Source organism: Oncorhynchus masou, chromosome 17, assembly GCF_036934945.1.
Source record: "Oncorhynchus masou masou isolate Uvic2021 chromosome 17, UVic_Omas_1.1, whole genome shotgun sequence".
NCBI lineage: Eukaryota > Metazoa > Chordata > Actinopteri > Salmoniformes > Salmonidae > Oncorhynchus > Oncorhynchus masou.
In genome coordinates this window covers 20,881,417-21,458,132 of record NC_088228.1, presented here as the reverse complement: position 1 = coordinate 21,458,132, position 576,716 = coordinate 20,881,417, and the positions used below count along the sequence as shown (strand labels likewise).

General features: G+C 41.3%; 4 protein-coding genes across 14 annotated transcripts; 2 read left to right on the top strand and 2 right to left on the bottom strand.

Moving 5' to 3' along the window:
• Positions 1–104,416: 104,416 nt before the first annotated feature.
• On the bottom strand, positions 104,417–114,494 carry LOC135558689 (E3 ubiquitin-protein ligase COP1-like). 3 transcript variants are annotated; one of them, XM_064992729.1, is made up of 20 exons: positions 113,815–114,494; positions 113,460–113,519; positions 113,201–113,298; positions 112,869–112,933; positions 112,416–112,535; positions 111,942–112,010; positions 111,767–111,826; positions 111,464–111,555; positions 111,221–111,281; positions 110,837–110,951; positions 110,391–110,526; positions 109,216–109,359; positions 108,895–109,003; positions 108,425–108,506; positions 108,157–108,273; positions 107,846–107,963; positions 107,540–107,664; positions 107,109–107,269; positions 106,165–106,209; positions 104,417–105,325 (listed from the first exon to the last, which is right to left on the bottom strand). In XM_064992729.1, exons 1-20 carry the CDS (start codon positions 114,156–114,158, stop codon positions 105,308–105,310), a joined length of 2,139 nt encoding a protein of 712 aa, XP_064848801.1. In that variant the 5' UTR covers positions 114,159–114,494; the 3' UTR covers positions 104,417–105,307. The 3 variants fall into 3 exon arrangements, with proteins under 3 accessions (XP_064848801.1, XP_064848799.1, XP_064848800.1); XM_064992727.1 differs by having other exon boundaries at positions 104,417–106,209; XM_064992728.1 differs by having other exon boundaries at positions 104,417–106,209; positions 108,425–108,503.
• Positions 114,495–126,037: 11,543 nt separating this feature from the next.
• On the top strand, positions 126,038–181,162 carry LOC135558688 (pappalysin-2-like). Its single transcript, XM_064992726.1, has 23 exons — positions 126,038–127,013; positions 130,544–131,603; positions 137,517–137,665; positions 140,682–140,975; positions 141,359–141,551; positions 141,788–141,918; positions 144,607–144,789; positions 145,036–145,333; positions 148,871–148,999; positions 151,570–151,655; positions 158,817–159,013; positions 159,816–159,935; positions 160,262–160,397; positions 160,739–160,913; positions 161,726–161,927; positions 163,005–163,182; positions 165,720–165,933; positions 166,697–166,868; positions 166,959–167,091; positions 167,601–167,710; positions 169,053–169,124; positions 178,666–178,764; positions 180,596–181,162. Exons 1-23 carry the CDS (start codon positions 126,038–126,040, stop codon positions 180,701–180,703), a joined length of 5,415 nt encoding a protein of 1,804 aa, XP_064848798.1. The 3' UTR covers positions 180,704–181,162.
• A 1,710-nt stretch (positions 181,163–182,872) lies between these two features.
• Positions 182,873–429,977, bottom strand: LOC135558687 (astrotactin-1-like). 9 transcript variants are annotated; one of them, XM_064992716.1, is made up of 23 exons: positions 429,466–429,977; positions 390,062–390,249; positions 382,080–382,479; positions 377,441–377,599; positions 372,457–372,606; positions 368,142–368,291; positions 367,244–367,411; positions 358,356–358,440; positions 356,766–356,840; positions 348,370–348,507; positions 328,401–328,551; positions 317,497–317,663; positions 315,222–315,416; positions 305,514–305,641; positions 289,520–289,624; positions 284,571–284,759; positions 219,606–219,874; positions 218,782–218,915; positions 218,339–218,490; positions 196,834–196,969; positions 192,498–192,598; positions 192,088–192,271; positions 182,873–185,958 (listed from the first exon to the last, which is right to left on the bottom strand). In XM_064992716.1, exons 1-23 carry the CDS (start codon positions 429,758–429,760, stop codon positions 185,721–185,723), a joined length of 3,957 nt encoding a protein of 1,318 aa, XP_064848788.1. In that variant the 5' UTR covers positions 429,761–429,977; the 3' UTR covers positions 182,873–185,720. The 9 variants fall into 9 exon arrangements, with proteins under 9 accessions (XP_064848788.1, XP_064848793.1, XP_064848789.1 ...); XM_064992721.1 differs by having other exon boundaries at positions 219,606–219,859; XM_064992717.1 differs by having other exon boundaries at positions 368,142–368,288.
• Positions 429,978–455,688: 25,711 nt separating this feature from the next.
• Positions 455,689–575,675, top strand: LOC135558685 (BMP/retinoic acid-inducible neural-specific protein 3-like). Its single transcript, XM_064992715.1, has 8 exons — positions 455,689–456,360; positions 506,926–507,253; positions 519,111–519,301; positions 520,732–520,913; positions 523,591–523,696; positions 534,477–534,713; positions 564,444–564,666; positions 571,029–575,675. The coding sequence occupies exons 2-8, from the start codon at positions 506,976–506,978 to the stop codon at positions 572,146–572,148; spliced, it is 2,337 nt and encodes a 778-aa protein (XP_064848787.1). The 5' UTR covers positions 455,689–456,360; positions 506,926–506,975; the 3' UTR covers positions 572,149–575,675.
• Positions 575,676–576,716: the final 1,041 nt, after the last annotated feature.

The window sequence follows — 576,716 nt, the reverse complement described above, 5'->3', positions numbered from 1 at the left end:
GCCCAGCCTACATAATGCCCAGGTAACACTCCTCCACTGACCCTAGACCTGGTACTAGAGCAGGTGGCATGGTCTGGGCCCAGTAATGCCACTGCAGCCTGCCCAGGTGAAGCACCCCAGACCAGGTGGTATGGTCTGGACACAGCGTCTATAATGCCACTGGACTGTTCCACAGCCAACAAGAGGCTAAGGCTGGTCACTCAGTTAGTGCAGCTGTCCCAGGCCTTATGAACCAGCAAAGTGGACAGATCACTTGGCAGTGTATGATTTGGCTGAACTGTACCACAGACTCATTCAAATGCAGGTTGAAGTTGTATTACTGTATGGAGGATTCTTTCTGAGGTGCCACTAACCAAAGGTTCAGAGGTTTAGTGCCTTGCTCAAAGGTACGACAGCATGAGTCCCCGGGCATCCCCCACATTCAAATCCACGGCTTTGTGGCAATGACCCGAGTCCACCACACACCAGTGTTAACAGTGCTGACCACCCTTCATTTACAGAGCTGGAGTCACAGCCGATGAGTCCAGCAGACTCCAGAGGCCCTCCACCCCGCGTGCCCTTCATCTGAGCCTGACATCAGTTCCCATGGCAACTGCATCAGGGGGTGGGGTGGTCACAAAGTCTTAACATCTGAGGCAAGAATGGAAACTAGTTATACAGATCTCGACATCTATAACATCTACAGCTTTGTTTACTCTTGATGTCACGGGTAATGGAAAACGAGAGTTTATGCAAATTGGTCATTTTATTTTCTTCTGTGTTTGGATTGTCCAGTGACAACAATTGCTAATTAAATCCCATACAATATCCACAGGGTCTAAAAACGTTATTCAACACATCCATAATCATGCCTTTCTGTCCTTATATTATTAATTCATGCCAGAAATATTTAAATGCCAACTACAGTACAGCGCAAGAAAGGCACTTAGGGGCATTGTAAGGGATTTAGGACGTGGAACCGGACTTTATTTAAATGACATGGTGGAATAAATGACATGGACATCATTAAGAAATTATAACAATGGTTTATTGGATTTTTAAGAGACAATGCTCTTCAATTAATTCGCAATTTTAAATAATTTATCATATCATTATTTCTGATGGTTTTCTTTATTCTTAATTTTTATGCGAAACCTAGTGAATAAAGTTACCATTTATTATCACACAACAAAATAACACTTTCCATTAGAGCCTTTCTTCATTGCTCGGTCACTTGCTGTGTGCTAGTAACTGCATCGCTTTTAAACTACATTCAATGTTTGATGTAAAATGTACTTCATTACTATAAATGTCTTGGCCTCAGGGTTCTGTTTTTGTCGCCCTTCATAAAAACAATCGAAGCAACGCGTGACATTTGGGAGAAGATGTATAAGTCATCCTTTTTCCCATACAGGGGAGGCGAGCTACAGGCTACATGCTGACGAGCCTTATAATGTAGTCCACAGGAGTACAGGAACACATTTCTATTCCCAAAAGGACGAGCATATTGTGTTGCACTGAATACCAATCCTTTCTGCCACCTGCTTTCTGCCAGGGGAGGTGTTGAGTGCCCAAGACACTCAGATTGTGTTAGTACTTAATCATATCTCGCATCCCATCCAGTGACAGATGCACTGAAGGTTTTACAACCATAGGGATGCAATGTATACCATATGCATTAACTTCTCACCCTACCGCCAGCCATATGAAGTCAATATTGTTTCATTTTTCACTCTAGCTGTTAATGGCGCTAGTCAAATTCTTGAATGTGACTTTGCATTTTACTATTGTAAATGTGGTATGGAAAATGTTACAAAACAGAGAAGCTTTAATTGAATAGTAATTTGCGACGGAATGCAGCCACTCATTCACTACATCAGCATCCTCAATGGTGAGTCCTATGGTGTCACTATAAACAAGGACATCTGGGCCATCACTTACCTTCTCAGAGTCAGACCAGGGGGACACTGATGTAACCTTAATGCTGACCTTTTACAGTGCCTACAAGTTAAACCACTATTATTCTGAATTCGAAATGTCTCTGATGTGTTCTTGTCTATCGACTGTATTATTGACCTAAAATACATTTTCCAATCTTAATTATCCACTGGGGAATTGACTGATGACTATGGGAACTGTCAAATCATGCTTTGGAAACCCCTTTGAGCTAGAGGAGAAGTAGGACACTGGTATTAGCATGAGAATGCTACTGTATCACCCCCATCCCCCACACTGGCACATACAATACATACAGTGCAATCAAAAAGTATTCAGACCCCTTGACCTTTTCCACATTTTGTTATGTTACAGCCTTATTCTAAAATTGATTAATTGTTTTCAATCCCTCATCGACCTACACACAATACTCTATAACAACAAAGCAATTTTTGCAATTGTAGTAAAAACTAAAAAAATCACATGGCCAGGTTTCCTCCAGATGTGACGCTTGGCATTCAGGCCAAAGAGTTCAATCTCGATGTAATAAGACCAGAGAATCTTGTTTCTCATGGTCTGAGAGTCTTTAGGTGCCTTTAAGCAAACTCCGAGCGGGCTGTCATGTGCCTTTTACTGAAAAGTGGCTTCCGTCTGGCCTCTCTACCATAAAGGCCTGATTGGTGGAGTGCTGCAGAGATGGAAGAACCTTCCAGAAGGACAACTATCTCCACAGAGTAACTCTGGCGCTCTGTCAGTGTCCATCGGGTTCTTGGCCACCTCCATGACCAAGGCCCTTCTACCCCGATTGCTCAGTTTAGCCGGGCAGCCAGCTCTAGGAAGAGTCTTGGTTCCAAACGTTTAAGAAAGGAGGCCACTGTGTTATGGGGGACCTTCAATGTTGCATACATTTTTTGGTACCCTTCCCCAGTTCTGTGCTTCGACAAAATCCAGTCTCGGAACTCTATGGACAATTCCTTCGACCTCATGGCTTAGTTTTTGCTCAGACATCCACTTTCAACTATGGTACCAAATCATGTCCAATCAATTGAAGTTACCACAGGTGGGCTACAATCAAGTTTTTAGAAACATCTAAAGGATGGTCAATGGAAACAAGATGCACCTGAGCTCAATTTCAAGTCTCATAGCAAAGGGTCTGAATACTTATATTTTGAATGCTTAGCAGAATAGGATAATTGTCCAATTCACTCACTTATCAAGAGAACATCCCTGGTCACCCCTACTGCCTCTGATCTGGCGTACTTGTGAAACACACATGCTTTGTTTGTAAATTATGTCTGAGTGTTGGAGCTTGCCCCTAGCTATCCATAAATTTAAAATAAAATAAAATAATTGGTGCTGTTTGGTTTGCTTAATACATATTTTTTTACTTTGATACTTAAGTATATTTTCGCAATTACGTTTACTTTTGATACTGAAGTATATATTTAAAACCCAAATACTTTTAGGACTTTTACTCAATTAGTGTTTTACTGGGTGACTTTGACTTTTACTTGAGTCATTTTCTAGTAAGTTATCTTTACTTTTACTCAAGTATGACAATTGGGTACTTTTTCCACCACTGAGCATGGGCCAACTTTGGACTGGAGCAGTCAGTGGCCCGAAAATAAAGAAGGTAACTAGTAACTAGCGCAGTTGAATGTATACAAAAACCACCCTATTTAGTTGGACAAAAATGACAAGAGCTGCATGAGATACAAAAGTGATAGAGTATTAACCACACAAAGCGATACATGGAACCATCTGGCCATCGGGTAAGGTGGACAAAAACATGGATTGGCTTGTTTTCAGCCCAGGGTTGTTAAGGCGTGCCTCAGCGACTGACTCTTGGCACTTGTAGGTCTGGCAGGTCAGCGAGAGGAGCGGTGGCGTTAAACATGCTGTGACTAACAGCCGCGTCAAGTGAATTAGTATTTGAAAGTGGACACGTATTCCTGTTAAACTTGTGAAGTTAAACCTTTTGGATGAGTGAGAGCTGCTACAAACACAGTGATTTGAAGAGAGACTTTTATCTACGTCTCTCAAGAGTTTGCAAATGCAAATACGAATTTAATTAAGTCGTGGTAGTGATGAAGTGAAGAAATAATGTGCCATTATCATACTGTTACATCTCAGTGAGGGATAGCTCCGCTACCTTGTTCAGCTGTCTGAAATTTATTTCATCAAGCTAGACTTGTGGAGAGAGAGTTTTTACTTGATCTCTGTCAGACATTAATGTTATGTTTTTGGAACGTAACAATAAAACAGACAGTTTCAAATAAATATTACAACTATTTAATTTAAGGTAGTGTTTTTAATGTTTTAACATGACGTCGCTTAGTTACCTGTGCAATAACAATGTGATTGCTGTAGTAACAATGTTTTACTTGCATTCTGGGTAAAGCGTTACCATTTTATTTAGCTACTACTCCAGCATTACAAAGACCCAACCTGGCAAGTTCTATTGTTACAATCCCTCAGGCTATATTGTACCATGTGTATGCTGCGTTACTATAATTTGGCACTGTTCATTTGTCACATTGAATTATTTCACTACTAAGATTTCAAATGCAATCTTATGAGGACAGAATGATGGAGTTATATGGCCTGTAGACATTTTTGAATTCATCAAATCTGTATATATACAATATGAAGGTGTGACATCTCTTTAATGTGACATAGTTACAAGAGAAACTGAACAGTCAGATGAATGACATGAACACTCCCTCTACATCACAGCTATACAACACAGCCGTTCTGCTGTGAGGGGATGAAATAGATAGAAACACAGAAGCTTTTTCCCTCCCATCCCATTCAGTCCTTATACTATTGTCTCCACACTCCAATAGCTTTCTATATTCTATTATTGCTCTGAAACACAGGTGTATCGAAAATTACAGACAGTTGGGGAAAATCTAAATTGCTGACCTTTGAATAGCTTTAGAATGCAGCGGAGTGTCTCGTCCCAGATGTCCCCCTATTCCGAGCCCTATGGGCCCTGGTCAAAAGTAGTGCACTGCTGTACTGTATGGAATAGTGTGTCATTTGGGACGCAGCCCCAGACTCTTCCTCATACAGGTCTTACAAGAGAGGAATGAGGGCAAAGGTAAGTGTTCCAGAGTTAACAATAGGAGTGTATGGGATCTTACATGTACCTCTGAATATGTGATCTTACCCAATTTCAAGCAAGACTGCCTCAATAAGATTCATACATTCCTTTTTAAATATTCCCAGAAAACATTTATCTAATTTGCTTCATGGCTCCTCACTTCCACATCCTCTCTGGAACATTCACCGAGCAATGGGCATGCAGTTGGACATGGTTAGTATTGATGGCTGGAGTGACTATGGTAGGCAAACAGGGAGTATCACATGAAGCACCATACAATATGCAATATTAAGCAAGTAGTGTAGACCAGCTATTGTTGTGTTGTATTATTTGAACTGCTCATGCTGATAATTGTAAATTAAAAAGCCAATTAACCACCTTGTCTTATTGTCTAAGATAAAATGTTCTCCCCATACAATGTTTTTTTGTCTTAATACGCCTTTGCTTTTGCTTTCCCCATGACAATTCCAATTTGAATTATCAAACTTCTAAGGGATTCACATTTTAAGCCATCCCAAGCTAGTGAGAAGTAATGGCAGCCATCCTACTCTGAAATGTTACTGTCTTATCACCACAGACAGACTTCTCTCATTCAGCAAGCTGATTTCACTGTTTGGTTAGTAACATTCACTTATTCCATAAGCCTATTCCACAAATAATAAGTAGGCCAATATAAACAAACACCCATGAATTAAAATATTATAATTTGAGTAAGTCTAAATTTGAGCGAACTGCTCGGTAAATTATTCAACATTACTGCTTCATTACTTCATGTTTTTTGAGCAGTGCTACCTCAATGCATGAAGAGACACTAATTGAGAACAGCACAGAGCTTTCCTTTGGGAAGGATTTGAGAAGTTTTGGAATTGAACTGCCGAGTGTGTGTCATGATGTCTAAGTATATAATGTAAAGGTCAATGCTTTTTCATGTGCCCTAATTCCATCTCGCTTCCGTCTACAAAGTCAATACATATTGAGGTCAAGCAGATATCAAATGAGATCAGTGGAAATGCCATGTTATTTCACCAGCTCCCAAGAACTCTCTGGTTCTTTCGTGTACTTTTTAGCCAATGCTTGTTCTGTAAGTAGCTCTCACGAGCCAAAAGTGGTCCCTGAAAATTGCACACCACATCACATGTGCAGATATGTGCCTCACATTATTGTTCTCTCACTCTGCTGTATAGTATATGCATCTTGCTAGCTGTCACTCAAATGGCAAGGTGTTGAGCCTCATTGGCTGGAGCTCGAATTGCTATGGTGCTGCACAGCTTACAGTAAACTGACTTTTTCAAAGTAGGGATTTCATGGCTAATTGAGATAAGAAACTAATTCTGCTCATAGATTATGTATGTATGACTACACATTGACACATCCAGCCCAAAACAGGAGGTTTAAAAAAATACTTCATGGCACCGGAGAATGTCTTTGATCAATATATTCAATATCTATGTCTTTTACCAGTGGACTGCTATATCTTCTCTACACCGAAGCTGGTCTTACTGTATCTGTGAAAGACGTCCTCTCTCACTGAGGCTGGTCAGATTTTTGTTCAAATAGCTTAATTGGAACAAAGCTCCATGCCAGTCCTAATGTCCTCCTCTCCTCTATTAAAGCTCTTTGAGTGCACCATTGACTGAGTGCTGGGCTGAGGGGAAGAATAGCTCATTGTGTGATCTCTCTGGGTGGACTAGCTTAAGTAATGAGAAATATGAACACAGACTGACTAGAGGTGTGACTGGTTCTAAATGGTGATGATCAGAGTGGGAGGTGTAATTTATTAAAGCCATCCAGGTTCTGAATCTGCTTTATAAAGAACCACAACGGCATGTTTTTGGTTATGGAGCAGGGGGGGGGTCTTTGGTAACATTCACAGTAACAAACTAATGTGAGGTTTATTTGTTAGATTTCATAGATAATAACAACCACTTCAGTATGATTTTTTTAAGTTGGGGACGCAACGGCATACACAAAACACCTACATATTGTTCAGTGGACAATTCTTTTTGACAAACTAGTCTAAGGTCAGTTATCTAAAATGTTTCAGTGATTACCATTGCAGGTTTTATACAAATACCTGCTGTTTTCAGCAAGAGGTGTTGAATATCATGGAACATGAAATGTGTTCAAGCAATAAAGACAACTTTGCTCCTGTGTCACCAAGAGAATAAAAATACCTGCGGTAACATTTCTCAAGTTTTTAAGCAATTGTTGGCATCCCTCCACAAATAACATCTATTAAAATAGTATACCAACCAACATTTGTTTCATCTCAATGAGAACTTCAGCCACAGAAGCTCTCCTCTGTGATGAATGCACGTCAAATGGTTTCACAATTCCAGACATTTCATCCTAGTAAAAATTCCCTATCTTAGGTCAGCTAGGATCACCACTTTATTTTAAGCATGTGAAATGTCATAATAATTGTAGAGAGAATTATTTATTTCAGCTTTTATTTATTTTGTCACATTCCCACTGGGTCAGAAATGTACATACAATCAATTTTGGTATTTGGTAGCATTGCCTTTAAAGTAATTTAACTTGGGTCAAATGTTTCGGGTAGCCTTCCACAAGCTTCCCACAATAAATTGGGTGAATCTTGGCCCATTCCTCCTGACAGAGCTGGTGTAACTGAGTTAGGTTTGTAGGCCTCCTTGCTCGCCCATGCTTTTTCAGTTCTGCCCACACATTTTCAACAGGATTGAGGTCAGGGCTTTGTGATGGCCATTCCAATACCTTGACTTTGTTGTCCTTAAGCCATTTTGCCACAACTTTGGAAGTATGCTTGGGGTATTTGTTCATTTGGAAGACCTACTTGTGACCAAGCTTTAACATATGCTTCAATATATCCACCTAATATTCCTTCCTCATGATGCCATCTATTTTGTGAAGTGCACCAGTCCCTCTTGCAGCAAAGCACCCCCACAACATGATGCTGCCACCCCCGTGATTGCTCCCAAGGATGAACCAGTTTGTGGAGGTCTACAATTGTTTTCTGAGGTCTTGGCTGAAATCTTTTGATTTGCTCATGATGTCCAGCAAAGAGGCACTGAGTTTGAAGGTAGTCCTTGAAATACATCCACAGGTGCACCCCCAATTGACTGAAATTATGTCAATTAGAGGCTTCCAAAATCAAAATCATTTTCTGGCATTTTCCAAGCTGTTTAAAGGCACAGTCATCTTAGTGTATGTAAACTTCTGATCCACTGAAATTGTGATACAGTGAATTATAAGTGAAATAATCTGTCTATAAACAATTGTTGGAAAATAAAAATGTATTGTGTCATGCACAAAGTAGAAAAACTAGTTTCAATGACTCCAACCTAAGTGTATGTTAACGTCCGACATCAACTCTATATTAAAAGGCCACAAACTGATTGGCATGGCAACACTAAGCATTTATTGTCACAAGCTTCTTTGAGCATCAATGAGGCAACTTGGAGGCTCCAACAAAAAGAAAGAGAATCCAACCCGAGACTCTGACACCCTCTCCCTAGGTCTACAACTTATCTTAACATGATAACACTAAGATATTTTTACACTACCCTCAGCAGAACAATCACCACACCACAAAACACGGATACTGGTGAAGCCATGATGCTGAGCAGTAGCCGAGTCCTTTCCTTTTAACTACAGAGCAGGATAGAGAAGACTTGGCAGCAGACATAGCTATGTGGGAGCTGTCCTCCATCTGCCCGCACAGATGGGGAGAACTAGCAGCTGAAAGACCACCAACACAAGCAAACCTCATTTATCCTCCTAACTGCTAAAAGACCACCAACACAAGAAAACCTCATCTATGTCTGCAAAATTCATCAAATTCACATCGAAATTGCAATATTGACATGGCTGTAGTCATATCGCAAGAAATCCATATCACATGCAATATTTTGAAACGCATCTCAGCCACGTGTAACATCCGTTTTGATAATGTACTTTTTTTTCTCCTCTTACGGCTGCTTTCCTGCACAATCCAAGCCCGCCCCCTGTCACTCAAGCAACACAGTTCCACCTCCTCGTTAGATTCACAATAAGCTTGCATGCTGTTCTGTTAGGTGAAATACTGTCAACAAATTGTTTCAAACAAGAACAATGCTGCTTTCCTCTTCGCTTCTTAAAATAAATCATTCTATTTCTATGATTCCAACAGTTTCCCCAATTTTTATGTATATAGCACGAAGAATTGAAATTGCAATATTTGGGGGGGGGGGGGATCTTAATAAAATGTTTTTCCCATATCGTGAAGCCCTAACCCCATCTACTTATCCTCATGTTGAAAAATAGAACTGAGTAGTTCAAATATAGATTCAGATACATTTTTTGCCACATAGTAAGATTCTCTTGATAAAGCGCTCAACAGAGTTGTATTCTTTGTTCAAAACACTTGTATTCCTCTTTGACACAGACATTATGATAAACCAAACTTGGTTTCAAGCAAAAATGCCCCTGTTTCCACTGTCAATTAGCAAGAGGAAGGAAAGGTTTTCAACAGCGCATGGAATATCAATGTGTCTGACCACTGTCTAACTGGATTTGACTGTTGCTCATTTCACAAATTACAATTATCTGATTGGCCTACAGCTGCAGGGGGGCTGGGAAGCCAGTGAGCCAGGCAGGCATGAAGGCAGGGTAATGCGAGTGAGGGAGCCAAGAGAAAAGTGTAATTGGGAAATCAATGATGTTTGTTTAATTACTGGGTGAATTTAAAATCAGTGCCACAGCTGTCATTAATGCCACTGCCCAGGAGCCATCAGGAAGTCATTTTAAGCCATTCTGATAATGCTGAAACCCAAAATAATTTATACAACACCTTTTAATTGGACCAGTCACCTACTGTAGATACAAGAGAAACGGTAGAAACAACACAGACGACACAGTAGAAAGATAGCTGTGGACACAATAAAAACATGAACACTGGACAGGGGAGAATGAAAACTCTATTTCCCATTGGCTTTCATTGTCAGTTCTGATGCAGGCACAGTAAACAACACGGACATTGGTTCACTCGGTCCTTTGGCAATAAGGCTTTGACACTGACAATGAAAGCCCAATGACAAGAATCACTAATGTAAGCATTCCGCACTCAGAGGCTGTTTGAAAGGGTGGATAACAGCCACAAAATAAGTTTGAAACAGAATACTGCAGACAACAAAGACTGTACTCTGGTGTATTTAGCCAATTATTTATTCTTCTACATCTGATTTGTTAAGATACTTCTGTGATTAAGATGTTTACACCTGCTGTATGCTGTGCACATGGTGAATAAACTTTGACACTTGAAACCTTTAGCTTTACGGAACTAAAAATTGAAACAACTCAAATTATGCAAAGCATATTTTAGTGTCCTGCATGCTTTCATACCGTGGCTCGTGTGATAAATGGAACAGCAGTTACAGGTTAATGATACCATTCTCTCTAATTGCAGACATATGGAATCTTCACTGGAACAAACAATTGTTTTAGTCCTTAATCACATGTCAATTACCTTGAGAGTGGCAGTGCAATCCTGATTTGTTCCCACATTATTTAGGATTAAATCTCATATAGATTTAAATGGGGTCCACCCTATGTTCCCTCAGCCCCATGTTCCCCCATGTTCCCTCTGCCCTATGTTCCCTCAACTCTATGATCCTTCAGCCCTATGTTCCCTCAACTCTATGATCCTTCAGCCCTATGTTCCCTCAGCGCTATGTTCACTCTGCCCTATGTTCCCTCAACTCTATGATCCTTCAGCCCTATGTTCCTTCAGCCCTATGTTCCCTCTGCCCTATGTTCCCTCAACTCTATGATCCTTCAGCCCTATGTTCCATCAACTACTGTATATGATCCTTCAGCCTTCATCCTTATGTTTCCTCAAACATCTGTTCTCTCAGCCCTATATTCCCTCAGAACCTACTTAACTATAAGGGTATATGGGACTTACTGAACATGTTGAATCACTGTGACCTTGACATTTTCTTAAAGGCCCAGTACAATCAAAAATGTACTTTCCTATGTTTTATATACACTGAGTATACCAAATATTAGGAACACCAAACATACCAACCATATGTCATATTATGACATGGTTATGACAGTTTCATAACGTTTTATGACACTAGGTGTCAAGTAAAATGTTACCAAACTTTAATATTACAGCAGCCCGAATGGCATTATGAGATAAAAAAAATGCCTTTTAGCGTCTACTGTAAGGGTGCGTGCTGGTGGCAGGGAAGTCAGGGCCAGGAGATCGAACTTAGTATAAAACGGAGCAGTTTAATAAGTGCTCAAAACCTCAGAAAACCAAAATATACAAAATAATACAAGTGGGTACAAAACCTGTCGCCAGAACATATCTTGCACATAGCTTACAAACAAACAATCACCAACAAGGACAATAAGGGGGAACAGAGTTAAAAAATAAAAAATAATAATGAATGGGATTGGAATCAGGTGTGATACAAGACAAGACAAAACCAAAGGAAAATTAAAAGAGGATCAGCGATGGCTAGAAGGTCAGTGACTTAGACCCCCGAACTCCGCCCGCATATGGAGAGGGACCAACTCTGTCGTGACAGTACCCCCCTGACGCACGGCTCCAGCAGCGCGTCAACACCGGCCTCGGGGTCGACCCGGAGGGCGAGGCGCAAGGCGATCCGGACAACAACAGTGGAACTCCTGCAGCATAGATGGGTCCAATAGATGGACCCAGCTTCCGGCAGTGCAGGCTGGGGGGCAGATTTCGGGTCAAGAGCCTGGCCCGGTCCCCCGGTGTTTGCACCGGGGGACCGGGCCAGGCTCTCGACCCGAAATCTCACTACGGTGGCGATCTGCATTAACCTTCTGGCGCATCACGGCCTGCTGAGGTAGACACGGACAGCTTCCCATGTCTCTTCCACGCGCCTGAACCAGTAGTCCACCACAGGAACCTCGGTCTGACCCTGATGCCAAGGCACCAGAACCGGCTGGTACCCCAGTACGCACTGGAAGGGAGAGATGTTAGTGGAGGAGTGGAGGAGCGAGTTCTGTGCCATCTCGGCCTAGGGCATGAACTCCGCCCACTCCCCCGGCTGGTCCTGGCAATAGGACCGCAGAAACCTGCCCACATCCTGGTTCACTCTCTCCACCTGCCCATTACTCTCAAAGTGAAACCCTGAAGTAAGGCTGATCAAGACCCCCAGACCTTCCATGAACAGCTTCCAGACCCTAGACGTGAACTGGGAACCCCGTTCAGACACTATATCCTCAGGCACCTCGTAGTGCCAGAAGACGTGTGTAAACAAGGCCTCCGCAGTCTGTAGGGCCGTATGGAGACCGGGCAGAGGGAGGAGATGACAGGACTTAGAGAAATGATCCACAACAACCAGGATCGCGGTGTTACCCTGTGAGAGTGGAAGATCAGTAAGAAAAATCCACCGACAGGTGCGACCAAGGCCGCTGTGGAACAGGTAAGAGGTGTAGCTTACCTCTGGGCAGCTGCCTTAGAGCTTTACACTGGGCGCATACCGAGCAAGAGGAAACATAAACTCTCACGTCCTTAGCCAAGGTAGGCCACCAGTACATCCCGCTCAAACAGCGCACTGTCCGACCGATCCCAGGATGACCAGAGGAGGGTGACGTGTGTGTCCAATAGATCAACTGGTCACGGACAGCAGACGGGACGTACAGACGCCCAGCGGGACACTGGACGGGAGCGCACGTAATGCCTGCTCAATGTCCGTGTCCAGCTCCCACACTACCTGCGCCATCAGGCAGGAGGCAGGGAGTATGGGAGTGGGATCCATGGGATCCATGGGAGTGGGATCCATGGGCCACTCCTCTGTGTCATACAGCAGGGACAATGCGTCTGCCTTCGTGTTCTGGGAGCCTGGTCTGAAAGGGTAAATAAAACGCGTGAAAAACATGGCCCACCTTGCCTGGCGAGGGTTCAGTCTCCTCGCTGCCCGGATGTACTCCAGATTGCGGTGGTCAATCCAGATGAGAGAGGGGTGTCTAGCCCGCTTAAACCAATGTGTCCACACCATCAAAGCCTTGACGACATCCAACAACTCCCGGTCCCCTACATCATAGTTTCACTCTGCTGTGCTGAGCTTCTTTAAGAAGAAGGCACAGGGACGGAGCTTCGGTGGCGTACCTGAGTGCTGAGAGAACACAGCTCCTATCCCAGCCTCGGACGTATCCACCTCCACTATGAATGCCAAAGAGGGATCCGGATGGGCCAGCGCGGGAGCCGAGGTAAACAGAGCTCTCAGGTGACTAAAAGCCCTGTCCGCCTCAGCTGTCCACTGCAAGCGCACCAGGCCCCCCTTCAGCAGTGAGGTAATGGGAGCCGCTTACCTGACCAAAACCCCTAGTAGTAGTTGGCAAACCCTAAGAACCGCTGCACCTCCTTTACCTTGGTGGGAGTCGGCCAATTACGCACAGCTGCAATGCGGTCACTCTCCATCTCCACCCCTGAGGTGGAAATACGATACCCTAGGAAGGAGACGGACTGTTGGAAGGACAGGCATTTCTCAGCCTTGACCTACAAGTCATGCTCCAACAGGCGACCAAGCACTCTGCGCACCAGGGACACATGCTGGGCGCGTGTAGCGGAGTATATCAAAATGTCATCAATATACACCACTACACCCTGCCCATGCAGGTCCCTGAAAATCTTGTCTACAAAGGCTTGGAAGACTGATGACGCGTTAATCAACCCGTACGGCATGACGAGGTACTCATAGTGCCCAGAGGTGGTACTGAAAACCGTCTTCCACTCGTCTCCCTCTCGGATACGCACCAGGTTGTAAGCTCTCCTGAGATCTAATTTGGTGAAGAAGCGTGCCCCGTGCATTGACTCTGTCGCTGTGGCTATGAGCGGTAGCGGGTAACTATACCTCACAGTGATCTGATTCAGACCCCGATAGTCAATACACGGGCGCAGACCTCCCTCCTGCTTCTTCACAAAAACAAAACTTGGAGGCGGCTGAAGTGGAGGACCGAATGTACCCCTGACGCAGGGATTCAGAGACATATGTTTCTATAGCCTCCGCCTGTGAGAGGAGATACACGTGACTCCTGGGAAGTGCAGTGCCTACTAGGAGATCTATCGCACAATCACCCCGTCAATGAGGTGGTAATTGAGTTGCGTTCTTTTTGGAGAAGGTGAGAGCCAAATCGTATTCAGGGGGAATGCGCACGGTGGTCTGGACTCTCCATCGTAGTAGCACCAACGAAAACCCCTAAACACCTACCTGAGCACTCTCGCGACCACCCCGTGAGAGCCCTCTGTGGCCAAGAAACAGTAAGGTTATGAGAAGCTAACCAGGGTAGGCACAGCACCATGGGAAACGCAGGAGAGTCAATAAGGAAGAGACTAATTCTCTCCGTATGACCCCCCTGCGTCACCATGCCCAAAGGAGCGGTGACCTCCCTAATCAATCCTGACCCTAATGGTCGACTATCTAAGGCGTGAACGGGGAAAGGCACATCCATGGGAACAATGGGGATCCCTAAACTATGGGCTAAAGCTCTGTCAATAAAATTCCCAGCCACGCCTGAAACAACGAGCTCCTTATGCTGGGAATACGGGGAAAACACAGGGAAACCTGGGGTGACGCCAGAGCGCCCTGCCTGCTGCCTCGATCCCCAGAGGAACCAACCCGACACCGACCGTCAGTGTGACCTCTGCGGCCACAGATGGTGGGATTCCTGTGAATGCATTCTGATGAAGCTCAAAGGTAAGTGAATATTTATAATGCTATTTCTGACTAATGTTGACTACACAATATGGCGGATATCTTTTTGGCTGCTTTGTCTGAACGCTGTACACAGCGGTTGCATTAAGGAGAAATATACCTCTTATTCCATGTATAGCACTTGTATTTTCATCAACATTTATGATGAGTATTTCTGTAAATTGATGTGGCTTTACAAAATCACCACATGTTTTAGAACTACTGAACGTAACGCGCCAATGTAAAATGAGATTTTTTCATATAAATATGCACTTTAGCGATGAAGATCAAAGGTTAGTGATTAATTTCTCTATTTCTGCTTTTTGTGACTCCTCTCTTAGGCTGGGAAAATGGCTGTGTTTTTCAGTGACTTGGTGGTGACCTAACATAATTGTTTCGTTGTAAAGCCTTTTTGAAATCAGACACTGTGGCTGGATTAACGAGAATTTTATATTTTAAATGGTGTAAAATACTTCTATGCTTGAAGAATTTTAATTATGAGATTTTTGTCGTTTTGAATTTGGCGCCCTGCAATTTCACTGGCTGTTGGCGATGTGGGATGCTACCATCCCACATATCCCAGAGAGGCTAGAAGGATCCGATGGCTAGAAGGTCGTTGACTTCGACCGCCGAACGCCGCCCGAACAAGGAGAGGGACCATCTTCGGCGGAAGTCGTGACATCCACTCAAGTAATTTTTATAACGATTGGCTCAAATATGTAGAATTATATTGCCTAGGACCCACTGAAATATTGAATAATTGACTGGAAACTGGAAACACAAATCTGAGTATGCTAACAGTCCTGAACATTAGAACAGAGCATGGAAAAAAATATTTTCATTACTCAGCCCCCTGGTGTTGGAATTCCCTCCAAGTCAACCTAGAGCCACAGGACCTGGTGTCCCTCGAGGAGTTCAAACAACAAATAGAAGAACAGGTTGTTGAGGCATGTAGTTGTTTCTGGTTGTCACCCTGTCACTAGTCGGTGTTGCCTTATGTAAGAAAGCATGTTGAAGTATTTGATAATATTTGATACTATTTTATGCTGTGTTGATACTATTTCATATTTGATACTGTAATGGCCCTGTGATTGACATATTGCACTTCAATGCTTTTTTTCACTCTAACCTGTGCCGTGTACAACCGTGCTGCTTTTTATATTAATATTGTCTGAAACTAATGTGTTGATGCTGCCGTCTTGGTCCAGGTCTCTCAAGAGAATAACCTGGTTAATTAAAGGTAATACGTTTCAGGTAAGACCCAAATGCAGACAACGTTGAATAACAGTTTATCAAATCCAAAAGGGATAGGCGGGTCAAGGGCAGGCAGAGGTCAGTAATCCAGATAGGTGTGGCAATGTACAGGACAGCAGGTAGGCTCAGGGTCAGGGCAAGCAAGGGTCGGTAATCCAGAAAGGTGGGGCAAAGGTACAGGATGGCAGGCAGGCAGAATGGTCAACACCGGTAAAACTAGGAAACAGGAACAATCGAGAGACAGGAGTAGAGGGAAGCTGGTAGGTTTGACAAAACAAAACGAACTGGCAACAGACAAACAGAGAACACAGGTGTAAATACACAGGGGATAATGGGGAAGATGGGCGACACCTGGAGGGGGGGTGGAGATAATCACAAAAACATGTGAAACAGATCAGGGTGTGACAAAAGGTTAGCTTACAGGAACTATTTAGATCGTATTTGGCACAAATAAGCAGGGCCACTGGACTGACTCAAAATGTCTTTGAGGCCCAGTGTGGTCAAAATTATATTTTTCCAATTTTCTGTATTATATCGTAGAAAAGCTGATAAAACAAAAACTGTAAAACTGTGAAGAAATGTGGACCAAATGTAATTTCCTGAGAGTTGCTGGTTGAAAATACAATATACACAGGACCTTCTGGATGGGTGGAGTTGTGGCTTGATGGTGACATCACCAGGCGGTATAAGATAATATAGACCAATAACAAAGAGTTCCAGACCTTTTTGACAATAACAGTTATTTTTCAGATTAAATATCCCCCCTCAACACTCTACATGATTCCATGTGTGTTATTTCATAGTTCTGATGTCTTCACTATTATTCTACCATTGTAGAAATAAAGAAAAACCATTGAATGAGTCGGTGTGTCCAAACCTTTGACTGGTACTGTAAGTATTCACACCCTGAGTCAATACTTTGCAGAAGCACCTTTGGCAGTTTTACAGCTCTCGTTTGTGGAATGACTGGACCAAGGTTCAGCGTGTCAGGCGTACATCGTACTTTTTATTGATGACACCAAAAGCAAAATAACGACAAAAACGAAAGCGCACAGTTCTGTAAGGCAAAATAAACTACAGAAAACAAGATCCCACAACTGAAGGTGGGAAAAGGGGCTGCCTAAGTATGATCCCCAATCAGAGAACGATAAACAGCTGCCTCTGATTGGGAACCATACTAGGCCAACAAAGAAATAGACAAACTAGAATGCCCACCCAAATCACACCCTGACCTAACCAAATAGAGAAATAAACAGGCTCTCTAAGGTCAGGGAGTTTCAGGCAGTGATTAGAGCTGTGAGTCTTTCCGGGTAAGTCTCTAAGAGCTTTCCACACCTGGATTGTGCAACATTTGCCTATTATTCTTAAAATAATGTGTCAATCTTTGTCAAATTGGTTGTCATTTCTAGACAACCATTTTCAGGTCTTGCCATAGATTTTGAAGTAGATTAAAGTCAAAACGCTGCCACTCAGCCATTGTCTTCTGTTAGGGTTGCGTCAATCGAATCTGGTATCAGGATAAATATGACAATGTGTCACCGATTATATACTATGTACCTTTTATTAGCTAAGCAATAACCGTTAAATGCAATTTTCATATATACGGGCTCTCTGTCCCACCTCGCAGGGCAAACAGAGAACTGACTTGTTCCTGACAAAGATATTATAATATACTCTTGACAGAAGTAGTTCTTTGTTCCTAGACGGCCTGTCAGAGTAGAGACTGGGCGTGGTTTAGACTCACCCAGCCTATCGTTGATTGTTGGCGCAGAGCTGGTCCCAGCCACCTGGCGCTCCAGCGGTCAGTGTTGTAGTTCTGTAGAATATACAGTTATCAGGCACCTGGCTTCTGTTATCTAACAAAAGACCGTTTGTTCTCGCAACACTACGTTCTGAATGTGCCCCCCCAACTCATTGCACAGTTCCTGTCTTCATGTTATTCTGTATTTTTCCATCATGAGAAAGGCCCATGGCCCTGAAACTGTTAACAATGTCTCAAGTCAGCTATGTTGCGTAACACATACATCCACACAAGCCAACAGCAGATAATATTCAATCACATATATGGTAACGGGCTATAATGCATAACACAGAATTCTCATACTTCTTAGTAAGCAAGCAGCCAGTGTAGATTTGGCCTTGTGTTTCAGGTTATTGTCCTGCTGAAAGGTAAATTAATCTCCTGGTGTTTGGTGGAAATCCCTGAGTGGTTTTGTTCCTCTCCGGCAACTGAGTTAGGAAGGACGCCTGTATATTTGTGGTGACTGGGTGTATTGATACACCTTCCAAAGAGTAATTAATAAGTTCACTTGTATGTGTGGGGTACAGATATGAGGTCGTCATTTCATGAGGTAGTCAACACTTATTGCAACTTATTATTTGACTTGTTAAGCAAATGTTTACTCCTGAACGTATTTAGGCTTGCCATAACAAAGGGGTTAAATACTTATTGACTCAACATTTCAGCTTTCATTTTCTATTCACTTGTAAAAACATAATTCCACTGATATTATAGGGTATTGTGTGTAGAGCAGCGACACAAAAAAAATCTAAATTGAATCCATTTTACATTCAGGTTGTAGAGCAAAACAAAATGTAGAAAATGTTAAGGTGTGTGAATACTTAATGAAGGCGTTTTATTTACACACTATTAGGAAGCAGCATCTGAAACTGCAATACAGATATGAAGAGAAAGATACTAAACACCCAAAACATATTTACCCTTCGGCTCAGGTGTCTCTTGCATCTAAGAAAATTGCATCTAAGAAAATCGAAATTACAAACAGAGTGATGGCTAGATGTGGGACCTTTCTGTTGCATTTCAAAGATGGTGGTAGGGGAAAAAAGTTGTTGCTCTTTGTATTTTCTCCTACCAGATCTATTGTGTTATATTCTCCTACAATCAATTCACATTTCCACAAACTTTAAAGTGTTTCCTTTCAAATGGTACCAAGAAAAAGCATATCCTTGCTTCAGGGCCTGAGCTACAGGCAGTTAGATTTGAGTTTGTCATTTTAGGATAAAATTGAAAAAAAGAGGCTATCCCTAAGAACTTTTTAAAGATGGGTTTGATTCAGAAAGTGTAAGAGTTGGAAACTCTTGGCAGAAGCTATACACAGAATAGACCAGCATAATAGATGCATGGATGCTGTGGAAAGAAATTGTACCGGACACCCACAAACTCTTGGGGCCCCATGCGCCTGTCTGACATCGGTATATATTTTCTTCATTTAATAAATAATTTTGACAGTAACCCTCCAAAAAGTAATTCATAACCCTTTTTAATTTCCAAATCTACTAGCAAGCTAAGTACCTGTTTCTTGGGCTTCAAGAATTTGAAGGTCGAAGTGCTTCAGGCCTTGAAAATGAAATCATTGAAAGTAGGGGGATATCGGTGAACAAATGCTGTGGTAAAGACTAAGACACCACCAGTGCAATGAGTTTACCTTACTCAGGTGTTCAAAAGCGCATATCAGAACGAGAGCCTAATACTTCTTAGGTAGTTCTTTATGAGATTTATTTAGAAAATGAACTCTGCAAAAGTGACAGTTAAAAACAGCTTGATTGCTGTAGCAACATCAGGGAAACCAGGCAGAAGGGAGTGGTGCTTCAAATCCCAAAGTTCTGCAACATCTTTAACTAAGCCTCTCACATTCTCCTTAATTGCTGCCCTCAACACGTTAAGGAAAGAGATTAACTGTATAGGAAGCTCTGGGACAGGTCGTACTGATACTGGACAGCATATGCAAACAGATGATCATCTTAAGTGGATAACAGTTCTTGAGGGCTCAAACAAAAAAAAGCAGTTTGTGATTTGGTTCATACTGGTGAACTGGCGGTTTAGTTGTGTGGTTGCAATATAAACAGTCCCTTATCTCTGGTATATCTTGTAATGCATCATTCAAGACTAAGTTTAAATTATGTGCAGCGCAATGGACACATGATGCACAATGTCTCAGGGAAGACAGTCTGGGTTGTCAATATTATTGTTTTTTGTTATTATTTATTGAACCTTTATTTAACTAGGCAAGTCAGTTAAAAACAAATTCTTATTTACAATGAAGGTCTACCAAAAAGCCAAAAGGCCTCCTGCATGGACGGGGGCTGGGATTAAAATGAAACATACATTAAATAAAAATATAGGACAAAACACACATCACGACAAGAGACAACAACATAAAGGAGAGACCTAAAGACAACAACATAGCATGACAGCAACACAACATGACAACAACATGGTAGCAACACAACATGGTAGCAGCACAAAACATGGTACAAACATTATTGGGCACAGATAACAGTACAAAGGGCAAGAAGGTAGTGACAACAATACATCACGCAAAGCAGCCACAACTGTCAGTAAGAGTGTCCGTTAATGAGTCTATGAATAAAGAGATTGAGATAAATGACAATACTCAGTATAGAAAACAGTTGGCCTGCAATATAGACCAATAGGCCGTAGTGAAAACATTTGACACAAAAATGCAAGACGGCGCCTTACTGTACCTACTATAGGCCTCTCCATAGAAAACAAATTGAGATTGGCATTAATTGATTGGTTTTGCACACAACAACCTTCTATCCAAGCTGGGAGATGATAGCACAAGGAAAGCTCTTGTCATGCTGATTCAGGTAGGCTATACAGGACAGTTGTATATTATTATTTTTTTAAATGGCTGCTGTTTAGTATGCTGTTGAATAGAAAATATATTTTTTTATCCAAAATGTTTGAATTTCAAACTTCAATTACTGAACAAGTAATTATATTATTGAGGCCAGCCAGGAGTCTAAATGGACGCCCTGTAACACCATGTACTGTACAGCGCAATAGAAAATCATTCAGAATACTTCACTTTAACGTTACAGCCTTATTAAATAATTTAAATAGTTTTTTCTCTAATCAATCTACACACACAATACCCCACAACGACAAAACAAAAACAGTATTTTAGAAATGTATTACACATTTTTTTTAACTAATCACATTTACAGTTGAAATTTCTGGTTGACAAACTATAGTTTTGACAAATCGGTTAGGACATCCACGTCGTGCATGACACAATACATTTTTACAACAATTGTTTATAGACAGATTATTTCACTTAGAATTCACTGTATCACAATTCCAGTGGCCAGAAGTTTACGTACACTAAGCTGACTATGCCTTTAAACAGCTTGGACAATTCCAGAAAATGATGTCATGGCTTTAGAAGCTTCTGATAGGCTAAATGACATCATTTGAGTCAATTGGAGGTGTACCTGTGGATGTATTTCAAGGCCTACCTTCAAACTCAGTGACTTGTTCCAAAGCCACTCCTGCGTTGTCTTGGCTGTGTGCTTAGGGTCATTGTCCTGTTGGAAGGTGAACCGTTGCCCCAGTCTGAGGTCCTGAGTGTTCTGGAGAAGGTTTTCGTCAAGGATCTCTCTGTACTTTGCTCCGTTCATCTTTACCCTCGATCCTGACTAGTCTCCCAGTCCCTTCCGCTGAAAAACAGCCACGCAGCATGATGCTGCCACCACCATGCTTTATTGTCGGGATGGTATTGGCCAGGTGATGAGTGGTGCCTGGTTTCCTCCAGACGTGACGCTTGGCATTCAGGCCTAAGAGTTCAATCTTGGTTTCATCAGACCACAGAATCTTGTTTGTCATGGTCTGAGTCCTTTAGGTTCCTTTGGAAGCCACTCCTCAGTAAAAGGAGTTTTCCATCTGACCACTCTACTATAAAGGCCTGATTGGTGGAGTGCTGCAGAAATGGTTGTCCTTCTGGATGGTTCTCCCATCTCTCCCGAGGTACTCTGGAGCTATGTCAGATTGACCGGCAGGTTCTTGGTCACCTCCATGACCAAGGCCCTTCTACGCCAATTGCTCAGTTTGGCCATGTGGTCAGTTCTAGGAAGAGTCTTGGTGGTTCCAAACTTGTTCCATTTAAGAATGGAGGTCCTTCAATGCTGCAGAAATGTTTTGGTACCTTTCCCCAGATTTCTGCCCCGACACAATTCTGTCTCAGAACTCTATGGACGATCCTTTTGATCTCATAGCTTGGTTTCTGCTCTGACATGCACTGTGAAACCTGATATAAACAGGTGCGAGCCTTTCCAAATTATGTTCAATCAATTGAATTTACCACAGGTGGACTCCACTCAAGTTGTAGAAACATCTCAAGGATGATCAATGGAAACAGGCTGCACCTGAGCTCAATTTCAAGTCTCATGGCAAAGGGTCATGCTTATGTAAATAAGGTATTTCAGTTTTTTATTTGTAATAAATGTTTTCTAAAAACCTATTTTCGCTATGTATTTATGGGGTATTACGTGTAGATTGATGAGGGAGCATTTTTATATATTACATTTTAGAATAAAGCTATAAAGATTTTTATTTTATTTTTTAAGTTAAGAGATCTGAATACTTTTCGAATGCACTGTATAGCATTGTGAAATGTTAGGCTTAACATGAGAAAATCACAACCAAATATGCCTACCAATAAACATTGGTCTATTAGCTAAAGCAAAGCTATAGGCTACATGCCCTGGCACCACAGAGAGTCCATCATCAATTCGATAGGCAGATGCATAGTCACGTCGCAATTTGGACAGCAATCGTAAGTCTATATTTTGTGAGTGGCTGGCTGGCTGACGCATTCAATTCATTTTGATTTTAGGGTAAGGTGGTGGGGGGTGGGGGGGCGAACTCTGACCAGACACTGCATTACGCTACTGCTCTCATCCCACTAATAAGAAGTCATTAGCATGGCCCTCCTCGTTCCCTAACGTTGGGAGGAGAAAATGTGGATAAAAATAACCTCAGGGACCCGTAAGGCAAATGCTTGTTAAAGAGATACTGTACTGTTTCTTCCTTACAAAATGATTTATTTGAAGCACCCTATAGTATACTGCTACACCTGGATCAGAGAAGCAGAAATTATACCCAACTAGGGATGATGAACAAATCCCATGACTGTTGTGAAGATCGAATAAAACGAAACACCTTAACAAATATAAAGAGAACAAGTCCACATACTATACTTTTAGTGATCTGGTCTAAGAAGTGTCCTAACGAAATAGCGAAAATAATTAAAGAGGGCCAATGTTTCAAATGATTATTAGCTGAAAGATGGATGGTCTTCATTCATCCCCATCCTTCTTAACTTTTTATTGCGGTTCAGTTTAAGTGTTCTCTGGGTTTTCTGTCGACACAAGCAGTAATATACTGTTGTGAATCCGAGGAGAATTAAAGCTAATCCAAAGCTCCTGTCCAGCTACTGGAAATCATATTTGATTTATGCTTTTTTTCTCCCCATTTCCTTCAGGTTTATGGCACAATCAATCGCCTGGTTAGCTCAGGCATGATCAAACAGAGCTGATAAGACAAACGTTCTTTGTCACTGAGCAGTATATAACTGGGATTTTTTAGCCCTCCATCGATTGCTGATTTTCTCTGCCCAGCACTGCAATTTAAAGCAAACTGTAGGTAGTCGGAATCTATCTTGCCGGATAAGACTCCTGACCACCAAACTGCTGACTTGTTGCTCGCCCACTGTCACATTTATCTGAGTCTGGTACCATTTCGGTGCTCAAAGAGCATGCAGACTTTCGAATAGAGGACACACAGAGAACGCTACTACTGTATGCAGCCTGCCTCGGGCAGCCAAACAGAAACAGTGTAATAAGATCTTCATAGTTAATATATTCATCATAAACATTAATGAAGACAGGCATGGTCTAAGTTCAACACTAGTGCTTTGTTGTGCCAGAGGATTGTCTCCAGAGCTTTTCTCCACAGGCCAGAATAGAAGCCTGGCACCACTGCAAGCCAATGCACTTTAACTCCCCCACTGGTGATGAGAAAAAAGCCATGCTACCACGGGTGCATGATAATAAGTAACATTGTACATTTCAAATGGGCTCTTACTCTATCTCTCGCCAGGGAAACAGAGGGTTGCATAGGTAGGAAGATTTGCATGAACATGAGTTTGTGTGTTTCATTATTTTCTGTTTTCTATACTTTGATTTTGGGAAATGGAAATGCTTGTGTGGCTTTTTCTGTGTGTGGTGCAGACAAAATCAGTGCAGGGTCTACAGAGCATTCATCAAACAGATTGAGAATATGACAGAACGGACCATGGTGACCCCAAAGGGATGTGTGGAAGACTGGTAGAATAATCTAGAGCAACCACATAGCACCATCTCTATACTGTATCATCATTGTGCATTGCATGCATCCACTGTCATTAGCTAATTACCTTTGATTGTAAGTATAATAATATTGTCCTAAAATAAGCTTGAAATGGGATAGCATGATGGAGGAAACCAGAGACTGTTCAGAAGTCCTCAGTTGCATTTTTTTTTGCAAGAAGCTGTTCATCACACTGTCAGTTGCTTTATTACAGTGGCCCGAGAGAAACACAATGGTACAGATTTAGGTGGATCTGGCTATTGGTATTATGTACACCTGAACAGTGTTTTGGCAGCTCTGTTTGTCTGAATACATTATTTGATTGATGATGCAAATGAATGAAATACCTCCATTTCAATGCAGAATAATGAGGAGTAATGGGGAAACTTCTCTAACAAAATCACCACTGGGCGCAACAGGGAACTAAATCCCCAGGATTTAAATATTATGTAAATGATTAATGACCACATAGACTAACATCATCTTGTTGTTTGGCTACCCATTGGCACACTGGTAAATATTAATTATTCACATAGAGAACAAAAAGAAACTGTCCTGAGCTATAGAGTAATGAAACAAGCTGAGGCAAAAAAAGAGAAAGAGCACCACTTAATGATGTCAATATTTTTAACCTAACCTAATGAATGAGTCTATTTCTAAGCGTTATTAATGAACAAAAGTCCACAAGGAATAGGTTACAATGTTTTTCTATCAATTCTCTTAACATATAGTACAGACATATTATGCCTTGTGATTTTCAGCCATTTTACATACATTCATTGATCACTGTATGGTTAGCAAGCTAGCTTCTAAGTCACACTTTATGGATGGATGGATCTACTTAGTACATGAAAGAGAGAGAATGTTATCTACATTTTCAGACTTAGGGAACCTTTGAAAGCATGGCTCATGCTAATGACACAGGGTCACAGGGGAGAAGGGAATTGAGAGGCTGGGAGGTATGATGAATCCTAAGACGGATTCCTTTCTACCTCCAGACTCACAGCCAGCCTATATCCACATCGCACACAGCATGAAGGTGGTGCCTAAAATTAACCAAACGATATCTCAGAACAGAAGAATACTACTCTATACCGCCAGACTCTTTCAGCATACATCCACATCAGACACAACTCAAAAGGTGGTGCCTAAAATTAACCAAATTATATCTCACAGTCACAACACAGAATGGACCAACACCATCACACCCCTCCTCCTCACACCATTTTGCAATGGTGTGAGATTTCTGTACAGACTTTAAATCATCCAAAAGAGTATGCCCTAGGACACCCCCTCACCAGATGTTAACATCATGCTAATATCTAACAGCAAACCTCCGACTCTCTGGTCCATGGACAATATGTTCAGCTGACTTTGACCAATTAGACACATGAGATATATGACAGTAACCTTCACTGGGTGATGCTGTCTAGAAGAACACCAGATATATAGCTAAATGTTTCCCAAAAAAGAATACCATGAGATAAACATATTATTTCTGGAGATATAAACCACACTATATCATCCTTATCTGACACAACATTAAACAAATGATTGGATGTATACACAGTCATTTTCTTAGTCAACAGCAATAATACTTGGCTTAGATTTGATCTGGGGAAATAAAACTGAAATACAATGATAGTGGTGGTTTAGTTTCAGACAACAATGTGATCAAGACTCAGTGACCTGGTGGTTAAGGGGTCTGCAGTAAAAACAGATCTTAAAAGAACGGAGTTGTTTGATATGACACGCCACCACTTTTCACACGTACACAGCAGGTGAAACAGTAAGTTCCTTTGATATTTCTTGTTGTTGACATTAATGACAACCCCAGATTTTCTTGCTAAGTGACCCATTCACAAGCCTCAGAACCCAGTGTGACATTGGTTGAGACACTTGAATATGTGGGGGAAATTAGGGACACTGATAGTGTTCCTCCAAAACAAGTCAGTTATGGGTTTGTTTCATATTGTATACTCTGCACACGGAATACATCTATACATCTATACAATGCATGCTACATTATGTGATCAATTGAACATGTCATTTATTGTTAGAAAAGGTTAAGTAATGTTAAAGATTATTTTGATTAGTTTTTATTCCATTTTTCCAGTGAAATACAGAGTAACTAGATACGGAACCATATACTAGGTGTACATTTAAAAAAAAAGTTGTTACGAGTACTGGTTTTGTTGTGATATGGAATGTGCTTGTCATTAAAGTCTGCAGTACTTTTGCATTACTTTTGGAGTACTCATTGTCCTGTGAAATTGTATCAGTATCAATTAATGTAACATGAAATTGCTCTAGCGCTTGATGACACTGTTTCTAACAATATTAGAGGGGTTTAGTTTCCTGATGTTGTCTGCTGTTTAGTCCCTGCTGAGGAGTCATTAGCTGGATATTGTTGTGGCCCCTCTGCTCAGTAGGATAATGTTTTGATTGATATATTTGTTATCTTGCCCCCGTCAACCAAACCCCCGCCAGGAACAAAGCTATACCTGACATCAATTTCATTTTTTTTAAAACATGCAGTCTAACTTACCCAATTTCCCTTGCTTTATCTCTCTCTTCACTCTGGTGCCGGTCCCTTTCTCTCGCTGTACACTGATCTCCAAGAGGCTTCTCTCTCACTCTCCTAGCATCTTTTGCCGACTATATTGATCTTTCAGCCAAGTAAGTATGTAGCCCTGTATTGTTACTACTGCTGATCAGATGAGAGCTCTCCTCTCTCCCTGCCTCTCACAGCTGCAATGGGGAAGCAATGTGTGCTTCTCGCTTTTGCTCTCTCTCTCCCCCGCTCGCTCTCTGACTCGCTCTCTGCCTCTCGCTCTCTGACTCGCTCTCTGCCTCTCGCTCTCTCTCTTGTTGTGCTGTATTGATCTCTCTGTGCTGTTCCTCTACTAGTGCAGCCCCTAGTGGGCGTTCCAGACACTACTTGTAGCAATCTCACTGTGATTGTCCCAGCTCAGTACACATCGAGTTGGGGAGGGGAGGCAGGAGGGAGGAGGGTGCCTGGGCAAGTGCATGATGCCTCTGAAGAACAAGGTGCAACCTGGGCAGTCAGCAGGCAGCAGGACCCCTACCTTCAAGAAAATATACTGTATGTAACAGAGATGTGAATTAATGTTTCAGCAGGCAATCATAACCAAATAACTATACACACATGAAGGTGAACAAGCACTCATTGATGCTTCTACCTGACTGGTTTATACAATTCTGATAGTATCTGAATGTGACGATGTTTAAAGGAAAACTCCACTTATCATCTAGAATAATCCAGTTGGTAGCAGGGGATCATAGATAGTCACCCTTTTTGAAAAGTTTAGGATTTATCTCACAGTAAGTTAGTCTACTTTAAAAAAAACATATTGTACTATCATCAGGTGTATTATAATGGAAAGAAGTAATCAACATTTTCAAAATAATAGATTTGGTAGATAGTTATTATTTATTCTGACCTCCCTACATTATAACTGGAAGAGGAAATATAAAACTCATAGTCTATTAGCTAGAAATGTAATTCCAAAACAATTTTTGCTGAAAGAGGCTGTTTAGCTGGTTGTGTTGGCAAAAATGTACAGTATCAGTCAGAAGTTTGAACACACTTACTCATTCAAGGGTTTTTCTTTATTCTGTAAGTATCTTTCTATACCGTAGAATAATAGTGAAGAGTTGTGTTTTCTGTCATTTACCTGTTGAAAAACAAAAGTATAGTCCCACTAAGCACAAACCAGATGGGATGGCGTTTCCAGCAAAGCACCCCCACACCATCACACCCCTCCTCCTCCATGCTTCAAGGTAGGAACCACACATGCAGAGATCATCCGTTCACCTACTTTGCATCTCACAAAGACACGGCTGTTGGAAAAAAAATCTAATTTGGACTCATTAGACCAAAGGATAGATTTCCACCAGTCTAATGTCTATTGCTGGTGTTTCTTGGCCCAAGCAAGTATCTTCTTCTTATTGGTGTCCTTAGTGGTGTTCCTTGCAGCAATTCAACCATGAAGGCCTGATTCACACAGTCTGCTCTGAACAGTTTATGTTAAGATGTGTCTGTTACTTGAACTCTGTGAAGGATTTATTTGGGCTGCAATCTGACATGAGGTTAACTCTAATGAACTTGTCCTCTGCAGCAGAGGTAACTCTGGGTCTTCCTTTCCTGTGGCGTTCCTCATAACAGCCAGTTTCCTCACAGCGCTTGATGGTTTTTGCGACTGCATTTGAAGAAACGTTCAAAGTTCTTGAAATTTTCCAGATTGACTGACGTTCATGTCTTAAAGTAATTATGGACTTTCATTTCTCTTTACTTATTTTATCTGTTCTTGCCATAATATGGACTTTACAAAATAGGGCTATGTTCTATATACCACCCATACCTTGTCACCACATAACTGATTGCCTCAAACACATTAAGAAGGAAATAAATACACAAATGAACTTTTAACAAGTCACACTTTTTAATTGAAATGCATTCCAGGTGACTACCTCATGAAGCTGGTTGAGGGAATGCCAAGAGTGTTAAAAGCTGTTATCAAGGCAAAGAATGTTTGAAGAATGTCAAATATATTTGGATTTGTTTAACACCTTTTTACTACATAATCTCATATGTGGTATTTCGTGGTTTTGATGTCTTCACTATTATTCCACAATGTAGAAAATAGTAAATATAAAGAAAAATCTTTGAATGAGAAGGTGTGCCCAAACTTTTGACTGGTACTGTATGTCCCTTGCAGCTTTTGGCACTTGCTTTACTGTTAGCTTATTCTCAGGTGCTTTTTCAAAGCCATTGTCAGATACTCCAGTAAGTGTAATTGAGTCCAATATAATTCAAAATGTTTTCATTCTCTTGTTGCGAGTGATTCCCTGATCCACCTCTACGCAAACAACACCATTATGTATACATCTGGCCCTTCTTTGGACACTGTGTTAACTAGCTTCCAAACGAGCTTCAATGCCATACAACACTCCTTCCGTGGCCTCCAACTGCTCTTAAACACAAGCAAAACCAAATGCACTCTTTTCAACTGATCGCTGCCCGTACCCGCCCGACTAGCATCACTACTCAGGACAGTTCTGACCTAGAAAACGTGGACAACTACAAATACCTAGGTGTCTGGCTAGACTGTAAAATCTCCTTCCACTCATATCAAACACCTCCAATCCAAAATCAAATCTAGAATCGGCTTTCTATTTCGCAACAAAGCCTCCTTTACTCACGCCACCAAACTTACCCTATGTAACGCTCGTCTGAAGAAGAGGACCAAGGTGCAGCGTCGTACGTGTTCATGATTATTTATTAAAACTGAACACTGAAACAAAATAACAAAGTGAAGCAAAACGAAATAGTTCTGTCCTGATGCAGACACAAAACAGAAAACATAGAAGAAACATAGAAATAACAAATAACAATACAATCCGATTTGTATGTGTTCAGACAGTCATTTGCTGACAAGAATACACTAGTAACAACGGGTGTGTGTGCAGTGGTGTAGGCTGACTGGCGGTGGTGCTTGTGCTTCCTATCACTCAGAAATTATGTACCAAGCTATGGTGACAACAATGGCTGTCATGGACATTTTCCAGTTGCTTTGAATGTACAAGGTAAGATCACTTTTACAGCCTCAAAGGATAAGACGATCGATCCAACCTTCAAAACGAGTCCTTATTGGCTTGCCACAGCAGTTAACTAGCTAGCAGTTTAGCATTGTAGCACATTCACTAATGTTTGTAAACAATTAACAGAGTAGCTAGCAGGCAACAAGATATGCCAAATAACTATCTAAAAACCACTTGAGGGCAAATAAATAAGATTTGACTGTTCAAACTGCAGGATTTGAGTCACTTCAAACCGCCAGTTTGAACACAGCAGGTAGCCTAAAGGTTAAGAGCGTTGGACCAGTAACCAAAAGGTTTTTGGTTTGAATCCCTGAGCCTACTAGGTGAAAAGTATGTTGATGTGGCCTTGAGCAAGGCAATTCACCCTAATTGCTCTTGTAAGTCACTCTGGATAAGAGTGTCTTACTAAATTACTAAAATGTAAATGTTAAAATGTGCAGAGGGAGGAGCAAAGCCATGCATAGGCCTTTGGCATGGCAGGTACGCAAAGTACATGATTTACATTCACAATTATCTACTGTTCCTGTTTCAAGACATTATATATATATAAAAAGAAAGCACTAGACCACAACATGTAAAGACCAAAAACTATACTCTTATACTCTCAGGATTCCTTTAGCTATAGATTGAAGCATGTCACCAGGCAGGTCAAAACTACATCCCACCAAAACAGGCTGAAATTTCAGGCAATATTTTCAAACAGCTCTTAGACTAAGTGGGTATTATCATAATTTTCACAATTTCACAGTATTACTCCAACCTTATAGTGTGGAAATATATATAAAACATAGGGTAATCACATTTTTGACTGCACTGGGCCTTTAATGGACCTATCTCTCAGTAAGACAGATCTACAGTACTAAATACATTTAAAGTATTTGATGCTGGTGTTGTGATGCAACTGAGCAACCATAGTGTTGTATCTTGCTTTCAACAGGACAGTAATTTTAATAGCAGTGAATGAAATGTGATTCAAAACATAGAGGATCTTTTCCAGAGCAGAAACATACTATTAAAAGCAAAAAACAATTACTGAGTGCTGTACATTTCATAAGCATTTTAGTTGGAACACAATCAAAATACTATAGTGTTTCCTACAGAGAGGAACATTATATTCCTAAACAGCATGATATTTGTGCAGAAACTAAACAGCTCTCACAGATGCAGATAACGAGATGCATAGAGTATCAGTACAATAGCAATAATCCTTGAGATATAAAGAAAATATGATAGTAATGTTTGAAACAATGAGAAGACCTTTGGTTATTATTACTGTATTACTGCATCACATTCCACACCCAGGATCACCATGTCAGGCTAATTAACAATGCGTAGTGAAATCATAGTTTTCATTCTGATGAATATACATTTTTCACATTAATATCTCTTATGTTTCATCCACACCTGTATATACATAAACCTAACAAAGAAACTGTTTAAACAGAAAATGCATCAATATGAGGAGATCAAAGGCTTTCACACAGAAAAACAGTTCCCAGAACACACCACGGGCCTATATGTTGTACTTGGGAAAAAATCTAATACAACACACAAAAGAATCCAATATATTCTGTATAATATAAAACTACCATCTCATCCCTGGCACATGCTCTCATCTGGGAGTGAACACGAGGCATTATCAACGGCAATTCATGCAGTGGAGAATGGCGCCGACAGAGATGGTCGCCTCGCTTCAGGTCCTTAGGAAACTATGCAGTAATTTGTTTTTTTTAAATGTATTATTTCTTACATTGTTATGCCAGAAAATCTCAAGTGTTATTACATACAGTCTGGAAGAACTATTGGATATAAAAGTGATGTCAACTTACCATCATTACGACCAGGAATACAACTTTCCTGAAGCGGGTCCATTGTTCGAACCTCCACCCTGGACATGGGTGTTTATCCCAGAGGCCGACCCAAAACAATGCGGTTGCCACAGGAGATGCAGACGGAGAGGCCTTCTGGTCAGACTTAGAAGGCGAGCACACCATCCACCACTTCTAAGCATATTACTCGCCAATGTCTAATCTCTAGGCAGCAAGACGGACGAAATTAGGGCACGAGTTGCCTTCCGGAGAGACATCAGAGATTGTAACATTCTCTGTTTCATGGAAATATGGCTCACTCGGGATATGTTGTCAGAGTCGGTACAGCCATCCGGTTTCTTCACGCATCGTACCGACAGAAACAAACATCTCTCTGGTAAGAAGAAGGGTGGGGGTGTATGGCTTATGACTAACAACTCATGGTGTAATCATAACAACAAACGAGGAACTCCTTTTGTCCTTTTGTTCACCTGACCTAGAACTCCTTACAATCAAATGCCAACTGCATTATCTACCAAGAGAATTCTCTTTGATTATAGTCACAGCTGTGTATATCCCCCCCTAAGCAGATACCTCGACGGCCCTGAAAGAACTTCACTGGACTCTACGTAAACTGGAAACTATATATCCTGAGACTGCATTTATTGTAGCTGGGGATTTTAACAAAGCTAATCTGAGAACAAGGCTTCCTAAATTCTACCAGCATATCGAATGCGCGACAGGAGCTGGTAGCATTCTGGACCATTTTTTCCGCGATGCATACAAAGCCGTCCCCCGCCATCCCTTCGGCAAATCTGATCATGACTCCATTTAGTTTCTCCCAGCTTATAGACAGAAACTAAAACAGGAAAGACCCATGCTCAGGTCTATCCAAAACTGGTCTGACCAATCGGATTCCACGCTTCAAGATTGCTTTGATAACGTGGACTGGGATATGTTACGGATAGCCTCAGACAATAACATTGATGTATACGCTGACTCTGTGAGCGAGTTTATTAGCAAGTGCATCGGTGATGTTGTACCCACTGTGACTATTAAAACCTTCCCTAACCAGAAACCGTGGCTTGATGGCAGCATTCACGCAAAACTGAAAGCGCTAACCACTGCTTTTAATCATGGCAAGGCGACTGGAAACATGCCCGAATACAAACATCGTAGCTATTCCCTCCGTAAGGTAATCAAACAAGCAAAGGGTCGGTATAGAGACAAAGTAGAGTCGCAATTCAACAGCTCATACACGAGACGCATGTTACAGGGTCTACAGTCAATCACGGATTACAAAAAGAAAACCAGCCCCGTCGCGGACATTGACGTCTTGCTCCCAGACAAATTGAAGAGCTTCTTTGCTCGCTTTGAGGACAATACAGTGCCACTGACACGACCAGCTGCCAAAGCCTGCGGGCTCTCCTTCACCAAGGCCAACGTCAAATCAATCATCAAGTTTGCAGACGACACTACAGTGGTAGGCTTGATTACCAACAACGACGAGACAGTCTACAGGGAGGAGGTGAGGGCCCTCGGAGTGTGGTGTCAAGAAAATAACCTCTCACTCAACGTCAACAAAACAAAGGAGATGATCATGGACTTCAGGAAACAGCAGAGGTAGCATCCCACCATCCACATCGACAGGACAGTAGTGGAGAAGGTGGTACCTCGGAGTACACATCACGGACAAACTGAAATGGTTAAACCACACAGACAGCGCGGGGAAGAAGGCGCAACAGCACCTCTTCAACCTCAGGAGGCTGAAGAAATGTGGCTTGTCACCTAAAACACTCAAAATCTTTTACAGATACACAATTGACAGCCTCCTGTTGGGCTGTATCACCGCCTGGTACGGCAACTGCTCCGCCCACAACCGCAAGGCTATCCAGAGGGTAGTGCGGTCTGCACAATGCATCATCCGGGGGCAAACAGCCTGCCCTCCAGGACACCTACACCACCCAATGTCACAGGAAGGCCAAAAAGATCACCAAGGACAACAACCACCCGAGCCACTGCCTGTTCACCCCATTATCATCCAGAAGGCAAGGTCAGTACAGGAATATCAAAGCTGGGACCGAGAGACTGAAAAACAGCTTCTATCTCAAGGCCATCAGACTGTTAAACAGCCATCACTAACATTGAGTGGCTGCTGCCAACATAAAGACTAAAATCTCTGGCCACTTTAATAAATGTAATAAATGGATTTAATAACGGTATCACTAGACACTTTAAATAACAGCACTTTAATAATGTCTACATATCCTACATGACTCATCTCATATGTATATACTGTACTCTATACCATCTACTGAGTAAGGTAGACGTTTTACGTGTCCTCAACCAATTGTGTTTGTTTGTTTATCTGCGTTGTTTGTAACTTTTTTAAACTATTTTTGTCCATAATGTTGCCACTACCGCCTCTTATGACCGAAACTACCTTCTAGACATCAGGACTGCGATTACTCACCACGGACTAGCAGAATCCTTTTTCTTCTTTCACAACTCTGACAAGCCCGAGGCGGAGGATATACGGCTCCCTCGGGAACAGGACCCAACCCCAGGGATCTGGGAAGAGGATGCAGAGAAAGAGAGGCCGGAGGGCAGGCTGCCTTCTGAGGAGTCGGAGGTGATCGAATAAACCCCCACTCACATCAAATCTGCTAGCAAACATGAGATCTTTGGACAATAAAATAGACAAGTTATTGGGAAGATTAAACTACCAATGCGACATTAGGAAATGGTAACATCTTATGCTTTACGGAGTTGTGGCTGAACGACGACAATATCAACATACAGCTGGCTAGTTATACGATGTACCAGCAGGATAGAACAGCGGTGCCTGGTAAGACAAGGAGCACCATATCTAAGTAAGTCTCGAGCTATTGCTCAGCTGAGGTAGAGTTTCTCATGATAAGTTGCAGACTGCATTACCTACCTGATAAGGAAATGTGTTTTAATAAATTATTAGAATATTACACTCCTGAAACCATAAGTCTAAAAACCATGTTATTGTATGAAATTGATTTGAATCATTACATTATAATAATACATGTGTGTAATTTGAACCATTAGATTATCATACTACATGTGTGTAAGTGTTAGAATCATCCCATTATTATATTACTGTGTGTGGTTTTAGTCAGGGGAATAATAATATATCCTGGAGGGTGGTTCTTAGTCAGAATCAACGTTTTGGGAACAATGTGTCTAGTATTTTGATAACAGATTGTCCGTCTGAGCCTGATTCGGGGCCGACCTTTGCTGGGACACTGAGAACTTCCCAGTCCCAGGTCTCTCCCTATCTTAGGGGAGGGCAGGAAGACGCTATTCTCACGGACTCCCCTGATCTCTATTGGCGGGCGGATTTGATGGTTTGTGTGGAAGTATGTGTGTCACTAAAAATTCTTTGTACTGTGCACGTCAGAACGTTCCGTGAATAAACATTTAACTTTGGTAGACTGGACATCTGTCTGTTTTCATTTCTATGAGTATCTTACAAATCCTGATATATATATATCCCATTTAGCAGACGCTTTTGTCCAAAGCGACTTACTGATATAACAGACTGAGAGTAATAGAATTGAATTGGTTCATGAACAGGAGAACATAATTCTCTTAACACTACCGAGAGGGTTTTCATCTATATTCTTTGTAGCTGTTTACATACCACCACAGTCAGAGGCTGGCACTAAGACAGCATTGAATGAGTTGTATTCCACCATAAGCAAACAAGAAAACACTCACTCAGAGGCAGAGCTCCTAGTATCCGGGGACTTTAATGTAGGGAAACTTCAGTTTCAGTTTGACCAAATTTCTATCAGCATGTTAAATGTGCAACCAGAGGGAAAAGAACTCTGGACCATCTATACTTAACACACAGAGATGCGTACAAAGCTCTCCCTCGCCCTCCATTTGGCAAATCTGACCATAATTCCATCCTCCTGATTCCCGCTTACAAACAAAAATGTAAGCAGGTGTAACGATTCTCGTCCTCCTCTTCTGATGAGGAGTAATAAGAAGGATCGGAGGACCAGTGCGCAACGTGGTAAGTGTCCATATTGTATTTATTATATGAACACAAAACAAAAACAACGAGAACGAAACGAAACAGTCCTGAACAGTGAAATACAAAACAGAACAGAAAATAATCACCCACGAAACATTGGTGGGAAAAGGCTACATAAGTATGATTCTCAATCAGAGACAACTAACGACACCTGAGTCTGATTGAGAACCATACCATGCCAAACGCAAAATACCACATAAAAAAACAAACAGACTTCCCACCCCAACTCACGCCCTGACCATCCTAAAACAAAGACAAAACAAAGGAACTATGGTCAGAACGTGACAGTACCCCCCTGACGGCTCTGGTAGCTCAGGACAGACGGGAGACTCTGGCAGCTCAGGACAGACAGGAGACTCTGGCAGCTCAGGACAGACGGGAGACTCTGGCAGCTCAGGACAGACGGGAGACTCTGGCAGCTCAGGACAGACGGGAGACTCTGGCAGCTCAGGACAGACGGGAGACTCTGGCAGCTCAGGACAGACGGGAGACTCTGGCAGCTCAGGACAGACGGGAGACTCTGGCAGCTCAGGACAAAGGGGAGACTCTGGCAGCTCAGGACAAAGGAGAGACTCTGGCAGCTCAGGACAAAGGAGAGACTCTGGCAGCTCAGGACAAAGGAGAGACTCTGGCAGCTCAGGACAAAGGGGAGACTCTGACAGCTCAGGACAAAGGGGAGACTCTGGCAGCTCAGGACAAAGGGGAGACTGGCAGCTCAGGACAAAGGGGAGACTCTGGCAGCTCAGGACAAAGGGGAGACTCTGGCAGCTCAGGACAAAGGGGAGACTCTGGCAGCTCAGGACAAAGAGGAGACTCTGGCAGCTCAGGACAAATGGGAGCACCTGTAGGAAGGAGACGGAGAGACAGCCTGGTGCGGGGGGCTGCCCCCAGAAGGCTGGTGCGTGGAGGTGGCACCGGATACCGGACCGTGAAGGCGCACTGGAGGTCTCAAGCACCGAGCCTGCCCAACCCTACCTGGCTGAATGCTCCTCGTAGCCAGGCCAGTGCGGCGCAGTGGAATAGCCTGCACTGGTCTGTGCTGGCGAACTGGGGACACCATGCGTGCTATTTACCCCGGGCCAAGGAGACGCACTGGAGACCAGATGCACTGAGCCGGATTCATGGCACCTGGCTTGATGCCCACTCTAGTCCGGCCGATACGAGGCGCTGCAATGTACCGCACCGGACTACGCATGCGCACCGGGGACAACGTGAGCCTCACAGCATAACACGGTGCCTGCCTGGTCCCTCTCTCTACATGGTATGCACGGGGAGTTGGCACAGGTCTCCTACCTGACTTCGCCACACACCCAGTGTGCCCCCCAATAAATATTTGGGGCTGCCTTTCAGGCTTCCAGCCACGCTGCCGTGCTGCCTCATCATACCGCCGCCTCTCAGCTTTCGCTGCCTCCAGCTCTGCCTTGGGGCGGCGCTATTCCCCAGCCTGTGCCCAGAGTCCTTTGCCGGCCAGGATCTCCTCCCATGTCCTGAGATCGCTGCTGCTGCTGCCCTTTACCATGCTGCTTGGTCCTTTGGTGGTGGGTGATTCTGTAACGATTCTCGTCCTCCTCTTCTGAGGAGGAATAGTAAAAAGGATCGGAGGACCAATGTGCAGCGCGGTAAGTGTCCATATTGTATTTATTATATGAACACAAAACAAAAACAACGAGAACGAAACGAAACAGTCCTGAACGGTGAAATACAAAACACAGAACAGAAAATAATCAACCACGAAACACTGGTGGGAAAAGCCTACCTAAGTAAGTTGTCTCTGATTGAGAATCAAACGACACCTGCCTCTGATTGAGAACCATACCAGGCCAAATGTAAAATACCACATAGAAAAACAGACTGCCCACCCCAACTCACGCCCTGACCATACTAAAACAAAGACAAAACCAAGGTCAGAACATGACAGCAGGAAGCACCCGTGACTAGATCAATGAAAAAGTAGTCAGATGAAGCAGATGCTAAGCTACAGGACTGTTTTGCTAGCACAGACTGGAATATGTTCCCGGGATTCCTCCAATGGTATTGAGGAGTACACCACATCTGTCATTGGCATCATCAATAAGTGCATCGATGACATCATCCCCACAGTGACTGTACGTACATACCCCAACCAGAAGCCATGGATTACAGGCAGCATCTGCACTGAGCTAAAGGCCAGAGTTACCACTTTCAAGGAGCGGGACTCTAACCCGGAAGCTTATAAGAAATCCCGCTATGCCCTCCAACGAACAGGCAAAGCATCAATACAGGACTAAGATTGAATCGTACTACACCGGCTCTGACGCTCGTCGGATGTGGCATGGCCTACAAACCGTTACAGACTACAAATGGAAGCACAGCCAAGAGCTGCCCAGTGACAAGAGCCTACCAGACTAGCTAAACTACTTCTATGCTCATTTCGAGGCAAATAACACTGAAACATGCATGAGAGCCCCAGCTGTACCGGAAGACTGTGTGATCACGCTCTCTGCAGCCGATGTGAGTAAGACCTTTAGACAGGTCAACATTCACAAAGCCGCAGAGCCAGACGGATTACCAGGACATGTACTGCGTGTATGCGCTGACCAACTGGCAAGGGTCTTCACTGACATTTTCAACCTCTCCCTGTCCGAGTCTGTAATACCAACATGTTTCAAGCAGGCCACCATAGTGCCTGGGCCCAAGAACACTAAGGTAACCTGACTAAATGACTACCGACCCGTAGCACTCATGTCTGTTGCCATGAAGTGCTTTGAACGGCTGGTAATGGCTCAGATCAACAACATCATCCCAGAAACCCTAGAACCACTCAAATTTGCGTACCGCCCCCAACAGATCCACAGATGTTGCAGTCTCTATTGCACTCCACACGGCCCTTTCCCACCTGGACAAAAATAACACCTATGTGAGAATTCTATTCATTGACCATAGCTCAGCGTTACAGCCCAACACCGTAGTGCCCTCAAAGCTCATCATTAAGCTAAGGACCCTGGGACTAAACACCTCCCTCTGCAACTGGATCCTGGACTTCCTGATGGGCCGGCCACAGGTGGTAAAGGTAGGTAACAACACATCTGCCACGCTGATCCTAAACACAGGGGCCCCTCAAGGGACCGTGCTCAGCCCCTCCTGTACTCCCTGTTCACTCATGACTGCATGGCCAGGCACGACTCCAACACCATCCTTAAATTTGCCAATTACACGACAGTAATAGGCCTGATCACTGACAACAATGAGAGAGCCTATAGGGAGGAGGTCAGAGACCTGGTTGTGTGGTGCCAAGACAACAACCTCTCCCTCAATGTGATCAAGACAAAGAAGATGATAGTGGACTACAGGAAAAAGAGGACAGAGCAAGCCCCCATTCTCATTGGCGGGGCTGCAGTGGAGCAAGTTGAGAGCTTCAAGTTCCTTGGTGTCCACATCACCAACAAACTAACATGGTCCAAGCACACCATGACAGTTGTGAAGCGGGCACGACAAAACCTATTCCCCCTCAAGAGACTGAAAAGATTTGGCATGGGTCCTCAGATCCTCAAAAGGTTCTACAGCTGCACCATCGAGAGCATCCTGACTGGTTGCATCACTGCCTGGTATGGCAACTGCTCAGCCTCCGACCACAAGGCACTACAGAGGGTAGTGAGAATGGCCCAGAACGGCCAAGCTTCCTGCCATCCAGGACCTCTATACCGGGCGGTGTCAGAGGAATGCCCTAAAAACTGTCAAAAGACTCTAGCCACCCTAGTCATAGACTCTTCTCTCTGCTACCCACGGCAAGTGGCCCCGGAGCACCAAGTCTACGTCCAAAAGGCTTCTAAACAGCTTCTACTCCCCAAGCCATAAGACTCCTGACTCCTGGTCCTTATCCAAGATGGCGTAGCAGTCAGATGTCTTTGTCCTGTCGTGTCCTTTCAAATATTTTGCTAAACTGCAACATCTAAATACTCTCCTGCAACCCGCCCCTCACCCAATGTGGCGTGGATCTTCTTTTTTTTTCCTAAAGTATTTTTATTTACTTCGGATCCGGAATCCCTCAACTGAAGCTAGCCAGCTAACTACCAGCTATCAGTCAGCAAACCATTGCCAGCGGTCATCAGCTAACCTTCAGCTCGGAAAGCTCTCGTCAGTTCGAACAATGTGACTCTAGCCAGAGCATAACGGACCTGTTATTTTTATCCCCGGATTCCTACCGCAAACTGAACATTTTCATCTGGATCTTCACAACTAGCTAACCGCAATCCCGGATGACTACTCCTGGCTAGCATTTCCATCCCAGAGCAAGCACCAATTAGCTTGAAGCTAGCCCGGCCAGGGCTCCTGTGCTACCACCGAAGTATACTCCTGGGATACAATATCCGGACCCTTTCTACTGCCGGTAAGGGGCATGGAACACCGCAGATCCCCTACAACTGGAATACCGACATAATCTGCCCGAGGACTCCAACAGGCCCCTCAGGCGCGACGCCCGCTGAAGGCCCATTATGCTAACCAGCTAGGCCTGCTAGCTACCTAGAGCTACTTGGAACCCTACTAATTCCACGACTGGTCTATTGACGTCACTGCACGAAGAGGCAAAAACAGACTCACTCCCATCGCGACGTCCCCGAAAGGCTAACTTTCTAGCCCCTGCTATCTGCTTGCTTGCTAACCCGGTCTGCTAACACTTGCAAACTGCTTGCTTGCTAACCCGGTCTGCTAACTGCTTGCTAACCCGGCCTGCTAACTGCTAGCCTGCCCTGGTCTACAAACTGCTAGCTGCCGGCTCCAGCCTGCTAACTGCTAGCTTACCTGCCAGGTCTGTAACTGCTAGCCCATGCTAACTGCTTGCTTGCTAACCCAGCCTGCTAACTGCTAGCTTGCCCCGGTCTACTAGCTGCTAGCTTGTTTAGTCCCGGCCTACTAACTGTTAGCTTGTTAGCCTGCTAACGGTCTGAATCGCCGTGTCCCCAGCCAGCCCAACCACTCACTGAACCCATATGTTCACTTGGCTACGCATGCCTCTCTCTAATATCAATATGCCTTGTCCATTACTGTCCCGGTTAGTGATTACTGTCTTATTTCACTGTAGAGCCTCTAGCCCTGCTCAATATGCCTTAACAAACCATGTTGTTCCATCTCCTACATATGCGATGACATCACCTGTTTTAAACATCTCTCTCTTCATTACCCAATGCCTAGGTTTACCTCCAATGTACTCACATCCCACCTTACCCTAGTCTGTACACTATGCCTTGAATCTATGCTATCGTGCCCAGAAACCTGCTCCTTTTACTCTCTGTTCCGATCGTGCTAGATGGCCAGTTCGTATAGTCTTTAGCCGTACCCTTATCCTACTTCTCCTCTGTTCCTCTGGTGATGTGGAGGTTAATCCAGGTCCTGCAGTGCCTAGCTCCACTCCCACCCCCCAGGTGCTCTCATTTGTTGACTTCTGGAAAAGTAAAAGCCTTGGTTTCATGCATGTTAACATTAGAAGCCTACTCCCTAAGTTTTACTCACTGTTTTAGCACACTCTGCCAACCCAGATGTCTTAGCCGTGTCTGAATCCTGGCTTAGGAAAACCACCAAAAACCCTGAAATCTCCATTGCTAACTATAACGTTTTCTGCCAAGATAGAACTGCCAAAGGGGGAGTGTTGCAATCTACTGCAAAGATAGCCTGCAGAGTTCTGTCCTACTATCCAGGTCTGTACCCAAACAATTTGAGCTCTCACTGTTGCCGCTTGCGATAGACCTCCCTCTGCCCCCAGCTGTGCCCTCGATACCATATGTGAATCAGTTGCCTCCCATCTATCTTCTGAGCTTGTGCTACTAGGTGACCTAAACTGGGACATGCTTAACACCCCAGCCATCCTACAAACTAAGCTTGATGCCCTCAATCTCACCCAAATTATCATTGAACCTACCAGGTACAACCCCAAATCAGTAAACACGGGCACCCTCATAGATGTCATCCTAACTAATTCACCCTCCAAATACACCTCTGCTGTTTTCAATCAAGATCTCAGCGATCACTGCCTCATTGCTTGCATCCGTAATGGGTCTGCGACCAAACGACCACCCCTCATCACTGTCAAATGCTCCCTGAAACACTTCTGCGAGCAGGCCTTTCTAATCGACCTGGCCGGGGTATCCTGGAATGACATTGACCTCATCCCGTCAGTAGATGATGCCTGGCTATTCTTTAAAAGTGCCTTCCTCACCATCTAAAATAAGCATGCCTCTCTCAAAAAATGTAGAACTGGGAATAGATATAGTCCTTGGTTCACTCCAGACCTGTCTGCCCTTGACCAGCACAATAACATCCTGTGGCGTTCTGCATTAGCATCGAATTGCCCCCATGACATGCAACTTTTCAGGGAAGTTAGGACCAAATATACACAGGCAGTTAGAAAAGCTAAGGCAAGCTTTTTCAAACAGAAATGTGCATCCTGTAGTACTAACTCAAAAAAGTTTGGGGACACTGTGAAGTCCATGGAGAATAAGAGCACCTCCTCCCAGCTGCCCACTGCACTGAGGCTAGGAAACAATGTCACCACCGATAAATCCACTATAATTGAGAATTTCAATAAGCATTTTTCTACGGCTGGTAATGCTTTCCACATGGCTACCCCTACCCCGGTCAACTACCCAGCACCGTCCACAGCAACCCGCCAAAGCCCCCACCATTTCTCCTTTACCCAAATCCAAATAACTGATGTTCTGAAAGAGCTGCAAAATCTGGACCCCTACAAATCAGCCGGGCTAGACAATCTGGACCCTCTCTTTCTAAAATTAACTGCCGAAATTGTTGCAACCCCTATTACTAACCTGTTCAACCTCTCTTTCATATCGCCTGAGATTCCCAAAGTTTGGAAAGCTTCCGCGGTCATCCCCCTCTTCAAAGGGGGTGACACTCTAGACCCAAACTGCTACAGACCTATATCTATCCTACCCTGTCTTTCTAAGGTATTCGAAAGCCAAGTTAACAAACAGATTACTGACCACTTCGAATCCCACCATACCTTCTCCACTATGCAATCTGGTTTCAGAGCTGGTCATCGGTGCACCTCAGCCACACTCAAGGTTCTAAACGACATCATAACCGCCATCGATAAGAGACATTACTGTGCAGCCGTATTCATCAACCTGGCCAAGGCTTTCGACTCTGTCAATCACAACATTCTTATTGGCAGACTCAACAGCCTTGGTTTCTCAAATGATTGCCTCGCCTGGTTTACCAACTACTTCTCTGATACAGTTCTGTGTGTCAAATCGGAGGACCTGTTGTTCGGACCTCTGACAGTCTCTATGGGTGTGCCGCAGGGTTCAATTCTCGGGCCGACTCTCTTTTCTGTATACATCAATGATGTTGCTCTTGCTACTGGTGATTCTCTGATCCACCTCTACGCAGACAACACCATTCTGTATACTTCTGGCCCCTATTTGGATACTGTGTTAACTAACCTCCAGACGAGCTTCAATGCCATACAACTCTCCTTCCGTGGCCTCCAACTGCTCTTAAACGCAACTAAGTGCATGCTATTCAATTGATCACTGCCCGCACCTGCTCGCCAGTCCAGCATCACTACTCTGGACGGCTCTGACTTAGAACACGTGGACAACTACAAATACCTGGGTGTCTGGTTAGACTTTAAACTCTCCTTCTAGACTCACATCTCCAATCCAAAATTAAATCTAGAATCGGCTTCCTATATTGCAACAAAGCATCCTTCACTCATGCTGCCAAACATACCCTCGTAAAACTGACCATCCTACCGGTCCTCGACTTCGGGGATGTCATCTATAAAATAGCCTCCAACACTCTACTCAACAAACTGGATGCAGTCTATCACAGTGCCAGTGCCATCCGTTTTGTCACCAAAGCCCCATACACTTCCCACCATTGCGACCTGTACGCTCTCGTTGGTTGGCTCTCGCTTCATACTCGTCGCCATACCCACTGGCTACAGGTTATCTACAAGTCTCTGCTTGGTAAAGCCCCGCCTTATCTCAGCTCACTGATCACTATAACAGCACCCACTCGTAGCACGCGCTCCAGCAGGTATATCTCACTGGTCACCCCCAAAGCCAATTCCTCTTTGGTCACCTTTCCTTCCAGTTCTCTGTTGCCCATGACTGGAACGAATTCCAAAAATCTCTGAAGCTGGAGACTCACATCTCCCTCACTAGCTTTAAGCACCACCTGTCAGAGCAGCTTACAGATCACTGCACCTGTACATAGCCCATCTGTAAACAGCCCATCAATCTACCTACCTCATCCCCATACTGGTATCTATTTATTTATTTTGCTCCTTTGCACCCCAGTATCTCTACCTGCACATTCATCTTCTGCCCATCTACCATTCCAGTGTTTAATTGCTATATTGTAATAACTTCGCCACAATGGACAATTTATTTCCTTAACTTACCTCATTTGCACTCTCTGTATATAGACTTTGTTTTCTTTTGTTCTACTGTATTATTGACTGCATGTTTTGTTTATTCCATGAGTAACTCTGTGTTGTTGTATGTGTCAAATTGCTATGCTTTATCTTGGCCAGGTCGCAGTTGCAAATGAGAACTTGTTCTCAACTTGCCTACCTGGTTAAATAAAGGTGAAATAAATAAATAAAATAGTCAAATTGCTACCCAGACTATTTGCATTCCCCCTCAACCCCTCTCCACACCACTGCCACTCTCTGTTGTCTTCTATGCATAGTCACTTTAATTAACTCTACCTACATGTACATACTACCTCAACTAACCGGTGCCCCCGCACATGGACTCTGTACCAGCACCCCCCTGTACATATCGTTATTTTTTACTGCTGCTAATTAATTACTTGTTACTTTTATTCTTATCCGTATTTTTTTAAACTGCACTGTCGGCTACGGGCTCGTAAGTAAGCATTTCACTGTAAGGTCTACACCTGTTGTATTCGGTGTATGTGACTAATAAAATTAGACTTTTGATTTGATTTGATGTGCCACACGGCCATCACTCACCCATATATTTATATGTACATATTCTATTCATCCCTTTACATTTGTGTGTATAAGGTAGTCGTTGTGAATTTTTTTAGATTACTTGATAGATATTACTGCACTGTCAGAGCTCGAAGCACAAGTATTTCACTACACTCACATTAACATCTGCTAACCATGTGTATGTGACCAATAACATTTGATTTGATGGAAGTGAATATTTCCTGGACTGCTCAGAGCCTGAGGCTGGGCCTGTGAAGCAAACAGATTATCTGGCTTTGTTTGTTCACTCAACCTTAGCATCTCGTGTGGGCCTGTGGTTCTGAGTTAGAGGCAGAGACTGTGTCTGACAGGTTAAGGTTCAGTTCATGATAGACTCTCCAAGAGATTTTAGACCGTTATTTATGTATGGATTAAGTTAAACTATCAGCATTTTATAGGGACAAGCAAAGGGACAAATTCAGTCCTATGAGATTCCGACTGAGGAATATTGTATAAATGACAACATTTCACTACACCTGGCATCATGATTACACCAGTTCAAACATGAAATACAGACATTAATGACATGCCTATTGTATTTTATACTTAATTCCTTTCCAACCAAGCAATACTTAATTCCTTTCCAACCAAGCAATACGGGTTTCAAACATCTCTTTTCTTGCTGAAACCACAACAAAACCTCGATCCAGAGAGAACTCGGATGCATATCACTGCCAAACAGCCCACCTAATCTCATAATTGGCACAAGGGAACAAGGGCATCCAGCAGAGTAATTGAGCAAGGTAAAGTCCCCGGCAGCACACATTATTGAGGCTTACTTTCAGCTAGGGAAAGTTAAAATGTAGTTTGTGTCGTGCTGACTGCGTCGAGATAAAGGCACACGCTGCTAATCAATAGGGTTTTCTCATTGTTTCCCATTCAGACTTGAGAATGCCAATAATCCAATTATTCTCAGCTGCCACAAATACATTGTGGCCAGAGGAAACCATTTGCATTTGAGAGAGAAATTAGACAGGAGAGTAAGTAGTGATAAGGTCATAGACTTAGACTAGTGAGCATACAAGTGTGCCGTTAGTGATTGGCACACACAATCTCTCTATGGAGACAATGATGTTTAAAAGTGATGTAATGGCAATAGACTCTGTTATTCATGTTAGCGGATTTACAAGTGAAGAAACATCATTTCATCCTTAATTAAACATCCATACACCAAGTCCATTACAAAATAATGAAAGTGTATGCAAACACACTCCATTACAAAAGACTTAAGACAAAGAATGATCGATTGAAAGTCTTTAGATCTGATTGGAGATCTGATCATGCTATTGTTCTCATAAAAGGTCAAGGAGCGTTTGGCACAGGATTATAATGGATTGTCTAATGCAGGACACATTTAAGCAATGTTTGTAGTCAACCAGTCCCACTATTCACCTGTGACATTCTAACCACAAGTATTAACCATTAGTAAAGAATCTTATAATTCCATACTCTCTCAAACTGTACATTGAGACTCACTCATCTCTCTATGGTATACCCTGTATGTCCCACACTGAGTCCGGGGACAGTCATTCAAATGTTGCCTTTAACGCTGTACCGTTGATAAAACATGCACAGTCCATAGGCACAACCTGGCTGAATCAACATTGTTTCAATGTAATTTGTCAATGCAGGTGGAATCTACTGTACGTGGAAAATACATTGGACTTGAAAAAGTCATCAATGTAAACTGATGTTTTGAGGGTAACATTTCAACCACAGGATTATGTCATCATGGCAACCAAATTTCAACATCGACTATTCTTGTATAAAATATGTTGAATTTGTAACAACATAAGATCTACAATGTTATATCCCCTATCAGAAAAAAACCAATAGGCTGGGCCTGGGCAGCATGCCAGCTACCATTTGGTCTGATTTGATTTAGTCCTATTCTTTAATGTAGTTTTTTAGTTGATACGGAGATGTGAATTCAACATATCAATGATGAATTTGTGGACAAACATGAATTAAAGCCAGACAGTGGCACAGAAGGAACTATCCAAGCAGAAGTTAAATCTCCCACAAATGTTTGATTGCATTGACAACCAAACAAAATTCAACATCACTTTTCAAATACAATAAAAACTTGTCTACAAGTTAGCAGGCTAACAAATTATATGTTTTATTCATCTCTAACTCAACCAAAAATAAAAGTTAAAGAATGAGCATAAGCCAACTGCTCAGATGGAACTATCCAAGCAGTAGATATGTTTCCTTTAAACATTAATATTTGGATGTGGTGTGAACCGAACACAATTCAATGTTTACTTTTGTAATATAGTCAATAGCCTAAAATTAAGGCTGTTTACAGAAGTCGGAAGAGGACATAAAAAAAACATGTTGTATAGAGATCACAATAACATTTTCTCATGATCATACATAACAAAAGTTGTTTTGTCAAGATCTCGAGATAATCAAAAGTACCGCGGATCATCCATTCATTTGTTCAGATGCACCATAACCACCTCATCGAGGAGCCATGTGACTGCGTTGATCGCATTGTGCTCATGGGGCATTTAAGCCCTGAGCGATGCCTGACAGGCAACACTGTCTCCCAGGATGCGTGGAGTCCCCAAGTCCACAGCCAATTTCCTGCAAGGAACAACGCAGCTAACTTCATTAGTCTTGTGAGCTAGCTTGTTAGATAGGTAGTCTTGTTCGCTAGGTAGCTAGCTAGCTCTATATATGCTGGTTTGGTAGTTTTGGTATTTTATTAGGATCGCCATTAGCTGTTGCCAAAGCAGCAGCTACTCTTCCTGGGGTCCACACAAAACATGAAACATAATACAGAATGACATAATACAGAACATCATTCGACAAGAACATCTCAAAGACAGAACTACATTAAAAAAAAATGTAAAGGCACACGGAGCCTACATATCAATGCATACACACAACCAACTAGGTCAAATCGGAGAGAGGTGTTGGGCAGTGAGGTGTTGCTTTATCTGTTTTTTTAAACCAGGTTTGCTGTTCATTTGAGCAATATGAGATGTAAGGAAGTTCCATACAATAAGGGCTCTATATAATACTGTACGCTTTCTTTAATTTGTTCTGGATTTGGGGACTGTGAAAAGACCCTTGGTGGCATATCTGGTGGGATAAGTGTGTGTGTCAGAGCTGTGTGTAAGTTGACTATGCAAACTATTTGGGATTTTCAACACATTAATGTTTCTTACAAAAAGAATAAGTAATGCAGTCAGTCTCTCCTCAACTCTTAGCCATGAGAAGCTGGCAGGCATAGTATTTATATCAGCCCTCTGATTACAATGAAGAGCAAAACGTGCTGCTCTGTTCTAGGCACGTTGTTAGCTTGCATAACATACATGTGGATAATTGTAAGGGACACTTCATGTTTTATGGATAATATTTACATTTACAGAGTGGGTGAGCTCCATTCCTGACAGATTCAATTTTTGCCTCAGAGCTTGATCAGATTCAATAGCAGCCTCAGAGGCTGATAAATTAGGATTCTGCCTTGTAGACTGTTTCATTGGTAAAGCTCCTTGCAGGCAGATTAGCAGTCAGTGCATTATGTAAATGATCAAGAGTGGGTAGGCTCTATACCTGGCAGGCTGATCAGATTCAATAGGCAGACTCAGAGGTCGATAAATCAGGATGCTGCTTGTAGGCTGTTTCATATGTAAGGCTCCTTGCAGACAGCCTACAAGGCAGCATCCTGCATCAAAGGGCATTTAGGTTTGGGGAAAAATGTTGTCAACCTGCCAAAACTGCATAAACACTGAGATTGAATTGAGCCTTTCATAAAGCTTATTTATTGTCAAACTCTTCCACTTATTGAACAGCCTCAGTGAATATACAGTGCTCAAATACCAGCAAAAAAAGCAATCTAGGAAAAACTGTGGGAAAACCAACAACACACAGTCAATTGAGTCACCGGCAGCTTGAGAAATGTGGTGTGTATCCCCTTAACAGATGGAGGGTCTGATTAAGAAGGTTGATGCTGAGGGTGAGGCAATATCTGTGCACCTGAAATGGCAGCCCTGAGGTACGTATCTTTGGATTCAATTAGCATAATAGAGTTGTACTTTCCCTAAGAAGGAAATAGAATTGGTTTGGGTGTAAATGATGCCTGTAGTTGATATCTGATTCTGGACTGTAATTCAAACTTTGATCATCAACTCCCTGTTATTGCTTGTGTTTGTGATGTTCTGCTTGATTTCCTACAATCCCCTCAAGGTAACACTTTGCTATTATACTTGTGTAGTTACATTGTAACTACAGTAACATCATTGTATTAACATGTTATTTCCTTTGTATTTACATGGTAATAGTGTTGAGCCATTTAGAAAGTGTGAAGAACTTTCTGAAAATTTCACAGAGATTTCATCATACAGCAGTCCATACAGACAATGTTGTTTGTCACTCAAACACAAAAACAATGGCATTTCTCACTTTTGGGGATGCTTTTTATGTCTTGCTTTTCATGAGTTGGGCCTTGAAAAACCTACTTGTCATTAAGAGAAACCGGTTTCTAGCCTGCAGCATCTCCAACTGGGATGGGTGACAAGACGGATGCACTAGCTCCCATTAATACTAACCATCAGTTTGGTCGTAGTAAGCTCCAGCAAACACCAGCACCAACTACTGTAACATGCAAAACATATTCAGAATCTAGTAGGTACCTCTTCAACTTTCCTTCCTATACAGGCCTGTTCCATTCTTCTTCCATCTTTCTTTTTTCCTTTTTTTGGATGTTGTTGGATGTTGTTTTCTTACCCATGGCAACCTCTTAGCTGGAGAGCGCTCCCCCCGGGCATAGACTTCACTTCAACATAGAGTTTTGATTTAAGTTTGGTTGAGTTGTCAAAAAATGTGAAGAAAAAAAAACATGAAATCAATGAACAATGTCACCATGTCATTGGATTTAAGTTAAACATTTTGGCAGAAAAAATACGAAATTCGCTTACGTTGATTACTTTTTGCAGCAACAACAACACAAATTCACATTGGTTAAACTTCATCACGTTAAATTATTTGGTTGAAATGATGTGGGAACAATGATGATTCAACCAGTTTTTGCCCAGTGGGCTGTTTGTCCTTATCTGTTGCCGGGTGGGCAGGCTGGATGTATTACAGACGTGTTAACTGGGTTCCCCAAAAGGGAAGATCGATACAAGGCATTCTTGTCCAACTTAATGTCTCTGGATCAATATAAACTGTTTCATTACTGTTTGTTTCAGCACTGCTACAGATACATGGTTGAGGGCACTGAGGTAGCTTACAATAGGATGCAGTTGCATGTGATTAGTTCATTGCAAGTCAGTTGCACTATGTTAACATAGAAATAATATTTACACATAGAGTACCAGCACCATGTGGCTTTGTAGGAATCCATATCTGGTGTATGTATAGGAAATTAGTTTTACTCAATGGAATGAAAGTACAGAATTACAGTGCCTTGCGAAAGTATTCGGCCCCCTTGAACTTTGCGACCTTTTGCCACATTTCAGGCTTCAAACATAAAATAAAACTGTATTTTTTTGTGAAGAATCAACAACAAGTGGGACACAATCATGAAGTGGAACGACATTTATTGGATATTTCAAACTTTTTTAACAAATCAAAAACTGAAAAATTGGGCGTGCAAAATTATTCAGCCCCCTTAAGTTAATACTTTGTAGCGCCACCTTTTGCTGCGATTACAGCTGTAAGTTGCTTGGGGTATGTCTCTATCAGTTTTGCACATCGAGAGACTGAATTTTTTCCCCATTCCTCTTTGCAAAACAGCTCGAGCTCAGTGAGGTTGGATGGAGAGCATTTGTGAACAGCAGTTTTCAGTTCTTTCCACAGATTCTCGATTGGATTCAGGTCTGGACTTTGACTTGGCCATTCTAACACCTGGATATGTTTATTTTTGAACCATTCCATTGTAGATTTTGCTTTATGTTTTGGATCATTGTCTTGTTGGAAGACAAATCTCCATCCCAGTCTCAGGTCTTTTGCAGACTCCATCAGGTTTTCTTCCAGAATGGTCCTGTATTTGGCTCCATCCATATTCCCATCAATTTTAACCATCTTCCCTGTCCCTGCTGAAGAAAAGCAGGCCCAAACCATGATGCTGCCACCACCATGTTTGCCAGTGGGTATGGTAAGTTCAGGGTGATGGGCTGTGTTGCTTTTACGCCAAACATAACGTTTTGCATTGTTGCCAAAAAGTTCAATTTTGGTTTCATCTGACCAGAGCACCTTCTTCCACATGTTTGGTGTGTCTCCCAGGTGGCTTGTGGCAAACTTTAAACAACACTTTTTATGGATATCATTAAGAAATGGCTTTCTTCTTGCCACTCTTCCATAAAGGCCAGATTTGTGCAATATACAACTGATTGTTGTCCCATGGACAGAGTCTCCCACCTCAGCTGTAGATCTCTGCAGTTCATCCAGAGCGATCATGGGCCTCTTGGCTGCATCTCTGATCAGTCTTCTCCTTATATGAGCTGAAAGTTTAGAGGGACGGCCAGGTCTTGGTAGATTTGCAGTGGTCTGATACTCCTTCCATTTCAATATTATCGCTTGCACAGTGCTCCTTAGGATGTTTAAAGCTTGGGAAATCTTTTTGTATCCAAATCCGGCTTTAAACTTCTTCACAACAGTATCTCCGACCTGCCTGGTGTGTTCCTTGTTCTTCATGATGCTCTCTGCGCTTTTGACGGACCTCTGAGACTATCACAGTGCAGGTGCATTTATACGGAGACTTGATTACACACAGGTGGACTGTATTTATCATCATTAGTCATTTAGGTCAACATTGGATCATTCAGAGATCCTCACTGAACTTCTGGAGAGAGTTGCTGCACTGAAAGTAAAGGGGCTGAATAATTTTGCACGCCCAATATTTCAGTTTTTGATTTGTTAAAAAAGTTTGAAATATCCAATAAATGTCCTTCCAGTTCATGATTGTGTCCCACTTGTTGTTGATTCTTCACAAAAAACTACAGTTTTATATCTTTATGTGTGAAGCCTGAAATGTGGCAAAAGGTCGCAAAGTTCAAGGGGGCCGAATACTTTCGCAAGGCACTGTATGTACTGACCAGCTGTCAAATGGAAGCTCTTTGCAGTCATCCAAAGCCTTATAAATCAGTTCACTCTTCTCTGATTCTGTATAGCATTGCTTCAATACACAGCGATACTGTATTTTCTTAAATATCCGGCAATAAATTACATTTTAAAAAACACAGGTGTTACATTCATAACAGACCTGTGGGACACCAGGCGTCCCTGTTGGATACTTTGGACAATTTCCCAAAAAGGGACAGAAAAATGAAAATCGAAATAGAATTGAATTCTTGAGCGGCTTAAAAAGTGCTGGGGGAAAAAGCTTTGAGCAAGTAATTGGATTTTAGTTTGGTCAGAAGAATACGAGATGTATCATGTGTTCCCTGAGCCACACTGGAGGTATCAGCTACAGCAAGACTGCTAAGCCCCTGCAGGAATTTCTATTTAGCCTGCCAGTATAAAAGACATAGGAGGAACGTTCTGCTGTAGGCTTCCAACAACCTGAGTAGAATATCCCTCAACTCAACATCTGTAGATTCTAGATATCTTCCTGCATGGAAAGGAAAATACTTTAGTACTTTTTGATGAAGACCTACAGTACCATATATATTTCATGTGAGAGTTTATGGTATTTATGAACATTGATACGCAGTAAATACATCCCTATTAACTTTATCCCATTTTGAAAATTTAATTTTTAGCTTGTTACAGAGTTAATTTACAGAATCAGCAGGGACACAGATAACAAATTAATCTTTGAATAATTCATGTTTTCTAATAATTCCAAGAGCTCACAATATCTTGAAATAGTGGAAAGTAATAATGTTTTATGCTGATGTTACTCTTTTTGATAGTGTTTTATGTCACATCTCATGGCCTTTCATTTCAGTACCTTTGTCACTGTTGTCTCAAATTGGGGAGGAAGAATCTATCATTGCCAGGACTGTCATGACTGCACCATTTAGAGTATATGACCAGTTAGGATTTATTAACTGTTTAATGGGAAGCTTTTTACAGTCTGTTTTCATTACTTGATAACAATTCACAGTGCAGACCGTATAATCAGGGCAACCATCTCAGCATGTTCTTGTAAAAATGAGAGGCAACAGTGTGACAATGTTGTTTCAGAGAATGTTCTATGTTTTTTTAATCAGCAGTTGGGTTTCTCTCAGAGTTATCATCACTCACTGAGTCCAATGGGATTTACATATCATTTCACAGAATAAAGTTTGAGTTTAATGAACTAGACTGTAAAACAGAGAGAGGCAGCTTTCGGGAGATTATAACACTTTTAGTGCCACTTGAACAAGTTTCATTCCCTGCAAAGGAGATCATTCTTTTTCAGTACATTTAGTTATTGCTTGTCGAGCAACCTTGCCAGCAGTCATGCAACCTTAAATAGTTAGACAAGCTAGCTACTCTAACTTGATTGATAGCCTGAAATGGTAGCTGCTTTTAGCATCGCTAGTATTTTGTTTGCAAAAAAATGGAATAGTCCGTCGGAAGCCAGAAGATGAATAAAATTCAATTTCAACGTACTCTGTCAATTGTCTGTAGGCTTGGTCTTTACGCAGAGGGGAATTTGTGGAAAACATCTAATGGAAGATATGAATTATTAACTTGAAGATTAAATATGAAATCAAACAAAGCGTGAAACCCTAAGCCTATACGTATAGTCTATTGTTAGTTGAATCCAACCCTTAGTTGAACCCTGGGCTGAATTGAACAGACCACGTTTAGAAATTCTATTTAATTATATGTTGGATTCACATCTCCATCTCAAACCAAAAATCAAGTTAAAGAATCAAACTTTATTTAAAGTACATTTAACTTAGATTTGTGGTTGAAAAGGAGACCTGAAGCCAACATATAACTTATTAATTTCGCATAAAAAAATGGAATTAAAGCCAGACTAAGTAAGTGGCACAAAATATGCATCACCTTCGATTGTTGATATTTGGTAGCGTTGACAACCAAACACAACTCAATATAACTTTTGTATTACAGCAAATAGAATAAAGTTATCTTACAAACTAATGTAACAGTATTTTTTCAACCTTAAAATAAGCAACTCATCTATTTCCACATGTTGAGGTTAATGTAACTACAGTTGAAGTCGGAAGTTTACATACACTTTGGTTGGAGTCATTAAAACTAGTTTTTCAACCACTCCACAAATTTCTTGTTAACAAACTATAGTTTTGGCAAGTCGGTTAGGACATCTACTTTGTGCATGACACAAGTCATTTTTCCAACAATTGTTTACAGACAGATTATTTCACTTAGAATTCACTGTATGACAATTCCAGTGGGTAGAAGTTTACATACACAAAGTTAACTGTGCCTTTAAACAGGTTTGGAAAATTCCAGAAAATGATGTCATGGCTTTAGAAGCTTCTGATAGGCTAATTGACATAATTTGAGTAAATTGGAGGTGTATCAAATTAAACCAAATCAAATCAAATGTATTTATATAGCCCTTCTTACATCAGCTGATATCTCAAAGTGCTGTACAGAAACCCAGCCTAAAATCCCAAACAGCAAGCAATGCAGGTGTAGAAGCACAGATGTATTTCAAGGCCTACCTTCAAACTCAGTGCCTCTTTGCTTGATAATCATGGGGAAATCAAAAGAAGCCAAGACCTCAGAAAAAAAGTTGTAGACCTCCACAAGTCTGGGTCATCCTTGGGAGCAATTTCCAAACACCTAAAGGTACCATATTCATCTGTAAAAACAATAGTACGCAAGTATAAACACAATGGGACCATGTAGCCATGATACTGCTCAGGAAGGCGACACGTTCTGTCTCCTAGAGATGAACGTACTTTGGTGCGAAAGTGCAACTCAATCCCAGAACAACAGTAAAGGACCTTGTGAAGATGCTGGAGGAAACAGGTACAAAAGTATCTATATCCACAGCAAAACGAGTCCTATATCGACATAAACTGAAAGGCCACTCAGCAAGGAAGAAGCCACTGCTCCAAAACCACCATAATGTCACGCCCTGGTCGAAATATATTATGTTTATTCTTCATTTATTCGGTCAGGCCAGGGTGTGACATGGGTTATTGTGGTGGTTTTTGGGATGTCTAGCGTTAGTCTATGGCTGCCTGAGGCGGTTCTCAATCAGAGTCAGGTGATTATCGTTGTCTCTGATTGGGAACCATATTTAGGCAGCCATATTCTTTGTGTGTTTCGTGGGTGATTGTCCTTAGTGTCCTTGTTCCTGTGTTAGTTTACACTAGTATAGGCTCTTTCGGTTTTCGTTACGTTCTTTGTTTTGTAGTGTTTGTATTTAGATTCGTGTTACGTTTTGTTCATTAACCTCTTACATCTATGGGGGCGCTATTTCATTTTTGGATGAAAAACGTTCCCGTTTTAAACAAGATATTTTGTCACAAAAAGATGCTCGACTATGCATATAATTGATAGCTTTCGAAAGAAAACACTCTGACGTGTCCAGAACTACCAAGATATTCTCTGTGCGTGCCCTAGAACGTGAGCTTCAGGCAAAACCAAGATGAGATGGCATCCAGGAAATGAGCAGGATTTTTGAGGCTCTGTTTTCCATTGTCTCCTTATATGGCTGTGAATGCGAGAGGAATGAGCCTGCCCTTTCTGTCGTTTCCCCAAGGTGTCTGCAGCATTGTGACGTATTTGTAGGCAGATCATTGGAAGATTGACCATAAGAGACCACATTTACCAGGTGTCCGCCCGGTGTCCTGCGCCGAAATTGGTGCGCAAAAGTCACCTGCCAGTATTTTTCCATTGGATACAGAGAGGAAAACAAGCTTCCACGAACTGCATATCAATGAAGAGATATGTGAAAAAACACCTTGAGGATTGATTCCAAACAACGTTTGCCATGTTTCGGTCGATATTATGTAGTTAATCCGGAAAAAGTTTTACGTTGTAGGTGACTGAATTTTCGGTTCGTTTCGGTAGCCAGACGCAATGTAGAAAACGGAACGATTTCTCCTACACACAGACGCTTTCAGGAAAAACTGCGCATTTGGTATGTAACTGAGAGTCTCCTCATTGAAAACATCAGAAGCTCTTCAAAGGTAAATGATTTTATTTATTTGGTTATCTGGTTTTTGTGAAAATGTTGCGTGCTAAATGCTACTCAAAATGCTATGCTAGCTTTGCATACTCTTACACAAATTAGTCAATTTCTATGGTTCAAAAGCATATTTTGAAAATCTGAGATGACAGTGTTGTTAAGAAAAGGCTAAGCTTGAGAGCAGACGCATTATTTTCATTTTATTTGCGATTTTCAGAAATCGTTAACGTTGCGTTATGCTAATGAGCCTGAGGCTTTAGTCACAAACCCGGATCCGGTATGGGGAGTTTCAAGAAGTTAAACATGGATCGCAATCTACACGCTGCATTTTGGTCCGACTCTCTTTCACCGCATGAAAGCCGTTACACATAAAAAAGCCAGACTACGGTTTGCAACTGCACATGGGGACAAAAATGTTACTTTTTGGAGAAATGTCCTATAGTCTGATAAAACAAAAATAGAACTGTTTGGCCATAATGACCATTGTTATGTTTGGAGGAAAAAGGGGGAGGCTTGCAAGTCGAAGAACACCATCCCAACTGTGAATCACGGGGGTGGCAGCATCATGTTGTGGAGGTGCTTTGCTGCAGGTGGGACTGATGCACTTCACAAAATAGATGGCATCATGAGGAAGGAAAATTAGGTGGATATATTGAAACAACATCTCAAGACATCAGTCAGGAAGTTAAAGCTTGGTCGCAAATGGGTCTTCCAAAATGGACAAGCATACATCCAAAATCGTGGCAAAATGGCTTAAGGACAACAAAGTCAAGGTATTGGAGTGGCCCTGACCTCAACCCTATAGAACATTTGTGGGCAGAACTGAAAAAGTGTGTGAGAGCAACATGGCCTATAAACCTTATTCAGTTACACCAGCTCTGTCAGGAGGAATGGGCCAAAATTCAAAAAACTTATTGTGGGAAGCTTGTGGAAGGCTACCCGAAACGTTTGACCCAAGTTGAACAATTTAAAGGCAATGCTACCAAATAGTAATTGAGTGTATGTAAACTTCTGACCCACTGGGAATGTGATGAAAGAAATTAAAGCTGTAATAAATAATTCTCTCTACTATTATTCTGACATTTCAGATTCTTAAAATAAAGTCGTGATCCTAACTGACCTAAGACATGGAATTGTTACTAGGATTAAATGTTAAGAATTATGAAAAACTGAGGTAAAATGTAGTTGAACTTCAGGCTTCAACTGTATATATATATATATATATATATGTATGTATGTATGTATGTATGTATGTATGTATGTATGTATGTATGTATGTATGTATGTATGTATGTGTGTGTGTGTGTGTGTGTGTGTGTGTGTGTATACACACATATACACATATACATGTATATGTATATATGTCTATATATGTCACGCCCTGGTCATAATATATTGTGTTTGTCTTCATTTATTTGTCAGGCCAGGGTGTGACATGGGTTTATTGTGGTGTGTTTTGTCTTGGGGTTTTGTGGGGTGTTGGGTGTGTGGCTTAGTGGGGTTATCTAGCAAGGTCTATGGCTGTCTGGAGTGGTTCTCAATCAGAGGCAGGTGTTTATCGTTGTCTCTGATTGGGAACCATATTTAGGCAGCCATATTCTTTGAGTGTTTCATGGGTGATTGTTCCTGTCTCTGTGTTCACCAGATAGGCTGTATAGGTTTTCACGTTCGTTATTTCATTAAAGAACATGAATAACCACCACGCTGCATATTGGTCAGCTTCTCCTTCGACAGACGAGAACCGTTACACATATATACATATATATGTTTATTGTTTTGGGAGGGGCGGGCTTGCGTGTTTTGCATGTTAATAATTTGGCATTAATACATAACAGTCACATATCAGTTTGCAAACAATGTAAACAAATATACTGTATATATAATTGAGTTAATAAAGCCGGCATACAAACATGGTCTCTTTTTTGTTTTCCTTTGAGTAAGGCAGCTCCAAAATGCAGGTGTTTCAGTCTAACACCGTGCTTTCTGTGGTGGTGGGGGCAAGCCAGCAGAAAACAGAGCGTTGGCTCAGTGTTGATTTGCTCAGTGTTCTGTCACTCATGGTGACGCTACATCGTCGCCAAGTCTAAGGGTAGAGCTCTACAATTCTTGCCCCTTGGGTGCTGCCAAAGAGTTACATTAGAAGTGCCCATCCAAGAAGGCTCAAGGTCATTGGCCACAGATAAAATGTCAAATCATTTTATATCTACAGTAGCTTGATTTCAACATAATACGTTCCAAATCTTAGTTAGCAGTCATCATCATGAATCAAGTCGACAATCTACTGGCAAATCATATTTAATCCTTGTCATATGAAGAGAAATAATGAAGATAAATTATAGATAAAAACGGTGCACATCGGCCATTGGACAAACATTACACAACAAGTTGGAAATCACAAATTCAACAACATGTGGTTTGGAAGGAATCAGATGCTAATTGCAAGCATAGCAAATCAATAATTCGCCTGCAATTCAGTGGAGTGGCTGTGTGGTCCCAAGTCTAAGATTAAGGGTCTCTTTTCCGAGTTTCGAATTATAAACATTCAAGATTAGTGGCTTTGCTGGCATGCATCCCACAAAGATGTACATGCTAAAATCGTCACTGTACCAAAAGTAGCTAAATGGTCTCTTGAGAAGTGTGTCAAAATACAACGATTACATTTGGGTGTCAGGGAAAATGTATGGTTTTCTTTAGGAATGTAGTGAAGTATGTCACACCCTGACCATAGTTTACTTTGTATGTTTGTATGTTTTGGTTGGTCAGGGTGTGATCTGAGTGGGCATTCTATGTTGGATGTCTTGTTTGTCTATTTCTATGTCTGGCCTGATATGGTTCTCAATCAGAGGCAGGTGTTAGTCATTGTCTCTGATTGGGAACCATATTTAGGTAGCCTGGGTTTTACTGTGTGTTTGTGGGTGATTGTTCCTGTCTCTGTGTTTATTGTTACCAGATAGGCTGTATAGGTTTTCACACATTTATTGTTTTGTTTAGTTATTTCATGTCTAGTTCATTTTATTAAAGAACATGAATAACCACCACGCTGCATTTTGGTCCGCTTCCCTTCCACCAGACGAAAGCCGCTACAAAAGAAAAGTAAAAGTAGGCAAAAATATAAATATTAAAGTAAAGATACCACAAAAAAACTACTTAAAAGTACTTTAAAGCATTTTTACTTAAGTACTTTATACCACTTGTTGTGCTACGAGATGACGCACATTAATAACACATTAAGTTGTTGTTTAAATAAACAAAATATCCGTATTCCCATTTTAACTTTGTTGTGCTTTAAAACTTCTTACGGCTGAGATCCCGCTAACGGGATCGATATGAAAGTGAAAGTGCAGGGCGCCAAATTAGAACAACAGAAATCTTACAATTACAATTCCTCAAACATGCAAGTATTTTACACCATTTTAAAGAAACTTAGTAGCAGTAAACGGCCTGCTCCTCATTCCCAGTTGCTAATATATGCATATTAGTATTGGATAGAAAACACTCTGAAGTTTCTAAAACTCTTTGAATGATGTCTGTGAGTATAACAGAACTAATATGGCAGGCAAAACCTGAGAAGAAACAGGAAGTGGGAAATCTGAGGTTGGTCGATTTTCAACCCAGCCCCTATTGAATAGACAGTGGGATATTGGTTATGTTGCACTTCCTAAGGCTTCCACTAGATGTCAACCGTCTTTAGAAACTTGAATGAGGCTTCTACTGTGATGTGGGGCCGGAGGAGAGCTCTTTGAGTCAGTGGTCAGGCAGAGAGCCAGGTCCTGGTAATGCGCATTACACGTGAGAGCGACCTGTGTTCCATGGCTTTTCTACAGACAATGGAATTCTCCGGTTGGAACGTTATTGAAGATTTATGATAAAAACAACCTAAAGATTGATTCTATACTTAGTTTGAAATGTTTCTACGACCTGTAATATAACTTTTTTCTAAATTTTCGTCCGACGGTCGGCTGGACCTGCACAAGCGTTTGGATTTGTGTACCTAACGCCCTAACAAAAAGTAGCTACTTGGACATAAATAATGGACATTATCGTACAAATCAAACATTTATCAAACATCTATCTGTTATGTTCACTAGTTCCAAAAACATCCTGTGATTTTGCATAGATGCGCCAAGGTAAACTCAGATTTTTTTATATAAATATGAACTTTATCAAACAAAACATACATGTATTGTGTAACATGAAGTCCTATAAGTGTCATCTGATGAAGATCAAAGGTTAGTGATTAATTGAATCTCTATTGTAATTTTTGCGACTCCTCTCTTTGGCTGGAAAAATGGCTGTGTTTTTCTGTGAGTTGGTGGTGACCTAACATAATCGTTTGTGGTGCTTCCGCTGTAAAGCCTATTTGATATCGGACACGGTGGTGGGATTAACAACAAGATTACCTTTAAAACGGTATAAGATACATGTATGTTTGAGGAATTTTAATTATGAGATTTCTGTTGTTTTGAATTTGGCGCCCTCCACTTTCACTGGCTGTTGTCATATCGATCCCGTTAACGGGATTGCAGCCCTAAGAAGATTTATCCCATTTGGGAGCTGCAGCAATGAGACAAGGTCGATGAAAGGGGTAAAATATAAAAACATTTAAACAAACTACAAAAATCTGGTGTATCTATGTCAAACAGCTGTGATATATTTCAGTCTTCTGTGATGTACAGTGGGGCAAAAAAAGTATTTAGTCAGCCACCAATTGTGCAAGTTCTCCCACTTAAAAAGATGAGAGAGGCCTGTAATTTATCATCATAGGTACACTTCAACTATGACAGACAAAATGAGGAAAAAAAATCCAGAAAATCACATTGTAGGATTTTTAATGAATTTATTTGCAAATTATGGTGGAAAATAAGTATTTGGTCACCTACAAACAAGCAAAATTTCTGGCTCTCACAGACCTGTAACTTCTTCTTCTTTAAGAGGATCCTCTGTCCTCCACTTGTTACCTGTATTAATGGCACCTGTTTGAACTTGTTATCAGTATAAAAGACACCTGTCCACAACCTCAAACAGTCACACTCCAAACTCCACTATGGCCAAGACCAAAGGACACCAGAAACAAAATTGTAGACCTGCACCAGGCTGGGAAGACTGAATCTGCAATAGGTAAGCAGCTTGGTTTGAAGAAATCAACTGTGGGAGCAATTATTAGGAAATGGAAGACATACAAGACCACTGATAATCTCCCTCGATCTGGGGCTCCACGCAAGATCTCACCCCACAGGGTCAAAATTATCACAAGAACGGTGAGCAAAAATCCCAGAACCACACGGGGGACCTAGTGAATGACCTGCAGAGAGCTGGGACCAAAGTAACAAAGCCTACCATCAGTAACACACTACGCCGCCAGGGACTCGAATCCTGCAGTGCCAGACGTGTCCCCCTGCTTAAGCCAGTACATATCCAGGCCGTCTGAAGTTTGCTAGAGAGCATTTGGATGATCCAGAAGAAGATTGGGAGAATGTCATATGGTCAGATGAAACCAAAATATAACTTTTTGGTAAAAACTTAACTCGTCGTGTTTGGAGGACAAAGAATGCTGAGTTGCATCCAAACAACACCATACCTACTGTGAAGCATGGGTGTGGAAACATCATGCTTTGGGGCTGCTTTTCTGCAAAGGGACCAGGACGACTGATCCGTGTAAAGGAAAGAATGAATGGGACCATGTATCGTGAGATTTTGAGTGAAAACCTTCCATCAGCAAGGGCATTGAAGATCAAACGTGGCTGGGTCTTTCAGCATGACAATGATTCCAAACACACCGCCCAGGCAACGAAGGAGTGGCTTCGTAAGAAGCATTTCAAGGTCCTGGAGTGGCCTAGCCAGTTTCCAGATCTCAACCCCTTAGAAAATCTTTGGAGGGAGTTGAAAGTCCGTGTTGCCCAGCAACAGCCCCAAAACATCACTGCTCTAGAGGAGATATGCATGGAGGAATGGGCCAAAATACCAGCAACAGTGTGTGAAAACCTTGTGAAGACTTACAGAAAACGTTTGACCTCTGTCATTGCCAACAAAGGGTATATAACAAAGTATTGAGATAAACTTTTGTGATTGACCAAATACTTATTTTCCTCCATAATTTATAAATAAATTCATTAAAAATCCTACAATGTGATTTTCTGGATTTCTTTTTTCTCATTTTGTCTGTCATAGTTGAAGTGTACCTATAATGAAAATTACATGCCTCATCTTTTTAAGTGGGAGAACTTGCACAATTGGTGGCTGACTAAATACTTTTTTGCCCCACTGTATATAAAGTGTAATATTGGGATATAAACTCAAAATTGAATACATTTCAACTACACATCTGACATTGTACATGTGTCTTCTTTTTCTTAAGCCCATAATCATGTGTGTGATTTTTGTTTCAAAGTAGATTTGTTTAAAACCACCAAGTGTGACCCTGATTTAGCCCACTGCAGTAAAAGGTTAAATAACTCAGTAACATTCTAGAAAAAAAGGCATACGAGGTGACAGACAGAACCAGGGCCAAACAAGCTATGCCAGCTTTTCTAATCTCACATGGGTCCTTTGGTAATTATTCTGGACAGTGGGAAGCTGGGTGGCATCAGGTCTGACATGTTTTCATCCTCCTACTGCACAGTTCCCTTGAGGTATTTGCATTGTCGTCATGGTCAGGGCTCATAATCTGGAAGTGCACTGTCACTTTTTTGCCTTACAGACAGTGTGAACTGTGTGACTTTAGGTCAGGCAACTAACTGCCTGGTCATATTGTGTATATGAGACATCTATATTCATACATGTGTCAGTGATGGTTGAATGACATGAGGCATTGTACTTATTTCAGTTACTTCTAAAATGTCCCTAAAACATGAGATGGCAATGAGACGAGAATATGTGGTGGGGACTGGATACAGATGTGGGATATTTTAAGGATGTTTTCTCTCTCCTTGGTTGTGGATTACAATATCCTGTTTTACTAAAATGTAAGAACAACATGTCATTCTCCACAGGCATTTATATTTCCCCCTGATGCTGACTTTACTTCCGACCATGATCAATCCAAATTGATTGGGTTATGATTTTCAGAACAGTGGGAGCATGTGCCTATGTCTGTGTTTGAGCGACCAAGCAGAGTTGTCACACGCACACACACACACACACACACACACATGCAGTTGTCCTACTTTAGTGGGCAGATGGGGTGCATTCATGATCAGTCTTTTGACATCTGCACATTGTGCACGCGGCTAGCTACAGCAGGCCGGCCTGCCTGCGGCCATGCCTCTGTCATTGTCAATGCTCTATCCTTGATCAGGGGCTGAAGGTCAATTAATGAGGACTGCAGTGCTCTTTGAAACAGCCCTTTTAGAGACATATTGATCCTTTGTGAAGCTGATAGGACAGTAATTAACTTCCTGTAAAATGTAAAGCCTATAGAATTGAGTTGCACTACAGCACATCTGGTCTAACGCCTAGCAACAGTAGCTTTAAATGCACTACAGTAACCTGTATAAAAAGAGAAGCCACGCAGAATCCACATTTAAATTGAACATTTATTTAGTTTAATTGTTTTATTTAAGTCCAACGCAGCCGTTTTTATCTCAATATCTAGTACCGGGCTGTGACCGTATTCAATTGAAATTGTACTTTTTTTTATTGCTTCTTAGCAAAGAGCCATTTCCCCAGCAAGAATTTTGCTAGGACTGTCTGGTAGTGGTCTGAGTGGGGAGGAAAAAATTAAAAGTAGCTGTTATTGGCAGAGAGGTTTGGAACTCTGATGTCACCAGGAAGACTACACTGGGCCTTTAGAAAATGTAGTTTGGAAGCTTTGCATTATGCTAAGGGATTAAAAATATAATTGTGGTGAACTACAAAAACAAGTTAACTTAGGAAGTATCATGCCTGTTAGCAAGTCAGTAGGCATGGTGAGAGATTTGATTGCATTTCTAGGTATAGTATGTATGGTTTACTTTGCCGTCATCTGTGGACTTATACAGTAAATGTTCAGACTATTTCCTGCACCACTTGTCAAGCATTTCCAAAGAGGGCTTGAGCTCTTATCTGACACTATAACCAAAGATGGTTTAGAAACTCTGTGCTATTACAGTTTTTGGGGAGAGGTTCGCTAGGGGGATCTTTAGAAGCTGTGATAAGCGTCCCTGGCATCTCCACTCTCCTGTATGATGTACAATTCATGACTCCCCTTAGTGCTTGAGCCATTAAGATAATGGTCACGTCTGGCACATGGCAGATAGAGTCAAATCCACCCCAGAGAAATACAACACTGTGTCCTCGATGCTCCCCCTCATCCCATGGATTTAAAAAGGATTCCATCAATCATGTGCTGCGGGCTGCCCATCTCTTTGACAGACAGAGATAGGGAAGCATTGACACCTTGTGGCCAAGGAGAGGGCTGGGAATTGAGTAATGACGCCATAGATCCAAAGGGCGGACAGGCAGAAAGTTAGTCGTTTGCAGAGGGCAAGGTGTCTTGGGGGCCCTTTCCTGGAGGTGAGTAGTATGTTATAATGGGGGGGGGTGAGGAACTTTTAGTCCTTCAGCCCAGAGAGGTGCCATGTGGAGTTGAGTTTCTTTACTGACAGCCACTCAACTATACGACTAATCTTTAGCCCAGAGCAGCAATCCAACAGAGAAACAACATTGACAGAGGCCTTCAGGATACACTCAAGTCAAGAATAATGTTCTGTCATTTAAGCCTGTTTTGCTTATTGGTTGCATGTACAGTTTAGCAGATGTTAATGGCAGGGGCAGCAAAATGCTTGTGTTACTAGCTCCTAACAGTGCAGTAAAAATGTAAAACAAGTACAGAAATAATAAAAAACTAGAAACAAGAAATGACATAATGTCAGAATGAATCCCATTAACAACCCAAATAACACTGTGTCAGTAATTCAAATAAAATCTGTGCATATATACACCAAAATATATACTTAGAATGATATGAGTAGCAGTAGATATTTTACAGTGAGCCAAGAATCCAGTACATAAACTATGCGATGTGTATAAACAGTGTAATAAAAATGCAATGTACAGCAGTAGATACAGTAGAATGAGCAATGTGAAGAATACAGTATATCTGTGCAGGATGTCACAGAAAGGACAAAAAGATCATCAAGGACAACAACTACCCGAGCCACTGCCTGTTCACCCCGTTATCATCCAGAAGGCGAGGTTGGTACAGGTGCATCAAAACTGGGACTGAGAGACTGAAAAACAGCTTCTATCTCAAGGCCATCAGACTGTTAAACAGCCATCACTAACATTGAGTGGCTGCTGCCAACATACAGACTCAAGTCTCTAGCCACTTTAATCATAAAATATTGGATGTAATAAATGTATCACTAGTCACTTTAAACAATGCCACTTTATATAATGTTTACATACCCTACATTACTCACCTGCTATGTATATACTGTACTCAATACCAACTACTGCATCTTGCCTATGCTGTTCGGCCATCACTCATCCATATATTTATATGTACATATTCTTATTCATTCCTTTGTTGTTGTGAAATTTTTAGATTACTATTATTATATTACTGCATGGTCAGAACTGGAAGCACAAGCATTTCACTACACTCGCATTAACATCTGCTAACCATGTGTATGTGACCAATAAAATTTGATTTGATTGGATTTGATGACTACACAAAGTGAAAAACAGTATAAAAGAAATATCTCGTGGGACAGCAGCGTTGGCTGTGTGTGTGTGTGTGTGAGTGTGTGTGTATGTGTGTGAGTGTATATGTGAGTACAGGAGTCTGCGTGTGTATGAGGTGTGTGTGTGAGCTTGTGTGTGAGCTTGTGTGTGTGTTTTGAGTCTATCTTTCAACAGTCTGATGGCCTGGAGATAGAAGCTGTTTTTTAGTCTTTTGGTCCTGGTTTTGATTCACCTGTACCGTCTCTGTCTGCGAGACGGTAGCAGAGTGAACAGAACGTGAGTCAGGTGGCTGAGATCCTTGATGATCTTTTTGGCCTTGTTTTGACACCAAGCCTCTTATGATGCATTGGGCTGACACCACCACCCTCTGGAGAGCCATTTGATTGAGGGCGGTGCAGTTGCCTTACCAGGTGGTGATGCAGCCAGACAGAATGCTCTCAATGGTGCATCTGAAGAAGTTCGTGAGGGTCTTAGGGGCCATGCCAGATTTCTTCAACCGCCTGATGTTGTTAAGGCTCCGTTGTGCCTTCTTCACCACAGTGTTGTTTCTTACATTAGTACCCCAGGTCATCTTAGGTTTCATTACATACAGTCGAGAAGAACTACTGAATATAAGATCAGCGTCAACTCACCATCAGTACGACCAAGAATATGACTTTCGCGAAGCGGATCCTGTGTTCTACCTTTCAACCAGGACAACGGAATGGATCCCAGCCGGCGACCCAAAAAAACGACTCCGTAAAAGAGGGAAACGAGGTGGTCTTCTGGTCAGACTCCGGAGACGGGCACATCGTGCACCACTCCCTAGCATTCTTCTCGCCAATGTCCAGTCTCTTGGCAACAAGGTTGATGAAATCCGAGCAAGGGTAGCATTCCAGAGGGACATCAGAGACTGTAACGTTCTTTGCTTCACGGAAACATGGCTCACTGAGGAGACGCATCGCGCCGACAGAAACAAACATCTTTCTGGTAAGAAGAGGGGCGGGGGCGTATGCCTTATGGCTAACGAGACGTGGCGTGATCACAGAAACATACAGGAACTCAAATCCTTCTGTTCACCTGATTTAGAATTCCTCATAATCAAATGTCGACCGCATTATCTACCAAGAGAATTCTTTTTGATTATAATCACAGCCGTATATATTCCCCCCCAAGCAGACACATCGATGGCTCTGAACAAACTTTATTTGACTCTTTGCGAACTGGAATCCATACATCCTGAGGCTGCATTCATTGTAGCTGGGGATTTTAACAAGGCTAATCTGAAAACAAGACTCCCTAAATTTTATCAGCATATCGATTGCGCAACCAGGGGCGGAAAAACCTTGGATCACTGTTACTCTAACTTCCGCGACGCATATAAGGCCCTGCCCCGCCCCCCTTTCGGAAAAGCTGACCACGACTCCATTTTGCTGATACCTGCCTACAGACAAAAGCTAAAAAAAGAAGCTCCCACGCTGAGGTCTGTCCAACGCTGGTCCGACCAAGCTGACTCCACACTCCAAGACTGCTTCCATCACGTGGACTGGGACATGTTTCATATTGCGTCAGATAACAACATTGACGAATACGCTGATTTGGTGTGCGAGTTCATTAGAACGTGCGTTGAAGATGTCGTTCCCATAGCAACGATTAAAACATTCCCTAACCAGAAACCTTGGATTGATGGCAGCATTCGCGTGAAACTGAAAGCGCAAACCACTGCTTTTAATCAGGGCAAGGTGACTGGTAACATGACCGAATACAAACAGTGCAGCTATTCCCTCCGCAAGGCTATCAAACAAGCTAAGCGTCAGTATAGAGACAAAGTAGAATCTCAATTCAACGGCTCAGACTCAAGAGGTATGTGGCAGGGTCTACAGTCAATCACGGACTACAAGAAGAAAACCAGCCCAGTCACGGACCAGGATGTCTTGCTCCCAGGCAGACTAAATAACTTTTTTGCCCGCTTTGAGGACAATACAGTGCCACTGACACGGCCTGCAACGAAAACATGCGGACTCTCCTTCACTGCAGCCGAGGTGAGTAAAACATTTAAACGTGTTAACCCTCGCAAGGCTGCAGGCCCAGACGGCATCCCCAGCCGCGCCCTCAGAGCATGCGCAGACCAGCTGGCTGGTGTGTTTACGGACATATTCAATCAATCCCTATACCAGTCTGCTGTTCCCACATGCTTCAAGAGGGCCACCAATGTTCCTGTTCCCAAGAAAGCTAAGGTAACTGAGCTAAACGACTACCGCCCCGTAGCACTCACTTCCGTCATCATGAAGTGCTTTGAGAGACTAGTCAAGGACCATATCACCTCCACCCTACCTGACACCCTAGACCCACTCCAATTTGCTTACCGCCCAAATAGGTCCACAGACGATGCAATCTCAACCACACTGCACACTGCCCTAACCCATCTGGACAAGAGGAATACCTATGTGAGAATGCTGTTCATCGACTACAGCTCGGCATTTAACACCATAGTACCCTCCAAGCTCGTCATCAAGCTCGAGACCCTGGGTCTCGACCCCGCCCTGTGCAACTGGATACTGGACTTCCTGACGGGCCGCCCCCAGGTGGTGAGGGTAGGCAACAACATCTCCCCCCCGCTGATCCTCAACACTGGGGCCCCACAAGGGTGCGTTCTGAGCCCTCTCCTGTACTCCCTGTTCACACACGACAGCGTGGCCACGCACGCCTCCAACTCAATCATCAAGTTTGCGGACGACACAACAGTGGTAGGCTTGATTACCAACAACGACGAGATGGCCTACAGGGAGGAGGTGAGGGCCCTCGGATTGTGGTGTCAGGACAATAACCTCACACTCAACGTCAACAAAACTAAGGAGATGATTGTGGACTTCAGGAAACAGCAGAGGGAACACCCCCCTATCCACATCGATGGAACAGTAGTGGAGAGGGTAGTAAGTTTTAAGTTCCTCGGCATACACATCACAGACAAACTGAATTGGTCCACTCACACAGACAGCATCGTGAAGAAGGCGCAGCAGCGCCTCTTCAACCTCAGGAGGCTGAAGAAATTCGGCTTGTCACCAAAAGCACTCACAAACTTCTACAGATGCACAATCGAGAGCATCCTGGCGGGCTGTATCACCGCCTGGTATGGCAACTGCTCCACCCACAACCGTAAGGCTCTCCAGAGGGTTGTGAGGTCTGCACAACGCATCACCGAGGGCAAACTACCTGCCCTCCAGGACACATACACCACCCAATGTTACAGGAAGGCCATAAAGATCATCAAGGACAACAACCACCCGAGCCACTGCCTGTTCACCCCGCTATCATCCAGAAGTCGAGGTCAGTACAGGTGCATCAAAGCTGGGACCGAGAGACTGAAAAACAGCTTCTATCTCAAGGCCATCAGCCTGTTAAACAGCAACCACTAACATTGAGTGGCTGCTGCCAACACACTGACTCAACTCCAGCCACTTTAATAATGGGAATTGATGGGAAATGATGTAAAATATATCCCCAGCCACTTTAAACAAAGCTACCTAATATAATGTTTGCATACCCTACATTATTCATCTCATATGTATACGTATATACTGTACTGTACATCTACTGCATCCTTATGTAATACATGTATCACTAGCCACTTTAACTATGCCACTTTGTTTACATACTCATCTCATATGTATATACTGTACTCGATACAATCTACTGTATCTTGCCTATGCTGCTCTGTACCATCACTCATGCATATATCTTTATGTACATATTCTTTATCCCCTTACACTGTGTATAAGACAGTAGTTTTGGAATTGTTATTTAGATTACTTGTTGGTTATTACTGCATTGTCGGAACTAGAAGCACAAGCATTTCGCTACACTCGCATTAACATCTGCTAACCATGTGTATGTGACAAATAAAATTTGATTTGTCTGTGTGGTGGGATGATTTCAGGTCGTCAGTGATATGCACGCTGAGGAACTTGAAGCTTTTGACCCTCTCCACTGCGGCCCCGTCAATGTGGATGGTGGCATGCTCCCTCTTCTGTCTCCTGTAGTCCACGATCAGCTCCTTTTTTTACGTTGAGGGAGAGGTTATTTTCCTGGCAACACTCCGCGAGGGCTCTACCCTCCTCCCTGTAGGCTGTCTAGTTGTTGTTGGTAATCAGGCCTACCACTGTCATGCCGTCAGCAATGTTGATGATTGAGTTGGAGTCGTGCGTAGCCACGCAGTCATGGGTGAACAGGGAGTCACGGAGGGGGCTAAGCACACACCCCTGGGGGGCCCCCATGTTGAGGATCAGCATGACAGAGGTGTTGTTGCCTATGCTCACCACCTGGGTCCTGAGCTTGGTGACAGGCTTGGAGGGCACTATAGTACATTTACATTACATTACATTTAAGTCATTTAGCAGACGCTCTTATCCAGAGCGACTTAGAAATTGGTGAATTCACCTTCTGACATCAGTGGAACAGCCACTTTACAATAGTGCATCTAAATCATTTAAGGGGGGGGGGTGAGAAGGATTGGTTTATCCTATCCTAGGTATTCCTTGAAGAGGTGGGGTTTCAGGTGTCTCCGGAAGGTGGTGATTGACTCCGCTGTCCTGGCGTCGTGAGGGAGTTTGTTCCACCATTGGGGGGCCAGAGCAGCGAACAGTTTTGACTGGGCTGAGAGGGAACTGTACTTCCTCAGTGGTAGGGAGGCGAGCAGGCCAGAGGTGGATGAACGCAGTGCCCTTGTTTGGGTGTAGGGCCTGATCAGAGCCTGGAGGTACTGCGGTGCCGTTCCCCTCACAGCTCCGTAGGCAAGCACCATGGTCTTGTAGCGGATGCGAGCTTCAACTGGAAGCCAGTGGAGAGAGCGGAGGAGCGGGGTGACGTGAGAGAACTTGGGAAGGTTGAACACCAGACGGGCTGCGGCGTTCTGGATGAGTTGTAGGGGTTTAATGGCACAGGCAGGGAGCCCAGCCAACAGCGAGTTGCAGTAATCCAGACGGGAGATGACAAGTGCCTGGATTAGGACCTGCGCCGCTTCCTGTGTGAGGCAGGGTCGTACTCTGCGGATGTTGTAGAGCATGAACCTACAGGAATGGGCCACCGCCTTGATGTTAGTTGAGAACGACAGGGTGTTGTCCAGGATCACGCCAAGGTTCTTAGCGCTCTGGGAGGAGGACACAATAGAGTTGTCAACCGTGATGGCGAGATCATGGAACGGGCAGTCCTTCCCCGGGAGGAAGAGCAGCTCCGTCTTGCCGAGGTTCAGCTTGAGGTGGTGATCCGTCATCCACACTGATATGTCTGCCAGACATGCAGAGATGCGATTCGCCACCTGGTCATCAGAAGGGGGAAAGGAGAAGATTAATTGTGTGTCGTCTGCATAGCAATGATAGGAGAGACCATGTGAGGTTATGACAGAGCCAAGTGACTTGGTGTATAGCGAGAATAGGAGAGGGCCTAGAACAGAGCCCTGGGGGACACCAGTGGTGAGAGCGCGTGGCGAGGAGACAGATTCTCGCCACGCCACCTGGTAGGAGCGACCTGTCAGGTAGGACGCAATCCAAGCGTGGGCCGCACCGGAGATGCCCAACTCGGAGAGGGTGGAGAGGAGGATCTGATGGTTCACAGTGTCGAAGGCAGCCGATAGGTCTAGAAGGATGAGAGCAGAGGAGAGAGAGTTAGCTTTAGCAGTGCGGAGCGCCTCCGTGATACAGAGAAGAGCAGTCTCAGTTGAATGACTAGTCTTGAAACCTGACTGATTTGGATCAAGAAGGTCATTCTGAGAGAGATAGCGGGAGAGCTGGCCAAGGACGGCACGTTCAAGAGTTTTGGAGAGAAAAGAAAGAAGGGATACTGGTCTGTAGTTGTTGACATCGGAGGGATCGAGTGTAGGTTTTTTCAGAAGGGGTGCAACTCTCGCTCTCTTGAAGACGGAAGGGACGTAGCCAGCGGTCAGGGATGAGTTGATGAGCGAGGTGAGGTAAGGGAGAAGGTCTCCGGAAATGGTCTGGAGAAGAGAGGAGGGGATAGGGTCAAGCGGGCAGGTTGTTGGACGGCCGGCCGTCACAAGAAGCGAGATTTCATCTGGAGAGAGAGGGGAGAAAGAGGTCAGAGCACAGGGTAGGGCAGTGTGATCAGAACCAGCGGTGTCGTTTGACTTAGCAAACGAGGATCGGATGTCGTCGACCTTCTTTTCAAAATGGTTGACGAAGTCATCTGCAGAGAGGGAGGAGGGGGGAGGGGGAGGAGGATTCAGGAGGGAGGAGAAGGTGGCAAAGAGCTTCCTAGGGTTAGAGGCAGATGCTTGGAATTTAGAGTGGAAGAAAGTGGCTTTAGCAGCAGAGACAGAGGAGGAAAATGTAGAGAGGAGGGAGTGAAAGGATGCCAGGTCCGCAGGGAGGCGAGTTTTCCTCCATTTCCGCTCGGCTGCCCGGAGCACTGTTCTGTGAGCTCGCAATGAGTCGTCGAGCCACGGAGCGGGAGGGGAGGACCGAGCCGGCCTGGAGGATAGGGGACATAGAGAGTCAAAGGATGCAGAAAGGGAAGAGAGGAGGGTTGAGGAGGCAGAATCAGGAGATAGGTTGGAGAAGGTATGAGCAGAGGGAAGAGATGATAGGATGGAAGAGGAGAGAGTAGCGGGGGAGAGAGAGCGAAGGTTGGGACGGCGCGATACCATCCGAGTAGGGGCAGTGTGGGAAGTGTTGGATGAGAGTGAGAGGGAAAAGGATACAAGGTAGTGGTCGGAGACTTGGAGGGGAGTTGCAATGAGGTTAGTGGAAGAACAGCATCTAGTAAAGATGAGGTCGAGCGTATTGCCTGCCTTGTGAGTAGGGGGGGAAGGTGAGAGGGTGAGGTCAAAAGAGGAGAGGAGTGGAAAGAAGGAGGCAGAGAGGAATGAGTCAAAGGTAGAGGTGGGGAGGTTAAAGTCGCCTAGGACTGTGAGAGGTGAGCCGTCCTCAGGAAAGGAGCTTATCAGGGCATCAAGCTCATTGATGAACTCTCCGAGGGAACCTGGAGGGCGATAAATAATTAGGATGTTAAGCTTGAAAGGGCTGGTAACTGTGACAGCATGGAATTCAAAGGAGGCGATAGACAGATGGGTAAGGGGAGAAAGAGAGAATGACCACTTGGGAGAGATGAGGATCCCGGTGCCACCACCCCGCTGACCAGTAGCTCTCGGGGTGTGCGAGAACACGTGGGCGGACGAAGAGAGAGCAGTAGGAGTAGCAGTGTTGTCTGTGGTGATCCATGTTTCCGTCAGTGCCAAGAAGTCGAGGGACTGGAGGGAGGCATAGGCTGAGATGAACTCTGCCTTGTTGGCCGCAGATCGGCAGTTCCAGAGGCTACCGGAGACCTGGAACTCCACGTGGGTCGTGCGCGCTGGGACCACCAGATTAGGGTGGCCGCGGCCACGCGGTGTGGAGCGTTTGTATGGTCTGTGCAGAGAGGAGAGAACAGGGATAGATAGACACATAGTTGACAGGCTACAGAAGAGGCTACGCTAATGCAAAGGAGATTATCGAATGTTCAGAACGTTAAGCTTACGTAGCAAGAATCTTATTGACTAAAATGATTGAAATGATACAGTACTGCTGGAGTAGGCTAGCTGGCAGTGGCTACGTTGTTGACACTACACTAATCAAGTCGTTCCGTCGAGTGTAATAGTTTCTACAGTGCTGCTATTCGGGGGCTAGCTGGCTAGCTAGCAGTGTTGATTACGTAACGTTACGTTAAAAGAACGACAATAGCTGGCTAGCTAACCTAGAAAATCGCTCCAGACTACACAATTGTCTTAGATACAAAGACGGCTATGTAGCTAGCTAGCTACGATCAAACAAATCAAACCGTTGTACTGTAATGAAGTGAAATGAAAATGTGATACTACCTGTGGAGCGAGGCGGAATGTTGACCGGGTTGTTGAAGTTCAAATCGGAAGACGTTGGCTAGCTGTTGGCTAGCTAGCTAGCAGTAACTCCTACGTTAAGGACGACAAGTAGCTGGCTAGCTAACCTCGGTAAATTAAGATAATCACTCTAAGTCTACACACTCTAAACTACACAATTACCTTGGATACGAAGACAGCAAAGAGAACTATGTAGCTAGCTAACACTACACTAATCGAGTCGTTGAGTGTAATAGTTTCTACAGTGCTAGTGGACGTTAGCTAGCTGCTGGGCAGATACGTTAGGACGACGAAATACGATAATTACGCAATTATCTTTGATACAAAGACGGCTATGTAGCTAGTTAAGAAGAAGTTGCTAAGATTAGACAAATCAAACCGTTGTACTATAATGAAATGTAATGAAAAGTTATACTACCTGCGGACCGAAGTGTAGATGCGACCGCTCGCTCCAACCCGGAGTATTGAAAGCAGAGCTGTAGTCAATGAACAGCATTCTCACATAGGTAATCCTCTTGTCCATGTGGGATAGGGTGGTGTGCAGTACAACAGTGATTTCGTCGTCTGTGGATCTGTTGGTGCGGTATGCAAATTGTAGTGGGTCTAGGGTGTCGAGCAAGGTGGAGGTGATGCACTCTATATAACTCAATCTACTTTAAAATGACTAAAACCATTGTCACGCCTTGGTCTTAGTATTTTGTGTTTTCGTTAATTAGTTGGTCAGGCCAGGGTGTGACATGGGTTTATGTTGTTGTATTTCATAGTGGGTTTTTTGTAGTATTTGGGATTGCGGCTGAGTAGGGGTGTTGTATAGGCTTGGCTGCCTGAGGCAGTTCTCAGAGTCAGGTGATTCTCGTTGTCTCTGATTGGGAACCGTATTTAGGTAGCCAGGGTTTCACCTTGTATTTCGTGGGTGATTGTTCCTGTCTCTGTGTAGTGTTCACCAGATAGGCTGTAATAGGTTTCACGTTCCGTTTTTGTTGTTTTTTTGTATTTATAAGTTATTTCGTGTATCGTTATTTGTTCCATTAAAGAACATGAGTAACCAACACGCTGCATTTCGGTCCGACTTTCTTTCGACAAACGAAGAACGCAGTTACAACCATTCAGTTTCTTGACTGTCCAGCTGGCTATTAATCACTGTGTACAGATAATGGACCTACATTCATACAGATTCTTGACTGTCCAGCTCCTTAATAATCCCTGTACAGTCAGGGAGAATCGAATATTCCAAAAACGATGGATAGAGGACAATTCTTATCTAATTTGAAGGCAAGGAAATATAACACATTTTCAGTGAGGCCCTCCAGACCTCGTTAAAGCGAAATGAGTTTGACACCCCTGCTCTATGAACTTCCTGATGAACCCAGTGACAGAGGGCCTTCTACACTCTTAGGAAAAAAGGTGCTTAGTAGAATTATATAGGGTTCTAAGGATTGTCCTCGTAGGGAAACCATTTTTGGTGCTAGGTATAACCCTTTGCAAAGAGTTCTAACTAGAACCCTCTATGTAGGACTCCTTATAAAACCCTCTGTATATGGTTTTGCCTAGAACGCTCTATGAAAGGTTCTTCCTAAAACCTTATATGAACAGTTCCAGTTATTAGCCTTTAAAGTGTAATTCTTTATGACAATTCATTACATATATCATAAGGCCCTTCTTTGAGGGCCTTACCCTAAACAGTGGTGTTAGGAAAATCCTGGTTTACAGGCCACATCAAGCCTACAAGTCACATTATGGTGGCTTTTAAAGTGATGTGTGAATCCTGTTGTAATCCAGCTAGAGTTATGATATCCAATAACTGAACATTTTAAACACCTGCAAGTTGCAACATTCAGATTGAGTGGGATGATTATACTTGTACCTACATCATCTAAACTGGAACAACCATCTCAGTAATGGGTGCAATAACTCCAACTACTAACAGATTGGATTAGATTAGAAACATTCATCTTATATATTTGCATCTCAGTGCTAGAGGCGTCATGACAGACACCCTGGTTCGAATCCAGTTTGTATCACAACCGGCTGTGATTGGGTGTCCCATAGGGCGGCGCACAATTGGCCCAGCGTCGTTCCAGGTTTGGTCGCTGTAGGCAGTCATTGTAAATAAGAATTTGTTCTTATCTGACTTGCCTAGTTGAATAAATTATATACATTTAAAAATAAATGTAAAAAATAAATATATATATTTACTTGAGTTATTCAAGTATGACAATTGGGTACTTTTCCATCACTGCCCAGATCTGCGCCTCAACACAGTCCTGTCTCGGAGCTCTAGGGACAATTCCTTCGACCTCATGGCTTGGTTTTTGCTCTGACATGCACTGTCAACTGTGGGACCTTATATAGACAGGTGTGTCCTTTCCAAATCACTTCCAATCAATTGAATTTACCACAGGTGGACTCCAATCAAGTTGTAGAAACATCTCAAGGATGATCAATGGAAACAGGATGCACCTGAGCTCATGGCAAAGGGTCTGAAAATGTATGTTTGGTCGCAAATGGGTCTTCCAAATAGACAATGACCCGAAGCACACTTCCATAGTTGTGGCAAAATGGCTTAAGGACAACAAAGTCAAGGTATTGGAGTGGCCATCACAAAGCCCTGACCTCAATCTTATAGAGCATTTGTGGGCAGAACTGAAAAAGCGTGTGCAAGCAAGAAGGCCTATAAACCTGACTCAGTTACACCAGCTCTGTCAGGAGGAATGGGCCAAAAATCATACAACTTATTGTGGGAAGGTTGTGGAAGGCTACCCGAAACATTTGACCCAAGTTGAACAATTTAAAGGCAAGGCTACCAAATACAAATTGATTGTATGTAAACTTCTGACCCACTAGAAATGTGATGAAATAAATAAATGTTGAAATAAATCATACTCTCAACTATTAATCTGACATTTCAGATTCTTAAAATAAAGTGGTGATCCTAACTGACCTAAAACAGGGAATGTTTTAGTAGGATTAAATGTCAGGAATTGTGAAAAACTGAGATTAAATGTATTTGACTCAGGAAACTTCTCACTTCAACTGTAGATACGTTTGTACCGGATTCCTCCAGCATCTTCACAAGGTGCTTTGCTGTTGTTCTGGGATTAATTTGCACTTTCACGTCTCCTTCCTGAGCAGTATGACGGCTGCGTGATCCCATGGTGTTAGACTTGCGTACTATTGTTTGTACAGATGAACCTGGTACGTTCAGGCATTTGGAAATTGCTGCCAAGGATGAACCAGACTTGTGGAGGTCTACAATTTTTTTTCTGAGGTCTTGGCTGATTTCATTTAATTTTCCCATAATCTCAAACAAAGGCACTGAGTTTGAAGGTAGGCCTCGAAATACATCCACAGGTACACATCCATTTGACTCAAATTATGTCAATTAGCCTGTCAGAAGCTTCTAAAGCCATGACATCATTTTCTGGAATTTCCCAAGCTGTTTAAAGGCACAGTCAACTTAGTGAATGTAAACTTCTGATCCACTGGAATTGTGATACATTGAAATAATCTGTCTGTAAACAATTGTTGGAAAAATGACTTGTGTCATGCACAAAGTAGATGTCCTAAACGACTTGCCAAAACTATAGTTTGTTAACAAGATATTTGTGGAGTGGTTGACAAACGAGTTTTAATGACTCCAACCTAAGTGTATGTTAACTTCCGACTTCAACTGTACTGTATATGCAAAACATAGGAAATCACATTTTTGACTGCTCTGTCCCTTTATTAATATGCAGGCACCTTTCCTTGTTTCCCATGATAAGGTGCACTGTGGTTGTGTCCCAAATAGCACCCTATTGGCCCTGGTCAAAAGTTGTGCACTATATTGGTAATTTGGGACACAGACCCCGCCACTTCCTGCCAGGCTGGTGCAAATGTTAATATGCCATTTTTTTTTACCTGTGGTAAAGGACATCACTGAGGGAGAACGTCTGACATTGACTTGAACCCTGAGCCCTGGTCAAAAGTATTTCACTGTACAGGGAATGGCGTGCTATTTGGGACACAACCATAGACAATGCTATTCTTGAACGACTCCTGCTCGTTCGTCACCCTGAGATTGCAGTACATCACTCTATAAAAATGTAGTATCTGACAAAGTTGCAGATGTGAAATGGAGGCCATAGCTAAAAAGCTCTCGGGGTGTTTAGCATTTCTCATCAAATAAGGTCTCGATCTGCTAAGCACACTAGCACTGAGCAGTGGAGGGCAATTGAGCCTGCATGTCTCTATTTTTTTCAGTCAAATCCAATTACTTGTTTGGCTCGGAGAGCAGCAGAGACTGGGAGGAGGGCATGGATACATAAACATGGCCACCTTCAGCTGATGACAGTGCCCAGCAGTTTGTGACTAACTGGGCTTGTGTGCCAAATGGCACCCTATTCCCTTTATAGTGCACTACCTTTGACCAGGGCTCATAGGCCTCTGGTCAAAGTAGCGCATTATATAGGGAATAGGGTGCCAATAGGGTGCCCCTGGCTGTTGCTCCAGGCTCTGTCAGATGTGCATCAGGACTCCAACTCATCTGCTTAACACTGTTCTGCCACAGCCACTGCAAATTAAACAACCACAGGCCATGGGGACCTGAGATAAACAGACATGGCCAAACATTAAACTTTGACCCACATGTATTCTAGTTTACCCCCTTCCAATTTTGAAGCAGAGAAGTGCCATCAAAAGTCATCTTGATGTCAATATGAAAAAGTATCACACTTTGAAATGCTAGAAAATGATGATAAAAAATTGATTTTGAAAACATATGGCAACAATGCCTCAGGGATATTATTCTAACAAGTGTTATTATTACTCATTTAAAAATGCATGATTAACTCAAAAATAACTCTTCCCTACCCTTGAGTGCCAAAACCTCCAGCACGAAAGCAGGACCAATATTAAGCGTCACATTTCTGCTGCAGTCAATCACAGCCAACTATCAACGTGTCACTGCTACAGTATCTACTAAGTCAGAACACCCCAGTAGTGTAAACCTTGGAGAGGATGGTAAAGTGCATACTGTATCTTCTTATGGGCCATGATCAAAAGTAGTGCACTAAATAGGGAATAGGATGTCATTTGCAACACACAACTCACTGACTCTGTCATGGGAGAGAAAGAGGGAGAACAGCTCAGGAGCACCATACTCCACAAGGAAGTAGTGTACTGAATGTCTGTGGAGATGTTGGAAACACTTGCATGGAGTCTCAGTCTTTGTCTCAGCCTGCAGTAACACAACATAAAACGGAATGGCAAACTAATGATTCAAATTAATTTACTTTTAGATTGAGGGGTGATAACAATTACAATTTTGATCCAAATGACTTCCACCCAATAATTGGAATGGAAGTCAGAGAGCCATAAGCTGTTCTCGTCCTTGACAGTATGTGAGTGTCAGTGAGAGGATGATATCAGAGAACACATCAAAGAGCTTCAAGTATTTCACTTCAAGCTGCCCTCGGTCAATGTTTACTGTGGTATTGTAGGAGCGATTCATTTAATCTTCTGAACATCTTCCTCTACTATTCCACAATGCACTGCCATGACAAAGTACATGTGGTATGGTGTGAAATAGTAGTAGTTTCCAATTGAAGTGACCATCATGTTTCCTATTAACCTCAGTTATTGTGTGTCCTTCAGCAAATGTGCTACATTACGATGAATATGTTACAAAGTCTATTTCTGATAGCTTGGGGATTAGTCAACTCGGGCACTTTCTTCATCGCTTTTTCTTATTGTCTCAAGTAAATTAGTCCTAATGTAATGATAGCACTTGAAGGATTTTATTTAATGCATTATGTTGATTGGTAGGATGATCCTCTGTAAATGATCATATGATTAGTATTTCTGGCATTTGTTAGCTAAGGACCATAAAGGCCTGTCAATAACAATTATCCTAACGGGGCCTTGATGTGCTCTCCTATAGACGACCCTTCAAATTGTTTAGATTTGCAAGTATCCACTATAGGAAAAGCACTAGGGGACAATATTGGCCCCTATGTAGCATTCTGCAGTGGTACAATTAATGGTTGAATAATAATGTTCATGTCAAGCCTCCTTAATAACTACTCAATTAATCATCTCTGTGCTATTGTGCCTGGACTCATAATGGATTCATTGCCATAAGTTGTCAACGTTTCAAACAGCTTCATTAAATAAATTATAAATGACCAACAGAAATGTGCTTATCATGGCAATGCATTATTCACTTATTAACTTTACTTCACCAACTAGGTTATTGAGGGCATATTCAATTACACAATGGAAGCTTAGCACTTTGACAAAGACACCAGGCCTTACTTGAAGTTACCCAATTCATATCCATTATCCAATTTGCAGTACAGCCTACAATTTAAACAGCGATAGTCATTTAAAAAAATCCTGACTTTAAAACGACCTTCAGGTACACATAATTCAGAGAGTAGAATGTGTGTCCTTCCTTGACAGCAGCAACTGTTTTGATTTGAGTAGCTTGCAGTGACAAGGGGACCAAAGTAAGTAATGGGCAGGTATTTTGTCAAGGCAATTTTGAGGAGACTGCAGAGACAGGGGTGGTGGGAATTTTGCATCCACAAGCAGAATACAAAGGCTGTTCAGAAAGAACCATGGCAGATCTGGGCTGAGGAAAATTGCAGTAAACATATCTACTTCACAGAGGTGGAAAATAGATAGTGAGATTGGGGTGAAAATAACAGAGTATTGGTAGCAGGACTGACAGTTTGATTACGTGTATGAAGACAAGCAGCAATCTCAACGTCAAAATGAACAAGGTATCAACTAGACCCTATGCACCAGTTTCCAAAGGTTTATAAGTCAAATGACATACATGCTGACTACTTACCCTGCTGCTTAAATCATTTGTAAATTTTACTAGTGTAGGGTTGTGTGTCTGACAGATTTAAAAGTGTGTGTGTGTGTGTGTGTGTGTGTGTGTGTGTGTGTGTGTGTGTGTGTGTGTGTGTGTGTGTGTGTGTGTGTGTGTGTGTGTGTGTGTGTGTGTGTGTGTGTGTGTGTGTGTGTGTGTGAGAGAGAGAGAGAGAGAGCAGTATCAACTTGTGATCTTATTGAATATTGTTTTCACTGGCAGAGAAAGAGGGAAATATACCATGGCTTCTATCCTACGAATTTGCTATCGTTGGAAAAGCTGGTATTTTACTCTGTGCTGAAGTATCAATTTATCTCAGTCATTGAAGTATCAATCTGTCATTTTTTTCACAGAGCAGTTCTCATCTTTTAATTGGCATCTTAAAAGCCTGGATCCCTGTTATCTGATGAAGAGATGCCACCTCAATGGGTGTGCTGTGCTGATAGCAGTAAACAACTGTGAGGCAGTAAGTACATCAGAAACGTATCAAACACACAACACATAAACACACTTCAATGCCCAGGCTCTAACAACTCTGGAATACACTGTTTGTATGAGAGAGAGAGAGAGAGAGAGAGAGAGAGAGAGAGAGAGAGAGAGAGAGAGAGAGAGAGAGAGAGAGAGAGAGAGAGAGAGAGAGAGAGAGAGAGAGAGAGAGAGAGAGAGAGAGAGAGAGAGAGAGAGAGAGAGAGAGAGAGAGAGAGAGAGAGAGAGAGAGAGAGAGAGAGAGAGAGAGAGAGAGAGAGAGAGACAAAGAAGAGAGAGATAAATAGAGAGGTGGCCTTCACAGCTACAGATAAGCTCAGTGTGAGCTCCTGATTTATTTATCTCTTGTGTTTTTAAAATGAGATAAACAATCAAATCTAAAAATAATTAAAGTCAAGAAATAATGAACAACTACTCTACTCAATCAGATTTTTGTTGTTGTCAACTTTGTGCCTCAAATGAACCTGGCAAAGGGAGTTAATACAACTATATCAAATTACCAAACTGATTGATTGAACCAAAAAAGAGCATGGACGTATATCACATATATCATTAATTTTGGAATTGTTTTCACTATGTTTTGTGCTTTTTAAGCTAAGCTAGAACTAGCCGTGACAAAAAGTCCTACAAGAACCCTGCACAGAATTTTTGGGGCCACTTTCCTGTAGGACAATTCCTGCAGAATCCTGCAGTATTGTTTCCTGAAGGACTACCTGTGGGAATTGCCCTATACAAAAATGGCTCCAAAATCATGTGGGATGTCCTGTAGGTAAGAGTCATGCAGGTAATTCCACAAGACTTTCAGGGCCATTTTCCTGTAGGACAACCTGCTGGTTTCCTTCCTCATCCTTAAGAAAATGTCATCTAGGCAGATTGCAGAAGATATTAATCCATGCTTTTGTCACTTCTAGATTAGACTACTGCAATGCTCTACTTTCCGGCTACCCGGATAAAGCTCTAAATAAACTTCAGTTAGTGCTTAACATAGCTGCTAGAATCTTGACTATAACCAAAAAAGGTGATCATATTACTCCAGTGCTACCCTCCCTACACTGGCTTCCTGTTAAGGCTAGGGCTGAGTTCAAGGTTTTGCTGCTAACCTACAAAACATTACATGGGCTTGCTCTATTGTTCCGATTCGGTCCTGCCGTACATACCTACACGTATGCTACGGTCACAAGATGCAGGCCTCCTTATTGTCCCTAGAATTTCTATGAAAACAGCTGTAGGCAGGGCTTTCTCCTATAGAGCTCCATTTTTAAGTAATGGTCTGCCTATCCATGTGAGAGACGCAGACTCGGTCTCAACCTTTAAGTCTTTATTGAAGACTCATCTCTTCAGTAGGTCCTATGATAGAGTGTAGTCTGGCCCAGGGGTGTGAAGGTGAACGGAAAGCCACTGGAGCGACAAACCACCCTTGCTATCTCTGCCTGGCCGGTTCCCCTCTCTCCCCTGGGATTATATGCCTCTAACCCTGTTACGGGGGCTGAGTCACTGGCTTACTGGTGCTCTTCCATGCCGTCCCTAGGAGGGGTGCTTCACTTGAGTGGGTTGAGTCTCTGACATGATCTTACTGTCCGGGTTGGCGCCCCCCTCGGGTTCATGCCGTGGGGGAGATATTTGTGGGCTATACTCGGCTTTGTCTCAGGGTAGTGAGTTGGTGGTTGAAGATATCCCTGTAGTTGGCCCTGTCCGGGTGTATAGTTGGACAGGGACACAGTGTCTCTCGAGCCCTCCAGCCTCAGCCTCCGGTATTTATGCTGCAGTAGTTTATATGTCGGGGGCTAGGGTCAGTCTGTTATATCTGGAGTATTTCTCCTGTCTTATCTGGTGTCCTGTGTGAATTGAAGTATGCTCCCTCTAATTCTCTCTCCCTTTCTCTTTTTCTCTTTCTCTTTTTCTTCTCTCGGAGGACCTGAGCCCTAGGACAATGCCTCAGGACTACCTGGCCTGATGACTCCTTGCTGTCCCCAGTCCACCTGGTTGTGCTGCTGCTCCAGTTTCAACTGTTCTGCCTGTGGCTATGGAACCCTGACCTGTTCACCGGACGTGCTACCTTGTCACTGACCTGCTGTTTTCGACTCTCTCTCTCTACCGCACCTGCTGTCTCTAACTCTGAATGATCGGCTATGAAAAGCCAACTGACAATTACTCCTGAGGTGCTGACCTGTTGCACCCTCTACAACCACTGTGATTATTATTATTTGACTCTACTGGTCATCTATGAATGTTTGAAGATCTTGGCCATGTTATAATCTCCACCCGGCACAGTCAGAAGAGGACTGGCCACCCCTCAGAGACTGGTTCCTCTCTAGGTTTCTTCCTAGGTTCCTGCCTTTCTAGGGAGTGTTTCCTAGCCAGCGTACTTCTACACCTGCATTGCTTGCTGTTTGGTGTTCTAGGCTGGGTTTCTGTATAGCACTTTGTGACATCGGCTGATGTAAAAAGAGCTTTAGAAATGTATTTTATTGATGTAAGATTGCATGGAATTTGTATTATCCAATGAAGCAACAGCTGACATGTTAATTGTCCATTTCACCAGCACTGCATAAAATAAAAGAGAGTGAATAAATATGGTAAAAGCATATTTTATTACAAGAGTGAGAGTAATGGTGACAACACATGAACCGCTTATGTGTATTGGTGTGAAGGGAAACAGATGTCTGCAATTGTAAACTTGGTGATAGTTGGTTTTAATATGGCTGGTACATCAACAACATCTGTGAGTATGCATGTGTGTTAGGCTCTGTTTTAAAGGGAGAAATGAGAGGCTGAAACTGTGTGTGGTGTAACCTTCACCTGCATGGCTGTCCAGTACTGCTGCCTGTGTTAGTCAGTCTCACTGTTGTTCATAGGCTTGATCTTAACTGGGGAGGAGAGTTCACATGATGTAATAGCAGAAAGAAAGAAAGAAAGAAAGAAAGAAAGAAAGAAAGAAAGAAAGAAAGAAAGAAAGAAAGAAAGAAAGAAAGAAAGAAAGAAAGAAAGAAAGAAAGAAAGAAAGAAAGAAAGAAAGAAAGAAAGAAAGAAAGAAAGAAAGAAAGAAAGAAAGAAAGAAAGTCAGTCAGTCAGTCAGTCAGTCAGTCAGTCAGTCAGTCAGTCAGTCAGTCAGTCAGTCAGTCAGTCAGTCAGTCAGTCAGTCAGTCAGTCAGTCAGTCAGTCAGTCTGTCTGTCTGTCTGTCTGTCTGTCTGTCTGTCTGTCTGTCTGTCTGTCTGTCTGTCTGTCTGTCTGTCTGTCTGTCTGTCTGTCTGTCTGTCTGTCTGTCTGTCTGTCTGTCTGTCTGTCTGTCTGTCTGTCTGTCTGTCTGTCTGTCTGTCTGTCTGTCTGTCTGTCTGTCTGTCTGTCTGTCTGTCTGTCTGTCTGTCTGTCTGTCTGTCTGTCTGTCTGTCTGTCTGTCTGTCTGTCTGTCTGTCTGTCTGTCTGTCTGTCTGTCTGTCTGTCTGTCTGTCTGTCTGTTACATGAGGAACAGTGACGAAGGAAATAACAAGTAACAGATAGATCATACTTACCAGAATAGTACTTACTATCGTAAATGTAACTAAATTAAGGAGTTGTACTTGGAACAGATACACACTTGATTGTTGATAAACATCGATTTTAAGCCCATATATGCGGTATTACTAATAGACTGTCACATGGGTAATGATTAACCTATGAAATTATATACTATTAAGCATGTTACAAAAAAACACTGAAGACATACAGTGGGGAGAACCAGTATTGGATACACTGCCGATATTGCAGGTTTTCCTACTTACAAAGCATGTAGAGGTCTGTAATTTTTTATCATAGGTACACTTCAACTGTGAGAGACTGTGAGAGACAGAATCTAAAACAAAAATCCAGAAAATCACATTGTATGATTTTTAAGTAATTAATTTACACTTTATTGCATGACATAAGTATTTGATACATCAGAAAAGCAGAACTTAATATTTGGTACAGAAACCTTTGTTTGTAATTACAGAGATCATACGTTTCCTGTAGTTCTTGACCAGGTTTGCACACACTGCAGCAGGGATTTTGGCCCACTCCTCCATACAGACCTTCCCAGATCCTTCAGGTTTCGAGGCTGTCGCTGGGCAATACGGACTTTCAGCTCCCTCCAAAGATGTTCTATTGGGTTCAGGTCTGGAGACTGGCAAGGCCACTCGAGGACCTTGAGATGCTTCTTACGGAGCAACTCCTTGGTTTCCCTGGCTGTGTGTTTCGGGTCGTTGTCATGCTGGAAGACCATCTTCAATGCTCTTACTGAGGGAAGGAGGTTGTTGGCCAAGATCTCGCGATACATGGCCCCATCCATCCTCCCCTCAATACGGTGCAGTCGTCCTGTCCCCTTTGCAGAAAAGCATCCCCAAAGAATGATGCTTCCACCTCCATGCTTCATGGTTGGGATGGTGTTCTTGGGGTTGTACTCATCCTTCTTCTTCCTCCAAACACGGCAAGTGAAGTTTAGACCAAAAAGCTCTATTTTTGTCTCATGACCTTCTCCAATTCCTCCTCTTGATCATCCAGATGGTCATTGGCAAACTTCAAACTTGCTTGCTAACCCGGTCTGCTAACTGCTAGCCCCTGCTAACTGCTTGCTAACCCGGCCTGCTAACTGCTAGCTTGCCTCGGTCTACTAACTGCTAGCTTGCGGCCCCAGCCTGCTAACTGCTAGCTTGCCTGCCAGGTCTGTAACTGCTAGCCCCTGCTAACTGCTTGCTTGCTAACCCTGCCTGCTAACTGCTAGCTTGTTTAGCCCCGGCATACTAACTGTTAGCTTGTTAGCATCGGCCGGTGAACTGTCTGAATCTCCGTGTCCCCAGTCAGCTCAACCACTCACTGGACCCATATGTTCACTTGGCTACGCATGCCTCTCTCTAATATCAATATGCCTTGTCCATTACTGTCCTTGTTAGTGATTACTGTCTTATTTCACTGTAGAGTCTCTAGCCCTGCTTAATATGCCTTAACCAACCATGTTGTTCCACCTCCTACATATGCAATGACATCACCTGGTTTAAACATCTCTAGAGACTATATCTATCTCATCATTACTCAATGCCTAGGTTAACCTCCAATGTACTCACATCCTACCTTAGCTTTATCTGTACACTATGCCTTGAATCTATGCTATTGCTCCTATTACTCTCTGTTCCGAACGTGCTAGACGGACAGTTCTTATAGCCTTTAGCCATACCCTTATCCTACTTCTCCTCTGTTCCTCTGGTGATGTGGATGTTAATCCAGGTCCTGCAGTGCCTAGCTCCACTCCCACTCCCCATGTGCTCTCATTTGTTGACTTCTGTAACTGTAAAAGCCTTGGTTTCATGCATGTTAACATTAGAAGCCTACTCCCTAAGTTTGTTTTACTCACTGCTTTAGCACACTCTGCCAACCCAGATGTCTTAGCCGTGTCTGAATCCTGGCTTAGGAAAACCACCAAAAACCCTGAAATCTCCATCGCGAACTATAACGTTTTCCGCCAAGATAGAACTGCCAAAGGGGGAGTGTTGCAATCTGTACCCAAACAATTTGAGCTTCTACTTCTAAAGATTCACCTTTCCAGGAACAAGTCTCTCACTGTTGCAGCTTGCTATAGACCTCTGTCTGCCCCCAGCTGTGCCCTCGATACCATATGTGAATTGATTGCCCCCCCATCTATCTTCTGAGCTCATGCTACTAGGTGACCTAAACTGGAAAATGCTTAACACCCTGGCCATCCTACAATCTAAGCTTGATGCCCTCAATCTTACACAAATTATCAATGAACCTACCAGGTACAACCCCAAATCAGTAAACACGGGCACCCTCATAGATGTCATCCTAACTAGTTTGCCCTCCAAATACACCTCTGCTGTTTTCAATCAAGATCACAGTGATCACTGCCTCATGCCTGCATCCGTAATGGGTCTGTAACCAAACGACCACCCCTTATCACTGTCAAATGCTCCCTGAAACATTTCTGCTAGCAGGCCTTTCTAATCGACCTGGCCGGGGTATCCTGGAATGACATTGACCTCATCCCGTCAGTAGATGATGCCTGGCTATTCTTTAAAAGTGCCTTCCTCACCATCTTAAATAAGCATGCCCCTCAAAAAACTTAGATCTAGGAATTGATATAGTCCTTGGTTCACTCCAGACCTGACTGCCCTTGACCAGCACAAACATTTCCTGTGGCGTTCTGCATTAGCATTAGTACCCCCGTAATATGTAACTTTTCAGGGAAGTTAGGACAAAATATACACAGGCAGTTAGAAAAGCTAAGGCAAGCTTTTTCAAACAGAAATTTGCATCCTGTAGTACTAACTCAAAAAAGTTCTGGGACACTGTAAAGTCCATGGAGAACAAGAGCACCTCCTCCCAGCTGCCCACTGCTCTGACGCTAGGCAACACTGTCACAACCGATAAATCCACTATAATTGAGAATTTCAATAAGCATTTCTCTACGGCTGGCCATGTTTTCCACATGGCTACCCCTACCCCGGTCAACTGCCCTGCACCCTCCACAGCAACTCGCCAAAGCCCCCACCATTTCTCCTTTACCCAAATCCAGATAGCTGATGTTCTGAAAGAGCTGCAAAATCTGGACCCCTACAAATCAGCCGTGCTAAACAATCTGGACCCTCTCTTTCTAAAAATTAACTGCAGAAATTGCTGCAACCCCTATTACGAGCATGTTCAACCTCTCTTTCGTATCGTCTAAGATTCCCAAAGATTGGAAAGCTGCTGCGGTCATCCCCCTCTTCAAAGGGGGTGAAACTCTAGACCCAAACTGCTACAGACCTATATCTATCCTACCCTGTCTTTCTAAGGTCTTCGAACGCCAAGTTAACAGATTACTGACCATTTTGAATCCCACCATACCTTCTCCGCTATGCAATCTGGTTTCAGAGCTGGTCATGGGTGCACCTCAACCACACTTAAGGTTCTAAACGACATCATAACTGCCATCGATAAGAGACATTACTGTGCAGCCGTATTCATCGACCTGGCCAAGGCTTTCAACTCTGTCAATCACAACATTCTTATTGGCAGACTCAACAGCCTTGGTTTCTCAAATGATTGCCTCGCCTGGTTTACCAACTACTTCTCTGATAGAGTTCAGTGTGTCAAATCGGAGGGCCTGTTGTCTGGACCTCTGACAGTCTCTATGGGTGTGCCACAGGGTTCAATTCTCGGGCCGACTGCTGTGTTAACTAACCTCCAGACGAGCTTCAATGCCATAAAACTCTCCTTCCGTGGCCTCCAACTGCTCTTAAACGCAATCAAAACTAAATGAGTTGAAAGTCCGTGTTGCCCAGCAACAGCCCCAAAACATCACTGCTCTAGAGGATCTGCATGGAGGAATGGGCCAAAATACCAGCAACAGTGTATGAAGACCTTGTGAAGACTTACAGAAAACGTTTGACCTCTGTCATTGCCAACAAAGGGTATATAACAAAGTATTGAGATATACTTTTGTTATTGACCAAATACTTATTTTCCACCATCATTTGCAAATAAATTCATCAAAAATCCTACAATGTGATTTTCTGGATTTTTTTTCTCATTTTGTCTGTCATAGTTGAAATGTACCTATGATGAAAATTACAGGCCTCTCTCATCTTTTTAAGTGGGAGAACTTGCGCAATTGGTGGCTGACTAAATACTTTTTTGCCCGACTGTACATGTAGATATGGTTAAAGTGACTATGCATATTTGATGAACAGAGAGTAGCAGTAGAAGATCTGTGAAGTTATTTGGATTTTTACAAATTATCTTTGAAAGACAAGAGTCCTGAAAAAGGGATGTTTCTTTTTTTGCTGAGTTTACATAGTGTTAAGGGCCCACCTCCTTTAATGTTCCTGTACAGTTTTCAACATGATCGCAGGGTTTGCTTTTGATTACATGCACGGCATCTTACTTGGCAAACGAAACAAAAGATTGCTTGCCATAAAACCACCTGTAAATGTGACAAGACCACCGCACTCAATTCATTTACTCAAATATTGCAAAGCTACAGAGTGCCAACACTTCCTGCTGTTCTAAAGCCTTCTCTGTTTCAAAGTGATTTCACCCAGGCAGTACTTACACCATTTACTGCTACTGGCGCAGGACATCTATTGTCTACTGAATGACACAGTAACCTCTCATGACATTGATATGGCTGAGATGTTCTTTGGAGAATTTGTTATGAGGTTTGAACAATTGAATGGGAAATGTCATGTCAGCTACAATGTCCAAATAATTTTGCATGCACCTACATCTGTCCGAAACTGGGGACCTTTGTGGGCTCAAAGTGCATTCATTTTGAAAGTAGTAATGGGATACTTGGCAAGCTCTTCCATGGCACTCAAGGTATACCAGGACAAATAGTGGAAATGTCCACTATCTACCAACACATCCCAGCATTTCAAATGAGGCTCAATTAATCAAATGCAAATGCATCGGTACCACCTGTGTTTACTTGAAAGACCTCCGAGGTGTACAAGGGAACTATATCTGTTTACAGCCAAACAAATGGGAGGTAGACTGAGAAAGGTTTGAACCATTTAACCTAACTTTTATTTATATCAGTATGTATGAATGGAGGTGTTTCTTAAACAGGCATGATATATAAATGCACTATTACATTTACATTATTAGATTGACTTAACTGTGGGCATACTGAAAACATATTGATTGTGTTATTATCCATCAAATAAAAATAGCATACACTATATTTATTGCATGTGGACATTGTCCTTTTATACATTTATCATCTGCTGAGTTAAATGTCTGATATTGCACTATATTTCCAAATTATATTTTCTCTGTTGTCACGACATACTGTATCTCAAATCTTGTAGTTAACTTGAAATGGCCATATCCTGTCCAAATATCAAAATCCTGAAGGTTTCAGTCCTACATGATTCCTGCAGGAATGTACTTGGTCCTGAATTGTCATGTTTGTGAAGGATTTTCAACATTTCTGCAGTACAAGTCATACTCCTGCAGGAGCATTAGGGAATTTTTCTGAAGGATTTTGTCAATCCTACAGGATTCCTGCAGGACACCTGCACAATTCCTTCCCAAACGGTTGAATTGTTACAGGATTCTTGTAGGAGCTAGCAAAAGCAGCAGGCAAACAAAAATGGTTGCCATGGCAACAGTGCAATAACAGCAGGCGCAGCAGAGCCCACATTTTGAGACACCATGTTCCCCTCTCCCTCGGCACTGAGTCCATTTTCTTCCCCCCAGAGGCCAAAAATGACACAATGAGGAATACTTTTAAACATAAACTACTAAAGCAGACCTCTACAAAAATGGGGATATGAGTAATCTCATCCTTCTCACTGATCAGCCAAGTGCATGGCGCTCAGCAGTCTGCTCTCACTACCATCCATAAAGAAGAGGGAATCTGTAATGGGTGGAAGCTGAACGTAAAGAGGCAGACAACCCAGACAGCACCGTGATAAAAACCTCTTCAAGACTGGGACTGTCATGGTGCCAGGCAAGCTTAGGCTTTCTGGAGATTAAGGAGAGAGCAGCGAGAGTGGACACCACCAGTGACACCCCCTCGCTCGCACAAGAGAGACTCAACCAGCACAACCTTCACCCCCACCCAAAATGGTACATCCAGCACCTCTCTTCCCATCATCGTGGAGGACACTCCCCAAGAGGAGAGAGACCCCCTCGGTGCAGAGCAGGCTCAGGCCCTCCTCACCACCATGGCCGCCATGAGAGACGAGTTCACTAAACTGGAAGAGATCCTACTCACGAGAGCGTGAGCAAACAGAAACCAGACACCCACACCTTAGAGGAGCTACTAACCAAGGTGCGGATAGAGCAGGACAGCAGCCTTACAGTACAGCTGAAAGAGGTCCAGCAAGAGATAGATGGACTCAAGAGAGAGCTGGCTGATCGAACAAAGGAGGTGATCGATCTACAAAAAGAGAAAGAGCAGCAATAATGAGCTGACCACATTAAAAGAAGAGCTGCAGGAGATAAATAAAACCGAGGGCAGACTGCAGGAGAGAAAGAGAACAGAGGGCAGACTGCAGGAGAGAAAGAGAACAGAGGGCAGACTGCAGAAGAGAAAGAGAACAGAGGGCAGACTGCAGGAGAGAAAGAGAACAGAGGGCAGACTGAAGGAGAGAAAGTGAACAGAGGGCAGACAGTAGGAGAGAAAGAGAACAGAGGGCAGACTGCAGGAGAGAAGGAGAATAGAGGGCAGACTGCAGGAGAGAACAGAGGGCAGGCTGCAGGAGAGAAGGAGAACAGAGGGCAGACTGCAGGAGAGAAGGAGAACAGAGGGCAGACTGCAGGAGAGAACAGAGGGCAGGCTGCAGGAGAGAATGAGAACAGAGGGCAGACTGCAGGAGAGAACAGAGGGCAGACTGCAGGAGAAAAAGGGAACTGAGGGCAGACTGCAGGAGAGAAGGAGAACAGAGGGCAGACTGCAGGAAAGAACAGAGGACAGGCTGCATGAGAGAACAGAGGGCAGGCTGCAGGAGAGAAGGAGAACAGAGGGCAGACTGCAGGAGAGAAGGAGAACAGAGGGCAGGTTGCAGGAGAGAACAGAGGGCAGACTGCAGGAGAGAACAGAGGGCAGACTGCAGGAGAGAAGGAGAACAGAGGGCAGGTTGCAGGAGAGAACAGAGGGCAGACTGCAGGAGAGAACAGAGGGCAGACTGCAGGAGAGAACAGAGGGCAGACTGCAGGAGAGAACAGAGGGAAGACTGCAGGAGAGAACAGAAGGCAGACTATGAGAGAACAGAGGGCAGACTGCAGGAGAGAACAGAGGGCAGACTGCAGGAGAGAACAGAGGGCAGACTGCAGGAGAGAACAGAGGGCAGGCTGCAAGAGAGAACAGAGGGCAGGCTGCATGAGAGAACAGAGGGCAGGCTGCATGAGAGAACAGAGGGCAGGCTGCAGGAGAGAACAGAGGGCAGACTGCAGGAGAGAACAGAGGGCAGGCTGCAGGAGAGAACAGAGGGCAGGCTGCAGGAGAGAACAGAGGGCAGGCTGCAGGAGAGAACAGAAGGCAGGCTGCATGAGAGAAGGAGAACAGAGGGCAGGCTGCAGGAGAGAACAACGGCAGGCTGCAGGAGAGAAGGAGAACAGAGGGCAGACTGCATGAGAGAACAGAGGGCAGGCTGCAAGAGAGAACAGAGGGCAGGCTGCCTGAGAGAACAGAGGGCAGGCTGCAGGAGAGAACAGAGGGCAGGCTGCAGGAGAGAACAGAGGGCAGGCTGCAGGAGAGAACAGAGGGCAGGCTGCAGGAGAGAACAGAGGGCAGGCTGCAGGAGAGAACAGAGGGCAGGCTGCAGGAGAGAACAGAGGGCAGGCTGCAGGAGAGAACAGAGGGCAGGCTGCAGGAGAGAACAGAGGGCATGCCGCAGGAGAGAACAGAAGGCAGACTGCAGGAGAGAACAGAGGGCAGGCTGCAGGAGAGAACATAGGGCAGGATGCAGGAGAGAACAGAGGGCAGGATGCAGGAGAGACCAGAGGGCAGGCTGCATGAGAGAAGGAGAACAGAGGGCAGGCTGCAGGAGAGAAGGAGAACAGAGGGCAGACTGCTGGAGAGAACAGAGGGCAGGCTGCAAGAGAGAACAGAGGGCAGGCTGCATGAGAGAACAGAGGGCAGGCTGCAGGAGAGAACAGAGGGCAGACTGCAGGAGAGAACAGAGGGCAGGCTGCAGGAGAGAACAGAGGGCAGGCTGCAGGAGAGAACAGAGGGCAGGCTGCAGGAGAGAACAGAAGGCAGGCTGCATGAGAGAAGGAGAACAGAGGGCAGGCTGCAGGAGAGAACAACGGCAGGCTGCAGGAGAGAAGGAGAACAGAGGGCAGACTGCAGGAGAGAACAGAGGGCAGGCTGCAAGAGAGAACAGAGGGCAGGCTGCCTGAGAGAACAGAGGGCAGGCTGCAGGAGAGAACAGAGGGCAGGCTGCAGGAGAGAACAGAGGACAGACTGCAGGAGAGAACAGAGGGCAGGCTGCAGGAGAGAACAGAGGGCAGGCTGTAGGAGAGAACAGAGGGCAGGCTGCAGGAGAGAACAGAGGGCAGGCTGCAGGAGAGAACAGAGGGCATGCCGCAGGAGAGAACAGAAGGCAGACTGCAGGAGAGAACAGAGGGCAGGCTGCAGGAGAGAACATAGGGCAGGATGCAGGAGAGAACAGAGGGCAGGATGCAGGAGAGACCAGAGGGCAGGCTGCAGGAGAGAACAGAGGGCAGGCTGCAGGAGAGAACAGAGGGCAGGCTGCAGGAGAGAACAGAGGGCATGCCGCAGGAGAGAACAGAAGGCAGACTGCAGGAGAGAACAGAGGGCAGGCTGCAGGAGAGAACATAGGGCAGGATGCAGGAGAGAACAGAGGGCAGGATGCAGGAGAGACCAGAGGGCAGGCTGCATGAGAGAAGGAGAACAGAGGGCAGGCTGCAGGAGAGAAGGAGAACAGAGGGCAGACTGCTGGAGAGAACAGAGGGCAGGCTGCAAGAGAGAACAGAGGGCAGGCTGCATGAGAGAACAGAGGGCAGGCTGCAGGAGCGAACAGAGGGCAGACTGCAGGAGAGAACAGAGGGCAGGCTGCAGGAGAGAACAGAGGGCAGGCTGCAGGAGAGAACAGAGGGCAGGCTGCAGGAGAGAACAGAGGGCAGACTGCAGGAGAGAACAGAGGGCAGACTGCAGGAGAGAACAGAGGGCAGGCTGCAGGAGAGAACAGAAGGCAGGCTGCATGAGAGAAGGAGAACAGAGGGCAGGCTGCAGGAGAGAACAACGGCAGGCTGCAGGAGAGAAGGAGAACAGAGGGCAGACTGCAGGAGAGAACAGAGGGCAGGCTGCAAGAGAGAACAGAGGGCAGGCTGCCTGAGAGAACAGAGGGCAGGCTGCAGGAGAGAACAGAGGGCAGGCTGCAGGAGAGAACAGAGGGCAGACTGCAGGAGAGAACAGAGGGCAGGCTGCAGGAGAGAACAGAGGGCAGGCTGTAGGAGAGAACAGAGGGCAGGCTGCAGGAGAGAACAGAGGGCAGGCTGCAGGAGAGAACAGAGGGCATGCCGCAGGAGAGAACAGAAGGCAGACTGCAGGAGAGAACAGAGGGCAGGCTGCAGGAGAGAACATAGGGCAGGATGCAGGAGAGAACAGAGGGCAGGATGCAGGAGAGACCAGAGGGCAGGCTGCAGGAGAGAACAGAGGGCATGCTGCAGGAGAGAACAGAGGGCATGCTGCAGGAGAGAACAGAGGGCATGCTGCAGGAGAGAACAGAGGGCATGCTGCAGGAGAGAACAGAGGGCATGCTGCAGGAGAGAACAGAGGGCAGGCTGCAGGAGAGAACAGAGGGCAGGCTGCAGGAGAGAACAGAGGGCAGGCTGCAGGAGAGAACAGAGGGCATGCTGCAGGAGAGAACAGAGGGCATGCTGCAGGAGAGAACAGAAGGCAGACTGCAGGAGAGAACAGAGGGCAGGCTGCAGGAGAGAACAGAGGGCAGGATGCAGGAGAGAACAGAGGGCAGGATGCAGGAGAGAACAGAGGGCAGGCTGCAGGAGAGAACAGAGGGCATGCTGCAGGAGAGAACAGAGGGCAGGCTGCAGGAGAGAACAGAGGGCATGCTGCAGGAGAGAACAGAGGGCAGGCTGCAGGAGAGAACAGAGGGCAGGATGCAGGAGAGAACAGAGGGCAGGCTGCAGGAGAGAACAGAGGGCAGGCTGCAGGAGAGAACAGAGGGCAGGCTGCAGGAGAGAACAGAGGGCATGCTGCAGGAGAGAACAGAGGGCAGGCTGCAGGAGAGAACAGAGGGCAGGCTGCAGGAGAGAACAGAGGGCATGCTGCAGGAGAGAACAGAAGGCAGACTGCAGGAGAGAACAGAGGGCAGACTGCAGGAGAGAACAGAGGGCATGCTGCAGGAGAGAACAGAGGGCAGGCTGCAGGAGAGAACAGAGGGCAGGCTGCAGGAGAGAACAGAGGGCATGCTGCAGGAGAGAACAGAGGGCAGGATGCAGGAGAGAACAGAGGGCATGCTGCAGGAGAGAAGGAGAACAGGGGTTACAGCATCACTCTGTGACCTGCACTCACACAGCAGAGGAGCCCATCCCATCCAACCAGGCCTCCCCAGCCCTGCCTGCTGTCTGCTGCACGCCCCGAATAGAAACGACTTCCTCTGTTCCACATACGTTCCCCCCATAGAGTCACTTCAACGAGAGGGAGTTTCTCCATTCTAGAGGAGGAGATTAGTCACTTTCAAGCCCAAGGCAACATACTGGTCTGTGGAGACCTGAATGCTAGAAAAGCAGATGAACCAGACACTATTAACAGTCATGGGATAAACACCTGCCGGAAAGCAACAACCTTTCCCTCCCCATATACCACCCCAGAAACAACTATGACAAAGTGAAAAACAAAAATGGAGGACAGCTCCTGCATCTCTGTCGAACGCTGTGTCTGTACATAGAGTCTCTTAGAGCCTTCACAGTCAGCCCATCCAGACCTCTCTCAGACCAAAGTAAAATCACAGTGTTTCTGAGAAGAGCAGAACCCAACCATGAAGCATCACGGCCCAATAAATTACATGCTACTAAAAAGGTCTATAGATGGAGTGCAAACAGTACAGAAATCTACCAAAAAGCAATTAGTCGCCAAAAGCTACAATCACTACTGGACAACTTTTTATCCTTAACATTCTCCTACAGTAATAAAGGTGTAAATGGCCGTTTGGAAACATACACTTTTTTTATTATCCTCCTGGGCTAATCTAAAGAAACACAAGAGCAAACCTTAAATAATAGATCATGTAAAATTGTTTGATAAGATTGCACACATCCAACAACGTTATTGAGAAGTATATCTAATAAAAAGCGCAGAGATCCAGACAACAAATATAGACCCATTCATTGTGGAGGAACACTGAAGCAATACAAACGCACCCTAATAACAAACAAAAAAGAACAGCATATTAGAAATCAGCTGGATGGAATTGAGGAATCCATAGAATCAAGCCACTTCTGGGAGAATTGGACTAAATTAAACAATCCACATCATGAGGAATTGGCTATCCAAAATAGTAATAAAGCAATATAACAAGGAGTACAGAACTAAAAGATATACAAGACAAATTATAAATCCCTGAATCAGCGTTCAAAGACTACCACAACACTGTGTATACCCCAATTTCAGAACAAGGATTATTGGAAACTCTAGGCACTCTACAACACAAAAAGGCCTGTGGTGCTGATGGTATTTTAAATTACATTATCAAATATACAGACCACAAATTCAGCTGTACTCAAACTCTTCAACATTATCCTCACTGCAGGTATTTTCCCCGATATTTGGAACCAAGGATTGATCACACCAATATATAAAAAATGTGCATTAACCAGACTACTTCATTTCCTTAATGAACGCAATGTCCTGAGAAGAAGACAGATTGGATTTTTACCGAATTACCACAACAGACCACATTTATACCCTCCACACTCTAATGGACAAACAAGTCAACCAAAACAAAGGCAAAATCTACTCATGTTTTGTAGACTTCAAGAAAGCACTTCATTCAAAAGGTATTTTTTATAAACTAATATAAAGTGGTATTGGAGGGAAAACATATTATGTTTTTAAATCAATGTACACTAAAAACAAATGTGTGGTTAAAATTGGCAACAAGCTAACAGACTTCTACTCTCAGGGACGTGGAGTGAAACGGGGCTACTCAATTAGTCCAACACCATTTAACATCTACATTAATGAATTGGCAAAAACATTAGAAGAATCTGCAGCACCTGGTCAGCAGAAGCTCGATCATCTGCACAGCTTCTGTCAGATTTGGGCTCTGACAGTTAACCTAAAGAAACTAATATAATTATATTCCAAAAGAGGTTAGGAGATCTGGATCACAAATATAACTTCTATTTGGACATAGTTCTATCGGAACACACCAAAAACTACACATATCTAAATATCAGCAACACAGGTAGCTGTCCCATGGCTGTGAATGAGCTGAGAGACAAAGCAAGAAGGGCATTCTATGCCATTAAAAGGAACATTAAAATCGAAATTCCAATTAGAATCTGGCTCAAAATGTTACATTCAGTTTTTGAACCAATTGCTCTATATGGTAGTGAAGTATGGGGCCCACGCTCAAATAATGAATTTATCAAATAGGACAAGCATCCAATCGAAATACTGCATGCAGAGTTTTGCAAACGTGTTGCAAGTGCAAAGAAAAACTCCAAATAACACATGTAGAGCAGAATTGAATCAATACCCCCTCCTTATTCAAGCTGAAAACAACCATCTAAAAACAAGCAACCCCGAAACATTTAATCACAGCCCTACAATGTCGAGAGATAAAACAAGAAAAGAGTCCAATCCCATAGAGCTCAGGACAGCACTCAGAAAATCTGGCCCAACCAAATTCTATTTAAAAAAAAGTTAATATCACTTATTGCAAAGACACCACTAAACAGAGTACATGGTGGCAGACTATCTGACCACTGTGACGGATATAAAACTGAGGCAGGTACAGACTCAGTGATGGCATAGCAGTCAATCCAAGATGGCATAGCAGTCAATCCAAGATGGCATAGCAGTCAGGCATCTTTGTCTTCGTCTTATCATATCACATGTATACATATATATATATTTTTCATATTTTTCTTAATTTCAACATACTCTCCTGCAATCCGCCTCACCCAATGTGGTATGGATCTGCTATTTTCTTTACTTTAGAACCGGAACCCCCAACAGAAGCTAGCCAGTTAACTAGCTACTAGCTAGTAGTCGGCTAGCCACTTCCAGCGGTCATCAGCTAACCTTTAGTCCGGACAACTCCTGCCAGTCTGCACAGCGCGATTCAACCCAGAGCATATCGGACTTCTTCTTCTCCATATCTCCGGAATACTACCACAAGCTCTGAACCTTTTCACCTAGATCATCGCTGCTATCCGAGTGGCTACTCCTGGCTAACGTCTCTGTCCCGAAGCAAGCACCAATTACCCTGGAGCTAGCCTATGATAGGCCCATCTCCCGGCTAGCTGAATCAAATAAAATCAAATGTATTTATATAGCCCTTCTTACATCAGCTGATATATCATAGTGCTGTATGGAAACCTAGCCTAAAACCCCAAACAGCAAGCAATGCAGGTGTAGAAGAACAGTGGCTAGGAAAAACTCCCTAGAAAGGCCAGAACCTAGGAAGAAACCTAGAGAGGAGCCAGGCTATGAGGGTTGACCAGTCCTCTTCTGGCTGTGCCGGGTGGAGATTATAACAGAACATGGCCAAGATGTTCAAATGTTCATACATGATCAGCATGGTCAAATAATAATAATCAGAGTGGTTGTTGAGGATGCAACATGTCAGCACCTCTAGAGTAAATGTCAGTTGGCTTTTCATAGCCGATCATTGAGAGTATCTCTACCGCTCCTGCTGTCTCGAGAGAGTTGAAAACAGCAGGTCTTGGACAGGTAGCACGTCCGGTGAACAGGTCAGGGTTCCATAGCCACAGGCAGAACAGTTGAAACTGGAGCAGCAGCACGGCCAGGTGGACTGGGGACAGCAAGGAGTCATCATGCCAGTTAGTCCTGAGGCATGGGTCCTGAGGCATGGACCCCTTTTACTGCCGATACAGAGCCCCACCGATTCATCACGACTGAACTACCTAAGTATTCCGCCCAAGGTTTTTTTTCAACAGGCTCCTCCATCGTGACGTTCCCTGAATCTCCATCTGCTAGCCGTGTCCCGCTAGCTGTCTAGGGCATATCGAGCTGTTAGCTGAAGCCAATTTCTTGGGCTACTATACCTACTTTACCAATTGGACTTGACCCTTTTACTACACAGAGCCCTGCTGATCCATCACGACTGTTCTGCCAACGTAACCGCACGAGGGGGCTACAACAGACTTCTTTCATTGCGACGTCCCTCTGAGGCCCTTCTGCTAGCATGCTATCCCCGGCCCGCTAGCTGTCTGAATTGCCGTGTCTCCAGCCCGCCTAGCTACTCACTGGACCCTATGATCACTCAGCTACGCATGCATCTCCCTAATGTCAATATGCCTTGTCCATTGATGTTAGTGATTATTTTCTTATTTCACTGTAGAGCCCTGCTCAATATTCCTTAGCTAACCCTTTTGTTCCACCTCCCACACAAGCGGTGACCTCACCTGGTTTAAACGGTGTCTCTCGAGACAATACTTCTCTCATCATCACTAAATGCCTAGGTTTACCGCCACTATATTCACATCCTACCATACCTTTGTCTGTACATTATGCCTTGAATCTATTCTACCGCGCCCAGAAACCTGCTCCTTTTACTCTATGTTCTGAAAGTAATAGACAACCAGTTCTTGAAGCCTTTAGCCGTACCCTTACCCTACTCCTCCACCGTTCCTGCAGTGCCTAGCTCCACTCCCATTCCCCAGGCAATCTCAATTGTTGACTTATGTAACTTATGTTTCCTTGGTTTCATGCATGTTAACATTAGAAGCCTCCTCTCTAAGTTTGTTATATTCACTGCTTTAGCACACTCTGCCAACAAGGATGTCCTAGCCATGTCTGAATCCTGGTTTAGGAAGGCCACCAAAAACCCTGAAATGACCAACCGTAACTATAACATTTTCCGACAAGATAGAACTGCCAAAGGAGAGATAGCCTGCAGAGTTCTGTCTTACTATCCAGGTCTGTGCCCAAACAATTCTCTCACCGTTGAGACAAGTCTCACAAGTCTCTCACCGTTGCTGCTTGCTGTCGACCATCTTCTGCCCCCAGCTGTGCCCTGGACACCATATGTGAATTGATTGCCCCCCATCTATCTTCAGAGCTTGTGCAGTTAGGTGACCTAAACTGGGACATGCTTAACACCCTGGCAATCCTACAATCTAAGCTTGATGCCCTCAATCTCACACAAAGTATCAATGAACCTACCACGTACAACCCCAAATCCGTAAACACGGGCACCCTCATAGAAATTATCCTAACCAACCTGCCCTCCAAATGCACCTCTGCTTTCTTCAACCAGGATCTCAACAATCACTGCCTCATTGCCTGCGTCCGTAATGGGACTGCGGTCAAACGACCACCCCTCATCACTGTCAAACGTTCCCTAAAACACTTCAGTGAGCAGGCCTTTCTAATCGACCTGGCCCGGGTATACTGGAAGGACATTGACCTCATTCCATCAGTAGAGCATGCCTGGTTATTCTTTAAATGTGCTTTCCTCACCATCTGAAATAAGCATGCCCCATTCAAAAAATGTAGAACCAGGAAGAGATATAGCCCTTGGTTCACTCCACACCTGACTGCCCTTGACCAGCACAAAAGCATCCTGTGGCGTACTGCATTAGCATCAAATAGTCCCCAAGATATGCGACTTTTCAGAGAAGTTAGGAGCCAATATACACAGGCAGTTAGGAAAGCAAAGGATATTTTTTTCAAACAGAAATTTGCATCCTGTAGCACAAACTCCAAAACATTCTGGGACACTGTAAAGTCCATGGAGAATAAGTGCACCTCCTCCCAGCTGCCCACTGCACTGAGGCTAGGAAACACTGTTACCACCGATAAATCCACAAATAATTGAGAATTTCAATAAGCATTTTTCTTCGGCTGACATGCTTTCCCCCTAGCTACCCCTACCCCGGTCAACAGCCATGCACCCCCCACAGCAACTTGCCCAAGCCTCCCCATTTCTCCTTCACCCAAATCCATATAGCAGATGTTCTGAAAGAGCTGCAAAATCTGAACCCCTACAAATCTGCCGGGCTAGACAATCTGGACCCTTTCTTTCTAAAATTATCTGCCGAAATTGTTACAACCCCTATTACTCGCCTGTTCAAACCCTCTTTCGTTTCGTCTGAGATCCCCAAAGATTGTAAAGCTGCCGCGGTCATCACCCTCTTCAAAGGGGGAGACACTGTAGACCCAAACTGCTACAGACCTATATCTATCCTACCCTGCCTTTCTAAAGTCTTCGAAAGCCAAGTTAAAAAACAGATTACCGGCCATTTCGAATCCCACCGTACCTTCTCCGCTAAGCAATCTGGTATCCGAGCTGGTCATGGGTGCACCTCAACCACGGTCCAGGTCCTAAACAATATCATATCCGCTATCGACAATACTGTGCAGCTGTATTCAACAACCTGGCCAAGGCTTTTGACTCTGTCAATCATCACATTCTTATCAGCAGACTCAACAGCCTTGGTTTCTCAAATTACTGCCTCGCCTGGTTCATCAACTACTTCTCAGACAGAGTTCAGTGTGTCAAATCAGAGGGCCTGTTGTCCGGACCTCTGGCAGTCTCTATGGGGGTGCCACAGGGTTCAATTCTCAGGCCGACTCTTTTCTCTGTATACATCAATGATATCGTTCTTGCTGCTGGTGATTCTCTGATCTACCTCTATGCAGACGACAACATTCTGTTTACTTCTGGTCCTTCTTTGGACACTGTGTTAACTAGCCTCCGTACGAGCTTCAACGCCATACAACTCTCCTTCCGTGGACTCCAACTGCTCTTAAATGCAAGTAAAACTAAATGCATGCTCTTCAACCGATCGCTGCCCGCAACTGCCCAACTGTCCAGCATCACTACTCTGGACGGTTCTTACTAAGAATATGTGGACAACTACATATACCTAGGTGTCTGGTAAGACAGTAAATTCTCCTTCCAGACTCACATTAAGCATCTCCAATCCTAAATTAAATCTAGAATCGGCTTCCTATTTCGGAACAAAGCATCCTTCACTCATGCTGCTTAACATACCCTCTTAAACTGACTATCCTGCCGATCCTCGACTTCGGCGATGTGATTTACAAAATAGCCTCAAACACGCTACTCACCAAATTGGATGCTGTCTATCACAGTGACATCAGTTTTGTCACCAAAGCCCTGTATACTACCCACGTCTGCGACCTGTATGCTCTCGTTGTCTGGCCCTCGATTCATATTCATCGCCAAACCCACTGGCTCCAGGTCATCTATAATTCTTTGCTAGGTAAAGCCCTGCCTTATCTCAGCTCACTCGTCACCATAGCAGCACCCACCTATTACATTTACATTTAAGTCATTTGGCAGACGCTCTTATCCAGAGCGACTTACAAATTGGTGAATTCACCTTATGACATCCAGTGGAACAGCCACTTTACAATAGTGCATCTAAATCATTTAAGGGGGGGGGGAAGGATTACTTTATCCTATCCTTGGTATTCCTTAAAGAGGTGGGGTTTCAGGTGTCTCCGGAAGGTGGTGATTGACTCCGCTGTCCTGGCGTCGTGAGGGAGTTTGTTCCACCATTGGGGGGCCAGAGCAGCGAACAGTTTTGACTGGGCTGAGCGGGAACTGTACTTCCTCAGTGGTAGGGAGGCGAGCAGGCCAGAGGTGGATGAACGCAGTGCCCTTGTTTGGGTGTAGGGCCTGATCAGAGCCTGGAGGTACTGCGGTGCCGTTCCCCTCACAGCTCCGTAGGCAAGCACCATGGTCTTGTAGCGGATGCGAGCTTCAACCTATAGCACGCGCTACAGCAGGTATATTTCACTGGTCACCCCCAAAGCCAATTCCGGCAGGGTAGCCTAGTGGTTAGAGTGTTGGACTAGTAACTGGAAGATTGCAAGTTCAAAACACGAGCTGACAAGGAACAAATCTGTCGTTCTGCCCCTGAACAGGCAGTTAACCCACTGTTCCCAGGCTGTCATTGAAAATAAGAATTTGTTCTTAACTGACTTGCCTAGTTAAATAAAGGTGAAAGAAAATAAAAAATAAAGTGAGCACAGCCTATCCATAGAGACCGGTCTTTCTCAAAATTATTATTCAGTACAAACCATTTTCAACTGAAAGATTAAGAACATTTTTAATATTTATTGGATGAAAAGCCAAAATATGCCTCCTGACACAACCTGAGGGACAACTAGTGAAATGTACAATGTAATGTCAATAATATTTTCCATTTTGTTTTGGCTTTCATACCATGCCATGTGGCCTACTACTATTGCTTTAATGTATTATTATTATTGATATACTATTATTATTGATGCCTTATTGATGTTGGTCCCATCATTGTTGTTATACAATACATTACCAAAAGTATGTGGACACCTAATCGTCAAACATGTCATTCAATAATCATGGGCATTAATATGTCGTTGGTCCCCCCTTTGCTGCTATAACAGTCTCCAATCATCTGGGAAGGCTTTCCACTAGATGCTGGAGCATTGCTGCAGGGACAAAAGCATTAGTGAGGTCGGCACTGATGTTGGGAGATTAGGCCTTCAGCATTGTCATGCTGAAACAGGAAAGGGCATTCCCCAAACTTTTGCCACAATTTTTGAGCAACAGTATCGTCTAGAATGTCTTTGTATGCTGCAGCTTTAAAATGATCCTTCACTGGAACTAAGGGGTCTCCCCCGAACCATGAAAAACAGCCCCAGACCATTATTCCTCCTCCACCAAACTTTACAGTTGGCACTATGCATTCGGGTAGGTAGCGTTCCCCTGGCATCCTCCAAACCCAGATTCCTCTGTCAGACTGGCAGATCGCGAGGTGTGATTAAATACTCCAGATAACGCGTTTCCACTGCTCCAGAGTCCAATGTCGGCGAACTTTCCACCACTCCAGCCGACGCTTGGCATTGCGCATGGTGATCTTATGCTTGTGTGCGGCTGCTTGGCAATGGAAGCCCAATTCATGAAGCTCCAGACGAACAGTTCTTGTGCTGACATTGCTTTCAGAGGCAGTTTGGAACTCATGTAGTGAATTTTTACTCACTACACGATTCCGCACTCGGCAGTCCCGTTATGTGAGCTTGTGTGGTTTACCTCTTCACGGCTGAGCCATTGTTGCTCCTAGACGTTTCCACTTCACAATAACAGCACTGACCGGGGCAGCTCTAGCAGGGCAGAAATTTAAACAAATGACTTGTTGGAAAGGTGGCATCCTATGACGGTGCCACGTTGAAAGTCACAGCACTATTCAGTAAAGCCATTCTACTGCTAATGTTTGTCTAAGAAGATTGCATGACTGTGCGCTCAATTTTATACACCTGAGCAACAGGTGTGGCTGAAATAGCTGAATCCACTCATTTGAAGGGGTGTCCACATACTTTTGAATATATAGTGTATGTGTACTTTGACAATGTAAGTAGTTTATGTCAACAAAGTCTGCTCAATTGAGAAAGAGATGACAGATGCCTCATGCTGTGATTGACAGCTGGGTCCTATTTTCTCTCCCTAAGATGGAATATAATGATGTTCTCAGGCTGTGACTCCGAGGGATGCTGTAAGCTCACCCACAGAGAGGCAGTGCTACATGGACTCCTGAGGAGCATCTTCAGGCACACGGTCAACTTTAAAGGATTGCAGTAAGTCCACTCTATAGGGTTGCAGTAAGAGAGGAGGGTGGCTGTTACCATGGTGCTGCATGGGGAGAAAATTGAGCTGTGCTGGAGTGGAATGGTGGAAAAATCGAAAAATATCTGATAAAAGGGATAGTCATGTGTTACATAAGTTAATCACCTTCTGATAACTGACAATTGCTGACTCTTATACCAGCAAAAGAAGCTGCTCACTCAGTTAATAATTTAAGTTACAAGCTATGGGAATTGAGGGGTATAACTAAACACGTACAAATAATGAATTAGAGTCAAAGTAGGATGAAACAGAAAATGAAATGATTTTCTGTATATAATAATTATACAGGAACTCAAGAGGTGACAATGAAAACAGCCCTGCAAATAACTAATGTTAACTTGATTGTTCAAGGAAGCAGTCCCGCACAAACTGTGAAGATAAAGTAATCAAGATAAGACGCAACTGTGAAAGTCAGGGAACATTAGACTACTCACTTTCAGTCTTACGTTCCTCCTTTTTAAACCAAGAATAACTCAATGCAAAGACAAAGTTCTCTGCAAATAATTTATTTAGGTATACAAATACAGAACATCTCTTGGTTGTTTTTCAGAAAATAGGTACATCTTGGCATTCTAGCAAATCCACTTGTGTTGGACGTGTTCTGGTTGCAACATGTATCATGATTTTAATACAAAATGAAAGTATTTTGGAGACAGGATTTGTATTATCAAATACATGTTCACTGACAAAATAAAAAATATACTGTAACATGAGTGAAATGTCTCGGAGTCATTAGTCAATCTTCCGTTGCATTTTCAAACTCAAAATTCTTGACTCTAAGCCATGCCACTGAAAGCTTGATTGCCGAATGAAAACAAGTCCAGTTAAAAGATGTTGCCATTGCTTGAAACATCAAACAGTCTAAACCAAAGACTATTGAAAAGGATGACAGATGTATACATTGGTTTGAAAATGCATTCATACAATGAGTCATTTTGCATTTTATTTTTGTTTTGTCTTGTGCTTTGGCCTTCTTGTTGGATGTACCTCTTATGAAATACACTTAACAAGTTTATTAAAAATAACATTTCCATTCAATTTCAAATCATGTTAAGAGATGTTCTATTAGTCATTAACTTTATTCAAATAGAGGCTTTCAAAAGATTAATCCTCTACTTTTGTGAAAAACCCTCAATCTCATTCTGAATTACATACATCCACAATCCTAGTGTATGATGTACACAAAGTCTTTTCCAAAGTATTCTTGCTCATTAAAATCAAAGGACTTTGGTTTTATTCGTTCTCCCAATCTGGTCAGCTCCTCAGATCTAGAATTGCAAAGTTTCTATTCGACCAAGAACCTATACGCTCCAATCCCCGGACTGGCCATGAAAGAAATGGAGCCGTAATTTCCAGAGGCTTTGATGAGATCTGAAGGATCTTAAACAAGCTCAAGTACCTATAGAGAAAGAAAAATACAGGTGAGCAGAAAGAATAAACCATGTAGCCTACATTTTTCCTAGGCTGACAAACCTGATACACTTCACGCAGCCACTCCAAAAAAAATCCAATGACAAACTTAATGACGTCCTCCACTGATTTTGTACAATTTACCTGTGAAAAGTGATAACCCAAGTATACACACTAAAGGGTAAAGAGCAAAACAGTGCTTTTTAGACAAACTTCAAGTAGGGCATTCATGTGTTGGTTTGATGGGAAGTTGTGAGGTCAAAGAGGAGCAATAGAGTACAAAAAAGGAAATATATTTTGTTCTTCAGTATTAGGCAATGTCATCTCTAAACCACCCCTCTCCCCAGATAAGTTTATTGCGGATCGACACTGATCTCAAAAACGACCTCTCTAGAATCCATATGACAGAAATCCGTAGTAGTGACGGAGAACTTTAACCCCTGAGTTCCCAAACCAGAGAAAGACAATGCTAAATACATTGGCAGAGTTCAGTGCTCGGTTTCCCAAAAGCATCTTAAGGGTAAGAACCTTGGCAGGAGCATCGTTAAATATCCGAGATGGTCCATCTCTTTGTTATCCATCTCTCTATGACTGCCAATAACTTCATAACCAAGTTAACAAATGTTGCCAATGTCTTTGCAATTGATACAAACAAGCAATGTATTATAAAATGATAATTCAAATGAAAAATGTTCATGCAGTCACCGTCCTCTCTACATGGTGTTTTGGAAAACTCATGTTATATCTTCAGCTGTCTTCAACACTCGTAAGCTTAAGTTCATCACTATTGGGGAACTGGGCTGAGTAAAATACAATCACAAAACAAACCTTGATTGTTCCTTGACTGTTTGCAGCAATCAGCACATTGGACTCCTACAAGAGAGGACACAAACCATGAAACTGTTAAATTAGTACTCATGGTTGATTGACACCATTATTATTCAATTTCTTGATTATGCTTTTACTAAATGACAAATGTGGCCTTAAAGAGTCTGTATAAATGTATCCATAACATTCAAATGATATCATCTGGTAATTAACTTCTCATTTGGTGGATTTAAAAACATTTTTTTTTAGCTGAGCTATGCTGGTCAGGGAAAATCCGTGCAAAGAGAAAGGAACGATGTTGCTACCTCACTCGCCAAACAAGGTCCATGAATTAAGGAGCAAACTGAAGAGGAAATTCAGCTACTGTTGGAGAGGTCGTTATTAAAATGCTTCATTATTGTTGAAACCAACGCGTTTCAACCCATAGCCTTCATCAGGGTTTTTCCAAAAGGTGGTTAATTTGTTATTTCAACCCTGTGTTTTTCTATTTACCAACCATGGATATTGTAGGTGGGTTGATGCGTGTGGGATTACGAACATTATCTTAGACCAAACTGTTTGTGTTTTGAGCCATTCTTGTGTGGCAGTTACTTGTCCTTGTGTGAGAGAGTAATAACATGCTCCACTGGACAGTGGTGTCCTTCTGCCTGGAGGAACGCCCTAGTTTCTTATAGACCCTAGACTGGGACCATTATTAAGGTCACAAGAGAGGCATTTGTTGTCAGAAAATATTTTGTTTGCAGCCATTTTGAGAGGCGTAACCATAACGCAGACATATAAAGAGGATATCAGACATGAATCCCCACTGATCTGACTGACACAGTTCTCCCACTCACCCCGTCAGGCATAGCTCTCCCACTCACCCCGTCAGGCATAGCTCTCCCACTCACCCCGTCAGGCATAGCTCTCCCACTCACCCCGTCAAGCATAGCTCTCCCACTCACCCCGTCAGGCATAGCTCTCCAGCATACGGCGCTGACAAACTCATTGGTGTCATCCTCTTTCTTGTCTTTATCCAACACACTCTTCACAGTGTCAAACTTGAACGTCAGCAGTGTCTTGGACAGCCCCTTGTAGTAGAGATAAAGTGAGTTGTTCTCACTTCCTGCAGAGAGAAGAATGATTGAACTCCAAAATCTGGCAGTTTATCAGATCAGTTTATCAGATCATCATATCAAAGTACTCACTACATTTGAAAGCACCCAAAATGCATTCTTAAACTGAGCACATCCGCAACTGGTCAATCAATAGACTGTCCCCAAACACATTAACTCTAAAGCCATATACGAATGTCAATCTGAGTAAAAGCATTTTCACATCCACTGAAGGACTTTTCCAGGACCACACAGGATGCTGCCAACGAGGTCCCACTTACCACACGCAACATAGTCCCCATTGGAGGCGAGGCCAACAAAGTTCTTCTCATTGATGTGGCCCTTGAATGAGCGCAAGCAGTGGGGCTTGTTTACATTCCACAGCTTTAGCTGGCTGTCTGTTGAGCTGTGTGATACAGAAGAGTAACTATGTCAGCAGAACATGCACTAACGACTACCAAATATGGTAGTAATTATCATATCAGGGACCTAATAGGAAAATGCTGTGACATGTTGGGGAACATTTACAATATGGTCAAATGTAAAGTGTGACATCTCTGAACGTAATTTGTTTTGAGTTGACTTACGCAGATACAATTTCCTCTCCGTTGACAAACTTAGCATAGGACACAGCTTTCCTGTGGCCTTTGAACACCATGATGGGCTGTTTAGTGTTGCGGAGGTCGTAGTAGTGGACACAGTGGTCTGGGAGAAAAACACAAAACGACAGTAGTAAAATCTTTAAAGCATTTTTTTACAAAGTGTAATGCATGTTTCAACTCATCCTTCACCCCCCCAAAAAGGTATGAAGTGCAATGCATGTTTCATCTCATCCTTCACCCAAATCAAGACCTTGGAAGAAGTTTGGAAGAAGAAGTAGCATCACAGATCAACCTACCCGCACATCCAAAAGCAAGGTGATACCTCGATGTGGGACTGAACTTTACACAGCACACATTTGCTTTGGCCTCGATGCTGGCGACTGAATTGTCAAGGTTGGTAGACCATAACTTCACTGAAAGAAACAAAAACCAGATGCAATCCTAGATCAATAACAAAACAGAGGTGTTGAGACTAGCAATATGTTCCCTTTAAACCCAGCAGGCATCTTGTTTATTAGTACCTGGGAGAAGTGCAAACAAACAACTGCATCGCTTCAACATTACCTTTCGCATCATCAGAACCAGAGGCTAGAAGCTTGGGATCCATGAGGTTGAAATCGACACTCCAACATCTTTTCTCATGCTCCTGGAGGAACATCACAGGTGTGAAACAAACATAACTGACTTTTATAACGGAATAGATTTCCATCTATAGAGCAATGTAAATTCACCACAGCTAAAATCTCACTAGCCCAAGAATACTGGGGTACATACTTTAGCAAAGGCTTACTTTGAAGACTTAGTGGATGAAATATGCATTTCATACAGTACATCTGCAAAAGTGTCTGTTTCCATTTAGTAATGGATTGAGTGTAGTGTCCAAAGAAAATCAAACAAAGGTAAAAGCTTCTGGGTATAGTAGGAGGCCTTAGCAGCAACAATCTCCACAGCTGTGGTTTGTTTGTTCCATTGTATTAGAGGAGTTGAATTTGAAAGGGGGGGAACCTCGGGGAATGAGCGCGCCAGGTGCATACCTGATAGACCTTTGACCTTTGGCCAGTGAAACCATCCCACAGGATGACTGTTCCCTCGTAGTCGCTGCTAGCCAACAGATTCTTGTGGTAGCTGCTCCAGCTGATACAGCTGAAATACAAAACACATGGGGATGTAAGAGCCGAGACCTGTTATTCCATGTTTCTATGAGGATTAATGAACATCCCAGATAAAATCTAGAACATTTAAAACAATCCCCAGAATAGGGAACCCACTAAGGTAATGAACATTGTTTAAGTGTGTCATTTCTATTGTAATACAGAGATGGTAATTCTCAACATTAAGACAGGTTGAAAGGTCACCTGATTTTGGAGTTGCACGTCATTTCATTGACAGGGTAATGAATGTCCACAGCATCCTGGATCACTGTTCCATACTCAAACACCTTGATTTTCTTGGTGACGCCAGCGATGGCAAAGTAATCACAGTCACGATCAAATTCAATGCTGCAGAGACAAGAGAGCAAAACAACCTCAATAGCCAATAAGAAGTTGCATCAAACAAGTAACAATGGTAAATTTAGTTGCATGCAATGAAGCATTATTTCATAAGAAGCATGGTAGCATCATAAATGGCGCCCTATTCCCTATAGAGTGCACTACTTTTGACCAGCACTATAAAGGGAATGAGGTGCCAACTGTGAACCACACTAAGTCTCCCATCAGATTGCATTAGTACTTTTCCATAGAGATAGAGGTAGATAAGAGATAGAGCTAGCAACAGACACCGTGGGGCCTTCGGCTACACTCTGGTAGAAAATGGAAGATGTATTGTGATACAAGAGCGCTCTCTGTAGGTCAAATTGGATACTAACCATTAGGATGGTGCTAAATCTAAAAAAAAAAAGAAAACGCAACATGCAACAATTTCAAAGATTTTACTGAGTTACAGTTCATAGGAAGAAATCAGTCCATTTAAATAAATTCATTAGGTCCTAATCTATGGATCTCCCATTTGGGAGCCAGGCCCACCCAATCAGAATGAGTTTTTTCCCACAGAAGGGGTTTATTACAGATATAAATACTCCTTTGCACTCCCCCTCCTCAGACAATCCCGCAGGTGAAGAAGCCGGATGTGGAGGTCCTGGGCTGGCGTGGTTACACGTGGCCTGCGGTTGTACCGACAAATTCTCTAAAACGACGTTGGAGGCAGCTTATGGTAGATAAATGAACATTTAAATCTCTGGCATTAGCTCTGGTGGACATTCCTGCAGTCAGCATACCAATTGCACGCTCCCTCAAAACTTGATGGATTATCTTGGCAAAGAAGATATGATCACCAACAGGGATGTAAACATATGTGTGCATAACATTTGAGAAATAAGCTTTTATGTGCGTAAAAAAATCCCAGACATTTTCCTTTGTTTGTTCATGAAACATGGGACCAACACTTTACATGTTGCATTTATATTTTTGTTCAGATTAGATTCTTTAAGCCATCAAATGCTTTGTGTTTGACAGTTGAGGGTTGACATTACCTAGAGACAATACTGGAGCCGTTGTAGAGATCACTAGCATAAGAAAGGGTCGCCAACGGCCGCACAGAGTTGTACCGTGTGAACTTGGAGAGACACTCCATGAAATCATCCAGTTGATTTAGGTTCCTGCTGTCATCTAAAACAAGACATGACAAACAATAAATATCTAACCCTGAACACCATTAGAAAGTAAACCATATTTTAGTTGTTTATTATCAGATTCGTCATTATGTCTTGCGAACTCCATGCAAGTCAGCCAGAGGGCAGGAGCCTCAAGCCTAAAATAGATTCTGCAAGATAATGCAGCTCAGTCAGCTAAAAATTCAACCTAGGGTTGAAGGGGGTTGTTGTTATGGTAATTTGTGGAAGATGCCATCACCCTTCCTCTTTTGGAATACAAGGACATTACTTTACCCAGAGAAGCCTTTTAAGTAAGTCGAGGGTACCTGTTAATCTGGTCATCCGGTTAGAGAAGTAGCATTGCTCCAGATCTTCAAAGTGCGCTGTGAGCCTCTTTCTACGTGAAGCCAGAGTACTGTTGTACCACGTTTGCCTCTTACCCTTTGGTAAAATAGAAAAGACACAGACAGACACTAAACACATGCATCTGCAAAATGTGAACCTGAACCACCAACATCAATGATTCACAATGGCTGTGTCTCGATTCTCCAACCTTCTCCCAAAGTGTAAACTCATACACTTTCTTGCATGGATTAAACAACACACCACCCAATGATTACACCAATCCTATGCTTTTAAATCCATGACTAGAAAAGTGGAGAACAGGGATGCAACATATGGTTCAGAAAACTAAAGTGGGTCAGACTTACCTGGGAAGTTCCACCAAAACCTGGTGGTTGACTCGGATACTCTGTCGAATCCATAAGACTACTGTAAAGGCAATAATTTGTTTGTTACCGTAAATATATATCAGTGTCTCCTGTAAAAGCTCAACCTTTTCACAACGTTTAAACGAAATTCATACAAAGATCCCAAATGTATATTCTGAGTCAGATAATTACTTTGGTCCTTTCACAAGACCAACTAAAGAACAGGACAGAATTTTGTTTTACCTAGGTGCAGGTGATGGAGCCTCGAAATTGGGCACAGTGCTGTCCAAGTTACGATCCATGTCACTCATTGGTGAGTACAGTCCACTCATTTCCTAGAAAATGCACAATGTATTTAGTTTAAAAAAGAAAACTCCTCAACAGACTTTACCTGCATTTCTGAACATTCTGGGGTGGTTTTTCTGGGACACAGAGTTTTTGTCCAGGACTAGGCTTAATCTGTGTCAGAGAAACCAGACCTCTGACTTCTAATCCATTTCAGGCGGACAGAAATGTTAGGATAGCTAGCTATGTATATTATTTTACCTCAACACGCTTGATATCCTCCTCCAAAAAGTTTAGCTCCTTCTGCAACTGCTCCAGTTGCTGAATGTTAAAACACAATGTCACTCAATAACTAATGGTTATTTCTTAACATAGATTACTACTGTAAGTAAATATTGAAACATAAGATGAGATCCAAAAAATATATGGGGCACACCTCTCTTTTATTTCTTCTTGCTTCTTTGAGGAATTCCATTAAGATCTGACGTTGAGCAGCTTGTGATTCCTATGGGAATAAACATACAGAGTTAATGGTCAATCAAGGCATAACTACAAAGTCACTTAATAGGATTAATTACATTTAATGTTATGAATAAACAAAAGAAAGTGTATTTGATCTGCAGTTATTTTTTGGGGGGGTTCAAGTTTCAACTTTATTTGTCCCAGAGGGCAATTGGTTTTGCAGCAAGGAGCGCATGAGAAGAAATACCTTGCTGCTGGTCGCTGCACGAGCATGCACACCTGGGTTCGATAAGGGGTTATGTTATGGTTAATGTGGTATAGTTTCAGCGAGGTTATGGCAAAGGTTAGGGAAAGGCATAAAAGTTAACATTGGGTGAGTGTCCCGCTGTCCGCCCACCATTCATTTTCTGCTGGTTAAATATATAGTGCTTAAACAAAATATGCATACCGCTTCCAGCTGTTTCTTTTTCTGTACAAGGAGTTCCAGCATTAAGTTGACATTAGCAAGATCTAGGTTTTCTTGGTCTGTGCCCAGGACGTCTTGAAACACTTGCCATCTCGACCCATTCTAAAAACAGGAGAAATAGACAATTAGGCAGGTACTTTTGGAATATTGGTTTAACTGTTGGGTTACTTCACTATTAGACCTTATACACACCAACAACAATTGCTAGGGTAAAGTTAATGGCAGTTTCCTGGACAGACTAAGCAGAATCATGGACTATGAAGCTTTTTCAATGAAGAGTCTCCATTGAGGTTGCTTTTAAATTGAAGACCAGGCTAAATCTGTGTCTGAGAAACTGGCCCATAATGTTGTCTGCATTTTGTAGTAACTTTTGACCCAGGTCTGGTTTCTTGTGCAAGTGTGTGTGTAGGAGACCTGATCAGCTGAAGCACTTACCGGATGGTCCATCTTCAGCCGTTTTTCATCTGATCTCTGTTTTTGTTTGAGAATGAGTTCATTGACTGTAAAAAATCAAAACAAGAGTTAGAATTACTACTGAGGAGGAGTGATGTATTGGAAAAGTTCAAAGATTACTTTTGACCAGGGCCCATACAAAAATAGTGCACCAAATATGGAATAGTTTGTAATTTGGGACAAAGCCGGTGACAAGACTTGGGAAAGACAAGACTTGTACTTACATCTAGGATAGGGAAGCTAGCTACACCACAGCAAACAACATATGTATGACATTGTTTTCAAACCTAATCTAAATCAACAGACAAACCTACCAAGAAAGTTTGGATAGAGCTGATCCACGTTGTCAATGATGTAGTTACATTTTGGGCACCTATTGCTGTCCTCCAAACTCTGGCGAATGCACTTGTAACTGAACACAGAAATAAAATGGGAAAACCAGCATAGGGAAAAATTATTGATGCATTGGTGGAGGTTACCAAAGGAACTAGTTAATATTGATGAATGGTACTAAAAGCTATAGAAATTAAATGGGTGTACTGTAGCCTTGCCAATGTCATCAAGTTTGCTTACCAGAAACTGTGTCCACATTTTGTCATGTGTGCCTCCTCAATCATTTCAAAACAGATCGGGCTGAAAAGAAAATGCAATGCAACATAATTTGGTTAATTAGGAAAATGAACCTTACTTTGACAGTGTTCAACTGTTGAAGTGAGAATAAATAAGTGCGAATAACCAATGAGTCTGGTTTAATGATATGCATTTCTGAGCTTTTGTAGCTACCAGGCTAGCTAGCTGCCAAACGGACATTGTAAACAAGAATGCACTCAAATTGAGCTAGCGAGCGACATATAATTAGCAACCTAGTCCGCAAGCTAATTAGCTAAACAAGTTCGCAAAGTAGCTAGCATTTTGCAGGAAAACTCACCACACAAAATCGTTGCTTTTATCTTCGTAGGAATTCAAGAGACCATTGTAGAGAGGTGCTTGGTGGAGAGGACGTTTTCTGCTGGTGCCAGAAGAGGATGAACTGGGTCTGCTAAGTGTGGCTAAGCTTATTGGAGACTGGACAGCCGCGGCAGGTACGAGCAACCCATCGCCAGTTGTAGCCAGAGTCCGTGAGGGCACAACATTTGAAGAATTATTCACATTCGTACTGACGTTACCGCCTACGCTGGTAGCACCGTTAGCATTGGTAGTGCCACCGGTACTGCTGCTACTTGTCCCAGGCCCCGTTCCACCGCTAGTTTGCTGTTGACGGTTGCTTGACATAATTCAAGCCTGATGCCCAATTCTTCCAAGGCCAAAGACTTGTCTTGTTGTAGTTCACCGCATCCGGGCTCAGCTATTTAGTTAGTTAGCTAGTTAGCTTGCTAGCTAATGTTAGCTTACCAGCTAGTGAGCTACGATAAAATAACAATGTACGAATACACACAGGCTCGCTGTTAGCTAACTTCTTTAGATTAAATTGTAAGCTTTTGTCAACAAGTCAACCATAACAAAGTTACAATAATTATACAATCTTCACCGCTGTCTGTCTACGTTCAGGGAATTAGAAACCATCTCCTGGATCTCCTCGGTTACTCAGATGTCTGACACAAAACGAACCCACATTCCTGGCAAAGATTCATTACTGCCCCCTACTACGCAGGAGTAGTGCGTTATCGCTGCAGGGGTGAACCCTGCCTGCATTGAATGAATGCACCCACACCAATAAAATAGGAGATGCAACAAAATGTATAACATCATTTATATCAGGTTTTGTACTTACATCTAGGATAGTATTGTGTTTTTGTGAAGTATGTAATTGACTTTGTATTATTTGGTATACAGACAGTACCAGTCAAAAGTTTGGACATACCTACTCATTCAAGGGTTTTTCTTTATTTGTACTATTTTCTACATTGTAGAATAATTGTGAATGCATCAACACCATGAAATAACACATATGGAATAATGTAGTAACCAAAAAAGTGTTAAACAAATCAAAATATATTTTATATTTTATATTCTTTAAAGTAGCCCCCCTTTGCCTTGAACTTTGTGAAGCATTTATTTGGACTGCAATTTCTGAGGCTGGTAACTAATGAACTTATCCTCTGCAGCAGAGGTAACTGGGTCTTCCTTTCCTGTGGCGGTCCTCATGAGAGCCAGTTTCATTATAGTGCTTGATGTTTTTTTGCGACTGCACTTGAAGAAACTTTCAAAGTTCTTGAAATGAATCGCATTGACTGACCTTCATGTCTTAAAGTAGGGATGGACTGTCGTTTCTCTTTGCTTATTTGAGCTGTTTTTGCCATAATATGGACTTGGTCTTTTATCAAATAGAGCTATCTTCTGTATACCATCCCTACCTTGTTACAACACACCTGATTTGCTCAAACACATTCAGAAGGGAAAAAAATCCATAAATTAACTTTTAACAAGGCACACCTGTTAATTGAAATGCATTACAGGTCATGAAGCTGGTTGAGAGAATGCCAAGAGTGTGCAAAGCTTTCATCAAGGCAGAGGGTGGCTACTTTGAAGAATCTCAAACATAAAATATATTTAGATTTGTTTAACAATGTTCTGGTTACTACATGATTCCACATGTGTTATTTAATAGTGTTGATGACTTCACTATTATTCTACAACGTAGAAATTAGCAAAAATAAAGAAAAACCCTTGAATGAGTAGGTGTGTCCAAACTTTTGACTGGTCCTGTATATACTTTCCACAAAATTCAGTCTGTAAAAATCTGCAAAGGTTAGATATTGACAGTGCCTAGAGAAAGTATTCACACCCCTTTACTTTTTCATTTTTTGTGTGTTAAAGACTACATTTTAAATGGATTCAATTGAGATTTTGTGTCACTGGCCTATACAAAATACCCCATAATGTAAAAGTGGAATTATGTTTATAGACATGTTGACAAATTCATAAAAAAAGGAAAAGCTTAAATGTCTTGAGTCAATAAGTATTCAACCCATTTGTTATGGCAAGCCTAAATAAGTTCAGGAGTAAAAATGTGCTTAAAAAGTCACATAATAAATTGCATGGACTCACTCTGCGTGCAATAATAGTGTTTAACATGGTTACAGGTAGCCTATTGGTTAAGAGAGTTGGGTCAGTAACCGAAAGGTGGAAAATCAGTCGATGTGCTCTTGAGCAAGGCACTTAACCCTAATTGCTCATGTACGTTGTTCTGGATGAGAGTGTCTGCTAAATTACTAAAATGTCAAATGTAAAAGTATGTTTGAATGACTACCTCATCTCTGCACCCCAAACATACAATTACCTGTAAGGTCCCTCAGTCAAGTAATGAATTTCAAACACAGATTCAATCACAAAGGCCGGAGAAGTTTTCCAATGGCTCGCAAAGAAGGGCACCTATTGGTACATGGGTAAAAAAAAAGCAGACATTGTATATCCCTTTGACCATGGTGAAGTTATTAATTACACTTTGAATGGTGTATCAATACACCCAGTCAATAAAATATACAGGCATCTTACCTAACTCAGTTTATGGAGAGTAAGGAAACCGCGCAGGGATTTCACCATGAGGCCAAAGGTGACCTTAAAACTGTTACAGAGTTGAATGGCTTTGATAGGAGAACTGAGGATGAATCAACAACATTGTAGTTACTCCATTAAACTAACCTTAATGATAGAGTGAAAAGAAGGATAAATAAAATTGTGGCCAAGAAATTAACTGTCCTGAATGTCCTGAATACAAAGCGTTATACAGTATATTTTGGCAAATCCAACACAACACATCACGGAGTACCACTCTTCATATTTTCAAGAATAGTGGTGGCTGCATATATAGATATGTGTGTCATCGGCAAGGACTATGGGAGGAAAATCTAGTTCAGTATACTTTCCAACAAACAATGGGAGGCAAATGTACCTTTCAGCAGGACAATAACCTAAAACTCAAGGCCAAATATACACTGGAGTTGCTTACCAAGATGACATTGAATGTTCCTGAGTGGCCTAGTTACAGTTTTGACTTCGGCTTGAATATCTATGGCAAGACTTGAAAATGGCTGTCTAGCAATGATCAACAACAAACTAGACAGAATAATTTAAAAAATGTGCAAATATTGTATAACCCAGGTGTGCAAAGTTCTGAGAGACTTACCCAGAAAGACTCATAGCTGTATTCGCTGCCAAAGGTGATTCTAACATATATTGACTCAGGGGTGTGAATATTTATGTAAACGTATTTCTGTATTTAATTTTCAATACATTTGCAAAAATGCATGACATTTTTTTTCTCCACTTTATCATTATGGGGTATTGTGTGTAGATGTGTGAGAGAAAAAAATGAATGTAATAAATGTTGAATTCAGGTTGTAACACAATAAAATGTGGAATAAGTCAAGGGGTATGAATACTTTCTGAAGGTACGATATGTTTTTTGGATGTAAAGTTGTCTTGACAAGTTGTGGAGTTAGTGGTGGTGACCATACCTGCCTCATGAAGTTCTGACAGCACACAGCAGAGGGCATGATCACCTCTGTCACACTCCTCACCAAGGCTCATTCACGTGACAACCAAACCATCTCTGTCCATCCACGCTTTATACTAAAATCTCTTTATTCATTCATCTATTTTCTTACATTAGAAGCAATTGGTTTACCTATGTTTCCATATCTACTCTCATTCAGTCAAAGTGGAGTATTGTGCATGTAGGCCTGCACAGCATTCACAGCAAATAATGTTTCCAGTGTTTTCCCTTGTGGAACAGATTTATGAACAGTTCCCTGTGTAATTCAATTAAGATGGAAAAAGGCATACTCAGGCAGAGGAAAAATACTGGATATCTTGTAGAATACATTCGTTTCTCTCATGGACCACCATGGCAAATGTTTATCCTTCCCTGTTCCTTCCCTTTCAAAACAACCTATCTGATTTGTATGTGCATTCATTTATCTCTATTTATGATATTTTTGAATATCACTGTAGCAAATTCATGCCAAGCAACGTTGTATTGTTAAAAAGGTTGGGGAAAATCCCAAAACAGAGGCTAGAGGTGCAATTATTATTTTTGTTTTGCCATGATGCTTAAAAAGTGAAAGGTACAAAAGTGCATAAAGTGAGAAGGTGCTTAAAAACTAAAGTTTATGTTACTTAATCATCATCAAGATAACCTACTCTCCGTCATCTCATACAAAAACAATATTAGTACCGTATTGTTGTTCTTGTGTCCTTCTTTCTGCCATAATTAGCATTTGAAACACAACAGAGACAGTTTACCTCTCTGAAGTAACCAATTCTTATTTACAACAAACAGCCAGAATGCATTCACTACTCACACAACAACAAGTAGCCCACACCTGCTACACATGTTTTATCCCTTTACTGTTGATTTCAATAGTTTTTCACTTGTTTTGCTGTGTTTGCAAAGCAACATTATAATATGACTTGGTGAATAACCTATTAATAAAGGCCAAGTGCAGTTAAAAACATGATTCCTGTTTTTGTTTGTTCTTGATGCCATTTCCACACTATGAGGTTCGAAATACCACTCTGAAATTGTGAAAATGATATATAGACCTAAGATTGTTCTGCTATGGGGCAAACGTGCTATACATAACTTTTTTCAGAAATTTATGAAAATGTTGTCAATTATTTTTGTTTGAAGTTGGATTGAACAGTGTAAAACAATCAGAATGGGGAAATTCCCATTGAAATCACGTATCATTTATGTTTTGCAACTCTAGGGCCCTGCACTGCTCATAAAGCATATTTTATTATTTAAAAAACATTAAATACCGTCAAATAACATCATACCATTAAAACTGTGAAAAATATCACCCAGCTCTATCCCCAAATACATTTTTTACCTTTGGCTGTTGATTGGGATACAACTTACTAATATTTTTTCTGTCACAGCATTCTACAGTATAATCACAGTGTAAGGTGGGAGAGGGCAGTGAATATTCCGTTTCAATCTAGCAAATTATGGTATAGATATCAAAGGGGTTCTGATGTAGTGCAGCTCATATTTTGTTTGTCTGTCCATTTCTTTCTGCAGACAAGCTCCCCAACCCATCCAGGATGGGTTCCCTGGGCATCCCTGAGCTGGACCCTAATGGACTACACAGACTGCAGGACCACTCTGTTCTTAGGGTCCAGATAGCCCCAGCACCAACTGACAAAGCTCCTATAGGTCAGATACCTGTAATGACTACCAATGTCTTGTATTGGTCAATCAGCCAATCACAGATAGATGAGTAGCCCCTGTCAATTGACAACTCCTTATAAAACTTTCAAAGGGCATGATTTAGCCACCACATGTACTGAAAATTAGTAAAATACTGTATAGACCCAAGCTTGTTCCGCTATGGGAAAAAAGTTGTATACATACAACTTGTACATACACTCAATTAGTATTTGGTGGAATTGCCTTTAAATTGTTTAACTTGTGTCAAACGTTTTGGGTAGCCTTCCAAAAGCTTCCAACAATAAGTTGGGTTTATTTTGGCCCATTCCTCCTGACAGAGCTGGTGTAACTGAGTCGGGTTTGTAGGCCTCCTTGCTCACACATGCTTTTTCAGTTTTGCCCACAAATAGTCTATAGGATTGAGGTCAGGGCTTTGTGATGGCCACTCCAATACTTTGACTTTGTTGTCCTTAAGCCACAACTTTGGAAGTATGCTTGTGATCATTGTCCATTTGGAAGACCCATTTGCAACCAAGCTTTAACTTCCTGACTGATGTCTTGAGATGTTGCTTCAATATATCCACCTAATTTTCCTTCCTCATGTTGCCATCTATTTTGTGAAGAGCACCAGTCCCTCCTGCAGCAAAGCAGCCCCACAACATGATGCTGCTACCCCCGTGCTTCATGTTTGGGATGGTGACCTTCAGATTGCAAGCTTCCCCCTTTTTCCTCCAAACATAACGATGGTCATTATGGCCAAACATTTCTATTTTTGTTTCATCAGACCAGAGGACGTTTCTCAAAAATGTACGATCTTTGTCCCCATGTGCAGTTGCAAACCGTAGTCTAGCTTTTTTATGGCAGTCTTGGAACAGTGGCTTCTTCCTTGCTCAGCGGCCTTTCAGATTATGTCGATATAGGACTCGTTTTACTGTCGATATAGATACTTTTGTATCTGTTTCCTCCAGCATCTTCACAGGGTCCTTTGCTTCTGTTCTGGGATTGATTTGCACATTTCGCACCAAAGTATGTTCATCTCTAGGAGACAGAACGCGTCTCCTTCATGAGCGGTATGACGACTGTGTCGTCCCATGTTGTTTATACTTGCGTACTATTGTTTGTACAGATGAACATGGTACCTTCAGGCTTTTGGAAATTGCTCCCAAGGATGACTCAGACTTGTGGAGGTCTACAATTTGTTTTCTAAGGTCTTGGTTAATTTATTTTGATTTCCCCATGATGTCAAGCAAAGAAGCACTGAGTTTGAATTACATCCACAGGCACACCTCCAATTGACTCAAATCATGTCTATTAGCCTATCAGAAGCTTCTAAAGCCATTACCTCATTTTCTGGAATTTTCTAAGCTGTTTAAAGCCACAATCAACTTAGTGTATGTAAACTTCTGACCCACTGGAATTGTGATACAGTGAATTATAAGTGAAATATTCTGTCTGTAAACAATTGTTGGAAAAATGACCTGTGTCATGTGTAACAGTATAGACTTTACGTCCGTTCCCTCGCCCTGACCTGGGCGCGAACCAGGGATGCTCTGCACACGTCAACAGTCACCCACGAAGCATCGTTACCCATCACTCCATAAAAGCCACGGCCATTGTAGAGCAAGGAAAACCACTACTTCAAGGTCTCAGAGCAAGTGACGTCACCGATTGAAACTCCACTAGCGCGCACCACCGCAAACTAGCTATCCATTTCACATCGGCTACACTCACCCCCCTTTTGACCTCCTCCTCTTTCCGCAGCAACCAGTGATCCGGGTCACGGCACCAATGTAACAGTATAGAATTTACGTCCGTCCCCTCGCCCCGATCTGGGCACTCTGCACACGTCAACAGTCACCATCGAAGCATCGTTACCCATCGCTCCACAAAAGTGACCTCCTCTTTCCACCGCAACCAGTGATCTGGGTCACGGCACCAATGTAACAGTATAGACTTTACGTCCGTCCCCTCGCCCGACCGTCTTCCTCGAAGCATCGTTACCCATCGCTCCACAAAAGCCGCGGCTCTTGCAGAGCAAGTGGAACCACTACTTCAAGGTCTCAGAGCAAGTGACGTCACCGATTGAAACGCCACTAGCGCGCACCACCACTAACTAGCTAGCCATTTCACACCGGCTACACATGCACAAAGTAGATGTCCTAACCGACTTGCCAAAACTATAGTTTCTTAACAAGAAATTTGTGGAGTGGTTGAAATGTTTTATTTAATGACTACAACCTAAGTGTATGTAAACTTCTGACTTCTACTGTAAATATGACTTTTTTCAGAGAGTGTAGTAGTTGACCATTGCCCTATAACCTATTAGTGAGAATTGTCAACGGGCAGGGCTATCTGTGATTGACTGTATGACAATTTCAAAACACATGGATGGTCACCAACCATCCTCCTTGAGATCTACTTTCACTCCAACCGTCACATAGCACAACAGATTCCGCCAAGCTTCTTGTTAAGAAGCTAAGTGTAATTATGTGGGTGCAATAAGTATGAAATACTAACTCTTCCATCTTTCCTGTCACAGGATGTGATTATAGTTGACTATAGTAATGTCAGTGTCGGAGAAAGCTTGTGATGACAATGTAAATATAACCACTACTTGTTTCTATTTTATACGATCAATGACTACTCTGTTGCTTCTCTATACCTCCTATTTGATTATGTTTAGCTAACACCCTCTTACTTTCACCATGATCTGTTTTCCTCTCAAAGAAACACCTTGAGCACATGTAAAACAAATACTTACAAACTTTCATTCTAACCTTGTTTATGGACTGTTTATTATGTTATGTAAATAACTGACAAGAGAATTTATCTTGAATGACAACAACCTTTCATTGCAATCTGGTTTCTTTGTTCAACTTTCAACAGCAGAAAACATAAAAAAAATGTGTAATTGAAGAGTGTTTATGCATACTTTTTTAAAAATAAGTTAAAATCTCCAGTATCATCACAAAGTCCATTTCATAAAATCATTAAATAGACTTTGTGATGATACTGGAGATTATACCATATAATCTGCCGTCTATTCATTGCAGAATGCAATGAGTATAGGCCAGGATGGTCCACCATGCAAACAGGGTGTTCTGGCCCTGCATCTTCTGGTGACCGATTGAAAACTGTACAACAATGATATAACAAATTAAGATGCATTATGTATGCCTTCTGTAATGATGACAAGGCAAGGTAGCCAACTCACCTACGGAAGTTTGTTGTTTTCAGGGTCCAATTCCAGCTCCAACTGACAGGTAGAATACGATGTGCCTTTGTTGTTGTTTTTTTTGAAGGGTTGAAGGGTTGGGCTCTATACCATCCTATCAGCCAATCAGGGCTGTGAATGAAAATATCACATTTCATATTCAAATGGTTTTCCTAACAGACTGAGCAGTTTGTGGCTCAGAGAAATAAATGATTAAACATAAATATAAATAAACACACTCAATGAATTATTAGACATAAAGTGATGATTTAAAAATAGAAAGAATTCATGGGGCTTTAAGTTACATTTGCCTCCAAACAATTGTGGGCCCCCTCTTTCATTTTCTACCAATGCTCTTGAAAGCCCCCCCCCCCCCCCCCCACTCCCTCTCGCCATTTGTCCATCCAGCACATCAGGTTGGATTTTCCCCCATTCCTTTTCTGGTCACTCAGATAGGGGTTGGGGTTGGGCAAACTCAAATGAAGGATAATCTCCTAGAGGTCCTTTGCAGTGGGGGATGAGGCCATTCACTTTTTTTTTTACACCGTTGCAGCTGGATCTCAAAGCACTTCGATAAAAAGCGGAATGTTTTGCAGGCAGATCCTCAGGCTGGTTGCGGAATTCTTGCCTCCCACTGTTAGGAACCTTTTTACCCCTTAAGGGGCCCCTGCCATAACCGCCAGTTGCTTCTAGCTGGGCTGTTTGCAAATTGAACCTGACAAAAACAGTGGGGGTGAAAAAATGGGTGCATTTAGAAGTAAAACAGCTGCAATTCAATAAAGAGGTATGATTTCTAGTAAGTTAGTTACATGAGTGATATGGTCCAAATTCTATTACTTTGCAAGCTCTGTTGGACTGGTAGCACACACACCTGCACAGTTGAAATCTTTTATTATTACAATGGCATTGTTCACTGTGAAAAAATACATTATAGCCTAATCAGTAAGAATCTCACTCAAACAAACTTGCAAGGCTGCATGCAAGCTGGCTACTATGTGTTTGTTAACCAATTGCTTATTTGCAGGAAAATTAAAATAAGCAGAATTGAATAAAGAAACTGTAACAAAATTAGTTTGTTCAAATCTAAAGACGCATGTCACCCGGCTCGCGCAATATTAGTGTTCTAAGTGTCGACAGGTGATCGTGATCAGGTCACGATCAGATGTGAGCATGAAGAGATGGTTCATGGACTTCCTATAGCAGTCCCGTGGTATCATTCCTGATAGATTGATAGGAGAGTGGACCACAATCCCATCAATATGACCAATGCTAAGCAGCTTCAATATCCAGATACAATTACAGTAGGCATATCTACAACAGTTTTGAAACCATTATCATCTAATTTGGTAGTTACATGGTCTTATCAAAGTTCTAAAGGACAGTTCATTCCTGGACAACAGGGCCATGAGAAGAAAACCCACAAATTCAACCACACACAATGACAATAAAAAAAACGAAGGAAAAAAAGTTAAGGGGCCAACCTAAGGGCTCCACACTTAATAAGATGTCAATTTTTGTAGTTGAATTTCCTATCTCAAATATTACAATAATATTTTTGTACTAAGGCAAAGTCATCAACACAGTTACCTTCAGAGAGACTCCCACGTAAGATGATGCATATATTTCTCATTAAAGTTAAAGCCCTTCTTACACTATTACCGTGGCAACAAGCTAATTCATTTAAAGTATGGGACATGGTTTATATAAGGCAAGTTACAACTAAATGCAAGTGGTATTTTCCATTGCAATTAGAGTTGACTTGGCAAATAAATCTCTAGATCAGAGTGAAATAGTTTTTGTTCAACTTATGTATTAATGCTGTAAAAAAAAGAATACATACAAAAAAGCTCAGATTTCTGCTGTAGAGGTTTTCAAGCATCCTCAAGACCCCCAACTCTGGTTTGCTCAGTTTGCAGGTGCATCACATTACATAGCACTAGTGATTCCAAGCATGAGCACCTAGTTTTTATAATACCAACTTTACCTGCATACATAACTATTTAGGCTATGTAGGCATGCTCGTTTTTATTCAAATTAATTAAATACATAGGTTTATCCTTTGTGTCTGTAAACTACTTTTCTCATGTGTCAAACAGATGTGCCGTGTGTGAGAGAGTGGTGTTCAGATGGTGTGAGACAGACAGAATCACTGTTCAGTGGCTGTTGTGCACTAGCCTATTCATAAAAGTGCCTCAAAGAATACCGTTAAGGAGGACGGCCAGTGCATACAACTCGACGTCAACTGTGTGTAGAGTGACTGCCTGAATAGAGAGGTTTACTTTCCTCACTTACTGTATGTGTGTAGGGGCAGGGTTAGTGATGTCAGTCTGAAAGTAACAGATAAAACGTTTCAGCGCGTTGTTTTGATCTTGTGAATAGGCTGTGGAAGAGGGCGAGACTGGCGGTTCATCAGCGCAGAAAATATATTAACAATTTCAAATGGGGGATACAAGAGGACTTTACGCGCGCTTGAAGGTGATTTAACGAACTATTTTTCTTTGGAGAGTCTATTACCAGGAACAGCATTTAGTCTGATTCCCATTTACTTGCTCTCATCTCTTGTCTCATACCTTGTATTGTTACTTTGCAACTAAATGCAGAGAAAGGAAATAGCAAGTAAAAGAACAATAGACAATAGTTTATGGTTAGCTTACTTATATTTCTGCCATTGTGTCGCCTAATGACTGCATTTAATTTAATTTCACCTGAGGTTAATCTTTCAATAAAGCTTACCTTTATAGTATAGCCCTTGAATTATAAATATTGTCTTAAAAGCATCAGCCAGCTTGTTCATTATTTTTGGCCACCCCTGCATCCTACTCACTGGGTGAATGTTAGGTTAACAACAACGGGCACTATCGAAAACAGCGCATAAGGGGGAGATTGGTGGCAAGACCTGAAATAACCTTTATTTTGCCAGGTATGGATGAAAACATTGAAAGCATTACTTGAATGGGCCTATACTGAAAGAAGATAAAGAGAAACCCCACCAGTGACAATAGAATTCCCACTGAATTATTTGGACAAACACGTCGACATAGTAGACATATTTAAAAAATGAATTCCAAATTCTAAATTGATGCTGCAAAGTAGCCTAATAACAACAGTTTCATCATTTGTGTTCAATCAGGCGGTATCATGGCAGGCTGCTCTGACTGTCACTTTCCTTAATAGGCATGACCCGTTTACAGTGTAGCAGGTTTCAAAGGCGAGTTGATGTGATGCGCGCAGGTGATGCTAGATGTGAGTCAAGCTGACGTTTTCCTTTGACCGGTAAAATAGCCAGAAGCTTTAATAAACCAAATATAAATTGAACCTCAATATTCAATAGCCTGAAGATTTTGCACTGTCAACGTAACATACTGCTACAGTCCCCCCTTTGAGTGCACTCTATTTCGCTGCGTTTTGAAGTCTAGAAGTAAAATTGGCATCGGAGGAAAATAGGTGCGACAAACCTGCCTTGTAAACACATGTGAATTAAAGTGTTAGTTTAAGTAAATGTTTCATAAAGGGCATTGAATGCAATGCACTAACTAGACCAGCCCAAACCAAAATAGGCAATTGCTTATGCAAAACATAGGCTACCTGCTTAAAACGTTTTAATCCTTGGATTTATTATAATACTATTATTTTAGAAATATACAGAGTTACCCAGTTATCATTTATTGGGGAATTTGTGTTTTAATCAAATCTGATCTTGTTGCTAGTGTATTCAACTTGTATATCTTAGAAGCAATAAACTGAAAACATTCCAAAACATCAATTCAAAATTTATACTCCAAAATGTTGTGTCTCAGACTACTGGCTGTTGTCCTCATAATGATCAACACATGGTTGCTAAACACTGCTCAATCAGATCATATCCAAAAGTTCAAACGCACATTGGCTCAGAGAGCTGACAGTGAAGTGGCTCACTTAGCAAGTGAACAGTGCAGGTCCACAAGACAGCCGAGACAAGTAACATACTCAGCATCAGTTCTACATCTCCCTCCAGTGGCTCACCCAAGGAGATACACCACAAGGCAAAGAGGTTTCTATCATATAGGTCCTCTTGAGAAGTCCTCTTGTTCAGGTGGGTGCAATTATGATGCTAATTCTAACCCAGGACTGCATAGTGCCTCTCATTGGGGCAATGGTGAGAAGAAGGTTAATCGGGGAAACTGGGAGGCACTGCTACCCAAAGACAAGAAGGAGAGACATGTTAAGAGTATGGGGATGGTCAGTTCTCCTCACCTCGACTCCAGTAGAAAGCCTCCCAGTCAGCCTGAGGTGACAGTGGATTCAAACAGTGACAGTGACAAACCAGAGGTTGATGGTGTGCGCTCTGAGGGCTCAGACAAGCAGTTGCCGCTCAAGAAGCAGCAGAGAGTTCCGACTGACACGCCCACCTTCCACAGAAGGGTCCGCCGTAGCCCGGCAGTCTCCAATGGTGAAGACAGTCGGGCAGCTTTCCCTGAAAGCATAGTAAACTCCCGGGGGATATTCCCTACGTTTCGACAGCACAGTGACTATTCTGCTGAGAGTGAGGACTACCCTGGGGATCAGGAGGGACCACCTAACCCCGGCCCCGCCAGAATGTTGTGGGGTGCCCAGATCCCAGATGTCCACCCTAAGTGGATGTCTGCTTTGTACTTTAATGGACAGAAGGAACAACTGAGGGTCAATCCAGCAGCTGGTATTCAGCTTCCTCGGGCCAAGTTCAGTGTTGAATTGTGGGTCAAACCAGAGGGTGGGCAGACTAACCCAGCCATCATAGCAGGTGAGTGATACTCCACAACATATTCTCTCTCTCTCTGTCTGTCTCTCTCTCTCTCTCTCTCTCTCTCTCTCTCTCTCTCAGAATACACTGCAGACGTAACATGTCTGGGTTTGTTTAATTCATCATTAATATATTAATTTAATGGTTACATGACATGGTTGGGAAGATGAGAGGAATAGGGAAATCAGCTGTTATGTGGTGCAAATGGGTTATTAAGGGGTGAAATTCCGCTGGGCACACCACGTCATTTTAACGTAAAAATGTGGAATGGAAACTATGTGTTTGATGTATTTGAAACCTTTCCACCAATTCCGCTCCAGCCACTACCACGAGCCCGTCCTCCCCAATTAAGGTTCCACCAACCAGTGGTAGATCTCCACAGACCTGCAACCTTTGCATGCTATCTTGAACATGCACACTTTCTATAATTACATAATAATTATTTTCTAGTTACAGTTACCTCAACATGTGGCCATGGATGAGTTACTCATTTTAAGGTTAAATCAAATTTGTTTGTAAGATAGCCTTAACTATAGGCTATTTACTGTATTACATAAGTCTTATCGAAATGTTAGGTTGACAATGGAACCAAATATCAAGATTTAAAGGAGATGTATCTAATGCTTGGATAGTTTAATCAGAGCCACTGTCATAATCCTACTCTTTAACTCTTATTTTTGGTTTAGTTGGGGATGTGAATCAAGTTAATAGGCTATTTACTGTGTTGAAAAAGTGAATGTGAATTGTGTTTGGTTGTCAACACAACCAAATATTCACATTTTAAGGAGATGTATATTTTGTGCCACTGACTTAGTCTGACTTTAATTCCAGTCTACAAATGAATAATTGATATTTTGGAATCACATCTTTATCTCAACCAAAACTCTAAGTTAAATAATAGGACTAAATCAAATCAAAGGCACGTTAAGTAAAGTTTGATTTGATTTAGTCCTATTATTTAACTTAGCATTTTGGTTGAAATGGAGACTTGAATCTAATCTATTCATTATTAACTTGAAGATTACATTTGACATCAACCAAAGCGTAAAAAACTCTAGGCCTATATGTATTGTCTATTTTTAGTTGAACCCTGGGTTGAACTAAAACAATAGCTGTTGATAACTTTGCAAATGTTATATAGGCCTAAATATTATTATTATATATGACTTATAGAGTATAGTTACATTTCATTTGCTCAGTTAAACCTACCATTTGGAATAAATTCGATAGCAACAATGGATCTATTTAGTTATTATGAGATCTCTCAATAATCATTCTCACGATAGCACATTGATAGTAGTCAGTGACAAACATCACATCTAAGTAGGGCTGGGCTTGGTAAAAACCCTGGATGGGAAGCAAAATGTAGATAAATTAACTCTCCAATAGGAAGTGCTGCCCAGCCTATAGTTTTTTTTCTGATAATGGATATAACTTTGACGTTCTGACGTTGTTTTAAAGGTACAAATTCAACATATTTTATATGAGGTTTGTATGACACGATGACATAATTCTGTGGTTGAACTCAAAACAACAGTTGATGACTTTTTGCAAATCCAATGTATTCTCCACATACTGTAGATTCCATGTCACAATACGTTGACAAATGATGTTGAAACAACGTTAGTGGCCGCCACCTGCAGGCTTGTTGTTTTGACGTCACGTTTTGAGAGGGTTAATGCTTAGTCATAGGCTACCCAGCAAGTAGATCCATTGCCACATGTGATGAAAAGTTCAATCAATACATTTTATCCCAATCATTGGATTAATATCAAAACTAAATTCCTTTTGAAGTCTTGTCGTTTCCTCTGCTGTCTGTGAGGTGGGATAAATCAAAGATGTCTAGTCTAGTTTAAAACTTCAAACAGGAGGAGTAAACTGAATTGCAAGGTTTATGTGGAGGTTCAATTTAAATAAAATTGTTATTGATAGTGTAATCTCCTGCAGGCGATATACCCACTCTATTTCAACAGCAGAATAAGGCAAAGGGTTGAAGGCAATATGATATAGGCAATTAATTATTCATTATTTCACTGCATGAATGTAGAAAATCAAGAAAAGAATCACAGTATTATTTGGATTGGGATGTAATTTATTTATTGATGTGGGAAATAGCCAGAATCAATGATTGAACCAGGGACTTCTCATATGTTAAACTAACATGCTACTGAAGGGGGTTAGGCAACCACAAGTCCACAAGAGCCACAATGCCTGCAGGTTTTCATCCTTGTCTTTTAACCAGGACTGGAGGAAGCAGCTGGGTACAATTGCTCAATTAAGGCTAGGATTCAATCCGATCGCACTTTGTCGGCTATGTGCCATTTAAAGGTCATTTTCCTGTTGAACTGGCATATGCAGTGTTTACCGTGAATGCGGTCTCCGTGTACGCGGGAACAGTGCCTTTAAAAAGTGCATAGCCGACAAGTGTGATCAGATTGAATCCCTGCCCAAGAATCATCGAGAATAGAACCCCCCTTACCAACGCATCTATCTATGCAATTTCAATTCTGAAAATAGCCACACTTAATAGTTGTGTTTAGTAGGACTGTAGAAGCACTCTTAGATAAAATGATTCCAAATGGGTTCTTCGGCTGTCCCCATAGGATAACCTTTTTTTAAATTCCAGGTAGAACCATTTTTGGTTCCAGACAGAACCCCTTGGGGTTCAATATAAAAACCCTCTATGGAAAGGGTTCTACATTGAATCCAAAAGGGTTCTACCTGGAATCAGGATGGTTCTCCCTGGAACCAAAACAGGGTTTTCAAAGGGTTCTGCTAGATAGCACCTTTTTTGCTAAGAGTGAAGCTACACTCCTCATTTGGGAAGTGCTCATGTTTCCACCTCCTTTCACTTTCCCTTTTTATTTTATTTTATTTGTATATCCTCGTCACATGTCACTTATATTCATCATGACCTACAAGCTTTGGCCTAAATCTTTAGTGACCCTTATGTGACATTTCACAAATTAGTTTTTCCGCAAATATATTTTCACATTTTTTTTCTATTAAAATAATTAATTCCTGAACTGGGTTTGATTGGCAAAATTAAAATTTGAACAGATAAATTACAGACTAGTTTTATCCTCTACTCTTATAAATCTGCCTCTCTATTGTTGCCAGATAATAATACAGTATCAAGACTTTTACTTGGCAGGGATGCTGTGTTCTAACCACTACTTTTAGTGAATTAAATGCTTAACCATGATATTGGCCAATCCTCCTGAGGAATATTTTCATACAATTTCCCAGCTTTCTTTTCAATATCCCAAAAATGTCCACGTTTTTGTGTGTACAGTGTATATGGAAGGAGGGTGAAGGGGTTCCCTGACCTTTAGCTGTCCCGGCATAGAGCATCTGGAAGCCAGATGTGAGTCTCTCTTTCTGAAAAACAGCTGTGAATCAGTGCCTTCGTTTAGGGAAATACCTTCAACCCCTCAACTCTCTGGGTAATTTGGCTTTAATTACATTGGAAGAGGATGCTCAATGTTTATGCCTTTTTACAAAATAATATTTGTCTTCCTTTTGTGTAGGGGTTTTTGACAACTGCTCCTACTCCTTAAGTGAGAAAGGATGGTCAGTCGGTATTCGGACAGTAGAACCCGGGGGGAGAAAAGATGCCAGATTCTTTTTTACACTTCGTACCGACCGCGCTCTCAAAGCAACGACTATCTATGGGCATCAGCGCTACCACCCTAACTCCTGGACTCACCTGATGGCCAGCTACAATGGTCACAATATGACCCTCTACATAGATGGTGCCAAGGTTGCAGAGAGCCGTTTGCAGTCTGGTAACCTCTACAGCCCGTTCATGGAGACCTGTCGAACACTTCTTCTCGGTGGGGACCAGTCAGACCTTGGGCACAACTTCCGAGGGTACATCGGGGGGATTGTGTTATGGGTGCTTCCTCGCACTCATGAGGACCTCCTGAAAGGACGCTCTCAGATTGATAAGAGGGAACCAAACCTCGCTCTCTGGGCTGACTTCTCTGAGGTAGAGCAACATTGGAGTCCTCATAAGGACGGCTACCACCCGTCCATAGTCATTATCCCTATCCCTGAGCTGGAACATGTGTCCCCCTTTGTGCCCCCTCCCTGTGGATTAACAGCCTGTGACAACACAGATATCATCCTCGGCTACAATAACCACTGGCAGCTGCGCACAGAGAAGAGGATCCGCTACCGCATTGTCAACATCTGTAACGACGACGGAAGTCGTCCCACCGTCTCCCATGCCCAGATCCAGCAGCAGCACCAGGCACTTGTCGAAGCCTTCCGTTCCCACAACATCAGCTTGGAGCTGAGCACGCATACCATCCAGAACACATCTCTACGCCAGCGCTTCATCCTCAGCAACTGCCGGATCAGTAAGATTGGTAACAGGCACTGTGATGCGGAGTGTGACCACCCACTGACGGGCCATGATGGTGGTGACTGTCTGCGCCTGGGGCCCTGCTACAACTGGAAGAGGAGGGACGGGGTCTGCAACACAGAGTGCAACAGCATCCACTATGACTTCGATGATGGAGACTGTTGTGATCCAGAAGGCACGGATGTCCTGAAGACCTGCTTCGACCCAGAGTCTCCAGACAGGTGAGATATTTCTTTCAATTTTTGGGGGGCAGGAATCCGCAACCCTGCTCCTGGAAATCACTGGTCTATGAGTTTTTCCTGTAAAACTTTACATTAGGTGCTCTTATACCTGTGCTCTTATATCTGTAATCACTTTAGTAAGTATGAAGAAAATATGAATAGTTGCTGCGTTGGGCAGTTGTCCGAATCGTTTAGACATACAGTAGTAATGAGTCACAAACAATACCTTTATACATTTTTGGGTCTAGAGCAATGTTCTATCTCATATCAAATTAACTTAATCTGTTTATAATGATGTTCTTTACTAGTTCTGACAAAGACAAAAAATGGTTTTGTCTCTGTCATCCTTAGCCTTCCTTAGCTACCGCAACCAAAAAAAGTACTTTGCTGCCTGTCCCTGTATGTATGGGACTTTGTGCATGTTTTTAACGATAATGACGGTAATGATATTGAGGTTCTACAGAGACCTTGGGAGCGTAACGCCTAATTAGCGATATCTTGATTTACTAAAGAGGCCTTAAGTGTCTGTCTTCAAGGCACACAAGTTTAAGCTCTGGAACAGTTTCTGAAAGCAAGTGAAACTGGGAATGGGACGAGAAGCCAAAGTATACAGTTATTATGGCTAAACAATGAAAGCAGAAGTCTCCTCCGCTCCGTTCTATTCATTTTGACAGGCAGGCTTATTTGCGTTTCAAACAAAATACATGCTGTATTGCCATAATATCTTTTTTGCTTAATAGTGCACAGCATGTAGGTAGAAATACTAAACGTGTGTCTGTTGTCTGATCCATTTCACAGATGTGAGAGATCAATAGACCATCCATATACATATAAAGTTTGCACTCATTCAAGGATTTTTCTTTGTTTTTACTATTTTCTACATTGTAGAATAATAGTGAAAACATCAAAACTATGAAATAAAACATATGGAATCATGTAGTTGGTTACTACACATATGGAGTCATCGTGTAGTAACCAAAAAAGTGTTCAACAAATCAAAATATATTTAATATTTTAGATTCTTCTAAGGAGCCACCCTTTGCCTTGATGACAGCTTTGCACACTATTGACATTCTCTCCACCAGCTTCACCTGGAATGCCTTTCCAACAGTTTGAAAGAGTTCCCACATATGCTGAGCACTTGTTAGCTGCTTTTCCTTTACTCTGCGGTCCAACTCATCCCAAACCATATCAATTGGGTTGAGGTCGTGTGACTGTGGAGGACAGGTCATATGATGCAGCACTCCATCACTCTCTTCTTGGTCAAATAGCCCTTACACAGCCTGGAGGTGTGTGGGTCACTGTCCTGTTGAAAAACAAATGATAGTCCCACTAAGCACAAAACAGATAAGATGGCATATTGCTGCAGAATGCTGTGTTAGCCATGCTGGTTAAGTGTGCCTTGAAATCTAAATAAATCACTGACAGTGTGACTAGCAAAGCACCCTCAAACCATCACACTTCCTCCTCCAAGCTTCACGGTGGGAACCACACACAGAGATCATCCATTCACCTACGCTGCGTCTCACAAAGACACAGGGTTTGGAAGATTAAATCTCAAATTTGGACTCATCAGATCAAAGGACAGATTTCCACCGGTCTAATGTCCATTGCTTGAGTCTCTTGACCCCAAAAAGTATCTTCTTATTATTGGTGTCCTTTAGTAGTGGTTTCTTTGCAGCAATTTGACCATGAAGGCCTGATTCACACAGTCTCATCTGAACAGTTGATGTTGAGATGTCAGTTAACTCTGTGAAGCATTTATTTGGGCTGCAATTTCTGAGGTTGGTAACTCTAATGAACTTATCCTCTGCAGCAGAGGAAACTCTGGGTCTTCCTTTCTTGTGGCGGTCCTCACGAGAGCCAGTTTCCTCACTGCGCTTGATGGTTTTTGCGACTGCATTTGAAGAAACGTTCAAAGTTCTTAACATTTTCCAGATTGACTGACCATGTTTTAAAATAATGATGGACTGTCATTTCGCTTAGCTTTTTGAACTGTTCTTGCCCAAATATGGACTTGGTATTTTATCAAATAGGGCTATCTTCTGTATACCAACCCTACCTTGTCAGAACACAACTGATTGGCTCAAAGGCATTAAGAAGGAAAGAAATTCTACAAAATAACTTTTAACAAGGCACACCTGTTAATTGAAATGCATTCCTGGTGACTACCTCATGAAGCTGGATGAGAGAATGCCAAGTGGGTGCAAATCTGTCATCAAGGAAAAGGGTGGCTACTTTGAAGAATCTCAAATGTCAAATATATTTTGATTTTTTAAACACTTTTCTGGTTACTACATGATTCCATATGTGTTATTTTATAATTTTGATGTCTTCACTATTATTCTACAATGTAGAAAATAGTATAAATAAATAAAAACCCTTGAATGAGTAGGTGTGTCCAAACTTTTGACAGGTACTGTATATCTCAGGAGGTTGGTTGCACCTTAAATGGGGAGGACGGGATTGTGGTAATAGCTGGAGTGGAATAAGTAGAATGGTATCAAATAAATGAAACACATGGTTTCCATGTGTTTGATGCCATTCCATTTACTCCGTTCCAGACATTATTATGAGCCGTCCACCCCTGAATAGCCTCCACTGATTATATATCTTGATATACTCTGCATTTTCTGAGCTTCCTATGCATTGCAAAGTATCATAGACTGCTTAAAATGAGCTACAATTTCCTGTAAATTATTTACAGTTGAAGTCGGAAGTTTACATACACTTAGGTTGGAGTCATTAAAACTCATTTTTCAACCACTCTACAAATTTCTTGTTAACAAACTATAGTTTTGGCAAGTCGGTTAGGACATCTACTTTGTGCATGACACAAGTAATTTTTCCAACAATTGTTTACAGACAGATTATTTCACTTATCATTCACAATTCCAGTGGGTCAGAAGTTTACATACACTAAATAGATGGGGCCTTTAAACAGCTTGGAAAATTCGAGAAAATGATATCATAGCTTTAGAAACTTATGATATGCTAATTGACATCACTTGAGTCAATTGTAGGTGTCCCTGTGGATGTATTTTAAGGCCTACCTTCAAACTCAGTGCCTCTTTGCTTGACAAATGGGAAAATGAAAAGAAATCAGCCAAGACCTCAGAAAATAATTGTAGACCTCCATAAGTCTGGTTCATCCTTGGGAGCAATTTCCAAATGCCTGAAGGTACCACGTTCATCTGTACAAATAATACCACGCAAGTATAAACACCATGGGACAACCCAGCCGTCATACCGCTCAGGAAGGAGACGCGTTCTGTCTCCTAGAGATGAACATACTTTGCGAAAAGTGCAAATCAATCCCAGAACAACAGCAAAGGACCTTGTGAAGATGCTGGAGGAAACAGGTACAAAAGTAAATATATACCCACAGTAAAACAAGTTATATATCAACATAACCTGAAAGGTCGCTCAGCAAGGAAGAAGCCGCTGCTCCAAAACAATCAAAAAAAAGCCAGACTACAGTTTGCAACTGCACATGGGGACAAAGATCGTACTTTTTGGAGAAATGTCCTCTGGTCTGATGAAACAAAAATAGAACTGTTTGGCCGTAATGACCATTGTTATGTTTGGAGGATAAAGGGGGAGGCTTGCAAGCCGAAGAACACCATCCCAACCGTGAAGCAAGGGGGTGGCAGCATCATGTTGTGGGGGAGCTTTGCTGCAGGAGGGACTGGTGCACAAAATAGATGGCATCATGAGGGAATAAAAATGATGTGGATATATTGAAGCAACATCTCAAGACATCCGTCAGGAAGTTAAAGCTTGGTCGCAAATGGTTCTTCCAAATGGACAATGACCCCAAGCATACTTCCAAAGTTGTGGCAGAATGACTTAAGGACAACAGAGTCAAGGTATTGGAGTGGCCATCCTAAAGCCCTGACCTAAATCCTACAGAAAATGTGTGGGCAGAACTGAAAAAGCATGTGTGAGCAAGGAGGCCTACAAAGCTGACCCAGTTACACCAGCTCTATCAGGAGGAATGGGCCAATATTCACCAACCTTATTGAGGGAAGCTTGTGGAAGGCTACCCTAAACGTTTGACCCAAGTTGAACAATTTAAAGGCAATACCAAATACTAATTGAGTGTATGTAAACTTCTGACCCACTGGGAATTTGATGAAAGAAATAAAAGCTGAAATAAATTATTATCTCTACTATTATTCTGACATTTCACATTCTTAAAATAAAGTGGTGATCCTAACTGACCTAAGACAGGGAATTTGTACTTGTATTAAATGTCAGGAATTGTGAAAAACTGAGTTTAAATGTATTTGGCTACGGTGTATGTAAACTTCCCACTTCAACTGTATATGTTAAATTGGGGCTCCTTTTCCAAACTGATTGTTGGGGTTTATATTTTCATTTGAAGAAATATTGTTGCTGAGATTACCTGGGCACTAATAATACATTTGTAGTGCAGTCAGTCAGTGTGTTGTTTTGCACAGTGAGGGAGGGATGGTATTTGTACTTTAAATAGCAACAACAGCAGCTAAAAAGCCAGGTCCCTAGACAGATATAAAATTAAGTGTGTGGAAGGCATGAGCGTAGAACTGACTTCTGATTTATAGCTTGCAATGATGTAATCTCTCTTTATTACTTGCCAAAGTTTTTCCTACCTCTTACCCTTCACTAAAACTGTATGAATTGCGAATCCACCCGAGATGCAAATGCTTCATAAAACAGGGCTCTCTGGAATATCTGCAGCGCAGGTCTTTAAATGGCTCTTGACCTGAGCTGGTTGGAAAAGTGCAATCTGTTGACTGCAATCCAGAGTTTTGGAATAATTAATGCAGGGATGACATTTTGATGGCATCTGTGGAGTGTACAATTTTATCTTTGGCTCTGGGATTTTTGGTATTTTTCTGTTTGAGTTATGGTCCAGGTTATCTGCAGCTCGGCAATAGAACTCAATCCCTAGCCAATTGCTGTCACTACACAAATGTGTTGTTCAAGCAGACAGAGAGCCAGCCATGAGGAATGGCCAGGTACATGAAGAATTTGGCAACACAAGAAAGTGAAAGGAAAAACGAGGAGGACATTTTAGCCATTAATGCTGGGATATTCCCCTGCTGCTGAGGGGATCCAGAATTGGTGGTTTGAATCTGTTTGCAAGGCAAACTGGGTGGTTCTCAAAAAATCACTTTTCCTCCAACAATGAAAGAATCAGGGTTAAAATTAAGCATGAACAGAATGGAAAAAAGATACATGATCTTTGAGTATGGTTCTACAGTCCCAGTTCAGATTATCCAAGAAACACAGACGATTTTGAACATAATTCTATACAATTTGTGCAGTATAACACTTCTTTAAAGGAAGTAGGCAATGTAATACCCCCTTTCCAGATGTATTGTTTGGGAGTGCCAGTGTTGTAAGAAGTTTGTTTATGAATATTAGACTTCTCAACAGACTCAATGTTGTCCAAAGCTATACTGAATGGATTATATCAACCAAAACAGTGCTTCAACATGTAGAATTCAACATATACAATCAATGATTTATTAAAAACAATACATCTGTATTTCACATGTTATGAATATGCATTATGAAGCTCATTTGACATAACGATACATTGGAGCAGATTGGCACAGCTTGTTTAATGAAACTTGAATGTAAGGCAGGCTACACTTGGTCAGTTCTTGGGTGGGACACATCCAAGAAACAGTAGGTGGTTCAATTAATGGGCTAGACTATTTGGCAGGTTTGGAAAGGGCATTTCAAACGAATGGGCCAGTGATAGGTGCAAAGGCTTTCCAGCTATAACAGCAGAAGATCAAAATGACGTGACATATTCTAGAGTAAGGATTGTGAAACAAACTGTCAAATTGACCCAGATTAAAAGCAGAGAATGCAAGGGGAAAAAAGGCTAATGACATATACTTCTTCTCCCTGTTGCAGAGCCTATATGAGTGTAAAGGAACTGAAAGAGGTGTTGCACCTGAGCAGCACAGACACCCTCAATGTTTTCTTTGCCAACAACTCAGCCCGTGAAGAGTTAGCAGGGGCTGCAACCTGGCCATGGGCAAAAGAGGCCCTCAACCATCAGGGTAAGCTACTGCTACACCCCTTCCTTCTGTCTTTACCTGAATCAAATACAAAGGTCATTGAGCTACACAATCCCTTCAAAATGATATGCATGCTAAAACGTGCCAAACTGGATGACATTGACTCCCACTGGATTGTGTTCAGTAAAAGTTACACCAAAGTAAAAAGCAGGAGAGGTGCAGGTAGGCATTGCCCTTGTCTTCAAAATCTGGTTATGATTCTCTCTCTCCCCCTCTCATTCTCACACTCCCTCCCTCCCACTCATTCACTCTCTTCCTTCTTCACTCTCCCCCTCACTATCCTCATCTCTTGCCCTCCACTCTTTGTTCTCAGTATTAGCCGTAGCGAGATTAATGAGCCTTAATCCTGGGTATAAAAGAAAACACTTGTAGCGTGCATAGATTTCCCGGCAGATTGCCTCCTAATCATTAGGGCTTTCCACTGTAAAGACAATCCCAACAACAACCAAACAAAAACCAGAAATGCCAGGGTAATGCCCTTTTGCCATTTATACATCGCTGCCAGCCCATTTGACTGTTTAAGCACTCGTTAAAGCTAAGAGTTTTCTCCTCACATCCAGCTCTTTCATAAATCCAAACTTTACCTGAAGTGGGAAGGTCTTTTTCTAATTGGTTTGGCTGGTATTATTTTGGCTGTGTATTACTAAAGAAATTGCTCTACCAAATAAAAAAAGACTGTACTATGTTACAGTCAAGTTGCTTCTTGTAAATGATCCTTTCGTCTTCTATTCTCTTCTGTGTATTCTCTTCCATCTACTGAAGAGCTTTAAATCACTCACAAAGAGTGCTTGGCCGGGGAGTGAAACCCCTTTAAAGTATTATTCTCCGTTCAATCAGGTTTGTTGTTGTGTTCCCTCTGGGTTGTGTCTTACCTCCTGGCACATTCATTATGGGCCCTGGGGATGGCGTGCGGAGCATTCCAGCACAGATGTCCTTTTCTTCGTCCTCGGGGTTGAACTGCATCAACAAGCCAGTCAGTGTTTTGGGCTGGGCTTTCTCTGATGTGTCCCTGATGGACCGTCGTCTTGCAGGTTTCCCTCCCCTCTTTGAACCCCACAACTCCCAGAATTGAGGATATTTCACTCAAAGCCATGAATGATACGAGGAAAGACGCAGTGGTGCCACGACTGTAAGAGAGGAGACTTTGTAGTGTCAGTTGTGTAGTTACTTTTCACAGTCTTATTTTGTAACAAACTGTCAAGCTTGTATATCAGATGACACAGGAATATATATAGTGGGGTCCGAAATGATTGACACCCTTGATAAAGATGAGCAAAAATTACTGTATAAAATAAAATATTAAAATACTGAGCTATATTGTATGCTCAAAAAATTGGGGAAATTGTATACTTTCATACTTGTACAATTGCTCAGAGAAAGAGGTTTTGTTTAACAAGTAATACTTTTTTTCTCTCAAAAAGGTAGGGTTCAAAATCATAAAATTAATTCCCTTCAATGCCTTGTGAGAATAAGGGCACTGAGCCTTGTTCTAAAATGTTTTATGAGTTGGAGAACACAGTGGGAGGGATCTTAGACTATTCCTCCATACTGAATCCTTCCAGATCCTTGATATCCTTTGTCAGCACTTATGGGCTGCCCTCTTCAATTCAAAGCACATGTTTTCAATGGGTATCAAGTCCAGAGACTGAGATGGCCATTGCAAAATTTAGATGTATTTTTTATTTTTTTACCAATTAACCATATATTTGTGTATTTTGATGTGGGTTATTGTCTTGCTGGAAGATCCGCTTATGGCCAAGTGTCAGCCTCCTGGCAGAGGCAACCAGGTTTTTGCTTTAAATGTCCTGGTACTGGGTAAAGTTCATGATGCCGTTGACCTTGGCCCCAGGACCAGTGGAAGCAAAATAGCCCGATAAGATCAAAGTTTCAAATCCAAGGTGAGGTTTTGAAAGGCATTGAAAACAGGGGTGTCAATAATTTGGAGAAAAAAGTATTACTTATTGAACAACAACTCATTCTCTGAGCAATTGTATTAGTATAAAATAAAATCATTTTCCAATTTGTTTTGCATATAATATAGCTCAGTATTAGAATTATTTATTTTTTCTGAAGTCACTTTTCCTCATCTTTATCAGGCTGTCAATCATTTCAAGCCCACTGTATGTTTACCCAGACCTGATGATTTATGTCTGAGGACAAACTATGAGAACCTTTTTAATGAGTCCCATCAGGACTTACATACAGTCAGGAAATCTTCATCTGACAAGAGGATCCTCTAACAATTAACTTCGATTGTACCAGAAAATATTCTCCACCGAAGTGAATGTTGAAGCAGAACCCTGAAATACATCTGCCACTATTTACAGGCTATAAATGTGCTATTAAAGTGAAGTTGTCTCAACGGGCCCAGCGGATGTCCTCACAAATTGAATAGTGTTTCTAATTAGAAAACAAATAGCATTTTTATTCTATTCCAGCTCTTAAAGTTAATAATGGGCAATAACCACTGCTTCCATATTCCATAAATTACATCATAAGAAATTATGCAAATTATTTCTGGAGATAGCACTATACTTGTTTCTTACATGCTGAGATAAAACTGCTGACGGGTTGCCTCATGTCTAAGTGGTTATAAATGTCACATCGTTTAAGGTTTTTATGACATTAGTTGGTTATAAAACCAAATGTTAACATGTTATTATTCAGAAGCTTGTCAGACAAAATGTGTTCGACTGTTTGCTTGAGATGGCAAGCTTGACTAGCTAGTCAAGAAACACACAGAAAACATTGACACAGTGAATGAAATAGACATAAATAGAGATTGTGTCTGATTCATCTTCGCCCCAAAAAAAGTGATGTCCCACTGTGATCATGGAGCGAGATCCATCGTCTGGGATAGAAGTTATTTATGGGCTCTATGAAATACCACCTAGCTATTTGGGAAGCAACAAAGGCAGACTATTTCAGCTATCTCACCACCTGTTGAGTTCTGTTAGAGTGGTAACATGACACCGATATCATCCGATCCTATCCACAGGGGGAATGGTGATGAATCCATCCTACTTTGGCACTGTCGGACACAATAACACAATGATCCATGAGATGGGCCATATCTTTGGACTGTACCATGTCTTCAAGGGGGTCAGTGAGCGGGAGTCCTGTGATGACCCCTGTCAGGAAACCACTCCCTCCATGGAGACAGGAGACTTATGTGCAGACACGGCTCCTACACCAAAGTCAAAGGCCTGCCATGACCCTGGCTATGTGAATGACACCTGTGGGATAACGCTCTACCAAGACACACCGTACAACAACTACATGAGTTACACAGGTAGGTCTACTGTAACCTCTCTGCAATGCTGTCAACATAAGCTAGACTGCATCCCAGTTTATCCCTTCATAGTGCAATACTTCTGTCCTGGGCCCTACGGGCCCTGGTCAAAAGTAGTACACTATAAAAGCAATAGGGTTCTGTTTGGGACGCATCCCTAGAATGAGGCTATGGTGCTGTATTCCTACTGCAAGACCACAAAGGTCTACTGTATATACAGTATTAGGTTACGTCCAAGTGTATTGCATTTGGACTAGGGATTGCATACTATTGATCATTCATCCACATCAAACTTGAGTGATCAAAATTCTCTCGGCTGTTTAACGTTAGATGATTTCCACTGGGAACATTGACTCTACTCTACTTTCACTTCTTCTCCCGAGACGATAACTGCACCAACCATTTCACACCAAATCAAGTGGCTCGGATGCATTGTTATATGGATCTAGTCTACGAGAACTGGCTGAAAGGGAGAAGGCCCACCCCCATCCCTCTCAAGCCCATGGTGATTGGAAAGAGCTCAGATTCGGTCTCCATTCATTGGCTTCCACCTGTAAGAGGGCCACTTCATCAAAGGTAGTATAATTGTGTAGCTACATTTTTTCCTCACATCAACACTAATGAGATAGGATGCATCCCAAATGGTTTCAATTCCCTATATAGCTCACTACTTTTAACCAGTGCCCATTGGGAGCCCATAGTGCACTATAAAGAGAATAGGGTGCCATTTGGGATGCAGGTATTTATTCATGAATGATTATGACAATTTAAAATATTTTCTGATACTTACATTTGAGCAACTCTATTGACAGTTCTCCTACAGTGGATAGTGTAAACTGCAGGGACTGTGAGGCAGATGGTGTGTTCCATCAGTATGCCTATGAGGCCACCTCGCCACGGGTCTGTGACTCCTCTGGATACTGGACACCTGAAGAGGCTACTGGTCAGTATTTTTCTTTAGCCACTCATGGGCCTGTGTGACTCAGATTGGTGGTGCATGCCTCTTGCAACATCAGGGTTGTGGGTTAAATTCCTGATGAGGCCACCCATAACAACATGTATGCATGCACCTCTGTAAATCCATTTGTATAAAAGTGTCTGATAAATGGTAAATACTATGATAATTACATTGGCCACCAGTAAACAGTCTAGGAAAGACTCAGAGCTTGCACACTCAGTGACATGTATCTGACACCCCAAACACATAATAAAGTAGGCATGTATTCATTGTCTGAAAAAAATGACTGATTTTAGTGTCCATTTTGAACATACACAAAACATTCAGTTACAGTTTAGTTTCTGTCTTTCTGCCAGGGGGGTCCCCTGTTCTCCTGTTGGTAAGGTGCGTGCAAGGATAAAGACTGTCTGGATAAAAATACGATAATCATTAAATGATAATTGCCAGGCTAAATAACTTATTTTGTTTTAGCCATAAGAAAAACACGGTGCTTGGCAGGGTCAACTTTTGGTAATGTTGGGTGCTGTGGAACATTAAACTGTCATAAAAACGATGTATCCTGTAGAGCTTTGATACCTTATGCTTTATGTAACAGTTCCTTATTATCCCAATCAAGATTCCTTGAGTGTACAGAAGCCCAGTCTTTTGACATTAAGTGTATAAAACGTTTAGAAAATTCTACGAAAATATGTGGAAATTCTCAGATGGAATTTATGCTTTGAAAAGAGACAGAGAAATCCAAATAAATAAAAGAATATACATTATGTACAAGAACAAGAACAATATCAATAACAATTTCAGTGATAGATGAGGTAGTTATATGCATACAATCAGGAGTAACGTGGCTGAACAGTAGGATAAGAAAAAAATAGTGACAGCAACGTATGGCGTGTGTTAGGACAGAGTCATTTGAATAGAGGCACTGCAGATAGTGCTGATGACTGGTTTGTGCGAACCACGCATGAACAAGGGAATCTAGGGAAGCCTAGTGGTTAGAGCGTAGGACTGGTAACGAAAGGTTGCAAGTTCAAATCCCTGAGCTGAATCCACCAGATCAGATGCAGTAGGGATGACAAGAGATGTTCTCATGATGTGTGTGAATTGGACAATTTTTCTGTCCTGCTAAGCATTCAAATTGTAACAAGTACTTTTGGGTGTCAGGAAAATGTATTGAGTAATACATTTCTTTCGGAATGTAGTGAAGTAAAAGTTGTCAAAAATATGAATAGTAAAATCAAGTTCACACTGACCGTGTTGCAGTGCCATAAGAATCATCTTAAGCTTTTTAACCCCCACCCAAACTCTGACCATACTCGCCCTAGCAGAGCTGTTTAAACTGTTTTCATGTTATCCAGTGTGTTGGTGGTTGTAATTGTGCTCCTGGCAACAATGTAATTACGCTTTTTTGCTGACATTTACTGACACCAGCCATATTCAACCGGTGTTGAGCGTTAGTAAATTCATCAGTTATTCTGTTGCTCTGGCACACTCAGACGAAAGGAACATTTATATCAGGTAAAATACTGTATCTAGGCTACATCATTCTTTTCACAGAAACATATCCTCCCTTTGATGTGTTCCTCCACTGAAACCCAAGCATTAATTTCCAGACCCGGGGAGTCTATTTCATCTTGAGAAAGGGGAAAAGTAGTGACATGGTTAAGTTGCTGAAAGTAGGAAGGATGACACACTAAGATCTTGAAGCACTAGGCTTTCCTACTAGGCTTTCCTGTGGGAGCCGTTTGCCACATCTGATACAGTGATTAATCTGGGCCTGTGTTGAGGCCTTTCTCTGTTTATCTGACCAATTTAGTTTTATGGTTTGACTTGGCGTGCTGATGTTTACCCTGCACAAATCCACACATGTGAAGGAGCCATATTGGGTGCAGATAGCAGAAGCTGAGGACGCTCAGGCATTGGCTGGCTGGGGCTACTGCTGCAGGCTCTCTCCCTCTATCCCTCTCCATTCGGCAGTTTATTTCAGTGCTCTGCTGAGACACACAACATGCTCCTGTTCCTCTTTTACCACAGAGGAAATTAACATGCTTTATAAATTGTTTTGTGAGCCCTGTCTGTCCCAATTCAGAAATTGATTCCTTTCCTGTGTAAAGTTGCACCTGGGTATGTTGTGTTCTAGAGGATGGTTAGGAAAATACCAGTCCAGTCCAAAACCAGGTCATGATTTTCCCAGTCTCGCTCTACTGTATGATTCTCCCTCAGAACATAGCTTGTACTCTCTACTAGCCCTCTTTAATAATAGTTCAGTAATGGTTTTTCAGTGATTCAAATCATTTCACAACTTTAGTAAAGTTACTGCACTAATTAAAGACAACAGAGTGCCTACCTTTGAAACCAATGAATTCTAGCTCTCTGCATTTTATCAGTGTGGGTGGGAAGGTACTGTGCATGTCATCAGTTGAGAAGGCTTGGATGTAGAAAAAATTGTAGGCCTATCTGCTATATCTGTTGTAACTTTTCCCTTAATTTGGTTGCATTCCAAATGGCACCATATTTACTATATAGTACACTACCTTTGACCAGACCCCTATGGACCCTTGTCAAAAGTAGTGCAATATAAAGGGTAGAGGGGGCCATTTGGGATGCATGTACAGTAGGTTTATATATTGTAAGTCCAGTGTGTGTGTGTGTCTGTGTGCGTGTGTGCGTTTACAGGCCCTCCAGATGTATACCAGACCTGTGAGCCCAGCCTACAGGCCTGGAGTCCAGAACTCAGCCTGTATGATGCCAACGTGACGTCTCCCTGCCCTGAAACCGAGGGCTGCGTCCTGATGCTGCGCTTCCTCCACCTTGTGGTCCCTGACAGCCTCACTGTGTGGGTCACCTACATCTCAGCCGGTGGGTCCCGGGTTCATTCTAGTGGTCTTCAATAGTGTACATTTAGCATTGCTGAAACTCTCTACAATACAAGCCACACGTTGTGTCTACATGAATGATAATGTTTTGGCTATTCATCTGAGCAGGTAATGTGAAGTTACACCAGTTATTTTTCTTAGGTATTTATGAATAAGGGCCAAGCATGTGCACTACTCTGGAACGGCTTTATTATACAGCTTATAATTATCCACCATGTTGTCTCTACAGATAACCAGGTGATTATCAACATCGAGCTAATAACAGACACAGACGAGTCTCTAGACATGGGTCCACAGCACGTCTTCTGTGATGTGCCCCTCACCCTACATGTGCACACCGAAAAAAGGGTGGCAGCTGTCAAACTGAGCACCTTTGATGAGAAGATGGAGATTGACGCTGTTCTGCTTACTTCTGGCCCCCATAATCCTCTCTGCTCCAGTTGCCAGCCTCTGATCTACCGAGTTGTCCGGCAACCGCCGTTTTCAGGCGATCTGGTCCAGCAAACTCTGCTTACATTTACAGACAGGTACAGTAATATTGACACCGACAGATATACAGTCCCAATCAAAAGTTTGGACACACCTACTCATTCAAGGGTTTTTCTTTATTTTTTACTATTTTCTACATTGTAGAATAATAGTGAAGACATAAAAACCATGAAATAACACATATAGAATCATGTAGTAACCAAAAAATTGTAAAAACAAATTCAAATATATTTTATATTTGAGATTCTTCAAAGTAGCCACCCTTTGCCTTGAACACAACTTTGCACACTCTTGGCATTCTCTCAACCAGCTTCATGAGGTAGTCACCTAGAATGCATTTCAATTAAAAGTTGTGCCTTGTTAAAAGTTAATTTCTTTCCTTCTTATTACATTTGAGCAAATCAGTTGTGTTGTGACAAGGTATGGGTGGTATACAGAAAATTGCCCTATTTGGTAAAAGACCAAGACCAAATTATGACAAGAACAGCTCAAATAACCAAAGAGAAATGACAGTCCATCATTACTTTAAGACATAAAGGTCAGTCAAGCCGGAAAATTTCAAGAACTTTGAGAGTTTCTTCAAGTGCAGTCGCAAAAACCATCAAGGGCTGTGATAAACCTGGCTCTCATGAGGACCGCCACAGGAATGGAAGACCCGGAGTTACCTTTGCTGCAGAGGATAAGTTCTTTAGAGTTAACTGCATCTCAGATTGCAGTCCAAATAAATGCTTCACAGAGTTCAAGAAACAGACACATCGCAACATTAACTGTTTAGAGGAGACTGCCTGAATCATGATTTCATGGTTGAATTGCTGCAAAGAAACCACCACTAAAGGACACCAGGAAGAAGAATAGACTTGCTTGGGCCAAGAAATACGAGCAATGGACATTAGACCGGTGGAAATCTGTCCTTTGGTCTGATGAGTCCAAATTTGAGATTTTTGGTCCCAACCGCTGTGTCTTTGTGAGACGCCGAGTAGGTGAACGGATGATCTCTGCATGTGTGGTTCCCATGGAGGAGGTGGTGCGATGGTGCTTTGCTGGTGACACTGTCAGTGGTTTATTTAGATTTCAAGGCACACTTAACCAGCATGGCTACCACAGCAATCAGCAGCGATACACCATCCCATCTGGTTTGCTCTTGGTGGGACTATAATTTGTTTTTCAACAAGATAATGACCCAAAACACACCTCCATGCTGTGGAAGGGCTATTTGACCAAGAAGGAGAGTGATGGAGTGCTGCATCAGATGACCTGGCCTCCACAATCACCCAATTGAGATGGTTTGGGATGAGTTTGACTGCAGAGTAAAGGAAAAGCAGCCAACAAGTGCTCAGCATATGTGGGAACTCCTTCAAGATGGTTGGAAAAGCATTCCGGGTGAAACTGGTTGGGAGAATGCCAAGCGTGTGCAAAGCTTTCATCAAGGCAAAGGGTGGCTACTTTGAAGAATCTCAAATATTACATTTATTTAGATTTGTTTAAAACTTATTTTGGTTACTACACGATTCAATATGTGTTATTTCATAGTTTTGATGTAGTCACTATTATTCTACGATGTAAAAATAGTAAAAATAACAACAACAAAAAACTTCAATGAGTAGGTGTGTCCAAACTACTGTACTGTATGTAGGCGCACACTCTGGAATTCAGCAACTACTAATAACTACTAATACTTTGAACTTTGTCTGGAAATGTATCCTGTGTGGACACAGATGTATTGTTTTGAGGTCATGTACCACTGCTCCAAGAAGTGGACTTAAGAATACACACACACGCAAAAAAAATCACGATCAAAGTATAATTTATGCCACTTACAAAGACCATACATAATCGTCTGTAGCCCCAGAAACTGAGATTTGTGTCATTATCAAGTATTTCGGTGTGGCACCGTTTTCGCAACACAGAACCAAATGTATTCAACATTCCTTTTAGCACTAGCTACTGATACAAATCAACATCAAGGGCGTTATTTAATGAACCGTTTTCAGACGATTCCGGCGTACGTCAAACCATTTTAATCTCACGCAGTGAGAAAGGGTGTTAAATTGATTATCTGCATCCAGTTTTGCATTACACATAACAGAAGTAAGCCCCCTAAACATTAAGATATTTCCCATCTCACATATATTTTTTCAATTCTGTTCCAGCTTACTTTTATTCATTAGAGTCAGCTTGCATTTGGTATTAGTATCATACACATTTTTAAGTGGATGATTTTGTAATTTTCCACTAACACTTTCTGGGATATTGTGGCTTTTCAAGCACTTGCAGGAGTAGGTGGATGTGCTTAAGAGGTCACATTGAGGAATACATTTGGTTTCATCTCTAAAAGTTCCACAAGTGGCTGTAAGTGCAAAAAGATGTAAAAACCAAGGGGAATTAAGTTATGTGGAGGGAAGAGGAGGGCAGAGAGGTTGTGTTTGGGGGAAGGCAGTCACTGGAATATAAACCAAATAATACCAGCAAAAACAGTAAACACCTGTGGCTCTTTGGAGCTGTTGCTCAGCCATTTCCTCTCACTGAAGGCTCTGTACTGTATGCTCATCATGGTTAGTATATGATAAGTGAGAGGCCTGTCATTAGGAGGAAGAGGTAAAGAGAGAGAAGTGGAGTGCATTGCAGGAGAGAAATGAAAGAAAGGCTAAGAATTGTGACTGTGAGTCTACACTGCCACCAAGAGGTATAGCTGGCAAAACAAGATGGTTTTGCACTTGATATCCTAATCCTTAAATATGTGTCTCTCGTTTTTGGTCTATTAGGAGTAAAAAAAACACCTTTGGGGTATGTGTGAAATAGGTGTAGGATAAAGTTATGTTGTTAGTCCATGGAGAAGAATGTATTATTTTCCCCTGACCCTCATAGCCTAGTTTCTGCTAACTAGTGGTTCATAAACATTTGACTTGTACATTAATAACTGACTGTATCATTCCCAAAACTACCCTAAGTCTAAGCCATTAAATAAAAAACACACTGGCTCCTCCAGTGGTATGCTAGATAGAGCGGGCTCTTAGAGTTGATCCATAATTAATAAGGGTAATTTGTAGCGGGAGGAAATCAGACACGTCTGAGAGAGTAGAGGATGTGCATTTTTGTAGGCATTCTTTACAGCTGGCCGGAGACAATGGTAATCTAGGAGGGCTGCCGGGAAATCAAAGGTAGGCTCTTTTTATAGTTTGGAGCTGACTAAAACAGGTCAATAGCTCTGGGACAGGAGGTATGATATCACTGTACCCACCGTACCTCCTGTTTAGGTTGAAGGTCACTGCTTCCTACAGCAAGCTGAGATGACTAGGTGACTCTGGACACAGATACACAAGAACAATCTGTTTCTTATTGTGTATCTATGTGCCCTGTCGTTTCCGTATAACCTTGCTGTTCAAAATGGTTATTTGACAATAATAGCTATCGGTTTAGTTTAGTCATTTTGTATCTCTATGCAACAATTCCACCTGGAAATAATCTGAAATGTCAATTATGTCTTTAATTCTAAAGGAATACAATTCCGTGAGACAAAAATGCAGTTGGAAAGCTGTTTATACATGAATGCTGCATGTTTTGATGTGTTCATACAGTGATATTGAAAAGGACATGGAGTACCAGTACAGAGTTCAGGTGGAAGCAGACGGTCTCCTCAGTGAGCTCTCCCCACCTCTCCTCTACACCCATGGAGCTGCCTACTGCGGTGACGGACTTCTCCAGGGGTCAGTCAGTTTACACAGTATTCACATCCCAGATGAAGTGCCTTGAGAAAGTATTCATACTCTTTGACTTATTCCACATTTTGTTGTGTTACAGCCTGAATTTAAAATGGATTAAATTGTTTGTTTTTCTCACCCATCGACACACAATACCCCATAATGACAAAGTGAAAACATGTACTTAGACAGTTTTGCACATTTATTGAAAATGAGGTTTACGTCACAATTGTAACTTGGCCACTCAGGAATATTGACCGTCTTCTTGGTAAGCAACTCCAGTGTAGATTTGGCTTTGTGTTTTCGGTTATTGTCCTGCTGAAAGGTTAATTCATCTCCCAGTGTCTGGTGGGAAGCAGACTAAATCTGGTTTTCCTCTAGGATTTTGCCTGTTCTTAGCTCCATTCAGTTTCTGTTTTATCCTTGAAAACTCCACGGTCCTTAACGATTACAAGCATACACATAACATGATGGAGCCACCACTATGCTTGAAAATATGGAGAGTGGTGTTCAGTAATGTGTTGTATTGGATTTTCCCAAATGTAACACTTTGTATTCAGGAGAAAAGTGAATTGCTTTCCCATATTTTTTGCAGTATTACTTTAGTGCCTTTTTGCAAACAAGATGCACGTTTTGAGATATTTGTATTCTGTGCAGGCTTCCTTTCATTCACTCTGTCAATTAAGTTAGTATTGTGGAGTAAATACAATGTGGGGATCCATCCTCAGTTTTCTCCTATCACAGCCATTTAACTCTGGAACTGTTTTAAAGTCCCCATTGGCCTCATGGTGAAATCCCTGAGCGTTTTTCCTTCCTCTCCTGCAATTGAATTAGCCTGTATTTTTGTAGTGACTGGGTGTATTGATACACCATCCAAAGTGTAATTAATAACTTCCCGATGCTCAAAGAGATATTCAATGTCTGCTTTTATTTTTACCCATCTCCCAATAGGTGCCCTTCTTCGTGACACATTGGAAAACATCCCAGGTCTTTGTGGTTACATCTGTGTTTGAAATGCACTCCTTGACTGAGAGACCTTACAGATAATTGTATGTGTGGGGTACAGAGATGTCATTCAAAAATCATTTGAATCAGTCATTCAAAAATCATGTTAAACTATTATTGCACACAGAGTCCATGCAACTTATTTGACTTGTTAAGCACGTTTTTACTCCTGAAGTTATTTAGGCTTGCCAAAACAAAGGTGTTGAATACTTATTGACTCAAGACATTTCAGCTTTTCATTAAAAAACTGTAAAATATAAAACAAAAAACAATTCCACTTTGGCATTACTGGGTACTGTGTGTAGGCCAGTAATACAAAAAAAATCTCCATTTCATCCATTTTAAATTCAGGCTGTAACACAGCAAAATGTCAGAAATACTTTCTGAAGGCACTGTATGTTCTTTTTTCTCTCATCCATTGTTGACCACACCAACAGTAGAAGGAAAATGGGCATAATATTATGCATTCATTAATACTACTAATTGATACACAGCAATGTTGTAATCATGGTTAACAAGTCCACCTTCATTACTCTGGACAGTTTCAAATACAATTGTCTATATCAAAGGAGGATTTTAAATGAACTTTTTTACAATGAATGGATTCACATACAAGGCATAAGTTACAAACTTTAGAAAGCATTCTTCTGAGCCTAACTTAGAAGACAAAGCATGAACAAAGAGATGCCTATTAAGCCAGAGGCTTAGAAGCCCAGGAAGCCTGGATACCGGATGAGAGAGAACAAAGGCATGTCATAAAATGTATAACACCTGAAGGTGTAACCTTTCAACCCAAAACAAACCACCATTGACCAATCAAATGATACCAAGTTTACAGAGTAAGGCCCAATCTCCACAGGGTGTCACAGAAATTAAAGGCTTGTGTCAGGTATGAGACCAATGTAAATAAGACAGAATTCCTGGGAAGACAATAAAGAGTAATTGGAGTAATTGAGAGGTCACCCTGTACAGAAACAAGTTACCACATATATAATACATCCATATAGATAGCATCAGAGTTATCCTCAGTAAACCACCTGGGGTGGCAGGGTAGCCTAGTGGTTAGAGTGCTGGACTTGTAATCAGAAGGTTACGAGTTCAAACCCCTGAGCTGACAAGGAACAAATCTGTCATTCTGCCCCTGAACAGGCAGTTAACAGGCTATTCCCAGGCTGTCATTGAAAATAAGAATTTATTCTTAACTGAATTGCCTGGTAAAATAAAACATGGATACTATTGTATTATTCAATAGTCAGTCCTCAGACAGTTACATTTTGGCCACTCAGAGGGCGAAGGTCTGACTAGTCCTTGGGCATTGTTCTTTGTGCACTCCTTGTGTTACTGAACCACTTGCCAAGCAACTCCTGGCAACAGAGAACATATACATTAGGGCAGTGCCTACAGTATATTATCAAGTGTGCAAGTGAAGCCAAACTACAGTATACTCATATAGGTCATACCTATTGGTCTCTCTCAGTGGAGAATGTAGTGAAATCAAAGGATAAGTGTGTTTGTAATGAAAATGTATAGACTATGGAGATGACTGATCCTTGCTGTCTCTGTGTCTGTAGGACAGAGGACTGTGATGATGGCAATCTGTTGGATGGTGATGGCTGCTCTAAGAAGTGCCACATGGAGTCAGACTTCAACTGCAATGGTGAGTGAAGAACAGACAAGAGCACTCTCCTAATCCTGGTCTCAGTCTACAGTCAGTGGAATGACCACAACAGAAACCTACCTAGACCAGGGGTGTATTCATTACAGTACGTGTTGCAACAGAGACAGGTCACAACTTAACAAAACAAACTAAGCAAGTAACTAAGTAAAGATGAATCACTTATCATTAATTGTTTTACATTTGATTGATGAGCCTTGTATAAACATCAAATACAACATTACACATCAATATTCACTATACACATCAATATACACATCGAAATACACATCGATGTTAATGTCAATACACGAAAAGCAAAACACAAACATCTTCATTAGCGCCATGCACTAACTCCATGCTCTGATTTCATATCACAAATTCTGTCATTTGTACTTCTAATAATTTTAGATTTTTTTTATCATTAATTTACAATTTGTAGAAACTATGAGAATAGAAAGGTTCAGAACTTTGTTGAAACATCACAGCACAGTTGAAAAATATATGTCAAATAGAACAAAGCTGGATGTTGTTCAGAGACAGATGGGAGGGATTAAGTGGAGCTCAATGGTGGGACTAAAAACAACAAGACAACTAATGTAAAATATACTGTGTCCATAAGATGTATGTAGGTTCAGAACTTTTGTGAAACAGCACAGTTAAAAATATATGGCAAATAGAAACCAAAACTGGATCGTCTTCAAGCGATATCATAACCGCCATCGATAAGAGGCATTACTGTGCAGCCATATTCATCGACCTGGCTAAGGCTTTCGACTCTGTCAATCACAACATTTTTATTGGCAGACTCAACAACCTTGGTTTCTCAAATGATTCCCTCGCTTGGTTCACCAACTACTCCGATAGAGTTCAGTGTGTCAAATCGGAGGTCCTGTTGTCCGGACCTCTGGCAGTCTCTATGGGGGTGCCACAGGGTTCAATTCTCAGGCAGACTCTCTTTTCTGTATACATCAATGATGTCGCTCTCGCTGCTGGTGATTCTTTGATCCACCTCTACGCAGACGACACCGTTCTGCATACCTCTGGCCCTTCTTTGGACACTGTGTTAACTAACCTCCAGATGAGCTTCAATGCCATACAACTCTCCTTCCGTGGCCTCCAACTGCACTTAAATGCAAGTAAAACTAAATGCATGCTCTTCAACCGTTCACTGCCCGCACCTGCCCGCCCGTCCAGCATCACTACTCTGGACGGTTCTGACTTAGAATATATGGACAACTACAAATACCTAGGTGTCTGGTTAGACTGTCAACTCCCCTTCCAGACTCACTTGAAACATCTTCAATCCAAAATTAAATCTAGAATTGGCTTCCTTATTCGCAATAAAGCATCCCTCACTCATGCTGCCAAACATACCCTCGTAAAACTGAACATCCTACCGATCCTCGACTTCGGCGATGTGATTTACAAAATAGTCTCCAACACTCTACTCAACAAATTGGATGCAGTCTATCACAGGGCCATCCATTTTGTCACCAAAGCCCCATATACTACCCACCACTGCGACCTGTATGCTCTCGTTGGTTGGCCCTCGCTTCATACTCGTCGCCAAACCCACTGGCTCCAGGTCATCTACAAGTCTCTGCTTGGTAAAGCCCCACCTTATCTCAGCTCACTGGTCACCATAGCAGCACCCACCCGTAGCATGCGCTCCAGCAGGTATATCTCACTGGTCACCCCCAATGCCAATTCTTCTTTTGGCCGCCTTTCCTTCCAGTTCTCTGCTGCCAATGACTGGAACTAACTGCAAAAATCTCTGAAGCTGGGGACTCTTACCTCCCTCACTAGCTTTAAGCACCAGCTGTCAGAGCAGCTCACAGATCACTGCACCTGTACATAGCTCATCTGTAAATAGCCCATCCAATCTACCTTATCCCCATAATGTATTTATTTATTTATTTATCTTGCTCCTTTGCACCCCAGTATCTCTACTTGCACATTCATCTTCTGCACACCCTACCATTCCAGTGTTTAATTGCTATATTGTAATTACTTCGCCACCACAGCCTATTTACTGCCTTACCCCTCTTATCCTACCTCATTTGCACGTGCTATTTATAGATTTTTCTTCTGTATTATTGATTGTATGTTTGTTTATTCCATGTGTAACTCTGTGTTGTTGTATGTGTCAAACTGCTTTGCTTTATCTTGGCTAGGTCGCAGTTGCAAATGAGAATTTGTTCTCAACCAGCCTACCTGGTTAAATGAAGGTGAAATTAAAAATAAAAAGAGATACAGTGCATTCAGAAAGTATTCCGACCACTTGACTTTTCCACATTTTGTTACGTTACAGCCTTATTCTAAAATGTATTAAATTGTTTTTTACCCTTATCAATCTACACACAATACCCCATAATGGCAAAGCAAAAACAGTTTTTGATATTTTTGCGAATTTATAAATAATAATAAGTATTAACACCCTTTACTCAGCACTTTGTTGAAGCATCTTTGGCAGCGATTACAGCCTCGAGTCTTTGTGGATATGACAAGCTTGGCACCCCTGTATTTGGGGAGTTTCTCCCATTCTTCTCTGCAGATCCTCTCAAGCTTTGTCAGGTTAGCCATTTCGAGGTCTCTGTAGAGATGTTCGATCGGGTTCAAGTCCTGGCTCTGTATGGGCCACTCAAGGACATTCAGAGAATTGCCTCAAAGCCACTCCTGCGTTGTCTTGTTTGTGTTCTTAGTCTCATTGTCTTGTTGGAAGGTGAACCTGCCGCTGAAAAACATCCACACAGCATGAAGCTGCTACCACCATGCTTTACCGTTGGTATGGTGCCAGGTTTCCTCCAGATGTGACGCTTGGCATTCAGGTCAAAGAGTTCAATCTTGGTTTCATCAGACCAGAGAATCTTGTTTCTCATGGTCTGAGAGTCTTAAGTGCCTTTTGGCAAACTCCAAGCGGGATGTCATGTGCCTTTTACTGAGGATTGGCTTCCCTCTGGCCACTCTACCATGAAGTCCTGATTGGTGGAGTGCTGCAGAGATAGGTATCCTTCTGGAAGTTTCTCCCATCTCCACAGAGGAACTCTAGAGCTCTGTTAGAGTGACCATTAGGGTTCTTGGTCACCTCCCTGACCAAGGCCTTTCTCCCCCGATTGCTCAGTTTGGCCGGGCAGCCAGCTCTGGTGGTTCCAAACTGCTTCCATTTCTTGGGGATCTTCAAAGCTGCAGAAATGTTTTAGTACCTTTCCCCAGATCTGTGCCTCGACATAATCCAGTCTCGGAGCTCTATGGATAATTCCTTCGACCCAGTGTTGGAAAAAGTATCCAAACCTCATACTTGAGTAAAAGTAAAGATACCTTAATAGACAATGACTGAAGTAAAAGTGAAAGTCACCCAGTAAAATACTACTTGAGTAAAAGTCTAAAAGTATTTGGTTTTAAATATACTTAAGTTTCAAAATAAAAGTATAAATAATTTCACATTCCTTATTTTAAGCAAACCAGATAAAAACAAGAAAATTGTGCTATTTTATTTCCGGATAGCCAGGGGCACACTCCAACACTCAGACGTCATTTACAAACAAAACATGTGTTTTGTGAATCCACTAGATCAGGCACCATAGGGATGACAAGGGATGTTCTCTTTATAAGTGTGTGAATTGGAAAAAAATTCTGTCCTGCTAAGCATTCAAAATGTAACAAGTACTTTTGGGTATCATGGAAATGTATGGAGTAAAAAGTACATCATTTTCTTCAGGAATGTAGTGAAGTAAAAGTTGAATATTCAAAAATATGAATAGTAAAGTACAGATACCCCAAAAAACGACTTAAGTAGTACTTTAAAGTATTTCTACTTAAATACCTTACACCACTGCTTCGACCTCATGGCTTGGTTTTTGCTCTGACATGCACTGTCAATTGTGGGACCTTATATAGACAGGTGTGTGCCTTTCCAAATCATGTCCAATCAATTGAATTTACCACAGGTGGACTCCAATCAAGTTGTAGAAACATCTCAAGGATGATCAATGGAAACAGGATGCACCTGAGCTCAATTTCGAGTCCCATAGCAGAGGGTTTAAATACTTATGTAAATAAGGTATACTTGTTTTTAGTATTTATCCCCTTTTTCCACCAATTTTGATCTTGTCTCATCGCTGCGACTTCCCAAATGGGGTCGGGAAGCTAAGATTGTGTCATGTGTCCTCCGAAACATGATCTGCCAAACTGCGCTTCTTAACGCCCGCCTGCATAACCTGGAAGCCAGCTGCACCAATGTGTCAGAGGAAACACTGTTCAACTGACAACCCAAGATCCACCTACAGGTGCCCGACCCGCCACAAGGAGTCGCCACAAGGAGTCGCCGGCTGGTTGTGATACAGCCTGGGATCGAACCCAGATCTGTAGTAACACCTCTAGCACTGCGATGCAGTGTCTTAGACCGCTGCACCACCCAGGAAGGCCAACTGTTTTTTATTTGTAATACATTTGCAAAAAAATCTATAAACCTATTTTCGCTTTGTCATTATAGGTGGTAGGGTAGCCTAGTGGTTAGAGTGTTGGACTAATATCCGAAAGGTTGCAAGTTCAAATCGAGCTGACAAGGTACAAATCTGTCGTTCTGCCCCTGAACAGGCAGTTAACCCACTGTTCCTAGGCCGTCATTGGAAATAAGAAATTGTTCTTAACTGACTTGCCTGGTAAAATACAATAGGTATTGTGTGTCAATTGCTGAGTATTTTTTTCTTCATCTAATCCGTTTTAGAATAAGGCTGTGACTTAACAAAATGTGGAAGAGTCAACGGCCTGAATACTTTCCGAAGGCACTGTAGATGGGATGGATTGAGGGTAGCTGAAGGATGGGATTAAAAACAAACAAAAGATAACTATTGTAAAATACATTATGTCTGTAAAATGTACAGTATATGGTATGTATAATGTCACGTTCTGACCGTAGTTCTGTTATTTTATTCTTTGTTTTGGTATGGTCAGGGCGTGAGTTGGGGTGGGCAGTCTGTTTGTTTTTCTATGTTGGTTTTTGTGTTCGGCTTAGTATGGTTCTCAATCAGAGGCAGGTGTCGTTAGTTGTCTCTGATTGAGAATCATACTTAGGTAGCCTGGGTTTCACTTTTGGTTGGTGGGTGTTTGTTTTCCGCGTCAGTGTTCGTCACCACACAGGACTGTTTCGGTTATGCACGTTATTTTTGTTTTGTTCGATTGTTCAGTTGTTTTGTTAATAAATCCGTGTGGACACTAACCACGCTGCGTTTTGGTCCGATCCCTGCTACACCTCCTCAGACGAAGAGGAGGAAATCCGTTACATATAAGCTGGAAGCAGAAGCCTAACTGTTGTTGTCTATTAGTTTACTCCAATTAGGGGGGGGGGGGTGGTAGGGTTAGGGGAAAATAATAAAATAAGATATAAAATATATATATATTCACAAAAAATATATATTGAGGATTGGAAATAATGCAGACAATTACATTGATGGAAGCTCCAATCTATCTGCAACATTAAAGCTGATCTACCACTTTAAAACGGGTTAATTAAATAAACAAAATACTGTCATTTGTAGTCATTCTGCACTTAACCATCTCAATTTATCCAAACTATGCTTTGTGCATACATTAATCTAATATAATTATAAAGTTTACTACAGCTAGCTTGTTTTGATTTCCACAACAAAACAATGCTGTCAAGCTGACACTGCCTTGTCTCTGGTATTCATTCAGAGACTTGGCATGCTAAAAGTAGAAATTGCACAGTAACAACAGCAAATGTCAACCTCATAGTTGTCGTGTTGCCTATAATTTTATCCACCATGCTGGGGGATTGTTTTGTACACTTCCTTTATCATCATGCTCTTAGTTAAAGAAACGCGTTTTCTTAACATAAAATGTGTCATTGGACACACAATATAAATCACAAGGAAGTAACGGTTACAGAGTAACTCAGATAATTCAATGGATTTACATGATTTATTCTCACATACTGTATTTTAGCACGTTGTCAAAGTCAGTGAAGGGACACATTTTGGGTACGTCCAAAATGGCAGCCTATTCCCTTCATAGTGCACTACTTTTAACCAGAGTAGAGTAGGGTAGAGTATTACTTTAAATCCCAATTTGGGAAATTGTTTCATCACCTCAAGCATCATCAATGATTTTGGGGACAAGACAAGGATACATTCTTATATACATAATAATAAATACAAAACATTAAGCAGTGGATTATGAAGTGAATAGGCTGCCATTTGGGAGGCATGTTTGGGAATCTATTACTTAGCTAGTACGTCAACACCCCCTCAGTTTTGTCAGGGGAGAAATAATGAATCTATTCCATGAAGGTTCAGAGATGCCGTAACTGAAAGTGTGATATTTTCTTTGGGAATAAAAGGAATGACTAGCAGGAAAAGAACTTTGGCAAAAAAACAGATTATAAATTGCAATTTATAAAATGGAATCAGTGCACCATTCAAAATAGTGCCTCATTCTCACTCACATATTCTCACATATTTGCTTCCATGTTTGGGTATTCTGATGCTTGACAAGTTACCTCCTACAACACAAGACTGGATCATGATGTCAATGTATCTGAAGCATGAACATCAACTCGTATTATCCTGAAAGTGATATTGCTATGACAAACAACTGAAGTAAAAACACATTTATCATTGTCACAGGGGTTGTTGTCTTTTGTACTGTATATTATGGTCAGTGCACAATATCCAAACAACCTGCTACGATGATAATATGGTTTGATTTCATATTGTCTAGACTGTTTATTTTTGAGACACAGTTCCTTGGATTATTTATTCCAATTCAACACCTTGTCAGTGACTAAACTCTCCTACCCATGCAGCTGTATGTAACTAACAGGGCCAAATCCAGCCTCTGATGTTAAAGTTCACATATTATAAATGTTTGGTGTATTACATAGTGCTTTGCTGTTTTATTCTCTGTCTGAACCATTGTCACACCTCTTTATTGAACTACATTTTTCCGGGAATGTTTTCTGATGACAGCATCTACTTATTGTAATACAATGCAATCTCCCCAGCAGACTGTTCCTTTGGTCTGGGTCCTGTTTGACCAGCGCCCTCTGCATCCTGTTTAAAAAGTAGTGCACTATGAAGGGAATAGGTTGCCATTTGGGAGGCAAGCTTGTTCACCACATATCTTTCCCATTGTTTCCCCTAGGTGAACCCAGCCTGTGCTACGTCTTTGAGGGTGATGGTATGTGTGAGGAGTTTGAGAGGGGCTCCAGCATACAGGACTGTGGTTACTTCACCCCTCATGGGTACAGTGACCAGTGGGCCTCCACCGCAGCAGCCTCCCATCAGGACCAAAGCAGCTGCCCTGCCCTGGCAGCCACCGGAGAGCCCTCGCTTACCAAGGTAGCAGTGCTTTCCTCTGCCCTGTCCCCCACCTCCTGGATACAGATGTTATCTTTCTGTAAATGTGACAGTACTTGAGTGTTTTGAATGTTTGGTAACACTTGATTTGGATAGTCCCAAGTAGATGGTTTGTAGATGGTTTGTAGATGTCCAATAACTGTCTATATATATAGACAGTTATTGGACAAAAATATTTTATTTTACCCCATTTTTCTCCTCAATTTTGTGATATCCAATTGTGATCCAATTACAATCTTGTCTCATTACTGCAACTCCGCGATGGGCTCACGAGGCGAAGATTGAGTCATGCATCCTCCGAAACATGACCCACCAAGTCGCGCTTTAACACCCGCTTGCCTAACCCGGAAGCCAGCTGCACCATTGTGTCGGAAGAAATATCGACTACCGAGTCAGCTTGCCCGACCCACCACAAGGATTCGCTAGAGTGTGATGAGCCAAGTAAATCCCCCCCGGCCAAACCCTCCCCTAACCCGGACAACACCGGGCCAATTGTGCGCCGCCCTATGGGACTCCCCGGTGTCAACAACATTTCAACTAACTGTCCACTAGCTCTATGCCTAACCCTAACCCTTATCCTAACTTTAAACTTAACCCTTACCCTAGCCCCAACCCTAACCTTTACCCTTATTCTAAACCTAACCGTAGCCGTAACCTTAGCAAGCATTTGCTTATGAACAGATAGTTTGTTGATAGTATAACCATCTGTATATCATGGGACTATCCAAATAAAGTGTGACCGAAGGTTTTCAATAATTACTGTATGATTCCCCTTGTATTAAAGCTGTGCAAGCCCCAGTACCTGGAGATGAATGAGAAGCTGTCACATGACATATGGGTTCCATGCACGGCCCAGTCGTACACTCAGACCTACTACGATGAGGAAGATACAGTATGGCTAAAGGTTGAGTACTCCAGTCCACCACAGAGGATACTTGGGGCACCTTTTTCCCTTTTATAGTGCACTACTTTTGACAAACTTTTGACAAACTATTTATAACCTTCTCTAAAGTAATGTTCCAACAGTCATTTGTTATGTTTCACGGCACATCTTTGTACTTTCTCCCAATTTGTCATGCCACGTTTGTCACAGTGTTGTCCTGTTTCTGTTGTCATTCTTTCATTACCATGCAATCTAATTACCATTGAAGTGGGGGACATTCAGGAACCGAATATTGAACAGTTGAACTCATTTGGTTGTTGTCATAATAACTCTAATTGTTTGCCCAGGTGGGATTTACGCAACCTGGAGTCGCCGCGTCTGTCATCATCTATCTGGCCTCGGACGGAGCCTGGCCTGGAGAGCAGTGCAGGAAAACAGTCACCGTCCAACTGTGTGATACTGGTGGCAGAAACCACTCCCTGGGTATGAACTTGAACTACCGGTCCTCAAAGGATGACTGACTGTTTGAATTAACATTCAAAGATGCCTCAAGATGTCTTCACATATGCAGTATGTAGGGTTAGGGTTATGGCTGGTTACAGTGATGAACATATGATGTTTAAAAAGTGTACTGAGTAAGCATCCGTGTGTTATTCCTATCTGGGGCTCTATCTCAATTCCTCGCATCCCATCTCCTTGGCTCCTTCTCAACTGGAGTTGAGGACAAGGTCCCTCCCCTTGGACCTTCTTGTCCAATATGTTTTCAGAAGAAGATGAAGAATTGAGGAATGATTCATTGAAAAAGGGACTGTGTCTTTCCTCAGGTTCCTTTGAGCTGTCGTGTCAGCAGAATCCTCTAGTGGTGAACGTGACACACAACCTGAGTCAACCCTTCTTCCTGACCACCGCTGTCATCCTCAACTTTTCCTCGCCCTTCGTTGCCGTGACGGGAGTCGCTCTGCGCACGTCATGTCACTTCAGCGCATTTGCCCTCACTGGGTGCGCTGAGGGTGGGGTCTCATAGGGCTTCCACATGCACACACACACATACATGCACACGCATGCATGTCCATACGTACATGTACAAGCACATGTGTACACACACACTCTCAGTCAGGTATACACACCCATACCAACACATATAATAGCACACACACACACACACCCACACACAAACACATACACGCAACAAAACACACAACAAATCAAATGTTATTGGTCACATACACATTTCTTTGCTGATGTTATTGCAGGTGTAGCGAAATGCTTGTGTTCCTAGCTCCAACAGTGCACTAGTATCTAACAATTCACAACAATACACACAAATCTAAAAGTAAAAGAATGTAATTAAGAATTATATAAATATTAGAACGAGCAATGTCGGAGTGGCATTGACTAAAGTATAGTAGAATAGAATACAGTATATACTGTACATATGAGATGAGTAAAGCAGTATGTAAACATTATTAAAGTGACTAGTGTTCCATTTTCAACGTGACCAGTGATTCCATGTATATGTATATAGGGCAGCAGCCTCTAAGGTGCATGGTTGAGTATCATAATTGTGTACACACACACACACACACACACACACACACACACACACACACACACACACACACACACACACACACACACACACACACACACACACACACACACACACACACACACACACACACACACACTAAGAGTGTGCTATGTGATACCATATCTGTTGAGGATTCAAATAATCAACATTACTCAGCTCATACTTTTCCCTCTGTGTTTCTTCTCTCCCTCTGTGTGTGTGTGTGATCGTGGTGGCCCAGCTGTTCACGGCGGCCCTGCCAGATGGACACATGCAGTCCTCCTCAGTTGGAGCATGCCTCTGTCACCTGCAGCCCCGAGACAGAGAGGACTGAGACCTCTCACTGCACTGTCCACTGTCATCCAGGTTTCATCCTCGCTGTGCTCAGTGGCAAGGGTAATCCACCCTTTCAGGTGGATTCGACTAGGGTCTTACCACATCAGGTAAACACAACACTAGGATTAGACTAGGGTCTTACCACATCAGGTAAACACAACACTAGGATTAGACTAGGGTCTTACCACATCAGGTAAACACAACACTAGGATTAGACTAGGGTCTTACCACATCAGGTAAACACAACACTAGGATTAGACTAGGGTCTTACCCCATCAGGTAAACACAACACTAGGATTAGACTAGGGTCTTACCCCATCAGGTAAACACAACACTAGGATTAGACTAGGGTCTTACCACATCAGGTAAACACAACACTAGGATTAGACTATGGTCTTCCCACATCAGGTAAACACAACACTAGGATTAGACTAGGGTCTTACCCCATCAGGTAAACACAACACTAGGATTAGACTAGGGTCTTGCCACATCAGGTAAACACAACACTAGGATTAGACTAGGGTCTTACCACATCAGGTAAACACAACACTAGGATTAGACTAGGGTCTTACCCCATCAGGTAAACACAACACTAGGATTAGACTAGGGTCTTACCACATCAGGTAAACACAACACTAGGATTAGACTAGGGTCTTACCCCATCAGGTAAACACAACACTAGGATTAGACTAAGGTCTTACCACATCAGGTAAACACAACACTAGGATTAGACTAGGGTCTTACCCCATCAGGTAAACACAACACTAGGATTAGACTAGGGTCTTACCCCATCAGGTAAACACAACACTAGGATTAGACTAGGGTCTTACCACATCAGGTAAACACAACACTAAGATTAGACTAGGGTCTTACCCCATCTGGTAAGAACAACCCTAAAACTTCCAGAAATCACTATTTTTAAGAAACTGTGCATTATAGAAATCATATATAAAATGTATATTATAAGACCCCTCCACTTTATCCCCCTACACATCAACATTGAATTTGAGAGCATTTGAAAGTACCATGAAATAGTACTAGCCTTAAATGTCTGTCGAAATATAGATCGTAGAGGAACTATTACAAGTAGCAGCAGTAGTATACAGTATATTTGTATTACTGTAGTAGCATGCCATATCCCATCATGTCTGTGTAATGGTAATGTATTAATCTTCCATTGAAAGCAAGAAACGGAGCTTCAGTGTCTAAATGGAGCATGGGACCATGTTGTGAGCTGTCAGCTAATTGACTGTGGGCCCCCTGACCAGTCTCACATCTACTTCGCTGTCTTCAGCTGCCCCTGGGGAACAACATTTGGCAAGCAGTGCTCTTTCACCTGCAACCCCCCCGCCATGCTTCAGGGTATGTATGGTCAACGGTAAAATTATAATGATACAAATTTACATGCAAATTTTGTTTTAATAACAGTTTATAGGTTCAGATAATTATAGGTCCATTTATTATTTTAATGAAGTGGGAAGTTGACATTCATTCACTCATTTACACAACATGAATGGCACATTCTAACATTTTAACTTGACCATGAGGCTGTCATTGCTGTTTTATTTTTTACCTGAGGGGTCTCAGTCTATCTAAACCTTAAATGGTTCTTCGGCTTTCCCCATCGGAGAACAATAACCCTTTTTGGCTGCAGGTAAAACCCTTCTGAGTTCAATGTAGCACTCTTTCCACAGAGGGTTCTACATGGAACCCAAAAGGTTGTACCCGAAACCAAAAAGGGTTCTACCTATAACCAAAAAGGGTGCTCCTATGGGGACAGCCGAGAACCCTTTTGGAACCCTTTTTCCCACGAGTGTATTACCTCATGTTGTACACAGAGTGGCTTGGAGTCAAGCCTGATGTGGCATCATGGCGTAGGAGTTGTGAGGTTGTTGTGAGGCGAGGCTGTTCAGCCGGCCCTGGGACTGAACTGAACAGCTTGGCAGTTGGTCTTGGTCCACGTCCAGTGGACGGAGGCCCTAGGCTTTGTGTAAATAGGAAAGTAGCATGCAGCCATAGCTGGTTGATGACAGGTGGGGATAGGAAATAAGGCAAACAAGAGAGGGTTTCTATCTCTGGACTCGCCAGCAGGGCCGAGTGGGACTCGTGCTGGCAAGAACATTCTGGCTTAGTGCCATTTCATTTACCTCAGGGCCCCTGGCTTCTAGCTTCTACTTCAGGGTTTTACCCCTGTCTTCTAGCTTCTACTACAGGGTTTTATCCCTGTCTTCTAGCTTCTACTACAGGGTTTTATCCCTGTCTTCTAGGTTCTACTACATGGTTTTACCCCTGTCTTCTAGGTTCTACTACAGGGTTTTACTCCTGTCTTCTAGGTTCTACTCCAGGGTTTTATCCCTGTCTTCGAGGTTCTACAACAGGGTTGTACTCCTGTCTTCTAGGTTCTACTACAGGGTTTTATCCCTGTCTTCTAGGTTCTACAACAGGGTTGTACTCCCGTCTTCTAGGTTCTACTACAGGGTTTTACCCCTGTCTTCTAGGTTCTACTACAGGGTTTCACCCCTGTCTTCTAGGTTCTACTACAGGGTTTCACCCCTGTCTTTTAGGTTCTACAACAGGGTTTTACTCCTGTCTTCTAGGTTCTACAACAGGGTTTTACTCCTGTCTTCTGGGTTCTACTACAGGGTTTTATTCCTGGCTTCTAGGTTCTACTACAGGGTTTTACTCCTGGCTTCTAGGTTCTACATGGCAACTCCCAAAAAATGTACACTTAGTATACCAAACACTAGGAACACCTTCCTAGTATTGAGTCTTGATACACACAGGAAACTGTTGAGCATGAAAAACTCAGCAGCGTTGCAGACACAAATCGGTGTGCTTGGCATACCCCGTTCAAAGGCACTTAAATATTTTGTCTTGCCCATGCACCCTCTGAATGGCACACATACACAATCCATGTCCTTCTTTAACCGGTCTCCTCCCCTTCATCTACACTGATTGAAGTGGATTTAACAAGTGACATTCAATAAGGGATCTTATCTTTCACCTAAATTCACCTGATCAGTCTGTCATGGAAAGAGTAGGTGTTCTTCATGTTTTGTATACTCAGTGTATACCAACACCTAGCTTGTTATTGACAGTACTTTGTTAAGCTGTGGTCCCTTTCTGAATTGTTTGATGGATTACCGATACTGACCCAACATGTTGATCCTAATTCGTATTTACCCATTGATATGCATTACTAAATACTCAGCCGTTCCTCCTTATACAGCTGGACAGGTGTAGGATTTGAATTTTAGCTAGTTTGCTACAGCAGGACATAATCCTGCAGCAACAGGAAATGTGGGTTATAATTAATGGAAATGTTTGTAGGGGGTGATACATTTTTCATAAGGGAAAATCAAGTGTGAAATTTCAAAGTAGAAATGCTAAAATTCAGAAGCCTTTTAAACCTCAAATACACTACAAGTTTTACATTTCCTACACTGCAGGAAAGTTATCTTGCTAAAGGTAGGTCAAATTAAGATCCCACATCTGTATTTGATTTTGTTAATGATTGCAACACCAGAGCAGAGCTTAAATACCTTATAAAACTTTAAACCATGTCAAAGATTCATTACATTTTATAGACCAATAAAATGAACACAACTTTTAGAGTATTATGATGACATATACATACCAACAGAACCTTGTGTGGGGGCCTTAGATAATTGAACATTATGCACCGGCAGGTATGGACACATACGGTACATTAGATCATATTAACATCACTAATAGTCCACAAACTCACCTTCTCTCTTAGCAATTGAACAAAGGGACTGATTCCAGATGTCAGATTCATTAAGAGTTTAAATAACGATCCTCAACTCATCATTATCATTAAATGATATACAATTCTGTGTGAGGTTTGAATTGATTGTGTGCCTTTATTTGTTTTGCAGGGGACAGTGATAGGTTGGTGTGCCTAGATGATGGTCTATGGTCCTTCCCTGAAGCCTACTGTAAGATAGAGTGCCCACAGCCTCCTACAGTACCTAACGCCAAGCTCCTAGTACCCCAGTGCAATGGTACAGGACATGATGTGGGTACCGTATGCCGTTACAAATGTAACCCAGGTTACTATGTTACGGCCAGCCTCAACACAAAGTCAAGAAAGTGAGTAATGTGTTATGTATCACTTTTCTTTTGCTCCATAAACATGTTATAGAACAGTGTTAATAGCTTAATATTTTATGTAACAAGGAACAATGAATGCATCCCATATTTCCCCCACGGATCCTGAGTTTAAATAGCACAATTCATACATTTAAATGTATTTTTAGATCCATCAACCTTGCATACCTGTGTACGGTTTCTAAGCATAGCAACATAAACCTCCAATAAATTCCATACCAATGGTTACTTGCCTCATTATTGTTTTCCAGTTGAATTAATTGGGTAACTTCACCTCATTATCGATGTAATTCACGTGTTTCTAATGAGATTCCCATTAGTAAACCGCTGGTGCGAGTTTATTTCCGCCCTTTGTTGGAGTCAGCATTATCCCTTGACTATTGGGCAATGTTGGCTGTCAAAGACAATGTTCTTGAATCTAGCTGGACCTTCTAAGACTGCTCAGCATGTTCTACAGGACTAACTGCATGTACAAACTAATATGACAACATCATTTTTGCACCTGGACTTCTTTATGAGTTTTTCAACTCACTTTTAAAGATATGTGAAAATCTTAAGCACCTTATTAATGCAACGTGTTAAAAAGCTAAAAGCACTATAAAAATGGTTTTAAATTATCTTGTTTATTATTACTTTTGAGATGTTTTAAATTACATTTGAAACAACAGAATTTTGTGTGTGTGTGTGTGTGTGTCTGTGTGTGTGTGTGCGTGCGTGCGTATGTGTGTCTGTGTGTGTGTGTTAGGAGGAGGTTTCTGAAGGTGGAGTGTGTAGAAGGGGGCCAGTGGGAGGAGGGGGGCTGTGAACCCGTTCCCTGTCCATCTCTGCCTGCTGTCTTTGAGGGCATGTACACCTGCACCAATGGCAGGCACTACAACAGCCTCTGTACCCTCCTGTGTCCCCACGCCTCAGAAAACGTAAACAATACATGCGATCTAGGTCCACTTTCATCCCATCCCATCAATAAAGTATTATCTTATTCATTCAGTTTTTATCTCTCCTGACAGCACACAATTCGCTGCACTAAAGATGGCAGGTGGACAGAGGAGTTCACCATGTGTACAAGGTTAGCTGGAGCCTGCCCACCTCCGCCTGATGTCAATCAGGTTCAGTTTGCCTGTGACGAGAGTTTCAATGTTGGTAAGTCTCCTTCTTAACTTCTCCAGCTTGAGGACACTCCTCATTACACTTGCAGTAGTACTTTAATGTAGTAATGCACAGCAGTGTTTTGTACTGTAGTAATCAATAGACTGTCAGTATTATTTTAAAGACATAATGCATTGCATCCATTCTGTTGGTATTTGTTTGGTCATGAAGCTTCTACGATGTAACAGAATGTGTTTTAACATCTCATGATTATGTAATACTATACCTTAAAAAAAAATATATATACATGTATATTTTTACCCAGACATATGTATTCTTAATTGTTTAGATATTATGAATTGTGGAGCGTTCTGTAGCATCCGAGAAGGCATTGGAAAATATAACATAGCCATAGCAGGTAGCAGGTGGTAAAACACTTTGCAAGCTGAACTGCCAAGCTGTTGAACCACAGATGACTAGTCTCAACCTTTTTTATTTGCACATGAATAAATTCAACAGATGCAAATCAGGGTAGAAGGAAAGCTTACTTTGTGTCACTGCAGGTGCAGTTTGCTACCCAACGTGCAGTGCAGCCCTGCATGACCCAGTGGTTTTAGCCAATGGTATCACAGCAGACAACGTCAAGCACTGGATGCTGCCAGGCAGGGTTCAGGTAAGGTGTTTGACTGATGCAAACGTTGTGATGCTTTGTTATTTACTGAATGTTATTAGCATTGGCTGATATCCCCCTTGTGTATCCTTAGAGCTTCACAAACAGGTCTGAGGCTTGCTCAAATGATTCATTTGGATGAGTAAATGACTAAAACATGTGGTTATCTATACTTCAAATTGAGCTTTTCCTGCAAAAAAGCTACATTTGCAGCTTATTTTACTCTGTGTATTAATATTATTCAATATAAAGAACCAATTGCAAGCTTCCTGCTTATTTCCTGCTAAGTTAGGGCACTGTTAGCCTTACTGTGAAATCTGTAATGATCAAATGTTTATTGTGATTTCTGCAAGATTGACATACAGATGGCAAGTTATGATGGTATAAAGAATCGGATGGACCAAAAAAAGTGATATGTGACATCAGGGGTTATACTATTATAAATAGGCGCCTTTCATCAAGAATCTCTGGAACACGCAATCATCATGGCGGAATGTCTAGGAATTTCAATGATGTGTCAGAGTGAAATATACTGTTGTTTTCTTAAGAAGGGCAACCTGCCCAATATCATCTCAAAGGATCGCTTTGACATGAACGCTAGGGTAAACAGCCCTATCATTTGACCCTGTATTGCCCTCAAACTCAAGTCTGGGCCTCAAAGCTGTTCTGCTGCATTTTTTCATTGTTCTAAATCAGGGACTGATTTAGACCTGGGACACCAGGTGGGTACAATTAATTATCAGGTAGAACAGAAAACCAGCAGGCTCCGGACCTCACAGGGTAAGAGTTGAGTACCCCTGCTCTATTGGGTGGCCCTTCACTGAGCCAGCAGACCTAACTGCCTTCCAAATAGTTTGGAACTGATTTTGATAACTTGAGCTGTATTACTGGCACGTCATCTTGATCCAAGGCATTATGACTGTATCCCTTAACCAGACAACTTTTGGGACACAAAGGAGTATCCTGTTACTCCTACAGTCTTTGTCAGTCAATCAATATGATTAGTACGCTGTCGTTCCAATTAAGGTAGAAAGAAAATGCCACAGACCATTATGAGAACTCAAGATGACAGTGCCATTTTGGCTAGATCACTTCATAACACCAAATATGGTCTTGTTGACTAAATGTTTTTGGTTTGGTGGGAGGTAGTGTAAAGTTGGAGCTGGATTTAAAGTTAGAGATCTTTATCAAGTGTAGTCATTGACATTTTGTATCACCAAAAAGAAAGTCCTGTGTACAGACATACTATTTCCTGTAAGCCTAGTTGAACTGAAATCGGTTTAGATCTATAGAGCTTGATGTTGATACTGATGACTAATTACAACGTCTCAATGTTACATTACAGGACATCGTCTGCACAGGAATGATGAGATGGCATCCGGACCCCAAACTCATACAATGTATCCAGTCATGTGAGGTGAGTGTTCTATCATAGACAAAATTGACACCAGGGATGGGGGGACATGTGCCTCCCCCTAATAATTTCTGTAACTTATTATGGGCGCTTACCGTCCCACCTGGCCAACATCCGGTGGAATTGCAGAATTATAAATATTTCACTTTCATAAAATCACAAGTGTAATACATCAAAATTAAGTTTAACTTCTTGTTAAACCAGCCGCTGTGTCAGATTTCAAAAGGGCTTTACGGCGAAAGCACACCATGCGATTATCTGAGGACAGCGCCCTGCATACACAAGCATGAAAAACATATTTCAACCAGGCAGGTGCGAAAGTCAGAAATAGCAATATAATAAATGCCTTACCTTTGATCTCCTTCTGTTGGCACTCAAAAAGGTCCCAGATACATCACAAATGGTCCTTTTGTTCGATAATGTCCTTCTTTACATCCATAAAAACTCAGTTTAGCTGGCGCGCTTCAGTCCATAATCCACCCAGTTTCCCTCCATCAAAATGCATACAAAATGAATCCCAAATGTTACTAATAAACTTTTACAAACAAGTCAAACAACGTTTATAATCAAACCTTAGGTACCCTAATACGTAAATAAACGATAACATTTAAGACGGAGAATCGTTATCGTCTTTACCGGAGAAAAATACCAAAGAACGCGCTCTCTTCCACGCGCTTGGAAACACTACATCCAAAATGGGAGCCACCTAGAAAAACTACAATGTCTGTCTCATTTTTCCAAAAACCAGCATGAAACTCTTTCTAAATACTGTTGACATCTAGTGGAAGCCCTAGGTACTGCAATCTGGGAGGATTTCGCCTCATAATAAAAGTGACAGCCATTGAAAACAGTGGAAGGCTGAACATGTGTTTTTTTGTAATGGTTTGTCCTCAGGGTTTTGCCTACCAACACAGTTCTGTTATACTCACAGACATAATTTTAACAGTTTTATAAACTTTAGAGTATTTTCTATCCAAATCTACCAGTTATTTGCATATCCTGTATGTATAGCTTCTGGGCCTGAGTAACAGACAGTTTACTTTGGGCACACATTTCATCCGGACATGAAAATACTACCCCCTACCCAAGAGAGGTTAAAATAAACAACTAAAAATGTTTTGGTTGATGTACCCCAGCCAGAACACGTCAGATAGTATATAGCACATCATAATCAATGGCAAAATGTGTAGAATTGCAGGAAATTTGCTTTAACAATCGATTTTGGGCATGAACAACGGTCCAACTCCGTTTGATGGTTCATCAATGTGTCTTTCTGGTCATGCGCGCCGTGACCGATGTAGCTAGTTCATCAGCTAAGCTAGCCACTTGTAGCTAGCCAGTAACTCCTCCAGTATGTGTTGATGTCATTTTGGGTGGAAGCTGTAGAGATAGGTAAGAAATGGCACTCCTGTAGCCAAATATCTTGTCAATATTATCAAATTTTTTAAGCATTAAATGACCTTCTATTATAGTGCATTGATCACTTATACAGTTTAAAGCCATTATTTTTGCCCAAAGTTGACTTGTAAAGTAACTGTCCAGTGTTTCCAGATTTCTATTAAATATATATAATTAATTACATTATGAGTGAAATAGTTTTCATTCCATTTTTTTAAAAATAAGTATGTCAAAAAGCAGTTTTTCTGTGATGGCTTGGTGTGGGTGTACCCCAACAACAGAATGGTGTGGGCATACACCTGTCATTAAAAATATTAATGCGAGTAGACCGCTCATCTGTTATCAGGAAATAGCAAGCATTTTTGAAACAGTCTGTTTGAGATACAAGTTGTGTTTTTTTCCCCTCAGATTTATGCTTTGGCCACAAATACAAGTATAGGATGAGTCAACAACATTATTTGGGTATGAGTTAATAGAATTTTAACTTTTAAAATTGAGATTTTCACTTGACACTTACTTTAAAACCCCACCATTTTCTCTCTTCCTCATTACAAAATGTGTAGAGTAGCAAGAAATTAGCGTTAAAACGGCTAAATGTATTACAAACCTGCAAATCTTTTATTTACATTTTTTGGGGGGATTGGGGGGCCTTCCACTTATCCTTCCACTTGTACTGTGTTTTCAAACCCATCCATATACCACACACAATACCTACCAAGAGAGGCATAATAAGTCAGGTCAAACTGTGTAGAAATGCAGGAAATGTATTTTAAAATGTCAACAACAACATAAATACACCCGGGCTTCCCGTCTGCAATTTTGCAGTATTATACTGTACCAACATGATTAAAGATGAGACATGTCAAATCAAATCAAATGTATTTATATAGCCCAGTTGATATCTCAAAGTGCTGTACAGAAACCGAGCCTAAAACCCCAAACAGCAAGCAATGCAGGTGTAGAAGCACGGTGGCTAGGAAAAACTCACTAGAAATGGCCAAAACCTAGGAAGAAACCTAGAGAGGAACCAGGCTATGAGGGGTGGTCAGTTCCCTTCTGGCTGTGCCGGGTGGAGATTATAACAGAACATGGCCAAGATGTTCAAATGTTCATAAATAACCAGCATGGTCAAATAATAATAATCACAGTTGTTGTCGAGGGTGCAACAGGTCAGCACCTCAGAAGTAAATGTCAGTTGGCTTTTCATAGCCGAGAGTATCTCTACCGCTCCTGCTGTCTCTAGAGAGTTGAAAACAGCAGGTCTGGGACAGGTAGCACATGTAATATATTTTGCCAATCCGCTGCTCTGTTCTATCGCTACAGTCTGTTTTTATCTCTCTATTGTGTTAGTCTTCAAAACGGAGACCCGAGCAATACACGCTTTGACAAAGTATTTTGTTACCTGATCATAATCACCCCTAACATCAAAACAATGGTGTTTTCTTTAAAGCAGCCTAAGCTTGAACAGACTTGCTCTACATTTATTGCAGAAAAAGGATTACATGTTTTATTTTAAAAAGTAAATAAAACCAAAACCATAGACCCTTCATTTTATCATACTGTACATACTCCTACCTCAACCAAGAATATTACCACCAAGATCCACATTCAATTAATTGCAGATAAAGCAAACAACAGTGTGGGTCCACTGAGAATGTTTATGCTGTATTCTAAGGGAAGGCGTGGTTTTACGTCAACATCCATTGTCCACGAGAGGAACAGCTTGTGGGTTTGAACACAGTTAACTCATCAGATTTACATTTAGATTTGGATTTACAATTTGGTCACTTAGCAGACACTTATCCAGAGTGACTTACAGAATGAATTCAACTAAGGTAGGTAAGACAAGCACATATCACAGTCATTGAAAGTAAAAACAGTAAATTAACCTTAGTGCAGTTCCTTCACCTACAGGGGAATGAAATGGGCCTCAAGTGTGCACCAACTCTGGCACGGTTCACTGCAAACTATGACCCTCTCTCGCTCTACCTTGTTAAGGCTTTATTTGTTGAAATACTGATTACTGGCGACAAAGTGTAATTTCTGAGGCTGATGGTGTTCCATTTCTCTTTCATCGTTTCCTTAGATTTTGTCTATTTTCAGGGTTCAAATTCAAAGGCAGGCTTATTTTGATATATTTGCCCATTCATTTATTAGCTGTCATAGTACACTATTATTATCCAGAACCTTTTTATTCAGAATCCACCAGACTTTAGTGTAAACTGGAACTATCTATGGAACACATTAGCTGTTCATGTCTCATGGTATTAAAATATTTAATCTACCTGCCAACAATTCTTTCCTTCAATCTTCAGTTGCTTATAACCAGATACTCTATGACAACATTGTAAATTATACCACTCCACATGTGCTACAAATGGACTACCAGAGATCCCTGACAGATCTCATCCAGATACTCATTTTCAAAATAGGATGATGAGGTCAGTTAAAGGAATACTTCAGTGCTTGTGGAAACCATTTTCATGTCTTTACGTGCAGTTTGAAGGAAGTTGCTAACTAGGATTAGCGCAATGACTGGTAGTCTATGGTAACTGCTATTAACATGCTAGTACAGTAGCTACAATACACTTCTAGTCATTGCACTAACGCTAGCTAACATTGGCTCACAAAACGACCTTCATACTGGGTGCAGAGACATAAAAATGGTATCCATGAGTTCTTCTGACTCATTGCTAAAATCCCGAAGTATCCGTTTAAGGCACATTAGACTTTACCACAAGTAGACCTTCATTATCTAGGCCAACATTTTCCTCTTCTAATCGTGGTGCACAAAATGCATAAATCTCAATAGCAAAACGGTTGATCAAAAGAATACTCAAATGGTATTTTCCTTTCAAGAAGTAAGCAAACAAAGGCTGAATGGACAGGAGAGAGCAGAGAGACAACTGCATAATGTAATGAGGGTGTGTCGAGACTAGCCAATCAGCCCTTCAAAAACAAACTATTTAGCCTACCCCATGTGCTCCACATTTAGACAGCCAGTATAAACTCTTCTCTCGTTCACAAGTTGAACTTGCAGTGTGAGTAATACTTGTTATAAATAACATCATATATTTATACTTTTGTATACTTTTTAGACAGTAGTTCTGAAATACCCGAAAACTGCATACTACGGCACATACAGTGCCTTTGGAAAGTATTCAGACCCCTTGACTTTTTCCACGTTCTGTTAGGTTACAGCCTTATTCTAAAATGTATTCAATAGTGTTTTTGGTTCATAAATCTACACACAATACCCCATAATAACAAAGTAAAAACTATTTTTTACAAATGTTTAAAATGTATAGAAAGAAAAAAGCGGAAATATTACATTTACATAAGTATTTACTCAGTATTTTGTTTTTTACTTAGTACTTTTTTACTCAGTAGTTTGTTGAAGCACCTTTGGCAGCAATTACAGCCCTGAGTCTTTTTGGATATGACGCTACAAATTTGGCACACCTGTATTTGGGGAGTTTCTACCATTCTTCTCAGCAGATCCTCTCAAGCTATGTTAGGTTGGATGGGGAGCATAACTGCAAAGCTATTTTCAGGTCTCTCCAGAGATATTAGATCGGGTTCAAGTCTGGGCTCTGGCTGGGCCACTCAAGGACATTGAGACTTGTCCCAAAGTCAATCCTGCCTTGTCTTGGCTCTGTGTTAGGGTTATTGTCCTGTGTGGTGGTGAACGTTCGCCCCCAGTCTGAGGTCCTGGAGCAGGTTTTCATCAAGGATCTCTCTGTACTTTTCACCGGTCATCTTTCCCCTCGATCCTGACTAGTCTCCCAGTCCCTGCCTCTGAAAAACATCCCCACAGCATGATGCTGCCACCACCATGCTTCCCCGTAGGGATGGTGCCAGGTTTCCTCCAGACGTGACGCTTGACATTCAGGCCAAAGTACTCAATCTTGGTTTCATTGCTCAGTTTGACCGGGCGGTCAGCTCTAGGAAGTGAAGAGTGGTGGTTCTCAACGTTTTCCATTTAAAATGATGGCGGCCACTGTGTTCTTGGGGACCTTCAATGTTGCAGAAATTCTTTGGTACCCTTCCACAGATCTGTGCCTCGGCACAATCTTGTCTCGGAGCTTTACGGACAATTAATTCGACCTCATGACTTGGTTTTTGCTCTGACATGCACTGTCAAAATGTCTAAAAAACAGATTTTATCCATTAACTAGGCAAGTCAGTTAAGAACAAAATCTTATTTTCAATGACGGCCAAGTCACAGTGGGTTAACTGTCTTGTTCAGGGGTAGAACGACAGATTTCAACTTTATCGGCTCAGGGACTCGATCAACGCTCTAACCACTAGGCTATCTGCCGCCCCGATTTTAGAATAAGACTGTAACGTCGCAAAATGTGGAAAAAGTCAAGAGATCTGAATACTTTCCGAAGGCATGGTGCACATATCTGCACATACTGTACAATCATTGCTCTTTCTCGCTCTGCTGTGGGGGCATGATGTGCCACTTGCTAACTGTCATTCATATGACGAGGGGATGAAGCTCACTGGTAGAACCCAAATTGCTATAGGGGGAAAATGTGGGGGGAAATATAGGGAAAATGGCACAGCACAGCTTCAAGAAAAACAGTCAGTTTCAAACAAGTGATTTTGTGGCTAATTGAGGTAAGATAGTAACTCTGCTCATATAACTACACATTCACACATCCAGCCCAAAGGAGGTTTAAAAAATATTTAGTAGTCACCAAAGTTCAAGAACATGTCTTTAAGTAGTCCAATTTTACAATACCTTGAGCGGTAACTGTACCTTGAAGTTTAACATTTGCCAGACACACATTAATGTTCCAGGTTTGTTTTGTTCCGCTAAACATGACTTTACATTTGAGAAGGAATTTAGAGGAGAACATAATTAGTGAGCGAGCTCTGAGGAAGTCCCAATCAGGAAGCGGTAATGTGGGCCCTTGAGCAAGGCAGTTAACCCCCAACAACAACTGCTCCCCAGGCGTCATGGACGTCGGTTAAGGCAGCCCCCCGCAACTCTCTGATTCAGAGGGAAGACTGAAGACACATTTCTGTTGAATGCATTTAGTTGTGCAACTGACTAGTTATCCCATTTTCTTTCCCAAAACATTAAAAGGTGTTGCTATGGAGTTTATTTAGTTTGTTGTATCTTTCACTTAGCACTAAACTAAGTCCGTCGGCTCTCTCTCCGAGCGTAAACACTTCCTTCACTCCAACAGGATGTTTAGGTTTAATCTATAACCACGTGTGGCTTTTAAGTTGTAAGATTGTTTTCATGGCATGAAGAGATAATATTTATGAGGAATCGCCACCCTTGGTGTCGCTAATGATAAACTTAGTCCACATTTATTTTGGTGTTGTCGAATTACTGAGTCATCCTGGAAACAGTTGCATTGTGTTAATTTATGTTTCTTCAAAACGTTTTTGTCTTAATGGAAACAGTTGAGTTGTGTTTATGTTTCTTGAGAAATATGTTTGTATGAATAACAATAACAAAGGGGTTCATTTAAAGTAAATTCTGGATTCTTTAAATACCAATTTGGATGACGCAAGTTAAAAAATGCAATGGACTAGAATCCCTAAGAACCCCCCTTCGATTGAAGCCTGGAAAATGAGTAAAGAGCCAGGTTGAAAGTGGATATATTTATTCACTGTTGTAAATCAAACAGCTCATCAAGCTATCAAAGGGATGAGTTGTCCCTCAGATAGCACACTGTATGGCATCTAGTCTACTGTAGGATTTACAGTGTACTAGAACAATGGATTTTTCAAAAAGAAAACACCAAGGTTCTGGGCAAAAGACGGCCTCCCCTCCAAAGTCTGCTGGTGCAGACATGGCATCATAAACACCTTTAAACTTGGTACATTACACTGACACCATAATCCAGCAGACATCAGAGTTCCAAGTATGTTCTAAGAGGCGGTACTATTCAATTTACTGACAGTTTACACAGGGCCGTTAGAAGTCGGGAGGTCTCTCTCTGCCTTATTTCCCAGATTCCTGGAGCACTCCGTGGAAGTCTGATCCATCAGTCTTGTCTATGACCCCTTATCACCTTTAAAATTACATTAATGGTACCTTTATCAAATAAAAAAATACGATGACTCACAAGTGGAAAAGTCATGCCTCTTTCTTACGTTATGGAGAACATTTGGTTGATAAGAAAGGTGTGGGGAAATTGTTGATAGAAATGGGCATTTGGACGAGTCAAGAGTGTCAACTTTGATTTTAGGAAAGCATGGGTGTTCATACTGTTGATGTTACAGTATTTTTATTGTCTTGCTTTATAATGAAAGGTGTCAAGCACTGATGTTAGATCATTAAAGACTAAAGGCTTTTCAGATTTAAATAGTCTAACTTCTGATTGTACTTATTTAACCAATGTTAAGGGGTCATGTTAAAGATACATTACAACCAGAAGCAATATACTACTTTCTCATGTTTAGAAGTTGTTACATTATGTAACATATAGTTAAAGTCGGAAGTTTACATACACTTAGGTTGGAGTCATTAAAACTCGTTTTTCAACCACTCCACACATTTCTTGTTAACAAACTATAGTTTTGGCAAGTCGGTTAGGACATCTAATTTTTGCAACAATTGTTTACAGACAGATTATTTCACTTAGAATTCACTGTATCACAATTCCAGTGGGTCAGAAGTTTACATACACTAAGTTGACTGTGCCTTTAAACAGCTTGGAAAATTACAGAAAATTATGTCATGGCTTTAGAAGCTTCTGATAGGCTAATTGACATAATTTGAGTCAATTGGAGGTGTACCTGTTGATGTATTTCGAGGCCTACCTTCAAACTCATTGCCTCTTTGCTTGACATCATGGGAAAATGAAAATCAGCCAAGACCTCAGAAGAAAAATGTAGACCTCCACAAGTCTGGTTCATCCTTGGGGGCAATTTCCAAACGCCTGAAGGTACAATGTTCATCTATACAAACGATAGTACACAAGTATCAACACCATGGGACCACGCAGTCATCATACCGCTCAGGAAGGAGACACGTTCTGTCTCCTAGAGATGAACGTACTTTGATGAACGTACTTTAATGGCTACCCAAAATGTTTGAACCAAGTTAACAATTTAAAGGCAATGCTACCAAATACTAATTGAGTGTATGAAAACTTCTGACCCACTGGGAATGTGATGAAAGAAACAAAAGCTGAAATAAATAATTATTTCTCCTATTATTCTGACATTTCACATTCTTAAAATAACCTAACTGACCTATGACAGGGATGTTGTACTAGGAATAAATGTCAGGAATTGTGACAATTGTGAAGTTGTTGTGAGTTCAAATGTATTTGGCTAAGGTGTATGTAAACTTACGACTTCAACTGTACGTGTTGCAAAACAACAACTTTATGTTAGGCACCATAGTAGAAATGTATGAAGACCACAGTATTGTATTACAAATGCACCTGAAACCAATATGGTCCATGAGCCAGTTTAAAAGCCTATTTGTCTTACAAAGGGAGTATCAACAAATTTTGCCAAAGAGTCTGTTTTAATTACCGGCCAAATTATTTAGTAAAAAACAAAACAATTAAATAGATTTATTTACGGCTTGGCAGCTTCGAAAGGCAAGGAAAATGATTTTGGAGTGGGGGCTAGCTTTGAGCAGGGGAGAAACTCTGCAGAAATCTCCCCAGCAGCTGCCATTCTACCGTGATGTGGATTCAGGTACAACCTGGAGTGTTTGAAATGACTCCATCGGCCCGGGGAAAGCCAACAGTATCTTTGGCAGTCACCTCTTATTTTCTTATTTTTGGCACAGCAACCTTAAGGTTAAGTTAAAAAACGTTAAAGGCTTTCATTATGACGCATTTAAGATTTTTATGTAACATAAATTTGACAATTGCGTGCCATTGCCGAGTTAGACAAAACTCCCCAAAGTACTGAAAAATGGTTAAACGCAGTACCCTATTCCTGTCTCATGCAAAATACTGAATCACAGCTCTGAGAGGTCAGGGATCAGATCTTTACTAGGTGTTAATTAATTGCATGAAAAGGCAATGGTATCCACTATTGGCGCTTCCCATTGTAGGTATGGTTGAATTCTGTTGATGCCTGCAAGTAGGAAGTTGCCTCGTTTTTGATGATGTCATCTTTTGGATGCTACCTTTTAATAAGAGTTTCCTTTTTCCAGCCCTTTGGGGGAGATGGTTGGTGTGACACTATCAACAACCGGGCCTACTGCGAGTATGATGGAGGGGACTGCTGTCCATCCACACTCTCAACCAGAAAGGTAAATTAACCAATGCAGATGTTCTTATCCAAAGTGACTTACAGTTAGTGCATTTATCTTAAGATAACTAGGTGGGACAACCACATATCACAGGCCTAGAAAGTATAATTTATTCAATATCATAGCTGTCAGTAGAATCAGAGCTAGAAGGGGAGGGAGGTCAAGTGCAAGTGCTGGTTAAGTTTTTTTTTTGGTGAGGAGGATTATTTAAGATACTGTTTGAAGAGGTAGGGTTTCAGATGTTTTCGGAAGATGGGCAGGGACTCTCACTTCCATGTGAAAGTCAGTCTACTGCGGTGAGAATGTTTTTCTCCCACATACCTGCTATTTTGCTTACTGTATAATCATGGTGCCTATTCATTCCTGGGAGTGCTGCAGCCAGCTAACTGGAGGTCATTAGTCTCTATCATGTCCGTAGCTATGACTCACGGCGGTAGCACAGCTATTCACGGTTCCCCCTTGAATGAGTAAGCTCAGCAACGGAGTGCCTGTCATAAATACATCAGTAGCTAAAAAATATTTTATGAGGGGAAGGCTTAGTGTCCGTGGTCTTCTGCAACTGTAAAACAGTTAAACTATAAGGCTCTGAGAAAGTGAAATAAAACGTAAGCGACAGCATCCTGCCACTGTGGGTCCAGCGGAACTGTGGAACACTGGTGTTTTATGCAGCCCATGGAAATGCTTCTGGTCTTCAAGGCACTTCCCTGATTGGCCACTTTGATTTGTAGAGTCTGGTTTTGGGTCCAAAGGTCCAAGCTAGCAGCAGAAGACTTGGAAACTAGACGAGGAAGATGATTCAGTTCACTCGCTTCCAGTTGAAGGAGAGACGTGTAATGAGCCTCGATGTGCTCTACATGTTTGTACAGTGCAATCCATTCATTCAATTAATTAGTTATCTAAAACACATTTTATTCCACTTTCAAAGCAGTTTTGTGAAGTCATGATAAACATTGGTTAGCAACTACTCAGAAGTACATACACAACAGTCCAAGATTTGGCTTTTGTTTGACGCAAGCAGGAAAAACATCCAGCCCCTGTTGTCCAGAGGTTGTTAGAACAAACCAAAAGCAGCAGAGTATAGTTTTGTCCCAAATGACAGCCTATTCCCTACATAGTGCACTATATCATTTGGCTCACCACTGCCTCTATCAATGAACCAACGTAGGGCTTAGGAAACACTTTGTTGCCAAACAAACACACATTTAATGGGAGAGAGCAGTCTCTGATCTGTTTCTCTTCTTAACCTTCTGGAACAGTTGCTAAATCTTCAATAAAACTATTACCTCCATTAAACATCAGTGAAATCAATGCTAGGCTAGCCTCAGCATTTAGCTAGCCTCTCATGTTTACATTTCTTGCAACAGAGTGCTAGGCAGGGCATCTGGGTTTATTTTGCAACCTGTGGTGATGGCTTGCTTCCTAGACAAGACCTGGCAACCCCTGTTGTTGATTCTTAACATGTGTTCATCCGTTCACCTCTGTGGTGTATTCCCTCCCCCGATACTCAAGGTTTCTCACCGTTGAGTCCATGGTGAACCATTTGACATCACTCCCTTCATTTATCTCTCTGGAGACATTTGTTTCTCTTTAAAATTGTGAAGAAATAAAACATGTGTCGAGCTCACACATATAATACTATGCAAACTATTGGATAGTTAGGACAAACAACTGGCTTCTTATGGGCATAGTTTGAAGTTTATTGCATTGTTAAATGTATGCAATTACATTGTGTATGTATTAGTTAAGTTGGGGAAATGACCTCTGTTTGTGATTGTATTGCCTCTTGAGATTTGTTTGTTTCTAATCTCCTGGTTACTTGACTGATTGACAGGTCATTCCGTTTGGTGCCAACTGTGATCAGGATGAATGCACTTGCCGTGATCCAAACGCTGAGGAGAATAAGAGTAAAGCCAAATACTTGGAAGCAGGACTGTTATGAACGATGGATCGTTATGTGTGAACAGGGCCAAGGCTGGCTCACAATGAAACAACACCAGATGAACTTCACCCCTGGACATGATATATTTCCATTTTGTTTTCCTATTAGGGAGCAATGAAGGTAATCTCTTCTTAGACAAATATAAAAACTGTTTTAATATTGTAGCTTTTAGGATTCCAACACAATAACTAATCTGTAAAGACAACTAACTTGTATAGAATAATATATTTGGGCAATCTCTAATTTCGTAGATGTGGTTATGGAAGACTACAGTATTATAACATCATATCACATAATACATATTTATCCATATCATAGGTACCTAACTTAACACTTTCTGCTAAGAGAGTTGTTAGATGTAGCAGTTCTCAATAAATATTCCATGCAGATTTTGTGTAATCTTGTTCTGTGTGATATTATACTGTACTTTACACTTGATGTTGAATAAACCGTAATAAACACTGATTTTATCTCAATGTTTCTGGATCTCCACACCCCTCTGAACATATGGGGGACACATACTATATGCATCTCAAATGAAATGTTATTTGTCACATGCTCCGTAAACAACAGGTGTAGGCTAACAGTGAAATGCTTACTCACGGGTCCTTTTCCAACAAGATAAATGCAAAGATAAAATTAAAAAAAAAATTGTAACACAAGGAATGAATACACAGTGAATAACAAATAAGAGTAACGAGTAAAAAATGACATGGCTATATAATTGAGGTAGCTATGTAGAGTTGAAGTCGGAAGTTTACATACACTTAGGTTGGAGTCATTAAAACTCGTTTTTCAACCACTGTGAACCACGTTTTTCAACCACACATTTGTTTGTGAACAAACTATAGTTTTGGCAAGTCGGTTAGGACATCTACTTTGTGCATGACACAAGTATTTTTTCCAACAATTGTTCACAGACAGATTATTTCACACACTGTATCACAATTCCAGTGGGTCAGAAGTTTACATACACTAAGTTGACTGTGCCTTGAAACAGCTTGGAAAATTCCAGAAAATGAAGTCATGGCTTTAGAAGCTTCTGATAGGCTAATTGACGGTCAATTGGAGGTGTACCTGTGGATGTATTTCAAGGCTTACCTTCAAACTCAGTGACTCTTTGCTCGACATCATGGGAAAATTAAATGAAATCAGCCAAGACCTCAGAAAAAAATTGTAGACCTCCACAAGTCTGGTTCATCCTTGGGAGCAATTTCCACATGCCTGTACAAACAATAGTATGCAAGTAAACACCATGGGCCCATGCAGCCATCATACCGCTCAGGAAGGAGACACGTCCTGTCTCCTAGAGATGAACATACTTTGGTGTGAAAAGTGCAAATCAATCCCAGAACGACAGCAAATCCCAGAACAACAGCAAAGGACCTTGGAAAAATGTACAAAAGTATATATATCCACAGTAAAACGAGTCCTATATCGACATAACCTGAAAGGCTGCTCCGCAAGGAAGATGCCACGGCTCCAAAACCGCCATAAAAAAGCCAGACTACTGTTTGCAACTGCACACGGGGACAAAGATCGTACTTTTTGGAGAAATGTCCTCTGTCCTGATGAAACAAAAATATAACTGTTTGGCCATAATAACCATTGTTATGTTTGGAGGAAAAATGGGGAGCCTTACAAGCCGAAGAACACCATCCCAACCGTGAAGCACAGGGGTGGCAGCATCATGTTGTAGGGGTGCTTTGCTGCAGGAGGGCCTGGTGTACTTCATAAAATAGATGGCATCATGAGGAAGGAAGATTATGTGGATATATTGAAGCAACATCTCAAGACATCAGTCAGAAAGTTATAGCTTGGTCGCAAATGGGTCTTTCAAATGGACAATGACAACAAGCATACTTCCAAAGTTGTGGCAACATGGCTTAAGGACAACAAAGTTAAGGTATTGGAGTGGCCATCACAAAGCCCTGACCTCAATCCTATAGAAAATTTGTGGGCAGAACTGAAAAAGTGTGTGTGAAACTGCCTAATGAAAGGAAAACAAAGTTTATGGTTTTCTCTTCCCTGCAAGTTAACAGATGGAGTCACTTGCAGATTTGAACTATAACAGGCCAGAAATTTGATTGGGTCCCCTCCTATAAGTATTTTGGGATTTGGTTAGATGAAAAGTTGAATTTTAAACATACCTTGACCAAGAAGCTGAGGTTGAAATTGGGTTTTTATTTCAGGAACAAATCATGCTTTTCAATGTTAGTCAGAAAATATATTGTTCAAAGCACTTTTTAAAAATCTGTGCTGGATTATGGTGATATTGTCTATTTGCAGGCCTCAACAAGTACCTTGAAAACTCTGAACACATTGTGCTTTAAGATTTATTACAAATGCTTGATCACTTACCCATCACTGTGATTTGTATGCTATGGTGAAATGGACCTCTCTCTCCACCAGGAAGCTAAAGCACTGGTACACATTTGTGTACAAAGCATTGATGGGACAACTCCCTTCATATCTCTGCTCAGTCACTCAATATAGTCTTTGTTCACAGTCGCTGCTGTCCATGTCTGTTACTAAGGCTAGAACTGAGATGGGGAAAACATATTTTTCCCATAATGCCCCTTCATCCTGGAACATGCTTCAGAAGATTTTAAAGTTAGGGGATTCAGTGTCTTTGCCTGTTTTTAAGACTCTGATCGACAACACTGTTTGTGATAACTGGAGTTGTTTCTAATCTTCAATTGTATCTTTAACTTGTGACACTTTGTCTTTTGTGTGTATTCTGTATTTTTGTCAGTCTCTCGGTCCCAGCTTTGATGCACTTGCACTGACCTCACCTTCTGGATGATAGCGGTATAAAAAGGGAGGATAGGGAGATTGAATATGTTTGTAAACACTCCAGCCAAAAATCTAAATACTGTAAAGTTGCTTAGGAGATAGAAGCAGAGCTACCATACCCGTCGGCGCCACATATGAAAGTCAGCGCATGTTCTAAATACACGTCCTGTCATTCCGTCTGGCCACGTGGCCTTGCGAATATTAACCTAAAGGTCTTACTCACATAGGCTACTGAGAGCGAGATCACACAGTCGTCTGGAACAGCTGGTTCTCTCATGCATGGTTCAGAGTTGCTTGCCTCGAAGTGAGCATTAAACAGGTTAACATTCACAAGGCTGCGGGCCAGACAGATTACTAGGATGCGTACTCAGAGCATGCGCTGGCCAGCTGGCGGGTATCTTCACTGACATTTTCAACCTCTCCCTGACTCAGTCTATAATACCTACATGTTTCAAGCAGACCACCATAGTCCCTGTGCCCAAGAACACCAAGGTAACCTGTCAAAATGACTATTGCCCACGTAAATGACTATAACCCCCCACATCTGTAGAGTTCATGCCCTGGCAAATTGAGGCTGTTCTGAGGGCAAAAATGGGTGAAATGCAATATTAAGGTGCTGTTTTGTGTTTTGTGCACTCAGTGTATACGTGAGAAGCTGAGCCGAGACTTAACATGTCTTTTGGCGTTGTTATTTGGTTTAAACCATCGTGTTTGAGGCTCTACAATCCAAACAGTGTGACATTGACTTGAGTTAACTGACTGAAAATGAACGAGGCCCAAACTGATCAGGACACTTATTTTTTGGAACATCCAACGTTCCAACATTTCATAATATATTATTTATTATTCTTTGAAATAGCAAAGATCAAAGGGAAAAAGAGAACATTAGATTAGCCACATAGACATAATAGTATAACATGCTGATTTTTGTTAGTTTTCATCAGCTTTAGTTTCCATCAGCTTTATGATGTGTATGGTAACAATTCTGATGCACTTCTGATGGATAATAACATTTGTTAAGCCTTATAATCTGCCCATTTTTGTAACCCACTTCATTGTATTGATAAAACAGACCTCTCCATTATTTTGGGAAACAGTTTCAGAACCAAAATAATGCAAACATACACAAAACATGTATACATAATGAATGCTCACGCCTCTCATGTGCTAATTGAAACAAAAAAAAGCATCCTTATCAATGTCAACCAATGGTTTTCTCATAATAAAAGACATATCCTAACAGCCGAGGCCCATTGTTATAATAGAAATCACTTGTAATACAATATTTACAGAAGCTAACCACTGTGCTGTCATTTGATGCATTGGTGAACCTATGAAAATATCTGCAAGCATTTGTTTTCAAGTCCATGTTATGGGGATAACTATTGCATTATCAACGTGTGTGAGGAGCGTAATTGTTACAAAAACAAAAAAACAGTCGGCATTTGGTTTATATTAATTGCGTATTGTAGTAAAACACAGGTATCAAAGGTATTAGTGTTTTTACAGGATCACATCATGTATATTCCTAAGACACATACACATTTACATTTCTAAACATACTACGGATAAACAATATAAAACATTGATTTGCTGTTATCTTTCATTTTGTAATAGAAATGCTGATTCAAAGATGGCCATTTGTTGATTTCAGAATGATTAGGAATTCATTGATGTAGCAAATACTGTCATTTGGGTTTGGCAACTTTAACTTTTAACATTTAGAGCCACACTGTACATGACCTCCCAACCTTCTGAAATGACCACTACTGTATATGCGGACTGTCTAAATACAAAAGACCTGTACAACAGCTTAAATATGAATTTATACTTGAATACTACATTCAACATGTTACAGTAAATAACTAAATCTTCATAATCCTAATATATACATTTTTGGGGTTCAGGATTGTTGGTGCAACTTCCAAACTTCCAAACGTCCAAAAAGTCATGAAAAGTGCTGTCTAAATGCAAATAAGCATTGAAAAGGGTACATATACACTTTGTTACTGTACATGTGCATTATTGTTATATCTTGCTCTAATAATATTTTAAATAAACCCTCCTCACCTCTCAAACCCACCCTACCTTGAAATCAGGTTCCTATAACAATAAATAAGGGTTAGAACACACAATAATTAAAAAGCAGACATGATGATAATCCCAAAAGCACAATTACACACTTACAAATCCTCAAGACCCATTATTTGTTGTGTGACGTTCAACGCTCTTTGGGCTCCCCATAATCATTGTACATGACTAGCAGGTTCTGTTCGTCGCAGGCCTTTCGCACATCCTGGCCCAGTTCCACCCAGTTGAGACCAAAGGCCTTGGTGTCTGTGTAACGGCAGGACAGGTACTTGAGGGACATCCTGCGCAGGCCGATCTTGGACTCCTGGAGAAGACCCCTGCACCAGCCACTCAGGTCGTACAGCTGGGAGAGAATTAGACCAGCTTTCCTACAAAGGAACACAACACTCCTCAGCAAACACATACTACCTTGAAATCAGCTTCCTATAATATTACCTGCCACAGTGCTACACAGTCTAGGCATAAAATACACAGGTGTCTTAACATAGATAACTATTGGTAATTATGACGAATTGTTAACACATTAGTAATATACACAATTTACCTCAAATCAAATTATTTCCAAGGACAAACTGTACATAGATATATAGGGCCCTAACACAAAAGAAAATGTCTTAAAGCTAGAATCCATAGCGGTGAAACCTATATCTATGGGGGGGGGGGGGGGGTGAAACTGCCACATCAGTTTTCGATATTACAACAACAAAGATGTTACTTCAAACAAGGAACACTGTTTTTTTCTCCCTCTGATATCATTGCACATCATCACACGAACGATAGAACAGCAGTGTATCTACTAAGTTTTTTTTTTACCACGATGCTGGATGCTTACATACTCAAAACAAAAACAATAACAAATACGCATGGGGAGGCCACTGGCGCTGTTTCGCCTATTGTGGATCTCGATTTCTTGTAGAATTACCTCAAAAGAAGAAGAAAAAGTCAAATTGATGGAAATACCTAATACACAAATTATGGAATTCTGTCTGGATTGAGGTCAAATCTAAGTATTTGGTGTTCTCACCTTACATGATGCAAATCAAAAGTTGGTTAGAGCGGATCACTCATAAATCACACGTTGCTTCTTCACCATCATTTTGACACCACATCACAATCCGACAGACACTAAACCCACATCTTCCCTGCAGGAAAGGACTGGGCATGAGGTGGAATAAATAATTGATTAACTTCTCAGGTCAGTATTTTACTGTTATTCAATCTATTTCATAACATGTACAAGGTCTACCCATGTTCAGATAACAGTGACGACATTGGCTGCATTTACACAGGTGGTCCAACTCTGATATTTTTTTCACTAATTGGTCTGTTGACCAATCAGATCAGCTCTGAAAAATATCTGATTTGAAATAATCTGATGTGATTGGTCAAAAGACCAATTAGTGGAAAAAAATATCCGATTTGGGCTGCCTGTATAAACACAGCCACTGAAAGTGATGAAGCTGTCTCCATGATAAGTGGCTGACAGAAACAGTAACTGTACAGGATGGAAAGAGTGTCTCACTCCTCAGACATGGCTTCATCTCACACACTGGCCAAACCAGGACCACCAAACTGCAATGTAAATAGTGAGACGTTTTTGTCGACACACAAAACGTTTTTGGGTAGACTCATACTCTGTTATTAATGAAAAGCACATTATTCTCTCTTAATACTGTCATCTCTCCCAAATCCTACATTCAAAGCATTCCTAAGAATATCCACAGAATCCAATGTTTTCGGACATACTGTACCTCTTAACTTGCTATTCTTTGTGACTCATCTGATTGACTCATTGTTTTGTTGTTAGACCAGGCACAGGGTAGAATGAGGACAGCTTGTTAGTGTGCTTTAAGTGTCACAGGGTGAGACCTTCCAAAAAAGGACAATATCACTGTTTCATTGACATACTGTAATGGACTGTCATATTTCCATGTATTTGCATTCAACAGGGGAAAGCTAAGCATTGGCTGTAATATTATACATCCTCATATTACGATTTTGTATTTCAAAGTCGGGGCAGGTTCATCAGTTCTCCCTTGAATATTGGATACTACTGTGTCTGTAGCAGAGGAGGGTGGCTGGAGGAGCTATAGGAGGACAGGCTCATTGTAATGGCTGGAATAGAATCGACGGAATGGTACCAAACACATCAAACACATGGAAATAACATTGATTCCATTCCAGCCATTTTGCCCATCCTCCTATAGCTCTTCCCACCAGCCCCCTCTGGTCTGAAGCCTATGTTATGTTTATATAGAGATACTAAGCCACATCCCATTTGCATAAATAGGGCAGAACAACAGCTTAAATTCCCACAATTTATCATCTGCAGAGAACTCTTGAGAAAATAATATAATAGTACTTTGAACAATGTAAAAATTCACAGACGTATTGAGTCTTTACTAACTAATCAGTGTGTCTGTAGTAGGGATGCTGTCATTTATATCATCCTTCTAAATATATTGTAATGACCTCAATAGATCATGAATGAGAGAATGTCCACAACAGTTCCCTAGTTCTCGAAATGAACGGTTGATTAACCCAGAACTCACACAGGCAACTGTCTGGCCATAGCCTACGCTGAATAAATCTGATACAACAATAGCTATTCAACTCACTGTCGGGACATGAAGAGAGGGATAACAATGCAAGCATGGCAATATAACAGACATTTAGTGCCCAGCCCCCCACTGTTCTACCAACCACAAGGATGTCTGGCACTGACACATTCCCTTGATTGGCAGACAGTAGGGGGACTGGCATGCTGGACCCTGTGAAACCACACAACTGTCCAAGCGCGTCGCTACAATACATTTTTTTCTAATACCTTGCCACATTTCAGTGGTTTAAGGAATTTAGATATTTATTTACTTAAAACAAAAACCTTCAGGTTTGTTATGCTTTAATTTGTCAAGAAATAACTGTTTGGGCTTCAAATAGCAACGGTTGTCACCGTAAATCCCAGCATTTATAGAAGTGGAAAATGGCCTCACATTTCCGAGGTACAGTACACTTTGGAGATATCTCACTCTGTCAGGGCCCCTCTTTCAAATCTTCTTGACTCAGACAGCCACAGAGACCAGGGACTTGACCAAAAGAGCATCCATGATGCTAGGAAACCACCACAATGATGACTCTGTCTCTGTGTTACACAGATATACTACATGATGCGATACGATAACTTTATTGTCCATTTAAATACATTTTATGAATGCATGCATTTTCATGTGTTGCGTAAACGTAAACTGTTGGACTTTTATGGTACAGTACTAGTATATACATTGCTGTCTATACCCAACAAACGGTTATGGGGTATATATGTTGGTGAGACAGTCCACAACATGAGCTAATGGAAGAGTAACTGTGGTAATGTCTGAGGAAAATCTCCGTAACTCCTAAACAGCCTTGATAAAATAAGGCCCTTTTAACAAAAAAAAAAAATGAAAAATCACAACAACATGAGCTCCACTTATCATGTCATCAAGCAAAATCCAACCATAACAATACTTAGCATCGCAGGCAATTGCCTGATTAGGATGTGTCATAAAAATAACTGTCAGTTCTCGGGCTGTAAAGGCAAGGAGACAGAGGGGGAGTGCAATGATCATGATAGGATTTTCTCCTACCAAGCCAACATCTAACATTTCTAAGTCAACATCCAGCCTCATGCCTTTAGTGATGGGTAGTAACATAGCGATGACAAGATTGGGACATGGAGAGAAGTGTCGGGCTCAGGAGACAGACTTTGTCAGTTTATGTTTGGCTTGAACATCACACAATTTTGCAGGAAAAAGAAACCAGAACGTTCTCTGACAGGGGCCAACCTAACTCGTCAGTGAGATATGATATGTACAAAAGTAGGGAGTGGAATATTTCCAATGCTTTATAAAGATAGATCCATTACTTCACCAGTTTATTTTAACATATTGTTTACTCTGCTGAAACAAGTTTACATTTAGTGAGGGGCTGAGTGGGTGACTATTATCTGTATTTTGACTAGCTAATGAACATTTTAATGGTCCACAGTGTTTGTGACAGGGTAACCCAAGTGAATTGGAGGATTTCATAACAAGAAAAGTCATTTCTGGAGACAAGCCCTGTTACAGGCAATGTTGTCTGCTTTGTATTGGTGTGTGTGGAAACCAAAATCTCATTGTTTTGATTCAAATGGTACATTGATCCTTTCAGAACTGCTGGAGAGGCAGGGGGAATGGAACAAGTAAACAAGTGATGGGGGGTCTCCAATTATAGGAACCTCCTGGTCTTCTCCAGGAGCCCAACGCACCTAACACATAAGGTCCATTGCAAATTGTGTCTAATCATGTTATTCTTACTCTAATTCTAAAGAATACATTACAAATACATCTCTTCAGTAACCCCTAAAGCACAATGACATTTCCTGAGACAGCAGGCTTACACAATCACAACACACCATAACAACATGGAAAATCCTGCCCAACATGCTAACAAGCTAACAATAGTCTTAAAGTATGAAGCAACTTAAAAGGTAGATATCTATCTACACGCTCTCCTCCTCTCACCTTTTCTCTTCGCTTGTAGACTTCAGGCTAAACCTACATATCATGACCGCTAACTGCTACACAAAGCCTACATCGTTTTCATGTCATAGTCTACATAGCTACTAGAACTAACGCGTTAGTAAACCCTCTACAATCATGCAGTACAGTGTACAGTCAGCAAGCAGTTTAGCAGTTACACCGGTGGGCCCCGGTGGCAACAAATTAATAAAACTAAAAACTTACCTTCACGTGGAAGAGTTCCAGTGTTGGATAGACATAGCCAGCTAGCTAACATAGCATCCCTCTCTGTTTGAGCCAGGTTTTTGATTAGGCCAAACTAGCTAGCTGTATTTCACGCTAGCTAAGTAAGTGAAAGTGAAAACATATATGCTATGAAATATAGCTCTCTCTTGCTTCTCCTTAATTTTGGATAAAATTCATTTTTTCAAAACTGTTCAACTATTGTCTTTCTCTCTTTTTGAGTCAACTACTCAACACATTTTATGCACTGACGTGCTAGCTAGCTGTAGCTTATGCTTTCAGTACTAGAATCCTTCTCTGATCCTTTGATTTGGTGGACAACATGTCAGTTTATGCTGCAATAACTCTGATAAGTTGGAGGACTTCCTCCGGAAGTTATCATAATTACTGTGTAAGTCTAAGGAAGGGAGTGAGAACAATGAGCTTCCTAGGTTTTGTATTGAAGTCAATGTACCCAGGGGAGTACGGAAGCTAGCTGTCCTCCAGCTACACCATGGTGGTACCCTACAGAGTTCTGTTGAGGCTACTGTAGAACTTAATTGCAAAACAGTGTTTTAATCAATTCTTTGGTGACGTGAATATATTTAGTTCAGTTTTATCTAAAAAGGATCACTTTTTTAATGTTTCACTATTTAAATTTTTCTGAAATTCACTGAGGAGGATGGTCTTCCCCTTCCTCCTCTGAAGAGCCTCCAATGGTTGAAATCTTCCTCGAAGTGACACATGGTTGACAGAGAGACATGTCAAAATGATTGAATGAAAGTTTGGCACTTTAGCGAGCCTTTATTCATATAAAAAAATCATATGTATTGAATTCTCCACGTGTTCTATATTAAAGAGCACTGCATTTCATATAAAAGGCTTTTAAAATTCAATATTGGTGCAAAAGTTACTCTTCTCGTGGAATGACCCAGCCAGTGCAGCCACCCTCCTTAACACTATAATGGTGCTTAGTGAGATAATGTCCAATTGATTACTAAGTTAATCTAAACCCATGTTTATAGTCCCCCGACCCTCACCTCAAATGCACTTACTTTGGTGCTTTCTTGACATGAATCATCCCTCTGAAAATTGGGGGCTGTTAATGTAAGTGTATTTTAATGGAACACTTCAGAAGCAAACCAATTACATCAACGCTTCCAATATGGGCTCGATTAAAAACAACCTTTAATTTGAAACTAAGGCCCTGATTCGGAGTTTGCAGTCTTAATCAGTTTCACCTGCTTCACCGTGCATCTACCAGCAACCTTACCTACACATTTTAATTCGGACACATGGCTCTGTTTATAAAGCATTTAGCTACAATTTCACTTTATAATACTTATCTGCACTGAGTAACCAGTAAGGGGATAGCGGAGGCCTTCCTGCTTGCTGTAAATTGACAGACAAATGTCAGAGGTACAATTGTCTCCAATCATTTTGAATTAATTTCCACTTTACCCACTTTACCTTTCACGCAAACTATGTCTACAATCAAAACCTGTATTTGGAATCAATTATAGACCAGTCTGTGTTAAAAACACATCCAAAATGACTTAATCAAGAGTCTCAACAACCACCCATGTAGGGACGATTTGTGATGCTACTACACAGTCTGGCGGGCGGTAGTTGTGCTGAGAGAGAGAGAGAGCGAGAGAGCGAGAGAGCAAGAGAGAGATCAGCTCAGATCTGGGCCCCAGTTCATCCTCACATCTCCAGGTGGACCCCAGTTCATACCTGGGCCCCAGTTCATCCTCGCATCTCCAGGTGAACTCTCCGAAGCTCTCGTAACGCTGGTTGTAGTGGTAGAGCACACGGTGCAGGGTGGGAGAGCCCAGTTCCATCAGCGCATTGTAGGCCGTCTGCTGCTCCTTGCCACTTGTGTAACCATTGAACAAGTTGTAGATCTTGTCTGAAATCTCTGCAACAACACAGATCTGATCTCAGTACTGTATATGGAGCCAAGACATAAAATAAAAATGTTATTGGTCAACATACACATATTTAGCAGATGTTTTTGCGGGTGTAGTTATTTTTTTTTACGTGTGTCTCTACAAGTTTTCAGATGGGTAACTACTGTTAGAAAATTTGTCTAAAAACCAAGATACAGGTACAGAAACTGTCCATCCATGCATGAGAAATCCCACCTTGTGCTTTGACGTCATCCACAGCAGGACAGGGGGTCTTGATGGTGACCTCACTAGGACTGGAGCGACGGCCTGTGTTGTCCACTGCCCAGAGCCTAAACCTGAAAACCAACATATATGACTGGTGTTAGTTCATTGCAATGGACGGCCTGTGTTGTCCACTGCCCAGAGCCTAAACCTGAAAACCAACATATATGACTGGTGTTAGTTCATTGCAATGGACGGCCTGTGTTGTCCACTGCCCAGAGCCTAAACCTGAAAACCAACATATATGACTGGTGTTAGTTCATTGCAATGGGAGTGCATGCTACAGCTATAATGTGTGCAACTGCTAACTAGTGCTTCAGGTTTTGAAAATAAAAATAAAAATGACCCTGAATAAAGTGGTGGAAATTAGATGCATTCAATGTCATTGTGACAAAATCATTACATTTTCTGATTGACTGTTGTAATGTGATAAAACTGCTAATAAAATCTGACAATAGGCTAAATTTACAAAACATGTGCGTGGATGTTAACATTTACTTGAAGCATATCGCCATCTAGTGGAAGGAAACATTAACAACTACCACCTGCAGTGGTATCTGTGAAATAGTGTATTTTGTCTACCCCAAATAAATGTACTGTATGTATCCATGGTTCCGAACACAATACAATACAGCCTGACCAACAAGGCACTGAGATCACTGTCCAGTGTCAAGACAATAAGATAAATTAAATAATGTGTAAAATTAGGTTTCCTTTTTGGAACCTACAGAGCCGGTATTTTTACATTCTCAAAGCTGAACTGAAAGATTTTGCAAATACACTTCTAGGTATAGAGAGATTTAATGATAAAAGGAAATATTTTGAAAATAACTGAATTTTCCTGTTGTAACAACTGTGCTGAACAGCCTGCCAACAAGGAGACTGACCAGAAGCAAAACTATGTCAAGATAAAGCACATATGTTTTTGTTTGGGATATTCCTATTCCTATACATCAGAACCATTTGAAGAGACAATGTGCTCAAGCTGAGTGTTTCTCCCACTCCCTCCTTGGTGTAATATTTTCAGTGTGTCTACCCCATTTACAGAGCGTGTGTGAGGTAAGTGGCTGCATGTGTGGAGTTAGGGAGCTGAGTGTGAGTGCCAAAGAAGGGAAGGAGGGAAGGAGGGGGGGGGGTGCCGGAGGAACTTATATCTCTCAGAGCATGGCCCAATTCATTACACCGAATGACCCTAAACACACAGTCAAGCGTTCCATGCGATCATTACATACTGGCCACCAGGCAGCACAACATTGACCTCACATGGGACTTCCTCAGTGGTGAGTTGACATCACCACAATATCATCTTGTATTACTACAACCACCGGAGCAATGCAGACTGTAATGTCCAGTAGCACAGAAACAGAATAACCATAAGCTGCTTTCATTACACCTGGCAATGACCTCACTTAACTCCTCACGTTTCCCGGAAAGTGAATAGATTTTTCCTAATATCGAATTCAACAATATCATTTTTTCCCTATTTTCTGGGGAAAATACACAATACCTCCCAAATAGGTTGTTATCGTGGTGTATTATTTAGCCATTTATAAACATTAGAGGTCATTATAATATAAATCCAGAATAAATGTTGAATTTTGTGATTAAAAAAAAAAGAAACTTTTTGTGATTTAAAAAAAAGAAAAATATGTATATTGAAATAACATCTCAAATAGTGCACATTTTGTCAAGAACAAGGCCTTTCTCTGTCATGTTTGTCTGCACACCTAATCTGTTGATCTTGTGATTCTTGTTTCGGCTATTTAGCATTAAGTGCTCCGTTTACGCACTTTCAAGCTGTTCCAAAGCATGAGCTACTTCCCCAGCTGTCTGAACCATATTTAAAACACCCCAATTTGAACCTTAAAGAAGTACATACACATGACTGGGGAGTGATTCCAGGCTCTACCTTGCACAAACTGGATGATGTTCCCTTCATGTAGACTGTGTTTCCATGGGATAACATCGACACGTATGTACGCATCCACGGAACATCCAGGGCAAGGCTTCCCTCAGTGCAATACACAACAGTGTTATAATATGGTGTAAAAGTTCTAGGATATATGCTTTCCCAGAATCTGCATTTTACCCTAAGAAGAATAGCTAGCTAGTTTGATATTATCTATCCATTAACCAATCTTCATATTGTGCAATTTCTCAAATTAACCATTTTCCCTTTTCCCTTGTTCACTTTTTCTTGGAAATCTTACATTCAAGTCACTGCTTGCTAAAACAAGTTCGAAGGAGGCAAGCAATGTGTTTACAAGTCGGTTAAGTATATTTTACTTATTTATCTGGAGTGGTGATAATGACGATATAGTATTTTTCATTTTAAGATTTTATTTCCAAAATGCTATATCCACCATTTTTTTGCCTTTGTGTAAGCTTATTGGTACCTTCATGTGTGTGTAAAATATTTATTTTCTCAGATTTTTTATTCATATCTTTAGGTGGGTATTAAAATGTCTTTTTTGTTGGCAACATATCTATATATCCATTGTTTAGCTGGAATGAAATGTTCATATACTGTATTGACTGTGATATATGGTGGTCTTACCTAGCTATCTAACTGTAAATCACTCTGGATAAGAACATCTGCTAAATGACTGAACTGTCAAATGTAAAGGTTTTACATATAGACTCAAATTACTGTATTGATTCATTAAAAAAAATATATGTTTATACTGATGTCACAAATGTATCATTTGTACAGTTTGTTGTTTTTATGTAGATCTTTGATATATTTGACTGTGTAAATCCTAGCAGTACAACTTATTTCTCTGAGAGTGAGGGAGCTATATAGCGTTTTTCAAAAAAACATTATTATTTCTCTTGAATTAAACCATCAAGTGATAGATTTCCAACAAATGCAGCATGTCATTGAAAAACCCCTGACATGATTAAATAGTGAAAGAAAAAACCCAATCTCTTTCATATGTTATCTAAAGGGGCAATCTGTAGTTGCTACATCCAGTTTTGGACAAATAAATGAATGATATACGGTGCCTTCGGAAAGTATTCAGACCCCTTGAATTTTTTCACATTTTGTTAGGTTGCAGCCTTATTCTAAAATGGATTAAATCGTGTTTTTTTTTTGCAGTAGGGATGGTGCCAGGTTTCGTGCAGACGTGACGCTTGGCATTCAGTCCAAAGAGTTGAATCTTGGTTTCATCAGACCAGAGAATCTCGTTTCTCATGGTCTGAGAGTCCTTTAGGTGCCTTTTGGCGAGCTCCAAGTGGGCTGTCATGTGCCTTTTATTGAGGAGTGGCATCTTTCTGGTCACTCTACCATAAATATCTGATTGGTGGAGTGCTGCAGAGATGGTTGTCCTTCTGGAAGGTTCTCCCATCTACACTGAGGAACTCTAGAGCTCTGTCAGAGTGACCATCGAGGTCTTGGTCACCTCACTGACCAAGGCCCTTCTCCCCCGAGTGCTCAGTTTGGACGGGCGGCCAACTCTAGGAAGAGTCTTGGTGGTTCCAAACTTCTTCCATTTCAGAATGACGGAGGCCACTGTGTTCTTGTAGACCTTCTATTTTGATGAAATGATTTGGTACCCTTCCCCAGATCTGTGCCTCGACACAATCCGAAGCTACACGGACAATTCCTTCGACCTCATGGCTTGGTTTTCTCTTTGACATGTACTGTCAACTGTGGGACCTTATATAGACAGGTGTGTGCTTTTCCAAATCATGTCCAATCAATTGAAATTATCACAGGTGGACTCCAATCAAATTGTAGAAACACCTCAAGGATGATCAATGGAAACAGGATGCATCTGAGCCCAATTTGGAGTCTCATAGCAAAGGGTCTGAATAAATGTGATATTTCTGTTTAAAAAAAAATACAAATGTGAAAAAAATGTCCTATTTCTGTTCTTTGGATTATATACGGAGGATCCAGCACCCAATTTAAGTTTATATACTGTAAGGTGGAGTCAAGCACCTTGTTTATCTCTTCATATACCCCATGAGATCCCACAATATAAGGTTATTTTTCTCCAATGTTTGTACATTTTGTAAATGTAAAGAAATACTGTATGGCCTCAAAACATGGTTAAAACAATACATGTAATATCATGGATGGGCAGTTCTTTCATTCATATATCTGTCTATTAATCTGAGAGTGGCTACATTTCTACAGGCCCATCCCTCAGCTTTTTATCAAAACAGAGGCGGGGTTTGTTGTTGTTTCAACTGTAAAACAATAAAAGCTAATTTACCAACACTTCTGAAAATTGACATGTAGCATTTTGGAAAGAAACCCCACAAGAGATAAGCATCCATTGATAATGCTACAGCAACTTACATGTACGTTGTGTCTGGCTCCAGGCAGCGGATGATCATGCTCACGGAGGAGGTCAAGAGGTCAGGGATATCCCCAAGCATCACACACGGAGACTTGGCCCCAGACAGGATGTCATCCACAAAGCTCAACATCGTCTCTGTATGGGAGGAAATCCAATTCATCAAATAATCAGTGACATCATGTGTTGACTAGAGAGGATATTTGCACCTACAAACATCACAAATAGTAATTCATAGCAACGGTTCTTGAAGGAGACAAGACAACGTTTTCGTATAGTACTTTATAATTCTTCAAATCCATAGGCTAATATCTAAGGCTTTTACATTTTCAGTTTGGGGCACATTAGGAACATGTATGCGTACTGTCAGCCGCCAACACAACGTCTCCACAGAAACACTAATCTGTGAGCTCAAATAATATACAGTGCATTCGGAGGGTATTCAGACTTCACTTTTTCAAAATGTTGTTACGTTACAGCTATATTCTAAAATGGATTTAAAAAATTGTTTTCATAAATCTACACACAATACCCCACGATAACAAAGTGCAAACAGGTTTTTAGAATTTTTAGCAAATTTATTAAAAATAAAAAACTGGGGGCTCCCGAGTGGTGCAGTGGTCTAAGACACTGCGTCGCAGTGCTAGCTGTGCCACTAGAGATTCTGGGTTCGAGTCCAGGCTCTGTCGCAAATGGCTGCGACCGGGAGAACCATGGGGCGGCGCACAATTGGCACATTGTCGGCGAGGGTATGTCCTTGTCCCATCACGCACTAGCGACTCAGTGCATGCTGACACAGTGCGGCTGGCTTCTGGGTTAAGTGGGCATTGTGTCAAAGAAGCAGTGCGGTTGGGCTGTGTCTCAGAGGACGCATGGCTCTTGACCTTTGCCTCTCTTGAGTCCATACGGGAGTTGCAGCAAATAGACAAGACTGTAACCAATTGGATACCATGAAAAATTGTGGAGAAAAAAGTGTGAAAAAAATCATAATAATAATAATAATAAAAAAACAACTATTAGGACCCTTTGCTATGAGACACAAAATTGAACTCAGGTGCATCCTGTTTCCATTGATCATCCTTGAGATGTTTCTACAACTTGATTGGAGTCCACCTGTGGTAAATTCAATTGATTGGACATGATTTGGAAAGGCACACACCTGTCTATATTAGGTCCCACAGTTGACAGTGCATTTGGAGTAAGCCAAAAGACAACTAAAGGACTCTCAGACCATGGGGAACAAGATTCTCTGGTCTGATGAAACCAAGATTGAACTTTTTGGCCTGAATGCCAAGCATCACATCTGGAGGAAGCCTGGCACAATCCCTACAGTGAAGCATGGTGGTGGCAGCATCATGCTTTGGGGAAACTAGTCAGAATCAAGGGAAGATGAACGGAGTAAAGTACAGAGAGATCCTTAATGAAAACCTGCTCCAGAGCACTCAGGACCTCAGACTGGGGTGAAGGTCCACTTTCCAACAGGACAATGACCCTAAGCACACAGCCAAGACAGTGCAGGAGTGGCTTCGGGACAATTCTCTGAATGTCCTTGAGTGGTCCTGCCAGAGTCCAAACTTGACCCTGATCAAACATTTCTGGAGAGACCTGAAAATAGTTGTGCAGAGACGCTCCCCATCAAAACTGACATAGCTTAAAATGATCTGCAGAGATGAATGGGGGAAACTCCCCAAATAAAGATGGGCCAAGCTTGTAGGGTCAAACCCAAGAAGACTTGAGGCTGTAATCACTGCCAGAGTTGCTTCAACAAAGTTCATATTTCAGTTTTTTTTACACACTTACGGTTAAAAGTTTTAAAACACCTACACATTCAAGGGTTTTTCTTTATTTTTACTATTTTCTACATTGTAGAATCATAGTTGAAGACATCAAAACTATGAAATAAAACAGATGTAATCATAAAGTAAAAAGTGTTAAACAAATCAAAATATATTTGAGGTTCTTCAAATAGCCACCCTTTGCCTTGATGACAGCTTTGCACACTTTTGGCATTCTCTCAACCAGCTTCATGAGGTTGTCATCTAGAATCCTTTTCAATTAACAGGTGTGCCCTCTTAAAAGTTAATTTGTGGAATTTCATTCCTTCTTAACAACTTCTTATGGCTGGGGGCAGTATTGAGTGGTTTGGATGAATAAGGTGCCCAGGGGTGCCGAGAGTAAACTGCCTGCTACTCAGTCCCAGAAGCTAAGATATGCATATTATTAGTATATTTGGATAGAAGATTATTTGAATGATGTCTGTGAGTATAATATATGGAAGGCAAAAACCTGAGAAAAAATCAAATCAGGAAGTGGGAAATCTGAGGTTTGTAGATTTTCAACTCATTGCCTATCAAATATACAGTGGGATATTGGTCATATTACACTTCCTAAGGCTTCCACTAGATGTCACCAGTCTTTAGAACCTTGTTTGATGCTTCTACTGTGAAGTGGGGGCGAATGAGAGGGGAATGAGTCAGAGGTCTGCCAGAGAGCCACGAGCTGGCCACGCTCGTTTACGTGAGAGCGAACTCTATTCCATTGCATTTCTGAAGACAAAGAAATTCTCCAGTTGGAACACAATTGAAGATTTTTGTTAAACACATCCTAAAGATTGATTCTATACATCGTTTGACATGTTTCTACGGACTGTAACGGAACTTTTTGACTTTAGTCTGCTCCTAGTGATCGCGCGCCATGAATTTGGATTTGTAAACTGAATGCGCTAACAAAAGGAGGTATTTGGACAAAAATTATGGACATTATTGAACAAAACAAACATTTATTGTGGAACTGGGATTCTTGGGAGTGCATTCTGATGAAGATCATCAAAGGTAAGTGAATATTTATAATGCTATTTCTGACTTCTGTTGACTACAGAACCTGACGGATATCTGTTTGGGTTGTTTTGGTCTCTGAGCGCCGTACTCAGATTATAGCATGGTGTGTTTTTTCTGTAAAAAAGAATTGAAATCTGACACAGCGGTTGCATTAAGGAGAAGTGTATCTATAATTCCGTGCATAATAGTTGTATCTTTTATCAATGTTTATAATGAGTCATTCTGTAAATTGATGTGGCTCTCTGCAAAATCAGCAGATGTTTTGGAACTACTGAACGTAACGCGCCAATGTAAACTGAGATTTTTTTATATAATAAATATGAACTTTATCGAACAAAACATACATGTATTGTGTAACATGAAGTCCTATGAGTGTCATCTGATGAAGATCATCAAAGGTTAGTGATTAATTTATCTCTATTTCTGCTTTTTGTGACTCTTCTCTTTGGCTGGAAAAATGGCTGTGTTTTTTCTGTGACTTGGCTCTGACCTAACGTAATCGTTTGGTTTGCTTTCGCTGTAAAGCCTTTTTGAAATCAGATACTGTGGTGGGATTAACAAGAAGTGTATCTTTAAAATTGTGTAAAATACTTGTATGGTTGAGGAATTTTAATCATGAGATTTCTCTTGTTTTGTATTTGGCGCCCTGCACTTTCACTGGCTGTTGTCATATTAATCCCGTTAGCAGGATCTCAGCCCAAAGAAGTTAAAAACTTCTTAAGCCTATGGGTTACCCTACAGGAACTACACCCCCCCCCCCGTTCAGCTGAAACGGTGGTGCAGGGAATGCAAAAATATTCTTAGAATTATTTAACCTCCACACATTTAACAAGTCCAATACCTCAAATGAAAGATAAACACCCTGTTCATCTACCCAGCGTGTCAGATTTTTGAAATGTTTTACGGCAAAAACACAGCATATATTTATGTTAGACCACCACCAAAACAAAGAAAAAACGTAGCCATTTTGTACAACAAAAGATAAAATGACAAAAGCAAAATTTTAAAATAAATCATTCACTAACCTCTTGAAAATCTTCATCAGATGACAGTCATATCACATGTTACACAGTACATTTATGTTTTGTTCGATAATATGCATTTTATATCCATAAATCTCGGTTTACATTGACGCCATGTTCAGAAAATTCTCCAAAATGTCCGGAGGAATTATAGAAAGCTATGCCAGATAACAGAAATACTCATCATAAACTTTGAATAAAGATACATGTTCTACATATAATTAAAAAGATACACTGGTAATGCAACCGCTGTGTCACATTTTTTTTTTACGTTACGGAAAAAGCCTAACATTGCAATAACGGCGCTCAGACGTAACAATATTTCTTCGCTATGTTGGAGTCAACAGAAATACAAAATTACAACATAAATATTCCCTTACCTTTGATGATCTTCCATCAGAATGTAGTGCAAGGAGTCCAAGTTCAACAATAAATCGTTTTGTTTCACAATGTTCAATTCCAGTGTCCATGTAGCAGCATTTGCTACCACTTTCAGCTCAAATGCCCAAAAAAATGACTTCTGGTCCAGCATCAAAACATCCAAATTTCATATTACAGTTCGACGAAACTGGTCAAACTAAGTGCAGGATCAATCTTCAGGATGATATGATTATAAAGATCGAATAGCATTCCAACCGGGCCATCCACGTTCATCTGGGGCTGATTGGAACAGACGAAGCACTCTAACGCATACGCGCCTTCAAGCACATGGAAATCTTTGCGACACTTAGTACTTTCCTTCCCATTAGGTCAAGGTTCACAGCAAATGCTCCATTAGACTTTCTACTGAATGAGGACATCTAGTGGAAGACATAGGAAGTGTTTCCAGATCCATAACTTGTTGGGAAGGGAGGGGGCGATGACATCAAAGTTGCCCCAACTTTCAGGATTTCAAAACTAGTTTGGAAGATTGCCTGCCCTGTGAGTTCTGTTATACTCTCAGACATAATTCAAACGGGTTTAGAAACTTCAGTGTTTTATATCCAATATTAATAATAATATGCATATATTAGCAATTTAGGACAGATTTTGAAGCAGTTCACTATGGGCACGCAATTCTTCCAAAGGGGAAATACTGCCCCCTATCTCTAACAGGTTTAATGCATTTGAGCCAGATGAAACTGGCTCCCATGAGGACCGCCACAGGAAAGGAAGACCCAGAGTTACCTCTGCTGCAGAGGATAAGTTCATTAGTTACCAGCCTCAGAAATTGCAGCCCAAAGAAATACTTCACAGAGGTCAGGTAATAAACACATCTCAACCACTGTTCAGTGGAGACTGTGTGACTCAGTCCTTCATGGTCGAATTTCTGCAAAGAAACCACTACTAAAGGACACCAATACTAAGAAAAGACTTGCTTGGGCCAAGAAACACGAGCAATTGACATTAGACCGGTGGACATTTGTCATTTGGTCTGGAGTCCAAAATGGAGATTTTTGGCTCCAACCGCTGTGTCTTTCTGAGACGCGGCGTGGGTGAACAGATCATCTCCACATGTGGATTTCCCACTGTAAAGCATGGAGGAGGAGGTGTGATGATTCTTTGCTTGTGATTGATTTAGAATTCAAGGCACACTTAACCAGCATGGCTACCACAGCATTCTGCAAGGACATGCCATCCCATCTGGTTTGGGCTTAGTGGGACTATAATTTGTTTTTCAACAGGACAATGACCCCAAAACACACCTCCAGGCTGTGTAAGGGCTATTTTACCAAGAAGGAGAGTAATGGAGTGCTAGCATTAGATGACCCGACCAAATTGAGATGGTTTAGGATAGGTTGGACCACAGACTGAAGGAAAAGCAGCCAACAAGTACAAAGCATATGTGTGAACTCCTTTTTTTACCTTTACTTAACTAGGCAAGTTAAGAACAAATTCTTATTTTCAATGACGGCCAAGGAACAGTGGGTTAACTGCCTGTTTAGGGGCAGAACGACAGATTTTGTACCTTGTCAGCTCGGGGGTTTGAACTTGCAACCTTCCGGTTACTAGTCCAACACTCTAACCACTAGACTACCCTGCCCCCCCATTCAAGACTGTTAGAAAAGTTTTCCAGGTGAAGCTGGTTGAGAGAATGCCAAGAGTATGCAAAGCTTTCATCAAGGCAAAGGGTGGCTTTTTGGAGAATCTCAAATATAATATACACTTTTTGGTTACCACATGATTCCATATGTTTTATTTCATAGTTTTGATCTCTTCACTATTATTGTACAATGTAGAAAATAGCGAAAATAAATAAAAACCCTCTAAAACTTTTGTCTAGTAGTGTACATTTACAAATATTTCTAAAAGCCTGTTTTTGCTTTGTGATTATGATTGATGAGGGAAAACAAATCAAATTGAATACATTTTACAATAAGGATGTAACTAACAAAATGTAGAAAAAGTTAAGGGGTGTGAATACTTCCCAAATGCACTGTACCATGCTTGTTCGCATTAAGGAGTGGCAGGAAAGGTGTTTTTCCAGCTGGGTTGCATGTGTCAAAGGGCAATTGCTATGGGCCTATGCATTTCAGCTCACTGGGAAAGATATTCTCTGAGGTGGTCATCCTGTATGACCTCCCTGAATCCTGCTCAGGTAACAGTGAAAACGACACCGAAAAAAGACAGCTGTCACTGAGAAATATTTCACTTGCAGAGACCTACAAAGGAGCGTGGATTTAAACGCAGAAAGATGGAAATGAAAAGTGACATTGTGAAGGATTGTACCACTTAGCATATTAATTGCTAGAATTGGAATTTCTGTCTAGGGTAAAGAAAGTTCTGTTTAGAGCCCATTTGGGAAGGGACGGTGGAAATACATTAAGTTGCGCTCGCATATTTTTTTTTCATTTTTTTAACCTTTTATTTAACTAGGCAAGTCAGTTGAGAACACATTTTTAATTTTCAATGATGGCCTACAGGGGAAAAGTGGGTTAACTACCTTGTTCAGGGGCAGAATGACAGGGATTTGATCCAGCAACCTTTCGGTTATTGGCCCAATGCTCTAACCACTAGACTACCAGCCTAGTGGTTAGAGGTTTGGATGCTGTTTTGTTCTAAGGAAAAAAATGTAAAACGTTTATATTCTTTTATGGGATTAAGAATACAGTAAGAGTTCATATTTGTTTAAATTTGCACTTCATGACAACATACTGTAGATAACAATCTGTCATATACTTTGAGATATAAAACCACTCTAAAACTACTTTTGATGCTTCCTCTGAAGGGTTGTCTCTCAAAAAGATACAATAATTGACTAAAATAATCAAATATGGCTATGCGCAGACCTGATTGTTGACATTGTTGACAAATGTAGAACAAATATATATTTTGGCAATGTACTGCAGATATTTTATGTGAGCTGGATCTATTTGTTTAGTTAAAAATCTTTCTAGCTTATGGTACTTCATTTAACTAAATGTACTAACCATACTCCATATGATTTAGAACATATTGTTTAGTAAAAATGTATGCTGTGAGCAACACATATCAACATTCAAGGCTTATCCAAACTGACAAGAAGGTTGTTCCCTGCCATTTGTTCATTTTGGTACAGCCTGTCCCCTTATCTGATTTTCAGCTGGTCTGAAAATAAATGTTTTGTCCTCAATAGATTGCTTCATTGTGTAGCAACAAAACTGACACATGTGCAACGATGTGGCAAAACAGACGGGGTTGGCTTAGATTGTTGACAACCTGTAAACTACATTTCGTCTCAAATGTTTATTGAAAATAGAAATGCATTTGCACTATGAGCACTTGATTTGATTTGTTGTCTCTCAAATACATTGTTACAGTTGTTGGTTAGCTAGTTAGCTAATTTTGGCCATATTAGCAGAGACATGACATCAGTCAAAACACCTCAAAACAAGACATGGTAATCAGAACAAGATAAAACGAGCTGAAACGAGCCACCTACGATTCCCCACATGGCAGCTTCTTGTCATTGTTGCTCGCTGTCTGGCCATCCAGAATCACAACAACACATGGACTTCTGCACCATTGAATCATGTGCATCATTTTCGTGACATTGTCAGCTAACCTATCTACTGTATAGTGTGCAGCAAATTCACACTAGATGAAGAGAAGAATGTAATAGGACATTCTGGAATTTAAAGCATACTTTTATTTATTCATTTGTTTGACACACTAAAACGTTGTATTCTTGCACCCCCCAAAAAGCTGGCGGACATATTTGGCGGGTAGATGGCAAATGTGCCACCAATAAGTTTGATAACTGTAAAATGTTTTGACAAAGACGCACAGTTGCCGAAAGCAGTAGGCCTATACAACGGAAGGGAATGTTCACAAAGTAAGATGATGTATCAGTGTTTGCTTGCTAACTAGCTAAAATTAGCTTCTCACCATCAGTTGTTTAGATGAACAAATAAACTATTTTTGAACTCAGGAATGTATAAGTTATGTAGACATGTTTTTAAATATTGAATTGGTGATCTTGCTAGCTAGCCAGCCAGTGAGAAATGAAGCAAACAAATAAAAAATAAAATAAATGCAGCTAGTTTGCTAGTCCACCAATGAACTGTGTGAAGGACCAGGGTTGTTCGATATTCAACCTGAAATAAACACTTTAAATCCTTCAGTTTTAAAATGGGAGTTGTTGGAAAAGACAACTGTTTTGAGTTGGTAGACGGCCAATACAGTCAACAGTCACACACGGCCCCTTACAAAAAAAGATTGCAGTTTTGAAACAGCAGTAAAAGTGCAGTTATACTGCACTCGAACTGCAGTTATATTGCGGTGTACTACAGTTATACTACACTCTGACCTCAATCTTTTTCGTATGGGGCATTACAAGCATTACATTACATATTCGCATGGCTATGTAATAATAATGTGATTGTCCATTTAGTTAAATGAAAAACACAAAGGCTCATATATTGCAGATTTTGGGATTTTTACCCATGAGGCCAAAGAGGACGCTTTTGGTCATTGACTGCAAGATAGGATTAAAACATGCATGCTATCTTAATCGAATTACATAGGTCTGCCTACACACAACATGCAACTGTACAACATTGTGTGCAGCCCTTTTATGGACATCAGAATTGAAAAGCGCTATTGGCTTCCTGATATTTGACAGACAGCAAAAATAATTAGATATGGCTGTAGTCCTGACAGGTACTTTCTCATACCACTTGGATTGCTCGTAATAGCTATCAGAAGTGATCTATTACTTCATATCAGGCTATTCACTGCTTAGCAAGCCAAGTTATGATCCTTCTAAAGTTATCCATCAAAATAGTGTTTTACATGCACCATCTCTTTATAAATCTAACATTCTGCCCAACAAATGCTACACAACAAGACTCCCATAATCCTCTATTTATCATGGTCCAGAATCTGAGCTTAATCATATTTCTTGTTGTAAGAGAACTGGGATAGTGGGATCAACCAAAATCTTGTGGTGTTAACAAAATATTTCAGTGACATTCTTTAGGGCCAGGGCAGTTGCATTTCTTTTTCACTCTCCAGCATCATCCCTGCAGATTACCCTCCATTGACATGATCCAGTGATTGAAATAACCACCACTGTTGCCATAGAGAGCAATAGTAATGGGGTATTTTTGTAGGCACTAACTCTGTTGGCCAAAGCCTATTGGTAAATTACTGTTTTTTTGGGGAGGGTTTAGGGTTTTTGGATAAACAACGAAAATAAGGTCTGTGATAAACATTTTATACATTTTATTCTATGATATAATCTTCGTCAGCTAACATACTTTTTTTGTGAATTTATATCAAAACAAGCACATGAAGGCTTAATTCATAAAAGGTCATGTTAACCTCTTGAGTGTAGGGGGCAGGATTTTCGTTTTTGGCTAAAAAAACATACCCATTTGAAACTGCCTATTTCTCAGGCCCAGAAACTAGAATATGCATATAATTGTCAGATTAGGATAGAAAACACTCTACAGTTTCCAAAACTGTCAAAATATTGTCTGTGAGTATAACAGAACGGATATTGCAGGTGAAAACCCGAGGAAAATCCTAAAAGCTCCATTGGATGCCTTGCCTCCATTTAAAGGAATATACACCAGATTCCTTTTCTTATGGCTTCCTCAAGGTGTCAACAGTCTTTAGACATAGTTTCAGGCTTTTATTTTGAAAAATGAGCGAGAAAGATAACATCGTGTTAGTGGATAGCTGGGTGTTCGCAGAGTTTTGCTTGCGCAACAGAGTGGGGCAGCCATTGTCTCACCCTCTCCTATTGAAAAAGTGACAGTCCCGGTTGATAAATTATCAATTATATATTTTAAAAACAACCCGAGGATTGATTATAAAAAACGTTTGAAATGTTTCTATGGACATCACGGATACTAATTTGGAATTTTTGTCTGTGATGTCGTGACTGCTCAAGCCTGTGGATTTCGGAACACAACGCGCCAAACAAATGGAGCTATTTTGGATTTAAAAATAATCTTTATGGAACAAAATGAACATTTATTGTGTAACTGGGAGTCTCATGAGTGCAAACATCCGAAGATCAAAGGTAAGCGATTTAATCTATTGTTTTTCTGACTTTCATGACCAATCTACTTGGCTGCTAGTGTTTGTAATATTTTGTCTACTGAGAGAGATGTTCTTTACGCTTGTTATGCTTTCGCCAAAAAGCTGTATTGAAATCTGACACACCAGGTGGATTAACAACAAGCTAAGCTGTGTTTTGCTATATTGCACTTGTGATTTCATGAAAATGAAATATTTTTAGTAATTTAATTTGAATTTGGCGCACTGCAATTCAGCGGGTGTTGATGAAAATGAATGAATTTGGCGCACTGCAATTCAGCGGGTGTTGATGAAAATGAAGGATGGGTGCGTCAAGAAGTTTAACGGAATGATATTCTCTCATGGAACAAAATGTATAAACTCTCCTAAGCCTGTGTTAACCTCAAGACCGTATTTTCGGTGTTTATCCCAAAACCCCATTCTGTCCCCATGAATTTCCCCCATAGGAATGGCTGAACGAACCAAAGGTAACTAATTTGAATTTTTTAGGACTATAAACTGTCGAGCTCTATTTCCAATTATCATGATTAATTAAGTTCACCATACTGGGAGTTATTGCTTGATTGATAATTTTCCATGCCTCTCACACTCTTCTCTTGTCTAGATGGTCCATATGGGGAATCCAGTCGTAATTAGCGACCCGATGTGAAGAACGCTCAGCCATCATCAGCACCTGTCCGGTCCATTAACTTTTGAAGTGAATTATATTGGCTATAGGGACCAATTCTGCAAAACTGACTGCAAATCCTCAGAAGCTGAGTCAACCCATAATTAACTTAAAACTTTTTGGAACAGTGGTTTCTCTGAGCAATCAGATAATGCTAATGTAAACAACCACAGCTGAATGACAATAATTTTTACGTCTTCAATTTACTTTAGACAGATGGCAATTTGTTATTATTTAGCAAAGTGTGGCAAAAATAGCAATGCTAATATTAGCTAGCTATATGGTGGTCTCCCCTCAATCTTAGCAAGCTAGTGAATGTTATACTGCATCTGAAGTCAATCTGGCGACATCACAATGATGACAAAAGGTTTTCCTACTAATTATCTGAACGTTTGTCTTTGAAGATTCACTATGCAGAAATTGCTCCAGCATTTCCTGTTTGCAAAAATTCTAATAGTTTGCCTAATTTCAGTTTTTGTAACGAAATAAGCAAGTATAGTGTAGAGAACCATTATACCATCTAAACCGCTGTGACATATATTTTCCATAACCAAAAATATTGTATTTTCAGCTGTTTGAAGCTAGTGTACAAAATTGAAAGTAAAAGATGCAAAAACTAAACTTAAGAACGGGAAGCATATAAATAGTGCATATAGAACCGATATATTGCTTCTTAGACCTGCTTTTAATGGCAATGACAGATCTATAACTCATATTTCTATGTGAATTTGGTCGGGTCGCCCAAAAAGTGACATATTTTGCAGCTTTAAAGGAATAGCTGCCTCAAACATCATGGTTCTGTGCATTTGTGTCTATCTTTAAAAGTAGCCTAGTAGTTGGAAAGATACTATAAAGCACAAAGTACTGCAGGTGTGTATTACATATGCAGAGGGATACATGAGGGTATGGATAATCTAAAAAAACTCAACTAAGTTCAAATCCATTGCGAGTGGCTAATGATCAGCATTGTGCTGTCTATGCTAAACTGTGGGAACATGCTCAAAATAATGAGCTAACGATGAGTCCACTGTGCTATCATTGTCCAAGGCCTCATTATCTTGTCAACTGGTCGAAATGTAAGAATCCTAAGCGGTATGAAATAATCCTCTCGCAATTTTATTTTGAATTGCTTTAACCAGAGGTTCACATGCAACCTGATCTAGTCACATGCGAGGTTTCTATACAAATCACCAAGTATTGTGTGATTTTCGATGAATTCAGAGGAAACCAAAGTGCATTTATCCCTCTCACATCAGCAGAGGCTGATATCATTCCTTCCGTTGGCCCAGGTCTACCTTGACAATAGATTCTGACAAGCCCGTGATATCTTGTAGAGAGACAGAGTCAGATAGTAGTATGTGGAATGGTATTCCTGGAAAAATATTTTTACTAACATATATGATATGAGACATTTGCATAAGAAAGTTATAGATGGACCAGGACCATGCCAACCTGCCATATTTTGCATAAGAGAATACATGTGTAGTTGCTTTCATACCCATTCAACACATGTATTTATTCATCAAACAATGTATTATAATGGGAAAGAGCTACTGAGGAGTAGTGACCAATCCGAGTCTGACAAGGGAATTCCCGGGTTGCACCTATATCACTCGGTATCATCATGCCATTGTTATGAACATTCTCAAGTCGCTCTCTGCTATAGTAGTGCCCAAAAGGTGACTGATGGCCAGCCATTCTGAATGGGGGTTAAGGACTGTTTCATTAGTGGCCCGGAAAAAAAGATGACATTGCTGAAGTAAGAAAATATTTTGTAGGAAACAAATTTTTCCATTATTTTTATGCAGTCAAATTTACTTTAGACAGATGGCAATGTTGTCATTAGCTGGCAAAGCTAGTCAAAAATAGCTAGCAATCCTAACATTAGCCAGCTAAAATGAGAGAGAGTTTACTTTGGCACATTATATATCACTAGTCTGGTCCCGGAGCAATTTAACAATGTTTCCCACGTGAATCCAACTGGATTCTGTACTAAAGTGTCACATTTAATCTCAAACTCAAGTCTCAATCGTCGCTACATGAACATAGACATTGATTCTGCTAAGGTGCAGATTCTGAACGTGTCACTGTCCACAATTTTTTCAGAAAAGAGAGAAAAAGAAATGAGTGATTTAAAAGGAAAGACGGGGAGTGAAAGAAAGACCTAGGGCCTGAACACACACAAACAGAGACTCTTTTGTTTAATAAACAGGTAAACAATTAAACCTGAAAATTCCCTAATCCATCACATAAGTTCCCCCATGTCCAAAACGCTGGGAATTTTACCAGTTCTATTAAAACAGCAACTGCTAGGTACCAGCAGACTTGGCAGCTCCGTAAAGACTCAACAAATAACATCTGGCTCTTGTTGTCTACTTTGATTAACAAAAGGCAAGAGATGGACAACAACAGTTTGTAGAGCATTGCTTCTTGGCACTTCCTGGCTAAAAATGATTAACAGACTTGATCTCCCACATGGAACGTATTGTCTTTTTCAGAGAAACAGAGGAAATAAAGCCCTAATTGAAGTAGGGGGGAGGGGGTGTCATTTTTAAAAGTGAAGTTGCTTGGGTAGAGGGAGGAAGAACATTTCAATCTGCGTAGACTTTCTCACAAAAAAGCCTTTGATAAGAACACGGCCTCTGCCATTTACGTCATAGAACCGCTTACCGCTTACAATTTATACTCTATTGCCTTCGATTATGGCCTTAGAGATGTGATAAATTGCCTGTTCTTGATATCCAGCAAAATATTTCAACATTGAACTGAAGCTGATAGAATTTGAACTTGCATGTGTTCCAAAGCTGAATCTGAAACTGCCAAACCCCAAATATGATGTGAAAAAGGTTTTTTTTTAAAGAGTGTTAGATGAAACCCAGTTGATATCTGATTAAAGACAATGTATACCATAGCCTAATGCATAATGTTTTAGGGTCTCACTTTACGTAAAAGTGAATATGGTCGAGAGGAGACTGAGAGGGGGCAAACACCTTATACAATCTGCTCAATCTGTTTTTGGTCCCGGATTGTGAACTGAATAAGTATTGGTCTTCTCATCTGTCTTAAGAGTACTTTACTAATGTCATACAGTAGATCATAAATAAGAATCACATTATCACCACTCAATATTAAACATCTGTTTATGACAAACCTTTCAGAGTTCTTTGAACAGTTGCATAGAGCCACACCACACTTGCATAGAGCCTCACCACACTTGCATGAATTCTGTTTCTGAGTGGCTTCAACAGCAGTCTAAAGCAGTCTGAACCATTTACCACATGGTAGCATGGCGGAACTGACATCTATGACTTTTGTTTGCATACAGCACATGGAGGTTTTGATGGTGCGATCCAACTCCCCGCTCTGTTGTGAGGACGCCCTTGTCTCTTGGCTCTCCTAATATCCCTTCTGGACCACAGACTTTCAACTTCATTTGTAAAGTAAATATTTGTCTGGGAATAGAGTGCGGTGTTGCCACTTGTCAGAGCTCGGCCTGAAAGTGGTTATGAGCTTAAGGGTTGTTTTTGTGGCATTGCTATGTTTGACATCTCTCACCTCATCAATGTTAGTTGTATGTTGTGATTGTCATTTCGCTGTAAATCTCCAAAGAAGTAGATCATTATGACTAAACTCAAATAAACTAAATCAAAGCTTTTACTCTTTATCTGTTCTGGAACCACAACATAGGTTGCAATAGTAAGAGTAGAGTTTCATTGAACCAAAAAGCAGACACACGTCGTTTTCACAAGTTAAACATATAGATTATAGGTCAAATCAAATTTTATTTGTCACATGCGCCAAATACAACTGGTGTTGACTTTACTGTGAACTGCTTTCTTATGAGCCCTTCCCAATGATGTAATTAAAAAATAATAATAAGAAAAGTCAAATAGTAACAAGAGGAATAAAATACAATATACAAAAATGTAGCTATATACGGGGAGTACCAGTACCAAATCAATCTGCAGGGGTACAAGGTATTTGTGGTAGATATGTACATAAAGGCAGGGTAAAGTGATTAGACATCGGGATAGATAATAATACGAGTAAAATAGAGAACAGAGTAGCAGCAGCAAATGATGAGTGTGAAAGTGTGTATGTAGTGTATGTGTGTATGTGTGTGGGTTTTATGTGGGAGTGTCAATGTAGTCTTTGTGAGTGTGTATAAATAGTGTGTATATTTATTCTAGTGATTGTGCGTAGGGTCAGTGCAAGATAGTTTGGGTACCATTATTTGACTATTTAGCAGTCTTATGCCTTTGGGGTAATGCTGTCTCGGAGCCTGTTGCTCTGAGTGCCGGTAACGTTTGGCGGGCGGTAGCAGAGTGAACAGTCTATAGCTATAACGGTCTATAGCTTGGGTCTTTGGCAATATTTTGGGCCTTCCTCTGACACCGCCTGAAATAAAGGTCCTGGATGGCAGGGATAACACTGTGTACTGCAATAAAGACCTTTGCCCCTTGACTTTTTTTTTCTTTTTTCAAATCAAATCAAATTTTATTCGTCACATACACATGGTTAGCAGATGTTAATGCGAGTGTAGCGAAATGCTTGTGCTTCTAGTTCCGACAATGCAGTAATAACCAACAAGTAATCTAACTAACAATTCCTAAACTACTGTCTTATACACAGTGTAAGGGGATAAAGAATATGTACATAAGGATATATGAATGAGTGATGGTACAGAGCAGCATAGGCAAGATACAGTAGATGGTATCGAGTACAGTATATACATATGAGATGAGTATGTAAACAAAGTGGCATAGTTAAAGTGGCTAGTGATACATGTATTACATAAGGATGCAGTCGATGATATAGAGTACAGTATATACGTATGCATATGAGATGAATAATGTAGGGTAAGTAACATTATATAAGGTTGCATTGTTTAAAGTGGCTAGTGATATATTTACATCATTTCCCATCAATTCCCATTATTAAAGTGGCTGGAGTTGAGTCAGTGTCAGTGTGTTGGCAGCAGCCACTCAATGTTAGTGGTGGCTGTTTAACAGTCTGATGGCCTTGAGATAGAAGCTGTTTTTCAGTCTCTCGGTCCCAGCTTTGATGCACCTGTACTGACCTCGCCTTCTGGATGATAGTGGGGTGAACAGGCAGTGGCTCGGGTGGTTGATGTCCTTGATGATCTTTATGGCCTTCCTGTAACATCGGGTGGTGTAGGTGTCCTGGAGGGCAGGTAGTTTGCCCCCGGTGATGCGTTGTGCAGACCTCACAACCCTCTGGAGAGCCTTACGGTTGAGGGCGGAGCAGTTGCCGTACCAGGCGGTGATACAGCCCGCCAGGATGCTCTCGATTGTGCATCTGTAGAAGTTTGTGAGTGCTTTTGGTGACAAGCCGAATTTCTTCAGCCTCCTGAGGTTGAAGAGGCGCTGCTGCGCCTTCTTCACGATGCTGTCTGTGTGAGTGGACCAATTCAGTTTGTCTGTGATGTGTATTCCGATGAACTTAAAACTTGCTACTCTCTCCACTACTGTTCCATCGATGTGGATAGGGGGGTGTTCCCTCTGCTGTTTCCTGAAGTCCACAATCATCTCCTTAGTTTTGTTGACGTTGAGTGTGAGGTTATTTTCCTGACACCACACTCCGAGGGCCCTCACCTCCTCCCTGTAGGCCGTCTCGTCGTTGTTGGTAATCAAGCCTACCACTGTTGTGTCGTCCGCAAACTTGATGATTGAGTTGGAGGCGTGCGTGGCCACGCAGTCGTGGGTGAACAGGGAGTACAGGAGAGGGCTCAGAATGCACCCTTGTGGGGCCCCAGTGTTGAGAATCAGCGGGGAGGAGATGTTGTTACCTACCCTCACCACCTGGGGCGGCCCGTCAGGAAGTCCAGTATCCAGTTGCACAGGGCGGGGTCGAGACCCAGGGTCTCGAGCTTGATGACGAGCTTGGAGGGTACTATGGTGTTGAATGCCGAGCTGTAGTCGATGAACAGCATTCTCACATAGGTATTCCTCTTGTCCAGATGGGTTAGGGCAGTGTGCAGTGTGGTTGAGATTGCATCGTCTGTGGACCTATTTGAGCGGTAAGCAAATTGGAGTGGGTCTAGGGTGTCAGGTAGGGTGGAGGTGATATGGTCATTGTCTAGTCTCTCAAAGCACTTCATGATGACGGAAGTGAGTGCTACGGGGCGGTAGTCGTTTAGCTCAGTTACCTTAGCTTTCTTGGGAACAGGAACGATGGTGGCCCTCTTGAAGCATGTGGGAACAGCAGACTGGTATAGGGATTGATTGAATATGTCCGTAAACACACCAGCCAGCTGGTCTGCGCATGCTCTGAGGGCGCGGCTGGGGATGCCGTCTGGGCCTGCAGCCTTGCGAGGGTTAACACGTTTAAATGTTTTACTCACCTCGGCTGCAGTGAAGGAGAGACCGCATTTTTCCGTTGCAGGCAGTGTCAGTGGCACTGTATTGTCCCAAAAGCGGGCAAAAAAGTTATTTAGTCTGCCTGGGAGCAAGACATCCTGGTCAGGGGCCGGGCTGGATTTCTTCCTGTAGTCCGTGATTGACTGTAGACCCTGCCACATGCCTCTTGTGTCTGAGCCGTTGAATTGGGATTCTACTTTGTCTCTGTACTGACGCTTAGCTTGTTTGATAGCCTTACGGAGGGAATAGCTGCATTGTTTGTATTCAGTCATGTTACCAGACACCTTGCCCTGATTGAAAGCAGTGGTTCGCGCTTTCAGTTTCACACGAATGCTGCCATCAATCCAAGGTTTCTGGTTAGGGAATGTTTTAATCGTTGCTATGGGAACGACATCTTCAACGCACGTTCTAATGAACTCGCACACCGAATCAGCGTATTCGTCAATGTTGTTATTTGACGCAATACGAAACATGTCCCAGTCCACGTGATGGAAGCAGTCTTGGAGTGTGGAGTCAGCTTGGTCGGACCAGCGTTGGACAGACCTCAGCGTGGGAGCTTCTTTTTTTAGCTTTTGTCTGTAGGCAGGTATCAGCAAAATGGAGTCGTGGTCAGCTTTTCCGAAAGGGGGGCGGGGCAGGGCCTTATATGCGTCGCGGAAGTTAGAGTAACAGTGATCCAAGGTTTTTCCGCCCCTGGTTGCGCAATCGATATGCTGATAAAATTTAGGGAGTCTTGATTTCAGATTAGCCTTGTTAAAATCCCCAACAACGATGAATGCAGCCTCCGGATAAATGGTTTCCAGTTTGCAAAGAGTTAAATAAAGTTCGTTCAGAGCCATTGATGTGTCTGCTTGGGGGGGGATATATACGGCTGTGATTATAATCGAAGAGAATTCTCTTGGTAGATAATGCTGTCCACATTTGATTGTGAGGAATTCTAAATCAGGTGAACAGAAGGATTTGAGTTCCTGTATGTTTCTTTCATCGCACCATGCCTCGTTAGCCATAAGGCATACACCCCCACCCCTCTTCTTACCAGAAAGGTGTTTGTTTCTGTCGGCGCGATGCGTGGAGAAACCCGTTGGCTGCACCGCTTCGGATAGCGTCTCTCCAGTGAGCCATGTTTCCGTGAAGCACAGAACGTTACAGTCTCTGATATCCCTCTGGAATGCTACCCTTGCTCGGATTTCATCAACCTTGTTGTCAAGAGACTGGACATTGGCAAGAAGAATGCTAGGAAGTGGGGCACGATGTGCCCGTCTCCGTAGTCTGACCAGAAGACCGCCACGTTTCCCTCTTTTTCGGAGTCGTTTTTGGGTCGTTGCATGCGATCCATTCCGTTGTCCTGTTTGTAAGGCAGAACACAGGATCCGCGTCGCGAAAAACATATTCTTGGTCGTACTGATGGTGAGTTGAGGCTGATCTTATATACAGTAGTTCTTCTCGACTGTATGTAATGAAACCTAAGATGACCTGGGGTACTAATGTAAGAAATAACACGTAAAAAAAACAAAAAAACTGCATAGTTTCCTAGGAACGCGAAGCGAGGCGGCCATCTCTGTCGGCGCCGGAAGTCAGCTCTCATGAACTCTGTCGGAGTCTTGCCCCGCCCAGGTGAGGGGCCAGTGTCTACACTACTCAGAGCTGGACTTTTGCTCTCTGGGTATGTGTGGGTCTATGAGGCCACCTAGATCCCGTGCCAGCTTCTGTAATATACCTGCCCTAGCACTTGACCTTGCCCAACAGCTGAGGTGAGCTCAACGGCCGACAAAGCGCTCATGGAAACATTCCTTGGGTATGAAACCTTGTCTTCCACCACTGGCATGCATCCCTTTCAGGGGTTCTCTTGTCCTGCTGGGAAGGAAGTTTGGCACTCCGCCCCAAGCAGCACATGGGTGCGCGTAATCTGTTTACGGATTGGATGTCATGTCCCACTGACCCCTGAGTAAACCCTGTCGTTATTGGGTGATCAAAGCAGTGACATCAGCCTGGCTGGGCCGGCTGTTTGTTTTCACATGGAGTCTGGCCCAGTTGTGATGACTGAAAGCAGACTTCCGATTTAGTCAGCTTCAACATCTGGGAGAGGGGTATGATGTCAAGTTGTGTGCCTGAATCCCATTATGTGTGAGATTAGCACACAACCAGCCCCTGTCAAGAAGGCCAGACTACAGTCATTAGCTATGATATATTATATGTATCTAGCTATAATATAGGGTAATGTAATCCGAGGCTATGGGGGAGTGAAAGTGACCACTGTACAGTACAGCATGTGGAACACCCCATTGTTTTGTGTAAATGAAGTAAAGGGTTGTCCGGGTTCTCTTTTGAAAAATGGAAGAATTTGAGACTCTACAAAAAGAGGGGTGAGATTCTGTAGTCATCTCTTTTTACATTCCATGGAATCTGTTCAGATCTTTCCAGTAAACACGGAAAAGAAGCTGTTTTGAGTTTCATTCAAATCCAGGCCTAACAGAGATGAAGGGCTTAAGTCCACAGAAAGACAAAAAAACTGCTTTCCCTTCCAGTAAGTCTTAGCCCTTACAATAGCACCTCCTCATCGATCACTTTTTCACAATCCCACATTTGGACTTGATATAACATTGTTCTTTTGATTTTTTTTGTGGCCACAACATGTTTGAAGTTGGGGTTTGGGATGGGCAGTATAGCCTGGAGAGAAGGGAAGCCATAAACAACTTCTAAACAAACTGGACAGATGGTAAAAAGGAAAGGAAATATCCCCTTCGGACATGGATGAATGATTCCAAAGCCTGAGGGCCATATAGCCAATCAAACAAGAGGATCTGTGTAAAGACACATTACGTGAAACGTCAATAACTTTCGTTGAAATATGTCACTGTGGCGTTGCATCAACTGGATAACTTGGGATATGCAGCAGGTGCAAAACTAATCAGATAATTCATCAAAAAATCTAACACAGACAAATGTTTCAATCGATAGAAAGAAAACATTTCCATCTGCACAACTTGATGGATTTGTTCTATTTTGGCTGGTGGCTCCATGCAATCAATGTCACTTTTAATTAATACTAAATGAAACCTGTTAGCATCAAGACAAGCTAGATGATACCATATTGATGCCATATTTTATTAAACAAATAAAACTATAGAGACAGTGAACAACATAATAGTTTTTCTTCTAACAAAATGCATATGTTGGAAGTGTAGCTATAGGATTCGATCATATTACATTATGAACAATTCCACAGCGCAACATAAGGGATTTTCGCCTAACAAAACACACATGTTAAAATTGTAGCTATAGATTTCGATCATATTACGTTATGAACAATTCCATAGTACACAGTATGGCCTTGAGCATTAGGCAACAGTATGTGTATCACATTAGATGCCGGGATAAAACAAGCCTGGATCTGTGAGATAAAATGAAGAGCATTTCCAGAGAGAAGAGGCCCAGAGAGGATCCCTGGAGTTCTAGTACGTTCATCTGAAGGTTATTCACCACATTCTTTTTTGGGGGGGGGGGGTTTAATCTGACAGGAGACTGAATGCTTAAATCAGAACCACTCCTCCCGACAACGTTCCTTCCAGATATCTTTCCCCTTCTCCTAGGTGGTCCCAGATCTGTACTGTCTTGCATAGCTCCATTCCACCACCAATGTTTGACATTTAAGGTGTGTGCTTTGAAGCAATCAATCAATCCACCAATCATTCTATACGGATTTAAAAACACTAAAAACTAAAAGTTGTAGTTTTGAGTGATTTGTACCTCATTTTCAGTATGTCAGACTCATCAGTTTCATTGGTCAATATTTTTTCTCATCATACGTTTGTCAGAAAAGCAACCTATTTCAAGCTTAAAAACGTTCAGGTGCTCTAAGTGAATGCAGGCCACACTACTATTACCATTTACCACCATCTTGTGGTTACATGCAAAACTACAACAGGAAAAATCTAAATCATTCTAAGCATCTAGAATTTGCTGTGGTAACATGTAGTTTGAAGTTGCCTTTCCTTGCCACTACATTAAGTAACCATACACAGCTGTTTGTGTATTTAAACATGGGCATAATGTATGAAATTAACATAAATACCATAATTCCTCAAGGGATGTACCTGTCTCCACTTTGGAGTGGTCTGTCCTCTCTGTCACCTTCTCCTGGCTGATGAGGTAATCAACAATCCGCACCCCAATTAGTGGCTCAGTGTGATTCCATTCCACGATGACCAATGAACTGCTGGGCTCATAGGAGTGGGACAACCTGAGCCTGGTAGAGAAATAAAGATAGTGACATCTAACTCCACAAATCATGACAAGACAAGCTCATCTTTAGATAAAAACATTTTCTACTGTGTTATTGACTTGTTAATTGTTTACTCCATGTGTAACTGTGTTGTCTGTTCACACTACTATGCTTTATCTTGGCCAGGTCGCAGTTGTAAATGAGAACTTGTTCTCAACTAGCCTACCTGGTTAAATAAAGGTGAAAAAAAATCAATACATACAATCTTATTTGTGTTTATCAAGTTGTGTAAACTGATTGTTTTGACTGACTAACCTAGGCTGGGGGAGAGGTGCACATGTTGGCAGGCCGTCCATCCCGAATGCGTTCGAGTCGCAACGGCACCAGTCATCGATGACGTCACCTTTCCCAGAACACCACAGCATGCTCATCATGGCCTCCTGCAGTGCCTGCAAGGAGATAGAGCAAACTCTGTCAATATCACACACAACCTGAGCCTTGGCATCAATATCATCTGCCCCTCTATGGGGTCATGCAGTCTTCCTCTAGTTCAGCGATTCTCAACTGGTGGATTGGAGGTTTTGAATGTGTCAGTAATTCTTTAATAAAAAAATACTTAAATGACTAAAACCAGGTAGAAAGTGATGAAATCATTTAGTATCTTAAAAACATTTCTTTAATCACAGTAGATCAATATAGAGCTATTAGCAGTTTGGCATACTGATGTAGTCTTATGTCTGGTATACACTACATGATTTCCCAACATTTTCAAGTCAGAGATCAGCACATTTTGCGACCGACATTGCCAAACAACTAGCTTATGTGTTTTGCTGTGGTACACTCCCAAAACAAGGGGTTCTCTCACTGCATGATTAAATGTATAAATTGCCATCAAATTATTGGTGGTGAATGTTCCTCTTTGCTCTGAATAAAATAATTGGAAAAGCACATCTTAGGTTGTTTGTTGCAGGTGCATGGGAATAATTTTATGATATCTTCAAAGACAAAACAATGTGCACACTGCTTTTGGCAGTATCACTTTAGTTTATTAACGATTTTAGGAATCCACTCTGATCATGAAGATTTGACTATGTCTGCAAAAATCTGTGAAAAAGAGAGTAAACCAAGGTTTTCAGTGCCTGGTAGGTCTCGTTGTTGGAGACCAGCTCGTAGAGCGGGGTGGTCTTAGTCATCTGGAGCAGTACAGGCTCAGCTGGACGCCCAGGCCCAGGGCTCATATGGCAGAGGTGGCAGGAGTACGGGCACTGGCCTTGGCTGCTGCAGTCCATGCGCACCCCCACCGCCATGCGCTTGGCACCGGAGTCCAGCAGGCTGGCGATGTACGCTGGGTAGGTCAGGGTCCGGGGCTCCTTGTCGCGCTCCTCTGACTCTTCTGATGGGGAATTCCCTGAAAAGGGCATAGTTATAGTTACTGTGGGCTTTGGATATTAGGATTTATTGGCATAACTGAATAACACATATTGTTACAAACAACATTTGAAATCTTGTCAGCATTTACAAAATAGAGAAGTTATAGGTGGAATTTTTCAATACAAATGTGAGTTATCATCACGATTCATGTTGGGATATATATCGGATATATCCACACATTGCATTTCCCTCAAAACTGGCACTGCATTACATTCTATGTATTATGCTGTCCTCTCAAATGCACTTTGGGCAATGCTGGCCTGCTGGCATCTTCAAAGACAACTCTGAAGAGCAAGTTGCATTATTAAATGCAAAGCTTTGCCACTTTTTCTCTTAAAAAGCATTCAAATTACCATTCCTTCATACTGCTGAGTCGTGTGCATACACAGGCAATTTAAAAGCTCAACAGGCAACTGAGGAATAGCCAGTAGCGGGGAGCTGGCTTTGATGAAATGAGACATGGCTTTATGAGCCAACCGGGTGAGGGGGAGAAATACACACACAAAGTCACCCTTTACTCTCCCACATAATGTAGTCCATATCTTAGAATGGGATCGAGACATAAAACTAAATCAGAATACACACCTCACTTTGTTTGTATATCAGTAGTAGATGTAGCGTAGAGTAGATGGCCATCACTCAAACAAGAGGACACATCACTGCACTCAGTTCAAGCTTTCAGGGCCAAGTGAGTTCTAACGTGCTACAACATCATTCAACTTCTATAATCATTAGATACGATCAGAAAGATGGGGTTTGCCCACTGCTATTCATAGATCACATTGTCCTTAAAGTGTGACACACATGACAATGGTGCGCTTTCGCTTTCCATGGGCGTTTGTCCGGGCCTGGGTGCAGTTTGAGTGATTAAGCTCAGCTATGCATGTACTTTATATGCCGCTGATCAACTAGCAGGGCATGTCAGTCGTCATCAATTCGTGACAAGCTGGTGGCTCTGTCCCAAATGTCACCCTATTCCCTATTTAGTGCAGTACTTACGTGCGCTATAAGGAATATGATTCCATTTGGGACGACCATGGTCAGGCCTGAGGGGGTACGGTGGCCCTCTGTGGGTCGTGCCAGTGCTTGATTAATCAAAGGGAGAGGGTCTGTGCCTGGAGCCATAGCATGCACTCTGTCCATGTCAAACACAGCTGCTGAGAGACTCAGGTCACGTCTGACCGTTTTCACGAGACATGCAGGATGTTAACGGTGGCCGTTTTATAAGGACAACTTGAGTTAGGAGATTGGCGTTGACTTTTAGGCTTTGGATTAAAATAGTGGATCAATGCTTAAGGAAATCGACTCAGAGAATCACTCTGGAAACATAAATGATGTTGGAGAACCAAAATACATTAATACACAACAATACATATATTTTAAACACTCTCTCTTACGTGCACACACACACACGCACTTACATATGTCATGCACGCATGCACACATACACCATCTTGCTTTGACATGCTGCTCTACCTCATCACCCAGACAGCTATGTGGCAAACATAATGAATATCAAGATAAGGCTGCAAAGACAAATCACTTTCAAGGAAAGGAGAAAACATCCCATTAAATTCCATACATTCCATACAGGGTCTTGGGATGAGAAAGCAGAGGAAAATCCTGTCATCTGCAGCCCACCTTGAGCATCTCTCTAGGAAAATGAGAAACTTTTCATCTAAATTGTGTTGGGTGCTTCCCGTTTCTGACAGTCAGATAGGTACCAATTACAAGATGTTGGGAAGGTGAGGATTTGAAGATTCTTTGACACAGTATAGACCGGACAGAATGTGTCATCACTCGGGAACAGTTGGTGTTCAGGACTGTTTTGACTGGAAAACAGACTGGAATATGTTCTAGGTTTCTTCCGATGGCATTGAGGAGTACACCACATCAGTCACTGGCTTCAACAATAACTGCATCGATGACGTCGTCCACACAGTGACTGTGCGTACATACCCCAACCAGAAGCCATGGATTACACGCAACATCCGCACTGAGCTAAAGGGTAGAGCTGCCACTTTCAAGTAGTGGGACTCTAAACCGGAAGCTTATAAGAAATCCCGCTATGCCCTCCGATAAACCATCAAACAGGCAAAGCCTCAATACAGGACTAAGATCGAATCGTACTACACCGAGCTGACGCTCGTCGGATGTGGGAGGATTTGGGCAGCCGCTAGCTGCCCAGTGACACAAGCCTACCAGACGAGCTAAATTACTTATATGCTTGTTTTGAGTCAAGTAACACTGAAAGAAGCATGAGAGCATCAGTTGTTCCAAATGACTGTGTGATCACACTCTCTATAGCCAATGTGATTAAGACCTTTAAACAGGTCAACATTCACAAGTCCGCAGGGCCAGACGGATTACCAGGAAGTGTACTCCGAGCATACGCTGACCAACTGGCAAGTGTCTTCATTTTCTAAATCTCCCTGTCTGAGTCTGTAATACCAACATATTTCAAGCAGACCACCATAGTCCCTGTGCCCAAGCACACTAAGGTAACCTGCCCAAATGACTACCGACACGTAGCTCTCACGTCTCTCACATCAACCCCATTATCCCAGAAACCCGAGACCCACTCCAATTTGCATACCGCCCCAACAGATCAGTAGATGATGCAATCTCTATTGCACTCCACACTGCCCTTTCACACCTGGACAAAAGGAACACCTATGTGAGAATGCTTTTCATTGACTACAGCTCAGCTTTCAACACCATAGCTGAACCATGGGGCTCCTGAGTGGTGCAGGGGTCTAAGACACTGCATCTCAGTGCTAGAGGCGTCACTACAGACACCCTGGTTCAAATTCAAGCTGTATCACAACCGGCTGTGTTTGACAGTCCCATAGGGCGGAGCACAATTGGCCCAGCGTCACCCGGGTTTGACCAGTGTAGGCCGTCAACTGACTTGCCTAATTGAATAAAGGCTAATTTTTGTATTTATTAAATAGTGCCTTCAAAGCTCATCACTAAGCTAAGGACCCTGGGACTAAATGCCTCCCTCTGCAACTGGATCCTGGACTTCCTGACGGGCTGCCCCCAGGTGGTAAGGGTAGGTAACAACAAATCTGCCATGCTAATCCTCAACATGGGGACTCCTCAGGGGTGTGTGCTCCCTGTTCACTCATGACTGCATGGCCAGGCATGACTCCAACACCATCAGTAAGTTTGCTGATGAGACAGCCTATAGGGAGGTGCCAGAACAACAACCTCTCCCTCAATGTGATCAAGACAAAGGAGATGATTGGACTACAGGAAAAGGACGACCGAGCATGCCCCATTCTCATTGACAGGGCTGTAGTAGAGCAGGTTGAGATTTCCTTGGTGTCCACATCACCAACAAACTGTATGGTCCAAGCACACCAAGACAGTCGTGAAGAGGCCACGACAAAACCTATTCCCCCTCAGGAGACTGAAATGATTTGGCATTGTTCCTCAGATCCTCAAACAGCTGCACCATCAAGAGCATGGTTGCATCACTGGCAAGTACTCGGCCTCCGACCACAAGGCACTACAGACGGTAGTGCGTATGGCCCAGTACAGACTGTTCTCTCTGATACGGCACGGCAAGCGTTCTAGGTCCAAGAGGCTTCTAAACAGCTTCTACCCCCAAGACCCCTGAACATGAAATCAAATGGCTACCTAGACTATTTGCATTGCCCCCCCTCCTCTTTTACACAGCTGCTACTCTCTGTTTATTATCCATGCAGAGTCACTTTCATAACTCTACCTACAGTATATGTATATATTACCTCAAATACCTCGACTAACCAGTGCCCCCGTGCATTGACTCTGTACCGGTGCCCCCTGTATAATTACTTGTTACTTTTATTTCTTTTTTTTAAAGTTATTTTTCTTAAAGATGCATTGTTGGTAAAGTAAGCATTTCACTGTGTTCGGCGCATGTGACAATGACAATGTGATTCGATTTGATTTAATTTGTTCAGGGGATACAATATATTTCCTCCCACATAGAGAAATAGTCTCAGATCAACACTAGGTGATGCTATAGTCAGTGTTTCTAGCAGCCATTGCAGGATTTAAAAAAATATGACTGATCATATCACTGCAGATTCTTTTGTTCACCATACTAAGGGAGGAAATAATAGGGGAATCTTTTACATTTTGTGGGTGGAGAATAGATGCTAATAAAAACATTGTTATTGTGATTTCCAGCTGACTTACGCATTACAGAATTAAAATAGACAGTAAAGCTACAAAGGCAACACAGAGCAATGGGTGGGAAAATCATATCAAAGAGAGTTTAAAAGTATCCTATTGATACTGTTTGAAAAAGATCACTAAAATTTGACTACATGCAGTGAGCCATGCGGTGCCCCCAGAAAGCAATACTTCTACACAGTGCAAACCCGACCAGGAACAGAATACATTGGAGCTCTTAAACAAATCTCTGTGACAGGCAAATCTTCCCAGGCAGACACTGCTTGTCCTTGATAATTCACAGTGGCACACTTTGCTACACCGATCTTAACCTTTATTTAGCTAGGCAAGTCATTTAAGAACAAATTCTTTATTTATTTTATTTCTTTAATATTTTCAATGACGGCCTAGGAACAGTGGGTTAACTGCCTTGTTCAGGGGTAGAATTATATATTCTTACCTTGACAGTTCGGGGATTTGATCTAGCAACCGTTCAGTTACTGGCCCAACACAGTTACTGGCCCAACACAGTTACTGGCCCAACACAGTTACTGGCCCAACACAGTTACTGGCCCAAGGCTACCTGCCGCCCCATACGCAGCTAAGCAAAATGCAATAAAGCAGATACCTACTCTGAGTGGCAATTCACTGTGATATTCAACCTGATTGCTAAGACAGTGGTTGTGAGTACCTTTTTCCACACCAGTCAATACCCACCTACCAAGCAGGTGTGGAAGGGTAGAAGCTCTCAATTGGACAACTGTACATAGGCCTAAACCATATGGATGGCCTGACATCTGGGCTAGTAAAACAGAATGGGGTATTTACATACTAATTCCTTCAGTCACTCCAGCCTACTTGGCCAGCGAACCTTTCAAGCTTTCTGAAGTTTGATTTATCTCTGCACTTTAGCAGGCTGGGCTGGCAATGTGCTTAACTAACAGCCTTCTCTGGCCCTTAATAGAAGCTGTAGCCACGGCTCTTTGCAGCGCAGGTGAAAGTGCCTGCGTTTATTTACCGTTGATTGGGCCTGCCCACGGACGCACCACATTAAAGTGACATCTTGTTCATGGACTTTGAAGGGGACTAACGTGTCTGTCGGTCCTCAAATCCCACTAACACCTCCCTATACTTTGTCCTGTTAGGTTGGCCTGAGTTTGCAACGGTCTGAATTGAAGGCAATTTACTGAGGATTCGCCTCCAGGTGAGACATTATACTGGGGTCGCATCACAGCTGTACAAAGAATAAGTGCACAGTGGGAGGAATTTTTAGATATATTTTATATAGGAAATTATATAATTGTATTATATAATTCTCAATAACAGGCAATGATATAGTATTTTACTATTGCAGAGCTTTGCTAGGAAATATTTAATCAACCATCATGTCGCTATAAACCATTCCAAACAAAGGCATGAAACTTCATAAAACCATTGTTAGAGATGAGAGAAACAGCAGTGTACGAGCCACCTCAGAAGGTAAATGGATTATCCATACCAATATTAGTCTATTTGAGTGCCAAGATATTCAGATCCAGAATATTAACAACTCCCACCATGGAACTGAACTTGATTTATGTTGCCATTCCTGACATTTCATTGGGTTTATTTTGCCCAGCTTGTGTTCTACAGGTTCACAGGGGAGAAAATATGGCAAGCAGTAGGAAACATAAGATCATAAAAGTCAAGGATGCAGTGGGGTTTTTATACAGATAAGATCAATTTGACTGGCTCTGACTGACTGTAATATAATATTGTATGTTATGGGCTTGTCTGACTTAAATCTATACCAGAGGCATCCATTTCATAGCAAGCTGAGAGAGAATCAAGCCGAGGCAGCCCCATAGCAACAGCGATACAGTATAATCAAATGTTTGCAACTCGGTGTTAGTGTCCCTGGGAGCTGCTGCGGATCTCAACAGTGGTGTTTCATTTTTTCCTCACCAGCAAGGTGCAGTCGTAGGCCTTATCAGTCCACATGAGGCTGGCAGCTGGCATTCTTTTCATGGACAGATTACACGGCAACACTACATTCACCCCACAGTATCATTTACACTTTTGGCGGGCGCAGCGACCTTCATGGGTGCTGGCTTGCTGCAGCCATCCAAAAGTTTTAGCTTCCTCCACTAATTAACTGAAAGGACACATTGTAAGAGGCAAAAAAAAAAAAGCAATTCAATGGAATTCCAAACTGTGCATCCTCCCGGAAAACAACCAAATAGAGATGCCTATAAAAGCAATATACTGAGGTAGTACAACAACAGATCAACGTAAAGATAGGTTGCATTAGAGATGGGTGATATTGATAAAATACATATTGCGATAAATTGCCTGAATTGATGCAATAACAGTAAATAGAGCGATATAATAAAACATGTGGTGCACATTGTCAAACGTATCATCCCTTAAACTACTACTACTAGTTTGATGGTTGTAGCCATCAATTGTCCCATTAAGAATCACCCTTATTAGCAAAGTTATTTCCTTTCCAAACTTCACATTTCTTTAGTATAGACTTCCTATCGCAATGAGCGATTTTCAGAAAACCTTCCCCAAATAGCAGAGAAAAATTTCTCTCCTGCTTTGACAGAGAGAAATATGCATAGCTCTGGGAGGAATCTGCTCATGTTGAGGAAATGTCTAGATCACTTTTCATTAGAGGTTGTTGGTTCATGGGTCATTAAAACGTTAGGTTTTCAGAGGCTGACATTGATGTGCTGTATGAGTATTTATTTTGAATCACTCTCATAATTTATTATGGCATCTAAGTGACAGGAAAAAGCTTCACGGAAAAAACGAGACTTAACATTAACATGAATTATCTTCCTTAAATAATGGCTGCAGTAAACTCCAGTCTGTACAAATTCATCATACTTGACTAAGGGGTTAGCCTATCCTTTGTTCTGCATAAGACATAAAGTAAGACAAATGAATTATAGGCGTAGAGATTCGATTTCGAGAGGCAGTATATTTGCTGATCATCCAGAAGCACACAGTTGTCTCCCTGATGGTCTTGTCTGTTATTCAGAGGAGGAAGCCATCGCCATCCTCTTTGGGTGAAAAGATTAATTATAAAAAGGAACTCACAAGGGTCCCACCTGTCTGACCTCCAAAATGAGTAATATGGGCCAAGCGATGACTGCTACATCAGGTCCCTATCTCAAGCCCCTATTCTGTCAAGCACACTCCGAGGTCACCCTGTGTTGACATCGCAACCGCCCTGCACAGCTCATCCTCAATCTTCACCAAAGCTTAACACAAACACCCACCTCCACCACCACCACCACCACCACCCCAGCCCAGTCAACCCTGTTCTCTACTCCCCTATCTCTCCTGCCTTGGTGGATTTCAGTACAGTGTTGTTATGCGATAGCTAGCCGGCCGAGACATCTCTCTCTCTCTTTAGCTTCTATGTACAGCAGACAGTGTACCTGGTGTAAGCTCTGTCAGGTTACATATAAGTCTTAGGTCACATTCCTAAGTGTTTCAGCTTGGCCACAGAGACAGAGAGCAGCCAAGGCGATCTGTAGAATCATCTGGTTGTGGAGGATGAATCAATTTCAGGCAGGAAATATCAGTAATCAAACTGATAAAATAGGTTCCCTGTAATTACCATCTGACTTCTGAGCAGCTAGTTAAGCCAAGAGGGAGCACCTGGAAAAAAGTCAATTAATATCTATCAGCAGCAAACTGATAGAATCCAAAATTAGAGAGAGAGAGCGAGAAAAAGAGAGAGAGTGAGAGAAAGAGAGAGAGAGAGAGAGGGAGAGAGAGAGAGAGGGAGAGCTCTCACCCGCCCTACATCTGTCTTCCCCCTGAACCTGACCAATCTAAACAAGTGGGTATATCTTACAGATGGTTGAGGTTCCACTTCAGCGCTGTTTTGGTGCCAGGACATGACAAACGAGCTGTAAAGGCTCATTTTAATTGCTATTACAGAGCTTCATTCACACATGCGTTTGTAACATTGGAGAAGAATGTACTCTAGACCTGTGCCTTTGCTTGAGGATTGAACACGGGTCCATATGATTAAAGCAATGCCTCATTCAGTATTTGAGTTATGTAGAATGCATTTCTAACAGTTTTAAATGGCCACAGGACATGTCACTCTAACACCTGATAACAGTATCAAATCGTAAGGAAGATGTGGCCTCAATTTCCTTTGTGCAAACATTTCTGATGTGACATAGAGGCATGGCTTACAGGACATTCCCAGTGTAAATGTAAAACTGCTTACATTGCAGAGGCAATAGGCTGTCTTAGCCACTTTACATTGAACAGACAAATCAATAGATACAGTGATTGTTTACCTCTTGTCAATTGCCTCACATGATTCAGTCTGTATCAGCAGAAAAACGAAGAAATGACACATTGGTGTCATAGCTAATTTCCTAAATTTTGGACAATGATGTAGTGTATCCTGAGTTCAGCCCTGAGATCAGCTGAGGGTTCATTAGAGAATCATATTGAGTGAGAATAAGTTAAGCTGCCAACTTTATTTTTCCAATTGTGCATCGGTCAGGGTGCAGACAGGCACTCCCAAATTAAAACCTATCCAATGTCATTACGGCCGTGTAGAAAACTATGATAAATTATTACTTGTCAGTGCGGATCACAAACAAGGATGCACTAGTCCTACTCTGAGACGTGACAGAGTTGAGTTGCAAAAGCAATCAGGGCTAATGTTTTCTCAGTCACGAGTCGTGACTCACAACTATGTGAAGAGTATTTATTTGCCAGTAGCGCAAAAGATACATTGTGTTGACAACTCAACCCAGCTGTGTTCTTTCAAGGGCTGCCAGCAAAAAGCTTAATCAATATCATTACAGAGCACTTGGAGGTTCAAGGTTCCTGAGACTCATTTGATCTGTTTTACCATTACATTTTCCAACACGGCAGGTGGAACATTTTCCCAGAGCTTCTAGCAGCCAAACCTCCATTAACACAAAAAGGTCTATAGTATGGCAGGTATTTGTTAACTCTTTTTGAGTGTGCAGTGAACGTTGAACCACAGAGATTCTAGTGATGTTCCTGCTCACATTCTGCTTGAAATCCACTGGCCTTGGAGGAGGTAGCTACAGTATCTCAGAAACATCTCCAGACGCTGGTTATTCCATCTTTGCCCTCCACTGGCCTGCCGTCCATTTAGAGGGGCTGCTATATTATGCTGCTCTATGGAGCAGACATATTAGAATATTGGTCACTGATCCCTGTGACACTAGTCCATCTTCCTGAATCCTTCCTGAATCCTGTCTTTCTTTCATGCAACTTTCAATCACTCTGGTCCTGGAAAGAATCCATATATCACAGTGTTCTGTCAAAACTTTTCACTTTAGAGAGACAGAGGTGATGCTTCAAGTTGCAGTCATCACAGAGCCATTGAAATGATAGTATGTTTTACTTCAATGCTGTGACAATTCTCTCATTAATCCGGCCAATCATACAGGAGTTTGTTAAAGGCCCAGTGCAGTCAAAAAAACGTGTTTCCTGTGTTTTATATATACTTCCACACCAGGAGGTTGGAATAATACTGTGAAATCTTAAACATTTTTATAATGTCCTTTTAGTGTAAGAGGTGTTTGAAAAGACCACCTGCAATTTCAGCATGTTTTGGTGGGATAGAGATTTGGCCTGCCTGGTGTAAATTACACTGAACAAAAATATAAACGCAACATGCAACAATTTCAAAGATTTTACTGAGTTACAGTTCATATAAGGAAATCAGTCAATTGAAATAAATTCATTAGGCCCTAATTTATGGATTTCACATGACTGAGAATACAGATACGCCCTCTGTTGGTCACAGATACCTTTAAAAAAAGCTAGGGGTTTGGATCAGAAAACCAGTCAGTATCTGGTGTGACCACCATTTGCTTCATGCTGTTCGACACATCTCCTTCGCATTGAGCTGATCAGGCTATTGATTGTAGCCTGTGGAATGTTGTCCCGCTCCTCTTCAATGCCTGTGCAAAGTGGCTGGATATGGGCAGAAACTAGAACATGCTGTCGTATAAAAGTAAATCCAGAGCATCCCAAACATGCTCAATGGGTGACATGTCTGGTGAGTATGCAGGCCATGGAAGAACTGGACCATTTCCAGGAATTGTCTACAGATCCTTGTGACACGGGGCTGTGCATTATCATACCGAAACATGAGGTAATGGCGGCAGATGAATGGCACAACAATGTCATTCTCTGCATCTCGGCATGGTCTCTGTGCATCAATAAAATGCATTTGTGTGTGTTGTCCGTAGTTTATGCCTGCCCGTACCATAACCCCACCTCCACCATGGGGCACTCTGTTCACAATGTTGACATCAGCAACCTGCTCGCATACACAACGCCATACATGCTGTCTGCCGTCTGCCTGGTACAGTTGAAACCAGGATTCATCTGTGAAGATGACCATCAAAGGTGGCCATCAAAGGTGAGCATTTGCCCACTGAAGTCGGTTACAACGCCAAACTGCATTCAGGTCAAGACTTTAGTAAGGACAATGAGCATGAAGATGAGCTTTCTGAGATGGTTAATGACAGTTTGTGCCGAAATTCTGTGGCATTGTGTTGTGTGACAAAACCTTTATTGTCCCCTTTACAAGGTGCACCTGTGTAATGATCATGCTGTTTAATCAGCTTCTTAATATGCCACACCTCTCAGGTGGATGGATTATCTTGGTAAAGGAGAAATGCTCAATAACAGGGATGTAAACAAATTTGTGCACAACATTTGAGAGAAATAATATGCGATTGAAACATTTCTGTGATCTTTTATTTCAGCTCATGAACATGGGACCAACACTTTACATGTTGCGTTTATATTTTTGCTCACTGTAGTTAATAGACCAATAAGAAAGAGTTCCAAACCTCTGCCAATAACAGCTAGATTTCAGGTTTTCCACACCCAACTCAGACCACTTCCAGGAAGTCCTAACAAAATTCTTGCTTGAGAAAGTGCTCTTTGCTCATAAGCTATTTTTGACCATTTCGATTGAAAACAATCACATTAAGGTACTTAATTGTTACCCAGAAATAATAAAATATTGAGATAAAAACGGCTACAGTGGACCTTTAAGATACAATATGACAGGGCATTGAAGACTTCAAGGCTGAAAATCTCAAATTGCTTTTTATCATCTTATTTCCTTATGCTTGTCTGGCATTGTCATCTCTTGCATATCCTCCTATTGAAATCATACTATCTACATTCACTGCTCTTTCCTGCATTTCTTGTCTTGTGTTTTAGTAGGTACATATCTACCCAATGATATCAGCAGCCAAGAAGTTGAAACTCATGTCACCCCTGTGGTCCTTAAACCCCAGTGTTGCTATGGCATTGGTGCTCTCCCTTGGAGGGGGGTCTCCTGCACCACGCTGGGAGTGTGTGGAGGCTCCACTGTCCCTGGGTCATCCGGGTTCACACCGAACCGGCAGTGATCCAGAAGAGCAGCTCACAAGCCCCCTCTGGGCTGGGTTCAGTCATGGGTCATTACACTCTGGAGACAGCAGAAATGTATAGCAGAGATGTGAACAACCTGCTCTCCTCTTCCTCTGACATGTCGTCGTCTGCTGCCTTGATGCCAGATGAAACGCAGTAACCTTTCCTTTCCTGCCTGCTGCTTCCGCACCTCTTTTTAGAGCAATTCACTGTTGCTGTGACGACTAGCTACTTAAATTTGTGACTCATTGATCTTGCCCGCTTTTATGATTAATAAATGTCAGTGTAATATATGCAAACAACACATACAAAGGATAGCATGCATATTTATAACTACACATTTATTTGAAAGTATATCTCACATAACAAGAGGGAATTTAATTCCAACATGGATCCTTGCCTAGAAGCATGAAAGCCTTACATCTGTTCATCCAACATTCTGAGAAGGAAATGCATGACATTGTCATCAGGTGGCCTTTTCTGATCTATTTGTTAACCCCTACCCTTGTGTGCTCATCGGTGGATCCAGCTTTGAACGGAGGGAAAATACCCCAAATGTGTGAAAAATATTTTGTATTTTCAACCCCCCTCCGATGGTTCAAAATGGCTGAACAGCAGTTAAAAAGTGGGATGTTTCCACCTTCCACAGACCTCCATGTCAGCTCATTCTGTCACAGATCAATATCAGCATGCCAGAGCCATTTTGCTTATGCTCTGTTGGCAAAGGCCATAACAGCCTCTGACTCGTCTTTTCCCCCGACAGTGACAAAATCCCTCCAGACATCCATTATTCACCACGGGTAAAAAAAGGGAAACCACCTACTACCTTGCAGTATATTTTCACCTCATGATGGGAGCTGTGTCTATTTAAAGATTCCCTGTCCGTCTGGTGCTACAAATCAGCATTTGAGCCGCCTGTGAAAAACATATCTGCTCATGTACATTTATTTTATTAGAGAGCGGAGCAGTGTATGAGGAAGCAGGTTGGTGATGAGGCTGCGGTGGAACACTGGAGCAGCCAGGACAGCACAGGGGGATGAGAGTAGGTTTGTGTCTCAAATAGCATCCTGTTCACTATATAGCGCACTACTTGTGTGAGCCCTGGTGAAAAGCAGTGCATTTTATAGGGAATAGGCTGCCATTTGTGACGAAAGCTAGGGAAGCTCAGACATCTCCGGGTAGGGTGGGTGGGGCGGGGGGGTCTCCTCATAGAATCAGAGCAGTGTGTAAGTGTGGCGTCTTGCCCTCGGGCTTCCGTTCCCCTTCCCTCCCTAGAGACGCAATTAACAAAGAAATTACAGTGGAACACATTGCCAAAGGCTTGTTTCTAACACCGCTAAAAAAGTGCTAATCACTTTTTTCATTACAGTAGAGAGAGAACGAGGGAGAGGGACAGAAAATGGAAACGCAGGGTGTACAGTGACGCAAAACTCCAAGCTCACCCAATTTTGAAACGAGATTTGCATTACCATTATTGTTACCTGAGGTATGTAAACGCATCAGGCGCTGGTTTAATTTTTCCTCAGTTTGAACTCTAATTATTGCTTGATGCTAATTAATCATAATAAAGCTGCATCTCTAATTTAGTCATTCATTCTACACATGGATTTTACTCATGATTTGAAGTAAGTATCTCTCTCTCTCTCTCTCTCTCTCTCTCTCTCTCTCTCGTTGCGATGGAAATATTCCTTTCAAATGTACCACTTTCCCTTGTTTGAAGAATGCAATTGCTTTCCCTTTTCCTTAACGTTGTGGTCCATTGTACTGCAATTAGTATCTCATGGACAGATGAAACAGTGACAATCTGTCAAGGCTCACATGTAATTATTTGATTACGAACAGCAGTAGTTCGTGGTTTTGGGTTTTTGTCATTCATTATTTGGGGGAAGGCGGTGCTTAAACTGGTGCGGTGATTTTCATAAAGTAAAAATGAATGAAAACCAAATATTTTTTGGGCCATGATAAATACGTGTGAAATTAGCATACGGGAAGGGTTTGGCTTTTTTCCTTTTCACAAATGTAATCAAAATTGTTAACGGCATTCCCCCCAAAAGTAAAATGGTAAATTACAAACTTTCGAGAGAATTTTGCTTCTGGGTAAACGAGATTACACTGCCATTTATTTAGACTGCTTCCAGTGATACAATACAAAATAAAATAGGAGTATATGATTCACGAGTACAACAAACATAAGAACCTAAACAATGTATAGCTTCAATTCCTATATTAAAGGGTGTGGCTATAAATGTCTAAAGAGGAGCAGCAACTCTACTGGAGCTGGATTTTCCCAAAGTGTCAGCTGGTTAAACCATACGAGACTGCTGCTCACAATTAATGCAATTCTACAGAGGTACCACTTTTTCCCCACTGTTACAAAGCCTTCTTTCTTAAACAAACCAAAACTGGCCAGGCAAACAAACCCAAACCCTGATCCAAGGACTGACTAAATGTGGTCGTGGAAGCCAACCATCAACCAGTGCCCATTTCCCCCTCCCTCTCAATGTCCATCCATCTTTGTTAACAGAGGTTTATGTATTCCTCACACACCAGCATTCAACTTCACTTCTGAATCCTGTATTAAGATTGACTCTTCAATCCAGGAGATCGATGCTATCACTTAGGGCCTGACTGCAGCTCCTGATTACATGTCCTCAACTTACAGAGCAGCAGTGGTAGCTAAGGAAACAGCCAGATGAATCTTTCCTTCCATTGGCTCTGCATGCTGCTGTAAGCTCCACAGTTTACTGTGCTCATAGGGATTACTGGTACCTTTACAGTCAGCAAGGGATTATTCAGCCTTGGAGGAGGCTCTGCAAGTCATACTTGTGGAAATATGAGGAATGTTCTTCTTAGATCATTTGGAAAGGCACTACGATATTCAGAGTTTGTTCCAGGTATTGGATACTGCAGTGGATGAGCGTATGCTAATGATGGGGAATTACATTTTTAAGAAATCAATAACGAGTTCTGTTGATTTTATGAGTGTGTTTTCCAGTCCAGCTTCTTGGTGATGGCTGGTTAGCGTGAGCCTCCTCTTGGTTTTAATACAGAGGTTTCAGCTATACTGTAAAGTCCATGGTTGTATCCCAAAATGCATCCTATCCCATATATAGTGCACTACTTTTGACCAGAACACATAGAGCTCTGGTTAAAAGTAGTACACTATATAGGGAATAGGGGGCCATTTGGAATGCACAGATAGTGCCCCGTCATGCAGTGAAGATACGATTAAAGACAACGCGAGGATCAATTGGCATCAAACCAAGTGAGTTTAGATATCAGTCAATGCTTTACCTCTGATCCAACATTAAAGGGGAGTTAGCGTCTAAGATAGCACACTTTGTTCTGACAGTATTTTGTTGAATAAGCTGCATTTATGGTAACTGAAACACTAGGGCTAGACTTCAAAAACCTGGAAAATACAGTCAGCTAGCGATTGACATTATCTCTGAACCATGGTAAGGAAAAATATGTTCTTTTTACATATACTTCACACCTCCGCCTCCTTCTGATTCTTATCTGATGCAGTGGTGCACCTCAGACAAACAATGAAAAAACCTGACAGGAATATACACAGGGTGTCTGAGACAAAGATTGTCAGGAGCATCAAGGGCTCTGCAGTTATTTCCCTACAAATCAGTGATTCTACTTGGTTTCTTTATTGTCTGGGCCGATCTTCATCAAACTGGCTAATGAGTTCCATTGGAACTCCTTTCAAGAGGTGATTAGATTCCAGTAATAAATGATGTGTGTTCTCAGCAGGATGGTATCCTCCGATGGCTGCTCTCCATGGGGCAGCATCACCATGCTCAGAGGATGTAATTTTCATTACCTGCCATTTCACAGTGGGGGGGGGGTCCCTCATATTTGGAATGGGAGGGGGCGACGGACCAAGTGCACATGTGTTGTTCCCTCCTGTAACCGCTGCTTTATATACCGCAACAGCACCTTGAGGTGATGAGAATATTCGGCACTTATCACATTAATATTTAATGGATAGGAAGCTAAACACTACATTGCACAGCTGGCTGTTGTTGATGGACAGAACATCAAGATGTAGGCCTAAGTATATAATTGATCATCTATTCAATTCACCTTCTCTCTCCATATCTTGTTTTTTTTGACAAGAAGGAAATATGGATTTAATTGTTGTCAGGGAGAATGTCAAATAGTCACACACCCCTGGTTTAGTATCCTCCTGTTATAGATCTGCTGCAGTAGTCATCGAGAGAGTAAATCCTATGATCAGATTCAGTCAGCCCTTCATACTTTGCATTTAACCTTGGTAAATGGAAAGCTGATAGAGGCTCATAGTTTTCATGCGCTGGACCTGCAGTTTATGGTCAAAAATATGGCACAGCAGTTAATACCGCTGAAGCTGAATTTACCTACTGAACGAGTGTTGGTGTCCAGACACAACAAATCACAACAAGTAATGAACAGAACAACGAACAGAACATGGGTACTGTGGACCAAATGGCAAACTTACAAATAAACAAGCACATTACAAATGATGTGTGTTTTTGTGGAATCGGTTTGGTGTTATTATTCAAGTGATTTGTTGCCTTTGACAGGAGCAGCTGGACCCCAGGTCCAGGCTTAGCACTGTGTGATATCTTTTGACTGCAAGCAGCGGCAACCCAGAGCAACAGGACACATCGTTACAGGGCAAGACTTCCTGCCGTTATTTCCTGCATATGGGTGGGAGAGGGGGATGGAGGGAGGGGTGGAGGGATGAGCCCATCTCTTGATGTCCCGCCGCACTTCTCCTTGCATCCACCCATCCTCCCTTTTTTTAACATCAAGTAACAAGAAATAGCTATACATGACTAAAGCTTAACACAACTAAACCCCTTATTTGGAGAGGGAGCTATGGGGGAAATGAGATTTAATGGTTGAATTGAATCCCCTTGGTGGAGGAATGGGGAAATCGAGTTATAATTAGGTGAGATTGACAGATCCTTTGAGGTAATTAAGCACAAGCTGATGGAATTCCCAGGTGGGAGTAAAGCTGTGGCAGCTTGTGTTGCTGGCTGGAATTCAAATAATGATCTCATGGCGAGTGTAAGCCTAGTTGTTTATGGTGTCGCCACTTTGATGTGACATTAGAGCAGGGATGGGCGACTGGCGGCCCAAGGCCCGTGGATCGATTTCCCTTAAAAAGGTGAATAAAAATGTATCTTGTTATGTCAGTCTTCAATAATCACTTAATTAGCCCATTTCAGTGACAACATTTTTTATTGGTAAATTAGTCTAAACTTGTAGTTGTCATGGTGAAATACCGACCGGAGAGGCCTTTGTTAGTCACTCTCACTCAGATATCATGCTGAATAATGCAAACATTTCTCTCTACCCTATGGCAAAGTGTGAAGAATAGCAGGAAGTGAACAGTGAAAGTGCAAATTATTCTATCCGCCCCATGGCAAAATGTGTAGAATTGCAGCAAACTTGCTTGAAAACGGCAACATTTTCTCTATACCCCATGGCAAAATGTGTACAATTCCTGGAAATGAACTCTCTATTAAGAGGGCCGCTGAAATGTTTTGCTCGCAAGGCGGGGTTTGGGGGCAACCTTTTTCACTTAGGCCCCTCAAAAGGCTTGATTGTATGTGTGTATATGGATGTGGGGACGCAGACCCGCGAGCCACTGCGGCCCCTCATGATGAGTTCAGTTTTTTTGTGGCCCCCACCCTAATCAAAGTTGCCCATCCCTGCCTTAGGGCAATGCAATCCTCATCAACTTCACAGGTTTATGATGGATTAATGGTTAGGCATGACAATATGCATCCTATTATAGGTTTTATGCAATTAGTCAGTCTATCTTGACTCAGGTCATGACCAAATTACTTTAGAGATGAAAATACATTAAATTATCACACTAATTCCTAATAAATAGCCGGGCCGTTTCTCCCACCGAAAATGTTGGAAATTGACCTGATAGCTATTTGACATTCACTATGGTAGAGACACAAAATAATAAGCCTTATGATCCGTAAACACCTAACAACTTCATGGACATTAATCTAAAAGGATTGTAAGTAGACACATTCACTATCAAGGTCTTCTTTGCTCTTCAAAAAGTATACATTAGTAGCCATTTACCCATATAGTCAATATAAAAAAATGGATGAACTACAAATACAGTGCCTTGCGAAAGTATTCGGCCCCCTTGAACTTTGCGACCTTTTGCCACATTTCAGGCTTCAAACATAAAGATATAAAACTGTATTTTTTTGTGAAGAATCAACAACAAGTGGGACGACACTTATTGGATATTTCAAACTTTTTTAACAAATCAAAAACTGAAAAATTGGGCGTGCAAAATTATTCAGCCCCTTTACTTTCAGTGCAGCAAACTCTCTCCAGAAGTTCAGTGAGGATCTCTGAATGATCCAATGTTGACCTAAATGACTAATGATGATAAATACAATCCACCTGTGTGTAATCAAGTCTCCGTATAAATGCATCTGCACTGTGATAGTCTCAGAGGTCCGTTAAAAGCGCAGAGAGCATCATGAAGAACAAGGAACACACCAGGCAGGTCCGAGATACTGTTGTGAAGAAGTTTAAAGCCGGATTTGGATACAAAAAGATTTCCCAAGCTTTAAACATCCCAAGGAGCACTGTGCAAGCGATAATATTGAAATGGAAGGAGTATCAGACCACTGCAAATCTACCAAGACCTGGCCGTCCCTCTAAACTTTCAGCTCATCCAAGGAGAAGACTGATCAGAGATGCAGCCAAGAGGCCCATGATCACTCTGGATGAACTGCAGAGATCTACAGCTGAGGTGGGAGACTCTGTCCATAGGACAACAATCAGTCGTATATTGCACAAATCTGGCCTTTATGGAAGAGTGGCAAGAAGAAAGCCATTTCTTAAAGATTTCCATAAAAAGTGTTGTTTAAAGTTTGCCACAAGCCACCTGGGAGACACACCAAACATGTGGAAGAAGGTGCTCTGGTCAGATGAAACCAAAATTGAACTTTTTGGCAACAATGCAAAACGTTATGTTTGGCGTAAAAGCAACACAGCTCATCACCCAGAACATACCTATACCCACTGTCAAACATGGTGGTGGCAGCATCATGGTTTGGGCCTGCTTTTCTTCAGCAGGGACAGGGAAGATGGTTAAAATTGATGGGAAGATGGATGGAGCCAAATATAGGACCATTCTGGAAGAAAACCTGATGGAGTCTGCAAAAGACATGAGACTGGGACGGAGATTTGTCTTCCAACAAGACAATGATCCAAAACATAAAGCAAAATCTACAATGGAATGGTTCAAAAATAAACATATCCAGGTGTTAGAATGGCCAAGTCAAAGTCCAGACCTGAATCCCTGGTCAACTGTAAGTGCTTACAGTTATTGTGAAGTGAAAACGGCTCAGCAGCGGTGGTAGGCCACACAAGCTCACACAATGGGACCGCCGAGTGCTGAAGCACCATCGGTTGCAACACTCACTACCTCAACACCATCGAACACCTTTGGAATGAATTGGAAGGCTGACTGCGAGCCAGGCATAATCGCCCAACATCAGTGCCGACCTCACTAATGCTCATGTGGCTGAATGAAGTCCCTGCAACAATGTTCCAACATATAGCGGAAAGTCTTCCCAGAAGATTGGAGGCTGTTATAGCAGCAAAGGGGGGACCAACTCCATATTAATGTCCATGATTTTGGAATGAGATGTTTGACGAGCAGGTGTCCACATACTTTAGGCCGTGTAGTGTACCTACGCTACTGTACAGTAGTAGCACTCCTCAGCTGTTGTACAGTCGTGGCCAAAAGTTTTGAGAATGACACAAATATTAATTTTCACAAAGTCTGCTACCTCAGTTTGTATGATGGCAATTTGCATATACTCCAGAATGTTATGAAGAGTGATCAGATGAATTGCAATGAATTGCAAAGTCCCTCTTTGTCATGCAAATTAACTGAATCCCCCAAAAACATTTTCACTGCATTTCAGCCCTGCCACAAAAGGACCAGCTGTGATTCTGTCAGTGATTCTCTCGTTAACACGGTGTGAGTGTTGACGAGGACAAGACTAGAGATCACTCTGTCATGCTGATTGAATTTGAATAACAGACTGGAAGCTTCAAAAGGAGGGTGGTACTTGGAATCATTGTTCTTCCTCTGTCAGCCATGGTTACCTGCAAGGAAACACGTGACGTCATCATTGCTTTGTGCAAAAAGGGCTTCACAGGCAAGGATATTGCTGCCAGTAAGATTGCACTTAAATCAACAATTTATCAGATTATCAAGAACTTCAAAGAGAGTGGTTCAATTGTTGTGAAAAAGGCTTCATGGTGCCCAAGAAAGTCCAGCAAGCATCAGGACCGTCTCCTAAAGTTGATTCAGCTGCGGGATCGGGTCACCAACAGTACAGAGCTTGCTCAGGAATGGCAGCAGGCAGGTGTGAGTGCATCTGCACGCACAGTGAGGCAAAGACTTTTGGAAGATGGTCTGGTGTCAAGAAGGGCAGCAAAGAAGCCCCTTCTCTCCAGGAAAAACATTAGGGACAGACTGATATTCTGCAAAAGGTACAGGGATTGGACTGCTGAGGACTGGGGTAAAGTCATTTTCTCTGATGAATCCCCTTTCCAATTGTTTTGGGCAGCGCTACCATCAGTCCTGTGTCATGCCAACAGTAAAGCATCCTGAAACCATTTATGTGTGAGGTTGCTTCTCAGCCAAGGGAGTGGGCTCACACACAATTTTGCCAAAGAACACAGCCATGAATAAAGAATGGTACCAACACAACCTCCGAGAGCAACTTCTCCCAATCATCCAAGAACAGTTTGGTGATGAACAATGTGATAACTAAGTGGCTCGGGGAACAAAACATCTATATTTTGGGTCCATGGCCAGGAAACTCCACAGACCTTAATCCCATTGAGAACTTGTGGTCAATCCTCAAGAGGCAGATGGACAAACAAAACCCCACAAATTCTGACAAACTCCAAGCATTGATTATGCAAGAATGGGCTGCCATCAGTCAGGATGTGGCCCAGAAGTTAATTGACAGCATGCCAGGGCGGATTGCAGAGGTCTTGAAAAAGAAGGGCCAACACTGCAAATATTGACTCTTTGCATCAACTTCATGTAATTGTCAATAAAAGCCTTTGACACTTATGAAATGTTTGTAATTATACTTCAGTATTCCATAGTAACATCTGACAAAAATATCTAAAGACACAGGCAGCAGACTTTGCGAAAATGTATATTTGTGTCATTCTCAAAACTTTTGGCCACGACTGTAGTTCACGTGGACTTGATAATCAATGGAAGGACAAGCCCCTGGGATGACAGTGGAAGTAAAAACATCCCTGGGCAAGGTGAACACACGCTCTCTAGCAGAGAGAGGGCGAGAGAGAGAAAGAGAGACACAGCGCTAAGGGCCATTGAAGATTGTGGTCGTAGGCACTGCCCAAGAGGAGCCACCACTGGATAGATTAGCACTGACTCCTAGCTACAACTAGACCGCCCTCTCTGGGGCCTGTAGCTCCATCTCCATCCAATTGGAAGAGAGAGATCCCTGCTAAATATTAATTTATCTCTTTGCCTGTCTCCTCGGATGCTAATCCATTTCTGAAATAGCATTGGCCTCTTTATATTTTCAGGGCTACTCCCTGAATCTCTGCTCTTGTATCTTGGGATCAAACATTTTCTGACTACTAAGCTTCCAGTACACAGCCAGATCGGTTTATTGGACAAAGCCATGGATACAACCTAGAAAGATGGAAAGAAGCTTTGGAGAGAATCAATGTTTGTAGGATCAGGTCTGTTACCATGGGGGGCCCTTATATCTCTATGGGTCTCTGGGGTCAGGTCCAACATGGTACTGAGGTCCAAGACACGTAGCACATGTTAAACCAGCATCAGGTAATGTTGAACGTCTGGGATTGACCTTTGGTTTGCTGGGTATTGTTACACTCAAAGGCTTAGTCAATATCACACGGGGATGGATAAAATCCTAAACACACATTTGCATCTCCGATCATTTTGCATAATTATTCCCACACATCTTGCCCTTGCCATATACAGTAGCTCATCACAGCCCAAACCGCCATGTCTGGGGTGATTAGAAGAGCTCTCCATGCTCTGTTTATTCATGCAAATCAAATCTCAATGCATACACTTAGTAACATATACTGCACACACCAGAAAACAAAGGGGAACAGTAGTTTGTTAAGAATAGAGAAGGACATAAGTATCTTTATTTAACTGCAGAGCTGCAGATGAATATTCTGAAGCCTTTAACAGTGCTGTTTTCCCTACACTGGACCACATCCAAACATCATACTGGTCTCCTGAAGCACAGGGAGGGAGTCAGTTCTGCTGTCCTATGCCACTGAACTGAACTCTGCACTGATCTCTGGTGAACACCACCATCCAAACTCAAGGGCATCATTGCTAAATACAAACTTGCATCTTTTTTTCTCTCCTTTTCTTGTGCTCTCATTTTCATATTCCTCCGCATCAGTGTGGAGTCTATAGGTGGGCCAGAACCACAAGCATTAATATTCACAGCACTTCCTTCAGCAGTCATCCAATCTCACCAACATGTGTGATTGGAATCTAATGCAAGCTGCACAATACAGAATGCAATTAATCACAGGGAGCTCATCCCTTGTACCGGAACCATATAAGGTGAACTTTCCCACTGTTTTGTACACCGGAATATAATAAATAGTGTGTTCTTGTGCTGTAGGTTTATTAGTGCTTTTTTATAGTAAGCTGCTATGTTTGTAATGCCTAGCAATGTGACTTAAAAATCCTTTGTATAATTCTTTGCTGCCACATCGAACTTGAAAACAGTAAGTATGTGTGTTGCAGCAATTGGACAAGGGGAAAGTACACATAGACAATTATGTATACTGGTATAAGCTTAATGTACTTTATTTTCAAAATGTACATTTGTAGCCAGCACAAATTGTAGAAAGCTCCCATTTTACCTGTGTAACAGACATTGTCCAGCAGACAAATTAAGACTACCGCCTCAGCTCACATGACTGTTTTATTGATTGTGCCTAAGGCCCATACAGAGTTAGGGGAAAAAAGCTTTCTAGTTCTCTATCCCTTTAAATTATTTTAAAGCTAGGTTACATTTTTACATTTGAGTTATTTAGCAGATGCTCTTATCCAGATGGGACAACCACATATCACAGTCATAGTAAGTACATGTTCCTCAATTAAGTAGCAAAGTCAAAGCTAGTAAGGTGAGGGAGTAAAGAACGAGTGTTAGTTCACAAAAGGGGAGGGGGTCCGGAAATGGAAAATGAAGTGGGGGCTGTCAATGTTTCGACCCCTAGTTGCACCACACCTCCCCAAGCCATCTTGCTGTTCAATGTGTACATTTGTGTTTCTTAAACTGTAGTACTTTATGTTCTAAATGTATTTCTGAAACTTTTTGTGCTGCTATTTCAAAACTAACACATATGGAAGTATGTAGTATGCCTTGCTAAAAGTTAATTTGTGGAATTTCTTTCCTTCTTTACTCCCAGCATTTGAGCCATTCAGTTCTGTTGTGAGGGGTGGTATACAGAAGATAGCCCTATTTGGTAGAAGACCAAGTCCATATTATGGCAAGAACAGCTCAAAAAAGCAAAGAGAAACGACAGTACATCATTACTTTAAGACAATTTTAAAGAACTTTAAACATTTCTTCAAGTGCAGTTGCAAAAACCATCAAGCGCTATGATGAAACTGGCTCTCATGAAGACCGCCTGTAACGGTCTTCTGATGAAGAAGGATCGGACCAAAGCGCGCGGTATGTGTTGATGGTTTTATTGAAAACTGAACACGAGAACAAAAAGAACAAAGTGAGAAACGAAACAGTCATGTCATGTCATGTCATGTGCAGAACACTAAACAGAAAACAAGTACCCACAAAACACAGGTTGGAAAATGCTACCTAAGTATGGTTCCCAATCAGAAACAACGATAGACAGCTGTCCCTGATTGAGAACCATACCCGGCCAAAACAAAGAAATAACAAAACATAGAAAAATGAACATAGAATGCCCACCCAAATCACACCCTGACCAAACCAAAATAGGGACATAAAAAGCTCTCTAAGGTCAGGACGTGACACCGCCACAGGAAAGGCAGACCCAGAATTACCTCTGCTGCAGAGGATAAGTTTATTAGAGTTAACTGCAACTCAGATTTCAGCCCAAATAAATGCTTCACAGAGTTCAAGTAACAGACACATCTCAACATCAACCGTTCAGAGGAGACTCCGTGAATCAGGCCTTCATGGCCGAATTGCTGCAAAGAAACCACTACCAAAGGACACCAATTAGAAGAAAAGGCTTGCTTGGACCAATAAACACAAGCAATGGACATTAGACCGGTTGAAATCTGCCCTTTGGTCTGATGAGTCCAAATGTGAGATTTTTCACTACAACCGCCGTACCTTTGTAAGATGCAGAGTAGGTGAACGGATGATCTCATGTGTGGTTCCCACCACCATGAAGCATGGAGGAGGAGGTGTGATGGTGTGGGGGTGCTGTGCTCGTGACACTGTCAATGATTTATTTAGAATGTAATCAGCATGGCTACCACAGCATTCTGCAGCGATATGCCATCCCATCTGGTTTGCGCTTAGTGGGACTATCATTTGTTTTTCAACAGGACAATGACCCAAAACACACCTCCAGGCTGTGTAAGGGCTATTTGACCAAGACAGAGAGTGGTGGAGTGCTGCATCTCATATGACCTGGCCTCCACAATCACCCGACCTCAACGCAATTGAGATGGTTTGGGATGAGTTGGACCACAGAGTGAAGGAAAAGCAGCAAACAAGTGATCCGCATATGTGGGAACTCCTGTTGGACTGTTGGAAAAGCATTCCTCATGAAGCTGGTTGAGAGAATGCCTATAGTGTAAAAAGCTGTCATCAAGGCAAAGGGTGGATACTTTGAAGAATATAAAATCTGAAATATATTTTTATTTGTTTAACACTTGGTTTCTACATGATTCCATATGTGTTATTTATAGTTTTGATGTCTTCACTATTATTCTACAATGGAGAAAATAGTCAAAATAAAGAAAAACCCTTGAATGAGTATGTATGTCAACATTTTTGACTGGTGCTATATATACAGTGCCTTGCGAAAGTATTCGGCCCCCTTGAACTTTGCGACCTTTTGCCACATTTCAGGCTTCAAACATAAAGATATAAAACTGTATTTTTTTGTGAAGAATCAACAACAAGTGGGACACAATCATGAAGTGGAACGACATTTATTGGATATTTCAAACTTTTTTAACAAATCAATAACTGAAAAATTGGGCGTGCAAAATTATTCAGCCCCCTTAAGTTAATACTTTATAGCGCCACCTTTTGCTGCGATTACAGCTCTAAGTCGCTTGGGGTATGTCTCTATCAGTTTTGCACATCGAGAGACTGAATTTTTTTTCCCATTCCTCCTTGCAAAACAGCTCGAGCTCAGTGAGGTTGGATGGAGAGCATTTGTGAACTGCAGTTTTCAGTTCTTTCCACAGAATCTCGATTGGATTCAGGTCTGTTGGCCATTCTAACAACTGGATATGTTTATTTTTGAACCATTCCATTGTAGATTTTGCTTTATGTTTTGGATCATTTTCTTGTTGGAAGACAAATCTCCGTCCCAGTCTCATGTCTTTTGCAGACTCCATCAGGTTTTCTTCCAGAATGGTCCTGTATTTGGCTCCATCCATCTTCCCATCAATTTTAACCATCTTCCCTGTCCCTGCTGAAGAAAAGCAGGCCCAAACCATGATGCTGCCACCACCATGTTTGACAGTGGGTATGGTGTGTTCAGGGTGATGAGCTGTGTTGCTTTTACGCCAAACATAACGTTTTGTATTGTTGCCAAAAAGTTTAATTTTGGTTTCATCTGACCAGAGCACCTTCTTCCACATGTTTGGTGTGTCTCCTAGGTGGCTTGTGGCAAGCTTTAAACAAAACTTTATGGATATCTTTAAGAAATGGCTTTATTCTTGCCACTCTTCCATAAAGGCCAGATTTGTGCAATATACGACTGATTGTTGTCCTATGGACAGAGTCTCCCACCTCAGCTGTAGATCTCTGCAGTTCATCCAGAGTGATCATGGGCCTCTTGGCTGCATATCTGATCAGTCTTCTCCTTGTATGAGCTGAAAGTTTAGAGGGACGGCCAGGTCTTGGTAGATTTGCAGTGGTCTGATACTCCTTCCATTTCAATATTATCGCTTGCACAGTGCTCCTTGGGATGTTTAAAGCTTGGGAAATCTTTTTGTATCCAAATCCGGCTTTAAACTTCTTCACAACAGTATCTCGGACCTGCCTGGTGTGTTCCTTGTTCTTCATGATGCTCTCTGCACTTTTAACGGACCTCTGAGACTATCACAGTGCAGGTGCATTTATACGGAGACTTGATTACACACAGGTGGATTGTATTTATCATCATTAGTCATTTAGGTCAACATTGGATCATTCAGAGATCCTCACTGAACTTCTGGAGAGAGTTTGCTGCACTGAAAGTAAAGGGGCTGAATAATTTTGCACGCCCAATTTTTCAGTTTTTGATTTGTTAAAAAAGTTTGAAATATCCAATAAATGTCGTTCCACTTCATGATTGTGTCCCACTTGTTGTTGATTCTTCACAAAAAATACAGTTTATATCTTTATGTTTGAAGCCTGAAATGTGGCAAAAGGTCGCAAAGTTCAAGGGGGCCGAATACTTTCGCAAGGCACTGTATACATATATATATATATATATATATATATATATATACATATATATATATATATATATATATATATATATATATATATATATATATATAAACTCACCAAAAAAAGAAACGTTCCTTTTTTTAGGACCCTGTCTTTCAAAGATAATTCGTAAAAATCCAAATAACTTCACAGATCTTCATTGTAAAGGGTTTAACCACTGTTTCCCATGCTTGATCAATGAACCATATTCAATGAATGAACCTACACCTGTGGAATGGTCGTTAAGACACTAACAGCTCACAGACGGTTGGCAATTAAGGTCACAGTTATGAATATTTAGGACACTAAAGAGGCCTTTTTACTGACTCTGAAAAACACCAAAAGCGCCCAGGGTCCCTGCTCATCTGCGTGAACATGCCTTAGGCATGCTGCAGGGAGGCATGAGGACTGCAGATGTGGCCAGGGCAATAAATTGCAATGTCTGTACTGTGAGACGCCTAAGACAGCGCTACAGGGAGACAGGACGGACAGCTGATTGTAGGCCTGTTGTAACGCGGAACCTAATCCTGCTGCACGCGTGCGCCATCGTGCGCTATCGTGCATACATTTATTTTATCCCCCCCCCCCCCACACACCAAATGCGATCACGACACGCAGGTTAAAATATCAAAACAAACTCTGAACCAATTACATTCATTTGGGGACATGTCGAAAAGCATTAAACATGTATACCCACGTGGGTATAACCAATGAGGAGATGGCACGTGTGTACCTGCTTCTATAAACCAATGAGGAGATGGGAGAGGCAGGACTTTCAGCGCGATCTGCGTCAGAAATAAGAATGACTTCTATTTCAGCCCTTGGCGTAGCAGACGCTCGTTGGAGCGTGCGAGCAGTGTGGGTGCAATAATTGAATAACATGGATTTCTAAATTTATTTTGCGACGCTCGCACATGCGACGTGTTAGGTCTGGTCAGCATGTTAGGCAGGTCCTCACCAGACATCACCGGCAACAACGTCGCCTATGGGCACAAACCAACAGTCGCTGGACCAGATAAGACTGGCAAAAAGTGCTCTTCACTGACCAGTCGCGGTTTTGTCTCACCTGGGGTGATGGTTGGATTCATGTTTATCATCGAAGGAATGAGCCTTACACTGAGGTCTGTACTCTGGAGCGGGATCAATTTGGAGGTGGAGGGTCCGTCATGGTCTGGGGCGGTGTGTCACAGCATCATCGGACTGAGCTTGTTATCGTTGCAGGCAATCTCAACGCTGTGCGTTACAGGGAAGACATCCTGCTCCCTCATGTGGTACCCTTCCTATAGGCTCATCCTGACGTGGCCCTCCAACATGACAATGCCACCAGCCATACTGCTCGCTCTGTGCGTGATTTCCTGCAAGACAGGAATGTCAGTGTTCTGCCATGTCCAGCGAAGAGCCCGGTTCTCAATCCCATTGAGCACGTCTTGGACCTGTTGGATCTGAGGGTGAGGGCTAGGGCCATTCCCCCCAGAAATGTCTGGGATCTTGCAGGTGCCTTGGTGGAAGAGTGGTGTAACATCTCACAGCAAAACTGGCAAATCTGGTGCAGTCCTGGTGCAGTGCAGTACATAATGCAGCTGGTGGCCACACAAGATACTGAGTGTTGCTTTTGATTTTGACCCCCCCTTTGTTCATGGACACATTATTCCATTTCTGTTCGTCACATGTCTGTGGAACTTGTTCAGTTTATGTCTCAGTTGTTGAATCTTGTTATGTTCATACAAATATTTACACATTACATTTGCTGAAAATAAACAAAGTTGACAGTGAGAGGACGTTTCTTTTTTTGCTGAGATTATATGCATTTATATAAGTATTCAGACCTCTTGACTTTATCAAAATGTTCTTAGGTTACAGCCTTATTATACAATTGATTACATTGTTTTTTCCCCTCGTCAATCTAAACACACTACCCCATAATGACAAAGCAAAAGCAGGTTTAATTTTTTTTGCAAATGTATTAAAAATAAAAAACTTAAATATCACATTTACATAAGTACTCAGACCCTGTACTCAGTACTTTGTTGATGCACCTTTGGCAGCGATTACAGCCTTGAGTCCTCTTGGGAATGACGCTACAAGCTTGGCACACCTGTATTTGGGGAGTTTCTCCCATTCTCCTGTTCTTCTCTGCAGCTCTGGTTAGGCCTCTCAAGGACATTCAGAGACTTGTCCTGAAGCCACTCATGCATTGTCTTGGCTGTATGCTTAGGGTCGTTGTCCTGTTGGAAGGAGAACCTTTGCCCCAGTCTGAGGCCCTGAGCGCTCTGGAGTAGGTTTTCTTCAAGGATCTCTCTGTACTTTGCTCCGTTCATGTTTGAGTTGATCCTGACTAGTCTCCCAGTCCCTGCCGCTGAAAAACATCCCCACAGAATGATGCTGCTACCGCCATGCTTCACTGGTTTCCTCCAGATGTGATGCTTGGCATTCAGGCCAAGGAGTTCAATCTTGGTTACATCAGACCAGAGAATCTTGTTTCTCATGTTCTGAGAGCCCTTTAGGTGTCTTTCGGCAAACTCTAAGTGGGCTGTCATGTGTCTTTTACTGTGGAGTGTCTTCCGTCTGGTCACTCTACCATAAAGGCCTGATTGGAGTGCTGCATAGACGGTTGTCAAGGTTCTGCTATCTCCATAAAGGAACTCTAGAGCTATGTCAGAGTGACCATTGGGCTCTTGGTCACCCCCCTGACTAAGGCCCTTCTCTCTCGATTGCTCAGTTTGGCCGGGCAGCCAGCTCTCGGAAGAGTCTTGGTGGTTCCAAACTTCTTCCATTTAATAATGATGGAGGCTGCTATGTTCTTGGGGACCTTCATTGCTGCAGAAATGTTTTGGTACCCTTCCCCAGATCTGTGCCTCTTCTCTGAGCTGTACAGACAATTCTTTCAACACCATGGCTTAGTTTTTGCTCTGACATGCACTGTCAACTGTGGGACCTTATATAGACAGGCATGTGCCTTTCCATATCATGTCCAATCAATTGAATTTACCACAGGTGGACTCCAATCAAGTTGTAGAAACATCTCAAGGATGATCAATGGAAACAGGATGCACCTTAGCTCAATTTCATGTATCTGAAAGGGTCTGAATACTTATTTAAATAAGGTATTACTGTTTTTTTGCAAAAAATCTAAAAACATTTATTTGCTTTGTCATGATGGGTTGTTGTGTGTAGGTTGCAGTTTTTTTGTTTTTTTTACATCATCCATTTTAAAATAAGGCTGTAACGTAACAAAATGTGGAAGAAGTCAAGTGGTCTGAATACTTTCCAAAGGCACTGTAGATATGTTTTTTTAACAACGTTTCAGCCTGACGCCTTTGTGAAGGGGAACCGAACAGCAAATTAACAATTAATAGAATGAGTGGTGTATAATGTTTTTTCGTTTTTATATAACCAAATTATTTCCTAAATATTGAATACATTACGGTAGCTTGATGATGTACCTTTTAGCGATATCACTGTTGTTCATTTTCACTTGGTAATTATACATTGAAATACAAGCTGTGCCTCTAAACAACCACAAATATTCTTGAGTGATGAGTGCTTGCTAAATCGTGTCAACTTCCAGCTTTCCTATAAAAGGAATGTCGAGTAATTTTCACATTTTGACAGGAGGAAGGTGCTAACAGAATTCACTGACAAATCGTCAAGCTGTTCAAGAATTATCTTCAGGTTCGCAATTGCTTTCATTTGAAGAGCCAAGAGAAAATAATCATATGATCAGTCTTTCATTATAGTCAACAAGAGATTTTAAAAAACGATTCATTTGACCATTTATAATCAAACGTTTCAATTAAAAACCTGCAAATGAGCACATACTGTATGGGAATAACACTTAGACCCCTAATCCTACTGGGATGACAAAAAAACTGACAGCAGGGATCTCCAAGTGTCAATGTCAACATCTACAAATGTTTTCTAATCCCCTATGTAAACTCCTACCATCTCACTCCAACAATGGCGCCAGAGAAGAAGGCTAACGTTTTATGTGTCCCCAACTGATTGTGTTGTTGTTCGTTTATTTTTGTTGTTTGTAACTTATTTTGTACATAATGTTGCCGCTACCGTCTCTTATGACCGAAAATAACTGCTGGACATCAGGACTGCGGTTTACTCAACACGGACTGGCTGACGAGACCAACGCAAATTATATACTGCTTTCTCGGGAACAGGCCCAGATCCCCGCGATCTGTGTTAAGAGGAGGCGGAGAAAAAGTGGCCAGAGGGCGAGCTGCCTTCTGAAAATTCGTAGGCGATCGAATAAACCTACACTTCCTTCAATTCTGCTAGCAAACGTTCAATCTTAGGATAATAAATAGATGACCTATGCGGAAGATTAAACTACCAACGGGACATTTAAAACTGTAATATCTTATGCTTCACGGAGTTGTAGATGAACGATGACACTACCAGCATACAGCTGGCTGGTTATACGCTGTACCAGCATGATAGAACAGCGGCATCTGGTAAGACAAGGGGAGGCAGATGATGTATGTTTGTAAATAACAGCTGGTGCACGATATCAAAGGAAGTCTTGATATCTCATGATAAGCTGTAGACCACACCATCTACATAGAGAGTTGTATTTATCTGTATTTTTCGTAGCTGTTTACCTACCACCACAGACTGAGGCTGGCACTAAGACAGCATTGAATGAGTTGTATTTCACCATAAGCAAACAAGAAAAAGCTCACCCAGAGGCGGAACTCCTCGTAGCCGGGGACTTTAATGCAGGGAAACTTAAATCCGTTTAACCAAATTTCTATCAGCATGTTAAATGTGGAACCAGAGGGGGAAAAACTCTGGACCACCTTTACTCCACACACAGAGACGCATACAAAGTTCTCCCTAACCCTCCATTTGGCAAATCTGACCATAATTCCATCCTCCTGATTCCCGTTTAGAATCAAAAATTAAAGCAGGAAGCACCAATGACTAGATCAATAAAAAAGTGTTCAGATGAAGCAGATGCTAAACTACAGGATTGTTTTGCTAGCACAGACGAATATGTTCCGGGATTCCCCCGATGGCATTGAGGAGTACACAACATCAGTCATTGGCTTCATCAATAAGTGCATCGATGATGTCGTCCTCAAAGTAACCGTACATACATACCCCAACCAGAAGCCATGGATTACAGGCAACATCTGCACTGAGCTAAAGGCTAGAGCTGCCGCTTTCAAGGAGCGGGACTCTCATAAGCCTATAAGCAATCCCGCTCTGCCCTTTCGACAAACCATCAAACAGGCAAAGTACAGGACTGAGATCGAATCGTACTACACCGGATCTGATGCTCGTCTGATGTGGCAGGGCTTGCAAACCATTAAAGACTACAAAGGGAAGCAAAGCCGAGAGCTGCCCAGTGACACAAGCCTACCAGACGAGCTAAACTAGTTCTATGCTCGCTTGGAAGCAAATAACACTGAAACAAGAATGAGAGCACCAGCTGTTCCGGAAGACTATGTGATCATGCTCTCCGCAGCCGCTGTGAGTAAGACCTTTAAACAAGTCCACATTCACAAGGCCGCGGGGCCAGACGGATTACCAGGACGTGTACTCTTTACTGACATTTTCAACCTCTACCTGTCCGAGTTTGTAATACCAACATGTTTTAAGCAGGCCACCATAGTGCCTGTGCCCAAGAACACTAAGGTAACCTGTCTAAATGACTACAGACTCGTAGCACTCTGTTGCCATGAAGTGCTTTGAAAGGCTGGTCATGACTCACATCAACACCATTATCACAGAAACCCTAGAACCACCTCAATTTGCCTACAGCCCCAACAGATGCACAGATGATGTAAACTCTATTGCACTCTACACTGTCCTTTCCCACATGGACAAAAATAACACCTATGTGAGAATGCTGTTCATTGACTACGGCTCAGAATTCAACACCATAGTGTCCTCTAAGCTCATCAATAACTATGGACCCTGGGACTAAACATCTCCCTCTGCAACTGGATCCTGGACTTCCTGACGGGTCTCCCACAGGTGGTAAGGGTAGGTAACAACACATCCACCACAGTAATCCTCAACACAGGGGCCCCTCAGGGGTGCGTGCTCTGTCCCCTCTTGTACTCCCTGTTCACTCATGACTGCACGGCCAGGCACGACTCCAACACCATCATTAAGTTTGCCGATGACACAACAGTGGTACCGTCACCGACAAGACAGCCTATAGGGAGGAGGTCAGAGACCTGGCTGTGTGGTGCCAGGACAACAACCTCTCCCTCAACGTGATCAAGACAAGCACACCAAGACAGTCGTGAAGAGAGCACGACAAACCTATTTCCCCTCAGGAGACTGAAAATATTTGGCATGGGTCCTCGGATCTTAAAATAGTTCTACAGCTGCACCATCAAGAGCATCATGGTTGGGGAAGCTGGTAACCTAGTGTAGCCTAGTGGTTAGAGTGTTGGACTAGTAACCCTAAAGATTGCAAGATCAAATCCCCGAGCTGACAAGGTAAAAAATCTGTTGTTCTACCCCTGAACAGGGCAGTTAACCCACTGTTCCTAGGCTGTCACTGAATTTTAAGAATTTGTTCTTAACTGACTTACCGAGTTAAATCTTAAATCCTGACTGGTTGCATCACTGCCTGCTATTGCAACTTTCCCTCTGACCACAAGTCACTACAGAGGGTATTATGAACGGCCCAGTATATCACTGGGGCCAAGCTTACTGTCATCCAGGATACCAGGTGGTGTCAGAGGAAAGCCCTAAAAATGGTCAAAGACTCCAGCCAACCTAGTCATAGACTGTTCTCTCTGCTACTGCACGGCAAGCCGTACAAGAGTGCTAAGTCTAGGTCCAAAAGGCTTCTAAACAGCTTCTACCCCCAAGCCATAAGACTCCAAAACATCTAATCATTGGCTACCCAGACTATTTGCATTACCCCCCCCCTTTTACACCTTTGTTATTATCTATGCATAGTCACTTTAATAACTCTACCTATGTGTACGTATTAGCTCAACTAACCGGTGCCCCCGCACATTGACTCTGTACCGGTAGCCCCCTGTACCACTATTGTTATTTTACTGCTGCTATTTAATGACTTGATATTTTTATTTCTTATTCTTCTCCATTGTTTTTTCAACTTAATTGTTGGTTAGGGGCTCGTAAGTAAGCAGTAAGCATAAGTAAGCATTTCACAAGGTCTACATATTCGGCGATGTGACTAATAAAATTGGATTTGATGATGATACCAGCCAACATACTGTGAGCTTGCCATCTTGTATTAGCTCATTTCACTTGCGCCCACATCCTCACAATGGCATTTTCCATAGTACCAACCACGAGTGCTTAGGAAGGACATGGAGGGCAGCAGGGTTTCCACTGCAGTCATTTAGCTAGAACATGACAAAACATTTTTTTCCAAGGCACACTTTGAAGATGCTGGAACAGTCCACATGTATTTTTCCTCAGCAAACAAAATGATAAATGAATAGAAAAACTATTTTACGATAGGGTTGTCGGATTTATCTATTGATCTAGTCGGCTTGTTGTTGTGTGTTCTATACTAAATAAATATTCCTGTCGAGGTGCATTAAAGTTACAGTATGAGTGCTATAGGGAGGAAATTCACAGAATCAAATACACAGTGCCTTTGGAAAGTATTCAGACCCCTTGACTTTTTCCACATTTTGTTACTCATTCTAAAATTGATCAAATATTTTTTCCCCTCATCAATCTACACACAATAATCCATAATGACAAAGCGAAAACAGGATTTAAATTTAAAATGTTTTCACATTTATTCAAAATAAAAAACAGAAATACATTATTTACAGAACTATTCTAAACCTTTGATATGACACTATAAATTGAGCTCTGTTTCCATTGACCATCCTTGAGATGTTTCTACAACTTGATTGGAGTCCACCTGTCATAAATTTAATTGTTTGGACATGATTGTGAAAGGCACACACCTGTCTATATAAGGTCCCACAGTTGACAGTGCATGTCAGAGCAAAAACCAAGCCATGAGGTCGAAGGAACTGTCCGTAGAGCTCCGAGACAGGATTGTGTCGAGGCACAGATCTGTGGAAGGGTACCAAAATATTTCATCAGTATTGAAGGTCCCCAAGAATACAGTGGCCTCCATCATTCTTATAATGGAAGAAGTTTGGAACCACCAAAACTCGTCCTAAAGCTGGCCGCCCAGACAAACTGAGCAATCAGGGTAGAAGGGCCTTGGTCAGGGAGATGACCAAGAACCAGATGGTCTGAAAGAGTTCCTCTGTGGAGTTGGGAGAACCTTCCGGAAGGACAACCATCTATGCAGCACTCCACCAATCAGGCCTTTATGGTAGAGTGGCCAGATGGAAGCCACTGCACAGTAAAAGGCACATGACAGCCCGCTTGGAGTTTGCCAAAAGCACCTAAAGGACTCAGACCGTGAGAAACAAGATTCTCTGGTCTGATGAAACCAAGATAGATTTTTTTGGACTGAATGCCAAGCGTCACGTCTGGAGGAAACCTGTCAGCATCCCTACGGTGAAGCATGATGGTGGCAGCATCATGTAGTGGGGATGTTTTTCAGCGACAGTGACTGGGAGACTAGTCAGGATCGAGGGAAACATGAAAGAAGCAAAGTACTGAGAGATCCTTGATGGAAACCTGCTCCAGAGTGCTCAGAACCTCAGACTGGGGCGAAGGTTCACCTTCCAACAGGACAAGAACCCGAAGCACCCAAACAAGACAATGCAGGAGTGGCTTCAGGACAAGTCTCTGAATGTCCTTGAGAGGCCCAGCCAGAGCCCGGACTTGAACCTGATCGAACATCTCTGGAGAGACCTGAAAATAGCTGTGCAGCGACACTCCCCATCAAATCTGACAGAGCTTGAGAAGATCTGCAGAGAAGAACGGGAGAAACTCCCCAAATACTGTAATTGCTGCCAAAAGGTGCTTCAAGAAAGTCCTGAGTAAAGGGTCTGAATATTTATGTAAATGTTATATTTCAGTTTTTATTTTAATACATTTGCAAACATTTCTAAACCTGTTTTCTCATTGTTATTATGGGGTATTGTCTGCACATTGATGAGGATTTGTATTTATTTAATCCATTTTAGAGGCTGTAACGTAATGTTAGTTAGGTTTATTTACAACCTAATGGGTGACTAGGAAAAGCTCAAACCAAGTTTATTCACCCACTGGGTCAAACAGCTGCAAAGTCAAATATATGTTCATATATTTCTACCCTCCAGAGGGCAGAACCAACTCCTTGCACATCTAGACAACCAATACATATTTGTTGCTAGGCAGGAACTTAAGTGACGGCTCTTCTTTCTCACTTCATCTGATCTGACCTCAGCGCAAACTTCTCACTCCTCCCCAACTCACTGCTGTCCTACCTTCTCTGTTAACTGAAACCAGACCGTTGCACTTCTCTCCATAGGATACCTGAGATTTAACAATAGCATGTTCTTCCTGCACTCCCCTTTCTAACTCAGTAGATTTCCATACCCTCAGTTCTGAAATAGTAACATGAATATTGATATTTCATTTTTCAAGTTTAGAAGTTAGTACACAACAGTTACAAAATGTGAGAAAAAGGGAAGGGGTCTGACTACTTTCCAAATGCTCTGTATGGGACAAGCATGGGCTATATGCATGTTATATGTTAAAGTAATTGCAACAAAATATTTGACCAATATATTATTTGACTAATTTCTGGAGGTGGAAATGATATTTTAGATGGTGTCTGCATACATTTATTTTCATTCATTTTAGAGGAGAATGACCCCTTTGAACCCACCTAACCTATGCCCCCCACTGCTATAACTTTTTCCAGAGGATACACTGGAAGATAAAGACTTATGCTGTACACATTATTTTCCTAGGTCTATTACCTTTACTTCAATAAGACCAAATGTCTCAGAGTATCTCCTGTCTGTAAAGAAAAAGATCTAACAAGTGTGGACGGACTATGCGGACTTCGCTGGCCAATCGCTGGCCAATCTGCCAGTGGGGAAATATGTATGAACCTTGGAGTGATGCAGATTCAAGACCAGTTTCAACATGTTTTATTAGTAACTTTCCCAGTTGCTGACCTCACTCACCTGCCTACAGCTATTGGATATGAGCTCAAAGAAAGTTCTGGTTTCATGTTGAGAAAACATCTATGGGTAAGAATTTCAAAGAATCAGTAACTAAGAATAATGAGATTATTAAATTAATAAGCCTGCTAATCACAATCGTGTAATCAATTTTTGAATTATCACATGTCAAATACAACTGGTGTAGACTTTACCGTGAAATGCTTGCTTATGAGCCCTTCCCAATGATGCATAGTTAAAAAATACAAATAAAATAGTAACACAAGAGGATTAAATTAAATACACAAGAATGGAGCTAAATACAGGGAGTACCAGTACCAGATCAATGTGGAGCTATATACAGGGAATGTCAGTATCAGATCAATGTGGAGCAATATACAGGGAGTACCAGATCAATGTGGAGCTATATACAGGGACTACCAGTTACCAGATTAATGTGGAGCTACATACAGGGAGTACCAGTACCAGATCATTGTGGAGCTATATACAGGGAGTACCAGTACCAGATCAATGTGGAGCTATATACAGGGAGTACCAGTACCAGATCAATGTGGAGCTATATACAGGGAGTACCAGTTACCAGATTAATGTGGAGCTACATACAGGGAGTACCAATACCAGATCATTGTGGAGCTATATACAGGGAGTACCAGTACCAGATCAATGTGGAGCTATATACAGGGAGTACCAGTACCAGATCAATGTGAAGCTATATACAGGGAGTACCAGTACCAGATCAATGTGGAGCTATATACAGGGAGTACCAGTACCAGATCAATGTGGAGCTATATACAGGGAGTACAAGTTACCAGATCAATGTGGAGCTGTATACAGGGAGTATCAGTACCAGATCAATGTGGAGCTATATACAGGGAGTACAAGTTACCAGATCAATGTGGAGCTGTATACAGGGAGTATCAGTACCAGATCAATGTGGAGCTATATACAGGGAGTACAAGTTACCAGATCAATGTGGAGCTGTATACAGGGAGTATCAGTACCAGATCAATGTGGAGCTATATACAGGGAGTACCAGTACAAGATCAATGTGCGGGGGTACGAGGTGTTTGAGATAGATATGTACATGAAGGCAGGGTAAAGTGACTAGGCATCAGGATAGATAATAATAACAGTAAAATAGAGAGAGTAGCAGCAGCATATGATGAGTGTAAAAGTGTGTATGTGCGTGAGTGTCAATATAGTCTAGTGAATGTAGGGTCAGTAAACATTGTTCAGAAACCGTTCATTTTATTTTACATTTTTATTTAACCAGGCAGGTCAGTTAAGAACAAATTCTTACTTTGTAACGGCCTACCCCGGCAAAAACCAAACGACGCTGGGCTAATTGTGTGCTGCCCTATTGGACTCCCAATCACAGCTGGATGTGATGCAGCCTGGATTTCAACCAGGTACTGCAGTGATGCTTATTGTGCTGAGATGCAGTGTCTTAGACCACTGCACCACTCGGTAGCCCTTGACTGTTTAGCAGTCTGGCTATTTAGTAGTCTTATGGCTTGAGGGTAGACGCTGTCTCAAAGGGCTCCCGAGTTGCGCAGTGCACTGCATCCAAGGCACTGCATCTCAGTGTTAGAGGTTTCACTACAGACCCTGGTTAGATTCCAGGCTGTATCACAACCGGCAGTGATTGGGAGTCCCATAGGGCGGCACACAATTGGCCCAGGGTTATCCGGGATAGGGTTTGGCTGGGGTAGGCTTCAATGCCATACAACTCTCCTTCCATGGCCTCCAATTGTTCTTAAATACAAGTAAAACTAAATGCATGCTGAAAGGCATGCTATTGTATTTACTTCGCCACCATGGCCTTTTTTTGCCTTTACCTCCCTTATCCCACCTCATTTGCTCACATTGTATATAGACTTATTTTTCTACTGTATTATCAACTGTATGTTTGTTTTACTCCATGTGTAACTCTGTTTTGTTGTACCTGTCGAACTGCTTTGCTTTATCTTGGCCAGGTCGCAATTGTAAATGAGAACTTGTTCTCAACTTGCCTACCTAGTTAAATAAAGGTGAAATAAATAAATAAAATTGTAAATAAGAATTTGTTCTAAATGACTTGCCTAGTTAAATTAAATAAAAAAGCCTATTGGTTCGAGCGCCGATGCTCCGGTACCATTTGCCAGACGGTAGCAGAGTGAACAGTCCATGGCTTGGGTGGCTGGACTCTTTTTCGGGCCTTCCTCTGACGCCGCCTGAAATAGAGGTCCTATTTAGCACTTTGCGGTCAAGAGCGGTGCATTTGCTATACCAAGTGGTGTTGCAGCCAGTCAAGATGCTCTCTATGGTGCAGAAGAAAAACTTTTTGAGGAGTTGACAGCTGTTAGTCATTCAATCTCAAGGTTGACGTACTCTTCAGTTAAAGTCAGAAGTTTACATACATACATATTTCAGCTTTTATTTCTTTCATCACATTCCCAATGGGTCAGAAGTTTACATATACTCAATGAGTATTTGGTAGCATTGCCTTTAAATTGGGTCAAACGTTTCAGGTAGCCTTCCACAAGCTTCCCATAATAAGTTGGGTGAATTTTGGCCCATTCCTCCAGACAGAGCTGGTGTAACTGAGTCAGGTTTGTTGGCCTCCTTGTTCGCACATGTTTTTCAGTTCTGCCCACAGATTTTCTATAGGATTGAGGTCAGGGCTTTGTGATGGCCACTGCAATACCTTGACCTTGTTGTCCTTGAGCCATTTTGCCACAACTTTGGAAGAATGCTTGGGGTCATTGTCCATTTGGAAGACCCATTTGCGACCAAGCTTTAACTTCCTGACTGAAGTCTTGATATGTTGCTTCAATATATCCACATAATTTTCTGGGATTATTTTGTGAAGTGCACCAGTCCCTCCTGCAGCAAAGCACACCACAACATGATGCTGCCACCCCCGTGCTTCACGGTTGGGATGGTGTTCTTCGGCTTGCTAGACTCCCCCTTTTTCCTCCAAACATAATGATGGTCATTATGGCCAAACAGTTCTATATTTGTTTCATCAGACCAGAGGACATTTCTCCAAAAGGTACGATCTTTGTCCCCATGTGCAGAAGCAAACCGTAGTCTGGCTTTTTTTATGGCGGTTTTGGAGCAGTGGCATCTTCCTTGCTGAGCAGACTTTCAGGTTATGTCAATATAGGACTTGGTGAAATAAATAATTAAATTAACTATTATTCTGACATTTCACATTCTTAAAATAAAGTGGTGATCCTACCTCACCTAAGGCCGGGAATTTTTACTAGGATTAAATGTCAGGAATTGTGAAAAACTGAGTTTAAATGCATTTGGCTAAGGTGTAACCTTATATAAGAGACAAAATTCATAAATTTTACAGAACGATATAGCCATGTCTTAATTGTAAAACTAACAATGACTCAATAATCCTTGCCTTCTGGGAATGTAATAAAGTCATCAAGTTATGGGCGGAGCTAAAAAGTTGGCTGTCAAAAGTGTTACAATGTAAATGTGCTTTTAACCCGTCTGTTTGCACATTTCAAGACATGGCATATGAGGGTGGAGTGAGATACCTGATGGGTTGGATGATACCTTTCCCATCAATCCTCAGCAAAAAAACGTATACTTAAAAACTGGAAATCCACCAATTCTCCGTTGGTAACACAATGGAAAGGTCAAATGCTTTATTATATAAACTGACTGAGAGAAACAAAGAGAAGAAACAAAATGGTGCACTTTGAAGCCATGTTGCGTAGGGTGATGCAGGCGCTGGAGATGGGGATGAGAGCATGTGGGTCTGGGCAGGTGTGATGTAGTTGATGCTTGTATGATGTTGTCCAATGTTGGTTCTATATAGAACCTTTAGGAGTGCCATATGTGAAACAAGGATAGAGACTATGCTATGCCCTTTATCCCATAGGTAATCTGTAAATGAGCAGTCTCCCTCTTCCTCTCAATGACAAAGATGCAGTGGTCAAATAGGCCTGTAGAGGGCAATTTTGGAGCGCAACATCGCCAAACTGTGGGTTGGAGGAGGAGGGAGGGAGGACTCAGGCAGGAAAAATGTGTCTAGATTTTTTATTTTTTTTGGTAACCATTTCACCCTGAATGAAGAGCCAGTGTCTTTCCTGCCCTCTCCTTCGATTAAAGCATTCATTAGGTAGCCCAACTCAGACAGGAGTTACAATGCCCTCATTCATTTTGACATGCATATCAGCTCTGCTCATTATGATGAAATTACTGCTGATTTGCTGGGTGGTAGAAATATGTCGTAAGACAATAGGAAAAATTGACATATTCTGAATCTGCAGCAGTTTTATCTTAAGGGAATAATGATGACACCCTGTAATCAGACATATCAATTGTTTCATTTTAACACTAGGCATACTGAGTAAATGTACAGGATATATTTATATAACTGGCATCCACTACTTCATATGTTTGAACCGAGCTGTAAAACCCCATGGTTTATCTGACAAAACAGGATTAAAGGGTACTTTGTGATTTTGGCAATGAAGCACTTTATCTACTACCACAGGGTCAAATTAGCTCATGGATACCATTATGTCTCTGCTTGCAGTTTGAAGGAAGTTGCTAACTAGCATTAGTGCAATGACCGCTGTTACCATAGACGTCCAGTCATTGCGCTAACGCTAGTTAGAAACTTCCTTCAAACTGCACGCAGAGACATAAAAATGGTATCCACGCATTCACCTGACTCTGGGGAAGAAGCTAAAGGGCTTCATTGCCAAAATCCTGAAGTATCTCTTTAAGAGTGGGTGCCTAACACTGGGTTATTTCACAACGCACAGACACATAGGAATCACTTCAGCATGCGTGAGCTATGTGAAAATCCATGTCACTTCTCATAGAGGGGCTATATTTGAAGCTTTGCAGTTTGTAGCAGTCTGGATCATCCCAGTGTCTGTTTGAGGAGGCGGAAAAATGTATACACCCCTAGGACAGAAAGCTTATACTGTATTTTATGTCAATAATGATTAATAATTCAGTATGCAAGAAGTAGGGAATAATATTCTGTGACTTTGTTGAAGCACAACAGTGTGTTGAACTCACTAGCACAGTCAAAATGAATCCATCAACTTCTATATTAAACTTTAGAAGGAATCTCCAGGCTAATAAGATAAGATACACTATTAAATGGGTCATACATTTGATGCATGACTGTGCTTTAATGCAACATTTAAATATATGTGAAATCATGTATTTATATACCCTCTCTCTTTTTGCCTCAAGACACCAAAGGGAGAGAGAAATCCATACACGATGAGCTAAACCCACAGCTCATATATCAGTGTCAGCCAATCAGAGCCCTGGATTGTGTTGATAACACGTTGCTCAAAGTGCTAGTGGCCTTGATGAAAATCCTCGCGCAGTGCTCTCATCACTCTTCATTTGCTGTGGCACCAGAGCAGTTCAATGGAACTAGCTGCTCCACACACACACACACACACACACACACACACACACACACACACACACACACACACACACCATTATAAGTAAACAAGGCACGTCCAAGACATTTCCACATAACTATTATTCCCTCTAAAAGACATTTCAAAATTGTTGCAATTCCTCAACCATGGATTTGATGTGCTTCAGAATACTGTACCCTCTGTATTTTTTGAGATATTACTCCTGATTAAACCATGTAGGACACACATGATGTTCAGTATAAGAGCACTATGTCGTGCATGGAGCTTGACTGGAATGATTCCCATTCACAACATAAAACGCAAGCACTGATTATCAAAGCAGAAAAATCGATTACATTATGAAAAGTGGATTGGAAACGCTGTGAGATCAAATGTTAACACATTTACAGTGTTTTTACTGCTTTGCTGCAATTTTCACAAGTATGGGGTACATTTTCACAACTAGTCAAAACAGTCAAAACACATAATCAAAAAGGCAGTTGATTCGAAAACTCTTAGCACATTTCCTGTTGACTAAACAAAACACACAAAATCATGCAATCACTTTTTCACCAAACTTGATCAGCGTTTCATCTAGAAATACATGTTTCACATTGCAATAATGTACATGTTCATAAAAAGTAATTGTCTTTCTCAATGCAATGCCCACATTTCTTTTGATTTGATTATCTTCTCTTTGTTAAAATACATTTTACTATTACTTAATCCGACTGCTCTTAATTGATGATCACTTAAACGTTTGGTAAACCTATAGATTTTACATGTCAACTGGTCTGTCTACTACAGATTTTGAGAACCACATAATGGAAATCTGTCTGTAAAATAGAAACACAAAGTATGATATATATACTCCAATGTACTACTATGATGACGACTACTATGATTTTACTTCACAGTAAGTTCACATGGCTTTACTAAAATTGCATTGTCCAGTACAGTAATACCATAATCTATGGCATTTACATAGCAGACACTTTTATCCAACGTGATAACAGTCCACACATTGTGGCATGTGACCGCAGTGGGAATCAAACCCACATCTCTGGTGTTGCTAGTGGCATGCTCTTATGAACTGAGCCACGTATAGGACCACTACAATACATGCGTAAAACACAATATTGTAAAATACAATGCAACATTACAATCCAGGTGGAAGATGTATGATTACCATCCCTATGAGAGAACCACCCTCCTTCAGGCTTGGATTCGCCATGCCAAAAGCATGTTTACTGCGATTTCGATGAGAACCTATGGCCAAATGCTCAAGACAGGCTTGATGCAAACTAGTGCCTCCTAATCACTATGTTTCTTTAATTTCCTTAATTTTCCTTACATTGTGAAAGATGTCTTCACTGATCATACATGGGATAGAAATTATAGAAATGTTCGGTCCATTTTAATGTGTAGTGCAAGTGTATTGCCTAATGTGAAAATTGTCACGTCCGTTATAAGGAGGAGACCAAGGCGCAGTGTGATAGGCGTACATTTTTCTTTAATAAAGAACAAAACACTGAACAAAATAACAAAACGATAGGTGATGCTAATATGGATAGTGTAGCCAGGCAAATAAACATAGAACAAGAACCCACAAATACCCAAGGGAAAATGGCTACCTAAATATGGTCATTAATCAGAGGCAACGGTAAACAGCTGCTGCGGATTGAGAACCAATTCAGGCCACCATAGACATACATATACCTAGACCTACCAAACCCCTAGACATACAAACCCCCTAGACAATACAAACCCCCCCCCAGAGGTGCGGACTCCCGACCGCAAACCTGAACTTATAGGGGAGGGTCCGGGTGGACATCTACCCTCGGTGGCTGCTCTGGTTCTGGACGCTGCCCCCTACTCTCCTTCCGCCTTTGTAGATCCGGACCGTGGATCATCGCCGATTGCCCCGGACCGAGGATTATCGCTGGAGGCCCCGGGCCGGGGACCGTCGCTGGAGGCTCCGGACTGTGGCCCGTCGTTGCAGGCTCCGGACTGTGGCCCGTTGTTGGAGGTTCCGGACTGTGGCCCGTCGTTGGAGGTTCTGGACTGTGGCCCGTCGTTTGAGGTTCCGGACTGTGTACTGTCGTTGGATGTTCAAGACTGGGTACTGTCGCCGGAAGCTCTGGCCTGAGTACTGTCGTCGGAAGATATGCGTGTCCGGAAGATACGCCCTGATGTGCGTGTCCCCAGCCCGGTACCACCAGTGCCGGCACCACACCCTCATTAAATCACATAGCAACACAGTGTCTATTAAGTAAAGCTCTATAAAACACATGCTATCTTTTAAAAAGGAAATAAACTCTGGCTAGCAGTCCTCTACAGCCAGACACAGTTAGACTTTTAATGAACTGTTAATGAAGTGCAAGAACATTGGGTTCTCCGGTTAGCTCTGCATTTGTTAGGCACAAGCACTTACACAGTTATCCTTTACGATTTATAAGTTCCAAGACTTGTATAATGAATATATTCAACAACCAGTCAAATGCTTCTATTTTGATAGAGCTGTACAACAGCAATCGCCAATGATCTGATCGGATGCAGGAGCAGGACAATTGCGATAAAGTCAAAGGAAGGGGAAAAAACAAGTCACAATTCTTAAGTGTAAAGGTCACCAAAAGCCCCTGTGAGCTGTTTGCTCATCTATGTTAACTCAAAGTCCAGAGGGTGTTGAGAGGAAGTGCCCTTCAGCCGAAGGACAAGCGGAGATGAACATTACTCTGAATTAACTCAAGACAGCGAGGGCAGACATCTTAAACTGATGTCTTGTCCAAACCCCAACTCCTCTACCCTGTAGGACTAACAATAGGAAAATAGGAGTTGGGTTGCCAGAAACTCTCCTGTTGGAATCAAAACAAATCAAACTGTATTTGTCACATGTGCCAAATACAATAAGTGTAGACCTTACCGTGAAATTCTTACATACAAGCCCTTAACCAACAGTGCAGTTCAAGAAGAGTTAAGAAAATATTTACCAAATAAACTAAAGTAAAAAATTATAAAAAGTAACACAATAAAATAACAATAATGAGGTTATATACAGGGGGGTAGCGGTTCCGTGTCAGTGTGCGGGGATACAGGTTAGAGGTCATTTGGACATGTAGGTAGGGGTGAAGTGACTATGCATAGATAATAAACAGCGAGTAGCAGTAGTGTACAAAACAAATGGGGGGGTGACCTTGATGACATTTTAAATGTATTGTCAAGGTTAAGACCTTGAACATGTCTACTAAATGTGTGATGTGAGGTTTAACTTCTCTTAAACCAAGAGTATAGGCTGATGAAACGGATAATGTTAACCAGGATTAAAGCAGACTGGGTTTGGGCAATTACAATACATAATGGATAGGATCTTGTTTTGTGTTTGTTTCAATGAGAGTGCAGCAGGAGGGATTGGACGGCCTCTTGGGGTTAAAATTCAAACTGGCTGACTTAGACTGGTATTCATATGATATATTTTAGGCCACTGCTCTTATGTATATATTACAGCCTTAGATTGTTTTTCTGCTGAGAAAGGAAATTGTGCCTCACACAGCCTAGGTTTGAGATTAAACTTTGTGTGTGCGTGCGTTCTAACCTAGCGAAATGTACATGTCGCTCAAACCTTGCAAAATATTTGTTCAACTTTGAAGGCCCAGTGCAGTCAAAAAAAATATGTTTCTGTGTTGTATACATATTTCCACACTATGAGGTTGGAATAATACTGTGAAATTGTGAAAATTATGATAATGCCCTTTTAGTGTAAGAGCTGTTTGAAAAGACCACCTGAAATTTTGGAGGGATGGAGATTTGGATTTCCTGGTGATGTACATTAAATTAGGTAATAGACCAATAAGACGTCTGCCAATAAGAGTTAGTTTTCAGTTTTCCCTCCCCACTCAGACCACTCCCAGACAGTCATAGCAAAATTCTTTCTTGAGAAATTTCTCTTTGTTAAGAAAATATTTTATTTTATTTTTTTATTTAAAACAATCACAGTCAGGTAGATTACAAGATCAAAATTATCTGGACACCTGCTTGTCCAACATGTCATTCCAAAACCATGGGTAATAATATGGAGTTGTTCCTCCCTGTAAAGGCATTCAGAGGTGGAAGAAGGATCGGACCAAAGCACAGCGTGGTAAGTGTTCATAAGATAAGACATTTTAATTTTAATTCTGGTGCTGCTCTGCACACACAAGCTTGTTAGCTAACTACACTACACTACCGGAAACTGATTAAAGAAGCAATACAACTGGCCTACTTTAGACTAGTTGAGTATCCAGAAACAAAGGATTTTATTCTGAAACACATCAGTCTATTCTTGTTCTGAGAAATGAAGGCTATTTCATGTGAGAAATTGACAAGAAACTGAAGATCTTGTACAACGCTATGTACTACTCCCTTTACAGAATAGAGAAAACTGGCTCTAACTAGAATAGAAAGAGGAGTGGGAGGCCCTGGTGCACAACTGAGCAAGAGGACAAGTACATTAGAGTGTCTAGCTTGAGAAACAGACGCCTCACAAGTCCTCAACTGGCAGCTTCATTAAATAGTACCCGCAAAACACCAGTCTCAACGCCAACAGTGAAGAGGCGACTCCGGGATGCTGGCCTTCTAGGCAGAGTTCCTCTGTCTAGCGTCTGTGTTCTTTTGCCCATTTTAATCTTTTATTTTTATTGACCAGTCTGAGGTATGGCTTTTTCTTTGCGACTCTGCCTAAAACGCCAGCATCCCGGAGTCGCCTTCTCACTCTTCAAGGAAATGTCTAAGTGACCCCAAACTTTTGAACGGTAGTGTAGCTCTGGTCTAACATTAAGCCAACTCTCAGAAGTTCAAAGACAATTTAGATCATTTAGGTAATGCATATCATAACAAGATGCCCAGTGCTTCAAGTCAAGTCAAGCCTCCTCCTTCACCTGCAAAATTGAGGTGGCTTCTCATGCCCTACATTTGTCTGTCTAATGCATGTAAACAACAAAAGCTGCTCTATCCACACTGATCGGTAAAGTAATTTGATGTTGAGCTAAATGTACAAAAATCTTGATTTCAGAGGTTTAAAAAGGAACAGCGATGAACGATATTCAATATTTTGGGGGGTTCGACTGCTTCAGAACTTTATTTTGCTGGTCGCAACAGTGGGATGGAATTTAAAAAAAGAAAATTCATAACACTCGATACAGACACATCTATTTGATACTCAGAGGCTATTCAAGGCTTGTTTTATGTAGCATTTGGTACTCTTCCTAGCCAACGTTTGCATATAATTTTCAACTGTGCACATTATAGGTTTTCCTTGAAAAAGTACACAGTAAGTTAATCATCAAAGACTGTAGCAGCAAGCGCCAGACTTTGTTAACCTTCTTCTGGGTCCTCGCAATATGCAAGTTATTTATATTTGACAAGTGAGATTAGCCCTCTTCTTCTGCTTCTGCAAACTGTCTGAAGAAAACTTGCTTGCAGTCAAAGACATCTGCTTCATGCTCTCTCTAATTGTCTCGCTGATGAACATGCAGCACAGTCATCACCCTGCCTTCTCTGCAAGCTGTCTTCCACCTGACACCAACCCCACACTGCACCTGACAGAGAGAGGACTGCAGATGTAGGGTGGACTGAGGCCCACAGGCTCTCTTTCCACCGTACAGCCTGTACTATGGGGAGCACCTCCTTCTTATCGCTTCTATCTCCCTGCTCTTGCCTCAGGCTGCAGAGCCTTCAGAGGCACCTGGGCCATGCTTAGCCTTACCCTCTGACCTGCCTGTCAGCCAGAGCATGTGCGGCATGACGGGAAAAGGAGAGTTTGAGGAGAGAGAGGAAATGTTGTCCTGGATAAGTGGTAAATGTTCTAGTTCTGTCACCCCCAGGAAGAATCATTGTGGAGTGTTGGTGGCTGGTGAGGGTGCAGGTGGTTCAGTGACAGTCACACCTCCTAATCATACTCCCTAATCAGTCAACTCTATATTTTGTCAACTCCGTACTGCGTCATATCTGTACTTTTCAGTGTTTCTCAACCTCTGATCCTCACACTGTCTGAGAAGAGTAACACGCTTTTTAATGGCTGAGCAGCTCTATAAATTGAATAAATAAGGACTGTTTTTCCAGTTTGTTGTCTGTGTTAATCAAAGCCTCAGCTTGAATGTTACGGATTGACCCTGACACTAGTCTCTGTGGATGAGAGCACAGCTTTGAGCCAGAGAGCAGGTGATCTAATTCAAAATGACAGAGGTCCATAGCCTTTTAAAAACAGATGGACCTTTGGTTTAATGGAGGTCATTATTCAGACGTACTGTAGTTGATTTTCAGGTGCTGCCTGTATGAGGTACTGCTTTTATATTTTTAATTTCTCATTGGTTATTGAGGTTGTAGGTTCTGTCCCATACACTTTGCATACCTTATTGCAATCTGCTCTTTATACTGTATTATATCCATCTAAAATGTTATGATTAATCTTGAGGATTGAATATGATATCCTTCACTGTTTGAAAGATGCATACTTATTTATAATGTAATGATAATCTGCCTGTGTTTTGGATTTTCAAGCATCCACACCTACAGGAAGTTAATTAAAAAATAAGAATTTCAATTCATTATTTACCTTTATCTACCTCCCCAGAGTCAGATGAACTCGTTGATACCATTTTTCTGACAGATTTTTTTTGACTCCAGTCCAGTATGAAGGAAATTAGAGGTAGTTTTGCGAGTCAATGTTAATTAGTGTTAGTGCATTGACTGGACGTCTATGGGTATCTGCTAGCAAAGTTCCTTTACATTTTGAATTTATGTTTAAATTAAATGGAGGTAAAACTGAAAAAGTTACAAATATACTGAACAAAAATATAAACGCAACATGCAACAATTTACAGATCATTAAAGGAGATCAGTAAATGCATTCATTAGGCCCTAATCTATGGATTTCACATGACTGGGAATACAGATATGCATCTGTTGGTCACAGATACCTTAAAAAAACAGTTTGGGCATGAATCAGAAAACCACTTAATATCTGGTGTGACCACCATTTGCCTCATGCAGTGTGACACATCTCCTTCACATAAAGTTGACCAGGCTGTTGATTGTGTCCTGTGGAATGTTGTCCCACTCCTCTTCAATGGCTGTGCGAAGCTGCTGGATATTAGTGGAAACTGGAAAACGCTGTCGTATACGTTGATCCAGAGCATTCCAAACATGCTCAATGCGTGATATGTCTGGTGACTATGCAGGCCATGGAAGAACTGGGCCATTTGCAGCTTCCAGGAATTGTGTACAGGTCCTTGCGGCATGGGGCTGTGCATTATCATACTGAAACATGAGGTGATGGCGTCGGATGAATGGCACGACAATGGGCCTCAGGATCTCGTTGCGGAATCTCTGTGCATTCAAATTGCCATTGATAAAATGCAATTTTGTTTGTTGTCCATAGCTCATGCCTGCCCATACCATAACCCCACCACCACCATGGGGCACTCTGTTCACAATGTTGCCATCAGCAAACCACTCACTCACACAACGCCGTACACGTGGTTTGTGGGTTGTGAGACCAGTTGGATGTACTGCCAAATTCTCTAAAACAACATTGGAGGAGGCTTATGGTAGAAAATGTAACATAAAGGTTTCTGGTAATAGCTTGGGTGGACATTTCTGCAGTCAGCATAGCAATTGCAAGCTCCCTCAAAACTTAAGACATCTGTGGCATTGCTTTGTGTGACAAAACTTCACAATTTAGATCCCCAGCACAAGGTCCACTTGTGTAATGATCATGCTGTTTAATCAGACACTTGATATGCCACACCTGAAAGGTGGATGGATTATCTTGGCAACGGAGAAATGCTCACTAACAGGGATGTCAACAAATTTGTGCACAAAACTTGAGAGAAATACACTTTTTTACCATATGGAACATTTCTGGGATCTTTTATTTCAGCTCATGAAACATGGGACCAACACTTTACATGTTGTCTTTATATTTTTGTTGAGTGTATTTGGCCAAATATACCTTTGGGCCACATTTTGGATGAAAATTATATTTTAAAAAAGATTAACCTCTAAGTGAGTCATTACTTTCACCATTAATTATCATACATTGCCACATATAAATAAGTATTTTGTCTGCTGACAGAACTCTCAAAACATGCATAAATTATTAGCAGACTCACTCCAAATCCAGGGGGGCCCTGATATTTGGAGCAAAGGCGAGAACATGGATCACCATAGTCTCCAGTGAGCTCATTACTCCCACCAAAAGGGTAGGACTTTTATGGAGGCAGAAAGGAGATTAACAGATGATGATGATTTTCAGAAGTGCATTTTTTAAATTTAGGCCTATATCCCAAGAATCAAAATGTTCATATACAGTAATACCATTGTTTCATTCTCATTTGCAATTCCCTGCTTTAGAAGAACAAAGATTATGCTGTGTAAAGTGAATTCACAAAATGGCAGTTTTTCAAAAACCATTGCATTTTGTATCTAATCATGTAATAGTGTCTGTACTGGTGTCACACAGTGAGAACACACATGAGTTTTCATGCAGATGGAAAACTCAATCATTCAGAAGTGGTAGCATTCTGTAAATGGTGAGGCAATGTCCTTGGGAAGAAGGCAATTTGGTCAATTCAACAGTGACAAAAACAAAAAACAACAAACGGGAACAGTGGTGGTGGAGTTACTGGACTGAGACACTGAGGAAAGAGGGGTTATTACTTACCTGCAGTTGTCTGTGTGGGGTAACAGCTACAGGTAAAAAGATGGATTGCTGACAGAGTAGCATTTCAGAGAAAGAAACTCGAACTGATGTCAGTTGCCATGAGTCTGCACAAAACTGCCAGGACCTCGGATCAATGGAGACACTCAAGTTTTTTAATCCTGTATCTCTCAACACATTCACGAAAATGGTCATGGCCTCTAAACCTTCCAGCTGCCTACTGGACCCTATTCCAACTAAACTACTGAAAGAGCTACTCCACGTTCTTGGACGTCCTACAGTATGTTGAACATAATAAACGGCTCCCTATCCGGTGGATGTGTACCAAACTCACAAAACAAATGTAGCTGCACGGTTTGACTTGACTGTGTTAGCCGTAGCTGGGTAGCTAGCAAGCAAGCGATAAGAGCATTGCCAGCCTGAATGGCAACGGACATTTAAAACGAATGACAGGGTCGCGTCCATAGACATAGAACAAAAAGACTTCACGATTTCTCTGGTAACCTAACTGATAGAATGAACAGACATCCGGCTTGGCTTGCAACCATAGATGTGTCGGGACTAGGCCAATATTTTTGCATGATGAAATTAAATGATGAAAAGGATGAAATAGTAGCCTATGCATACATTTTTTTAACTCAAGGTTGTGAAAAATTACTTTTTTAGCATGGCTGTGCTGATCCACGGTGCTTGGTTCCACCTCATACCTATGACCGCAGCACAGCCATACTAAAAACGTTGTTTAGCACACCCTCTCCTCTCGTGTCCAATAGCTTTAAAATAGCCTCTACTGAAAAAGCCAAACCTTGGCCTGGAAATGGTAAAAAAAACAATCGGCCAGTACAGTACAGTATCAGTCAAAAGTTTGGACACACCTACTCATTCAAAGGTTTTTCTTTATTTTTGACTATTTTCCATATTGTAGAATAATAGTGAAGACATCAACATTATGAAATAACAGCTTTGGAATCATGGAGTAACCAAAAAAATGTCAAACAAATCTAAATATATTTGAGATTCTTAAAAGTAGCTACCCTATGCCTTGATGGCAGCTTTGCACACTCTTGGCATTCTCTCAACTAGCTTTATAACGTAGTCACCTGGAATGCATTTCAATTAACAGGCGTGCCTTATTAAAAGTTAATTTATGCAATTTCTTTCCTTCTTAATGCATTTGAGACAATCAGTTGGGTTGTGAACAGGTAGGGGTGGCATACAAAATATATTTGGTAAAATAACAAGTCCATACTACGGCAAAAACAGCTCAAAAAAGCAAAGAGAAATGAGAGTCCATTATTACTTTAAGACATGAATGTCAGTCAATGTGGAACATTTCAAGAACGTTGCAGTCGCAAAAAAACATCAAGAGCTATGATGAAACTGGCTCTCATGAGTACCACCATATGAAAGGCCCAGAGTTACCTCTGCTGCAGAGGATAAGTTCATTAGAGTTACCAGCCGAAATTGCCGCCCAAATAAATGCTTCACAGAGTTCAAGTAACAGACACATCTCAACATCAACTGTTCAGAGGAGACTGCGTGAATCAGGCGTGAACCAATAAGAAGAAGAGACTTGCTTGGGCCAAGAAACACGAGCAATGGACATTAGACTGGTGGAAATCTGTCCTTTGGTTTGATTAGTCCAAATTTGAGAAGTTTGGTTCTAACCCCTGTGTCCTTGTGAGGTGCAGAGTAAGTGAACGGATGATCTCTGCATGTGTGGTTCCCACCATGAAGCATGGAGGAGGAGGTGTGATGGTGTGGGGGTGCTTTGCTGGTGACACTGTCTGAGATCTATTTAGAATTCAAGGCACACTTAATCAGCATGGCTACCATAGAATTCTATAGCGATACGCCATCCCATCTGGTTTGCACTTAGTGGGACTATCATATGTTTTTCAACAGGACAATGACCCAACACCCCTTCAAACTGTGTAAGGGCTATTCCAGGTGAAGCTGGTTGAGAGAATGCCAAGTGTGTACAAAGCTGTCATCAAGGCAAAGGGTGACTATTTTGAAGAATCTCAAATGTATTTTGATTTGTTTAACACTTTTTGGTTACTACATGATTCCATATGTGTAATTTCATAGTTTTGATGTCTTCACTATTATTCTACAATTTTAGAAAATTGTCAAAAATAAAGAAAAATCCTTGAATTAGTGGGTGTCCAAACGTTTGATTGGTACTGTATATCGAATCTTCCATTCCTCTCAAAGATTTTGGAATTGAAATTGTCTATCCTGGAAGCCTGGGTTTCAGACATTAGGAAGTGGATGTTGGGAAATGTTTTACTTTTAAACTTGGTCAAAACAGACATGCTAGTTCTTGGTGGCTGTTTGATCTGACAACTCAGCTTTGTCTCAGGATGGTAAGTTGGTGGTTGAAGATATCCCTTTAGTGGTGTGGGGGCTGTGCTTTGGCAAAGTGGGTGGGGTTATATCCTTCCTGTTTGGCCCTGCCCGGGGGTGTCCTCGGATGGGGCCACAGTGTCTCCTGACCCCTCCTGTCTCAGCCTCCAGTATTTATGCTGCAGTAGTTTATGTGTAGGGGGGCTGGGGTCAGTTTGTTATATCTGGAGTACTTCCCCTGTCCAATTTGGTGTCCTGTGTGAATCTAAATGTGCGTTCTCTAATTCTCTCCTTCTCTCTCTCTTTCTCTCTCTCGGAGGACCTGAGCCCTGGGACCATGCCCAGGACTACCTGACATGATGACTCCTTTCTGTCCCCAGTCCACCTGGCCGTGCTGCTGCTCCAGTTTCAACTGTTCTGCCTTATTATTATTCGACCATGCTGGTCATTTATGAACATTTGAACATCTTGGCCATGTTCTGTTATAATCTCCACCCGGCACAGCCGGAAGAGGACTGGCCACCCCACATATGCTCTCTCTAATTCTCTTTCTTTCTCTCTCTCGGAGGACCTGAGCCCCAGGACCATGCCCCAGGACTACCTGACATGATGACTCCTTGCTGTCCCCAGTCCACCTGGCCGTGCTGCTGCTCCAGTTTCAACTGTTCTGCCTTATTATTATTCGACCATGCTGGTCATTTATGAACATTTGAACATCTTGGCCATGTTCTGTTATAATCTCTACCCGGCACAGCCAGAAGAGGACTGGCCACCCCACATAGCCTGGTTCCTCTCTAGGTTTCTTCCTAGGTTTTGGCCTTTCTAGGGAGTTTTTCCTAACCACCGTGCTTCTACACCTGCATTGCTTGCTGTTTGGGGTTTTAGGCTGGGTTTCTGTACAGCACTTTGAGATATCAGCTGATGTACGAAGGGCTATATAAATAAATTTGATTTGATATGTTTGAACTAATCTTGATGGTTTTACAGATCATCTCAAATTAAATTGTGAATGACTTTTGTGTTACTGTGGACACTGATCTCTCTTTTGACGAACTTTCAAAAATAGTTAATGAGCACCTTATTTCCATCTTCGTAACATTGCAAAAATCGGAAACATTTTGTCCAAAAATCATGCAGAAAAGCTAATCCATGCTTTTGTCACTTCAAGACTAGATAACTGCAATGCTCTACTCTCCAGCTACCCAGATAAAGCACTAAATAAAGTTCAGCTAGTGATAAATATGTCAGCTAGACTCTTGACTAGAACCAAACAATTCCCTGTTAAGGCTAAGGCGGAATTCGATGTTTTATTGCTAATCTATAAAGTGTTTGTGTGTGTGTGTGTGTGTGTGTGTGTGTGTGTGTGTGTGTGTGTGTGTGTGTGTGTGTGTGTGTGTGTGTGTGTGTGTGTGCATGGACTTGCTACTACCTATCTTGACAATTTGGTTCTGCCGTACATACCTACACGCACGCTACGGTCACAAGACGCAGGCCTCCTTATTTTTCTATGAATTTCTAAGCAAACAGCTGGAGGCAGGGCTTTCTCCTATAAAGATACATTTTTATGGAATGGTCTGCCGACCCATGTGAGAGACGGACTCGGTCTCGACCTTTAATTCTTTACTTAAGACTCTTCTCTTCAGTAGGTCCCATGATTGAGTGTAGTCCGGCCCAGGGGTGAGAAGGTGAATGGCAAGGCACTGGAGTGATGAACCCCCCTTGCTGTCTCTGCCTGGTCGTTTCCCCTCTCTTCACACGGATTGTCTGCCTCTGACCCAACTGTGGGGACTGAAGCCCTGGCTTGCTAGTGCTCTCCCATGCCATCCCTAGGAGGGGTGCATCACGTCGTGCCAGGCTTTTTCTCTATACTCGATTTGAGTGAGTTGATCTTCCTGTCTGGTTTTGTGACCCCTCAGGCTTGTGCGGTGGGGGAGATCTTACTGGGCTATACGCCGCCTTGTCTCACGGTAGTAAGTTGGTGGTCTGTTAAAATCCCTCTGGTGGTGTGAGGGCTGTGCTTTGGCAAAGTGGGAGGGGTTATATCCTGCCGGGTTGGCTCAGTCTGGGTGTATCGTCGGACGAGGCCACAGTGTCCCCTGACCTTTCCTGTCTCAGTCTCCAGTATCTATGCTGCAATAGTCTTTTATGCCGAGGGGCTAGAGTCAGTCTGTCTAATCTGGTGTAATTCTCCTGTCTTATCTGGTGTCCTGTGTGATCTTAAATATTGTTAGGTTCTAAGTTCTGGTACAAATACAGACAGACCCCAAACAGGATGTAGCGGCTGCATAGCACAACATACAAGTCACTTAAGCACATATTTATACCTCCTTGTATGTCTTAAGATAAACAATCAGTCTCTGTTGCTGGGCAGGAACTGAGTCTGTTCCTCTTATTGGTACTGTCGTGGCCCAGCCTGAGCCCAGAACCTTTATGGGCAGGGATGTGTGTGTGTGTGTGTGTGTGTGTGTGTGTGTGTGTGTGTGTGTGTGTGTGTGTGTGTGTGTGTGTGTGTGTGTGTGTGTGTGTGTGTGTGTGTGTGTGTGTGTGTGTGTGTGTGTGTGTGTGTGTGTGTGTGTGTGTGTGTGTGTGTGTGTGTGTGTGTGTGTGTGTGTGAGACAAGACTTCAGTTAGAGTGTTATTGGGTGGGCCCCTCTCTCAGAGGTTTATTCCCTCTTCAACTGTTGTCCTCACCTCAACCTCGATGTTGAGTTCCACATCTGTCCTTACTCTAGTTCCACAGAGACTATCCTAGCTTACCAGGAACTGACACTTGACTGTTTCCTTTTACCTACTTCCTTAGCAATATGAATATACAAAAATGCAAGAACATGTCTGGAAAGACAGACACTTGCTATACTTCCCGTTGTCACTGCAATAACACACACACAAGCTCCAACATCCTAACCAATAACACGTTGATACTACTAATAAGCTGTTTATGCAGTTATAAACAGGCTCATTATGTAATTAAAACAAGCTCAAGTCACACAGTCTCCAACAGTATGCTCCCTCTAATTCTCCAATCTCGCTCTCTCGCTCTCTCTCCCTAGGGCCATGCATCAAGACTACCTGGCCTGACAACTCCTGGCTGTCCCTGTCCCCAGTTCACCTGGCCGTGCTGCTGATCCAGTTTCTGCTGTTCTGCCCACGGCGATGGAACCCTGACCTATTCAACATGCAACCTTGTTCCAGACCTGCTGTTTTGATCTGCTCTCTCACTCTCTTTCTCTCTCTCTCTCTACCGCATCTGCTGTCTCAAACTCTGTATTATCGGCTATGAAAAGCCAACTGATATTTACTTCTAAGGTGCTGTGCTGTTAAACCCTCTATAACCACTGTGGTTATTATTTGTGATTAACGTTTCAACATCTTGAAGAACGATTTTGCCTTAATGTCATGTACTCTCATAATCTCCACCGTGCACAGCCCTTAGAGCCTTGTTCTTCTCTAGGTTTCTTCCTAGGTTCCTGCCTTTCTAGAGAGTTTTTCCTAGTGTTGGAATCAGCTAAACTTTGAACATTGAGATATTAAATAAATGATAGGAAAGAAGCATAGACTCAAAGGAGTGAAAGAGACTGGGTTTTATGTTAACTTCTGACATAAAACCCAGTCTCTTTCACTCCTTTGAATCTATGCTTCTTTCCTAACATTTATCATCATCATGATTCTCTGAAGAAATACAGATGTCTTTGGAATGTGTTGGGTGGACGGGAGGAGTAACGTGCTGATATAGGGGAGACAGATGAACATCTGTGGATTAGGTGAAGGAGGGGTTGAGGTCAGGAGGTGAGGTCAGATTCCCTTAAGGGAGTAATAAGGGTTTAATATCTTTTTACCCTCTTCCTGTAGAACCATAAGATGTAAGGATTGAGAGAAGGAGGAGTATCTTACGTGGATGCATATAACTGTGATGGTGAGAAATGTTTTTCTGTCTGAATTACAGCTGTACAGATCCTTTGGGCAGAATTAAACTTGGTTAAAGCTTCTCTAGTGTCCGTGAGTTACTTACTCTGAAAAATATGAACCTAACAGATGGCGTTGTCGGCAGGATTCATCACGATTTGTAGTCAAACCAAAGAGTCCAGATCAGTGGAGCAGAGCTGGCAAAAAACAAGGTAGGCTAGTTCCTATATCTGTTTCCACTCATTTTGACATCTTGGGAGATGAGAATCGTTGGCTGAACTAATTATGAGATGCGGACCTGGAGAGCCTAAGTTTAATTCTATAGGCCCATTGTGTAATGACCGGTCGTAGCTTTGTGGTATATGCTAGTACCATAAAGTATAAAGTAAGTCCCGAGCAGAATAGATCTGTGGAGGATAAGTCTCGTAATTCCCGAGCAGAATAGATCTGTGGAGGATAAGTCTCGTAATTCCCGAGCAGAATAGATCTGTGGAGGATAAGTCTCGTAATTCCCGAGCAGAATAGATCTGTGGAGGATAAGTCTCGTAATTCCCGAGCAGGATAGTTCCTGTGGAGGGTAGAATCTCATAGAAGTGAAGGGAAGTCCTGAACAGGGTAGTCAGGTGGAGAGTAAAACAATAGTGTAACGGTATATAGACCCATAAGAAGGGCAAAAGGCCCAGTCGTAGTGGCCGTGAGAGCGCAGGGTGTGAGTGTGTGTTTTGTGACCTTTTGAGGTAGTGAACCATGGCAGATTATGTGGAAATAGGAAGAGAAGTGTGAATCATTTTGGTGATGTATGTTATCAATAATAGCGATATTGGAGGAATCCATTAAATCATCCGTATTCTCAAGTAATAGGTTCGCAGACGTATATGGTATCGGTTCTAATACAATGTATTAAGTGCTGTGACCAATTATTTATTATCCCGTGAAGTGTGTAATGCTATCTTAGAAAATAGTTAATAGAAGGTGTGTATTATAGACGGGAGTGAAGGAATCTGAAATACCCTGAACACCGTCGGGAGAGTTTAGGGAATAATAACTATTGATATGGCGACAAACGGACCCATTTCTCACATGTAATATAGAGCAAGCAGATTTTACTAAAGCCATGGAGGAGCTAAAAGAAGTGCACAAGCATTCTACCAATTCGACTGGAATATGGGACATTTTTTGTCAATTTTATAAAATTGGACAACATTTTCCTGCTGACGGAGAATTACAATCCAATAAAGAATTCAGGGAGGCAATTATGACTTGGCATAAAGACATAAAACCAGAATCAAAACCTCAATATACAAGTGTTTTGATGTCAGCATTCTATCAACAGAAAATACATCACGATAAACCCAGAATGAGTACGAGTAAACTACTACAGAAGGACTGGGAACGGGAGTGTACTGATAGAATTTGCACTTCTGCTTTGATGGCAGGTTTGAACCCTGTGATCAAAATGGTAATTGCGGGGTTACTAGATTTAATTCAAGACAAGGTTTTGAGAGTGGAATATAACTTCGCTCAACTCGCAGACATGCGAGGGGTTAATAAGGCCATAGAGAAATCCACTAACTATAGTTTCAATGTCCAGGATAAAACTAAGAAACGTAGTGAAAAAACATCAAAGCATTAGGGGATAGCTCCCTGTTTCAGATGTGGGACTATCGGGCATTGGAAGAAAGAGTGTAATACTGGAATACTGGTATACTGAATACTGGAACCTAATGCATTAGCAGGAAATGCCGCTATACAAGAGTTATCTTTTTCAAAAGAACAACAACTAATCGTTTTGAGATGAGCAAGTATGGAACTTTCACCTAGCGGTGTATAGTCTCTGTTCAATCGATACGTGGTTCATAGAGATTACAGTTTCTATGTGATGGAAGAAGTATGAGTTCACGGTTTACCTAACTTTTAGTAGAGTACCGATGGGATAAACAAATAGTCTCACTTGGCATCATTTTGCATTGAAACCATCATTAAAATGGTATCAATTGTAGGTTCTGTGTTGGTACAATACGTGGATGATTTGTTATTAGCGTCAAAAGACAAAGAAACTAATATGCGAGGCAGCACCACATTGGTAGACAATTTGGCGGAACAGGGTTATGAAACCATCGTATGACAAAGCACAACGAGCAAGGCAAGAGGTAACATATTTTGGGGTATTGATTTCTAAGGGCAAGATACCCCGGATCGGGTAGAAACATGGCCAAACACTCCTCGCATGCTCAGGAAAACTTTAGGAGTTTTCAATTTTGTCAGACATTTTGTTTCGTCATTCTCTGAAATGAAAACATTGTAGCGCGATGGTTACGAGAAAAGGGCCAAGAGGAATGCCACGGTACCTTAGGACGGTACAGGCACAGAAACAGTGTTACATAACACGGCTTCCATTACAATGGGTCAAAAAGTAGATTTGTATGTTACACACGCAGTAGCAACCATAGTGGACAGCACGAAAGCACAACATGTTACTAGTGCAAGATCAACAAACTGGGAGTTAACGTTAAATGGGGAAAACGTACAAATGAATAAGGTCGAGGGTGAATCGCATACATGTGACCCAGATCAGATTACTCCAAAACCTAGGCCTGATTTGCAAGAAACAGCATTGGAATCGGGAAAACATTGTTTTCAGGTGGCTAGTTACATGAACACAGAAGGGAAGAGTAACGGGCATTTGGAGTAGTTCATGATTTGGGTACATTGTGGTCACAACGGGGCATGTTAACAGTGACAGGAACAGCAATAAAAAAAATGGTCTGGAGGTAGAGGCATTATCAGAAGCATGTCAGTTACCCAGTAAATGAACAGTCGTGAAATGTGAAGCTCATACTAATCGTACAGATAAAATCGCCATAGGTAATCGTAAAGCAGACAAAATGGTTAAGGCGGCTGCCTTGGTGAGAGAAAGTGTTAGTGAACCACATGTAAATATTGCAGATTCCTTACGATGAGAAATTGGCTAAATTTGCCACAGGAAAACGTGTTTTGGGTTGAAGATTCCATCCTTGCAGGAGGATGGAAATGTTTTGAAGAGGTAGGTAAAATGGTTTCCGAAGGACAGAGAAAGAAATGGAGAAGAAACATTTTAATGGTCTCGAAAGCCTTGTATACTAAAAATTCCTAATGAGAAATGATCAACCTCATTAGAAATTAACGGAACAGGGGGATTTCATTACACAATTCATGAGAAACACCATTCTCTATCGAAATTGTACCATTCATTTAGGATATGATTATTTTTTCGGTAGGGAGTTATAAGAGTTGTAATTCTAAGTTGATTAGTTTTTCGAATTTGTTTATTTTTGATATAACATGTTTATTTTTAATCACGAAAATGACCAGTTCTCGGAGGTTCTGGTCTTTGGGTACTTATACAGTGGTCCTGTGTTCAGGGTGCAAATAGAAAGGAAAATATATGTTAATAAGGGATGACAGTTACTTCAATTGGATTGTGATATATGTATTGCTGATTTCATGTTGTGTTTTTGTTTTGATACAAATTTCACCAATTTGGGATCCTGGAGTGGGAATTCTGCGAGGGGTTAGGATGCTAACTTCATAATCTAGTAACTCTTCCGAGAGATCGCCAGTAGAATATCGCTCGTAGAACAAGGGAGTATGGACAAATTTTGAAAATAGTTTTAGCAGTAACATTATGTTATGACATTTGTCTTAGAGATGTTATTAAGAAAAGGTTAATGTCATAATTCGTCATATATTGTCACTGTTTGTCTGGTTTCCTGAAACAGAAATGTATTGAACCTAACTGTTGTTATGATCTGTGTTTTTTTAGGTTATCATGGAAGGTGACGTCAAATCGTGTCTTAATGCATGGAAGGAATAATTTGACCATAGACAGTGTGTGTAGACCTCAAAACCCTCCCTAACAGGCTGAAGAAAGAGCGACAAAGGCGTGCAATGAGAGAGACAGTGACTTTTACCACTCCTATCTGAGTCCGAGCCATAAACCAGGGCCGGGGTGCTGAGAGCACGTGTGGAGTGAGCGTGGAGAGAGAACAAGCTCAGGTGAGAGACTTGTGTACGTGGGAGAAACGGAAGTATCTCCTTGGATATTAAAATCGGGACATTATCAAGGGCCATGAAATGTGATAGGCAAAAGTTACATGTGCCGTTGGGGAAGTGAACTGTAAACGATATCTGAAGAAGACACGCTAGAATGATAAGTGCCGGATGAAGGGGGGGGGGGTATACGCACTGCTATCAATTTAGACTGAGAATGCATTGAGATACTGATCTTTCTTTACCAGGCCACTAATGACAGGAAAACAGGGTCAAAGGAGGGCTGTAATGAGAAGAGTTATGACCGGCAATAAGAGGTTGTTTATAAATGTATGTTCTAACAGGGGTGATGTGTGCTAAGTTGATAAACTTGAATTTGAGCCATAGACTCAAAGTAAGCACTGAGGTCAGTCCTTCTGAATTTGGGTTGGATAATTGATAAAAAATGTTTTAGTTGTTATTGGGATAGAGTGAGAGAGAATTGCTGAAGCAGAAAATGTAGAAAATGCATTAGGAGTATAGTGTGTTATGGGTTATATGTAATGATGGAGGAGTATCATTCCCAGAGACTGTATATTGTTGCAGGAAGTGGCTCATAGAAGAGGGAGGACAACTAACTGTCCACAATATGGGGATTTAGTTGTACATTACACATACCTAGATCATGGTGAGAGTAGAAGAGATAGTGGTGGCATGTCAGACACTATGGTAAACTTTCAGGACACCTGTGACTCAGAGTTTTGTTAGGTTGGATATTATTCCCAACTCATTTTGTTTTTCTCCAATTTCTAACAGCCGGTGAACATTTGACAAATTGCATGCAGGAGGTATTCTCACGGCAGGCGCTGTAGGGACAGTAACTGAAGGAGCTGTAGGGACAGTAACTGAAGGGGCTGTAGGGACAGTAACTGAAGGAGCTGTAGGGACAGTAACTGATGGAGCTGTAGGGGCAGTAACTGATGGAGCTGTAGGGACAGTAACTGATGGAGCTGTAGGAACAGTAACTGAAGGAGCTGTAGGGACAGTAACTGAAGGAGCTGTAGGGACAGTAACTGAAGGAGCTGTAGGGACAGTAACTGAAGGAGCTGTAGGGACAGTAACTGAAGGAGCTGTAGGGACAGTAACTGAAGGAGCTGTAGGGACAGTAACTGAAGGAGCTGTAGGGACAGTAACTGATGGAGCTGTAGGGACAGTAACTGATGGAGCTGTAGGGACAGTAACTGAAGGAGCTGTAGGGACAGTAACTGAAGGAGCTGTAGGGACAGTAACTGAAGGAGCTGTAGGGACAGTAACTGAAGGAGCTGTAGGGACAGTAACTGAAGGAGCTGTAGGGACAGTAACTGAAGGAGCTGTAGGGACAGTAACTGAAGGAGCTGTAAGGACAGTAACTGAAGGAGCTATAGGGACAGTAACTGAAGGAGCTATAGGGACAGTAACTGAAGGAGCTGTAGGGACAGTAACTGAAGGAGCTGTAGGGACAGTAACTGAAGGAGCAGTACTATTATCGAAGGATGCTATATTGACAGCATGGAATTGGACTACTGCGCAAATGAGGGGTATTTTGAGACTATAGTCATGGGCCATGTTGGAAGTAGCAATGTTAACTTTAGTAGCATTGTTGGGATATCAGTTAATGACAACTCATGTCACATGGATTGGTATCTGGTAACTGGGGGACCGATGGGAGGAAAGGGGATGCGGTTACTCAAATATCACAATTTATGTTGTCAGGAAATGACCCATGTGTTGCAGTGTGTATATCCTCAGGTGAAAGCAGAGATATAACCAAGGGCACGGGATGAATACTGGAGATTGAGTGTACATCAAGAGACACCAGGCTGGGGTGTTGGGACAGCATTGGTTTGGGACACAAATACTCCATACAGTACCTGCAGCGGTAAATATTGTCATGTCTCTCCGTGGGGGGTGCATAGTTCTCACGTGAAGTGAGATCCAGCTGCATAATGGGTGAGTGAAAACATCATGACAGAGGAAGCGGAGCGAGAGAGAGAGACTAGATTCCCCTGTAAGACATACAGATGGGTTGGGTCTGGGAGCTACTTTAAACATCATAGTTGGGTTGGATTAGCTGCTTTATTGGTTAATGCATGATATGATAGAGGATAGAGGGGTAATTGTACTCTGAACAAAATGTTGAAGGCATTGACCATTGATGTGAAAGCACATACTGTACTGAGTTACCTCAAGAGGATGTAACGTTGATTACTTGCACTTGCATATCAGGTGAAATGTAGGAGATGGGGAACAAAGTGAAAATGACATGACTTGGGAACACCTCTCGGAACCTGGGGCCGAAAGGAGAAGACTGGGCGAAAGCATGAGGAAGCTTTGTAGAGCTTTCATTTTTGTGGAAACCATCAGGAAAGTATCCAGGAGGCATAGAGTCGGTTGAAGAGAGAGGGGGAATTGTAAGGGTCGCAGACTTTGGTTTTCATGCATATATAATTATGCATAGCTTATCACATTGTTAATATTGTTATGTTTTATGTATTTTTGTTGCTTTCCAAGTCTTGTGCTATTACTCTCTTAGTAACCAGAAGGGGGAAGTGGAGAAACTAAAAGCTGCTCCATCTGACATAGAACGAGACCGCAGATTCAGCTAGAATTGCATTTTGTTGTGTGATGATAGATGGAAATAAAATTGTGTGATCATAGTACAGAGGCCATAAGTCTCTGAAATTGAAAACCAGTGAATGTTTGTTCATTGTTTGTTCCATTTGTTAGTTTGTTTAATTCATGTTTTATTATCATTGTTTATCCATTTATTAGTCATTTCCAAGTTTATGTAAATTGAACATTAGCATGCTATTGTTCAAGAGGAAAGACTGATGGAATCAGCTAAACTTTGAACATTGAGATATTAAATAAATGATAGGAAAGAAGCATAGAATCAAAGGAGTGAAAGAGACTGGGTTTTATGTCAGAAGTTAATGGTTCTCTGAAGAAAGACAGATGTCTTTGGAATGTGTTGGGTGGACGGGAGAAGCAACGTGCTGATATAGGGGAGACAGATAGACATCTGTGGATTAGGTGAAGGAGGGGTTGAGGTCAGGAGGTGAGGTCAGATTCCCTTAAGGGAGGGTTTAATATCTTGTTACCCTCTTCCTGTAAAACCATAGGATGTAAGGATAAGATGTAAGGATTGGAGAGAAGGAGGAGTCTTAAGTGGGATGAATATAACTGTGATGGTGAGAAATGTTTTGCTGTCTGAATAACAGCTGTATAGATCCTTTGAATTAACTTGGTTAACTTGGTTAAAGCTTCTCTAGTGTCAGTGAGTTACTCTGAAAAATAAGAACCTAACACTAGCCTCTGTGCTTCTACATCTGCATTGCTTGCTCTTTGGAATTTTAGGCTGGGTTTATGCATAAACACTTTGTGACATCTGCTGATGTAAAAGGGGCTTTATAAATACATTTCATTGATTGAATTTGATTGAAATCACTTTTTCATGTGGCCGAAACTGACAGCTGAAAAATAATGTGTTATGAATATCTACAGCAATTAATTGCTGTGGCATAATGCATCTGTGCACTCTATCAACCTCATTGGAAAGGTCAAATCCTCGTTTGAGATTTATGTTGTGATTTTCTATTAATTTAAACAGGTCTGAATTTGACATTTCAGCTGGTGTTTCCAGTGGTCTTCAGAAGGCCTAGCTTTGTCCACTCTCAGCAAATGACAAATGGCTTTTCAAAAAAGGACATACATTCTGACCCTTTCTTTTTCACAATTCCATATACCCAGAACCCCAGAAATAAAACAATACATTTTGTGGAACATGAACCAACAATGGATGCCCTCCAGGAGCTTATTATACTTTACATTTTCTCCAAGTAAGGTATATCCAATCAATTAGAGGTCTTACCTTTGCTGATGTCCTGGTACTCCAGCCACAGCTGCCTCTGGACCTGCTTGTTGGGGTACCAGATAGTGCAGACTTCCTCGAAGCCGTACACTGCCTCTTGTACAAAGTGATTACCAAACTCCCTGAGGATGGAGACAAAATCACTGCGGAGGGTGGCACCGTCCAGGGAGTGGATAGCAGAGCTGAACGCTGTTAGAAAACACAGTGCAGGAGTTAGCAACGGACATGCTATTGACAAATCCATAGTGTCCTGTGTAAAACATAGGAAGGAACATAGAAAAACTATGAAACACATAAATCTGACACACACAAAAAGTACAAATATTTACACTACATGGTATGATGATACTTATTTTTACTACATTCCATACTCAGAATAAATTATTCTGTCTATGAAAATATATATATATTTTTTTCGTTTTTAGTTCAAAAGTAAGTAAGACGCAGCTGCCGGTATTATAAAATACGAAACATAAGCATACTGTACACTTATGCTGCACTTCAATTTCAAGTTTGAGGTAAACATCCTAATGAAAACTTAAGTTTGTGAAATTATGAGCTATGACAGTCATCAGACTGTGATAAAAGTGCCATCTGTAAACTTGAGGCTTTCTTTAAGTCTTAAATTGAGCCTTCATGAATTCCTCATAGTTGAGTCATTAGTATTTACACTTGCTGGTGTTTTCATATCTTTGGGAAAACACTAAATAACATGTACAGCTCTTCAACTTTTCCATTATCATTCAAGAGCCCTAACATTAACATCCCACCACTCACAACAAGCTACTCCCACACCACATTTACATTATGAAGCAACAGTGATGAATGACACAGAACAGTCCTTGTGAAAGATGGTCCTTTGGTATCAGGTGTAAAAAAAAAATCAGTAACCACCCCCCACACACTTCTGTGTCGGATGAAATATGAAGACCTACAGCAGTAATGGAAAAAGAGAGCTAGTAATAGAGCATTCCTATCGGATATGCATTAGTAATGACACATCTATATACAGTATGTAATGTTTGTGTTATATTACAAAAATGTGTGGCGAATTAACACAAAATGCATACAGATACATAGGCTAAATGATACATATGGTAGCCATCAGAAAATAATACGAAAACAAATCCAAAAACCATTCAAGCCCAAATAAACTATTCTGCAACTTTCTGTCAGTCTGAAAACTCATTACACATTCATATAAAAACGTTTTAGCATGTCGATGTGGGCTGTTCAGATGACCAAGCATCACTACATGGTAAAACATTTGATCAAAAAATAAATAACTAAAAAAAGAAATACTCCAAAAGATCCCCAAAAAGAATATATGAAGAACGTCAAGGAGCTCAACAGCAAAGTACTGTCAACAGTAGAGAGCCCTTCTGAGAAGTAGCGCTTCACCAAATACTAGGGATGGGCATTTGAAATGATTTCCGTATTTGAATAATATCATTATATTTTTTTCGGATATCCGGATAGACGAAATACATGTGTTAATACAATTAAACAATGAACAATGGAGATTTGATGGCGTGATTTAGCTGAAATTACTGAAGCTGGAGACTGAAGTTAGAGCAGCTTACCGATCACTGTACCGGTACACATCCCATCTGTCAACAGCACACCCAACAACCTCATTCCCATACTGTTATTTATTTCTTTGCTCTTTTGCACCCCAGTATCTCTACTTGCACATCTATTACTCCAGTGTTAATGCTACATTGTAATTATTTCGCCACTATGGCTTATTTATTGCCTTACCTCCCTAACATTGCTACATTTGCACACAGTACATAGATTTTTATATTGTGTTATTGACTGTACATTTGTTTATCCCATGTGTAACTCTATGTTGTTGTTTTTGTTGCACTGCTTTGCTTTATCTTGGCCAAGTCGCAGTTGTAAATGAGAACTTGTTCTCAACTGGCCTACTTGGTTAAATAAAGGTGATATTTTTTTTAAGGAGCGCTGGTGCCCTGCTTGTTTCAACAGAAGGGTGGGGGAGGGGCGATAGAGGAGCAGGCGCTGGTGTGTGTGACAGTCTATATGTGAGGGAGCGCGAGAGAGAAAGTATGGTGTCAAATCCGATTCAAAAGTCGAGCAGGTTTGAGATGGAGCGTGTGAGCGAGCAAGATGAAACATCATTGCAGAGCAAATACTTGAGTCGAGTGTGCAGAGGACGGATCCTGCGAACGCAGGCCAGCGTGGTGTGCGCAAATTCAACTTGAGAGCTTGCGTGTGTTGTTTTTTCCTCAGTACTCCTTTGAATGCCGTATGTACTGATTTAGTTCTAAATTGCCATCATCAAGTCCATCCTCACCTCCTCCTTCACTGCAACATATTGTACAGTCTGCTGACTCCAGGGCAAGGAAGCGTGCAGGAAAGATCATTGCTGACCCCTTCCACCCCCTCTTCTCCCCTCTGGCAAACGGTTCAGGTCAATCATCACCAAAACCTCCCGCCACCTGAACAATTTGTTCCCCCATGCCGTGGTCCTCACCAACTGGCCACCTGGTACACGATGATCCTCTCATCCATAGACATCGCATTCTGCACTATTCATACACAGACTATGCACCCTTGCACTATCATCCCAGAACTACACTTTGCACTAACTGCACATCTCATACATGCATAGTTTATGTATGTGGATCTGTGTCAATTCTGTATCTATATATTATTTTTTTTGTATTCTGTTTATCATCTGTCTGTACATTCTGTTTATTGTGGCAGCACCATTTCACAGAGTCAAATTCCTGTACATGTGAATAAAGCTGGTTTATCATATGTCAGTTAACATTCTATTATTTGGGACTAGTTATGTTCTGTACAAACTATAGCAGATTCTCCCTTTTGTGTCTTCATATAATTAAAAATCCCCGTGTGTGTGTGTGTCCTTGGGCTCAAGAATTCTCTTCAGTCATTGTCACACATTCCTATAGGCAGGAACACAAACAGGAAGTACCCATCTTAAGGACTGTCTGACCAATCGGAATCCATGCTTCAAGATTGTTACCATCACACGGGCAGGGATATGTTCCGGGTTGCCCCTGAGAATAACACTGATGTACAGTTGAAGTTGGAAGTTTACATACACTTAGGTTGGAGTCATTAAACCTAATTTTTCAACCACTACACACATTTCTTGTTAACAAACTATAGTTTTGGCAAGTCGGTTAGGAAATCTACTTTATGCATGACAAGTCATTTTTACAACAATTGTTTACATACATTGAATTATAAGTGAAATAATCTGTATCACAATCCAGTGGGTCAGAAGTTGGACATCTACCATCCTGTGGGTTTTCAGTCCAACCCTAGTTTAACACACCTGATTCTACTAATTAGCTGCTGGACAAGACCATAACAGAATGCTTGTAATAGCCAGTCACAACACTGGACTGGCCAATTTGCTTGTTCATCCAACAATCCAGTGAAAGTGACCAATATAAGGTTTCTAGACACGCACCTGCCTTTATTAAGCCTGCCCACCTGAAATCCAAACCAAAGGTGTCTTGAGTGAGAGTAATTTTAGAAATTGAGAGCGAAAACTTGACAATGACAAGTGACGATTGCTGGTGAACAATTTAATTCATTCAAATAGATATTTTTGTTTACATTACTATATGTATTTTTGATCTGTGACTGACGTTCTGCTCGCTCAAAGTCACACTTGCAAGCTCTCATGTTTAATTTGCGCTCTCAACTGCCCTGTGCACTCGCGGGACACGTGTCCTCTGCTCACTCGAACACATTCCTTCTCTCTACCCAGTGTTTGCTTGCGCAATGATGTTTAATTTTGCTTGTGCGCTCCATCTTGTGTGCGTTCCGACTGTTGAATCGGATTTGACACCATAGAAAGTAGCCAAAACGACTTGCGCTCGTTAGACTAGCTTGTTGCTGTCATAGGTTATCTATCATACCATCTGGTAGTGCCTGTCTTGACTGCATCAAATCAATGAAAAGAAGGTAGATAGCTAAAGTAGCCAAGCTAAGTTGGCCAACTAGCTAGCTAAAGTAGCCAAGCTAAGTTGGCCAACTAGCTAGCTAAAGTAGCCAAGCTAAGTTGGCCAACTAGCTAACTAAAGTAGCCATGATAAGTTAGCCAGCTAGCTAACAAAAGTAGCAAAGCTAAGTTAGCCAGCTAGCTTACTAAAGTAGCAAGGCCAATTGATGCTATTTTGCTGCTCTCCCCTGTCCTTGTCTAAAGGAACTCCATCCATATGAAACAACAGCCTACATGTTCATTGATCATTGTAGTATACTCCTTCCCATTTAACCAACTTAATTCCATAACTTTAATTATATTTTGCATTGATTAGAAATCTTCCAGTTTACTTGTTCCACATGGAGCCTCTGACTGTAGCTCCACTTTGATTGACTGACAATAACAACAAGCTACACGTGTCAAACGTGTAGTAGGGTACCGGTGCGTCTTTTTTATGGGGCGCATTCATAAATCCTGTCATAAAAATATTACAATTTAGAATGTAATGGTTTATCCTTGTAGGCAATGTTGCAATGCAGACAATTGAATTACATTTTAGACAAAGCGTTTAAAAATATATATAATAATCAAAAAACATTAAACTCTCCCAAGTAATCGTATACTAACTTCCGTTTGGATATTTCAATATTTGAATAACCATTTCCATCCTTACTAAATACTTATCAGCAGGGCCTGTCAAAATCTTTTGGTTTACCTCCGATACAAAGCTATGTGGATGATGATAGCTTATCAGACCATGAAGGGAGGCTGTGCTAAATCATGGCTAAGTGATGCTAATGTGGAATGCTTCAGGCTAATGTAATGTGCCACATTTTGACTTGACTTACACTGTTGAAGTGTGTACGTTACTCACTGCATAGAAGATTAAGATTACCCTGCATTTATAAAATCCTGCTTAGAACTTTTAATAAATAGAACCCTTTAACAATGAGTTGGTTACCTTGAGAGAGTACCCACTGGTTCAGTTTGACGTGGAACAGGATGGACCTCAGCCGCCATTGCTGGATGAGTGGGTACCCAGAGACCTCACTGTAGTTCACCATTCCTGTAAGAGACACAACATATCATCAGCTATAATTTTCCATTCCAGATAACAGTGCTTCAAAGCATAACATGAAAGAGGTAGATTAACAAAGAAAATAACTAATGTTAGGACAGATAACTTGTACTGCACATTTGCAAATAGCAATTGTCTCTTATGCAACATACAAACAATGGCTGTCGGTAACAGATCCTTAATTCACTCTCTGATGGGTTGGAAAAATACTGATCCACACAAAAGACAACCATCTAATGGTATCAAGCACTTTGACTTGATTACTAAACCACCAGATAACAGCATAGAGAAAAATCATTCACATTCTGCCTGCCTACAGAGGCTTGACAAAAACCTTAATTGGTTAGTCCATCAAAAATGTTTTTACAGATGCCTTGCTTCTTATGGTAATGATTGACTTGGTCAGCTTGTTGCGGAAAAGAACAAATCATTGATGGCACGAAAAGCATAACAATTCTGGCTATGAAAATACATTGGGACGTGGCAACATTCATCATCCAAATCCCTTCTCCAGATGAGATGAATCATTGCTATTCTACCTCTGGTTTCGGTGCGAGTGAAGATCCCTCACACATCACCATATGTAGCATTGGCAAGGTGATAAATCATCTCATCTCCTATGGCAACTGTCAGCAATGCTGAGCTGTGAAAGATATCACACCCCTATGTCAATGTAACGTTCCCTTCATATTTGAAACATCTGGAAGATATCAAAAGCCACAACATATCCTTGGAGCTTTGGGAGCTGCTACGTCGTCGGGCAAAACATCTGTGAGACATAAAAGAGCACATTCAGGATGTCATGGAGTAATTCACAACTGTATGAGGACATGTCACAAAATATCACCCTTCTAGAAGGCAACTACATGTTTTGACACCCAGAGGAGGACATACACTGAAAGATACATTTTATTCTACTGAAAGTACTACTGAATGAGAACTGTAGTATTGTATTGTCAATGTGATATCCTATTGGTATTGAGTGATTAATGCCAGAACTTACCAATTCACGACTGTATGAGTACCTATCATGCTTCTGAGAGATACTAAAATATATATCTTGTGTTTTCATTAGTGAAAAGAGAGCTGTGTTGTCCTATTGATATTGTGTGGGTAATTTGTGTTCCCCTGTAAAGAACACAAATACTGTGTAGAGGATCATTGTCTTTCAGTATAAAGAAGGGGTAATGCATGTACTGTATTTGTAATTCAGCTAGAGAGCCAAGTGAAAATTGTGCCGGTAACCGTTCTTTTTTAAAGCTATTCTCTGGAAATGAATCGCTTGGCAGTGGCTTGACATATCGTATGAACTTGATGAATAAGGCTCTAAATGTGATGTTCACGCATTGTCCTCACCTTGAACAACATTCATTTATCCCTTCTTATGGGAAAACGCTCCCCAAACAATATAATTCCTGGTTGTAGGCGCAGTGCTGCACCGTACCCGTCCCGTTATAATATTAATAACAAGCCAAAACATATACAGGCTATATTCTTTCTTTTCAAAGGCCTTGTCTCCATTTACCCCTTGGGTGCTCTGCACTCGTTGTCTGACAGAATGATTCATATGACTGAACTTAACAGTCTCTACCTAGCAAACCAAAATTGGTTCTGTGAAAGTTACCAGAACATTCGTAAGGTCACGGCAAATGGTCTCATAACACAAAAACTGTCCAGTCGTGCAGATGATTATAGAACATTTGTATAAAACATTCACCTGATATTGCAAAAATGTTCCTAGAATCTGTTATGTAAAGGTTCCCAGAATGTTTAATTAGGTTGTGGGAACAGTCTGGTGAGAACATTGTGGGGACATCACAAAAGAGATGTTCACAAAACACAAAAACTGTCCAGTTGTTCAGATGACTCTACAATGCTTTTTTTAAGGTGCAAAAAACATTAATCTGATGTTGCAAGAACGTTTCCAGAACACATTTCAAATCAAATCAAACTATTTGTCACATGCTTCCTAAACAATAGGTGTAGACTAACATTGAAATGCTTACTTACAGGCCCTTCCCAACAATTCAAGGAGAAAGAAAAGAGAAATAATAGAAAAGTAAAACACGCAACAATAAATACAGACTGAGTAACAATAACTTGGCTATATACATGGGGTACTGGTACCGAGTCGATGTGCAGGGTACGAGGTAATTGAGGTAGATATGTACATACATATAACTAGGAATAAAGTGACCGTAGCAGTTCGCAGCAGCTTATGTGACAATTCCAAAAATGTTGTGCAAAAAAGGTCATTGCAGATAGTCCGGGTAGCTATTTGGTTAACTATGTAACCCTTTCCTGCAGTCAATGACCGAAAGTGCCCTCTTTGGCCTCATGAGTGGAATGTTATAAATATTTTTCATAATTCTATAATTCATTAAAGAAAAAACGAAAATCCGGTGTACACTAGAATGAACATAGATTGGAGAAAGAGAAAATACACAAATCAAGAACTAGGAGGCAGAGGATATCCGAATATCAAACCCAATGTGTAACCATGATGGAGCTATGATCTAATACCCTGAGGGCACTTTAAATCTCTGTGCCACCACGGCCAAATCTTTTTCTAGAATCTTCTCTCAGGGAAATTCATAGTGACAACCACAGGTGGAAGTTATCTTATGGCTCATAGAACCCCATTTACTATGGGACCCCATGTTCCATTTCACTCTTGGATAAGTAAAAGAATGAATGACTGAGGGAAGATGTGGAACATTGGGAATTACCAGGCTGACACTCCTCCACTAATCTAATGGGAAACTATAAGTGCGTCCCAAATGGAACCCTATTTTCTATATTGTGCACAACTTTAGACCAGATTCCCCATAGGGTGCACTATGTAGGGAATTAGGGTGTCATTTGTGACACATCCTAACAGTAATATAGCAGCAGAGCCCCACTCTTTCTCAGGATACTGACAAGAGAACTGAAGCCTACAGGAGAAGCAAAATGTTAGCTCTTGAAAAGATGTATGGAATGACTGTACATAATGCCTCAATAATTCAATGGCAAAGTTAATGGTAGAAAATGATCATATACAGTATATTCGGAAAGTATTCAGACCCCTTTTCTCTCTCATTAATCTACATACAATACCCCATAAAGACAGAGCAAAAACAGTTTAGAAAGTTTTGCACATTTATAAAAAATAAAAATACTGGAAATATCTCATTTACATAAGCATTCAAACCCTTTTCTCAGTACTTTGTTGAAACACTTTTGGCAGCGATTACAGCCTCGAGTATTCTTGAGTATGACGTTACAAGCTTGGTGCACCTGTATTTGGGGAGTTTCTCCCATTCCTCCCTGCAGATCCTCTCAAGCTCTGTCAGGTTGGATGGGGAGCGTCGCTATACAGCTATTTTCCGGTCTCTCCAGAGATGTTAGATCGGATTCAGGTCCGGGCTCTGGCTGGGCCACTCAAGCACATTCAGAGACTTGTCCCAAAGCCACTCCCGTGTTGTCTTGGCTGTGTGCTTAGGGTCATTGTCCTGTTGGAAGGTGAACCTTCACCCCAGTCTGGGGTTCTGAGCGCTCTAGAGCAGGCTTTCACCAAGGATCTCTCTGTACTTTACTCTGATCATATTTCTTAATCATATAGTCATATCCTGACTAGTCTCCCAGTCCCTGCCACTGAAAATCATACCCAGAGCATGATGCTGCCACCACCATGCTTCTCCGTAGAAATGGTGCCAAGTTTCCTCTAGATGTGGCGCTTGGCATTCAGGCCAAATATTTTTATTTTTATTTTTATTTTATTTAACTAGGCAAGTCAGTTAAGAAGAATTCTTATTTTACAATGACAGCCTACCCCAGCCAAATCCGTCCGACGCTCTGCCAATTGTGCGCCGCCCTATGGGACTCTCAGTCAAGGCTGGTTGTGATACAGCCTGGAATCAAACCAGGGTCTGTAGTGACGCCTCTAGCAATAAGATGCCGTTCTTATACCGCTGCGCCATTCGGGAGCCCAAACTAAAATCGTAGTTTTATCAGACCAGAGAATCTTGTTTCTCATAGTCAGAATTTTTAGGTAACTTTTGGCAAACTACAAGCGGGCTGCCGTTTACTGAAGAGTGGCTTCTGTCTGGCCACTCTACCATAAATGCCTGATTGGTGGAGTTCTGCAAAGATTGTTGTCCTTCTGGAAGGTTCTTCCATCTCCACAGAGGAACTCTGGAGCGCGGTCAGAGTGACCACTGGGTTCTTGGTCACCTCCCTGACCAAGGCCCTTCTAACCCGATTGCTCAGTTTGGCCAGGTGGCCAGCTCTTGGAAGAGTCTTGGTGGTTCCAAACTTCTTCCATTTAAGAATTATGGAGGCCAGTGTGTTCTTGGGGACCTTCGAATGCTGCAGAAATATTTTGGTAACCTTCCCCAGACATATGCCTTGAAACAATCCTGTCTCGGCGCTCTACGGACAATTCCTTCGATCTCATGGCTTGGTTTTTGCTATGTCATGCACTGTCAACTGTGAGAGCTTATATAGACAGGTGTGTGCATTTCCAAATCAGGTGGACACTAATCAAGTTGTTGAAACACCTCAAGGTTGATCAATTGAAACAGGATGCACCGGAGCTCAATTTCGAGTCACATAGCAAAGGGTCTGAATACCTACAGTTGAAGTCGGAAGTTTACATACAACTTAGCCAATTACATTTAAACTTAGTTTTTCACAATTCCTGGCATTTAATCCTCATAAAAATTCCCTGTCTTAGGTCAGTTAGGATCACCACTTTATTTTAAGAATGTGAAATGTCAGAATAATAGTTAATTGAATGCCATAAAAAAGCCAGACTACGGTTTGCAATAGCAGAGAGAATGATTTATTTCATATTTTATTTGTTTCATCACATTCCCAGTGGGTCAGAAGTTTACATACACTCAATTAGTATTTGCTAGCATTGCCTTTAAATTGTTTAACGTGGATCAAACGTTTCGGGTAGCCTTCCACAAACTCCCACAATAAGTTGGGTGAATTTTGGCCCATTCCTCCTGACAGAGCTGGTGGAACTGAGTCAGGTTTGCAGGCCTCCTTGCTCGCACACACTTTTTCAGTTCTGCCCACACATTTTCAATAGGATTGAGGTCAGGGCTTTGTGATGGTCACTCCAATACCTTGACTTTGTTGTCCTTAAGCCATTTTGCCACAACTTTGGAAGTATGCTTGGGGTCATTGTCCATTTGGAAGACCCATTTGCGACCAAGCTATAACTTCCTGACTGACTGTCTTGAGATGTTGCTTCAATGTATCCATATAATTTTCCATCCTCATGAAGCCATCTATTTTGTGATGTGCACCAGTCCCTCCTGCAGCAAAGCATCCCCACAACATGATGCTGCCACCCCCGTGCTTCACGGTTGGGATGGTGTTCATCGGCTTGCAAGCGACTCCTTTTTCCTCCAAACATAACAATGGTCATTATGGCCAAAAAGTTCAATTTTTGTTTTATCAGACCAGAGGACATTTCTCCAAAAAGGACTATCTTTGTCCCCATGTGCAGTTGCAAACCGTAGTCTGGCTTTTTATGGTGGCTTTGGAGCAGTGGCATCTTCCTTGCTGAGCGGCCTTTCAGGTTATGTCAATATAGGACTCGTTATAATGTGGATATAGATACTTTTGTACCTGTTTCCTCCAGCATCTTCACAAGGTCCTTTGCTGTTGTTCTGTGATTGATTTACACTTTTCGCACCAGAGTACATTCATCTCTAGGAGACAGAATGCGTCTACTTCCTGAGTGGTATGACGGCTGCGTGGTCCCATGGTGCTTATACTTGCGTACTATTGTTTGTACAGATGACCGTGGTACCTTCAGGCATTTGGAAATTGCTCCCAATTATGAACCAGAGTTGTGTAGGTCTATAATTTTTTGTCTGAGGTCTTGCCTGATTTCTTTTGATTTTCCCATGATGTCAAGCAAGGAGGCACTGAGTTTGAAGGTAGGCCTTGAAATACATCCACAGGTACACCTCCAATTGACTCAAATGTTGTAAATTAGCCTATCAGAAGCTTCTAAAGCCATTACATAATTTTCTGGAATTTTCCAAACTGTTTAAAGGCACAGTCAACTTAGTGTATGTAAACTTATAACCCACTGGAATTGTGATGCAGTGAATTATACGTGAAATAATCTGTCTGTAAACAATTGTTGGAAAAATGACTTGTGTCACGCACAAAGTAGATCTCCTTACCAACTTACCAAAGCCATAGTTTGTTAACAAGACATTTGTGGAGTGGTTGAAAAACAAGTTTTAATGACTCCAACCTTAGTGTATGTAAACTTCCCACTTCAACTGCATGTAAATAATTTCTGTTTTTTATTTGTAATAAATTTGCAACCATTTCTAAAAACCTGTTTTCACATTGTTATTATGGGCTATTGTGAGATTGATGAGGAAATGTTTTTATTTAATCCATTTTAGAATAAGGCTGTAACATAACAAAATGTGGAAAAAGTCAAGGGTTCTGAATACTTTCCGAATGCACTGAATGGTATTGAAATAAATCACTAGGACTACCACTCATCTCTCCTTGACCAAGTCTTCTCATATGAATAATTTTCATTGCTCCTCCATACAGTCTAATGTCATCAGTTGAAGGGCTCTCATACAGTATTGCATAAGTGGTGCCCTCTCTTCCATAACCATATTCATTACAAAGAATACTCTACACCACAGCATCCATAGTACACCTAGGTAATATTGAAAACAATATATCCATATTTCTAAAATGTACTCTTTAAGAGGTACGTGGAGATGCAAATTTTGTTTGCTAATTGAAATAAGAACGGTTATTTGGATAGTTTGCATAATGGACTGCAATCAATTCAAATCATATTGAAAAGATAAACTCATGTTAATGCATTTGTTACTGAAAAGGTCAGATATTCAGAACAGGTTATGTGATAAGTTCAGGTTAATGGTTAGGTTTAAGATGAAGGTAAAGTTGACCAACATGGAAGGTTATTTGTTAGACCACTGCAAATGAAGATTTTCTGAACACTAGCTTTCCACTCTTCACTCAAGTTTTGATTGTAGATGGGCCAAAGTAACACACCTGGTAGGAGACCTTGAAGCCCCATAAAAGGGATGAAACATTGAAACTACAACAGTAGGAACTTCCTACATTTAAAGAATCAAACTAATTGAGGCCATTCATCAATCAGCATCAAAGACTAATTAACGAAGCAGATGCAGCATCCCAAATGGCATGCTATTCCCTATATAGTGCACTACTTTTGACCAGAGCCCTGGTCAAAAGTAGCTCACTAAATAGAAAATAAGGTGGCATTTGTAACGGAACCTGAGTTTCTTTAAAAAATTCAAGGTGATACCCTTTCCATTTTAGCATTGCTGAAGGTAATATAGGAACTGTCAATGTATCATAAACTATCTCCCAGATACCTCTGTGCTTTAGTGGTCACTAGGCCATATGCTGCAGCTTTAATTGAGAGGGACATGGGGAGAAGGGACTCTGTGTCACAGTATGAATCACTGCCATTCTGCTTACGTCAATGATCAAACCACCATCCACCAGTTCAGTTCGTACCGAGCCCACCAAAGACTTTCCAAATAAGTATTTGTAGCCTACAATAATCCTGACACTAGAAATAAACAACCGTCTCTAACTAGACTGTAGTGTCAGTCAGTATACACTTCTGAGAAATGATTTCCCTGTGTTCTGTTACGTCTTCCAGAAACTGAGATCTCTGTTGGCGTCTCCTCAGAGGAGGCCTGTAGATCCCAGAGGAACAGGTGCTCATCATGATGGCAGTCTTTGTGAGGGGCCACCCTTAAGGTCCCTGCTCCCATGCTGGGCACCCACTATATTAATTATCACATCTAATGCTGTCAGTTAATTAATTGACGTTTACCGCAGGAAATGAGTCAAGCAATTCTATGTGATTAATCAGTGTCAAAGAACAAATTAAACCCCAAATGTGATTAACATTGAGGGCTGCATCCAAATGTGAATTTTAATGGAGCTTGGCTTTTTCATGTACGCCAGAAATTAAGTTTTACTACTCACAGGTATAACAATGCTGTTGTCATGGAAATATATCCATGTAACTATACACCAGGGATCATCAACTAGATTCAGATTTTTTCTTGAGCGGATGGTTGGGGGGCAGGAACATAATTACGAATAATTTGTAGACTGCAAATACATTGACCGCAAGAAGCCCAAACAAATCTAATGTTTGACTTGCTTACATTTGTATACGATCACGTGTCTCTCTAGTATGCGTGGGAATAATTGGGAACAGATTTATTAAATTAAAATCACTTGCAGCTGATTTCCTGGTGTTTTTACAGACTTTTATGTCAAACAATAAAATTTAAAAAATAGTAATGTTTTGTTTTTTTTGCTCAGAAAACAGCCTGTGGGCCGCTAGTTGGAGAACCCTGCTATACTCCTACTACTAGTCAATTGCTGCAGGAACGTGACCTTTTAACCTTTTTTTCCCATATACCTCTAACGGTCAGTGTGACTTTTTTCATGCGTGGATTTCAGAATGCACTCACTGTTCCAAAATGTGATTGTTACGCAACATGAAAGTGAACCAGCGCTGCCCTCAAACCTGCTAATTATCTATAGGCTATGTTTCAACTTGTAAATTTCAAATACATTTCTAACAACTTTTATTTTCTAACAACAGTTTGAATTAAGGTGTGTTCCGCCTCCTCACTAATTGATATAAGAAGTAGCCCATTTCAATGTTGCGGACAATTTATGTTTGAGGCTTTACTGAGTCGGACAAACTTCTTTCTTCACTTCGCCAGTGCTTGGCTGAAAAGTTGCCAAATTAAGTTAATATTTTTCAGGCAATGGGTGCAGCCATCTTTGACTTTGACTTTGTTTATTTGCGCCTTATCGTGACTGGCATTGTGGGATAGGGAGTTTTCGCTTGTCAAACAAAAACAAACATGGCTGCCATCATAAAGAATTTAGCCGAATCTCTTTCTAAACGATATTACATTTCTTCCTTGTGCTCACCAGAGATGTGATACATTGTAAACCAGTCTAGCTGTTAGGTCGCTAACTTGTTATTTAGACTGGTTTATGGAATGAGTTTGGCTGTGGATGTGTTCCGTGTGATGTTTGGATGACGAAGTTCACATTTATCTTTTACAATAAAAGGTGAAATTGAGGAATAAAGTTGTGAAGACCTTTATTACCCATCAGTACCAAACATTTTTTTCAGATCCTTTTCAGACAACAATGCTGTTTAGACGTGTTTGGTGCATCATACGTTCTGTTGCTACAGTACCAATCACATATTAGTTCACATATGTACATGTGTGTATTATAAACATGTGTGAATTGAACATGTGTTTTTGCAGATCCCAACTGCCCCTGACACACCCTCAGAGAGTGGGGTCACGACCAGCCATTATCAACCGTGACCCTGGAGCAATTAGGGTTAAGTGCTCATAGACAGATTGCCCACCTTGTCAGCTCGGGATTCAAGCAACATTTTCTTTTTACATTTGAGTAATTTAGCAGACACTCTTATCCAATTCGACTTACAGGAGCAATTAGGGTTGCTAAAGATTTTTCATCGTCATCTCAGGATTCAAACCAGCGACCATTCAGTTACTGGTCCAACGCTCTTAACCGCTAGGCTGCCTGCTGCCCTAGTAAAAGGAAATATATGTTGTAGCATGTGAATGCATGAACAAGCCTGAGTCTGATTCCATATTAACATAGCAATTATCTTTGAAGTTAGGGAACAAGCTCTGCTTGTGTAGTAAAACTAGTTAACTTTATATACCAGTCTGTAAATTCAAATTGCCTTGGCAAGTAAACAATTACTGTAACTGTGCAACCAATTAATAGCACATGAGGAGAGGAGAGAGAGAGAGAGAGAGAGGAGAATCCTTTTAGAATGTTAAACATGGCTCTCCTAAGTGTGACACAATTAGGTTTGTACATGGAAAACAGACATTAATGTAATTTTGTGGAATGTTAGTATATCTTAACTTAACCTTTGTTGCTAAAAATCAACTGCTTCTTTTCACATATAATCGCATATATTAAGAAAAAAAAGTTTGTCAGGTAAGCTAGCGGTTAAGAGCGTTGGGCCAGTAACTGAAAGGTTGCTGGTTAGAATCCCTGAGCCGACTAGGTGAAAAATCTGCCAATGTGCCCATGAGCAAGGCACTTAACTATAATTGCTCCTGTATGTCGCTCTGGATAAGAGATTCTACTAAATACTTAAATGTTATGGAAGAAAACTCAATGTCTCACCTATTCCACACTCACTTAAATAAAATGACACTGGCTTCAAGGTTTTAGACAAATTGCCTGTCAGTCAAAACAACACTTATTGTCACTCTCATCATTTGTCAGGCTAGTGCAGCTATGATAAGCCACAATGAAATTGCGAATAAGCTACACCACCTGACTGGAGTGTTACAATGTATGTTTTAGTGATTTATTCAAACTTTTTCAACTTAATTATAGAGATGGCATTTATTGTTAAGTAAAATAAAATGTAAATAAAAAAGGACTGATGCAAATAAACTGAGCCACAGAATGGTTCTGTGGGAAAGGAAATAGTCAAAACATCTACTGTAAAAAGGCACAAAACCAGTAAGTAAGGTAAGTGAGCTGACAGGAGCTGCTCATGGGTCCTGAACCTCCCAGTAGGGAACTGCAGCAGAACAGAATGCTATTAACACTGCAGGTCAAACCATGGCCAGCCAAGGAATGACCAGATAGATCATATGGAAACCTACTCTGCCAGCTCAGGAACCCTCTTGACATGAGAGGGGGAAACGGTCAGGTTAGAAGCCCAGTAGCAGACACTGGAAATTTAAAAATGACATTTTAAAGGTTGAAATGCAAGAGTCTAAAAACACAAAATTATTCATTAGACCACTTTACTCTAAAGATATACCCAGACAATCATATTCTATAAACTGATACAGTAATAGGTATATGGGAAGGTGAAACTGAAATGCATTGAACACCAACAGAAGCCCCTGGAGGCATGCCCTTCCTTTCCTGCGTCAAGTTAATAAAATATAGATTATGTGGCGTCTCAATGCTGACACATTTAAAGGCAACCATTGTCTGGAGACACTGAGGACGTTACACCCCTGAGGGATGGCTAGAACAGATAATATGAAAATAATATAACTTCTCTTCAGTTGAGGGTGTACCAACAATCATATGACCTTGACAGCTACAACTTATCTCCTTATTGCTTCATTTTTATAGATCGATTTTCATTTTAATTAAGCCTCTTAATGTTAGACTTGTAGAGGCTGAGTAATTAATTTGGGTGAATGTCATTCCAGATTAATGATCATAGCTATGTATTAATGAATCATGTGTGCTTTATTTAGTGCAGCTGGGATTGACTTGTAGGCTATATTTGTGCTTTATCTTTCTAAGATATAGGTCAAATACAGTAATGAGAGAATAATTCAGGAAAGTTACTCAGAAATGTACTGGATTCTTGGAATTTAGAACAACAGAATATGAGCCTAACTAACAGTGTGTTCCTCTGGTTTACCGCTGCATCTACTGTAATGAACCTATTGCATCCAGAGGATCCCACCTGTCTGAGATTGATCAACTTGGTAAGATTTAATGTTAACTTATCAGTGGAAGCATGATAGAAATTAGCTGCGAGACATGAACGCAAGAAGCTAAGACACACTCAGTCACACACACGTGCACAAACACACACCTCACCAAACACACTGAATGACAAAGAAAATAGGTAAGCCAGCAGCAAACCCTCCTCTGATGCTATCAGTTTAGCAGAGGAAGACAAATCTTGTCAATAACAATTGACTTAAGCCATGCCATTTGTATGGCTCTGTGTGAAAACTGAATTCACCAGATTGTTATTGGAATATGAAAGCTATTTTCAGATGCTGGTTGAATCAGCATGCATTACAGCTGCTTTTTGGAGAGTTTAGAACAGTGTATATACATTTTTCTGGCTAGGGGGTCTACTAAATTAGATTGTGATGACCTGCCCGCACTGCAACTGGAAATGTCGACATTGATGCTATTCAAGCTTCTGAGAGATTGTTGATTGGATTTGTTGGGTTATTAAAGATCTGAACCTGTCACTTTTGCTTTAGGACTTGACTTCCGGAGATTGCCTGTGCGCAACTAATAACACAAAGGAGATAAAAACTCTGTGCGTCAAAACTCCTGTGTCAGCCGTTTTTTCCGAACTGGAAAAAGTACCCAGTGCCCACTCGTTTGACGATCAATGGAATCTAATCTAGTGCTAGAGCACACAAATGATTGACACTGATGGTACTTTTCACCTGTGGTGTTTCCCATTTTGTTCTCTCCCTCTCAATTGACACTTTCACTATACTCATTCAGATGCTCATATACATTTAGACAATCTGAGCACTGAGGACATGACAGCCACTGCCTTTGTGAGAGAGTTTCCTGAAGACAATTGCTAAAAACCCAGCTGCCCTCCGAGCCCCCCACAATAGGTACCACGACTGCTGGTCATTCCTTTTGCTTAAAGAAGCTAAAAAGACTTCTCTCTTTCTCCATCTTATGGGAAATCTGCTTAGTGGCAGTGAAAGCATACCTGCTTCCACCTTTCCAATTAAATTAAGATGTATTTGCCTTTCAAAGCCTCGCCTCCCTCTCTTCCCCATTGGAATCATTGATGGAGCCCTCTGGCCTATGATGAATGACTTCCAACCCAGAGATGAATAGGAAGATGAATGCATTGCCCTGCGAGGCGGGAGAGGTAGCGCAAGGAGTGCTGACATAGTGACAAATACACTGACCATGGCACCAACCTGCCTAAATCAGCAAGGGAGGGTGGCAACTGCTCAACAGCACTAGCAGATACTTCCTCATAGTCTCTGTCCCTGTCCCATGGACTATTAGCTAAGTTAGCAATGAAATGCCAGTTGCAGTAAATTCACTTTTTCTGACATGATACAATCAAAGTGGAAGGATGCATATACCGGTATACACATTCAGGACTGTGTATGTTCAGTAAAATGCTGATTAAGGAGAATAGTCCTTGTAAGGATATACATTTCAGGTAATTTGAAAGATCAATTATTCTGTGTAGGATTTTCAGACAGTATAGCATAGGGAATTTTGTAAAACCTAAATTGTAAAACCTAAATAAAATCTGCAATGAATCACTCAGACATTGGCATTTACAGTATATATTCCCAGTGGGCAAAACTGGTTGAAATGACATAATTTACATAATTTCAACCAGTTTTGCCCACTGTGGTTTTCTTTATGACTCTGGTGAGACCAATCATGTTATTTTTCTCTTGACTACTCTGCATCTGACAATGTCATGTTTCAGAGCAGAGCGCAAAACCCAATAATCACTGTGCCTGAATGGACTTCAGTGCCTCCACACCCTGTATGCATAAGAATGTATGCTACACTCTAAACATACAGGTGCAAGTAATGTGTCATTTTAGAGTTACCAGTACTGTGACTGTGCTTGCTAGTGACAGAGACATGGTTGTTGCATTTATTCATTTTCAGTCCTGTGGCCTTCACCAAGTGAGATCCTAAGTGAATATGTTGCCATTAATGTTATATTATTTAAGACAATATAATGCATCATTCATAAGGCCTTCTTTTGAGGGCCTAGTTTTACCAAATACAGTAGCCTGAAACCCATATTTTACAGGATACATCAAGCCTGCAAGTCACATTGTGATGTGTAATTCCTACTGGATTCTAGCCAGAGTGGGGATATACAACATTTAGTGCACTACATTTGATCAGATCCTTATGGATCCTGGTCAAAAGTATTGCATTAACTAGGGAATAGGGTGTAATTTGAAACACAACCATTGGGCATGGTGAAGTGGTGATGGGATCCTGTGCTGTGGCCCTCCTCCAGCCCCACGGCAACACTTGGATAGAAAGGTTTATACTCCACAGAGGGACAAGGCCCTGGGATATCCTCAGAAGTTTCATTTTAACACATTTTAACTGATGCCATTCTGTCTTTGTTATTTATCCATTACCTTAGAAATAACCTTGTAAATGTGGTTTGGAGTGAGACGTCCTGTAATGTCTAAGTCACCTTCTATATGAGGTCATATAAACCATCCAAATTAGGACATTAGTATGGACTTTGTTTTGTTGCACAACTGGACGCATCAGGCCAGTTGCATCTAAACATAGGTACCATTACCATAGTCATACATTTCATTTATTTTTATTTAACTTTCATTTAACTAGGCTAGTCAGTTAAGAACAAATTCTTATTTACATTGATGGCCTACACCGGCCAAACCCGGATGACGCTGGGCCAATTGTGCACCACCCGACGGGACTCCCAATCACAGCCGGTTGTGATACAGCCTGAAAACAAAACAGGGTGTCTGTAGTGATGCCTCCAGCACTGAGATGCAGTGCCTTAGATCGCTGCGCCACTCGGGAGCCCTAAGCCATATTAACAAAGGTACCATAATAATGCTGAATGGTTTCTCATTAAAGAATAACTCTGTGTGGAGATTACAAGATTTCATCTCCACTGTGAGTTTCTTTGTAATATGCAAGAGTAAATTGTCCCAGTGCAAATTCGATAGTGCTTTAATGGAGAAGACAACCTTTATACTGTAATGACTACTGTATGACAGCGTTACAACATACTGTATGATAACAGCTTTACAGTTTTCACAGCATATATCTAGCTTTTTTCTTTCTTCATTATCATGATAAAACGAAGAAACTAGAAAGTAAAGATCTGAGTCTTTACATTTCCAGGAAATAGGACAGAAATAGATTTATCTAATGTAGAATAGGCCTAATCCAAATGTTAAATATCCTGTTAAGCTCCCTTTGCAGTAATGTTGAATTGGACAGTAAAATGTTGTACCTGCCAACAACAGCAGCAAATGGGAGATGTGAATGGAATGATGAAAGATGCAGCACATTGAAGCCTGAGTCATTTGGTGGAGCAAGGATGGATCTTTTCCTCTGTTAATGAGGGTGGTTTACATTGAACCTCTGTATTCTGTCTAAATGGCATGGCTGGCACCATGTGCTGTGCTTGTAGTGTGGAGAAGCACCAGACAGAATTCAGATCTGAAGACTAATGAATTCTGACAGCAGTGGCACAATCCAGGTCAGCCCCTTTCCTCATGAAAAATGATTTTGTTAATATCTTCTCCCATTTCCTTCCAGTTCATTATTTACTTGGATGACATGCTTGGTAGCATGGCATACTCTGTGGATGTGGATTGTGGAGTAACTTCGAGAGACTTCCGTTTGGATTCAATCACACACGTTTTTAAAAGTTGTTGAAGGTGGATGTGGATGGCGTGCAATGTTTTATGAAAACACAAAACAAGGTTATTTGACAATACAGGTGTCAGGAGGAAAACATGCTGATTGTATAGATTAAAATGAAAGACAATAGCGAATAGCGACAAAATGTATGATTTTCTTTGTCAGTCATCAGCAATACCAGCGCTAGTGACTGAGTTCAGCACTGAAAGGGACAGACGTAATCACATTCTTAAAAAATTGCAGGTTATAACACCACCATAGCAGCAATATTGAATATTGGACAATAGTCAATTCAATTTAGACACACCCAAATAATGGGACACATTGGCTCTGCTTAAGGCAAAATGTTAGCCTGACATGTTAGTCTTAAATTCTGAAAAAATCTTGGATGTTTCTTCTTGGAAATTAAACCCATGGGTTTATTGCCTGTGTTTTCATGCTACTAGCCAATCAAATCAGCTGCACTCTGCTGCCTCTGACATTCCCTCTAGAGGGTTTTCTCCACTTTAAGAAAAACCGATATTGCACAATATACGAAGCTTCTTGGTATACGTCAAAATGACAAAATAAGGGACAAAATCTATAGATTCCAAATTGGTCCTACCTGTGAGATAGTCTGGGTCAGGGACTGGGTCTGACAGCTCTTCGTGGCATTGCACCTCGGTTGGAACTGATGCCACAACCATGCCATCTGGGAGCTGCTGCTCGATGCCTCGGGCAAAGTTCTTCTGCCTGGATTAAGTATGACAAAACAGCCTATTTAGAGACCCACAATTACTCACCCATCCAACTAGGCCTTATGAGGGAGAGAGGGAATAAGGCAGAGAAGAGCCAGTGTCAATCATTAACAAATTGCAAAGCAGTATCTTCTGAATATGAAGAGGAAATTCAGCAACTCTTGGAGGATAGTGGTAGTCGATACAAAGTATTATTTATTGTTAAAACCAACACGTTTCAGCGAGAATCATTCATAGTTTTCTGGCAGATGGTTAAGTAAATCCACAGGAAATACTGTATGTGAGCATGCAGGGAGAATCAGAGACTTCTACATCAAACATGCCATTTTTCATTATGTTAAATATCCTTTTATTCTGTGATTCTCCTCCAGTTCCTAACCTGATAGGCTAATTTTGTTCATGTGTAAGGCTCCCCCTAAAGTTGATTGACACACCCGTGCGTCACATGGTGACGACATTTTTAATATCGAATAGCTTCCGTGTGTTTATGCTAGAGACTTACTGTTTATTGTAGTGGCTGAAGCTCAAAAACTCAAAAACCTCTCAAAAAGCTCGAAAACCTCTTTCCGCCTGGCGTGTTGGAAGAGTCTGACTTTGGAAAAATGGCACTCCAAGACAGGTACACTGAATTAAGATTACCAAACACCAAACACCAAAACATAATCACGATCTCTTCGAAGTATGTTACTACATAAAATATAGTCCGGTTTGTTTTTAAAGCATGTGTAATTATGGATGTATGTCCATTTTAAAGTGGTTAATTTTTATTTTTTTTACCCCTTTTTCTCCCCAATTTCATGGTATCATGGTAGTAGCTACTATCTTGTCTCATCGCTACAACTCCCGTAGGGCTCGGGAGAGACGAAGGTTGAAATTCATGCGTCCTCCGATACACAACCCAACCAAGCCGCACTGCTTCTTAAAACAGGTGCATCCAACCAGGAAGCCAGCCGCACCAATGTGTCGGAGGAAACACTGTGCACCTGGCAACCTTGGTTAGCGTGCACTGGACCCAGCCCGCCACACGAGTCGCTGGTGCGCGATTAGACAAGGACATCCCTACCGGCCAAACCCGGATGACGCTAGGCCAATTGTGTGTCACCCCACGGACCTCCCGGTCGCGGCCGGTTACAACAGAGCCTGGGCGCAAACCCAGAGTCTCTGGTGGCACAGCTGGCGCTGCAGTACAGCGCCCTTAACCACTGCGCCACCCAGGAGGCCCTTAAGTGTTTAAAATTGATGACATTTTGATGACGATAGAATGAGAAACTAAGGAAAACATCAATTTTCATCAATATATTTATCACTTTTTATGTTTACTTTTTGAAAATACTAACATGAATGGACCAAAATACCAACAAATCAAAAAATGTATAGCTGCAGTAGTCACAAAAATGTCATTTCAGCCTGTGGTGCCTGGCCTTAATCCTGCTCTTCCTGATATACTCATCCCTGTCTCTGCTCACTGCATTCATTCATTACAATAGTGATAATATCCACTCCAAAGAGTCCATTTGAAAAGTTAGAAAAAGAGTGGATCTTAAAGGGCAAATTACTTTGAATTGAATATGAAAAAAAACTGTACTGCCACTAAAGCTTTCACTTTCTCCATAAAAGGACCAGCGGAGGTACCTGGAAGTTAAATAGAAGCACTTTCTTCTTTATACTGACTTCTCTGCATGCATTCATGTTTCTGGTAAGAGTCACTGATGACGAAGATTTGAGTTTGAAAGGTGATCCTTAATCCAAAATCTCGATTTCTCCTCAAAATCCGGAATCATGAATAACCACATGAATGGGGATACCAGTTACAAAGATTTTAGAACAGGCAAATAATGAAATCCAATCTGTACAATAATGATATAACTACAGAAGAAAAATAAATAATACCCCTCGTGTAGCTGAGCAATGGCTCTGTACAGCACATCTAGAGTATACATCTACTCATATTAAATTGAGTTCTTTTGACTTGATGGTTAACAGCCACACATGTAAACACAATAATAAACAGCATTTGCAGTTGCAAACCCCTCCTATTATTCATCACTGAGGGAAAATAACTGCTCTATGAAAGGAGCATTACGTCATTTCCATGTTCCAAACACAAATGCCGGACTTGAAGCAACCTTATTCATAGTCAATGATTGAGCATCACACTTCCATTACTTAATATATTATCAAGACCCAAATGCAGACACAGGATGCAGATGGTTGGAGTCTTACAATGTTTATTAATCCAAAGTGGTAGGCAGGAGAATGGTCGTGGACAGGCAAAAAGGTCAAAACCCGGAGGTACAAAGTGGCAGACAGGCTCGTGGTTAAGGCAGGCAAAATGGTCAGGCAGGCGGGTACAAAGTCCAGAAACAGGCAAGGGTCAAAGCCAGGAGGACTAGAAAAGGGAGAATGCAAAAAGCAGGAGGACGGGAAAAATGCTGGTTGACTTGGAAACATACAAGACTGGCACAGAGAGACAGGAAACATGGGGATAAATACTCTGGGGGAAATAAGCGACACCTGGAGGGGGTGGAGACAGGTGAAACAGATCAGGGCGTGACATACAGTGGGGCAAAAAAAGTATTTAGTAATTTGCAAATAAATAAATTAAAACTCCTACAATGTGATTTTCTGGATTTATTTTTCTCATTTTGTCTGTCATAGTTGAAGTGTACCTATGATGAAAATTACAGGCCTCTCTCATATTTTTAAGTGGGAGAACATGCACAATTGGTGGCTGACTAAATACTTTTTTGCCCCACTGTATATCTTATAACCACCTCTGAAATAGTCATTTATCCCTTCGAAGCCAATTACATAATTTTTCATAACTGTAAACAGCAATAGTCCTATCGATATTAAATATCTATAAGCAGTGTCAAATATACTTTAGCTTTCAAGAACTTGGAAATAGCAGGAACTGGATGTAACTGTAAAATGGCTGTGCATATTAGCTAAAATCGACCCCTTTGGTGGCATTTTCTGAAAATGAAACCTGACCCTCCATTGGAAACACTGAAATAATACCATTACATGCCAATTCATTTGTATGGCCATTCCATGGCCAGGGGTAAGGAAGAGGAACACATTGTTAACAGTCATTAAAACCATGGAAACTAGACTCATACATATCAAATGTGTTGCTTTAGGCATAGTATAACAATACTTATCTCCTAAGCAAAGAAAATGTAGAAAAGGGTATTTATAATGCACCTTGGGCCTAGAAGGTAAAATGGTTTGAATGTGCCATTGTGATTAATTTGTATTGTCAAGAAGAAGTTACGTCTGTATGAAATATGCCATTGTTAAACTGGCTTAAAGCCAATTTCATATTAACATAGTCAATTACAGTTCCTGTGATCTAAAAATGGAAAACCAACAGTTTAATTTAGTGAGTTTTCTTTGGACTTTGGAATCTAAAAAAATAGTAATAACGGGATGAGGTGAGCATAGATGGCAAAAAAATATTTCAGTATTTTTTCAAGATCAGAGTGTAACGTCGTTCTTCGTTTGTTGAATGAGAGTCGGACCGAAATGCAGCGTGGTGGTTACTCATGTCTTCAATGAAGAAAAAACTGAACAATACATGAAATAACTAATGTCATAGTTCCTTCCCTTCGCGCCCTGGGATAATCCACCCTCGCCGCCGACCATGGCCTAATAGTCCTCACCCAGAACCCCACTGATCTGAGGAGTAGCTCGTGACTGAGGGGCAGCTCGGGACTGAAGCAGCTCGGGACTGAGGGGAAGCTCGGGACTGAGGGGCAGCTCGGGACTGAGGGGCAGCCCAGCACTGAGAGGAAGCCCAGCCAGGCAGTTGAATCCGGCAGATCCTGGCTGGCTGGCGGTTCTGGCAGATCCTGGCTGACTGGCAGATCTGGAAGAGTCTGGTTGACTAGCAGATCTTGAAGAGTCTGGTTGACTGGCAGATCTGGAAGAGTCTGGTTGACTGGCAGATCTGGAAGAGTCTGGTTGACTGGCAGATCTGGAAGAGTCTGGTTGACTGGCAGATCTGGAAGAGTCTGGTTGACTGGCAGATCTGGAAGCGTCTGGCTGACTGGCAGATCTGGAAGAGTCTGGCTGACTGGCAGATCTGGAAGAGTCTGGCTGACTGGCAGATCTGGAAGAGTCTGGCTGACTGGCAGATCTGGAAGAGTCTGGCTGACTGGCAGATCTGGAAGAGTCTGGCTGACTGGCAGATCTGGAAGAGTCTGGCTGACTGGCAGATCTGGAAGAGTCTGGTTGACTGGCAGATCTGGAAGAGTCTGGCTGACTGGCAGATCCTTGCAGACTGGCAACTCCATGCAGACTGGCAGCTCCATGCAGACTGGCAGCTCTGGCTGCTCCAAGCAGACTGACAGCTCTGGCTGCTCCAAGCAGACTGACAGCTCTGGCTGCTCCAAGCAGACTGACAGCTCTAGCTGCTCCATGCAGACTGGCAGCTCTAGCTGCTCCATGCAGACTGGCAGCTCTGGCTGCTCCATGCAGACTGGCAGCTCTTTGCAGACTGGCAGCTCCTTGCAAACTGGCAGCTCCTTGCAAACTGGCAGCTCTAGCTGCTCCATGCAGACTGGCAGCTCCTAGCAGACTGGCAGCTCCATGCAGACTGGCAGCTCCATGCAGACTGGCAGCTCTAGCTGCTCCATGCAGACTGGCAGCTCTAGCTGCTCCATGCAGACTGGCAGCTCTGGCTGCTCCATGCAGACTGGCAGCTCTGGCTGCCCCATGCAGACTGGCATCTCTGGCTGCTCCATGCAGACTGGCAGCTCAGGCTGCTCCGAACAGGCAGGAGGCTCCGGCAGCACTGTAGAGGAGGAAGGCTCTAGAAGCGCTGAACAGGCGGGAGACTTCCGACAGCGCAGGAGAGGAAAAAGGCTCCGACAGCACAGGAGAAGCGAGGCGCACTGTAGGCCTGATGTGTGGTGCTGGCACTGGTGGTATTGGGCCGAGGACACGCACAGGAAGCCTGGTGCGGGGAGCTGCTACTGGAGGGCTGGGGTGTGGAGGTGGTACTGGATAGACCGGACCATGCAGGCGCACTGGAGCTCTTGAGCACCGAGCCTGCCCAACCTTACCCGTTTGAATACTCTCGGTCGCCCTGCCAGTGCGGCGAGGTGGAATAGCCTGCACTGGGCTATGTAGGCGAACCGGAGACACCGAGCGCAAGGCTGGTGCCATGTAAGCCGGCCCAAGGAGACGCACTGGGGACCAGATGCGTAGAGCCGGCTTCATGGCATTTGGCTCAACGCTCAATCTAGCCCGGCCGATACGCGGAGCTGAAATATACCGCACCGGGCTATGCACCCGCACTGGGGACACCGTGCGCACCACTGCATAACACGGTGCCTGCCCGGTCTCTCTAGCCCCCCGGTAAGCACAGGGAGTTTGCGCAGGTCTCCTACCTGGCGCAGCCATACTCCCTGTAAGCCCTCCCCCAATAAATTTTTGGGGCTGATTCCCGGGCTTCCCTCTGCGCCGTCGTGATTGCCTCTCCAACTCCGCTGTCGCTGCCTGTTACCACGCCGCTCGGTCCGTGTGTGGTGGGTGATTCTGTAACGCCGTTCTTCGTTTGTTGAATGAGAGTCGGACCGAAATGCAGCGTGGTGGTTACTCATGTCTTTAATGAAGAAAAAACTGAACGATACATGAAATAACTAATAAATACAAAAACAACAAACGGAACGTGAAACCTATTACAGCCTATCTGGTGAACACTACACAGAGACAGGAACAATCACCCACGAAATACACAGTGAAACCCAGGCTACCTAAATACGGTTCCCTATCAGAGACAACAAGAATCACCTGACTCTGATTGAGAACCGCCTCAGGCAGCCAAAACTAAACTAAACACACCCCTAATCAACCACAATCCCAATGCCTACAAAAACCACAATACGACAACACAATAACATAAACCCATGTCACACCCTGGCCTGACCAACTAATTAACTAAAACACAAAATACTAAGACCAAGGCGTGACACAGAGCCAACCAAAGTAAACATTTATTTAGATAATATGTACATCCTGTGCATATTATTCTTCATTTGAAAGTCTAGGTCACTTTGAAAGAGTTCATTCCCATATGCCTCTTCTTGAGTAATAGCTGGGAAATGAAAAATGTAACCTTTGACTGTTTCAGGGTTTCAGCCAACTTTATTATTTCAACTATGACATACCTCAGTGATATTTTTGACTTTTTGATTATGATATATATAAAAAAAATTGTATTCCCCCTGCTAATATCAGACGACAAGTGATGGAATGGGGCTGGGGTAAGAACTTTACAATGTCCAATAATTGAGGCAATGCCCTCCGGTGCTTAATATAATCAATCTAGCTCACACAGAAATTGTATATTTTAATTAAGCGGGTAGATAAAGGTGTTCCTCCTCTGAGGGGGTGAGAGGAGACACCCCACCAAGTAGTTTGGAAATGTGGTCTAAATCACGATCCCAAGCAGCCCTAATGAGAACAAAGGACACAAAAATATTCATTAAAACCTGATCTAAGCATGTTGTGTGGAGTAATGAGAGAGAGAGAGAGAGAGTAAGGAGAGAGAGAGCAAGGAGAGAGAGAGAGCAAGGAGAGAGAGAGAGAGCAAGGAGAGAGAGAGAGCAAGAGAGAGAGAGAGAGCAAGGAGAGAGAGAGAGAGCAAGGAGAGAGAGAGAGAGCAAGGAGAGAGAGAGAGAGAGCAAGGAGAGAGAGAGAGAGAGCAAGGAGAGAGAGAGAGAGAGCAAGGAGAGAGAGAGAGCAATGAGAGAGAGAGAGCAAGGAGAGAGAGAGCAAGGAGAGAGAGAGCAAGGAGAGAGAGAGAGCAAGGAGAGAGAGAGAGAGAGCAAGGAGAGAGAGAGAGCAAGGAGAGAGAGAGAGCAAGGAGAGAGAGAGAGCAAGGAGAGAGAGAGAGCAAGGAGAGAGAGAGAAAGGAGAGAGAGCAATGAGAGAGAGAGCAAGGAGAGAGAGAGCAAGGAGAAAGAAGGACTTGGAGCCAAAGGGAGGAAATAATGAGAAGAGGTTCTAATGTGGGGTGGCAGGGTAGCCTTGTGGTTAGAGCGTTGGACTAGTAACCGGAAGGTTGCAAGTTCAAACCCCCGAGCTGACAAGGTACAAATCTGTCGTTCTGCCCCTGAACAGGCAGTTAACCCACTGTTCCCAGGCCGTCATTGAAAATAAGAATGTGATCTTAACTGACTTGCCTGGTTAAATAAAGGTAAAAAAAAAGTACTTCACTGTCTCCCTCAGAGACATTTAGATCTACCAGTGGGAAATCGCATCACTACTAAGTCTGTAGACATACAAAACAGGACCATTCATCTCAGCTAAGATCCCATCCCATCTCTCTCTGTGCTCAAGAGAAAGAGAAGAAAAAATGTTTAATGGAATATCCCCTTATGTGCTCTTGTTATAAAACTCTGTGTCCCGGCCAGTCTTGGCCACATAAAAGCTCCGGCTAAGATTGTATGACACCTCTTATTTACCTCCAATCCTCCACAGAAAATTGGAACTTTTGAAATAATAATTACCAAGCCGACTCTGAAATTCAGCAGGAGCGATTCAGAGAACGACAACTACCTTTTTAAAAAACATGAAGAGTGTTTTAGAGGCTGGTGAGCACGAAAGCAGGGCCCACAGCTCTGTGTGGATAGAATCAGACGCAGCTCTGTGGCAAAGCCTGGAGCCTGGCCATTCAGCAGACTCTGCTCCTGCTGAGTGGGTACAGGCTAGCCTCATCTTATTCCAGCAACACCGGCTGTGAAGCGCCAGTGGCCACCTTCTCACTCTGCTAGATGTGTCCTTTAATTTCTTTCCCTTTGTTGTTCCAGCCAGACTAAATAAAAAGGTAGGGGTGGGATGCCTCTATTTCAAATGAATAAAAGATCAACAGTCATACTTGACTATAAGGAAATGTGCACATTTTGTATAGTTTGTGAAACGTTTTGTGTACAGTAGTGTGGTAGAGGGGAGCTTGGGAGTTGGGAGAACCACATTTCTGTTTCTATCCAGCAACTATGTGTTGTTTCTGTACTTTTCAGGATTTTTTTCAGGATAGTTGAAGTTTCCTTACTTTTTGCATGCTACGTTAATGATTAGACCGTGTTAAAATTGGACTTCCTTGCATTTCATAAGTTTACTGTCAAAGAGTGAAACAGATGCTTTGTGACACTCCAGAACCGTGGGGTGGAGCTTTTGATGAAGCGCCAATGAAACTCCAAGCACCAGGCTGGTATGAAACAGAATAATCCAAGTTCTTCTCTCCTTTTTTCCCAGGATGTCTCTCACAGTGATTCTCTTTGTAAACCATGCACGAGTCACACAAGGGCTTATTCCTCTCCATGGGGTGTCAGTCAATGGACAACATTTTATTTCTGATATTAAATTGTATTTACCTATTTACCTCAAGTTAAAATACATTTTTCTCCTTTAAAATAATACAATTCAAATGTCAGAAATTAATTAATGAACCCCAGCATTTAATATCAGTAAACTAGCAATTGTTTTTATCATTGAGAGAATGTTTATTCATACTACTTTTCTAAATTAAGTTTGAAGTTCCCTGCAATACTATATCATCAGCAGTAATCTCGACTTCCCAGTACTATTCCTCCTGTGTACCAAAGTTTTGACTATTTTCTTTAGTTTCCAATTAATTGTCACATCAGTATGGCATTCTTGTGAGGCTTAATGAACCCAAGGTAGGCACCAGCGCAGCAGCGCAGCAGACCCTTTGTTCATTGCACATTCAAAGTTTCATCTGCTCCAATTACGTTCCATTACACCAAACTGGCTCCTGGTCACTTTTAATTCACTTCTTGCCATCTTGTATAATTAGGGTTTGCATTAACCATGGCTCCCCAAAGAGGCTTTCTCCAGCACCATGTCTGGCTGCACTCTGCACAGGAGCATTTTGTATTTTTCAAAGTCTGTCTGAAACCCTGGCTGTCTCTCCCGGTGCTTTCAAAATGAGATCAGAGCATTTGAGATTTAGCTACAGTACTTGATGATATTAACTTTCCCTTGTTCGCCTTCCTCGAGCATTCACGTGACATATTGTAAGTGGATGCACTGCCTCTGGCTGCGGGATCCATGTGCACACAAATGACATTTTCAGGACCGTAGATGATTTCCGTGACCCGACTTCCTGACTTCAGCGGAAAGGAAGCATCGTGAGTGGACGATGGTAATTAAGCAGCCCACAAAGCATGCTGCCACATAACTCACATTCACAAAACAGGGCCTGCTGTGCATTTCTTTAGATATTAAAAGCAGATCTATAGATCCTCATTCACAAGATACACTATTTAGATGTACATCATTTTGGTAATTTTCATTGTGGACAGAAGTTGCCATAGAATACATATTAATCTTCTGAGTGCATTAGTCTCTCATCTTGCTTTAGTATACTATACATCTCTGCCCATTGTATACATTCATTTAAATGTTTTTTTTTAGTAAACGTTTTCCTGTAGCTGAGGACGAATTAAATAACCATGAATCAACCGTGAATCAACCATGAATCAACCATGAATCATTCCTATTTTATATACAAACTATAACCCATGACACAACTCATACATTACCTGAAGGTAGCTTTGAGGATCTGCCCAGAGGTGATCTCCTTGGTGTGGTTGTTGTAGCCATAGAAGAGATCCCCAAAAATGGTTTGGTTGGCTGGGATGTCAGCTGTCTCCCCACAGTCCAGTCCCTCGGTACAGGCTTCAGACAGGGGCTGGCAGGAACGACCATCTTGACCTTTCTTGTAATCCTCAATACAACTACAATGGCAGCCATAAAAAAAAGGGGAGCAGTGTGAGCTGATGTGCTCTTACATTCTATTCAAATAGACTGTGTTTAATCTACATTATACATGAAGCTTCTAAGAAATGTAGTCATATATTTAAACCCTAAACCGAATTCTGTTTTGTAATTCAAGTCAATACAGAGATAAAAAATGAGGTTGTTTTTAAAAAACTTATACTGGAAACTGATTTAGTTGAATAGGTCCCTTTGGCTGTATTTTTTCATTTGCTCACATTGTATAAAGACTTATTTGTCTACTGTATTATTGACTGTATGTTTGTTTTACTCCATGTGTAACTCTGTTGTTATATGTGTCGAACTGCTTTGCTTTATCTTGGCCAGGTCGCAGTTGCAAATGAGAACTTGTTCTCAACTTGCCTACCTGGTTAAATAAAGGTTAAATAAAACAAATCTAAAATAAACATTTACACAGGCATCCCAATTCTGATCTTTTTCTCACTAATTGGTCTTTTGACCAATCAGATCAGCTCTAAAAAAATATATAAAAAGATCTGATGTGATTGGTCAAAAGACCAATTAGCAGAAAAAATATCAGAATTGGGCTGCCTTAGTGACTGACTGAAGAGTACATGAAATTCCATCTTGACATTATGTAAACATCACTATGGCTATCTGTCAGGATTATTGACTTATTTTACTTGTGTTCATGGCTCACTATTTACTCAGAAGTGCACCCCTTTATGCCCTAGTTCAAGGAGATTCACAAAATAGGCCTCCTCATAATTATAGTGTGCCAATCAATTCTAGCTTTGTTGTATGGTGCTATTAATTAAATTCAGTGAACAAAAAAACACCACATTTCATTTTTCTGAAAGGGAATAATCCAAACAGTGAGTCCTCTCGACTCTTTCATATTTATGACACTTTGACATTCCAGTGTCTAGCGAGCAATGTAAAATATATCAAAGGCAATGGGCCTGGGATTAAAGTGAAATACCCTTTCTTCATGATGACACTTCTTTCTACAGGAAAGTGTCACTAAAGAGGGTTAGATATATTTTGTCCATAATGCAGTCCTAATCCACACTGCATATAAACTGGTTCACTTTTCCTGTCATATTATCATGTTTCATATGACAGACAATTAAGCACGTTTGTCACCTACAGTCAGAAATACTTTTGTGTCAGGAGAAGACTTGACATTAAAAGAGAGGTCAAGAGATCTTTCTCTTTTAAGAGACAACCTCTCCAAGGCGAAGAGACAAATCACCCTGAGTGACTAACGCACTGCACAGCTGACATTTAAAAGACATACTGGTGCACTTCGCTTTCCTACTAAAAGTATGTCATGACAATGCCATCACCAGGAATCTACTGAAGTGAAAAAGAAGGCAATACTATTACTACACATTGTTAGGTTCTAATTATCAAAGTAAGAACTTGACGGACACTATGAAAGCTTAAACCAAGTTCACTCATCCCAGAGGATCAAACAGCTGAACCGACAAAAGACATTCACACAAGCACAGATATTTAACCCTTTCTCCTATGCTGAATCTCCTCCTAAATATCTGAACAGCCAGTGATGTTCAGAACCTTAGTGATATCTGTTCTTCCTCCTTTCTTCTGACCTGACCTCTGCCCCAAAGTCCTCACTCCTCCCCAACTTACAGCTGTCATGTTGACTTGTACCAGACGGTGTCTTTCCTCCTCCCATTGGATCCCAGATGGCTAACAATAATATATCCTGACATAATGTAAAGGTTATAAATTACCCTCTCTCCCTCAGTGAAAGGAATAAGTATATTTCATAAGTCAAGAAATCAGAACCCAACAACATTTTGGTAGATGCAATCGGTTGTGCAACTGACTAGGTATTCCCTTTCCCTTCCCTACTATCATGGTATTGTTAGGATTTCCTACATTGTAAACTTCTGTCCTCCTTTTTAAACACTTCAGAATGTGACACTGTTAAATCAGTTCAGTGCCACAGAGACAGGGCCTGCATACCAAATAGCACTGTGTTTGCAACACAAAATACAAGAGAATAGGTTGCCATTTGAGATGCATCCAAGTTCAGGAGTGTTCTCTCACCCGCAGAACATCTGGATGTTGTAAAGGGTGGGGTCATCCTCCAGGGGGGCGAGTTGCTGGAGGCACAGTTGTTCACAGCCTCCGTTAAAGCCGTCAGAGCAGTCGATGCCAATGTGGTGGTCGTAGCAGCCTGTGCCATCCTTCATGGGACTCAGTCCAGGAGGGCACTAGAAAGAACGGGAATAAAGTATACACGATGGCACAGAAAGTCAAAAACAATAGGGGCACAGATCAACTAAAACACACTAGGGATGTGATCTGGTTTCATATTGCTCAAATGTAATCATGTTCCAAATCTTTAGCTCACACAGAAATAAGTAGAGATCAGACACATCCAGATCCCATGTGTGTTTGTACAAATTGTAGAAAAGTGGGTTAGCAAAATGAGAGAGAATCAAGGTAACAGCTTTGATTATATTTCCCTAAACAACATTCGATGAACTCTGTCACACCACAAAAGATGTGCTGCTAACAAAGATACATGAGGCCTAAATTCACAGAGGCATCCAGAACTTCTCCAACTCTACACCTGCTTCCAGAGTTACAAAGACTCCCCTATCCTTCCCAAAGCAATCTTTCAGAGGCCAGTGATGCCAAATTCACATTTTCTGTCAGACATTCCTTCAAAGGGTACTTTGATGGGATGATACTTAACAAGGCACCCCTGCCCGTAGAAAAGAGGAACATACTATGTAATAAGGAATAAGGAAGCATAAGCTACATATATATTTATTTATTTAATTACTCTCCCAAGTCTCCAGTGCCCATCAATCCTGGCCTCATCCCAGTGGGCACACACTGGTTGACTCAATGTTGTTTCCAAATTAGGTTGAACCAACATGGAACAGGCGTGGAATTGACATTTGTGCCCTGTGGGATGACAAAAGTATTCGGTTGAAAGAGTAGGCTGAATCTTGATACCTCTCGCTCAAACTGACACATTTTGATGGGGATCAAACATGAAGCAGTGCATCAATCGACTCTAAGGGGTCTAACATGAATTGGAACTTCATAAGTTGAGTCAAACAGAAGCACTGAAAATCCAGAATTGTCCTACATCAGTCCTTGTGGAGTTTTCAGTATTAAAGGTAGACTGGCTCAGCGATATGACGTAGATACAATATAGTAGGTCAATTTCTGCAGCAAATAACAGCGTTTAAGTGCGAGGCTCAACTTCTCTGTGGTTTTAGTGCTCTGGCTACTACGCTCTAAACAGCATGAAGTAAACCCATGCAAATGCGCAGATACTGTGTGTGACTGTGTGTGAACGAAGTCTGGCATCTCGCTCATCTCAATATGTGTGGTGCTACTTGTCGCAATGTCATTTCGCTGAGTATTTCTTTAATATAAGATTTCAGATTGTATGCACCTGTAGATGTTATGTACCGTTGAAGTCAGAAATGTACCTACACTTAGGTTGGAGTCATTAAAACTAGTTTGTGAACCACTCCACACATTTCTTTTTAACAAACTATTGTTTTGCCAAGTCGGTTAGGACATCTACTTTGTGCATGACACAAGTCATTTTTCCAACAATTGTTTACAGACAGATTATTTCACTGTATCACAATTCCAATGTGTCAGAAGTTTACATACACTAAGTTGACTGTGGCTTTAAACAGCTTGGAAAATTCCAGAAAATTATTTCATGGCTTTATAAGCTTCTGATTGGCTAATTGACATAATTTGAGTCAATTGGAGGTGTACCTGTGGATGTATTTCAAGGCCTACATTCCAACTCAGTGCCTCTTTGCTTGACATCATGGGAAAATCAAAAGAAATGTAGACCTCAACAAGTCTGGGTCATCCTTGGGAGCAATTTCCAAATGCCTGAAGGTACCACGGTCATCTGTACAAACAATAGTGCGCAAGTATAAACACCATGGGCCCACACAGCCGTCGTACCGCTCAGGAAGGAGATGCGTTCTGTCTCCTAGAGATGAACGTACTTTGGTGCAAAAAGTGCAAATCAATCCCAGAACAACAGCAAAGGACCTTGTGAAGATGCTGCAGGAAACAGGTACAAAATTATCTATATCCACAGTAAAGCAAGTCCTATATTGACATAATCTGAAAGGCCACTCAGCATGGAAGAAGCCACTGCTAAAAAACCTCCATAAAAAAGCCAGACTATGGTTTGCAACTACACATGGGGACAAAGATGGTACTTTTCAGAGAAATTATGAAACAAAAATAGAACTGTTTGGCCATAATGACCATCGTTATGTTTGGAGTAAAAAGGGGGAGGCTTGCAAGCCGAAGAATACCATCCCAACCGTGAAGCACGGGAGTGGCAGTCATGTTGTGGGGGTGCTTTGCTGCAGGAGGGATTGGTGCACTTCACAAAATAGATGGCATCATGAGGTTGGAAAATTAGGTGGATATATTGAAGCAACATCTCAGGACATCAGTCAGGAAGTTAAAGCTTGGTTGCAAATTGGTCTTCCAAATGGGCAATGACCCCAAGCATACTTCCAAAGTTGTGACAAAATGGATTAAGGACAACAAAGTCAAGGTATTGGGAGTGGCCATCACAAAGCCCTGACCTCAATCCTAAGAAGATTTGTGGGCAGAACTGAAACGCGTGTGCTAGCAAGGAGGCCTACAAACCTGACTCAGTTACACCAGCTCTGTCAGGAAGAATGGGCCAAAATTCACCCAACTTATTGTGGGAACCTTGTGGAAAGCCACCCGAAACGTTTGACCCAAGTTTAAATTGTTTAAGGCAATGCTACCAAATACTAATTGACTGTATGTAAACTTCTGACCCACTGGGAATGTGATGAAAGAAATAAAAGCTGAAATAAATCATTCTCTCTACTATTATTATGACATTCCACATCCTTAAAATAAAGTGGGGATCCTAACTGACCTAAGACAGGGAATTTTTACTAGGATTAAATGTCAGGAATTGTGAAAAACTGAGTTTAAATATATTTAACTAAGGTGTCTGTAAACTTCTGACTTCAACTGTATGTCTTTCCTAACAAAATCCCTCTCCTTACTGTAGATCATTATGACCCATCCCACCACTAACAACAAGGGCAGGTGAAGATACACGTATGTCATTACACCAAAGCCTTGTTGAAATTGGCTGTTTTTTTTGCATATCCAAGTCGAATCTGTTCTTTTTCCTGCAGTCTGAACAGTCAAACATCACATAGAAATGGACAGTTCAAGCCACATTCAAAACTACCTTTATAGGTGGTTTTAAATCATATTCATATCTGATTCCTGGTGACTTGTGTCTGAATGGTTAAATCTGATTTATTTGCCCTCAAATGTTTTTTAGACTGTTATTTGGCATATCTTGTTGCTTGCTGGCTATTCTGTTGATGGTTTAACAAGAACATTGGCAGCTAACTAGCTTTTTAATTGTTTACAAGCAAATGAGTGAATGTGCTATAAAACTAAACAGCTACCTAGCTAGCTAGTTGAGTGCTGTGGCTTGAGTGCTGTGGATCATCTTATCCTTTGAGCCTTTAAACTACACTATGATTTTGGACATTCAAAGCAACTGGGAAACATCCAGTTGCTACATTAGCATTAGCTTGCTACATAACTTCTGAGTCATAGGAAGCACGACCACTAATCAGCACGAGAATGAACCACTGTGCAAGTCACCAAATCTGATTTGGTCACTTGTAATTTTCTATTTGGACGAACAGTATTTCAAAATGGATTTGAAAATCAAAAATGATTTGAGCATTAATGCCTGCAGCGTGAACAAGCCTCAGGAGGTCTGGCTGGCCCTCTTGTATTCTTAACATGCGCCGAATACAACAGGTGTAGACCTTACAGTGAAATGCTTACTTACGAGCCCCTAACCAACAATTCAGTTTAAAAAATACAGATAAGAATAAGAAATAAAAGAAACAAGTAATTAAAGAGCAGTAGTAAAATAACAATAACGAGACTATATACAGGGGGATACCGGTATAGAGTCAATGTGCGGGGGCACTGGTCAGTTGAGGTAATATGTAGATGTAGGTTGAGTTATTAAAGTGACTATGCATAGATGATAACAACAGAAAGTAGCAGCGGTGTAAAAGAAGGGGTGCCATTTGTTTAGGAGTCTTATAGCTTGGGGGTAGAAGCTGTTTAGAAGCCTCTTGGATCTAGACTCGGCGCTCTGGTATCCTTGGCTGTGCATTAGCAGAGAGAGAACAGTCTATAACTAGGGTGGCTGGAGTATTTGACAATATTTAAGGCCTTCCTCTGACACCGCCTGGTATAGAGGTCCTGGATGGCAGAAAGCTTGGCCCCAGTGATGTACTGGGCCGCTCGCAATACTCTCTGTAGTGCCTTGCGGTCAGAGGCCGAGCAGTTGCCATACCAGCCAGAGATGCAACCAGTCAGGATGCTCTCGATGGTGCAGCTTTAGAACCCTTTGGGGATCTGAGGACCCATGCTAAATATTTTCAGTCTCCTGAGGGGGAATAGGTTTTGTCATGCCCTCTTCACGACTGTCTTGGTGTGCTTGGACCATGTTAGTTTGTTGGTGATGGAGACACCAAGGAACTTAAAACTTTCAACCTGCTCCACTGCAGCCCTGTCGATGAGAATGGGGGCCTGCTCGGTCCTCTTTTTCCTGTAGTCCACAATCATCTGTGGTTAAGTGGTTAACACTGGGTTAATGGCTAATGTATCAATGGCCATTGGGGCATATGTTGTAACAGGAGTCCCTCGCCTCGTCCCTCCCTGGACACATTGCTATTGATTTTGTTGCTTGGCTATGGGCACTGTGAAAACTGATTTATCACATGTAATGTAAAGAGCATGGTACATTGAATCTCCGAACTCATCTGTAGCAGAGACTCTTTAAATCACTGGGCCTCTGCAATCGATGGCAATGGGTAAGTGTGGCAAAGGGAAGTCAGTGGAATTCATGTATTAATGGTCCTTGATGGCCCATGCTTGTGAACCCCACGTCTCTCCTTATTGACTGCTGTAAGCCAAATTCTGTGTGTGTAAATGTACTTGGTGAATAAAGGTGATTCTGACTGACATGCAGAAATAGAACTCAGGAGAATTTCCCCACTGCCAAGAGAATGATAGTCATTAAAGATGTGCTTGCTTTCAGGTTTGCATTATACTGTTTGAGGATTTTCCATAGAGTTCTATTTCCATATGTAATGAACACAATGGGAGACAGAGAGCTGGTTTCAAGCGCGAGGCGCAGCAGGTGTTTATTTGTAAAGGACCACAGGAGGCGGCAGGTAGCTGGGTCCAGGGGCAGGCAGAAGGTCATACACAGGGGGACCAAAAAGTCAACAGTAAAGGCAGGGAAAAGGCTAGTAACATCGTCCGGGAGATCAGGCAATAGGTGAATAACAGAAAATCCGATAGGATAAAGTACAGGCAAGGAATAGGCAAAAGGCGTCATTAGTGAGGCAGGCAAAAACTATCATACATGAGAGGATTAAATTAGAGGGTGATATCCAGCGCTCCGAATAGAAGTGTGTCACAAAACAAACAATAACTTGCAATGATGGGGTGCAAAGAACTGAACCAAATAGTGTGTGATAATTACATACAGGTGTGTGAACAGGTGATCAGAATTCAGGTGATTGGAATCTGGAGAGTGAGCTGCGTTCAGGGGATCTACGTGTTTGAGAGTGTGAGTTGGAAGCAGACGTTACACCATACAGCATTTTTGCATAGAGTTCTATTGCGGATTTAAAACTCAACCGTTTAGGAATTAACAATCCATAGGTCAAAGGTAGAATAAATCATATGCTTTGAAATGATTCAGATAAAGTGAAAAATGGCAAAGGTCCTCTAAAGATCCCTCCATGAGAGAAACAATAGATAATATCAACATACAGTATATCGCCTTTCATAGTAATGAAATGACACATTTCTTTTTTAGTTGCTAGGTAGAATAACAAATGTAGCTCCACAAAATAAACAACATCCTTCACCGGCAGTTTAAGGAAATGAAACAATAAATGATAATAGTGTACCGGCTTGTGAAGCTTTTGTATTTAGGCTGAACTGGAAAAATCCTTGAACCACTGTACCTTTTAATCCCATTTACTAATGGTGATAAATTCCTCCTGCTCCTTCCAGTTTATGGGAATCAGCCATGTGGTGTTGCCACAGAGCAACAAATCCTTACGAGAGAGTTGGATAAACTTTGCAATTTTCCAATACGCCAAATAGGCAGATTGGAGAAAGTGAACAATAGAGATTGAATAGGTCTACTTATCCAGCAAGCAGAGTTTCAAGAGAAAAGGGAAGATGTCATCTGTTCCAAATGTCACGGTTGAGGTTATCAACGTATATCAGGTAGTCTTAAGAGTTGTGAAATTACCCAGAGTACAGTGATATAATAACCCCTTAGGAACATAAATGTCAACTTAAAATTGTACAGTGATTGTATTGACATTCTATAACGCCACTCCCAAACCATATATATTATCTTCATAAATCACCATTTGTTAGGGGGATTAGAGTAAAAAAAAAACTTCACCAACACCTCCCCTGGTGCTAGCCAGTCATATTTCAGAGGTAGCTTTAGGGATTACAGAGGTGCATTCCCATGCTCTGCATCTGTCCATGGAAAGACTGCAGCAGATTTTCCCAAAAGAGGATGTACTACCTTAAATCCCCCTATCGATCCTTAGAGGAAAACATTAGTACTAGCAGGCTGCTGAGCACCTGCTACTCTATAGGAGTATGCACATAGAAAACCTTGGCCAAATATCGACTCAGCTCAGAACTGCTTAGTGTCCAAAATGGGATCCAAGTCAGAGCTGGTTGCAACTGAATGTGGATTATGTCAGTAACAAAGTGCATTGGCCAGCATGGGAAACATGTTAAGGTGCTTGTTCTGAAGTTAAATAAGATTATGTTTGACCGTGGACAGCTTAGACTGGCACAATTGAGCATTCCATTAATCGTAAGGTATATCTATATGTTTTTGAGGTATATCTATATATATTTTTGAAGGAGGAGTTCTCTGGGGGAAGGTATATGTGACTCCCAAACAGAACACCTCATGTTTTAAATGTAAATTTGACAAGTTCAGTTGTAGTACAGGCCAGTAGTACTGTAAATACGTGATGAAATGTCTTCACCAATGGAACATCAAATGAAAGAATAAATGTCTATAAACCAATTACAAAGGCCAATTAGGACATTGGGGAATATTTCCACCCTGGTCATTCTCACTGCAGGATAACAGTCGGAATGTCTGCATCATGTAAATACTAAGGTCTCCTCTGTTGGTAGGGACACATCCCACACTGCAGGCTGACGCTTTGTTTGGACAGGGCCCAATTTGTTCTGGTGGCAGGCGGCTGGACAGACAGCCTCACATTTCCCCTGTTCTCGCAGGAGTAGACGAGAGCTAATGAATCGCTTAATAATTAGGTGATTATTAGACATTACTTCCAAACGACTGCACTGTCTCTCCTCAGGAGTGCCATACATCAGCCAAGACAGAGTGGGTCAGGCGGCTTCGGCTCATGCTAGGAGAGATCTTAAACATGACGAGACAAGACTGGCAGCATGGACTCAGACAAGGTGTTAATTGATTTGTGGATTCGGCCTCTGGGTCCCAGCCAGTTATCACTATGATTTGACGGATGAAAGCATCATTCATATACCTCGTCACAAGGTAATTACAAAACGCCAAGTAATATATCCAACAGATGGCACCATCCTGGATATCTTGCAGTAACAAGAGTGGACACTTAGTAGGAGCTGGTAGGAAAAATATTGTTTCCTTATTGGGGATCTAAGCTTGCAAATGCATGTTTATAAATGGGATGTCCATATTAAACCTTCAGTACCATGAGTCAAAAATCCAGAGCTTCAGGTAGGTCTGGGTGATACAGACAATAATCCATGTCTGTCACGTCCTGACCATAGAAAGCCTGTATTTTCTATGGTAGTGTAGGTCAGGGCGTGACTAGGGGTGTTTAGTCTAGTTTATTATTTCTATGTGGGGTTCGAGGTTTATTTTCTATGCTGGGGTTTGTGTATGATTCCCAATTAGAGGCAGCTGGTAATCATTGTCTCTAATTGGGGATCATACTTAAGTTGCATTTTTCCACCTGGTGGTTACGGGATATTGTTTATGTTTAGTTGCCTGTTAGCACTGCATTGTCATTTCGTTTATTCTTTATTGTTTGTTTTTTTCTAAGTTTCACTGTCTAAATTTTAACTCTACGTACGCTGTGCCTTTGTGACGTAGAAGTTCGCCACTGGCCGCGGGCAGCATTTGGTTCTTTAACGCACACACATATTCATCACTCCTCCCTGCGCCATTATAAGATAAGTTAACAATGTGGGTCGACACACAAATTAACTTCTGTCTTGGTGCATGCATTTTACACTTGTCAATGTTCATATTTGAGAGATACAATAATTATTATACTTATCAATGTTGTGGATGAGCGCATTGTTTGTTTGTTCTGTTCCTCTCTCTCCATCTCTGTAGCTTCCGGGTATGCTGGAAAAGGACCTGAGCTAAGGGAATTGGGTTGGCTTTATTGTGCCTGTCCCAAATGGCTCATTAATGCATATGGGCATACTGAAAGATATTGTCAGTAGTGATGTAATGTTGTAAATGTTATGTTGTGATATTGTTTAAAACCGTGTTGCAATGTATATCCTTTAGTATGTTTAGTTCATGGAAAATGTAGGTTTGTATTGTTAATTGATTAATTAATTAGGGTTAATTGTTCTGAGGGGAGGGGCTAGCCCTACAAAAGGAGCCTCTCTTTCAGTCATGAAGAGGCAGTTTGGATTGAGTTGTGGATGGGGCAGCATTGTTTTTAAGCTGTCCCATAAGGTAGACGTTGATGGCAGTACTGTTGTTTTTTGTTCTGGAATCACTTGTAAATAAATACCTTTGCACAGAAGAACTTTTGCGGTTCCGCCATCTTTTTATTTTGATAGAGGTTAGGTTATCCAGTTTAGCCTTCTGGCCTACTCTACGTGACAGCCTTGGTCCGTTAATTCATTAGACGAACGTGACAATATCACAATAGAAACGGTTATCTCCATAAAAGCATGAGGTATGCAAGGAAATGTTTAGAAATAAAGATCAACATGATGCATATCTATTAATATTCTTTCAGTATAATCAGTTGCTGAAAGTATCAGGGCTTTTGCTTCATGACAGAAATAGGGGAGAAAACAAATACAAAACGAAAATATGATTCTAATTTGATGATTGGATGTATTTTGCAGTTACATAAACTAGGGGCACATGTCTAAGTATTTCATGAAGCTTGAGCATGTTAACAAATACCTTCTGAGACTGTTGTCTACTTCAGAGCTCAGTGGTAGAGCTGCTATCATTGACTAATTAATTAACAGGACCTCTTAAGTCTGTTCTCATGTCCTCCGGATCTGACGACAACTGTTCGGTATATAGCTTTGTTGTCTGTGTTCTATGTCCTTTGTTGTGCATTATTTTTATCTAAAAAAAAAAAATAATGTTCGCCTTGGGTGTGAGAAATACACTTTACAAATTAAATGAATTATTAATATGTATTATAATCCTAATTTAATATCATATAAGAATCATTTCCACAACATGACATAGATATATGTTGTGCCCTCTGATATTGCAATGCTCTTTCCTGTGTTTAAATGTCAAACCCTGCAATATATTTTGTAATAAATCAATACATTTAGTCATGACTTTTAGATACTGGAAACCATTGATACTATAGGTCACAGGTCATGTACATCTGTTACAAGAAGTGGAATACCAGGGAGTCTGCATGCTGTTGGTTGTGAACTCTGTGACAGCTGCATGTAGGTAGGTCTGTCCACCAGCACAATTAGAGCAGAAGGAAAATGTTCTCAACGAGGGCAATATATTGTTTGCTAAATCTAATCGCTCGGCATTGAAATTACATTTACTTGAGCAGCAAGATTTTGACATTTACAAGCCTCAAAGAAACAAATTAGGTGATTTTCTACGCACTTGTATCTGAATGAACAGCAAACCAAGTCAGGCCTTCTAACAAACAGGAATCTTAATTGCATTGGTGCAGAACACGGATGTATTTTCAGATGATGCTAGGGACCCCAAAGCTGTGAAAGAACACTTGCATTGATGTCCAAGTATGGCCTCTGTACTCAAATTGCAATTGTTAACTATGACGGATACAATAATGAATGTTTGTTGTCGATTAAAATAGTGTCTTCTCATATATAATTCACATTCAAGTGTGAAATACAGTTCCTACACAAACAACTTGGTCAAAACCAGTTTAGACATTACATACAGCCCTTTGCTGAGTCAGAGAATGGTCTTGATAGCCATGTTAAACCAACATTTTGAGACAGTCTTTTGATTACTAATGTTTTTTTGCCATGACAGTCATGTTTTGAAAAGTTCACTGCAGTGATGCAAATGTGATGTTTTTATCAATCCAGTGCAGACATTTGAAACTGAAATGCATCGAAAATGTGCCTTAGATCTGTCCTACTCGTGCACCGAATAGATATTCTCTATCTCATTTTAATATCATGCATTGAGGGTGGGAGGGCATAATATTGAGGAAATGTAAATCAATAAATTATTATCATTTGAGGAAGATCTGATAATTCCAAAAAGTTTATCTTCAAACCTGTTACAAAAAGATAATCTGATCAGAAATGCTGGATCACCTTTCATCTAATTAGAAATGCTGGATCACCTGAAACTCATGTCTTGAGCAAATGAATAGTCTTAAAGATGGTTGACAGCCTGAGTTTTTCACATCTTTCACCATAAATCTGTTGCAAAACACCAACAAACACTAGGAGTACAACTTTTTAGTAGGATAGAAACCATGGACAGAAGGTGAATGAAATAGAACATACCTGATCCATTTCATGGCTGTAAGCAAACAAAGAGAGGTAGCACTGTAAAGGGGGTACAGTGGTTCACTCACCATGCATCCACTGGAATCAAGCTTGCGGTCAGAGACGCAGCGGAAGTTTCGGCTACAACCACCGTTGTCCTTTGAGCAGTCACGCACCGGGCCAAACGAGTCCAGCAAAACCTCCAGACTGTCAAACGATGAGGAGATCATCAGCTCTTCTCTGGCAAAATAAAACACAAACAAAAACATTAGAATCTTCCCCCTCAGCAAAAAAACAAAATCGTCAGTCGCTAGCAATCAAATGTCCCTCTTTGGTTATAGTCTGTTGATTGACAATGGGTTCGTTGTAGTCCTCATCACAAAACAGTGCATCAAATGCATCTTTCATTTTGAAACTTAATGATGTGCTTCAGTCAGAGCAGCCAAAACTTGAATTTCAAAGCAACCCTGCTTTGCAAAGGGCCTAAGATGTGTTTGATGAAAAGCATTGGTTTTACGGTACGGTTTACAGTGCTTTATTGCTATAACCTTGCTCCAAGCCATCTGTTTTGTCTCTATTATGTGAAATATTTCAAAGACTTGCAAGGTAAAATATTCCAGATCATCACATTGAAATATGAATAGAAAGGGTGGATGAAGAACAAAGCTTGGGCGTACATTCTTATTTTCAGGATGCTAAATCACCATGCCATTGAAGTGGAATATATATGATAAACTGAGTACTTTTATAATAACACTGCCATGAACCTTGCCTTGGGGAAAGAAAGAATAGCCTGTCTTGTTTTGTAGATAGTATTCATTTGCTCCTTCACCCACTCCCAGAATGCTTCCCCAGAGATTGCCTGAAATAAACATATTTGATATTTCAAGATTTTATCAAACTAGCCAATTTTCTTTTATAATTAACTGTGGGCATTGTCTTTATACATTTATGGCGAACTAACCCAACAGGTCATACAGATAATGATGCATTTAAAACAATTATGACGCATACATTTTTTGTATTAAGTACGGAAAATAACCTTTGTATTTACATGAGTGAAATCATCCATCCTTGTCATCATGTTGTTTAACACGGATTCATGAGGAGGGTTACAGGTGCAGCTACATAGCGTATGAGATCTCTCCCACGGTTGCACAAATCCTGCATGTGTGATTGAATCTAGACCATACATTAGTGGTCTTCAATAGACACAATCAATGTAAATTTGAATCTTAAAACATTATATAGAAAGATAAGACCATTTACCCTAACCTCCAGCCACCCGAGTCATAGACTGTTCTCTCTGATACCGCACGGCAAGCGGTACCGGAGCACCTAGTCTCGGTCCAAGAGGCTTCTAAACAGCTTCTACCCCCAAGCCATAAGACTCCTGAACATCTAATCAAATGGCTACCCAGACTATTTGCATTGCCCCCCCCCCTCTTTTACACAGCTGCTACTCTCTGTTATTATCTATGAATTGTCACTTTAATGACTATATCTACATGTACACATTACCTCAATCACCTCGACTAACCGGTGCCCCCGCACATTGACTGTGTACCGGTACCCCGTGTATATAGACTCGCTAATGTTAATTTACTGCTGCTCTTTAATTACTTGTTCATTTTATTTCTTATTCTTATTCATATTTTTTAACTACATTGTTGGTTAGGGGCTTGTAAATTTCACTGTATTCGGCGCATGTGACTAACAACATTTTATTTGATTTGGATATCTACATGATTAACAAGAACATTTAAGAAATATGAAAGTCCACTCTGCTCATAATTCAGAAAAGACACAAAGAAGAGACATTCAGGCTATTAGCAGTTGAAAAATAGAGGCTGGCTAATTACTTCTCTTTACCCAGTAATTTGCCTTATGTGAAATATTTCAAAGACTTGCAAGGTAAAATATTTCAGATCATCACATTGAAATATGAATAGAAAGGGTGGATGAAGAACAAAGCTTGGGCGTACATTCTTATTTTCAGGATGCTAAATCACCATGCCATTGAAGTGGAATATAAACTCAGCAAAAAAAGAAATGTCCTCTCACTGTGAACTGTGTTTATTTTCAGCAAACTTAACATGTGTACATATTTGTATGATCATAACAAGATTCAACAACTGAGACATGAACTGAACAAGTTCCACAGACATGTTGTTGCCTCTCCTTGTTCGGGTGGTGCTCGGCGTTCGACGTCTTCTAGCCATCATTGATCCATTTTTCATTTTCCATTGGTTTTGTCTTGTCTTCCCACACACCTGTTTTCAATCCCATTCATTTCCTGTTGTGTATTTAACCCTCTGTTTCCCCTCATGTCTTTGTCAGAGATTGTTTATCGTCAGTGTAGTGTTTTTGTATAGGTGCGCGATGGGTCTTCGTACCCATATTTATTTATTATTCATTTGTCTATTTAGTTTTATGGAGCATGTTACTTGGACTTTATTAAAATACTCCATTTTACACTCCATTTGACTCTCCTGCGTCTGACTTCCCTGCCACCTATACACATATGCCTGACAGAATCTCTGACCAAAAATATGAAGTCAGCAGGAGATTACACTATGCTCAAGGAGCTGGAGGAACGCGTTCGGGAACAAGAGGAGGAGATTGACTGTATAAGCTCCGTCATGGATCGCATTGTCCAGAATATGGATCGCTGGGAGAGACAGGGAGTTTCTCCTGCGCCACCACAACCGGAATCTCCCGTGAACGTTTTTTCCTCTCCGGAACCGAAGATCCATTTATCCCTACCCACGGGATACAACGGAGATACTGCCGGCTGCCAGGGTTTCCTCCTTAAACTGAACTTGTATCTAGCCACGGCCTCCCCAGTACCATCTGACCGTGAGAAGAGTTACGCCCTCGTCTCATGCCTCACCAGGAAAGCCCTGGAATGGGCCAGCACTGTGTGTAGAAGGGAGGATGCGGAGTTGGACCATTTTGAGGAGTTCACCCACCAATTCCGGATAGTATTCGATCATCCACCTGAAAGCAAAGCAGCGGTGAGCTCCTCTATCATCTGAGGCAGGAGACGAGGAGTGCACAGGAGTTTGCTTTGGAGTTTAGGACCTTGGCTGCCGGCGCTGGATGGAGCGACAGGGCCCTGATCGACCATTACCGTTGTAGTCTACGCGAGGACGTCCGTCGGGAGCTGGCCTGTAGAGACACCACCCTCACCTTCGACCAGCTGGTGGACATGTCCATCAAGCTGGACAACATGCTGGCTACTCATGGACGTCTAGATCGGGGTCTGGTTGTTCCATTCTCCCGCACCCTCTCTCCCGAACCTATGGAATTGGGAGGGATGGTGCGCAGGGAGACCGGAGGGGGTTCCCACTCGAGCACCATTCATGGTCGCAGAGGGTATGCTGCTGGTCGGTGCCGGGTTGGTTCCTCTGGGAATAGAGAAGGCAGGCAGGGCATTCTGGCATCACCCCAGGTGAGTAGGCACCATTGTCATCCAGAGCCCTCTGTTGCACTAATCTTTGTCTCGGTCTCTTTTCCTGATTTTTCACTGCATTCCCAGTATAAGGCGCTAGTAGATTCATGTGCGGCTGGGAATTTCATTAATAAAGGTTTAGCTCATAGTTTAGGAATCCCTATTGTTCCTGTGGATATGCCTTTCCCTATTCATGCCTTAGATAGTCACCCATTAGGGTCAGGGTTCATCAGGGAGGTAACCGCACCTTTGTGTATGATAACGCAGGAGGGTCACAAGGAGAAGATTAGTCTTTTCCTTATTGATTCTCCTGCATATTCTGTGGTGCTAGGCCTACCCTGGTTAGCTTGCCATAACCTCACTGTTTCTTGGCCACAGAGGGCTCTCACGGGGTGGTCGCGAGAATGCTCAGGTAGGTGTTTAGGGGTTTCCGTTGGTGCTACTACGGTGGAAAGTCCAGACCAGGTCTCCACCGTGCGCATTCCCCCCGAATATGCCGATTTGGCTCTCGCCTTCTGTAAAAAGAAGGCGACTCAATTACCACCCCATCGACGGGGGGATTGTGCGATAGATCGCCTGGTAGACGCTGCATATCCCAAGAGTCACGTGTTTCCCCTGTCGCAAGCGGAGACGGATGCTATGGAGACATATGTCTCTGAATCCCTGCATCAGGGGTTCATTCAGCCATCCATTTCTCCCGTCTCTTCGAGTTTCTTTTTTGTCAAAAAAAAGATCGCGGTTTACGCCCGTGCATTGATTATCGAGGTCTTAATAAAATCACAGTGAAATATAGTTACCCGCTACCTCTGATCAATACGGTTATTGAGTTAATGCACGGGGCACGTTTTTCCACAAAATTGGATCTCAGGAGTGCGTACAATCTGGTGCGTATTCGGAAGGGTGATGAGTGGAAGACGGCATTTAGCACCACCTCAGGTCATTATGAGTACCTTGTCATGCCATATGGGTTGATGAATGCTCCATCAGTTTTCCAGTCATTTGTAGATGAGATCTTCAGGGACCTGCACGGGCAGGGTGTAGTGGTGTATATCGATGATATTCTGATATACTCTGCTACACGTGCCGAGCATGTGTCCCTGGTGCGTAGGGTGCTTGGTCGCCTGTTGGAGCATGATCTATATGTCAAGGCTGAGAAATGCTTGTTCTTCCAACAATCCATCTCCTTCCTAGGGCATCGGATTTCCACTTCAGGAATGGAGATGGAGAGCGGCCGCATTACAACCGTGCGTAATTGGCCGACTCCAACCACGGTAAAGGAGTTGCAGCGTTTTTTGGGGTTTGCCAATTACTACCGGAGGTTTATCCGGGGTTTTGGTCAGGTGGCTGCTCCCATTACCTCACTGCTAAAGGGGGGCCCGGTGCGCTTGCAGTGGTCGGCTGAGGCGAACAGGGCTTTTGGGCACCTGAAGACTCCGTTTACCTCGGTGCCTGTGTTGGCTCATCCGGATCCCTCTTTGCCATTCATAGTGGAGGTGGACGCATCCGAAGCTGTGATAGGAGCAGTGCTCTCTCAGCGTTCGGGTATGCCACTGAAGCTTCTCCCCTGTGCTTTCTTTTCGAATAAGCTCAGCCCGGCAGAGCGAAACTATGATGTGGTGAACCAAGAGCTGTTAGCTGTCGTAGAAGCCTTGAAGGTGTGGAGGCATTGGCTTGAGGGGGCGAAACACCCTTTTCTCATCTGGACTGACCACCGCAATCTGGAGTACATCCGGCAGGCGAAGAGATTGATTCCTCGCCAGGCAAGGTGGGCCATGTTTTTCACTCGTTTTGTGTTTACTCTTTCTTACAGACCAGGCTCCCAGAATGTTAAGGCAGACGCATTGTCTCGGCTGTATGACACAGAGGAGCGATCCATGGATCCCACTCCCATACTCCCAGCTTCGTGTCTGGTGGCGCCTTTTGTGTGGGAGCTGGACGCGGACATTGAGCGGGCGTCACGTGCAGAGCCCTCTCCCCCTGAGTGTCCAGCTGGTCGTCTGTACGTTCCATCTGCTGTCCGCGACCGATTAATCTATTGGGCTCACACGTCACCCTCCTCTGGTCATCCTGGGATATGTCGGACGATGCGCTGTCTTGATGGGAGGTACTGGTGGCCCACTTTAGCTAAGGACGTGAGGATTTATGTTTCTTCCTGCTCGGTGTGCGCCCAGTGCAAGGCTCCTAGACACCTGCCCAGAGGTAAGCTACAACCTCTACCCATTCCTCAACGGCCGTGGTCGCACCTGTCGCTGGATTTTTTGACTGATCTTCCACCTTCACAGGGTTACACCACGATCCTGGTCGTTGTGGATCGGTTTTCAAAGTCCTGTCGTCTCCTCCCTTTGCCCGGTCTCCCTATGGCCTTACAAACTGCAGAGGCCCTGTTTACACATGTTTTCCGGCACTATGGGGTGCCTGAGGATATAGTGTCTGATCGGGGTCCCCAGTTCACATCAAGGTTCTGGAAGGCGTTCATGGAGCGTCTGGGATCTCAGTTAGTCTTACCTCAGGTTTTCACCCCGAGAGTAATGGGCAGGTGGAGAGAGTTAACCAGGATGTAGGTAGGTTTCTGCGGTCTTATTGCCAGGATCGGCCGGGGGAGTGGGCGAAGTTCATGCCCTGGGCAGAGATGGCTCAGAACTCGCTACGTCACTCCTCCACTAACCTTGCTCCTTTTCAATGTGTATTAGGGTATCAGCCGGTTCTGGCTCCTTGGCATCAGAGCCTGACCGAGGCACCTGCGGTGGACAATTGGTTTCGGCACGCTGAGGAAACCTGGGAGGCAGCCCACGTCCACCTTCAGCGTGCCATAAGGCACCAGAAAATTGCCGCAGACCGTCGCCGCAGTGAGGCCCCAGTGTTCGCACCAGGGGACAGGGTCTGGCTCTCGACCCGAAACCTGCCCCTCCGCCTGCTCTGCCGGAAGCTGGGTCCGCGGTTTGTGGGGCCATTTAAAGTCCTGAGGAGAGTGAACGAGGTATGTTATAGGTTACAACTGCCCACTAATTACCGTATTAACCCCTCTTTCCATGTGTCTCTCCTCAGGCCGGTGGTGGCTGGCCCGCTCCAGGAGGCTGAAGTGCGTGATGTTCCTCCGCCTCCTCTAGACATTGAGGGGGTTCCGGCGTACTCTGTTCGATCCATTTTTGGATTCGAGATGTCGGGCGACACCACAGTACCTCGTGGACTGGGAGGGTGACGGGCCGGAGGAGAGATGCTGGGTTCCGGTGGAGGACGTGTTAGATCCTTCCATGTTATCAGAATTCCACCGTCTCCATCCGGATCGCCCTGCACCTCGCCCTCTGGGACGTCCCCGAGGCCGGTGTCGACGCGCACTTCTGCCGAAGACCTTGCCTCTCCTTGTTTGGGCGGTGCTCGGCGTTCGACGTCACCGGTCTTCTAGCCATCATTGATCCATTTTTCATTTTCCATTGGTTTTGTCTTGTCTTCCCACACACCTGTTTTCAATCCCATTCATTACCTGTTGTGTATTTAACCCTCTGTTTCCCCTCGTGTCTTTGTCAGAGATTGTTTATCGTCAGTGTAGTGTTTTTGTATAGGTGCGCGACGGGTCTTCGTACCCATATTTATTTATTATTCATTTGTCTATTTAGTGTTATGGAGCATGTTACTTGGACTTTATTAAAAGACTCCATTTTACACTCCGTTTGACTCTCCTGCGCATGACTTCCCTGCCACCTATACACATATGCCTGACACATGTGACTAACAGAAATGGAATAATGTGTGCCTGAACAAAGGGGGGTGGCTCAAAATAAAAAGTCAGTCAGTATCTGGTGTGGCCACCAGCTGCATTAAGTACTGCAGTGCATCTCCTCCTCATGGACTGCACCAGATTTGCTAGTTCTAGTTCTATCTGCAGTCCTCATGCCTCCTTGCAGCATGCCTAAGGCACGTTCACGCAGATGAGCAGGGACCCTGGGCACATCTGCAGTCCTCATGCCTCCTTGCAGCATGCCTAAGGCACATTCACGCAGATGAGCAGGGATCCTGGGCATATCTGCAGTCCCCATGCCTCCTTGCAGCATGCCTAAGGCACATTCACTCAGATGAGCTGGGACCCTGGGCACTTCTGCAGTCCTCATGCCTCCTTGCAGCATGCCTAAGGCACATTCACTCAGATGAGCTGGGACCCTGGGCACTTCTGCAGTCCTCATGCCTCCTTGCAGCATGCATAAGGCACATTCACTCAGATGAGCTGGGACCCTGGGCACTTCTGCAGTCCTCATGCCTCCTTGCAGCATGCCTAAGGCACATTCACTCAGATGAGCTGGGACCCTGGGCACTTCTGCAGTCCTCATGCCTCCTTGCAGCATGCCTAAGGCACATTCACTCAGATGAGCAGGGACCCTGGGCACTTCTGCAGTCCTCATGCCTCCTTGCAGCATGCCTAAGGCACATTCACTCAGATGAGCTGGGACCCTGGGCACTTCTGCAGTCCTCATGCCTCCTTGCAGCATGCATAAGGCACATTCACTCAGATGAGCTGGGACCCTGGGCACTTCTGCAGTCCTCATGCCTCCTTGCAGCATGCCTAAGGCACATTCACTCAGATGAGCTGGGACCCTGGGCCTTTCTTTTGGTGTTTTTCAGAGTCAGTAGAAAGACCTACTTAGTGTCCGAAGTTTTCATAACTGTCACCTTAATTGCCTACCGTCTGTAAGCTGTTATTGTCTTAACGACCGTTCCACAGGTGCATGTTCATTAATTGTTTATGGTTCATTGAACAAGCATGGGAAACAGTGGTTAAACCATTTACAATGAAGATTTGTGAAGTTATTTGGATTTTTACGAATTATCTTTGAAAGACAGGGTCCTGAAAAGGGGACGTTTCTTTTTTTGCTGAGTTTACATGATAAACTGAGTACTTTTATAATAACACTGCCATGAACCTTGTCGAGGGGAAAGAAAGAATAGCCTCTCTTGTTTTGTAGATAGTATTCATTTGCTCCTTCACCCACTCCCAGAATGCTTCCCCAGAGATTGCCTGAAAGAAACATATTTGATATTTAAAGATTTTATCAAACTTGCCAATTTTCTTTTATAATTGACTGTGGGCATTGTCTTTATACATTTATGGAGAACTAACCCAACAGGTCATACAGATAATGATGTATTTAAAACAAATGGAAGGTTTAATTCTTATCCTGAATTTAGGCTACATTTATGATGTATTCATTTTTTTGTATTAAAATAAGTACACAAAATAACCTTTGTATTTTTATGAGAGAAATGTTATTCGTCAAATGCTTCGTAAACAAAAGGTGTAGACGAACAGTGAAATGCTTACTTACAAGCCCTTCCCAACAATGAGGAGAGAAATAATATAGAAACATAATAGTAAAGTCAATCACGTAATAATAAAAGTAATAATAAATACACAATGAGTAACTTGGCTATATACACGGGTCACCAGTACTGAGTTGATGTGCAGGGGTACAAGGTAATTGAGGTAGATATGTACATGCATATGATATAACAAGGAATAAAGTGACCGATAGTAAACATTAGCAGCAGCATATGTGATGAGTCAAAAAAGTTAGTGCAAAAAGGCTCAATGCAGATAGTCCGGCTAGCTATTTGGTTAACTATTCAATAGACACTATCACTATAGATTTTAACCTTAAAGCTTTCTATGTAGAAAGATGAGCCCATTTACCCTAGCGTTCAATTATATATATGATTAAAAAGAACATTTAAAGCAATAGGAAAGTCCTCTCTGCTCATAATTCAGAAAAGACACAAAGAAGAGACATCCATTCAGGCTATTAGCCATTGAAAAATACAGGCTGGCTAATTGCTTCTCTTCACCCTGTAATTTGCCTTACATTAAACTTTACTCTTTATAGGTGAGTCACAGTTAAAATGGAAGGAAATACTGTATATTGTGAGGATTCTGTTCCACGTCTGCAGATCACTCTACATGTATCTATGAATACTCTGAGCTCTACATGGCTTAAACTTACAAAACTTTCCTCCATCTCATTTCTGTTGCTCTATAGGATAACAAGATAACAAGGAGTAGAAGCAAGTAACTAAATCTAACCCTCTAAATGGTTCATTAAATGGGGAGAAAAAGTTGAATGCTGACTCTTTGAAACACAACTTTAATGAAAAACGGTGCCCAATGCAGTCAAAATAAAAATGTTCCTGTGTTTTGTATCATATTGTATCATTATGGGGCGGCAGGTAGCCTAGTGGTTAGAGCGTTGGGCCAGTAACCAAAAGGTTGCTAGATCAAATCCCCAGGCTGACAAGGTAGAAATCTGTCGTTCTTCCCCTGAACAAGGCAGTTAACCCACTGTTCCTAGGCCGTCATTGTAAATAAGAATCTGTTCTTAACTGACTAAATTAAGGTTTAAAAATATATATATTGTACAACAGCTGATAAAACTAACACTGTAAAAATGTGATCAGTGTTATTTCCTGATAGTTGCTGGTTGTAAATAAAAATGTACCCAGGACCTTCTCATCAGCAGGTTTTGCGGGGGTTGAGTTTCGGCTTCCCTGGTAACATCACGAGATTGTAAATTAGGTAATAGACCAATAACAAAGAGAGTTCCCAACCTATCTGCCAAATAACAGCTAGTTGTTCCCCTCCCCAGTCAGACCACCACTCCCAAATAGTTTTTTTTTTAGCAGAAAAGCTCATTTTGTTTCTTTTTGACCATTTAAATGGAAAACTGTTACAGTAAGGTTGTGACCCAGAAATTATTTGAGATTGATATAAAAAATGGCTGCAGTTCAGTTTAAAGATCTTTTGTCAACTATTTTGTCATTTTTATGAAGTCAATAAATGAAGGCACAGACACTTTTAGATCAGAGCCTTTTCTTCCTTGTGTTGCTGCCAGAGAGTAAGACGTGGTGACAAATGATTTCCAAACAAGGCCTCAGAGGGAGCACGCAGCTCCAAAGCAGAGTAAATTAACAGCATCTAGAGGTGGTAGGTAGCTGTGGCGTATGCTACTGCCCTGGGGGGACGCAACGTGAGCATTCATCACGTCATCAATCACAAGACATGTAGTTATTTACTCAGTTTTCAAGAAAGCTGCCAAATGATAAATAGAATATAAAAACACAGGAAACAAGTAGGGCGTAATGGGATAGTGTATAATATGGGAGAATAGTTCACATTATTGCAGTAAAAAGAGATGTGGTAGTCTATTGTGGAGAAAGCAAGACTTAAAGGGATACTTCAAGATTTTGGCAATGAGGCCCTTTATCTACTTCCCCAGAATCAGATGAACTGGTGGATAGCATTTTTTTTTTGTCTCTGTCCAGTATGAAGGAAGTTAGAGGTAGTTTCGCGAGCCATGGCTCAATTACCCATAGACTTACAGCCACAACTACCTCAAACTTCCTTCATAATGGACACAAAGACATAAAAATGGTATCCACAAGTTCATCTGACTGATAAAGGGCCTCATTGCCAAAATGCTGAAGTTTCCCTTTAATGAAACCCATTATCAAAATGATTTTCATTGTTTGTGTTATTACATGAGCAGTAATATGTTTTTGTTGTAGCCAGTCACTTGTCTTTGGCCTGTTGCTCAAAAGTGAAGCCGTTGTGGGCTACATCATTACTATGTTCAGCTGAGAAACTAGTTTAGTGCTTCACAGAGAAGAATCCAAATGTAAAAGCCAATCAGAATCAGAGGAAAATCTGACCTTTTGTTAATAGTATTCAAGCTTCCAGTAACAAATTATCCTCCAACTAATATAGAGCATGGTTTTCATGATCAACCATTCAAATATTCAGGATAAAATAGATTTGTATACCTACTCCATAATAATCCACCCCATGGTTTCTCTTGTAAGGTTAGCTCCCAATTTACCATTGAATTTGGTACAGTGCCTCTAATGACACTCCAATAATGGACAGAATGGTTGTGACTGCAACTAACTGAATGACGATTTGTGACATCCAGTTAACATGGATCATCATCATCATCATCTAAGTTCAATATCAGCTGAAAGGGATGATGGATCTTGCTTCTCCTATTCAACTTTGACTCAGTAGCCTAACATACTGAGAATGCTATGTTAAAATCAAAGTCAGAGTTCCTCAAAGTCTGCTAGTTGAGTCTTGGATGTGCTGACATGATTTTGAAATTGTGTTGTTTATGAATAATAAGATATGAATATTTCATTGATGAAATCAGGAGCATGCATATCTTTACTTTTCCCCAAATAAATATAAAGACTATCTATGTCAAATCATGCCCAGATGATCGTATAACGATACATCTTTAAAAAAAAATAATCTTTCAACTGAAATTGACAAGAAAAATATAGAGACTAACTCAAAAGAACATGACAGGACAGGACAGGACATGTCATCACAGGACTCAAACATTTACACAATGACTGAGAGGGAGGACATTTCATTGGATTAATCCGTAAAATGTGAGTACAGTACAATTGGAAAGTATTCAGAACCCTTGACTTTTTCCACATTTGTTACGTTGCGGCATTGTTCTAAAATAGATGAAATAAAAAATTGTCCTCGTCAATCTACATTTTTTGCAAATACATTAAAAAAATACAAAAAACAGAAATACCTTATTTCCATAAGTATTCAGACCCTTTTCTATGACACTTGAAATTGAGCTCAGGTGCATCATGTTTCCATTGATCATCCTTGAGATGTTTCTACAACTTGATTGGAGTTCACCTGTGGTACAATCAATTGATTGGACATAATTTGGAAAGGCTCACACCCGTTTACAGCTGTCCACAGTTGACAGTGCATGTTTGAGCTAAAACCAAGCCCTGAGGTCAAAGGAATTGTCCGTAGAGCTCTGAGACAGGATTGTGTCAAGGCACAGACCTGGGGAAGGGTACCAAAAAATGTCTTCAGCATTAAAGATCCCCAAGAACTTAGTGGCCTCCATCATTCTTAAATGGAAGAAGTTTGGAACCACCTTCTGACCGCCCGGCCAAACTGAGAAATCGGGGGAGAAGGGCCTTGGTCAGGGAGGTGACCAAGAACCCGATGGTCACTCTGACAGAGCTCCAGAGTTCCTCTGTGGAGATGGGTGAAAATTCCAGAAGTACAACCATCTCTGCAGCACTCCACCAATCAGACCTTTATGGTAGAGTGGCCAGACGGAAGCCACTCCTTATTAAAAGGCACATGACAGCCCACTTGGAGTTTGCCCAGAGGCACCTAAAGGACTCTCAGACCATGAGAAACAAGATTCTCTGATCTGATGAAACCAAGATTGAACTCTTTGGCCAGAATGCCAAGCGTCATGTCTGGTGGAAATCTGGCACCATCCCTACAGTGAAGCATGGTGGAGGCAGCATCATGCTGTAGGGATGTTTTTCAGCGGCAGGGACTGGGATACTAGTCAGGATTGAGGGAAAGATCAATGGCGCAAAGTACAGGGAGATCCTTGATGAAAACCTGCTCCAGATCGCTCAGGACCTCAGACTGGGGCGAGGATCACCTTCTAACAGTACAGCGACTCTAAGCACACAGCCAAGACAACGCAGGAGTGGCTTCGGGCCAAGTCTCTGAATTTCTTTCAGTGGCACATTCAGAGCCCGGACTTGAACCCGATCTAACATCTCGGGAGATACCTGAAAAAAGCTGTGCAGCAATGTTCCTCATCCAACCTGACAGAGAGGACACGCAGAGAACAATGGGAGAAACTCCCCAAATACAGGTGTGCCAAGAAGACTACCCAAGAAGACTCGAGGCTGTAATCGCCGCCAAAGGTGCTTCAATAAAGTACTGAGTAAAGGGTCTGAATACTTATGTAAATGTGATATTCCTGTTTTTTTTTTTTTATAAAATTGCAAAAACTTCTAAAAACGTGTTTTTGCTTTGTTATTATGGGGTATTGTGTATAGATTGATGAAGGAAAAATGTGGAAAAAGTAAAGAAGTCTGAATACTTTTGGAATGCACTGTATACACAGAGTGCACAAAACATTCGGAGCACCTTCCTAATATTGAGTTGTATCCCCTCCTTTAGGCCATCAGAACATCCTCAATTTGTCAGGGCATGGACTCTACAAGGTGTCGAAAGAGTTCCACAGGGATGCTGGCCCATATTGACTCCTATGCTTCCCACTCTTGTGTCAAGTTGGCTGGATGTCCTTTGGGTGGTGGAACATTCGTGATACACACGGGAAAGTGTTCAGCGTGAAAAACCCAAAAGCGTTGCAATTCTTGACACAAACCGGTCCACCTAGCACCTACTAACATACAGTAAGTACCCTGTTCAATGGCACTTAAATATTGCCCATTCACCCTCTGAATGGCACACAAAAAATCCATTTCTCAATTGTCTCAAGGCAAAAACATCCTTCTTTAACCCGTCTCCTCTCCTTCATTTACACTGACTGAAGTGGATTTAACAAGTGACATCAATAAGGGATCATAGCTTTCACCTGGATTCACTTGGTCAGTCTATGTCATAGAAAGAGCATTTATACTTCATGTTTTGTATACTCAGCATAGTGAGCCATACCCAGTGCTTAAGTTGTATATCGGGAGGTACCGTAACAAAAAGTGAGTGCAAGAGGGGGTGACCAAGGAGGCTCTGAGGTACCGGAACGGATGGAAAATAATAATCACCTTTATAATAAAGCAGTGCATGCATATCATCGCATTTGCGTTGTGGCATAGAGCATTAGAGCAGGCCTGGAGTCGCTTATAGAAGTTGCACATATGAAAGAAAACAATTGTGCAAACTGAAAATCTGATATCAATAAAAGCAACCTTGCCTTGAATCCATCAATAGCCTAGACCTACAGTAGGTGTGTATACACATATAGTTCAATATGAGGAGGAAATTATAGAAATGATGAGTAAGCTCACTCGCCAGTGAAGGCGCTCGGCCTTTGGCCCGAGACTATCTCTCTTGTTCTACATTATAAAACAGTGTTTGCTCAATAGGTCTAATTGGAAGTTTATATATTTGGTAGTCTACAGTCAGATTAGAGTCTTCTCTTGTAAACTGGAGGCATCTGCTTTCCAAACTGTGTTATCCTGCAATTTCATTCGATAGAAAGGCTTTTTCTGGCTGCATGCAGTTCACTAACAGATTTGCCGCCCGGCTATATGCCTTGTGACTGGGCTACATAAACACAATCCACAGCTAGGTCATTTTTTAAGATGCTATTGGTCCTCTGTGGCTAAATTATAGGCCTACTCCTGGTGTAGTATTCTGAATGATTTAATTTATTTCTGAACAGACAGCAGTAATTGTATAACTTTGGCAAAAATATTTCAATGAATCAGGGCTGCTGAAACTCCTTCAGCACCCTTCCCGCAGCTACTGTATGATTCTATAAGGAAATAAACATGCAACACTGAAGAGATGAGAGTTGCAGGCTCATGTCTAGCAGAGAGAGTGAGCGATATCATAGGAAATACATCTCATTCTAGTTCTGAGAGAGATCCAGGCGCATTTCTCTCTCTTACCACAGCAATAGCCATGCATTGGTCTCAAACAAAGGCTATGTTGAGCAAACCATAAGCCCGGCCGGCACCACCCAACACGAATGAATTCTTAAAATATCAGGTGCAGGCTGAAAATCTACATTTTCACATTACATTTTTAGGGGGTAAGATAATTAATGAGGAGGCAAATCGAATGAACTCTGGTCACTTTTATTAAAATGTTTACATTGCAAACAGTGTTTATTTATTTAGAGGTACAGGATCTGGCAAAAATGAAACACTGGCCATACCTGTGCCAGACAAAAAAGCTAAAAACGATAGAACCAAACATTATTACGCAGCTGCATAATCTCATTGTTGTAGCCTACCTAATGTACTGTATATCTGCTGGTGTTAGTCTCTGCTACAAGAATACGTGACATTTCAAAACAATGTTTAGCGAGATCAACCAAGGCATGAAAAGGCACAGCCGCGGGAAGTAGGGGTGCTGAGGGTGCTGCAGCACCCCCTGAAAAATCTGAATACAAAAAAAGTTTAATTTAAAAATCACAAAAGTAGTGCACTGTGCCTTTACTAGTACTGTATTAGCAGACCGATATAGCCGTCTGTCGCGCTGGCAAAAAAATATATTTCAGCATTGCAGCCGCCCACAAACTCCTTCCTGCGGCTATGGGCTAAGGACTCAGTTAGGAGGAATAGGGGTGTGAACGTTTAAATGAAATTGGAATCCTTAACGTTAAGAAAAATCACAAAAAAACAACTGTTTTGTTGGGGGGGGGGGGGGGGGGGGGGTTCCCAAACAAAATTAAAATCACAGTGCAGTCTGCTTGCTCTATCTGATGCGAGTGTGTGTACATTTTTCAGTCTGTTGCGTGTAGAATATCCTATCCTATTCATTGATGATAGGCCCTGCTGTACTAAAGTTGCGAGACTTTGCAAGCCAAAAAATTGCGAAATACAGCATTCCATTGCAAGATACAGCTTTTGATTGCAGATAGATGGGCTTAGAGCACGGTTCTGACTCCGTCTGTCTGGTAGCCGACCTGCCTACAGTATACTGTGCCCCTCCCCTCTCTCTACACACGTGGTTGTATTCAGTCACAGCAACTAATCAGTCTCCAGTTCCAAAAATACTGACATTTAGGAGTTCATTCTTAGCAGAAGATGTATTTTCTTCCTACTAAATGTCTTGTTAAGTCACGTATTTAACAAACTGTAAAGCCCTTTTAAGGAGAAAGTGGTCTGTGGTTAGGCAGCAGGCATTTTATTGACAATTCAATTGCATTTCACAATGTTTCTACTTCATCATCTCCAGCACCATCACCATTTATGTGAAAATTGTGGTTTTGTAGCACAGGAGGCTGCTGAGGGAAGGACGGCGCATAAAGATGGCTGGAATGGTGTGAATGGAATGGGATCAAATACATGAAAACCATGTGTTTGATGTGTTGAATACCATTCCATTAATTCCGTTCCAGCCATTACTATGAGTCTGTCCTCCCCAATTAAGGTGTCATCAGCCACCTGTGTTTTGAAGTAAAAAAGATAGAGTAAGATAAGCTTTTCCAATGACATCATCAACCAATTAGTAGGGAATTATTAGGCAATGCCTACTCATAATTGGTTAAAATTATATATTTTTTTATTACAAAACATAGTAAAGCAATTTTCACATATGTTGATGTTGGGGTGGTGCTGGACATGATGAATATAAGCTTGACCATTTTTTTTCTCTTTAAGGCTAAGTTGATCGTTAGAACATTTGTAGGAGCATGAGAAAACTTCAGAACAAAGTTGCCTACAAATGTTTTTGGAATTGATACAAACAAGCAATGCATTAAAAAAATGTTTCAAATTAAAACCGATAATGGTATTCAAGCTTCCAGTAAAAAGCCATCATCCAACTATTATAGAGCCTGGTTTTCATGATCACCCATTCAAATATTCACGATAAAATAGATTTGTACACCTACTCCTTAAAAATCCACCCCATGTTTTCTCTCTTGTAAGATTGGCTCCCAATTTACCATTGAATTTGGTACAGCACCTCTAATGACGCTCCAATGCTGACCAGAGTGGTTGTGACTGCAATGAACTGAATGACGATTTGTGACATCCCGTTAACATGGATCATCATCATCCCTGTTCAATATCAGCTGAAAGTGATGATCTTGCTACTATTGTTCAACTTTGACTCAGTAACCTAACATCATGGTACTAAGAATGATACACTACCGCTCAAAAGTTTGGGGTCACTTAGAAATTTCCTTGTTTTGAAAGAAAAGCACATTTGTTGTCCATTAAAATAACATCAAATAGATTAGAAATGCAGCGTGGACATTGTTAATGTTGTAAATGACTATTGTAGCTGGAAACGGCAGATTTTTTATGGAACATCTACATAGGTGAACAGAGGCCCATTATCAGCAACCATTACTCCTGTGTTCCAATGGCACATTGTTTTAGCTAATCCAAGTTTAGCATTTTAAAAGGCTAATTGATCATTAGAAAACCCTTTTGCAATTATGTTAACATAGCTGAAAACTGTTGTTCTGATTAAAGCAATAAAACTGGTCTTCTTTAGACTAGTTGAGTAACTGGTGCATCAGCATTTGTGTGTTCGATTAGAGGCTCAAAATGGCCAGAAACAACAAACTTTCGTCAGTCTATTCTTGTTCTGAGAAATGAACGCTATTCCATGCGAGAAATTGCCAAGAAACTGAAGATCTCGTACAATGCTGTGTACTACTCCTTTCACAGAACAGCGCAAACTGGCTAGAATAGAAAGACTAACCAGAATAGAAAGAGGAGTGGAAGGCCCCGGTGCACAACTGAGCAAGAGGATAAGCACAGAGTGTCTAGGTTGAGAAACAGACGCCTCACAAGTCCTCCACTGTCAGCTTCATTAAATAGTAACACCAGTCTCAACGTCAAAAGTGAAGAGGCGACTCCGGGATGCTGGCCTTCTAGTTAGAGTTGCAAAGAAAAAGCTATATCTCAGACAGGCTAATAAAAAAAGGATTAAGTTGGACAAAAGAACACATACACTGGACAGAGGAACTCTGCCGAGAAGGCTAGCATCCCGGAGTCGCCACTTCACTGTTGTCATTGAGACTGGTGTTTTGCTCGTCTTCACAGCAAAGTTGACTACAAATACAAAGTTGCCAATGTCTTTGCAATTGATTCAAACAAGCAACGCATAAAAAGACTCTTCAAATTAAAACCCACATGTCGGTCTGAAAATATTAAACCAGCAGCCTATGCCTATTTCAGTCATATTGTTTCATGTTCAATCAATTGAGTTATATTTTGCTACTTCTAGGCTACAGTCTATCATTTTCTCAACATATTTCATGTTGTGTATGTCACGCTCTGATCTGTTTCAAATGTCCTTGTGCTTGTCTCCACCCCCTCCAGGTGTCGCTTATTATCCCTGGTGTATTTATCCCTGTGTTTCCTGTCTCTCTGTGCCAGTTTGTCTTGTTTGTCAAATCAACCAGCGTTTTTGTGTCTCAGCTCGTGCTTTTTCCAGTCTCTCTTTTCTCGCTCTCCTGGTTTTGACACTTGCCTGTCCTGACTCTGAGCCCGTCTGCCTGACCACACTGCCTGCCCCTGACCTCGAGCATGCCTATCGTCTTGTACCGTTTGGACTCTGACCTGGTTTATGAACTCTCACCTGTGCCCGACCTGCCTTTTGCCTACCCCTTTTGCTATAATAAATATCGGAGCTCAACCATCTGTGTCCTGTGTCTGCATTTGGGTCTCGCCTTGTGGCCTTATAGTTTAGCCTAACATGCACTAAATGATGTGCCAAATCTTAATTTAGTGCATTATTATAGGATAAAGATTAGAATAAGCCACCTCAATATTTGCAGCCATAGGTGATAATATCTTTCTAGAAGCTGATCCGCCCTCAAAATTGTGGAATAATTATAATGTTAAGGTAAGATTTGAATGAAGAATGCTGATCCGAGAGCAGAGTTGCCTTTCTTTAAATTCTATCAGTATCCACACATGCCTCAACGACGAACTAGGAGACCATTCCCTCTGCATGGTGTTTTGGGAAACACATGTTACATCTTCGGCCGTTGTAGAAAAGATGCAATCGTTATTACACTCGTAAGCCTAAGTTCAATCGCAATCAGGAAACCCAGCCTGGTCTACTCCTGATGGACCGTAGTACAGCTTTAGAAGTGGCATTCCTTTAAAGACAAGTAAAATGCCCATTCAGTGGTGCTTCGAAACTATCTCCAGAGGTTTCGTGTCGGCATTTAACAATCCATAGTGCACCCTTACAGACAAACAAGTATGCTGTAGCAGAGACACTTTCAAGGGTATATGACTATGGCAACTTCATTGCCAAGCTCTAGCAGTCATACATAATAGGACCATTATCTTGTTTATTTATTTATTTTATTGTTTTAACAAATGGCCATTTTAATGTTGAGCAAAATGTTATATTTCTCACATCCCTAGTTAGGACCATCAACTGGAATGATTTAAAAGCTCAGATACAAAGGATAACTTTGAACTCAGCAAATGGTGGATGTGTGAAGACTGCAGTCAGTTTGAGCAGCCAGGTGAAATTGCAATAAAAATGCCTTGCATACTCAGTGACTATAATTTGTGTTTCTCTAAATGTCATAGTTATAATGAAACTACCCGCACGTAACGAATGCAATCAGGGATATGGATAAATAGATGTAGCTTCAAAGTTGCATTTGTTGAAGTGTGTATAATATAAGTTGAAATTTTTCCGCACTTCAAAAAAGATCTATGTACAAGCAGTACATTTCCTTTTGAGAGGTTATGAACCATTTAACAATTCAATTCAACTACACTTTTATGGTATTACATTTCCAAATGAGTTTTGTTTTTGCTGCTCTCTTATTGATTTTTTGCTCAACTTTAGTGCTTCTTTACTCTTTGAATCATGATCAATGAAACACTTGCAATGTCTGACATCAACCTTATAACGAGTGTAAAATGTTCCAGAACAATGTATAGGGAATACAAAATGCTTTGATATGGAGGATATTCAATGGCGATTATGATAGAATAAAAATACTGTCGGCCTATGTAGCCTCAAGATATTACTTTGTTTATAGCTAATATCACTCCTTGTAAAACGTACCTCATGAAACATATGGAAAAGTTGAATCTCTTACCTCACATCCACAGCATCCTCCATGACAGTCATATCAGTCTTGCACTTGGCTGAAGGGTTGATTGCCAGCTCAGCAGGTGGAATGACAAAGCTTTTACTTAATGGTAACCACATCCCTTCCCCCAATGTGTATGTGAACCTGAGGAGGAAAAATACACCGATTTTGACACATTATGGTACTAATGGAACAACATCATTGGAAACAAAGTAGAAAGAACATTGTCTACTTTGTCCACTTAATTTAGTATTTCAAAAGAGCTGGGTTTACTACCGCTTTGCTAATGCGTGTTTGTCTGAAATAAGCTGAATTCCAGGTCTTCAGGTACCTTGTTGAGTGGTAACTCAGAAGATCAGTGTGGAGAACATCAGTGGTTGTTTTAATTTCCTACAGAGAAATACAATAAAACCCATGGCCTGTTGCCCATATAGCCTTGAAGACTTTGGTGCCTTTGACCATTTGTTTGTCTTTCTCTGAATAATCACAAGCATATCCTCAGTTGTCTTCAAAAGGCCTTTTACACTCCCTTAAACTAAAGGCTGATTGGACTCTGGAGTAGCACATTATGTTTTTTTCTCACAGTTCAATAGTTTTAGAAATCTATCTCTGGCAATGGTTCGTAGCATTCAACTAATAGTTCTCAAACTACACTGAACAAAAATATGAAGGCAACATGTAAAGTGTTGGTCCCATGTTTCATGAGCTGAAATAAAAGATCCCAGAAATTATCCATACACCCAAAAATATTATTTCTCTCAGATTTTGTGCACAAATTTGTTTACACGCCTGTCAATGAGCATTTCTCCTTTGCCAAGATAATCCATCCATATGACAGGTGCGGCATATCAACAAGCTGATTAAACAGCATGATCATTACATAGCTGCACCTTGTGCTGGGGACAATAAAAGCCACTCAACACAATGCCACAGATGTCTCAAGTTGTGAGGGAGCGTGCAATTAGCATGCTGACTGCAGGAATGTCCACCAGAGCTGTTGCCAAAGAATTTTATGTTTACTTCTCTACCACAAACCGTCTTCAATTTCGTTTTAGAGAATTTGGTAGTATGTCCAACCAGCTTCACAACCACAGACCACATGTAACCACGACAGTCCAGGACCTCCACATCCAGCTACTTCAGCTGCGGAATCGTCTGAGACCAGCCATCCAGACAGCTGATGAAACTGAGGAGTATTTCTGTCTGTAATAAATTCCTTTGTGGGGAAAAACTTAATCTGTTTGGCTGTGTCTGGCTCCCCAGCGGGTGGGCCTGGCACCCAAGTGGGTGGGATTATGCCATGGCTGACCCCTGCCCAGTCATGTGAAATCCATAGATTAGGGCCTCATGAATTTATTTAAATTGACTGAATTCTGTCACAGTTTCTGTTTTATTTGATTGTTGTTTCCTTAGGTTACCGCTGGAGGGCACCCTTACCTTGTTTTCTGGTTTCCCTGATCATTACTTATTGGTTTCACATGTTTTAATTACCTTCTCTGTTCACCTGGTTGCCTTGCTATTTAGGTTCCTCAGTTGGCCTGTATTTGTGCTTAGGTCTCATGTTTTGTTAGTGTATTCTTGTACGGTCGCCTTGTTTTTGTCAAGACTTTAAGTAAAAGGGTTCGAGTTCATGGGTTCGAGTTCATACAAGCATTATTGTAACAGTATACCTAAGCCAACAATGGACCCAGCAGAGATTTCTCAGTCATTCGAGGAACATGCCGAACTCCACCATTTACGGTCGGAACTCACCCACCATGGAACTGTGATTGGCCTCTATCAGGTGCGGCTGCAGACATTGTTGGATGATTTAAGAACTCTTGTGTCCGCTCTGCAGACAGGACAGATGGGAGCAACAGCTGCTGCACCTGTGGCTGTTCCTAATCCTCCACTTTCTACCAGCTCAGCATCTTCCTCCCTTCGGGAGCCTCATCTTCCTGCACCGGAGCGCTATGAGGGGCATCCTGGGATGTGTCGTGGGTTCCTGCTCCAATGCTCGCTGGCCTTCGAGTTGCAGGCATTAACGTTTCCCACCGAGCATTCCAAAGTGGCATATGTCATCTCCTTGCTCTCAGGAAGAGCTCTGGACTGGGCCACGGCCATATGGGAGCAGCAATCAGACATTTGTTTTAATTGGCAAAGCTTCACCCAGGAGATGAGGGGGCAGGAACGCCAGAGGCAGGAACGCTTCTCAAAGGCTCATTGTGCTTCAGCAGGGCAGCTGGAGCATAGCTGATTACGTCATTGACTTTTGGACGCTCGCTGATGAGAGCAGTTGGAATACAGATGCACTTCACTCAATGATTAACTGGCTTCCCGGGACAACCCTGACACTCTGGATGAGTTTATCGTTCTGGCCATCCAGATTGACAACCGGCTTTGGGAACGTCGTAGTGAGAGGATGGAGAGGTTCCGAGTGGTCTCCAGTGTTTCGGGTCCCATTGAGGGAGTTCCACTGCCTTATGCTGCATCTGCTTGTTCTGTACCCTGTCAGAGTTCTCAATTCGGCTCTGGTTCTCCTTCATATCCTTCAGAGGAGCCGATGTAATTGGGACGCACCAGACTTTCCGCTCTGGAGAGAAGGAGCAGGATTAACGAGCAACATTGCCTTTACAGTGAACAGTCTGGATATTTCTGTGCCTCCTGGCCCGAGCTGACGGGAAATGGGATGACTCGTCAGTAGACGGGAGAATACTGGGGAGTCAGTCTCCAGCTGCCGACATGGTACGCTCCTTGCTTCCGACAAACCTGCACTGGGACAATGGGCATTTTGGACATTCTTGCTTTCATAGATTCTGGGGCTACCAGCTGTTTTCTGGATCACACAATAGCTCGCCAAGAAGAGCTGCCCCTCACTAAGCTAGACCTTCCGTTGTTGGTCATTGCACTGGATGGTCATCCCCTAGGGTCTAGGAAGGTGAAGCAACTCACCATGCCTATTCAGCTACGAGTTCTGGATTTTCATGAGGAGTTTATCCAGTTACATTTGGTGGAGTCTCCTGAGCTTTCCCTGGTTCTTGGACATCCGTGTCTTTCTATCCATAATCCTCAAATTGACTGTCCCTCGGGAAGAGATCTGGGATGGAATCATTCATGCCAGTCCACCTGCCAGCAAAGCTCCCCACATCTTTCCGGCCCTGCTCGTCTGGAGGCTTCTGATTTCTCCTGTTCCCCCAGCTCGGGATGACAAGCCTGATCTTTCCTGCGTACCTCGGGATTACCGGGATCTGGGTCAGGTCTTCAGCAAACGAAGGGCCAGCAAACTGCCTCCTCACAGGTCCAACGATTGTACCTTCGGCCTCCTGCCCGGCACCAGTCCTCCGAGAGGAGGTCTGTATTCTCTCTCAGTTCCAGAGACTGCAGCCATGAACAGTTATATTAAGGAGGCGCGGGCGGTTGGTTTTATTTGGCCATCCACTTCACCTGCAGGAGCGGGTTTTTTCTTTGTTGGAAAGATGGATGGGGGATTACGTCTCTGTATCGCTTAACGGTGTTTGCGTACAATCTGGTGTGCATCAGACAGGGAGACGGGTGGAAGACAGCATTCAACACCCCAAATGGACATTATGAGTACCGTGTCATGCCATTTGGACTTACAAATGCTCCAGCCATTTTCCAGGCCCTGGTTAATGATGTGCTGCGTGACTTCCTTCACCAGTTCGTGTTTGTGTACCAGGATGACATCCTCATCTTCTCCAGGTCCATGGCTGAACACATCCAACATGTTCGCCAGGTTCTTCAGACTCCTCTCTCACTACTTTTTTGTGAAGGCCGAGTGTCTCAGGTTACCGCTGGAGGGCACCCTTACCTTGATTTCTAGTTTCCAGGTTACCCTGATCAATACTTATTGGTTTCACCTGTTTTAATTACCTTCTCTGTTCACCTGGTTGCCTTGCTATTTAGGTTCCTCAGTTGGCCTGTATCTGTGCTTAGGTCTCATGTTTGTTTGTGTACTCTTGTGCCGTTGCCTTAAAACATCTGGATCAAGTTTATTTGTCACATGCGCCGAATACAACATGTGTAGACCTTACAGTAAAATACTTACTTACAGGCTCTAACCAACAGCGTAAAAAAGGTATTAGGTGAACAATGGGTAAGAAAATAAATAAAAACAACAATAAAAAAACAGTGAAAAATAACAGTCAGCACATACCCGGAGCACACGTCCTGGTAATCCATCTGTCCCCACAGACTTGTGAATGTTGACCTGTTTAAAGGTCTTTCTCACGTTGGCTATGAAGAGCTTGATCACACAGTCGTCCGGAACAGCTGATGCCCTCATGCATGCCTCAGTGTTGCTTGCCTCAAAGTGAGCATAAAAGTGAATTAGCTCATCAGGTAGGCTTGTGTCACTGGGCAGCTCGCAACTGTGCTTCCCTTAGTAGTCTGTAATAGTTTGCAAGCCCTGGCACATAAGATGAGCGTTGGAGCCGGTGTAGTACGATTGAATCTTAGCCCTTTGTTTGATGGTTCGTTGGAGAGCATAGCAGGATTTCTTATAAGCTTCCGGGTTAGAGTCCCGCTCCTTGAAAGTAGCAGCTCTACCCTTTATTTCAGTGCGAATGTTGCCTGTAATCCATGGCTTCTGGTTGAGGTGTGTACGTACAGTCACTGTGGGGACGACGTCCTCGATGCACTCATTGATAAAGCCAGTGACTGATGTGGTGTACTCCTCAATGCCATCTGAAGAATCCCGGAACATATCCTGTAGTGTAGTTTTGTCCTGTAGTTTAGCATCTGCTTCAACTGACCACTTTTTTATAGACCGAGTCACTGGTTCTTCCTGCTTTAATTTTTGCTTGTATGCAGGAATCAGGAGGATAGAATTGTGGTTGGATTTACCACATGGAGGGTGAGGGAGAGCTTTGTACGCATCTCTGTGTGTGGAGAACAGGTGATACAGAATTTTTCCCTCTGGTTGCACCATCCGCCTTCTGCGGATCCTCTGCACCTGCGTCTCTTCTTCTTGCAAATAACTGGGATGTTGGCCTTGTCGGGTGTTCGGAGAATGTCCTGTGCGTCCTGTTTATTGAATAAAAAATCTTTGTCTAGTCCGAGGTGAGTGATCGCTGTCCTGATATCCAGAAGCTCTTTTTTGCCATAAGATACAGTTGCAGAAACATTATGTACAAAATAAGTTACAAATAATGCGAAAAAAAACACATAATAGCACAATTGGTTGGGCACCCGTAAAACTGCTGCCATTTCTTCCGGCGCCATTTGGATTTGCCCTTACCTCTGCTTGCTGTGTTTCTCTGTGCCTGGGTTCGAGTTCGTACAAGGTTCTTGTAACAAATTCCTTATATGAACTGTAACTCAGTAAAATATTTGAAACTGCTGCATGTTGTGTTTATATTTTTGTTCAGTATATTATCAATATGTCTGTTGGTGTACATAGATAAAGCACATACAAACCTACAACTCACTTTAATTAGAAATTAATTAGATTAACTTACAAAACATTGCACAGCAACACGTGCAACAACATTCAAGCCAAGTGACTTACTTTTTGTATGTATGTACTGTGTAATTGATAGATGCACACACACACTCACATTACATGTTCATGTTTTTAAATGTATGTAACTTGTCAAGGACTTTGACCCAAGCAGGACTAGCTGTCTCCATCTGTGTCGGATAATGGGGATTCTAATACAAATCTAAATCAAGTCTAATAAGAGCTAGGCATTAGTCAATTAAAAGTTTCACAACACAGAAGACCAGACCAGATACAATAAAACAATTAAGTTCTGGAGAGCAATTGAAGTCTGAAGTCCAGGCATTCCCAAAGGATTATTGATAAACCCTTGAACTTACTTTAGAAAGGCTTCAAAATGAATCTCAAAGTGAAACTGTTCATGAGTCGATAGACACCAGCAAATTCAGCAAAAAGTATTTCTCAAACAGGGCGTTCTTCTATTTGACACCAAATGTAGTAGTATAATTTCTTATATATTATGCATCATTCTAGCACAAAAAAGGACTTGTTGATTAAAATGGTTAACGACCATTTTTGCAGACAACGTTTTTTTGCATCTCACATTGTTCAATTTGCATCTAATAAAATGCTAACTTAGCATAAGAAAAGGGCACCCGATCACAAGCACTGCATAGACTACTAGTCACTTTAGGAAGGGAATGATTAAAGTGCTGTAAAAGAGAGCATTAATTATCTCACTCCAATTACCTCCCCTTTTTCCAACTGGAGTGTTATATGAATCAAACTCCCTCAGTCCTACCATTTAATATCATGCACTGGATTCTTCCAAGTGATAATGGGCAGCTAGGCAAGTCTACTAAAACTGTATTTTTCTCCTATTATTTCCCTAGAAGTCATTGCTACCAGCCCCATAAGTCTCTGTCCTTATCCAGAGGTTGGTTGTGTGGTTTTCCAGGAGATATTTATATACATTGTGGTATAGGATGATGCCAATCTGAAACTGAAGGCTATCAACAAGAAATCCCTTCAGCAACAGAAGCTTATGGAACAGTAGCAATGGAACACTCGTCACTGAAGTTGGTGTGCACAGGAAGGAATAACAAGAGAAAGCAGCCTTTGAGGGTGAACCCCCTCCACCCATTCAGGACAGGTGTTCTAATTGACAGCAAGACATATTTTCTTCCAGTACTTAATCTGGTTTCTGTCCAAGCCGTGCCCTAGCACTGGGACAGCTTGCAAATGGCGTCAACTAATTGAACTCTAACAAGTTTGTTATCTAGATGCTAAACTCTTCTTTGTCTAAGGGACACACGATTACGGATCACCATGTTATCAGATATTGTTGACGAACTAATACGTACTTGAGCTGATTTTTTTTATTAACATGCTGCTCCTGATTCGTGTTATCCCCAAGCTCAGCAAACAACAAAACATTGTAATTTTGTATTCTACTTATGAGTGCAATACTGTTTTGTTGACTTGTAACACACGGATGGGTGACTTGGCAAATGGGCAGCCACAAAAAACGTCCATTACGTGTTGCACGGTTTGAATATAACTGTCTGAGAGGGGTTCAAAGAGGAGCCTGGGACATTTTAATTTGGATGTATGTTGGTGTGAAACGCTTGAGCACAAAGTTACTTTAAACCTGACGCTGGACAGAATATTGGCCCCCCTGCAGACTAACATTCCAAAGAGGAAACAAATGCATCAAATAGCCTCATAGAGATGTTTGTATGATGGCTGCTCTCAATGACTAACAAAGACAGTGCTTAAAAAACATGAGAGTGACTAAATCATCCATGTGAAAACACAATCTATGTCCCAAATGGCACCCTATTCCCTGTGGACCCTGGTCACAAGCAGTGTCCTATAGCGAATATGTCGCCATTTGGGACTCAGACTATGTTCTTTGTTGAGAGCAGTGGTAAAAGCAGCATAATCAGTATTGTTGTTCTTTCATTGGCTTTTGAAGAAACATGTCTTATACAAAACAGGAGGCATTTACTGTATGCCTCCATATACCTACCCAGGCTTTCTCAGTATCCATTTGAAAACAACTGTGATGGTGAATATCATAGAACGCAAATGCTCCCTTTCTGTTGACCAAGAACATTGTGCGATATAACTTTATTCTGTGGTAACGTGAGGTTGCATGTTTTCTACAAAATCACGTTCTCAATCATTTCACTGGTCATACAACATCAGTACAAGAACAGAACGTTTTCATTTCAAATGGATGACACATTTTTAATGCAAGGCTCAAATGTATGTACACCAAAGCAATGTCAGTCAAATTAGAACTAGAGAACTAAACTGAAACTCGTATTTCAGTGCTGTGTGTGCATGTAGCTAAACTCTTCAAATCCATTTTATGCCTCACACATAAAACAGAATTATTTGTATTTCAGTTCAGGGAATGTTTGGAAATAAATTAAATCCCTCGATGAAAGATGATTCTCCTGGTAAACATACCCCCAGTAGATCTCAAATGGTAAAAAGTGAAATGCTGATTTGTTGTGATTTTCATGCTGTAAAGAGTGATACAATTCAATGATGCTAGCTTTTCTTCATTCCATTAAAATGAACTCAACAACAACAACTCAACAACATGCTTCAACTATGAACTCAGCTTCCAGATTGGAGCTTTTTAGTGTTGAGTAGTTTTCAAAACATTGAAAGTCTGTCCTGAAAAGTTGTTTGGAGAGAATAGGAACACAGTATTTTCTTACTAGTTTAAAATCTACAGCTCTCACTCCGTTCTATGCCATCTTTAAATGTGACAATCTGTCATGCTATTATGATAAAACGTTTTCCTATTGTAAAGAAAACATTCCAATGGGTCAATATCATATAAAATCTCAGTAAAAACAACATTTGAAACAGAATTTCATGCTGTTTTCAAAAAGTCTTACCCATAGAAATGTGTTCTGGTTAATGCATGTGTACAGTGAGTTCTTACCTGAAAATGCGATCAGATGGTTGTTCTCCCATCACCAGATCAAAACCACGCTGGAAAATAGTGTACGGCCAGGGTCTGGTGACAAATAAGAGAGGAGAGAGTTAGACTTATATTCAGTCAAAACCAGTAACGTGGTTTACGAGACAAGAATGAAATGACTGATTGAAGAAAGAAACTTGTTTTACTACTTTAAGTACAGTGTAAGGATTAGTAATCACAACACGTTACACTGCAATACACAAAACACAACCCAATCCACTGCCTGTTCACACCGCTACTATCCAGAAGGCGAGGTCAGTACAGGTGCATCAATGCTGGGACCGAGAGACTGAAAAACAGCTTCTATCTCAAGGCCATCAGACTGTTAAATAGCCATCACTTACACAGAGAGGCTGCTGCCTACATACAGACTTGAAATCTTTGGCCACTTTAATACATGGATCACAAGTCACTTTAATAATGTCACTTTAATAATGTTTACATATCTTGCATTACTCCTGTCATATGTATATACTGTATTTTATACCATCTATTGCATCTTGCCTATGCCGCTCGGTCATTGCTCATCCATATATGTATATGTATATATTCTTATTCCATTCCTTGCCTTTGATTTGTGTGTATTAGGTAGTTGTTGTGGAATTGTTAGATGACTTGTTAGATATTGTTGCATTGTCGGAACTAGAAGCACAAGCATTTCGCTACACTCACAATAACCTTGTGTATGTGACCAATAAAAATTGATTTGATTTGTTTGTCTTCAGTTTTCCCTGAAATATTTATTTATCTATCCTGCTCAAATAGTAAACAAGTTCGGTATCTTTTCAGCACTGCATCTCCTGACAACATTTCAACCAATCCCCCAAAATTCGTCAGATCAAAAGTAGCACTATGACAGATGCTGCGGGTAAACACACTGATAGAAAAATGTGTTCCTCCGTGGCCTGAGATGGAATGTGACTTAGGATCGTGTCTATTTACCCAAGTTGGGAGAGGAGAGGGGAAGAATGATGGAGATTAATAGACACAGGCAGCTTGGGGACTTGAATATGCTACGGTGAGAGAAAATGTGACAAGGAGATGCTGCCTCTGAGTAAGCTGTTACAATAGGCAAAGGGGCAGCTAAAACCTGATAACGGCCTCACACGAGAGAGGCCAGTCATTAAACAGTCATTAAACATACACGAGAGAGGCCAGTCATTAAACATTTAAGTTACCCCTGTAAGTTTTCCCTGTCAAAGATTGACTGCACGTGAGAGAGAAATCACCTGGGCAGGGAGGGAGATAGGGAGGAAGAGAAATGTGACAAAATTCAGATGTATAGTGAAAAAAAACATTAACATATCCGAACTGCAATGGCCCTGTAGCAGCAGGCAGATTATTTTCAAGTGCTGTGTATGGGTAATAAAAGTTCTGGAATTCTGGAATTCTGGGAAGGATTTAAAACTTTCATCTGCTAGTACTCCACATCTCATGTTAGGCCCAGCTATAGTTTTCACAGTTCTGCTGTTTGACACAAAGATTTTTAACTAGGAGTCGACATGTTAATATATTATATAGCAGACCATTAGAGGCCATATTGTCACTTACCCTTGATTTGGACCCCACTCGTTACGAATACAGAGATGCTTGTGGACAGGGTCCTTCATGTAGCCATCTAAGCAGAGACAGTCACCTGCAATGGGAGTATAATAAAACAATGGTATTGTTTAAAAAAAACAAGTGATGTAATGACACACTGAGCTCCTGCTGGCATGAGGTGAGTATTGTGTTTCCACTATCCCATAAACCCTGTAAGCATACTGCCACAGAGCTACAGGATCTGACACAGTCTGTTGCAGAGATATCCATTTACCTGTCTCCCTAATAGGCCTGTGATTACTTTCTACTTACCAGCAGAATGAACCGACCAAGGCTATGTTCCAAAATGGCAACCTTAATAGTGCACTACTTTTCTTGCACTGTAAAAGAAAATAGGGTGACATTGCGGACGCAGCCCAAGAAGTGTGCAGCATGGCCAGCCAGGCTAGTTCCTCTCCAGCAGCCTCGTGATCGGTGCTGCTTATTACAGCCATCAGAAACAGGGGAGCTGCTATTTTCTACTGATGCCTTCTGTCAGCACACAGGAGGAGGGATGTCGCCCTAACCTGATTCAGCCAGATTGATGGGGATGCATCTTGAGAGCAGGGACTAGCTATTCTACTGATGACAGACATGCCCCGAGTGTGTTGTACAGGGGATGGTGAAGGGTTGCCAGACTGAGGGTAATCAGTGTATCTGAGCATTTAATGTACACAACTTGATGAATAACTTCTATATTTAATAACTTATGGTATATTGAATAACTCATGGTAAGCTTGGCATGTAAACCAGCAGTTGTTTTAGGGGTTTAAAACAAGTCTATGCTTCAAGTATTCAGAGTATGAATTCCAAATGGGATTCTTTTTTTGAGCTCTTCTGTCAGATTGAGTGGTAATTTACTCCCTTGACAGCTGGTGCATGTATACAAATATGGATTAAGTGAAAGGATGAGTTATACCAATTCGAACTTTCACCAGAGTTAGCTTTAAAATTCAACCAAATACACTCTTAGAATTAGAGATGTCTCGAGGAGCCCTGCAGATCCTCAAGGAACCCTTGAGTTCCTCAAGGAACCATTGCAGTCAATAGGTTCATATTTGCACATTTGATTAGCTGAGGGGTTCTATGAGGTACCTTTAATGTTCCAATGTAACAAATAGTTCCTGGAGGAACCTTTTTGCTGGTGCGTGCGGAGCAATATTCATTTATTTCGCTGTTGGATTTGTTGCGCTACCAGACTCAAAACAAGATGAAAATATGTGGTTTTCTGCAATGGCTTTATGGGATAGCTAGAAACTTGTAAACAATTACCCATTCCGATATGAGTACTATTTCAATAGCAATGTTGAATAATACAACATTGGCTGCTGTCAAGCCAATTATATTATATGACTGTAGCCTCCGTTTTGATTCAGAAAAGTTTATTGTGATGATAATGATTGTAATATTATGATGATAATTATTAGGTGTTGGCTTAGGTCGCTCGCTAGCTACATAATCTTCAAACTAACCTAGCTTTTAGCTAGCTTGCTGCTCTGTGTAAGAGTAACATTTATAATATTGTAGCGGCGGCAGCCTATCAGAAGATTGGAGGCATGGGTTTCAGATAGTTGTTTTTGGCCACCTGTGAGAATAAATATCATGCCTGTTCATCAGTTCTATTGTTCTGTTGCATTGATATTAAAGATTAAGCTGGTTTTGAGGCCTTGATAAAGGATACAGAGATGTGCATGTGATTCTAAAGAGACAAATAGCATTTTATTGTTCAGATGGTCATCATTCCATTAAACTGGTGTCAGAAGTGGCATAGCAATGCAGCCAAGCATTGGTGACGAAATGGTGACTATCTGGACAATAGAATGTGACTTAGCTCTTTACATGCACATACACTGACTGTACAAAACAGAAAACCTTTAAGAAAACCTTCCATAACATTGAGTTGCAATCCCCCTTTTGCCCTCAAAACAGCCTCATTTAGTCAGGTCACGGACATGGTGTCTAAAGCGTTCCACAGGGATGCTGGCCCATGTTGACTCCAAAGCTTCCCACAGTTGTGTCAAGTTGGCTGGATGGCCTTCGGGTGGTGGACCATTCTTGATACACACAGGAAACTGTTGAGCGTAAAAATCCCAGCAGCATTGCAGTTCTTCACACAAACCGGAGCACCTGGCACCTATTACCATCCCATTCAAAGGCACTTAAATCTTTTGTCTTGCCCGTTCACTCTCTGAATGGCACACATACACAATCCATGTATCAATTGTCTCAAGGCTTAAGAACCCTTCTTTAACATGTCTCCTCCCCTTCATCTACACTGATTGAAGTGAATTTAAGTGCCATCAATAAGGGATCATAGTTTCACCTGGATTCACCAGGTTAGCCTATGTCATGGAAAGAGCAGGTGTCCTTAATATTTTGTACACTCATTGTAGGTAAACGGTTATTTTATTAGGTTATTCTTAAATTGTTACAGATTTAATGTTCATTCAGGTAAAACAAAAAGCTAAAAAAAAGCTAATCAATCATTTCAATAAATCATGTGCAAGCTTAACCTTAACCTGGCAATACAACAGAACACATGAACAGGCATGACATTTACTCTCAAGGGTGTACAAAAATAAGCATCTGAAAGCCATGCTTCTAATCTTCTGATAGGCTGCCAGGTTAGAGAGGTTAGATTTTGTAAATTGTCCCAATACATTAATATTTAAAACGCTCCTGTGATTTTTCAGTGCCACCTTTCACGAGTAAAGAATATTACGCTACATGTACTAAATAACTTACACTATATATACAAATGTATCTGGACAGCCCATCCAATTAGTGGATTCGGCTATTTCAGCCACACCCGTTGCTGACAGGTGTATAAAAGCGAGCACACAGCCATGCAATCGCCATAGACAAACATTTGCAGTAGAAAGGCCTTACTGAAGAGTTCAGTATATTCCTGCCCTGCTGGAGCTGCCCCGGGTCAACTGCAAGTTCTGTTATCATGAAGTGGAAACGTCTAGGAGCAACAACGGCTCAGCCGCGAAGTGGTAAGCCTCGGTTGCAACACTCACATACTTTTGATAGTGTGGTATATCACTGAGGTTTATCCATTATCCCGCAAATTTTATCAAATTAAAATGTTCAGGTCTGGGGAACATATGTAAACCAGATATAACACAAGTCTGTTTATATGTAATAAATGTCCCATATCTTTCAAGGAGAAGCAGAATTTGGCAGTAGACAAGCCATAAACAACAGCCTACAGCACCTTCAGCACTCCCCTCACACAGATGTATGTTTAAAATTCACAAACTTTTTTAATGTTTGTAGAACCGCAGTTATTGTCAAAACCCATCCCTGTTTTCATCAGTATCTTCTCCCTGAGAAGGATTGGATTGAGCCCGTCTTGTAGCTAGCTAGTATCGAGAACCCTGCAAGAGGGGGATGCAGTACTGGGGGTTACATTAAGAATGCATCATATGAAAAATACAATGCAATTATTGAGGCATTGCATCAGGCCACTTATTCTATATTTAATTTTAATGAGAGGGGCTGAAATTACATATTCAATTTCAAGGAATCCAGGCAGTGTGTGTCCCAGTGGTCCACCTTTTGATTCATTTAGGTCTGGCAATTCACACAGTACACCAGAGACACCAGTCCGTCTTGAATTATGGATGCAAACATGGAGAGAACTCCTTTTCCCAAAAGTCATTAACATGGGATATGCATTCAATAGTGATCAGTAGCATGGTACAGACTTTCTATACTATACTGATCATTTGAGGGATTCAATGACAATCTGCCACTATTCTGTGTATTGATACACAGAATGCCAAAACAAAGATAATTTTTTTGTGTATACAACAATGGTGAATAACAAAACATTTAAAGAAAAATGTAAATAACACCTTTATTTTGTTTGTAAATATGAGAGGCTGTACTTTATGTTGATATCAGTTTCCCCTCATTCCCCTCAGTCTGTTTTAATATAAAACTATATATAGATGTATATAGTTTTTTATTTCACCTTTAAATAACTAGGCAAGTCAGTTAAGAACAAATTCGTATTTACAATGACGGCCTTTATAGCATTACTATATAGCAGGTTTCATTGGTCATAACCAACCCAGTATAATGAAATATCTAGCAGAAAAACATCAACAACACCTGGCAGTATTAATTAATATAAATTAAAGAATATACAGTTGAAGTTGGAAGTTTACATACACCTTAGCCAATTACACTTAAACTCAGTTTTTCACAATTCTTGACATTTAATCCTAGTAAAGATTCCCTGTCTTGGGTCAGTTAGGATCAACACTTTATTTTAAGAATGTGAAATGTCAGAATAATAGCAGAGAGAATTATTTAGTTTACATACACTCAATTAGTATTTGGTAGCATTGCCTTTAAATTGTTTAAATTGGGTCAAACGTTCCGGGTAGCCTTCCACAAGCTTCCCACAATAAGTTGGGTGAATTTTGGCCTATTCCTCCTGACAGAGCTGGTGTTACTGAGTCAGGTTCGTAGGCCTCCTCGCACACGCCTTTTCAGTTCTGCCCACACATTTTCTATAGGACTGAGGTCAAGGCTTTGTGATGGCCACTCCAATACCTTGACTGTGTTGTCCTTAAGCCATTTTGCCACAACTTTGGAAGTATGCTTAGGGTCATTGTCCATTTGGAAGACCCATTTGCGACCAAGCTATACTGTAACTTCCTGACTGATGTCTTGAGATGTTGCTTCAATATATCCACCTAATTTTCCATCCTCATGATGCCATCTATTTTGGGAAGTGCACCACACCCTCCTGCAGCAAAGCAGCCCCACAACTTGATGCTGCCACCCCTCGCGCCTCACGGTTGGGATGGTGTTCTTCGGCTTGCAAGCATCCCCCTTTTTATTCCAAACATAACGATGGTCATTATGGCCAACCAGTTATATTTTGTTTCATCAGACTAGAGGACATTTCTCCAAAAAGTACGATCTTTGCCCCCATGTGCAGTTGCAAACCGTAGTTTGGCTTTTTTATGACGGTTTTGGAGCAGTGGCTTCTTCCTTGCTGAGCGGCCTTTCAGGTTATGTCGTGCTAGGACTCATTTTACTGTGGATATAGATACTTCTGTACCTGTTTCCTTCAGGGTATTCACAAGGTCCTTTGCTGTTGTTCTGGGATTGATTTGCACTTTTCACACCAAAGTATGTTCATCTCTAGGAGACAGAACGCGTCTCCTTCCCAAGCGGTATGACGGCTGCGTTGTCCCATGGTGTTTATACTTGCGTACTATTGTTTGTACAGATGAACGTGGTACCTTCAGGTGTTTGGAAATTGCTCCCAATTATGAACCAGACTTGTGGAGGTCTACAATTTTTTCTTAGGTCTTGGCTGATTTCTTTTGATTTCCCCATGATGTCAAGCAAAGAGGCACTGAGTTTGAAGTTAGGCCTTGAAATACATCCACAGGTACACCTGCAATTGACCCAAATTATGTCAATTAGCCAATCAAAAGCTTCTAAAGCCATGACATAATTTTCTGGAATTTTCCAAGCTGTTTAAAGGCACAGTCAATTTAGTGTATGTTAACTTCTGACCCACTGGAATTGTGATACAGTGAATTGTAAGTGAAATAATCTGTCTGTAAACAATTGTTGGAAAAATGACTTGTGTCATGCACAAAGTAGATGTCCTAACCGACTTGCCAAAACTATAGTTTGTTAGCAAGAATTGTGTGGAGTGGTTGAAAAAATAGTTTTAATGACTCCAACCTAAGTGTATGTAAACTTCCGACTTCAACTGTATGTATATACAGTGCCTTCGGAAAGTATTCAGACCCATTGGCTTTTCCACATTTTGTTAGGTTACAGTCTTATTCTAAAATTGATTAATCATTTTTTCCCTCATCAATCTACACACAATACCCCATAATGACAAAGCAAAAGAAGGTTGTGAAATTTTTGCTAATTTATTCAAAATAAAAAACTGAAATATGACATTTAGTATTAAGACCCTTTACTCAGGACTTTGTTGAAGCACTTTTGGCAGCAATTACAGCCTCGAGTCATATTGGTTATGACACTAAGCTTGGCAAACCTGTATTTGGGGAGCTTCTCCCATTTATCTCTGCAGAATCTCTCAAGCTCTATCAGGTTGGATGGGGAGCGTTGCTGCACAGCTATTTTCAGGTCTTTTCAGAGATGTTCGATTGGGTTCAAGTCCGGGCTCTGGCTGGGCCACTCAAGGACATTCAGAGACTTGTCCCGAAGTAACTCCTGCATTGTCTTGTCTGTATGCTTAGAGTCGTTGTCCTGTTGGAAGGTGAACCTTCACCCAGTCTGAGGTCCTGAGCGCTCTGGAGCAGGTTTTCATCAAGGATCTCTCTGCACTTTGCTCCGTCACCGTAGGGACGCTGCCAGATTCCCTACAGACATGACACTTGGCATTCAGGCCAAAGAGGTAAATCTTGGTTTCATCAGACCAAAGAATCTTGTTTCTCATGGTCTGAGAGTCTTTAGGTGCCTCTTGGCAAACTCCAAGCTGCTGTCATGTGCCTTTTACTGAGGAGTGGCTTCCGTTGGGCCACTCTACCATAAAGGCCTGATTGGTGGAGTGCTGCAGAGATGGTTGTCCTTTTGGAAGGTTTTCCTATTTCCGCAGAGGAACTCTAGGGCTCTGTCAGAGTGACCATCGGGTTCTTTGTCACCTACCTAACCAAAGCCCTACTCCACCGATTGCTCAGTTTGGCCCGGGTGGCCAGCTCTAGGAAGAGAACTGTGTTCTTGGGAACCTTCAATGCTACAGATAATTTTGGTACCCTTCCCCAGATCTGTGCTTCGTCTCAATCCAGTCTTGCAGTTCTACGGACAATTTCTTCAATCTCATGGTTTGGTTTTTGCTCTGAAATTCACTGTCAACTTTGGGACCTTATATATACAGGCGTGTGCCTTTCCAAATCATGTCCAATCATTTGAATTTACCACAGGTGGAATCCAATCAAGTTGCAGAAACATCTCAAGGATGATCAATGGAAACAGGATGCACCTGAGTCCAATTTCGAGTCTCATAACAAAGGGCCTGAATACTTATGTAAATAAGGTATTTCTGTTTTTCTATGTGCTAACATTGTCATTATTGGTTATTGTATGTAGATTGATGAGGAAACCATTTAATTTAATTCATTTTAGAATAAGACTGTACCATTACAAAATGTGGAAAAAGTCAAGGGGTTTGAATACTTTCCGAACTGTATATATATACATATATCTATATTGTCTAAATGTCTATTGATCCATGTTACAGTTAATACTGTATGTTGGACAGGGGAATTTAAAGGTAGTTTAAAAATTATGGTCTCCACTTGTAGGTGTAGTATCATACAGGTTACTGCCAAAATAATGGAAACACTTGAGTAAAGGAGGGATACAAAGTATACTTTAATAATGGGAAAATTGATGTAAAAAATGTATCACTAGCCACTTTAAACAATGCCACTTAATATAATGTTTACATACCCTACATTACTCATCTCATATGTATATACTGTACTTGATACTACTGCATATTGCCTATGCCGTTCTGTACCATCACTCATTCATATATTGTTGTGAAATTGTTAGGTTAGATTACTCGTTGGTTATTACTGCATTTTCGGAACTAGAAGCACAAGCATTTCTCTACACTCGCATTAACATCTGCTAACCATGTGTATGTGACAAATAACATGTGATTTGAGTTATTGAAAGCAGGTGCTTCCAGACAGGTGTGTTTCCTGAGTTACTGTAATTAAGCAATTGACATCTCATCATGTTTAGGGTACTGTATATGGTTGCCATGGCTATGCCCCCAACCACAGGGCACGAGTGGTCACTGAATGGTTTGACTGTGTTTTCCACCACCATCAACAAAACACCAAAAGATGGAATTTATTATGGAAGAATGGTGTCGCATCCCTCCAATGGAGTTCCAGACACTTGTAGAATCTACGATGAGGGTCATTGAAGCTGTTCTGGCTCGTGGAGGCCCAACGCCCTATTAAGATACTTTATGTTGGTGTTTCCTTTATTTTGGCAGTTACCTGTACTTGCTCAAATAATTGTCCAATGTCTATCATTATTATCTTGTGTATCTATAACTTCAGTTTGAGGTATTTTTAAAGAGTATGTGAACTCAATTCTTGAACATAATTGCAAGCTATTTCAAAAGACAGAGAATCGCTTTTCAATCTCATCTCTCGTAACCAGCTGTGTTTGAAAAGAGCTCATTTTACTGCGACTGGCTTTAGATGTAGCTTAATTAAAGTATGACTGTGTCAACACAAACTTGCTGGTGTGGGTGGGGAGGGACAAACTGTTTTGCTGGCGAAGCAGAGCTCTATTGTCAACAACTGGCTGTGGGAGGAAGGTTATTGTTCGGAATAATTATAAAATGGTGCATGCTCATCAAAATGGTAACAGTTGACAAGTGATGCTGAATCATTTTAATAAACTAATCAATGGACATTCAACCCAATTGAGGATCAAGATACTGGTTTTTACAGTATGGCTATACTGTACACTGTATCAAGGCTTTGCTGCAAAAAAACTTTGACTTTCTTTCTATTTAGCTAGCCGCTCTGTCACTCACCTGTGATACAACAAGAAATACATTATTCCATTCTGTTTTACATCTTTCTTGTTTTCTGTACATTCATATACATTTTAGGGCCACTTTGGTAACAAGTGTTTGAATTAATGCATTAAGTGCTATCCTCTGTGGATGCAATGCACATCTTACTGTATTACCCCTTCCACATTTTAAAAAAAAATTCAATTAAATTCAATGTTGAAGTTAAGTGAATGCACACAGATTCAATATAATTGGTTCCCGGAGTTAGAGTGTGAGAATTGGTGATTATGCAATATAGTACCTGTCTCTGGATCACACTGGTGTTCACAGGGGTCCAGAATGCGGCGGCCACACAGCTCATTGATCCAAGGCCCGCTGGCATTCTGCTGGTAGTATAGCAACACCTGGGCCGGGTTCAGCCAGTCAGACGCATCCAGTTGACTGCCCTGCAGCAAAATGAACCTGGACCCTGAGGACAAGGGAAGGGTTGTTGGTTGTTAGAAAACATACTGTTTAAGCACCTACCTGGTCAATTAAAGGTTCAGTACATCAGGAGTTTGATGAACCTTTCTCTTCAACAGTCCATAGAGTACAGACTGTTATTACAAGGTCTAAGTCTGATACGATTGTATAGACATTTATGGACACATTCTAAATCGATCTGAGTCCCTGCGATTCAAAATGAAAATTCACAATATTTCATCTCTTTTCAAAGTTGCTTCCCATGGATGTCTTCTGGAATGATAATTCCACCCGAAGTATCCATAGAATGCAGTGGCGGGTATGAATCAAATTAAAGCCCGGAATGATAGACGAGTAAGGCAAGTCACACTCCAAAATATATCTGCACTGCCAGCTCCCATGATGGAGGAAAAAATGCCAATGAACCAAGAGTGAATAGTTGGCCTGCAGTGATTTTCTGCAGGTGCTAGCTACCCTGAAATTCATTAGCGAGCCAGCCCAAGCACAAAGAAAGTAGAGACAGAAAGAGTGATGATACAGTGGGTGGTCACCACAACCTGGCCTGATTGTGCTTTGATGCTTTGAGGGCACATCTGTTGTGGTCTCACATGGGAAGAGAGAGAGGTGGAATCAGCCTAGTGACATTTCCTCATTTCCGTTTGTCTGGGAGTGCGTTAGCTGGGAGTTATACAGTTATACCCCTGTGGTTTTCAGGAGGGCAGGTGCCTGCCCCTTACCGTCTGCGATGAGGTGCTCGGGCACATGGAGGATAACCCGGACGTTGAGGCCACAGGAGAGGTGTGAGGAGTACACCAGGCCGATCACACAGCTGACAACGCTGATCAAAGTCAGGGTGGTCTTATTGATGGGGCTTCGTGGGGAACCTGCTGGCAAAGAGAAGGACACAGACAACAAAGAGGAAGCACGTGAAGCTGTGACCACACTGTGGCTATGCACCCAACGGCTCCCTATTCCCTTTATAGTGCACTATTTTTGACGAGGGCTCATGGGGCTCTTGTCAGAAGTAGTGCACTATAAAGGGAATGTAGTGCCATAATAGGGGGTGGGGATGCACCCTTCATTCCCTCCAGCACCTCCACCAAGGGAGTCGCTTACAAACAAGTCATCACTGGGCTGGGCTTACTGCCCATGAAAGGGACCTCTGTATCAAACCGGTAGCTTTGGGAGATTTGACTTGCCAAGTCTCGCTGGTGGGGTGATAAAAGTGTACCTTTGAAGGGTGCCCCCAGCCACCAGCCACCATTATGTGCTGAAGGGGAAAAAAGAAAAGAGCCCAAATGAGAGCATTTCAGAGGTTGTGTTCTTTTCCTTTCCTGCCAACTGCTTGGGTGCAGCGCCACCAGAGTTCATCATTCATTCCTTTTAATGAAGAGTGGGAAGTTTCCTACCTATAGCATGCACAAACACAAACACACACATGCAGACACACCCCAACCCACAACAATTTGGCCTCAAATATAGGAAGCCAATAACAGCCTCCAGCTCTGCTAGAAGTGATTCTTTATCCCTATCCAATGTTATTTGGTTACTGTCCTTCAGGATATATCTTAAAGGCAATCCTTAAAAAACAAATACTACAGAGTAATACCAAGACCTAACTTGTAAAACAAATTCTGCCACATATTACAAGGAAACAATCTCATGATGACACAAAGACTCAAACTTGATCCATTCAAATATTTTATTTAAAAAAGAAGGATTGAAAAGCACACTCTCTCTGAACATTTTGCTTTTCAAATCTATAGATCGGTGGTCACCAACCTTTTCTGAGTCAAGATCACTTTTTTAGTCAAAATGCAAGCCGAGATCTACTGCGCAGATTTGTTTCACAACGTGACTTAAAAAACGTAAGCCTATGCAACATTAACCTATTAAAAACAGTACCGTAGCAATGAGGTTTGCACAGTAGGCTATAGGTCCAATACATTATGACTGCATATTGACTATGCTTGAGTTGCCCTGCCAAAGTTGTTCTTCTCAGACCAATTTCAGGTATATAATCACACTGGTAATAGATCATGTGTTGTATTACTTGTGAGGCACAGCTGAGTGAGCATAATAATTTGCTTTCTTTATCTGACTGGACTGATGGTCTGCATCTGATAGTCAGTCTGAGAGGAGGGAGGGAAGGAGGGAGAGAGCAGCGGTGAGGCTTCCCGTCCCTCCGCTTGCTGAGAAAAGGGGACACGGTCAACCAGCTGATGACAAAACTCAAGTAGCACTGCATTATTTTTGTCTCATGCACCAATTCATGCTGTTACTCTTATGACCAGAGAAAGTGAAGCATTCCTCGATGTTAAAAAAGACGCAAGTCACTAATAATAACAATGTAAGCTTATCGAAATACTTTGCTATACTCATTCATTGCAGCTGCAGTGCTGGTTGTAGCACGAGTGGATGTAGGCCTAGGGGGAACGCACATTATATGGCTTATAAAAGGGTTGAACAAAGTGTTGACAGTGGTGAACAACAACTTAAACATGAACTTACACATAAATACAGCAGGTCTTTGCTGTATTCGCTGAGTCTCTCTCTAGTCGTGGTATTAAACGTTTTGAAATCTCACAATATGAACTTCACTGTGGGCTTGAGGCTTAAGGCTCGAAGAAACTGTGCAGACATTGCGATCTGAGCTATCTAATTGGCCAGCGGTAAGTACTTGATTTGTTTGACCGGTTGGTGACCACTGCTACAGATGATATTGCGTTTCGGCAATATCATTTCAGCTATTCAGATAAAAACACACTAACAAAAAATAAACAATGTACAGTCTGATCAAATTATCATTTATTTTGATCAGTTTCGCTGTTCAAGTAATGTGCGAGGGAATGTGTAGAAACACACCTTCTATTCTTAACTTTTTTACTAATTAAAGGTGTTAGTTACTTGCTGTGTTGGTGAGACCTGTGCAGATATCAAAAGATTAATTGGTTGGAGGTGCTGTTGCAGATGTAGAGGCAGGGATGCTATGTTTGGTCATTCAGATGCTTGTAGGCTGACAGCTCAGTGTTAGGGGCATTTGGTTCCCCCACATCATTACTGTACATCACAGCACCAAGGATTTATAGCATGCTCACAAACATACTGTTGCCCCCATGCTGTATTTACAGTTACACAACAACCAGCCAATTGCTTCCTTTACTTCAAACATTACAACGCTAGACATGCTACTGTCTTTAGTTAGGCACATGGCAGAACCGTACACATACTCACATGGGTTAGAACACAACACATTGTCTACAACAACCATGATTACGAGCAAAGAGAGAATGTTTGAATGTCTATTAGTGATGCGCGGGTTGACTCATAACCCACAGTCACTGTGGTTATATCTGCTGGGCAGACGGGTTTAGGGTCATTAAATATTGTGTGGTTGAAGGGCGGGTAGAATAAAGAGAAAACAATACCATTGAAATCCAGAAATATATCATTCTAGTGCAATTTATATCTATAGGCTACATTTAGGTTTTTCTTAAATTATTTGAAGCTATCTGGCATTAGTGTATAAGCCTAATAAGCTTTAGGGCCCTAGCTGCACGCTCACCAAATAGCCTACACGTCAATCGCCAAATGCTTTTGGGAATAGGCAGAAAATGTTAACATCAATCCACGGAGGCAAAAAGGACAACGTCTGAGTTTATTTAATTCAATATGAGAAAAGCTGTGAAAGGAGAGTTGAAAATAAAGAGAAGGGAGGGACAGAAAAGTAATGTTTGGGAAAGATGAGGTGAAGTGGTAAAAGAGGACGATAGCAGGCTATGTTATGTGTGATGATTGTGAGGCGCTATAGGCCTAAAAATTCTACAGTCACAAGACGGGGACTTCAAATAGGCCTCTGGCAAATCAAGGGAACTGTAGCCTAATGGTCAAATGGGTTAAATGGAAACTGAAATCTGGACATTGACTATAGTTCTATAACCTCTCCCTTAGCCTTAGTATTAACTCCAGCAGAATTGAGCAATTCTTGCAGTTAAAGGATACACCAAATGCAGGCAACATTTTGACTCGGGAACAGGAGTGGAGAAATATGATTTCTTTCTTTCAGCATCTTGCGAGAATGCGAATGCTAGATTAGATGCCATCTATAGAGGTGCTATCTTTATCAGCATCATAAAAGCTCATAGTATTTTAACCATATAGAATATGCATTCAAGACGAACTGAAATCTTATCAGAAATATGTTGGGTTGTTTTTACAGCTTTCTATTTCCTGGTCAAACTGATATCACTTGCACAGAAAATCTTTCCCGTTTTTGAGTTATTACATTTTCTCCCATCCCTAAACATCTTTTCTCCACAAAAGAAGATGACAGATAACTTTGTCAACTAGATTGAAGCATTCATTCTATCAATTTATGACATTATTCTGGTAAGCAAGGGTTCTCTTAGTCTTCTAGGGCAACATACACTGAGTGTACAAAACAATAAGGACACCTGCTTTTTCCAAGACATAGACTGGCCAGGCGACTCCAGGTGAAAGTTATGATCACCATCCCTCTGGAACTTGCAACACCTTGTAAAGTCCATGCCCCGACAAATTGTGCCTGTTCTGAAGGGAAAAGGGGGTGGAACTCAATATATTAGGAAAGTGTTCTTAAATGTTTTGTACACTCATTGTATAATGGCAGAAGAGAAACCACATGTATCTAATTATAGAAAAGTTGATTAACAAATAGCAGGCAGAAGAAGATCCTGAACCCCGTGTCCCAAAAAGATTCTGCCGTCTTTGACTGTATTATTCTATAGCGCATTTTCTACATTTGGGGATAAGGGTCAGGTGGGGCCTCAGATTTCCACTTTATTACATATAGTCGGGCGGTTGTGGATGGGTTATTAGCAATTGCGGGTGGGTGTGGGTGAACAAACAACTGACCTGCGCACCACTAATGTGAACGTGTACAGTATGTGTCTCAAGCACAGTAAGCACATACATTTGTTGTCCATTCATCTACTCTGATGTATGTATTATTCATTGTCATCATGCGAGTATGAAATAAGATGATGTATGTACAGTATAATATTCCTTCCTTACCCCCTGAGCCCCACGCGCTGTTGGCGTTACCATTTCTCATACCTCGGCTGCGGCGCCTGCTGCGATTCGGGTCAGTGTAAAAGGTCAGCTGAGGTTCGCTGTCGGCCTCCGTGCCAGAGTCCCCGTCTGGGTTCAAGAAGGTTGAACCCACTGCAGAATTCACAACAAAAAGCTCTCATCACAATAATTTTGTCTTCACTGTTCTGTTTGTATGGCAATGCATGGGATGTCCATCTACACATGCTGCACTTGATTTTGAGCAATTTATACACCAAGGTTGTTCAGTTTTTTTTGTCTACATCACCATATTAATTGCTATATGTAATCATTACTGTGAAATGGCAAGTAGAAGAGGAGAGCTATAAACCCCCGAATAGCTGCCCCATGGGAATGACATATTGACCGTTTTCCTCACTTTATCAATGATCTGAGGATCATGTCGACACTTTAAGTGTCAATCGAAAAGAAACATCAACAAATGTGGGAGGAAAATGCTAAAATAATTATGAAAGGTGTGGATTAGATTATTTACCTTGCCTGAAGGTTTAAAATGTGTTGCTGTGTCAACATGTTGATAGTGACACTGAGAACTTGAGGCATCTGTACTAATATCCATGTTCCTGTACCACTAAATGTGACCTTTAATTAGTGCTGAGCGATTCGTGCTTCGGTTAGATTTTTAAAAACAAATCAAGATTTTCGATTATTTTTTTTAAAACATTCCATACATTGTGCATTATGTGTATTGAATGCTGTAACAACATGGGAATTTTTTTTTTTATAAATGTCCCATAATGGTAGTGTCTGCTCATTACTGCTTATCACTTATTAATCATAATTTATTTACATCACGATAATAAAATATTTCATTTGTTGTGTATATTACATTTGTTTTAGTGGATGACTATCATTTCATTCCAAGTCATCTCATCTCTATAGAGCTGCTGCCTATGCTGTCAGTTCAGCTAAATACCAACTATACATGTTCAGGTAGTGATATCTCACAAACCAACAGCTGCTCTCTATATCACCTCACGGATTGCACATTTGTCTCTTCTCAGTAGCAGGTGTAAAAGAAACACAGACCAGACAAGTAGATGCACAATGGATTATGGTCATTGTAGTTAATTACCACGTTTTATGTGCTAAACTATGTAGAATATTGGCCTTTTGGCAAACTACACCTCCCTATTACATCGCACAGTTCAGGCCGGATCTGATTTATCTTTAGAGAAATGTTCGATGTGCGCATTAAGCTCATAGAAAAAAGCTGTCAGTCAATAGTTGTTTAAAAACTGAAAAATAACAGACATTTCAGCTAATCGCTCAGCACTACCTTTAATTAATGTTTCATTAAGAGAGCTGATTGGAGATGTGAGTTACACAATATAATGGCATGTTTTGGAGTCTGTTAAACAGCAGATTGTTGTTACATTTTCATATATTGATCATGCTCTGGTTCCAATGGAAATAATAACTGGAACAGTGGGCTAAATTTCAGCTTTTATAACTTCAGCTTTTATAAAAAATGTCTATCTTCAGTATATTCTATACAAGACATACAGCTAGCTATACCCTCGCTCGGGAAGTCATATATAAATGGATTCATGAGGTAGAAGGGTGGAAAGTATTAAAGTCACAATCACAACAGCATATATCCAGTCGTATTCTGTCGCAACAAATTAAACCAACATGACTCTAGCGAAGTCCCAAATGGCACCCTATTCTCTATATAGTGCAGTACTTTTGACCAGAGTCAAAAAGTAGTGTCCTGTATAGTCAATAGTGTGCTATTTGGGATACAAACTCAGTTTACCCTGCCCAGTGCAGTACAGGACAAATACTTTGATTATGTTGCATGAGGAAGAGAGATCCATGATAAGACCGGACTGTGGAGTGGGTATCCTCAGTAGGGGGATAATACACTTTATGTCAGTCCATATTTTGACTTTAAATCCACTATCCGTTACAGAGATGGACAATGGTCCTGTTCTGGTACAATGCCGGGGACAATAAACTGATAAATGTTGACAGTCATCTCATTGAAGCCATTAGATTAAAAGATGTTGGCTTTGTGAACAAATGTATCTAATTGTTTGAATAGGCTATACAGGCTATATTGGAATGATTGTGTTTTGGTAGAAACATGAACATTGAAATGTATAATTTAAAGAGGATGTGATATGGCTCCTATTACAAGTTTTAGTGTTCTAGCTATCACAAAGTAAGCTTGAAATACTATTTCCTTCATTTCGAATTGACAATAGCGTTAAAAATCCAAACCAAGAGATTGTATTGAATTAATAGACAAAAGGTTTCTCCAAAAGAAAGGGTGAATAAAAATGTCTCTGATAAACATACACATCGGACAAAGTGGAAGCACTGTCTTGAAAAGGACTGTAAAGAAAAAGGTGTTTCATGTACAAGATGGTATTACTACGGCATTGTTTCAGCAGAACGACATTGACTTGATAACAATATGCAAAGGGAACACACAATTTGAACACAAAACTATAAACTACAAAAACAATAGAAACACCATTGAAAAATGATTTAACACACATTTATGCTTTATAGAAATTCCTGACAAAACAACATTTAAATAATTATTTTCATCAAGGACAAAAACTATAATTGTGAAAGAAGGTGAAAGAAATTTCCAAATGACACAGGATACAATGTGTTTTTGTCTAGGTTACAAAGGAGAATGAAAGCACCTTCAATTAATTAACGACAAATCACATGCAGCAGTTTGAAGAGATTGTATTTGCCTCAACAATTAGGCAAGGAACCAAAGGTCCAAAGCTCTATGGCAACAAATAAAAGATGGGCTCTTTTAAATATTCAACACATAATGTAGCTTTAGCACTCAGCATGCACTACAGGTGCAGCATGCACTGCAGGTGCAAACACATCTTACAACAAAGTTATTTTGTTCTGAGCTTTCGGTGGCCGGATCTCAATAAATATAGAGTACTTTTGGCAGCAGCGAGAATGATACTGGAATGACAATCGCTCATGAGGAGAGCTGCAAGAACCCACAGGAGTACTACCAAAAGATATCTGACAGAAGGCTTGTAACCACAACAACTGTAGAGAGAAGCACACTAGAGTGACTCCAACATATGTAAATAGACCAGGTGATTGCATGAGAAGTACTGCTGGGACACAGATGAGAATCTTGAACATCTCAAAACGCGTTAACATTAAAAAACTATTGTGACTTCTGACTCCAAATTCAGACATAGCTTCATCTTTGGGCTTGTTGTTTAAAAATATTTTGTGGAGCAATTTTATTTCAGTATCCCTATTGTATGCTACAATTAAAATGGTAGACTAACGATGCTTTGAGTCTAACACCGTTTGGAACAACAACAGACTTAAGGGTTCTGTATAAAAAGACAAGGGCTCCTGGAAGCAGACAACAAACACCAAACAGACAACAGCTGTGACAAAGACTCTGCCCTACCTCCAACCTCGTTGTTTGGCTTGCCATACACTTTGCGCAGCACATTTGAAGGAGGCATCAACATTTGAGGCTTAAAAGCTTCCCCCCAGTCCTAAACACTGTTCAATATCCACTGAGAATAGCAAAAGGACCTTACATGTGTATGTGCATGTGCATATTTTAACACTCGGATTAAAATGCAAGTCCAAACAAAACAATAGAGCAAACATAAGCAAACACAACCTCGGGCTTAGTCATTCAGATATACTGGCCTGTGTACACTTTGTACAGAACCACAGAGGATTTTGTTGTGGAGAAAAAAGCTGTCACAAGGGGATACGCTGTTTCACAGTTTTAAACATCAACAGCAGATAAACTGATAGTGAATTGACAGTTTTCCTTCATTGTGCTTTGTCCTCTAATGTACCAAATCAACAAATTGAACAAAATTGAGAAAAATGTGCTTTAATTCTGAAGACAGCAATCTCTTTCAGAGTGGGCCGTAGGGCCGTCAGAGATTCCTTTCAGAGAGCAGAAGACCAAAAGGCTGCTCACAACTCTTGAGAGACAGAGAGGCTTTTTTTGCAGACAAGTTATGCTTTTATTTTGTTATTGAATTAAGACCAAACAGATTGGATCTTTATCATTTTCTGTCCTGAAAGTGATCAGCTTATTTATGTTCTGTTTTGCCTAACAAGCTTCCTGGAATACCAAGTGAAAATGTCATTAGTGTGCTGTGTTAAGTACACTGCTCTCTCTGTTCTCAGTCTATTATTGATAAAAGGGTTTGTTGGGTTTCTTTTTTTCTTCCTCAGCGAGCTTTGATTTAAGTTCTCATTATGGAGCAAAAGCCATTGCAGGTGCATATTCACTATACAGGTTTTCAACCAAGGTCAGAAAAGGAAACATTCTCCTCGGCTCACTGAGAGTCACAAAGTACATGAGGATACGAATGCAAAGGAACAGTATCTGAAAACCAGAGTCGTGTTTGTTTCTCACTATTCACAAAATGAGACGGAAATTATATAATGGTAGACACTATATAACTGTAAAATGACTACACAACAGCTATTTAGTTCACTCGTTTCCACTGAATGCTTAGTTAGTTGGTTAGCGTGACATTGCCATTTGTACCTCCCAATAACATCCTACACAACCAGAATTGCTTTTCTAACCTGAAAATAAACCATTCACACTTGTCAGTCATGGAGGAAAGTGGATTATGATCAGGGTCAACTGAACGAACTGGTGTCTCATTTCAGAATGGCATGCCCTGTTTTTCCAGTCTTTTTGTCTTTCATGGTCTGCATCCCAAATGGAACCCTATTCCCTATATAGTGCACTGCATCCCAAATGGAACCCTATTCCCTATATAGTGCACTACTTTGGACTAGAGCCCTATGAGCCCATGTCAGAAGAAGTGCACTTTAAACAGAATATCGGGTGTCATTGGGAAGCAGATATAGTCTTTTACTGGTACACGTGACAATGGTCAAGAATGAGAGTGGATATGGATCAAATAGATGGATGACTCACCACGAGTTTTGCTGGACAGACGTTGTTTTCGTTGGCCAGTGGAGGAGGTGTTGTGGAGGAGGAGAGTATTCTGCTGCAGGTGATTGCTGCCGATGGGGCTGGTGGCAATGATGTTGTCCTTGTACTTGCTCATTAGGGACAACTTTGTATTGTCACTCCCTGATGATGACAGAACAATCATTATTAGGCAGATAAATGAGAGATGAAAATAAACCCAATAAAACAAGATAAACGTGAAAAAGAAGCACGTTAGACAAAACGGAAGAGATTTAACATAGACTGGCAGAGACAAGTTAATGTTCTTATAATGGTATAGGTCTTGAAACAGGGAATAATCTATCATTTCCTGTCACAACTAGATAACATTGTATTGGTTGGTGGGCTGATATTTCTTAAATTAAAAAAACAGTTATAAAGTGTGTAAAAAATATAATGGACTTGAATACACAGAGTACACCAAACATTACAAACACCTTCCTAATATTGAGTTGCACCCTCCCACTCCTTTTACCCTCAAAACAACCTCAATTCATCAGGGCATAGACTCTACAAGGTGTCGAAAGCATTCCACAGGGACGCTGGCCCATGTTGACTGCAATGCTTGTCACATTTGTGTCAAGATGGCTGAATGTCCTTTGGGTGGTGGACCATTCTTCATACACACGGGAAACTGTGGAGCATGAAAAACCCAGCAGTGCTGCAGTTCTTAACACAAACCGGTGTGCTTGGCAACTACAACCATACCACGTTCAAAGGCACTTAAATCTTTCAAAACTGATTAAAGTGGATTTAACAAGTGACATCAATAAGGGATTATAGCTTTCACCTGGATTCACCTGGTCAGTCTATGTCATGGAAAGAGCAGATGTCCTTATTGTTTTGTACACTGTGTATTTTGCCTTGAAGATTAAATAAACCCTTGCTCACCAGAATGTTCCTAATGTTTTGTATACTCAGTGTATTTTTAAATAAGATAATCTTTGAGAACTAACAATCACACCTAAAAAACAAGGACAGTCAGGGAGAATTTAAAAAAATCCAAAATTCATTCAGGATGCATTCAGGCCTCCATTGATTTTGTTATAATGTTTGAGTCAATAGCCACAAGCTATTGCACAATGTGTAAAGTTGAAGGAAACTAGCTTTAAAATTCCACTTAAAAATAATTATATAACAATAAAGAGGCTATAAACAGGGATGCCGGTATCAAGTCAATGTGGGGGGGTGTCAATAGTCCGGGTGGCCATTTCATGAATTGTTCAGCAGTCTTATGGCTTAGGGGTAGAAGTTGTTAAGGAGCCTCCTTTTGGTCCGAAGCTTGCTGCTCCGGTACCGCTTGCCGTGCAGTAGCAGAGAGAACAGTCTATGACTTGGGTGACTGGAGTCTTTGACAATTTTTTGGGCCTTCCTTCCTTTTTGGGCCATCCTAGTATATAGGTTCTCAATATCAGGAAGCTTGGCCCCAGAGATGTACTGGGCCGTACGCACTACCCTCTGTAGCGCCTTACGGTCAGATGCCGAGCAGTTTCCATACCAGGTGGTGGTGCAGCCAGTCAGGATGCTCTCGATAGTGCAGCTGTATAACGTTTTGAGAATCTGGGGACCTGATAGTTCTGATAGTTCGTTAGACACCACAGAACTTGGTTGTTGTCCTGGCACCAAACTGCCAAGTCTCTGAGCTCCTCCCTATTGGCTGTTTCATCAATTAAATGTTGTCGGTGATCAGGCCTACCACTGTTGTGTCGTCAGCAAACTTAATAATGGTGTTGGAGACGTGCTTGGCCACGCAGTCGTGGGTGATCAAGGAGTACAGGAGGGGACTAGGCACGCACCCCTGAGGGGCTCCAGTGTTGAGGTTCAGAGTGGCAGATGTGTTGTTGCCTACTCTTATCACATGGGGTGGCACATCAGAAAGTCCAGGATCCAGTTGCAGAGGGAGGTGTTTAGTCCCAGGGTGCTTAGCTTAGTGATGAGCTTTGTGGGTACTATAGTGTTGAACGCTGAGCTGTAGTCAATGAACAGCATTCCTTTTGTCCATGTGGGAAAGGGCAGTGTGGAGTGTGATTGAGATTGCGTCATCTGTGGATCTGTTGGGGCGGTATGCAAATTGGAGTGGGTCTAGGGTTTCTGGCATGATGTTGTTGATGTGAGTCATGACCAGCTTTTCAAAGCACTTCATGGCTACCAACATGAGTGCTAAGAAGCAGTAATCATTTAGGCAGGTTACCTTTACTTTCTTGGGCACAGGGACTATGGTGGTCTGTTTGAAACATGTAGGTATTTACAGTCAGGGAGAGGTTGAAAATGTCAGTGAAGACACTTGGCAGTTGGTCCAGCATGCTTTGAGTACACGGCCTGGTAATCCGTCTGGCCCAGTGGCTTCATGAATGTTGACCTGTTTAAAGGTCTTGCTCACATCGGCTACGGAGAGCGTGATCACACATCGGCTACGAACAGCTGGTGCTCTCATGTATGCTTCAGTGTTGCTGTCACGTTCTGACCTTAGTTCCTTTGTTTGTCTTTGTTTTAGTATGGTCAGGGCGTGAGTTGGGGTGGGCAGTCTGTTTGTTTTTCTATGTTGGTTTTTCTGTTCGGCCTAGTATGGTTCTCAATCAGAGGCAGGTTGTCTCGTTGTCTCGGTTTGTGGTGGTAAATAGATGGCTACCAATAATATAGATGAGAACTCTCGGTATATAGTGTGGTCTACTGTCACGTTCTGACCTTAGTTCCTTTGTTATGTCTTTGTTTTAGTATGGTCAGGGCGTGAGTTGGGTGGGTTGTCTATGTTCTTTTTTTATAATTTGGGATTTTCTGTTTTCGGCCTGGTATGGTTCTCAATCAGAGGCAGCTGTCAATCGTTGTCCCTGATTGGGCTCCCATCAACACCGAAGGGATGGAGTGGATCTCATTGGGCGCCTCTGCACTGGCGCTCTTCTGGGGCTGGCTGTCAATCGTTGTCCCTGATTGAGAATCATACTTAGGTAGCCTGGTTTCACTTTTCAGTTGTGGGTGTTTATTTCCTGTTTAGTGTTTTTTCATTCACCTTACGGGACTGTTCGTTTGTCGTTTGTTGTTTTGTTCAGTGTTCAGTTATTTTATTAAAAACATGAACACTTACCACGCTGTGCTTTGGTCCTCACCTTCTTCCACCACAGACGATCGTTACATCTACAACTTATAATCAGGTATTCTACCTCAGGAGAGCAATACCTCAAGTCTTCTTTAATCTTAGACATCGCGCACCAACAGTTTTTTAGCAAATAGAGACGCACACAAGCCACTCGTGTTACCAGACGTAGATGCTCTCTCCTGTCGATACACGGAGAAGCCAGCCAGCTCTATATTATTCATTATTTTCGTTTAGCCACGTCTCAGTGAAACATAAGAATTTACAGTTTTTAATGTCCCGTTGGTAGGATAGTCTTAATCATAGATCGTCCAGTTTGTTTTCCAATGATTGCACGTTGGCCAATAATACGGAGGGTAGTGATGGTTTACCTACTCGTCAACGAATTCTTACCAGGCACCCTGCACTCCTCCCCCTTTTTCTCTGTCTTTTCTTCACGCGGATGATGGGGATTTGGGCCTTGTCTCAACAAAGCAGAATATACTTTGCATCAGACTCATTAAAGAAAAAATCTTTGTCCAGTTCGAGGTGAGTAATCGCTGTTCTGATGTCCAGATGCTCTTTTTGATCATAAGAGACGGTAGCAGCAACATTATGTACAAAATGAGTTACAAACATTTTTAAAAACTAAGAAAATTGCACAGTTGATTTGGAGCTCGTAACACGGCAGCCATTTACCACTTTTAGTCTTGAAATCTTTGGTTGTTTATTACACTACTCACTCTGTTTAGCACATGACCTCGCATGTGAACCCTTAAAGAGATGGGTGGGGCTAAGATTTGAGAGGGTGTGAACAATGCTGAATGGGTGTAGACAAAGAAGAGCCTTCCAGTAGGTATAAGTTTATTAACTTTCAAAGCAGAATTACTTTCCCATTGTTCCTCAAATGCAGTGTATGATATACCAATTTCTAACTCTGAGTTTCGTCTTGTTTCCAATGTAAAAAAAACAACATTTTTTTTTTTTAAATGTGTCTACATAGGACCGAATACAGGTGGTGGGTCACATACTCTACAGTGTGTAATCAAGGTTTGAAATTATTCTGTTTTTGTCAAATACGATATCTGTTTGGGATTGTTGCTATTAATTTGCAGTGTACAAATTATTTATATCTATGTTCCGGCCCCCCAACCATCCGCTCAAGAAAAAAATTAATCCCGCAGCAAAATGTAAATGGGGATTGAGGTAGAGTTTTTCTGTCTGTGTTTGTGTGTGTGTGCGTGTGTAGTACTATACTCGTAAGCACAGAAGTGCACACAAGAACAGTAAACCAACTAAAATTCCGAGAAGTGAGGACATTTTGCCGGTCCTCACTTGTAAAAAGGTTATTTTAGGCTTAGGGGTTAGATTTAGAATTAGGTTTAGGGGTTCAGGTTAGGGTTATATTTAGGGTTAAGGTCAGGGGTTAGGGAAAAAATAATTTGATATGGGAATCAATTGTTGGTCCTCAAAAAGTCCTCACAAGTATAGTAAGACATAGCTGTTTGTGTGTGTGTTTGTGCTTGTACCTACACTCACCAGGTGTCAGGTCCATGCTGGCCTTGTCATTGCAGCCCTGAAGGGAGTCCAGGGTGCGTGTGACCTGGCTGGCAAAGTCCTCTCCTCCGTTCATGCACTCTCTCTGCAGGTGGTGTCTCAGGTCAGTGATGTCATACTCGTAGCCATCCAGGATGGGAGTCTCTCGGATACTGAGCGTGCCGCTGGAATTGTGGCCCTGGCCCCTGGAGTTTCTCAGGCTCTCCCTGGCCTGGCCCCCCATCAATACCGAAGGGATGTAGTGGATCTCATTGGCCGCCTCTGCACTGGCGCTCTTCTGGGGCTGGGGCACACGGCGGCGTTTGCACCACCGCCTGCGCGTGTAGAGGATGAGGACCAGGCAGAGGATGGAGAGGAGCAAAGCGATCATGCCTCCCTGTGAACAAACACAAAGGGAAAGAGAAGGATGAAAGATGGCCGCTCTCAACTAAGAACTTCCCAAAGTCTCCAACCCATGTTGCTAGATTTGTAAAAACACCACTAGTGCATAGCAGAGATCCTTGAAGAAAAAACTATAGATCTTAACAACAGCGTCAAGAAAACATCAAACAAACTCAAAATCCATATAATCACAGAGCACACCATGCAAAACGATGTAGATAATCTCAAAGCATGGTGTATGAGAACAGCAGTGCTCTAGGAAGCGTCATGGAGGAATAAAAACTGAAACCATTTAGGAAATATACCCTATACCAAGAGAGCGTCTATTAATGCTGCTATCAGACTCTGTCAATAATCTATCAATAAAGACTCTACTCTCGGGTTCAGTGGGTTCAGTGGGTTCAGCGGGTTCAGCGCCAGTAACGGTCTGATGAAATCTTCCACTTTGTTGCACATTTTAGATCTCAGCTCAACTAAATAATGAATGATGAGAAGATCAACAAAACATGTGAGGACTGCGACAGAGATGACTCAACCGGAAATTGAAATTGAGAAACCCTGTTCAGATGCAGACTGATATCCGAGGATCATAGAGAGAGTGCTTCACCTGCTCGCATAACTTTGAAATGGCAAATGTAAAGTCAATTTGCATAAGTTGTTTGCCTATTCTGCATAGTCAAGGACATTAACACATGATGCCTTAATATAGGTCACGTATGCAGCAAATCTGTATGCAGTTTTGGGGGGAAATTAAAGTTAAAATAATTTATTTCGTATTGATAATTTTTTTTTGTACTTTCAAAGTCATTGAGCTATTCCAAACTGGAATGAAGCAGAAAGGACTAGGCCAGATAGTTACCAGGAGACATACCCATAAGTGTTCCCTCTCTAATGCATACTGTAGCACACAACAACTCAATCAATGGGCTGGTACATAGGGCAACACATTCTTTAGAGGTCAATTGAAAATCTCCCACCAAATGCAATTAGGCTCCAGCATTTGCATTAGCCACAATGCAAATCTTTAGGTAGGGGAAACTTGTGTAATGTTGTACATTACAGGGTATCAAATAGTGGACTAAGACGGCCTGTCTCTTTTTATAGAGTCAACAAAGCCAAACCAAACATCAAAGGATGCCAGTATTTCAGCCTGTAATCCATTTATGTAAGGGTTATGCTTTAATGTAATACTAGAGTTTCAATAACGTATAATTCTGTAATTTACCTCATCCTGATTAGGCATGGCATTTTGTATCCAGAAGACAATATACAGTATATAGAGCCAAAATAAACATATTTAACCTTTAACCATAAAACTGGACTCAAAACTTAACCATAAAACCCCAAGGAACTTTAACCCTAACCAGTAGGACCCTAACTGTAACCCTTAAAAGTGCTAACATTGATTTAAAAATAATGTTTGACATTAACACAACATAAATACATTAGATTTTTAAATATATACAGTACCAGTCAAAAGTTTGGACGCACCTACTCATTCAAGGGTTTTTCTTTATTTTTACTATTTTCTACATTGTAGAATAATAGTGAAAACATCAAAACTATGAAATAACACATATGGAATCATATAGAAACCAAGTGTTAAACAAATCAAAAATATATTGCCACCGTTTGCCTTGATGACACTATTGGCATTCTCTCAACCAGCTTTTTGAGGTGGTCACCTGGAATGCATTTCAATTAACAGATGTGCCTTGATAAAAGTACATTTTTGGAATTTCTTAATTCGTTTGAGACAATCAGTTGTGTTGTGACAAGGTAGAGGTGGAATACAGAATATAGCCCTATTTGCTAAAAGTCTAAGTCCATATCATGGCAAGAACAGCTCAAATAAGCAAGAAAAACGGCAGTCCATCATTATATTAAGACATGAAGGTCAGTCAATACAGAAAATGTCAAGAACTTTTAAAGTTTCTTCAAGTGCAATCGCAAAAACCATCAAGTGCTATGATGAAACTGGCTCTCATGAGGACCGCCACAGGAAAGGAAGACCCAGAGTTACCTCTGTTGCAAAGAATAAGTTCATTAAAGTTACCTTCCTCAGAAATTGCAGCCCAAATGCTTCACAGAGTTCAAGTAACAGACACGTCTCCACCTCAACTGTTCAGAGGAGGCTGTGTGAATCAGGCCTTCATGGTCAAATTTCTGCACAGAAACCACCCCTAAAGGACACCAATAAGAAGAAGAGACTTGCTTGGGCCAAGAAACACAAGCAATGGACATTAGACCGGTGGAAATCTATCCTTTGGTCTGATCAGTCCAAATGTGAGATTTTTGGTTCCAACCGCCGTGTCTTTATGAGACGCAGAGTAGGTGAACGGATAACCTCTTCATGTGTGGTTCCCACCGTGAAGCATGGAGGAAGAGGTGTGATGGTGTGGGGGTGCTTTGCTGGTGACACTGTCAGTAATTTATTTAGAATTCAAGGCACACTTAACCAGCATGGCTACCACAGCGTTCTGCAGCGATATGCCATCCCATCTGATTTGCACCTATTGGGACTATCATTTGTTTTTCAACAAGACAATGACCCAACACACCTCCAGGCTGTGTAAGGGCTATTTGACCAAGCAGAGTGATGGAGTGCTACATCAGATCACCTGGCCACCACAATCACCCAACCTCAACAGAATTGAGATGGTTTGGGATGAGTTGGACCTCAAAGTGAAGGAAAAGCAGCCAACAAGTGCTCAGCATATGTGAGAACTCCTTCAAGACTGTTGGAAAAGCATTCCTCATGAAGCTGGTTGAGAGAATGCCAAGAGTGTGTAAAGCTGTCATCAAGGCAATCTCAAGATTCTCAAATATAAACTATATTTTGATTTGTTTAACCATTTTTAATTACCACGGTACATGTCTTATTTCATAGTTTGATGTCTTCAGTATTACTCAACAATGTAGAAAATAAAGAAAAACCCTGGAATGAACAGGTGTGTCCAAACTTTTGACTGGTACTGTATATATATTATTTTTTATGTATGTTTACCCCTTTTTTGTGATATCCAATTAGTAGTTGCAACTACCGTACGGACTCGGGAGTGGCAAAGGTTGAGAGCCATGGATGCTCTGAACCATGATGCAGCCAAGCCCCACTGCTTCTTGATACACTGCTCGCTTAACCCAGAAGTCAGCCGCAACAATGTGTTGGAGGAAACACTGTACAACTGGTGACCAAAATCAGCTTGCAGGCACACAGCAAGGAATTTCTAGAGCGCGATGGGACCAGGACATCCCGGCTGGCCAAACCCTCCCCTAACCCAGACGATACACTGGCCAATTGTGTGCAGCCTCATGGGTCTCCTAGTCACGGCCAGCTGTGAACCCCGGTCTGTAGTGACACTGTGATGCAGTGCCTTAGACCACTGCGCCTTAGACCACTGCGCCATTCGGGAGGCACTTAAAATATAATTTCAGTTCATCCAAATCGTCTAACCTTTCAGTTTCGTCTAACTATTCATCTAACTATTCAGTGTTAAATGCTTACAAAGAATATTTAATGACAACAATGGAATCAAATGTGACAATTATCAGGCTTCCCGGGTGGCGCAGTGGTCTAAGGCACTGCATCGCAGTGCTAGCTGTGCCACCAGGGACTCTGGAATTGAGCCCAGGCTCTGTCGCAGCCAGCCGCGACCGGGAGGTCCATGGGGCGACGCACAATTGGCCTAGCGTCGTCCGGGTTAGGGAGGGTTTGGCCGGTAGGGATATCCTTGTCTCACCGCGCACTAGTGACTTCTGTGGCGGGCCAGGCGCAGTGCACTCTGACCAGGTCGCTAGATGTACGGTGTTTCAACTAACAACTGTTTCAACTAACACATTGGTGGTGCTGACTTCCGGGATGGATGCGCACTGTGTTAAGAAGCAGTGCGGCTTGGTTGGGTTGTGTTTCGGAGGACGCATGGGTCTCAACCTTCGTCTCTCCCAATCTTGTATGGGAGTTGTAGCAATGAGACAAGACAGTAACTACTAACAATTGGATACCACTAAAAAGGGTGCAAAATATTTTTAAAAAATGACAATTATCAGCATGATTTTTTTACGGTTTATGATCCATTTCTGATTTTGACATTGAACATTTTTGAAAATTAAACCCCCATTAAACACAGCACGATGCGGTTTTGTTGGAATGGGTTATTAATGAAATTAACTTAAATCATTTAATTCAACTTAGAATATTTCATAAAAGCTGATATCGCATGAAAACTACATTTTTCTTATTAAGGACGCATTCAAGTCTCCTGCTGTATTGCAAGGCATAATCATTAAAGAAGATATGTTCTTGAGAGATTCAGAATGTACACATTGTACCTCATGAAATGAAATTCATTAGTAATTCATTAGTAATCCATTCATAATATAGAGAAAAACTCTAACAACCGAGAGAACATAAAACATTTACTCGCTTAGATTACGAGTTCTGATTCTTCTGATTCTACTTTCTTCCAAACTTTGACTAGCTAGCTTCTAGTCTAGTTGAATTTTCTATATGATTATGTGAGAATGAGTTAGATTGACAGACAACATTGTGCCATCGGTTGCTAATGTAGGTTAGCTGATACAACTGAGTTTACAGCATACTTTTAAAAATCCCCATATCCTCTTCAATTGAAAACCCACATCCACCCAAAAACCTTAGAAATTGTGTAAGGCTTTCCCTACACATACAGTACTTAAAGAGATCAATTGATAAGTCAGCTGTGATTTGTAGCAAGGCCTTGACATTTTCTATGGCTGTTCCTTTGGATATGTTTTTTTAACGTGGTTACTACCCTACGGAACAGCCGGAAGAGAGACACAAAAAAAATCTTCAGCCTTCAAAACTATTAACACAATATTTTATTAAATATTTTGGTTTAGATTACTCTAACTGAATTTCCTCTTCCTTCCTTCCGGGTGGATATGTGTGGTCCCCTTAAATTGTATATCATTACAAACTAAAATGCTCTTTTATCATTAATCTTTATTATGTCGCCAGTAAATCTTCAAGTTCAGGGGCTTATGCTTGCATTAATGAATGGGTCACTGCATGTCTGCTTGCCTTATCTGATCTGGATGGCATTTTTGGAGTAAATGAGAGTGGAAAGAGGAAACAGTATTTCCTTTCAAGGGTGTGAGTGGCCATAAAACAAGGTCTTATCAGGCACTTAAACCAAAAGTGCAAGGGTCTGAGGGGGTGCCCAAAGGAAAACCGTTGGTAATGTTGTAAAGTCCCGGCCCCGGCCGGGCCAATTATTTCTGAATTTCTTATGTGGTATTTTTTCATTGAAAGTATGAAATGTTTGTTGTTGGACTTATTCCTTCTGATCGCCTTGCTCTATCGTATCAAACAGCAAATTAAGAGTTATAGTCACATTGTTTCAAGTTTTTGCCTGCCCTTATACTATACCTCTGACCAATAAAGAATACATGTATTTCTTCTGCTCACATCTGCATACAATTTCTTAATGTCATGCCATCGCCATGCCGCCAGTTTCCCAAGAAACTCGATCCCCTTAATTCCCATCTTAACCCTGAATTTACAGCAGCAAGACGGAGCACTAGCATGTTTACTAACGCTATACTGGCAAAAGGTGTGACGTTCAAAATGTATAAGTGCAGAAGGAAAACATTTAAGACTTTAATTATACCATGGAGTCTAGATTTATTAGTTCAGGCAGGACACTGGGGGACTAAGACCTTAATTCAATGGAAATGGGCTGATTATACCACAAGGTATAGAAAAACGCAGACTTGTGGAGTCCCGGTCAACCTAAGTGTTATTTATGTATTTGCTTGTTATGTCAAATCTCCAATAAAATCCAATTGATTTTATGTGTTCCTCAGGCTTTAAAACATATATATTTGTGATGTCTTCTTATTTCAATACGCTGTGAAATTATTTTCCTCTCTCCCTCTTTATAATGTAATTAGTTTACAATATTTGAAATGTACTGCAATGATGCACTTTTCTGCTTTATCAGTGAGAATTTGTTAACATGTGGTTAGAGCATTGGGCCAGTAACCGAAAGGTTGTGAGATCGAATCCACGAGCTGACAAGGTAAAAATCTGTCATTCTGCCCCTGATCAAGGCAGTTAACCCACTGTTCCTAGGCCGTCATTGTAAATAAGAATTTGTACTTAACTGACTTGCCTAGTTAAATAAAGATTAAATAAAAATGTTTATTTCCTGCTACCGGAGTGTATGTCTCTTTAAAAGGGTGGCTCCATGGGTGGTGGTGCACAGTGTTAGAGGTTGCTTGTTGTTCTCTCTGCCTCTGGGCTAAAAGAGAGCTGAGGACATGTGTCTCGACTTGCAGGAGCTAACCTGCGGCTGAACATGGAACACAAGGTAACTCATCCATTATGGATGATGTTCAGGCAGAGAAACAAAGGGCACTGTGGTCACCTTGTGGCAGAGGGAGCACACCAGTAACTTGAAACTTTGAAACACAATTGCAAAACAAGTATGTAATGCATTAAATAATCTTTGCAGGAGAAAAAACAACAAGTCTTTCCATCACGTGGCCCCTTATCACTTCAGCTGGAATGGCCACAAGGCGAGGGAAATCCCCCCTTCTGGAGACAAAACTGAGTTTGGAGCAGTTCAGTGAATTTGCATGTCTATGAGATTAAGCCCCAGTTATAGCTGGCCTATTTTCAAGCCTCAGGTTGGACTACATTCATTCAATAGTTTTAAACTGTCCCATGGTGGCCAGGCATTAACTGTGCATGACAGGCCACCCTGCTGTGTAGAATCCTGGCTAGAATCGTTGGCCATCGAGCCATCCTGGTGGCTACGGCGTATGGCGGAACAATGGAAATGGCTCAATGACAGGTGTGGTGGAGAGAGAGAGAGAGGCAGTTGGTGTGAGAGAGAGTGCTGGGGCTGCACGTATCCACAAGGACCTAACGAAGTGATGCAACGCTGCCTTTATAAGGCCGCCCTCCAACCGAGCCACAAGCTGTAGAGAGCGAGGCCGGAGCAGGAGCACAGAGCAGCAGCCATCTGTTGCTAGGTCTGTCCTATCTGCATGCTAAGCCTTTCACATCTCCACAAGAGCTTTGTGAATGTATTGTCAAGCAGCTATAAGCATGAGTGGATAGCAAGGGGAATAGAAACAGGGAAACAACGACCAAATGGATGTTACATTTAGATTTGGAGGAAAATATGGGATGGTAAAAACAAGGTAATTTACTGAAATTAAATATGAAAATGTTGTCCTCTTTCAGTCTACTTTTTCATTGTGTAGTAAGGCATGCAAACAATGCAGAGGAGACTCAAGGTCAGTACATTATTTGACATGGGTCTGTGCAATGTTCCTAGTAGCTACTAGAATATTTTTTTCTAAAGCTGTATAATTTGTTCAAATGTCTAGAAGTACTGTCATCCATCAATGTAGTCCAAACCATTCATTGTACCATGTCCACATGTACCAGGAAATGCACCAACTTCTAATACTTATATTAGAGCACTGCAAATAACTGGAAAGTAACATCCTTGTTAAACATCATGATCAAACATCCCAATAAAACACCCAACCCTCCCATTCCAACGCCAGCCAGCAGAGTACCGTACCATGACAGAGACGTGGAGGATGCGTAGCTCCTCCTCGGCAGAGTCGCTGGCAGGGTCGTCCGTGGCGGAGAGGCCGGGGAGGTTCTGGCTGCCATCTTGGTGGTGGATATGAAAGAGCAACGTGCCGTTCTCCAGCCACTGTTGCCGCCATCGCACCAGAGGAATATCCTCAGAGTTTCCCGTGATCTCTGCCAGTCAAACAGGACACACAGATAATGGATGAGTCAGTAACGATGCATTTTCAACAATTCATTTCACACGCTTATCATATGAGTGAGCGAGGAGTATGGTACCTGGGTTAGGAAGCATATTATACTGAATTATCAGTGCATAACAATTTCTGAAACCGTATGCCCTTTTACAAAAACCCATTACATTCTTTGCCAGCAGGGTAATAACTATTACCCTAGTATCTATTACCTGTGTGTCTATACACTGAAACATTCCGTTCCTTAATTGTGATCTAACTGAATGCTTTTAATTGCGTGAGTGTACTGTAACTAGGTTTATCTGACACTGATTACTGATGGTACTGTGCCGCAGCAGAATGGGACCTCCCGGTAAATAAGATTTAGGGGCTAGATTTAACCTAGATGCAAATGATCTGACAAAGTGACAGGGCACTTTTTACAGCAGAGAGTTCCCTCCAGGGTCTGGTTCAGCATGAGAGTGTTATTAATGAGCCCATCGCTTCCCTCTCTGCATGGGACCACCAACCAACCAGCACAATTAGTGTACCACTATTATTTGTGTACCCCCTCTAATTGCACCATAATAATAATAATAATAATAATAATAATAATAATAATAATAACTGGATGGTAACTTTACAAGTAAAGTTTGGGGCTTGCTTTGGCTCTTTAAATGTATTATTGTGGTAATGGAATAAGTTTAAAAAGTTTTACTTCACTATTTTAAGCAAAGCAGTTACATATACTGTAGTTAGTTAAATGTTGTAAAATAATGGGTCGGATTACTTTAATAGACTACTACATCAACCATATTACTTTAGATTTGGGGGGCAGTAAGATTGAAGAAATGTCTAAACTACAGTAGTTGTGTGTGAAAACTGAAGGAAGAAAGACGTAGGACTTCTGTCTGAAGATGGGAATTAAAGGCTGGATCGTGTGGACCACACGTAGGAAAGCAAAGCAGCTCTGAATCATTCATGCTGTGGGTTTCAGATACATAGATGCACAATTTACTTTGGTAAAACTTTCAGTGTAAATTAAGTTTGATTTTAGTTGAATGGTGATGTGATGATTAGAACGTTTTAAGCTATCGGAGAGAGAAATATGATGGTGAATCTATTGATGACAGCTGTTTAAAGTATTTTTGGGGCAGTTGAAGAAGTATGTAGAATAGGTTCATATGTAGACCTACTGATAGCTAGCTGTAGTTCTAAATAATAAATAAACCCTTTAGGCTAACAGTGATCACTAAAAACTACATGTCCTGAAGAAAATGTGGTGTGCTTGCTAGCTTGTTTTAAAGTCGATGTGGTTTTTAAATAAGTTATAGTAGTGGTAGTGACTGCAGTAGTAATGTTGGTGAAAGGTTATAGTTTAAAAAGTAGGAAGATGACAATATTGATTTATTGATTGATTGGTTGATAAGATAGCCTGGACATTTGAAAGTTGTGTTGGTGTCTCTAGCATCAAAACTATGAAATAACACATATGGAATCATGTAGTAACCAAAAAAGTGTTAAAAGTTCAAATAGCCACCCTTTGCCTTGATGACAGCTTTACACACTCTTGGCATTCTCTCAATCAGCTTCATGAGGAATGCTTTTCCAACAGTCTTGAAGGAGTTCCCACAAATGCTGAGCACTTGTTGGCTGCTTTTCCTTCACTCTGCGGTTGGACTCATCCCAAACTTTCTCAATTTGGTTTGCGGTTTGCAGATTTCATCTGATGCAGCACTCCATCACTCTCCTTCTTGGTAAAATAGCCCTTACCCAGCCTGGAGGTGTGTTGGGTCATTGTCCAGTTGAAAAACAAATGATAGTCCCAATAAGCCCAAACCAGATGGGATGGCGTATTGCTGCAGAACGCTGTGGTAGCCATGCTGGTTCAGTGTCACCAGCAAAGCACCCCCACACCATAACACCTCCTCCTCCATGGTTTACTGTGGGAAATACACATGAGGAGATCATCTGTTCACTCACACCGCATCTAACAAAGACACAGTGGTTGGAACCAAAAATCTCAAATTTAGACTTATCAGACCAAAGGACAAATTTCCATAGGTCTAATATCCATTGTTCGTGTTTCTTGGCCCAAGCAAGTCTCTTCTTCTTATTGATGTCCTTTAGTAGTGGTTCCTTTGCAGCAATTTGACCATGAAGGGCTGATTCATGCAGTCTCCTCTGAACAGTTAATGTTGAGATGTGTCTCTTACTTGAACTCTGTGAAGCTGCAATTTCTGAGGCTGGGAACTCTAATGAACTTATCCTCTGCAGCAGAGGTAACTCTCGGTCTTCCATTCCTGTGGCAGTCCTCATGAGAGCCAGTTTCATCATACTGCTTGATGATTTTTGCGACTGCACTTGAAGAAACTTTCAAAGTTCTTGACTTTTTCCATATCAACTGGCCTTCATGTCTTAAAGTAATGATGGACTGTCATTTCTCAGCTTATTTGAGCTGTTCTTGCCATGATATGGACTTGGTCTTTTACCAAATAGGGCTATCTTCAACACAACTGATTGTCTCAAACACATTAAGAAGGAAAGAAATTCCACAAATTAACTTTTAAGAAGGCACACCTGTTAATTGAAATGGATTCCAGGTGACTACCTCATGAAGCTGGTTGAGAGAATGCCGAGAGTGTGTAAAGCTGTCATCAAGGCAAAGGGTGACTATTTGAAGAATCTCAAATATAAAATAGATTTGTTTAACACTTTTCTGGTTACTACATGATTCCATATGTGTTATTTCATAGTTATGATGTCTTCACTATTGTTCTAAAATGTAAAAAAAGTAAAAAAAATGAAGAAAAACCTTTGAATGTGAAAACTGAAAGAAGTGCGATGAGAAGTGATCGGGTGAAATTTGAAGCGAGTGAACCCAAACAGCTTCACTCTATCCAATAAGAGCAGCAAAATCAACGTACAGCCTGCCCTTCTATTTATAGACAGGAAAACTAGCCAGCTGAATATTTTGGACATAGAGCACAATCCCGAGAAGGACGACGATGCGTTGTTGCATTGGCTGTCTCACCCTCTTCACCCTCATCACATTTTATGCCTACTCTGCCATGTGCTCCTCTGTGTCTGTGAGTATCCATAGCAATGCCTCCGTTTAGGCAGCTCCTATTACTGCATGGTCGGAACTAGAAGCACAAGCATTTCGCTACACTCGCATTAACATCTGCTAACCATGTGTATGTAACCAATAAAATGTGATTTGATTTGATATTTGATGAGACATTAGAGAGCAGTTAGCTGATGATAGCTAGCTACCTTTCATCACTCTAATCTCCGATAAACAGCTGCAACTTTTGGTTGGTTGAAGATATTTATTTTTATTTATTTTTTAATTAGAAGAGAAGTAGACAAAGATTTAATCTGCTAAACGTTTTAGTCTGACTTCTTGGGGGAGTGGTCAAAACGGCAGATTCTAAGAGTTCATAGAAAACATACTAGATTCAGTTACTAAAACAACTGTAATGTTTGATCTGTATGATATATTTTTGTTCCAATGCCAGATTTCAATAGCAGAGAAGTAGACCAAGATGTCATACCCTTTTGAGTTTTTATTCAAAGTCATGGAAAAGTTGTTAAAACTTCAGTTGGGGATTTTTTTAATGCGGTTACAAAAACAGCTGTAAGGTGTGAGAACAGAAATTACAAGATTATGTTATAATACTGTTATTGCATCAAAAGGTTGTTTTATGCAACAGAATAGGGGGGGTTAAGAACACAGTGTCTCCTGACCCCTCCTGTCTCAGCCTCCAGTATTTTGCTGCAGTAGTTTATGTGTCGGGGGGCTAGGGTCAGTTTGTTATATCTGGAGTACTTCTCCTGTCCTATCCGGTGTCCTGTGTGAATTTAAGTATGGTCTCTCTAATTCTCTCTTTCTTTCTCTCTCTCGGAGGACCTGAACCCAAGGACCATGCCTCAGGACTACCTGGCATGATGACTCCTTGCTGTCCCCAGTCCACCTGGCCGTGCTGCTGCTCCAGTTTCAAATGTTCTGCCTGTGATTATTATTATTTGACCATGCTGGTCATTTATGACCATTGGAACATCTTGGCCATGTTCTGTTATAATCTCCACCCGGCACAGCCAGAAGAGGACTGGCCACCCCACATAGCCTGGTTCCTCTCTAGGTTTCCTCCTAGGTTTTGGCCTTTCTAGGGAGTTTTTCCTAGCCACCGTGCTTCTACATCTGCATTGCTTGCTGTTTGGGGTTTTAGGCTGGGTTTCTGTACAGCACTTTGAGATATCAGCTGATGTATGTTGGGCTATATAAATCAATTTGATTTGATTTGATCATCTGTGTGTGTGGACTGAAAGTGGGCCTCTGGGAGATTTAACATGGATAGTAGATTCACGATGGATTGGTGATAAGACAACATTCCATTCCATGATTAGTGTCTGTGTGTCTGTCTGTCAGTAACAGGGAGAACCAATCTCCAGTTTCTTTAAAGAAAGGATTTACTATTCTAGGTTGCATTAATATTTTTGTACAAGCAAGCAGTAAATGAACTAGAGACAGATATTTGGCAGCATGAGAGCAAAACGTACCTTTGTATAAATTCTCTCATCTGTGATTTGTCATGAACATCCAGGAGGATGGACTGTGCTATAAAATGCTGTGGCTTAGTATTGCTGGTTGGGCTCTCAACGAATCACCTACGGGAGGGTTGTTGACAAGCTCCAATACAGCAGAAATTAAATAATAAAGTTTACTTGTTTTGAATGCATTTTAAAGTCTCCTTTTGATTATAATAATTCCATGACAAAGGTTTGATTGGTAAGAGATATTTTTGTTCCGACGTCAGATTTCAATAGCAAAGAAGTAGACGAAGATGTCATACCATCTTACTTTTTGTATAACTTGTTGGGAAAGTGGTAAAAATGTCAGTTGTTTATAAAAAGTTTGAGGAAATGTCCTTGACGCGGTAAGATAAACAGCTGTATCGTTTGATTGGTATAACATATTTTTGTTCCGAGTTCAGATTTGAAAAGCAGAGAAGTAGATGAAGATTTCATATGCTCTAACTTTTTAAAGTTGTTGGCAAAGTGGTCAAAGTAGCTGATTTGTGTCAAAAGTTGCACTGTTGCATTTACAGTGAATGGAATGTTGGAAGTGATGATGTAACAATGGGGCTGTTGAAATGCTGAGGAAATAACATGGAAGTGGATGGAGGGCAAAAAGATGAACAAAAAGTGTAATATTTTAAAATGTATAAAAAACATCAAAAGGTTGCATACAGGCACACTGTTCCAGGTGGATCTGCACGTTTTCAAGTTTGAATGATGTTTCTAGCTTAAACGGTGTAAGATGAGTAGTGTTGAAAATAATAATAATAACTATAAGTCAGATGTTGAAGATTTAAAGTGGGTTCTCTTGCTTTGCAAGCCCCAATAATAATATTTAACTTGTAAAGTACATTTCCCCAAAATATAGTCAATTCTAGAATACGATCCTTCGAGCAGAGTAAAACAGGTTAGCTTTCCCCTTGTCCATTACCAATCCGCCATAGGTCTATTCAATTCAGTTCTACAATAAAAGTTATCAGAGCAAGGAAAAAGGCAGGGAGAGAATCCTGGCTACTTGAGGATCTATTTTACACTGGGTTAATCGTTGCATTAAAATCTCCCCCCACTATGAGATGACTGTCATGGAACTGTAGCAAAGAGTCACTGATGGAAGCCAAGAACATGTTGTTATACTCATTTGGGGGCGCAAATTCAAGCTAAAATAAGTTCCACATGATTCACAGTCACTATTACAAAAACAAATCGTCCACAAGAATCATTCCCTGAGACATCGACAGAGATCTGGAGTTTTCTATCCACCAAGATCAATACTCCCTGTGACTTGTTTGCAGCGCATGAATGGATGACTATGTTATAGCATCTGTTTTGGAATCTGAGCACATTTTTATCCAACAAATTAGTTTCCTGAATCAATGAATGAATACTTGCATGCGGTGTAAATATTCTAAACATCAAGTATGTTTGATTGGCACATTCAAACCTCTTAAATTCAAGCTCATAACATTCAAATCAGTAATTGGAACATGCACAGTAGATTGACATCAGTAAGTAGCAGGCATGGCTGTGCAAACAGAGGGAAGTTGAATGGTAGATGACCAAAAAAAAAAGACAAACAAAAATATGCAATGGCTGTAAAGATTAATGGATACTTCAGGATTTATCTACTTTATTTTTCTACTTCGCCAGAGTCAGATTAACTCATGGATACCATTTGTATGTCTCTGTGTCCAGTATGAAGGAAGTTAGAGCTAGTTTCACGAGCCAATGCTAACTAGTCTTAGCACAATGACAGGAAGTCTATGGGTATCTGTTAGCATCTGAAATAAACTATTTATCCATATGGTTCAGCAATGTCCTCCAAAACAAAACTACTCGCCAGTTACTTCATAATCTCAGTTCTGTGAAGCACAGAGCTGAAGCTAGTTTAATTTGTGAGCTTATAGTTCTCCAAACAATAGCCAAACAAATCAGGCACGTAACTAGTTAGCCGCAAGCTACCACTTCATCCCGGGTGAAGAGATGTTCATATCCAGTGCGACTGTGTCTTCTCCGGGATCCAACCAGGGACCGGTGCTGTGGCCTGGGCCGGAACCCACCCTCATCTCTAATGTTTATCAAAGGAAGAGCAATTTTTGTTGTACCTTTATTTAACAAGGCAAGTCAGTTAAGAACAAATTCTTATCTACAATGACGGCCTACACGGGCCAAACCAGGGCGATGCTGCTGGGCCAATTCGAACCAGGGAGTCTGAAGTGAGGCCTCTATCACTGAGATACAGTGTCTTAGACTGCTGCGCCACTCGGGAGCCCCATGCCTCCCTGGGTGAGTTGAAGATAAGCCTGTTGTCTCCATGCGTTAGCTTAAACAGTTTAGGATACTGCAAAATGGCTTTAGCTCAATCGCCATCATCTTCTTCTTTAATGGAAGAAGATTCTTTAATGGAATACAATCCTCTCCTTCACGATCTCTGCACTGTAATCCGAGAAAGTACTGCAGATCTTGGTGTTTGTCCTTGATGGGAAAAAAACGTCCCTCGCCCCTAGCAGTATAGCAGTTTAAAGACCAGGATGCGAGGCCGCTCAAGCCCAGGGTTCTTGCTGAATTGGTGGTGATCCCTCTCGATGCAGATATCCCGGCCTGCCAATGAAGGGATCCACATTTGCACACTTCTTTTTAGGATCCCAATGTCGTCCAAACCTTCCTCAGAATTGTTAAATCCCACCAATCTCAAATTTGACGTGCGACTTTGGTCTTCCATTTCTGTCACTTTTAGGGACATGTACTCAATCTTCTTATCATAGTCTGCCATCTTTCCTTTGTTCTTGCACACTTTAAAGTGAAGCTGGTCATACTTCCCCTTTGTTAAGGCATTGCCTGAATCATTGGTTTCAGTCACCTCAAACGAAAAATCTGCAATATTTGGTGGCAGAATGTTGTCCACCGCCTTTTCCACAGCTGTGGTAATAATATGGTCAAGGCTGCAATATTGTTCCTCCATAGCATGTCTATAGGCCTGCAAAATGGCGTCATTGAGCTCTTCTTTAGAGAGGCCCTCAGTTTCCCTGAACTTCTTCTTCACCTGAGAGCTTGCTTCTTTTCTTTTGAGCCAACTTTATATATTGACATGTTGTAAAAAAATTGTAGGACTTCAAATCCCAGCACAATCAAAATAATGAATTTAGAGGGAATTTGGGATGAGACGAAAAATCAAGCTTGAATTGTCGTCAAAGGTCCCGTGACACTCCCCGCAGACTTGCTTTGAGCTTTGTTCATTTCAATAAGTTTGTAGTTGCTATTGCAAAGACACATTCAAATTTATTTTTGAAGGTTTTCACAGAAATATCACGCAGCTAACACGTCTATGGTTGAGGGACAATTTCTGGAGCTGCATGTGTAATAGGAGGCCTGTTTCCCAGTGGGAGAGAGCACAATAGATAGGGCTATAGTCTGTTTTGTACTGAATTTAAGCAGCAGTGACCTAGCTACTGGAGAGGCCAGAATGATTCAGCTCACATCCTTCTGCAGTGTCAGAATCTGCCCTCTTACTTTCATTACTTGTGGTTTCACTGGGAAAAGGGACTGAAATACATTTCAGCTTCTGGCCAAATAGATTTTTTTTTTAACTCCCTAAGTTGGGAAGTCTGAGGATACTAAACGTACAATTGCAAACTGGATGAACCTCCTTAAGCTGTAAATATGCCAAAAGTCCTTCATGCAAAGCTCCTGTAAAGCCTCAATGTATAATAACTATCAAAGACATATTTCAATATATTAGAGAGTTTGTGTCTACGATTTGAACATGAAACGTTAAAATGCACAGTAGTGCTTTCTGATTACAGTAAAAACACTTCTACTGTAGCGCAAACCTTAAATACATTACAGTATTTGAGGTTTAAAAAGGCCTCAACCCCTGGAAAAATTGTAATTCATTCTAATCCACATAATAGTTCACATTGCACGTTGCTGCAGGATTATTGTCTTGCTGTAGCAAACTGGCTCAAATTAAGATCCTACATCGTTACCATAGACTGCGAGTTAACAAAGACCTTGAGTTTACCAAAAAGAGTTTGTCTGGTTAATCATTGAAAACCATATGCCTGTGGAAAAACAAATGAAAGCAAATATTCTTTACAAAAATAAGATACAATTGCATTTCTAGATTTTTTACAGGTCAATGCCCTTAACGGTATGTTGGAAGCAGGAAAAAGATATTTTGAAAATGTAAAAACATAAAATGTACCCATCCAAAAGGTTTGTTTCAAGGTATGTGTCTTGACTATGCCAATTTTCTACATGAATAGGATTAAGAAACTGAGCAATCAATCAAAGTCAATCTTATTTGAACAAGCAATCCAACACTTGCCGTATTGAACATGATGGCTGGCAAATGGTAATGGTTAGCGTTTTAAAGCCATGTTAAATATTTCATGTTGGATGATTAGGCATGGGATACAGCTTAGAGGACAGGGGAATGGGAAACTTCAAGGTGAGGAGATCACAGTTCTTGCCTGGAGTTAATGTAAAATACATGGCTCGGTTTGATGGTTTCAACACGATCAATCCGAGCTCCAATTGTGATTCAGCGTTTGACTTCAGTAAAAGTCACACTGGCCGGGGGGGGGGGGGCATGGCAATGATAACTGATCAAATAATGTCTCACAAGTGAACAGCAAAACATTACATAACGAAACAAACGGAAGAAGACGTGTTGTGATAGCTGTTTAACAGGGTTAACCTGCTCTGGACTCTTGACAATCACCAAAAAATAATTAGAGCCACTATTGTTAATGTACTGTAGGCCTAATCTTGAAGTTGTGCTACAAGGTGTGTGTGTGTGTGTGTGTGTGTGTGTGTGTGTGTGTGTGTGTGTGTGTGTGTGTGTGTGTGTGTGTGTGTGTGTGTGTGTGTGTGTGTGTGTGTGTGTGTGTGTGTGTGTGTGTGTGTGTGTGTGTGTGTGTGTGTGTGTGCATCTCATCCACCATCCACCTTCACACACCTTACTATGCCCTTGGAGAAGGGTTTGCTCTTCGTGTTTAAAACAGGTACTTTTAGCATGGCTGCCAAGGACCTACCAGTACTCTATTTGAATGCATATTTATTTTTGTGGGGAAAACTCTACCTAACAGGTTCTTCTACCTTCAGTACCACCAGATATTTTTCAGCCACAAGATATTGTATTAAATAATACGCACTCAAGTAAACACACCTTTAATCTCTGGAGATTAATTCTCAGTTTCAATGACTGTGAACAAAAGGCATTTGAACCATAATCCTTTTAGCAAGACGTACGGGGAACTAACCCTGAGCACTTCACAATGCTTGGTATCATGTTCAGCGGTAGGTGGTAACATATTCCAGGTTATCCCTCAAGTGGAATAGAGCAAACATTCCATAAGATCTACATGAGGATACACTGATGTCAAGCTGCGAGAAAAGGAAAGGAGGAAATCCCCAATATCCTCACTGAAATAGACCTGTGCCAATAGAGTCCAACTACAGCAATTAGACATGGTCAGCCATTTGTCGACTTGGACCCGACAAGAGATCAATAGTATGGATCTTTAGACAGAAACTGAAATATTGGGCATCTTTAAAAATTTCAGAGTGTTCGCTGTAATTAAGGAAAACATTAGAGACACCCTCAGAGGTCCAAATGACAATATGTCACAGTCCAGCTGTTTGTCCATGCAGGGCCAGGCTACAGAACTACCGTGGACACAGACGGAGGACTCGGTCGCAGGGCCTTATCAAAGACATGCAGAAGGCACAACAATGAACTTATCATCAGCCAGTTACTTCGCATGATGTAGGATGTAGAATTAATGCTGCTCTCCGCTGACCACAAGCTGGCTCGGTTCGTGGATCAGCAACAGAACTTAATCTGAGGACATTGCTTTCAAGTCCAGGCTCTAGCAAAATGTAGTTTTGCCAGGTAATCTAAAAAGCAGGCACTATTACAATAATTTAATAACGGAGACCTTAACCACCTGCATGTGAACTAGTTCCTGGGTTTCAATTCACAGCCTGCAAGAAATCAGCAGGAGGCAAACAGTGCACAATGTCTGGGTAAATGGTAGGTTTGCAGCACAACGGGTTTTGGATAGAATGTTTAACCAATGGTGTGACAGGGTTCAGACAGGCATATGCAGAGGATAGAACGTACATGTACCCTGACAAAAGAATTCTCAGGCACAAAGTCAGAAATAAGGCCACAGAGGAAAAGCATATAGTAGTCTTTGGACCAATCCTTCAAAACTCAGAGGACAAACATGAAGACAAGAGAATAAGGAGAATTATGTTTTTATCTGCAGAGCAAACATCTGTCTTGCTTTCAGCAATACATATCAAATTGTTAAATCATTACAGAAAATTATCACAGAAATGTACTGTGGTGTTTTCAGCATTAATTGCACCCAATAGGAGATTAGGAGATAGCTAGATAGCTGTTTGTTTTAGTTAAATTCCTTAGTTTAGAAAATTGTGACTTGCCAAAGAAATGAGAATTTACACTAGGTCTGACACAAAAACCATATCATTGTGTAACCGACGGTTATGGATGAAGACCGTCATGAAAATAAAATAACCGTCATAACCGTAATGTTTGTATTTATATTTTTTTTACAACCATCTTACTGAAGGCCAGAAATTTCTGAGGTAACATGTACTCTTAACAATGTGATGGAACTTTGTTGCTCCAAGCAACAAATTAGTCTTTGGTTGCCTAGACATCAACCCCACAATACAGCAGCAGCACATATGAATACAATGAATAGAACAAGCATGGAACCTCTAACCAATGATTTATATTTACACTAGATGAGAGATAGGGGGTGCAGTTTTGAACCCAACATGCCTCCATCTTGGCACTCACCCACTATTGTAAAAAATATTCTGGAAGCTATGCAAATGCATTTATTAATGTCTACATTCATTTTTGCCACGTTTATTCGATTACAGACACCTTAATGCATATGTTGAAATATGTGAGCTAAGCATTTTTTTAAAGAAATACATAAAAACATGTTCCCTTTTTTAAATTCATGCCAGCAAAGCCACTACACAACACTAAACAATACATTAATTGCAACTATGACGGTGACAAACGGTGCCCACATACTGTTACGGCCTACATAAAGCTTTCCCAACAGCAGAGCTCTCTTTTCAGCACCATGTAGTGAATCCTTACCACTGAATCCTTGCTACACCTGGCTATCAGCGGAGCCTTGTCTGGCAGCGAATCAGTTCATTCAACCTCATTTACTGCCATTAAAAAAAACATAGCTGATACGGCTGACTTGCTTAAACAAATGTGGTTTCTACTGACAATTGAGATGTACAAACTATGGCATAAGGGTTTGACGAGTGGATAAGAGGCAATCCGTAATTTCAATTAAGATATTAATGATCGACCTAGGACAGACGTAGTCAATATAACTATTTGGTCAGCTCTTTTGAAATGTACAGCAACAGAACTCAGAACATGGGCTGTTCTTACAGTATTCTCCCTGTACACCAAGTCAGGGCCATGAGATAAATAAAGGGGGTATTGTTGATGGAATTTATAGATTTAAAGCAATGATTTGAATACTCCACCCAGAAACCATATAATTGTAGAAATTGACTAGAATCATAAAGTTATAATTAATGATGTGTGTAGTTTTAGTCAGTCAAACAATATGTATATTATAGTGTCTGGAGCACAGACTGTCTGAGCAATATTCGCTGCCGACCTGACTAGAGATTTGGGAGAGAACGGGACGTCTCAAGGACAAGGTCTCCCTAATCTCTGTCGGCTGGGTAGTGATGTGGGTAGTATGTGCGTCGGATACCTCCTGTTTTGTGTGTGTGTATGTGTGTGCATATGTTTGTGTGAATGTGTGGGAGTATGTTTGTGTGAATGTGTGGGCGTATGTTTGTGTGAAGGTGTGCGTGAGAAGCCAGTATAAAATGAATTGTTTTGTACAACAGGCTAGTGTGCTCTCGTAAATACATTTTCTGACTATTGTAGCTGGGCCTCCGTCTGATTAATTTCAACCAGTTTCCTACAAATTCTGGGTTTCAGGCTGAGTAGTTAATTGAATTGGGTTTATGAACATTGAGAACATAATTCTAGTGACAGGTATATAAGCAGACAAGGAAAGCTCTTACAATATTCAATGTATACATTTCTCTGAAACAGTTGTTTTGAACATAGTAGAAGTCATGCTGGATTGCCAGCATGGCCAATGTATTCAACCTTTAATGGCCCATGGTGTTAAATATTTATCCTTTTAGGCTTGGAAAAAAGAGACCACTAAACCCAGACTTGGACCACATACCCACTCCACTGAATAGCAGGCTTGTGATTGCTTTGCAACGCTTGCAGTTAGCCACTGATTCCTTCCAAACCACTCATTGTTGAATTTGCGATTTCCAACTTGTTGTGTAATGTGTATGTCCAAAGACCGATGAGCACCGATACGTTTTATCTATAATTTCTCTCCATAATTTCTCTTCATATGACAAGGTTTTGAAAAGGATTTTCCAGTATATTGTCGACTTGATTCATGATGATGACTGCAAGCTTGCTACGTTAGATATAACGTGATTTGAAGTCATTGTATCTATTGTCAATGACCTTGTGTCACGACTTCCACCGAAGTTGTTCCCTCTCCTTGTTCGGGCGGTGTTTGGCGGTCGACGTCACCGCCTTTTTAGCTGCCACCGATCCATGTTTCCTTTTTCCTTTTGTTTTGTCTGTTTTACACACCTGATTCCCATCTCATGATTATGTTCTTTATTTAACCATCTGGTTTCCCTTTCTGTTTTGTGCGTGATGGTCTTTTGTGTGTTGGAGTTCGTATCCTGTTTTGTATTTGTTTTATAACGGGATTTTTGTTCCATTCTCGGATGGAGAAAATACAGTGGTTTTACTCTTACCTGTGTCCTGCGCCTGACTCCTTCGCTATCCTCTAGATAGACTCTGACACCTTGAGCTTTCTTGGATGGGCGCTTCTAATGTAACTCCAAGGCAGCACCCAAGGGGCTTGAATTTTCGAGCTCTACCAGTCGATTTTGCGGTGACGTAGTGTCCCCATGAGTGACAGAACGCTCAGTCAACCATGGCGCAACTAGAGAACATTACCAACCCCTACAGTCCAAATTTTCCGCTGGCTGCCCCACCAACAGAGAAAGCACTGAGCTAGGTTGAAACACCTGGATTTTGGAGTTGCCTTACTCAAGTAAGCAAAAAAGATTTTGTATGCGACTTTATTAACACAATCTTTTTTTATACAGTGTTTGCAAACTGATATGTAACACGTATTAATGCCAAAATAACGAAACAAAAAAAACATAATATATATATATTTTTTGCTTAACAGGTGGGGCTCACGTTTCCTGAATGATGGGGTCTCCACTGGAGATTACTAATGTTACTGTCCCCACTACAACCAAAAAATACTTAAATACATTTAATTGAAATACTGTAGAATTCCATTCAATACTGTATTATGGAGGACTTCTCCTACTGGGGAGTGCCAATATGGCCGACTTGTTGCTTCAAAGCCTCTCAAGGGCCAATCAGCAATCCAGGGTTTATATACTCTACATCATTGCCTCTAATCCTGGCAATTTGACTGGTAAACACATGGGTACACTCGCAATTGTTGCCTGGTATTGTGAGGCAATCATTTACATGGTAATGTAAAATGTTCAATCGAATGATGTTAACTGATGTAGCTCATGAAATGGAATGTCTTTTTTTATGTTAATTGAGTTGAATCAACAAATCACAGCACATATAGAACCCCATAGCGGTCAAACAGGGAAAAGGTTCCAATCGTTTTTCCACCATTAATTTAGTTTAATTACTTTTAGAAAAGCTTGTAGGCATACCTTGTTGTGATGTTTTGATAACCATGTAAATCTCTCTCGGACAAGGTGACTTTTATCAATATATTGTTTATTTACTCTTAGATTCGAAAATGCCAATGAGTATCAAAGTAGACATCATGCACATCATCTCTAGCTTACACCTCTGCCAACAGGTATTATGTTAATTTAAAACTTGCACAAATTGTTAATTTAAAGAAATGTATCCAATTTATTAATTAATACATTTAACTAACATTAATAGTTAATCCATAGATTCTTACTTTTGCGGCATAACAAAAAGTCTATGAATGGCCACTGTCATTTGGCTGGCCAATTACCATCATACAAAATTCCACGACCGTGACAGCCCTGATTTACAGTTACCTGTTTTTGGTTCATCTCATTTATTTGAGGGTATTTTTCACATGTAGTAAAACAGAAGAGGATTTTGACACTATTCCATGTCTGCTGGAAAGAGTTGAGTGATCCTACTTCAAATAGCATCACAATCTACACTGAACAAAAATATAAACGCAGCATGTAAAATGTTGGTCCCATGTTTCATGAGCTGAAATAAAAACTCCCAGAAATATTCCATATGCACAAGGCCACTTTAAAATGAACAGTTTTTGTCACAATGCCACAGATATCTCACGTTTTTAGGGAGTGTTGAATTGGCATGCTGACTGCAGGAATGTCTACCAGAGCTGTTGCCAGATAATTTAATGTTCATTTCTTTACCATAAGCTGCCTCCAACATTGTTTTATGGAATTTGGCAGTACGTCCAACCGGCCTCACAACCGCAGACCACGTGTAACCACGCCAGCCCAGGACCTCCACATCCGGCTTCTTTACCTGATCGTCTGAGGGGGGTGGTGCTAAGGAGTATTTCTGCCTGTAATAAAGCCCTTTTGTGAGGAAAAACTCATTCTGATTCGCTGGGCCTGGCTCCACCGTGTCTCATGGTCAAGCAACAACAAATACGCTCAAGTGACAGTGGGCGGGGCTAGGTCTGTGTGGAAAACAGCATGGAGAGAGAGAGCGGAGAGGGATGACTTAAGTAGCGGGGAAACTATAAAAATGGACGTTATACACGACATATCACATTTAACAAACCAAACATTCAAATACCCTTGTCGATCAATACCGATACAGAGTAAAATATTGTATACCGCCCATCACTACTACACAGCTGATTAAAATAATCAACTAATCATCAAGCTTTGATCATTTGAATCAGCTGTGTAGTGTTAGGGAAAAAACCAAGACGTGCACCCCTTAGGCATCCTGAGGACTGAGTTTGGGAAACGCTGCCCTGGGCTATACGAAGTGCATGTATGCTCGGAGAAGAACAGGGCAAAGTTATATTTCTATGAAAATGTACTTCCTTCTCTAGTTTTTGTGCTGCTGGGATGGTGTAAATAAAGGCTAGACTGCATACTAGAGGTCGGCCGATTAATTAGGGCCGATTTCAAGTTTTCAGAACAATCTGTAATCAGCATTTTTGGACGCCAATTATGGCCGATTACATTGCACTCCACGAGGAGCCTGCGTGGCAGACTGACCACCTGTTACTCAAGTGCAGCAAGGAGCCAAGGTAAGTTGCTAGCTAGTATCAAACTTATCTTATAAAAAACAATCAATCTTCACATAATCACTACTTAACTACACATTGCAAATAATCAATGCGGTACCTGTCAATTTATCATCGAATCATAGCCAACTTCGCCAAACGAGGGATATTTTAACAAATGCCGTTCCATGTCTTTCTATGACATAGACTGACCAGGTGAATACCAGCTGAATGCTATGATCCCCTATTGAGGTCACTTGTTAAATTTATTTTGATACTTGTTAAATCTACTTCAGGAGACAGGTTAAAGAAGGAGTTGGAAGCCTTGAGAGACATGGAGACATGGATTGTGTATGTGTGCCATTGCCCCGACAAATTGAGGCTGTTCTGATGGCAAAATGGTGTGCAACTCAATATTAGGAAGGTGTTCCTAATGTTTTGTGCACTCAGTGTATATCATGACAACAACATTTTCAAAGCAAATGCTTCAGTATTTAGTCAATGCTGGTATGACAGATGTTATGATGCCTTAGTACACGTGTTGCATGCAAAGCTCCTCTCTACAACAAATTGCTAACAAGATAACATTATGTTTGCCTCCTGGCTCCCCTGCCTGTTGTTGACCAAACGTGTGGCAGTGACAAAGGCTACACAGCAGGTAATGGCTATGGTGATGTCACATGGAGCTGCCTCCTACTGTGTCAAAGTCATATAGTTACAGCAATAAACAATTTGTGCCAACTGTAGATTTTATGCACATTTTGTACTGAAAGTTCATTGTTTGAAATAGTAACCGTGACATGTCCAAGCATTCCTTTGAATTACAAAAAAACATACTCAAACTCTTTTATAGTAACATAATGAAGTACAGAATGTATGTTCATTTAACTATACATCCCTCTAATGACAACAGAACAAAACAAATGCATTGTTTCTGATATATAACCAAGAGAACAAAAGCACAACAAGGAGATCTCAACTCAGCAGCTGCAGTGTGGGGGGAAACAACCAATCATTTTGACAAAAGGATAGCATTATATATTTACTTTAGTATGGATCATTATGCAAATGTTCACTTTTACTATGTACGGGTACACTGATTTACTTGTTACCAATAATGACGCTGATCTGGCTACCAATCAAGATGGCGATAAATTATGCAAATAGTACAGCCGTTTCCAAGCAAATGAATCCCTGTTGAAATAGTGCTGTCATCTTAATTGGAGACTTATCACCAGGTGTCACTTATAGCCATTAATGAAACCATATAAGTTAACGCACAGCCAATGATAGAGCTGCTTCTGGAGCCATAGAAGGAATTGACCTGTGTCATTAATTCTAACCAGTCAGCTATGTTCGCTACTTAGCGAAATGTCTGTCAAGAAGCTGGTGGCTGGATAGAGGTTTCAGATAAGTTCACTCCTATTAAAAAAATGTTATTGGTTCTTAGGTTTATCCATTCCTGACACTAAACCCCTTTGAACTAAATGTCACATACATCTACACAGTCCAGAATTGCACACGGGTCAAGTTGAATGTTAATTAATACGACAGCAAATAGACTTAAAGTACAGAGATTGTTTTCATTAACTAAAACATGCATCACCTTGACTAGGGACTGGGGCCACCATGTCAGAGGGCAGCACAACCTTAGGAATTGTAAGTCAAACCTTGGCAATGGCACATTTCATAACAATCTTAGCATTTGTCCCAAATGGCACCCTATTCCCTACATACTAGAGACGGACTGATAATTGGCCAAGCCATTATATCTGGCCGATATATTGGCCCTTCCCTCCATATAGCAAATGGCTATGCCAGGCACCACTCACCGCCTAAGCCACGAGCACTGCTCAATGCTGAGGAATGTCTAGCTGGGAAAATCAGCAGCAGCAAGCAGCAAGCTAGCTCATTCTCCAACAGAAAGGTGCAGTATTGACAAATGGATTTTTAAAAAATGTTCACCTTTATTTAACCAGGTAGGCAAGTTGAGAACAAGTTCTCATTTACAATTGCGACCTGGCCAAGATAAAGCAAAGCAGTTCGACAGGTACAACAACACAGTTACACATGGAGTAAAACAAACATACAGTCAATAATGCAGAAGAAAAATAAGTCTATATACAATGTGAGCAAATGAGGTGAGATAAGGGAGGTAAAGGCAAAAAAGGCCATGGTGAAGAAGTAAATATAATATAGCAAGTAAAAAAGTAAAAATAAAAATAAACACTGGAATGGTAGATTTGCAGTGGAAGAATGTGCATAGTAGAGATAGAAATAATGGGGGTGCAAAGGAGCAAAATAAATAAATGCAGTAGGGGCCGAGGTAGTTGTTTGGGCTAAATTATAGATGGGCTATGTACAGGTGCAGTAATCTGTGAGTTGCTCTGACAGCTGGTGCTTAAAGCTAGTGAGGTGGATAAGTGTTTCCAGTTTCAGAGATTTTTGCAGTTCGTTCCAGTCATTGGCAGCAGAGAACTGGAAGGAGAGGCGACCAAAGTAAGAATTGTTTTTTGGGGTGACCAGAGATATACCTGCTGGAGCGCGTGCTACAGGTGGGTGCTGCTATAGTGACCAGCGAGGTGAGATAAGGGGGACTTTACCTAGCAGAGTCTTGTAGATGACCTGGAGCCAGTGGGTTTGGCGACGAGTATGAAGCGAGAGCCAGCCAACGAGAGCATACAGGTCGCAGTGGTGGGTAGTATATGGGGCTTTGGTAACAAAACGGATGGCACTGTGATAGACTGCATCCAATTTATTGAGTATGGTATTGGAGGCTATTTTGTAAATGACGTCGCCGAAGTCGAGGATCGGTAGGATGGTCAGTTTTACAAGGGTATGTTTGGCAGCATGAGTGAAGAAGGCTTTGTTGCAAAATAGGAAGCCAATTATAGATTTAACATTGGATTGGAGATGTTTGAGTCCGGAAGGAGCGTTTACAGTCTAACCAGACACCTAGGTATTTGTAGTTGTCCACAAGTCCGAACCGTCCAGAGTAGTAATGTTGGATGGACGGGCAGGTGCAGGCAGCGATCAGTTGAAGAGCATGCATTTAGTTTTACTTGTAATTAAGAGCAATTGGAGGCCACGGAAGGAGAGTTGTATGGCATTGAAGCTCGTCTGGAGGGTTGTTAACACAGAGTCCAAAGAAGGGCCAGATGTATACAGAATGGTGTCGTCTGCGTAGAGGTGGATCAGAGACTCACCAGCAGCAAGAGCGACATCATTGATGTATACAGAGAAGAGAGTCGGTCCAAGAATTGAACCCTGTGGTACCCCCATAGAAACTGCCAGAGGCCCGGACAACAGGCCCTCCGATTTGACACACTGAACTCTATCAGAGAAATAGTTGGTGAACCGGGCGAGGCAATCATTTGAGAAACCAAGGCTATCGAGTCTGCCGATGAGGATGTGGTGATTGACAGAGTCGAAAGCCTTGGCCAGGTCAATGAATACGGCTGCTCAGTATTGTTTCTTATCAATGGCGGTTAAGATATCGTTTAGGACCTTGAACGTGGCTGAGGTGCACCCATGACCAGCTCTGAAACCAGAGTGCATAGTGGAGAAGGTATGGTGCGTTTCGAAATGGTCGGTAATCTGTTTGTTGACTTGGCTTTCGAAGACCTTAGAAAGGCAGGGTAGGATAGATCTGTAGCAGTTTGGGTCAAGAGTGTCCCCATCTTTGAAGAGGGGGATGACCGCAGCTGCTTTCCAATCTTTGTGAATCTCAGACGGCACAAAAGAAAGGTTGAACAGGCTAGTAATGGTGGTTGCAACAATTTTGGCATATCATTTTAGAAAGAAAGGGTCCAGATTGTCTAGCCCGGCTGATTTGTAGAGGTCCAGATTTTGCAGCTCTTTCAGAACATCAGCTGACCGGATTTGCGAGAAGGAGAAATGCGAAGGGCTTGGGTGAGTTGCTGTGGGGGTGCAGTGCTGTTGACCGGGGTAGGGGTAACCAGGTGGAAAGCATGGCCAGCCATAGAAAAATGCTAATTGAAATTCTCAATTACAGTGGATTTATCGGTGGTGACAGTGTTTCCTTTCCTCAGTGCAGTGGGCAGCTGGGAGGAGGTGTTCTTATTCTCCATGGACTTTACAGTGTCCCAGAACTTTTTCGAGTTTGTGTTGCAGGAAGCAAATTTCTGCTTGAAAAAGCTTGCCTTGGCTTTTCTAACTGCCTGTGTGTATTAGTTTCTAGCTTCCCTGAAAAGTTGCATATCACGGGGGCTGTTCAATGCTAATGCAGAACTACATAGGATGTTTTTGTGTTGGTTAAGGGCAGTCAGGTCTGGAGAGAACCAGGGGCTATATCTGTTCCTGGTTCTAAATTTCTTGAAAGGGCATGCTTATTTAAGATGGCATTTAAAAATAATAACCAGGCATCCTCTATTGACGGGATGAGGTCAATGTCCTTCCAGGATACCAGGATGCCAGGTCCATTAGAAAGCTCTGCTCGCTGAAGTGTTTCAAGGAGCGTTTGACAGTGATGAGTGGAGGTCGTTTGACCGCTGACCCATTACGGATGCAGGCAATGAGGCAGTGATCACTGAGATCTTGGTTGATAACAGCTGAGGTGTATTTAGAGGGCAAGTTGGTTAGGATGATATCTATGAGGGTGCCCGTGTTTACGGCTTTGGGGTGGTACTTGGTAGGTTCATTGATAATTTGTGTGAGATTGAGGGCATCAAGCTCAGATTGTAGGGTGGCTGGGGTGTTAAACATGTTCAAGTTTAGGTCGCCTAGCAGCACAAGCTCTGAAGATAGATGGGGGGCAATCAGTTCACATATGGTGTCCAGAGCACAGCTGGGGGTGGAGGGTGGTCTATAGCAGGTGGCAACAGTGAGAGACTTGTTTTTAGAGAGGTGTATTGTTTCAAATTGTTTGGGTACAGACCTGGATAGTAGGACAGAACTATGCAGGCTATAACTGCAGTAGATTGCAACACCGCCCCCTTTGGCTGTTCTATCTTGTCTGAAAATGTTGTAGTTCGGGAATGGAGGTTTCAGAATTTTTGGTGGTCTGCTTAAGCCAGGATTCGGACACAGCTAGAACATCCGGGTTGGCAGAGTGTGCTAAAGCAGTGAATAAAACAAGTTTAGAGAGGAGGCTTCTAATGTTAACATGCATGAAACCAAGGCTATTACGGTTACAGAAGTCATCAAAAGAGAGCACCTCGGGAATAGGAGTGGAGCTAGGCACTGCAGGGCCTGGATTCACCTCTTTATCACCAGAGGAACAGAGAAGGAGTAGGATAGGGGTACGGCTAAAAGCTATGAGAATTGGTCGTTTAGAACGTCCGGAACAGAGAGTAAAAGGAGGTTTCTGGGGGGCGATAAAATATCTTCAAGGTATAATATACTGACAAAGGTATGGTAGGATGTGAATACAGTGGAGGTAAACCTAGGTATTGAGTGATGATGAGAGAGATATTGTCTATAGAAACATCATTGAAACCTGCTGATGTCATTGCATGTGTGGGTGTTGGTACTGAAAGGTTGGATAAGGTATAATGAACAGGGCTAGAGGCTCTACAGTGAAATAAGCCAATAAACACTAACCAGAACAGCAATGGACAAGGCAAATTGACATTAAGGAGAGGCATGCTTAGTCGAGTGATAATAAGGGTCCAGTTAGTAGTGAGGTTGGTTGGGGTAACGGCGATTCAGTCAGCCATCGGTAGCAAGCTAGCATAGGACGGTGTTCTGTTCTTAGCCACTTTGTGCGTTTCCGTTAGTAGATTAGTGGGGTTCTGTGTGGTAAAGGGGATCAATCCAATTGACAAAATAGATATGATTATAGTGACCCAAGAAAACATCATCAATTTACTGGTGTACTGATCTGACCAGCCGCAATCATACACATCAATTGACAGTTGATAGTCGGATTAGATGATTGTCGTAATAGGGAAAGAAGGAAGTGTTTTAAAATGCCTAAATAAAGGTTGGCAATACGTTTAGCTACCTAAGGATCTTCCTGCATGTTTATGGACCAAGAAACCTGTAGATCAGCGCACATGTGTGCGTTCTCACTTCTGAAACTATGGGCAGATTTGAGTCATTCAGACAGAACGTGCATCGTCCTTTCATCTTGTTAGATATTATGCACATTTTTTGTCTTGGTAGCAAATGTCATCGCCATTGAGCTAGTTCTCATAGTAGCAGTAAACAGCACCAAGTGAAATGATGGAGGGAGACATGAAAGCTGTCTTCTTATACATGTACCACCTAATAGGATTTTGTTTTATTTTGTGTATGTGTGAGTTAAGTTTTGTTTTGTCCTCTAAATTGGCCAATCCCATTCAACAGTACAATGAATGTCATTGTTAGTATTGCTGTCTTTTTTATTAGATTTTTTATTGTAAAATAATAAATATATTATAACAACAACAATACAAAGAAAGAGAGCAGAGTTATACCCTCGCTATCCAATCGTAGCAGTAGGATCAAGTTACAACACGCCCATTTCTTGACAAATAACTGAACCAACCAAATGAGTTGTTTCAAATTTCATCCTGGCAGCTGAGTTGTTTAGAGATGCATTCTGACAGCTGAAATAATATATTTTCCCCAAATCATGACGTTAGGTTGGACTCATTTGCATTGAATATATGTTATTTTATATTCTCAAACTATCAGAAGTGTCTATATGATGTCCTTCCATACAAGCTTGACATGCTAGAGTGATGCTTCTATGCAAATGTTGCTGGCCAGTAGAAATGGAAGGCAACCAGATTGTTTGTCATCTGTAGCACCATAGGCTGCACTGATCAGCTAAAACAAGATCAATAACTCAATGCAGACACACCGTCCTATTGAATATGCATTCACCTGTATTGTGAGTAGGCCTATGTCATCTTAATTTACACAGTTCTTCAAGCGATTTATACTTCTACTTTTGATGCTTAATTTTATTTGAGCAATTACATTGACTTTCGATGCTATACTTAAAACCAAATACTTTTAGACTTTTACTCAAGTAGTATTTTACTGGGTGACTTTCACTTTTACCTGAGTCATATTCTATTAAGGTATCTTTTCTTTTATTAAAGTATGAAAATTGGGTACTTTTTCCACCACTGCTGGTAAGAAGGGGGAGGGAGGAACTTCACATGCTCTCGTGCATTCTTTATGCAGCCAAGCCTCAGGAAGCAGGGAGAACCTTCCTAGAGAAACACACTACCTTCAAGTTGATGCGTCAGTCCAGTGTTCTATTCAGTACAAACTCAAAATAAACCGTGCTTGAGCACAAAACATCTCAGAGGTATAATGATTGCATGCATCTCGTATTGTTGCACAGTGAGAATACAGGTTGAATTAAGGCACATCTGCAATGCTAATTACCAGAGTATGATTAGTGCTATCACACTACAGAACCAATTATTGTAAACAACATATGACTGAATGACTGACTGAAAGTCATAACAGGATCAGTTTGTTTCACATCGGAAGAACTACGGTGTGTGATAAGAATTCAGGAATTATTCCCTACAAAAGTAAGCACCATCAGATCACTTTACAAATCATTTTGACAGATGTTCTTGGCACAGCATTGATGTAGACAGTAGACCTGAATGGCAATGCCAAGCAATAAGCTTATGTTTCTGTGTAATCCACATAGACATCATCCATGAAAAACTATTTAGGAGGTCAACCCCCTTTTGGCACATACTGTAAATGGACAGTCCCAAACTAACCACATTCCTCTGAGAATGTGTCCTCTCTACTGCTAAGTAAATACATTAGCTTACCTCCGACAACATGAACCCAGGTCTGACTCCACTCAACAACCAACAGAAGGTAGTGCCCTCGTTGCTTGTCTTGGCTAATCTTAATAGATGCTAATAGAAGCAATGATGATTTAATGATTTAGATGCACTATTGTAAAGTGGCTGTTCCACTGGATGTCAGAAGGTGAATTCACCAATTTGTAAGTCGCTCTGGATAAGAGCGTCTGCTAAATGACTTAAATGTAAATGTATGACAGCCTTATTCTTTACGTGCTAACTGTTGACATATACAAACACCATTGTTGATAACATGACTGAACGTAACTCTTGAGAGGTGCCAAACTCTTGCTCATCTCTACCATGGCATGGAACTATCTTTAGCCAGTGCTGATGAAACAATTGAATACAAGATTGATTCAAATAAATGACATGAAAATGTGTTCTTATACCAAACAGAGTTAAATGTAGCCTACTTAAAGAGCTTGCCATACACATAGCATAATGCAAAACAAAAAGGATAATGAATTTCAAGAACAGCCTTATGCAAATGTGGATTCCAAGCCAATGAAAGTGTATACTACATATCAGTGGAAAACAAATGAATTAGGCTACCTAACATTTCTATCAAACAATTCATGGTGATCTCACATTGCTACTGACCAAAGGGTGACCAGTGGGAGTCATTTCAGAAGGATAACCCCATGTGGTGCCACAGTGTGTACAAATCTCTCTCAATGTGATGTTTGAATTCTAATCTCAGTGGTATTAAGCGACCTTGACCACATTGCAGTTATTTCCTGTGTGTGCTTTTTAGATTAAAAAAAACATGTATTTTCATGATTTGATAGATAAGAGTGTTAAATTGAGGATGCTTAGTATTGTAAGCTCCTAACAAAAAAACTATGTTCAGTGTGCATAATGTAGACGACATAGAAGCAGTCACTGGAATTTAGCCATTCAAATGTGTCTGCTTTGATAAAATACAGCATTTCTACATGAAAATCACATTACTGCTACATGACCACTAGCCTGATACTACAGTACCCCAGGGCCAAAGCATGCTTTTGTCAAAAATGATGATTATCATGCATAGCATTACTTTTCTAGAGTGACAAAGCATGTTTCAATATGACAAGCGAAGCAGTGCCCCCTTGGAATCTATCATAATTATCTCTCATATTGCCATGTTGTACATACAAATTCCATTTGTATGGAATTTGAGCAACCAAACTCAATGAGCTACCAAACTCGTTTTCGTATGCCAGTTGTATTTATACAAATTATGAATATCGTACATATGGATATTACAAATGAAATAAACTTGGTTGCAAAATGTTCGACACTAGATAGACTCAGCAGCACTATGGTAATGATTTCTGCATCTACTGAGGGAGTCCATTATGGAAGACTCCATTTTGTAGAGCTTGATATGAGATATGAGATATGAGGATTCGATTAACAAAACATAAATGTGCAGATTGATAAAATTAGCCACTTGGCCGACTATTGATGGAGCCCTGTGGCAGAGGAATGGCTGAAACTCAGGCCCTATACCGAGGAGACTACATTTACAGGAGAATTCATGTGAGTGATTGTCCAAAAATCTACCTAATTGTCATCTTTTCAAAGTGTGCATAAGTCTATATCTGGGCTAGGCTTCATCTAAATTCACATTGGCTGCGCCTGCTCTTGTCCCACTGCATTTATTCACCACATTCTAATTTAATTTCAGTCCTTCTGGATTACCTTCATCTACTTAATGGCTTCCTGATTGCGTGTCTAGTCCTTCTGTTAGCATTTTTAAAATGTCATTTCTGAAGTAATTAAGTAAAGCACTTATTTTCTTGAGGTTACTTCACCACTTAATTTGTTCTTCATTAATGATATGTAATGGTCTTGTAAATAAATGAATCATTGTTTCATAGCATGGGTGCAGTGTCCTGGAATAATGGTAGAGTTTGTCTCATACTGTGTAAAGTAATCAGATAAAGTAAAACAGAAAGTTGGGGATAGCTTTGAAAGAAATCCACTAAAGCAAATGTTGTAATATTTTTTGGACTATTGCTGTCTATATAACAACATGTGGTGAGTATTTAGATGTATCTTTTTTGGGAAATATTTGTATTGTAAAGAAAACACTGTTCATGCTGCCTTAAAGTGCTAGAAACATTCAGATTAATTTAACCATAAAAGTGTAACTGCCATCTCGGAAGATGTATGAGCATCAGTGAATCTCCAGCATTGTAGTAGAGCAGGGGTTTCAAGCAAGGGGATCCAATCTGGCCCGTGGGTGGTTTGAGTAAAAAAATTGAGAGAAAAAATAACTTAATATACTTTAAAATTACTAAAACAAAATTGAAATGGGGTAGTAATGACAATGGACCTACATTCATACAGTTTCTTGACCGTGTTCAGTTGGCTAAAAATCACCTAAATGAAAGCTAGCATCAAAAATTCCAAAAACAATGGATAGAGGAAAAATGTTAGCAAATTTTGAAAGTGAGGAAATACTGTATAACAAATCGTTGAAGACAGAATGCTGCACCCTGGGCAATATTTGTTTGACACCCTTGTATTAGAGGATGGTGCTGGAATGGAATCATGAGGGGAATGCAAATGTTCTGAACATTCCCAAAAATACAATTTCTCATCTTCAGCTATGGAGACAGGCCGTCTGCCTTCCCTCCTCTGGGGCTTGTTGGTAACATCTGTCAAAACATATGGCAGTCAAAAAAAGTGTTTGTTTGTAAATCTAACAAATAATGACAGACATATTCTGTAAGTGGAAAAATCATGTGCTGATTCGAATGGAACTATACATTTTCCACTGTTTTGTGTATGCGTGGAAAATCTGATTACAATGGTTGCGTAAGTTGCGAAGAACGAAGACCGCATTGTAGAATAGTAATGATGTGTATAAATTAAGGATCGGTTTCCCTGCATCTGATGAGGTGCTCTTGAATCAATACACAAATCGATGAATTACGGCAAAAAAACTGAGCAGAGGTGATGTCAAACAAGCTATGCAAATATGGTTCCGAAAGACTAAGAGACACGCCGTGATTATGATCGTGATTGTGATCGTGATTGTGATCGTGATTGCTTCAACCTCACGAGCTGTAGTGGGATTGTGGGAGCATATAAAGGCCGTGTGTTCAGAGATCTATGGGCATCTATTTAACCTTCTGGCAATGTTGCAGGGTCCTCTGTCCATTAAACCCATTGCCATGATGAAAAGGGAGCTCTAATGGAAGAGCCAGGTCTGAATCCAAGCACTCGAGGACATCCAGCAAACTGTAAACCTCATAAAATCACTGTCCATTTGTCAAAATGGTTTCATCTGTTAGAAATGGTTTTATTCATCTCATTTTCAGACCCTAGCATGTCCATTGAAACACTTTCCCTTTTCTAGATGCTTTTTTAAAAGCATTATTCTGTCAGGGGAGTACTATGAATCACAAGAAAAAGTATGCAGATAATAAATGCAAATTAGTCTGTCATATCATTGTTTGGTAAATCTTTCGCAAAATCTTGTCAAGGTTAAAATAATCATCAAGCAAAGCTTTGGTACAGCACAAAGTCAGAGTTAGTAACAATATGATATAGGGTTTAACTTGATTTATTCTTGTAACTATGGGAACAACCCAGCCCACGCATGTATACAGGACTGACCCACTGGACAGCCTTTCAAGCCAATTCTTTGAGAGTCCAACCATGGCAACTGAGAAAGTTATTGTTTCTTATCAAACAAAACAATATAGTGTTACATAATATAATTCCGCAAATCCATGGTTCATTTCACATTGCTTCATTCATCAGAGCTTACAGTAAGTAGTACAGAGAGGTTCAAGATTTGTGATAATGCTTTCTCACATAATATTACTCCTCATAGACTCAAGTGTCAATTGTACTAGGTGAGTGTGAAGGTGACCCAACAGTCTGCCGTAGAAGACACTGCAGTAGGTTCAAGAGGTCTTCATCATTCCAGCAGAATAGCAAGCAATGTGCTTCATAAAAGGTTGTAGAGCTGGTCAAGACGGGGTATAAATGCAGAGCCAGAGCCACTATTGCGAAAACAAACAGTTGAATATGGATGTGCCAGAATATGGATGTGCTCAAGCCAACTCAATAAATAATACATCATGACTCATACTGTATTATGTTTCTGATCCTTGCCAACTCCTACGTAAGCATAGTGAACCATCCATAGTGTGTGTCCTTCATACACATTACTAATAACAAGGCCCATGAAGCATTTTCTCAACAGGACAGTTTCATCATGTTGCTTCACCTTTAATTTACGTTTGGACATAACGACTTACTTACAAGCCTAATAATTCCCTCGACTAGCCTTTTAGCATTGTAGCAGTAGACAACAACTTATCAAATCGGAAAAATAGGACATCGCTTGGATGTGTCTTGCATTAGAAGAGGCAAAAAGTGCAATCCGACAGACACTAGTCAGTATCAGCCACCCCCAGCCAAGGTTCAGACAAGACTCACTGACAATAAGTTACCACTGACAAAGTAGTTCCTGCTATCACTCCCTCACTGTTCTCACCTGGAGCTTGATTGTCAGTGTTGCACACTGCAGCGTAATGACAGACAGACAACCCTAGGAAGCTAACCTGTGTACACTTCTATGTAAAACTCAGTCACTTCACCTCTAGTCAGAGGAGGTTGATAAACGGGTAGATAAACATTGCTTTACTTTCTGGAAGGAGGTCTTATTAATCAAATGACTTATGATTATGATTAAATTACCTAAACCAAGAGTACATTTTAAATTTGTGATGACATTGAAGGCAGGCAGGGTGGAAACAAATGATGTACTACCATCAAATATTCTGGGAATGAGGTAAACAACAAGAGAAATGTTTTCACTTAATTGTGTTGGCACCGCATTGCCATTCATTACTGTAAAAATCAACTATTAACTTCTCACCAACCATCCGATCCCACTACAACTCTTATTTTGTAAGGAAGATAACTGGCAGTAACTGGATCCATGATGTTTAAGCAGTACCATGCATACTGTATGCATTCATTGTTTATGAACACTGTGTACATTAGGTGGAGTACTTGGCAATGGGGATTGGGTGTAAGCCTTTCTAAAACAAATCTCACAGAGGGTCTCCTTGTCATACAGAGGGTATCATTGTCAAACAAAGTATCCTAACTGTTTGCCATCTCTCTCTCTCTCATGCTCTCTTTCTACTACACCTGCTGTCTTGACCTCTAAATGCTGAGCTATGAAATGCTAACTGACATTAACTCCTGAAGTGCTGAGCTGTTCCACCTTATATGACCACTGTGAATATTATTTGACCCTGCTGGTCATCTATGACCATTTGAATATCCTGAGGAATGATCTGGCCTTAATGACCATGTTCTCTTATAATCTCCACCCGGCACAGCCAGAAGAGGACTTAGCCACCCCTCAGAGCCTGGTCCCTCTCTAGGTTTCTTCCTAGCTTGCTGTTCGGAGTCTTTGGGGTTTTAGGATGGGTGTCTGTATGAGCACTTTGTGACAACTGCTGAAAAATATATTTATATAGCTGTACGGTTTGTAAGATCCTCCTGAGAGCAATTACTGGCCAAGAAGATGGCATATTTTATAATTGAAAAACTACCTCCTTGTAAATATTTAACTAACTTGCCATGGCTGACATACATTACATTTACCATTCTATAGCGATAACCCTTGTGTGCTATGGTGAAAAGGTCACCTTAAACTTCCTCCATACTATCTTTACAACTGTGACACGGTCAGACAAGTGTTCCTGCAGTGTCGAAAAAAGGATTTCCATGATTAGCACTGCAGTGCAAAAATGTGAATTCCATACAGAACATTTCTGTCAGCTCTCAAAGTAGCTTAAGTGGATGGAAATTGAAAAGACTCTGCCTGAAAAAGATAGACCTGTGTCCTATAGAAAGACTGCAAGATCAGCTCTCAGACAGAATGAACAGAGCCCTGAAATTAGTCATCCTTTGGAGAGTGCAAGGAAATACAGTGTGTTCCCCACTACCGATATTAGAAGGGTCACTCCCATTGCGCCAAACTCAGGTGTCACTCAAAGGTTTTTGCCCCAAGTCACCAACTTGTGCGTGCTACATTCAAAAGTACAAAATTTAGTATTGGTCAAAAGTATGAACTACTAATGCATTACTCTTTACGTTGATGTTAAAATGGTTTGCCATTAGGCTGTTTAATATAAACGAAATTGAGTAACTCCACTGAATGTAACTTAAATTGCTCAGTGTCATGTTCAAATAAATGTCAAAATCACTTTAATCATTCATAATCTGGGGAACATTACCCTACTTGGGGCATTAAGCCAATCAGGTCCATAATCTCATTACACAGTAGACTGCACGTGAATTAGACTCCCACATTTTATGAGAATGGTGTCTCACATTGGAAACCTTTTTTCTCTGATTGACATTTTGGTAACAGAAATAACACAATTCTGTGCTTCGATCCTATTGATGTCTTGGAATGACTTTAATGTCTTCTTCAAGGGTTGTGAGATCACTGGGAATGTCCAGGTCAGTACAGAAGATTCACTTATACTGTATGAAGAGGATGGTGTAATAAGGATAGGGAGAGCAGTATCTTACCCTCAATACCCTAGAAACTTCTGGATACTGGTTCTAATTGAAGAGATGAGCCAAATAACCATTTCTACATTTAATCTTGTAACTGCTTCATCTTTAAATATATATATATTTTTTTTTCACCTTAAGAACTCTGAAGGATACTGTTCGTGAAGTGCCATAAATTACAAGACTGCATAACTTTTTCCAAGGGACAAAAATATTCCTAACCAGCCCTGTTCTGTTTGGTTGTCCAGAATTTTGTCCCAGTCGTACAGTACATGTGAGCCTGCATATAGATTTCATCTTCTTTCATTGCACCCAGTTGAGCCTTTCTAACCCAAGAGTCAAATAAAAGCAGTAATACAGTTTGGCAACTATATCGACATACTACTTAGACACTGCAGTCTACAGACACAAAACATATTTGCTAATGACAGCACAATATTAATTCACATGCTGTGCTTGACTGGGATCATTTCCAACATATGAATACAACACCGCCAATGCATTTAGAATAGATATATGATTTGAATATTGGTTTAGAACTATAGCTAATATTAAATGAGATTTTTAAAACTTGATTTTGATCATTTTCAGGTAGACATAAAGACACCAGAAACCATGCAAAATCTACAGCTAATCAATGGAGATCCACACACAGCAGTTAGCATTCGATTTTTAACAAAGGTGCTCCCACAGCTTCTGCTGCTACCCCCTCCTAGTGGGGAGATAAACATCACCTCTCTTCAAGGGACTAGTCTAAGCACCAGCTCACGTTGTCATGGAAACCATTCACTGGCACACAATCTCTCTGCGCTCCCTCTCTATCGCTGTAGAAATGCCTGGACTACAACTCAGCTTTGCTGCTTCTTCATATCAGAAAGAAGTATATTGGTAAAAAAAAAAAAATATATATATATATATATATATATATATATATATCAGAGGTTGGTATGTGCAAGGAAACCTTTGTGGTCTTTTGTGTGGGTGGATCGGAGAAGGGGTGTAAATATGTAGGATCTTAATTTGATCTCCCTTTTGTTACTGAGAATTTTCTTGCACCGTAAATAAATAAATTCACAGAAAACCCACACTAACACTTTTCATGTAGCCTACTTTTTGCCAGCCCAAAGCCTAACCACCAATCAAGCAACATTATGGACTAAAAGTTAAAATCATATTGCTTCAGGATTATTTTTGCTGTGACAATATATTGTAGGTCAAATTAAGATCCTGCATCTGTATGTATTGTACTATGCATGAGTGCCAGTACTTGTCAGTGTGTGTGATTGTGTGGTGGATTTTGTGCTCACCGGGCAATACTAAAAGGGAACCCATTATATCCAATTAAAAATAGCTTCAAACCCTTGCATGTGTTCTGTTTATGCTACATTAAGTATTAATAGAGTGTGGAGATGGAGGTGTAAACACCTGAAGCAGCATGTATCCTGAAATGTACTGATTACCTTTAAATCTGTGTAAAACCCAGTAATGGTAAAACGGATATCACATTTCTATTGCTATTCATAATCATAAAACTAATAGGGAAAATAAACTGAAAGATTCTGCTGCTTTTGTTCAACATTTGGAATTAAAACAATACATTGGCTAGCCCGGGTAAGGATGGACATTCTACCTACTGTACAGAACTGCAAACGCACACAGAGGAGTGGGTTACTAGTCATTTATGGAGCAGGTAGGTAAGAATAAATTCTTAGTCAAATAATCCTCAAATGCCAACTGGCTTCTTACCACAACTTTGGGATAGTGACTGAACTCTGGACTAAACATTTATTGATAACAGGATGCACGCACAACTTTGCAAATGCTCTCAATTACGTGTGTACACGCGAATATGTAATAATAAAAAATCCCCATGCATATTCATAATGATGGGATCGTGTGAACCAATGTGAATTCCCCAAAGGTAGGTTATCCTGGACCAAATGATTCCATTATTTCATATTAGGACTTGTAATTAGTCTGCATGTGGTGCCTTTCAGCATATGGGGATGATCAGCGGCTGCCAGAGTAAATACAGAGAAATCTCTCCCCCAAAGGGAGACTTTATTAGCTCATCTGAGAACAAAGGTACATTACAGCTCTATCTGCTATAAAGTGAAGGTGTTATACAGTGCCTGGTGAAAGTCTACACCCAATGCAGTCTTCACAGTTTGCTGTCTTAAAATGACATCTAAAAAGTGAAAGAAAAACCGAATTATGTCTTAATTGCATATGTCCCCACACCCTTGAGGTAATACTTGGTGGAAGCACATTTGGCAGCTATTACAGCTGTGAAAATGTTTTTATACGATTCTACCAACTTTTCACAACTCTTAGGGCAACATACAGATATCCACTGTTCTTGTCAAAAAAAGCTCAGTAAATTTGGATGGGAATGATCGATGGACAGCAATATTCTAACCTTGTGTCTGATTTAAGGCAGGACTGAGACTGAACCATTCAGGAACACTCAAAACCTCTTGGAAAACCATTCTGGTTTCTCTTTGGCATTAACATTTGTGTAATTGTCCCGCTGAAAAATCTATGCTCCTTTCATATTAATTTTGATCCTGACAAACTCTCCAGTCCCTGCCGGTGACAAGCATAACCATAACATGATGCTGCCACCACAATACTTGAAAGTACAGAGCGTTTCACTCTGTGTTGTGTGGTATTGGATTTGACCAAAAACCTACAATTATTTTTCAGAATTACTTAACGGCCATGTTGCAACAAAACAGATGATATGAAGTGGATTTTTTAACACAGGCTTCCTTCTTTTCACTTTATCATACAGGCCAGTAATGTCGAGTGAATGCAATGTTGTTGATCCTCTGTATTTTTAAGTGTTGTTGTGGCAGCATCATGTTATGGGTATGCTAGTCACCGGCAGGAAATGGGAAGTTTGTCATTATGGGTTATGAAAAGAAAATCCTGGATATTGTACAGTGGTGTCATACTCCATTTTGCCTCAAGCAATATTGCCTCAAGCAAACTAGTGAGGCATACTACTATCAGACTCATTACTACATGATGATGACAATCACACATACTTGTTAAGCCTACTACAGCATGGAAATACTGTACGTGATTGCAAATACAGCAACGATACAGCACGCATGCCTTGTTTTGAGTAGGATATGTTAGTGCTACCTCCCACAAATGTGGTGCAAAGTGACTTACAGAGCAGACTCCATTAATGTGTGGATCACAGGAGGTTGGTGGCACCTTAATTGGGGAGGACAGGCTTGTGGTAATGGATGGAGCGGAATGATATCAAATACATCAAACTCATGGTTTCCATGTGTTTGATACCATTCCATTTCCTCCGTTCCAGCCATTATTATGAGCCGTCGTCCCCTCAGCAACCTCCACTGATGTGAAAAAGAGAGAGTTGTCTCACTCTTTTGGCCATGCGTTCTGAACAAATACAATTTTGTAATGTATTTTGTTCCCCAAAGGCTTCACTTTATAGTATCACACTATACAGTGCATTCAGAAAGTACTCAGACTCCTCCAATTTTTCACATTTTGTTACATTAAAGCCTTATTCTAAAATGGATTAAACACACAATAACCCATAATGACAAAGCAAAAACATTTTTAGATATGTTTGCAAATTTATAAATGGAAATATGACATTTACATAAGTATTCAGACCCTTTACTCAGTGCTTTTTGAAGCACCTTTGGCATCGATTACAGCCTCGAGTTTTCTTGGGTATGATGCTACAAGCTGGGCACACCTGTATTTGGGGAGTTTCTCCCATTCTTCTCTGCAGATCCTCTCAAGCTCTGTCAGGTTGGATAGGGAGCGTTGCTGTACAGCTATTTTCAGGTCTCTCCAGAGATGTTCGATCGGGTTCAAGTCCAGGCTCTGACTGGGCCCCTCAAGGACATTCAGAGATTTGTCCCAAAGCCACTCCTGCCTTTTCTTGGCTGTGTGCTTAGTGTCATTGTCCTGTTGGAAGGTGAAACTTCGCCCCAGTCTGAGGTCCTGAACGCTCTAGAGCAAGTTTTCATCCAGGATCTCTCTGTACTTTGCTCCGTTCATCTTTCCCTCGGTCCTGATTAGTCTGCCTTAGGTGCCATGTGGCAAACTCCAAGTGGACTGTCATGTGCCTTTTACTGAGGAGCGGCTTCCGTCTGGCCACTCTACGAGTTTGGCAGTGTGTTGTGAGCATACTCCATCCCAAACGAGGAACTTTCTCCAGTTGCTGGTCTGGGTGGAGACAAAATAGAGGAGGAACTTTCTCAGGCTCCTGGTTGGCCTGCTCCATTTACCCATTCAACTGTGGGTGGAGTCCCAAGGAGAGACTCACCGACGCCCCCAACAGGGAGCAGAAGACTTTCCAATACCGTGTGACAAACTGGGGCCCACGATCCGAGACAATGTCCTGGGGAAGTCTGGCAAACCAGAGGAACCACTGGACCTGTTTGAGTGAGGCAGGATGGGGCCAGTCGGTGACAGCCCTTACCTTTACGGGGTCCATTTGGATGCTGACGATAGAGATAATGTGGCCCAGGAAGGAAACTTGGGATACATGTAACTCACACTTCTCTATCTTGATGTATATTTGACTCTGCAGGAAGAGTCTCAGGACTTGGCGAACATGCAGGATGTATTCTGGAAGGGTCTTGGAGAAGATCAGGTTGTCGCGAGGTAAACAAAGACAAACCGCTTCAACATATCCCTAAGCGTGTCATTGACCAATGCTTGGAAGACTGCCGGTGAGTTCGATAATCTGAAGGGCATGACTAAATACTCAGTGGCAACTTGGGTGTTTAAGGCAGTTTTCCATTAATCTCCCTCCCTGATTCTCATCAGATTGTAAGCATTGCGGAGGTCCAGTTTGGTGAAGAATTGGGCCCCATGGGCCAACTCCAGTGTGGCGGACATCAGGGGTAGGGGGTAACGATTCTTAATCGTAATCCTGTTCAGCCTTCTGTAATTGATGCAGGGACGCAGAACTCCATCCTTTCCCACAAAGAAGAATCCTGACCCACTGTGGATGTAGAGGAGTGAATGAAACCTTCCTCCAATGACACCTGGATGTATTTGTTCATGACTGCTGCTTCAGGGGTCGAGAGGGAGTACAGATGGCCACGGGGAGGGGTGGAGCTGGGTAGGAGTTCTATGGCACAGTCGTATGGTTGATGAAGAGGGAGGGTGGCGGATTGCCTCTTACTGAAGGCCTCCCGGAGGTTGAAGTACTCAGGAAGGAGAGCGGAAAAGTCTTGGTCTTCAATAGACACCGGGGAACACAACGAGGCTCTTGGTGGGGGTCTTAGTCATTTAGTCTGGCAGTTCTTACCCCAGTCTTGTAGGTGTCCTGTGGACCAGGAGAATAGTGGGTTATGTAGCACTAGCCAGGGGTACCCAAGGATAAGGGGGTTCTCGGGAACCCAACCTGCAGTAGAATGGGCTCGGTCTGATATTCCACCTGGCCGGAGCCGATGGGGCGTCCATCGAGGGCTTGAATCTGCAGAGGGGTGGGACATTTCATGGAGGGGATTTGTAATTCTCTGGCGAAGTCTTGGTCACTGAAATTATTCGCGGCTCCGTAGTCCACAAAGGCTTGAATGTGGTGCTGACGGTTGTCCCAATGGAGGGTTGCTGGTAGCGTCAGACGGTGACGGGATAGCTGGGGAGTAACAGTTTGTCAGGGTCTCCCCTTGTCCTGGCAAGCCCAGGCATTTCCCATCAACTATGGGCATGTAGAACGGAGATGGCCGAGACCTCCACATACACTTGTCACGTTCCAGTGGGCTCAGACGTGTGCGTCTCAGCTGTCTGGGCTCCTCAATGCTGGTCTAAAGGGGTGTGGGGTGCTCCGGAAACCGGGATACAGTGGTGGTGTCAAAAGAGGAGCTGTCTCACACTTTCTCGAATGCGTTTGTCAATCCTGATGGCCAGCATTATCAGGGACTTGAGGTGCTCTCCCAGTTCCCGAGCAGCCAGTTCATCCTTGATGGAGTTAGACAGACCCTCGGTATTTCACCCACTCTCTGGCAAGGATGCGAAACTCAATGGCAAAGTCAGCCACTGGTCTAGCCTCTTGGTGGAGGTTGATCAGTCGGCTTGGCGCTTCTCGTCCGCCGAGTAGATGAAGGCTCATCACAACTCTGCAGTGAAGGCTAATGTGGAGCTGCAGGATGGTGGCTGCTGTTCCCACACTGCAGTTGCACACGCCAGGGCATTGCCCGAGAGTAGAGAGATGATGTAGGCAATCATGGCCCAATGGGTGTGGAATGAGGAGGACTGTAGCTCAAACACCAGAAAGCACTGAGTAAGGAACCCCTTGCATTCTCCAGGGTGGCCGTCATACTGCTCGGGGGCTGGGATCTTGGGCTCCCAGTGCAGGTTCCCTAGAGGAACTACGGCAACGCCTGCAGCACTGGGCGATGAGACTTGGGCATTGCCTCCTCCTGGGTTAGGGTTGGGCCCGTGGTTAGAGGGAATTGGTAAGTGCCTGGAGGTTCTCTGATATTTGGGATATTTGTTCTTGCTGCTGCCCCAGCATTGCTCCTTGTTGGGTTATAGCATTCTGAATCTGGGTGATCTCTGCCGGGTCCATGTTGAGGCAGAATCTTGCTGTGACGTGGTAAGATTGAGACCCAGGTCCAGAGAAGAGATCAGATGAGGAATCAGTGGTTAAGAATAAACATAATACTTGACTGAGAAACGGTAGCTGCAGGATCACAGAAAAACAGCAAACGTTAAGTTTCGAAAACTCACTCAGGAAACGAACGCACTCAGGAAACGAACGCACACGGTAAACAATTCAAGCTTCTGCAAAGGACAACAGAAACCACACTTCTTTTAACATGGAAATCATAATGAGTAAATTGGACACACCAGAGTGTCGTTAATGTCTCTATGGCGGTCTCTACCTCCCTCTGGTGACAGGTGGAACCATGACACTACCTATGAGCAGGGTCCATGAAAGTAGTGCCATCAGAAAGTATTCACATCCCTTGACTTTTTCCACATTTTGTTGTGTTACAGCCTTAACTGAAAATGTATTAAATTGAGATTTTGTTGGTCAATGGCCTACACACAACACCCCATAATGTCAAAGTGGAATTATGTTTTTTGACATTTTTACAAATTAATAAAAACGTTTAAGTTGCATGGACTTTAACAGTGTTTAACATGATTTTTGAATGACAACCTCATCTCTGTACCCCACACATACAATTATCTGTACGGTCCCTCAGTCAAGCAGTGAATTTCAAACACAGATTCAACCACAAAGACCACGGAGGTTTCCCAATACCTTGCAAAGGACACCTGTTTGTAGATGGGTAAAGAAATTGAAAAGCAGACATTGAAAATCCCTTTGATTATGGTATAGTTATTAATTATGCTTTGGGTGGTTACACTTGGACACCCAGTCACTACAAAGATACAGGCGTCCTTTCTAACTCAGTTGTCAGAGAGGAAGGACACTTTTCAGAGATTTCACCATGAGGCCAATGGTGACTTTAAAACAGAGTTTAATGCTGTGATAGGAGAAAACTGAGGATGGATTGACAACATTGTAGTTACTCCACAATACTAACCTAATTGACAGAGTGAAAATAAGTTTGTTTGCAACAAGACACTAAAGTAAGTATACTGTTATATTTGGGTCAAATCCAATACAAGCTTGACTTAGGCTAAATCGAAGAGGAAAATCTGGTTCAGTCTGTCCCAGACACTGGGAGATCAATTCACCTTTCAGTAGGACAATAACAATAAAACACAGTACCAAATATACACTTAGAGTTGCTTACCAAGAAGACAGTGAATGTTCCTGAGTGGTCAAGTTACAGTTTTCACTTAAATCTACTTGAAAATCTATGGGGGGGGGGTTTATTTAATCCATTTTGAATTCAGGCTGTAACACAACAAAATGTGGAATAAGTGCAGGCGTATGAATACTTTCTGAAGGCACAGGTGCCATTTGGGATGCATACCTAGTCCCATATCACACTACCTCACTGCACAGTCCTGCCACATGAAAGGACAGTCCACATTCAGAGTCCCATAGAACTATAGCAGTTGTGCGCTTCTCTAATCAGCACCATGGACAGCAGCCAGAGTTCTGAAGTGAACGCCACTCACTCTGCTTATGTTCTTTCCCTCTCAAAGCATTCTTGAGTTTGTTCAAAAAAAAACATTGCCTAAACTTGTGAACATGTAAAAAGGAACATTATTGAAACGTATATTTTGTTGTATATACGGAGTGGGTATCAATAAAGGCTATTCTACAGAGCTGAGTCTACCATCTGAAAACTGTAAAACTATGGAGAATATGTACAGTAGGCCAGTCTATACATGGTAAAGAACACCGGTTGTAGTGATATAGTGCTACACCTGTTAACTCCACCAGCTTGTAAACACATATAATATGTCTATTCATCTCAGTGAGGTAATAGGATCGCAAATATTTAATATTTTCACATACATTCCTTACATACAGTCCTTCCTTACTTGAGTGGATATACTGTAGTAGGCTATACTATTATTATCAATATGCTCGCGTCCTGTACTTTCAGCCATCAATGCTAATGATTGGTAGCACATAACCTTGAAACCAGCTATGTTTTTGTTAATATGGCATTGTAATTTCAGTATTACTAGTCATTATGCTCGATTATGTTTGCCATGCATGTGTCTATAGTTCTAAAAAGCAATTGAAGTAGGTTCATTATCGTCATGCAGCCAACTCAAAGTACACCGTGGAAATGATTATAGCATATAGCAATCTTAGCCAGGCCTAGTGTGTATTATATTGCACAAACTCATCTCACGTGTAATAATGGACATGGCAGATATAATCTTCCAATCACAATAATAGACCGTTTATGAAACATGGGCAAGTGGGGGTACTGAACATCAAGACTGCAGCCTATCATCCGAACTCACCTAGGACGAAAAAGGGGAGTTCAGTGTTTTCTAGATCGTCCACGACGACTATTTCTCCCGGGAAATCATTTCTGACGGAGAACAGAAGCTTGGGCTCGGAGGCCGACGGACTATGCATGATGCTCAGGTCGTTTTCTCTCAAAAACGGCAACGCAGACACGGTGACGCTTTTCATTTTGCATTCCATATCTTGGGACTGATCCTCGTCGGCATTCACACCTTGAATATTAGCAGATTTGAAGGCAAGAATCCATGCGAGTGAGACAAGCAATCTCAGACCCATCATGCCCCGCATCACCGCTACTTCGTATCCCCGTCTCCTTTCTGTTCGAGGGCTTCACTTCAATACCGAGAGGAAGAGGAGCGAGGGGGAATGCGCTGGCAAAGCACACATTTCCGGGTTGTTTTGTTCGGAAAATAAATTGCGCTTATTTCGCATAAATCCCCAAATCCCTCTGTCACATGGTTAAAGATGATTTTTGATCATTTCAATGCAGCGCATGAGTTATATGATAGCGGGAAAGGCAAAAATGCGCAGTACCACTGACCCCTTTATTGGAAATACCCAAATCAAGCCATTGAATATGTTGCTCATCTGGGAGCCCACTAGTGCAATATGGGATAGTCGACTGTATTTGCGCGCCAATACGTTTATAGGTGTTTGTTACAGGCTACAGTAATAACCTGTATTCAGTCGCTATCTGCCCACATATTGTGATGACTTGCGATGGACCAAACAAACTGTCAGTATTAATCAAAATAAATAAACATCAGCCCTGGGTTTTATTACAGCATCTGCCCTGTCAAAACAGAGTTATCTCCAGTACACTAGGTCACCCGATTTGAAAAATTAAAAGTAAACATTCAATGAATGTCAGGAGGACTGAATAATAGACAAAACATAACTAGAGCTATCACAGACACCATGCATTTATTAATGGGATGGTTGCATGAGACTTGCAAGAGTGGAGTCATCAATATTCAAAGAAAATAAAGTTTGCATGGGGTTTTGCACATAGGAGTAGAAAAACAAGAGCAACTGAGCGCATCTGGTGATGAGGCGAGTGGCAGGTGCAGAGAGGGAGAGAGGGCACAAAGTCTGGGTCTAAGAATGATCTCCCTGTGTAGTCTTGAGCTTCTTCCAGCAGTCGAGCAAGGCTCAAACAGTATAGTGGTATAGTGGTTCTGTGATTAAAGGCCGTACAATTCATTTCCAACTCTGACCTGCACCATAATTGAGCTCTGAGGGTGGGAGAGAGCATGACAGCAACACCACTATCACCATCTCCGGTTTTTGATATCCAATATTTTTGGGAGATCTTTCAGCAACACATGTCACATGGGAAGGTTTTTACAGTATACACTATATACAGTACATTCGGAAAGTATTCAGACCCCTTGACCTTTTCAACATTTTGTTACGTTACAGCCTTATTCTAAAATGAATTAAATCTTGTTTTCCCCCTCATCAATCTACACATGTTTTTGGGGAGTTTCTCACATTCTTCTCTGCAGATCCACTCAAACTCTGTCAGGTTGGATGGGGAGCCTCACTGCACAGCTATTTTTACGTCTCTCCAGAGATGTTTGATGGGGTTCAAGTCCGGGTTCTGGCTAGGCCACTCAAGGACATTCAGAAACTCGTTCCCGAAGCCATGTCTGCCTTGCCTTGGCTGTCTGCTTAGGGTCATTGTCCAGTTGGAAGGTGAACCTTCACTCCAGTCTGAGGTCCTAAGCTCTCTGGAGCAGGTCAGAGATCTTTGCTCCGTTCATCTTTCCTTTGGTCCTGACTAGTCTCCCAGTCCCTGAGTGACAGTATAGCTTCCATCCCTCTCCTCACCCCAACCTGGGCTCGAACCAGGGACCCTCTGCACATATCAACAACAGCCACCCCCGAAGCATCATTACCCATCGAGCCACAAAAGCCACAGCCCTTGCAGAGCAAGGGGAACAACTACTTCAAGGTCTCAGAGCAAGTGATGTCACCGATTGAAACGCTATTAGCGCGCACCACCGCTAACTAGTTAGCCATTTCACATCGGTTACACCTGCACTGAAAAACATCCTCACAGCACGATGTTGCCGCCACCATGCTTCACCGTAGGGATGTGCCTAGTTTCCTATAGATGTGACGCTTGGAATTCAGGCCAAAGTTCAATCTTGGTTTCATCAGACCAGAGAATTTTGTTTCTCATTCTCTGAGAGTCCTTTAGGTGCCTTTTGGCAAACTCCAAGCAGTCTATCATGTGCCTTTTACTGAGGAGTGGCTTCAGTCTGGCCACTTCACCACTTCACCTCGTCAGGCTTCCAGGCCTTAGCTGGCTCAAGAGGTTTTCTTGCCTCGGTTGGCTCAGCAGGCTCCCACCCCACGCCTCAGCCGACTCATCAGACTCCCGCCCCATACCTTAGCCAACTCGTGAGGCTCCCACGCCCTCGGCCTGCTTGTTAGGCTCCCACGCTTCGGTGGGATCGTCAGGCTTTCATGCCTCTGCCGCCTCATCTGGCTTGTCAGGCTCCCACACCTCATCCGGCTCGTCAGGCTCGCATGCCTCAGCCGGCTCGTCGGGCTTCCCCAGCCTCAGCCTGCTCGTCCGGCTCCCATGAATCAGCCGGCCTGTCAGGCTCACCTAGATGGGACGCCCCCCTCCCTGGCGCTCGAGGCCCCAGGCTGCGCTCGAGGCGCCAGGCTGCCCATCATTACGCACACCTGTCACAATCGTTACGCGCACCTTCACTTCTTTGGATTCACCTGAACTCCATTACTTTGTTGATTGCCCCTCCTATATCTGTCTGTTCCTCAGTTTGATCCCCATGTCAGCATTATTGTCATTGTATTTTCCCTGTTTAGACGCTGTCCTTGTTTGTTTCATGTCAGTTATTTATTAAATGTTCACTCCCTGTACTTGCTTCTCGTCTCCCAGCATCTGTCCTTGCATAAGAATGATGTAGCCGCTGTGTTCTTGGGGACCTTCAATGCTGCAGAATTTTTTACCCTTCCCCAGATCTGTGCTTCGACACAATCCTGTCTCTGAGTTCTACGGACAATTCCTTCGACCTCATGGCTTGGTTTTTGCTCTGACATGCACTGTCAACTGTGGGACCTTATATAGACAGGTGTGTGCCTTTTCCAATATAAACTAAATCTACCACAAGTACATTTCTTACAGTAAAATCAGTTTTTTTTTCATTGTGGGGAATTGTGTGTAGATTTACGAGGAACATTTTTTATTTAATCCATTGTAGAATAAGCCTGTAATTTAACAAAATGTGGGAAAATAAGGGAATGTAGTCTGAATACTTTCTGAATGCACTGTATGTCCCAAATGGCACCCTATTCCGTATATAGTGCACTACTTTTGACCAGGGCCCTTTGTACCCTGATCAAAAGTACTGCACTATTAAGAGAAAAGGGGGCCATTTGAGACACAGACAGTTTGTGGATTATTGCTGTCCTTTATATTGCACACTCCTGGAGATGAGCAGTACCAGCATCAACTATTGAGGTTTGTATTTTCTACAGTAACACTCTGGAGTGTCATTGATTTGGTTATTAAGAGGGATTTACAGTAGTTATTGAAATGAAAACTCTTTCATCAGTGAAAATGAATCTGGGAGATGAAAGTGTTTCTTTAAATCTAATAATTACTCATTTGTGTGCTTGCTATAATGAGATAATTTGATTTTGTTCTCAAACCTTAACCAATACAGTAGGCTACTCTGTTCTCATTTATATCCTGTTATTTACATGGTTCATTTTGACTACCAAATAAATTGGGTGTTTCATTTGCTATCAAACCTATATCTACACCTCAACTTCTTCAAAAATATAATGCCACTAGGTATGTAAAATGTGTAGCCAACAGCAAGTGTATTTTTCAGAAAAAGTACATATAACCACTATGTCTTATGGGTCTTAAACCATTTGAGTAAAAAAAAAAAAGCAAAATCCTTGAAATACCTAAAAATAAGGATAGAACTCAATTAGACATTTCAGATTGTTAACCAAATCGCTGCATTTTCATAAAACCTAGTGGTAATATATAAATATGTTATGGGCATTAATATTTAATCCAGATATATAATGAGGTTTTCTCCACCAGAATACGTTGAAGTTTTATGAGACTGACATGCTATTCCCTTTCAGAATAGTACTCACTTTGAGTAGCAACTGGAAAAAGACTATGAACAAATACGGTACAGCAACGACTAAGATTATTATAATTGGGTGACCTGAGACACCTGCCTTAAACAATAATAACACAAAGATTAACATGCAATATAACATTTTTGAGTGAACTCTACAACCAGTTTAAGTTCTGGTCAATATTACTGATTTAGAGAGTGGCTAGATTTGCCCATTGTGGCAGAGCCTGGAGCAAAAATAATGAAAGCCTGTATTTACAGTGGTTCCTGGCCCATGACTGCTAAAATAAAAAAAGGATTAGCAAAAAACAAATTTGAGTCAACTAGCCCTTTAAACAGTGTCCTCATTCAAAATGGAAGCTTGCCAGCTCCCTCTCAAGAGATTGTACCCTTTGAATTTTTTATATGTCAACTTCAGAAGACGAATTGCAATGGGATACATCTGCCACATGGCCTCCCCGGATGGATTACCTGAGTCTCCAAGCAACCCACTCTCAGAGTGTAGAAGGGGTTGCAAGAGCTCCCTTAAACATACCACAAAGGCCTGACCTTCTAGTTATGGGCATGATCACCCCCTTGGGCCAATAGCATCTGGCAAGGTAATGTATTGTTGGCATGTAAAATGATGCCACAAGAAGCAGAAAGATCAGAAGGCTTGTGTACCCTGGAGTTTGACCATCTGTGGCTTATTGGTTGTCATTAAGGTTTCTAATTTGGGGGTGACTTGGGGATTAGCCAAATGAGGGCAGAAAATGTCATTACCCAACTCCTTCTGAGATGTTGACATATTTACATATTTATACACCTTAATTGTCTTATTGCCATGACATTGGGAGGGCAATAGACCAAGGAGACAGAGGTATTGACACAAGCTTGTTTCTACATTTTACATCTTAGTAATTTAGTAGACACTCTTATCCACAGCGACTTATAGAAGCATTTAGGGTTATGTGCCTTGCTCAAAGGGCACATGGTCAGATGTTTCACCTAGTTGGTCAGGGATTTGAACCAGCAAACGTTTTGTTACTGGCCCAATGATCTTAATCACCAGGCTACATCCACCTTTATTTGATTTATTATCTATTGGAGGAAATATCCCTACAGCCACTCTTACCGTGCTGTGTTTATCGAGTAAATTCTGAGATAAAATGTAAATACCTGTAAGTATTTAAGTTCATTTAAATGACTGTCTTATGCGACTCATAACACTTCAGAAATCTATGTGAAATATCACACATTGACGAAACTAGCACAAACATTTCAGGGCAACATTACAGCTTAAAAAATATATTGCTATGCAAGGAGGTGGAGACATTTATTTAACAAAAATACAACTGAATCGCTCTAAACCCAAACTGAGTTTGAGCTTATTCTATCAAGGCCAAGAAGGAAAGATAATTGACATTCTGGAAATATAACTAGGAGCCAAGACTCTTGGCTCAAGAGAAGCTTGTTCAGTTGGTATGCCAACTGCCATCTGAGAATAAGGGATATTATATGAAACATGAATATTATTAGGCTGGCATTAGTATTTTATGCTTGGGAAAGGCTCTTGCTGTCCAATACACAAAAAGCCTAACAGTTCTAAATATATAGACAACTGTGGGTGGATACATCTCAGCTTTGAGAAAAAGACAAATATATCCCTTGGATTTCAATGTGTTGCTGTCAACAGCTCACTTCCTCCAATCAACCATCTAATGTACTACAGTTCTCTGCTTTAATCCCTCATTTGTTCAGGGGACAAGTAGTGTTCATTTCAAAAGCAGCACTGATCCAACGTTGTCTATATTGGGTGGTTAAAATAGAATCCGCATGTTGCCTCCTTATCAAGCCCACACAAGACCTACCGTATAATAATTTAGTTCCCTTTCAATTATTTGTTTCAACATCTCACAGTGGGATTTACCAGAATCTCCTTAGTAGCTCGAAAGACCAATCATACGTGCCTGTCGGAGACAGGTAAGTGGAGGATGAGGGAGCTCCTTCCCTCATACTAATGCCGCTTTCAAAATAAGAGCTCAGACTGGTAAAAATTGTTTGAACGGTCATCGAACTCTGAATTCCAAATTCGGAAACTTTGGCATCTTTCTAGAACTCCGACTTTCCGACCTGAAGATCACTGACTTCATAATTTGACCTTGTTTTATTCCCCAGAGTTTCCAGTTGTCTTGACAGCACTATAAAAAGCCGCTTGCCTGCCCTCTGATCATTCCCTCCTCTCTTCCTCACAGAAAAGTTCTACTTAGCTCTCCTCAGCATGACTGTCAGGACCCGGTTACGAACCTGGGTCTCCGGAGTGAGAAACAGTCACTTAACCAACTGAGCCACGAATAGTCAGCAGAACCCAGAAGATGAGGCAGACACAGCAGTACTTAAGACGGTGTATTTAATAAAGTAAAAAAGGAGAAGTCCTTCAATACAAAATGGCAAATCCAAAAGGTGGTAGGTATAGCACAAAAAAGCCTCAAGAGATACTCAAAAACAAAAACAGAATTCCACAAGAGCATCCACCGGAAACGACAAGAATACATAGAACACTAGGGCTGGGTGCTAACATACAAACACAGAGCACAGAACTGAGGGAAACTAAGGGTTTAAATACAATCAGGGGAAAACGAGGCACAGGTGCAAATAATAATGGGGAACAAGGGAAAAAACATAAGGTCAAAAAGCACAATGGGGGCATCTAGTGACCAAAACCCGGAACAACCCTGGCCAAATCCTGACAATGACTTGATCTGTTTCCTGTTTAACTGTTCACAGTGTGACGTTAAGGTAACCCTGCACACCGCCAAGTGCAGGGTTATCAGCTCTATGTCTTTTGGGTTGGGTGACTTTACCGAAAGGGTAAGAATTTGCTTCACCGCTTTATTCTTTCATCTCCTGTTGTAGCTAGCATCACACGGCAACATGAATGCCAAGGACATGGATGAGCTGGGCCTCAACAAGCCACCATCATCAATGACAGGCACTTCTCTCCCTGGTAAGACGGACTAATTCTCCGCGTCTATCTACAAAAAGATATACATATCTGCTGTTCTGTCCTATCGATGAATGTTACGCCCGTACTACTGGCTTACTAGGGCAATTTCATGCTAGATATACACAATCCCCTATCGATTGGCAAGCTAAACACAGTCCTTTTGGATGAAACCTCAACCTCGAAGCTTCCAGAAGCGCCATTCAAGGCTGTGGCAGTGCCATGAGTCTTGCAGTGGTAGGGGAGAGAGCCTTGTGGCTCAACCTGTCCAGCCTGTTGGACAAGAAGAAAGCCGATTTCCTTGACGCTCCTGTCGAGCCAAAGGAACTGTTTGTTGTCGCTGCCATGCGGCAGAAGGTTAAACCTCTAAAGGTGCGAAGCTTTCAACTTCTGTCTGCCGCGTAGATCCGGGAATCATGGCTACCTGGCCTACCCCACCACAAGTCAAAGCTTTGTGGCAGGGAGAAGGCAATTCCCCTGCAGTGAAGAAGGGGGAGCCCAACCTAGGGGCATGCCCCCTGCGGCAGAACGGCCAACAGTTCAGCTCGTGTTCTGGCCTGCCACCTGTCCGGTAGAGCACAGACTCCTCCCCCACATCTGTACTCCTTAAACCTTTCCCTTTGTGCAGGGACCCATTTTCATGTGTTCACTCTCATGTAAGACACAGAGAATCCACCCTATCCCCAAGTGCTGTGCCATGGATCTCCCCCTGGCTCTAGTTCAAGCAGCCGGGGCAGGAAGAGAAATTGTCAGTCGCCACCATGCATTGTCCCCATGTTCCAGTGTGTTAACACTCCTCTTTTCAATAAAAAAGCCTCTGCTGTATCCAGGCATCATGACAAGGACACAGAGCGAAAAACAATGAAAAGGGGACTCGCGCCATCGGGCACCACTGGTGAGCGAGCATCCTACTAACCTGTGGGCAACTCACCTGCAGAACAGGGAACTTGTGCACATGCACAAGCCCTGGATCTAGCCTAAGTGGCAAACAGAGTGCAGTTTGCTCTGAGACCACAAGTTTTCAAATGAATTTTGGAATCAGTAGCAACTGGCGACTCAGCAGGCATACTAGAGCAGGAAATCTCCTCTCTATTAAGCAAAGGGGCTATCAAGATGATACCAGCAACAGAGAGCTACCTCGGCTTCTACTCCCTACTTCCTGGTTCTCATAAAAGGGGGAGGTGTTTGCCTCATTCTAGACCTACGGGCCCTCAGCGGCTTATCCCTCATCTCGGTAGGCCCTTGAGGGAAGGTAAGCTCAGGACATCATTCTCCTGCTAACATGGTGAGCATTGGCAACTCCCGTTACGCAGGGATCTGCTGACCCAAGTGAACGGAAAGATTTTCCACCCTCACCCAGAAGCCATGGCCCTCTACGCCTGGCCCATGAGAGGTTAAATCTGGATGTGACAGGCTTCCCTCTCAGAGTCATTGAGACTATCCAGAGTGTTAAGGCCCCTTCTACATGCTCAAAATAAGGGGTGCGATTTTGAGAAGTGGTGTGACCGAAAACAGATAATTCCTTACCAATGCTCTGTATCCAGGGTTTTATGCTTCCTACAGGACATTTTGGACAGAGGGAAGACTTTTTCCACTGTTAACGTCTATCTAGCCGCTATCTCGGCCTGTCATATAGGCTTTGACAGAACACGGTGTGAAAACGCCCCTTGTGGGGCACGTCACTTACTTCCAATTCCCAAGCCTTTAGCCCAATCATGGGATTTGTCGATTGGGTAGTTTCATTTGATTTCAATCACTTTTTGACGGCACCCATTTTGATTCAAACAAACTTTCTATACATATTTGCCCATGGTAGAAGTAGAAAATACCTTTTTGGTCCTGAATGCGAAAACCCTTAGGAGATATATTTGTTCAAAGTTGACCCATTTTAAATACCCCCACCCTACCATGAGACTTCCATTCCTTCGTCACTGGAAAAGATAAACGTCTGAGTGTGTTATCATTTAAGAGCTTACAAACGGGTTGTCAAATTTTTACAAATGATGGGCTCTATTCAATCAGATCCGCTTTAGCCGGCATTTGTATAGTGGTTGTTTTGGCGGTATCGAAGGTGCAACTACATTAGAGCTGTCAAATTCAGTGGCTCCTGGCATTATACCTAAAGCGGACATTGCTATTGGCTGCACTGAGTCACATTAACTGAAATCCCATGCAGCTTTGTTTACAAGTTGGAACACTGCAATGTGAGATGTTATCTACACCTCAATTAGGATGATATAAATCTTCATTATTTCATGTCATGATTTTTAATTTGAGTGTAATTATTTGTATACAACTAAATGTTCTCGTTCTGAACATCTAACACGTTGGGCGGGTGTGGCTTCATGACAATGATCGCAAGAGCAGCTGCTCACCAATTTGATGGCTCTAACATAGTTCCACCTCCAACACCACCAAAACATCTGCTATGCCGGTGTCCGCATAAGCCTCATCTCATTGTTTTACCTTTAAATGTCAATTATCTAGACCAAGGGGGGGCAAAGTAGGGCCCACTTCAATCCGGCATGTGGATTCTCACCCAGATTCTTCTTTCATTGTATCCAATTGGTAGTTACAGTCTTGTCCAATCGCTGCAACTCCCATACGGACTCAGGAGAGGGGAAGGTTGAGAGCCATGCGTCCCAGAAACGCTGCATTGCTTCTTGACACAATGCCTGCTTAACCCGGAAGCCAGCTGCACCAATGTGTCGGAGGAAACACTTGGTGACCGTGTCAGCGTACATGCGCCCGGCCCGCCACAGGAGTTGCTAGAGCTCATGGGTCTCCCAGTCAAGGCCAGCCTGGGATCTAACCCGTGTCTGTACTGACACCTCAAGCACTGCGATGCAGTGCCTTAGACCTCTGCTCCACTCGGGAGGCCACTGCAAATTGATTTTTAACAAACAATTGGTTCTCCAAGAAATGCATCCCTCTGTTGAATTTGAAAATCACGATGTGGCCCTCAAGCCCAAAATTTTGCCCACCCCTGATCTAGACCAATGATTTATACATACACTAGATTACTGATAGGGGCGCTGTGTTGAAGCCACCGTGTTTCCATCTTGGCACTCCCCCACAGTTGTAAAAATTATTTTGGAAGCTCTAGAAATGCATTTATTAATGTCTACATTCATTTTTGCCACATGTATTCTATTACAGGCACCTTAATGCATACCTTTAAATTATGTTATGTGAGATAAACAGAACAATAAAACATGAAAATACACTTTTTTAACTTAAATACTTTAAAACATGTAATTTTGTCCTTTAAACATTTAATAGATATACTGTATAATTCCAGTCATTCCTATGGAGGACTGCTCTTACTGAGGAGTACCAATATGGTCCACCAGTGACTTCAAAACCTCTCAATGGCCAATACATAGCATCAGCCATACAGGGTTTATATACATCATTGGTTGAGCCAGCATGCTCTTGAAGACCGTTTTAAAATAAATCGAATGACATGGTGAAATGATTTGTTAATTTCACGTTGAATTCACCTTAGATGACAACTCAACCAAATTTAAATCAAAACTAGACGTTGAACTGACTTTGTGCAAAGTGGGTATTGTTAAATATCCTTCAGCACAGCTGCCTTTTGTGCTGCTGGAAAGAGTGGAGATGAAATATCTCCCCTCATAAGGTCACCCTTATGTCTGCAAAGCCAGTGAGTGAGCTACATGCACTCAGTTCACCATTTGTGCCAACAGTGTGCCTGGGGATTTTCCAAGGTCACTTTGTTGCCCAAACCAGCTTTCATGCCCAAGGTTAGCGGCAAGTACAATTGTCTCGCCTTGGAGCTTGTAGATTTCACCCGCCTCTTCTCCCTTCTATGGAAGAGGAGAGGCTAGACATTGTGCATTATTCTATGGTAAAGGACGAGAGCTTTGCACAAGAGCGAGCCACTCTTTGTGACCTGGGTGCATCACTGCCAGCCCTCAGGCCCCTTTCTTGTCAATTGTTGTCTCATTGGATTGTGGAAGCTATTATATTATCCAAATAATAGCAAGGGCTTACAGCCTGAGGGCTCACTCCACCAGAGGTATGGCTACCTCTTAGGCACTGTTCTTAGGCACTCCTTAAAAGAGATTTGTGATGCGGATTGTTGGGCATGCTCTCATAATTTTATAAGGTTTTATAACGTCAATGCGCCTTCATTGGCACATACTGTTCTCAGTGTCTGGTCTCTGAGGGTTGATATTGAGACTGCTTGGCTTTGGAGAGCATGTGCGATACAGGAGTTGGCCATGTCCCACTGTCAGATGTCATAACCCTAGTTCTCTGATATTATGAGTGACTCAACTCAACACAACACATTCCCCTGCATGAGTGTGAGTATTGCTCAAGAATGATCAGAGGGCAGGCGAGTGGCTCTAGGTTTGAGGGGAGGGGCTCCCTCATTCACCGCTCAACCTGTCTGTCACCGACAGACGTGTATGATTAGTCCTTCGAGCTACTATAAGATTTTGGTGAATCCCACTGTGAGATGTCTCACTCACAATATCAGAGAACATGGGTTACGCAAGTGACCTTGAGTTATCTATCAAACCATCTCCCAGAAGCTATCTGGCTGTTGTTGAACTGCAGCCTCAGAACACCTCATTCACTCTGATTACAATAGCTCACTACTCTATGCCTGGGAGCTGGGAAACTGGGAAACTCAACCTGCATTTTTGCGCCTTCAACCGCTGATCCATCAGAGAGTAATGGGGTTCTGGCTGGCAAGATTTGACTTTCAGATGTATTGCAAAAAGAGGGAGATGTACAGGTAACCAAAATAAAGGAAATGCTTAAGTAAATGAGGGATGCAAAGTATATTGAAAGCAGGTGCTTCCATACAGGTGTGGATCCTGAGTTAATTAAGCAAATAACATCCCATGGTTAGGGTCATGTATACAAATGTCCAGTTGCACAATATTTTGGCTACCATGGCTAGAAGAAGAGATCTCAGTGACTTTGAAAGAGGGGTCTCAATTGAGCATAGAGGAGTTAAAGTGTATGTGTGTCAGTCACCAGATCTCAACCCAATTGAACACTTATGAGAGATTCTGGAGCAGCGACTGAGACAGCATTTTTCGCCACCATCAACAAAACACAACATGTTGGAATTTCTGGTGTCACATCCCTCCAATAGAGTTCCAGACCAAGGGTTGCAACCGGTTCAGGGAACAGAACCGAAAACCAGAAAATAACACAATTATTTGAGGAACAGAACCAGAACCGGAAATTAAAGTGGTCTATACTGTTCTGGAACAGAACTGTTATTTTCAAAACATGGGAACCGGTTAATAACGTTATTTTACAATCCGAGCATTCTTTTTGTCAGTCTCACAAAAATCACAACAAAGTGTCAATGCAAAGCCCTCACTCTGTCACTGTCACACCCTGACCATAGAGAGCTTTTATTCTCTATGTTGGTTAGGTCGGGGTGTGATTTAAGGGTGGGTTATCCAGGTGAATTACTTTTCTATGTTGGCCGAGTATGGTTCCCAATCAGAAGCAGCTGTTAATCGTTGTCTCTGATTGGGGATCATATTTAAGTAGCCATTTTCCCATTGTGCTTTGTGGGATCTTGTCTATGTATAGTTGCCTGGGAGCATTATATTAGCGTCACGGTTCGCTTGCTCGTTTTGATGTTTTGTTCTTTAAAGTTTTCTATTCCAAAATAAAGGATGGAAACATACCACGCTGCATCTTGGTCCACTCCTTAAAACGATCGTGACAGTCACTCTGAAACTTATTCCAACATCTGCCTGCCAGCTGGAAATCTTTACCAGTGGGTGTGCATGTGTGTGTAGACTACCTGACCATCAAAATTAATCCTATTAGGCCCTTTACGATTCTCACAATCCTATAGGATTTTGTGTCACCTCTATCAGAATCCAATTGGAATTCCGTTGGACTACTTTTTTCCTATTGTAAATCAAATGTTCGAGTACAATACAACAACATTAACATATACATATACATATACTGTACAACATATACAACAACAGTTATATATTCATTACTGTTTTATTCACCTTTAAGAAAGTCTGTCCCTTTAAGAGTGACTGATGTCACAGCTAGACCATGCTTGCAGTGTTTTTTTTGTTTTGTTTTTTTGGAGGGTGGATCAGCTCAATATTGCGGAAAGGATGTTGCTTCCAATGTAATTGTCTGCATCATTTCCAATCCCCCACATTTCCAATCCCCCATATACATACACATACCTATATAGACATACATACTTTTTTGAAGAATATACCTTTTATTATTATTCCCCGCAAACCCTTCTGCCGATCCCTCAATTGGAGTAAACTAATAAACACTTCTGCTTCTACCTTCAATCCATACATCTTATACACACTCTACAGACACAGTCTAATTTATAATAGTTCTCTCTTGTTTGTTCTTAGTCCTTGTTGCAGGAATTAAATTCCTCTATGTTTTAACACCCAATTAAAATTAAACACTCTGTCAATTCATAAGGATTTGTATGACCCTTATGGACAGAGCCCAGTCTTAAAGTCAAACAGCAGCTTTTATTCACGAGAGTACTGCTCCTTACACATTTTACCACAGGTTATAAACTTAAAATGATGTCATTAGTTTCAGTACCAACCCGTGGCATCTCCGTTCTAATATAAAGGCTGTATGGTTCTCACATCGTCTCCCCCTATTAAGATAATATACGACCGAGCCAAGGTCATGCTTGTGAAGATAAGCCTGCTAGCCAGACTGGCGATATAGTTCATTAATTTCTACCAAGGAACAGACAGTCATTGTTCTAATTCTTGATTATATTTACACACATTATATTCAGTACTAGGATTAAAAAGAAAATTCATACATATACAGTAACATAATAGTATTCTGATTAGTACATATACAGTAACATAATAGTATTCTGATTAGTCAGTCCCGATTGAAATGTATAAATAATTAGTCATCATTGATAAAAATTCCCTTAACAGTCCTCTATCCTCTATTTCTGATGTCCATCCAGTTTGATGATTTCTATTTGTAACTATGCTATTTCACAAAAGCTCCGAGCCTATATACATTCTACAGATCCCTTATGCCCTACATTGTTTATCTTGTTATTAGTCCCACCCTTCAGCTCCACTCAACCCCTCCCATCTGTCTCTCAACATCATCCATTTCGGATTTCTACTTGCCATATATTTTCCAACTGTGCTGTGATGCTTCACAAAATAATTGAACCTTCCTGTTCTCATAGCTTCTACAGATTGTAAATTAAAAATAAACTTTTTTGCTAAAATTTTGCTAATTATTATATTATTGATTGATTGACTATGGCTTTTCAAATCACCCAGCATTGCTATCTGTAGTGTTAGTTCCAGGTAAATGTTGCAATTCTTCAGCCATTCCTGGACCTGTGACCAAAAATGAGCTACATATGGACAATACCAAAATAATTTATCTAATGACTCTGCCTCCTCACAGCAGAATCTGCTGAGCTGGGAAGATTGTATCCCCCATATATATAACATTCTATTAGTTGGAAGAATTTTGTATAGTAATTTATATTGCAAAATTCAACGTTTTGAATCCGGCATTGTTTTGCATATCAATTCATAAACCATGTGCCATGGAATGGGTACATCGAAAATCTCTTCCCAACTATTTTGCAATTTATATGGCACAGCTGTCAGTTTTTTGGTCCTTAAATTAAATTGGTATATGTTTTTATTTATTACACTTTTCTTTAACCATTTATGTTCTTTAATACAGGGCTGACATACAAGTTCCTTACTTTTTTCCCCTTCTACTTGCCTCTTCCATTTTTGTGGTAATGCTGCAATTAATTGGTTGTAATTTTGGGTAGAGCAGACATTTCCATATGTCTGTGTTAGCTGCATGTGCGACATAACTCCACCAGTCCTATTAATGATATCATTCACTACATTTATACTTTTTTTAAAACATTTCGTCGATAAATACAGTTTTTTTTATCAATTAGTATATTTGAATTTAACCACAATATTTGTTGTACTATTTGTTCCGTCCTTTCAGGTGGATTAAACTGAAATTGCAACCAACTTTCTAAGGCTTGTTTAAAAAATAAAGATATTTTGGAGATGATTTCCTTTTCAAACAACCGAAAGTGAGCAGGTGTAATCTGAATAGAGGGGAAAAGGCCCTTCCTGAATATAGGATGAGACATTCAATTGACTAGAGAACCAGTTTGGATTTAAGTATAACTTTTGTATGACTGAAGCCTTTAGTGAGAGGTCTAATGCTTTAATATTTAATCATTTCTGCCCACCGAATTCATATTCGTTATATAAATAGGCCCTTTTAATTTTATCTGGTTTGCCGTTCCAAATCAAATTGAATATTTTTTGTTCATATAATTTAAAAAGCAGGTCACTAGGTGTAGGCACAACCATAAGGAAACAGGTAAACTGTGATTAAACTAAGGAGTTAATAAGGGTGATTTTTCCACAGATGGACAGGTATTTTCCTTTCCATGGTAGCAAGATCTTATCTATTTTTGCTAACTTTCTATAAAAATGTATTGGAGTAAGGCCATTTCTTTCCTTTGGGCTTTGTATACTGAGTATGTCTACATCCATGTCAGACCATTTAATTGGTAAACTACATGGTAATGGTACATTTATCATAATTTGGTTTTAATCCAGAGAGGATAGCAAAAGTATCTAGATCCTCTAAGAGGCCGTGGAGAGACTCCAATTGTGGTTTTAAAAGAAAACATGAATCATCAGCGTACAATGACACCTTAGTTTTTAGGCCACGGATTTCTAATCCCTTAATATTAAAAATCAAATCAAATTTTATTTTGTCACATACACATGGTTAGCAGATGTTAATGCGAGTGTAGCGAAATGCTTGTGCTTCTAGTTCCGACAATGCAGTAATAACCAACAAGTAATCTAACTAACAATTCCTAAACTACTGTCTTATGCACAGTGTAAGGGGATAAAGAATATGTACATAAGGATATATGAATGAGTGATGGTACAGAGCAGCATAGGCAAGATACAGTAGATGGTATCGAGTACAGTATATACATATGAGATGAGTATGTAAACAAAGTGGCATAGTTAAAGTGGCTAGTGATACATGTATTACATAAGGATGCAGTCGATGATATAGAGTACAGTATATACGTATGCATATGAGATGAATAATGTAGGGTAAGTAACATTATATAAGGTAGCATTGTTTAAAGTGGCTAGTGATATATTTACATCATTTCCCATCAATTCCCATTATTAAAGTGGCTGGAGTTGAGTCAGTGTCAGTGTGTTGGCAGCAGCCACTCAATGTTAGTGGTGGCTGTTTAACAGTCTGATGGCCTTGAGATAGAAGCTGTTTTTCAGTCTCTCGGTCCCAGCTTTGATGCACCTGTACTGACCTCGCCTTCTGAATGATAGCGGGGTGAACAGGCAGTGGCTCGGGTGGTTGATGTCCTTGATGATCTTTATGGCCTTCCTGTAACATCGGGTGGTGTAGGTGTCCTGGAGGGCAGGTAGTTTGCCCCGGTGATGCGTTGTGCAGACCTCACTACCCTCTGGAGAGCCTTACGGTTGAGGGCGGAGCAGTTGCCGTACCAGGCGGTGATACAGCCCGCCAGGATGCTCTCAATTGTGCATCTGTAGAAGTTTGTGAGTGCTTTTGGTGACAAGCCGAATTTCTTCAGCCTCCTGAGGTTGAAGAGGCGCTGCTGCGCCTTCTTCACGATGCTGTCTGTGTGAGTGGACCAATTCAGTTTGTCTGTGATGTGTATGCCGAGGAACTTAAAACTTGCTACTCTCTCCACTACTGTTCCATCAATGTGGATAGGGGGGTGTTCCCTCTTCTGTTTCCTGAAGTCCACAATCATCTCCTTAGTTTTGTTGACGTTGAGTGTGAGGTTATTTTCCTGACACCACACTCCGAGGGCCCTCACCTCCTCCCTGTAGGCCATCTCATCGTTGTTGGTAATCTAGCCTACCACTGTTGTGTCGTCCGCAAACTTGATGATTGAGTTGGAGGCGTGCGTGGCCACGCAGTCGTGGGTGAACAGGGAGTACAGGAGAGGGCTCAGAACGCACCCTTGTGGGGCCCCAGTGTTGAGGATCAGCGGGGAGGAGATGTTGTTACCTACCCTCACCACCTGGGGGCGGCCCGTCAGGAAGTCCAGTACCCAGTTGCACAGGGCGGGGTCGAGACCCAGGGTCACGAACTTGATGACGAGCTTGGAGGGTACTATGGTGTTGAATGCCGAGCTGTAGTCGATGAACAGCATTCTCACATAGGTATTCCTCTTGTCCAGATGGGTTAGGGCAGTGTGCAGTGTGGTTGAGATTGCATCGTCTGTGGACCTATTTGAGCGGTAAGCAAATTGGAGTGGGTCTAGTGTGTCAGGTAGGGTGGAGGTGATATGGTCCTTGACTAGTCTCTCAAAGCACTTCATGATGACGGAAGTGAGTGCTACGGGGCGGTAGTCGTTTAGCTCAGTTACCTTAGCTTTCTTGGGAACAGGAACAATGGTGGTCCTCTTGAAGCATGTGGGAACAGCAGACTGGTATAGGGATTGATTGAATATGTCCGTAAACACACCAGCCAACTGGTCTGCGCATGCTCTGAGGGCGCGGCTGGGGATGCCGTCTGGGCCTGCAGCCTTGCAAGGGTTAACACGTTTAAATGTTTTACTCACCTCGGCTGCAGTGAAGGAGAGACCGCATTTTTCCGTTGCAGGCAGTGTCAGTGGCACTGTATTGTCCTCAAAGCGGGCAAAAAAGTTATTTAGTCTGCCTGGGAGCAAGACATCCTGGACCGTGACTGGGTTGGATTTCTTCCTGTAGTCCGTGATTGACTGTAGACCCTGCCACATGCCTCTTGTGTCTGAGCCGTTGAATTGGGATTCTACTTTGTCTCTGTACTGACGCTTAGCTTGTTTGATAGCCTTACGGAGGGAATAGCTGCATTGTTTGTATTCAGTCATGTTACCAGACACCTTGCCCTGATTGAAAGCAGTGGTTCGCGCTTTCATTTTCACGCGAATGCTGCCATCAATCCAAGGTTTCTGGTTAGGGAATGTTTTAATCGTTGCTATGGGAACGACATCTTCAATGCACGTTCTAATGAACTCGCACACCGAATCAGCGTATTTGTCAATGTTGTTATTTGACGCAATACGAAACATGTCCCAGTCCACGTGATGGAAGCAGTCTTGGAGTGTGGAGTCAGCTTGGTCGGACCAGCGTTGGACAGACCTCAGCGTGGGAGCTTCTGTTTTTAGCTTTTGTCTGTAGGCAGGTATCAGCAAAATGGAGTCGTGGTCAGCTTTTCCGAAAGGGGGGCGGGGCAGGGCCTTATATGCGTCGCGGAAGTTAGAGTAACAGTGATCCAAGGTTTTTCCGCCCCTGGTTGCGCAATCGATATGCTGATAAAATTTAGGGAGTCTTGTTTTCAGATTAGCCTTGTTAAAATCCCCAACAACAATGAATGCAGCCTCCGGATAAATGGTTTCCAGTTTGCAAAGAGTTAAATAAAGTTTGTTCAGAGCCATCGATGTGTCTGCTTGGGGGGGATATATACGGCTGTGATTATAATCGAAGAGAATTCTCTTGGTAGATAATGCGGTCTACATTTGATTGTGAGGAATTCTAAATCAGGTGAACAGAAGGATTTGAGTTCCTGTATGTTTCTTTCATCGCACCATGCTTCGTTAGCCATAAGGCATACACCCCCACCCCTCTTCTTACCAGAAAGGTGTTTGTTTCTGTCGGCGCGATGCGTGGAGAAACCCGTTGGCTGCACCGCTTCGGATAGCGTCTCTCCAGTGAGCCATGTTTTCGTGAAGCACAGAACGTTACAGTCTCTGATGTCCCTCTGGAATGCTACCCTTGCTCGGATTTCATCAACCTTGTTGTCAAGAGACTGGACATTGGCAAGATGAATGCTAGGAAGTGGGGCACGATGTGCCCGTCTCCGTAGTCTGACCAGAAGACCGCCACGTTTCCCTCTTTTTCGGAGTCGTTTTTTTGGGTCGCTGCATGCGATCCATTCCGTTGTCCTGTTTGTAAGGCAGAACACAGGATCCGCGTCGCGAAAAACATATTCTTGGTCGTACTGATGGTGAGTTGACGCTGATCTTATATACAGTAGTTCTTCTCGACTGTATGTAATGAAACCTAAGATGACCTGGGGTACTAATGTAAGAAATAACACGTAAAAAAGCAAAAAACTGCATAGTTTCCTAGGAACGCGAAGGATCTAATCTTTGCAGCTAACATTTCGATGGCAATAATAAACAGATATGCCAACAGTGGACAACCTTGTTTTACTCCTCTAGATAGTTTAAAACTTTCTGAGATGTAGCCATTATTTATTATTTTACACCTAGGGTTACTATACATAACCTTAACCCATTTTATAAGAGATTAACCAAAATTGAAATATTCTAGGCATTTATATATAAACTCCAGTCGTACTTTATCAAAAGCCTTTTCAAAATCAGCTATGAAAACCAGGCCTGGTGTCCCAGATATTTCATAGTGCTCTATTGTTTCCAGTACTTGTCTTATATTATCTCCAATGTATCGTCCATGTAAAAAACCTGTCTGATTAGGATGAATAATATCTGACAATACTTTTTTAATTCTGTGTGCCAAGCATTTTGCTAGGATTTTTGCATCACAACACTGAAGTGTAAGAGGTCTACAATTTTTTAAAAGGACTGGATCTTTACATATACCACTTGGGTCCTGTTTCAGTAATAATGATTTCAGACCTTCTTGTTGCGTGTCTGATAATCTACCATTTATATAGGAGTGGTTAAAACAAGCCAACAATGGTCCTTTGAGTATACCAAAAAAAGTTTTGTATACTTCCACTGGTATGCCATCCAGCCCTGGAGTTTTCCCACCCTTAAAGGCCCCAATTGCCTCAAGCAGTTCCTCCTCTGTAATTTGGCCTTGACATGAGTCTTTCTGTACAGATATTAATTTTACATTACTATTAGGAAAAAAATCCATACAATTAGTTTCAGTTAGCAGAGATGGAGGAGTCTGAAATGAAAACATATTCCCAAAGTACTTTACTTCGTCCTTCAAAATATAATCAGGTGAATCATGTGTGACTCCATCATTTGTAACAAGTTTTAATACATTTTTTGTTGGTAGCATTTCTATATTGAAGATTGAAAAATAATTTGGTGCATTTTTCCCCATATTCCATCCAGTTCGCTTTATTTTTATAATATATTACACTAGATCTTTCTTCTTTGTTTTTCCTCTAACTTATTCAGTGCCTCTATAGTACCGTTTTTATTGCTATCTAACTATACCTTTAGTCCTTCAATTTCCTTTGTTAATATGGACTCTTTTGATCTTAATTGCTTTTGTTTTACAGATGAGTACTGTATTGCATTGCCTCTAAAGGCACATTTAAAAGTGTCCCATACAGTAAGGGGATCTGCTGTACCTATGTTATGTCTGAAAAAGTCAGTTATAAATTCTTCTGTCCTAGTTCTAAACAATTTATCATCTAGTAGGCTTTGATTAAATTTCCAATATCCTCGCCCACGTGAAAATTCTGTAAGAGTAATATATATGCCAATTATGTGATGATCCGACCGCATTCTGTCCCCTATCAACACTTTTTGAACGTTTGGTGCCAGAGAGGATGGTATAAGAAAGTAGTCAAGGCGACTAGCTTGATTAAGCCTCCGCCATGTATATCTCACTAGGTCAGGGTATTTAACCTCCATATATCCACTAATTCCAATATATCCATGACATTCATGATTTCCTTAAATGCCTGAGGGTGATAATTTGTAGTGTGATTTCCTTTCCGGTCCATAGAGGTATTTAAGACCTATTAAAATCTCCCACCATAATAATAGTCTAGTGTTGCTTGGAGAGTTGATAGATTCTTATAAATATTTTCAAAGAAGCTTGGATCATCATTATTCGGGCCGTATAGGTTAATAAGCCATATCTGTTTATTGTCCAATAACATATTTAAAATAATCCATCTACCTTGATGATCTGTTTGGACAATTTGCACATTTGGATCAAAATTATTGTTAATTAAAACCATCACCCCTTTTGAATTTCTTGCCCATGGGAGAAGTATATTTCGCCCCCCCCAGTTCTTTTTCCACAAAACTTAATCTAAAACTGTCGAATGGGTTTCCTGTAAACAATAAATATTATATTCCTTCTCTTTTAGGTAAATACTGATTGTCTTTTCTTATTATCTGCTAGGCCATTACAATTGTAACTGGTTATACTTATTTCACCACTTGCCATAATGAGACACAACTTTCAATTCTATTTATCAAAATATATGTTTGTAAACGTACCATTAAAAAACTAACATGATGATGGAGTGTCTATATAGCTGTACCATGATCTTTGCCTTTCTACTAAGTAAACCTCCATTTGGTCCCTACTATTCCACCCACTAAAAGCCCTCCTCATCCCGAGTTGGTTTGTCATCCCAATGCCCGGCAGACCACCCTCGACCCCCTGTATCCCATAACCCATAACTGACTGGGATCCATCCTTTGGAAAGAGCACACAGTGCAATTTACCAAATTGAAGTAGATTAACTGCCAAATGCATTTCCATTGCCCTCACCTCGATGTGTATTATATATAGCTGTGGATCATCCTCTATTGTCCCTAACATCTTTTACTTCTTCGCAACAGTTGTGGGATACACACATACACCCACACACACACACACACACACACACACACACACACACACACACACACACACTCAACCCATACCCCTAGACAACCATAAGCTCACTTACTCGACAATTGCACCACCCCAGAGCCCAACTCAAGACAGGACATGAATTACAAATGTACTCGCAGTTGAAGCTGCACGAGAAGGCCTGCAAGACCGCACAAAAAATTAGGCAAATATTAAGAGATTTTATTTACCATTGTCAGATCCTAGATGATGGAGATCAAATGTACACCTCTACCCTGAAACCCCTACAATACGGTCACCCGTATTGACCATATTCCCAAGCATCTCCATGCAGTCCAACATGATTCTGTGCCACCAGGGTCACAATAATATATCCCCCATGCTTGCAGTGTTAATTAACTACCAAGTTCTGCTCGCCACCTGTGGCTGTGCAGAGAATCTTCAGTTTTCTAATATTATTATTCTATCTGTTACTGTGCGTGAAGTTTAAGAACTGTGAGTAACGTTAGAGTATTTGTTTCCTTGTGCTTCCTGACAAAGTTTCTGTCGTATTTTGTCAATTGTGCAGCATTTTATGCACTTATTTTTATGCAAGCTAAGACACTACTGTTAGCCACATTTTGCCTGCTAGCTGACTAGATAGCTAGCTAAGTTGTAACCATTTGCATGTAGTTTTTGAGTCACTTCAGCGTTATAGCAAATGAGAAATGTTCATCTTGCTTGTTATTGTTAAATATATGTGCCATATTATAGACAAGTCAACCCTGTTTTCATGATTTCTGGTAGATCATCAAAATAAATATATCGCATAACTTTTTTTGGACTCATTCAGCAGTTTTTACCCGAATTAAGAAGATTACTATTGGACGTTAATGTTGAAAGTCCATTTATATTCCTGAAATGTAAATTGAAAATGATGCTGTTGCTGCTTCCCATTGACTAACTTTTTATAAAAAGTTAAACACAACTATTTGGTCAATTTGAAATCAGTAGAGCAAGGGGAAAACGGTGTGAATGCACTGTTTAAACTAACACTATTCAAAGGCCACACTGAATCTGAAAATCATTTGTATATCACTGGTTAGAAGAGAATTTGCTGAAGACAGTCATCTAAATTCTAGAATATCGGATGGAAGTTTTGGGAGGTTGCCCGAAACATCAATGGAAACACATCATTTGCTTTGTTATTTAATTTCAAGGAATCAGTACCCACCATAGCGTATCAACAGTGACAGGGGTTGGCTGTTAGTTTAACACTCAAATCAATGTATTGGTGTGAGACCAGCGATTTGACTTCGAAAATTATAGTAGAATTCTAAGTCCTAAAACCAATGATATTGATCTGTTTTAATCATGTTGTGTTTAATCAATGTTGTGTCATTGTGATCACTATAAATGTTTATATTAGCATTACTCATTTGAGTTGAAAAGGATGTGTAATTACTAGAGGTCGACCAATTAATCGGAATGGCCGATTGATTAGGGCCGATTTCAATAATCCGTAATCTGCATTTTTGGACACCGATCATGGCCAATTACAGTGCACTTCACAAGGAGACTGCATGGCAGGCTGACTACCTGTTATGCGAGTGCAGCAAGGAGCCAAGGTAAGGTGCTAGCTAGCATTAAACGTATCTTAGAAAAAACAATCAATCTTAACATAATCACTAGTTAACTACACATGGTTGATGATATTACTATTTTATTTAGCTTGTCCTGCGTTGCATATAATCGATGTGGTGCCTGTTAATTTATCATTGAATCATAGCCTACTTCGCCAAACGGGTGATTTAACAAGAGCATTCGCGAACAAAGCACTGTCGTTGAACCAATGTGTACCTAACCATAAACATCAACACCTTTCTTAAAATCAATACACAAGTATATATTTTTAAACCTGCATATGTAGTTAATATTGCCTGCTAACATGAATTTCTTTTAACTAGGCAAATTGTGTCACTTCTCTTGCGTTCTGTGCAACAGAATCAGGGTATATGCAGCAGTTTGGGCCGTGTGGCTCGTTGTGAACTGTGAAGACTATTTCTTCCAGACAACTTTGCCAAACGAGGGATGACATAACAAAAGTGCAATTACGAAAAAAAAGCACAATCATTGCAGAATGTACCTAACCATGTATATCAATGCCTTTCTTAAAATCAATACACAGAAGTATATATTTTTAAACCTGCATATTTAGTTAAAAGAAATTCATGTTAGCAGGCAATATAAAACTAGGGAAATTGTGTCTCTTGCGTTCATTGCACGCAGAGTCAGGGTATATGAAACAGTTTGGGCCTCCTGGCTCGTTGCCAACTAATTTGCCAGAATTTGTAAATAATTATGAGATAACATTGAAGGTTGTGCAATGTAACAGGATTTTGTAGACTTAAGGATGCCACGCTTAGATAAAATACGTAACGGTTCTGTATTTCACTGAAAGAATAAACGTTTTATTTTCAAAATGATAGTTTCCGGATTTGACCATATTAATGACCTAAGGCTCCTATTTATGTGTGTGATTATGTTATAATTTAGTCTATGATTTGATATTTGATAGAGCAGTCTGACTGAGTGGTGGCAGGCAGCAGCAGGCTCGTAAGCATTCATTCAAACAGCACTTTTGTGTGTTTGCCAGCAGCTCTTCGCAATGCTTCAAGCATTGCGCTGTTTATGACTTCAAGCCTATCAACTCCCGAGATTAGGCTGGTGTAACCAATGTGAAATGGATAGCGGGGTGCGCACTAATAGAGTTTCAAACGTCACTCGCTCTGATACTTGGAGTAGTTGTTCCCCTTGCTCTGCTCGGCTTTTGTGGAGCCATGGGTAACGATGTTTCGAGGGTGGCTGTTGTCGATGCATTCCTGGTTCGAGCCCAGGTAGGGGCGAGGTGAGGGACGGAAGCTATACTGTTACACTGGCAATACTAAAGTGCCTATAAGAACATCCAATAGTCAAAGGTATATGAAATACAAATGGTATAGAGATAAATAGTCCTATAATTCCTATAATAACCTCAACCTAAAACTTCTTACCTGGGAATATTGAAGACTCATGTTAATAGGAACCACCAGCTTTCGTATGTTCTCATGTTGTGAGCAAGGAACTTAAGCGTTAGCTTTTTTACATGGCACATATTGCACATTTACTTCCTTCTCCAACACTTTGATTTTGCATTATTTAAACCAAATTGAACATGTTTCATTATTTATTTGAAGCTAAATTGATTTGATTGATGTATTATATTAAGTTAAAATGAAAGTGTTCATTCAGTATTGTAGTAATTGTCATTATTACAAATAAAAAAATCGGCTGATTAATCGGTATCAGGTTTTTTTGGTCCTCCAATAATCGGTAGCGGTATCGGCGTTGAAAAATCATAATCGGTCGACCTCTATTAATTACCCTCAATTCGATGTGGGCAAAATGTGAGGTTGTGTCCACATGCAGGACATTTGTGGAAAATAATCTAAAATAATGTAATGTAGCTTTATTGGATAATCTCACAGCTTAATATGGTTAAACAACAAGTAAACTGAGAAACAGTCTTTCTCTCGTGTCTCCATCTCTTTGCCTGCTTACACTAGCAGTAATTCCCTGAGGTTCTCAACCTCTTCAACACACCACCACAATATGGGAGTGATTCAATCAGATTTTGGAACCAGTCCTATAGGATTCCAATACAAGAATCCAATTGAAAAAAAATCATATTAGATTTTGAAACCAATCTTATAGGATAAAATCCCAATAGGAGAGATGCTATAGGATTCTATCCCCCTATAGGATGGGTTCTAAAATCTGATAGGATTTTCTATTGGATTCTAATATGATTTTTTTATCACTAGGAATTTCAGAGGTTAAAAGGGAAGAGAAAGGAACGTCCCCCTTTTGGGGGGGTTCGAAAATAATTTGTTCCAACCCCTTTTCCAGACACTATAATCTATGCGAAGGTGCATTGAAGCCTTTCTGGCAGCTCATGTTGGCCCAATGCCCTACTTTATGTTGGTGTTTCCTTTATTTTGGCAGTTACCTGCATCTCTCTTCAGAAACTAGGGACTTTGTCAGTATGAATTCAGTTTGCCAGGAGTCACAACAAATTTGCAACACACAAATTTGGCTAAAGTATTGGGAGAAGCATTTCTCTTTCATTAGCCAGGCTGTCCCTTCAGGCTTGCAGAGCTCCGTATATCCTCTCCTCTGCTTCCCCAACCCCCAGCCTACCATTTCCCCACTCTCTCTCCTCTTCTCATGTCTCTCGCCTTCCTTCCACATAGCATTATCGACCCCTCCTCCCTGTACTTTGCTCTGAGCTCAGCTCAACCAATCACGGTCTGGGAGGCGTGGCAACAAGAGTCGGTTTGACAGAGCAAAGAGATGTGTTCCTGAAAGACTTTGAGCAAGAGCAATCGTCAGTCCAGTGCTCATCCGAAGTGCTGGGCTTGAGAGTGAGTGATGACTGTAACAGGGGCAGCTGAAGCTTAGCTGTGTGGCTCACAGAAAAAGGTGTACATTGTATTTCTCTGCTTTGGTAGCAGGTGCAGGCTCTTTGCTGAAGGGAGAGTTGCCTAAAAGGAAAAGAAGAGATATTTTGTGTGGATTTTATTCTGGTTCTTCTTACTGCTACACTATATATTATCATTAAGACCTGGAGGCTTGGGGACACTGGCACCTTTGACTTATATCTTGCTGTTTCCTATTTCTGAAATCTTAGATGCATCCTTAGTTTTAAAATATTTTTGGGGTGTGACTATTTTTGGTCTCAGCTGATTATCTCTAGCTAAATATACACTGTATTGTTGTGGACTTGACAGTGTTCTAGGGGCACCTTTGGACCCCAACTTGCAACCAACATTGACTAACTTGGCTATAGCAGTGAGAGGACAATGCCTGGATTATCCTATAATAAGCGACTCTGTAACTTGCCTGTTGGAAGCTGCAAGTGAATCAGGGACTGGAGGCTGTCGGTTAGCTGCTGGCTGCATTCCACCAGTTTGTCTGAAGACTGTAAACATCTTGACAACCTTCACTAGCTGGTAGGATACACGCACAACGAAAGAGACAACAGGATCACCCTTCACACTCTGGGTGAGATGCCATTGCTATTGCTTGCCTTGCTTCTATATCAATTTGTAATGTGCTTTAGAGTGCCTGAGTATTGATGTTATTATTTGCACAGTGACCTGGCTAGTGTGTATTATTAATAATGTTGAGTTAGTAGTCTGATTTGGGGGTTTTATCCAAAGAAGTTGTACATTCATTATCAACCTGTCTTTTTTTTTTTTTTTTACTTCAGACGTTTGCTTTAGTTTACTCTTAAATTATCTCCTTAAATTATTACTCTGGTGCTATGGTGCTAAATGATTGTCTTTATTATTTGTGTGCAGTTTTGGGGTGATTTGAAACAGCTCATATCAATGGGGGTGTCCCCTATAGCCTGTGACGCATGAATTTTGATGTGCACAGGCTACTATATTCAGCAGAGGATTTGTGAATATTATGTTTTATACATGCTCCTCTGTGAATTTGCATTCAGTTCGTAAGCATCTCCAACTAGGCTTACTCAGTCCAGATCTCTCCCTGCCTTAGGCTTAGGGTATGATAATGGAGCAGAGGAGAGAGAGAGAGAGATTCAGAAGATTGCTGCAAAATCATTGAAAGTGCCTTCAAAATGTGAGATGCCCAGTGCTTTAACTTTCTGGTCAAGTGAGAATTCTTCAGCCAGTCATTTTAAATATAGCACCTCAAGAACAAAGCTTGAGAGATTTAACAAAACCACCCCACAGCTTTGTTGTTCACTGCATGGGTTTGCCTCCTCGCTGTGTGAACCTTGGATAACTGCCTGGGCATGGTGGAAGGAAAGGAACAGGCAGTGTGTAGGTCAGTGCTTCCCTCTTGATATGGCCATGTGTCTCAAAGTATTTGTGCTCGTCAAAGGCCACAGGCAGCACTACCACTGTAGGAGGAAAGAACTGGACACTAGTGTGAGCAATCAGTCTATTGTTTTACATATGTTCATGAATCCTCTTTGTACATGATTTTGGCAGACTAGAATCATGCTGTCATTTCAATCGGAGGGGGTATTTAATGCAATTTTTCACCAAATATGAAGCAGCTTTTTTTTAATCTAATCCGTGGAGGAAAATGTGTAAGCTGCTTCAGTGTATTTTTTAAGCTGTTGGTTCTGGGCGACTAAGCTGTTGGTTCTGTGCAATTCGTATTTGAATAGCGGATTCCTGGTGTTTGATTGTTATTAGTATTTATAAACAATGATGAAATAAGTCTCTCTTTCCAATGACTTTGATTTGGTATTTTATTCACTAAGGGGCGGGATATGGGCATTGTTGAGAACATAAATATACAATGTTATCAAAATGAACACATTTACTAGAAAAATATTCCCTGTTTCTTTACAACAAAGTGTCTCTGAGGGAGGTTGTCTGTCTTGTCCGCTATTTCCTGCCTGCTTTTATTGAACATCAAATGTACATGAATATCAGGGGCTTGCTTACATGAAGTAGTTACAACTAGTCTGCTTTTTAAAATTCCCTGTGGAGAGAGAGACTTTTAGCTGCTCACCACCCTCCTCTTCCAGCAGTTGGGAAGGGAGAAGCAGATTCTTGACAGTTTTACTGCTTTTTCTCACCTACAGAGGGAGCATAGTACCACACAACGTTTAGCTGATCTGCCTCCAGCACTAAGCTATTCTTGAGCTCACTCTTTTTTTTAAATGCGGTCTGAAACGTGTATGATGCTTGGCTGAACTCTCTTAGAGAATGATAAAGAACATTTTTAGAACGGGACATGTACAATGTTTAGAAGTAAATGCATTGATCTCAATTATTGAACATTATCACAGCAGAGATTCATTTGACTTGAAATCCAAACCAAATTCATTGATTTTCAATGTTACTGTCAGCGGAGATTTAATCCCTCTGAGCTGCACAGGTTATGCTGCAGAAATGTACCATTTGTACTATCTTGACCCAGTTTAATGTTATTTTTTTATTTGCAGCACTCTTTGGTGCACAATGAAGCCAGTTATCTAACTACAGTAGGCTATGTGAGTAGATGGGATACCACATGACGTGTGTGTGTGTGTGGTAAAAATGTAGTGCTCCTAAATGAATAAAACATTGATCAGTAGCCATGGCAAACTCAATATAGTATATGCCTAGGCCTAGCAGTAGTGCAGCTGGATTTTCATTTGGAGATCTTATTTCCCAGATCGAAGCTGCTGATTCAAAGTGGACTGGAATGGAATCAGTCTTTCGATGTGTCCGAAATGGCACCCTATTCCCTTTAGGGTCAAAAGTAGTGCATTATAACAGGAATAGGGTGCCATTTCTCTCTGTAGTAGAACCATGTCAGTACAGCAAAATCACTTGCCAAGAACATCTGTGCGGACATGATAAGAGTCTTCCCCACCTTTTAGCAATCATTTGTGCCCAGGGAAGTTTGGGTCATTGATTACATTTCCATAATTGAGATTGAAGGATGGAGAGCTGTAGAAAATGAGATCGACAGAAGAGAGGGGAAACTTGGGCTGATCTCAACGAGTAGGTCCATTGTACACCAACTCTGTTCCACAAAGAGTGACAAATATACTATCTTATAACCAAATATATGGCACAGTTAGGAGAGAGTGTCAATCGTTCTAATTTATTCATTGATGAGGAATTTTCCATCTTAATTTTTCTCCCTTATTATTGCTTATGCAGCCTGCTAAGTTAAAAAGCATCATTTGTTTGACTGGTTTGCATGTTTAATTAAATGTTAAATTCACAAGTTGAATTACCAAGCCTTCCCCTCATAACCTCTCTCTCTCCATTTCCTGACTTTCACAGAGAGAGCCCCCTTTTAACTTACTCATGCATACAGTGTAGAAAGCATGCATGTCAATACGAGTTCAGAGCTGACTGAGGACTTTGGAGTCGAATATATATGCATTTTTTTACCCGTAGATAAAATGGTTTGCAGTGAAAGTATAAAAGTGTGTTTTAATCATCTGAAAGTGAAAATGGCTGGCAGGCTTTTGATATCGATCAATCAATCTTGGTTAATTATTAAAGCACTCAAAACAAAAACAATGCCAGGCTGATACAACAGATATATATATATATATATATAATATGCAATGGATGTCGTAGCACTGCATATTCTATCCCAGGGGTCTCCAACAGGTCTCCAACAGCTCCAGTAGCTTGCAGCCCACATTTGAGTAGCTCACCAAACAATTCTGAAAGAACATGCAATTATTCATATATTCCACCGCAACCTGCCATAAACAAATCTAAAAGTATCAGAAACTACTAGCTACTATCTAATTAACGGAACATTGACTTTACCCCACTCTGGTTAGCCACTATTAGCTTAAAAAGCTAAACCTAACACAATATCTGCCAATTAATTTCCAATATATATTGCCCCTGTCTGTGTGTGTGGTGTGCATGTTTGTCTATCACTCCGTGTGTACTCAGTTGTGATCACCGCATGTGGGTTGACAGAAATACTTTCCCCAAAACCTTCTCAATTAAATCTTAACTGCAAAGTAGGCTTACCTGGCAGAAGTATATCATGAGTAAGTATATAATTTATATCTAGTATTTGGTATTTGCTAACTTTTCTATGAAATGAGCAGCATCAGTACAGAACCATCCTAGACCGGCACATTAGACAGCATATTCCTCACTAGCTAGATTATCGATTAAAGGGCCAGATGCAGAATTAAAGGGGAATTACATTCAAGTCTAAATATATTTGTTTTCTTCGAGACCTACAAAAATTGCCTTCTGATTTAAGCATTGACATGGACTCTCAGAACATCCAATTTTATTTTTTCTCTATGAAAAATTGCAATTTTGAGAGTGAAAAACAATAAAGCTAAAACCAGGAAAAATACAACTGAGAACATAATTTAGGAAAATATAAAACAGAATTTGGGGGGGGGAAATCACATATTTTATAGAGTTGTTTATTAACCATTATTCTACCAGGTATATTGCCAGAAAACAGTGCACTGCTTTCTCCTGCAAACTAAGGACCTGGGGAAGACTTGCAGGGGAGAAGAGAAGAATGTGGCTATTTGAAAGCTAGAAAAAAATGTAGCTCACAACATGTTTCTTTTCTTAAAAGTAGCACTCATGCAAGAAAAGGTTGGAGAGGTTCCAGTCCTTGAAAATGAATGAAATACTTTTTCCAAATGAGTGAAACAAAGGACAGTTTTTTGGGGGTGAGAAATTGGAAACTGAAATGAATCAGCACTCTATAACACAGTCTACTTATAAAGGATGCTTTTGCAATTGGGCCAAAAACTTGGATTTGTCTGTGTGTGTTGGAACATACAGTACACTCAATGGTTGACTGTTTCATAGCTGAGGCTCATCAATAAAGCCTCTGTTTGCATCCCAAATGGCATCCTATTCCCTCGATTGTGCGCTACTTTTGACCAAAGCCCTGTAGACTTGGTGAAAAGAATTGCACTATATAGGGAATAAGGTGCCATTTGAGATGCAGCCACTGAGTCGTGACTGCAGGCTGTTAATTTGAGACAGGAAATAATCCTGCAGCAATAGGAAATGTGGATTGTAATTCATGGACATTTTTGTAGGGGTTTATTTAAAAAATGAATAAGTGAAAATCAAGTCTGACATTTTTACACATTTCAGAAGACTTTAATATGTTACAGGTTTTATATGTCCTGCACTGCAGAAAAGTTATCCTGCAACACATGGTGATCAGATTAACATCCTACATCAGGATGTTTCAGGGTCACTGAAGAGACTAGCTAAGCATCCTTAGCTCCATGACAAGAAAAACACAATTGAGGTGACTGTACTGTATAAAGGCTAACCCTGAGCAAGGCCTTAAAGTCAAGTTACAGTATGGTTCAAATAGGAAATTCATATTTATATAATTTTATACTGGGTGCACTCATTAGACGTGCTTCAGCAGTCAACAATCTGATTTAAAAGATGGGAAATTCCAACTCAAGAGGAGTTCTCATTCATGTGGAAAAGGGTAGTAGCAGTAATAGCTAAATTAGATACAAGTTCATGGCCTTTTTTATCACACTGTATCTAGATTATGTAATAAAGCAGTACATTCTGGGAGATGATGTGGAAGCCCTTTGATCGTATGAGGGTGGTAGTACCCCCATCCTTTAACGCAGGGCAAGATAACTAGATTCAACCGCAGGCCAAATCTTCTTAGGAACGGATGGTCGGGGTGCCGGACAATAAAGTCATTTGTACTCTTTCTAAATTGACCACACGGAATTGTATTTGAAAATAACAATAATGTCATACCTTGATTCAATTGAAATACAATCACTTATGTCTCTTTTTGTTACTAGTAGGAATATTTAAAAAATATATATTTTTGTGCTAAATTCCTGGTAATTTGACAGTATTTGTTGACCCAAAACTAAAATCCCCAAAATATATCTCTATTTCTTTTCTCTAAAAACTGTTGGGGAACAAACAAATATCACTTACGGGCCGATTTTGGCCCACATGCCGCCTGCAGACAACCATTGCTTTAATGAGTCAAACCTCTTGTTCTGCAAGGTGTTCTTCTCTTCTTATTATGAATTATAGAAAGAAAAAGTTCTCAATGTTATTGCAACCAGCATATAAAGGTTTATATCATTTTTACAGTATAATGTATGCCCCAAGATAATTTTTTATGTCAACAAATACAGGGGCTGTGGTATGTTGTGTAGATCCTTAGGCCATATAGTTTGAATCCAAGCTCAGTGGCGGTGGATCCTAGTTTTATTGAGTTCTACTAAAGCCTATAAAATATCTGCTGTTGGACGAAAGACAAGATTTGTGTAATATAAACAGGCTACACTGCTGATAAAGATGGCACGTTTAGTGTCTTGAAAAAAAAAATGTTTAAATACCACCAATAACTTTTTTGTCAGCCTTTAATGTTTAATAGTGAGGTTCAAGATGGCATCAATCATCAAAACGTGGAAATTCCAGATTATCCTGGTCAAGGGTCCGTGGCGAAAAAATTATTTATTGGACTAGGAGTCAAGGATCAGAAGAGACCAGGCAGCAACCAGGAATGTGTCCCAAACGACACTCTGTTCCCTACACAGTGCCCTACTTTTCACCTGAACCCTATGGGCCCTTATCAAAAGTAGTGCATTATATAGAGAATATGGTGTAATTTGGGACACAGGCTTAGTTGATTCATGCTGCAGCTGGGCACAGGTGGAGGTTCCACCAATCAGCCCCAACAGCAGGCTTCTTTCACTGCATTTTAATTGAGTACGAAGAGGATGCCAGCCATCAGAGACCACAAGCTGTAAGCCATTACAGTTGGCGGCAGGGTCTGATGGCCCACAGATTGACTTGATTTTGATTGTCCAAGCGAGTAAGGAAGATCTGTCCCAAGCAAAATTTACTGAAGTTTATGATTTCCAGTAGATGATAATAACAAATAACTGTAATTCTGAGTAAATGCTTGAAAGTATGTGGACCAGAATGCTAGGTCCAAAAATGTATCTTCATTATTTGACCTAGCCAGAATGTGGACATTTTGTTCTTCTGTAAGTGCAGTCCTTTTCCCCATCGCAATTTGAAGCAGGGGACTGGCTATTGTCATCCATTACCACATACAATATGACTGAGTGAGAGTATGGAGAACTGTGCTGCTCTGCTCTAGGTATTAGGAATTAGAACAGTACTGCATCAGCCCCATATCAAGCTTCCATGCTCCTCTCCCACCACCCTTGTTCTCAACCAATGATGTATATAAACTATGGATTGCTGATGCTTTGTATTGGCCAATGAGAGGCTTTGAAGCCACTGGTCAGTCAGCCATATTGGCACTGCCCAGTAGGAGCATTCTCAATAGGAATGAATGGAATTGTACAGTATTTTAATTAAATGTTTCAAGGACAAAATTACATGTATTTAAAGGGAAATGTAAAAATAATGTATACTTCATAATCATCATCTCTAGTACCACCCCACACGTAATAAAGAGGAAGATAAGTGTTTCCAATGAAATCGTCAACCAATTAACAATGCCTACTCACAATTGGTAAAAATCACACTCTGCACACCGATGATGTTCCTCTTTTTTACTACAAAACATAAAAACGCAGCAATTTCACATATGCTGATGTTGGGGTGATGCTGGAGATTATGAATATTAAGTTGTAAAATGTTGACTTTTCCTTTTCAGTATTTTGTTGTAGTGGGAACAGTAACATTATTAGTCATATCTAAAAATTATACTTGAAGTAAAATATGTGTGTGTGACCAAAAGTATGTGGAAACCTGTTCGTCGAACATCTCATTCCAAAATCATGGGCAATAATTTTGAGATGGTCCCCCTTTTGCTGATATAACATCCTCCATTCTTCTGGGAAGGCTTTCCACTAGATGTTGGAATATTGCTGCAGGGACTTGATTCCATTCAGTCACAAGCATTAGGGAGGTCGGTCACTGATGTTGGGCAATTAGACCTGTCTCACAGTCGGTGTTCCAATATATCCCAAAGGTGTTTGATGAGGTTGAGGTCAGAGCTCTGTGCAGGCCTGTCAACTTCTTCCACATCGATCTCGACACACCATTTTTGTATGGACCTCGCTTTATGTATGGGAGCATTGTCATGATGAAACAGCAAGGGGCCTTACCCAAACTGTTGCCCAAAAAATTGGAAGCACAGAATCATCTAAAATGTCATTGTATGTTCTAGCGTTAAGATGTCCCTTCACTGTAACTAAGGGGCCCAACTCGTACCATGAAAAACAGTCCCAGACAATTCCTCCTCCACCAAACTTTACAGTTGGCACAATGCATTTGGACAGGTAGCGTTCTCCTGGTATCCGCCAAACGCAGATTCGTCAGCTGGACCACCACAGGAAAGGAAGACCCAGAGTTACCTCTGCTGCAGATGATAAGTTAATTAGAGTTAAACCTCTTAAGGACCTGCCCCTTTTCTTCAATTTTCACTCAAAATTACATACCCAAATCTAACTGCCTGTAGCTCAGGACATGAAGCAAGGATATGCATATTCTTGATACCATTTGAAAGGAAACACTTTGAAGTTTGTGGAAAAGTGAAATTAATGTAGGAGAATATAACACATTAGATCTGATGTGTCATCATATTTAAATGCAAGAGAAAGGCCATCAAAAAATAACATGGTATTCTTTCACTGTACTAGCTACTGTAAATAAGACAGTGCAGTTAGATTAACAAGATTCTAAGCTTTCTGCCAATCTCAGATATGTCTATGTCCTGGGAAATGTTCTTGTTACTTACAACCTTATGCTAATCACATTAGCCTACGTTAGCTCAACTGTCCCGCAGGGGACCCACTGATCCTGTGGAGGTTTAACTGCACCTCAGATTGCAGCCCAAATAAATACCTTACAGAGTTCAATTGACAGGCACATCTCAACATCAACTGTTCAGAGGAGACTGTGTCAATAAGGCCTTCATGGTTGAATTACTGCAAAGAAACCACTACTAAAGGACACCAATAAAAACAAGAGACTTGCTTGAGCCAAGAAACACGAGCAATGAACATTAGACCGATGTGTGTCCTTTTTTTGGGAGAGGCTTTGTGAGATGCAGAGTAGGTAAACGGATGATCTCCGCATGTGTGGTTCTCATCATGAGGCATGGAAGTGTGATGGTGTGGGGGTGCTTTGCTGGTGACACGGTCAGTGATTTATATAGAATTTAATTAAGGCACACTTAACCAGCATGGCTACCACAGCATTCTGCAGCGATACGCCATCCCATCTGGTTTGCGCTTAGTGGGACTATCATTTGTTTTTCAACAAGACAATGACCCAACACTCCTCCAGGCTGTGAAAGGGCTATTTGACCAGGAAGGAGAGTGATGGAGTGCTGCATCAGATGACATGGCCTCAACAACCACCTGACTTCAACCCACTTGAAGATGGTTTGGGATGAGTTGGAGAGCAGAGTAAAGGAAAAGCAGCCAACAAGTGCTCAGCATATGTGGGTACACTGTCATCAAGGCAACGGGTGGCTTCTATGAAGAATTCAAAATCTAAAATATATTTCATGTGTTGTTTCATAGTTGTGATGTTTCACTATTATTCTACAATGTAGAAAATAGTGAAAATAAAGAAAAACCCTTGAATGAGTAGGTGCGTCCAAACTTTTGACTGGTACTGTGTATATAAACTCAGCAAAAAAAGAAACAGACCTTTTTCAGGACCCTGCTTTTCAAAGAAAATTTGTAAAAATCCAAATACCTTAACAGATTTTCATTGTGAAGGGTTTAAACACTCTTTGCCATGCTTGTTCAATGAACCATAATGCTTGTTCAATGAATGAACATGCACCTGTGGAACGGTCGTTAAGACACTTACAGCTTACAGACGGTAGGCAATTCAGGTGACAGTTTTGAAAACTTAGGACACTAAAGAGGCCTTTCTACTGACTCCGAAAAACACCAAAATAAAGATGCCTGGGGTCCCTGCTCATCTGCATGAACGTGTCGCATCTGCGTGCATGTGCCACAGAAATGTTGCAAGGAGTCATGAGGATTCCAGATGTGGCCAGGGCAATTAATTGCAATGTCCGTACTGTGAGATGCCTAAGACAGTGCTACAGGGAGACAGGATGGACAGCTGATCGTCCTCGCAGTGGCAGACCATGTGTAACAACACCTGAACAGGATTGGTACATCTGAACGTCACACCTGTGGGACAGGTACAGGATGCCATGGCCAGCGAAGAGCCCGGATCTCAATCCCATTGAGCACGTCTGGGACCTGTTGGATCGAAGGGTGAGGGCTAGGGCCATTCCCCCCAGAAATGTCCGGGAACTTGCAGGTGCCTTGGTGGAAGAGTGGGGTAACATCTCACAGCAAGAACTGGCAAATCTGGTGCTGGCCTCGGTGTACGCTCATTCCTTCGACGATAAACGCGAATCCGACCATCACCCCTGGTGAGACAAAACCGTGACTCGTCAGTGAAGAGAACTTGTTTGCCTGTCCTGTCTGGTCCAACGACAGTGGGTTTGTGCCCATAGGCGACGGTGTTGCCAGTGATGTCTGGTGAGGACCTGCCTTACAACAGGCCTACAAGCCCTCAATCCAGCCTCTCTCAGCCTATTGCAGATAGTCTGAGCACTGATGGAGGGATTGTGCGTTCCAGGTGTAACTCGGGCAGTTGTTGTTGCCATCCTGTACCTGTCCCGCAGGTGTGATGTTCGGATGTACCGATCCTGTGCAGGTGTTGTTATACGTGGTCTGCTGTCCATACTGTCTCCCTGTAGCACCGTCTTAGGTGTCTCACAGTACAGACATTGCAATTTATTGCCCTGGCCACATCTGCAGTCCTCATGCCTTCTTCTTGTTCACGCAGATGAGCAGGGACCCTGAGTATCTTTTTTTGTGTTTTTCAGAGTCAGAAGGCCTCTTTAGTGTCCGAAGTTTCATAACTGTGACCTTAATTACTTACCGTCTGTAAACTGTTAGTGTCTTAACGACCGTTCCACAGGTGCATGTTCATGAATTGTTTTTGGTTCATTGAACGAGCATGGGAAACAGTGGTTAAACTCTTGACAATGAAGTTCTGTGAAGTTATTTAGATTTTTACCAATTATCTTTGAAAGACATGGTCCTGAAAAAGGGACGTTTCCTTTTTGCTGAGTTTATGTTCCCTGATAGAGTAGAATAGTGGCCCTTGTTGGTCAACCAGTAGCACTTGGTAGATTTGGAAATCTCTCAAAACGATTATTATTAAGCCAAGTCTTTCCCTTTTTAAGCTCATGCAGTAGTTGGTGTGAAAAAAATGCAGCGTGGATAGTTTCACTATCTCCCTGATGCATTGGTACCAAGGGAACATTTGAATATTGTACACATGCTGTAATTAGATTAGTATTTGCATGTTCTTCGAAAATGGTAGGGTTGTAATCAGATGCCTAGTTGTGTACTGTATAGATAGACTTCTTGTGGCACTGTACTGCTGATGACACAGTATTTACCGAATTATAATGAGTAAGACAACACATTATACACAAGTAGATGTATTTATTATTTCATACCTGTTTTTCCAAACCAAGAGACCTCTTTGACTGGGCACTTGTTTTTATGACACCTGTCTCAAATAATTAATATTTACTGCCTCTTCTATAGAGGCCTATGTAGTACATGGAGCTGTTTTTACAGAGAAGTGGATCACTGTATGTTTGGATGGGTAATTAATTAATGCTGACTGTACTTTCATGTATGGTGCGGCCACACTTCCCACAACAGGCTGGATGTATATTACTGTTTATTTTATTATTCCTATTGCTTCCCTTTCTGACTTCATAACATAAGATAGGCCTATGTATCAATAACTGAAATACGTGGATTGATTTATGCATTTTTTTCATGGTTGTGACTTTCCATTCACAATTGCTCTTGGATGCCAGAGTGGTTACCAAATATTGAAGATTACTTCCTGTAGATAACTTTTTTTCAGTACATTTTGGCAACTTGCGCTTAAACAATAGCTGAAATGGCATTGTACAGTCATCAATTTATTTCATTTAGGGATAGGACAAACATAAAAATACATCCCACAGTTTTAGATAAGCCCTGCACCGGGAGGGGGGGGGAAGGGGGATTGATCCTCTATTGCAAATTTGAAATTTAGTGTTAAACCTCTAGTATGTGATGTGAGGAAGATCTTTGGAGGATATACCCTTGGACTTTGTTTTCATGAATTATACATTTTGCAGAGAGAGACAAGTAGATATGTTCTTGCTATTCCTTTCACTTCTTGATACTGACTGCTTTTGCCAGTACTTCATTATCTTTTCTCCTGTAGCCCACAATACTTAGACCTGGCTGCACTTTTGGATTAGAGAGATTGTCATCGCTGTCACTTGCTTATCTTTTTCTTCCCTCTTGAAATAAAGCTTAGCCAGACGTGTGATGCCCTCAAGATTACCAGTAGGCAGGTATGGAAATCCTTGACCGATGAGATGTCCTTTGTCTGAGCTTCACCTGTGCTGCTCCTTAGCCTATTCAGAAAATGTTGTTGGTATCTTAAGCCTTTAGAAGGCGTTCGCCAACAGATCCTGAAGCATATTCAAACTGTCATCTCTCTTATTTAATTAAAACCTCAACGTTGTGTACACTCACTTTCGCGTGACAGACATCCATTTACTCACAGAATACTTGAAAGCCATTGCCCTCATTCTGCCCACACTAACTTCCTGCCTTACCTGTCAGTCATGAGAATTCATGCCTCTGGTTCCCTCTTCGGCGTTCTAATGTTCCCAAAAGTCCACATAGGACTTATTCTGCCTTTTTGCATGTCAATGATATCAAGTGACACATGGGGAGAAAAATAGAATTCTGAGAGATGGAGCAGTGAGGTGACAGAGCGATTTGATGTCTAAATATAGGATCCCTGCCTTTGCACATATTTCATTCAGACACCCCACAAAAGGGAAGTGGTCTATGTGGAAATTGACTCATCCTGTTGGAGTCTGCAGTTTTTTTCATCTCAGGGGTTCAAAAGACTGTGCGTCTGTTTTTCCCGTCTTCACTTTTCCCTCTGTGCAGTGGTTTGCTAAATGACTCATGTTTCCTCTCGCAATACCTACAGGCATACATCAGCCACAGCAGGATTAAGCTGAATGTGAGCACGATTTAAGGGCTTTAGCAACTGTCTCCCCATACATCTTAATAGAATTCGCATGGCCTTCTGTTTGGGCTAAATACGGTCCTGTCTTGGTATTTCTCCTGACGTTTATATGAAGTGAAGGTGTTTAAGTTGACAACTGGCTTACTTGCTTATGGGCAGGGCAGAGATGAGTCAATTAAATAGTTGGTTTGGCTCAGTAATATTTCTACCATCTTTTATTCTGTCTCTCTGAAAAAAAAAAAAAAAAATCAAACTGAACAAATAGAGTACAGTATATTCATTTTGTAAGCACTAATATCCAATGAGTTGTACAACAAGCCCTCATATAGCCTCATAGTCACAGAAAATGTAGAACATCTCTGGAAATGCAAGCAATTTGCATTCTGAATGATGATATATAATTTTGAGCTGGGCAGAAGAATAAAAGCAGTGTAGCGTAAAACGCATAAAAAAATAATAATGCCCCCATGATTGAATGTGGAGATGAACCACCATGTTGTTTTAAACACTGTCAGTTCGCCGAATACTAAAAGGTCAAACCATTGTGTGAAATGAGTTCGGATAGAAAGGTCATTGAGATACTTTGTTTCTTAATAGATTAGGCTGGAACCATAATGGCTTCTTGTTTCTCTTATTATCGAAGATAATAATACGGACTGCCAGCCCTTTTGTTCTTGCTCCAGTGGACACACTGTAATCACTCTTTGTGAATTTGGAGAGAGGATGGTATACCCTTACAAAAAAACACGTGAAAAAAATGACGTGAAATTTTCATTTTTTTAGTCACGTGTGACATTTCACATTTGAACAAATCATGTGAAAAAGGTCACATGGGAAAACAGACATGTAAGTCAGACACATGGGAAGTTGGACAGATTTTTCACATTCATTTTTCACATGATTCATGTGGTTTCCCAACATTTTATGTGATATTCTAAATTTCACATGTGCTTTTGTAAGTGGTGGGATTAGAACCCAGGTTTTTCTGCAGAGAAGCCAAGGTCTTGACCATTCGACCAAGAGGGCAAACACTATGTTTGAAGTCGCAGGTGGGATACCTCATCACATGACCATGAGCAACCATAACCGATTTATGTCCGTTCCACCTTCCCATGTGGATTTTCACATTTCAATGTGAAGTAGGGCTGTCAAACAATTAAAAAATGTATTGAGTTTTTATCGCAGGATTTGCTGTGATTGATCACAAATAATCTCAAATTCATAATTTGTTCAAATTGAGCTGTTCATTATGATTTCTTTTAATAAAAAGCTTAACAAGAATATTTCCGTTTTGATTTTGTCAGTTAGCAAAATTTACAAACAATTTATTTAACCTCAAACTCAACTTGTTTTCACATCGCAATGTTGTTTTTAGCTGTATAGATGATGTATTACGTTTTCAGTTTATTTTAAACGCTTTCAGAAAATGCAATAATCAAAAATTGTGCACTAAAATTACAAAAAGTCAACTTCAGTCAACTGCAACACTAATTTGAACATGTTAAAGAGGATAAATAAGGCGACAAGGAGCACTAGCTTCTCTGTTCTTTTCACTACGCTTCTTTCAACGGTCACTGTCAAATGTATGAAGAAGAGAGGTATGTGCCTGCAGCAGTAACACTCCGAATGAATGGCTCAGAAATAACAAATCATTATTTTTAACACACTTAAATGATTATACTCATGTAAACTGCTACCTTTTTACAGAATGGCATTAAAGAATTTGCAATCTCATATGTGAAAACATTGCTACTACATGTTATCCAAACCTTTTCACATGTGAGGGGAATAATACTTTCACCACCACAAGCGAAATTGTAATTACACATGTGAAAGTAAGATTTTCAAATGTGAATGTTTCTTATACAGTACCAGTCAAAGGTTTGGACACACCAACTCATTCAAGGGGTTTTCTTTATTTTGACTATTTTCTACATTGTATAATAATAGTGAAGACATCCCAACTATGAAATAACACATATGGAATCACGTAGTAACCAAACAAGTGTTAAACAAATCTAAATATATTTTATATTTGAGATTCTTCGACGTAGCCAACATTTGCCTTGATGACAGCTTTACACACTCTTGGCATTCTCTCAACCAGCTTCATGAGGTAGTCACCTGGAATGCATGTCAGTTAACGGGTGTGCCTTGTTAAAAGTTCATTTGTGGAAATTCTTTCCTTCTTCATGTGTATGAGCCAATCAGTAGTGTTGTGACAAGGTAGGGTTGGTATATAGAAGATAGCCCTATGCAAACGATACGTTCATTAGAGACAACTGCCCCTGAGATTGCAGCCCAAATAAATGCTTCACAGAGTTCAAGTAACAGACACATCTCAACATCAACTGTTCAGAGGAGACTGTGCGAATCAGGCCTTCATCGTCGACTTGCTGTGAAGAAACCACTACTAAGGACACCAACAAGAAGAGACTTGCATTGGCCAAGGAACGAGCAATGAACATTACACCGGTGGAAATCTGTCCTTTGGTCTGATGAGTCCAAATTTGAGATTTTTGGTCCCAGCCGCTGTCTTTGTGAGACGAGGTGAATGAATGATCTCCGCATTTGTGGTTCCCACCGTGAAGCATGGAGGAGTAGGTGTGATGTAAGTATGTGCTTTGCTGGTGACACTGTCAGTGATTTATTTAGAATTCAAGGCACACTTAACCAGCATGACTCCACAGCATTCTGCAGCGATACGCCATCCCATCTGGTTTGCACTTAGTGGGACTATCATTTGTTTTTCAACAGGAAAATGACACAAAACACACCTCCGGGCTGTGTAAGGACTATTTGACCAAGAAGGAGAGTGAAGGAGTGATGCATCAGATGACCTGGCCTCCACAATCACCCGATCTCAAACCAATTGAGATGATTTGGGAGGAGTTGGACTGCAGAGTGAAGGAAAATCCGCCAACAAGTGCTCAGCATATGTGGGAACTCGTTCAAGACTTTTGGAAAAGCATTCCAGGTGAAGCTGGTTGAGAGAATGCCAAGAGTGTAAATTTGTCATCAAGTTTTGATGTCTTCACTATTATTTTACAATGGTGAAAATAGTATAAATACAGAAAAACCCTTGAAATGACTAGGTGTGTCCAAACTATTCACTGGTACTGTATATGAAACTGCAAATTAGATTTTCAAATGTGAATATTTTCTTTTGAGGTGACAGTGTTTTCAATGGGTTTTCTAAGGCCCTTGCTTGCAGTTCCTATCGCTTCCACTGGAAGTCACCTGTCTTTAGAAATTGGTTGATGTTTTTCCTTTGAGAAATGAAGAAGTAGGGCTGTTCAGAACGAGGGTCGAGTCTAGTGTACTGTTATGATTGGGACGCGTGAACTGAATGCTTGCTCCACTTTGTTTTCATCCGCTGTCATGACTGTCCTGATCAGGTCAGGTTACAGGAGACCACAACCCTGCAAATTATCTCTCAACCCCAACAGAGGAGGAGAGATCTAGGGGTCTGAAGATGTGGGGGTTTTATGACCCCTCACGCCCCTGTTAAATCTTAGGCCACAGACAAATTCCCTTTGTCCTGTTACTATGTTGAACCAGCCTCAGAACATTAAATATGAAATAAAGGGACTTTGGAACAATGGTTTCCGTCAGCCACAATGGTGGTCATGACGATAGATGGAATATGAAAATGTATGTCATTTTTGTTTTGTTATTAAAAGTTAATAGATGATGTTATTAAGAAAACATTGTAACGTTAACAGTTTACCTAGTATATGTTTGATGTTTATACATGTTTATATGTTTATACAATGTCCAAATCAAAGACAATGTTTTGGTAAAGATGAAATGTGAAGTTAGTTGTCTAAAATTGGATTTGAGTAAAGGTTAGACCTTGCCTCTTAACTAGGTACGCCCAGAGAATTGTCCTAAAGGTGGTTATGCCCACTTCTGACACAAGGGTATAAAACCTGTGAGTAAAGAATTTACAGATGAGACTAAGTGACCCAAGCTGCAGCTGAGGTCTAAAAAGTCAACGAACCCAAAACGCACCACAAGTTTTTAAGCCAAATAAATATATTTCTACCCAAGCTACAGATGAGTAGCTGTGTCTAAGCGGATGAATTCAAGTCGAACCACCTAGCCTCCACCTCCCATCGAATTGTAATATCTACACTGTTTCATTCATACGCTGTGAGCTCTGAGCTACAGAGCTGTCTGTCCTCAGAAGAGTCCTTCCAGAACAAGAGCGAGGGAACAGACTCCTAAGCCAAAAGGACACTGACATCGTGAGGATGACCAGAGAGGTGCGCCGGAGAAGTGTGTCATTGAGAAGCCTGAACGGTCCACGTGGAGAATCCACAGAGACCTTCCCCACATAATTACATCATTATACTCTGACCCATGTGCGGCAGTTTGGGGCAAGGCTAGGGTTAGAATAAGCATAGCTGACAAATTCACCCAAATGTATTTATCTCGTGTACTTTCTCTTTTTCTCTCTTTTTTAAATCCCCATTTTGGGTAACATGCGCCATAGTGTGTTGGTCCGTTATACTAATCTAATCAATAGCCTAGGATGTGTTTTTGTGTATGTGTATCTTTTATCATCATTTTAGCTTTCTAGTAAATAACTACTCAACTAAGATTGGTGTGGTACGAACTCATTGGTGAGACCCGGGTCCGTGCAGATTCCCAGATTATGCGACGTTCAGACCGAGATTGTAGAGGTAACTGATTAATTAGCGGCTGTTGTAAAATCGATATTCTGTTATTCTTTGAGTTAATTTGGGAAATAGAAACTCAATAAAAACTTATTTTCTCACGGTGCCCCAGGTTAATGAGTTAATAATTGCTTGATTCAGCTAATCACGCAATTAGAAACTTTTAATAATACGATGAACAACAGTCATCACATTAACTAATACAACATCACGACACCGCTATTGAACGCAGTTTATCCCGTCTTAAATTGTATCGATTATTTATGTTAAAAAATACCTAAAGTTGTATAAGGAAAGTTGTTTGAAATGTTTGGATCAAGATTATAGGTAATTTATTAGATATTTTGGAGTCATGTTGCGCAAGTTGGAACCGATGTTTTTTTTAATCAAACGCGCCAAAGAAATTGACATTTTTGAGATATAATGACGGAATTAATCGAACAAAAGGACCATTTATGATGTTTATGGAACATATTGGAGTGCCAACAGAGGAAGATCTTCAAAGGTAAGGCATGAATTATATTGTTATTTCTGACTTTTGTGTCGCGCCTGGCGGGTTGAATTATGATTGTCATGTGTTTGTTTGATGGGGTGCTGTCCTCAGATAATAGCATGGTTTGCTTTCGCCGTAAAGACTTTTTGAAATCTGACACAATGGCTAGATTAACAAAAAATGTATCTTTAATTTGGTGTATTGTAGTTGTGAATGTTAAATATTTCAAATAATTTTTTTACATTTCGCACTCTGCCATTTCACCGGATGTTGTCGAAGCCGTAATTAACATGTGAACTCTAAATGTGATACATGAGAAAATATGGTTTCACATGTGAAATTTAAGCTGAACATGTGAAAATAGCTATTTCACATGTGAAAATGTGTGTTTTTTGGTAACACTTTATTTGACACCTATGACGCTATCATAACCATGTCAAAATATTTTTCTATTTTTTATATAACCTTTATTTAACTAGGCAAGTAAGCTAAGAATAAATTATTATGACGGCCTACCACAAGGCAAAAGGCCTCCTGCAGGGATGGGGGCTGGGATTTAAAAAACAAACAAATGAAATAAAAATATAGGACAGAACACATATCACGAGAAGACGTGTGTTTTGACACCTACATAAGAGCTTCAAAGCCCACAAATCCTACCACAAGACAAACCATTCCATTCTTCAAACAAACTTTGATTCCAACATATGGAAATGTATCACAGGACATTTTTGGGGTGTTGTAAGGGTAGTAATATAAGCCCGATAGTTCTATCAGGTACAGTTGAAGTCGGAGGTTTACATACACCTTAGCCAAATACATTTAAACTCAGTTTTTCACAATTCCTGACAATTAATCCCAGTAAAAAATCCCTGTTTTAGGTCAGATAGGATCACCACTTTATTTTAAGAATATGAAATGTCAGAATAATAGAAAAGAGAATGATTTATTTCAGCTTTCATTTATTTCATCACATTCCCAGTGGGTAAGAAGTTTACATACACTCAATTAGTATTTGGTAGCATTGCCTTAAATGTTTAACTTGGGTCAAACGTTTCAGGTAGCCTTCCACAACCTTCCCACAATAATTGGTGAATTTTGGCCCATTCCTCAAGACAGGGCTGGTGTAACTGAGTCAGGTTTGTAGGCCTCCTTGCTCACACACGCATTTACAGTTCTGCTTACACATTTTCTTTTCACATTTGGCGGTTTTGGAGGAGGGGCTTCTTCCTTGCTGATAGCCTTTTCAGTTATGTCGATATAGGAGTTGTTTTACTGTGGATTTAGATAATTTTGTAACAGAACGTGTCTCCTTCCTGAGTGGTATGACGGCAGTGTGGTCCCATGGTGTTTATACTTGCGTACTATTGTTTGTACAAATGAACATGATACCTCCAGGCATTTGAAAATTGCTCCCAAGGATGAACCAAACTTGTGGAGGTATTGGCTGATTTCTTTTGATTTTCCCATGATGTCAAGCAAAGAGGCACTGAGTTTGAAGGTAGGCCTTGAAATACATCCACAGGTACACCTCCAATTGACTCAAATTGTGTCAATTAGCCTATCAGAAGCTTCGAAAGCCATGACATCATTTCTGGAATTTTCCAAGTAGTTTAAAGCCACAGTCAACTTAGTGTATGTAAACTTCTGACCCACTGGAATTGTGAATTATAAGTGAAATAATCTGTCTGTAAACAATTGTTGGAAAAATTATTTAAAGAAAATTATTATGAGATGTCCTAACTGACTTGCCAAAACTATAGTTTGTTAACAAGAAATTTGTAGAGTGGTTGAAAAATGAGTTTTAATGACTCCAACTTAAGTGCATGTAAACTACTGTACATGACCATATGTCAGTCATAAGTCCCAAAGAGAGTGTTTTGTCCTGCGCCTGCATTCATCCCAGCCATTAGTGACAGAGCATTGGGCTAAGCACAAGTTTGACATCAATGTGTGTACTATTGCAATAGTAATACAATTTCAAATTCTAGGAAATGTTATATTACATAAATAGTATGTTATATAACATTTCCTACAATTAGCTTTATTTTGTACCTTTCACCAGATCTGTGCCTTGACACAATCTTTTATCAGGGCGCTAAGTACAATTCCTTCAACCTTATGGCTTGGTTCTTGTTCTGAAAGTCACTGTCAACTGTGGGACCTTATATAGACAGGTGTGAGCCTTTCCAAATCATGTCCAATCAATTGAATTTACCACAGGTGAACTCCAATCAAGTTGTAGAAACATCTGAAGGATTATCAATGGAAACAGGATAGGGTCTGAATACTAAATAAGATATTTCACTTTTTTTGTTATGAATTTGCAAAAATGTCTAAAAACCTGTTTTTATTTTTGTCATTGTGGGGTATTGTGTGTAGACTGATAAGGAACATGTTTTATTTCATCCTTTTTAGAATAAGGCTGTATTGTAACAACATTTGGAAAAAGTCCAGGGGTCTGAATGCTTTCCAAAGGCATTGTGTATATGGAGTGAATTCGACATACTGTTGTTGCCTCAACAATGCATGGGCGTATTTGGTTGTTTTGCGCACCACCATCTTTAGCTAAACAAACATTATCTGGAATAGATGGTAGCTAACTGTTAGCTAGCTAGCTACATGAACAGTTGAGAGATAGCTTTTACTTTACTAAAACATGATTGTAATGTATTTGAAAACGTGTGAAAGCTTTTTCTATTGCCATAATATTATAGGGTGTCTACCCAGTCTGGACAGAGTGGGTGAAAACATTATTTTGTGATTAAATTTAAATTCTTATGTTATAAAATACATTTTTACCAAAACAAATTTAATTATTCATGTTCTGAATCATTCAGTGGGGTCTTTCTCTATTTCGTGACCTAATACATACGATAATAAGCACCGAGCTCTGATGACATGAAAAGCATGCACTGAATTATGAAAATACGACATGTCATATATCAAAATCAATATCCATTTATGTCCTACAGATTTGAGACGATGAGTTCAACAGGAAAGTGAGCCTGTCAGGTAACCATCCGCAGAATCCAGCATACTCATTTTAGAAGGCTAACTGATCATTAGAAAACCCTTTTGCAATTATGTTAGCACAGCTAATAACTCTTGTACTGATTAAAGAAGCAATAAAACTGGCCTTCTTTAGACTAGTTGAATATCTGGAGCATCAGCATTGGTGGGTTTAATTACAGGCTCAAAAATGTCCAGAAACAAAGAACTTTCTTCTGAAACTTGTCAGTCTATTCTTGTTCTGAGAAATGAAGGCTACGCCATGTGAGAAATTGCCAAGAAACTGAAGATCTCATACAACGCTGTGTACTACTCCCTTCACAGAACAGCACAAACAGTCTCGAACCAGAATAGAAAGAGTAGTGGGAGGCCCCGGTGCACAACTGAGCAAGCAGACAAGTACATTAAAATATCTAGTTTGAGAAACAGATGCCTCACAAGTCCTCAACTGGCAGCTTCATTAAATAGTACCCGCAAAACACCAGTCTCAACATCAACCGTGAAGAGGCGACTCCAGGATGCTGACCTTTCACAACAGTTTTCAGCTGTGGTAACATAATTGCAAAAGGGTTTTCTAATGATCAATTAGCCTTTTAAAATGATAAACTTGGATTAGCTAACACGACATGTCATTGGCTCACAGGAGTGATGGTTGCTGATAATGGGCCTCTGTACGCCTATGTAGATATTCCATAAAAAATCAGCCGTTTCCAGCTACAGTAGTCATTTACAACATTAACAGTGTCTACACTGTATTTCTGATCAATTTTATGTTATTTTAATGGACAAAAAAAATTATTTTCTTTCAAAAACAAGGACATTTCTACGTGACCCCAAACTTTTGAACGGTAGTGAAAATCTGTGGAAGAATTTCTAGAGTTTTGAACATTTCAAAGAACACAGTTGTCTCCATCATTGTAAGTAATACGGAACTACCTAAACTCGGCTTAGAGCTGGCCATCTGACCAACCTGAGCAACCAAGCAAAATAGGACCTTTGTCAGGGAGGTGATCAAGAACACAATGACCACTGACAGAACTACAGAGTTTCTTGGCTGAGATTGCAAAAAAGGCACATGAAAGACAGAGCATAAGGCATAAGAAGATTTAACTATTTGGCCTGAATGCAAAGCACTGTGTCTGGAGGAAACCAGGCACAGCTCATCATCCATCTAACACCATACATGCTGCTAAGCATGGCAGTGGCAGCATCATGCAATGGGGATGCTTTTCAGTGGCAGGGACTGGGAGACTGGTAAGGATTGAGGGAACAATGAATGGAGCCAAATACAGGCAAATACTTGATGAGAAACTACAGTAGATTTACATTCCAACAGGACAGTGATGTGAAGAGTACAGCCAAAGCATCACTGGAATGGCTTCAGAACAAGAAAGTCCTTGAGTGGCCCAGACAAAGCCCAGACTTGAATACCATTGGAACTCTGTGGAAAGACTTGTAGATTGCTGTTCACCGCAACTCCCCATCTAATTTAACAGAGCTTGAGAAAATCTGCAAGGAATAATGAGAGAAAATCCCCAAATCCAGATGTTTAAAACTGGTACAGACATACCCAAGACAACTCAAAGCTGTAATCACCGCCAAAGGTGCTTCCACAAAGTATTGACTCGGGTGTGAATACTTATGTAAATGCTATATTTCTGTATTTCATCTTCAATAAATTTGGGAAAATGTGTAAATGTTTTCTTTTTTTTGCATTATGGGGTATTGTGTGTGAATATGGGTGATACAAAATATATTTAATCCATTTTGCATTCAGGCTGTAACACAACAAAATGTCAAATAAGTCGATATACTTTCTGAAGGCACTATATTTTTCAGAGAAAGTAAAGCACCTGCTGCATCCAGGGGGGGAGGCGAAGACCTTTGATGTAGAATGCAGAAACAAACTTTCAAAAAAAGAAAATTCTCGGCAGGAACAAACACATTTTAATAAATATTACGATTTATAGTTAAATCCGTTGTTGTTGTTGTTATGAATTATTTACAGTCAAGTTTCTTTTTCATCGTATTTTGAATAACTTGAAGAAAATGCACTTCATGACACTGTCATGAAGCATTATGCCCATCCTGTTTCACTTTACTTGGACTAAGAAAATACTCTTTATGATAATGTCAAGAAGCATTATGACCATCAAATCATATAAGGCCTATCACGTGCATGCCCTTATGTTAGACATCAGTCACATCCCAGTCATCAGCAACAGTGCATTGGGGTAGGTACATGTCTGACATCAGTGTGTTTTGAATTACAATGATCATTTAATATGGTACATTTCAGAAAATGTTATATAACATCAACATGCTGTTGACAAGTAGGCTATGGTGTAATGGAATGGCTTGCCTTGTGTAATAGGTTTTCTGGGTTTTGACACTTATGTAGGTGACATAACCGGCCATAAAATAATGCAATATAAGTCACAGCAGGTCTAAATATACAGTATGTGCCATGACATATGAACATTTTGACAAGTTGTCAGCTGTTATGACATGGTTATAACCGTGTCATAACTTGTTATGATGCTCGGTGTCAAATAATGTGTTACTGTTTTTTTTGTAAGGGTAAGACTGAGGTTAAGTATTTTAATGAATGGGAATTGCGATTTCTCTGTCTCAGCTGAGGGATGAGAAATGGTTCATTTCAGTTTAATGAAAGGAGATTGTAAAACTAATAAACAAGTTTGGGTCAGAGACATTTGTAGTGTCTCCAATGACATAAGGATAGCATACCAATGTTTACCTTCCCACTGGGCACAGACGTCAGTTATAGTCTACTTTTGAGTTACATTTTGTTGAGTTGTCAACAAAATTGAATTCACTGTGAAATTAACCAAACATGTCACGCTGTCATTGGATTTAGATTAGAAGTTGAGTGAAAGAAATATGAAATTCCTTTACGTTGATGACTTTTTGCAAATCCAATCAGTTTTCCACAATGAGTCAATGTCATCACATTGAATTTTTGGAAACAACGTTGATTCAACCAGTTTTTGCACAGTGTGTTTCTTCTATAAGTTATCTCACTTCCCTGCCCTTATCAACGTCCTCTCTGTCTGTTTGGGTGGCTGTCAGTGGTGTAAGAGGCTGAGGAACTACGTAACAGGCAGCAACAAACAGGGGTTCTTGTCTAATATCAGTGAGCCAACATCATCAGGCATTGCATGCATGTAACGTCTTTAGCTCAATGAGTTCGAACCCTGGTTGGCAACTCACATATCACGCAAGGGCAATCCCAGCAGAATCAGTGAAGGACATGCCGCTATTCGTAATCATCATCTGTGCAATAAATAAGATGCATGTTAAGTTGATGATTACCCTACAACTGCTATTAATACACCCAAAACAAACACATATACAAAAGCACTGGGCTGTACCTAAACAAAAGAGCGAAGGTAAAGCTTGTTGAACGACATGGGACGATACCCGTAATACACAATATATAAAGCACGGAACATAGCAGCTGCACCAACGCATAGGTACTCACACGACCAACGGACATGAGAACAATAACTGACAAAGACAGAAGGAAAGGAGGGCACATATATAACATACTAATCAGGGGAAATGGAAACTAGGTGTGTGTAATCAGATAAGACTGAATCCCGTTCACTGAAGCCTAGAAAGCCGGTGACGTAGACCCCCGGAACTGGTGAACAGAATGAGCAGCAGTATCGGAAGGATCTGTGACAGATTGGACATGATTTGGAAAGGCACACACCTGTCTATATAAGGTCCCACTGTTGACAGTGTATGTCAGAGCAAAAACTAAGCCATGAGGTTGAAGGAATAGTCCGTAGAGCTCCGAGACAGGATTTTGAAGAGGATCCCATCTGGGGAAGGGTATCAAAAATGTCTGCGGCATTGAAGGTCCCCAAGAACTCAGTGGCTCCGTCATTCTTAAATGGAAGAAGTTTGGAACCACCAAGACTCTTCCTAGAGCTGACAGCCCGGCCAAACTGAGCAATCGGGGGAGAAGGGCCTTGGTCAGGGAGGTGACCAAGAAACCGATGGTCACTCTGATAGAGTCCCTCTGTTGAGATGGGAGAACCTTCCAAAAGGACAACCATCTCTACAGCACTCCACTAATCAGGCCTTTATGGTAGAGTGGTCAGATGGAAGTCAACCCTAAGTAAAAGGCACATGACAGTCCTCTTGGAGTTTGCCAAAAGGCACCTAAAGGACTCTCAGTCCATGAGAATCTAGATTCTCTGGTCTGATGAAACCAAGTTTGAACTCTTTGGCCAATACCTTCCCAAAAGTGAAGCATGGTGGTGGTAGCATCCTGCTGTGGGGAAGTTCTTCAGCGGCAGGGACTGGGAGACTAGTCAGGATCGAGAGAAAGATGAATGGAGCAAGGTACAGATAGATCCTTGATGAAAATCTGTGTCACACCCTGACCATAGTTTGCTTTGTATGTTTATATGTTTTGTTTGTCAGGGTGTGATCTGAGTGGGCATTCTATGTTGTGTGTCTAGTTTGTCTGTTTCTGTGTTTGGCCTGATATGGTTCTCAATCAGAGGCAGGTGTTAGTCATTGTCTCTGATTGGGAACCATATTTAGGTAGCCTGTTTGGTGTTGGGTTTTGTGGGTGATTGTTCCTTTTCCTGTCCATATTGTCCTTATGTCTGTCGTGTGCTAGTTTGCACCAGTATTAGGCTGTTTCGGTTTTCTTGTTACGTTTGTTTGTTTTGTATTTGATTTGTGTTTACTTCAGTTTTATTAAACATGGATCGCAATAGACACGCCGCATTTTGGTCCTGTCAGGGCCCGGTTACGAACCTGGGTCACCGGAGTGAGAAACAGTCACTTAACCAACTGAGCCACGAATAGTCAGCAGAACCCAGAAGATGAGGCAGACACAGCAGTACTTAAGACGGTGTATTTAATAAAGTAAAAAAGGAGAAGTCCTTCAATACAAAATGGCAAATCCAAAAGGTGGTAGGTATAGCACAAAAAAGCCTCAAGAGATACTCAAAAACAAAAACAGAATTCCACAAGAGCATCCACCGGAAACAACAAGAATACACACAACACTAGGGCTGGGTGCTAACATACAAACACAGAGCACAGAACTGAGGGAAACTAAGGGTTTAAATACAATCAGGGGAAACGAGGCACAGGTGCAAATAATAATGGGGATCATGGGAAAAAACATAAGGTCAAAAAGCACAATGGGGGCATCTAGTGACCAAAACCCGGAACAACCCTGGCCAAATCCTGACAGAATCCCCCCCCCCCCCTAGGAACGGCTCCTGACGTTCCTACCAGCTCTCTCAGGGTGGAGGGCCCTGAACTGACGAATGAGGTCAGGGTCCAGGATGTCTTTGGCAGGAACCCAGGAGCGCTCCTCGGGACCGTAGCCTTCCCAGTCCACCAGATACTGCCAGGACCGCTGCACCCGGCGGGAATCCAGTATCCGATGGACGGTATAAGCCGGCTGGCCTCCAATGACACGAGGCGGAGGGGAGGTCTGTCTGCCGGGACAAGGGGAGAAAAAACAACAGGTTTTAACAATGAAATGTGAAATGTGGGATTAATCTTAAGGGATCTGGGTAAGTGTAGGCGATAAGAAACTGGGTTAACTCTCCTGGCAACCTTGAAGGGACCGATGTATTTTTGGGACAGCTTGCGAGACTCCACCCGTAGTGGTAAGTCTCTTGTGGAGAGCCAGACTCTCTGGCCGGGGCGCAGGGTAGGCCCGGGACGGCGACGTCTGTTGGCTTGTTGTTGGTACCTCTGTGAGGTAAGCATAAGATTAAGACGGGTCTTCCTCCACATAAGCCGACAGCGTCTGACGAACTTCAAGGCTGAAGGCACTCTGACTTCTGCCTCCTGGTCCGGGAACAATGGAGGAGCATAGCCAAACTGACACTCGTGCGGGGACATACCAGTGGAGGAGGAGCGCAAGGTGTTGTGCGCGTATTCGGCCCAAACAATAAAGGATGACCATGTGGACGGGTTGTCACGAGTCATACATCGGAGGGTGGTTTCCAGCTCTTGATTCATCCTCTCTGTTTGGCCGTTGGACTCTGGATGGTACCCTGAAGATAGACTGGCAGAAGCCCCCATGAGTTGGCAGAAGGCCTTCCAAAACCTTGAGGCGAACTGGGGACCTCTGTCAGAAACCATATCTTGAGGAATGCCGAAGACTCGGAACACATGATTAATTACCAACTCAGCCGTTTCCTTGGCAGAAGGTAACTTAGTCAGAGGGACGAACCTGGCCGCCTTTGAAAACCTATGACTAGGATAGTAGTATTGCCATGGGATGGAGGAAGTCCAGTAATAAAGTCCAATGAGATATGGGACCAGGGTCTGTGGGGAACAGGTAAAGGGTGAAGGAGTCCTTGAGGGCGGAGGTGAGAAGATTTGCCCTGGCAGCACACGGGGCAGGCATTGACGAAAGTGGCAACGTCTTCTCTTATGGTAGGCCACCAGAACTTACGCTGGATGAACTCCAAGGTGCGACCTACGCCCGGATGACAGGTGAGGCGAGAGGAGTGCCCCCACAGAAGGACCTGAGTCCTCACTGCCTTGGGGACAAACAACCGATTGGCAGGACCTCCTTTCGGGTCCGGTTCGCTAGCTTGAGCACGTCTCACGGTATCCTCAACTTGCCACGAGATCGGAGCCACAATCTTAGCAGCAGGAAGGACAGGCATGTCCGTGTCATCTCGAATGGCAGGAGCGTAGACTCGGGACAGGGCATCCGGTTTGAGATTCTTCGACCCGGGCCGATAGGTGAGGATAAACTGGAATCGATTGAAGAAAAGAGACCATCTAGCTTGTCTAGAGTTCAACCGCTTCGCCTGCTGGATATACTCCAGATTTTTGTGGTCCGTAAGCACTTGAAACGGGTGAGAAGCCCCCTCGAGCCAGTGTCTCCATTCCTTCAATGCCATCTTAACCGCTAGGAGTTCACGATCCCCCACATCGTAGTTCCTCTCAGTCGGGGTAAGCCGGTGTGAGAAGAAAGCGCACGGATGAAGCTTCTTGTCTTCACCCCTCTGAGACAGGACAGCTCCAACACCAACCTCTGATGCGTCTACCTCCACCACAAATGGTTCATCCGTAGTCGGTAGTATCAGGATGGGAGCAGAGAGGACGCGCTGCTTGAGTCCTTGGAAGGCCGTCTCAGCTTCTCTTCCCCACAAAAACCTTGCATTGCCACCCTTGGTTAAAGCTGAGAGAGGGGCTGCCACCAAGCTGAAGTTCTTGATGAACTTGCGGTAAAAGTTTGTGAAGCCCAGGAAACGCTGAACTTCCTTAACGGATTTGGGGGTGGGCCAATCCGCTACCGCCCCTACCTTCCTGGGGTCCATTTGGACTCGACCGGGTTCCACTACAAATCCCAGGAATTGTACTCGGGATGAATGGAATTCACATTTTTCCGGCTTAACGTACAGATGGCTGTCTAGGAGGCGTTTGAGTACTTGTCTGACATGCTTAGTGTGTTCTTGAAGGGAGCTCGAAAAGATGAGGATGTCATCCAAGTAAACGAACACAAATATGTTAAGCATATCCCTAAGCACATCGTTTATGAGTGCTTGGAACACCGCTGGGGCGTTGGTCAGGCCGAAGGGCATCACCAAGTATTCATAGTGACCAGTAGGCGTGTTGAAAGCGGTCTTCCACTCGTCACCAGGTCTGATCCGCACAAGATGGTATGCGTTCTGCAGATCAAGTTTAGTGAAAACAACTGCTTCCTGGAGCAGCTCGAAGGCTGTGGCCATAAGGGGTAGCGGGTAACGGTTACGGACGGTTATGGCATTGAGTCCCCGGTAGTCGATGCAAGGACGTAATCCACCGTCTTTCTTGGCCACAAAGAAAAACCCTGCTCCCGCCGGGGAGGTGGATGGACGCATGAGGCCTGCTTCCAGAGCGTCCTTGATGTAGGTATCCATAGCAGCTCGTTCGGGTGGAGATAGGGAAAAGATCCGACCCCTGGGGGGGCAAGTGCCCGGAAACAGGTCGATGGGGCAATCGTAAGGTCTATGGGGTGGTAGCATGGTGGCCCTCTGTTTGCTAAACACCAGTTTGGGGTCATGGTAACACTCGGGAACTCGGGTCAGGTCGATGGATTCTAAAGACTCGGGAGTAGAACTCGGGGAATTCTGGAAAATACAAGTAGCTTGGCACGTAGGACCCCACTGCTTGATAGTGCCCATAGACCAGTCGATGTGAGGGTTATGGCTGTGAAGCCAGGGGTATCCAAGGACGAGAGGGAACTCGGAACAGGAGATCAAATGAAAGTTCATCAATTCCTGGTGTTGTGAAACTGAAAGTCGCAAGGAGGTAGTGACATGAGTGACAAGTCCAGATCCCAAAGGGCTTCCATCCAATGTAGTAACCCTCATGGGGTCACTTAGAGGTTCAGAGGAAACGCCATTCTCCTTCGCCCAGACACCATCCATGAAGTTACCTGCGGCTCCAGAGTCTACCAAGGCTTGAAGGTGAAGCTTGTGGTTGTCCCAGGAGAGGGTGACTGGAATGAGCAGACGGGAGTTGGACGGATGGGAGGAGGTTATGTTTCCCGTTACAGTTCCCCCGGTCTGTACGGGACAGAGCGTTTCCCTGGAGCCCGGGACACGTGGAACGGAAATGGCCCGGTTTGCCGCAATATAGACAGCGTCGCTCCCTCATCCGGCGGTCTCTCTCAGCCTGGGAGATGCGTCCAATCTGCATGGGTTCCGGTGGAGCCAGCGAGGATAAAGGTGGGGACTCGGAGCTGGGACTGATAGGGGCTAGAGGTCTACGGTTGAGTTCTCTCTCTCTCAGACGCTGGTCAATGCGTGAGGCCAACTTGATCAGGGACTCGAGATTGTCCAGTGGTTCCCGAGTGGCCAGTTCATCTTGGATAGTGTCGGAAAGGCCTTTCAGAAAGCACACCGTGAGCGCCTCGTTGTTCCAGCCACTCGCTGCTGCCACCGTGCGGAACTGGATGGCATAGTCCGTCACGCTGCGCCAACCTTGGTGGAGAGTCAGGAGCTGTTTGGCTGAGTCAGAACCACTGCTTGGGCCTTGAAACACTCGTTTGAATTCCTCAGCAAAGGCAGAGTAGCTGGCACAGCAGGAACTATGGGCATCCCACACAGCAGTAGCCCAGGCCAGGGCATTTTCCGACAGCAGGGTGATGATATAAGCGATCTTAGACCGGTCGGTGGGAAACGACGAGGGTTGTAGCTCAAAGGAGAGAGAACATTGGGTGAGAAACCCTTTACAAGCACTTGGATCACCTGAGAACCGTTGGGGAGGTGGAAGACGAGGTTCAGCCAGGGGGTTAACTGCCATGGGTACGTGAATCTGAGGTACTGGGACGGGAACTGTTGCCGGGGTAAGACGATCAGATATTTGCTTAATGGAAGTCAGCATCTCTGACAGAAGATGAGAATGTCTAGCCATTAAGGCCTCTTGCTGAACCAGGGCGGCTTCGTGGCGTTGGACAGTCTCCTGGTGGTGGGACAGCATGGCAAATAGTCCTGGGAACTGGCTGCCTCTGGGTTCATTTTTGGCTCTGTGTTTCTGTCAGGACCCGGTTACGAACCTGGGTCTCCGGAGTGAGAAACAGTCACTTAACCAACTGAGCCACGAATAGTCAGCAGAACCCAGAAGATGAGGCAGACACAGCAGTACTTAAGACGGTGTATTTAATAAAGTAAAAAAGGAGAAGTCCTTCAATACAAAATGGCAAATCCAAAAGGTGGTAGGTATAGCACAAAAAAGCCTCAAGAGATACTCAAAAACAAAAACAGAATTCCACAAGAGCATCCACCGGAAACGACAAGAATACACAGAACACTAGGGCTGGGTGCTAACATACAAACACAGAGCACAGAACTGAGGGAAACTAAGGGTTTAAATACAATCAGGGGAAACGAGGCACAGGTGCAAATAATAATGGGGATCATGGGAAAAAACATAAGGTCAAAAAGCACAATGGGGGCATCTAGTGACCAAAACCCGGAACAACCCTGGCCAAATCCTGACAGGTCCGACTCTCTTTCGCATACAGAAAACCGTGACAATCTGCTCCAGAGCACTCAAGACCTCAGACTTGGGCGAAGGTTCACCTTCCAACAGGACAATGACCCTAAGCACACAGCAAAGACAATGCAGGAGTGGCTTCGGGACAAGTCTCTGAATGTCCTTGAGTGGCTCAGCCAGAGACCGAACCCGATCGAACATCTCTGGAGAGACACGAAAATATCTGTGCAGCGATAATCCCCTTCCAACCTGAGAGAGCTTGAGAGGATTTGCCAAGCTTGTAGCGTCATACCCAAGAAGAATCTAGGTTGTAATCGCTGCCAAAGGTGCTTCAACAAAGTACTGAGTAAAGGGTCTGAATAGTTATGTAAATGTGAGATTTATGTTACTTGGATGCAGTGTTCCAGTATTGCGGTATGGATCTTTCCCTTGCCCCAGGGTACACTGTCAGCAGAAGTTCTTTATTGCCCCTCCCAATCTATTCCTTTACCTTCTATGACTGATGACTGATGACTGATGAACATGCTCTTTCACCTTACATAAATAACATTTTAGTGCAGTGGGCAGACACCTGTACCATGTCAGCTAAAGAGTTTAAATGTATTCAATTTTGAGTTTGCATCCCAATATTACACGTTATATACATCACAGAAGACTGAAATATAACTTTGTGCCATGCTTGCATTATTGCACACAGTAGCCCAAGACTGCTGCACAGAAGAAATATTAGCACACAGAGAGAAACTTTCTTGAGCAGTGGGCACCAACCGGTCATCACGATCGATTGATTGCGAGCTCCAAGGTATTCCTAGTCGATCACCAAACATTTCTGTAAAAAACCCAATGATAAAGCCTTGTGTTCCAATTTTTATTTTTTTATTAGCCTGTTGGCGGTAGGTGCATCGGATTCAGTTGCACTGCGTGCTGGGTAGGTAGCTGTTGCCAATTTGAACCATTTTGAACCATTTCATGTCTCTGAATGTACTGGGAGAGCAAATCAAGTGCACTATAGGCCTATCACTGGCCAATCGGATGGCACTTATTATTGTGTCTGCTGTAATGAGGCAGGCATAAAATAAAGCTACAGCAAAATTGACACTGTCAGATTTCAAAACATGTAAAACCATGACTAGAGAGAGACTGTCAACAAATACACCAAAGCGCTGCTGTTTTAATAGGTAGCGTCCCACCTGGCCAACATCCGGTGAAATTGCAGAGCGCGAAATTCAAATTACAGAAATATAAATATTTAACATTCATGAAAATACAGGTATTACACATCAAAATAAAGCTTAACTTTTTGTTAATCCAGCCGCTATGTCAGATTTCAAAAAGGCTTTATGGCGAAAGCACACGTACAAAGTCCTTCTTTATATCCATAAAAACTCTGTTTAGCTGGCGCGCTTCAGTCAATAATCCATCGGTTTTCCTTCTACAAAATGCATACAAAATGAATCCCAAACGTTACTTATAAACTTATCCAAACAAGTCAAACAACGTTTATAATCAAACCTCAGGTACCCTAATACGTAAATAAACGATACAATTTAAGACGGAAAATAGTATGTTCATTACCGGAGATAAATAACATTTATTCATAACATGCATTCACGTGCATGGAAACACTTCAGCCAAAATGGGAGCCGCTTAGAAAAACTACAACTTCTAGCTCATTAAAAAAAATGGCCTGAAACTCTTTCTAAAGACTGTTGACATCTAGTGGAAGCCCTAGGAACTGCAATCTGGGAGGACATTTAAATGTATGCTCTTTCAGCTGTGCCTCACAAGTGGAACAACAAAGGATCGATTACCAGTGTGATCATATAGCCTACCACAAATATAATTAAAAAAAATATCCTGAACAACAATGCTTTGGCAGGGCATTTCAAGCAAAGCCAATATGCGGTGATAATGTATTGGGCCTATAGTTTACAGCACAAACCTCAATGCTTTAGGCTTACATTTTTATGTAATGTAAAACAAATATGAGTGGTAGATCTCAGCTTGCATATTGACTCAGAAAGTTGGTGACCACTGTTCTAGAGTTTTCCCTGTTAACACTATCAACGTTTCCCTTTACTGTTGCAATTGTGATCTAATCAATGCAATATTAGCCACTTCAATGCAACATACCGAAACAAAACAAACTATGCAAGAGATTTTGTTGGAGGCAGAACGCATCGGAGTATGATTCTATTGCACAACTCAGCCCATACTGTACACAGACCAGTGCAGCAAAAACAATCAGAGCTGCAGTAGGCCTATATGCAAATAGACCATTGCCATATATGGATCTGTGCCATTTACTTTGAACTGGACTATATTTACAGCATGAGCGGTCGTGAGTAGATTGTTTTGAGATCGAAGCGAGAGCAGCATGAAGCCACGTGCACATTTTTATTATTATTTTTTTACTTTTTAGATTTTGCCCCCCTTTTTCTACCCAATTTCATGGTATCCAATTGTTAGTAGTTACTATCTTGTCTCATCGCTACAACTCCCATACGGGCTCGGGAGAGACGAAGGTCGAGAGCCATGCATCCTCCAAAACACAACCCAACCAAGCCAAGCCGCACTGCTTCTTAACACAGCACGCATCCAACCCGGAAGCCAGCCGCACCAATGTGTCGGAGGAAACACCTCGCACCTAGCAAACCTGGTCAGCATGCACTGCGCAATGAGACAAGGATATCCCTGCCGGCCAAACCCTCCCTCACCCGGACGACGCTAGGCCAATTGTGTGTCGCACCATGGACCTCCCAGTCAGGGCCGGCTGCGACAGAGCCTGGGCTCGAACCCAGAGACTCTGGTGGCACAGCTAGCACTGGGATGCAGTGCCTTAGACCACTGCACCACCCAGGAGGCCTTCGTGTTCACATGTTGTTCATATCCTTTGCTAGTTAGTGAGTTATTAGCCCAGTTATAGATCATTTGTAGTTAGCAATAGGGGAGTGATTGCTTCCTTCAAGAACACAAACATGTACATTTCTAGATATCTTTGAAAAGCGAGTCAGATAAAGAGCTTTTTTTGTCTTAAGGGGCAGTGTTGAAGTTGAGACAAGCTTGGATAAGCTAAATAGCCAATAGGCAGAGAGTATGATAATTTGTCTGATTCTCTGTAATAATGGTATGGGAATAATAATGTATTTTATTTTGTATAGTGGTTTCTTGCATCAATCAACACAAAAACATTTTCAGTCACCTCCTTGTCTGAAAGACAAGTGGTTAAACAGGTTAATGTCAAGCTCTGCATGTTTTTTTCAAAAGCATCGTGCAATGTAGGCCTACATTGAACGCAACACATTGGCTGCTTCTGTGGGCTGAATGATAGAACAGCTGTTTCCATGTTAAAATGTTATGGGAGGCATTTTCTCCATTGTTTTTTTTATGGTAGTGTTTTTCTATGCTACTAGTTAGCATCTTCTGTCCTTGTTTTTAGAGTAGCTACATGTATACCCACCCTGGCATGCGTAAATTAAGCATAGCTGTTTGCTATTCCATGACAGACCAGGCAGAAATGATGAAATTTGAGTCTGGGAGGCAGTCCACAAACTCAAACCATTGAAGACATGCCAGTGTCACCTCAGTTGTTTGTTGTCCCGAGAGGAAAAACAATGCAGAATGCATTTGTTAGCTCATAAAATATAATCCAGTTTCACATGTTGGAACATGTTTGCATAGTGTGAAGTTTAATTTTCATCCCCCTATGATAATAGCAATTATCATACTGTAAATGAAGCTCCACCATATCAGTAGAACACACAGTCTAGCTTCATATTGATTGTGTGTTTTGAACGTTGCATGAAGAAATAAAGGGGAAAGGCATTATTTCTAAAACATATCCCGTCATCCACTGCTATATCCTAACACATCAGATAAGTTGTGCTGTCCACAGTGAGTAAAAATATCAGACAGACATCAAATAAGATAATATCCAAAGCTACTGTCGATGCAAAACCCTACAAAGGAGCAGAATCAGGTAAGGAAAAGGGGAGGCATCTTCAAACATTAGGTTACTACACAAGCCTCATCTGTTAGAGTCACTGCTGTGTCTACCTTGGAGGAATCATTTTAAAGGCTTTGCTATGCAGGTTTGATCTGAAGATAAGTGAGTGATCTCCAGATAAATTCTGACCGATGCATTGATTTTAATGTTAATTTGAGTTTCATTTGTCAATCTGCAGTGTTGAAGTCTTGAACTATAGATTACTGACTTTGTTACAATGTAGGAGGAAAAAACTGTTCCATAGAATTTTGACATGAGCATTCTGAGACATTATTGTAAACTGATAGTTCAACACTTAATTGAAAATCATGAACTATTTATATTGTGCTGTGTCAGCAATGCACACTGAAAATGTTCCCTGGTGGCCGTGCTATATTGCAAATGCCCATCTTGACTCATCAGTTATATCAACCACAGTGCACACACAGTTCTTGGCAATATACTGCAACTTTATGCAGCTTCCATTTTTTGAATAAAACCTGCTACACTAAATCCATTACTTCGACAGAGAATGATTTGTATTTGCTCAAATTTAGCTGGTAAAAACATATATTTTGTGCAAGTTTGTTGGTTGTGAATATTAACTGTGTTAACTTTTACATGTATCATGGACTGAATCACTCCTACAATAAAATAGGGCTCCTCTGAAGTTATTCTCAAACATGGTATGTCTATTATATCTTTACCAATGTTAGGTGTCTTATTTGAGTGGGCGAGATAAAAAGGTTAAGACCGTAAGTTTGTGCAGTGAACTGCACTCTTAGAAGTGAAGGAGCCTCAAATAATATTTTGATGTTCAAAAGATTGCCACTGTGGGGTCAAAAAGGTTCCTCGGGGAACCCCCTTTGACAAGATTCTTCAAAGAATGTTTTTGTGATGGGAGGGGTTAATGTATTGTAGCGGTGGTAGCCTATCAGAAGATTAGAGGCGTGGCTTATTGGAGCCGTGGCTTTCATAGTTATTTTTGCCCACCCATGAGAGTAAATGTCATTCATGTTAAGTTTGTACACTGAAAATGTAAATTGTATTTTAATAGTTATGCATAGTACATGTTATAATATCAATAAGATTTACATTGCTGATTACATATAGTAATAAAGTAGTAACTATTCTAACATTGTGATTTGCATAGGCCTTTGAGGAACTCCTACATCTCTGTAAGCCTCATTGAAGCTACACAACTGTAAAAGTTCAACCTTAAAATGTGATGACAATACAACAGAACAAATGAACAGGAATGACATTACCATCATCTCAAAGCCCCTAAGCCATGCCTCCAATCTTCTGATTTGATTTGGGTCATATCTTAAAATAATTGTCTATTGTTTTCAGATTTCTATGAAATATGACCTATATTTACTTACTATATCTCGGTTTCCATGCAATAGTTATATGTGAATATTAAAAAATATGCATAAAAAATATATTTTCACAGCAGAGATGTGTTTCCATCAAATTGACCTGTTGCAGAAAAAAGGCTATGCGCGATGACGTAGTTCACATAAAATGTCATGCATAAGTGTAATAGGTGGCAGGGAAGTCAGGCGCAGGAGAGTCAAATGGAGTGTAAAATGGAGTCTTTTAATAAAGTCCACGGAGTATGCTCCATGGGTACAAGGACCCGACGCACACCTATACAACAAACACACTACACTGACAATAAAACAATCTCTGACAAAGACATGAGGGGAAACAGAGGGTTATATACACAACAGGTAATGAATGGGATTGAAAACAGGTCTGTGGGAAGACAAGACAAAACCAATGGAAAATGAAAAAAGGATCAATGATGGCTAGAAGACCGGTGACGTCGAACGCCGAGCACCGCCTGAACAAGGAGAGGCAACGACTTCGGCAGAAGTCGTGACATAAAAAATATTTTGTACCGAATTAAGAATAGAAGTGAAATGGGTTTCCACCACATTTTCAAATCTACTGTTGGTCTTGTCCCAAAAAAAGCTTGCAGATACTGTGCGGGTGGATAGCCTACATGATATTATTATGGACAAAAGAGCGAGATCATTTTTATTTGTCAAAAGGCAGCTAAGCATCAATCATCATGTCTCCAGAATAAGACCATGGATATTTATTGGAAAGGAGTGTCAATCACAGAGTGCACTTTCACCACCTTTTGAAGTCCATCATAACTTATTTAATCTATAGCCTAATAAACGGTATTCTTTCCCAAGTCGTAGTGGGAGGACCACACAACATATCATCGAGTGACTCCAAGTTTACTTCAATATAGTTATTATAGCAATATTTGTGCATAAAGGCAATCGGTTGAAGAGCATGCATTTAGTTTTGCTAGCATTTAAAAGCAGTTGAAGGCCATGGAAGGAGTGTTGTATGGCATTGAAGCTCGTCTGGAGGTTTGTTAACACAGTGTCCAAAGTAGGGCCAGATGTATACAGAATGCTGTCATCTGCGTAGAGGTGGATCAGAGAATCACCAGCAGCAAGAGCGACATCATTGATGTATACAGAGAAAAGATTTGACACACTGAACTCTGTCTGAGAAGTAGTTGGTGAACCAGGCGAGAAAGTCATTTGAGAAACCAAGGCTGTTGAGTCTGTCTGGTGATTGATAGAGTCGAAAGCCTTGGCCAGGTCAATGAATACAGCTGCACAATATTGTCTCTTGTCGATGGCGGTTACGATATCGTTTAGGACCTTAAGCATGGCTGAGGTGCACCCATGACGAGCTCGGAAGCCAGATTGCATAGCGGAGAAGGTACGGTGGGAATCGAAATGGCCGGTGATCTGTATGTTAACTTGTTTTCGAAGACCTTAGAAAGGCAGGGTATGATAGATATAGTTCTGTAGCAGTTTGGTACTAGAGTGTCTCCCCCTTTGAAGAGGGGGATGACCGTGGCAGTTTTCCAATCTTTGGGGATCTCAGATGATACAAAAGAGAGGTTGAACATGCTAGTAATAGGGGTTGCAACATTTTCGGGTGGGTAATTTTCTGATTTGTAGGGGTCCAGATTTTGTAGTTCTTTCAGAACATCAGCTATCTGGATTTGGGTGAAGGAGAAATGGGGGAGGATTTGACAAGTAGCTGTGGGGGGCGCATGCTGTTGACCGTGGTAGGGGTAGCCAGGTGGAAAACATGGCCAGCCGTAGAAAAATGCTTATTGAAATTCTCAATTATCACGGATTTATCGGTGGTGACACTGTTTCCTAGCCTCAGTGCAGTGGGCAGCTGTGAGGAGGTGCTCTTATTCTCCATGGACTTTACAGTGTCCCAGAACTTTTTGGAGTTTGTGCTACAGGATGCAAATTTCTGTTTTAAAAAGCTAGCCTTTGCTTTCCTAACTGCCTGTGTATATTGGTTCCTAACTTCCCTGAAATGTTACATATTCGATGCTAACATCTTGTGCAGTATGCCACATGATGTTTTTGTGCTGGTCAAGGGCAGTCAGGTCTGGAGTGCTTATTTAAGATGGTGAGGAAAGCACTTTTAAAGAATAGCCAGGCATCCTCTACTGATGGAATGAGGTCAATATCCTTCCAGGATACCCAGGATATTTTGTGCACCAGTTTCGGAGGTCTACCTCACCAGCCTCGGGGCATCACTGAACTGTCTCATTAAGCACACTTGATTCCAATTCCCCTGATTTAGTAATTGTATTTACAGTTGAAGTCAGAAGTTTACATACACCTCAGCCAAAGACATTTAAACTCATTTTTTCACAATTCCTGACATTTAATGCTTGTAAAAATCCCCTGTCTTAGGTCAGATAGGTTCACCATTTTATTTTAAGAATGTGGAATGTCAGAATAATAGTAGAGAGAATTATTTATTTCAGCTTTTATTTATTTTATCACATTGCCAGAGGGTAAGAAGTTTACATAGACTCAATTTGTATTTGGTAGCATTGCCTTTAAATTGTTTAACTTGGGTCAAACGTTTCGGGTAGTCTTCCACAAGCTTCCCACGATAAGTTGGGTGAATTTTGGCCCATTCCCCCTAACAGAGCTGGTGTAACTGTGTCAGGTTTGTAGGCCTCCTTGCACACACACAATTTTTGAGTTCTGCCCACACATTTTCTATAGGATGGAGGTCAGGACTATGTGATGGCCACTCCAATACCTTGACTTTGTTATTCCTAAAGCCATTTTGCCACGACTTTGGAAGTATGCTTGGGGTCATTGTCCATTTGGAAGACCCATTTGCGACCAAACTTTCTGACCGATATCTTGAGATGTTGCTTTAATAGATCCACATAATTTTCCCTCCTCATGATTGCGTCTATTTTGTGAAGTGCACCAGTCCCTCCTGCAGCAAAGTAGGGTGCTGCCACCCCCATGTTTCACAGTTGGGATGGTGTTCTTCCCCCTTTTTACTCCAAACATAACGATGGTCATTATGGCCATTTTTGATTCATCAGACCAGAGGACATTTCTCCAAAAAGTATGATCTTTGTCCCCATGTGCAGTTGCAAAGCGTAGTCTGGCTTTTTTATGTCAGTTTGGAGCAGTGGCTTCTTTCTTGCTGAGTGGCTTTTCAGGTTATATCCATATAGGACTTGTTTTACTGTGGATATATATACTTTTGTACCTGTTTCCTCCAACATCTTCACAGGGTCCTTTGCTGTTGTTCTGGGATTGATTTGCACTTTTCGCACCAAAGTACGTTCATCTCTAGGAGACAGAAAGCGTCTCCTTCCTGAGCGGTCCCATGGTGTTTATACAGATGAACGTTGTACCTTCAGGCGTTTGGGAATTGCTCCTAAGGATGAACCAGACTTGTGGAGGTCTACAATTTTCTTTCTGAGGTCTTGGCTGATTTCTTTTGATTTTCCCATGGTGTCAAGCAAAGAGGTACTGAGTTTGAAGGTAGGCCTTGAAATACATCCACAGGTACACCTCCAATTGACTCAAATGATGTCAATTAGCCTATCAGAAGCTTCAAAAGCCAAGACATAATTGTCTGGAATTTTCCAAACTGTTTAAAGCCACAGTCAACTTAGTGTATGTAAACTTCTGTCCACTGAATTTTATTTAAATAATCTGTCTGTAAACAATTGTTGGAAAAATGACTTGTGTCATGCACAAAGTAGATGTCCTAACCAACTTGCCAAAACTATAGTTTGTTAACAAGAAATTTGTTGAGTGGTTGAAAAAACGAGTTTTAATGACTCCAACTTAAGTGTGTGTTAACTTCCGACATCAACTGTATATGCCCTCTGTTCACCCTTGTCTTATCGGTTATTGTTCCCATGTCCGTTGGTCTTGTGAATACCTGTGCTTTGTGCTTTCGGACTTCGTGCTGCTTGTATTGTGTACTCGCTTTTACTGTTCTCGTCGTGTAGGTAGGCCAGTTGAAAACATGTTCTCATTTACAACTGCGACCTGGCGATCCATCTGCAAAGTTACAGGCAAATTTGCTATTTCCCTTGGGCCTGTTGTGAAATGTTACTTTACTCACATAAAATGGTTAGAAAGAAACATGGTGAATATGAGTGAAATAGTTTTACTTTACATTTTTTAAAGTATGTTAAAAAGCAGCTTTTCAGTGTTGGAATGCTGTGGCGTACCCCAACAACAGAATGGTGTGGGCGTACCACAACAACAGAATGGTGTGGGCGTACCCCAACAACAGAATGGTGTGGGCGTACCCCAACAACAGAATGGTGTGGGTGTACCCCAACAACAGAATGGTGTCGGTGTATTCCTGGGATATTAAAAATATTAATGCGAGTCGACTACTGATTGGCCAGCTCATCCTGCTCTAGACCGCTGATTGGGATGTTTCTTTTAAGTATTTTTTCAACCAATTTATGCTTTGGCCACAAATAGGAGAAAAGGGTGAGTCAAAAACATTATGTGGGTATGAGTTAACACAATATGAACTATTGAAAGTGAGATTTACTTTAACCCAGTTACTTTAACCCAGAATCAACAACCCAACCTGGTTCTTTTTAAAGAAAACAACCCTACTAAGTGACCCAATGCCTGCAACGCAGGAATTGGGTCATCCAAACAACCCAGCATTTTTAAGTGTAGGCAAGATTGAAGATACTGTAGCTACATAACGACTTAAGATGTCACCTAATAATTATCATTATAAGCAAACATCATTACCATCACAATAAACATTTGTGAATTAAAACAGGAGGCTACAGGAACCAATGTTAATTAAAATAGCACTGATAGGAATGGGTAATAGTTTACAAATTGCTAGCTATCCGATAAATCCAGTGCCGAAAACCTTCTGCGTCTGGCAGCGCAACAAACCCATTAGTCAAATCAATTCTAAGTGCTCCACACGCACCAGCAAAAAGGTACCTCCGGGAACTCTTTGCTACATTTAAACATTAAAGTTTCCTCCAAGAACCCCTCAACTTACCAAGGGTGCAAATATTAACCCATTGACTGCAATGGTTTCTTGAGGAACTCCAGGGTTCAGATCACAGATGTGTGCCTTAAATTGAGTCTGAGCTGAACATGCAAAGCTGAAAGAATTTCAGAAAATGCCTGTGGATACTGGGTTTTTACTCAAAACAAAAAATTCTGCTTCCATGTTATCTCTTGATTCATTTTATATAGACTTTGGAATTCGGAAAGTTAATATCCACCGTGGGGCACAGTGGTGCATCAAGCTATAGGAGCGTGACAAATGTTCCCAATGTGTCAAATTAGACTAATGCAATTATCTTCTGGAAAGTGTTGAGGGAGAGCTGCCACAGCAAACCAGAAAATTGAATGATAACCTGTTCCTGTTTTTGGAACTAGCTTGGTCAGACAGAGTGAGTTTGACCCACTATAGAGTATGGCCTGTCAAAACAGAATTTAATAGCCAAGTCACATAAACTGAGGAAGGAACTACATTTTTTTCAATTATGGCCGGATGAATGTTGACTGGCACACAATACGAGGGGTTGCTAAGATAGCGAGAGAGAAAAAAATGATTGGGAGGGAGAGATAGAGAGGTGCTTGTTTTTGGTTGTTGAAGTCACCAGAGGGATGGCTGGTTTAGAGAGAGCGGCACATGAGAGGAGTTGGCATGGTACCATTGCCGTTGGTCTTAAGCTGTGCACTGAACCCCGAGCACGTTGGTGGTTCGGACCTCCCCTGGGTTGGATATTGGATCAGTCTTGCCCTTGCATATTGATCTCTCACCATTATGCAGCTTAAAAATATTTACATCCATTTCCCTAAGAATTATACAAGGGGAGATATACTTATCATCGACATCCAGGGTTTCCAATTGCACAATATCACTTCATGCCTTGCTGGTCCAAGCAACTTCAAAATATCAACAAATATACACAACTTTCCTAAGTTCCTAAAGATTTTTGTTTTTGTAAAGATACCGCTGCATTTTATGAGAACAAGTCTTAGGCCAATATGTTCAATAAAAGCAAACTTATTATCTTTGATTATTTTTTATACAAATCATGTCTATATCATATGTACATTTAACAGGGTAGTTTTGGCATACCAGAACCTCCCACAATTATATTGCATGAAGCATTATGTTGAGTTTTTCTCCATTAGTGTTCATTGACCCTGATAGAGTGATTCATCCTGCAGAAAAAGGCATTTATCTAAAAACCACGATGACAAGCCCTGCTACAGCCTGCTCATATTATTAAAGAGTGAGAAAACACACAACCACTTTAAACCATCACTCAGAGAAAATGATGTGTTGAATGACTATAGCAATTCTAATGAGCCTCAGGACAAATTTCAAATGCATTCAGTGTACCGGAAAACAACCTTCTATAAACTTTCATCTTCTCTCAAGCTTTGTGTTGGGAATATCTGTTATGAAATACCCTGCTCCTCTGATATGAAGATTCTTCGTTTGATTGACCATTCTGTATGCAGAAACATTAGACTTTCTCCATGGAGAGTTTTGTGCCTTTTTATCCTCACCCAGACTCTAATAGATTCCACCTGTCTATGGCTGTAGCTTCTAGCTGACGATCCCGATCACTTCCCTACTTTCTTCTCTCCAAAACATGCCTCCAGAGGTATCACGGGATACGTGTGATTAAAATTCATGACCAAACTGACCATAAATGTTTTAGCAGGGTGTGTCCACAGGAGAGCTGAAATCAGTCACTACCCATCTGAATCATCAGATCGTCTTCCATGCCTGATTGAACATAAAAACAGTAACAATGTGCAGAATTGTGAAGATGATAAGCAGAGCTCTGGGCTCCATATTCTGCATGAATTCCAAGGTTGAGTATGGGATGGCAGATGAGAGACACATTGTATGTATTGCATGCTGTTCACTCAGTCTACAGCAGCAGTGGTGGGTGAGCATGCAAGCTGGGGGCAAGTATTACTTCAGAAACACCTCAACTCAACTGTTTTGAAGGATGATAAACAACCATGGTAACAGAGCACAATTAATCAATCAAAACTGTGTACTTACATGTCATCATGTAAGTTGATGATAAAGATTGTGGGGGCTGTTTTGTTAGACTTCAGTGCAGCTTTTGACTTTATCGATCATATCTGCCTCTGGAAAAAACATACATGTACATGTATGTGTTATGGCTTTACATCCCCTGCAATATTGAGGATAATTTACATTTTTTATTTAATCTTTCTTTAACTAGGCAAGTGAGTTAAGAACAAATTGTTATTTACAATGACGGCCTAGGAACAGTGGGTTAACTGGCAGAACGACAGATTTTTACCTTGTCAGCTCGGGATTCAATCTAGCAACCTTCCGGTTACTGGCCCAACGCTCTAACCACTTGGCAACCTGCCGCCCCAATAAAGAGTTAAGTGTCTAACAGAACACAGAAGGTGTTCTTTAATGGAAGCTTCTCCAACATAATCCAGGTAGAATCAGGAATTCCCCAGGGCAGTTGTCTATGCCCCTTACTGTGTCACTGGTTTTGAGTAAAGCCAGTGTGTCTATGTATGCGGATGACTCAACACTATACACGTCAGCTACTACAGCGACTGAAATGACTGCAACACTTAACAAAGAACAGTAGTTTGTTTCAGAATGGGTTGCAAGGAATCAGTTTGTCCTATATATTTCAAAAACTAAAAGCACTAAAGCATCACTAAACCCTAAACCTCAACTAAATCTTGTAATAAATCATGTGGAAATTGAGCAAGTTGAGGTGACTACTGCTTGGAGTAACCCTGGATTGTGAACTGTTGTGGTCAAAACATATTGATACAACAGTTGGTAAGATGGAGAGAAGTCTGTCCATAATAAAGCGTTGCTCTACGTTCTTAACAGCTCTATGTTCTTAACATTACTATCAACAAGGCAGGTCCTACGGGCTCTAGTTTTGTCACACCTGGACTACTGTTCAGTCGTGTCATCAGGTGCCACAAAGAGGGACTTAGGAAAATTGCAATTGACTCAGAACAGGGCTGCACAGCTGGCCCTTGGATGTATACAGAGAGCGAACATTAATAATATGCATGTCAATCTCTCTTGGCTCAAAGTGGAGGAGAGATTGACTTCATCACTACTTGTATTTGTGAAAGGTATTGACATGTTGAAAGCACAGAGCGGTCTGTTTAAACGACTAGCACACAGCTCAGACACCCATGCATACCCCACAAGACATGCCACCAGAGGTCTCTTTACAGTCCAGAACAGACTATGGGAGGAGCACAGTACTACATAGATCCATAACTACATGGAACTCTATTTCACATCAGGTAACTGATGCAAGCAGTAGAATCAGATTGAAAAAAACGTATAAAAATACACCTTGTAAAACAGCGTGGACTGTGAAGCAACACAAACATAGGCGCAGACACATGCATACACACACATACACATGGATTTTGTGCTGTAGATATGTGGTAGTGGAGTAGAGGCCTGAGGCCACACACTTAGTGTGTGGTGAAAACTGTTATGAATGTATTATTTTTGAAATTGTATAAAACATATATATAATTTATAACTTAATTTTGCCAAACCCACAAAAGGGGATCCATAACAAATACAAAAAATATATAAATCAGCTCCAAAAGCAACCACAATTATATTACTTTAAAACAATCCACCTCTCACAGTGAAAAGTTGGGAATATTAGCCAAAAATCTTTATATGATAGAGTAACTCTAATATACTTTTACTTCTGGCTCTAGATTGCTTCAGGCTTTAAAAATCTGTAAAATTATAGCATTGATGAGCCGTGGGCACTGATTCATGGTCATGGATTTATTGAAAAGAGGAACATCTGCATTTCTGCATTCTCTCCAGCGCAAGGACCACAAGCCACACACACACACACACACACACACACACACACACACACACACACACACACACACACACACACACACACACACACACACACACACACACACACACACACACACACACACACACACACACACACACACACACACACACACACACACACACAGAAGTCAGTACTTGCTAGCCTTAAGGCACATTGTGGGTACTTTCTGCTTTTGTGTTACATTTTAACCTTTAGAGTCATCCTTTTAAATCTCCCCTATGTTCTCATTCAGAATCAACAAGACTGGAGTGTAAAGTAAAGTCAAGTTTTAAATGAGATGCGTAATATAAATCAAACTGTTCTGCTAGGTTTCTCCTTTGCAGAACAAGGGACTGGTACTGTGCCATCTCTCACATGAATCAAATAGAATTGATGTGCCCTAAAAGGTAGTTCAAATATACATGAAGCTGATACATTATATAAAACTATCTGAATATTTAATGAACATATCAACAGAGAAGCACAAGAGCTCCTCGTGGCTTTTCTTGAAAATAAGGTCCCATCAACCCTTTCAAAGCCAGCCATCAACCCATGGCTCATGGCTTTTCTGAAATGGATTCAGCATAAGCACAACTGACACCCACATCAGTGTCTTTCTAAATCAAGATGATTGTGGCCTTGCAATTGGCCTTGATTAGCTATTACCACTGAAATAAATGACCATGACAATGCACATCACATGTATAGATGACAGGCAATATGGTTTGTTACATGTTTTCAACATACTAATGAGACCAGGTTGACAGTTGCATCATGAAAATGGTAAATGTTACACATTGTGAAATTGTGAAATGCATTACGATTGAATTTAGCTTTTGATTGATGTTTTGCTGTTTTAACATTTTTAAAACATGTATCCCACCTTTGGATATTTCCTTCCAAACTTCAGTAGATACTGTATATAATGAAAGTTTACAGAGGCGATTCAAACTGAGGCCCTGCTGTGCTCTCAATTACCAAATGTGTGTGTATTGTTCCTGGCAGGAATTCCACAACCTCCCATGTCACTGTGGACCTATTGGGGGATTAGTCAACAAACTAATAAAGAGTTGTTGCAATATGCAGATGGGCTTTTTATGGAGACAGTGTTACCCACAGTAAGCAGCTTGGGTGATTATCTGGGCTATGTATTTTCAGAGTGATGTATAGGCAATTACACTATACGTGGCTTTGTGTTTATGGAGAAACGATGGCAGATGGACAGGTGAAGCAATAACACATCATCAATCCTTTAGTACTTTGGGATTTTCTTAAAATCAAACAGCTGGAAAATATGAAACCTCCTAAAGACAGATTGGTCTTAATTATCAAGTGCTATAGAAATTGTGCGGGTACTGATGGTCCGAATTGCCCATATGGTTGTTTGCTCTACTTTGGCTCCGTCGGAGACCCCGATGTAGATCTAACATTGATATTTAGCTTGACTCCTCTCTGGCTAGCTTTTAAGCCTTATCTCTGGAGACCATCTGCCCTGTGTAATGCTGACTGTACTCTTTATTAATGTGCAGTTAATAGGTAAGCACCTGCTTTCCTGTTTGAAATATGTGTGGCATCTCACTTTTAAGTGCCCTGAACAATGAGGTGTGGCTGAGAATCCGATTATTTTTACATTAATGCTTTTTCACGCCCTCCTAATTGTTTTAGCTGATTAACTTGGCATGCGTGAGGTTTTTAATTAAGGCTCTTTTTCATTTTCAAGATTATGGCTTTTATTTTTATATTTATCTTACATCTTGCAAGACAGTTACCTGGGGGCAAACCTTGACTGGAAGGATGAGATTTGAATCAACTTCATGGTTAGAAAGAAACTGCTCATAAATTATTATCATATTGAAGTTACTGAGCAAGATGATCGACCTTTAATCATCTTTATTTATAAAGCACATTTTAGGCATGGAATGCAATGTGCTTTATAGGGAGAAAAAAAACGAATAAAAAAACATACAAAATAAAAGCTGAAATATTAACTACACAACAAATATAAGATAAAAAAAAAGAATGACACAAACGGAACAACATCCAACCAGCAACTCTGATATTAAAAAAACTACATCCCACAGCTTGATGCAGGGAATGTTTTTTCGGCAATGGTCGATTTTCATTTTTGAGGGAAAGAAAACATGTGCATCTCAGGGACCTGGTCTGCCTTTAATTATCTTTGAATGAGTGGGATCCCTCGCTTGTTTAAACACATACTTATAGCTTTTGGGTTGGAATCACGATGCTATCGGTGCGATGCAGCTCGGCTCATAAGGACACAAATCTTGCGGAACCAATATATATAACAGCTGTTTGGCTTACCATAGTGTAGGAGGTGTACTCCTCATAATTGCTCTCATCCTTTCATCAAACCACGCTTAAACAAATTGCTAGGCTGGAACTGATGGAAAGTTCTGCCTTGGCTGACAGTTTTCATAATAGAGTCATAGTACAAACCCACCAACCTGGTACTATGCATTCACTTTGTTGCATAAAGCAATCCACCCTCAGCATGCAGCGACACAGAAATATTGTGGGACAGCTGGCGGGGTTGCTGAGTAGTTAAAACACTGAGTATGAGTACCTGAGTTCAAGAGGACATCTGGCCTTCTGGTAATGGGACTACACCTGCTCTGCTGGGCCTGGCCATGAGGCAGGTGTCTGCCTACACTCACAAACAAAACCTTATTAAGTCAGACCCAATAAGGACTCACAGCTGCTCTCATTGCCATGCACACATTACTGGGCAGATCTTACAGGTATAGCATATACTATGTGCTCATTAAGCCACTGACCTGCCTGATACTGTGCCTTATGATATCCAGTATAGAGCAGGGAAGAAACACACCATTCTTAGGCTTTTTCTTGATGTATGGTCATTGACGATGTGCAGGTGTGTGTGTGTCTGAGTGTGCGTGCACGTGTAGGTGAATGTGTGCGCGTGTGGTATTTATGGGTGTTGGCCACTGTGAACATTAACCACCTGCAAAACTTGGTGAATGCTACAAATGTGAATGGCACAAAAGGTGCCCAGTTCCCCAGACCATACTTGTCTGAAATGTTATTTCTAAGTGAGAGGCAGTAAAATGGTTTTCTATTCCGACCGCCCTCGTACCACCATACTGAATTCAAGACGTGTGTCTTCTCCTTGGTTTTTCTCATGGGTAGAAAGGGTAAATAGGAAGGTACCTGAATTATGCAAGATGAACATTAAATGTCAAGGCTAAATTCCGTTTTTCCTCCATTGTCTCACTGGCATTTCTAGGATGTTCTATGCATTTTATAATTAGGAAGAACCTCAAGAGAGGAGCAATAAACCCTGGGATGGAGATCTCAGCAAGAGGTGTTGCTTTTAGAACATAGACTCATTTGAAAGGCAAATTTCAAGCAAGATTGGAAAGTCAGCACTATACTGTTTATGAATCAGCTGTGGCTCGTTTTCCCCTCTAGCTTCATGAGATGACAACCATCATATAGGAAAGACTTTCATCGTGTGAGAAAAACTACACCGCAAGTCATATTTTATTTATGCTAAAGTAGAATTTACACTTGGATTCAGCATGATGAAATAGCATTAAAATCTCATCTCCTGTTTACAACTGCAAAGCCCAACTGTGAAAAGGAAAGTTATAATAGAGTCTTGGCTGTATGGGATACAGGCAATGCAGGGGTACAGGGAGGGGGGTGGAGGGAGGGATTATAACGAATGAAAGGAAATGTGAAAGCAGCAGCAGCTGCCACGCAGCTTCTCCTCTTTACCGTATCTCTCCCAAATGGCATCCTATTCCCTATATAGTACACTACTTTCGATCAGAGCCCTATAGAGCCCTGGTCAAAAGTGCACCAAATACAAAATATGGTACCATTTGGGACACAAAAAGGGTTTATTCCCCAGTGGAGTGTGCAGTGTGCAATAAGAGAGATACTGTTTTAGACAGGCCCTATCTTGGTGAGTGGGCAGGCAGATGATAGGTATTTGAATTATTAACTACTGTGATGCACAAAGGTGAAATAAAGTATTCAATATTATTTCATAGGGATTAATTCTCTAAGTAATGTATATTTTGTATCATCATAGCCTTTGAAATAATGTATGGAATTCAGATCATTTGGAATGCCAGGCACTTCAAGACAATACACAATACATCACATTTTACAATGTACGGACAGATTTATCTTTCACATTGCAAAACAAGTGAGTGACTTGTAAGATGTGAGGTGTTCACTTCACATAATAATGGTGGTTTGTGTTCTATGTCATGCACAACATGGACTAGGAGGCTTATGTATATGTGAGATACAATAAATCAACAATTACTCCTGAGCAGTATTGACACATTATACTTACTATATGTAATTACTCTCCAAAGTCATTACTAAATTAACATTGCTAATAGAATACTGTGACTTGTGTAATTCTAACGTTACCACACAGGTATAAGAGCAACTTTTCGTATAGTCTTACCTTTTTTACTGTCTAGTATAAAGTGGAGTTGATGATGTTCCCTTTTTCAAAGCTTGATCCTACATACTTTCTCCAAGTTAGTTGCCTATTATAATTATTAATGAGATAAATGACCTAAATAATTGCCTATTAAAACGTAACAATCCCATGGTTCTCTCTTTGATTCAGAGGGTTTGGGTTAAATGCAGAAGACACATTTCAGTTGAAGGCATTTAGTTGTACAACTGACTGGTTATCCCCCTTTCCAAGTGTAAATTAAAGAAAGGTTATTTACTGTCTAAACATGCATTTTGCTCTCTCAAATTAATTTGCATTGTGTTATTTATCAAAATAGAAAACCAACAGGGAATACTGTTGGTCCCTTATTGCTTGTACAGTTTGTTCTAGCTTGTTCTCTTCTTGGGCCTAAATGTTTGACTGTGCACTGCAGATTTAACACTACAGTAACTTATTAATAAATAACAAAAATGTACCACCCTCTTTTTTTAAGGATGCTTCAGACATGATGGCAATTCTTATTTTGTCATAACAGCTTTGGATAATTGAGTGTGTCCTTACTTTTGTCAGCCTAAACAATCCAACAACGGCAACTTAGACCAACAGTAGATCTGTACTTGGTGTAAAGCTAGGTCCTCTTTTCAAGAGCAAGGTCCTTATTTATACCTAACAATTATGATTTCATGTGATGTTGTCCGCCCACACAAACTTGAAAGCACGACTAAAAGCATATACCTATGAGTGGATTGCACCTAGCAGTAGGTTTTTGACCATGGTAAAGAGCGCTTCCGCAAAAAAAGAACACAGTGTGTTTTATTGAATTGATTCCTTGGTGTATAGCCTCCCAACGCTAGCCAAAGAAAGGCTCTCACAGTGTTGTTAATACAGGCTAAGATTGAAAGTCTAGCCAAGTCTATTAAGTTTTTGTCTATGGAAAAGAAAGTTACTGCATGTGTGTTTAATTGAATTGATCCCTAAGGAAAGCGAAGGCTGTGAGGCGGAATCATAAGCTAAATCAACGCAAGTGATACAAGTGTCAAGCGTAGCGTCTGTGTTTTTCTATTATTTCAAGTTGTCCTCTGAATTGAGCCCTAAAACATGTTCTCTCTCTTTTCCTTCACAGGTCAGGAGGGATTAGTTGAAGAATGCTGGTCCCAGGTGCCCAACAGGAAGATGGTGATGCGTTGGCCAAGAGCCACAGCTGTTAGATGGTTGCTTTTGATGCTCGTATGGCAGTGGACAGTGCTGGGCCACCTCGGCTGGGTTCTGGCCCTGGCTGAGGGGCAGCAGAGTAACAACCCCTCGCTCACTGCTGCCAGCACCGGACACCAGAGTGGCGACCAATTGGATTGGCTGCTGTCTGAGAAGGGACCTTTCCACCGTTGTCCGGAATACACAGAGTTCAAAGAACGCTTCCAGCAAGGCTTCTCCACACGCTATAAGATCTACAGGTGAGAATCTAGAGGCAAAGTGTGCGTGTTTGAATGTTGCTCTACTGTATGTGCTGTACTGTACCAATCAAGATCCACTATGACCCTTCCATCCCATCAAATTATTTTTCAACATTTATTTTCAATATAATTAACTTTATTCTAAATGTAATACCAAATGTGATGTACTCTCTCTGATAAGCCTTTAATTTACATTTTTCCTCAGCTTAGAATATATATTGTAATGAAACTGAGGTAGGGAGCATGCCTCGAACCCTCGACCTTCTAGCCCGAAGTCCAGTGCGCTATTGACTGTGCCCCAAAAGCATGCTCGTACGGATTCCGCGCTTATAAACCCAGGGTCGTTACAATATTTTACTCTGACCCTTCCATGCATTTTATTCATGCATTTTACTTTCCTACATCACACAGCCTCCATTATGTTTTATTTTGTTGTTTCTGCATGCTCTCCATGGTGCTACACTCACCTGAGTCAAATTATAGCTCCAGATTACTGCCAACATATTTTCTGCTGTGATGTTAATGCTACTTGAGTGTGGGCATGTTGAAGGGGTGTAGGTGCATTTCTTTACTGTAAGAAAGAGATATTTGTCTCTTTAGAAACTAATTTATTCAGAAATCTGTCACAGTTTTCTTCTCATACAACTTGAAATGATAGCTTTCATTGCAGATGTTCTGAGTATAGCTAGCCATGATAGGTGTAGTTTTTTTGACAGAAGTTTGATGGATCACGCTTCTCTTTCATGCTCTGGGACAGTGCTAGAAATGACTAGGACAAGGAACCGAAATGCAGAAAAATGCCTGCAGATCTGTGATGGAATCAGGCAGAGAGCATAGCCAGTACTGTTTGAATGGTTGTCTAGCAGTGTGTGTGTGTTGTGTTTGTGTGTGTGAGAGCGCACTGTTGTCTGACCAACACCTCAGTCGTCAATGGACATAAATTTGGTTTCCCCCACAAGCCATTTGTGCTGCCAAGGCCTTTTGATATGTTAACTGATCTCATTAAAGGACACCCAGAGGGAAAGTAGGTGTGTAAATCTGGCCATTACGAATAGGGAACACCCACTGTGTTATATAGAGGAAGACTGATTTTATTCCCCCTCTCTGCCTGGTCACAGTTGCCCTACGGGTGGTTCACTGAAATATTTCTGCCAAGGCAAATTCAGTCATCCTTGCTGTTACTTTCTGGAGTGAAGGGACTTTGTCCTATTTGAAAGGCAAGCCTAACATTGTTTAATCTTTCATGTTTGCCAAGTTCAAGTGTTGTGCATGGAGATTCTGTAAGTGCCATTGATATGGTAACTACACTGATAAAAGCAACATGTAAAGTGTTGGTCTCATGTTTCATGAGCTAAAATAAAAGATATGCACAAAAAGCATATTTCTGTTTACATCCGTGTTAGTGAGCATTTCTCCTTTTCCAAGATAATCCATCCACCTGGTGTGGCATATCAAGAAGCCGATTAAACAACATGATCATTACACAGGTACACTTTGTTCTGGGGACAATAAAAGGCCACTCTAAAATGTGTAGTTTTGTCACACAACACAATGTCACACGTTTTGAGGGAGCGTGTCATTGGCATGCTGACTGCAGGAATGTCCACCAGAGCTGTTGCCAGGGAATTCAATGTTCAAATCAAATCAAATTTTATTTGTCACATATACATGGTTAGCTTGGGTTATTGCGAGTGTAGCGAAATGCTTGTTCATTTCTCTACCATAAGCTGCCTTCAACGTTGTTTTAGAGAATTTGACAGTACGTCCAACTGACTTCACAACCGCAGACCACGTGTACGGGGTCGTGCAAGCGAACGCTTTGCTGATGTCAACCTTGTGAACAGAGTGCCCCATGGTGGCGGTGGGGTTATGGTATGAGCAGGCATAAGCTACAGACAACAAACACAACTGCATTTTATCAATGGCAATTTGAGAGATACCGTGACGAGATCCTGAGGTCCATTATTGTGCCATTCATCCACTGCCATCACCTCATCGTTCAGCATGAGAATGCACAACCCCATGTCGTAAGGATCTGTACACAATTCCTGAAACCTTAAAATGGCCCAGTTCTTCCATGGCCTGTATAGTATCCAGACATATCACGCATTGAGCAAGTTTGGGACGCTCTGGATTGACGTATACGACAGCATGTCCCAGTTCACGCCAATATCCAGCCACTTCACACAGCCATTGAAGAGATTCCAAGAACACAGGATGAGATGTTACTATCCTTTGTGCAAGCACTTCCAAGAGTTAAATGAACAGTGAGCGTGGTGAAATTTGGGGAGCACATCGTCAGTAGTGTACCTTTGGTTCCTAGGGTGTTTCGGCCTTTCACACTATACACCCTCCCCAAAGGCGGCCAGCGACAGGGTGATCAATCCTACGCTTGCGTCCCATTCCCAATTAGTCATAGGAGTTGCCTTGTTGTTGATAGCCAACATCCCATGGGACTATGCATGGCAGGGGCGTATAGGACAACATTCCACAGGCCACAATCAACAGACTGATCAACTCTATGCTAAGGAGATGTGTCGCACTGCATGAGGTAAATCATGGTCACACCCGATACTAGTTTTCTGATCTACGTCCCTACCTGTTTTTCAAGGTATCTGTGACCCACAGATGCAGGTTTGTATTCCCAGTCATGTGAAATCTATAGATTAGGGCCTAATGAATTTATTTCAATTGACTGATTTTCTTATATGAACTGTAACTCAGTAAAATCTTTGAAGTTGTTGCACGTTGCATTTATATTTTTGTTCAGTATACATAGCATGCATTTACTATGCCTGTGAAATGTGTAAAGATATATGTGATTTGAGTTTCGAGGAGCCCCCATGCCTATGAATAAATTGAATGTGAGGGTCACAGGGGGAAGGATGCTTAAATTCCCTGCAGAATCGAGCTATGGTGATTGTCAAACAAAGAGCTTCTGCTGCTGCTGGTGCCTTGCAAGGTTTCTCTCACAGACGAGGTTTGCAACTCAATAGATATCCTTTTGAAATAATGGTCTGATGAATAAATACAAGTGTATTTCATGTGGTCTGTACATAATGAACCACTTTAAAACAAGATAGAGAAGCAGCCCTTTTTGCAGCTTTGGTACTGTTCTTTCATTGGCCTTCATTTGGTATGAAATAGGAAAGAAAGGGAAGGATGTTTATAATATCCAGACAGGAAATACTCTCCCAGGAGGTGTTTTGGGATGATAGATGCTTTCCCTTATGAAACATTACTGTTGGCTCATTATACTTTTGGTGCCATGAGAGGTGGCAGAACTGACAGCCTATAGGGACCATACTATGCCCATCCAGGCCCCTATGGCTCTTGTAACTGGTAACAGCTCATTCTGGAGGCAACAAGAGCTGTCAAGACAATAAAATAAGAAATGAGACATTGTCACAAATGATTACGTCAGGAAGTATATTGCTGGTAGAGAAATCTGAAACATTTCTGATATAGAAGAGCATTTTCTAAATAAAGGGAAGATGATTAATGAGTGAAATGTCTGGCAACTATAGATTTTTCAAGCACTGAAATCTGATTTGTGAGAGATTGGTGTAGGGTTCTGATGCACTCCGGCTTTGTGTAGATGACTTGATGTAATTTCCAACACTCTACACTAACCAAAATCAAATTTCACATTATGTATTGAATTTATGTTTTGCCTTCAAGAATATGAGTTTTGCTGACTCGTGTTTCTATGTTGGCATTGTGTTGTGCTGTTTCAGTTTTTGCTGAAAGCTTGATTTTGTTATTTTGTATTGGCTTAATGTTACTGTTTTTGGTAATCTTTCTTTAAAATGAATGTGTAAGGCATTCAAAATACAATACAGCTCTTCAGTACAAAGAGTAGCTAAACTTATTTTCAAAAGGATTCTTTCAAAAACCAGACATCAGTTGTTCAATTCAGGTTCAGTAAAGGGACTGTTTGTTTCAGGGTGAATATAAAAACATTAACTAGAAATTAATGTGACAAACTGCCTGTCTCACATCAGGTCAGAATTGAGGGACAATTGATTAAATTTCCTATTTTCTTATCAGCCATTTTCCATAATGTTAGTTATTGATGGGATTAGCTATCTCTCTGTATATCAAGTGTGGCTAAAACGGTTTCTAAATCTGAAGTGTGTCCATGATATTAATACATTGTCTGAGGGACAAGTGTATTTTCTGTTTTTCATTTTCCAGCTTTTTATTCGATTGCCTCCGGCAACACAGTTGAGAAATCTAATTACTCTGTTGAATGCTGTGAGTCCCCATGTACAATTAACAAGATTAATTTGAATTCTAATTGAGAATCAGAATGTGCTATTCAACTTGGGAAAATAGATGTTTTTAGCCATTTGTGCAATCGCACAATGAATTATCAAATTTAGTACACATTTTACAATTACTGAAAAGCCAGATCTTTGAGCTCTACTTCCTTTAACATAATTATTCTTCATTCAGCTAAACAATCTGAGAGGAAATGCTTAACTGCCTCAAATTAGATGGACAGTGTTCCAAGACACACCTATTCTGCTGAGCATAAACAGTTTAGTGGAATGTGCTATGCCAGCTCATGATAGGGATACACTAGGGAGACAGGGAAGAGCCACTAATTGCCGCTTGCATTTTTAGCTCTAAAGACCATGTGAATCTCAAAGAGATTTGTGCAATAAAGTATACTCCTATTGTCTAAACCTGTGCTATTTCAGTAATGTACTTTGAGAAAGTCTTTGTAAGTCTGCATCAAAGAGGTTTCTGAAAGTTGCAACACCATAGTACTTTTGTCCAGACCAGACCAGTCCTGTCTCGCCTGAAAAGTTGTGAGAATCCATATCAAAAGTGTACTTGAAAAGTCTTCCAAGAAATTGCTACAATACTCCACAAAAACACATTGAAATGATAGAACGCCTCCTCAGTTGATGAGGGCCAAATATTAATAAGCTGGAAACCCAGTTGTCAACTTCCAGAGGAAATGGGGCCGATCAACCATTCCCTTCTTGCCTCTCAAAATAGCTCACAGAAATCTAACATGGAAAGAGAGGCATTCAACACCTTGATTTGCTAGTGTGTGGCTAATATACATGGCAAGCAGCTGTTGTGATCCAGGTTAAACCCATACCTACTGTACAGTAGGTGATATTTTGCATGGCTTTAGGCTTGCTTCATGCAACCATGCTGTATGAAGAAAAGCTGTGGAATACAGCCTCATCTGCAAGAGCTGATGAATATACAGTGGAGTGAGCTCCAAAAGTAAAGAATTTCTTTTTGTACGTAGTCCCCGCATTTTTGGGGATCAAAAGTATTGGGACAAATTCACTTATGTGTATTAAAGTAGTCCAAAGTTTAGTATTTGGTCCAAATTCCTAGCAGGCATTGATTACATCAAGCTGGTGACTCTACAAACTTGTTGGATGCATTCGTTGTTTGTTTTGGTTGTGTTTTTGATTATTTTGTGCCCAATAGAAATGAAGCTTGATGTAATCATTGCGTGCAAAGAATATGGGACCAAATACTACACTTTCACTACGTTAATACATATATAAGTGATTTGCCCCAATACTTTTGGTCCCCTAAAATGGGGGAACTATTTACAATAAATGATTCAATTTCTAAACGGTTCACCCGATATGAATGACAAAACCCTCAAATTAAAGCTGACAGTCTGCACTTTGGATTTGAAATTATACAATGACTATGAGGTTAAAGTGCTGGAGTACAGAGCCAAAACAACAAAAAATGTATCCCTGTCCCAATACTTTTGGAGGTCACTGTAGATATAGACAATGTAATGAACTCATTAAACATTACCTTCCATGTTGTAACTGAAACTAACTTAGGGTTAACACTCATAGAAATAGAATGAATCATTCGAATTATATGGTAACACGTTTCCCGATCATGTACTGTAGAAGTAGAAGCCTTGGGAAAGTTCTGCTTGTGTCAAAGCTCTGACTCATAGAGGAATGTAGTGGAACATTAACCTTTCACTGCAGTGGGTTGAATCAGGGTCACACAGTGTTTCTTGGTAATCTACTTTGAACCAAAAGTATATACCTCACACACATGGTTACTGCCTTGTCATTTCGACTCTATCAGACATAGAGTTAAAATGTATTCCATTTTGAGTTTGCATCCCAATTGTACACTCTATATACATCACAGAAGACTTAAATATAACAAAACCAGTATTCGCTTAGGTACAGAGTTTTAGCTTAAACAATGCCCTGCAAGCCTGCCGGGCTGCAGGTGCAATCATCTTGTGCTAAAGCCCTGTAATTTAGAGCATCTATCATCATTAACAGCACTGGAATGGTCAGCCAACGCTTTTACATTTCATTTTAAGAAATCATCATGAAAGAAAAGCAATGCTCCATTCACAACCTCTGTCGTCAATCATTTTTCACTCAAGACAACATCATCCAAAGCTAGTATACAGCATCTGATGGTCTTTACACATTATAGGCAAAGATAATACAGTATGATGTAAGATTTGAAGTTTACTTTGGATATTTGGATTACCCTCATCAACACTGGTTTGCTAATACTTCGTAGCCCTTAAAATTCTTCCAAAGACCGGTGTCTTCTTCATGTTTCTGTACACTACTCAACATTATTACAGAAATTAGTGCGTTCAGAAGGTATTCAGACCGATTGACTTGTTTTACATGTTGTTATGTTACAGCCTTATTCTAAAATGGATTAAATCGTTTTCCCTCCTCATCAATCTACATACCATACCCCATAATGACAAAGCAAAAAAGTTTTTTTTTTATGTTTGCAAATGTATTAAAAATAAAAAACAAAAATATCACATTTACTGTACATAAGTATTCAGACTCTTTACTCAGTACTTTGTTGAAGCACCTTTGGCAACAATTACAGCCTTGAGTCTTCTTGGGTATGACGCTACAAGCTTGGCACACATTTGGGGAGTTTCTCCCATTCTTCTCTGCAGGTCCTCTCAAACTCTGTCAGGTTGGATGCGGAGCCTCGCTGCACAGCTTCTCACGTCTATCCAGAGATGTTCGACCGGGTTCGTCCGGGCTCTGGCTGGGCCAGTAAAGGAGATTCAGAGATTGTCCCAAAGCCACTCCTGTGTTGTCTTGGCTGTGCGCTTAGGGTCGTTGTACTGTTGGAAGGTGAACCTTAACCCCAGTCTGAGATCCTCAGCGCTCTGTAGCAGGTTTTACATTTACATTACATTTAAGTCATTTAGCAGACGCTCTTATCCAGAGCGACTTACAAATTGGTGAATTCACCTTCTGACATCCAGTGGAACAGCCACTTTACAATAGTGCATCTAAATCATTAAGGGGGGGTGAGAAGGATTACTTATCCTATCCTAGGTATTCCTTGAAGAGGTGGGGTTTCAGGTGTCTCCGGAAGGTGGTGATTGACTCCGCTGTCCTGGCGTCGTGAGGGAGTTTGTTCCACCATTGGGGGGCCAGAGCAGCGAACAGTTTTCAACAATGATCTCTCTGTACTTTTCTCTGTTTATCTTTCCCTCAATCCTGACTAGTCTCCCATTCCCTGCCACTGAAAAACATCCCCACAGCATGATGCTGATGATGCCAGGTTTCCTCCAGGCGTGACACTTGTCATTCAGGCCAAATAATTAAATATTGGTTTCATCAGACCAGAGGATCTTGTTTCTCATAGTCTGAAGGTCTTTAGGGGTCTTTAGGCAAACTCCAAGCGGGCTGTCATGTGCCTTTTACTGAGGAGTGGCTTCCGTCTGGCCACTCTACCATAAAGGCCTGATTGATGGAGTGCTGAAGAGATGGTTGTACTTCTGGCACTTTTTCCCATCTCCACAGAGGAACTCTGGAGCTCTATCAGAGTGAGATTTTTGGTCACATCCCTGACCAAGGCCCTTCTCCCTTGATTGCTCAGTTTGGCCAGGCAGCCAGCTCTAGGAAGAGTCTTGGTGGTTACAAACTTCTTCCATTTAAGAATGATGGAGGCCACTGTGTTCTTGGGAACTTTCAATACTGCAGACGTATTTGGGTACCCTTCCCCAGATCTGTGCCTTGACACAATTCTGTCTCGGAGCTCTATGGACAATTCCTTCGACCTCATGGCTTAGTTATTGCTCAGACATCCACTTTCAACTATGGGACCAAATCATGTCCAATCAATTGAATTTACCGCAGGTGGACTACAATCAAGTTGTAGAAACATCTCAAGGATGATCAATGGAAACAGGATGCACCTGAGCTTAATTTTGAGTCTCATAGCAAAGGGTCTGAATACTTATGTAAATAAGGACATTTTAGAATAAGGCTGTAATGTAACAAAATGTGGAAAAATTCAAGTTGTCTAAATACATTCTGATTGCACTGTACATATATATACATACAGATGAAGTCGGAAGTTTACATACACTTAGGTTGGAGTCATTAAAACTCCTTTTTCAACCACTCCACAAATTTAGTGTTAACAAGCGATAGTTTCGGCAAGTCGGTTAGGACATCTACTTTGTGCATGACACAAGTAATTATTCCAACAATTGTTTACAGACAGATTATTTCACTTATAATTCACTGTATCACAATTCCAGTGGCCAGAAGTTTAAGTACACTAAGCTGACTATGCCTTTAAACAGCTTGGACAATTCCAGAAAATGATGTCATGGCTTTAGAAGCTTCTGAAAGGCTAATTGACATAATTTGAGTCAATTGGAGGTGTACCTGTGGATGTATTTCAAGGCCTACCTTTAAACTCTGTGCCTCTTTGCTTGACATCATGAGAAAATCAAAATAAATCAGCCAAGACCTCAGAAAAAGAATTGTAGACCTTCACAAGTCTGGTTCATCCTTAGGAGCAATTTCCAAACGCCTGAAGGTACCATTCATCTGTACAAACAATAGTACACAAGTACAAACTCCATGGGACCACGCAGCCGTCATATCGCTCAGGAAGGAGACGGGTTCGGTCTCTTAGAGATGAACGTACTTTGGTGTCGAAAAGTGCAAATCAATCCCAGAACGACAGCAAAGGACCTTGTGAAGATACTGGAGGAAACGGGTACAAAAGTATCTATATCCATTGAAGCAAGATCTCAAGACTGGAAGTTAAAGGTCGCAAATGGGTCTTCCAAATGGACAATGACCCCAAGCATACTTCCGAAGGTGTGGCAAATGGCTTAAGGACAACAAAGTCAAGGTATTGGAGCGGCCATCACAAAGCCCTGATGGGCAGAACTGAAAAAGTGTGTGCGAGCAATGAGGCCTGCAAACCTAACTCAGTTACAGCTCTGTCAGGAGGAATGGGCCAAAATTCACCCAACTTATTGTGGAAGCTTGTGGAAGGCTACCCGAAATGTTTGACCCAAGTTAAACAATTTAAAGGCAATGCTACCAAATACTATTTGACTGTATGTAAACTTCTGACCAACTGGGAATGTGTTGAAAGACATAAAAACTGAAATAAATAATTCTCTCTACTATTATTCTGACATTTCACATTCTTAAAATAAAGTGGTGATCATAACTGAGCTAAAACAGGGCATTTTTACTAGGATTAAATGTCAGGAATTCTGAAAAACTGAGTTTAAATGTAGTTGGCTAAGGTGTATGTAAACATCCGACTACAACTGAACATACAAACACACATACATATAAAATACATATACATTTATATATACATATCTTTTAAAAATATATTTTCCTTTATTATTTTCCACTAACCCTACCTCCCCTAATTGGAGTAAACTAATGAACAACAACACTTTAGTTTCCACTTCCAGCTAATACAAACTATATACATTTTACAGACACAATCTATCTTTTGTTTGTTTTGACTCCCTATCTTTCTGCTACCCTCAACCCCTCCCATCTATTTCTGAAGACCATCCAGTTTGATTTCTATTTGCCATATATTATTAACTGTGCTTTTCCACAAGTTCTGCACCTATAGTATAAACATTTCATGGACACAGTATATTATATTGCAGTTATCTTGTTATTAATGCCACCCTTCAGCTCCACTCAACCCCTCCCATCTATCTCTCAACACCATCCATTTTGAATTTCTATTTGCCATATATTTTTCAACTGTACTGTGATGTTTCACAAAAGTTCTGAACCTTTCTATTCCCATAGTCTCTACAGATTGTAAATTAAATATACATTTTTTTTTGCTAAGAGTATTATTGTATTATTGATCGATTGATTATGATTTTTCAAATCACCCAGTAGTGCTATCTGCAGAGGAAAATGTTGCAATTCTTCAGCCATTCCTGGACCTGTGACCAAAAACAAGCTACATATTTACAGTACCAAAACAAATGATCTAATAATTCTGTCTCTTATCAGCCAAATCTGCAGAGCTGGGATGGTTGTATCCCCCATTTATATAACATTTTATTGGTTGCAAGAACTTTGAATAATCATTTAAATTGAACAATTCTAAGTTTTGCATCCAGCGTTGTTTTGCGTATCAGTTCATAAACCATTTACCATGGAATCGGAACATTGACAATCTCTTCCCAAATATTTTACAATCTATACGGCACAGCTGTTCATTTGTTGGTCCCTAAGTTAAACTGGTATACTTTTTTATTTATCACACTTTTCTTTAACCAATTTTGGTCTTTAATGCACGGCCGACAGTCAAGTTCCTTATTTTTTACCTCTTCCATTTGAGTTTAACCACAATATTTGTTGTATTATTTGTTTTGTTTTTCTGGTGGATTAAATTTAAATTGCAAGCAACTTTCTATGGATTATTTTAAAAATAGCTATATTTTGGAGATTAGTTCATTTTCAAATAACTGAAAGTGAGAGGATGTAATCTGAATAAATGGGAAAAGGCCATTTGTCAACATGGGGTGAGACATTCTTACTTATCTGCCAGAGAACCAATTTGCATTTAAGTATAACTTTTGTATGACTGATGCCTTTTAGTGAGAGGTCTAATTCTCTAATATTCAATCATTTCTAAGCTCCGAATTCATATTAATTATATAAATAGGCACTTTTAATTTAATCTGTGTTGCTGTTGCAATTAAAATGTAATTTTTTTTTGGTCATATTTTTGAAAAATCAGGTTGCTAGTTGTAGGCAAGACCATAAACAAACAGGTAAACTGGGATATGACTAAAGAGTTGGACTGTAACGTTGTTCTTAGTCTTTGAAATTGTATAACAGTATGCAATTATAGTTGAATTACCTTGTACTTACATTGTACTACCAATGTTATTCATGTGGCATAATGCCTATGTAGTGTTAGGTTGGACTAAACGTGTTTTCTATACTTTCTTACACTGAATCATGATCAAACACTTTCCATGTTTTGTATGTTGTCATGTAAGTGCAAATGTATTTAATGTCTATGATAATCATACACAACTAATGTAACAGTTGGTTGTCACTATTGTAATGCTGACTTCAAATAATCTGCAAAATATTTGTTGATGTGGAATGTCAAATTCTATTTTTCCCCTTGGGACAATAGCATGTTACTGTCACTGTTCTGTAGGAATACGTACACATTCATTTATTTATTTTACCTTTATTTAACTGGGCAAGTCAGTCAAGAACAAATTCTTATTTTCAATGCCAGCCTGGGAACAGTGGGCTAACTGCCTTGTTCAGGAGCAGAATGACAGATTGTACCTTGTCAGCTCGGGGATTTGAACTTGCAACCTTTCGGTTACTAGCCCAACGCTCTCAACACTAGGCTACCCTGCCGGCCCTGAATAGTAGTTTTTATTGCAAATGTACGCAATAAATAATAATAACATCTTCTGGTGATATTTGAATTCTTTCACATATGCAAGTATCAACCTATGAAATGACCCAATCACCATGAATCAGATTTGTCCAAATTTCAAAATTCTCCAATGGTTCACTTGCAGGGAATTCAGCCATTGGAAAGTAAACAGCTTGGCCACAGAGAAGAGGGACGTTTTTAAGGCTCCCTTGCCACTGGCGCCGGAGTTTCTACGCAACCTGAGGCTGCTGGGTCGAAGGCCAAGTCTGCAGCAGATCCACGAGAACTTGATTAAGAAATATGGGACACACTTTCTGGTGTCTGCTACGCTAGGAGGTAAGCAGCTTCACATACACCGACTCAGTGGCACTTAGCTCTAGGCTATGTGGCTAAGGGATGTTGTTGCGCATCTCAGTTTGTTCTCAAAATAGCTTCAGTGTAATGTCATCTCCTTAGATATTGATCATGTTGACTGCCTCAAAACAAGCCAAAGGTTACTCATATTTGGAACACTGTGCTCATGGTATCACTGGTGACATTGTCATACCGGTAATTTATGTCAACGGAAACTTTGTTTTTACTATTCAACATAAGTTAACGTTAAAGCTAGAATCCTTAGTTGCTTCATCACTTTTTTTTCACTTATAAAGAGGTATATCCATTGTTGATGAAGACTATGTGAACTATATAAAAGACACATAAATGCCCAATGAGCTTAGTTCAACTGTTATTCATAACCCAAAATATAAGCTTGTTTTACTCCAATGTTTATAAACAACCTAAATGTTAACAAACACTGTATAGCCTCAAAACATGGTTAAAACTGTACCTTTCATATTATGGATGTTCCTGCAACCAGCTCTGTCTATGAATTTGAGTGGTTTTCCAGCTCCATCCCTTAGCTTTTTAGCGAAACAGGGGCAGTTTCAACGCTTTGTTATTATTTAAATTAAGGATTCTAGCTTCAATACATATTGTCAGTCATTCTCTGTTGGTATGGACAAAATCTGCTTGGTGTTGATTTGACAATCCATGATTGAGGTACTGCTGGATACATAAGGAAATGTCAATAGTTATGGTTTGAGATGTGGAATGCATTACTCCACCTAGCATCTAAATAATTGATTGAACAGTCATGGTCCTGGTCTCAAAACATTTGCTGTGACATCAACCAGAACATTATGCCTGATGAGATGTAGGCACTAAGTATGATCACTTAATGGTGGATTGATGAAGTGAAGTTACAGAGTCTAAAAGACAAGAGAGATGAATGCAGTGGCAAAGCCATAGTGAGCTTTTGTAATCAATGGCTCAAATCAAAAGGGATGGACCATACACTGCATGCTAATGAGATGATCGCAAATAGCAATGCACACATTCTTCTGCTGGGTGCTGATGGCATCTCATAGCCCCAAGGTAGAAGAGAGCTAAGCACACTGCCTGGTCGAGCAGAATCATGTGAATACTATGGTGTTATTTTGAAAAGTCTGGGGTTTCATACAAGACAGAGATAGACTGCAGACAGATTATAAAGGTCTATGAACTTTTGTCTGAATACCTCCGTTAATTTCTCTCGTGGAGGATAATGTCACCCATTACTCTCAACGAGTATTACAAATGTATTGTCATTATGAGTGAGCCAGTTGTTCTAGTTGTTCGTTAGTATTAAGGACTGTGTATATTTGACTGAAGTTCCCTCTGGGGAAAAAAAAAGTAATTCTATTTTTCTTTTCTCTTCTCTTCTCTCCTATCATTTCTTTCTACAGGAGAAGAATCGTTGACAATCTTCCTGGATAAGCAGAAGCTCAGTAAGAAATCGGAGGGACAGGGAAACAGCTCGGTGGTCTCCCTGGAAGTACTGCATCAGTTGGCTGCCTCTTATTTCACAGACCGCGAGAGCACCTTAAGAAGACTTCACCACCTACAGATAGCCACCTCCGCCATAAAGGTAAATCTACTGCTACTCTCAAGGACACTCAGTCATTGAAGCATCCCGTTTCTTTTTCAGAATATATTCGATTAGTTTGCTAGAGTATATCCAATTTGTCAGTGGGTTGTACATGGGAGTTTTTGGCCGGTTAGTTTTCATTTGAATGTGAAACAGAATGATGGTAGGCTACTGAAACCTTTGGCATTGAGAAATCGTTCCGTGTTTCTGAAATACAATGCTCAACTCCAGTAAGAAAAGGTTGCATGGGTAATGTTTTGTTGCTTAGCAGCTAATTACTCAGCATACATTTGAGTTACACACACACACACACACACACACACACACACACACACACACACACACACACACACACACACACACACACACACACACACACACACACACACACACACACACACACACACACACACACACACACACACACACACACACACACTTTAAAAGGCAGTATTCTCATCTGCATGCATCGAGTACTGATGTATCATGATGACAGGAGGCGAGTGGGTGGACAGGGTTGGCTTTCAACGTTTATTCAAATAACGTCTAAGATTTTTCAACTTTTCATCTCGGATAAAATAACTTATTCTTCCCAACATGTTGTGCTGTGGCTCTTAAAAAGCTTTTCAGATGTTATTTTACACCAAGAAGAAAGTGCCGTACAGGCAGTACCGTAATGCATTGCAACTGGGGATTTTCCAATTTGCCTATTAGATTCAAGTGGGGTATTTTGTGCTTTTAATGATCAGACTTTCCCTTATTTAGACAACATCCTGGTAAGCTAGTCATTCATATTGTACCTTAAATTGACAAATGGGTTACAGTATATGTTAGAGTATTTTAGAGTAAATACTTTCTGGGTATTTACCAGCACAGCTCCATACCATTTGATCTCTGTTGTTCTCTGGTTGCCTCTAGAGGACAAATGTCCCATTTGACCTATGGTACACTTCACTGTCATGACCACATACAGTACACTGCCATTATTTGTTAAGACACTCCATTGTCCTCAGGATATTGCAAGTATGTTTGAGCTTAGACTACACCGAGAGCAAAATATAACGATAATGATAGCAATATGACATGATCCCAGTAACAGTCCTATAATGTATGCTCCAGCTTGATCTACTTTCAACTGCATTTAACTCAATCTACTTCAATAGCTCTGTTTGGAATGTAAGATCATTTGTCAAAGTCTATAGAGCTACCATTACCATTTTACAGAGTACTGGTACCATCATCAAACTTTGTCAGAAAGGTTCACAATGGGCTGTACTACTTATATGTATCCAAGCTAACTGGCAGACAGCAGAACCGTCTAAATAACATTGTGAAGCACCGGGTATCAGTGTTTAAAACTATGTGAAATGATAGACAGTTTAACACTCACATTAAGAAGACTTCAACCCTGCAGTGCTTCAAGACGAGAAGCTGCTGGTTACATTTTTGCAAAATTATCATCTCTAGTATGTGAGCCACCTTCTCCTCAATGCTCTGTCAACTCAGCTAATCATCCAGGAGAGAGTGGGATGTGCTTGACCTGTCTGTGTACGTGCCTTTAGGCTTTGTGGTTGCAATGAATGCAGGGTGACCATGAAGTACTTCAATTTAGTCAGAATATATTGCAGTCTTATAGTTGAAACAGATTCAACTGACACAACTGTAGTTGAAACATATTCACAGACACCTTCACAGACACAACAGTAAGACTAATGCAGTATAGTTAGCATGCATAGTTAGCATAGCATGTATTGTTGCACTGACTTGGTATTGTTTGACAGGGGTCAATTGAAAAACAATATTTTACAATGAATAATTTGTAAAATGCCATATTAATTGAGTCTATTGTAGCTTACTGGCAGCATTTCTTTGACAATAAATACAATCTTACTCCTACATAACTGCAAGGGAGATTTGGAAGGAGATTTGCAAGGGAGGTTTATATTGATGGGTGAGATTTTATGAGGACAAAGTGACATCACATCATTTGTAAAACACAATTTACTGGTCAAAATTGCTCAGCCAGAGGCATATTGTTAGTATTATTGCTAGTTCTCCCATCATTAGCCTATACTCAGAAACCAACATCTTTCACTATCGTGTTCTTGTACATTCTTCTAATCCAATAACTAACTACACTCTTAGATAAAAATATGCTATATAGAATCTAAAAGGGTTCATCGGCTGTCCCCATAGGAGAACCCTTTAAATAATTACTTTTGGGTTCAATGTAGAACCCTTTCCACAGAGGATTCTATATGAAACCCAAAAGGGTTCTACCTGGAACCAAAAGGGTTCTCCTATGGGTAGAGCTGAAGAACCCTTTCGGAAACTTTTTTTTGTAAAGTCTTATATGTACAGAATCTTGCCTTTTTGATTTTTGAGCTCCGTACTACTGTATATTATTCATAAATCATTCATATTTCAATGACAGGAGTTGCAGGGGCATGTTTTCTTTTTTTCAGATTTCTTTTGGCAAGATAGCATTTTTTGACAGATGTGACATCTGAAAAATAGTAAAGATGATTGGTTCTCTGACTATCGTCTCAGATGAGTGCAGAAGTATTTTGGTATGGTTGGAAACCGCCCGTACTGTTTACTTTACTGCCAGAAACGGGAACAAACAGGTGCATGATTCACCAGTAATAAGGCATTAAAATATCTCCTTGTTTCCTAGGTAACAGAAACTAGGACTGGGCCACTTGGATGCAGTAACTATGACAGCCTTGATTCTGTTAGCTCTGTCTTGGTACACAGTCCTGAAAATAAAATACATCTAAAAGGTAAGCTATTTTACTCCTTTCTCAAAATGGTTGGACTGTGTTCTACTATATTTGTGTATAATCATAGAAATAGAATGAATAAAACTGTCTTGGAAGCTCTAACCCAGGCAATTTGACTGGTAAGAGCTGTTCTTTGGCCCGAGGCAAAGCCTAGGGCTGGGAAACAGCCCTTAGGAGGAAGTTATCACATGATAATCCATGGGTTCGAGGGCCTTATTGCTTTTATAAAACGGTTGCCAACATATATATAACAAAAAAGATTAACAACATTTTACAAAAAATGAGTAAATTCGTTTTTATACATCCTTCCACTAGACAATATAGTCCGGGCAAAAGTCAGTTGTTAGTTCTGAGGTTCTGAAGTTGCTAACCAATGAGGCTGGTCGTTAATTCTATTCTTATGTTTTTGATCCAGTTGTTCATTCTATTAATTCCACATGAATAGAATGAACTACATGCCAACAAATCATTGGCATGTAGCTAGCTAACAGAGGTTCAATTATTACAAGATAGACAAGAACTTTAAAAAATGATTTATAAATAGGCAACAACCAGCTAGCTGATTGTCGGGTCAATAAGATAGTTATGGAGGATAGCTAGGCTAACATTACTTCTCTTTTGCTAAGTAGTTAGCCAACTCAGCTAACATGCAATCACATCAAGCAGCTGAAATGACAGCAAAGTGTGTGCATTTTCATTTGTTTTACCTTTGTTTCTATTGCCAATTATTTGGATATATACATTATAAGGATCCTGATAAATGAATTCACCTGGATCAGAGAAGCTATCATTCACGTTCATATGCAGAGCACAGAGGAGATCACACACAAAAAACACCTGCAACATGTTGCGCAGGTCGGAAAGGCACACAGCGAGGCTTATAATAACCCTGCTGTACCAAACCAAATGCTAGGCTAATAGAATGGGGAAATAATTGTCTAGACACTTTTGTCCATGAAGTTTATAAATTGACTGGCTGGGCTATGGGACAGTGGATGTGCATTGATAAATCTAATGGAACTGATACAGGCATTACCCGTGGAATGCAGGAATTGTGGTGCTCTAACTCCCTGCTACCAGCGTCCAGGATCCAAACAACCAGTTTTATAAGATGCAGTAATTCCCATGGTATTTTGGAATGTTCTATTAACTGATGCTGGATTGCCATGGTAATGTAGAGTGTTCATTCAAATGATGCTAAATGGTGTGGCTCATGCAGTGCCAGAGTGTTATTCAGAGCGTTATCAGATTGTCCTTTCGTAAATTCAGAGTGTTTCGCTCTCGTAGCGTTCAGAGCGCACACTGGACGCTCTGGCCGAGGAGTTGCGTTCTGACCTCTCAAAGGGCGTCAAACACCCAAGCTAACAGGCTAACTTTGCACAGCTTGCTAGTTACTTCCAGACACAAATGAGAGAACACCTCACTTTGACCATTTTACTTGACCTTAATGGTGCACAACTCCAGAATTTGTGGAGTTGACTCCGATTCCTGTGGTTGGAGTCGTAGGAGTCGACTCTTGCTCAATTCCCAAAACATGCTGAAATGGAGGCGCACACACATAGACACCACCTCATTATTGCAGAGTCCTACTAGAAAGACTACATTTGCATTCTAGAGGACAGACATGAGCATGAGGCTGCCCATCTTCTCACCAATTTAGCCTATAAAAGTCATTTTTGTTTGTATTTAGAAGGTGATGTGTAGGTACTAGAATATTTCAGATATTTCTGCTGTGTGCAGCCTTGACTGATCCCATGGGATGATGCGGCGCACTCAGCGCTGATAAGCCTATTCTTTGCCATGTTGTAGCCCTATTCGGACAGGAATTATTAGAGATGTTGGTTTTGTAATTATTATCCAAGCATGTGCATTATTCCAGGGGATGATTCACGCAGGATTCGTTTTTCAAAACTGCCCTTGTAATTCCACATTTTTTCAAATTTAATTGACTCTTATGGAGGTTTTAATTGTAGGTGTGAAGATATCTCAATGTCATGTTTAGACGATAATAGGCTAGCTACACTGATAACTCGTGCTTGGCTGCCAAATGTATAGGTCTACCTTTAATATAAACATTCATGAAGTGGGATTATAATAATTATTTTAATGATCCATGGTCGACGTCCTTCCTAATAATAATAATGCCCCAACATCCTGCTGATTTGAGCTGCTGAACCGTATTTGCACTTGACTGTGTTTATGGGTGAGAAAGTGAACTTGCCATTTCCAAAAGGTTTAGCGGGGATGCTTTGCGATCTATTGCCGAGGACAAGGCTCTCCAGCCCTGTTCGTGGATAGTTACCATCCTGTAGGTTTTCATTCCAACCCTAATCTACCGTGTCTGAATCAGCAGCCTCCATTCGCTGGTTAATGAACTGAATCAGGTTAGTTACAACTGGGGTTGGAGCAAAAACCTATGAGAAGGTAACTCTCCAAGAACAGGGTTGGAATGCCCTGACCTAGGACACCAACAGTCAGCCAGGTTTTCATAAAATAACATATAGGCACATACAATACCTTTTATTGCACATTTAGGCCTAATTAAATTGATGCATTCGGCGATGTTCAACTTCAATTCACTGGCACTATGAAGAATAGCTTAACCATACTAATTGATAGCCTAATATATACTTTAATATACTTTTCGGGAATTTACGAGGCATTGCTAGACAAGATATTACTAGATACAGATTACTAAGCATAGTGGTTGCCCTTACTGGCTCGCCTGCTCCTCTTTCTCTTTGCTATGAAAGATTCTAGTATGTGTTTGGTCTTCGGTCTGTTGCATGTAGAAAAAACTCAGCCTACTCATTGGTAGCCCCTACTTTAGGCTAGTGAACTTCCATTAGACATCGCAAGCCAAGAAATTGAAAGATACAGCATTTAGATATCCTATAGCCTACATCTTTTGACTACAGATGCTCGTACAGTCTGCCTAACTGTCTGCTTGCCTGCATAACTTCCTGGCAATGCACATCCCATCCCATCTCTCTCTCCCTCGCTAGCCATTGCTGATTATACAGGATTAGCATTGAAAACAATGTAGATTATGTTCAAAACATCTAAAATAAATGAATAGAATGACAGTAAAGCAGTTACGCTACAGCATGTGTTTTCTGAGTAGTTATCTGAAATTCACTACGATTTTGTTTATTTTTCACTTTGATGGTGAACTTTTTGTGCTGCTACCATTCACTCCCAGTCATTACGAATATGGAAGCTGGTCCCAAAGACTTATGGGATATTAGAATCCTCTTATCTTAACCTGTATATTTTTATCCTAGCTTTTACTTCCTGGCATGAGTGCACTCAAAATGGCTGCCAGCCCACCCATTATGCCATCCTTGACTTGAATGAAGACGCCCTTTCTGTTCATTATATTTTTATGTGTTTAATAATATACTCAGCATGTTCCTTGCACTTCATCTCATTTTATGGTACAGTGTGTTTATGCTGTAAGACAAATGACTTGGAATCCACAAAAATACTTTTCTTTTGCCAGGAAGAGAAAATTATTTAAGTTTCAAATGATCATAACTCTTCAACGGGATGTAAGTGATTATTTAGGTGGATAACCTTTACTGCAAGCAGTACACTCTCCAGGCAAAGGCTTTGTATTCCCCCTTGTGTTATTCACGGTTCTTTCCAGCTCTGATCTATACAACCAATGCCCTATGATTTAGATAGGTGTAGATCAGTGCTTCAAAGCTAGCAGTGGACTCTCATTATTCACTCCTCAAGACTATTCAAGAAATTCATTCAGACTCCTGCATGATCAAATCTCAGATCATAAATCATATTTGTGAAGCAAGGTTTTTTAAATCCTTGTGTTTGGGATTTTTTTGGTTATGGATTCATCCATCTACTATGGACTAGTGCTTTAACGCAGTAAAATAAAATATTTGGTGAAGTCCCAAATGGTACCCTATATTCCATACACGGTGCACTACTTTTGACCAGAGGGCCAAAGTTAGTGCACTATATAGGGAATAGGGTGCCATTTGGGATTCTGACTTTGAATGCTGCTTCCATAACCTGGAGAAACCCTCAGGAGCACTGGCTCCTAGCAAGTCCAACCAGCGGGTCCATCATGGCTGCACCGGTCCAGAAGGAGAGGCTAGACAATAGGTGATTGGGCAAAGATCAGACATAATGAGGCCCAGATGGCCAGGACACAGTCCAAGGATGGAGGAACAGCATCTCACTAGCCAAGCTGGTATTCCCATGGACACCACAGGGATAGCTAGCAACAACGAATGGTTTAAAGAACCATGTTTTTATTTATTTATTTAACCTTTATTTAACTAGGCAAGTCAGTTAAGAACAAATTCTTATTTAGAATGGCGGCCTACAAACAGGCAAAAGACCTCCTGTGGGGACAGGGGTTGAGATAAAAGAATAAAAAAAAATAAAAAACATAAGTATAGGAAGAAACACACATCACGACAAGAGAGACAACACAACACTACATAAAGACAGACCTAAGACAACAACATAGCAAGGCAGCAAGACATGACAACACAGCATGGTAGCTACACAACATGACAACAACATGGTAGCAACACAAAATAGTAGCAGCACAAAACATGGCACAAACATTATTGGGCACAGACAACAGCACAAAGGGCAAGAAGGTAGAGACAACAATACATCACGCAAAGCAGCCACAACTGTCAATAAGAGTGTCTATGATTGAGTCTTTGAATGGAGAGATTGCGATAAAACTGTCCAGTTTGATTGTTCTTTGCAGCTCGTTCCAGTCGCTAGCTGCAGCGAACTGAAAAGACGAGCGACCCAGGGATGTGTGTGCTTTGGGGACCTTTAACATAATGTGACTGGCAGAACGGGTGTTATATGTGGACGATGAGGGCTGCAGTAGATATCTCAGACCTATAAATTATAAATTGTCTCTGTATTCTAGCATGGGTAGGATGGTCATCTGAATCAGGGTTAGTTTGGCAGCTGGGGTGAAAGAGGAGCGATTACGATAGAGGAAACCAAGTCTAGATTTAACTTTAGCCTGCAGCTTTGATATGTGCTGAGAGAAGGACAGTGTACTGTCTAGCCATACTCCCAAGTACTTGTATGAGGTGACTACCACAAGCTCTAAACCCTCAGAGATAGTAATAACACCTGTGGGGAGAGGGGCCTTCTTCTTACCAAACCACGTGACCTTGGTTTTGGAGGTGTTCAGAACAAGGTTAAGGGTAGAGAAAGCTTGTTCGACACTTAAGAAAGCTTTGTTGTAGAGCATTGAACACAAAATCCAGGGAGGGGCCAGCTGAGTAGAAGACTGTATCATAGGCATTTAAATGGATGAGAGAGCTTCCTACTGCCCGAGCTATGTTGTTGATGTAAATTGAGAAGAGCGTGGGGCCTAGGATTGAGCCTTGGGGTACTCCCGTGGTGACAGGCAGTGGCTGAGAAAGCAGATTTTCTGACTTTATACACTGCACTCTTGGAGAGAGGTAGTTAGCAAACCAGGCCAAAGACCCCTCAGAGACACCAATATTCCTTAGCCGGCCCACAAGAATGGAATGGTCTACCGTGTCAAAAGCTTTGGCCAAGTCAATAAAAATAGCAGCACAACATTGCTTAGAATCATTGAGGACCTTTAAGTTTGCATTGACACATCCATAACCTGAGCAGAAACCATATTGCATTTTTACATTTTTTATTTTTATTTCACCTTTATTTAACCAGGTAAGCTAGTTGAGAACAAGTTCTCATTTACAACTGCGACCTGGCCAAGATAAAGCAAAGCAGTGCAGCACAAACAACAACACATGGAATAAACAAGTGTACAGTCAAAAACAGAATAGAAAAAAATAAAGTCTATACACAGTGTGTGCAAATGACGTGAGGAGGTAGGCAATAAATAGGCCATAGTAGCGAAGTAATTATAATTTAGCAGATTAACACTGGAGTGATAAATTAGCAGATGATGATGTGCACGTAGAGATACTGGTGTGCAAAAGAGCAGAAAAGTAAATAAAAACAATATGGGGATGAGGTAGGTAGATTGGGTGGGCTATTTACAGATGGACTATGTACAGCTGCAGCGATCAGATAGCTGCTCAGATAGCTCATGTTTAAATTTAGTGAGGGAAATAAAAGTCTCCAGCTTCAGCGATTTTTGCAATTCGTTCCAGTCACTGGCAGCAGAGAACTGGAAGGAAAGGCGGCCAAAAGCTTTTGGGGATGAGCAGTGAGATATACCTGCTGGAGCGCGTACTACGGGTGATTGACTGCATGTATTGGTTCCTGACTTCCCTGAACAGTTGCATATTGCGGGGACTATTGCCACAGGATGTTTTTGTGCTGGTCAAGGGCAGTCAGGTCTGGAGTGAACCAAGGGCTATAACTGTTCTTAGTTCTACATTTTTTGAAAATCAAGAAAGCCAGTTTTTCCAACACTTTTGATAAACAAGGCTAAATAAAAATAGGCCTATAACAGTTGGGATCAGCTTGATCTCTCCCTTAAAATAAAGGATGAACCATGGCTGCCTTCCAAGCAATGGGAACCTCCCCAGAAAGGAGAGACAGGTTAAAACGTTTGGAGATAGGCTTGGCGGTGATAGCGGCAGCAACCTTAAAAAGAAGAAAGGGTGTAAACCATCCGACCCAGATGTTCTTTTGGGGTCAGGTTTCAGGAGCTCCTCTATCACCTTGGACTCAGTGACTGCCTGCAGGGAGGAACTTTGTAGCGGGGCAGGGGAAATGAGGGAGAAGTGTCGGGGATAGTCGCATTAAAAGGGGTGAGAGATGAAGAAATGTTGGACGGGCAAGGAGGCATGGTTGAGTCAAATAGGAATCCTGACTTAAGGAAGTGGTGATTTAAAGAGCTTAGCCATGTGCTTCTTGTCAGTAACAACCATATCATCAAACTTTAAGGGACATGGGCAGCTGTGAGGAGGAGGGTTTATTCTCCAGGTCTATAACCGTTTTCCAGAACTTCTTGGGGTTAGACCCACAGAGAGAGAATGCTCCTTAAAGTAACTAACTTTGGCCTTTCGGATAGCCTGAGTGCACTTATTTATCAATTGCCTGAATGAGAGCCAGTCAGCCAAATGCAATTCTTGAGGTGGAGTAACTCTGCAACATCACGGTCGAACCAGGGGCTAAACCTGTTTTTAATTCTAATTATCTTTATGGGGGTGTGCTTGTTAACAATACCACTGAACATATCAAAAAAGAAGGCCCAAGGGTTTTCGACAGAGGGGATCAAGCTGATTCTATACCATTTTACAGGCACCAGTTCATGAAGGAAGGCTTACTCATTAAAGTTTTTTAGCAAGCGTCTATTACAAATCAGGACAGGTCGATTCACTGAGCAGCCATTACGAACAACTGATAGGCCAAAACGGAAACCTGGGTAAAGCTTGGGTTAGGTGGAGACTGAGAGTAGTAGAATATCACACAATAAAGTTATATGTGGCTTAATGTTCTATTGATAGAAAATATAATGAAGAGAAACTATCATGAATACTTTTTTTTACAATCCAGTTGTTTTCAGCTAATTAAAAATACCATAAAAACACTGGATTTTGGTCAATATAACCACAGATGATGCAATCTCTATTGCACCCCAGACTGCCCTTTCACACCTGGACTAAAGGAACACCTATGTGAGAATGCTATTCATTGACTACAGCTCAGCGGTCAACACCATAGTGCCCTCAAAGCCCATCACTAAGCTAAGGACCCTGGGACTAAACACCTCCCTCTGCAACTGGATCCTGGACTTCCTGACGGGCCGCCCCCAGGTGAGAAGGGTAGGTAACAACACATCCGCCACGCTGATCCTCAACACGGGTGCCCTTCAGGGGTGCGTGCTCAGTCCCCTCCTGTACTCCCTGTTCACTCATGACTGCACAGCCAGGCAAGGCTCCAACATCATCATTAAGTTTGCTGATGACACAACAGTGGTAGGCCTGATTACAGACAAAGATGAGACAGCCTATAGGGAGGAGGTCAGAGAGGAGGTCAGAGAACTGACCGTGTGGTGCCAGAACAACAACCTCTCAATGTGATCAAGAGAAAGGAGCTGATTGTGGATTACAGGAAAAGCACGCCCCCATTCTCATTGATGGGGCTGTATTGGAGCAGGTTGAGAGCTTCAAGTTCCTTGGCGTCCACATTACCAACAAACTAACATGGTCCAAGCACACCAAGACAGTCGTGGGGCACGACAAAACCTATTCCCACTCAGGAGACTGAAAAGATTTGGCATGGGTCCTCAGATCCTCAAAATCTTTTACAGCTGCACCATTGAGAGCATCCTGACGGGTTGCATCACTGCCTGGTATGGCAACTGCTCTGCCTCCGACTGCAATGCGTAAGGCCCAGTACATCACCGGGGCCAAGCTGCATGCCATCCAGGACTTCTTTACCAGGCGGTGTCAGAGGAAGGTCCCAAAAATTGTCATAGACCCCAGCCACCCTAGTCATAGACTGTTCTCTCTGCTACCGCACGACAAGTGGTACCGGAGCACCAAGCCTAGGTCCAAGAGGCTTCTAAACAGTTTCTACCCCCATGCCATAAGACTCCTGAACATCTAATCAAATGGCTACCCAGACTATTTGCAATGCCCCCCCCCCCCCACGCTGTTGCTACTCTCTTATTATCGATGCATAGTCACTTTAATAACTCTACCTACATGTGCATATTACATATTACCTCGACACTGACGCACCCGCACATAGACTTTGTACCTTTACCACCTGTATATAGCTCTGCTGTTGTTATTTATTGCTGCTCTTTAATTATTTGGTATTCTTATCTCTTACTTTTTTGGTATTTTCTTAAAACTGCATTGTTGGTTAAGGGCTTGTAAGTAAGCATTTCACTGTAAGGTCTACACCTATTGTACTCGGCGCATGTGACAAATAACATTTGATTTGGATATAATACAATGAATCTAATTGTGGTGGTCTACAATCCGAAAGGTGTCTTACAGCACTAGTAAAATCCTTCAGGATAATAACCCTATTCAAATAGGCTCACGTGTGAAGTTGAAGTAGATAAACATTGCAGTAGGGTTACTAGAAAACAAACAAGGACAGTTAATCCCATTTCAGTACATCTACTATTATTTGCAACTCAAAGTCCATGTGGTCTATAACAATATTAAATGGCAGAGGTTAATGCCAGTCTAATAAATGTTATATTTTCCAATTCTTTAAAAGCAGGCTGTAGGGTTGTCTGCAGACAAGCATTTCAGCGAACACTAATTTGCTTCGAACACCCACGACAGGAATGTCACCACAAGTCAAAGGTGAAACAAACACAAAGTAGTGTGAGGAGAGGAATGAGCCCTGAGCATTATTTTCTTTCAGCCATCACCAATTATAAACACAGCTTTTTCCAATTTCTAGCGCCTTCTTCAGGTTTGACATTTAAATTGTCAACCCACTTAATACCGCCGTCTCCTGAAGGAAGCTCCCTGCTGACAGAGACCCGGTAACTACTGAGAGGTGGTTGGAAATCTGTAACATTATATGAGGTCTTTTTTGAAATAGAGAGAGAGAGAGAGAGAGAGAGAGTGAGAGAGAAAGAGTGAGTGAGAGAGAAAGAGTGAGTGAGTGAGTGAGTGAGTGAGTGAGTGAGTGAGTGAGTGAGTGAGTGAGTGAGTGAGTGAGTGAGTGAGTGAGTGAGTGAGTGAGTGAGTGAGTGAGTGAGTGAGTGAGTGAGTGAGTGTGTGTGTGTGTGTGTGTGTGTGTGTGCGCATGTTTCATTATATTCTTCTAATGTGTAAAAGTTTATTTTGCAAAAAAGTCTGAAGTCCCCACAAGAGATCAGACATTAGCACAGCAAGATAAATAATATATGGGAAAGTGTTGTTCTTGACAACTGAAGCTTGCAATTCCAAAGAAAAGTACTAGTTGCACTGTCTCCAAAAAGAGGCAAGGATGGAGGGTCTGGGGAGCAGTCTGTTATTTAGCTGTCTCCCAAATTAAAGCTAACTCTGCCAGCTAGCTCTCCTATTGGCTCACAGAACCTGACAGCCGCCAAGGCAGGGATGGAAGACTGTGACTAATTGTGTCTGCTCTCCACAATCCAGAAAGTAAATACCAAGGAACACACATAAATATTCACAATAAGGCATACAGATTGACTCCCGCGCTTGAAAAATGTCCAAAGTGGTGCAACTGACAGGGAGCCTTTGTCAAAGGATAACATGATCATTAGATTCCAAACACCTACAGCTTCTGACTAAACAAAAACATTTTGAGAGAAAAAAAGCACACAATTGAATGCATATTATTGAACTCTCTGCAATAATATTAATATGTATTGATCATGCATATTTTAAACACTACAAAAATATAATGGGTTTTTAAATAGCTTGTGATTTGATGGTGTCTTTATCCAAATTACATATCACCTATTTTAGGTGCATCTGTAACAATTGTAGGAGATTTATGCAGGTGTAGATCCATAGGGGAGGCATGTTCCGGGTTGCGTCTCAAATAGCACCCTATTTCCTAAGTAGTGTAGTATCGTAAGTGCATAGTTCCATAACCTTGATCACATACACTCTGGATTTTGTTTTGCAGTCTCTACCATAATCTCTAATGCCCAATTACTAGCAACCAGGTTCCCTTGTCTTGCTGTGGCTAAACTAACCCAATTACAGTCATTTCCATCTCATTTTTAGACTTACGCTCTTGCTATGGAGGCTCTTTGAGGGATAAACGTGACATGTATAACTTGATGTCACTAAAATATAATAATGCATAAATGACAAGATTCTATAATATTCTCCTCTGTGCTCAGGTTTACAGGATGTCCTTCCAGAATTCCTCCGGAACCGTTTTGTGGAGGCTGCTCTCAGCTACGTGGCATGCAACACTGAGGGGGAGCTTTTGTGTCGTAACAATGACTGCTGGTGCCGCTGCTCTGCCAAGTTCCCTGATTGTAACTGCCCCTTGGCTGATATCAAAGTCATGGAGGAAAATCTGCACAAAAGCAAGGAATCCTGGACCAACTTCAACACTGAATTTATGGAATCAGGTGGGCTATTTGTTTGTTATTTGTTATTCATTTCCGTCAAGCTGCATTTGAAAGCTATTGGGAGGAGCAGGACACAGGTGTGCTATAAAATGCACAAGATCAATAAAAAATAAAAACAGTTTTCCCAAAATGGCTACAACCATTTTACTCAATATCAACAAACAGCTAGCTAATGCCATGAATATGTACAACTAGATGTACTGGTGCCTCTCAGGCAGTTCAAGTTATTGGTTGGGAACAACTTTACTGAAAAATGTGATTGTTTCTCTTGAGTGTGTTTGTAATCTTGTATATTTGTATTATGTTGTATTTGTAAATTGTGAATATGCAGGGCTCCCTTGAAAAAGAGACATTGGTCTCAATGGGACTTAAATGTAAAAAAGAAAAACAGAAGAAGAAAAACAAGTGTAGTTTGACATTGGAGGCAGGTAGTGTTCCCCATTGCAATGTTTTATCTAATGTCTATCTGCGCGAGGGCTTCGCTCCATCTGTTGGATACTGTATGATATATAAAGTGCATACTGAGTGAAGTATTGAAAGCACAGGCATGCTCCCTTAATTCCCTGAACATCATTTTGACAATACCTGACGTAGCAATATCAGAGCACCTCTCGCATTAAATTGTTATAAGACGCTGCGTTGTTGACAGGCTACTGAAAAGGAGGAATAAGTTCCTCATAATTGCAGCACATTCTTGTTCTGCTGACATTGTTTTTGTCTGAAGCCTAACTGAAGCAATTTGTCATGAAAAGGAGCACATGGCCCCTTTCATTCTTTTAGATGGTTGAGTGTCAAAATAAGTAATGCGCAAAAAATATCATAAAAGGCACATGCACACACACACACACACACACACACACACTCAAACACCTTAACCCAAGCTGAAAAATGTATGATGTACAATACAGAGGGAGGAAGTGATCTCAGCACTAAGCATTTTTAATGGGGCAGAGTGTTTGTCTTTTCATGGCTCTCCACTTGCCACAGAGAGCAAAGCATCCAAGGCTCAGTGCGGCTGGTTAGAGTCTGCTTAGTCTGCATGCGAGGTTGAGCTGCAGCAGTTCTAGTGAGATTAGTTGATAATTAATGTGGCGAGGAAAAACTTGAAATTGGTGGGAAGTGCTGGCACATCAAGTATTTCACCCAGCCAAGGAATGATCCAAACAGAGAGATAAATCCTGTCTCCGTCTCCAAAGCCTCTTCTGTCCCCACGATGGGGCTTTAATGAAAGCACCCCCAAATATCTTTAACTATAGGCCTTCACTCATCAAAATGCATGTGGGCCTTTCTATAAACTAGCGTAACAGTGAGGATTTCCTACACTGGACAACTTGTTACAGATATCATTGACAATAATCTGCAAAAAATGTTAATGTCATTACATTAAGATTTAAGGGAAGATAATGGCTACATTCAATAAAATTCATGAGTTGGTTTAAAACATATGTTTAACCCTTTATCATGGTTGGTGTCTTGATGGAATTGTCCAAAATTGTGTGACATAAAACATGACTGTTCTGTCCTTGTATTTATGGCTGTGTAAGTTGTCATTATATCATATATGTGGCGCGTATGTCGCGTGTCACTACTTCACAGGAGAGTCATTTGAATGTTTCTTGACAGAAATGCCTTCTGGAACATTTGAACTTTCATGTGCCTTAATAACAAACTTAACGCCATCTGTAAATACAAATAAAATGGTTAAATTATGACCCTAGTTGGTTTAGCCACAGAAAAAGTGAACAACCTTCCTGCTAGCCATGATTGGTAATGATAATGAGTGGGTTGGACATGCCCAGAGATGAGTTCGGATTGGTCTGCCATGTAGCACGCTTCTGTCTATTTGAGCTGGTCAATATGTGTACAGTAGGTAATCCTGTCTAGTCCTGCATAGTAGAACTGTATGTGTTGCTCTTCTTTTTCTGGAGGACTGAGAAATCAGTGGAATTAGAGTATGATAGATAAAGAGATGGAGAAAACACCTGTCTCCGGGTTAAGTTTTCAAACTAAGGGCATCTGCTACAGAGGGAGAAGCGTCCATCCATGTAAGATAGTCTAGCTAGCTACATTTTCAGATATTAAACTTTTCTAATTTTGTCAAAGTTGTTTTCATTTCAAGTTAAAGAGTAGATAGATAGGGCTGGGCGATATGGCCAAATTATCATACCATTGTATTTTTCACATTTTTGACAGTATAATGGTATTTGACGGTATTTTATGTATTTGATTAATAAAAGTTCTAAATTTGCTTTACGAGTAGTGTGTGACCCTAGGGTGGCAACACATATATTCTAAATTATTTAAATCGGTCATTCTTTATTGGGATTGCTTTATACTGTTCAATTCAACTTCAACCTTAAATAATTTCCTGCATTTCCATCAATTTCTGCATTTCCTGCACTCATTTGAGATCATTTCCACACTGCCACGATATGGGCAAAAATACTAGGCCTTATTTTTAACCAAATGTTGCAATTGTGATTTAGGTCACTTTTGGAATCGTGGAAATAGAATGTTTATTATACTTATATAGTTAGAATATAAATAATAGTGGGAACTTTGAATACAGTATTGTTTGACATGACAACGAATGAAAATGCCATGGACGAGTTATTGTGACAGGGTAGGAACCAAAGTGATGTTAAGTGTTTCCTAGGTGACCCTAAAATCTTTGGCTACATTAAATCTTGATTCATATAGCCAACATATTCATGCTTCGCATATTTGTCTTTGATTTAGAAGATACTGTTGCACAAACAACATGCTGATGTAGGCCTCCACCAGCACTGGTATCAGGCTATATTAGCTAGCTACATTTGCTCTGACTCAATATTTTAATTAGCAAGTTAGCTAGCCAGCCAGCTAACTAACTAGCAATTAGCATTAGTGGCTAACACGATTTAGCTTACCTTACTAAGAAAATACAAACTAGCTGTTTGCAGATGTAAGAATCACAAACTAATATTGTAATCATAGAATGCTTGTGGATTTATATTAAGATCAAACATTGTCATCAACATTGTTGCATGTACTGCATTGACCATGCAGACTGGAAAGTGTCTCGTGGCCAAGCAACAGCAAATGCGCTCCTTGAGTGACAGGGGTGGGACAAGGTCTGTGTGGAAAGCAGCATGGAAAGAGAGAGAGCGGAGAGGGATGACTCAAGTAGCGGAGTACATTATAAAAATGGGAATTACACACAGCATATCACATTTAACAAACCTAACATCAAAACAACGTTATAGAAGGTAAAGTAAAACACCAAACCAGTCCGTGTATCAATATCGGTATAAAGTAAAATACGGTATACCTCTCAGCCATACTGTTAGCTAGCTAGCTAACGTTAGCTGGCTGGCTCGCTCGCTAGCTATCTCTGTAGTAATATTATTCATATCTCAGAGCCACTTTCTTTGCTAGTTAAAAAGTGTAATTAAATTGTTGAAAGCATTACAGTTGCAGTCACCAACGCTCTGGATAACATAAAAACAGCCTAACCAGCTCTGCTAAGGCGATGAAAATGGTCCGTGAGCTGTTCTCTCATTTGTGTCTGGAAGTAGCTTTAACAAGTGACTCCACTATGCAGGTAACCATTTCAATATAGTGTTAATGATGTCACTGCGACAACTGTTGATAGACGTAGCTTGTAAATTCGCTCTGGTTAATTACTCTGATTTAAGAGTACTCTCGTTTGAGTGTGCAAGAGCGCAGAATAACTGACGAATTTAAGACCGCTCAACACCTGTTGAACATGGCCGGTGTCAGTAAACTTTGGCAAAAAAGCTTAATTAAGTTGTTGCCAGCAGCACAGTTGCAGTCCCCAACGCTCTGGATAACATAACAGTGTAAATAGCTCCGCTAGGGCGAGGTAAATGGTCAGTGAGCTGTTCTCTAATTTTTGTCTGGAAGTAGCTAGCATGCTAGCCAACTTTAGCCAGTTAGCTTGGGTGTTTGACTGCTGTTGTTAGGACATAATGCTCGGATTAACCGTTTAAGAGATCGGTGAGGCTAAAGCTTAAGATGATGATGCTGAATGGGTGTAGACAAAGAAGAGCTCTCAGTAGGTGTACCAAAATATTCAAAGGCCATTTTCTCAAAAGTGAGGTTACAAGTTTATCAACTTTCAAAGCAAAATTACTTTCCCATTGTTCCTGTAGTGTATGATACACCATTTTCTAGCTCTGAGTCTCTACTTTTATCCAATGTGAGAAACACCATTTCAAATTTTGCTACATAAGACCGACTCGAGTCGGTTGGTCACATATTAAGTATTAATCAGTTAAATTAGACATTGAACTTGAACCCTGTAAGAAGCTCATTCAAATTTTGCTACATAAGACCGACTCGAGCCGGCTGGTTACGTATTAATCAGTTAAATTAGACATTGAACTTGAACACTGTAAGAAACCTGGATCCTGCTGTGGGACAGTTTTGGTATCGAGATATCAGAAATGCAGTGTAACTCTATGTTATTTGGTGAAAACAGTTTTCATGGGCACACAAATCCAAGATAGTAAATGTGATTGCAAAATCAGATGCTTATAACCGAAAGTCACCTTACCTTGATACTTACTGTAAAACCTAAATTGATACTCTCGTTAACGTGGTTCTTCAATAAATAAGCATAATACTTGTTGGATGCGCATTTGGTGTCCAGCTGATTAGTTACTGTGTGCAATTGTGTAAATAGACTTTTGCACAGCACCCAATGCTATTTCTACTAATTATTCTGAATAACAAATACATTTAAAAATATATATATTTTACTATTAACAATATGATCTGGTATTGAAATAACATTTTAAACTATGTAAAGGGCTTGAAGTAGCTTACGTGAACCTGAATTTGGAGCCCAGAAATTCAGGTACTGGAATAGGCCTACCTTGAAAATCTGAAATTTCCTTCTTGAAATTTGGTTCTCGAAAAGTCCTTGTAATTATTGTGTACGTTCTCCTGCTCCCTTATTTGAGAATAATGTGGACTTTGCCTGACTAAACAGATTGGATGCATGCAAAGTGATTTTTCTGGAGCCTATGTGGCCATTATTGGCACGCATAATAAAGCCATGATTAGCAGTAGCATTAATCTCACCTTTGAATCTCATCATCACTGTTTTTATAATGAGAAAGTGACCAAAAACCAGGTTCCATTTTTTAGGAAAGGATTTCTGTGGAAAGTCAAGTTGAAGCAAACAAGAAGTTGTCGTCCTCATAATAATCACATATGGTTTTACCGCAAAAGAGTAGCACAACACCCATCAATTGAAGTGGCAGTAGAACTGCATATGTGTTGCTCTCCACTTTTTGGACTCTCATAAAAACAGATCAAAAATTTAATTCTGGATAATTACAAAATATATTTAATGTAATAATAATTTCAATATCAATGCATTGGTTAGGTCCCAAAAAAAGCATTTTTCTTAGTGGTTGTCAAATTTTTGGACACTTTTACATGATTTTTGAGGTACTTGAAAATTATATTTAAGTGCTTGAAAAAGTCCTTGAATTTGACTTGCCAATGTCTGTATGAATCCTGCTGAAAGGATGTATAGTCCTAAGCCTATATTGTTATAGGTGGAGTTATGGGAAATGTGCATATATTCACTTCTTATTCCTCTAAGTGCACATGTGCACATATGGAACTGAATGAAAATCCTTTTTATTTTTGTTTCAATCCAATTTAAAAAATGTATCCCAATGTTACACATTGGCTCCATTATTTATAGAAAGACCCATATCTCCTTTGAGCAGATGAAATGGCTAGCTCCAGAGGACTAGGCCAGCCAAGGCAAAGCCTGACTAGAATTATATTTACTCCAGTCATGAATCTATTTTCATTATCAGAAAACTAGATGGCTTGGGAGTCTGGTAATAATAGGGCCTTTAAGTATAAACTATTATTGCAACTTCTTCGGGATTGGTGTCCCTTCCATGGGACGGTTGAGCTAACGTAGGCTAATGCCATTAGCATGAGGTGGTAAGTAACAAGAACATTTCCCAGGACATAGACATATCTGATATTGGCAGAAAGCTTAAATTCTTGTTAATCTAACTGCACTGTCCAATTTACAGTAGCTATTACAGTGAAATAATACCATGTTGTTGTTTGAGGAGAGTGCACAGTTTTGAACATGGTAAATTATTAACAAACAAATTAGGCATATTTGGGAATGCAATGAGATATGCAATGCATATGAGAATGCATATTGAGAAATGCAATGGTTCATTCGATAAGTCTAAAACTTTGCACATACACTGCTGCCATCTAGTGGCCAAAATCTAAATTGCAGCTGGGCTGGAATAATACATTATGGCCGTTCTCTTGCATTTCAAAGATGATGGTACAAAAAATACAAAAGAACGGTTGTTTTTTTCTTTGTATTATCTTTTACCAAATCTATTGTGTTATATTCCTCTACATTCCTTTCACATATCCACAAACTTCAAAGTGTTTCCTTTCAAATGGTACCAAGAATATGCATATCCTTGATTCTGGGCATGAGTTATAGGCAGTTAGATTTGGGTATGTAATTTTAGGTGAAAATTGGGGAAAAAACAGCCGTTTTAGGCTCTGGCAATACAACAAAGACTTAATGTTTACGTTTCAAAATGCATTGATTGTGGTGACATAATGTTTACACTACAGTACATACTGTAGTTATACTTATGAACACACAATACTAATTCAAGTAGGAATTGCAAGACAGTAGCCGAATACTGATGTTTCACTGCGGGCAGTAGTCATTTTCCAAATTAATTCCTGCTGTATTTGTTGAGCACAATCATTGAAATGGCTCAGAAAGCCAATGTCACAGGACATCAGGTTGTAATGAATGCATTTGTCAAGTTGAATGAACCTCCGAAGTAAACAAAGCTAGCAAACAAACCTATGTCGATGTTGATTTAAAAAAATATATAATAATAATAATAATTGAAGGACTAATGTTTCATATATGATGCCTCTCATTAGTGACGCAATTTCTACACAGATTTCTATGGCTGACAAAGCAAAACCAATTTTTCACTCTGGCACCCAGGCTACCCCTAATATTAGTTGTATAGTTGTATAAAATAATCTGTCAATACCTTTTAACTACCATAATAAACCATGTGCAGAAGTGTCAAATCTGTATACTTTACATAAAATCCATAAATGTCAAGTATTCTCTCAGTGTTAGATTTACTCTTCTTTTGTTATACGGTGGAAATCGCCTAATTGTCACAATGTTTCCATTATGTTAATTAAAACATGCCTTCAAGTAACAGTGAGTTGTTTGATACATGGTACCAACAACAAATAGTCTTGGCACTGCTTCACCATCAATGCCTGCCAGTTGAAATTCCACTGATGTCTTGCCCATTTCTGCATTTATTACCTCAAAAAAGCATGGACTGTGAGTGCTTAGATGTGGCACATACAAATTTTGAATGCGACAGATTTGTACAAACATGAAAAAGACTTATCCAGAAATTGATTTCTTTGGTTCAATAGCTTGCCAGCAACATCTCCCAACCTTTTTTGTTATTTTCTTTTATTTATTCATAGGATTACATTTGGCAGTTAATTCATCCTGTCGGACGAACAAAACTTCACATTAACTCTAAAGGCGCCAAAATATTTTTATCTTAAAAGCAACAACGTAGGTCATTTTTGACCTCAATTGGTAATGATTGAGCCTGTCAAGTAGTGACACATTTCAATTTATTAACTTTTTGTAACACAAGTTATTGGTTTTCATTCCCCAAAATACATTTACATTACATTTAAGTCATTTAGCAGACGCTCTTATCCAGAGCGACTTACAAATTGGTGAATTCACCTTCTGACATCCAGTGGAACAGCCACTTTACAATAGTGCATCTAAATCATTTAACGGGGGGGTGAGAAGGATTACTTTATCCTATCCTAGGTATTCCTTGAAGAGGTGGGGTTTCAGGTGTCTCCGGAAGGTGGTGATTGACTCCGCTGTCCTGGCGTCGTGAGGGAGTTTGTTCCACCATAAGCATATATTTGAAGATTTTCACACATTTATAGTCAAATTTCATGTTTAAAATGTTACATTTTTTGTTTTTCATGTTTTGAATAGTTAATTTTATAAATGTCACCCATAACAACTTGTGATGGACATTTGTCTGTTATTCATTCAAAGTGTTTCTGTGATACTCAGAGGCTGAGAAATTCAGCTCATTAGAAGTACTGGTACGGGGGCCTCCCGAGTGGCGCAGCAGTCTAAGTCACTGCATCGCTGTGCTAGAGGAGTTACTACAGACCTGCGTTCATTCCCGGACTGTGCCATAACTGGCCGTGGCCGGGAGTCCCAGAGGACAGCGCACAAATGGCCCAGTGTCGTCCGGGTTAGAGGAGAGTTTGGCCGGGGAGCCTTTAATTGAATCATCACACCCTAGCGACTCCTTGTGGTGGGCTGGTGCCTGTAGGCTGACCCAGGAAGCTAATTGAACAGTGTTTCATCCAACACATTGGTGCAGCTGGCGTCCGGGTTAAGTTGGCAGGTGTTAAGGAGCACGGTTAGGAGGACGCATGACTCCATCTTCACCTCACCCAAGCAAATTGAAGAGTTGCAGCAATGAGACAAGATCAAAAAAGGGGGGTAGGTAAAAAACAAAAAAATACAGCAAAAAAAAGAAGGGAAAAAGAAGTACTGGTACGACCTAGTCACTGATGGAACATTATAGGCGATAGATTTTGTGCTCTAACTTTGGAACGCTGTGGGCTATCAACTCAACTTGATATAGAGCTATTGTTGGAATCTAAATATGTATTTACGTTTATATTTTCATTGGATTTTTTATAGTGGCTGCCATGCCCCCCAGGGGCCAAATCTGGGGTGGCTCCATAGATTTATATCTATATCAATCAATCACATTTATTTATAAAGGCCTTCTTACATCAGCTCATGTCACAAAGTTATGTACAGAAACCCAGCCTAAAACCCCAAACAGCAAGCAATGCAGGTGTAGAAGCATGGTGGCTATGAAAAATTCCCTAGAAAGGCCAGAACCTTAGAAGAAACCTAGAGAGAAACTTGGCCATGAGGGGTGGCCAGTCCTCCTCTGGCTGTTCCGGGTGTAGATTATAACAGAACATGGCCAATATGTTCAAATGTTCATAGAAGACAAGCAGGGTCAAATAATAATAATTACAGTGATTATTGAGGGTGCAACAGGTCAGCACCTCAGGAGTAAATGTCAGGTGGCTTTTCATAGCCGATCATTCAGAGTGTCTCTACTGCTCCTGCTGTCTCTAGAGAGTTGAAAACAGCAGGCCTGGGACAGGTAGCACATCTGGTGAACAGGTCAGGGTTCCATAGCCGCAGGCAGAACAGTTGAAATTGGAGCAGTAACATGGCGAGGTGGACCAGGGACAGCAAGTAGTCATCAGGCCAGGGAGTCCTGAGGCATGGTCCTAGGGCTCAGGTGCTCCGAGAGAGAAAAAAAGAGAGAGAGCATGCTTAAATTCACACAGGACACCGGATAAGACAGGAGAAATACTCCAGATATAACAGACTGACCCTAGTCCCCCGACACATAAACTACTGCAACATAAATACTGGAGGCTGAGAGGAGGGGTCGTTAGACACTGTGGCCCCGTCCGACAATACCCCCCAGACAGGGCCAATGAGGCAGGATATAACCCCAACCACTATGCCAAAGCACAGCCCCCACACCACTAGAGGAATATCTTCAACCACCAACTTACTATCCTGAGACAAGGCCGAGTATAGACCACAAAGATCTCCGCCACGGCACAACCCAAGGGGGGAGGAGGGGGGTTACACACCCCTCCTAGGGACGGCATGGAAGGGCACCAGTAAGCCAGTGACTCAGCCCCTGTAATAGGGTTAGAGGCAGAGAATCCCAGTGGAGAGAGGGGAACCGGCCAGGCAGAGACAGCAAGGGCGGTTCGTTGCTCCAGTGCCTTTCCGTTCACCTTCACACTCCTGGGTCAGACTACACTCAATCATAAGACCTACTGAAGAGATGAGTCCTCAATAAAGACTTAAAGGTTGATGAGTCTGCGTCTCTCACATAGGTAGGCAGACCATTCCATAAAAATGGAGCTCTATAGGAGATTCATTGTCAGACTCAACAGAAGATCTCTTTGTTTCTTGGGACCTAGAACAAGTATCTCTGTTTTGTCCGAGTTTAAAAGTAGAACATTTGCAGCCATCCACTTCCTTATGTCTGAAACACAGGCTTCCAGGGAGGGCAATTTTGGGGCTTCACCATGTTTCATTGAAATGTACAGGTGTGTATCATCCGCATAGCAGTGAAAGTTAACGTTATGTTTCCGAATGACATCGCCAAGAGGTAAAATATATAGTGAAAACAATAGTGGTTCTAAAACAGCCTTGAGGAACACCGAAATGTACAGTTGATTTGTCAGAGGACAAACCATCCACAGAGACAAACTAATATCTTTCCGACAGATAAGATATAAACCAGGCCAGAACTTGACATGGTAGACCAATTTGGGTTTCCAATCTCTCCAAAAGAATGCGGTGATCGATGGTATCAAAAGCAACACTAAGGTCTTGGAGCACGAGGACAGATGCAGAGCCTCGGTCTGACGCCATTAAAGGGTCATTTACCATCTTCACAAGTGCAGTCTCAGCGCTATGATAGGGTCTAAAACCAGACTGAAGCATTTCGTATACATTGTTTGTCTTCAGGAAGGCAGTGAGTTGCTGCGCAACAGCTTTTTCAAAAAAATTTGAGACCAATGGGAGAATCGATATAGGCCGATAGTTTTTTATATTTTCTGGGTCAAGGTTTGGCTTTTTCATGAGAGGCTTTATTACTGCCACTTTAGTGAGTTTGGTACACATCCGGTGGATAGAGAGCTGTTTATTATGTTCAACATAGGAGGGCCAAGCACAGGAAGCAGCTCTTTCAGTAGTTTAGTTGGAATAGGGTCCAGTATGCAGCTTGAAGGTTTAGAGGCAATGATTATTTTTCATCAATGTGTCAAGAGATATAGTACTAACAATCTTGAGTCTCCCTTGATCCTAGGTCCTGGCAGAGTTGTGCAGACTCAGAACAACTGAGCTTTGGAGGAATACGCAGATTTAAAGAGGAGTCCGTCATTTGCTTTCTAATGATCATGATCTTTTCCTTACAGAAGTTCATGAATTTATCACTGCTGAAGTGAAAGCCATCCTGTCTTGGGGAATGCTGCTTTTTAGTTAGCTTTACGACAGTATAAAAATATGTTTTGGATTGTTCTTATTTTCCTCAATTAAGTTGGAAAAATAGGATGATCGAGCAGCAGTGAGGGCTCTTCGATACTGCACAGTACTGTCTTTCCAAGCTAATAGGAAGACTTCCAGTTTGGTGTAGAGCCATTTCCATTCCAATGATCTGGAAGCTTGCTTCAGAGCTCGGGTATTATCTGTAAACCAGGTAGTTACTTTCTTATGACAAATATTTTTTGTTTTTAGGGTTACGACTGCGTCTAGGGTATTGCACAAGGCTAGATTTAGTTCTTCAGTTAGGTGGTTAACTGATTTTTGTACTCTGACGTCCGTGGTTAGGTGGAGGGAGTCTGGGAGGGCATCTAGGAATCTTTGGGTTGTCCAAGAATTTATAGCACGACTTTTGATGATCCTTGGTTGGGGTCTGAGCAGATTATTTGTTGCGATTGCAAACGTAATAAAATGGTGGTCTGATAGTCCAGGATTATGAGGAAAAATATTAATATCCACAACATTTATTTCAGGGGACAAAACTATGTCCAGAGAATGACTGTGGCAATGAATAGGTCATGTTGGACAAAACCCAATGAGTCGATGATGGCTCCGAAAGCCTTTTGGAGTGGGTCTGTGGACTTTTCCATGTGAATATTAAAGTCACTAAAGTGAGAATATTATGTTCCATGACTACAAGGTGCGACAGGATTTCAGGAAACTGTGAGGAACGCTGTATATGGCCCAGAGGCCTGTAAACAGTAGCTATAAAAAGTGATTGAGTAGGATTGATAGGAATTTTATGAATAATGACTAAACAATATCTACATTTTAAATAGAACTATAACTAACTAAACTCTACTCTGTTTTATTATATCTGATTAATAATGTTAATTCATAAGGAAGGGATTGTGTAGCATGAAACAGGGGGTAATTAAACATAATAAATTCTATTCCAGCGAGGTTGGGTAGGAATGGATTGTGGGTTTTAAGTAAGCAGGAAGGATCTTTAACCTATGGTTGAACCGACTCAACTTAGCTCTGGGATGTTTAGATAAGGCAGTGACTGTCTCCCTAGGTTTTCCATTATCTGGAACTGTCTGCTGAATAGTGATAGATGAAGACTTCAGAAGTTAATCTTGATATAAGTGTGTGTCTGGAGTACGCGAGCTAGGGGGTTGGAATAAACTTTTGAACCTGCTTTGTCCTGGTAGATAGGAGGAAGGACATTTTATAACCTATGAAGTCATATTTTGTATATAAACTATTGTTCGTGGTTTCATGGCAGCGCGCTCAGAGAATAAATACTGTTATCTAATTTTGATAAAACTGGTCTCTGTCTATTTTATGCAAATAAGAATCTTACAAATTCTCATAAAATAGACTAAGTGAATTTAATTAATGAACACATATAGGAATTATGAAATTCCGATGACAAGGCTGCATAGATTTCATGACTAGAAGCTCAAATGACAAAAACGTGTTTTTTTTGTAAATTGACATTTGCTATCAGAAATGTTAGCAACATTTCCGCCTTTGCGGGATGCACGGGTAATATGGTCTCTAGTGTAACCAGGAGATGAGGCCTCATTTAACACAGTAAATTCATCAGGCTTAGGCCATATTTCAGTCAGGTCAATCACATCAAGATTATGATCAGTGATTAGTTCATTGACTATAACTGCCTTGGAAGTGAGGGATCTAACATTAAGTAGCCCTATTTTGAGATGTGAGGTATCACAATCTCTTTCAATAATGGTAGGAATGGAGAAGGTCTTTATTCCAGTGAGATTGCTAAAGCGAACACCCCCATGTTTAGTTTTGCCCAACCTAGGTTGAGGCACAGACACTGTCTCAATGGGGATAGCTGAGCTGACTACACTGACTGCTAGTGGCAGACTCCACTAAGCTGGCAGGCTGGCTAACAGCCTGCTGCCTGGCCTGCACCCTATCTCATTGTGGAGCTAGGGGAGTTAGAGCCCTGTCTATGTTCGTAGATACGATGAGATCACCCCTCCAGCTAGGATGGAGTCCGTTACTCCTCAACAGGCCAGGCTTGGTCCTGTTTGTGGGTGAGTCCCAGAAAGAGGGCCAATTATCTACAAATTCAATTTTTTGAGAGGTGCAGAAAACAGTTTTCAACCAGCGATTGAGCTGTGAGACTGCTGTAGAGCTCATCACTCCCCGTAACTGGGAGGGGGCAGAGACAATTACTCGATGCCGACACATCTTTCTAGCTGATTTACACGCTGAAGCTATGTGGCGCTTGGTGACCTCTGACTGTTCATCCTAACATCGTTCGTTTTAGCTTTAGCCAGCACCATCTTCAGATTAGCCTTAACGTCAGTAGCCCTGCCCCCTGGTAAACAGTGTATGATCGCTGGATGATTAGTTTTAAGTCTAATACTGCGGGTAACGGAGTCAGAGCTAATGGTGGGAGGCAGAGCTAATGGTGGGAGGCTTCGGCGTCTCAGACCCCGTAACGGGAGGAATAGAGACCAGAGAAGGCTGAGCCTCTGACGCCGACTCACTGCTTAATGGGGAGAAGCGGTTGAAAGTTTCTGTCAGCAGAATGAGCGACACTGGTTGAGCATTCCTACAGCATTTCCTTCCAGAAGCCATGAGAAAGTTTGTCCGGCTGTGGGGAATGTGCGAGGGGATTTATATTACTATCTCTACTTACTTGTGGCACAGACGCTGTTTCATCCTTTCCTACACTTAAATTACCCTTGCCTAACGATTGCGTCAGAAGGTGGGCTTGCAGCACAGCTATCCTCGCCATAAGGCGATCGTTCTCCTGTATGTTCTGAGTACAGCGACTGCAATTAGAAGGCATCATGTTAATGTTACTACTTAGTTTAGACTGGTGGAGATCCTGACGAACCACGTCCAGATAAAGCATCCGGAGTGAAAAAGTTGAATGAAAAAAGTTGAGCGAGGGCTTTGTCAAGCAACTATCTTATACATCTACCTTTGTGACAACATTTTCAGCTTAGCACCACTTGTAAACAAATTAGATATTATTTTTCATTCTTCCATATTAACACATAAATCATCGTAAATTAGATTTTTTTGTTGGTAACTAGTCGCTTGACAAAGCCCAAAAATGTCGAAATTACATTTTTAACCGCTGTTGGTGCTTTTGGGGTTACATTGCATCCAGGACTTCCATGCATCTTCAATACCTTAGCATTTTGTACATGTCTTAGTGGTCGACTGATTTGTATTGCTTTTTTATCCCTGCATTTAGATGGAGTTAGATTAGAATCTGATGTGTATTACACACACTGATTAGACGATAACACTGTCATAACGAAGATCAAGCATAATGTGGAAACTTGTATATTCAGGAACAAATGAAGGTAGATACAGAAAGAAGGCAAAATGATGGCATTCTGCTTAGCTCCAGTAATGTTTTCTCTAAGAGGGGATTATAATGTCGAGTACATGGCAGATTCTCCCTACAGCAGAAATGCTGCTCTTAGCCCAAAGCAAAACTTCATACACAGCTCAATAGTGCTTCGCCAGCAGCCAATTCAATGTAATGCATACAGCCACGGAACTTGCAAGAGACATAGCCTATGTATTGGTACAGTGCATTCGGAAAGTATTCTGACCCCATCACATTTTTCACAGTGTGTTACATTACAGCCTTATTCTAAAATTTATTAAAAAATTATTATTATCATCAATCTACACACAATGCCTCATAATGACAAAGCAAAAACAGGTTTTTAGATTTTTTTGCAAATGTATTAAAAATAAAAAACTGAAATACCTTAATTACCTAAGTATTGAGACCCTTAGCTATGAGACTCGAAATTGAGGTCAGATACATCTTATTTCCATTGATCATCCTTGAGATGTTTCTACATTTTGGCTGGAGTCCTTTTTTTATTCTATTGATTGGACATGATTTGGAAAGGCACACACCTGTCTATATAAGGTCCCACAGTTGACAGTGCATGTCAGAGCAAAAATCAAACCCTGATGTCGAAAGCATTGTCTGCAGAGCCCCGAGACAGGATTATGTTGAGGCACAGGTCTGGGGAAGGGTACACATTTTTTTTCAGCATTGAAGGTCCCAAGAACGCAGTGGCCTCCATCATTCTTAAATGGTTGCCCGGCCAAACTGAGCAATAGGGAGGGAAGGGCCTTGGTCAGGGAGGTGACCAAGAACCCAATGGTCATTCTGACAGAGCTCCAGTTCCTCTGTGGAGATGGGAGAACCTTCCAGAAGAACAACCATCTCTGCAGCACTCCACCAATCAGGCATTTATGGTAGATTGGCCAGGTGGAACCACTCCTTAGTAAAAAGGCACATGACAGCCCGCTTGGAATTTGCTAAAAGGTACCTAAAGGACTCTCAGACCATGAGAAAAAATATTCTCTGGTCTGATGAAACCAAGATTGAACTCTTTGGCCTGAATGCCAAGCGCAATGTCTGGAGTAAACCAGGCACCGCACATCACTTGGCCAATACCATCCCTACGGTGAAGCATGGTGGTGGCAGCATCATGCTGTGGGGATGTTTTTCAGCGGCAGGGACTGGGAGGCTAGTCAACATTGCGGCAAAGATGAACGGAGCAATGTACAGAGAGATCCTTGATGAAAACCTGCTCCAGAGATCTCAGGATCTCAAACTTAGGCGATGGTTCACCTTCCAACAGGACAACGACTCTAAGCACACAGCCAAGACAATGAAGGAGTGGCTTCGGGACAAGTCTCTGACTGTCCTTGAGTGGCCCAGCCAGAGCCTGGACTTGAACCCGATCTAACATCTCTGGAGAGACCTGAAAATAGCTGTGCAGCGACACTCCCCATCCAATCTGACAGAGCTTGATGGACCTGCAGAGAAGAATGGGAGAAACTCCCCAAATACAGGTGTGCCAAGCTTGTAGTGTCCTACTCAAGAAGACTTGAGGCTGTAATCACTGCCAAAGTTGCTTCAACAAAGTACTGAGTAAAGGGTCTGAATACTTATGTAAATGTCATATTTACGTTTCTAAAAAACTATTTTTGCTTTGTCATTATGGGGCATTGTGATTGATGAGGGAAAGACTATGTAATCCATTTTAGAATAAGGCTGTAACATAACAACATGTGGGAAAAATGAAGGGGTCTGAATACTTTCCAAATGCACTGTAACGGTACATGTTGCATGTTGCACATGTCAGTAATATGATTGGAGCTATAATTCTACTGTGAACTTATGCTGATACAGTGCCACATAGATCAACACTTTCTAATTGTTAGTATACATAATAAGAGATCTAGTCAAGCTCACACAAACACTACACACAAGGAACTCAATTATAATAAATATTTTGGTAAAATATGAGGTTTGCCAAAAGTTGAAATTCAGCTCTGGAAATCTACACCCATTGTATTAATAGTTTTGTGATGCTTTGGGATACTTTGATCCCTGTGATTTTACATTCTGTGCAGACTTTGGGATACTTCGATTCCGGAGGCGCATAAGTTCGCTCACATGATCAGAGACCACAAAGCACACGCCTGCCTTAACTCAAGCAGCAGTGGCAGCAAAATAAGAATGTGTGCTATATTTCAAACGAGTGAAATGAAATACAACAAAAACATTAAGAAACATGGATTAAGGCGCAGGGGTAGAGACAAACAGTTAGTTCCTTGAGAAAAGTCTTTGAAGCACTGTCAGCTCACCATTGGAGCTCAGGGACTGTGATGGTGGTTTTACTTGTGTGCTGCTGACCCCTAAAGCTCTCTGTGATCCCTGAGGACCACTAGCCCACCATGCGCTCGGACTGGAGGACAACTTACTCTCTTGAGGTACATAGACTCAACAGTGCTCTACATCTCACCAGGGACTCAGGAGTGTTGGCCTGGGTCCAGCAGCAGACTCTCTGAGACAATTTCAAACACCAGTTGAACCTCGCTACTCTTTCTGTCATGTGTCAAACTTTTTTGTTCACTTTAATACATGAACAATGGGAGCAAAACTTTCCAAGGCTCTATTTCTGGTATGAAAGTGATTCATCGTCAAACTTGACCGGTAGCTCTGAAGTAGCACAGATGCTTGCGGAGGAGGTGTTGTATACTGAAAATTTTAAAAAAATTCCTAGGGAGAAAAACATCATCAACGCTGTTCAATATCTGACTGCTTGTAACAAAGACATTGAGCTATAAATAGAATAGCAGATGAAGGCCTCTCCTCCCTCTCCTGCTGACAAATGGATGAGACAATGGCAGTTCATCTTCTACTATTGTTCATTCTGTGTGCCTGTTGAGAGAGAGATGCATCAAATCCACATGGGGTAATTTAGTGTGGTTAGGGATCCTTTAGCTCAGGCTCCATTTGTCACCAGGATCGCCTGTAGAGAACCTTTTTTAATGAAAAATGTAGTGTGTATGTCTAAAATGGCACCATGTTCCCTATACAGTGCACTACGTTTGACCAGAGCCCTATGGACCCAGGTCAAAAGTAATGCACTATATAGGTAATAGGATGCTATTTGGGACGCGTGTTTAAAGTGGTCGGGGGGAAAGGACTACATGCCCCCCTGTACAAAGGTAGCTGTTAGAGGTGCATTTCATGTCTCTGGGCGGTGGCTTGTGTAACGTATGCTCTCTCTTCATACGGTCTCATTTCCTAGAATCTGTGCACTACCAGGGGATACTATCTGAGAATGGAGTCATGGTACTAGTCCTTCCTCTCCCCTCAACAGAGTTAAAATCACTGCCTACAGGTGAAGGTATAGCTTACATAACTCCCTCCCTGCGAAATAAGTGGACTTTGCCAAAACGGGAAATAATGCTACAGTATGTTGTAATATGAGCGTGTTTTACTTGCATACAACGTGTTTAACATATTAATGGATTGCACGTTGCATCACAATATCGATATGAATATTCTCTTGAGCACTGGTGCCCAACTGAATGTTCTGCTTAATTGGCACTGATGAGCATTTAATCTAAAGTACATAATAGTGGCTTGGAAAGATGATGACATTTCGAAAGGAGACAAATATTTAGTAGTCCAAAACGTTTGTCATCATTGTGATGTCGCCAAATTGACTTTAGATGAAGTATAACTTTAGCTCAAGTATAACTTTAGCTCGCTTACGTTAGCATTGCTTGCTATTTTTTTGACAAACTTTGCTAGTTAATGGTAACATTGCTATCTCTAAAGTATATTTGACAGCATCAAAATGATGACAAAGTTGTTTGGCTACTTTAGAAATGTCATCGTATTTCCAAGCCACTATACTCTAATTTAGCCATAGAAACCATTAGCCCCCATTAAGAATGACTGGGCACCACTCAACTTTCGGCATCAGTATGTCTGAGAGTGGCTTGAGAATGTTGATAACAACGGTGTGACGCGACCAAGTAACTGCGTTGCAACCCATGCGTACTTTTCTAGACTATATTGGTGTTTTTGTTGTTGCAAATTGAGCTAATTGTAAACGAACGTTTTTTGTCAAAACATTGTTATTGAAAAACATTCAACTGATGTCAGGGATTATTTATGAGTACAGCTCAACTCAGTAGCTAATGACAATGAACTGCCTTCTGTTTGTAAGTGTAGGCATTCAACATGGACAGTTCGTGAGGCCAGGGTTAGTCTCCATTGGCTCAATTACATTGTGACACACTGTTGAATCCAGCTTATCAAATGTCATAGTGCTAGAGTCACTACAGCTAATGAGGATCTCGTTAACAGCTTTAAACACAGTTCTTTTTTCAGGGCTTTGTAAAGGCTGTTTAATAAATACTAGCTATATCACTTTTCAGGTAAGACCCAGATGCAGACCACGTTGAAGTAATAACAGTTTATTAATCCAACAGGGGAAGGCAAAAGTCAGGTCAAGGGCAGGCAGGGGTCAGTAATCCAGATAGGTGGGGCAAATGTACAGGACGGCAGGCAGGCTCATGGCAGGCAGAAAAGGTCAACACCGGGAAAACTAGAAACCAGGAACAATCAAGAGACAGGAACAGAGTGAAAAACGCTGGTAGGCTTGACGAAATAAAAGGAACTGGCAACAGACAAACAGAGAACACAGGTATAAATACACAGGGGATAATGGGGAAGATGGGCGACACCTGGGGGGGTGGAGACAATCACAAAGACAGGTGAAACAGATCAGGGTGTGACAAGCTAAGTCTGTGTTGTTGTACTGGATGTGTGAGTATTGTATGGGCTTGTCCACCACTAGATTAAAAAGGCTCTATGTTACCTATTAGTTACAATAACTTGGGTGATTATTATGTTGTTTTTTTAAATGTAAATGCTATTTTTATAGCAAACAACAAGAGAGCTGTCTGTGTCTCTGTGTGTGTGTATGTCTGTCAGCATAGCAAGTTGTATGTGAATAGTGTAGTGTAGTATAGTTGTGTAAATTCAGCGGTACGGTTACCCATCAGGACAATAGAAAACGGCCTTCATATACTAAAGGTGAAGAGGTATTTATAGTCCTTCATTACTCATGTGACCTCAGCTCATTAATTGAAACAAAATGTGGTATTCATAAATTCACAATACCCTATTAACAACATTGAGCTTTTAATTATTTGTCTATGTTTAAAGGTTAAGCAACAGAAACTAAGTACAACTCCCAATGCCTCAAAGGTAGACAGTGCCAGCCACGTTACAGCAAGTATCTCCCAGGTTGGCTCTTCCCTCTTGAGCTACTAAGCCCTAAGCCCATTTCTGAATGTACTTTGCAACATATGCCTTGCAAACATTTTTATCTTTACTTTGCCCAAGGCAACAAACATTTTCTAGCGTGAGGAGAGATGAAACTTCCTCATATTCCCTACTATGAGAGCAAAGACTTATAGTTTGTTACAAGCTCTTCGATAAAGATTATAAGGGGTTCTCTTCAATCAGTTCCGCTTTGGCCAACAGCCGCATAGCGGTTGTTTTGGCAGTGTCTGAGGTGTAACTGGTAAGAGCTGTCAAATCCACAATGGCTCCCAGCATTATACCTAAAGTGAACATTTCTATTGGCTGCATGGAGTCACAATAGCCTTGTTTACAAGTTGGAAAGGTGGAATGTGTATGTCAACTACACCTGCATTGGATGATGGATGATAGAAATCTTAATTATCTTGTTTGAAGATTTTTTAATTTGAGTGTAAATATTTCTATATAGCCTACACTTTCTCGCTCTGAACTTCTAACAGGAGTGGGGTGGGTGTGGCTTTGTGACAATAATCAGATTTGGCTCCAATGCAGTTACACCTCCAACACGGCAAAACATCCACTATGCGAGTGTTTGCTATCCCCAGTTAACGCTTGATCTGATTGAATCTAGTCCTTACTATTAGAAAATGTGTTTTGAACGCTATGTCAAAGGCAGTATCCTGATCAGGGCAGTGACTATGACTTCCTAGTTTTCATCCCAAATGGCACCCTATTCCCTATATCGTACACTACTTTTAATCAGGGCCCTTTGTGCCCTGATGAAAAGTAGTGCCCTAAATAGGGAATATGGTGCTATTTGGGATGCAACCCTTCTGTCCATTGTTAATTCCCGTAGGCCTTTCGACCTGCACATTTTACTGTTGCCCAGTAACTGTCCCAATCTAGTTTAAAAGTGTGAGTTCAATGCAGTTCAAACTGACAGCATTAGTTTATAAGTAATACTCTTTTTGCAACATCAATCAAAACCCAGATACGACTTAATAAAAGTAAGAAGATAAGCTGTGGGTACTGTAATACAAGGTGACAGTTCTGTGGAATGAAAACCTACTTATTGTGTGTATGTATTGACATGTATGTGTAACTGATGCATACACACACACGCTACATGTTAATAGTTTTAAATGTATGTCAATTGTAAAGCATTTTGTCTGTAATGTCTTATTCTTTATGTGAGACTAGCTGTCACCATTGGCGTCAGTTAACGGGATTCTAATAAAATCTCATTTTAAAAAAGAAACTAAAGAAAGTGCACACCTAGTGGTTAGCCTAGTGGTTAGGGTGTTGGACTAGTAACCGAAAGGTTGCAAGATTGAATCCCTGAGCTGACAAGGTAAAAATTAGTCATTCTGCCCATGATCAAGGCAGTTAACCCACTGTTCCTAGGCCATCATTGAAAGTAATAATTTGTTCTTTAACTGACTTGCCTAGTTAAATAAAGTTTTTTTTTTAAAAGAAGGTGTTTGAGGGAGAGGATGAAAGGTGTTGTAATTTTCACCTGGTCTCCCATGCAGGGGAAGCATTGTAATCAAGGATTTAAAGGGGGAGGTGCTGAGACACACAGGCTACCTTTGTCATGCACAAGATTTATAACTTTGCAAGTCTATTGACACTATTCACAATACTGCATGTCCGCCTCACAAAATTACATCTACCATAAAGGGAATTTAAGGTCATGTTTGGTATATAAAACAAATACGATTAAACAATATAATAACTGTGAGTGGGAACATAGTTAAATCCCATCTGTCTTCATCCAACTAGGCCACCTGGCTTCCTTTATATACACAACCTTGATAATGCCCAAGGTTAATACATTTTATTATCCAGAACCAACAAATACACAAAATATGAATGAGTGAATGAATGAGGATTCTAATTCACTTAATGAATTAGGATTCTAATGGTTACCTGGACCTCATTTAGCATTTAATCATAACGGCTGGCAGACCGTGTATATTTTGTCTTAAGGATTAAGAATCAGTGTACCATTTTGTTAAAGATTAGAGCCAATTTACAATAATAGACAGCAAGTAAACTATTTTAACAGAGAGCCAAACAACATCCTAGTTTACACTCTGTCACACCCTGGCCTTAGTTATCTTTGTTTTCTTTATTACTTTGGTTAGTTCAGGGTGTGACATGGGGGATTTATGTGTTTTCTGGTCTAGGTGTTTATGTAAGTCTATGGTTGCCTAGATTGGTTCTCAATTAGAGGCAGGTGTTTATCGTTGTCTTTGATTGGGAACCATATTAAGGCAGCCATGTTCTTTGGATATTTTGTGGGTGATTGTTTCCTGTGCCAGTGCCACACGAGACAGTTTCAGTGCCAGTTCACATTGTTAGTTTGTATTTGTGTTCATGTTCAGTTTTCCCTATTAAAACATGGACACTTACCACACTGCGTATTGGTCCGATCCTTGCTACACCTCCTCAGAGGAAGAGGAGGAAATCTGCCGTGACACACTCTTAGAAAAAGGTTGCTATTTAGAATCTAAAAGGGTTATTTGTCTGTACACATAGAAGATCCCCCTTTAAATAACCCTTGTTGGTTCAAGGCAGAACCCTTTTGGTTCCCAGTAGAACTGTTTTGGGTTCCATGTAGAACCGGATCCCAAAATGGTTTTGCCTGGAACCAAAAAGGATTTGACCTTGAACCCTTTTGGAACCCTTTATTCTAAGAATTGTACCTGTCAGATACTGTTCGTGGAAGACGTTACAGGGTTATGACAAATGCATTCTCTGAAAGAGTGATAGCTGATGACGATAGCTTACCTGGTAGCAATGTTGATACTATTTATGGAGTCAAAAGGCGAATTAGTACTGCTGGGAATTGCCAGGGACCTCACAATATGATATTATCCCAGATACGATATATATTGCGATTCTCATGATTCTATGTGCATTGCAATCCAATACTGGAATTTTATTGTGATTCGATGTTCCAAACATATTGCTCACCATATGTCTGCTGCAGAGGGATAAGAGAGAGCCATGAGAAAACGAGTTTTGATCAGTAATGGAAATAAGTCCTGAAAACAAATTGGCTCCCTATTTAAAAGACGATGGAGAACAAGCTATGAAGGAAAAATACTGGAGTTTTGGTGCAGGTACAGCCAACTAGCGAGAAAATAATCTTGCAATATTTCCAAAACGATACGAAATATCGGCTAAAATAATATCCCAATATGCATCTGCATCAACTTCATTCCTCCATCAATACTAATTAGAGGAATATAATGTATTTTTCCATGGCAATACATTCTTACTATAGAACACAGAAGAACAAATGACTGTCTCATTCCCAACTGCAGCTTGATGGTGTAACATTGGAGAGTACTGCTTTCATACTGTAAGAGCAATGAAACAATATATTCTTGTTATGCTCCTTGGTCAGGTGCCCGACTACAAGAACTGGGCTAGATCCAATAGATGACTCAGCTCAATAAAATGTCCTTAGAAATGTTCCCAAAGCATCTGCTTTAGTCAATGGACAGCAGGCGTCCTCTATGGCACTGAAATTACATATTTTGGGGAAATATCTCATTCAATGCATTACTCACTAAGTGTAAAAACCATTATCCTCAGGCAAGTATTCTGAGAAATAGCTGCTGGGGAAATGCTGCCTGAATGATTGACCCCCTCCTGTTCACTAAATCTATTATCCAGGTTGGATCTTACCGCATGACTTAGTGAAATATTCCAAACAGTCAATGCTAAATAACTTGTGAGCTTACTCAAGCTTCTGGTGTTACCCTCTCTGTTGTCAAAGTTGACCTGGCAGTAGTAATGAAACAATTTGTCATGCTTATTAATGATACCCAAAAGGGTTTTGATCTGTATAACATGAGGTAAAAGGGAATTGTCTAATGGTATTCTAAAGAAACTGTATTTCTCAATAAATTATAACAGAAGCAGTACTACTGTACTGTGCTTCACATCCCTGAAACGGATGGTTCTTCTGGGTTATAAATTGTGGCAAAGCGATACTGTAACACAATGATCACCAACAAGGGCAAAAGAGTGTACAACATCAGCTAGAATGAGCATCCTAATTCCAATAAATATTTGATGATGATGTTATATTGAATGTCAGATTTGGTTTAATGGGAAACATTTCAGTACAGCTCCTTATTCATTGTATGCAACATAAACCCTTAAATGGCAACAATAAAAAGCCCAGATTGCCGAACATAGCCAAATTGATAGTTTGTCTTAGCTCATGTGTATAGCCATCCATGATCAAAGGAAACAGTAATCATGAATCTGTAGATTTTTCCTAAGAAATCATAAAGCTATCATGAGTTTGTGACATCTTGCTCCACACGTTAGCCATAAATACTGAAATATCTGAGCCTTGCAGATCAAGAGCAAGAGTCAGTGTCAGGTTATTATGTTTCAGCACCAACCCTGGAAGAAGGAATCATTGTAGTAGTGGAAATTGATCTCCTTTATGAGTTTGTCGAACCTTAGAGCACATAGTGGTGTTTTTCCATGCTAAAATCACCCACCAGAGAGCAATAAGCAGAAACCTGATAGCATTGGTTTCCCGTGTGTGCAAAGGTCGAATATATTTATTGTTCATGCTTTACCAGCACTGACAGAAAGTGAGGAGCATTTCTTATATGAAAAATGTTCATATGTTCAAGGCAAAATAACAAGATACTTGATTTCTTGAAGAAAAGCTATTGAAAATATAGTAATACTATAGTATTCCTTGACCCTACAAAAGGTGAATATTTATTTGTCTGATGGGAAAGTTGCTAGTCTCACATTAACAAAGAATCCTGTTCAGACAGCATTGTGTTACTTTGTGAGTAATCTTGGTTAACCCATTACATGTTAAGAGAAGTGATTAAGAGATGCTAACACCTGTGAAATCATGATTTGTCCAAATAACCAGAACTGCTGCTGCTCGTTATCCGACACATCCCATTCAGTCCTGACAGATTCTTCAGTTAACAGGCAGAATCGGTCCACAAGCGATTACTTTGTGAGTTATCCAAAGGGAGAGAGAGTTATAAGCCATTTACAAGGCAATAGAGATTAACCCTCAATGCAAATCAGATCCTGCAGTTTACTGTGTGGTATAATATGTCACTGGGTCAGATCATATGTCTTACTTCCTCCCACTGTGCAATCAAAAGCAGTGCTTCTGCTCATCATTATTTGGTTGTGGGCTGGGAGCAATACATACTTAACCTGTGGTTTTTCATAGTGAGTCTTAGACTTTACATTGGTTAATAATAGGATCTAGAAACATACTTAACAATAAAAGTGTTTCAGTCTCATCTGATAACTGCAACAGCAGCCATATTTGATCACATAGCAGGGCCTTTAGTTTGATTACATTTTTTGTTATACCTGATGAGTTATTGAAGTTCATATATGGTGTCTTAGCCCACAAACTGTACAGCATATCTCAAGTGGTACGATTTCATTCTGAAAATATTTATTTGTGTTTTGAAAATTGAACGAGTCTTTAAGGGACAAAACAAAAGGATCTTTTAAGATATTAATGTAAATATTAAAATCTTATCCAGTTCCGGATCACATTATATGCTACCAGAAAGCCTAATAACGATCAACTAGTTTATTTGTGCTGTTTGCATAATGTCTTTCTTGTCTGATACAGGTTGTATTTTCTATATGCTCAGTCTGAGCCCAACAAGATCCCCCTTCAATATCTGATATTTCAAAATCTGATACACAGAGAAAGTGAAAGTGTTGTTCTTAGTCTTGTCTCTGGAATATAAAGTGTTGAAAAATGTCATAGGAGAATAGGAACCTTGTTCATAAAGAGCTAGCATCAACTGCAGTAGTTCCTACAGATAGTTTACCAATCCCGAACAAGTTTTACCTTGAAAGAAGTGCCGTCTTTATGTCAGTGTACCATATAGTGCACTGTAACAATAATGTCAAATACGGTGGAGGCACTGTATTGTAGTTGCCGTCAAAGTGCCACAAGCAACCATTTGATGTCTTTGTGATGATAGCTTGACAGCCATGTCTCACTGTGTTTTCCACTCAAAGTATTCCAGTAGGAGTAGTATACCCATGGAAAGAAAAAAAGGAGACATACATTTGAAAGAAGGATGGTGAACTTAGATCTCTCTTAAAGGTCCAATGCAGCCATTTTTTTTAATCTCAAAATCAAATCCTTTCTAGGTCACAATTAAGTACCTTACTGGGATTGTTTTCAATTAACGTGGTCAAAAAAAAAAAATCTTCTCAGCAAAGGGCAATGTCTCAAGCAAGAATTTAGCTAGGACTGTCTGGGAGTGGTTTGAGTGGGGAGGGGAAAACGGAAAACTAGCTGTTATTGGCAGAGAGGTATGGAACGCTCTCTCTTATTGTTTTGTTAAGTTAAAACAGGCTGGAATTTCAGGCGATCTTTTCAAACTGCTCTTACACTAAAAGGGCATTTTCATAATTTTCACAATTTCACAGTATTATTTCAACCTAAGTGTGGAAATATATATAAAACGTAAAACAATCATAATTTTAACTGCACTGGGCCCTCTCCCCCACAAATAATATCACATTTACATAAGTATTCAGACCCTTTACTCAGTACTTTGTTGAACAACCTTTGGCAGCAATTACAGCATCAAGTCTTCTTGGGTATGACGGTACACGCTTGGCACACCTGTATTTGGGGAGTTTCTCCCATTCTTCTCTGCAGATCCTCTTAATTAAGCTCTGTCAGGTTATATGAGGAACGTTGCTGCACAGCAATTTTTAGGTCTCTCCAGAGATGTTTGATCGGGTTCAATTCCGGGCTCTGGCTGGGTTACTCAAGGACATTCAGAGACTTGTTCCGAAGCCACTCTTGTATTGTCTTGGCTGTGTGCTTAGGGTCGTTGTCCTGTTGGAAGGTGAACCTTCGCCCAAGTCTGAGGTTCTGAGTGCTCTGGAGCAGGTTTTCCTCAAGGATCTTTCTGTACTTTGCTCTGTTCATCTTTGCCTCGATCCTGACTAGTCTCCCAGGCCCTGCCACTGAAAAATATTCCCACAGCATGATGCTGCCACTATGCTTCACCGTAGGGATGGTGCCATGTTTCCTCCAGACATAACGGTTGGCATTCAGGCCAAATAGTAATCTTGGTTACATCAGACCAGATACTCTTGTTTCTCATGGTCTGAGAGTCTTTGAGTGCCTTTTGGCATACTCCAAGCGGGCTTTCGTTTGCCTTTTACTGAGGAGTGGCTTCCGTCTGGCCACTCTACCATAAAGGCCTGATTGGTGGTGTGCTGCAGAGATGATTGTCCTTCTGGAAGGTTCTCCCATTTCCACAGAGGAACTCTGGAGCTCTGTCAGAGTGACCATTGGGTTCTTGGTCACCTCCCTGACCAAGGCCCTTCTCCCCGGATTGCTCAGTTTGGCCGGGCAACCAGCTCTAGGAAGAGTCTTGGTGGTTTCAAACTTCTTCCATTTAAGAATGATGGAGGCCACTGTGTTCTTGGGGACCTTCAATGCTGCAGAATTATTTTGTTACCCTTCCCCAGATCTGTGCCTCGACACAATCCTGTCTCGGAGCTCTAAGGACAATTCCTTCAACCTCATGGCTTGTTTTTTTTTTCTCTGACATGCTGTGGACTCCAATCAAGTTGATGAAACTCCCCAAGGATTATCAATGGAAACAGGATGCCCTTGAGCTCAATTTCGAGTCTCATAGAAAAGGGTCTGAATGCTTGTGAAAATAAGATAATTCTGTTTTTTATTTGTAATACATTTGTAAAAAAAACATTTTTTCAACAGATTTTGCTTTGACATTATTGGGTATTGTGTGTAGATTGCGGAGAAAAAATATATGTAATCAATTTTAGAATAAGACAAACGTAACAAAATGTGGAAAAATGGCTGAATACTTTCCGAAGGCACTGTATGTTAATAACTTGTTCAATCAAAGCAATGGAAGAGATATGGGGATTCCAAGGGGGGTTCCTTAATAATTCAGGTTCAGGATTCAGTAATAACAAAAAAATGTAGTAAGCCATTGAGAAATGGGAAGATATTATATCACTGTATTCCATGCAACGACATTGCCAAAGCATCTGCTCTGTAACATACAACTCAAAGATATAAGCTTTATGGCAGTGCATTGTCCTCATTTAAAATATTGGTTTCACCCTGCCTAATATCAAATAATAGTTGCAGTGGTGCCATTCAAAATCCTTGCTTTTGAGAAAAATAAACAAGCCCAGCTTGCTGTCTGTTCTGTTCTTGGTTGTATGAATCACTAGTACGCCTATCAGAATGAAAGTGGGCTGTGTCCATTAAGGGAAATAACCACATCCCTTTTTCTGACACATTTTTAAAGGCCTACATTTTCCATGAATGTGAACATAAAGTCACAAATGCCAAGAAAAAGGGGAATAGACAGACACATTACTTTTGTGTTCTGTGAATCCCAATGATCATTCAAATGGCCTGGGTTCTCCAGTGCATGTGGAGGGAAGCAGAGGCATTGATCACTCCAGTTAATGGCACCATATCCTACGTCCCAAATGGCACCATATCCCCGCTCCTATGGGCCCTAGTCAAAAGTAGTACACTAAAAAGGGAATAGGGTGCCATTTGGGACACATCCCGTATGTTTCACATGGTGGGTGAGCCTGACAAACAGCAAGTCGATGCGACCTGATTTTCAGCTATAGGGTCCAAGGTGAAAGATTAGTTTTTTATTAGATGATATTACCACTCTATAGCCTTGGCTTGTCAGGTGGGTGGTTAGAATCCGTAAGTACATGCTAGGAAGATGTGTTATTTGATGAGGGCATAATGTGGTGTCTAACCACATATGAAATTACGCTGTTACTCTGCCTCCTCGTGTCAAAGGAGACCACATTTTTGGAAGTAGGTAACCATAAGGGAATAACATCTATGTAAGTACAGGCAGGTACATAATAGGCTACTTATCACTGCTTGTTCTGTTTTCCAAGAAAAAGGGAAGTAGCGTACATTACCAGTCAAAAGTTTGGACACACCTACTCATTCAAGGGTTTCCAATTAATGCGTGTTCAATTAATGCATGTGAACGCATGCCGACAACATAGAAATGTACTAATTTTTTTTCAGTAGTAGTACCTCTGGTATTATGCCCATGTCAACAAATAATCAGGCAGGAGGTCTATGGAGATATAATGCAATCAAATAATTTACCATTAAACCATTTTAACACTGAACAAGCTAATGGATCCATCAAATACCTATTGCGACATCACATGTATTTGAGACTGATAGTATGAAGAGAGGCGACACCGCAAGTCTGATGTGTAACCCAATTGAGCCGTTGAATGTGATAAACTAAAACTTTTCAACTCATTTGGTGTTGGCTCTGGGAGCCAGAGGTTAGCTCACTCAGGATCATCGAGCACTGTAAAGACCTGAGCCTGTCAGTTTAACTAGAAATGTACTTAATACAGTGTTGCCAAGAGTAGCATACAGGAATATAAAAGCTCCAGCCCCCATAACAATTGCAGGTCTCACTCAGTTGGGCTTTGTAAAAAAGTACTGTGTGTCTTCATTGCAGTGATTTGATAAGATACTTCATAGCAGCTACATAGTGAGATAACTTGCCTAGGGCATAAGTAAGAAATCTCTGGATGGTTTAAATGAGTGAAATAGTGAAATAATATAATGATAATGTAGAGCTGTCCATGGTAAATTAGGGATATGAACCATAATTGCACATTAAAAGGTATAATCCATAATAGAAATATCTGGTTAAAATTAAGAAAAGTGAAGAAAATAAAAATATATTGATGGTTGTGAAATTATTTACTTTTTTAAGATGAATAAAACTAATCATGTTTTTATGGTGATTGTTTCTCAATTTCTTAGATGAATTCAAGGCCTTCATGAAAAAACTACCAACGGACCGTTTTTTAAACACATCCATGGTATTCAAGTTTTGGGCAACAGATGCAGCTCTCCAGAAGCGCTACAGCCAATTGGAGATCAGCACCAATTTGGTTCTTGGGAAAGCCCAGAAGATTGTGAGGAAACTCTTCACTCTGAGCAAGCGCTGTCCCAAACTGCCAAGGATCAGCCTCTCTAGAGAAAGGTACGAAAATGGGAACATCACATGCTCTTAAATGATTGCTGAAATATATTGTAATATCTCCCATATCAGATGAAAACGTGTTTATTTTGGCTTTTGAACATCGTACACCTACTTTATTGGTAAATTACATAAATTAACTATTACGTAAAACCACTTGATGGCATTCTATCATCATTGTTTCCTCTTTTATATCAAGTTATGTTGTTTGGGTCAGGTCCCTTGACTTTTTCCCCATTTTGTGGTGTTACAGCCTGAATTTAAAATGGATTTAATTGAGAAGTATTCAACGTGTTTTCTATGGCAAGCCTAAATAAGTTCAGGAGTAACAATTTGCTTAGCATGTCACAAAATAAGTTGCATAGACTCAATAATAGTGTTTAACATGATTTTTGAATGACTACCTCAACTCTGTACCCTACACACACATCTGTAAGGTCCCTTAGTCGAGCAGTGAATTTCAAACACAGATTTGACCACAAAGACCTGGGAGGTTTTCCAATGCCTCGCAAAGAAGGGCACCTATTGGTAGATGGGTAATAAAAAAGCAGACATTGAATATCCCTTTGAGCATGGTGAAGTTATTAATTACACTTTGGATGGTGTATTAATACACCCAGTCACTACAAGATACAGACAAGATACAGGCGTCCTTCCTAACTCAGATGCCTGAATGGAAGGAAACTGCACAGGGATTTCACCATGAGGCCAATCGTGACTTTAAAAGAAGAGTTTAACCTTTCGACAACATTCCACTGAAAAGGCAGCATGCAAAATTCAAATGTTTTTTTTTTAAATATGTAACTTTCACACATTAACAAGTCCAATACAGCAAATGAAAGATTAACAAGATGTTTATCTACCCATCGTGTCCGATTTCAAAAATGTTTTACAGCTAAAGCACAACATATGATTATGTTAGATCACTGCCAAGTCTAAAAAACACACAGCCATTTTTCCAGCTAAAGATAGGAGTCACAAAAAGCAGAAATATAGATACAATTAATCACTAACCTTTGATGATCTTCATCAGATGACAATCCTAGGACATCATGTTACACAATACATTGATGTTTTGTTCGATAATGTGCATATTTATATCCAAAAATCTCAGTTTGCATTGGCGTGTTACGTGCAGTAATGTTTTGATTCCAAAACATCCAGCGATTTTGCAGAAATACTCATAATAAACATTGCTAATAGATACTAGTGTTTCTCATTGAATTAAAGATAGACTTCTCCTTAATGCAACCAGGGTGTGTGTTAGATTTCAAAAAAACGTTACGGAAAAAGCATAATCTGAGAACGGTGCTCAGAACCCAAAACAGCCAGAGGAATATCCGCCATTTTGGAATCAACAAAGTTAGAAACAACACCATAAATATTCACTTACCTTTGATGATCTTCATCAGAAGGCACTACCAGGAATCCCAGTTTGACAATAAATGACTCATTTGCTCCATAAAGTCCATCATTTATGTCCAAATAGCCACTTGTTGTTAGCGTGTTCAGCCCAGTAATCCATCTTCATGAGGCGCAGGCACGTCATCCAGACAAAAACTCTAACAGTTCTGTTACAGTCCCTTAGAAACATGCCAACGACGTATGGAATCAATCTTTAGGATGTTTTTAACATAAAACATCAATAATGTTCCAACCGGAGAATTCCTTTCTCTTCAGAAAAAGCACAGGAATGCGAGGTAACTCTGTCATGAGACCAAGACTCTCTGCCAGACTACTGACTCAAAGAGGTCTCATGAGCCACTCCTTTATAGTAGAATCCTCATTCAAGTTTCTAAAGACGATTGACATCTAGTGGAAGCAGTAGGAAGTGCAATCTCATCCATATCTCAATGTGTATTCGGTAGGGCAAGCTTTGAAAAACTACAAACTTCAGATGTCCCACTTCCTGGTTGGATTATTCTCAGGTTTTCGCCTGCCATATGAGTTCTGTTATACTCACAGACATCATTCAAACAGTTTTAGAAACTTCAGAGTGTTTTCTATTCAAATCTAATACTAATAATATAATACGCATATATTAGCATCTGGGACAGAGTAGGAGGCAGTTATCTCTGGGTACGCTCTTCATCCAAAAGTGAAAATGTTGTCCCCTATCCCAAAAAAGTTTGGCTGTGAAAGGAGGATGGCTCAACAACATTGTTGTTACTCCACAATATTAACCCAATTGACAGAGTGAAAAGGAAGCAGGTACAGAATAAAAATACTCCAAAACATGCATCCTGTTTGCAACAAGGCACTAAAGTATTACTGCAAAAAATGTAGCAAAGCAATTCCCTTTTTGTCCTGAATATAACGTCTTATGTTTGGGGCAAATCCAATACACCACATAACTGAGTACCACTTAGGGCTGTTGCGGTGACCTGCCAAAGCGGCGGTGATGAGTCATGAAGACAGTTAAATTCCATGTGACCGTTTAGTCATGTTAATTAGGCTTCTCCCAGCTCTGATGCCACTGATGGTCATTAGTAGCCTACCAAACTTGCTAATTGCCTTGTACTCGGCACTCTATTGTCCCTCTAATCACTCTGACATCAATGCAAATGTAATCAAAATCTAATCAAACATGAGCTCATGTCACGCAACATTTCTATAGGCCATGTAATTGCGCAAGAAAACAGAGGAGGAACCCATCTGCTTTCTATAGGCTAGGCCTACTATATTTATTTCTCAACTTTGCTAATATTAATCACATTGCTTATATTTACAACAGGAGTATTGCCTACCTGGCTGCTATGAAAATGAACCACGGGAAAAGCGTCCTCCAATCGCTATTTAAGTAATAAATAAAAAATTGATATAGGTGCATGATAATGGTCCATTCTAAATCAAAACAAATTTCACACAAATATTATTTAGTATATCTAAAGACAAGATTAAATCAAGAATAGTCTGATGACAATATTAGCCTATCACTTGTGAATTATATACTATGACTTGTGAATGATGCCCAGCATAATAAAACATGTATTTTTTTGCAACATTTTCTGAACATAGTCGCACACATCATGTAGCCTAGCTCATAGGCATAGTTTGTTTAACAACTAAAGTGGCCAAATAACTTCTTAAAATTAAGAAGGGGTGTAGAGCCTAACTGTCATACATAAGCAGTGAGTGAGTTTAAAGTTTGTGGAAGCTCATTTTCACCATTAAAATGCACCTTTATAATAAAAGCATTACATGCATAATTGCATTTGCGGTCACTTTTGAGAATGGTGTTTCTCCCTAATAAAACATTAATGCTTATAGCCTACTACCATGTGCGCATTTCTGCATTTATAATGTGAAATAGTCTACTAGTTTCTCAACATTTTAAGCTGAAAACGTTCTGATCTGTTGCGTCAGCCACATTGCATCAAAATGTTTTTTTAAGGTAGTGGTTGTATGAATTTGGGATCGATCGCATCCCACAACTGTCCTAGACTATGTTTGGAATATTTATTTCTCGCACAGAATACTGTAGGTCGACCTTTTCACTATGGAGGATAGTAGATTGACATAGGCTAGTGCTTTTGCTGTTCGTTAGGCCTACTCTTGTTGTTGGCTGACGAAAAGTAAATGTGGACAGTTCTTCCAATATCTTCAATGTGCACCTCGAGCAGTTGCGTCCCCGATGTGTCGGTCTTCACTTGTAGCCTGTGAGAAAGATCCAATCATGTGATGGAGAGCCATGTAAGTGAGAGGTAATTCAGAGCGCGCAGCACAAGGGGAGAAGGGCACAACGCAAGCACTCAGGGAAAAATGTACAACACAGCATTCAGGGAAAAAGGTACAACACAGCACTCAGGGAGAAAGGCACAACGCAGCACTGGGGGGAAGGGCACAAGAGAAGGGCACAACGGCCGCTGGCCGCAAAAAGGCCTAGATTTTTTTTAGGGTGCATTACGGCATCACTTTGTTAACCGCTCAACACAGAATAGCCGCATGTGCGCTCTCTCTCAAATCGTTTGCAGAAAATACCCTTTATTTTTTATTCAGCTTTGTTCATTTGCATTCATCAAACTATAAAATAATGCCACGGAATTCTGCTAAATTAACTAGTATAGCCCACAGCCATTTGGCATAGCCAGATCAGGACCTAACCTAAGGACAACTCAGAGTATGCTATTCTGTTCTTCTGAAATAGACTACATTTTCTTCATATCATGCTTCTTTAGAACTGTCTAAAATAAAGAATGGATTTGTTGTGAAGATGTAGGCTATATTACATTGATTTATTAGACTAAAATGTAGATGTTCCAAAGGTCTGCGTCAATGGGTTGTGTGGAAGCCAGGAGATGCTAAATGTGTTTGTTTATTTGCGGTCAATTACCATGAGACCGACAGTTATTTGCTTGACAATCACCGGCTGACGAAATCTTGTGACTGCCACAGCCCTAGTACCTTCTCTCCATATTTAATGTTGGCTGCATCATGTTATCGGTATGCTTGTAATCAATAAGGGCTGGGGAGTTTTTAAGGATAAAAAAAATAGACAGAATGGAGCTTAGCACAGGCAAAATCCTAGTGGAATACCTTGTTCAGTGTGTTTTCCACCTGACACTGGGAGATGAATTCACCTGTCAGCAAAACAATAACCTAAAACACAAGGCCAAATCTACATTGGAGTTGCTTACCAAAAAGACAGTGAATGTTCCTGAGTGGCCAAGTTACAGTTTTTACTTAAATATGCTTGAAAATGTATGGCAAGACCTGAAAGTGGTTGTCTAGCAATGATCAACAACCAATTTGACAGAGCTTGAAGAATTTTGAAAACAATAATGGGCAAATGTTGCACAATCCAAGTGTGGAAAGCTCTAAGAGACTTACCCAGAAAGACTCCGCTGTAATTGCTGTCAAAGGGGATTCTAAAATGAATTGATTCAGGGGGTTGAATACTTATCACGATATTTTAGTGTTTTATTTTTCACAAATGTTTTACAGATGTTAGAAATGTTCTTCCACTTTGACATTATAACGTATTTTATATATTATAGATATATTATAGATTGTTGTCCAAATAAATTCTATTAAATCCATTTTAATCCCACTTTGTAACAAAGCAAAATGTGGAAAAAGTAGAAAGGTATGAATACTTTATGAAGGCACTGACTTGGCTGAGTTGTCTGTCATTAAGATGCAATATGTTATCTGATGCTGTGAGAATACCAGGGCAAGAGTCTGAAATGAAAGAGAGGGTGAGAGAGAGCTGTTTAGTATCTCTGCCCCGATTGAAGTGGTCTGTATGATGTGAGGTCTACGGTGGCATGTCTGTAATCAAGTGCTCTTAGAGACAACAGGTTGGTGTTATTAACGTATTGCCCACTGAACACTTCAATTTCTTTGACAGGCGCTACCTCTGGCTGTCATTCACTTCCTTAACTCTGTTTTTATTTGTTTGAACAATCTATTCAGCTCAGCTGAGCCAGAAGATGTATTCTACATTATCATGTGCTATATAATCCCTCAATTTTGATATGCATGCCTGCGGAAAGGAAAAGTTTCATTTTTGAGATTTATGTTGTGCAAGTCCCAATACAAAACCTGTTGAGTAAAACTACTATTTGCAGAACCAACTACTCAATAGTGCTTAGTAGAAAGTTACAGCAAAGTACAACAGTTTTAATTTATGTACAATATTTGTGTTATTTTCCCTCTAAATGAGGTTGCACCAAAAATCCTACCAAAGCTTGTACATAAATAATGAACACAGATTTAATAGCAAATTCACTTACTAGTGAGCATTATGTATAATAAATCGACAAATAGATACAATCTAAGAATGATTTAGCACTAACATATTGGTATTTAAAAGAACAAGTATGTTCTGCAGGTTCTGGGATACATGTTCTGCATAATTCAATAGGGCTGAGAAATAGTGTGAAATGGAATCTGGAAGACATTATACTCCAGAGTAAACTGAACAGTTGAGAGAAGGATCTTGTGTGTAGGGCCCTTGCTATTCTTCTGAATCCCAAAGATGGGCGATAAGCCTTCTAAAGGCCACATCAATCATTATTTGACACTTACTAAATGGGATGACGTTAAGTGAACGTTAAGGGCTATATTCCCGATTGAAATGTAAAGGTTATTTCCGATTGAGCCGACATATGCAGCGTTTACCCTGAATGCAGTCTTTGCTAAAGAGGGAATATTGCCTTTAAATTTCAGCTTTCGCTGCAAAGTTGAATTTCTGCGATGCGCATTGAATAGAGCCCTAAGACATTGTCATCACTTGTGTCCTGTATGCACTACTCTATCCTTTCTATAGGGTACAATAGTGTTAGTCAAAGGTAAAACATTTTAAGTAAAGATGATCTCAAAGTTAAATTATGTTTTTGAAAATAATGCTCTTTCCTCTTTAGGACACCAGGATTTTGGCTGAGCAAGGCCCAGTCACTCCTGTACTGCAACGAGCATGGAATCCTGGGCACGTTTTCAGAGGAGATGCAGAGCTGCACCTGCACTGCAGAGCACAGTAGTGCCTGCCAGGGGACAGTGCCCTGTGAGGTCGGAGAGGGGTCAACCTGCCTCTCATGTGCCCCGGACAACATCACCCGCTGTGGCTCCTGCCACCCTGGCAACATCCTGCACCTGGGCTCGTGTCGGCCCAACATAGCAAACTCTCTGGACCACTACCTGAACATTGACTTTGACATGCCGGACACAGAGGTCAAGTATCTGCTCCAGCGGCTGGACAGTCGCATGGAAGTCCATGCCATCTACATCAGCAATGACGTGCGTCTGGGCAGCTGGTTCAACCCGGCCTGGAGGAAACGCATGCTCCTCACTCTAAAGAGCAACAAAAACAAATCCAACCTCATTCATATGCTAATGGGAATCTCATTCCAGATCTGCTCCACTAAAAACAGTACCCTGGAGCCTGTGCCTGCTATCTATGTCAACCCATTTGGGGGCAGCCATTCGGAGAGTTGGTTCATGCCTGTCAACCAGCAGGACTTCCCAGACTGGGAGAGAACTAAATTGGATGCCTCTCTGCAGTGCTACAACTGGACGCTGATGCTGGGCAACAAGTGGAAGTCCTTCTTCGAGACGGTGCACATTTACCTGCGCAGCCGCATCCTGACCGACGACCCCACTGTCAACGAGACCCTTTTCTACGAGCCCCTGGACCTGGACGACCACACGTCCAACCTGGGCTACATGAAAATCAACAGTCTCAAGGTGTTCGGCTACAGCATGCACTTTGACCCAGAGGGCATCAAAGACCTGATTATGCAGCTGGACTACCCGTACACGCAAGGCACCCAGGACGCAGCCTTTCATATGCTGCTGGAGATGAGAGACCGCATCAACCGGCTCTCCCCGCCCGGAATGCAGCCATTGGACATCTTTTCATGTCTGCTCCGACACAGGCTCAAGCTCTCCACCAGCGAGGTGGTGCGCATCCGAGACTCCCTCCAGATTTTCAACTCCAAGCTGCCCAATTCCTCTGAGGCAGAACTGGGCCAGTTGTGCAGCTAGCTCAGTCTAAATTAGGGTCCAGAGAGTGCTGCGCTGGTTTGGAAAACATGTACATATATTTCTGAGATGTCTAGAACATTCCTATACACTTGCTGAAAGACTGTGGCGTGTGTTGAATCTGTTGAATGTGGAGTGACGCCATGACAACCGATAGAGTTTTTAATATAGAAAGCAAGGAGCTCAGATGAGTTTTCAAAAGGATCACTCTGGCTGTTCATCTGTTGGCATGAAGTTGAGGAAACGGAACAGGATTCCCTTTCTAACTTTTTTTATTTGGTTACAGAACAATTTAATTCAAAAGGGAAAATATGATGTGCTGAATGAGTTGTTGATTATGCTTAACGGTTTCTTTTGTTAATCCTTCACATTTGTTAATCCTTGCCTTTCCATTTTTATCTTTCGTTCAAACCCATACAAGATATGTATTTGTGCTTAACATTTGGTTGAGAAGCCCCTGACTGAATCGTTCTATTCAGCAACATTACTTTACCAAAAGAAGGTGAACATTGTGGCAAACCGAGTGGCATAAATGTCTTAAATGTTGAGTTGAGTTTTTCAGCGGACTTCAAAATGAATTCTTCTGATAAGGTTACAAAAGGTCTGTGGATACAGCTCTGTAAATATTGCTCCATCTATGTGGAAAGTGCACATAACTTTTATTTGATAACCAAGTGCAAACACCCCAAAAATATTTGTAACAAAAAAAAACATGCCTTATAATGAAGAGTCAATATTCAGATAAAAAGCACATTTAGTTCAGTTTAATTTCCAAGCTAGATGTTTTGAATATATTTTGCAGACATAACACCTTTTTTGGAATAGGCTAACTGTATTTGCATTCTAATGAGTACACTGTATTGTGGATCTTACCTGTAAATGCCAGTCACAATTCCAGTTAAACATATTGCGGAATTGTATTATTTTTTAAACTAGTTCTTTAACTCAAATGTTTATTAATGGTATTCACGGTAGGCCTAGATTGGAACTCAAATTAACATGAGCTGATTAACTGGAGACCATGCATTTCTCTTAGTACAGTATATTCCAACTGGATATGTTTCAAATCTTTTACACGGATTGTGATGGTTCAACAATTTACCATACTGCTATATCCTATGTCATATGTTAAAGTACTATTTGACCTTTCATTATTTACAAAACCTACATCTTGAGTGAAAAATTGCTGTCATAAATCTACTGCTGGAATAGCTGTGTTTCTAGGATTTATCAATTGTACCATTGGACAATAGGAAAATTTGGTCTCGACAAAGAACACATATTTAAATGTCCCTCTTCGCTGTACGAATCCTCTTTGTTACCATGAAATGGAATTACCCTGGGTGCGTCCTGAGAAGATGAATGTTCTCTAATATATGAAGTGCAGCATTTGCAAGTTAAAACTCATTTCCATGTCACAGTACACGGGAACCAAACACACATTGTCACATTGCATCAAACTCACTGTGCTTCTGAACAACCTGGGAAAAACATCAAACTATTTTAATAAAATGGGAGTCACAAACACAGAGATTGTAAATAAAAGTTATTTATCTTGATGTCATCTAGAAATCATCACTTGCCCTTCAGCTAATCGTCAGGACAGTGAAGGACACCCAATCAATCAAGGAGGGTCTATTATGCTGTGTAAACGTTTCAAACATTCCCACAAGAAAATGAGGGAAATGGGGTTGGCAATTTTTCTCCAATGATTTATTATGTTTTGAGAGTCCAATAATTTAATTGATTTTGTGGTATTAGTCAAATAAAATGTGGTCCTTGTACTTATTTTTTGCCTGTACCTGTGTAGGTCATGTAGTACAGTCATCAATTACAATTTTGATTATAGGTTCAGGGAAATGTTAGAAATACAAAGTGTCTGGAGATTATATTATTATTAGCACACAGAGAAAGAGAGAGGGGGAGAGAGAGAGAGAAACTATAAACATTATCAACAACAAATACAAGGTACTATTACAATTTCATTACTATGGACATTATCATATAATAGAAACATTCAAACATTCCACTCCAAATCCACATCCACTTGCATATTAGTCTAAAATCTAAGCATGCAAATGAATGCATTAACTCTCCTTGACTTGATTGGCTAGCCTCTCGTTACATGATAGACAGTACACTGAGTACAGCAGATGATTTCATAGAGCATTTATTTGCCATGTTTTCCTTTCTGTTTGTTTGTTGCCTTTGACTGCCTCTGACTGCCTCAGTCCATAGGACAGTAACTGACGGTTAGCATGGCTGCCAGCACACAGCACTTATCATACCACCCAGATGTTCTTCTTTCAAACTCTGTATTCTTTTATGTCAATCAGTGGTGTAATCTCTTCCAATTCTGCCGCATTGGACTTCTTTTAACATTTGAGGCACTTCATTGTTAACGGCGGCCGTCCTTGAGCTTTTCATGGCCACCATGTTCAAGGCTGGACAGCTCTTTTCATGTGTGCTCTATCCATTTTCCATTGGTGAGAGGACGCCTGACATGTAAATATCCCTGTGGAAGTAAAAGGTCTTCTACAATGCCAACACTGTCACTTAGCAGTGGCCTGTTTGTCTGGTGTGCAAGTCTTGGGACTGGTGCCAACGTCCTTAGGCCTCAGACAGGCATGACCTCACAATTACGGTTTATAACTTATTTGATATGTGGGGGACATCTTTCTTTCCACAGGGAGCCCGACCTTAGCTTTTCAATGGGTAATGATATGAGAGAAAGGCACCACTATAAGAGGTTAACAGTTTGATTTGAATGTCATCTTTAGCTGCCTTTATTTAATTACATTTTCTATGTCATCAGTATTGCTACCATCAAAATCAAACTATATATAAAGGTGGTAGTAACATGGTTAAAAGATTTGAACAAGTTGTGAACACTTACAATGATCAATTATATACATTTATCTCTGATATAATTACAGTTATAACTTGTTCCTATACTTCTACCATGTAAGTACCTATGCTGTAAAGTACACTACTTATGCGAGCCATTCAAGAAATAAGCAACAAACTCTCTGTATGTCTAGCTTGTACTATTCCTGACATAATTAACCCAAGCAGTTTTTCCGTACAGTATGAAAGGTAATTGTCGTTCGAAAAATGTACAGATATTTCCTAAACGCCTTCAACTTCTGTATGGTTATAGAATAAGATGTTGTTTTGCCCCTGAAAGCTACAAATTTCCAGAACCAAAGTGCTGAATGTAAATATTCTTAGGTTGACTCCATCCACTTTGATCAGACTCTACTTCACAAAGCTCAATCAAGAATATGAAATATCAGCTCAGTATCCAGCTGAAAGAGTTATATTTGATTATATGATCATGTTTTATGTATTTGTATCTGTACATACTGAATGAGGCGCTACATACACAAACATACTGATATGCTTACTGGTTGGCTCTGTAAAGAACCGTTTAACTTTTTATTATTGTTTGATCAAAAATATTTGTTTCTCTCAATGTTTTAACAGGATGTAAATGTTCTTATATTAAATAATAAAAAAGAACAACTAAGTTTGCATTTCTTTGTATTCTATCCATATAAAAACAATTAATTGGATGCAAGGTATTTCAGATATGCATTCGAAAGACATTGGAGTATGTTACCTTTTTCAGTTGCGTATGTGTTCTGATAAAGATATTTAATTCTGAGTACTTTCGATGTCAGTGGAGGTGGTTGGGAGAAGGTATAGGAGGACAGGCTCATTGTAATGGCTGGAACGGAATAAAAGGAACGGAGTCAAACGTGGTTTCCATATGTTTGTGTTTGATACCGTTCCATTTATTCCATTCCAGCTATTACAATCAGGCAGTCCTTCTACAGCTCCTCCCAGCAGCCTTCACTGATATATGTGTTGTTATTGCAATGTTACTCTGCAGTGAGGTGCAAACTTTACTTTGAACTGTCGTTGTGGATACAACCGCAAATCAATACATATTAGTACCTGACAAATGTCTGGTCTGAATGAGAAGAAGAGTAATAATTAAATTGAATAAAGTTCATGGTGGTTTATTTATCCCTGCCAAAAACTCTTTAAGAAATAAAGGTCAGCCCAGAAAAAGAGGGAGAGAGAAATTTGCATGCAAGCATTCTATGCTTGGGTAAAGATCTGTGAATCGATAGGCTGACTGAGGGCTGACAGAATGACAGGTGCTGGGATTGCTGAAGGACATCTGGGGAGGGAGGGGAGACAGAGAATCTGACAGCTAGCTTTAATGAATAGTAATTATTTCCCAAGTAGAAGTGTGTCTGTACAGCATTGGGTGGAAAAACTGACACCAAGCAGTCAACACATATGTGTCAGGTACATGTCACGACTGTTGGCGTCTGTGATTGTATACCATGCAGATGTATTATTTGATGCCCTACATCAAATCGTGGCATGATGCCAATGCTGAAACTCTATGGCCTTTTGTGTGAACATGTTTTGAAGAAAGGCCTTTATAATGACAAATTCTCAATAGCTTAAAGTTATTCAGCATCATGCACAGGAAGTAAGGGTGAAGTACTGTGTGAGCAGAAGAGAGGACCAATGATAATCCACTTAATTCTAAA

Excerpts from the sequence above, each read along its gene's own strand:
- LOC135558685 (XM_064992715.1), top strand. The coding sequence starts at position 506,976 with ATGGTGATGCGTTGGCCAAGAGCCACAGCTGTTAGATGGTTGCTTTTG. Across the intron at positions 520,914-523,590 it reads TAGCCACCTCCGCCATAAAG|GTAACAGAAACTAGGACTGG; the intron begins GTAAATCTACTG and ends CTTGTTTCCTAG. Across the intron at positions 523,697-534,476 it reads AAATAAAATACATCTAAAAG|GTTTACAGGATGTCCTTCCA; the intron begins GTAAGCTATTTT and ends CTCTGTGCTCAG.
- LOC135558688 (XM_064992726.1), top strand. The coding sequence starts at position 126,038 with ATGTTGTGTCTCAGACTACTGGCTGTTGTCCTCATAATGATCAACACA. Across the intron at positions 137,666-140,681 it reads AGAGGCCCTCAACCATCAGG|GGGGAATGGTGATGAATCCA; the intron begins GTAAGCTACTGC and ends TCCTATCCACAG. Across the intron at positions 149,000-151,569 it reads GGTGACGGACTTCTCCAGGG|GACAGAGGACTGTGATGATG; the intron begins GTCAGTCAGTTT and ends CTGTGTCTGTAG.
- LOC135558689 (XM_064992727.1), bottom strand. The coding sequence starts at position 114,158 with ATGTCAAGCAACCGTCAACAGCAAACTAGCGGTGGAACGGGGCCTGGG. Across the intron at positions 113,520-113,814 it reads AAAAGCAACGATTTTGTGTG|CCCGATCTGTTTTGAAATGA; the intron begins GTGAGTTTTCCT and ends TTTTCTTTTCAG. Across the intron at positions 113,299-113,459 it reads AAATGTGGACACAGTTTCTG|TTACAAGTGCATTCGCCAGA; the intron begins GTAAGCAAACTT and ends TTCTGTGTTCAG.
- LOC135558687 (XM_064992716.1), bottom strand. The coding sequence starts at position 429,760 with ATGCGGGGCATGATGGGTCTGAGATTGCTTGTCTCACTCGCATGGATT. Across the intron at positions 358,441-367,243 it reads CCAGTGTGATCCAGAGACAG|GTGACTGTCTCTGCTTAGAT; the intron begins GTACTATATTGC and ends CTCCCATTGCAG. Across the intron at positions 196,970-218,338 it reads CCACTCCAAAGTGGAGACAG|AGACGATGTTGAGCTTTGTG; the intron begins GTACATCCCTTG and ends CCTCCCATACAG.